A 535540-nucleotide genomic window follows, 5' to 3' on the forward strand; every position below is an offset into this window, starting at 1 on the left:
ATTAGGCTCTATTACTTGCCTAGATCATATTGTTTTCCTTATCTTTTCCTCTGTATGAGGAATAATTTACGTTTTAAATGTGAAGTTAGGTTAATTTTCTCTAACTCATAATCTACTAGAATTAAGAATGTAGATTTAGTTGCATCAGTAGTTTCTGACAGCCATGTCTAATAATCACCGCACAGCGTTGTCATGACAACGGGACAACGAAGAGCCACAAGATGGCGGTGGTTTTCGTGATTAGGTCTCAGACCGATTTAGTGCTATTTAACGAGTACAGGCACATCTACGATTATGCCTGCATGATCAACGGATAGATTATCAGGAATTTAGTATTGAACAGCCCGTTACGATGCTAATGGCAAGATAGCAATGTGTCATACGCTCCGCGGTTGGCAAAACACAGTGGCAGAACACAATTGTACACGACCACGGCGTGTTGTCATGGCAACTCTATAATAAAAGAGTTCCAAAATGGCGCCGGCAGCACTGTTACCTCAAGCTCAGCCGACACGTGTCATTCTTTTCCAATACGGTAAGCGATTAACAGTATATCCACGTAGCTTAGATACATATATCTTAGTTTAGGGGACAGCAACTATTTCTAAGTTAATTATCAACATATTATGGATGGTTGTGTATAACACTGTTAGCATAGACAATGAGAATTTTACAATACGTAAACATTCTGTCTTGAATGATGCTGGTTACCAGGGAGGTAACGTAATTAGATACTAATCAGTCAAATGGAATGGATAGTCAGTGAAGGCAAACAATTATGGAATGGCAGTGATTAGCCCATAATCAAACCAATTGCTAATTCATTGCTTCTAGGAACAAATTATGGGATCAATCCCACTTATAAGAAACTATTGATTGAATGGGCGAAAAAGCCATAAAATTACATTGGGTAAGCTACCCAGTCCATACACAGGACCGAACGGCATATTTCTCATACATTACATATTATTGGCTGGAATAACTTAAAGCACTAAATTACTTTTTTTCTCTTGTTTCTCCCCTCTTAATTTCTGACTTTTACAAAAGCAAAACTATTTTTCAAGGAACCTGGGATTGGTAACCCTAGGTCTCCTGGGGGCAACCAGACGTGGTCTCCCTCTCACTGTGCTGAGAGAGGCATCAGCTTCACCTCACTGATGATCCCCAACAAGGGTGAAACACGTGTATGGGGTTGCTGGTGGTACTCTCGTTCAGGTTGGAATTGCCATTGCATTTCGGTGCTGGACTGCCCCTGGGCAGGACAAAGACTGATATGCAAATGGATATTTCCCATCTGTGAAAGGCACAGTGAGTAAAAGCAGTGGCTGCGAACTCTCAAGTGGTTAATAACCACTGAACAGGTTATCAAGTCTGTTCTTTCGAGAGAGGGGCGCCCGCTACCTTTGCAAAACTATTTTTCAAGGAACCTGGGATTGGTAACCCTAGGTCTCCTGGCGGCAACCAGACGTGGTCTCCCTCTCACTGTGCTTAGAGAGGCATCAGCTTCACCTCACTGATGATCCCCAACAAGGGTGAAACACGTGTATGGGGTTGCTGGTGGTACTCTCGTTCAGGTTGGAATTGCCATTGCATTTCGGTGCTGGACTGCCCCTGGGCAGGACAAAGACTGATATGCAAATGGATATTTCCCATCTGTGAAAGGCACAGTGAGTAAAAGCAGTGGCTGCGAACTCTCAAGTGGTTAATAACCACTGAACAGGTTATCAAGTCTGTTCTTTTGAGAGAGGGGCGCCCGCTACCTTTGCAAAACTATTTTTCAAGGAACCTGGGATTGGTAACCCTAGGTCTCCTGGGGGCAACCAGATGTGGTCTCCCTCTCACTGTGCTTAGAGAGGCATCAGCTTCACCTCACTGATGATCCCCAACAAGGGCGAAACACGTGTATGGGGTTGCTGGTCGTACTCTCGTTCAGGTTGGAATTGCCATTGCATTTCGGTGCTGGACTGCCCCTGGGCAGGACAAAGACTGATATGCAAATGGATATTTACCATCTGTGAAAGGCACAGTGAGTAAAAGCAGTGGCTGCGAACTCTCAAGTGGTTAATAACTACTGAACAGGTTATCAAGTCTGTTCTTTCGAGAGAGGGGCGCCCGCTACCTTTGCAAAAATAATATTATAACATGCAGGAGTGGCGAGTGTGGCTGTATGAGTGGCCGAATCATTAAGCCACTAGTCAATCTAGGCTAAAACATCCAAATTAGTTAGATTGATAACATCTGCTCATTCTACTGCATTTTGTACCAATGGTCAAGTATTTAATAGTTAAACTTTCAAATTGGAATTATTCCTATTTATAGAAAAATTGCCAAAAAATGATCAAAACCGTCCTTTGTTTGAGTGCTTGACAGCAGATCTGTCACCATATCAGGCTGATGTAAAGATAACTCAACATCATCACGGGAGTATCATCGACAGTACCGTCGGAGAGACAAGGAGGTGTACTGCTAAAAGGGCACACTTAAGAGGAACTCATGGGAACACTTTCAAGCTAAACGGTAGTCACCAACTCAGAGAAAAGCCAAATGACATTGGCATCATCATTAGTAAAGGCGAGGTCAGTAGACAAAATGTTTTTTTAAAGAAAATACAGAACACAAAGAAGGAAACATAGTTCCTATCACTATCGCATTAACCATGTCATTAACTGGAGCCATGGAAGATACAGGAATGACAGGTGAAGAAATACAAGAGGGAGTGCCCCTATCAGACGCAATATTCGTAATCAGTGGGTTATTAAAGGCACTAACAGGGCATAAAACCTAGCAAATGCTTGTAGAGTTAAAGTGCAACTGTCCAAATCCACATTATCTGACTTTTTAGAGGTTACTACATTGCTGCCAAAGTTCATATTAAGATATTATGCAAGTATGGAATCTGCTCGAGTCCTGACTCTGTCCGAGCAAGCGAAGGACAGAACCAAATCGCTAGGCATATTAACAAACAATAATAACAGGCTAGAAGTGAAATAAGCCTGGGCACGTAATGAGGTGCCTAACAGGGTGGAAAAATATACCCAAAGCAAATGAACAGATACTAAGAATCAGGAACAATTTATTACCTGATAGTCTGCAGAGTAAGGATGAGAGGTCCCAACCACATCCAGACACAAACCATCACTAACCAGCTGCCTTTCATGGGAGGTGTAGTTCAAGACAATCAGCAATGGAAGCTCAACAGTGGCAGCTACGTGTGTGCCAGTTAGGCAAAATACTAATTGTAACAGTCTAATAGCTTGAGACTGGTAAGCAAACTAGGAACAATGAAAACAGGTCTGTGCATTAAAAGGATTGAAAGAAATTCTGTCCTCACAAGTGTCAGAGGCATGTAAGTGTGACACGGTATATAGCAGTACTAACCAGCTGCCTTACAAATGCCCACTACAGGGCAGTCTAACAACAACCTGGTTTGGCGCTTTTGGCAATGTCTCCACCCAAGGCCTTGTTCACAAAAATATGCCTGTCACAACTATTGTACTTATCTATTGTTGAGAACACAAACCGTTTTCTACATTTCACTCAAGGCTCCTGAGAACAGCTAGATGCTGCAACAATGACTAATTTGTAGTAAGGGGCCCTTATGCTAATGGAAATCTGTGACAATATTTTATGATGCCCTTCATTCCACAATGTACTCCATAGCCAGGTGTTCTCTAGTATATAGCAAAAGTGAATCCAATTCAAAAATTGCCTGAAATACTGTGACAAAAGACAGAAACACTGACACAAAAAATTACCACATTTTTATGATGATAGAATATCCTCAGCTTGTATTTCCCTCCACTTTAGGACATTGCACCTACATTCCAAATGTCCCCCTTCAGTTAATTTATTAACTACCTTCCTTGCTTCTTTCAGCTTGTCAAAATCAGTCTGTGGTACCCAAACCATAATGATATTACTCAGGTTGCCTGCTGGCTCTACAAATTACTCTGGCCTCACCTGTTTTAAGTGTAAGTGACATCATAGTTATTCCCTTGGCCCTCGCCTGATTGCAGCAACCCATAACCAGCAGGCAGTTTCAAAGAACAATAAGCAACAGAACGAGGACAGGAATCAGCACTTTGCATATATTACCCATCCACGAAGGTACCCATGAAAACTTTAGACAGTTATCAGTCTTGTTCTGTGGCCCCCGTTCCTTCTCCATTACAGTGTGCAAAGTGTGTAGTGAGTGAATTACTTGGGTTAAGGAGCCATTATCTGCATCATTAGAAGGTATGTAAGTGCAACAGGAACTACCTTTCTTTGCACAGATGCCACCCTGCATGGTGGTGAGTCACTCCAATACATACCTGTTTTGTAGGGTGGTCAATCTGATGGCTCTCATTTTTTCTCTCACACCGTTTATCCTGTGCTCTGTTTCATTTGGAAGTTGAAGTAGATACCACCAGGTTATTTTGAGCCGTTTTGCATTTGCGTCTGCCTGAACACTGGGAGTGAGAAGAGAGTGAAATAATGTTTGAGCTTTACTAAACAGGCTGACTGCTATTCCTGAGAAGTTTAGGCTGTCACTGGAGTCCTGGTAGGATCAGTTACTGCGTCAATAATGTTGCAAGCCTGAAGAATGCCGGTCCCACTGATGCATGCAGTGCACTGATTTGGATGTGGGCTGCTTGTTTATTTGTAGTGAGATTGATGTCTGGGACAATGAACATGCAACTCTGCAGGTTTGCAAAGGAACATAAACCTTTCCAGAGTGGTGGCAATTGGGTATATACCAGACTACCACACATCCAATATGCTTCCATGAGGGATGCTGTTCCTCCCACAAATGTCTGGTAGATGGATGATAATGTTACACTGTGTGTTAGTCCCCACATGCTTGCTGCTGTTGCCTCTAAAACACAAGGGGAATAGTGTGAGTTTAAGTACATTCATAGGCTTCTCATGCTGGTCAATCCATGTCCATTCCTTAACAAATTTCTCCCAAACAGGAAAACAAGTATCATTGATTTGTGACACTCCTCTCTTTGCTAATGTATACATCCCTCCTGCTTTGCACCCCAATAGCCCGTTGACCCACTTGTCGCTAAAAAAATCAGCATCTTCTATCTGCAGTTGTGGTCTTGTTTTGCACTGAAGCTGTTCCTGTCCTACTTTATCAGGACACCCGATAAGGGGTGGTACCATAAAGATACCTGCACCTTTCCCCATGCCCAATATATGAGTCTTCAAAACCTCCATGTCTGCCATCTTCTTTATCTTTATTTAGTTATCTGTGTATGCTGTGGTGTCAGATTCTACCCAATGTGCATGGACCCTATGTCCCTGAATCAACCCTCGCACTCTACATAAAGCAAGGTGCACTAAACATTGAACTACTTCTTGATGCAATTCCTATGGTATAAACATTCTAGGTGTGCCTGTTGCATTAGAGATTAAAGAACACACATTGCAAGGATTGCTCGACATCACTCTTCCCACTACGTTCATGTGGTTCTAACACATGTTGGCACTGCCTAAATAAACTCCTGGGTTTAAAACATCCCCCTAATTCTGGTCACCGGAAGAATTATATTCACGGCATGAATGTGATATTGGTGACGTTATTGGACCCACCTCAAGAAAACAAATATATAAATTCAACCATAAGGAAAGATAGAGAGAAGAAAAGAAAATGACACAAGGTGTAATCTTTTTAACATTGTCCATTGGTCTTCATGGCTGTAAAAAAAGTTAGTGTTTGTCTGCCCAAAGGAGCGCATTGAGTTCAGAGAAGTTAAAGAGATATCAATGTCACACACCTTTATCGCCCCCATTATTCTCCTCATGATGTGGGAGAGGGGTGTTGGATCTGTTGTCCTTCCGGGTGTCTGTTATTTGGATCCGCATCTTCTGGCTGGCAACCATGGCCGTTGGGGGTGTTGGAGGTGTGGTGTAGATGTTGTATTGATCCTTCAAATCTTGGTTGATTCTACTTTCGTACGAAGTTGTGGATGAATTTTCTACAACTGGTGGAACTAGATCTCTTTAATGGGGCCTGGTCTGATGGGAGATAAATCTGACAGATTTTGTGAGTGGAGTATGCAGCCTTAAGCCTGTTACTATTTTGTGAGTAGTAATATGATGATCTGATCCTGGCTAATCGCAAAGAGCAAACATTGCTACTGGCAGACAATGAAGCCAGATGTTTTCAATGCGTTACAAATCTTAGCACGACATTGTTTCAATAAGCCATTTAGACACTCCACAATCCAAAACTCAAGTTGTCTTGTGGGAGGTAGACTGAGCACAATATGTGCTTTATGCCCAATAAGAGGACATTTATTTGAAGAGCTTGTTAGAGAAGTGTGCCCCATTGTCAGATCTGAGGACATCACATATTTTCTGCATTGGGGAAAAACTTCATGTACTAGAAATGTTGCTGCCAATTTGGCATCAGGGTGGACACAGGCACCAGCTTCAAGCCAACGAGTGAATGGGCATACCGCAATAATTAGATAATGGAAGTTACTACACCTGTTAACCATGTCCACGTAGTCAATGTGAAGGTGTCAGAAAAGCCCTGCAGGGCGGGTTAATGTTGCTTTAAGCGTTCTAAGGTTATTACCTGAAGTATACATCTTGCATGTGGTGCAATTAGACAGGAAATTATCAAGATGTTCTTGAAGGATGGGAATGAACCATTCTTCCTGTAAATCAGCTCCAATGTACTGCTCGGCTACATTAGTAGAGGGCAACACGTTCATGGGGCATTACTGCTTTCCCTGAAATATTCTGCCTCCAAATTAGATTCTTGGAATAAGGACTACCACCCTTTGGTTCATAATTCCTTCTCTTGTGGGGAAGCCTGTGTCTGCAATTCAATAATCTGTCGGTGGGCTTGCATTGAAAGGAGTCGTTAGTTCTACCTGCTGTAATATTGACTCAAGGAACACTGTAAGATTTGGATTTTCCAGATATGCTGCTTCTTTTGCTGCTAAATCTGCTGCATTGTTACCATAAGCAATTGAGTCTATATCCTTGGTGTAAGCTGCATACCTTACTTTGCTACAGGGTGTGCCGTGTGATTTTGTGAATCCTTGCCTCCACCATCTGAAGGGACCCGAATGTACTGTCAATGTGAAGTAAGCTGAATCTGCGTAAATGGTAGTGAAACACCTTTTGATATTTCCAATGCAGTTATTAATGCTATGCTATGATCTCAGTCGTTCGAGCTGAGTAGTGTGAGGGGAGTCATACCTTAGATATTACTTCATATTTGCAATGAATGATATGATGTGATAGGTTATTTATAACACGCTTAATACCCAGAGGTTTCTAAGTGCCGACCTGGGGATCGAAATTTTGATGCTCTGTCTTGCCCTGCTTCCAATGTGAGCATGTTGCCTCTGAGCCATCCTGCCGAGAATGTTGCTGGATTGACTGTGTGATATTTACTATGTGAAGGGAAGGGTTGTACACATGACCTTGTATCCTGATGCTCTTTGTGTTGTGAGAGTATATTTGGATTTCTCTAGCATGGCAAAACGTGCATGTTCCACATATAATGTTACAGGGCATCCCGTTGTAATTGCAGATGATTTTTGTGTTGCGAAAGCATGGAAAATGTCTCTGCATTACTAGGTCTAAAATACCACTGTAATAAGCAAACGGTGTGTATCCCACTGATGTCTGCCCAGTGAGGACAGCCTCATTACTTGACCATTAGAATTTTAGAACAGCAAGAATTATTTATGGTAGTCAGGCGTTGTTAAAACTGGTGCATTACTGATTGCTTTGTCGAGTTCTTGGGAATGATATAGTAATTTCATCTGTCCAGATAATGGACCACTTAACTTTCTGTGCTTGGTTTATCTCCTGCAGTAGAGTTTTGGTGTAGATGTAGAAATTGAATATCCAGGATTGACAATAGTTACAAAATCACAGGAATTGCTGCATCTGCTTCATCGTGGTTGGCTACAGGGTGTGGTGTACTGCTGCTGCTCTTTCTGATGTTACTCTACTCTCTGCTAATGATATTATCTGCCCTAGGTATACAACTTCTTGCTGGCAGTATTGCAATTTCTCTTTGTCGACCTTGTATCCCTTCTCTGCCCATTAAGTGAGAAGTGAAAGCAAGTCATTTCTACACAGCTCTTCTGTTCTGCTCTACTGTCATTTATACACTGCTCTTCTGTTCTGCTCTTCTGTTCTGCTTCACACTGGTTGGTTGTCTACATACTGAATAACTGTGCTATGCACTGATGGTTTCATATGTCCTTTTGCAGTACCCTATTGAAAATGTTTGAGGACCATGCAATTCCCCTTACTGTAAAACAAGTGTCTTGAAACCTCTGCAGGAGAATCCTGTGAGATCGTGGGAGTCAGGGTGCAGCAGGATGGAGAAGAATGCGTTTTTATGGTCTTTTACTGTGAAATGGGTCGATGTGACAGAAATATTGCAAAGGATGGTGGCAGCATTGGGGACCACTGCAAACTCTGCTCTACAATATTACTCAACAGGCATAGGTCCTGAACCATCCTTGAAAACCCTTTTGCTTGTTTCACTAGGAACAAAGCCGTGTTGCATGGGGACACTGATGGCACAATTACACCCTCGTGCCATAACACTATATGGTGGCGTAGATCCCTTTGTCTGATTCTTTGGTCATTGGGTACTGCCGGACCCAAGGCAATGGTGCCTCTGGTTTCAGTTTGATGTGATCTGCCCCTATGCCTTTTAAGAGACCTATGTTGTGAGGGATACTGGTCCATAGCTCTCTGGGCACCGTCTCTAAATCTTCCCTGAGGTGTGGTGGCAGTGTCTTAGCAAGGTCATGGTATGGGGTACTCTCTGTTCAATAATTATCTGACAGAGTATACAGATTTGAATCACCATTTCTATGGGGTTGTCAGTGTCTTCGAACGATTGCTCGTCAGACACCTCTAGCAATTGCTGTGCTGGGTCAATACATAAGACTGTAGGCCATTCAATGTCACTCTTGTCTGTACCAGAAAGTATTACTGTGTCTGCTTTGGTGATCACAGCTTCTAAATATAATGTGGTAATGGTCCCTGGTGCTATCTCCAGGGGGACGAAGGGTCTGAATAGAAATTCCGCTGGTAAGCATAGTGTTTTGTTCGCAACCCCAGATACCCAACCTAACAGATCTGTTACCCCATAAAACAACAAATCTGGGTGGAGGACACTGTGGCCATAAAGTGCTTGTATTTCCACAGTAGCTCTAGCATGCTATATGCCTGCAGTGGAAAACACAATGGGCCTGATTCACAGAAGCATTTTATAATGGCACAATCCCATAGGAAAATGCTCTGTGAATCAAGTCCTATGCCTTCCTCAATTAATGAAATGGTCATTTTCAACTTGCTCATGATGTCCCTGCCCAGGAGGTTAACTGGGGTATCTCGTGAATACAAAAAAGGTGCTGACAATTCTTGGGTGCCTATGGTAATGAGTAAATCTTCAGTGAAAGGAGCCAATAAAACAGCACCAGAGAATCCCTACATGTTCATTATTTCATCGGACAAAGGAAACTTCCCCTCCTTAATGCAAGAATTGGTGGCACCTGTGTAGACCATAAAAGAAAACGAGCATCATTACGGGTTTGGAGGTAGCCATGCTGTCATTACCGGCATGTCTACCTCCAACCTTGTATCCGGGTCCCGAAAAAAGGGAATTACCGGGCCATTCTGACTTTTGCGGGCCCGGTAATTACCATATTTGGGACCCGGACCCGGTACGTCCCCATTCCCATTTGAACCCCATAGGGCTCAATGGGAATGGGGAGGATGCTAACAACAGACCTGTTAATGATGGGTCCTTTGTTAGCATCCTGGTCTGCTTGTGGGTGCCGTATGCACTTCTGGCCAGGCCAGACTTGCCTACCGCCACCCGTGAGCAAACTCGTAATGTGGCGGCACAGTATGGACAGTGCCAGTACCTTACCGGTATCTTACCGGTATCTTACCGGTACCTTACTGGTACCTTACCGGCACCATTCATAACGCGGCAGGCAGGGTCGTAATGAGGCCCAATGTCTGGTCTCCTATCTTTACTCCCACTTTGGGTTCCTCTTCTGGGTCAGAAGTTTCTGATAGAACTGAGCACTTCAGATCCCTTTGTGGGCTGGCCTGGTGTGGGTAAACATGTGTGCTTAGCAGTGGGAAAGTATTGCCCCCATCAACTTGCCCCTGTGCAATGAATTACCATACCCTATGTTTATTATGTATGTGCTTCCGAAAGCGATTTGGTGCCGGGTATTGATTTATGTATTGCATTTGCAAAGCGCCCAAGCCCTAGGGCATCGTGGCACTCCCGACACTGGTTACACTGAATTGAATACAAAATAGGCAGACTAGTAGTTTTTTTAGGCAGTGAACCACGTTTTTTAGTGCCTTAGGGAAAGGTCCATAAGAGGGCTCCACTTGTAGGTCCGGCAGCAAGGAATTCCAGTGTTGAGCTGCGATTGAGGTCAAGCTGGAGCCTGCTCCTCTTGTCCTTTTTGTCTTTGGAGTTTTTAGGCGGTTTGCATAGATTGTCCCTAATGGTCTGGTGTAGGTAGATTTTTCAATCTTCTGGCACAGGCATTGTGGGTGATGTCAAGAGTTTTGAAAATGATTCTTTCCCTAATAGGTAGCCAATGGCCTTTTTTTCTGGTTTCTGATATATGGTCTCTTTTGGAGATATTCAAGGCTGCTCTGAGCACGTTGTTTTGGATGACCTAGAGTTTGTTCACATTGTGTTGAGAGGTTCCAGTGAGCATGACATGCAGTAGTCGAGTCTTGCTCCGATGATCGCTCTTGCAATAGTTAGGCAGCTGTCTGTGGAGAGGAAATATCTGGCAGATTTGCTATGTTTTGTTGTTTATGCGGGTGAGGAAGAAATAGCACTCACAAGCTTGGTGAAGGAGAGAGTAGAGTCCAAGTGAACTCCAAGTGTTTTCACTGAAGAGGATATTGGTATCCGTATGCCATTAATGAGTAAGGAGGTGAAATCCTCTCTGAGATTCTACTGTATGGTAGGGGTGCCCATCAGCAGAATCTGTTTTCTCATCATTCAGACATATGTGGTTGTTTGCCATTCATGTTTGGATTATAGAATAGATTTTGATGATGCTCAGGGAGTCAGTGGGGTAAGATCCGAATAGAGGGAGGAGGATTTGGGTTTCATCAGCATAGTTGGTATAGGAGACACCCGGGGAGTCGAGGAGGTTGAAGAGGGGCTTGGTGAAGATATTGTATAAAGAGAGGAAGACACAGGACCCTTGTGGGATCCCGCAGGGTAACGGGATAGGGAGGGCACTGTCTGTGTCTGGTAAGGCTCTCATGGTTCTGTTGGTGAGCAAGAAGTTGACATATAAGGTGCCTTACGTGGGAAAGTTAGCTGAAGTAGTAAGATGATGGCAGAGGGTAAAATGATCTACCAGACAAAAGGCAGCTGATAGATCAAGAAAGAGGGTGATAGCTGGTTTGCCTTCATCTTTGAAGGAGTCCAGCTGCATTTTTAAATCTAGGAGGGCCGTTTCTGTTCCATGTCCTCGGCAGGAACCTGATTGGCCAGTTCCTAGTATGGGGTGTGTTTTAAGGTAGGCCTGAATTTGTAGGTATCCTGCCCTGTCTAAGATCCTTAGGAGAAACAGTACTGTGGTGATTGGATGATAGTTGCTCGGGGAGAGAGGGTAAAGGGAGGGTTTTGTAAGCAACAAGAGTACCCAAGCTTCTCTTAGGCTTTTGGGGACTTGGCTGGAGGCAAATGATGCATTGATGAAACTGGTTAGGAAGGGGACTAATGTATCTTTGCAGTCATTGATGACCATCGCTGGGCATATATCTCCTTTGGCCCACATGGGTTTCAGGGATCTGAGAATCTTTGCTGTTTCCTCCTCTGTCACTTTTCTGAAATTGAAGGCAGGAGTGGTTGGAAGGGGCTTTAGCGGGGTATGCTGGTGGTTGGGGGTGGTACCTGCTTGTTTCATGGCAATTGTGAGTTGGGGGGATGTTATTTTGTTGCACATGGCATCCTGGATACTGCTACACCAAATATGATCCTTGATGAAGGTGTTGGGCAGGGCAGAAGGGGCCTCCAATTCTTTAAGTATTTAAACTAGTTTGAAATACATTAGGTATCCATAGGTTGAAAGCTGAGGCTTTAGACACCATTGTGGCATACTTGTGTTAATTGGCTAAGCTAGTAAAGCTAGTAAAGGTAGCTTTAGTGGAATTGGAGGGGTTCTTCTTCCAGGCACCTTCCGCTGATCTTTTTCTAGAGCGTAGGGTGGCAAGGTCTGATGAGAAGTATGAGGTGATGTGGCTTGATGGTTTTGCTTTTCTCGGGAGGAGGGGGCCACTATGTTAACTGAACTCCTGAGGGTATTGGTGTAAAGGTTTGCCAGGAATTCTGGGTCTGGTGAGTCTGTGCGGGTTATTCAGGAGGGTTGAGTAGAGGTGTGATGGAGTCTTTGGTGATGTTTGTGGAGCCGCGTGCTAGAACAGGTGGTAAACTCTTAGTATTGGGTGAGGAGTGTTTTGGTACTGGGAGGGAGAAGCATATGGCATGATGGTCTGACCATGGGTAAGGGGCGTTGGACGTGATGGAGATTTGGGTTTGATATTCAGTCCAGGTATCTCCCTCTGTTGTGAGTGTGATCACAGACTCAGTGAGAGAAGCCTAGATCAGAGAGATCTTTTAGAAATGTGGCGGCGGTTGCGTCAAGCTGGTAAAGGCAGCATAGATTAAGGTCTCCTAGTATAATGATTCTAGTTTTAGGTTTTAGGTTGGCTCCTATTGAGTGTAAGAGTTCTTCAAAGGGTAAAGAGGGGCCAGGAGGTCTGTAATTGATGTGTAAGGAGATGGCATCTGACGGGGCTAGAAAGAGTTTGAGTGAGAGTAGTTCAAAGTTGGATACTTTAGGGGATCGTGTGATTTGAAATTGGAGTGAGTCTCTGTGAATGAGGGCAACACCTCCGCACCTAGAGTCAGTTCTGTCGTGCCTTAGTATGGTGAAGCCTTCTGGGAGAGCCAGTGAAAGTGCTGGGCCTGCAGCCAGATGGAGCCAGGTTTCTGACATGGCTAGGAAGTCAAGGTTCTGGGATGTGATGAAGTCATTGATGTCCAGTGCATGAGCTGGGAGCGATCTGGCATTGATTAGAGGGGCATGGAGTAAGTTTGGGTGGGCCTTTGTGCAGGTGCTTGACTTTTGTGATGGATGGGAGATTTGTTAGGGCTACTAGATCTTGTTCTGAGGTTTGAGTTCCTGGTCAGGATGGTGGCTGGAAGGTCTGGTTGGAGGCAACAGAGGTTCTGATGCGTAAGTAGGAATTCCTGAATGCACTGCTGCATGGTACGCTACGGCTGCCTCTGTGTTTTGCGAGTCACAGGCGTGATGGATGAGGGAATCTGGACTGGCGTATGTGTAGGTAGATGTGGAAGGGAGGGTAATGGCAGGTAGTGTTTGAGCGGGGTTGAGTAGTGTCTTAGGCTGAGTTGCTGGGATGCTATGATCCCGGCTGTGAGTTATGTCAGGGTCTACGTACCTGGTGGTGCAGGGTGAGTGGCTCTTGTGTGTCGTGCACGGTGAGACCAAAGGAGTATAATGGAGGTTGCTGCTTGTGTTGCTGGTGTTCCTGTTCAGCAACCTAGGTGATATATGTATTGGGACAGTGAGCAGGCATTTGGTAGGGCTGTCCATGGGAGTAAGGGGGGCTGGCATTGCTACTCAGCAGCTGACTACTGATATTGCTATTGGGGTTGCTACTTGTGGGTGTAGAGTGAGCTTTGTCTGCCTGGGCATAGTGGCTAGGTGGGGTTTGGGTGGGAGAGGAGGGGTTTGCGCAAGGAGGGTGGGAAGAGAAGGTAAGACAGGGGCTGGGCATGGTACAGGCAAGTGTAGCAGGCAATATAGCCTCATGAGACCATTGTGCAGCTTTACATAGGCACATTAGTAAAGAGGTGTACAGAGGGCTTACCTTCAGTGCTGTGAGTGTTTTAGTCATCTGCCAGGATCGGTAGTGGCTTTGGTTCATGTGTCGAGCAGGAGAGATCTGCAGATAGGGATGATGGCCTTACTTCACAGCCTTTGTTCACGGCCGGCTCTGCCTTCCGGTTTCATAGTGCGGGATGCCTATCAGGCATGTCGGGCCAATCGGTTAGCTCTTAAAGACACAGTGTAGCTGTATTGTTGGTAGTGGCTACTGGGGCAGCCATCTTTGCAGGGTTTCTGCTGCCTGCATGGTGTGGGGTGCTCGCATGCTCCTGCATGCCTGGGCGTCCTGATGTGTGCCCCAAAGTGGATCTCTGAAGCAGCGCAGCTGCAGACAGGGACAAAGGCCTTACTTCGCGCCTTTTGTTCAGGGCTGGCTCTATTGGTTTGGCTACTGCTTGGTGGGTCTTAGGGCATGTGGAGTAACAGGGGGCAAAATCTGGGAGTGTGGGTGGTAAGTGAGCCAGTACACTAGGATGTTAGGGTTGTATAGCATGGGTGGCCTATTTCTGAATTCTCTCGTGCAGCATGTCCTGTCTTCCCACAACACCAACACTGCCTCCAAACCTAGGTCTCCCTTTCACCATCTGCCCCCTCTACCTCTTTGATTGCTCCCCGTCCTCTCTGAAAACCTCCCATCTCCCCTCTCTATCCATCCCTGAAGGGAGCTCTGTCCATGCTGCCCTTCTGAGGTGTTAGTAATTACTGTTCCTTCCATGCTGAATTTAGATAGCTTTTCCTGTATTAGTTTTACTCCTGCATTCTGTGTTTGTTCTATCCTCTCCTTCTGCCTTACTCTACAATAGTGTGGTATGTGTGCCTGTATTTTGGGCCATGTCTTTGCTTCAATGCCAACCACCTTATCAAATCGGCCTGCTCTGCCTGCACTTCTGCAGAAAGAACCTTGAGCAACATGTGATAAAAGACAGTTACATTCTTGTTTCATGTATCTCCAGTCTCTAACCGCCACATCTCCTGTATCTGTTGAATGTACTGTGCAGGGTCCTTATCTGCCTTCATTGTGCGGGCCATGGTAGAGTTTATGTCAGGTGTGTCTGGGTATCTATTCCTCAAAGCTTTCCATATGTGTGCTCTACAGTTATAAACGGGCACAACTTCACGTTTAATACTACTCAATTTTACCTCTTTACAATCCACCTTCCTCCATATCTCGTTTGCCTGTATCCGTAACAGGGCGGCGAAAAAGCTTTTCATGTCCCCTACAGTTAATGTGATCCCTGCTGTCTGTTTTTTGAGAACATAAATCCACTTGCCTGTTCACACTCTCAGGGAGGGCAAGGTGTGCTTTAAGTTTTCCCAAGCATGTGAGGCCAGGGCACATAGCTATATATTTTTATTTTTTTATTTTTTATTATAGCATTTAATTTTCAATAGAAACTTTTTGCCATTACATAGGCTTGTGAATCAACAATTGACAGAATATGCAAGTACGAAAGAAGAGTCATCCAATTAATATAAGAGAAAAAATGAATGATCCAGTAAGAGAAAACAATGACAAGCTACAAGACGCGTTAGAAGAATACAAAGAAGTAGTAGAAAAGAAAAAGAATGATAAAGAAGAATGCCATAGATTTGTTAAATATCCAAACAATTTTAGGTTCTCTTTTTTTTTCTTCAAGTTTGGCAATGATCATTGATACTAGCTCTAACAGAGCGAATGTCAGAGATAGCCCAGTCCCTTGCAGCGAGAATAACCAAATGTCTTTCTTGGTTAAGGTTTGATTGTCCGCAAAGAACCTGCGTAAAAGATTGCGTTGAATATGGTCCACACAATGGCAGTTCATAATGAGGTGGCGGAGTGATTCCATTTTGTGACCACAAAGCCTATATGTGCAATCTCTTGTGTCTTTGGGTTTTCTTACTTCAAGGATCTCCTTAGTCAGTAAAATGTTGAGTCATAGTTTTAAGAATTGATGGCGCAAAGCTGCAGAGGGACACTTTCTCAGATATATAGGAATCGTTCCTAGTTTGCTTCATGCTACACAGTACTTTCCATAGAGTTTGGACGACAGTCCAAGCTCCAGCGTCTCTATCCAGTCATACTCATACAGTCGCTTTTTGACATAATCTGGATTTTCAATGAGTGATTCCTCGCTTGATTCTAATAGACCCACACATTTATTGCCTCATTCCACAAGTAGTTGCTCTCTGTCCATCTTGAGCGCCTACCCAAGTAACATAAAGCCACTATCAAGCGGCAGCAATAGGCATTTCTGATAGAAGGATGTTTTCCAGCTCACAAAGGTGATTAAAGAAGTAAGGCCTAGTTCTTTCCGTATCACTGCTATCAGAATGCAATTTGGAAGCCCAAGTACAGATCTCCAAAAAGACCCTCTAGTGTTTGCCACAGCTTCCAAGTCAGCTAGAATGCACATTTAGCCCCGTCGGTCAAAATGGGGACGACCTTCAAGCAGTAAAAGGTAATTACAGGGGTCAGTGAAAACTTACAATATTTGGTTTTGATCAGTCTTGCCTGGGCAGACAGCATCTTTACTTTGCATCTTAAACTTGCTTCTCTGGGTGCGTTGATGTTGTTCACATTAATAGAGATTCCCAAGTAGGTCATTTCAGTTGTTACTTGAATTTTATCACCATTTATATATCAACTATTGAGTTTAGAGGTCTTACGCTTTAGATTCCCAAAAACCAGCACCGCTGTTTAGATGCATTCACAGAAAGGTCATTAGATTATAGGAAGCAAGCCAAAGCATTCAATTGTCGCTGAAGTCTGATTGGAGTTTCGTCGAGGAGGATGTCGTCATCGGCATACAACAATCTGTTGAGCGGGGTTCCAGAGATGGATGGTGTGAAGCACCTAATAATAATAATAATAATTATTATTGTTATTATTACCTAATGTCCTGTAATGCATTGCCCATGTCAGAAAAGTACAATTTAAATATGGCTGGCGCTACGCAGCATTCTTGCTTAAGGACAACCTAGCTGGTGCTAGGTGACATCCTTGCTTGAGGCCCACTCCTGTTTTTATGGGGCTTGTCAAGTCCCCCCTTTGATTCAGCTTTATTTGAATACTAGTATCGGAGTGTAGTGCTTCAATTGCCTCACACAAATCGGCAGGGCATCCCCAGTCTTTAAATATAAGCTAGAGCTTCTGTCTGTTGACTGAGTCTGGGATAGATCTACTGAGGCCAGGTATACATTTTTGCTGTTATTTTTTGCTGTTCTTAATTTCAGATAATTAATTAAGAATAAATTCAAGGATGTTCCGATACCTTTTTCAAAGCCCGCTTGCCAGCGTTCTCAGTATTTAGATTCCTGGCTCCAGTCATTAAGATAGTTCAAAATTAGAGCTGCAAAGAGTTTGCCAACAACATCTAGAAGGGTCATAGGTCTATAGTTTGTTGGAACAGACGTATCACCCTTCTTAAAGATGGAGACAATGATGGATGTTGTCCATGTGACCGGAATTTTACGTCTTAATTTCACCAATAAGAACAATTGATATTAAAATGTTGCCCATTCCTCCAGGTTCTTTTGAAGTGTCAGGTTCGTTAGGCCATCAGGGCCTGCTGCTCTTGAATTGCTGGAAGTTTTAATTAGTGCCAGTATGTCCTCCCTCTCGTTCTAGGTCGTCCATCCTCCCTTTATCCCTTAGGTCTCTTGATAATTTAATCACGTTGTTGTGGGACAGCCTCAGTCTGTTTCTTCCAGGATGCAGTTCTAGGGTATCTGATTCCATGACAAGGTCTTTCTTCACACCCAGTGCGAGACATAATTTCAGTATATTGTGATCACTCTGTGTGCTATCAATAACGGCCATGTCCACTATACTAGTGTGGAGGTTGTCAGATGCAAAGAAGTAATCCAGTATGTGGGATTCTTTCCCTCTCTTCCATGTTGGTTTTGGCGGTATGTTCCCTGCCATGGCTCCATTTAATAGTGAGATGTTCCTTAATTTAAGTTCTTTCCTGAATGACAGTCATCATATTTCTGGTTCTTGCAAATTGCTAGTTGGGCGATCTATAAGTGTCTTAGAGTTGTTAAAGCAATGAATGTTTAGATTGCCACACAATATGATATTCAACCTATGATAGGCGATCATAGCAGTCTCCACCTCTTCCAGTAGTTGTTGAGTGAAGCTCTTTGATGCTGGGTCCTTGATGTTCCAATATAGATTACACAGTAGGATCTTCCTTTCAGCATCACCCTTACAGTTCTGGTATTCTAGCAAGAGAACTTAAATTAGGGGTGATATATTCTTTTTCCATACAACGTTAAGCCCACAGCTCTCTTTGACTACAGTCGGTAAACCTGCCATTGGTCTACCTTTCATCCCTTAGTTGCTGGATTGAGGATGAAGACACATCTCTCAAGGGTGGGCTGTAAAAGCAGCCACATTTCCTAGAGACAGACAACATCCAATTCATCAAAACGGATGCTCCCTTCGACCAATAAATGTAAATGTTTAAAGCCCCTCGTGTTCCAGCATCCTATAAGAACACAGGGTATAATGATCGTAGTTCTCAAACTTTGGCATTATAATTTCTGTGCAAGATTGTGGGCCAGCCAATCCCAATTGTCCCCCGCCTTATGGGCCTGTGAACCCATGATGGTGCAGGGTATGTTCTTAGATAGATTTGAATTGTTTACCATTATTCTAAAGCTATTTGGGTTTTCAGGCATCCATTCATCCTTTCTACTATCATTCACTCCCTGGGACCATATATCATCAATTTTAACCCTTGTACATTCTGGGTAGGGGGGGTGATTTGGCACCTGTCATATGCTTATTGCTGTTGTTTTTGTGAGTCTTGACTGGCATGCAAGCATATGAATTGAACTCTTCGCTGCTTCCCAAGCTAGGAATGGTAACTGCTTTTAATGAGAACCCCATTGTTTTCAAATGTGTTGTTTCTTGTAGTAGTTATTGTTTAATTTCCATTGAAGCAAGGTGTAATACCACCATATCTTCCCTCTGTTTGTCCGGGAAGTCTACCACAAGCAGATCCCTAAAATTAATTCCAGCTAGTGGACCAATACTATGAAAAAGCCTGAGAATATTGGCCCTGTTAAGAATAAGGTTATCTTGAATATGTAAGATTCTCCTTAATTCCATATAAATAGATTTTTTTTTCTTCTCATTCAAGAGTTTCTTCAAGTGATATGGCCTGTCTAATTTAGAGGCCGCAGAATTGTGATATTTCTTGGACCAGTTTGCTGGTTACTTATGGCCCTGCTTTTCTCTTCAAGTGTCATAAAACATCTCCCAGCACTTGCTGGGGGGTCTTCTCGAAGAGGTCTGCCCTTATTAACTCTGGATACTCCCCTCGTTTTAAATTGAGGGTTTGCAATCCTAGGTGGAGTCAAGTCCTGTTGTTCTTCAGAGTCTGACGAACTCGAGGTTTCACCATCAATGCCTGCAAAATGGATGGCCTCAAGTAGAATACTTGGAGAGGAATCCCTGATGTCGTTGGTTTTCAGTGCAGTTAGACGGTCTTCCAAGGAAGATTTGAACTCTAGGACTTTGTCCCAGTCGGCAGAGTAGATCAAAAGATTTATTAAATCCTCTAAATCACTAGTGGATTCTGATGATCGTAAGGTATTTTTACGCCTTATTTTGTTGGTTACATCTGGGTTTTTCTTGACATTATGTAGGTCCTCTTCGGATTCCACACTTATATAGGAGTCTTCAACGGGCTTTACTGGCAACCGAGTTATCTGTTCCTTATCTTGGTTGTTAACCAGCTGGTGGGCCGGTTCCCTAAAGTTCTTGATTGTTGTGGGTTGCCTTAGTTTTTGTTTGTTGCCCAGGTTTTGTGGCAAAGTTCACTTGTTTCACTTGCTTGTTGGAGCTGGGAAGTTTATGCCCAGAACGGGCCTCTTCAGTAGCACCATTCTCCATATTAAAGCCATTTACAACAATGTCATACATTTTTGAGGATGTAACAGTCGGTTTCCTAGGTCCTCCAATGTTTAAGGTGGGCACAAATTTGTTAGTTGAGATACCCAGCACATCAGACTCAAATAGTTTCCTCAGCTCACTCCCTTCTGACTCCCAGAAAAAATGTGCTTTGAAGTGCCGGGAATCTGATTGTCTTCAACCTCAATACAGTTCCACACCCCTGGTCGGGGCATTGTTGCCTTTGGGGGAACTCTGTTACATACAACACTTTTTGATTTTAGAATTTCTCTTATTCCTTTAAGGGAAGATGTGTCCATGTCATCCATGTCTTCCACTATTATGGTGGAGTTCACCGTCGGGTCACTTGAGGCACTAATGAGCCCCAAACTGATTGCATTCAATCTAGTAGTTGCGCTTTCGTCACATGGATCTGTGCTAAAAATTGGACAATGTTGACTATTGTTAGACATAGATAGTCTTCCTTTTTCTTTGTCTATTATTAATGGGTCCAAAGTGGACTTCAGGAACTTGGTAATATGTTCTTCCTGTTTGTCCTTGTTGACCTTGAGTGCTGAAATAAATCCCTCAATGAAAATAATTTTGGAATCAAGGTAGATTGATCTTTTAATTGATCTGCAATGCTCTCACAGAACTTCATAAATGGAGTCATAGTAACAGAGAATGATGCAATCATGTTGGCGTTTAATAGCGAGCCCGAAGAAGATTTTTCCTCTACCTGAGCCGCTACCATGTCCAACAATAAGTCTTCATCAGATAGTGCCACATGATTACTCAGTTTGACATCCTCCTGTGTGCACAATCTGCGACATTTCCGGGGGCAGTTTGCGTGAGCCGCCCATGCTGTTTGGGATGCTATAGATCGTACCTGAACACTTACAGGAATACAATTAATTATGTCTCTAGGCCGATTTCCTTATGCCTCACAATCGACCTCTCCGTTCTCCACTGGCTGAATAAGGCCTTTGTCCATTGGATCACTCTACTTTTTTGTGAAAGTCAATAGGCAGTTCTTTTGCTCCCAAGTTTTGCAGGGCTGGGTTTCCTGAAATGTTTTTGATGTCATTTTGCACAACATGTTGGAGGATTGTTGTTTGTCTTGACCGACCAGAACTCGCCGCATGCAAGAAATGCTGAGGTGAAGAACTCTCTGCGATCTTTCCCTGTTGGTGCGGCATGCCCCCATTTGTTAGAGAGCTTTGGCCAGGGAAAGTGAATTGCATGGTCGTTGGGGGACAGGCGGATGTGCCACTATAGATGTGGCATGGCTTCCAATATGGGAACTAAACCTCAGACCTCTAGGTTTCCATGAAAAGCGGCTTTAAGCCGTGTTGTTTGAGGTTTTAGGAGCCGTAAAGATAGAGGTCCCAGAAACTCTGGTTTGAGAAGCCAATGGCAGATTTTTATTTTCTTCCAGTAGTATGGAAGCAGAAGTTCCAGAACTTAAGTAGAGATTACTTGTGTTTCTTGCATTATTTACACTCTGAGATTCTTTGGGACTAGCTGACATTTCCTGTGCCTCTGATGTAGATGCTGCGATCTCGGAGTCTAGATGTAGATCTGAATGTTAGTCAATCTCTGATGAATTTGGGGTGCTTATGGCTGCAAGATACTAACTGCAGTCATTATCCTTATTGTTTTCCAAAACATTTAGGGCAGATGTGGTTTTCTGTCCTATTTCGACCTGCACAACAATCAGAAAGTTGGTAGTCTCCTCCAACGTCAGGTTGTTCAAATCACCATCCCTAGGACTTCTGTTTCGAGTTGGAGAGGCCATTGTTGTAGTGCTTACGTTTAAGTACCCCAAGGAGATAAACACAGTCCGCATGAGGGTACGTGATACTTTGCAAAATGACTGCCCGTATTATCAGCTCCGTTCTCTATCAAGGTTATGCTGTGCCTTTCCTGCTAAATGAGTAGACGAGTTAAGTATAATTATACTTATAACTATACTTATACTCTACTAAAGCAATCGAAGTGCCGATCAAAGGGCATAGCCCCTCAGTCTCTGCCTTTGTTTTTGCAGTACTATTAACCCCTTCAGTGCCAAGGATGAGCTATCTCGTCCTTGGAATTACTTCTGCAGTGCCAAGGACGAGATAGCTCGTCCTTTTTGGCACTTCATTTTGAGCGATCCCTGTAAAACAGGGATCGCTCAAAACTGTAATCCAACCTCCTGGCTATGTGAGGGGGAGGTCCCCCCTCACTACCAGGGGGATGGATTACCTTCAATTACCTTCAGGGCGCTCGATCCGCGGGCAGAAATGCCCACTAGACACCAGAGATGTCTTTGAATGTGAGGGGGAGGTGGGAGCTGCTTACAGTAAGCGGCCCTCTCTCCCCTACCCCCCAATGCATGGGGGCACATATCTGATAAACCCTGGGGGCAGATGGCTGATCATCTGCCCCCAGGGAAGGGGGCAAAATAAGAACAATATTTTAAAAAAACTGGGATTGGGGGTGGGGGGATTTATTTTGCCCCCCATGAAAGGGTGGTGGCCCGCCCCCTCCCACACCAAGTGGAAAGGGGGAGCCACCCCTTGTAGCCCTCCCTGGGGGCAGATTTATGCCCCCAGGCAGGAGTACATGAGGTGGCTCCCCATCCAATTGGGAGGTGGGGGGCCACCAGGAATAAGTGTGCAGGCCCCCAAAGGATGTGGCCTGCAGGTTAGGGCCCCCTGGGGCAGATGGCTCATCATTTGCCCCCAGGGAAGGGGGCAAAATGAGAACAAAAAACAACAAAAGAGAATTTTGGGTGGGAGAGGGGGGGCACTAGCCACCAGGGATTTATTTCACAGAAAAGTGGGGTGGTCCTCTCCCCCTCACCCCAAGGGGAAATTGGGGCACCCCTTGTAGCCTTCCCTGGGGGCAGATATCTGCTCCTAGGAAGGGGCATCTGAACCCAGGGAGGGCTGAATGAGATGCCCCGCCCTGCATTTGGTGTGGGAGGGAGAGGGTCACCTCCCATTACATTAAAAAATGACCTGGCGGTTTAGGGTGCCCCTCAGCCTGCCCTAAACTGTAGTGTACCATTTTCCATTTTTTCTTTGTTTATGAAACTTGCCTTGGTGCAGAGGGGCACACTGGTGTGCCAATCCGTTACGCTCACCTGGCTCCCACAGAGGCGTCGATCTGAACTGGACGGCTGCGGTCTCCACCAAAGTGACGTGTAGGGGCGAGATGATGGACTGGACTGGCCCACCTAGCTTCGTTTGTTTGGCCCGTAGGAATATCCTTCTGCAAATGGAGAAAGGGAATCAACCACCTGTGGAGTCGAGTGTAAATTCCCCCCACCCCTGCAGTTCTCCCCACAGATCACCTTTGATGTCCCCTCCTATAGTCTCACCTGATGGTTTGAAAAGATGAGCTCTCCATCCTGCATTGAGTGCAGGGGCGCGTTGATAACCAGTTGCTTCACTGGCTCGAAGGAATCAGTGAGTTCCAGAACAATAATGACTCCGAAAAATATGTAGTTCGTAAGAGTTTACATGTCTGACTTTCACTCTTGTCCGATTCCTTGCAGTTTGCAGCTTGACCCCAGCGAAGAGTTCCTCGTGGTAGCTGACGAAGTTCAGGTAAGGATTTGGCTTATCCTACACAGTTCAATAAAATAAGGCCAGAATGTAAGCTGCCTGTTCCCTTATTCAGGTGTGGCGAGAAAATATGAAGTTCGAGGGATTATGCCTCCGGCGGTAAAATTAGGTAAGTCTATTGCGGTGAGAAGAGTTCCCGTTGTCTCACCTTGTCGTCCTTTTGTTCCCCTTAGAGGCCGGGGTGCGGCGAGGATGCAATGGAGACTGCGCCGACCCGTGAAGAGGAATTGTACCCCTGGCGGTAATCAGGTAGTCTATGGGGGTAGTTACTATTGCCTCCGTTTATTTCCTTTGCTCACCTTTGCTGTTCTTGTGTTCCCCTTAGGTGCCAGAATGCAGCGGAACGTGCAGATGAATGCGGTGGATCGTGAGGATGCTGCGAGGGCTGGTGAGTTCAGCGCGGCGCTGCAAGCAGGCGAAGCGGCGCGCGTAAATGCTTCTTTCTTCCAGTTCGAAGGTACGGTGGATCCGGAATCCAGTTAAGGATAGAAGGCTTGCTCTTGTTCTAACCGTTCTCCTTCTGTTCCTGCCTTTTTCTAGGAGCTGCAGACTCGAGGCGGGCGTGGCAGAATACTGGATGCAGGCTTGCAGACACGGTGAGTGTTACGCTGCTGGATGCAGAATAACGCGAAGAGTGTGCTGCTCTTCGGGAGTGGTTTAAATATCCTCCAAAGTAGTCCTGAGTATTCCCGGCCCCACCCAAGTAAAAAAAAAGTCCCTAGGTAAAATAGTCCCTTCCAAGCCTCATTTGGCTTGGAGCTCTGCAGCATGGTCTGCACCAGGTAAGCTTGCAGCATGGTCTGCATTAGGTAAGTTTACTCTATGAGCCTGGCGCCATAGGCACCAGGATTGACTCTCCATATGAGCCTGGCGCCATAGGCACCAGGACCGCACCCAAACAGCCCCTTACAGGGGGATTTTGGGCTTGCTCAAAACAAATTGATGCCTGCTTCCGGGGTTGCTGGACCTGTCTGGTTCCCCGGGGGTAGGCATCATGACACAATCTGGCCCCAGGGTGCCCAAACCATACTGCCCCACCCACTGGGGGGCCTGTCCCACACATTTTTGGTGGGCCCCCCACCCCAAATGGAGGGGGGTGTACCTCACGCAGCCGTTTGTAGGAGGCCCAGGGAGGCCTGCATGAGTTGCCCCCGCCACCATTGTGGTACAGACCCCCCAGTGGGTGGGGCAGTAAGGGGCACAGAGGTCTGACTTGCGCAAAGCGGCCCAGAATTTATTACCCAGAACCCCAGACAAAGTGAACATTGTGTTTTTTCCCCACCAAATATCACACTTTGTCTGGGATTGTGACTAATAAAAACTGGGGCAATTTGCGCAAGGCAGACCTCTATGGATTCCCACGGGTGTCCTCCTTTGGGAAATGCAAGGGGTTCCCTTTTTTCGTTGCTGGATTCGACACCCTAGGCTCAAATCTGTAGGTTGCCCACATGAACAAAATGTGCTGTGCCGAAAGGTTTGGGGTTACCAGTGGTTTACCCTTTTCCTTTTGTGCCCCCGGTAGGTGCACCCACACATGTGAGGTACCGTTTTCATCGAGACACGTGTGGGGACGCGGGAAGGTAGACCATGTGTTGTTGGCGGTGTGTTTCGGTGGGTGGCCAGAGCGAAATGTCTGAGAATTGTCTTCATTTCCAGACAGTTTCAGAGACAATTCCCTGTGTCCACTCACAGAAAAACATCACCAACAACAGATGTCATACCTTGAGTTGTTGACGGTGTGTTTCGGTGGGTGAGGTGAGTGAAATGTGCGGAAAATATGTTTTTTTTTCGCCACATTTCGGACTTTGCTGGGGTTTCTGGGTAATAAATTCTGCCCAGATTTGCGCAAGTCAGACCTCTGCGGATTGCCACGGGTGTCCTCTTTTTGGAAATGCATGGGGTTTCCTGTTTTCCTTGGTGGCTTGGATACCCTATGGTGTGTCCGTCTGGAAATTTGTGAAATTCAGGTGTTGGAACAAACTTGTGGGTAGGGGTCTTTTAGGCTTTACCTCTTGGCGCCCAGGTAGGTGCACCCACATATGTGAGGTACCGTTTTCATCAGGATACCTGTAGGAACGTGGGACAGTAGGCCATGTGTTGTTGGTGGTGTGTTTCGGTGGGTGAGCCGAGTGAAATATGCGGAAAATGCATTTTTTTGCCACATTTTGGACTTTGCCGGGGTTTCTGGGTAATAAATACTGGGCCAATTTGCACAAGCCATACCTCTAGGGATTCCCACGGGTGTCCTCTTTTCAGAAATGCATAGGGTTCCCTGTTTTCCTTGGTGGCTTGGACACCCTAGGCCCATATCTGTATGGTGTGCCCATCTGGAAAAAGTGCGAAATTCAGCTGTCAGAACAGACTTGGTGGAAAGGGTATTTTATGCTTTCCCCTTGGCGCCCAGGTAGGTGCACCCACACATGTGAGGTACTGTTTTCATTGGGACATCTGTGGGAACGCTGGACGGTAGGCCATGTGTTGTTGGCGGTGTGTTTCGGTGGGTGACCCGAGTGAAATGTGCGGAAAATGCGTTTTTTTTGCCACATTTCATACTTTGCTGGGGGTTTCTGGGTAATAAATTCTGGGCCTATTTGCGCAAGTAAGAACTCTGCGGATTCCCATGGGTGCCCTTTCTTCAGAAATGCATGGGGTTCCCTGTTTTCCTTGGTGGCTTGGACACCCTAGGCCCATATCTGCATGGTGTGCCCATCTGGAAAAAGTGTGAAAATCAGCTGTCAGAACAGACTTGGGGTTGGTGCCCAGGTAGGTTCACCCACACATGTGAGGTACTGTTTTCATCGGGACACCTGTGTGAATGCGGGAAGGTAGGCCATGTGTTGTTGGCGGTGTGTTTCGGTGGGTGGCCAGAGCGAAATGTCTGAGAATTGTCTTCATTTCTAGACAGTTTCAGAGACAATTCCCTGTGTCCACTCACAGAAAAAAACATCAACAACAACAGATGTCATACCTTGAGTTGTTGACGGTGTGTTTCGGTGGGTGAGGTGAGTGAAATGTGCGGAAAATATGTTTTTTTTTGCCACATTTCGGACTTTGCTGGGGTTTCTGGGTAATAAATTCTGCCCAGATTTGCGCAAGTCAGACCTCTGCGGATTGCGACGGGTGTCCTCTTTTTGGAAATGCATGGGGTTTCCTGTTTTCCTTGGTGGCTTGGATACCCTATGGTGTGTCCGTCTGGAGATTTGTGAAATTCAGCTGTTGGAACAAACTTGTGGGTAGGGGTCTTTTAGGCTTTACCTCTTGGCGCCCAGGTAGGTGCACCCACATATGTGAGGTACCGTTTTCATCAGGATACCTGTAGGAACGTGGGACATGTGTTGTTGGTGGTGTGTTTCGGTGGGTGAGCCGAGTGAAATATGCGGAAAATGCATTTTTTTGCCACATTTTGGACTTTGCCGGGGTTTCTGGGTAATAAATACTGGGCCAATTTGCACAAGCCATACCTCTAGGAATTCCCACGGGTGTCCTCTTTTCAGAAATGCATAGGGTTCCCTGTTTTCCTTGGTGGCTTGGACACCCTAGGCCCATATCTGTATGGTGTGCCCATCTGGAAAAAGTGCGAAATTCAGCTGTCAGAACAGACTTGGTGGAAAGGGTATTTTATGCTTTCCCCTTGGCGCCCAGGTAGGTGCACCCACACATGTGAGGTACCGTTTTCATTGGGACATCTGTGGGAACGCTGGACGGTAGGCCATGTGTTGTTGGCGGTGTGTTTCGGTGGGTGAGCTGAGTGAAATGTGCGGAAAATGCGTTTTTTTTGCCACATTTCAGACTTTGCTGGGGGTTTCTGGGTAATAAATTCTGGGCCTATTTGCGCAAGTAAGACCTCTGCGGATTCCCACGGGTGTCCTCTTTTCAGAAATGCATGGGGTTCCCTGTTTTCCTTGGTGGCTTGGACACCCTAGGCCCATATCTGCATGGTGTGCCCATCTGGAAAAAGTGTGAAAATCAGCTGTCAGAACAGACTTGGGGTTACGTGTGTTTTAGGCTTTCCCCTTGGTGCCCAGGTAGGTTCACCCACACATGTGAGGTACTGTTTTCATCGGGACACCTGTGTGAATGCGGGAAGGTAGGCCATGTGTTGTTGGCGGTGTGTTTCGGTGAGTGAGTCGAGTGAAATGTGCAGAAAATTGTTTTTTTTCCACATTTCAGACTTTGCCAGGGTTTATTGGTAATACATTCTGGGCCGATTTGCGTAAGTTAGACCTCTGCGGATTCCCACGGGTGTTCTCTTTTCGGAAATGCATGGGGTTGACTGTTTTCCTTGGTGGCTTGGACACCCAAGCCCATATTTATATGGTGTGCAGGTCTGGAAAAAGTGTGAAATTCAGCTGTCAGAACAGACATGGGGTTACCTGTGATTTAGGCTTTCCCCTTGGTGCCCAGGTAGGTGTACCCACACATGTGAAGTACCATTTTCATCTGGACACCTGTGGGAACGTGGGACGGTAGGCCAAGTGTTGTTGGCGGTGTATTTCAGTGGGTGAGCCGAGTGAAATGTGCGGAAAATTGTTTTTTTTGCCACATTTTGGACTTTGCCAGGGTTTCTGGGTAAGAAATTCTGGGCCGATTTGCTCAAGTTAGACCTCTGTGGATTCCCACGGGTGTCCTCTTTTCGGAAATGCATGGGGTTCCCTGTTATCCTTGGTGGCTTGGACACCCTAGGCCCATATCTGTATGCTGTGCTTGTCTGGAAAAAATGTGAAATTCAGCTGTCAGAACAGACTTGGGGTTACCAGTGTTTTAGGCTTTATTTATTTATCTATTTATTTATATTGCATTGCGCCGGTAGCTCTCGAGCTTCGGGGCGCAGAGACAAGAACAAAAAGACAAAAAGTAAAACAATAAAACACGTAACACGAGACATTAGGGCTGCATAAGTAGGTGGGCAGGTTGTAGTATATGTATTACTTGAAGATGTGGGTTTTGAGTTGTTTGCGAAAGCGTTGGTAATTGGCTTCCATATTTAACTGGCCAGGGAGGTTGTTCCAAAGGCCTGCTGCCGTTATAGGGAAGGGGTTACCTGCCCCATTTTTAAGTCTGAAGGGAGCTACCACTATCAGACCTTGTTCGGCTGATCTTAGCTCTCTCATAGGTTTGTATGGAATGATTTTAGTTTTCAGGTATGCAGGAGGTTTGCCAAAAATACATCTATGCGTGAGCGTGAGGGATTTAAATTGGACTCTCTCTTCAATTTTTAGCCAGTGAAGTTCCTTCCTGGCTTCGCTGATGTGCTGATTCCTGGTTTTTTGCTTAATGATTCTCACTGAATTGTTTTGCAGAACTTGGTAGCTGTGGTAGCAGTTTTTATTAGCTCCTAGAATTAGGGCATTGCCATAGTCCAGGCGAGATAAGATGGTAGCTCTTGCGAACGCGGCGCTATTTTCCTCAAATAAGTAGGGTTTTATGGCTTTTAGTAGGCGCAGGTGGTATGAGCACGTTTTTCTAACGTAAAAGGTTTGGGCATCTGATCCCAGGGATGCTTCTAGCATCATCCCCAAGGTTTTAACCTTGTTTAGGACCTTAATTTGGGTGTTTTTGATGGTGAAGGTGTTGTATGCAGGATGGAGCTTAGATCTGACAAGATTGGAGCCAAAGACCATAAGCTCTGTTTTGTTGCCGTTTAGGCACATCCAATTTTGGTCCATCCATTGCTCTACCGCGTTGTAAACTAGGCTTAGCTTTTTGTTGTCCTTTTGATGGTCTCCACTTAGTTCAATTACCAGCTGAGTGTCGTCAGCGTAATTGGTAAAGAACGTGTTGATGTTGTCGAGGACTATGCATAGAAACCTAAGGTAGAGGTTAAACAGGAGTGGGGACATGCTGGCACCTTGTGGGACTCCACAGGTGATTTATTTTTCTATTGAGAATAGATTCCCCCAATGAACTCTAGATGTTCTGTTTTTATAGGAAAGACATGATCCAGTTTATTGCTTCATCTGAGCGGTTTGCTGTTTTTTTTTAGCGCTGTCTTGAGTAGGTTGTGAACTAATAGGTCGAAAGCAGCGCTCGGGTCCAAGAGAACGAGCAAGGCAGTTTTCCCCTGATCAATGATGTTGAGCATCTTGGTCTGTAGATCCAGCATAGCTGTTTCTGTGCTATGTGCTGGTCGGAAGCCAGACTGTTGGTGGTGGAGGAGGTCTGAGCTTTCTACGTGTTCTTGGAGCTGTGTGGTGGCAATCTTGTCCATTATTGTAAGTATAAAGTTGCAATTGGTTATGGGCCTTAGGTTGTTTGGGTCCCTTTGGTCTAGATTTAGTTTTTTAACAAGGGGGGTGACTGTTACCCTTTTTATACTTTTAGGCACAATTTGATCGCGGAAAGATGAGTTTATCACTTTGGTTAAGGCTGGTGCAAAGATGTCAGGGTGCTCTAAGTTGATGCTGGCCGGGAGTATGTTTTCGGCGCAAGTGGTGTGTTTCATGGACGCCAGGGCTTTTATCATGTCGTTGGCAGTAATGGACTTGAACCTAAATTGGGTCGTCTGGTGAGTAAGTTCCTCTGGTAAGTCTTCAGTGGGTGACTTGGTAGCCGCTTGGGATTTGGCTATAATATTCCTGGCCTTATCAATTTTGTTAAAAAATGGTATCTGAGTTGCGTCACATTCTTCTTGGGTGGGCGAGAATGTGGGGGTGATGCCTTTTGGTTTATCAATAGATTTCAATATATTGAAGAGTTTGCTGGTGGAGTTGGCTGCCACTGAGATCTGTTTGTCATAGTAGTTCTTTTTTGCCTCAATTATCATTTCTTTATAGGTTTTCTCACTGATTTTCCAAAGTGTTTTCTTGTCCAATGTGGGTTCTTTTTTCCACTCATTTTTCCTTTTTCCTTTGAGTTTTTTCTGTCTGAGTAGTTCCTGTGTGAATCACTCATGATTTTTGTCCTTGGGCCTAGAGGTTTTGGTTAGGAAGGAGCTTTTAGGTGCTTTCCCCTTGGTGCCCAGTTAGGTGCACCCACACATGTGAAGTACTGTTTTCATCGGGACACCTGTTGGAACGTGGGACGGTAGGCCATGTGTTGTTGGCAGCGTGTTTCGGTGGGTGAGCCGAGTCAAATGTGCGGAAAATGAATTATTTTTGCTACATTTCGAAATTTGCTAGGGTTTCTGGGTAATACATTCTGGGCCGATTTGCACAAGTCAGACCTCTGCGGATTCCCACGGGTGTCCTCGTTTCGTAAATGCATGGGGTTCCCTGTTTTCCTTGGTGGCTTAGACACCCTAGGCCCATATCTGTATGGTGTGCCCGTATGGAAAAAGTGTGAAATTCAGCTGTCAGAACAGACTTGGGGTTACCTGTGTTTCAGGCTTTCCCCTTGGTGCCCAGGTAGGTACACCCACACATGTGAGGTACCGTTTTCATCGGGACACCTATGGGAACGAGGGACGGTAGGCCATGTGTTGTTGGCGACGTGTTTCGTGGGTGAGCCGAGTGAAATGTGTGGAAAATGCATTTATTTTGCCACATTTCGGAGTTTGCTTGGGTTTCTGGGTAATAAATTCTGGGACGATTTGCGCAAGTCAGACCTCTGCGGATTTTCACCAACGTCCTCTTTTCAGAAATGCATTGGGATCCCTGTTTTCCTTGGTGGCTTGGACACCCTAGGCCCATATCTGTATGGTGTGCCCATCTGGAAAAAGTGCGAAATTCAGCTGTCAGAACAGACTTGGTGGTAAGGGTACTTTAGGCTTTCCCCTTGGTGCCCAGGTAGGTTCACCCACACATGTGAGGTACTGTTTTCATCGCGACATTTGTGTGAATGCGGGACGGTAGGCCATGTGTTGTTGGCGGTGTGTTTCGGTGGGTGAGTCGAGTGAAATGTGCAGATTTCTTTTTTTTTTTCCACATTTCAGACTTTGCCAGGGTTTATTGGTAATACATTCTGGGCCGATTTGCGTAAGTTAGACCTCTGCGGATTCCCACGGGTGTTCTCTTTTCGGAAATGCATGGGGTTGACTGTTTTCCTTGGTGGCTTGGACACCCAAGCCCCTATTTATATGGTGTGCCTGTCTGGAAAAAGTGTGAAATTCAGCTGTCAGAACAGACATGGGGTTACCTGTTATTTGGGCTTTCTGCTTGGTGCCCAGGTAGGTGTACCCACACATGTGAAGTACCATTTTCATCGGGACACCTATGGGAACGAGGGACGGTAGGCCATGTGTTGTTGGCAACGTGTTTCGTGGGTGAGCCGAGTGAAATGTGTGGAAAATGCATTTATTTTGCCACATTTCGGAGTTTGCTTGGGTTTCTGGGTAATACATTCTGGGACGATTTGCGCAAGTCAGACCTCTGCGGATTTTCACCAATGTCCTCTTTTCGGAAATGCATTGGGCTCCCTGTTTTCCTTGGTGGCTTGGACACCCTAGGCCCATATCTGTATGGTGTGCCCATCTGGAAAAAGTGCGAAATTCAGCTGTCAGAACAGACTTGGTGGTAAGGGTATTTTATGCTTTCCCCTTGGCGCCCAGGTAGGTGCACCCACACATGTGAGGTACCGTTTTCATTGGGACACCTGTGGGAACGCTGGACGGTAGGCCATGTGTTGTTGGCGGCGTGTTTCGGTGGGTGAGCCGAGTGAAATGTGCGGAAAATGCGTTTCTTTTGCCACATTTCAGACTTTGCCGGGGGTTTCTGGGTAATAAATTCTGGGCCTATTTGCGCAAGTAAGACCTCTGTGGATTCCCACGGGTGTCCTCTTTTCGGAAATGCATAGGGTTCCCTGTTTTCCTTGGTGGCTTGGACACCCTAGGCCCATATCTGTATGGTGTGCCCATCTGGAAAAAGTGCGAAATTCAGCTGTCAGAACAGACTTGGTGGAAAGGGTATTTTATGCTTTCCCCTTGGCGCCCAGGTGGGTGCACCCACACATGTGAGGTACCATTTTCATTGGGACATCTGTGGGATCGCTGGACGGTAGGCCATGTGTTGTTGGCGGCGTGTTTCGGTGGGTGAGCCGAGTGAAATGTTCGGAAAATGTGTTTTTTTTGCCACATTTCAGACTTTGCTGGGGTTTTCTGGGTAATACATTCTGGGCCTATTTGCGCAAGTAAGACCTCTGCGGATTCCCACGGGTGTCCTCTTTTCAGAAATGCATAGGGTTCCCTGTTTTCCTTGGTGGCTTGGACACCCTAGGCCCTTATCTGCATGGTGTGCCTGCCTGGAAAAAGTGTGAAATTCAGCTGTCAGAACAGACTTGTGGTTACCTGTGTTTAGGCTTTCCCTTTTGGCGCCCAGGTAGGTGCACCCACACATGTGAGGTACTGTTTTCATCGGGACACCAGTGGGAATGCGGGACAGTAGGCCATGTGTTGTTGGCGGCGTGTTCCAGTGGGTGAGCCGAGTGAAATGTGCATTTATTTTGTCACATTTTATACTTTCCCTGGGTTTCTCGGTAATAAATTCTGGGCCGATTAGCGCAAGTCAGACCTCTGCGGATTCCCATGGGTGCCCTCTATTCGGAAATGCATGGGGTTCCCTGTTTTTCTTGGTGGCTTGGATACCCTAGGCCCATATCTGTATGGTGTGCCTGTCTGGAAAAAGTGTAAAATTCAGCTGTCAGAATAGACTTGGGGTTACCTGTGTTTCAGCCTTCCCCCTTGGTGCCCAGGTAGGTGCACCCACACATATGGGGTACCGTTTTCATCGGGACAGCTATGGGAACGCGGGACGGAAGGCCATGTGTTGTTGGTGATGTGTTTCGGTGGGTGAGCCGAGTGAAATGTGTGGAAAATGGTTTTTTTTTGCCACACTTCGGAGTTTGCCAGGGTTTCTGGGTAATACATTCTGGGCCGATTTGCGCAAGTCAGACCTCTGCGGATTTCCACCAATGTCCTCTTTTCAGAAATGCATGGGGTTCCCTGTTTTCCTTGGTGGCTTGGAAACCCTAGGTCCATATCTGTATGGTGTGCCCGTCTGGAAAAAGTGTGAAATTCAGCTGTCAGAACAGACTTGGGGTTACGTGTGTTTTAGGCTTTCCCCTTGGTGCCCAGGTAGGTGCACCCACACATGTGAGGTACCGTTTTCATCGGGACACCTATGGGAAAGAGGGACGGTAGGCCATGTGTTGTTGGCAGCGTGTTTCGGTGGGTGAGCCGAGTGAAATGTGCGGAAAATGAATTATTTTTGCTACATTTCGAAATTTGCCAGGGTTTCTGGGTAATACATTCTGGGCCGATTTGCACAAGTCAGACCTCTGCGGATTCCCACGGGTGTCCTCGTTTCGTAAATGCATGGGGTTCCCTGTTTTCCTTGGTGGCTTAGACACCCTAGGCCCATATCTGTATGGTGTGCCCGTATGGAAAAAGTGTGAAATTCAGCTGTCAGAACAGACTTGGGGTTACCTGTGTTTCAGGCTTTCCCCTTGGTGCCCAGGTAGGTGCACCCACACATGTGAGGTAGCGTTTTCATCGGGACACCTATGGGAACGAGGGACGGTAGGCCATGTGTTGTTGGCGACGTGTTTCGTGGGTGAGCCGAGTGAAATGTGTGGAAAATGCATTTATTTTGCCACATTTCGGAGTTTGCTTGGGTTTCTGGGTAATAAATTCTGGGACGATTTGCGCAAGTCAGACCTCTGCGGATTTTCCCCAATGTCCTCTTTTCAGAAATGCATTGGGCTCCCTGTATTCCTTGGTGGCTTGGACACCCTAGGCCCATATCTGTATGGTGTGCCCATCTGGAAAAATTGCGAAATTCAGCTGTCAAAACAGACTTGGTGGTAATGGTACTTTAGGCTTTCCCCTTGGTGCCCAGGTAGGTTCACCCACACATGTGAGGTACTGTTTTCATCGGGACACCTGTGTGAATGCGGGACGGTAGGCCATGTGTTGTTGGCGGTGTGTTTCGGTGGGTGAGTCGAGTGAAATGTGCGGATTTTTTTTTTTTTCCACATTTCAGACTTTGCCAGGGTTTATTGGTAATACATTCTGGGCCGATTTGCGTAAGTTAGACCTCTGCGGATTCCCACGGGTGTTCTCTTTTCGGAAATGCATGGGGTTGACTGTTTTCCTTGGTGGTTTGGACACCCAAGCCCATATTTATATGGTGTGCCTGTCTGGAAAAAGTGTGAAATTCAGCTGTCAGAACAGACATGGGGTTACCTGTGATTTATGCTTTCCCCTTGGCGCCCAGGTAGGTGCACCCACACATGTGAGGTACCGTTTTCATTGGGTCACCTGTGGGAACGCTGGACGGTAGGTCATGTGTTGTTGGCGGCGTGTTTCGGTGGGTGAGCCGAGTGAAATGTGTGGAAAATGCATTTTTTTTGCCACATTTCAGACTTTGCTGGGGGTTTCTGGGTAATAAATTCTGGGCCTTCTTGCGCAAGTAAGACCTCTGCGGATTCCCACGGGTGTCCTCTTTTCGGAAATGCATAGGGTTCCCTGTTTTCCTTGGTGGCTTGAAAACCCTAGGCCCATATCTATATGGTGTGCCCATCTGGAAAAAGTGCGAAATTCAGCTGTCAGAACAGACTTGGTGGAAAGGGTATTTTATGCTTTCCCCTTGGCGCCCAGGTAGGTGCACCCACACATGTGAGGTACCATTTTCATTGGGACATCTGTGGGAACGCTGGACGGTAGGCCATGTGTTGTTGGCGGCGTGTTTTGGTGGGTGAGCCGAGTGAAATGTTCGGAAAATGCGTTTTTTTTGCCACATTTCAGACTTTGCCGGGGGTTTCTGGGTAATAAATTCTGGGCCTATTTGCGCAAGTAAGACCTCTGCGGATTCCCACGGGTGTCCTCTTTTCGGAAATGCATAGGGTTCCCTGTTTTCCTTGGTGGCTTGGACACCCTAGGCCCATATCTGCATGGTGTGCCTGCCTGGAAAAAGTGTGAAATTCAGCTGTCAGAACAGACTTGTGGTTACCTGTGTTTAGGCTTTCCCTTTTGGCGCCCAGGTAGGTGCACCCACACATGTGAGGTACAGTTTTCATCGTGACACTAGTGGGAATGCGGGACAGTAGGCCATGTGTTGTTGGCGGCGTGTTTCAGTGGGTGAGCCGAGTGAAATGTGCATTTATTTTGTCACATTTTATACTTTCCCTGGGTTTCTCGGTAATAAATTCTGGGCCGATTAGCGCAAGTCAGACCTCTGCGGATTCCCATGGGTGCCCTCTATTCGGAAATGCATGGGGTTCCCTGTTTTTCTTGGTGGCTTGGATACCCTAGGCCCATATCTGTATGGTGTGCCTGTCTGGAAAAAGTGTAAAATTCAGCTGTCAGAACAGACTTGGGGTTACCTGTGTTTCAGCCTTCCCCCTTGGTGCCCAGGTAGGTGCACCCACACATATGGGGTACCGTTTTCATCGGGACAGCTATGGGAACGCGGGACGGAAGGCCATGTGTTGTTGGTGATGTGTTTCGGTGGGTGTGCCGAGTGAAATGTGTGGAAAATGGGGTTTTTTTGCCACACTTCGGAGTTTGCCAGGGCTTCTGGGTAATACATTCTGGGCCGATTTGCGCAAGTCAGACCTCTGCGGATTTCCACCAATGTCCTCTTTTCAGAAATGCATGGGGTTCCCTGTTTTCCTTGGTGGCTTGGAAACCCTAGGTCCATATCTGTATGGTGTGCCCGTCTGGAAAAAGTGTGAAATTCAGCTATCAGAACAGACTTAGGGGTAGGGGTCTTTTAGGCTTTCCCCTTGGCGCCCAGTTAGGTGCACCCATACATGTGAGGTACCGTCTTCATTGGGACACCTGTGGAAACCCGGGACGGTAGGCCATGTGTTGTTGGCGGCGTGTTTCGGTGGGTGAGCCGAGTGAAATGTGCAGAAAATGTGTTTTTTTGCCACATTTCAGATTTGCCAGGGTTTGTGGGTAATAAATTATGGGCCGATTTGCGCAAGTAAGACCTCTGTGGATTGCCATAGGTTTCCTATTTTCGGAAATGCATGGGGTTCCCTGTTTTCCCTGGTGGCTTGGACACCCTAGGCCCAAATCTGTAGGGTGTGCGCATGAGCAGAATTCCTGAAATGATGCTGTGCCGAAAGACTTGGGGTTACCTGTATTTTAGGTTTTCCCCTTGGCGCCCAGGTAGGTGCACCCACACATGTGAGGTACTGTTTTCATCGGGACACATGTGGGAACATGGGAAGGTATGACATTTGTTTTGTTTGTGTGGTTTTCATAACGTTTTGACCCATTTGCTGGTTCCCTTTGTCACACAACCCTTTCATTTCCCAAATGTGCCCTACATTTAGTCGCTGCTTTACGCACCATACACTTCTGTAACCTGCACAAATCACCTACCCTTGAAAAGGTCTGCCTGTGCTCTTTCAAAAAATGTATGCTTGCCATTCCTCACCACATTGATTTTCCTGATTTTCACATGCTAAGTACCTCTGTTCAGGCCATAAGCATCCTGTGTACCATGGCTCAGTGTTTGGCTTGTGGTACTGTTTGTTTTGTGAAACACTGCAAAAAATGTGTGCTTTCCTAACTGCAAGAGTCAGGGGAAAGTAGTGGAGCATTGCTTTTCTCACAATTCATAGAAGCCATTGCCGTACCAAGCCAACCATGTCCACCACATACCTTTTTTCAGTCATTTTCCCGCTGTTTCCCCAATCTATGGCATTTTCCCCTACCTAGTTGTTGCCGATCTTTGCAAATCAACCCTTCCTAAACTTTTCAGAAATGTATGCCTTTCTGTCCTCCAATTCGGCTTTCCGACCCTTTTCTTCCATTCCGTCCATGCATGTCCAATTGGCAAAAATGGCCAAAATCGCCTACCTCTCACAAAATGGTTGATAACCACATCAAAATAATTTCTTTTCATTTCCACTCAACCTGTCCTTGAAAGCCTGGAAACTGGGGAATTCAGCACAGCAAACCATTTGTTCTTAGCTCTTACAAGGAAAAAACCACAGGCTTCTTTGTACATCATTTTATTTGCATTTTTTGAAAAAACACATTTTCACACTTTTTGGTTATTTTCTCTCACCCCCCTACAGCAACCTAGAATTCCTGGGAGGCGTTACGACTGCCTACATGTTGGAAAAAAAGGGACCAAATTTCGCTGAGATATCTCATGTAACAAAAAAGTTAGAAGGCATTGAATGGCCACATACCGAAATCACCAAAAAAGGCCTTGGCACTGGGGGAAATACCCATGGCACTTAAAGGGTTAATGAGAAAATAAGGAGAAGGACAGCAATAGTATGCCGTTCCCAGCGAGCGTTACCAACATAAACTTGTGAAGTCATTAGAATATATAAGGAACAGATATAATATAGAAAGAATCACCCCCAATGCTCAAACACAAGCTCAGCCCACTTCGGGCTACGATGGTACAATGGGTGTTTTTTAATTCTTTACAGAGTGCCATCAAGGAGTAACCAACAGATCAGGGTATACCCCCAACACTCTCCAGACAGACTCCGAACAGTTTGCGGATCAGACAACCTCCTCTTTTTTTTCCTTCTCTCCCCTGCACAACACAGCACAGCACAGCGCTTACCTTAGTGCAATTATAGTACGAGGAGTGTCAAGGAATATGGAGGGAAGCACAGTGCTTTATACAGTGGTTACATGGTGCTTACAAACCAAAGCCTCGGGGCCCACACTCTCACCGGCTCCAGTGCAGCACAGGTCAACTCTAGGTCTAGATCAGGTCAGGCTCCGAGCTCTGACCTCTGAGTCTTGTTAATTGTCACAAAAACACCCTAGGTAGGCAGGTAGGTGGAGAGAAAGCAGGAGAAAGCAGGACCAACTCCACCGACAGCTCAGAGAAAAAAAACATTAGAGGAAAGAATCTCGTAATGTGAAAAACATGTCAAACTGCACTGCCAAATACGAAAGAAAGAGGAACAGACAGCCACTTCCGAGGCCAGGGCACATAATAGGCTCTCCATTGTCCCTTCTGTAGCAATGGGAACTGTGTTCCCTGTTTTGTTTGTGGGAGGCTTGCTTCTTACCCTTAACTAGGGCAGTCCGCCCAAGCTGTGGCCTAAGCCGGCAGCCCCATGGTGTTATTTCCTCCTGATTGTCTGTTTCCCACTCATCGTCATCGTCCTCTGCTTCCTCTTCAGTGTATACATAGTCATAATCTACACTGTTGCAGTTCTCGTTCCTATCTTGTGGGCCTTTTGGACCTTCCCCTGAATTGGGTATTCCTCACTTGTCTGTACCCTAAGATCTTTGACAGATTTACTGTCAACCTTGAAGAGAATCTGTCCCACCCTCCATCCGTATATGCCTATCACTGCGCACTGGCCCTCCCCTTGTCTCTGCGCCGCTTTAGCTAGCTTCTCCTCCAACTTCATCAATGCTGCCTCTAATTTTCTGTGTGCCTTATTTTCTATTTCCATAATTATTGAGTCTCTGGTGGCTTCCCCTAATTCCCCTGATGCTACCCTTTTGTCCTCAGTTGGACAAAACTGGGCGTTGGTGTACCGTGCAGCAGACTGCAAAGGAAAGGACCCATAAGGGGTCGGGGTGGTGGCCTGTATACGTGCTTGTATTGGCTCCCTCTGTACTGTCATCACGGGCGTTCTCTTCCTCCTTAAGCATCTTCCATAATTCTAGTATACTGTGCCTATTTTTCAACTTTTCCCCCTTATAAATTGACAGCAAATGCGTTTACATATGTTACAATACATGTTCATCATGCGTACCCTCCTCGGGTCAATGTTTAAAAAAAATTCCCACAGTTCCCTGAACCCACTCTTAATGGTACTTCAGCATTTTCTCTTTATATTGCAGAAGATTTTTACACATGTGCTCCAATGGAGTACCCATAACTACACGAGATTCCAACCTCACTCAAACAACAAAGGTAAACCTCCACAGAGCTCGGACCTGCAGCAGCTTATTTCAAAAACTTGCAATACCCCAAAAAACCAATTACTCACTCAAATATAAAAACACCTGACCTTAAAACACTGTTGCTAACACACATAACCAAACCTCCCTCCCCACAGACATCTTTATAAACACATTATGCTAGGAATTCATAAAAATCAACCTGACTATATACACGCCGGATGCTGATACATGAAAAAAAGAACACATACATACATACTGATGTAGATCCTTCCTCTGCCTCCTTGTCTTGAGCCGAGCGAACTCAACCCTCTTCAAAGTCTCCTTCTAGAGCAGAGGATATCCTGTCTTTTCCTCATAGGACAATCACTTTGTATACAGCGCTGTCTTTCCCCATTTAAGAGAGCTTCCCCACGTTCATTTTTCACTTTTAGTACTCTCTACAATGTCATCTTTTCCCAGAGAGGGGGAGCTTCACCTTCATGCACCTCAAACCCCCATGCACAATGTTGTCTTTCCTCATGTTTGAGGAGCTTTCTCTTCTACCTCAATAACAATTTACAAGCAATAACAAAACATATCAATAACACTGTTTTTCATGCAGAAAGTGTACTCGCGTTCTATGTGTCCTCTGAGTTAGCCAAGGCCTTGTTCCCCACAAACTGCCTTCACAGCCCAGCCCGGCAGCCCCCACTACAGGTATCAGACAGTAATTTAGGGATAACATGGTCTCTGCTCACCAGTTTATCTGCACATAACTGCTCTCAGGAGGCAGGGCTCCACGACCCAGGTTGCGCAGCCAAGGGACTTTCAGGGTCTTTGGGAGGCACTGGAGATCACATGGGGGTCACCAGAAATGTACACTAGGCCCAAAAACCAACCAGAAAAATCTATCCAATCAAGCAATAATGGAGTGCACGATTTGCAAGTTGTAATAAGTGCAAATTACGGCTGGAAGGACCAATCAGCTCCTTAGAACTGAAAACTGAAAAAACTCTTGACCCGTCTACATTAAGTTATTGTATTTAAAGACAAAAAAACAGCATTTTAATACATTACAAGTATTGGATACATGTTGATCCCATGTCCAGATTGTCTTGCACCTATATAAAAGCCTAAACACAACCTACACTACAAGCTCTATTGGTGAGTATATCACCCATGACCATCCTTAGTACAGCCCATTACAAATGAACTAATTGTGCAGTCAGCAGAAAATACTCCATCCTGATTGGCTGAAGTTATACATGTAATATTAACTAAAATGGCGTTTTGAAACATGCTGCTATTCTAGGCACGCATTCTTCTGGCTATCTCTTGGGAACAAGGTGGCTCCACAAAAAAAACATAACTGAGGCCTCACTCTGAAAACTCATTTCTCACATGTATTCATCTACCAGGCTATTCTATTGCCAACCCAGTTGTCCCAACACCTCCTATGGGGCAGTATAACTACCATCTGGCTTGGTGCGTTTTGCAATGTCTCCACCCAAGGCCTTGTCCATAGCAAAAATATGTCTGTCACAACTATTGTACTTATCTATCGTTGAGGGCACAAACCATTATTCTACATTTCACTCAAGGCTTCTAAGAACAGCTAGACCCTGCAACAATAACTAATATGTGTACTGCACTTCACCCTTCCTCCAAGTTTCTAGGCAAACTCAACGCTTACTGGGAGAAGCAGAAACACAGTTTAATTGAATGAATGGACAGAAGCTCAGATCTGCGGCCTAGTTCAAAATGGCAAGATTCTGGCTAATGTGGTAAGGTGCCCTTGTGCTAATGGAAAACAGTGAAAATTTCTTTTGATGCCCATAATTCCACCACGTAATCTGCAGCCCAGTGTTCACTAGTATATGGCAAAACTGAATCCAATTAAAAAATGGCCTGAAATGCTGTGACAAAAGACAGAAACACTGAAAAAAACAGTTTATGGGCTGACTGAGTTAGGCAGGGGCATAGGCTGATAAGCTGCATGAGGGGGGGCTTGGGCCCAGGCTGATGGGCTGCCTGAGGGGGGCTGCGGCATAGGCTGATGAGAGGTCTGAGGGGTTGTGAAAGTACCTTTTAAAGTTATTATTTACACTGGAATTCGAGAATACTTTTGGAACTAGATAGAAATATTACTAATTTTGTTGGAAATCTAGATAAGATTATGAAAAAATTGAAAACATATGATTGGTGTCAGGAGCTGCAAAGATTATAAATTGAAACCAGAATGTGCTCAATTTTGTAGAACTCTCTATCAAATACCAAAGTATTTGACTGATTAGCACAGCAAGCACTACTAGTATTTTCATGAGCGTTCAACTTAGTTTATTAGGCATATTCGAGAGATGGAGGCCTATACATGGACTGGAGAATAATGATAGAACATGTAGAGTGTGTACAAATTCTGAAGAGTGTGAAGCCTTTGAACATCTAATTCTGCATTGTGAGACCACACAATCATATAGAAGAATGTGGGAGAACCAATTGTGTAACTGTGTTGTTTTATGTGATAAGATATATATTTTTTTAATTGTGAAAGTCTCACATTGTCGGGTTGTTGGACTAGGCTTGGGAGAATACCACTATTTCATCAGAAACAACCAGATAGCATAAGACTTTCCCAAAGAGCTTGCTTGGGAATCTTTGAAAGAAACGTAACAATAAAATTTAGGCAGAATGGTACCAGGAATCAGGGAGAGCCAGTCATCAACAGTCAGCCCAACACATCTCATCCCTGACGTTACTGAGAGTGATGGCTGAGATAGTGCTCCCTATGGACATGAGATGGTGGATACCCTGCATTGTGGGCTCTGCTGAGGCCCCCGCTATGCCAGTGACTTTCAGACGCATAGCATCACAGTGTTTCCCATTGGGACAAGGCAGATAGAATGCCTGCATGCCACCAGGATCCCAGAACTATGACCAGACACCAAAGTATATGCTAAGGGTGTTAGTTAAACCAATATTCATAGACAACTCACTAAATGAAGTGTTGGGATGTAGAGCCAAGTGTCAGTGTTTAAGATATGTCAGTGCCCAGTGGGTTTCTAAATCAAGTGTCCAAAAAGAAAAGAGGTTCACCCCTCTTGACTTAATTTGGTTAATTGTTAAATTGCTCTGTTGGCAAGTTCAACAAATGCAAATGTCAGGAGCTTTCAGCAAATCAAAGTTACAACTTCTTCCAATGTGTCAAGTGCAAATAAAAAAAGATTGTCCACAATTTCTTGCCAGATCTCCATTAAAAGAAAGTTTTGTTATGTTATCCAAAATGTATTCTGCGCCCATCACCACTGTAGTGGTCTTATGACACCTAACCAATGTTAGTGTATTGTGACCCCTCAAGGGTATTGCCAGACTGGAGCCTGTGGATATGAAAGAGTAAGGTTAGGGAAGGAGTTGATTGGAACACGGTAAAGTAGTGGGTGATAGGGAAGAGGTAGTGGACAATACAAAGCAGATGTGAAGGAAAAATAGAAAAAGGAGGGGGTGGGAAATGATTGTGATATTAGGGATGCATGCATCATAACTGAAGCTAGTTATCAGTATTCATGATTGAAGGAGTCAAAGGACTCAGTTTACAGCAGAGATTCACTGTGAAGGAAGAATATATACCAGTCAAAGCATGGTACTGGATGATGTTGGTGATTGGTGGCGTGATGGATTTGAGAGGCCCTAGTAGTGAAAGTCCAGAAAATATAAACAAAACCTTTCCTCATGGAGGATATCTTTCTCCATCTAGGGGTCAGGGTGATAAACAATATTTTGATCTATGAACTCCTCTTTGGGAAGAGGGCTTCCCAGGACTGTAGACCCACAGATGTTGAGTTGCAAGTTGTATTTGATGTCCTCTGGACCATGGCAGCCTAGATCTTTTCCTCAGTGTTCTCTGCTGACAGTGACCTGAACATCTTGCTACAATGGGCACAAGGTTGGTGCTTGTGGGATGTGCTAGTGTAGTCAGTTGACAAAGGTTGGTCCTACTCTTACTCACCAACTTCTCCAAATAATGGTCTCTCCTGAGCCGTCTCTGTCCCAATTAATCGTACTCTATCCTTCTTGCTCCCCCAGCTTAAAAGCAACATCACAAACCTCTTCCAGCTTGTAAATATTGCCCTCAACCAAAGTGGTCTTCTGGAACCTCCCTATCCTCTCAGCTTAATTGAGTGTCTCCAGAGATGATCTGGCTCTGCTTCCGTCTATAGTGTCTCAGTCTCTTCCTCTCCCTCCTGATTGAACCCCTTTTCCTCATCCTGCCAACAATGTTCTCTGCTTTGATGACTTTTCTTCTTCTCAAAACAGTTATCCCACAATTCCATGTCTTCTGCTCTTTCTCTGATCGTCTGCGTCTACTTTATGCTTCAGAGGACAACTCTCTCCTCCGAACACCTCTTCCCATTTCTAGAACGTGACTTTAAATATCTTCTTCCACCTGTAGCTATTTCGCGGTACCCAGACAATCCTGTACTCCTGTTTCAACAATTGAGGACCTCAATACTGCTCTGTGCAGCAACTCCTTTCCTCCTCCATTCACACATGACCTCACACTGAGTTTATACAAATATCTCTCTCTTCACTCACTATCTTCTCCTTTCTATTCCATGCTTCCCTTCAATTGCCACATACCAGCAACTCCTCCATTCCAGTATGTGCTGGTTGACTCTACAGACTCAGGGTCTCCAGGGCAGGGGTCTTACAGGGCCTTCTGCTCTCTTTTTGCCAGTACTCCCAAGGCTTGAAATTGGCTGACTGGACTCTTTGCCTTTCATAGTATGCTCTCTCCTCCCCTTTGGTTGTGCTTAGAGAGATTGTTTGCAATTGCATTGTGTGGTCCAGGCTGTTCTCTGGCCGGGCCTTCTACTCAAGGTCAAGTGGGCTGAAGGTGGGTTGGCCTGAAGTTTTAGCAAAGCGAGCTGGCATTTGTATACAACTATTCTGGCCCTGTGTGTGTCTTCACTCTTATACAGCTGAACCTTTTTCAGCATGTGCTGTGCTTTTAACTCGCATGCATGTGTTTTGAAATTTTAGAACATGCCTGGTAAGAAAAGGAACGTCTTTGTGTTCTGTATTTTGTCAGTGACTCAGGTAAATAGTAAGTTTGTATTCCTTGCTATTCTGATCTGAATGAAAAAACATTGTTTGCCTTTCTAACCCTCTGTGTATTTGATGAGTGCGCTATGGGAGTCCTGCAGTCTATATTTCCCAAACCCTGTGGTTCAAATGATTTATTCGAAAGCTGGGCAAAAGGAAATAAAGTATCCTCATATTTACAGGGGTCTGGAAAAATATTATAAGTTCAGTCCCTTACTGTGAAAGAGTTTGTTTTCTCTGTTGAATGTTTGCATCTGGCTGCAAGGGGCTTTAAGCAACTCCCGTCAAAATACAGGCTCTCTGGTCCTGGTTTTCTCTGGCCCTGTGGGTGCCATGGCCACCAGATCTGTTCATGGGGGTCCTAGAAACTTGTCTGTGACTGTCCTTTGCACAGATGCATTGGCCTTGGTCACACCATACATGATGTGTATGCTGTTGGACAATTCTTTTTATGTACACTCTTTCTTCTCTGGCACAGCATTTCTTACCTAGCACTTTTTGCTGTTACAAAATCTTATTCATCAGCGTTTCATACTGCATAATTATTTTAACTGTCACAGGGCTAAATTAAGCTTAATTAGTACCCGGCGAGGGCGCAATCAGAATGAAAGAGCCATTCTGATTGGCCCTCGCCGAGTCAATACCAGGCCGGGAATCCCTCAGTCGGGATTCCACAGCCTTTGTCCCCGGCGGGGGCGTGGCAGCCCATCAGCCAATGAGGAGGCTCGAAGTGGGGCCATCCCCGCTCTGGGCCTCCCCGCAGCTGAGAGGCTGCCATCGCCCCCGCCGGGGACTCGTGTAAGTCTTTTTAAAACATTTTTTATTCCCTTCCCTCCCTCCTACCTGCCCCCCCAACTTACCTTCTTGTTCCTGTGTCCCCGGCGGGGACCAGGGAAGCCCCCAGCCGTGTGGAGGCTCGCAGCGGGGCCATCCCTACTCTGCGCCTCCATACGGCTGGGGGCTTCCCTCGTCCCCCGCCGGGGATGCAGGTACTTTTTTTTTTCCCTCTTCCCCCATCCCACTCCCGCCCTCCCAACCCCACTTACCTTATTTTTGATCCTTTTTCGGGAGCGGGCGCGCTGGGAACGCTTGTGTTCCCAGCGCGTCCGCTCCCGATGGCCGCCATGGAAAGGGAAAATGGACTCTGTTTTCCCTTTCCATGGTGGCCATTTTCTTGGTCTTTTCTTTTTTTTTTTCTTTCTGTCCCGAAACGAATGCGGGCCGGGTACTAATAGCAATATGACCCTCGCGGTGGGGGAATTCCGACTGAGGTTATGCCCCGGGGCCTATACCTGAGTCTGTAATGCCCCCGCCGCCAGGGTCATATTGCTTAATTATAATTCTGCATTAATTGAATGTTCATTTTTGGAAATATTTCTACTTTAAAAAAAAGCTCAGTCACATTGTTTTAGCAACACAATGCTTCTGATAAGCACTATTTCAGCTATATAGCATTTCAGCTAAGTGTTATTTCTCCTGTGGTACAGTTTTTCATGTATGCACTATTTCTGCTTTGGCACAATATTGGGCCTCATTCGGAGTTTGGCGGAGTTGCAAAAAAGCGGTGGTAACGGAATTACCACCACATTTACCACTCTGCCAAATCCCGAGTTTGGCCTTGAATTGGGCGATTTACCTGCTGGAGATTAATCCTCCACCTTACATACAAAATATTGACATAATCGTTGGAATTACAGTCTGCGGAATTACCCCAGGTGGTAATACCACTGAATTTCCCTTGGAAGACTACAAACACCATTAAAATTGAGACTTTCACCGCCTACCACCACTGGAAATCCCACAGTAAATGTGTGGGACCCAGTGGCAGTAACAGTAATTCCACTTGGCAGTAGTTTGGATAAATTATCACCAAAGTACCGCCAAACTCGTAATGAGGGTTTCTTATAACATCTGTTTAAAGGGGAAGTTCTCTCAGAAATGGTATTGGCACAACGTAGCAGCCATGTATTTTTAAGCATATATCGATGTATGGCACATAAAACAAAAACCAGTGGATTTGACCGTAGTTTTTCGCACATCTACAGATGCAATACGCACGACTCGGGAGCCCCTATCTTGTCCTATTGTTATCCGTTTATCAATTGAAATAACTTAATGTGCCCCCACGGCACTAATTCATAAAATCCACCCATCACACTGACATAGACATGTCAAAACAATATGCTCCACCTTCTCATGACATTGGTGCACAGCGTAGCCAAACATACTTTGTCATCACCAACATCATCACGTTACCAAAAGCAAATCACGGAACATCAAAACACACACCGAGATTCATATTTCATTTTATTTAAAGTAAACAACAACGTACACTTTTAAGAAAATACTATTAGTCTTCAATGATCAAAATCATTTAATTTATGAGTGCCAAATTAAAATATTACATGAAATACTAAGAATAATAAACACAAAATTAGAATCCCACTATTCACAACAATGCATAGTTTGGATGTTTACTCCAAATGTGAGATTCCATCTAACATTTTCCATTGCCTTCCACGACATTCAAAATCCCATCTTCTACACATCCAATGTACTTTTCTTGGTCCTTTCATTTTCAATAGAAAAAATTGCGTTCATTTATTTGCACATTAAATATTCCATTCTGCTCCCGATGACAAACAATACCATCCATAAGGGGTCAAACGACAAATGCAGGCATATTGCTTCGTACCACTGGCACCAAAAATGAGTAGAATTTAGCCTGACAATTGTCCCAGAATATTGTTATATTCGGGCCATTACTGCTATTTATCGCCTAGTTCTGATTAAAAAATCCATCTACAGGAAAGATGTATCCATGGCACACGCACTTCGGTAAGACCTAGCTATAAAGGAAACAATATATATCAGTACACCAACTAAGTAATATGGTAAAAAATATATATTTAATTATATTTTACATTTTCTTTTTCATTGACTCAAGTCCTAAGTACAATGTCTATGGAACATCAGTAATCATCAAGCATACAATTTGAAATTCTCAGGTCTCATTTAACTTACATTATTAGTAGAGTTTCCATTCTTGCAATAAATCGTCAAATTAATGTGCCCCTAAAAAGCTGTTATGAATAGAAACTGAGCTTGAAGAGGTTTGAGTTAATTCTGTTATATTTGTAATAATAATTGTTCTTTTATAACAGGCTTAATACCAGGACCAGTTTCTAAGTGCGAGCCTGGTATTTGAACCTGTGTTGCTAACATTGCCATTGAGCTATCCTCCCCGCCTAGTTAATCTTATCATTTTTGGGTAGTCACTCACCAGATGGTGTCCTTCAAAAAAATTGTTGCCAGTATTTCATGGAAAAATAACAGAGACACTGTGTTGATGAGTGTTCACGTTTACCAAACAAGGTTTCCAATGGAAATATTAAGTTTCAGTTTCTATCGCAAACTGTTCCATCAAAATAAAGTAATCTGCCCATTACCAACTCTCCTTTTATCTTAAAAATTATGGATATAGTAGCATACGAACAACTGCCAGCATTTATTAAGGAACATCCTACCCTGAATAATGGACAATCAGGCTTCCGGCCGGGTTACAGCACGGATTCCGCCCTTTTGGGATTAAAATCAAATATGATGACAAAAATTAATGAAGGATCCACAATGCTACTGATGTCTTTGGACCTCTCAGCGGCATTCGATTTGGTGGATCAACAACTCCTCTTGGAAACGTTGAAGGACAGAGTCAACTTCAGTGCGAATGCCAGAAATTGGATGCAGTCTTTCTTAGGCTCAAGAAAAATCGGAAATGCAGCAAACAAGCGCAGGTGGACCCAATACCAATGAACTATGGAATCCCATAAGGGGCCGCACTGTCACTGATTCTATACAACTTATTTACGGTCCTTTTTGTTGATGGCTGAGAAAAAAAGAATATATGTTTCTTGAACTACGCTGATGATTCACAGTGTCTTATCACCTTGTCAGGGATCTAAGAACAGGATGTTAAGACGGTAGCGGAAACATATGATCTTATTTGTAACTGGATGGATGCAAATGGAATGGCCCTGAATCCTGGGGAAACCGAGTTGATGCTGATTGGTTCTAAACCAAGACTTAGCAAAATGACATCAGACTACCTAACCTTTTCTTTTCGCTAACCACGAGATCCAAGTCAAGGAAAAAATTCAAAATTCTCAGGTTGACATTCGATCAATCATTGAATATGTTAGCGCATGTTAATAACCCGGTGTCCTCATCCACGTATTACATTCGACTTCTAGCACATATAAAACATGTCTTATCACAAGCTGAATGTGAAACCATTCCTAGAGCCATTGTATCTTCAAAATTTGACTACTGTGGCTCTCTTTTGATTGGTATAAATAAAGATGAATTGAAAAAAAACTTCAAGTAGTTCAAAATAGTGCTATAAGAGCCTTCATGGGCCTACGGAAATATGCCCACGTTTTGGATGTAAGAAGGAAGCTACATTGGTTACCAATTGAAGAAAGGGTGAAATTTAGACTTCTCACCATCACGTTTAAGGCCTTATCTGGTGATGCACCACCTTACATTTCCAACAGATAAAAATCAAGCAGGCAACACACTAATTTAGCTGAAATGGAGATCGGAACCTTAGGGTACCAAAAACCTCCCTAGAATTATCAAGAAAGGGCGTCTTCTGGTCAAGTGCTCCCATTACATGGAACGCCCTACCACCATTTATAAGAAACTGATAAACAGGTATCTCACCCTGCTTTCTTAAATCAGCCCATGTTAATGATCTTTGCCCGTATGCCCCCGGGCCAATTTGGCTGTGCATTATAAATAATAATAATAATAATAATAATAATACTAACAACAATTTGTAAAATTTTAGCAATACCGACAACCAGGGGAAAGGTGTGTTCATGTATTTATGTACTTGCATCCTCTTAATGTATACAACCATATTCTTACACATGGTAAAAATCAATTTGGTTATTAAAACAAGGTACACACAGATATTGATTTTTGTCTTTATGCTCTGTCTGTTCGGTGTTCCCATGACAGATATAGATGGTTGAGTTAAATAAATGATTTGTAAGATGGATAGATACATTTTAAGAAGAATGTATACAGATATATTGATGAAGGCATATATAAGTATGCATACATGTAGACAAAGAAATGCACATGTACAGAGATTGATCAACATGTAGACACAGCTACGTTTCAAGCTATATTTAAACACATTGATGGATATGAACAATTAACACGGTAATTCATAGAATTTCGCACAAAAGTGGCACACGAGGCTGGCGCACAGTGTGCGCGTGCGAATGTCGGCACCAGCTGCGAGCGCTAAAATCGATTTCCGCGCACAGAGTATTCATGCCGTGATGCAGAGTGGCGCAGTGACCCTGCAGCAGCGCCAGTTATGCCCCCAAGGACACTCTCGCGCAAGGAAAAGCCATCAAAATCCCAAATCCAGCGCAAAGGGCTGCGCTAGCCCTGGACCAGTTTACAGGGCTGCCAAACAGCAAAGCCAAGCGGGGAACGTGTATTACTGGGGTTTGCGTGAAGTTTCACACACGAAAGGGCCTGTGCGAGTGGGGTACGTGTATAACTGGGGTTCGCGTTAAGTTTCACACGCGATTGGAGCAGGGTACGTGTATTACGGGGTTCACGGGAAGTTTCACACGCGAAAGGACCTTTGCGAGTGGGGTACGTGTATGACTGGGGTTCGCAAGAAGTTTCACACGCGATTTCAGCAGGGTACGTGTATTATGGGGGTTCGCGGGAAGTCTCACACGCGATTGGATCCGGGTACGTGTATTTCGGGGGTGCGCGAGAAGTCTCACATGTGAAAGGGCCTGTGTGAGTGGGGTACATGTATAACTGGGGTTCGCGGGAAGTTTCACACGCGATTTCAGCAGGGTACGTGTATTACGGGGGTTCGCGGGAAGTCTCACACGCGATTGGATACGGGTACGTGTATTTCGGGGGTGCGTGGGACGTTTCACACGTGAAAGGGCCTGTGCGAGTGGGGTATGTGTATTCCTGGGGTTCGCGTGAAGTTTTACACGCGAAAGGGCAATGCCCGTGCGCGATACGTCACAGACGCGCTTATGCGCTAAGAGCCTTTGGTCCAATGAAATCACGTACGTGTGCTGACCCGCTTACGCACTAAGGGCCTTTCCTCAAATTACACGCTGACGTGCACATTTTTCACGTGCCAAATCACTCCGTATCAAGCTGGCCACACATACACACACGGAAGACCACGCTCCTGCCCTGAATGCCATTTTCCTGCCCCCCAGATCCCCAAGCACGCTCCCATCTGCCATCTGCTGCTGCCTGACTGTCTGCTGCCCACGTGCCCTGCTATTTGTTGCCTGCACATCAGCCATCTGCAGGGGTCCAGTTGCTGTGCCCACCCCTGCTGGAACAGAAGACTCCCGACTGGGATACCATCGCTCCACAGCCCAGCCCCAGGACCCAGTTGCCCACCCACTCCTGCCTCTGGGGTTGCATGTCGGGCACATCTCCATCTGGCACCACTGGCAACCCCCAGCCAGAGAGGCAGAGGGCCACCAGCTTCACTGCCACTGAAGTTGGTGTCCTGGTGGAGCATGTCCTGGGGCTTATGATGCCCTCTTCGGAACATCATGCGCCAACAAGGAAGGACGGGAGAGGATCTGGGACGACGTAGTGGTTGCCATCAATGCGGAGGGGGTGGCAACCCATGACATCAAGCACGTCAAGAAGCGCTGGGAGGACTTCAGGTCCAGGACCCTCCACAAGGCCCGGCGCCTCACGGAGGGGGGCCGGGCACGCATGAGTAACATCCAGATGAGGGTCCTGGAATGCGTAGGCCCAGCGCTCCAGGCCCAGATCCTTCGGAGGCAGTCCCGTCTGGAGTTGAGCGGTAAGTGGCCAAGCATTGCTTTGTGAGACAGGGCATGTTGCAGTGTGCTGGTAGTCTGATGCTTGCCTGTATGTGTGAAATAGGCCATGTATAGATGTGTGTGTGCAGGGACATCATGGTCATGCATGTGAGACCAGTTATGTGTGAACCACATGGTTGGTACATGTGTTTTAATGCAACATGGGGAGCTCTATGCGGAATGCACACATGAAAACATGGCTGTCTCTGTTCCTGGGCATGAAGGGGAGCCGAGGAATGGGTGCTGATGTCATGTACATGTTTGGTGCACATGGGTGTGTGTGTGCCTGAGAAGTGTGTGTGCGACTTTGAAATGCCATGGATGCATGTGACTTTGAAGGCAACACCTTGGTTTACAGGGGCCCTTCTACATGGATGTTGATGTTGATTGCAGGCGCCAGGACTGTTTCTGCATGTATGTTGTGTGCATTCACCCATGTGTTGTGGAATGACAGGATGGAAGTGGCATTTGACAGTGCCACTCATGTGTTATTGCTTCCTGTCTAGGGTATTTTGTACTGTACCCTGATGCTTGTGTTCTATGTCTCCCTCTACGCAGCATCAAGTGAAGACGAGGGCGGAGACGGCGCTCTGGAGCCAAGTGGCGGGGATGCCGCCACTGGGCGGCGACGCAAGGCCCAACCACCCTCCCAGGAATTACCATCATCCGGGAATGAGGGGGCTGGTGCTGCGTCTGCCACAACGGCTGTGGCAGAAGGGCCGGGTGAGCCCCACAGGGGCTTCCAATGGCGGAAGACGGTGTGGAGACATCCAGGTTGGTGGTCTCCACAGAGGAGGAGGAGCCCGCTACTGAGCCGCACATGGGTCCTGGTGGGGGTAGTACCACTGGTGCAAGTGGTGCAGTCCAGGGCCAGGGTCAGGAGACAGCACAGGTCACCGCGGAGGGGCCTGTGCATGTTGCTGTCCCTGACCCTGTGACTGCACCACCATGCACCAGCAGGGAGGCCCCGTCCCAGGCCCGTCCGCAGGTAGGGGAGAGTGCCATGTCATCTGCCTCTGAACTACCTGTGGATGAGGGGTCCCACGAACGTATGGGCTCCGTCCTGGTTGGTGGGTTCCTACATGTGTCGCGCACTCTGGCGGACCTCTCCTCCTCTGTGGAGACTATGCGCCAGTCGTTCTCCACACCGTCTTCTGGCCCAGATTCCACCAGGGCCCCCTGTGGACCTGGCCCGACCAACACATCCAGCTTGGTGGAGCTCACATCCCTGCCACAGTCAGGAGTCGGCGGCCCAGCAGTGGTGGACACCACAACGTGCGAGCGGGGTACGTGTATTCCTGGGGTTGGCGGGAAGTCTCACACGCGATTACAGCAGGGTACGTGTATTACGGGATTCGCAGGAAGTTTCACACGCGAAAGGGCCCTGTGCGAGCGGAGTACGTGTATTCCTGGGGTTTGCGGGAAGTCTCAGATGCGATTTCAGCAGGGTAGGTGTATTTCGGGGGTGCAGGGGAGTCCTACATGTGAATTGGCAGTGTGGGTCCTCCCAGGTGTTCCCTCTACACCCTCCACGGCCCCTGCAGGCAGCCCACACCTAGGAGGACTACCCTGCACCCCTGGTCATGTACCGCAGGCAGCCCATCCACCATGGGCATGCCCCCTAGCCAAGCCACATTGCACTACTGATCACCAACGCATGACCCCCTACACCCCCACCCCCCAGCAGTACAGGGCACCTGCCAGCAGGCCCCCACTCATGTCCCCTTGCACCCCCACCCCCCAGCAGTGCAGGGCACCTGCCAGCAGGCCCCCACTCATGTCCCACTCATGTCCCCCTGCACCCACACCCCCCAGCAGTGCAGGGCACCTGCCAGCAGGCCCCCACTCATGTCCCACTCATGTCCCCCTGCACCCCCACCCCCCAGCAGTGAAATGCTGATCTCATGACACAAACCAAAAGTCAACTATGTACATCAACACATGTCCGTCACCCACATAAACTGGTTGGCAGTGCTTGTGTAAACCCACATTTTCACATGCATCAACCCAATGAGCGAATCTAACACATGGAAATAAAAAATTAAAATGTATTATGTACATGAAATCAAAAATGAAATGAAAGCATACCAAAATATGAAACATGAAATGAAAAGCATGTGAAAAAGATGATTAAATGAAAATGATAACCAATCCAAAAAAATGTAAAAGAAAAACAGTCCAAAGTCACCCTCCAACAACGCAAATCCAAAGGAAATGTAAAAAAAAAATCTCCATTGCTTCATGTTCATAATAAAAAAAAAAAGAGAAATCAATCCATAGTCCAACTATTTACAATCCATTGTCCGGAAAAAATAAATCCATTGCTCCATGTCCATAATGCAAAAAAAACAAAAATGAATACATGATGAAACTATATACAATCCATTGTCCAAGGATGTAAAGGGTCCATGATCCCAACCAAACAAATGAAACCTACCATCCTAACTACCTAAAAATATAACTATATACAAATTTGGGTGGCATTGTCCATTGACCACAAATAAAAGGAAAACTAAAAGGAAACCTAACTCTAAAAACTATTTACAAGGGCAGCGGGCTAGTCCGACTGCTCACTTTTGGATGTCCCGGGCCTGGGCATCATCAAACTCCTGCTCGATGTCCTGGAGGCGGTCCTCTTCCATGGCCCCGAGGGTTCGCAGCGACGATGACATCTGGACCTCCAGGCACCTGCGAATTGCCTCGAGGCACTCGGCCCGCCTCAGAGCCCTATGCATGGAGTTCTCCGCCCTGACCATCGTGAGCCGTGCCTCTTCTGCCCACTGCTGCCCCGCATCTATAGCATGGCCTAACCGCTGCCACATGGAAGACAGTTCCAGTCCTGGGTCCTCCTGCCCTCTGGCCAATGCCTGCCCCTCCGATGTTGAAGCCCCGAGCCATCATGGTTCCCACCTTGTTGCTGCTGCTGCTGTGCCTCTGTCTGTGCCCTGGCTCTTGCTGCCTGCACATCCTCCTCCGGCTGGGGTGCAGTTGTTGATGTGGCCACCCCTGCTGGACGTCCGACTCCTGACTGTGGCAGGGATGTGTCCTCCACCAGCATGGCCGCAGGGTCAGAGGCAGCTCCACAGGGTACCCAGGTGATACATGGGTGGGAAGATGGCATGGAGGACGACTGGCGCATAGGGGGTTCAGGTGAGGAGGGGGTCGGAACAAGGTCCAGCAAACGGAGGAATCCGGCCCTGGTGAGCTGTCCCAGTAGGTCTACGCAGTCAACGAGGCATTCAAGATGTTGTGCAGTGTCCTCACGAAAACACTGCAGGTCACCTCGCATGCCCCGTTGACGCAACGCCATCCCACTTAGGACAGGCTCAACCCGGTCCCGGATAGCCACGTCCGCAGGGAGAGGAAGGCCAGTTGTTGTAAGCAGATCCCCTCCCTGAAAACGGGTCTGGACGTAGGCATCCCTGCTGGTGCGGGATGATGCAGTCACAGGATCGGGACAGGATTACACCCCGACAAGATGACAACCTGGGAGGGGAGCCGGACCTGGTGTCTCCGCCTGGCGGGATGATCCCTGCCGCTGTGCTCCACAGCACCCTCTCTAAACTCTTCTTCAGTTGACGCTGCAGACAGTAAGAGATAAAACACAGGCATCAGGGCACTGTACAATGGACTGATACACACATGACAGTTGCACACGAGTGGCATTGTTTAACTACAGACACGGCATCACACTCCATGACACACGTCATTTTAACTCACACACATGAACATTTCAACAGCAACATTGCACCAGGCAGCACCATCCATACACATACAACAGCATGAACAGCCAAAGGTGAGCCTGACATCACATGAAACACAAGGAGTGCACTAGACATGCACACACGCCACCACACTTACATGCATGTCTACATCTCCTCCAACTGTTGCAGTGATGAGATCGCCATACATGTCACATCTGCCATTCATCCTCATACATAACAGTGTCAAGAGCATCCATGTTGCATCACAGTTGCACGCTTGTCAGATACACATACATGCACATGTACACAGTGCAGATACATGCATTATGAACCACCATCCATGCCACAACCATGCCAATGTACATACACAGAAATTCAAACATGTGTGCTCCCACACCTGCATTTGCCCAGCATGCTTACCAACATATACACCATCAATGTGTCTCACAACTGAGAGGACTCACATGTGGCAGCCTCACACCCATGTTCATACACATCCCTACATGGCCCTACATAAAAACATGTGCAACCTGCACACTACTGGCACACCACGGCACGCACAACGTACTATCAACATGCATGCACACTTACCGCTCAACTCCAGATGGGTCTGCCTCTCAAGGATCTGGACGTAGAGCGCTGGGCATATGCATTCCAGGACCCTCAATTGATGGTTCGACAGCTGGCCCCGGCACCCCTTGGCATCCGCTGCCTTAGCGAGGCGCCGGGCCTTGTTGAGGGTCCTGGACCTGAAGTCCTCCCAGCGCTTCTTGACATGATGTAAGTCGCGGACTGCCACCCCCTCCGCGTTGATGGCAGTCACAATGTCCATCCAGATCCTGGTCCGTCCTTCATTGTCGGCGCGCGAACTTCCAAAGATGGCATCATAAAGCCCCAGGACTTGCTCCACCAGGACACCAACTTCGGTGGCAGTGAAGCTGGTGGCCCTCTGCCTCTCTGGCTGGGGGTTGCCAGTGCTGCCAGATGGTGTTGTGCCGGACATGGCAACCCCAGAGGCAGGAGTGGGTGGGCAACTGGGTCCTGGGGCTGGGGTGTGGAGCGATGGAATCCCAGTCGGGAGTCTTCGGTTCCAGCAGGGGTGGTCACAGCAACTACACCCCTGGCTGACGTGCAGGCAGCAAATGGCAGGGCAAGAGGGCAGCAGGCAGTCAGCCAGCAGCAGATGGCAGGTGGGAGCATGCTCGGGGCTCTGGGGGGCAGTAATTCAGCCTTCTGGGCAGGAGCGTGGTCTTCTGTGTGTTTTCGCGTGGCCAGCTTGATACGGAGTGATTTGGCACGTGAAAAAATTGCACGTCATCGTGTAATTCGAGGAAAGGGCATTAGCGCGTAAGTGAGTCAGCACACGCACACAATTCCATTGGACCAAAGGCCCTTAGCGCGTAAGCGCGTAAGTTACATTACGCACGCGGGCGTTTCCCTCATAGCACGTGATGACAGAGCACACGTGGAAAAACTGCACGTCCGAGTGTCATCGCGTGTAATTGGAGGAAAGCGCCTGTGTACAGCGTATCTGACGTGTACGTGTGGGCCGGTTTAAAAGCTACGTGTAGGACGCCATTTCCTTGTACGTGCTTTTCGTGGAGAGCGAGTGGGTGAAATCTGTACTTCTTGTCGGTTCACACACGATTACTTCACAGCGTTTCTAGTTCGTACTCCCTGTTACCTCTGACAGCTCTTTTCTGAATTTTTGTTGGGCCTGTTTCCTCAAACAGAGTTCACTTCTCCTTTTGTCCTGTCTCCTCAGACAGCGTACAATTCTTCTTGTGTCAGGGGTGTTGCTAACGCGCACACGTGCATATTTTTCACGTTCTTTTTCCAGGCAGATGGTGAGTTCTGCACGTACTTAGCAACTGTGCTTCCCCGTGTGTCGCGTTTCCCTTCAGAGGTCATTATAGGCTGTGTGTATTACGCGTACGCTTATTTTTGTGTTTCTGGGTGCCACAGCGTAGTGCGGGTTCATTTTTTCATGCACGTGGTCTACGAGGGGTTGCGTGCATGTTAATTTTTGATTTTGGGCTGCCTGTGCTTTGCGTGACCCGTCATCTTCCCCCAGGGGTCACACACAGCCTTGTTAGAGCACTACGGTACGAATTCCATCTGGTATCCTACCCCTTTGACCCCCGATTGCCCAGGACAATAGTTTACTGCAACTCCCATTCACACAACAACATCAGTGCCATGGTTGGGAGGCGACCAAGCGGTAAGGGAGGTAAAGGTGGCCGACCCTCAAAAGGTGGGCGTGGTGGACGCGGTAGGGAACGTTGCCGGGATTTGCAGGGTGCCCCTATAACCCCATATGTGGAGGAACAATCAGGGACACCCATACCCCCCCATGGTTGAGGGAAACGTGGCTGACACCATCCAAGCTCAGCCCCTGTTGGACCAGCTCATTGTGGCACCTGACCTGGCACAGGATGACTCCCTGGCTGACTTCCAGGTCAGCAAGTCTAGGCCACGTGTGGCAGTGCAAGTGGTTGTCACCAAGCCATGTGGATCTGGGGCAGCTATGTCATCTGCTGCCCCAAGTAGGCAGGGTGGGGAGGCTGCAGGGGCAGCTGCAGATCCATCCACCCCAGCTCTGACTCTCCCAGCCAGGACAGTGTCAGTCCCGGTCCATCAAACTGATGTTCCCCCTGCCAACATTACCCTGCAACCAATGCCTGCATCAAGACCTATGGTCATTGTGCATTCTCAACCTCCTACTACCCAGTCCATCGGTGATTCTGCCCCTACTGACCAGAGCGGCGTAAGCCACTCTGGCTCTGCTCCACCTTTAAAGAAGAGGAAGAAGGGTGCTCTGGCACGACAGGCTGAGACCCCAGACACGGCTACACACTCCGGTACCTCAAGGAAGCCTTGCTTTAATGATCCGGAACTTGATGCACTTGTGGCCTATGTGTCGGCACATAGCCACGAAATGGTGGTGACTGCAGGGTGCAAGACCACACCTGGTTAACGTAAGGCATACTGGCAGACCATCGCCGAACGCATAAGTGCCCTTGGATTTGTGAGGCGCACAGCTGATGATTGCTACAAGCGGTGGGATGACCTGAAACGCAGAGCAAAGAACAAGCTGGCCTCAAATCATGCCGCTACTCTGGTGACTGGCGGTGGGTCTCCACAAGAGGACAACAAACTCACTGAACATGAGTCTGTTGCTGGGGCCTTCGTCACAGAGGAACAGATCCAAGGTATGGGAGGACTACCTGATTATGATGCCTTGTCCGGTGAGTGCCCATTCATGTGTGTGTAATGCATGTGTATGTTGTTTGGGTGACGGGTTCTGATTGAGTGCCAGTTGAAGGTGTGTGTGCCTGAGTGGTATGGGTCACCCATGTGCTTCATCCAAAACATTCAGCGGCCTTGAATTTGGGTGTGACAGTATCCCTTCTGCAAACAGTAGTAATTTTGCGCAACATTACGGCAGTTGCCCTTGAAGTGGCATCTTGCAACAAAATTGTTTGTATTTTTCAGTGTTCGTTCAGGCTGATTGTTTCAATTCTCCCACTTTTGCTACGCATTCCTCAGCCCTATTGTCACATTTGTGACATGCTTCTATCATTGATGAACCCCACATTGGCCCACATGTGTTACCTTGTTAGGTGAATGATTTGACCATTCAGCCTGATTGAGTATTGGCCTGATCACAGACATTTTTGGGGCCTGTTTGAATGTGGAACATGATAGTTGTTTCCTGTCATGTTGAAGTGCACAACCATTGATGTGTACATCGGCCTGCAATCACTGTATTTTTGTACACTGGATATGTTGCAGTGTCTGGCACATGCCTATTTTGTCACACTATGTAGCATTTTTCATCTGATCATGTCCATCTCACATGGATGGCTGACAGTATTCATTCACTGACATATGGATGTACTTGTGGAATGTACCATGGCTATGGTACATCTGTGTGATGGCATGTGTCATGTATGTGTATTGGACATGCCACTCACAGGCCAATGTGTGATGGCAACGCTACCCAGCATGCAGCAAATGTGTTTCTCTTCCATCTTGGTGTCATCAGTGTCTGCCTTTTGCCTCCCCTTCCAACTCAGTGACAGTGCATGCATGGGAGGGTTATAGTCATGTGGGACATTTGTAAATCATGTACTGGTTCTGTAGCTTGTCAGGCCTATTTGTGTGCTATGGTGCTAATGCCTGTTTCCATTTTTTGTCTTTCATGTTTTTGCACGGGATGACGCACTTGATGCTGTTGAGGTTGAGGAGATGGTGCAGACCCAGGAGGAATCTCAGGCACGACCGGGCACCAGTGGGGGACGTGGTGTGGTGGTGGGTGAGAACCCAATCTTGCTGCAGACCATTCTGTCGAGGGGTGCCTCTGGGTGCACCTCCCCAGACCTCTATTCAGGTGCTGATTCGGATGATGAGACCTATGTGCCGTCGCAGGTAAGTGTTTCTGGCAGGGATTCTGTTCTGTCCAACCCACCTGCACCAGGGGTAGAACCCTCTATCGGGATGTCAGTGTTGGTAAGTCCGCCTTTGGCGGTTACGGGTGCAGGGTCACACTCCACAACATCTGATCCTGGTACTGGGCCAGCAGATCAGAGGGGGAATGCAGTCCTGCAGCCTCAGGCAGTGCCGGCACAGCAAGGCGCAGATCGCCTTGCCCCAAACAGGTCTGGTGCCCGCCGACACGGTGGCCGTACACCACCAGGCAATGCCGCATGGGAACAATCCATGTACGGTATGGCAACCCAACAGGCAGCATCAGTTGAGATGATGGCTCAAGCAATGGAGAGGGTGGCCACTTCCATTGTCCCCCCTGAAAGGCAGATGGAGCAACTACAGCAGGCAACAGACTCCATTTGCCAATCACACAGGGAGGACATGTTGGCGTTCAACAGGGACAGACGGGCAGCACTGGAGACTCTACGCCAATCAATATCAATAGAGTCCCAGGGCCACAGGGAAGCCCTGAGGGTAGAACTCCATCACCTCAGGGAGACTCTTGTTGCCCTTGAGGCTTCCACTAACTTGAGGGTAGAACAGCAGCTGGAGCGGCTCACATGTTTGCTCTCAGCTGAGATGCAGGCAACTCGGGAGGAGATCCGGGCATCACATCAGGTGCTGCATGGGGATCTCTGCACTATAATCCTCCAGAACAAGACCTTCCACACCTGCATGCTTGCTGCCATGGAGGATCATACCAGGGCTTTGCATGGGCTGCCTCCAATAGCGCCACCACCTCCTGTGGCAGCAGCAGAGGGTGATGAGAGCGACAGCAGCAGCTCTCCCACATTGGCATAGCCGTGCAGGCCATGAGCCCATGGAGGTGTTTTTTTTTCCCAACATCCACACAGGTGGCTGTTGGTGCGCACCCTGTCCTTGGACCTCCTGGGTGCCCCCCCCCCCCCTGGCCCCCACATGGCCATTTTTGATATTTTTTTTTTTTACATTGTGTTGCCTTGTGTGGCTCCCGTGGGCATCCACTGTATTCCGGCTGGGCACATGCAGGCTTGTCCTGAGTTTTGGCTTAGATGCTTGGGTTCGTGAGACACACACCCCTCCTGCTTCCCGTTTCCATGGGCTTGCAAAGGGTGTGCCCAAGTGACAGTGACTTACCCTGTGACGTAGGACTCCCATGAGCTGTGTGGGCAGTCTGTAGTCAATACTGTGTATACATTCCTAGTGGATATTTTTGTTGTATTGTACACTGCATGGTGTATTGCTATGTGCTTGTGCATCCATGTCTTTCTCCTAATTTGCAGGTTAATTCCTCATGTCTCCACAAGGCCGTCTACTTTGGAGATGGAGTTCATGTTGTAAGCAGTGCACTTACACATTTGCGTGGCAGCAGCACTGTACAGTTGGAAGTGGCCGATGTGCTGGCATAATCAGGTGGTAAGACTACCACTACTTTAACTTAGTACTGTCATGTTTATGCTATGTTTGAGGTTGTGTAGCTGCATTGTATTGTTGGTAAGTATTTGGTCATGTGTGTTGTTAGTTCTACATTACTGGGAGCATATTGTGTGTGGGCAGTTTCCATTACGGACACTGTACTTTGACACCTGTGTCATGTTTTGGGGATTGCTTTGTTTGCTCTCACATAGCATGACATGCCATGGTGTGTTGGGTGGCGGTGCTGGGGAGGGGTTGGGTGACATGGCATTGTTGTCATGTTGTATTTTGCAAGGGGGTAATGATTTTAGCAGCATAGAAGTGTGTCTTTTGATGACACAGCATTGGTGGTGTTTGTGTAGGTAGGGGTGCACACAATGTAACACTTCCAGGTGACCAATCTCAGGCTGGTATGGTTGTGACAGTTGACTGTCCCTTATGTCATCATCATTGATTGTCAGATGGTATGTGCCAGGGCTGTGTGCACTCCACAGGGGTGTGATTTTAGGTGAAGTAATTAGCCACCAGCTGCGTACGGGCTCCCTCACCCCGTGCCCTTTCCCCTCCCATGCACAGCAGCCGTGCTTGTGGTTGGGGATGTGGGGGCACCACCATGTCCACGGGCAGGCCCGGCGTGTTGCAACGTTGTGCAGGACACATGCTGCCACTATGATCCTGCACACTACTGGGGGGAGCGTATAACAGCTGCCCGCCAGAACGGTCAAGGGAGCGAAAGCGTGACTTGAGCACTCCGAATGTGCGGTCCACTATGCCCCGGGTTGCAATGTGGGCTGTGTTGTATCTTACCTCGGGTGGCGTGGTGGGGTTCCAAATTGGCGTCATCATGTGGATGCTCAGAGGGTAGGCACTGTCCCTTGGGGAGGTGGTGATGGGTATCATTAGTGGGGTTGTGACATTGCTCAGTATCTGACATGCATGCATGTGCTGTGGCATTTATACTGACCGAGCAGCCATGTATCGCCATGCCGACCAGCTTCTAGGTCCCGGTTTAGGGTTGACATTCTGTAAATAAAACTGTCGTGGGTGGACCCTGGATAGTTGGCATATACTGAGGTGATGATTCCCTTGGCATCACATACTACCTGGACGTTGATGGAATGCCAGTGCTTGCGGTTTCTATAGATGTGCTCAGATGCCCTGGGAGGACTTAGAGCCACATGGGTACAGGCATTGGCACCTAGCACTTTGGGGAAGTGTGCCACCCTGTAAAAATCCTGGACGACAGCCTGCCTTTCTGCAGGTGTTCTGGGCAGGTATATGTGGCTGCGGACTGATGGACGTGCAGTCATGATGGCCAAGACCTGGTGTAGGCAGCGTGACTGCGTGGCCTGTGACACCACCACACTATAGCAGTTGTCCGCTGAAAGGGTCCAGTGGCCAAGAAGTGCAGTACATTGAGGACCTTATGCAGGGGGCTGAGTGCTTGGGAGCACAGGGTGGGTGATGTGAGGTCATCCTCCCACTCACTCACCAGGTCGAGTATTATGTGAGGTGGAAACCTGTACCTCACATACACCTGGTCATCAGGTATCCCAAAAAGGCTGGTTCTGGGTGTAAAAATTGTGGGCCTGACTATCCTCCTCCTCCTTCTGCGGTATCCCATGACCACTGCTGCTAGGAACGGTATATTCATCCTGGTGTCTGTGCTTGTTTGTTGTTTGTTCTACTTTTATGCTGCGCGGGTCCACGTACACCTGCTTTCTGCTGGCGTTCGTGTTTCCTGATTAGCGTGTCTTTTTTGGCGCGAGCATTAGCTCCGTTCGATTCCATGAATACGTGTTTTGAACGTGCGTGTGGGCGTTCCATGCACTTGCCTCCTGTACTTCCCCCGTGACGGCCCCATTTTCACAAGTTGTTCCCCATTCCGCGTGTCACGCCCCCTGTTCCTCCTACTTTTGTTGTGTGCGCCACGCTATGTGCGATTTTGCTGTGCGCGTAGCGCATGCTGTTTGGAGACGTGTGCGCCACGCAGAATTTTGGTGCACATCCTGGGATTTACACGCGCATGGACTTCCATGAATCGCTGTGTGCGGATTTCACTGCGATTTTCGCACTGGCACTGCGAATCGCACGCTTTCGCACGGTTGCGCTGAAAGTTTCAGCGCACATTAATTCCATGAATCGGCCTGTAAATATACAGAATAGGATATATTCCTGGGATTCTTTTGCAACATATAGGTAGACAAAGAAACATGCATAGATGAGACAGTAGAGATTATATATATATATGTATATATATATATGTACAGATAGGCAAGCAAACATTGGTCTACATGGACAGACATATCGGTGTGAAAACAAGGTATGGCAAAATTGATTTTGATAAAGTGGTGGTTCGATATATAGACAGACAGATCAGAATCAACAATACATTTATACAATTTTTTGTAAGAGATGTATGTTATTATTCATTTTGAAATGGTTACTCTAGAGAATACTCTTCTTTAGACAGACTATTTACAATCCCTTTTTCAAGGACATCCCATGTTGACCAATTCCAATGAGGCACAGAAGTGGATCTATCAATCTTCTCACTCCCTGTCCTTTCTGCAAGATAAATACTAATCTAGTCCTGTGTTACTGTATTCAGTCTAGTTGTGACTGAGCTTATAGTTGTACAATTTGTATTTTTCTGTTTCTGATCAATATCCATCTTTAAGACTTATTAAGTATACACAAATGTACAAATATTAGAAATTATTTTATATATATATATATGTATATATATATATTGTTTTAAAAATATTGATTCCTTATGTTTATCTATTCCAAAATATGTCATAATTAAAAGATTATCTTCAAATAACTTGTATATACCCATTACTTGATAACACTTAGGGGGTCATTACAAGGTTGCCGGTTCAGTAATGAAGTGCCAGTAAAAATGTATACCAGTACTTTTAATGGACTGGCAAACTACAACTTCACCAGTAGGGGTGACATATTTACCCCTACCAGCAAACAAATGCTGTATTACTGCTACAGTAATACCAATGCAAGTAATACAGGCAAAATCCACCCATAGGGTCCTACGGGACTCCATACAATGGGGATCTACCTCTGGCACCTGACATCTTAACATGCCGGTATTACCCGATGTCAGGCACCAGAAACAGTATTACCATTTGCTGGTGTCCTGGCGGTAGTACCACCAGTATACTGCCAAACTTGCAATGACCCCCTTAGTTGTCAAATTTGTCACTTGTTTGAATATCTGAATAAAAATGTTAAAGTGCTCATCATCTATGTTCCTTTTCATTGTTTTATCAATTACAAATGATACATTATGCATTTTTCCTAAGAGAAATGAAACATGTATATGTACATTTGAAAACACAATTATATTTCTTGAACATTTAGAATGAACATTGCAGACATAGAAATGTGAAAATTACATGTATTGATAGAATATTTATTAATAGTATCTATTTTTCTTTTTTAAACTGACCAATTTAGATTAAAAAGATTGTTATTGTATCCATTACACCAATGCAAACATACTCCGAAGAAATATATATTTTTTAAACATATTGTAATACTTTTATATTCAATTAGTAACTTTTATATTACTCAATTAGCAAATACAGAATAAATAATTTGAAATGTTTTTAGTCCTATTGTTTACAACAGTACACTTCATTTAAATGTTGATGTCAACTTTTCAACAAGTAAAATTTTTGGAGGACGAACCACTTGGGCAATGTTCTGTGGCTTAGACTGGCCCGTGGACAGAAATTCAGGTGCCAGTCCATGCGTTTGAATAGCCATGACAGTTATGGTGAGATCTTTCACAAAGTCAAATTCCATTTGATGTAATTTGGACTTTTCAATCCATTGTTTTAATATTTTGGTAAAAGCCATGATGTAACGGAGCATACCGAAGGTTCCTGTGGTTTTGGCTTGTTCCCTTCCATTGTTCTCATTGTGTGTTAGTACAGCCTTGTTCTGGCCTCGATACCATCTATGCTGAAACGCAACCTTTTAGGTCTGGGTTTTTGGCACATGCTATTAAACCTCCAAATCACCAGTGTGGCAAAATTTCACCAGGCCCTTCAAATCTCTGGTAAATGTTTTGTCACACACAATCTTTACACCCCTCCTCACTTTACAAGTGAGGAGGGGATCCTTGGACTAACCACTTTGTCTTATTTTCGTGGTCCACACTGAAAGGTCCATGTACACACTCATGAACATGCTCGTTCTCCTCCCATGAGTGATGTTTGAACAATGATGGATAATTGAACACCACTTTTTCAAAGATGGTTGCTAATTGACTACAACCATTTTAAAATTTCTTCAAAACCCTTCTTTTTACCAGCATCTGATATTTTTGGGGATATTGATTTTGCTACGTGCCATACATCAAATTGATGTTTTATGTTCCTTAAGTGATCTCCCATGGCCTTTGCTATTGTGACGTGCCGGTTAGTAGCTATTAATTTTATTTTTAATCCCCTTGATTGCAGCAGTTAAATTGATCTGATGAAACCATATTTCTCTATGGCAGCATAAGAGGTACATTTAGAGACTTGCACCGCAACAGAACTCACCATTTTTTGTGTGTCCATGCCCTGGAACGAAAACCCAGAACTGTCACACTGTATATGGCCAGAAAGCCTGATCCTGGTTCCCAAGAGAGCATTATCTATGGATATCTGTTCAAGATTCCATGACTGACTAATAGCGGAGAACAAGACATTTCTCTGATAATTATAGTGATTGGTTTCCACCAGAAATGAGGTTCAACCAACAAATATGCAGAAAATGGAAATCTTACTGAACATTGATCCACTGAACAAGAAAGCTAATGAACAAAGTCCATTTCCTTTCTGCACTTTTACAAGTATGGGTTGTGCCGACCATGAAAAAGTGTTATGTTAGTGGACACAGCTTCCCCTGATCTTCAGGTTAGTTCCTGTGACGTGTCGAGTAAACTTCACCAATGGCTCACCACAAATCCCCCCATGAATCATAGGGTCGTATTTAATGTTGTGTTTTAATCTGCAGCAGGCAGATGTCTAAAACAACATATTTAGGATCACATTTGAGCCAATCGTCCTGTAGTTCAGTTGTTTGAAATTCGATGACAGTGGATAATTTCTCCACACTTGGAATACTGACGTCAGAGACAAGAAGATATTCCTCTGTCAATTGTGAGGATTCTTCAACAAATTTATTGGTAAAAAAACACATTATTTCTTCCACAGCTTTAAATTGTTTTGAAGGTGTGAATTGTGTCATCGGATCTACACACAATGTGTAAACATCTCCTGTATTCCCTGTCAATTCTTGTGGATTTTGTGTGTAGTAGCAATGGTCCATGGTTACTTTTCATGGTTTGCTGTTTATTTTCAGCTCAAATTCAGGCCATTTCCATCACAACTCTAAACCCTGGTATGATTATGCTCTGCTTGAAACATTACTTGCTCCCAATTATCATTGGTTTGGCCAACAACATCATTTGTTTGCGGTTTTGTCTGAGACTTCCTCTTTCTCTTCCTAGTCATCTAATACACCATAAAAATGCATTGTTTCTTTCACACTTAGTGGCCATATCAATGGCAATATTAAAATGTATTATCAATGTAAACATCTAAAAGTAAAATCCTTTGCATCATTTAAAAAGAAAGGATGTTATTTACCTAGGTGTTCCTGCTGTGCTTTTATATAGTCAATCTTAAATCAACCATTCCTACACACAACTTAAAAGAGCATTTACAAGTGTATCTATGATGACTATCACTGTTGTTTGTATACCTTTGATAATTGTGACTCTCCCATCTCTACTGCTTATGCTGTTGACACCCAGAGCATAACCAAATCATTAAAAAAAAACAGTACTAGGTCTAAAATGAAATGTTAATTTGGAAGTCAACAAAGATCTCATCACTATAAGTAAACCTGTCTGCTGAGTTAATTTTAATACATAGTATACTGTTTTTTTAACATGTCAATTATTTTACATTCTAACTTTCATACATTTTTAAATGTATTCTTTTATGTACCACATTTGAAAATATCTAAATTACAGATTAAATTACATATAAATGTACCTGTTGGACTTCACTCATGTCACTAGTAATTGGCATTAGAGTAATCGCTTTACTGTCAGCATGAGAAAATTAAATTGATTGATTAATTCTCATTAAAAAATTGATGTATTATAAGTATTACTTTGAAAAATGTAACATTAGATGTCAATCAACATGGTATATATTAAGTACAGAGAAAGGTCTGGGAGCCCCTCTATCGAAAATGAACACGGCCAAATAACCTGTTCTATGGGAAGTGCCCAATCAGGAGGGTCTACAACCACATTTTAGCTCACTGTATCTTTCACAGAGGAGAAATAACCATTTGCGTATCAGTCTTTGTCCCACCCACAAGGGCAGTCCAGCAGTGAAATGATAGGCAATTCTCCTTTAAACAAGAGTCTGAACAGCAACCCCAGACACGTATTTTGCCTAGTCGGGCCTCATCAGTGAGGTGAATCTGTGCCTCTCAAAGCACTGTTCGCAAGGGTTCCAAGTCTGGATAACCTGGGTAAATTAGGGTAAAACCCAAAGGTCCTAAAATTGCACCGAAAGGTCTGGGAGCCCCTCCATTGAGAACAAACACAGCCAAATAACCTGTTCTACGGGAAGGGGCCCACTCAGAAGGGTCTAAAACCACATTTTAGCTCACTGTACTTTTCACAGACGAGAAATATAAAGAATGTTGATATTTAAACAATGTATGTCATTCTTCCACTATCATAGTTTTTTTCGATGGATTAATATCCATGTTGCACATCGGAATTTGAAGAGAAAAAAGTGTTTTCATATTTGACATTTTGAGTAATACTACACACCAAACAATTATATCATACAATACAGAAACAACTGTCCTACCTCATCCACAGGATGACCGGTTGCCATAGAAGAAGAGCATGTTGCTGAACTACTTGCATCATCCTAGTATTTACATTTTTAACTGTACAATGAAATGAGTGTAGGGTAGGTTTATTTACATTAATAAATCAATACCGGGATATCAGGCGGCACCGACAGAAACAGTGTTTCAGTCCGGCGGCAACCTGGCGGTAGGACCGGCGGGTTACAGCCGGACTTATAATGAGGCCCATTTTATTAATAGCAAAGTAGAAGTGTTTTTAAATGTATTTTAAACATATATACTATATTTTCATAAAAACATATAGTTAAAAAATGAAACTTTAAAGTGAAGAGAGAATCTCATCAACATGACTGATTGCCATACTTGCATCATCCTAGTATATACATTTTCAATTGTACAATGAAATGAGTGTATAAAAAGTGTATTTATATTAATAAATCAATAATGAATACAAATATTGAGAAATACTCATACATTGTTCTGTACAGCACTAATGAATTGTATTGATAGCAAAGAAGAAATGTATCCTAAGCATGTATAATATATTTGCATAAAAACAGATAGTTACAAAAATGAAATTTTTAAAGTGAAGGGAGAATATTTCTCATACTTTTCAATGTTGAAGATGGTTCCTTTATTCAATTGATGAATTCAAAACATTTCATTAAGAAAAAGATTGATTATTAATAAAGAATATACAATACAACCAAATGTCATTCAGTTAATGTGGATGGCAATGGTCCTCACTGTTTGAATATTGGAGGTGTATGCCATTTCTTCAGAGGTAAATCTGTCCTTCCATAAGAGTTTATTAATCTTACAAATGTGTATACAAATACATTTTGGTATAGTCCTAATGCATTGTTTTAACCATATTTACATGGCTGTGAACATTTTCTGCATTTAAAACATTTTTTTTAAATAATGGAGTATGAGTGAACTAGAAACTCATGTGGAAATAGAAAGAACATGTTCAGATTTACATGACAATATAGACTTCACGTTACTCCAGTTGAACAAATACATCTGTTCTTGAAATTGTGTAATATTAATCATTATGCAATTATAATTATATATATATATATATATATATATATATATATATATATATATATTATTTTAAATTTGGCAACATAGCTGTTCAATAATCACCCGAACTTTGTGCTGAAATACAGTTGGAACTGCATTGTGAAGTAATTTGCGGAGGAGTCTTGGTCGACGTTTTTGGTTATACTTTGATGGATCGAACATATCTTCACCAAAGTGCATGCAGCAGAAGCAGAATCTATTGCCCCTCACATCCTCCGCAAACATCCTTAGCTCTGCTTTCAATCTCTGATACTGGAAATCCACAGATTTTCAACCATTGTCTTATCAATAAAAGATTATTTGGGAAAATATGCATAATTGTTCCTGGAGTTTTCACCTAGCTATTATTTGGGTAACCCAAAAAGCTACAAAGATGTATTATTTTTAGAGCAGACGTTACATTTTTGATCAATTACAAAATAAAAAAAGCTATTTCCAAACATAGTGATTTGCAGTTTGTTAAATGGACTATAACATGCAATGACTAAACAGAAGAACAATTAGTTAATTTCATTCTATGGTGTTTCATTGATATAAACATATTAGTGGTACATTTAACATAATTGATGAAACAGACAGATAAGTAAGAGGGTATAGAAAACATTACATTTTATATACATAAGTACTGTTTTATATTTTTTTGCTTCCAGACCAAAAAATAGTTCAATTGTTTCATAATGGTGGTCATTGAGATAATTGAGCATTAAAAAGATATTTAAATGTATAAAAAAGATTGATTCAAATATCAAGTCCAACACACATCGCCAGTACTTACCAACAGGTATATCTTGCGTAAATTGAAGAATTGGATGAACATATTCTGCAAGTCGGATAACAAGTTGTGCGTTGATGCAGAGAGGTTTTCTTGCAAAGTTACAAGGTATTAATAGACACATGCAAAAGTGGGTTTGTAAGTTAATTTATTTTGCTTTCATGGGACTGCCCCTATATTTTATTTGCTCTTCTTCTTTTTTTAAGGTCATGATGTAAATTCTTTACATTCGATAACCTCAAATATCAAAACAGAATGTGTCAAATGCAATCAAACTATTGCTAGCAACTGCTGTCATGTGATTACTCCCTTTGATAAGGTTGTCGCAGTTGCAAGATGAATAGAGTATTAACTCCCAAGTTCTTGTCAATAGTCACATACTTGTCTCGATTAATACAGTGTCTTCAAAGGGGACAAAGGGGACTAAGGAGACACTTTGTCTGCAGTGGCCCTGGAGACAGTGGGCAACATGCAAAAGTTTCCTTTGTGCTGTAGATGGTAAACAGAACTTTGGGTCTTCCCTTCGGCCCAACCCCTTTTAGAGCACACAGTGACGGGTGCCAAATGACATTGTCACAGGAAAGAGGGTGGATGTGGACAAGGCCAATGCAAAAGTCCAGAACATAGTCAAAGGAGAACACAGAGATATGTAGATTGCAGCAAGGGTGTCTTCAAAGGACACTATGGAGACACTGTGTATGCAGTGGTCATGTGGACAATGGTCCCTAGAGGCAAGACTTTGGAGACTCGTCCATGGTATTCGACACATTGTTCATTCCCATCCGCCCAGCAACCTTGACAGCGCACAGACATAGGTGACAAATGCCAATGATAATTGAAGGTTGAGGGATTTGGGTGAGGCGATGGCAAAAGGGACGGAACATAGTCAAAGGACAACACAGGGATATGTTGTTTGCAAATACAGGGTCTTTTAACGGAACTATGGAGACTGTGTCTGAAGTGGCCATGTGGAAAATGGGCCACATGCGAAAATTCGTTTTTGTGCTTTACTATAACTGTAAATGTATTGAAAACCGTAGTGCTAGAATTTAAAAAGTGACATTTTCTTAAATTAAAACAATCATTTTGTCTTCAACATGTTTAATAAATCTTGGAATACATTTTTTTGTAAACGTGGCATGGGTGACAAGATGCATGCTTTTCTTAAGAGCTTGAAACATTGAAAAGTTAATAGTAATAGAAAAATGAAATTCAAACACATTATAAGCACATATTATTTATTTATTTTAAAATGTGTTTTTAGCTCCTTAAGTGCCAAGTACGAGGTATCTTGTCCATTTTTGCACTTTGTTTTGTGCAGTCCCTGCAATGGGGCTAAGATCCCCAAGTGCAGCGGCTGTCCTTGGGATCCCTGGCAGGGTACCCGTCCTTCCCCAGAGGGGAAAAGCTGTAACGCAACCCCGCCAGAGCTCCAGGGCTGTAGGGGGTCATATCCCTGGCCTTGGGTGGTTGAATCCCAGTGTGGGTTGAACGTCCCCAAGCCCAGCTGTGGATCCAGGGAGGCCTGGGACATTCCCCATCCTTTCCCAGAGGGGCAATCCACGGAGGTTTAACTTGCGAAAAATCGTCCCAGAATGTATTACCCACAATCCCTGGCAAAGTCTGATTTTTTGGAATTTTGTCGGGGATTGTGGGTAATACATTCTGGGCCTCTTTGTGCAAGTCGGACCTTTGTGGATTCCCACGGGTGTCCTCATTTTGGAAATGCATGGGGTTCTCTGTTTTCCTTGGTGGCTTCCACAACCTAGGTCCAAATCTGAAGGTTGTCCGCATGAGCAAAATTCCTTCAAATTTGCTGTGCTGAAAGACTTGGGGTTACCCGTATTTTAGCCTTTTCCATTTGCGCCCAGGTAGGTGCACCCACACATGTGAGGTACTGTTTTTCTTGGGACACCTGTGTGAACGCGGGAAGGTAGGCCATGTGTTGTTGGTGACGTGTTTCGGTGGGTAAGCAGAGTGCAATATGCAGAAATTGTGTTTTTTCGCCACATTTCGGACTTTACCGGGGGTTGTGGGTAATAATTTCTGGGACGATTGGCCAAAGTTAGACCTCTGTGGATTCTCACGGGTGTCCTATTTTCAGAAATACATGGGGTTCCCTGTTTTCCTTGGTGACTTCCACACCGTAGGCCCCCAAAAACTGTATGTTGTCTGCTTGAGCAAATCTGCTGTGCCAAATATTTTATTTATTTGTAAAGCGCATTTATTTGGTGTTACCCGTGTTTTAGCCTTCTCATTTTGCGGCCAGGTAGGTGCACCCACACATGTGATGTACCGTTTTCGTGGGGACACCTTGGGAACGCAGGAAGGTAGGCCATGTGTTCTTGGTGGTGTTTTTCGGTGGGTGAGCAGAGTGAAATGTGGGAAAATTGTGTTTTTTTGCCAAATTTCAAACTTTGCCAGGGGTTGTAGGTAATACATTCTAGGCTGATTGGAGCAAGTCAGACCTCTGTGGATTCCCATGGGTATCCTATTTTTGGAAATGCCTGGGGCTCCCTATTTTCCTTGGTGGCTTTCACACCATAGGCCCAGATCTGTAGGTTGTACGCATTAGCTAAATTCTTGAAAATCTGCTCTGCCGAAAGGCTTCTGGTTACCCATGTTTTTGTCTTTTCCCTTTGCGCCCAGGTAGGTGCACCCACACATGTGCAGTACCATTTTTGTTGGGACACCTGTGGGAACATGGGAAGATAGGCCATGTTGTGTTGGTGGCGTGTTTTGGTGGGTGAGCAGAGTGCAATTGGCGTAAATTGAGTTGTTTTTGACACATTTCGGACTTTGCTGGGGGATCTGGGTAATACATTCTGGGGCGATTTGCGCAAGTCAGACCTCTGAAGATTCCCAGAGGTGTCCTCTTTTCAGAAGTAATCCCACGATTGGAGGCAGAGTTTAACAGCATGTCATGTCACCATTTTGCAGAGTTACTAAAATACTACGGAAGAGTACCATATCCATAGAGAAATTGATGGGCTTTGTAGAGATAACTCTCTACTTCCACACGTTCCACTCAACCGAACCAGCAGCATTAGAAGAATTCCTTCAAAACCTGAAAGACAGGTAAACAAATAAGAACTCTATCAAATTGCGTATAGGTTTTAATCGGAAAACGTAATGCTTGAAACACCAAAGGTTTTAAATGAAATCTCAAAATTAGAGTAATACAATTCAATAGTTATGTTATTTGCATTGCTATGCCTTTAGGTTTAAAAATATAAGTTTGAAAATGTGGATTTTATTGGAGCATTTCATTATGTTATTAGCACCTTCGGCAGGTGCACCCACCAATCAGGTTGATCAAAACCCCGACTGAATCTAACGATCCAAGCTCGGGTTCTGAGCTACCTGAGCAGTCAGCCATCTTCCCTCTTCCTCCCCACTCTCCCCACAATCTTCATGTCCCGCCCCTCCCCCTTACTACTCTGTACCGGGGCATGGTATTGCAGTGCCGCGGCCAGCACCGGACTCCACCAAGGCCACCATAGAAATGGAAGAGGGGCTCCACATCAGACCCTGACTTCCAGTTACTTGGTAGCTGTGTTGGATGAGGATCGATGCATCACTGCGACCCCATGATTCCTATAAATCTATTTCTATTGGTACCCTGAGCTATAAGCCTCTGTTCTGGCGGCATCGCCAGGTGGTAACTTCACCGGGGCCTGGCGTTAACTTGGAGCCCAGGCCATTACCACACAGTGAACCCCCCAGAAGGGGGTCTTATTGCTATATTATTTATTTAATATGCTTTTCCTTATGCTGTCCTACAGATATCCACTTCCGTACATATATCTGTCCTCTCATGCAGGTTCCTCAGTGTGTAGTCATTTATATTTAACAATGTAAAGGGGGTGTTGTCCCACTTTTTGCTTGAGGACCGTATCTCCTCCTTTTCCCAAAACTGCCTCCTCCTTGCCTTTTTGAAATGATTTTTTTCTTTTGATGTTAGAATTAGTTGGCGCCTCTTCGTTTTACACAGCAACCACATTAACTCTCCCCTCCTGATTAACATTGACTGATAAATAATTCTTTTGAACTGTGGCCTCACTTTTCGGCTTCAGACCTTTGTGTTTTTAACATTTAATCAAACTATAAACTTTTTTTTTAAATGTAATATCAGATACCATACAGCCAAACAACAATCATTCTTAAGGCATCCACATTGTAGTGTCCTTTTTTAGGATACCCTTCTTTATTGAAGCACTTGCTTATATTCTCATTTTAGCTTTTAGTGACCTTTTTCCTTGGCGGAGTGGCTTTATTATATCTCCATGTGAAGGTTGCACTATATCCTTTTGTCACTTTTTTTTTTTTTAAACAATCTCTTTATTTGCATTTAATGATTAGGTACATACATCGTGCAGTCAAATTATTTTGTTCATGTTGTAATTCTTACTTTGCGGCAGAGGGGGCGCTAGAAGGCGTTAGCATCTCTGATTAATTAGCAACCCCCACTTCCGCCCCTTCTCTGGCATTCCATCTGTGCCCAAAACACTTGTAACAGTAACATTCCCCAAAACAATCCCCTCCCCCCCCCAACCTATGAGCTGCTCCCAACTGGTTCCACTTGTCCAGCACTCCTAAAATTGTGCCGCATGCTTTGAGTCTAGGCCTTTTGTCTCTTGACATGTTTAAAACCATGTGTTAGGGTACATGGTGTATCGCAGATCTGTTTTAGAGGGCCCATGATCAGCCCCCCTAAGTATATTTGTCTATCAGTTCACTGAATATTCGTACTCTTGATGCTCTTAAAGGGTTCTGTGGCTGTTTTGTCATATTTTTAACTCAATATTCCACCGGTTCTCTTACTTGATTGTGTTATATTCTTCTCCTTTTAAGCAAGTCATTATAGGTGGGGATTTGTGCTTACAGAGGAATTCTCATTTTGGCTGCAGTCTCACCGCATGGGTGCAAATATATGTTTTCATCTGCTTCGCAATTAAATGTCACCCCTCGTTTTATAGATGAGGCCCAGCATTTTGCATGCAAGCATAAGCTGAAACACTATGTTCCCCACCCCACACCTCTCTCCATCGTCTTGGGCATATATGACTCTTCTCCCATGTAAAATGTGTGACGTCCCCTGCCTGACTCTGGATACTAGCCGGGCTGAGACTCAGGGGGCCAAGTACTGCCTCAAGCCAATGGATGTTGGTTAAAGGACAGTATGGGGAGAATTAGCTAGTATTGCTCCCTAGTATCTGACACAGGATAGCAGAGAATCACAACGTGTCACTAGTGGCATGGTAATAGGAATGCCACTGTCAAGGGGGAGAGAGGTAAATGTCACTTTCAACCTTGGGTTGGCAGCCGAACAGAGCAGTGTCAGACCTAGGACTTCCACAGAGCTAGTTGGGTGAGTTGAGGGCGGACCTTGGAGGAGACTTTTGGAGTATGTGGAAAGAGTGAAGGTAAGGTGATGCGACTGAAGGGCTGGTACACGTGTGGCTGTTTGAATGTGAGTGAGAGAATGATTGAAGATAATTTTGGAGCCAGAGAAGGAGGGGGAAGAAAGAAAGAGAGAAAGAAAGAAAGAAAGAGAAAGAAAGAAAGAAGGAAAGAAAGAAAGAAAGAGCTAATTTAGTGTAGGGAAGAGTGGGATCATGAGTGAAGCCAATAAGGGCAGAAGGGAGCTAGAGAGTGAGAATAGGAAGAAGCTGAAGAGTAGAGACAAGAAGATCACATGTGGAGAGAGAGAAAGAGAGAGAGAGAGGTGGCAGGTGCGAGTGAAGAAGCTGAGCAAGCGGGGGGCAGGTGATGAACTCTTTTATCACCTGTGCTGGACTTGTATTTAGTCTAATGATGTTGTCGTTACTCGTAAGTGGGGGATTATCAATAGGAAACAAAGAATGAGTATAGAACTACCCCTCCCTGTTGTGTCCAGACCTTGTGTCACCTCGAACACAAGTGTGGATGTGGAATAAGTGCTGCACTGAGTCGCACATATTTATTATGTTAAAAAGTATTCAAATTTATTTTACAACATTCCATAATAAATGGTCAGCACAATTCATGACAATGGACAACAATGTAACATGCATATCACATTTAACATAACATTTTGTTCATAGGGTACACTGTTCCTAATTGTTTAAAGTGCATACATGCACTGTGGGGTTAGTAAATGAGTGTGCTTTTAATGCAAATGACGCGTTCTTAAAAAATCACATATAGGATGTACCTAAAGTGGTTATACCAGCATACTGTCATGAAACAAGACCACTATATCGTCAAGTACTAGACTAACTACTGACCTGGAGCACCGTCACTGAAGAGTTCTTCCAATAACTGTAACCTTCTGTTGAGTAAATGCTACAATCAGAGGGATCAAGTAATGGGAAGATAGGACCGACCTGCGACACACCGGCTGTAAGGCAAGAACAATGCGTTAGTGCTCACAAACAAGTAACTAGACTTTAAACGAAACTTCTAGAACCAGACCCACCTCAACGAGATGATAGCAGAGGTGAAAAAAATGGGTAATGAGAGGCAGCTGGCAGCGGTCCTAGAATACCCCAGACGATATCTAATGGAAAAGGAAACCCACTTTAACTAAGATGAGATGTAAAGTTTGACAATTGTACAGGGTAAGTATCAAGAAATCAGGTCTTAACGGGGTATGATTCAATGGATAGTCTTGAATTCAGCCAGGTCCAACAATGCAGGAAATCAATCCACAAGGTACCACCTGTCCCGATGGCATGAGGACACCTAAAAGTCAGCAAGTCAGGAAGCGTCTCAAGTCCAAGTGCTGCAAACACTAGAGTTCACAATCCAAAGGGAAATGCAGATGGAATCCCATGACGTCCTAAATGACAAAATGTCCTTGCAAATGGAACAGGTGTGTAGAGCAGAACGGAGGAAACAGTCCAGGTGACAAATCGGTGTAGGTAACAGATAGGCAAGAACAATGACTAGACGTAAGGCAAGGATAACTTGAGTGGTCCGAGATCAGCAACCTGCGTGCAAAAATGTACTCAAAACGTTAGGCAAATGCAATCCGCGTGAAGAAGCAGAGTCATCATGAACAGGCAAGTAGCAGTACCAAAGGAGTAGAGAAACCAGAGTCCATGTAACGAAAGCCGGGTCAGGGACCTAGGAACAAGAAACAGACAAGCAACACAATAATCCAAAAGGCGCTGATCAGAAGCATTGCAGTGTTTCTCAAGGCAGACTTTATTTTTTGAATGACACGCGTTAGAGCGACAGGAAACCATGTGACTCATTGACGTGCGCGTCATACGCCTCTGGTTGCGAACAGAGAATGGCTTTGCTCGTCGCCATGGTAACCACCATCAGTGAAAGAACGGGGCGAACGTTCTGGGCTTTGAATGCACAGTAAAATGGTTACATGGTGTCTATCTACATGACATTTGGACACCCCACCCCTTTACCTGGATTTCAGCGGTTTCGCACATGATATGGCTGCCTGGAATTGGCGAAACATCAATGTGGTCATAGAAGGACCAGACAAGGCTAATTTTAAGTGTCTCGATGCTAGGAACAAAACTCTCTGAAAGACATATTTCAAGCCCTTAGGAACTTCTGTTTCTAAGATAGTTGCCCTGCAAAGCACCACACCGCGCCAAGGTGAGGCAACAATTGGGGAGAATGCACTGAAGGTCCCAGTGTGCTGCAGCACACCTACTCTCGTCTCCTCTCCATGTCTGCTCTGGAATACACGCCAGCCAACACGCTCCCATTCTCAGTGCAATTTGCTGCAGAGTGCAAAGCACATCAAGCGATAAGCGACTCAGAGCAGCGACCTACAGGATCATTAATTTTCAACAATTGATGAGTGTCATCATGTCTGTCTACAGTACCAGTACGGGTTATGAGTAGTGTTTGCTAGTCATTCATAAAAGCGATGTCACGTATATATACACCCAAGACATAAAATAACATGCATTATAAAACCATTAAAATGTCAACTTGACAGGTACGTTGATAAACATAATTGGACTTTAATTGACAAGTTTTGGGTGACAGAGTTCTGTCTCACTCCAAGAGTGAAATTATATACTTCCCGTTAAACACAAGGTAGCACAATATGGTACTACATTAATCACGTATAAAATCATCAAGTGCTAGATCGTACATCTTACATAAACAGATTAGGATAAAGGCGCAATCAATCCAAACAAAAAAAGTTTATATCGATCATAAAAAGAGAAACCCATTAGACTTTCTTTTCAATCATGAAATAGTCACATTAACTAGTTATCCCACTCCAAATAAAATAAAAAAAATAAAAAAATAAAAAAAAACATGGGTGTGCAATAGCCTCCAATGACACCTAGTAAATTACGGGTTAGGACAACAATAAACGTTTTCTGACAGTTATGATAAAAGGGACGAACTCACTGATGGTGTGTCTACCCAAAGCCGGTATACTAGTGCCGGACGGCATTGCGTGAAAATCATTTCCCTCAGTATTGGCTTCAGCGTCCCTGCTCTGATATCTTTGTAAGCAGGCCATAAAAATACAAAATGCATTAGATCCCCTGCCAGTGCACAGCAAAGTAAGATTGTGTCTTCTGGTTCCTTGGAAAAGTTCGCCATGACCGCTCTTAGAAGGCAGTTAAATCTTGCCCTTGTAATGGCATTTTTTTCATGACCGTGATTGGACCACAGAAAGTAATTTTGCATAAGGCCAGTAGATAAAACTACATGTTTGCAATTAGAGATATATGTGCTACCAGCAGTCTGCTCCATTGTGTGAAACGTTGGGTTCCAGGATGGGGGTGGGAGGAGCTGCAAAATTAGTTCCTGCATTATTTTTTTCTAGCTGGGATTTTACATTCTGGAGCCATGCTATTCCATTTGCACTACGTTGGTAATTAAAGCCTTTGTAATACTCTGCTTAAGTCCTCCCTTGATGCCTACCACACTCTGAGCCAGTGTTGAGTGGGCAGTAGCTTCACCGAATTTTCGATGAAGTTTAATCCCTGTTCCAAGTGAACACAATAGTTAGATGCAGAGCATGGCAAACCTAGGAGTTTTTGGTGTAGCAATTTGCATCCAAAACTCCAACAAGGTGGCCCCATACATGGCCATAGCACTGGCCTTGCAGTTGTACACATTCAGGATTATTTGTAAAGGCTGAGATCTAATCATGTTTTGATAATTGTTTCAATCCTTGCAGGTGATATTGGACCATAGCATGTTTCCCCTCATGCATACTGGTATCCTCGGACCCTATAGAGCGAGATGCAGAGTTGAAGACCATGTTGCATGTACTGATGGGCACAATAACTGTGATGGATCCAAAACTAGACACACTATCGGTCACATTTGGGGCCAGTTAGCATACACATTTACAAATCCACAGCAGAGTTGCAGAAGTAGAACAGAGTACTGGTTTGGCAAACATTGAAAAATGCTATTGCCGTTGTTCAGTCCTGAAATAAAGACTTGCAGTTACAGCCTAACATAAACAATATTCTCATTCAGGGGTTTGTAAAGACAGCTGTGAGAGGTCCAATGGAGATGTTTATGGAGAAAATCTTCCCTGACATCCTTGGAAAGCCGGTATTATTTCTGCCCTTACTGATTGAGATGGGGCACCAGTTTTTGGGACCAAGAGGCCGATCATTGCCAGAATATTTAATTACAGTGGCTGTGATCCTATACTTAGATGGCTATGGATGTTGGGGAAATACTGTTAAAAATACAATGATTCATATATACCTAGACTTCAGCACAGCAGCACATGCAACTAGGAAAACCTTTATAGAGATTAAAAGTCCAATGCGAAATTAAGGAACTCAACATTGGATGTTATTTCCATCCAAATAATAAATTGTGTACCAGGTGAAAGCGCATATCTTTCCCTTGCTGCATGATTGCACATCAGTTTTTGGAAAGGTGGATCCATGCACATAAATCTCGGGCTGGAATGACATTAGGTCATCGGCCGCCAGACTCGTAAAATGTTACCAGCATCTGATTTCCCAGTGTCAAGTGTTAGGAAGAATTATATGCAGTACCCTTTGGGAACACCACACACAATTAGGATTACAAGTGACAGTACAAATTGACCTTTGGTACAAGCCTGTACTACACAGTAATGTGGTAGCGATGGCTGAGCAGCCAGACTTATCTCAAGAGTAAAGTGAACAGTATCAATAGTTACACAAATGACATCAATTACTATGATTCAAACAAACACTGATTCAAGGTTTTTGAGTAAAAGAATATACATTTATATACACATCAGTTATTAATCATTTCACTGTTATCAAGCAGCTGAAAGATCACAATCTTACTGCACCACATCACACCCAATAGATTCTGGACAAGTTAGGCTGAAAATGAAGTGTGAGCAAAATGGCACTCCAATAATTTAAAAGGGAGGGAAAGACAAAGTTAGGCAGAAATTGAGCAGCACCGACAAGTAAGTAAGCAGGGCAATCTAGAAAAAGGAACTACAGTGAGGAAATCAAATTTGAGGGGGCTGGCCCAAAGTCAATGGACCAAAGTCTTTGCAGAGGATCACACATTTCAGGGTAGTGCGCGGTTAAGTGTTTGCCAAGAGTTCAGAACAAAGTTGGTCAGACGAAAAGTTACTTTAAAGAATAAAGAAGCACACGGATTGGCAAAATATTTCACACACTTTCACCGCGGCTGGATGAAACGAACAACCGTGTTAGCACAGTACCTTCAGAGCAGCAGAATGCTGTAGTTGCGGCAGACGTTCCTAACAGGTCCTGCAGGCTCACCGTTCCTGAAACGATTGTCGGACTGACAAGAAGGAGGAAACCGGAGGGTCCTGCACTGCCTAGGAAAGAAACCAGCAGCAGAGCAAAGCGATGAATAAAAGGTGCGCTCCTTAAAACCCAAGCACGGTCCAAGCCTCCTGGCTATGCACTGTAGCTGTGCACAGCAAAATCGGAGGGAGGCCTGGCTTGCTGTTTGGCGAACCGGTTGTTCCCACCAGCTCAAGTGGAGAAGATTCCTTGCAGATCTTCCCTGTCATCAAAGTTTGGAGATTCGGACCCGCAGCAGGGCTTCACCGGGAGGTTCAGTCGTGTTATGAGTCGTCTTCTGTCAGCTTCTCTTCGGTTCTCTCGATAAGTGGCAACTCTGCCTTCTCAGTCCCAGAGACCTGCGTTTTATGCAGTTTTCCCCCATTCACACAGCCTGGCTGTCAATCACACAGCAGGGTGGCTGTCCCGCCAGGACAGTCACCACAGGCAATCATATCACATCCTGTCTCCCTCAGATATTCAGGCGCCTAAGGAGGGCTTCTGTGTAGAAGCCCGCCAAAGGACGGCGAACCAAGGAATCAAAACTGGTTTGGCGTGCAGAGAAAAACACAAGCACAACTTTTACAAAAAGAAATGGTGAATAAACCCAGCCGGAACCTTATAAAAGTAAATATGGTCCAGCGGGTTTAAGTTCGAGGCTACTAAGATAGCCTAAAACAATACCAGGATTATTTAAGATAACCGTGGTAGGAAAAATAGAGTGGTTACCACTGCCACCAGCCAAATCTTAATGAAAAGGGAACAAATCGATGTTCCATGAGAAACAGACAAAAAGGGATACCTATTAACCCTTTCCAGAACTCTATGTAAGATAGTTTGTACTAGTTCTATGAGTAAAAAAAGACTAATAAAATCAATGACAACTTTACATGTTCTGGGAGACAGTAGTCATTCCCAGAAAATGGAGTCGGAGTTGGGAAGACTGAAAAAGACAACCCTGTGTCACTGCACTGAAGGTGCTGTGTGACACACAGTAAAAAGATGATGCCTATAGAGAAGGGGAAGCTCCACAGTCTATGAACACTAACATGTAAAACACACACAACAAAACACATGTAAGAGTGGGAAAAAAGGCTCACACTCTTACTAGGTAAAAAGATAAATCCAAGAAATCCAGCAAAGCTGCTGAGGGACTCAGTAGGTAAGGGAAATTCGCCATTTTGGAGAATTCCCCCTAAAACCAAGTACTTGCTTTCAATCACATCGGTACTCAAAACAAATTCCCTCACAGGTTTGAGAGTCTGTCTGCCGTGCCCAGTGTCCCCATTTCTAGGCTGACTCACCGGTTGTTGCCCTGAAGTTAGCAGAAGGCATGAGACTTCCTCTCTTCTGTGCTATGGCTTGTGCCCGTTAAAATGGAAGACCTGATGGGCTACCCCAGGGGTACCCATGACAACCAGATAGTTGAGTTTGCCCATCTTGGAGATTATTCTGAGGGGTCTAGTCCACCTGTCTGCCAAAGCTCAAGGCTTGGTGTGCCCAATAACAAGGTTCTACTGGTGCCCAGTCCACCTGTGAGGCTTGAAGGTCATGCCAGTACTTGTTCAGTTCTTGGGTAGCCTTGACATGTTCTAATGCCTGGCCCATCATATGTGCCATCCTCCTTCTGAGGCCTAACACATTGCCCTCCACTTGCTTGGCAGGACATGCAGGGGTGGCTTTCAAGCCTTCTCTAACTAAGGCAATGGGACCCCTCATTGGATGTCACAAGAAGAACTAAACAACCTCCTATGGTACCACTCTATAGGCAAACAGAAGGCCTGGTAATAGATGGGCCATATTTCCTTCCCAGAGGCTCTTCCAAAGCACTAACAATGTATGCCTTTGAGAATTTTGTTAAATCTCTCAATCAGACAATTGGTCTGGGGGTGGTAGGATGTAGAGAACTAGCAAGTTACACCATACTCCTTTAACATTGCTTGCATGAAACTAGACATGGAGTTGCATCCCCTGTCAGAGACTTCCTCTTTAGGGAAATCCAGTCTGGTAAAATTTCCCAGGAGAGCCCTGGCAACCAACTTGGCAGTTTTTGTCTGAAGTGAATAGCCTCAGGGAACCTGGTGGGTGGATCAGCAACTACCAGGATTAAACTCTGTCCACCTGATGTAGGAGAGTCTAAGGGACCATCAACAATGATGCCTACCCTCTCACAGGGTGTGACAACCACTGGCAAAGGCTGCAGTGGGGCAATGACACTGCCCTCCAATCCTGTAGACAACAGACAAGTGGGGCAAGTGCTACAATGGGCTTCCACTTCTACTCCCATCCTCAGTAGAAGTGGCTTTAGAGCCTATGCTTGGTATTCTTAGTGGCAACATTACCGGCCAGGGGCACCTCATGGCCAAATGCAAAAAGAAGGGTCTGTGAACCTGGGGAACAACCAACTTTTTAATTGTGCCAGGTACTGGCTCGGTGGGTATAAAATGAAGGAGCTTAACATCCCAATAAATCTTTAAAGCCCTCAGCACTTCACCTTGTGCCTGGGCCTGTCTTTTCATACCCCCATGAGAGTGGCACTCTCTTTGACCCTTAGAAAGATTCCTGCTAGAGGGTCTCCCTTCAGCTTGCAGGCATTGAAGGTTAGAGTGATCCTCTGGGTTGAATACCTCTACCTGAGGAGGGTCCTTGGGCTCTTTCCCTTCAGGAGTTGAGTCTAGGGTTAACACTGGGTTCAGTCCCTCAGGAGCTTGGTCCACAGTGGGCACTGCTGAAGCAGCCAGTAGATAAGAGGCCCCTTTGACAGAGGTGTCCTTCTTGTTCCTGCTTCTTGCCTTGGATCTCACTGACTATCAGTAAGACCCTGTTTGGCCTGAAGCAGCCAGGGGTGGCCCATCAGAAAACAACCCCAACTCTGCTAGGGCATTTACCAAAAGCATCTGGGCAGGCACATTGGGCCTCATTATGACCCTGCCCATCTGGAAATAAAGTGCTGATATTCCCATATACCGCCACTTTTCCGGACTGTCAAAGTACACATTTTCTGGTGGGGGTTAACTGGTTTACCTTCAGTCAAGAGCTGAGGGCAAATCAGCCCCCACTGGCAAAGAAATTATGGTATTACTGGCACTGGAAATAGCAGTGACGGTAATACCTGCAATCCCCATATTGGAGTCCTGTGGAATTACCATAATTATCGTCGGGATACCAGCAAACCTTTAATGACCTCCATTGTCTTGTACAATTACAGGTAGTTTGGCTGTCTTGTCATCAATCTGGATGGTGACTAATGGTAGAGGGGGACGTTTGGCAGGCTGACCAGCTAACCTGGTGGTTCCTAGAAGAGCACCTACATAGTCCTCTGCCCTGAGCAGGATCCTGTCCACCACTGTCATGCTAGACACAGTGTCTCTTAACTAGCTGACGGCTGGCCATTAATGAAGACATTTCTCAAAAATCTCTAGATATTCAGTGGGATAGTATTCAGTAGTTCTGAGTACGGAGTACTGATCCCTGGTCCCAAGGGAAACTAAGGAAATCTCTGCAGCAACACCAAATGTGATTCCTGGGGACCGGGGGAGGACAGTGGCCTCCACCTCAGGCATAGGGTAAGGATAGGTCCGGCTGACAGCCTTGACTCCAAGTGCCTTACCCTTAGAACTGGAGTCACCCTTCCTGAGATCCTTGGCCCCACATCTCCAACAAGTGGCAGGTGTGTGAGGAACTGAATTAGAATCACTGGGAGTTTGCTTTGCAGCAGGGGGACTACTAACAGTACTCCCACCCCCACTAGACTTATCCCCACTACATTTGTGGAATTTAGGAGAGGGACATTTTGGTATTTTTGACTGTGGATGCTTTTTGGGCTCCTCAGGTTTCTGAGCGATCCCTTTTCTTTGTCCTTTCCACTGGGATCCTTTGGGGACTCCCAATGGGAAACCCACTTGTTAGCCAGCCTTGTCCACTTAAACAGATCTAAAATGTTCTGGTCAGCAATGTACTGACACAGGTCTAGTTAACAAGCTTCAGAAAAATGCAAAAAAATTCAGAGGTAAGATAACTCAACAAAGGACCTCATATATATCAATCAACATCATATGGGGATGCCTCACCAAGTCAACCCAGACACATTCTCTCTGCTCTTATGTTCCCTGAACCTCTTAAGGTACTGGGTTGGTGTCTTACCAAAGCAACTGTCACACACTGATATTCGCCTCTTTCTTCCACACTCAGCTTCAGAATACAGTCATAACCAGTCTGAGGTACTCTACTTAATAAACACTCAGCCCAATCCTTATGGTCAGCATCATGGATATCACAAACCATCTAAAATGCCTCTATACATTGGAGAAAATCAGAACTCTCCACAATCCTTCTTAAACTTGGTAGCAGAAGACCTGACACTATCAACTGGTCTAGCTGAAGTATCCATCTTAGCTATCTCCAGTTGCAGTCTGTGATGTTCTGTGTCTCTGTCTTTGAGCACTACTTCCTGTGCCAATTCCTCCTTTTCCGACTCAGCTTCTGTTTCCAACTTGTTGTAATGAAAGGCTAACTTTTCTCTTAATAGATCCAATTTTACAAGTTCAAGCTTCAGGGCATCCCCCTGAAGAGCAATGCTGGGTTTGGGAATAGAAGTGGCAGGAGAGGTGGCCATCCCAGCAGTAGAATCTGTAATAACCCTGGGGCAAAGTCCCCATAAGAATCTTCTCCCACTTCATCAAGAGTATTACAATCAGTCTGGTAATCCACACAGGCAGCTATAAGCTGTGCCTTAGACTTACCCTCAAAGCCCAATTATCTCTTTTCAGAAGTACTCTGTAGAGCGTCTACACTCATTCTACAGCAAAACAAAAGAGGTTATAGATGGAAGGTTTAGAATTAATCTTAACCCCTGGCATTGCTCTGGACAACCATCCAGACCATCGCTCTTTGCCTGCTATGCCATTACAAAAGGGGAACGGCCATATGCAAATCAGGCTTGGTCCCAATTATAGGCACTTGAAGAAGGAAGTAGTGGTTTATTCCTAGAATAGGTCTGAATCTCAGGAATCTTTTTAAAGGGATATTCCAGCAAAAAATGTTATTTAAAAAATAGATAGGCAACATAAAAAAAAAATACTAGCACTTTTTTTTTTAAACTTCCTATGTAAAATTTTGAGCTATTCAAGCTCAAAATTCGCAAAAGCAAGCACATGGGCGCATCCATTTTGTGAAATGGATACCCGCCTGTGCTGGCTTTTGCTTTTGCGGCACTAATGAAGGAAAAGCCAGCCAGCTGTAGTAAACAAAAGCTACCGCTGGGTGGCTTTTCCTTTATTGGTGCTGTACGCGGAGGACGGGGACCGGAGACCAGAGCAGGAAAGCTGAAGCTGAATCTCGGTAAGTGCTATTTATTGTTTTTTAAAAATAAGCACTAGCTGTGTTTTTTTTTCAAAGTTTTCCGGGCTGGAGTAGCCCGGAAAACTTAGAAATAAAACCGCAGCTTTAAAAACGTTGTATTTATGTTTGCGGTCGCTTTTGAAGCGACCGCAAACATAAATACAACGTTGTGTTTGAAAACGCTGCGGTTGTTCTTTCCAAGTTTCTCAGGCTCCTCCGGCTCGGAGGAGCCTGAGAAACTCAGAAAGAAAAACCGCAGCGTTTTCAAACACAACCGTGTTGTGTTTCTGCCTGCTGTGGCTATCACTTTGGGTCTCCGGTGAGCACCGGAGACCCAAAGTGAAAGCCAAGGCAGGCAGAAACACAACGAGGTTGTGTTTACATGCCGCAGTGTTTCTGCCTACAGCTGATTTCCCATTTGGGGCTCTCGGGCTCCCCAAGGGGGGCCCCGAGAGCCCCAAATGGGAAAGCAGATTTAGGCAGAAACACAACCGCGTTGTTTCTGCCTGCCTTGGCTTTCACTTTGGGTCTCCGGTGCTCCCCTGGGGGGAGCGGGTAAACCCGCCGCCACCGTTGTTTCCATGCCGGGCGATCACAACTCCTGCAGGCGGGAGGTGATGTTCCTGCCAGGTTTGACCTGGCGGGTTTAACACCACCCGCCTGCAGGCGGACGAGGAAACACCAGCAGCATTACGAGATGCTGCCGGTGTTTCCATGATCCCCATTCCCATTGAGCCCAATAGCACTCAATGGGAATGGTAATATGAGTCCGGCAGTAACCAGGCGGTTTTACCACTGCGGTTGCCGCCGGAATCGTAAGTTGCAGTAATCAATCTGACTAAGGACTAAGGTTGCAATCACCGGAGCACGAAGATGATAACGGATATACTGCAATACCTTTCTAAGAATCTTCAGCTGAAAATGACCCGCCTGACAAACTGAGCGGATCTTTGAAGACATAGAGAGAGAGGCAGATAATCTAACACCAAGATTCTTTACAACAGGCACAGCCACAGGAAAAGTGCCAAAGGAAGAGTACCAAAAAGATGAAGTCCAAAGACAAGTGACAGAAGCAGAGCCAACGACCAAGTCCTCAGACTTACCCCCATTCCATTTAAGCTAATTGTTGCTCATCCAGCCCCCAACTGCCTGCAGGCACTCTCTCAGCTGAGTGGCATTGCAGGATGGAGAAGGTCCAGCCAAACTAAAGTCTGAGTATCGTCAGCGTAAGAGTATCATCTGAAGCCATGGGAGCGGAAAAGAGCAACAAGACGTTGGATGTAAATTTTGAACAGGGTAGGTGAAAAAGCAGAGCACCGAGGAACCCCACACAGCAAATCAGAAACAGCAAAGAGAAAAGGCTGCAGAGATAGCGACTCCAAATGATCAGAAAGAAATTAATGAAACCATGAAAGAACAGGACCAGCAATCCCAGCAGCAGAGGCGCTTGATCAGGATGGAGTGGTCAACAGCATCAAATGCAGCAGAAAGATCCAGTAGGATCAGTGCCGCCACTCCACCCTTATCCAAAATCAGCATTAGATCATCCAGCACATAGACCAGAACCCTTTTGGTACCTCGACCAGGTCTTAACCCTGACTAAAAGGCATCAAACAGAGAAGTATCTTCAAAAAACCGTCGAAGCAGGGAAGCAACCAGGGACTCCAGCAGCTTCATAAAAAAAGGAAGAAGTGATATTGGTTGAAAGTTAGCAGCAACCAGAGGATCAAAATTTCCTGAGCTCATGTTCACGGCCTAGGCCTGAGGTGCTGTCTGCCGCACCACGTTTAAGCTGTAGGCTACAATATGGCTGCTAATTTCTAAGATGGCTGCTATTCCTGCATGCATGATATGCCGACAAAATGTGCCAGTAAGGGCAATCCCTCCCCCCCCTGGTCTCTTACATTACTGATAATGGCCTCTTCCTTATTCTAAAGCACTTAGGAGTATGGGAAGAATATGTCCTCTTCCCAGCAGTTCTCTGGTTATCACATACTTCTTACAAAGGCATAAATATGTGAAGAATCACTATGTAGGCGTGTTTGCCTCTTAAAAATACCACAGAGGCACGTAGGAACTACACCAAAAGCGCTTGTCATTAACACTGATCCTCATATAAATCCCTGTGACTACAGGATAGGAATTATTCAGGATGGCACCACTTCTAAAATATAAATTGACAAACTCTAGTATATAACACATGACAAGGCCCACAGTCACTGGAGGCAGCCAGTGGAATATATATTACCTTCTTTCTTCACTATGCCTGCCAGTGGGTTCCAATGGGAAGTATCCCAAACATATATACACATGCTTTATTCTACACTTACTTCATGGTAAAGAAGTCATCAGGAGATGATCATGAAGAGCAAGACCCAACAAGCAACAGTGCATATATGTGATGTGGCAATCCTGTACTGCCTTACAAAAAACATGAATAAATAAAATGCACATTTTTTAAGGTTTGGGCTTTGTACCTAAAATATGTGTCTTGGCAATATCTTTTTTGTATCCGCTTATGCCATGTGTAATTTGTAGTAGTGTTTGATTGTTACATGGTGTTGGAAGGGCTCCGCGTATTTTCTTGGTTCCAAACAGGTTGCATGTATTTTTTTTTCTTCATTTTTTATTTTATAAGATCGTTGGTTTAAAATATTCAGTCTATAACACCCACACATTTGGCATATATTTTACAAAGTAGCTTTACAAATTCAGTCTGTTTTATTCCTTTGCTTGTAATAGCCACAAGGTGGCACTGTTGGTCAACCTAAAAATGTATTTTACAATGCAGCTTTAAAAAACTCAAGGTAGTTTTCTTAAATTGCTTGCAATAGCCACAAGGTGGCCCTGTGAGACAACCATAAAATACTTTACAAATTAGCTTTACTAATTCTAAGTCCGTTTTATTCCATTGTGTAACCAAGCTAATCCAATCATCCCGATGCTGCTGATGGATGGTGGAATATTTGGCTTGCTGGTTTTGAGCAAGCAACGTTCAAATACATATGTTTTTCCTTCCTGTGAATAGGGCAGGGCAAAATTGTGAAATTCTGTCCTGCCAACAGCATAAGCAATCTGTTTTGCCACCCCTGCATAGCAAAAAGAGCAGAGAAAGTTTCATCTGATGTCTCATGACCTGAAACGAGCCATGCAAAGTTTCTCGTGCTGCTGCACAAACCTAGCATGAATTGAAAAGAGCAGCACAAGGTTTCCAGTGCCCCTGTGCGGACCTATAACAAATTAAACAAAAAAGCTGTTCATGCTTTCTCATGTCGCCGAGTGAAACTAACACGGTTTGAAAATACGGTGTAATGTTTCTCATGCCGCTGCACGAACCTAGCACGCCTGTGAACCTGCGATGAATCGAACTAAAAAACTGCACAAAGTTTCTCGTGCCATTGCACAAAACTAACAAAGATCATGGAAAAGCACATGAAGTTCCTTGTACTGCTGCACAAACCTAGCACAAATAGAAAAGAGTGGCATGAAGTTTATAATGCTGCTTTGTGAACCTATCATGAAACAAACAAAAAAAGCTGCCCTTAGTTTCTTCTGCTGCTGCGCAAACCTAGCACAGTTCAAAAATACTGGGCGAAGCTTCTCGTTCCGCTGTGTGAAGCTACCACGAATCAAACGAAAAAGCTGTGTGAAATTTCTGCAGCTGCATTGCGAAACTACCATGGGTCATGGAAAAGCAGACAAAGTTTATCGTGCCACTGCATGAAACTACCACTGATCGAAAAAAAAAGACCCACCCGAAGATACTTGTGTGCTGCTCGAAGCTAGTACGGATCGAAAAAAAAGCTGCTAAAAGTTTCTCGTGGCACGAACATAGTACGGATCAGAAAAAAAGACCAGGGAGAAGTTTGTCATAGCACAACACCAAACTAACATGGGAACAAAATTCCATGCACTGTGTGAAACCACAAAAAACAGGATAAATGTCAGTGGTGGCGGGAAAGTAATGCTGATTTCTCAGATCAGGAGGAGGTGGAATCCAGTGCGGATTCCACACTATTCAGTTTGCGGGCAAAGATTTTGCTCACCCCCTACTTGTGTGTTCATGGGTGTCGGACACTGTTCTGAACTAACCTCTGTTTATCAAGCTTATTCAATAAGAGGGACGCTGAGGATGGCTGTGGCTCCTCTAATAAGGAACAGTGTATTGTCATGATTGGTTGGCCTCCATTTTGTGCCATTGCAGAAGTGTCTAAGAAGACAATCCAGTAAAGTTAGTTCTTTGTACTAGAAATCCATGTCAACAATCCTGCAACATGAATCCAATGCAGTGTCCTAATGAGGTGCGTTTCATCAATACCTTGTAGTCCTAACATTTCTAGTTAAGTTTTCTTTTTTTATGCAGGACCAAAAAGCATTGCAGTTGGCTTTCTTTACGATATCCTCTCTCCTTTTCGTTCTTCTCTCTTGCCTAAATCCCTCTTTCCTCACCAATACAATACCCATTATCATATCCTGCTCTATCTTTTTGCCTCAATCTCTGTTCTTGCCTCATTCATCACTAACACCACCACCAATGTATTCTCCCTACTTGTCTCGCCTGCTGTCCTAATTCCCTCACTCTTTCCTCACCAATACCATACCCTTTGTCCTCTCCTTATTATGTTCTCTCCTCCATCTCTAGTCTTCTCTCTTTCCTCAATAACATGTGACACTGTCAACTCCTCCCTCCTTCTTCCCTAACCTTCCTCACACTTTCATCACTAGAACCACACACTTTCTCCCTCTCTCTCTCTCTTCTCTCCTTATCTTAATGTGTTGTATGGTTCACTCTTCTGATATATGTATTTTCTATATTATATAGATGTCATAAACTCTTACATCAACCATGAATAATAACAACCCCGAGGCACCCACATTCTGTAAGTTTATGTAAATTCTGTGATTTATCAAAAAATCAAAAAGTGTTACATCAATTTAGATTACTATTTAAGGTGAGGTATCTTTTTTCCTGCTGCACTGCATGACATGTTATTGTTGGAGCGGATTCTACTGGGGGCAGTCCATAAATACAAAAAAAGATAAGTGGTGCCATCCTCAAAAACTCCTATCCAGTAATCACCGAAAATTGTATGAGGATCAGTGTTGATGACATGCACTTTGGGTGTAGGTCCTATATGCCTATGTGGTATTTTGTAAGAGGAAAAATCACCTACTATATGATTTCTGACATTTCTGTCATTTTGTAAGAAGTGTGTTATTTTCAGCCTGTCCATCATGTAAGGGAGGCATGGTATCACAAGTATGACACTAACGCAAAAGGTACAATTTATAAAACCTTTATTGAAGTTTTCAATGGGGTTGGAGAAACTCCTATTTTGTGCTATAGCTAGGACGGGAGTAGCGTCAACCATCAAATAATAAATACATCATTTCTAGTTGAGTCCATCAAATCAAAATGGCGTGTACTAACAAAACCTAATGCCTGCCCTATTAGTGGCACAAAAAGTGTGTAAAGGAGAATATGTATGCAAAGAAAAGTCAGTGTTTAAATATAAAGAGTAAAGGTGTCTGAGTCAGCTCTCCTCCCCATGTTAGAGAGCACACATTAAAGTGATCCCCGTAGGCAGGATGACTCACACTGGCTCTGTTTCATAACACGTAGGCAGATCTAGGCACACCTGGCCTTCCATGTTAAAGACTCTCTCTCCAGTTTTTAAAACACAGTTCAACAAAAAGTTCACGCCAGTCCCCCATTGTCGGGCTCAAACCTCTCACAGCAAAAGTTCACGTTGGTCCCCCTCTGCCGGGTTCAGACCACTCAAAGCATAACATTTGCAGGGGTTCCCTTCCCCAATCTTTACTCACATCCTTTAGGGGTTCCCTTCACCTAGTTTATCACAATTCTGGTCTCCCTCAGCCGGTCTTGGACCTTTCCCTTGATGTCGAAGACTTTCGAATGTGCGTGACTTTTTACTATAGACCTCTGCTTGTCCACTTTGACTTCCATTTTAAATCACACTCTTGCCTTCTTTGCCCCAGTGTCTCTTGGTTTGGGTAGTTTGATGTCATAAGCACCGAAGTTCAACCTTCACCTTTTACTCTCCCCTTCCCTCAGGCTTAATTTTGATCACTTTGCTTTTACAGTTCATTCACTTTATCGCTAAAAGCATTTCACCTTTCACTGAGACCTTCGAGTGGGCTTCTCCCTTTCGCCATACCACTCTGTTACTCAGTATCACTGGTTTCACAGCTATCAGTACTTCAAAGTTCATTCACAGGTCTGCCTTTCTTCGCATCTGACCCAACATGCATGCAGTCTTCAATTTGTATGATATATTGTTGCCACTTCAATCTTTCCTTAACACACACCAATCTTTCATGTCGCTTGCCAACTCACCAGCTGTGTGCGTGTCTTTCTTGTCTTTGCAGTTTTTCATGAATCATCTCTGCCGTTCACCCGGGTTGGTCGTTGGTGTCCTTCTTGTTTGGCATTTGGCATTTGGCCTTTGGCCTTTTCCAGGTATCTTGTGCGGCCTGTCGGTGGTGACAACCTTCTGCAGGGAACTCCTGGGGTTCTCTACCCTTTGTTCTTGTCCCTCGGTCCGTTGCTCTGCTCCAGTAGGTCCACCTTTGCACCGGAAGTTCGGCTCAAGCTCATGTTCGACCTTGCTCAGAGTGTGTCTCTTTGTTCCACCTCTTATAACCTCTTATAACCGTGTGAGGAGAGCTAATTGGTATCAGATGTATGCACTTAAAGTCAAGTGCCTGACTTTGTCTGATCCGATTAGTGGGACATGTCTGATGCAATCAATAAGGGCTAGCCTTTTTTACTATCAGTCACCCTCTCTTGGCCCAGTGTTTGTGTAGGAAGGGAGGGAGGAGTTGGGAGGGGGGAGTTGGGACAAATGAGAATCCTATGAAATAGGATGGGTCATGGGTACGCGAAAGGGGGGAATACTGTGTCTCACCATCAGTTGCCTCACCGCCACTGCCCAAAGACCCCTCACCCAGGGGCCCACACTCATCCACCTCCAGGGTCTGGATCCAAAGGTGATGGCCATGCCCTGGCTACCTGAGAGAGATATCCCCGGGGACTGGTAGGTGAGACACACTTTGGTTTCTCACATTCCTCTTACATTTAACCAAACAGCACCTGATGTTCATGATTTACTTCAATAATGTTAGAATCCACAAAATATATCACCGTGATAGTATTGGAAGGTAAGGGTTGCTGAAAATGGACGTGTATCCATACAAGACCATTGTTGACCAAGTAATATTGATCTCTGCATGCTATTTCAGGAATTAAAACTATGGCAAAATGGTTTTTCCATTTAGAAATTATTCATGATTGACAGCTATACAGTCGTCTTTGAGATTCTTTCCAGTCAAAATCACTAAATTCATATACTCCATTACACTGTTGTGGTTTCAAAATTGTGTATCTATGCTTTCCCAGGTATTATTGTTCCAACATGATATAAGGCCATGCATAATACATTTATGTGCTTGAAGATAAAAGGATTAGCGTGTAGGACCATGAGAAAGCCACATCGTCCATGATCCTGTTACCCCTAGTAAACGTCCCATAAACAGGTTATAAATGCTGTTCACATGGCTACCTCCTGGAATGTTGAACGGTCACTTAATCAACAGGGTATTGTACACTGGCAATTTATAAGGCTTCTGAGTGTGCCAAATGAACACTGGGTAAAATTTGTAAGCACTTCATAAACAGACTCACTGATACAATTTTTTGTTTATAGGCCTCGATGTCTCTGTTCATCAAGCAAACAATATTTCCATTGTGAGTTTCAGTTTGTTGTCCAATCGGTTAAAAAGACAGAGCTGTGTGTGCGGCCTACGACTTTTGCTCACTTACACAGCCTTGTAATAAAACCTAAGTTCTCTCCATCTGAAGCAGTAGATTCTTGGAATATGTGTATATATTTGTAGAATATATTCTTGAGCAACCTTCCAAAGTGTTTGAGGCTTGAGAGATGAGGCCACTAGCCAATAATTCCAATAGTGGTGGTAAAAATCCAGAGGATCTCATAGGGAGATACACCACTCATGAGGATAGGGACTGCCGACCAAGGATAGACATCCCTAAACCTTGCCCCAAGATGCTGCATCCTTGTTGACTCCTTCCCTTTCACAATTAGAAACTAATAATTTGTGTTATTGTGAGGTTTGCACTTTCTTTAAAAATACTGAGGTGAACCAAGGAAACATCCACACTACTAGTGAAATTAATAATCTAACAACTGGGACAAGATGGCCACTGAAAGACACAAAGATCACCTCAAAGACCTTAACAGTGAACGTTGATGCTGTGCTGAGATAGTGCCAGTCATACAAAGTAAACATTAAAGAAGGACTGAAAGAAGGAGGAAGCAGGAAGAGCTGAATGTCTAAATCAGAGGACACTGAAAGACGTTGCAAGACTCGAAGTGCGACCGGAGATGTAAGGACATTGTTGGTGTTGTGATCTCTATGAGATGCACCGTCGGGTTAATTAATGATGAAGAGACTGCTGCACAAGCTCTGCTGAGCCACACTGAGGAGGAAAAATCTGTAAAGGCGCCTGCAGAGGACGCATATGGCTGGAACCTCGAGGTACGACCCTCGGAAGAACCAGTAAAACTGCAACCAGTGAATAGAGATAACGGGAGCTGTTCAAGAGCCGATTGGGTTCTGGGGTTGTTGAAGAAAATCAAGATTCAAGTACTCCTCAGGAATGATCTCCCTTGTTACAGTAATGATACCCAGAGAACCAAGAATCAAGTATTCCTCAGGGGTGATCTCCCTCAACTGAGTAGTAATACCCAGATAACTAAGAGTCAAGTATTCTTCTGGAGTGATCTCCCTCTTCACAGTAGTGATCCCCAAAGAGCCAAGAGTCAAATAGTCCTCTGGAGTGATCTCCCTTGTCACAATATTGATATCCAAGATACCAAGACTCAAGAGGTATATGGGAGTGTTCTCTTATCACAATAATTATACACAGGTATCCAAGAATGAAGATTTCATTGAGAATGGTTTTCCTCGCGGCAGTATGAACTTACAAAACCATAAGCTAGAAAAGCGCCTCAGGAGTGAGCTCCCTCATCACAGTGGGAGCTTTAAAACGTATAAGGAATACCAGAAGATAAATAACTGTCTGAAAGTGACATTGTGAGCAAAGTATTGAACACAAAGAGGAGAGTGGATAAAGTCTTGACAACATTGTTTGAAAGTCAGTGGGAAGAACTAAAGAGACTTTTCAAAACTTGTGACTAGAACCATCAAGTATTAGTTTGTGGATATTTTTCAAGCAGGCAAGGAGAAGGGACTAATTCTCCTGGTTTCTGTATATGAACTTTACAAAGGGCTTTTTGTTTACTTGCTTAGTGGAAGGGATATAGTAGTTTGTTTGGACATAGGACAGTATATCAGTTTCTTTTGAATATCATCCTGACAAGTATCCGAGTTCTATTAGGTTGAGGTAGGGAAATCCACCTCTAGAGGTAGGGAGAGATAGGTGTTCTTACTTTTGATAAAAGTGTTTATCCAAAGATGATATAAACTTGTCAGCCTCCATAGTCCATCACCCCACATGCCTCAGTACTGTTGTTGTTTGGACTACTTATGTGTTATCATATATCCAAACTGGAGATTGTAGCCTGCCCTCAGCCCATGTTTCTACAAAGGGCAAAGGAGGTGCACCTGTCGGGTTGTGCCTGCTCCACCTTTATGATTGTGATTACTGCTGGTTTAGTAGTAGTGTAGGCATGAATAGAAGTTTCACCTAATACCTATCCCTGCACTCCTGAATAGCAACAGTGATTTCCTCACAGGACATTAGAGGTAAAAGGAGTGCTGCTTAAAGCCAATGCTTAAGGCAAAAGAGATACTAACTGCAGCACATGCAGTATTATATTTGCTTCAGGGAGAACAAATCAGTGTTGACTGTGCAGTCTCACATTGACATTGCCAGCTGTCACAAAGTGAACATGGATCCAGGACAGGCCTAATTAACAAGGGGGGGTCCTGGGAGTCCCTCTGTCAGACATTAGCCCCGGTTACGAGAGACTCAACGAGAGTCTTTAGCTCACTATCTTTCACAGAGAAGAAATATCCCAAACATATCAGTCTTTGTCCTGCCCTGAGGCAGTCCAGCCAGAAAATGTTGGCAATTCTCATCTGAACAAGAGTACCAACAGCAACCCCAGACATGTGTTTTGGTCTGGTTGGACCGTGCCTCTCTTAGAATAGTGAGCAAGGGGTCCACGTCTGGATTCCCCATGTAAGTTAGGGTGAGACAAAAAATTACTTAAATATGCAAATTAACAAGAGGGGGATCCTAGCAGTCCCTCTGCCAGACATTAGTCCTGGTTATGAGAGACTTACCCAGAGTCTTTAGATCACTATCTTTCACAGAGAAGAAGTATCCCAAACATATCAGTCTTTGTCCTGCCCTGGGGTAGTCCAGCACTGAAATGCTAGGCAATTCTCCTCTGAACAAGTGTACCAACAGCAACCCCAGACACGTGTTTCGGTCTTGTTGGACCTCATCAGTAGGGTGGAGCTGTGCTTCTCTAAGAATGGGAAACATTTTTTTCTGGCGCCCACAAGTGGTCAATTACTGGACACGGCAAAACTGGTTGGACCTCATCAGTAGGGTGGAGCTGTGCCTCTCTAAGAATAGTGAGCAAGGGGTCCATGTCTGGATTCCCCTTTTACTTAAATATGCAAAATAACAAGGGGGGGTCCTGGGAGTCCCTCTGCCAGACATTAGTCCTAAGTTACTAAGTTACTGGGGGAATCCAGACATGGATCCCTTGCTCACTATTCTTAGAGAGGCACAGCTCCACCCTACTGATGAGGTCCAACCAGTTTTGCCGTGTCCAGTAATTGACCACTTGTGGGCGCCAGAAAAAAATGTTTCCCATTCCCATTTGAGCCCCATCAGGCTCAATGGGAATGGGGAGGTCAGATGCACCGGCACCATTCAGAATGGTGCCATTACATCCGACATGATCTGCTCGAGGGTGCTGATACACCCGCCAGGTCAGACAACTCGTAGTTTACCGGACCGGCAACCTTAGAATGAGAGCCATTGACTCACACCAGTCCTCACACCAATCTTCACACCAGTCCTCTCTGCGTGGGGCATGAGGCGAGGTGGGGGGGGGGCTGTCAGCAAAAAGTGTTGCACGTGGGATAACAAACATTTATGATGCAGGAGGAATTTAATAAAAGGAGGGGTGGGGTTTGAGGTATGAGTCTGGGACTGGAGGGCTGTTAGGCAGAATTGCATGCAGTACCCACTGGGAACACCACACACAATTAGGACTACAGGTGAAGCAAAAACCAACCTTTGGTATAAGTCTGTACCACATACTTTTGATAACAAACTGAGCAGCCAGGCTTATCTCAAGAGAGAATGTGAACAGTAAAGGAAGTTACACAGAAGTATCACAATCATGATTGTTCAAGTAGACACACTCAAGGTTTCTTGGTAAAAAATACTTAAACATTTATTTACACAATAATTAAGAAAACATTCACTAGTAGAAATCAACTCAATATTAAAAACACCAATATACTACAGTACAAAACTCTTAGTTGTAGGGACAGTTTCAGCTCCCCTGAAAAAGGGCCAAATGGCACTTCAGTACTTTAAAATAGCAATAAAAAGGCAGAGGTTTGTACAATGGATTCGAAAACACTTTTGTTAGATAATGCAAAGGTTCAAGTACCAGGAGGGTCAGTTAAATTCAATAGGCTAGGCCAAAGTCAATAGTCTAGTGTTCTTGGATAGGACTGCACAGTTCTGGTACAGATGAAGAAGTCCTTGTAGACAAAAACAAATGATATGTTGGGTCACAAGCTGATTAGGCCTGCAAGTTGGGAGTGGAGGATCTCTCAACCGGATGGCACAGTACCTTAAAGTGAAGCAAAAAGATGTAGCTGAATACATTGGTTCCTGGCAGTTCCTGCAGATATCGCTGTTCCTGAGCCTCAGTGATGGGGACAAGAGGGAGGACGTCGGAGGACTCCTGCACTGCGCTGGATCATCGTTGGAGCAAACAAAATGGAGTCACTTTGGTTCAGTAGCCGTTGCATCAAGACACAAACTGGTTTCCCTCTCCCTGGCTAAAACTTAACCAGCATTGAGAATGGTATCCAGGTGTCTTGTGAGCGTATTGGTCCCACCAACTCAAAGGAAGAAGTCGTCCTTGAAGGAGCTTCTCTGTCGAATGGAGATCTGGTGATTCAGAGGTGCATTAGGGCTTCACCGTGCAAACCAACTGTCCAGCGGTTGCAGCAGTCGTCCTCTTCCAGCTTGTCTTCGGTTCTTTCGTTCCATTGGTCAACTCTACCTTCCAGTCCTGGAGACTCACTTTTAAAACAGTTTTCTCCCATTCATTCCAGCCTAGCTGCCACTCACCCAGCAGGGTGGCTGTCCTTGCCGTACAGTCAGCCAGCCAAGCCAGCCAATCACGTGAAACTGCATTTGGGTCTCCTAGGAGACCAAGTACAGGGAGTTTCGGGCACCTCCCTCACTTCCTGCCCACCCCAGACACTCAGACGCCATGGGTGGACTTTAGTCCTGAAGCCCGCCAAAGGCTCACCAACAAAGGGACCAAAGCTGGTTTGGCATGCAGAGTTAAACACCAGAAGGACCTTTCCGCAAAGAAATGGTGAAAAATGATGACCACAGTCTGTTTTTTCAGAGGTGTCTTGGGCGCCATATTGAAAAACATGGCAGCCCCGATTTTTAGCTACCGGTGTTCGCGGTCAGGAAAACTCATGGTAGTTTGTTATAACACCACTGCCACCAGCTCTTTCAATAGAAAAAGGTAGATTTTGACAGCTACAAGCGTGTTTAGACATAGGGGATACTAAGTAACCCCTCCAGTACTCTATAAGAAGATAGTGTGTGCTGGGTCTATGAATTTAAAACGTCTAGTAAAGTCAATTTAACTTTACATTCTCTGGGAAACAGTAGTTCATCCCAGAGAAGGTATTTGAACCATGGAAAGTCCAAAAGACAACCCTGTGCTACTGCACTAAAGGTGCTGTGTGACACAACAATAAAAAGATCATGCCTATGGAGTTATCTAAAACTCCATATTCAAAGAACACAAGAGTAAAACACATATCAAAATAAATGAGAGAGTGGGAAAAAAGGCTCACTCTCTCCAGGGAAATAAAAAGGCCACAGAATCCAGCAAAGTGTCTGGGAGTCTCTATGGTGAAGGGAATAAGCACATGTCTGATAATTCTCCCTAACAAGGGCTGAGGCTAGGTCAAAATATGGCAAGTCAATACTGCAGTATGGCAGTATGGTCACTGTTAGGAAAGATTTCATAATTGTATGTAATTTTCCCTCCATGTGGCAAACCCCAAACTTTTTGCTGCTTTTTTACACCCTGATCTAGACTTTGCCAGAGAAGCGCAGCCTTCTGCCGCACTCCTCTGGGCTTTCGCTCAATTCTTATGGGGAAAATGACATGCCCTTAAAACAGTCAGTACTGGGAGACTTCGTTTCCCTTAGTCCTTTCCTCATGTTGCAGGCTTTTGTGCAACATGAAACAAGAGTGCACTGTAACTTACTTTACCGCGCTCTTGGGTCTCTGGTCATTCCAAAGGCCCTAGAAACTCTCGCTGGACTCATTATGAACTGTGCAAGTGTGCCACGGACAGGACTGGTGGCAGCTATTGTTTCTCTTGTGTTTTGAACCCATTTTCGCCATGTTAACTGCGCTTACCACGTTTGGCACAAATAAGTGGCCTGGCTCCAAAATGGCCATGCCACAAGGTTCTTTGTCCTGTCTTTTGGCCATCTTGCCCATTCACCTTCCCCAGGTCGAGCCGACCCAGGTTAGTCCTTATTTGCTCATGCACTTTCCCGCGAAACCCAACGCTTTTGCGGGCTTCTGCATGCCTTGTGTGTACCTCCAGGATGTGGGCTGGGATGTCTGCTCCCAATACACATCCTGGCTGCCAGAGAGTCTGGAGTGTCCTGAATGCCTGGGACCACCGTGGTCTGTGATAGGTCCACATATGGTGTGAGTGTTTGTGAGCAGATCTCCCATTGGGTCCTCTCCGTTTTGGCATGAAGGGAACTTTGGATAAGAGGAGGCTGAAAACACCACTACCATGTCGATCTCCTGAGTTCACACCGAGCAAGTGATAAGGAGCCAAGTATCCTGCACCAAGAAGCTGAGTCGAGGAACTGCTGGTGACCCGCTGAAGGTTTGGCACCCTGAACTGCTGTCGTTGTGCGAGACCCCTCTGCATCTGATCGTCCTAGAAGGTCTGCGAAGCCGCTTCGACCCATTGGGATCAACTATTCCCGGCACCTTCATCAAACCCTGCAAGTAAGCCTCTTCGGAAGTTTCCCTGGGCCAACCAGTGGGCTGACCAGCTTACGCAGGACGCTTTGCTCTGTCACTGCTGCCGTTTCGGGAAAGCCCTCGAAACTTGGCCTACTGCTTGGTCTGCGTCCACGGCACCCTCACACCGAATTTCATACACTTGGCATTCCCAGGTCTGAAGTGAGACGAGTGCGCCCGGACCAGAGTAAATGCGGTTGCCGTGTTGCCCTGCTGCGGTAACAACCTGTGCACGTCCACTGCATTTCAGACACCCTCGACCCTGCATCCTGCTCACAGAATCTACACAGTGTCGAGACGTCCTGATAATCGCAGCCGAACCTGCCAACAACGTGAACTGAACTGGAGAAGTCTGGGTCTGCCTGCGTCTGGGACCGGTGAGTAGTCCATACCCCAACCGGTGGCCCCTCGCGCAGGAGCCCGTTTCTTTTCTACCGCTGTTGCGAAATAGCGGCTCTATCCCGCACTCTCACCCTGCCTCTGCCCACAAGTGGAGGACTTGCTTGAGTAGTGGGGACTTGTTCTGCATAGCTTCATTCACCTTTCTGAACTGCCTGAGACCCTTGAAGAGACCCTACTTTATCCATTGGCACCAGCGCCTGCAGGAACTTTTGAGCATAAGGCTCCTTTCTTCATAGGGCTTGGACTTCCTCCTAGTTAGGTGTATTTCTGATGTCGAACTGGGTCTAATGATTACTTGCACTGCCTGTTTTCCTCCCCATCTAGGTGGTCTACATATTACTTGCTCATAACTCCTTAGACCCCTCGGTCTTGTATATATATTGTATTGATTGTGATGTGTTGGTTTACTTTAGTATTATTGTGATTCTTTGCTATGGTCGATGTTACAAAGTCCTTGTAATAAATGTGTCCATATTTTTAATATAACACCTTTTTGGAGTAATTTGTAAGTGTCCTTGCTTTGGGCCTCATCACAAGTCTGGCGGTAACCCTTAAATGCGGTGGTAGCGCTATTACCGCCGCATTTAAGGGTCCGCCAGATCATGGCTTTGGCGGATTTCCCCCCAGCTCTGAGCTGGGGGAAATCCGCAGAAAATTCATGCTATTACCGCCGGCAGGAAATCCGCCAGCGGTAAGAGCGTGAAAATTCCCCATTGAGCCCAATGGGGAATGGGGCATTCCTGAATGGGCTCAGTGGGGAATGGGGAATTCCATTACCGCCAAACCCATGATCCAGCGCTAATAGCGCCGGGGGGTTTGGCGGTAGGGCTAATACCACTGGCGGTAATACCACCAGCGTTACCGCCCAGCTCGTAATGAGGCCCTTTGTGTGCTCATTGAGGTCTTATTACCATCGCATTTAAGGGTCCGCCAGATCATGGCCTTGGTGGATTTCCCCCCAGCTTTGAGCTGCGGGGAAAATCTGGGGCAAAATGCCAATTTTCGGCGCTATTACCAGGATTCCCCGCCAGCGGTAATAGCGCAAATTTTCCCCATTGGGCCCAATGGGGAATGAGGAATTCCCAAATGGGCCCAATGGGGAATGGGCAATAACCCTTCCGCCAAACCCGTGATCCGGCACTAATAGCGCCGGGGGGTTTGGCGGTGGGGCTATTAGCACCGGCGCTAATAGCGCCAGCGTTACTGCCCAACTTGTGATGAGGCCCTTAGTCTTGACCGCCGCCATTGCTACCCTGATTGGTCTGGCTTGTCCAGAGGTTACCCTGTTCCAAGAAACTAGGCTGGCCTTCTGAACCTCTGCCCCTCCTGGTCCGAGTTCAGAAATCCATTTTTAACAAATTGGTGTACAGTGGTGCGATAGGACTGAAGGTATCCAGTGTTGCATACGAGCGAAGGCATTTCAAGTTATTCCTACCAGGACACATAGTGAATTGTCATAGTAGAACTTTTTAAAGGCCATAGTCCTATCTAACAGTTTGGAAACAAGTACCTTGTTAACTTTAAATGCTTCTAAATCCGAAACATTGAAAAAGATGTGTGAGGAGAGAGGTGTCTCCTCTCAAGGCACCAAAATGGAAATGATCCAAAGAATCATGGCGTGGCAAGAAGCTCAGCTTAGCGCTATAGCTTGAGAGGACAGTGCAGAAGGAGTTGGGCTGCTCTCACTGGTGGAACTGACAGTTCTGCCGCTGCACTGGTCCACCACGACCATGAGGACAGGGAGGATGAACTGTCCAATGTTTCCTCTGCCAGTGCTGATGGGGAGGCCATACTTGAATTCAAGAAGCAAGAACTGCTGTTTAGGAAGAAGGAGCTTAAGTTCAATATGGCCAAACTAAAAATCGAACAGGAAGAAAAACAAAAAGACAGGGATAACCATTTGGAACTGTCCAAGCTTCAAGTTACCAATAGATCCAAGGGTCCTGGACATGGGTCTAGGGCCTCCTCTCATCCAAGGTTTCCTAAATATCTGTACAGTGTGTATGAGGAAAAGAATGACATTATGGACTGGCTGAATAAATTTGAGTATGCATGTGAAGTTCAACAAGTTGACAATGCTGATAAAATTGCCTGGTTACTTATCAGACTGCCCCATTTTGGCTGGAGTGCCATTATGGAAATGTCGAAAGCTGAGAGAGCAGATTTCGCAATGTTGAAGCAGACTCTCGTTTTAAAGTTTGGAAAGACTCCTGCCCAATACTTAAAAAAGATTCAGAGAGTATAAGAAAAAAGAAGGTGGTACTTGGGTATCTTATGTAACTGAATCCTTAAAATACTTGACTGGCTAGGTCGAAGGTTATAAGGTTTCTACATTTGAAGGTATGATAAGTCTTGTCATGCTGGAACATATTTTTGCATCTTCTTCCCTTGAGCTTAAGCAGCATTTGGCAGATTCAGAGGAGATAGATCCTTAAAAGCTTGCTATTGCAGCAGATTTATGGGTGTCACATCGAGTGTTCCATAAGGACAAGACTCCTCCTGGTAAGCAGGAGGAAGGGAAAAAGTCCAAAGATAAGGAGGGCGGGGAAACTGATAAATCTTCTTCCAAAAAGGGCCACAAAAAGAAAAATAAGGGTAAGACTCAAGAGAACTCACAGGGTAGTGGAGGTCAGCCTCCGAAACCGAACTCTGGTTATAATAAGCCTCCCTATGTAAACAGACCCAATGGATCTTGTTTTGCTTGTGGAGCAACTGACCACGTGAAGGGGGACCCCAGATGTAAGGTCAAAACCTTGGGGGTCCACTCTGCTAATCTTCCTCGTAGAAGGAGAAGGCCAGAAGAGATTACCAGAGCATCCTTCTCCTCAGACTCCTTCCTCAGTGGGATAGAAGCTGAGGTAGTTTTAGTTTCCCTGGGTTCCTGGGGCCCAAAGTCACAGAGGCTTATGCTAGGATTCCAGATAACTCCAAGCACTACTTTAAAGACAGTGTGCTGATCAATGGAGTAGATACTCCAGCTCTTAGCGATAGTGGGTGCAGTCGAACTGTAGTGGATTCTACCTTGGTAGACCCAGAGGAAGTTGCCAGAGCTACTCTGATGCCCACTAAGTTGGCTGACGGCCCACCTCTTATGTTCCCAGTAATACCTGTAAATCTTACTATCAATGGTACAGCAGTCAGATTCCAGTGAGCATTCAGATGAGTGTTCCAGGAAAGGTCTTGTTGGGCAATGATCTCAGAGCTTTAGGGCTTGTGGTAGATACTGCTGACAGACCCTGCACAAGGTCTCAAACGAGGGCAGCACTGGCCAAGACCAATGCTCTGCCCCAGCCAAAGGGGAAACCCAAGGCTAAAGTAGTCAAGAAACCAAGAAGAGGGAAAGAGAATATTCCCCCTAACTCACCTACCACTGCGGTGGAGGTAGTTGGTCAATCACCCGGACCTGATGAGGAGTTGGTGATGCCTGAAGTATTTGAGCCCAATGACCATACTGAACTAAACAATTTGTTAGTAGAAGGTGGTCCTGACAGGGAAGAATTCAGTAAAGGCCAACATGAGTGCCCATCTCTGGATGGCCTAAGGAGACAAGCCTGCTCCCAGCTTGAGGGTGAACCTCCTGGGAAGCATTGGATTTATTGGGAAGGTGGACTCCTGTATAGTGAGCCCACAGAGTCTACAGAAGGAGACCCTAGGAGGTTGTTTTTTCCCATTGCTGTAAAACCCTTCCTCCTGCAGCTGGCACATGAAGTGCCCTTGCTGGTCACCTTGGTATTAAGAGGACCAAGCAAAGGTTATCCATGCACTTCTACTGGCCCAAGATGGGGGTGCAAGTAGAAAGTCACTGCAGGAGTTGTGCCTCCTGCCAGTTATCTGGTAAGAGTGGTTCAACAATCCAGGCTCCATTGGTACCACTCCCAGTTGTGGGAGTACCATTTGAGAGGGTAGGGATCGACATAGTTGGTCCCCTTGACCCCCAAACATCCGCAGGCAATAGGTTTATCCTGGTAATGGTCGACCATGCCACCAGATATCCTGAGGCTATCCCATTGAAAACTGTGACTGCCAAGTCAGTCGCAAAAGCTTTACTCGGCATCTTTACTAGGGTTGGCTTCCCTAAAGAAGTTGTGTCTGACAGAGGCACCAACTTTATGTCGAAGTATATGCAGACTATGTGGAAGGAATGTGGGGTCACCTACACGTTTTCTTCTGCATACCACCCCCAGTCCAATGGTCTGGTGGAACGGTTTAACAGGACCTTAAAAAGTATGATTGGGGCCCTGGAAGATCCTCACAGAAGAGAATTGGATATTCTTTTACCATGCTTACTGTTTGCCTACAGAGAGGTATCACAAGAGGGTATTGGCTTCAGCCCCTTCGAACTTCTGTTTGGTCACCCTGTGCGGGCACCCTTAGCCATCGTCAAGGAGGGATGGGAGATGCCCACTCCCCCTATTACTACCAACATAGTAGACTATGTGTTAGGCCTCAGAAAAAGGATGGTGCTCCTGATGGGTCTGGCTAGTGATAAGTTGAAAGCAGTACAAGCCCTTGTGAAACATTGGTATGACTAGAAAGCTTCCCTCATCAACTTCACACCTGGTCAGCAAGTCCTGATCACAAATCCCATAAGGCCTAGAGCTTTACAGGATAAATGGTCAGGCCCCTACACAGTGGTGGAGCCCCTGGGTGAGGACAACTATTTAGTGGACCTTTGAAGGCCTGGACAGGCTCCAAAAGTGTTTGACGTAAATAGGCTGAGGGCTTTCATCCCAAGAGTTGAAATAGCAGCACTGCTATTGGCTTCAGATGTTGAGGAAGAGGAGTCTGAACCTCTCCCTGACCAGTTTCAAAGCAGTCCTGCAGATAGCTCCTTTGAGGGTGTCCGAGTGTCCCATCACCTGATTTCTGATCAGCAGGCTGAGGTGAAGAGTTTGCTTAGGCAGTTTCCCCCCCCCTGTTTTCATAGTCTCCTGGTTTGACACCTTGGTGCAAACATAACATAGACACAGGAGACAGTGTACCTACCAAAGGTAGGGGATACGGGATGTCAGACAAAGTACGGTCTTACATTAAGATGGAGATCAACCAAATGTTAGATCTTGGGGTGATTGAACCCTCTAGTAGTCCGTGGCCCAGCCCTGTGGTTTTGGTTCCAAAAGCAGGTACTTCTGAATTGAGGTTCAGCATGGATTACAGGGCTCTGAATGCTGTCACCAAGACAGATGCACACTCCTTGCCTCAAACAGATGAGCTGGTGGATACCTTGGTTGCCTCCAAGTACCTCAGCACGTTTGACCTCACTGCAGGCTATTGGCAAATGGCCCTCGCAGAACATGCCAAGGAGAAGACAGCGTTCTCAACTCCAGAAGGTCTTTACCAGTTCAGGGTAATGCCTTTTGGGTTGAAGAATGCACCTGCCATTTTCCAGAGGCTGCAGAATCATGCGTTGAATGGGTTGGATGAATTCTGTCTTGCATATCTGGACGATATAGCAGTTTTCAGTGCCACCTGGGAAGACCATGTGAAACACCTTGGGATTGTGTTACAGGCTCTTCAGAAAGCCACTTGACCATAAAGGCCATTAAATGCCAGATTGGACAAGGCTCAGTGGTTTACCTTGGACATGAAGTAGGTGGAGGGAGGATACAGCCTCTACCGAGTAAAGTACAAGCAGTACAAGACTGGCCTACCCCCACTACACAGACCCAAGTGAGAGCCTTCTTAGGACTCCCGGGATATTTCTGAAATTTCATGGAAGACTATGGCACCATAGCTGCCCCAGTGACTGCTCTCACCACTCCGAAGAAACCCAAGAAGGTGACTTGGACTGAAGAGTGTCAGAAGGCCTTCAATGGCTTAAAAGAGTCCTTGTGCAAGGCCCCTGTCCTCAGGGCCCCTGATTACCAAAGACCTTTTATTGTGCAGACAGATGCCTCTGACACTGGGATAGGAGCTGTACTATCACAAGTAGATGAGAAGGGTAAGGAAAACCCTATTGGCTTCATTAGTCGCCAGCTGAAGGACAGAGAGCTTAGATGGTCCACAGTAGAGAAATAATGTTTCTCTGTTGTGTGTGCCCTACGGAAGCTGAGGCCCTACCTCTATGGGACCCACTTCACTGTGCAAACTGACCATAAGCCCTTAAAGTGGCTAATGAACATGAAGGGAGATAATCCAAAGTTGCTTAGGTGGTCCATAAGTCGACAAGGCTTTGACTTCACTATTGAGCATAGGCAAGGTGTCCAACATAGCAATGCTGATGGGTTGTCCAGAATGTTTAACAGACCTGAACAAGAAACTCATCCAGGGGTGGATTAGTTCCCCCTGTCCTTAGTCTGGGAGGGGTGAGTGTTAGGAAAGATTTCATAATTGTATGTAATTTTTTTTTTTTTTTTTAATTTTTATACGGTTTATAATAAACCTTTAAAAACAGACAAGGAAGATATAACCCATCAGACAAACACAAGCGAGTTACAAAGCTTCACATTCGATCGATCCCAACTTCATACGTCAAATGCGACCACAGGGACATAAACTTGGAGCAGTGATTAGACACGAGGCACGCTCGTAGTTTCCAAGTTGTATGTTCCCTCATCCTCCAGCTGTTCAAGTCGTGATGCCATAGCTTCCAAGAAAAAAGTTAACGCTAAAATTAGTCTTTGATCGGTTGCATCAAACATTAGTTGCCACCAGTCTTTTACACGATAGGTCGCTCTTTCCAACGCGATGCTTCCAAATTGTCGAGTTCTATCCTCAGTGAGACCCACGCAAAATAGAACAAGATGTTTTAAAGTTTCTTTGGTTTCATTACACAATCGACAAAGATCAGAATGCAACTCATTTTTTGCCCAACAGTTAATTCTTTCGCGAGTTTTGAAAATATTGAAACGAAACATCATATAAAGTCTTCTTTTCCTTTCATCAGGAAATTGTTTCCAAGGAATGTGTAACTCGTTTAACGCTCGTTTTTCACCAGGAGCATCTTGCATAAGTTTATAGGTGCGTCTAAGATCACAGGTCTCACACCAATCGCGTCTCCAGAGTTTGTTTTTGACGTGATCAGGATTAATATGAAGTGTGTCGAGGTCTGTGTCTAGTTCTGTGAGCACGTTTTTACATCGTTGCACCCATAAATACAGTACAGAGTTTTTATTGGTTTCTCCTGGATTTGCAAGAATTTTAAACTGCAAGGTAAGATCTTTAAGAGACATTTTTCGAAACAAGGTCAATGAGTTCCAAATCACTCTTGCATTAATAGATGTTAGACTCAGCTCATATCGTATACATGCAGAGGGAGTGCTTCTAGGTAAACCAAGGACTTTAGTCCAAAAGATGTTTTCGATCGAGTTCCACAAGTCGCTTGAGCAGCCAAAAGCACATTCTGCCCCATAGATTAAAGCTGGGGTAGCTTTTTGTTTGAAAAAGGATATAACTGGAAGCATGGAATACCGGCCATATTTCTTATGTAACACCATAGCTTGTGTAGCCAGTTGCCGGCACTTCAGTTTTGTTTGTTCCACCCATGGAGCATCGTTCAAGCTGGAACTAATCCTCATGCCTAGGTATTTGGTATCGGTAATAGAATGAAGTTGTATTTTTCCTATATGCCATTTAAAGGTGCTTTTTTGACCACGTAGATCTCTTAATACAAGGATTTCCGATTTTGCAGCATTTATGCATAATTCATTTTTTTCAACGTAACGTACCAATGCTGTTAATTTCCGTTGTAGACCAATTGGAGTTAGGTCTAACAAAATTAAGTCATCTGCATAAAGTAGATGACTCACGTGTGATCCGTTGACTTTTGGTGAAAATGATCCCTCTCCGTTAATTGTTTGGTCAATGTCATGAAGAAAGAAGTTGAAAATAATGGCGGCAAGAGGACATCCTTGTTTTACACCTCGAAAAGTCAGAATTGGTGTTGACAAGTTCCCTTGGCGATCAAGTCGTATTCTGACATTTGTCTCAGTGTGCAGGTCTTTTACTGCAGCAAGAAGGCTTGGAGGACACATAGTTTTTTCAAGTTTTGCCCAAAGTATATCCCTGTTTATACTGTCGAAGGCTTGGGATAGGTCAATTACTGCCAAGTTAATCTTGGTCCCAGTTCTTATTGCGTCCATTTTCAGGGTATTAACTATAAATAGATTCAGGCTGCATCCAACTCCTTTCACAAAGCCACTTTGTCTTTGATCAACAAAATGGTTTTGCTGGGACCATTTTAGAAATTTATTTTTTAACATGGTAGCGTAAACCTTGCTTAAAACGTCAAGAAGCGCAATTGGGCGATAGTGTGCCGGGTTTAGTCTGTCACCTTTTTTAAACACAGGAACAATTATAGCACTCTTCCAAGATGTTGGTGTCTCACATCTTGACACAATTTTCTTGAATAAGGTATTACAAAAGTTCGGCCAAATTTGTGGGTTTTCTTTCAAGGTAAAGTTGGTAAAACCATCAGGCCCAGGGGCACGTGAGGTACTTAAGTTGTTAATTGTTTCTAAAATGTCATCTTCTTGAAACTCCAGATCCCAGTGCTCCATTTTTGCCAGTCCAGATTCTATAGTAGAGCCTTTTTTCCCATACAAGTTTTTATAGTAGGTTATCCAGACGCTCTCACTAACCATGTTAGTCTGTACAGCACTCTGAGAGCCAGAAAGATTATTTATTAAACTCCAAAAGTCGCGTGTATTACTACTTCCAAGTTTTGATAACATAAGTTCAGCGTCAGATTGCAGCATGATTTTTTTGTGTTGTTTTATCCAGTTTTTATAAGCTTGTTTTATGTTTTTGATCTTATTAACAGTTTCATTTGAAGACATTCCACTACACGTGCGTATGTCGCTTCTCATTTTACGCTTGCGTTTGGAGATTTCTAAGTCAAAAACGTGCAAGTTCTTAAAGCATCTGTTTTTCAATCCATGTTTTTTTTCCTTATATGTTTCCAATAAATCGGAGTATTCAATTTTATCTTTGTTTTCTTGATATGCATGGGTTATGCTCCGAGCCTCTTTTTCCGAAAGGCGTAACCGAACTCTATTTGATTCCAGTGTTAAATCAAAAGACCATTTATCGGAAAGGTTCTGTGATGAAACCGCAATCGTAATCGTCACAAGGTTATGATCACTTTCCTTCATTTGCATAACCTGTAATTCCAAGACCTTAATATGCACGCTCTCAGATACAAAAAAATAATCCAAAATGGATTCTTGTGCATCCCTCATCCACGTGACTTTTGGTGGTATATCCCCGTAGGTATGACCATTCAGCATGTGCATGTTTCTGTTTTCCATTTCTCCTAACCATAGTTGGGCCACCTTTTCGAAGACAAAAGTTTTAGATTTTTTTGATGGCACTGGTAAGCAATTTATGTTTAGGTCGCCACACAGCACTATGTTTGCTGCCCCATCTACCTCATAAATATTATCAATAATATTTGTTATTTGGTCAGTGAAAATTGCGGCAGGAGAAACTTTATGTTGCCAATAAAGATTAAGGATATACAGGAAGTTCTTATTCTGTTTTCCAGATTTTCCACACTGAAGCACAGTTGTCTGAATATAGGGAGTGTGATTACAAGTTTCGAATATTCTGTAGCCCGAACTTTTTCGAACCAAAGTCATTAATCCTACAGTTGGTCTGCCAAGTTTTTTCTTAGTTGCAGGATTAAAAGCAATCTCAAAACCTTCTATTACCGGACATGTAGTTAGCCAGGTTTCCTGGGCACACATAATATCAATATTTTCTAACCAAATGGATTTTTGCAAGTGCACATGGCCACGAGTAATCCAACTGGCTATCTTAGTTATAGGTTTTTTGTCGGTTTGGCATTAGCTTTGTTGTTGAGAATTTTGAGAATTTATTGCTTTAGCAAGCCAGCTCCAGTCTTTAGAGGAATCAATTGCTCGGGCATTTTTTGGTTCAGTTACAACAGCCGATGATGGGCTTAAGTTTTGTGCGATGGTAATTTTGATTTGTTCAGTTGGAAGCTTCGGGGTTTTATCTATTTTTGAGCCACTAACCTCAAACAACTTTTTGTCTTGACTAGATTCAATTTCCTCAATGTAAACCGATTTAATTACGGCTTGAGTGTTATTGGGAGCATATCTTGCGTGTTCGGTCATTAACCGTTTACGTGGTTCTTTATAATTCTCATCTTCTTCTTTATTCTGTTGAATTTCATTGATATCGAAGCCCATAGAAATCAACACCGAAGCAGCTTCCAATAAGGTGTTGCAGATGATTCGTGAATCAATGTATAGCCGCACAATATCATTCCGCTTCTCATTGAAAAAGTCTACCACTTTTATGTCATTAGTCTCAATCATGCGTAGTGAAGGGACATAATGGAGGAGACGCAAGACGTTTCTACGATTAAGCACAAGGTCGTCATCATTCTCCTCGATTCGTTCGAGAACCAAACAATATTTTGAGTGTGATTTTTCCTTTACAAGTCTATGATTATGTTTGGAAACAAGACTCCCTAGAGATTTTTCTACAGTGGGAGTATGTTCTCGAATTACACAATCCTTGATTTCTATTTGCTCATTTGCTGTTTTAGCAGAGCTAATAACAGACCAGTTTGTCTCTTGATCTGGAGTCTTTTTTGAGCTTTTTCGCGCTTCGGTAAGCTTGTTCCTTCTTTGGCATAAAGTCATGAAGGGCGAAGTTGAAAGAGCTGGTCGTGAATTTGCAGGTGGTTTCTCTGGTGATATTATAGTACAAACCCTTGTATTTTTTTCACAACCAAACGGCATACATGCCGAAGCAGGTGCTTTGGGTCCACGCGAGGTTGGTGCAATCAATTCATCCACTGTCGCATCTAGATCTTCGTTTGTAACTTCAGTTGCTGCTTCCTCATTGTGTGTTGATAAGTCAAGCAAATTGACAGAAATATTAGCAGCCGTCGACCTAGTACTTCCCTCTATCGGCATTCTCTGCACAATGGGTATTGGTGATTTTTTTGCATCGGTCGCTTGTTGATCAGTAATGATGTCCACTGATAATTGCTCTTTAGGCAATGGGACATTCTGTTCAGCTACAGTTCCAGCTTGCACATTCATATAGACAGCTTTAATATTCCGCAGGAATTTTCTTGAGTTATTTGTCATATTTGTAGCTTTGATTCGTATATTTTTTGATTTCTTTACTTGTTTTGATTTTAAGCCCCTTTGAAGGGTGTTCTGATGTGTGGAACGGTTGAAGATGGGAAAGTCGACAGGGTTTATAACAACAGGGCTATCATTATCCTTGTGAGTTAAGCCATCAGTATTATTTGAGCAGGCTGGAAGTTGCGGATCGGTATTGGCTAAGTTGATCGCAGAGAGGGAGCTTACAACAGCCTCAGAAAAATTCCTTAGGACCTTTCCGCTCAAAGGCTGCAAGAGACTTTCTTTCTCAGGATTGAGAACTTCCTTTAGTTGCATCTGAGTTAGGGTTGCCATTGACTCAGATTCCAAACTTTCTGGAGTACTGTGAGTCAGACTCTTACTCGAGTCGTTGGTTAGTATTTGCTTTGTGTTGATATTACTTGTTCCACGAGAGTCAGTAGCCTCAACATCACTAGTACAAATCACGCTTTTACTCAATTCATTAGATAATGTTTGCGTTGGTTCTATCATTACGTGATCCGAGGCTTTATTAGCGTCAACTTCGATAGTGATATTTTTATTGGTTTTCTCTTCGATAATTTGATGCTGCGTCACTGAATCGGTAGAAGAGTGGCGTATGTTAGAATTTTGAGGTTTTAGAAGGCCGAGCGCCTGTTTTGCTACTTCTACCAGTAATTTTTTGTCCTCTCTGTTGTTTTCTTTTTGCTCAGTTAGGACCATTAATGAGTGATCAATTTTATTATTAGAGTCATAAATCACTTGTTTAAAGAGATTGTTGTCATTTTCAATATTCACCATCTTTGAGTTCAAGAGAGCAGCTAAAGTACTCAAATCGTTCATACTGTCTTTCAAATGCTCATACATTTTGAGAAAAGGACCAATCGTCATAGACATGGTAGAGGTCAATGTAGGTTGTATATCTTGGAGCAGTTTTTTAACAATCGTTTCCGTTAAGGCAGCCGAAGGCGGTCTTTGAATATGAATATTTTTCTGAGATCGCCTTATTTTAGGAAAATCCCTTTCAATGATTGAAGAATCAGTTGAGGAAGCATCTGATGAGGAGTCACTACATTGCGACATTTGCGTCTTTGTGAATGGAATGTGAGTACTCTCCTGGGTTTTCTCAGCAGTTTGTTTGTACGCAGAGATCTGTACAGATCGTTTTTTTGGAGCACTTTGCTGCGAACAGATGGGACCCGATGAGTCGCTATCTACAAGACGACATCGCTTTGTTTTTGGATTCAGACTAGTTGTAGAAGCTATTTTGCTGTTAATGTCATTTGGCTTCTCCAGATTGATAAACGAATCTGATTCTTGAGTTTTTTTATCCATTCTGGATTGATTTAGTTTTGTGAGGTCTTTTAATAGTTTATTCACCACATCCAATGAATTTCTCCTAGAAGAGATAACTTCACACGCATTTGCATTTGAAGTCTTATATGTCTCATAAATCAGATGTTCAGAATGTATTATTTCAGAAGTCACTAGAGCATTTTTTTGTTGTTGGAGTGGGAGCATATTTTGATCTGACGCCTGATTAATAGACTTTTTCGATGCTTCAAATACATCATCACAACTTGTACTTCTTTCTCTACAATCATTGCGTACCACGGGCTCATTTGTGGATTGTGTATTTACAAATAAGGCTAGATCAGACATGGAAAAATCACCCACTGCACATACTCCAAGGGAGCAAGCAGTTTTTAGAGCCAACTCGTTGGATTGTACTATATTCGAGGTGTTATCAACATTCGAGACAATCGGCAGCAAAGTATTTGTGGTTGTAGAAAAGTCAAACGGGTGTCTCATGTTGTCGTTCTCCTGAGACACAGGGGTTCTGCAATGAGATGGGGTTTCTGACACTGAAAAAAAAAGTGAATTTGTCGTAACCGGCAGAATTGTATCCAGCGAAAACTTATTTACGATCCGCCAAGCAAGCACCCTTAACATTGGAACCTCGTAACGTGGTGCACCACCAAGGGACCCACCATTAACTATGGCGAGTTGAAGAGAACTCGAGCGGTTATCCAAGTTCATGCCGCCAGTACAAGTCAGACTTCGGCTAACAGACCCAAGCCCTCCACGTTCCTCAGGGCAGGGCACCAAGCATGAAGCTGACAGCATAGACGGGTGGGTCAAGGATGAGCCCTGACCCCCTAAGTTTTTACATGCCGTTTGATTATTCAAGGGTGAAACATTTGGCCGGGAAATGATGGGATCTTTCATGAAAATGCCAGAGGAATCAGTTTGTAAAGTATCAACGTCACTATCCTCTCGGACCACACGAGAAACACTTACTTGGGAGGATTGCAGATCTGCAGATTCTTCTCTCCCAACCCCGGCACAGGCGACCGGCAGAATAGCGGGTCCAATGAAAACAGCAGATCCCTGTCGGCATTGTGGTCGAGGTCGTGCAGACGGTTGTTTTAAACGTCTTGTCTTCGAACGCGTGATAGACTGTAGTGTAGAACTTACGCAGTCATCTTTCTCCATAACTCCTAAAGACTCCTAAGACTCTAAGACTCAGCTGACTCCGCGCTCGCTCCGCGAGAGTCAGCAGTCTTTGAAGGATTTGCAAAGTTTCCTAAGCACCGCCTCCAGGCAGCACAAACTAGTGTAGAGAGCGAGAGCAGCCTCCAGGCAGCACAGACGAGCGTAGAAAGCAGGAGCAGCCTCCAGGCAGCAAACAGGATCCGTCAAGCAGAGCTCGATGCAGACTCTTGCAGACTCTAAGACTCAGCTGACTCCGCCGTAATTTTCCCTCCAGGTGGCAACCCTCAAACTTGTTGCTGCTGTTTTACACCTTGATCTAGACTTTGCCAGAGAAGCGCAGCCTTCCGCCGCACTCCTCTGGGCTTTCGCTCAATTCTTATGGAGAAACTGACATGCCCTTAAGACAGTCACTACTGGGAGACTTTGTTTCCCTTAGTCCTTTCCTCATGTTGCTTGGCATTGCCAGGTCTGAAGTGAGACGAGTGTGCCCGGACCAGAGTAAACGCGGTTGCTGTGTTGCCCTGCTGTGCTAACAACCTGTGCACGTCTGCTGCATTTGGGACACCCTCGACCCTGCATCCTGCTACACAGAATCTACACGGTGTTGAGACGTCCTGATCATCGCAGCTGAACCTGCCAGCAACATGAACTGAACTGGAGAAGTCTGGGTCTGCCTGCGTCGGGGACCTGTGAGTAGTCCATACCTCAACTGGTGGCCTCTCGTGCAGGAGCCTGTTTCGTTTCGACCGCTGTTGGAAATAGCGACTCTATCCCGCACTATCACCCTGCCTCTGCCAAAAAGTGGAGGCCTTGCTTGAGTAGTGGGGACTTGTTCTGCATCACTTCATTCACCTTCCTGTACTACCTGAGACCCTTGAAGAGACCCTACTTTATCCATTGGCACCAGCGCGTGCAGGTACTTTTGAGCATAAGGCTCCTCTCTTCATAGGGCTCGAACTTCCTCCTAGTTAGGTGTATTTCTTATGTCAAACTGGGTCTAATGATTACTTGCACTGTCTGTTTTCCTCCCCATCTAGGTGGTCTACATATTACGTGCTCATAACTCCTTAGACCCCTCGGTCTTGTATATATATTGTATTGATTGTGATGTGTTGGTTTACTTTAGTAGTATTGTGATTCTTTGCTATGGTTAATGTTACAAAGGCCTTGTAATAAATGTGCAAATTAACAAGGGGGGTCCTGGGAGTCCCTCTGCCAGACATTAGTCCTGGTTATGAGGGACTTGCCCAGAGTCTTTAACTCACTATCTTTCACAGAGAAGAAATATCCCAAACATATCAGTCTTTGTCCTGCCCTGGGGCAGTCCCGCACCGAAATGCTAGGCAATTCTCCTCTGAACAAGAGTACCAACAGGAACCCCAGACACGTGTTTCGGTCTGGTTAGACCTCATCAGTAGGGTGGATCTGTGCCTCTCTAAGAATAGTGAGCAAGGGGTCCACGTCTGGATTCCCCTAGTAACTTAGGGTGAGACCCAAAGTTACTTAAATATGCAGATTAACAAGGGGGAGGAGAACTGCCTAGACTCCCAGGACCCCCCTTGTCAATTTGCATATTTAAAATGAAAGGAGCCAAAATATTACATCTGAGACTGCTGGAAAATTATTGGAAAATGCAGAAAAAGTGGCAACAAGTGCTTTTCCAATATTTGATCCTAATGCAAGCAAGAAGTCAGAAGTAGCAAAAACAATACACAAAAGAAAGGTCAAAAAAGTACATGTAAAACAAAAAATGCGATCAGTAAAGAAAAGAAGAAGATAGGCGGGTCAAGGAGTTTCTTGCGAAATGTAAAAGACACAGCAGAAAATGAGCCGCACAATACCATACCATGTAGCAAACTAGTAGAGAACCACTCCCAGTTGACCTTAGAAAAGAACCAAACGGTCTCTGTATCTTCAGAAGACGACAGTTCGCAGGATGGAAGTATACAAGAAGTCCTAGATTGCTCTGTTTACGACGACGGAAATGGACAAACAAATGAAATACAGGAAAGAGTAATAATGGATTTTAATATATATGAAGCCGAAGAAGTATGCATTGATCCTAGGGTGGTGAATGAAGAAGATTTTTTAACCCTAAGTGAAAAATTAAAAAAATGCACAGCAAAATACTCCGAATCAAAAGAAATGAATGAATGCTCTTCACAAAAAAAAGTACAATTTTTCAACCTGAACAATGTACAACAGAACGAAACAAGAAAGGAGAATTGGCCTTTGAGCGCCAAACAAGGAAACTCTAGAACTACCGGCACAAAGCATAAATGGATGAAGCAAAAACCTAAACCACCGAAAAATACGGTTGTAACACTCGAAAAAATAGCAAGAAATTCGGATGGTCTGATACTAAATAGATCAGCAGTAATGAAACTTCTACAATACATTCCACAACTGAAAACAATAAAATCAGAAGAAATACTGACAGTAAGCTTCCCTGAAGAAGCGCGTGTCGACCTGGTAGAAATTGCGACAAACTCAGTGATACTTGCCTCCATTATGCTAGAGGCACATGAGAACTTTAGAGCACTGGGCTTTAAAATCTCAGAACCAGTAGATTACCAAAACATTAATGACAAACCAGGAACAGGCGAAAAAAGCAAAACTGTGCTTTTCGAGAGAAAATTCTCCGAAGACGAAGAAACACATCACATTAAATCGAAAATTGAAAATAGAAAGTCAAATCAGAGAGAGAACTACCAGTATATTCAGTGTGAATCAGGTGAAAGTAAAAACACAACAGAATTAACCACAGAACCACTAAACAGAATACCAAAGGGAAATGGAAATGAGGAACAAATCCAAAGGCACGAAAAAGAGCATTTAGATAAAATAAAAATAACCGTAAGAAGAACCCAAAAAATGGGTGAATCAACGAACCCCCAACAAATAACAAAAGAGGACCCGAAATTTTGGAATTGGCTAGCTGGCTCTCTTGCTACTAAACCAAAATTGTAGCCATCCAAAAAAGTCTACACTGACCGATGGAAAATAGGAAGCTGGAACACCAGAGGTCACCGCCACCTCTTTAATGATTTCAATCCATCCTTAAACGAGCTAGATATAATATGTATACAAGAATCTTGGCTAAAAATTGCCCCATTTAAGGAAGGATTCATTGTGCTATGTAACCCCGCCAAAGGAAGTGCGTTTGGAAGACCATCTGCAGGTCTTTTAACATGAATTAAAAACGGGTCAGGAATAAAAGTAATCGAATCTACTAATATTAACCCGTATATACAGGCAACAGTTATAAACTTCAAGCTGGAAGCTCCAAAAGTCAAGCAAATAATGTTAATATTGAATGTCTACTGGAATCACCTAAACATCGAAAGTGAATGCTTCATAGATCAAATAACGGAATGTTTAGACGAAAAAATAGAAGCATACAAAGAACTAAATATCATCATCTGCGGTGACCTCAACGCAGATTGCTTAGAAGAAAATAAAGTGACTCAAAGTGACACAATCCAAAAAAATGACTAAAAATGCAAACGTGGCAAAGTATGGAATGAAGAAATGGATGCAAGGAGATTGCATAGACTAAATGGGAACTCGAATGGAGATATACCGCCAGCAAAGACCTGGTCAAATGGCATTGTAAGTAACACACTAGATTATATGTTTGTGTGTGAACGATTACTAGCGAAAATTCAAAGTTTCAGGATAACACCTTCAAACTACAGCGATCATGAACCAATTATCGCTGAATTTCTACACTGGGAAACCCGAATAAAGCAAATATGGGACATAAAAATAGAGCTAGAACATGGCCTAAATCACTTAAGGCTGAAAAAAAGTGACTTTGACACTGTATTAGAAAATCTAGAAAAGTGGCAATCTAAAGAAAAAATGTCTGTAGAATATGATACATCGCTACAGATATTTAGACAATGCTCTGGAAAATACACAAAATCAAGAACTAAAAAATTACATGTATATGATCCAGTAGTAGCGATAGAAAAGAGACTACTAAGAAAAGATCTATGTGCACTAAAAAATGGAAAGAACAAAGGCACGAAAGAAATGTTGCAAAAAAGAAAACAAAAATACAAAAACTGGCAGAAAGCCCATAAATCACAATTGCTACAACAAGATGCCGAAGTCATGCAGAAAGCAATATCTAATGCAAATAGCAGGACATTATGGGACCTACTAAATGATAAACAATCATTAGCGGCGCTCACGAATCCAATATCAGAAAACGTATGGACCGAGCATTTCACAAAATTGTTTAATGAGCCAGAAACACCGGACATGGGAAATAATGCTAAAGAAGAAACACCATGTCCCTGGGAAATCCATTTCGATAAGGAAGACCCTAATCTCGAGAGCAAGCTCTTCAAGAGCACCAGGGCCTGATGGTTTATCGAATGCAGTGTTAAAAGAAGACCCAGAAAAATGGGCAACTTTCTGCGAAAGACTCTTTAAGAGGATTGTGAAACAGGGCCAAATACCAAAATCATGAAAGTCGGCCATTATCGTCCCAATCTTCAAAAAAGGCAATAGGATGGACCCGAAAAATGATCGGCCAATTGCCCTATTAGAATGTGTTGGGAAAATCTTTGCCACCCTCTTGTTAAAACAATTGAAAACGTGGATCAAGGATTCAAATATATATGACAAAAGACAATCAGGTTTTGTCGAAAACGTGGGATGTAACTTAAATCTCCTTATTCTAGGACTGATGAAAAGAAGAGCCTATACAAATAAACAAAAACTGTATATAGCCAGCATTGATTTACGGCAAGCATTTGACAGCGTGAAAAGAAGCCGCCTTTGAGAAAAACTGGCCTCTAAAGGCTGCTCTACAGATCTCTTGAAAGCCATCAAAGAACTGTATGCTAAAACCTCAATGAGAGTTAAATTAGATCAAGGCGGTAACCTATCCAAGGAGATAAAAACAACAAAAGGCCTTAAACAAGGATGCCCGTTAGCAGCTACTTTGTTCTGCTTTTACATCGAAGACTTACAACACTGCTTTGGAAATAGCAGGCTTTTTCCACCGAAATTAAACTGCAGACCGGTCAACCATCTGCTCTATGCAGACGACCTGATAATTTTAGATCACACACAAAATGGTCTGCAAAGGGCTTTAAATCAGGTTGAAAAATATATAGAAAACAATGACCCAGAAATAAATGCAGATAAAACCGAAATATTAATATTCGGTGATAAAAGATGGAAAAAGACTAAAAATGAAGAATGGAAAGTTAACGAAACCTGGATAAAACCATGTGACGAAATGAGATATCTGGGATTACCAGTAAGTGGAATAAAAAATGAAGAGCCCTGGAAAAGGATGTTAAAGGTAAAAACAAAACAGCTAACAGCCCAAGCTATCATTATCAATAAAAGATATGGTAAATTTTCCCTTCGACCAGTGATAACATTTTACAGACTCAAAGTAATTCCGATGTTGATATACGGAGCAGAAACCTGTATGAATATACCAGGGAAGTTTTGGACCACGCTAGAAGGTTTGTTCTGGAAAAAAATCTTACCGATACCAAAAGCAACTCCAATGACGGTAATTAGACACGAACTGGGCTTAACATCGTTATATATACACATCCGCTATAATAAACTAATGTTGTATAGAAAGACAATGAATAATCTAATGCCGCCCCAATTTGAATTATTTGAGAAATTCAACAACTACGAAGAAAAAGTGGTAGAAGATTGGAAACGAGAAAACGAACAAACTCTGACAGAATTTGCCCTCAAATCCCAAACATTAGTAGAAAATCCAACAGCTATAAAAAGAGCACTTTGGGCTGAGGACTGGTCGAAAACCGAAATGGAAAGAGCTTGGTCAAAAACCCACACACTCCTGAAATCCAATTGTGGGGTAATGACTATCATACCAGACTATCTGAGAAAGTTTCCGAACCCCAAACAAAGAGATCTGTTATTACGCTTCAGGTTAAATACTTTGCAAAACAAAACAACAAAGGCAAGATATACTAAAGAAAAAATATGCACAAAGTGCAGATTGTGCAACAGAAGTGAAGAATCATTATACCACTTAGTGTTATTTTGCACAGAACTGAGAGACCTGCGAAATTTGTACTTAACTAGTAATATCACTGACTTATGTGGCCTAGATGCAGAGAAATGGTGGATCAAAATTTATGCCTGCCAATCTCCAAAAATAAATTTCGCAACTGTCAAATTTCTAGAAAACACCCTAAAAAGGCTAGACCATATTGATGAAGGAAATCCTTTAGCCATTCAGTTCACATCATAAATTGTGAACTGAATGGCTAAAAGGACACACCGTGCAGTGTTGTTGTATATATTTTATTGAACATTTTATTGTGAATTAATAATTCAATTTTTTATCTTTATGATTTTTTGAGAGACAAAACTTATTTTAAGTAACCGACTTGAAAGTGAACGGCTTCTTAGATTTAGTTTAGCCTATCCTGGATTTTCTAGTTTTTGTAAGTTGATTATGGCCTTATATGTGCTTGATGTTGACTTGTTGTGACAGATCTCTTTGTAAAATGAAATGTTTTACTGATTGTGAAAGGTTTGTAATAAACCAAATACACTTAATAAAAAAAAAAAAAAAATATTTAAGTAACTTTGGGTGTCACCCTAAGTTACTAGGGGAATCCAGACATGGACCCCTTGCTCACTTTTCTTAGAGAGGCACAGCTCCTCCCTACTGATGAGGTCCAACCAGGCTGAAACACGTGTCTGGGGATGCTGTTGGTACTCTTGTTCAGAGGAGAATTGCCTAGCATTTCGGTGCTGGACTGCCCCAGGGCAGGACAAAGACTGATATGTTTGGGATATTTCTTCTCTGTGAAAGATAGTGAGCTAAAGACTCTGGGTAAGTCTCTCGTAACCAGGACTAATGTCTGGCAGAGAGACTCCCAGGACCCCCATTATCAACTTGTAATAAATGTGTCTATATTTTTAATATAACACCTGTAATTTCCAAGTGTCCTTGCTTTGTGTGCTCATTGAGGTCTTTCAGTCACCCTCAACCCTCTTGAGACTTAGTCTTGACCACCACTATCTCTACCCTGATTGGTCTGGCTTGTCCAGAGGTTACCCTGTTCCAAGAAACTAGGCTGGCCTTCTGAACCTCTGCCCCTCCAGGTCCGAGTTCAGAAATCCATCTTAACAGTCACACTAGCTTTTTTCGCCAGCTTTTTCACCAAGTCTCCCAGACACAACACAGGCAAAACACACACGCCTGGCAAGGACCTCTAATAGGCCTGACAAAGTTTTCTCCACTGTGAGACAGCGCCAAGCAGGGTGCGGCATGCACCTTCTGCATGACACTGGCTGTGGGGGTTAGGGGTAGGTGTGTGGACATCTTGCCTGCACTGAGGTTTATGGACCCTGTATAGTAACCACCCCCCTTACTGCCTTACTGCTTTGGCTCCAGCGCCAGTACTCGTAATAATGGTGCCCCCTCCCCCCGGTAAGGAGACACTGAGACACAGACACACAGAGACATGAAGGCTTGTCGTCTGCTTTGGTTCTCGGGACTCGCAGGGCTCGCTGGAGGAAAGCACCCTACATCGTGCGTGGAGCATTGTCAAACCATCACTGCCCCTCGAATGTAGCCTCTTGTGACAACACAGCTGGAACATTCTCGATCATGCAATAACTGGCCCTCACACTAAACAACAAACAAATAAAAGAAAATATATGGAAATATAATATAATAAACAATATTAACAAAAGTCTGAATTACTGGGCAGGGTCCCTTCACCAGGATTCAAAATCAACTCAAAATTGTTCAGCAAAAGAAAAGAAAGCTTTTGAACCAGCTCTTGGCATTTCAAAGACCAATGAAAAAAGTTGCTTAAACAAAGTCCCACTGGTAACAATTCTCTCTTCCAGGATGAGAGATCTGCTTTCAACTACCAGAAAAGAAATAGCACCAATGGTAATCCTGTTCAAGATAATGGGCCTCATTCCGAGATTGGAGGTAGTCATGGTGCTATTTGCGCCATGACTGCCTCCAATGACGGTACCGGCACCAGTCTCATTCACTGGGGACTTACCGGTGTAGTCCGACCTTTGTGGGACCGGTAGGTCCCCATTGAAAAAACCATTCCCCATTCCCATGTGAAGTCCTATAGGGCTCAATGGGAATGGGGAAGTAGCTAATAACGGTACCGCAATTTGCCGTTATTAGCTCTGAAGTCCCTTAGCGGGTCCATTATGCCTGGTAAAACCAGACGTTAAAGGAGGGACCCGGTATCCCTTACGCCCTACTCGTAATGAGGCCCAATGTGCCTCTTTTTCCAGACAATTTACCACAGTTCAAATAAAAGAGGTAATATTCCATCTGTCAACAACAGAGAGCTTGTAATCAACAGTTAGGACTTTGTTAGTTACAGTCTTTAAATGTATGTTGTTATATTTGTCAGAATAATTTCATAGTGTTGCTGTTTGCACCTCAACAACCACACTTCTAGTATTGTTACTTTGCAAAAAGTCAGCTTTTGTTGCACAATACCTTTAGTTGGTTCAGATCACTGCAAGATTACATTAGCTGATAACTTAATACACCACCACAGTTTCAGTAATACTACCATAGCTCAGTACTTCTAACAGTTAGGCAGGCTTCAACAACATACACTTCAACCTCATAAGGTATGCAAGACACTCTCCTTTGAATGACTTTCTTAAAAATGGACAGTCTCTTTGCCTCTCTTGTCTGTATTACACAATAACAACTTGGTTCTGCCCTTAAGACTCACTTCTCTCTGACTTTCACATTCTTTGGCATTACAGGTTATGTCAACTTCATGATATTCATTACAAGCAGTTAATCCACCTTCCCCAGCTATATGCACACCTTTCTGACAGTTATCAATCCAAGTAATTACCCAATACCCTTGGTGACACTCTCTCAGCTTAAGGTAATACTTGCACTCTTGTATCTTGGACAACTTGACAGTGCAGTTGGATGGCTCTTTAACACTTAGAAAGGTTGGCTTCACTATAAGGAGGGGTTGCCATTTGGCTTGGGTAATGCCTGTTCTTCTCTTCAACAGGTTATAATCTTTACTTCATAGAAATGAAAGGTATATCAGTCATACATACTGTGTAAGATTCAGTCTTTCAGTTGAAAACACAATTAGGCACAAGCAACCTCTCTTTAAAGGTTAAAAGAAGAATAGAGAATTGTATTTCCAAGTAAAGTCAAAGGATAAAGTTCTGACCTCCTTTGGGAATCCCAATTAGGCACACATAACCTCTTTTTGATGTAGTTTTCACACTTTATACATTGTAACTCGTACATTGTCACGGTTAGGTATTCGGAAATGGTTTGAACAGAGCTCCCTTTCCTTAATCAGGGACATGCAACCTCTCCGTTAGACATCAACAGTCTTTAAAGAAAATAACAATGGACTTCAGTAACTTTAGCTTCTCACACGAGCAATATGTCTTTCACAGTACACGTGAGTGCTACATTTGCATTGTCAACAGGACTTTGGATGCAACAAGCAACATTTATTTGCATAAAGCAATATGCAAGTCAGAAAGTAGCTCGTTATTGGCTTCTTAGACACTTGCTTTGAGGGTTGCATTGCGTTCCCAACTTCCACTACAAGTTCTACTGCTTCTGGCTCGCTGGCTACCCACACCCTTCTCCTTGATGGGTGTCTCCAGTCCACACACACTTGTGAGTTTCTTCTGCTCCCGAGACCCTTGGCTTGCCTCTTGCTTCTTGCCTTAGTCTCCTGCATGCCCACAGCTCAGCAATCACGGCAATCAGGCTCACATGGGAAGAACTGTTTCTCCTGCACGTCTTCCGCTGAGCAGCCTCTGCACCGCAGACTTTGGGGGAACAGGATTCTCTCAGAACTTGCAGTTGAAATCTGCTGTTTCCATGTTCAGGTTCGCCTCTTGTTCTCCCACTTCTTTGTGGTTTGCCAGCCTTGTGCTTTCTTTCTGCCTCTACTACTTGCCCTCCAGCTTTCGTTCCACTCCTGCTCCTTTCCGGTACCTGAGGGGGCCTTTTATACCTCCCCGCGTCCAATAGCTGTGGGCTGTTAATGGCAATTGCCTGACTGCTAGAATGACTGTTAAGTCTTAATTGCTTGACTACAATATCTACATGCATCTTCAGCCCTCATCCTCGCCTCAGTACCTCTGGGATTCTGGGACTTGTAGTCCCCTTCAGTAAGATAAGTTCTTTTAACATTGGGGTTCTTTTAAGGGTAGATTTAATTTCCCTGAACTTATTAAGAGAAGGACTGTTAGAAGTAACTGTTATAGAGGAAGGTAATTTATTAAAGACAACATTTCCATATTCCTTCACACTGTACCCTTGGGAGTAAGAAGGGTGTTTGATTTGGGATACTCAAAAAGATCTTTCCTTTGGTGAGGCATGTTCAATTTTTACAAGACTTGTGTCCACATTTCTAGTTTTAATATGAAAGTCAGGAAAATTACAATGGCAATAATTCATTACCTATATAGGTACATTGGGAAGAGTCTTCCTGTCAGGAAAAATACTGTGCCTTATCCCACGGAATCTCCTCATCACCCTGGGCCTTGTCTACTCCAAGTTGCTCCTCCTTTAGTACACCACCCCCAGGGTTGAGCTCAGGAAACTTCTGCCTTCCCCTGGCCACCTGGGAGGATACTATAGGCTGGGTTTCAGTGAGGGATCCGTAGGATTCTTCTCATGGGTCTGTTCATCAGTATGCATGTCCATTGGAATCTGTCCTTGGTCAGTTGAAAAAGCCATGTTTTGAGAGATTTGTGAAATCAGAGAATTGTGGAGGCATTCTGAGCAGACACTGGGATCGAGTTCCAGAGGGTAGGTGGATGACAAGTGAAGGATTGTTTGGGCATCCTCCCTTTACGGACAAGTTGTGATTCAAGCTGGTTGGTCGATTTGCTGCGCAAGGAATGTGTGCTACCAGATATGTGGAGCTTAGCCACCAGCTATGCTAATGCGCTAAGTCTTGCAGTTAAAGTTTACTGTATTATGTTAAAAAGAGCTAGGGCAACATTTCGGAAAACATCTAAAAAGATCCTTACACACACTAATGGCTTTAAAACACGTACTATGCATCACCCCGTCTTCTCACTGCAAACCAATGGTAGTCACAAATTGGATGAAGACAAGAGCGACAGTCCCGTCTTTTTAGAGTGTCAACTGTTACCAGTGCATTAACAAGACCTACAGAGCCTTGCAAAACTTCGAAGAATTCTGATTTGTTAATTTGAACTGAATAAATCATTTATCAATGGTATACCTGCGAATAACACAATTATTCATGGACTCTTTAACAGACTACTACTGGAAATTGGTCCTAATGATTTTGTACAGTTATGTTTGAGTGGAGGTAATCATAACAACACTCTTTTAAAAAAATTACTTTCTAGGACACTTTTAAATGGAAATAGCTTTGTAAACAATGTAAGCTAGAGAATGTCTAAGACTCACAGTACTGATTGTGAGAGTTTGAAGAGTGCTATTTACAGACATCTAAGTACTTTAATCTTTAGTAAAATCGTTTGTGAAAAAAACAGACATTTATGTTCAATTGACACTGAGTCATGGCTAGTTTATGTTCGACCGTTAGTTGAGCTGGCCTTTTGGAACCCCCAGTACCGATAGATGCCATTTTACTGATAATTGCTGGAGCTGCCCAAAGAAATCTACATATTGGTAATGGTCTTTCACAGACATGGAGGCATTTCAATCACATTTTGATGCCACTATAAAGGTGTTGTATTTTGTATGCCAGAACCGTGCATGTGCTCCATCATGGCAAACATTTGTATTTATTTGCGTTATTTTATTTTTTAAAGGTCGTACCTAGCTCGAAAGCAGTGGAGAGCTGTACAGAGTGTGGGTAGTCAGCGTTTGAGCAGGCATCTTTTAACCGTAATGCACAGGGGCATTCTTTCCAACTGTAATTAGTTGTATTGGTTCAAGTATATCCCCTCCTTCGCCTGTGGCGCATGATAGTCCTGTAGAATCCCCTCCAACAATGATATTTCATGCAGTGCTGCCGGAAAATAAAAGACGACTCACCTTAAATACTAATCTAAATTGATGTGTCCCTTTTTGATTTTTGGTCGAATCACAGGGTTTACATGAACTTACAGAATGTGGGTACTTCAGGGTTGTAGTTTTTCATGGTTTTTGTAAGAGCCTGGGACATCTGTGTAATATAGAAAATAGATATATCAGAAGAGTGAACCATATAAGGCTTTAAGCATTTGTGGAAGAGCTAAATGCATGGAGAACAACAGAGGGATAAGAGGGAGAAAGGGACGGGCGAATGCAGCGACGGAGAGAAGAGAGAGATAAGGAGAAAGGGGGTGGTTCTAGTGATGAGGAAGGTTGAAGAAGAAGGAGGGAATAGTAGACAACGTACACGTCTTAGTGGGGAAAGAGAGAGAGAAGAGTGGAGATGGAGGAGATAAGAGATAAGGAGAGGAGAACTCATTCGGTATTGGCGAGGAAAGCGTGAGGAGATTAGAGTAAATTAGATTAGAGTAGATAGAGAGAAGAGTGGTGGTGGTGTTAGTGAGGAATGAGGCTAGGAAAATGGGTATTGTATTGGCAAGGAAAGAAGGATTTAAGCAAGAGAGAAGAACGAAAAGGAGAGAGGATATCTTAAAGAAAGCAAACTGCAATGCTTTAAACAAATGATTAAATTAAGAAGGACAACACGTTCTGAGCAAGGAGGGTCACCATATAAACAAAAAAAGTTATTCATTGTTGTAGGAATGTTCACATGTATTTCTAGTGTCAGAGAACTAACCCTCCATTGGATGGTCTTCAGATACACTTCTGAAAAGGGCACAAATGGAGGCTCAAGCAATTATGACAATACACTGTTACTTATTAAAATAGCCACAGCCATCCTCGTTGTCTGTCTTATTGAATAAGCTTGATAAACAGAGGTTAGGTCAGATCAGTGTCCAAGACGCATGAGCTCACAAGTAAGGAGTGAAATGTTAGTGCACAAAGCAAATAGTGTGTAATCTGCACTGTATTCCACCTGATCCACGAAATCAGCATATCTTTTCTGCTGCCACTGCATTTTTGCCTGGTTTCGTGGGGTGGTGTTTCATTCACATGTTAGATTCTGGTCGCGCAATAAGAAACTCCTCACTGGTCTATTTTTCCGTTCCATGCTAGGTTCATGAGACAAGAAACTACGTGCATTTTTTTTTTATAGCTGTACTAGTTCCTTACAGGGGGGTCTTTTTTGATCTGTGGTAGTTTTGTTTAGTGGCATCAGAAACGTTGCATGCTTTTCCACAATCCGTGGTAGTTTAGTGCAGTTGCATGAGACAATGTACACAGCATTTTTGTTTGATTAATGGTAGCTTCACACAGCGGCACAAGAAACTTTGGCCCTGATTCATGCAAGTGTTTTATAATGGCGCAATCCCTTAGGAAAACGTTCCAAGAATCAGGCCCTTTGTCTGGTATTTTGAAACTGTCCTAAGTTTGCACAGTGGCACTTGAAACTTTGCATATTTTTGTAACCATGCTTCTTTACCGCAGTGGCACAAGACATTAGGAGTATTTTATTTCATTGATTTGTGATAGGTTTTCACAGTAGCATGAGAATCTTTGTGCCACTCTTTGTTTTGCACTTAGTTCACACAGCAGAATGAGGAAACTTTGTGCAGTTTTTGTGTTCTATTCATAGTAGGCTCACAAAGCGGCATGAGAAATGTGCATGTTTTTTTAAACTGTACTAGGTTTGCTGTTAGGCAGAATCATTTGCAGTACCCTTTACGAACACCACACACGATTAAGACTACAAGTGTAAGCACAATTTCACCTTTGGTACAAGCCTGTACTACACAGTAAAGTGTTAGCGATGGCTGAGCAGCCAGACTTATCTCAAGAGTAAAGTGAGCAGTACCAGAAGTTACACAAAGGACAGTAATTAATATGGTTCAAACAAACACTGATTTAAGGTTTCTGAGTAAAAGAATATACATTTATTTACACCATCAGTTAAAAAACAGTTCACTATATAAAGCAGCAGGAAATCACAGTCTTAATACACTACAACAACACCCAATCAATTCTGGACAAGTTAAGCTCAAAATGAAGTGTGAGCAAAATGTCACTCCAGTAATTTAAAAGGGGAGGAAAGACAAGGCTAAAAATCAACAACACCAACAAGTGATAGGCAGGGCAATCTAGAAAAGGCTTACTACAACTAGAATTCAAGTCAATAGGCCTGGGCCAATGTTAATGGTTCAGAGTCTTTGCAGAGGATCACACAGTTCAAAGTAGTTTGCGGTTAAGTCTTTGCCAAGAGTTCAAAACGAAGTTGGTCAGAGGAAAAGTTATTCAAAAGAGTAGAGAAGGACAGACCTTCAGAGAGGCGAAAGATTTCAATCACTTTCACTGCGGTCGGACGGAACGAACAACCGGATTTGAACAGTACCTTAATTGAAGAAGAATGCTGTAGCCGAGGAAGTGGTTCCTGGCAGATCCTGCAGGCTCACGGTTTCTGAAGATACTGTTGTGGTGACAAGAAGGAGGAAGACTGGAGGGTCCTGCACTGTCCAGGGAAGGAGCCAGCAGTAACGCAAAGCAACAAATAAAAGGTGTGCTCTTTAAAACCCAAACAGTTTCCGTTCCTCCTGACAATCCTGTTCACTGCAGCGATGCACAGCAATTTCGACCAGGAGAGGGAGGCCTGCGTTTGATGTTTGGCAAGCTGGTTGGTCCCACCAAGCTCAAGGGAAGAAGATTCCTTGCAGATCTTCTCTGTCGTTGGAGTTTTGGGAGATTCAGACCTGCAGCAGGGCTTCACCGGGATGTCCAGTAGTTGCAGCAGTCGTCTTCCTTCAGCTCCTTGTTGGGTCTCTCATTCCAGTGGCGACTCTACATGTTCTGGGAGACAGTAGTCAGTCCCAGACAAAAGAGTTTAAAGTGGGAAGTCTAAAAAGACAACCCTGTGTCACTGCACTAAAGGTGCTGTGTGACACACAGTAAAAAGATGATGCCTATGGAGTAGGTGAGACTCCACAGTCCATGAGCAAAAAGAATGTACAACCCACAGCAAAATCACATGTGAGAGTGAGAAAAAAGGTTCACACTCTTACCAGGTGAAAAAATAAATCCGACAAATCCAGCAAAGCTGCTGAGGGACTCAATAGGTAAGGGAAATTAGCCATTCTGGAGCCTTCTCCCTAACACTCCCCCCCGCCAGACTAAGGGGCAGGAGGATTTAATCCACTCCTAGATGAATCTCTTCATTCTAGTCGGTTAAAAACATCCTAGAGAGACCATCAATTTTGGTGGTGAAATCCTGACCTGTGCTCAATGGTAAAATCAAACCCTTGCAGGCAGAGTGACGATCATAGTAGTTTTGGGTGTTCCCCTTTCATTTGAATTAACCATCTCAAGGGTTGGTGTTTTGTCTGAATCACAAAAGTAGATCCATACAAGTATGGTCTTAACCTATTCAGAGACCTCACAATAGCAAAGCATTCATGCTCAATGGTTGCCCACCTTCTTTCTGGTTTCTTCCACTTCCTGCAGATGAAACAAATGGGGTGTACCCTACCTTTCTCATCCAGTTGACTAAGGACTGCACCTATACCTGTATTGGAGGCATCTGTCTGGACAATGAAGGGCTGGTGATAATCAGGAGCTCTTGGGACTGGAGCTTGACAAAGGGCTTTCTTCAGGTTTTCAAATGCTTGAGTGCACTCCTCATTCCATCTGACCTTCCTAGGGAATTTTGGAGAGGAGACTACATTCAAGGGAGAAGTTATGGTCCCATAGTTCTCTATGAAATTCCTGTAGTACCCAGTGAGACCTAGGAAGGCTCTAACCTGGGTTTGAGTAGTAGGGTGGCCCGGTTTTGTACAGCTTGTACTTTGTGAAGCAATGGCCTTATTGCACCTCTTCCTACCTCATGACCAAGGTAGACCACTTTGCTCTGACCAATTTGATGTTTACCTGCCTTTATGGTCAGATGGGCCTGCTCAAGAGCCTGCAATACATATACTAAGTGATCAATATGTTCTGTCCAAGTAGGGCTTAACATTGCAATGTCATCCAAGTATGCCATGCAGAAGTCCTCCATCCCTTTCAGTACTTGATTGACCATCCTTTGGAATGTAGCAGGTGCATTTTTTAGTCCAAAAGGCATATCCTTAAACTGGTAGAGGCCTGCTGGGGTTGAAAATGCAGTTTTCTCCTTGGCATGGTCTGTCAGGGCTATTTGCCAATAGCCTGACGTCAGGTCAAATGGACTGAGGTACTTGGCTGCACTAACGTTATCCACCAGTTCATCTGTCCTCGGTAAAGGATGGGCATCAGTCTTTGTGACTGCATTTAGAGCTCTATAGTCCACACCGAATCTCAACTCCTTGGATCTTGTCTTTGGTACTAGAACAACTGGACTAGAGCATGGACTTGTAGATGGCTCTATAACCCCGAGATCAGGCATCTTGTTGACTTCCTCCTTTATATGAGTTCTTACATGATCTGACATCCTGTAACCTCTACTTTTAACAGATAAGCAGTCACCAGTTAGAATTTCATGCTGGCCCCAAGGGGTGAAGCCTGGGGATGGTAAAAACAAGGACGCAAACTGATTTAACAGAAGCTTGCACTCCTCTTGTTCAGATGTCAGATTAGAAGAGAGATTAACTCCTTCTATTGTCTCGTCTAAATTTTGGCCTCTGAGTAGGTCAGGTAGAGGTTCACTCTCCTCCTCCTCTTGAGCTGAAGCTAGAAGCAAAGCTCCCACTGCTGGTCTCGAGACGTATGCCTTCAAACGGCTGCTGTGAAAGACTCTGGGAGCCTCCTTAGGTCTGCATAAGTCCACCAGATAGTTCACCGCTACAAGTGTTCCCACAACCTGAAGGGTCCTATCCATTTGTCCTGCAAGGCCCTCTGATGTGTTGTCACCATAGCTAGCACAAGCTGGGCTTGAGTGAACACAACCATGTTGGCCTTCTGGTCATGCCAATGTTTGACCAGAGCCTGACCTGCTTTCAAGTTATCACTAGCTTCTGCCATAATGTGTGACATTCTCCTCTGGAGACCTATCACATAGTCAGTCACTCTGACTGGCTTGGGGGAAGGAGCACTCTCCAACCCCTCCTTAATCAGGGCCAAGAAACCTCTGAATGGATGGCCATAAAGAAGTTCAAAGGGATTGTATCCAACCCCCTCCTGAGGGACTTCTCTATAAGCAAAGAGAAGGCATGGCAGTAGAAGGTCCCACTTTCTTTGAAGCGGTTCTTCTAAAGCACCTATCATGCTCTTAGTAGTACGATTAAACCTCTCTACCAGTTCATTTGTTTGTGGATGGTAGGCTGTAGAGAACTTGTAAGTGACACCACAGTTTTTCCACGTGGCTTGCACGTAGTGGGACATAAAATTGGATCCCCTGTCGGATATCACTTCCTTAGGAAACCCTACTCTGGTAATAATACCAAGTAGAGCCTTAGCCACAGCCTGAGCTATAAAAGTTCTCATAGGTATCGCCTCAGGATATCTAGTAGCATGGTCTACTACAACCAGGATAAACCTGTTTCCTGAAGATGTGGGAGAGTCAAGGGGACCAACAATGTTGATGCCTACCCTCTCAAAAAGAACTCCCACCACTGGGAGAAGCACCAATGGTGCCACATTCTTGGCTTCACTCTTGGCAGAAGTTTGGCAAGTGTGACAGATCCTACAGAATTTGCCAACTTCTGCACCCATCTTAAGCCAGTAGAAGTATAAAAAGAGCCTTTCCTTGGTCTTTTTGAAACTCAAGTGACCAGCCAAAGGTTCTCATGGGCCAACTGTAGGAACTGGAGTCTGTTTTCTAGGGGCACTACAAGATGTTTGTGGTCCCCAGGGATAGACTCAGTCGGTTCACTGTAGAAGAGGCCATCTTCACAGTGTAACCTGTACTTCCCAGGCTCTTAACCATTGAGCTGAGAAGCTGCCTGTAGGTGAAGACCTTCAAGAGTAGGACACTCTCTTTGTCCTCTGCTGAAGTCTGCCCTGTTGGGTCGACCATCTGCCAGTAATATCTGCAGCTCAGGATGATCAACAGGATCCAGGTCTCCAATTAGAGGAAGGTCTTCTTCCAGATCTGACTCTTCAGAACCTGGATCAACCACACGGGGTTGCACCTCACACTAAGCCTCAGCTGGTGGAGGAGTCACCAGTGTGACTTTGGACAATCTTGAGGATGTCCTTGTTGGTAGCACAGGGGTGATATCTGCTTTCTTCTGTGAGGTCTTAGGTTTTCCTTTTGTCTCTTTCTTTTTCAAAACAGCAGTTAGTAAATCCTGTGGACTGGGGGTGATAGTTTCATCTATCAATTCCCCTGGAGAGCCTCTCAATGTCCTCTCCCTTGCAGGCCTAGTGAGCTCCTGTCTCCTTTTACTGGAAGGCATAGGGGTACTAGACACAACTCCAAGCATGAGTTTTCAGGTCATTACCCAACAGGACTCTCACAGGCACTTCACTCTGCACACTAACAGGTAGCTTAACAGTCATGTCATTGCACTGGAGGAGAGCTGGTAACTGGGGAAGCATTTCCACAGGGCCTCCAGCTAACTTGGTTAGGTGTTTGGGTGCCTTAGGAACATCCTCTACCTTGAAAAATGATTCATCAACCACAGTTATGCTGGCAGGGGTTTCCTGTCCATTCACAAGAACACTATCTTTATAATACTCTTTAGTATTATCCGGGATGGAAATATAGACATCTAAATTCTGTTGTTCCCATAAACCCAGGGACACTAAAAAAACACTAGCTGACACTATCATGACTTCATCAGCTAGTAAGTGAAAGTTTCAAGTTGCCATAGGTACTTCTTCTTCTGGGGAGAAGGCTAAGGATGCAGTGTGGACCCCTGAAAGTTTACCCTTGCATCTGGGATCCCCTTTAACATGGTCAGTTGACCCACACACATAACATTTCCCAAATGTTTTGATGAATGGTGGCTTGTTTTGACCTCCTTCTTGTTTGGGTCCAGAAGGTACTCTAACCTGATTCGGTTTCCCTGGTGGCTTATCCTTGTTATATTTGGGGCCCTCTTTTGGTTTGGAGGTATTATAATTTTCCTTGTTATCTTTCTTTGGTTGCTTTCCCTCATCCTTCTTCTGAGTTGCCCCATAATCCTTGTGAGTAGCACTGTTGGCAACCCACAAGTCAGCAGTCCTAGCTAACTTCTTTGGATCTATCTCCTTAGAATCAGCCAAGTACTGTCTGAGCTCAGGAGAGCAGGCACTATTGACTCCAACATAACAAGATTTCACATACCTTCATAAGTGTTAACTCTTTAACGCTTAACCCAACCATCTGTTTTCAAACATTCACATACCCAGGTAGCCCAAGGGGTACCATCATGCTTTTTGAGGGTCCTAAACCTTTTAAGGTACTGAGAAGGGGTATTCCCAAATATAGCAATTAAAGCTAGCTTCATACACTCATAATCCATCCTATCAACCTCCCCCAACTCCATCAAAACATCAGATGCAACAGTGGGTAGCCTAGAGAAGAGCCAACAAAGCAACTGATTCCCTGTAATGTATTGAATCCCAGGGTTATATTCAAACAGTGCCAACCAATCCAAAATATCAAGCTTAGCCTCATACATACCAACAATTTCTTTAAGTATACAGGGTCTATTAGGACTGGAAGACCTAGAAGACTCTGGGAGAGAAGCATTCTCAATAGACAACTTTTTCATTTCTAGTGCATGGTTCATCTCTATTTCTCTGAGCTTCAGATCTTGATGCTTTTGTTCAGTTTGAGCATTAATACATTTGAATTCCAATTCAAGCCTCATCTTTTCTAGAGCAATGCATTCAGGAGTGAGTGAGGGACTTGAAGGGTCCCAGTGGACAAAGGTTGAGGTTGTTGAACAAGTAGGGGAGCAATAAGGCCTCATTGTGAGACTCATCTGCCTCATCTAACTTATCCATAATATTTGACACATTATTATCCTCATCATTTTCCACATTTGCTGGAGGGTTAGGTATTTCAGACCCAGTCCCCTGACTTGGTTCTCAAACAACTTTTCAATTAATTCTGACTTTTTGTCTTTAACAGAGAGATTCTTATCTCTACACCGTTTTTTCAAAAGAACAGCTCTGTAAGTAAGGAGGGTCTCCTGACTGTAGCTTTCCATACCAGACATAATTAAAATTGCTTCTTAGTGATGTTTAGCCTTGTGGTTAGTTGAGCCAAGGTAATGGCAGCACTCTAAGTGTAAACACTATACTTGATCCTTATCGCTGTACACCAATGTTAGGCAGAATTGAATGCAGTACCCTTTGGGAACACCACACACAATTAAGACTACAAGTGTAAGGACAATTTCACCTTTGGTACAAGCCTGTACTACACAGTAAAGTGGTAGCGATGGCTGTGCAGCCAGACTTATCTCAAGAGTAAAGTGAGCAGTACCATAAGTGACACAAAGGACAGTAATTACTATGGTTCAAACAAACATTGATTCAAGGTTTCTGGGTAAAAGAATACACATTTATTTACACCATCAGTTATAAAACAGTTCACTATATAAAGCATCAGAAAATCACAGTCTTAATACACTGCAACAACACCCAATCAATTCTGGACAAGTTAAGCTCAAAATGAAGTGTGAGCAGAATGTCACTCCAGTAATTTAAACGGGGAGGGAAGGCATGGTTATTCAAAATCAACATCAACAAGTGATAGGCAGGGCAATTTAGAAAAGGCTTACCACAACTTGGATTCAAGTCAATAGGCCTGGGCCAATGTTAATGGTTCAGAGTCTGTGTAGAGGATCACACAATTCAAAGTAGTTCACCGTTAAGTCTTTTCCAAGAGTTCAATACGAAGTTGGTCGGGGGAATAGTTATTCAAAAGAGTAGAGAAGGACAAGCCTTCAGAGGGTGAAAGATTTCAAACACTTTCACCGCGGTCAGACTGAACGAACAACCGGATTTGAACAGTACCTTAATTGAAGAAGAATGCTGTAGCTGAGGCGTTGGTTCCTGGCAGTTCCTGCAGGCTCACGGTTCCTGAAGTGACTGTCATGGTGACAAGAAGGAGGAAGACTGGAGTGTCTTGCACTGCCCAGGGAAGAAGCCAGCAGCAGAGCAAAGCACAAATAAAAGGTGCGCTCCTTAAAACCCAAACAGGTTCCGTTCCTCCTGGCTATCCAGTTCACTGCAGCAATGAACAGCCAATTCGACCAGGAGAGGGTGGCTGGCGTTTGGCAAGCTGGTTGGTCCCACCAAGCTCAAAGGAAGATTTCTTGCAGATCTTCTCTGTCGTCTGTGTTTCGGGCGATTCAGACCTGCAGCAGGGCTTCACCGGAATGTCCAGTATTTGCAGTTTTCGTCTTCCTTCAGCTCCTTATTGGTTCTCTCGTTCAGTGGTGACTACATGTTCTGGGCGATAGTATAGTCAGTCCAAGACAATGGAGTTTAAAATGGGAAGTCTAAAAAGACAACCCTGTGTCATTGCACTAAAGGTGCTGTGTGGCACACAGTAAAATGATGATGGCTATGGAGTAGGTGAGACTCCACAGTCCATGAGCAAAAAGAATGCACGACACAAAGCAAAAACACCTGTAAGAGTGGGGAAAAATGGCTCACACTCTTACCAGGTGAAAAAATAAATCCTAGAAATCCAGCAAAGCTGCTGAGGGACTCAATAGGTAAGGGAAATTAGCCATTCTGGAGAATTCCTCCTAACACTTACACTGCGGCACGAGAAACGGAATGTTTTTTTCAAACTGTGCTAGTTTCATGCATTGGCACAAGATCGTTCACACAGCTTTTTTGTTCAATACGTGGTAAGTTCACACAGTGGCAACAGAAACTTTGTGCTGCTATTTTCGATTTGTGCTAGGTTTGCTCAGTGGCACAAGAAACCTTGCACGGCTCATTTCAGGTCACAAGACATCACAAGAAACTTTGCTCTGCTCTTTTTGATATGCAGGGGTGGGGAAACAGAGGTTTTCAGCAAAAGAGATTGAAATCTTTTCAGAGTTTGCTTCTACAGCTGGTAGAACAGAATTTCACAATTTCGCCCAGCCCTACTGACAATGAGGGAAAAACATGTAATTTGAATGTAGCTTGCTCAAAACCAACAAGCCAAATGTGCCTCCTTCCACCGACAGTATCGGGATGATTGGATTAGCTTGGTTACACAAGCCTTGTTAGGCAACAAACAGGATACAGCCCCCCTCATTCCTTGTCTTAATGAATAAACGTGCTACACAGATGTTAGGTCATAGCAGTGTTCAAAACTCATTATATAACCAGAAAGACAAAAGATTTTAACATGTTTAGGATGTCGTACAGTGCCTCCTTGTGGCTATTGCAAGCAATGGAATAAAACAGATAAAGTTAGCGGCACCTTTTCAAGACCAGCTTACTCTGAGTCTGTCGTTAGGGGCTGTGAACTACCGGCAGCCCAACCTGCCGATAGTTTATGCCCGCACTGGCAGATAATTCACTGAAGCACCATTCAACAGTGCCGGTGCTTCACTGTTCCCATTCCTATCGAGTCCTATCCACGGGAACGGGAACTTACTGATCCACCGCCGACCATAATATCCCAGTGTTACTGGGATATCAGGTGGCTAAAACGGTAAGCCGAGGTTGCTGGTCGGCCGCCGGCTATTACCAGCGGCCTACCGACAACCGAATAATTAGGGCCTTAGAATGATTACAGCTACTTTGTTAAACATTTTAGGTTGTCTCACAGTGCCACCGTAAACAATGAAATAAAACAGACTTAGAATTAGTAAAGCTAAGTCGTAAAGCATTTTCGGTTGTCTCACAGTGCCACCTTGTGGCTATAGCAAGCAGAGGGGTAAAGCAGACTGAATTTGTAAAGCTACTTTGGAAAATGTATTCCAAATGTGTGTATGTATTATACATTGAATATTTTAAACCAACAAATCTTATAAAATGGAACAATTTAAAAAATACATGTAACCTGTTTGTAAACAAGAAAATAAGCATTAGCGGGGAGCCCTTCCAACACCATTGTATAACAATAACACCCTACTGCAAACTACAAATGGCATAAGCGGATACAAAAAAGAAATATCCAAGAAACATATTTTAGGTACAAAGCTCAGACCTTAAAAATTTGCATTTTATACATTTAAGGCAGTACAGTACAGATTGCCACACCTCATATATGCCCTGTTGATTTTTGGACCTTGTTCTTTCAGATCATAATTTGATGACACCTTCAGCATGAAGTAAGTGTACCGTAAAGCACGTGTATATCTGTTTGGGATACTTTCCATTGGGATCCACTGGCAGGCATAGTGAAGAAAGAAGATGAAGTGCATTCCAGTGTCTGTTGGACTTCTCATGTGAAATATAGAGTTTTTCCATTCTTTTTAGAAATACTTGAACAGTGTCTGTTTAGTATTCAGGGGGAACGCCATAATTTACACAAAAAAGACAAGTGGTGGCATCCTGAAAAACTCCTAACAAGTATTCATCGGGATTTGTATGAGGATCAATGTTGATGACATGTGCTTTAGGTGTGGGTACTAGGTGGTATTTTGTGAGAGGCAAAAACACCTACAAAGTGGTTTTTCACATATTTGTCATTTTGTAAGAGGTGTCTTATTTTCAGCCTGTCCATCCTCTTACATATAATCAAACAGCAGCTCATAGTCATGATTTACTTCAATGATATTAGGATGAACAGAATATACCACCATTGTAGTAGCGGCAGGTAAGGGTTGCTGAAAACTGATCCGTATCCATACAAGACTGTTGCTGACCAAGGAATATTGATCTCTGCATTGCATATCAGGAATAAAAGCTCTGTCAAGAGGGTGTATCCAATTGGACATTATTTGTCATCCACATCTTTCTGGTCGTCTTTCAAATCTTTTCCAGTTAACACCACAAATTCATATAGTCCATTACGCTGTTGTGGTTTCAAAATTAGGCATCAATCATCGTTGTTTCATTGTTCCAACACAATAGAAGGTTGTGCATAATACATTCATGTGCTTAAAGTTAAAAGGATTTGTGGTGTAGGACCGTGAGAAAGCCACATTGTCCACGATCCTATTACCACTAGTTTTGGTAACTGGTCCACGAACAGGTTATCCTGGCTTTTGAAGTGACTACCTCTTGGAATGTTGATAAACTTAAGAGTCACTTTATTAACAGGTATTTGATGCTGTCCATTTTTTAAGGCTTCTGAGTGTACCAAATGTCCACTGGACAAAATGTGTAAGCACTTGATAAACCGACTTCCTGATACAATTTTTAGTTTATAGGCCTCTGCCTCTCTGTTCATCAAGCAAAAAGTATTGGCATTGTGAGTTACAATCTGAGGCCCAATCCGTTAATTAAAAGTTTCTCCTGAAAAAGCAGATCTGTATGTACTCGGGCTATCAAATAAAACCTATGACTTTTTGCAGCTTATGCAGCCCTTCTAATAAAAGCTAAGTTCTCTCCATGCGAACCAGTAGACTGTTGAAATGTGGTTGTATCCTTGCAGAAAACACATGCTGTATGCTGAGTACTTAAGGCATCATTGCTGTGGTCTAGTAGCAGTTTGATATAGGCCCTGCAAGCGTAACAATTTCTTGATTGGGATATCAAGTAATCTCCAAGTCCCATCCACTTTACTAAATAGGCTAGCGAAGGCTTAACATACCGGTGCCACCCCAGCATCAGCTGTGATTTTTGGCGAGCTGTTGTTTGACTCCAAATACACACGGATCCATCTATAAAGCACTCCAAAGTGCCACTGTCCATGAGGGGTGCTAGCAGTGAGATTTCTAAAAGTTAGCAGTTTCTTACAGTGGTTTGGGTGGGAGGTATTTGCGCAATATCAAGTTCCAACTTGTTTCATTCTGCAGTCGTACAGCGTACAAAAGCCATGGTTTAAGAACATATTCTTTAGCAACCTCATTGATGTTTGAAGAATCTTTGTGAATGGGGTGGCACACACGGACTACTCTAGATCCCTGCAGAGCAACCTGCTGCGGTGATGTCTGTTGCTGCTGTGTCCTATTATTTTTATGGAAAGGGGCCCACAGGCTATCAGTGGTCAAATGCTCATGCCAGGGTTTTGATTATACTTAAGATCTATTGCCCATGTTTCTTTGTCAATATGTGGCATCCAACACTGTCATCTACGGGCCTAGGCGCATGTGAGTGCTATTCCTGATCTGTTGCTTGGCTTGGGAGTTCTCAATCTCATACCTTGATGTACAAGTGCCCCAACAAGGGCTTTCTCCAATAGGACGAGGGTGGGTGAAGATCTTATCTGAGGAGGTAGGGATTAAGCCAGCATTTAGGATAGAATGTGCAGAGAAGTACACCTCCTCTGCTGAGGTGCCTTGACTTCGACCTGGATAATCTCTTTCGGGGGTGCATCGCAGAGCTGTGGGTCTTTAGCAATCATACATATGCCCCACTTCAATAAAGGCTGATCCTGCTTTACTCTGGATCTCACTTGAGCAGGGGTCTCTAACCTCTTCATCCACAGAGGCTTTAGAGTACAGCTTCCACCTCGCCACTGGCTACACGGTCTAGTGCAGATGGGTGTTGCAGATGAAAACATCTGGAAAGGCAAAGGTTGCAGACTCATCACTCGAACACAGCGATACACGTGGACCCGCACGGCCATCACTCTGGTCCTGGTCTGGTGGGGGACATTAAAAGAACACCACAGTCAGAAATATAAAGGACATTCATCTATTTTCCGTGTTTCGATCTCACTGGGCTTCTTCAGGAATGTGCATGCAACATTCATGTGCATTTACCTTGCTACAGCAGAGATACAATGCATGTCTGGTGATCCTCCTCTCATTATCCAGGCAAACACTTGTGCCCCTCGACACAGTGCTGGGCCCAATGCATATCTGTTTCAGCCAGGTCAATTGGTGCCAATTAGCAATAGATTGTTTAATCAACAACAACTTTACAAGGATGTCTGATAATGTAACACTCACCTGATTCCCGCAGAGGCGCCGGTCTTGACTGGGTGAATGCCGTATCTTCAAAGGTGATGTGTAACACACGGTTGGCTCTTTGGGCTGGACCTCTGTGCACTGTATGTCTGACTCGAAGAGTAAGATGTCTGCAGATAGAAAATATGGGATTCATGAACTGGGGTTATTGGGTGCCTCTCTCCTCTTCCCTATCTCTTCTCCTGTAGAACCCCAAAGGTTAACACCCTCACCTTAGGTAAGTGAACGCCGAGCTCTCCATCTGCCTCGGGGCAGGGTGCCGTAACCAGTTTCTTCACTGGATAAGGGTGCAGGCCTCTTGACCTCAGAGGACTGCTGTCCATCGTTAACTGCACGAACGGTAAGTTCTGGGCACTTCAAATGTCTTAAAAGTCTTTTGTAATGATATCTCTTGTTTTGCAGGGTTCCGGCGATGGCGGATGGCGGGCTGATGAGAGTTGAGGATCGAACCCGCGTGTGGAATAGAAGCGCCTGGAAGCACGTAAGTAAGTGCTTGTAGCCTGCTTCACGATGCGCACTAACTGTCCCTTTTATCTTGCAGGTACAAGTTCGGAGCTTTAGAGAAGCTGAAGGGTGCTGGAATACCCACTGGATTCGGCGTGGGAAGGAGTAATGGCACGTGAGTAATAAAGTTGCTCAATGTCTTTAAACGCACCTTCTTTTGTCTTTCAGATGCGGGATGCAGCACCGAAGGCCTCCGGAGCGTGCGAAGAGCTGGTAAGCTTTTGTCTTTCAGATGCCGGAATGCAGCGCGAGGCGTTGGTGACAGCCGATGGACCAGGTAAGAGAGGCGCTGCCACTGAAGACCGTAGTGCTAACCTGTTCTTTCTTTGTCTTTACAGGTGCTGCTGAAGACTGGATTCCAGGATGGTAAGCCTTTGTTCCCTTAGGCCCAAGATCAGAAGCAGAAGACACGATGAGCATTCTGCTGCAGAGAATGCAGAATAACGCAAAGCAAGATTCATCCATCGGGTGTGGTTTTAATAGCCTCCTGTAGTGCTTAGGTGTCTCCTTCCACAGCCACGCCTAAGAAAAGAGTTCCTGCTTTCCAGAAGAGTTCCAGTGTTCTGAACCTAGGGAGTGGCTCCTGCCCCACCCAACAGGAAAAGTAGTCCCAAACAGAAGAGGATCAGGGGTTCAACTGGCAGGTAAGTAAGCAGCATGGTCTGCTGCAGGTAAGTCCACCCAAGCATTATGAGCCCGGCGCTTCCAGCGCTGGGACTGGGCATCTTTATGAGCCTGGTGCCACTGGCGCCAGGACATGGTCCAAAAGGTCCCAATTTGGACTGGCTGGCACTCGGAACCGGGGTTATGGGTCTGCTTCCAAGGGAGTCGGGCAAGTCCTGATCTTTTGGAAGCAGAGATCATGACAGCACCCCCCTCAAGGCCCCTCCCAAACCGGGCTTCTCCGGGGGTTTGGGCTTGGTAGGAAATGTTCGATGAAATCGTTTGATTAGACGAGGCGCGTGGACATATTCTGCAGGTTCCCAGGATCTTTCTTGGGGACCGTAGCCTTTCCAGTCAATCAGGTAAAATAGTTTAGATTTGGAGATCTTGGAATCCAGGATGCTTTTGACTTCAAACTCGAGTTCTCCATCAACTAGAATAGGTTTTGGAGATGTAGTTAGTCGGGTTTGAGGTTGCACGGGTTTTAATAGAGAGACGTGGAAGACCGGATGTATCTTCATGTGAGGGGGCAAGTCCAACTTGACCGCTACTGGATTTACTATGGTAGTGATGGAATAGGGACCAAGGTATCTTGGGTTGAATGTGCGTGGTCCTTTTAGAGGTAGATATTTGGTGGATAACCAGACTTGATCTCCTACTTGATATTGGGGGGCTTCCTTCCGATGTTGGTCTGCTCCTTTCTTGTATTGTTCTTTAGCCCTTTGAAGGTGAGAAACGGCTTCCTTAAAGGCTTAGGTGATTGTAGAATGCAGGTGGTCTACTGCTGGTGTTCCAAGATCTTGGAGTGGATCCAACTCCGAGGTTCGAGGGTGACTACCGTATGAAAGAAAAAACGGGGTCTTCCCAGTTCCCGAGTGGACAGTTATTGTAGGCATATTCGGCTATCCAAAGGATATCTTTCCAAGTTTTTTCAGTTTGTTGTAGCATGCAGCGCAAATACTGTTCCAGAGTTTGATTGGTCCTCTCGGTTTGTCTGTCAGTTTGAGGGTGGTGGCTGGTCGAAAGTCTCACATCAATTTGAGCCGACCGACAGCAACTTCGCCAAAAATGAGAAATAAATTGACTACCTCGATCCGAAATTAGAACTGAAGGAAAACCGTGCAGTCGGACGATGTTTTCGAGAAATTTTCGGGCCAGAGTTGCTGCTGTTGGTAAGCCTTTGAGTGGAATGAAATGCGCCATCTTGGAGAATAGGTCCACGATTACTAGGATCGTATTGTATCCGGAGCATGGAGGTAGATCGGTGATGAAGTCCATAGAAAGCGTATGCCAAGGGCGAGGCGGGATGTCAATAGGGCGTAAGAGGCCGGCTGGTTTTTCCTTTTGACTCTTGTTTTGGGCGCATACTCCACAGGACATTATAAAGTCTCTGATATCTTTTTTCCAAGACGGCCACCAGAAGTAGCGCTTGATCTTTTCCGAGGTCTTGGTCATACCGGGATGTCCTTCCTTTAAAGAATCGTGATAACAAGAGATTACCTTTTTCTGTAAATCTGTGCTGGGCAGGTATAACCGTTCTTGGAAATATAATAGGTTGTCCTTCACCGTAAAGTCCTTTCCCTGCAGATGCCAATTCTGTATGTCTTATCCTTAACTTCCTCTATGGATTGTGTGGCGATTACACCTAGAATTCTTTGTTCGGGAATGATAGGTACAGGTTTAGGATTGATCAAATGTCTTCCACTCCCATCCGAGAAAGGGCATCAGCTTTACCGTTTTTTGTACCAGGTCGATAGGTAATTATGAAGTCAAACTCGGCAAAGAATAGTGCCCAACGGAGTTGCCTAGAGGATTGAGCTTTTGCGGTTTTCAAATATTGCAGGTTCCGGTGATTTGTAATCACAGTAACGGTGTGTCGGGCCCCCAGAAGATAATGCCGCCAAGCCTTAAAGGCGGACTTGATAGCTAGAAGTTCCTTATCAGTAATAGTGTAATTGATTTCAGGAGGCGAGAATTTGCGGGACCAAAATGCCACGGGATGCAACTGATTGGTTACTGGGTCCTTTTGTGATAGAACTGCCCCCATGGCAAGGCTCGAAGCATCAGTTTCAAAGATGTAGGGGAGTTCTGGGCGTGGATGTTTTAAGATCGGTGCAGAGATAAATCTAGTCTTCAAATTCTGAAAAGCTTGTTCCGCCTCGGTAGACCATTCAAAACGTTTGTTTTTCTTTAACAAGGCGGTGATGGGCTGGACTATTCGAGAGAATTCGGGGATAAACCTGCGGTAAAAGTTAGCAAAGCTTAACATGCTTTGAACACCTTTTACGGAGGATGGCGATGGCCATTTGAGAATTGCATCGACCTTCTTTGAATCCACACGCACTCCGCTAGGTGATAATATGAATCCCAAGAATTCAACTTCAGTCACGTTGAAAACACATTTTTCCAATTTAGCGAAAAGTTTGTGTTGACGCAATCTCTCGAGGACCATTTTCACGTGTTTCCGATGTTCAGTTTCCGATGAAGAATAAACGAGGATGTCGTCAATGTAAACAACAACACACACATCTATGAGCTCTCTGAGGACATCGTTCATAAAATATTGAAAGGCGGCCGGGGCATTGCAAAGTCCAAAGGGCATGACCTGATATTCAAATAGCCCATACTTGGTGCGGAAGGCCGTCTTCCATTCATCGCCCTCTTTTACTCGTACCAAGTGGTAGGCTCCTCTAAGATCCAGCTTTGTATATATGCATGCTTTTCTGACTTGGTCCAGGAGTTCAGGGATCAAAGGTAACGGATATCTATTCTTAACGGTGATCTGGTTCAGGGCGCGATAATCTATACAAGTTCTAAGGTCCCCTTCTTTTTTTGTAACGAAGAACAAAGCTGAGGAAGCAGGGGACTTGGAAGGACGAATAAACCCATTCGCTAGGTATTGATCCAGGTATTGTCGGAGGTGAAGATTCTCAGGCTCGGTGAGGGCATAAATTCTACTACAAGGAGGAGTAGATCCAGGTATCAGGTCTATCTGGCAGTCATAAGACCTATGAGGAGGTAGAGAGTTAGCCTGATCCTTCCGGAAAACATCTTGGAATTCTAGGTATTCAGGAGGTAACTGAGGAGCCTCCGAGGAAATTGCTGCCAGTGCAACACCAGGTCGAGGGTGACAAGTAGAGACACATTCTGGAAACTGAACAGTTCTTGCTCGCCAATCGATCTGAGGATTGTGCTTCTCTAACCAAGGAATTCCTAGAATAATCTGGAACTGGGGGGCCTTGATCACATCGAACACGATCTTCTCATGGTGTCCATCTTGACTTACTAGCGTCACTTCTTGGGTGGTATGCGTTACTGGTCCGGAGGCTATCTCCGTACCATCCACCGTAGTAATGACGTCCTTTACAGCCTTTGGACAAAGAGTCAGATTCATCCTCAAAACCATTTCATGATCCACATAATTGCCGATGGCACCGCTGTCGACGTAAGCTTCAATCGCATGTAATCGATCCGGATGTTCAGGGCTAATGAGGACCATAGGTATCTCGAAATGCGAGGTCACAAAACTGGTTTTAACGCTCGGCAAGAGGACCTCTATTCTTGTTGGGCGAGGTCGTTTCCCTGCTCAGAGTTTGTGACCCTGGTAACTGCAGCTCCTACTGCCTTCTTGGCTGGTTTCACCGGACAGTCTCGAAGAAAGTGCCCCGAGTTTCCGCAATAGAGGCATAATTGCAGCTGTTTTCTCCTTTCCCGCTCCTTTTGTGTTAGTGGTCCTTTCAGGCCCCCTATTTGCATGGGTTCCCCGGAGTCTACTCCTTTGGTAGGAGTTGGTGGTTTGGAAAATACTCGAGCATCAAACTTGGAACAATCGGCCTTCCTGTTCTGCAGTCTGTGGTCAATTTGAACGAATAAGTCAATATAGTCCGAACAGTCTTGCGGGGGATTCACTACTTGGGCTAACACATCTTTGAGCTCTCCACGTAGACCTCTATAAAACAGCGTAATCCTTTTGTCCTCAGGCCATCGAGTTTCCACTATCAGTCTGTTGAAAGACGCAATATAAGCCAAAAGGTCTTGATTACCCTGTCGCAATGAAAGGAGCTCATTGTCCAAGGCCTGCCCCTGTGAATGTCTTGCAAACAGTTTTTCCATACTGAGCTGAAAAGCTTGAAAATCATGGAGAACCGGATCATCTTGATTAACTAGAGGGATCGACCAGTCTGCCGCATTGCCACTAAGGTACGAAAGCACGAAAGCTACCTTAGCTTGATCAGTTGGAAAGGCTGCTGGCCGGCATAAGAAGTGCAACCGGCACTGATTAATAAATACTGCAAACCTCTTTGGGTCACCAGAAAATCGTTCGGGCGGAGCCAGAGGTACATTCCCAGGTAGGTTGATCTGCACTGGGTTCGTAGAGGATGTTGAAGGAAGATTTGCCCCTGATGCGGGTAACAGAGTTTGTCCGGCTTGTGACTGTAGCAATTGTCTAGCGAGATCGTCTGTTCGCTCCTTGGAAATAATCAGTTCCCTTCTTAGAGCATTCGTTTCCTGACGGGCTGCATGCACTTCTGCTCTTAGTTCCCCAAGTAACTGGGCTAGCTGGTCGGTATCCGAGGTTTCCATAGCGCCTGGGTGGGAGTTTTGCGATAGGCTTTGCGTTCTGTAACGCTCACCTGATTCTCGCAGAGGCGCCGGTCTTGACTGGGTGAATGCCGTATCTTCAAAGGTGATGTGTAACACACGGTTGGCTCTTTGGGCTGGACCTCTGTGCACTGTATGTCTGACTCGAAGAGTAAGATGTCTGCAGATAGAAAATATGGGATTAATGAACTGGGGTTATTGGGTGCCTCTCTCCTCTTCCCTTTCTCTTCTCCTGTAGAACCCCAAAGGTTAACACCCTCACCTTAGGTAAGTGAACGCCGAGCTCTCCACCTGCCTCGGGGCAGGGTGCCGTAAACAGTTTCTTCACTGGATAAGGGTGCAGGCCTCTTGACCTCAGAGGACTACTGTCCGTCGTTAACTGCACGAACGGTAAGTTCTGGGCACTTCAAATGTCTTAAAAGTCTTTTGTAATGATATCTCTTGTTTTGCAGGGTTTCTGCGATGGCGGATGAGAGTTGAGGATCGAACCCGCGTGTGGAATAGAAGCGCCTGGAAGCACGTAAGTAAGTGCTTGTAGCCTGCTTCACGATGCGCACTAACTGTCCCTTTTATCTTGCAGGTACAAGTTCGGAGCTTTAGAGAAGCTGAAGGGTGCTGGAATACCCACTGGATTCGGCGTGGGAAGGAGTAATGGCGCGTGAGTAATAAAGTTGCCCAATGTCTTTAAACGCACCTTCTTTTGTCTTTCAGATGCGGGATGCAGCGCCGAAGGCCTCCGGAGCGTGCGAAGAGCTGGTAAGCTTTTGTCTTTCAGATGCCGGAATGCAGTGCGAAGACCTCCGGAGCATGCGAAGAGTAGGTAAGCCTTTGTCTTTCAGATGCCGGAATGCAGCGCGAGGCGTTGGTGACAGTCGATGGACCAGGTAAGAGAGGCGCTGCCACTGAAGACCGTAGTGCTAACCTGTTCTTTCTTTGTCTTTACAGGTGCTGCTGAAGACTGGATTCCAGGATGGTAAGCCTTTGTTCCCTTAGGCCCAGGATCAGAAGCAGAAGACACGATGAGCGTTCTGCTGCAGAGAATGCAGAATAACGCAAAGCAAGATTCATCCATCGGGTGTGGTTTAAATAGCCTCCTGTAGTGCTTAGGTGTCTCCTTCCACAGCCACGCCTAAGTAAAGAGTTCCTGCTTTCCAGAAGAGTTCCAGTGTTCTGAACCTAGGGAGTGCCTCCTGCCCCACCCAACAGGAAAAGTAGTCCCAAACAGAAGAGGATCAGGGGTTCAACTGGCAGGTAAGTAAGCAGCATGGTCTGCTGCAGGTAAGTCCACCCAAGCATTATGAGCCCGGCGCTTCCAGCGCTGGGACTGGGCATCTTTATGAGCCTGGTGCCACTGGCGCCAGGACAGGGTCCAAAAGGTCCCAATTGGGACTGGCTGGCACTCAGAACCGGGGTTATGGGTCTGCTTCCAAGGGAGTCGGGCAAGTCCTGATCTTTTGGAAGCAGAGATCATGACAGATAAGCAGCCATTACTGGCTGCTCTTGATTTCTGGGACTGCCCATTATTAGGGTAGTTGTGGCCCGGGGGTCACCTTACCAGCAGGATATTTACAGTTCTGGGACATCTGCCACATCCAAGCCTTCTGCCTCCTCGTGCGTATGCAAAACGAGTTTGGCGTGATCGGGCATTCGTACAATGAAGCTTGATTTTAATTGTGATCTGTTTGTTTGACTGAATCCATGGCAATTCCATAGATCTCAGTTCCATCCCTAGAGTGCTGCAGCTGAAAAAGTATAATGTAGACTTGCCTGGATGCTGCGGGTGCCGCTAAATTACTCATTTTATCATTTAATGTATTAATCGTTGCTGGCGATTATTCATTGTTATTGCACAAGTTATGTATATGTTTAATCTCACTTGTCAAACGAAACTCCAGTTCATGGTCTCTGATTGTACCCATTATGTAAACTGTAGAGACCTAAATGAAATAAAACACACTATTCAATCGATCCAGCATCCAACACATTTTAACTCTTTGCAAGTCTTCCTCCTCAGCTTGTGTTCAATACTCTGTTGCATTATTTTCTTTTGGCGGAGGGGGTGTCCACCCACCAATCCATGAGGAATAGTGGGTTGACACCCAATCTTTTTGGGACAAGCAATGCTCAGGCCATGAAAGCCTTTTGACCTGGGAAGTGGTAACATTGTTACGTGAATTGAGCCTGCTGAAGTGAGATGCCAAATTGAAGGATTTTGTACTCTGAACTGCTTTTCTTTTTGTTAATTTTCTTCTATTTTCTTTTCTTCTTTTCTCTTGTTTTATACAGTGACGATATATGTGAATTAATACGTACTGCTATTTTAATTTTGTGAAAGGTTGAGTTCTTTGACTAAAACACACTAAATAAATTTAAAAAAGCAAAGTCCCAAGGTGTCTCCTGTCCCCCCCAGATTGTTTGGGTCTCCTACACCCCTGCCTTAACACATTTGTCATTTTAAGAAGGAGGGCAAGGTTAGGTTTTCTTAATATAGGCCTTTTTATTTTGACAAGACTGACATTGACTAGTTTATTTGTTTAAAGGTCGAGACTACTCCCATACCAACCCAACCAAAATACTAAATAAAGGTTTTTGAAACTTGTATCCACTGTGTCGGTGTCTACTGCGCGATACCATGCCTTCCTTACAAAACCCATAAAAATTGGGATTTAGTAGCTAAATGCTCAACAGGACACATATCAAATTCTAGATGCAATGTGGCTTTCGGACACGACGCATTATGTATTTTAAGAATTCTTTTTCTGCTACTCCTAAGGTTGCCAATTTTGCAGAACCCCAGATCTTAGTACCATACACTGCTACACTGCTGTGGCTATGGCCTTAGTCCTGTATACTTCCTAAACAGGAGTCAGAGCACCCTGCCCGTGAATTGAGTGGAATCTCCCAATTCCCCCACTAAATGTAGTCGGGGCCATGGTGGCTTTATAAACTTGATCACGCCATGTGCCGTTTTCAGCAAAACACATGACCAGATAGTGATAGGTAGTGACCTTCTCCAGCACAACCTCTTCTATTTCTGTACACATCTTTGCATGTCTAGCTGTTTTTTCTCTAAAAACAAGAGTTTTTGTCTTGCTTTTATTGATTTCCAAACCAAGATTGTCACAATTCCTTGTGAATGCCAACGCAGTGTGCCTTATATCCATTGGCGAGGTTGACAGCAACACTGTCGTCTGCAAAGAATAGAGCTGGAAATCGGAGGTTACCATTCCTAGGAGGGTCCATACCGCTGCCCACCAATACCTCAATTAGACTATTCATGCAAATGCAAAAGAGGAGAGGGGCCAGCATGCAGCCCTGCCTATCCCCATGCTGGAATTCAAACTTTTGAGTATTTTCTCTGCTCAACACCCATCTAACAGAAGCATGATTGTTAGAGTACACAGACTGAATAATTGACAATACGACTGAAGGGGTGTTATAAACTATCAAAGCCTGCCATAATTTGATGCATGGAACACAGTCAAATTCTGTTTTCAGATAAAGCAAAAACTGCATACAATTTGCAGTGATTTAGGCTAGTATATTTTTTGACGAGTAGGTTGAGTCTCATGCATTGGTCAACAGTGCCGACCCCCTTTTGAAAACCTGCCTGAAGTGGATTAATAACTCCAGGTGAATCTGCCCACTCTTCGAGGTGTCCAGAATAGTTTTGGCATGTGCTTTACCTTTCTCCATATAGCAGGGAATTGGGTTGGTAGTTCCCCTGTAGATCTTTACAACCCTTCTTCAAAATAGGGACAGTGACAGCCTCTCGCCAGGTATTAGGAGCAAAAGCTGACACAGTTGCCGCATTAAAAGCTCTTGTAAGCACTGGCCCCCAGATTTCTGGTTCATTTTTTAAAAAGGTCTATGGGTATACAATCAAGGCCAGGCTCTTTTCCTCCCCCCAAGGCTGCAATAGCCTTGACCACCTCCACCATGCACACGAAAAATAAAACACAGAAGCATACATAGACTGGTCCCTTTCCTGTACACCCACATTTTTTAACTCACTTGGGGCCTGCAGGGCTTTATACAAGTTAGAAAAAATTCCCCAACAAACATCCAGAGCAATGCTAGAGTGCTGGACATGAAGCTCATCAGGGGACATACTCACAACCAACCTCCAAAAAGCACATGTATCATTTGCCTTGCCCTCCCCTAGCAAGGCTTCCCATCTTTCCTGGTGAAATGATTTTTTTTTTTTTTTTATGTAACCATAGATTTATATTTTTCTCTTGGGACTCTTAAATTGACTACATCAACAAATGGTCTCTCTTTCAGGCACTCCAGAATATCCTTCTTGCAGGAATGAAGCTCCACGTCATATCACCCCTCAGTTGACTGAGCAGATTTCTTAATCCTGGCACCTGGTTTGGTAAACGCAGAGTGAAGAGCTGCAACCAGTTTGACATAATGGCACAATACGTCCTCCGTTCCCAGCTGTGATGTGATAAACAATACTTGAGTATATGTCTGGTAGCCACTACTTGCTCATCACCTCTGCCCACTTGACCACCCTTCTAATTAAAGTTGATTTAGAATCTATAGCAACCGTGGCGTGTTTACTAAGTACCGATGAAATATAGCACTTGATAGGTCTATGATCACTCTCATTTCACTCAAGAACCTAAAATGACTATATTGAGGATCGAGATGTCATCTCAAATTCCTGCTTGTAGTTTTAATCATAATCAGTATCAGTACCTTATAAACTGTGTTCAGCGTCATAACCAATCTACCAGTTCTAGGATGTAACGTGCTTTTCTAATAATTCTGGGCATGCAGGAGTCCTTGACACATTCACGAGCATCGTGTTGCTGAACCTGGTAACGATGACCGTAGCAATTGTTGTAATAATCATTTTTAAAACACTCTTTTGCCACTGCAGCCGTTACCCTGGAACAGTCTCTTCCTCCAAAAATCAGATTATTTTCACACCAATTTTAACAGATCCTCCCCACATGGACAATCCTTTCACACACTGCCCTCTTTGTACAGAGGCTTGTTCTCTATGTTTTCAGCAACACAGACATAATAGACTGACATCAATTGGTGGTGAAACAGCTGGTGCTGTTTGTGTAGCTTTTTCAATATTTTGCTAAAGAAAAAGAAATGCTACTAACCTTATAATTGAAAAGGAGACACAAGTAAACATATGCATTCATGGGTTATTCCATACTTACATCTCCAGTGACATCATAACCTTAGTGGTCCACTGTTTCCCCACCTGTGTGGCCACCATCAAAGGGTTGTGCAAAGATATGTTTATCACTCCTCCATATCCTCATAGATGTCATTATTATTCCCATAAACTTTCACATCATCCATGAGCAAAGGCTTGGGGGCTCTCCTGAGAGACCTCTGCCTCTGCTTTACAGGTAGTCGCCTCTGTTTCCTCATTTCACATATATTGGTCCCAATAGCAAATTTCGAAGGCACTAGGTTGAATCAACGGACAATATTGTTTAATATGTTTACCATACTGTTGCTAGCATTATAATCCTAATCTACACAACTCAAGCTACAGGCTACACATTTAAAATTTCTTTAATCTCAGTAAAATTTGCTTCTGCAACATCTTGATTTGTTTCCAAGACATATGCTTGTGTTAAATCTATACTGTACAAAGATACTTTATATACATTATGCCCAAGCATGTCCAAGCTGCTGATTGGTCCATTTGGCTAATCCTGCCCCTCTGCTCAATTATCAGAGTCAAAATATTTGCCAGGATGTGTCTCCCAGCATGGCTGCTGATTGGCTGGATGGTGCATACCTTTGAGATGCCCACAGCAGCATGCGGAGTAGGAGGGGGCGTGACCTTGATATCAGGGGTTGGCATGACCTTGAAAACTGGGGTGTGGCATGACCTTGATCACATCCTTCCAAATAAATATTCCTTGAAGAATAGGCAGGGCTAATGGCGTAGGACAGACCAAAATGGGGCATGGCCACCTGTCACATTATGCAAGCCATGCCCCTTTTTATGTCTGTTGGAAGTTTTCACTCGATGCCAATCATATGCCGGCAGCAGTTTTCTGTATGCAACTTGCAGTTCACAAGTTGATATCATTTTAATGTAGGCAAATTAATAAAGAAAGTCTGATACAGAGGTGTATGAGTCATTCATGTCAAGCTTTCAATACTGGAAGGTAGCTCAGTACGTCAATATTGCTTTTGTATGGATCTGCGTATACAACCCACAGGTCAGGTTCTTATTCCAGCATAATAGCACATTGAGAGCCATTTCTGCAGAAACCTGTGTGTAACATGCAAGTCACAGATTGGAAGATGACAAAGTGAATCAGCTTGTCATCCTTTTGCAATTTATAAATAAAAGAGTAACATGAACGCATATTTTTAATCAGCAAGACACAATTCAATGTCCTGGTCCATGTAATGTCATTGTAGTTGTACTTATATTAGACTTTTTCAATTACGAAATTGCACCCATGAAGCGGGCAGTGTATAATTCATTTGCAACTGTATGGTAAGAGTTTGGATGGGTACAAGTTGGTGAGAGTATGGAAAGAACATTCAAATGTAGCAATTTGCTCCTTGGTGTGAAGTACAGAGTTCCAATCGGGACACAAATCAGAGATGAGGATTTCTGGAAACAGGGAGCGGGCCAAAAGAGGTGGTTGCCAAAGCAGGTGCCTGAGTGTGACTGACCTATTCCATTTCCTTCATACCATGCTGCCCTTGAGGTGGTTCTTTTCTGGCAGGTGCCATTCGCAAATGTGACAAGAGGTAGTAGGGTGTAGGGATGACTAAAGGGGAAAGGGGCACACAACTTTCTTTGCAAGAAAGGCAAGGGGCACCAATTTGCGTTGTTTTTTGGCGCATGCCAGGTTCTTGAGAATTGCATTCAGCCGCCAACTTGTCGATAGTAAAATGTCTTTTCCAAATCGTCACAATGATTTAGAAGAGTCATGTCTTCTCCTGCAGGAAACATGTGATAAGAATGCCTTTAAGGATATTTATATTGCCACTAGGTGACGCATCAGGGTGTAATGATAACTTGTGAATAAGGTAAGTTGAAATACTGCTCACTGGAGATATAAACTAGTTCATTTTGTTTAGTTCTCTTCACACGCCGGCAACCGGCGTGTCCATTAATACAGCAGTGGAGCTGTGGGTCCACGCATGATTCTCCGTCTATCCCCAGCTTCATTTTGCCTGTGGGCCATGCCCATGCTTCTCCCCACTGTGTTGTGAATGGAAGGCCATCATGACGTTTCCCGAAGCGTGGGTCCGACGCAACATTACATCCCCAATTGTCATTACCGACGTTCATACTGATGAAACCGTTCAGGTAAACATTTCATTCTTCTGGATCTGTTCAAACCTGGTAGAGTGTAGGTTTCTCTCTTATCCTTCTCTCTATCTTCTCTTGATCCTTCTTCAAGGTTATGCTCAGCATCCCTCCTCTTCAGTCAGTGAGCTGTATTGTGAGCTGTATTGTTCTGCTACTTCAGACAGAGAGTTCCTATTTTCAGGTTTGACTCCTTCGCTTCTTTTATGTATTGTTAACCTGGCCTTGTTCCACTTTTTGCCAGCCTTCAATCATTATAGCATCACCATGCACACCAGTGAAGTTACTGGTCTACTGTATTTTGAAGAAGTGTTCTTGTCTTTCTGGGGTATCCATATCTTTACTATGTCTCCTTTGTAGATTTCTCTAGATGTTTCTGTACTTTGTCTAGTGAAGGGTTCAATTTGGGGTTGTTGATTATTCATCACTTTGTCAAGAATTTCTGACATGCTTATGGTTTGGTTGTTGTTCCTGGGATGTGCCCAAGCAGGATTCCATTTCGTGATTGCTTCTCATCCTCTCATTAATAGGGAAAGGGTTACCTGTAAGGGTGTAGTAGGAGGAGATCGACTGACACACAGGTGGCACGTTTGGGGCTATAGGCATTTATTTGTAAAGAATAATCTCACTCTCCATTTCGATGCACAGGGTTTCCGTTCCTCAAACTAAATAATAAAATGGGGCTGTCTGGATGTCATGTCAAAAATAACACCACCGTCCTGTGTCAAAACCTACTCTAACCCTTGCACAACAAAACAAAGTCGTAATCCAATAGAACGTTGCTTTACCAGGAGAATGACTCCCTTCCTGGTATACTTGGCTTGGCAGATGTCAATGATCTCTTGCTATAAACAAGAGTCAGGGGGAATGCCTCCCTTCCCCTGACAGTTGTATCTTGATCCACCTTGTCAACCAGGAGAATGACTCCCTTGTCCTGATATTTGTGAGTCCTCTGACAGTCTCTTTGTTTTTGATCCAGGGGGAATGACTCCCCTTCTGTGGTATCTTATCCTCAGAATGCTAATGGTCCAATTCCCAACAAAGTTACTTATTAAGATCTGCCACTCTGCAGGTTCTGGAAAACTCCAGTTTCTCCTTTCCGTGTTTTCTGCTCTGCCACTGAGTTTTGTATGTTCTCCTTCCAACTCTATTTCTCAGTGGTCAGGATTCCTGACCTTTCTCTCTTGATCAGTGATCTTCTCTGATGTACTGTGATAAGGAAGATCCCTTCTGGTACTTTCTTTCTCTTGATAGGGGTCCCAGACCCTCCTATGAACGTTGTTATGTATTGCCTCCCACTGTATTGAGGAGAATCCTCTTTTAGAGTCTGTTTGTTATTCACTGGGTTACAAACCCTAATCGTGTACTGAGTGGTTTCTTTCTCCTCACTGAGACAAGGAAGATGTCCTTGGCATACTTCTTGACTCTTTTTATTGTTGTGAGGGTCCAGATCCAGTGCTGTCAAGGGCGGTGCAGGTACCAGTTGCACAAGTAACATGGTGACGTAAAAGCGTTGTGGTGGTTGATGTCAGAAGTGGTGATGCCACTGTGCACAGTGCAGGCAGTACATATATAGTTTGTTAAGAAACAGGAGCTGGCATAGTGCAGAAAGGCACACACAGAAATGGAAAGGAGTGTGTGTAAATTGTTCAGTGATGGGATAGATGGCACAGTGTATGCATAGGTGTGGGGGGTGTAGTGTCTTTCAGAGTATCGTTCAGATTTTCGTATAAGTTCATGAAAGGCGCTAAAGCAATTGTTAAGGTTTACATCAAGGCTAATAGGTCTGTTTTTTGTTTCTTGATTTCAACATTATGTTCTTTGTGAGTTTCATCAAGCTCGCACATACTTCTCAAAGAATCATTGTGGTTTGCCGTTTGTTTTTGTTCATGTAGTGAAAGTCTTGGTGATTGACCTGATTCACAGATAAGCCGTTTTCTTGCTATGCTCTGTGATCTTGTGGAGAAGTCATTCTTCAAAGAATTTGTTGTTGAATCTTGTGAGTTTGTTGAGTATTTATTAGGTGTTGGATGAGATTGAGTATCTTTGTTAGATGTTGATAGAAGCTGTTGTACCACTTTGTCATCTGTTCTGTTTGATACTGAGATGATGATATCCTTTGTGGGCGTGATGTGATTTCTGTGTTCCTTTTCCAGAGCTTCCATCACTTGATTGACTCGCTTTTTTGTTTGCCGTTCTAAGATTCCTTATCTCTCGGTGAAGGTTAGAGTTTGTGTGACGTAGGGCAGTCTGCGATGGAAGAAATCCTGTGCGTTCACCAACTTCAGAAATGTTTGGCTCTGGCAACGTTTTGAGCAATGGAACAGAAATTTTGACTGACAACTTGGTGGGTTGTAGCATTTGGTTGTTGGTTCCCTGAATGTTCGAATTAGAGTTTTCCAGATTTTCTAATAATTTGGCATTGGATGGGTCAGCCCGAACCACCGGAGGATTGATATGCGGTTCTTTGAATGGGTTATGAGTAGTGGGAATCCCCGGACCACGGCCTCGAAGGTGGACTTTTTTGTATATTCTTGTTTGTTGTTCTCATGTTTTGTGTGATTGGAGACCTTTATTTGGTGTAAAACCTGCAAGGTGTTTCACTGGGCGCATAGAAGTGTCTTGTGTGTTGGGTCCTGGGAGTTGCACTGTACCGAACCATAGTTGTTTATTTGACAGATCACTTATGGTTGTCGCCGTGTTAGTGGTTACCCGGTTCTTAGACGTGCTGTGAGCAAGTTCATCAAATGACTTTGGTTCTTATAGCTTGTGAACAGGAATTCTTACATTATGAATCATGGCCTCTATTCTGTGTTCTTGAATGCATCCTGCGCTTGAGATTGAGGCTGACGTTATTGTTTTGGAAGTGTTATTTGGGACTTCTGTTGCTAGTAAAGTAATTATAGAACAACTGTTGGCCTTACTGAATCAGAACAATGTCCAATTGGAGCGAGAGTGGTTGCTGGAGTTAAGTACAGAAAGTTTGCGTCGCAAGGTAAAGCTGTGTGAGTAATGCTGTTTAATAGATCACCTGTTGGAGCGGGAGCTCTTTGAAATGTGCCGTCTAACAGTTCTAACGGTAAAAGGGACTCATCCTCAACAGGAGCAGGGGCAAGTGAGTGTCGTGGCGATGGAGAGGATGTCAGCGCAATGTTCAAAACTGTAGATTTATGCACACGCTTACACGAATTGTGATGAGCGGGAGAGGTGTCCTCTGTATTCTCAACACAGGGCGTTGTTGACATAGATGCGTCAGAGGGAAGTTGATTGATGGTGTCATCGCTTCTCCTGCTTTTCGCACTTCACAGAGTTCGTCCTTCGTCCATACGTCTGCCGTACGCTGGACACCAGACACTCTACACACTCTGCTACGCTATGCTTAATTCCCAGGTTTTGAGAGCTGGCGTTAGCAGGAGGCGGGGTCTGGGTGCGGCAATGGAACTGGAGACAGACTTGCTGTAGACTGCGGAAATCAGTGGCACAATGTTTGAAGGAAGAAAGACTGGATACACTGAGTCAGCCTCTATAATGTTCAAGGCTCTAAAAAGTATGCAAGAACGAAAACCTGCGCAGTAGAATGCCGTCAAGACACCAGAAACTCTCACACACAATATGTTATGCCACGTGGAAAAGCACGATAAAATAAAAAAAAAACAAGCATTGCAATGGCAATTGTTTTGGCTTTACTGTTATTTGCATAATGCATGTATGGGCAACAGGGTGCAAAATGTTAAAGGAGGATATGATAAGGGGTGACAGTGTGCAATATAATGAGATGGGGGAATAGAGCAATGGAGGAAGCCATTGATAATCGAAATGGCAATTCAGTCCTTTTCCAACGGACCACTTGAGTAGTACCCAACAGTGAGATTTTTTGGCAGAATATGTTGCAAATTGTGCTTGTAAAAGGAAACTCAAGCTTAAAAGCAGAGGGGAGAGTTTTCCCAGGAGGGATTGAGGAACATAATGACACTATGTTCAACAAAGGGAAAGAGAGGTAATGAGATAGGTGAGAATAGGAGAGAGAAGAAAAGAAAAGAAAACTTCCCACCAAATCCTGAGAATGTTATGTTGCCTTCAGTGAAAAGTTTGGAGAAGCTCATTAGGATGAGCTGGTTTGAAGCTTAGTTATACACCTGTCCTCATTAAGGCAGTCACCCAGTGTCTTGCAGTCAGTTTCAATGCTGATTGTGAGACTTTTCAAAAAAGACCTCAATATTTTTCACATAAAATTGTGCTTTTCCTCCATCAACCACCCATCTTTTTAAACCCTTGTCACAGCATGAAAATCAATACTTTGAGAACATTTGACATTACGGTGTGTTGCCAACAAGATAGCAAAGCAAGCTCTGACGGCTAGTTATCTTGGTGGCGCCCAGTGCATGTCTAACAACAATAGCCTGGTTATGCAGCCTGTGGTCAGACCTTTCATTCCAATGCTATTTAGAGACCTGCAATGAGCCTTAGCTTAATCAATTAAAGGCGTAGATTGATGCGACATATGTGTCTTCACGAGATCACGCCTTTCTGTGCTCGGGCAGTAAGACTGCAAGTAGAAATCTGCCCCTCAACCCCTACTTTTCAAATTGCAACCTTATCAGGGAACACCATTTCGTGGACTCCTGGAGAATTAGGCAGGTAGAAGACAGCAGAAGTTGCTTTACCAAAGTATCAGGCGTTCTTTAAAAAAAAAAACAAATGAGTGAGAGTCGGCATGTGTTTCAAACCCCCAATGGAAGTTGCTGCAGGAATTTCAGACTTATCGGCATTCCTCGACCTTGAAGGAACACAGCAGTGGCTAAACCCCAAGCAAAAAACATGCCTCGAATGAAGGCAAGATTACCAATTTACCCATCAACATCACGTGGAATTTAAAGAGGCCCAGGGCACCATTTGCACTGCACCAAAGAGTCAAGGTGATACACACTGGGTCTTATGTGAAAGTGGAGTGATGTGTAGACAGACATTCACTAATCCATCATTTAAACTGAGTAGTTTATGCATACACCCATTTAAAAAAAAATGCAATAAGCATTTCATTTTGAAATGCATAGCTATATAATGTTAAATATCCTGGAAAATGTGCTGTGAGGAAAAAGAGAAAACAGATCCTCGGATATAGCGTGCTTATTGACCACACTGGCAACTCTAACAACATGATGAGAAATCGGGAGCCCAGGTGTCAAAGACTGCACACATTCTACTGCAGATCAAAAAGGGAGAAGCTGCACACACGCAGCCAGAGGAAGCCTCGGAAGAGACTGCCCAGTAGCCAATGAGAACAGATAGAGAGCAAGATCATGGGGATGGGGGCAGGAGCTGGAAGTCGATGCACAGGGAGGCAACAAGATCAGTAGTGAGGCTGGACAAGGAGGACGACACTGGACAGTGACATAAGCGTGAGTAGCGACTAAGGGCGCCAGGGAGAACAAGAAAACTATCCGGGAGCCAACGGGAACAGAGAATGAGACTGCACAGAAGCCGGAGAGCTCGGAGGGAGATGTCTCCCTGAGCTACAAATCAATGCACATTGCTGTTTGGCAGGGAGCCCCCGTGCTCACGATTTCCGAGCTCTAGGGGAGTGAAGTGAAACTTATCAACGCAGCATTCCATGCCCCTCCTGCTCTCACGGCCACCTCTGAGCTTGGAAAGCGCTGGGGAGATGCATTCACGAATTCGTGTCTTCTGGACACTTTTACTGCTAAATCATTCACTCTATGGGCAGCTTTATAATGTAACAATACTCTCACCAAAGTTTTGATTTGAAAAGAGATCAGTCAACGCTGGTCCCTGCCATACTTGAAACATAGACCACAGGAGTTCCACTGAAAACAAAGATTGATGCATCATTGATATTAAAATATAATGGGCTTCTACTTAAGTTCAGTAATTATGCTCCTACTTCGGAGCGCGCACAGCTCCCCAGCAACAGAAGCAGGCCGGCAGACGTGAGCGAGAGGGTCAAGGCCCCAATGGTGCTCTGGGCATTTCATCACCAAGCATCAGCACGTTGCCATGCCAATGCCATAGACTGCCCCCAAACTCCCCTTCTCCATTATTGGTTATCTTTTCATTTACAGTAGCAATGTATCCGGCAATATGTGTGGCCTACGCCACAAAGCGCCAACACCAATGAATGAATGTGATAAAGGCAGCTCAGAGAATCTACACCAAGCTGATCTTGGTACGATTGGCACTAAATCTTATGAAATACTGGTGGTAGCTCAGTCAAAGGTCATGGAATCAACAAATGTTAAAATTTTAGTTGGCAGTGAGAAGAGGAAGATGGTGTGTCCTCTATAACGAAAAAAGGTGGACAGTCTAAAATTAAGTAAGGGGGTAAACCGAGTATCAGAGATTGATGTCCCCAAAAGAAGTTTTGCCACAGCCTGCGATATTGAGAGCAATAATAAAAAACTGCTTCGCACAAAGAGGTCGAGAAGAAGAGCAAAGAGAGTGTCAAATAAAAATGGCAATGTAATTAATTGGCTAACTATCCCCAAGCAGGTGAAGAACAATTCTGCTCAGCATCAAGAAGAAACTGAAGATCATTCACAAAGTGTTATTACTGATGATTCTGATACATCATTGGAAGCTAGCTGCCAAACGCCCTCCTCTATTGTGGATCAGAAGTCAGTGGCAAGCATCGTCAACATCGGCAATGCTACAACAAAACGGATGATTGAAGCTAGGAATACCAATAATAGTATTGCTTGACGACTTAAGTCGTTGGTTGAATTGGAAGTAGAACCATCACAGCGGGTGATTGCTCTGCCTGCAACAGTGTTTACTATAGCTAGTCTCTTTGAAGGGGCTGAATAACCTACAAAGAGAGGTCAACTGCTTAACATTTTTAGGAATCTCCCTACCTTGAGGTTAGTCAAAACAGGGATTTTGAATATGTGGAGCAATTAGAGCTCAGTTCGGATTTTGTGACAAGCATGCATTGCTATTCATCTGAAGTGGTTAGTCTGATGAGGGCTAATCCAGAATTTTTCCTGAATTGGGTTATGATCTGGATTGCTCGGTTGACAACAAACCAAGCGCAAGAGTACAAATATCGGAATAAAGGGGGTTGAAGTGGGGGCGCCTAATTGTATGAATGTTGGGGCACAGACACCAAGGGTCACAACTGCTGCAGCAGACTGTGATCCAGTGGTAAGATCGCACTGGGAATGGCTATGCTCGTTTCTGCCCCCTATTACTATTACATCCTGATTTAGGCTTGTGATAAATCCTGGAATACCAGGGGACATGCCCACTTATTTAGTTAAGGTGTCTCTTATTAAATTCCTTTCTTTAGTGCTTCAGGAGCCTTGGCTGCTTGGAGGTGCATTGCTTGATGGGTACTCGGCACACTCGCAGCATGCTAGTAAGGGTGTAAAAGGTCACCCATTTGGCGGATTCTCTATATTAGCATCTAATAGCTTGAAATCCAGAGAGATTCCTTTACATGGTGATAGCATAAATGGGTTAGCTGTCGAAGTGCAAAGTATAACCTAATGTAAGCTTTTAGTAGTGAATATCTATGACCCTCCATTAGGAAATGCTACATTGGCGATCCAACATACCGTATATAAATTGCTGGGTGCCCAGTCTAAATCTAACCAGGATTTTAATAATGTCATTTGTGGGGACTTCAATGGGGGTCTAATTTTTAAAACTAAGTCCAATGCTCCAACAAATGCTGCTGGTTTTGCTCGTAGATGGGCCAATAAGAAAGCAAGCCTCTACTTCATTTTTTTTCAAAGATCTTGAACTTATCATGCTAGATGGAATTGTGAAGGGGGACTTTACTCCTGACCCCTTGTCGCACAGTGGGACTAGATCCTCCACTTTAGATAACATCTATGTCAGTGAGAGAGTCTTTCAATATGTAATGTCTTTTGTGAATTTATAGTGATCAAGCGATATTTACTCTGCATTGTAGGCTCCCTGCATTAAACGGTCCATGACAATGTTGGAGTAGTGAAAGTAAACACTAGATGGAATAGACTTGGCTGGACTGACAAGAACTTAGAAAAAATAAAAAAGTGTATGGATAATATGTAAGAAGGGTATCTCCATATTGTTAGTGTTAATGATTCGGTTATATCGTTAACTTCTTGCACTTACACATTTCTTCCAATGGGTAGTTGCCAGTTCTTTAAAGTAGTGAAAAATCCTCAGATAATTTATGATAAGACAATAGGGGCTAAAAAATGCAAGATGCAACAGGAGCTATGCCATACTATGGTATCTGACTTTCTTCCCTTGCTTGGCACCCCATCCGTCCCCCCACACTCTCTCCTCTTTCACTCCCATTGTGCCAGATGAGATCTCTAGAGTCGTCTGCTCTCTGAAAGTCTCATCTCAACAGCTGCTCCCCTGCTCCTCCAGGACCATCAAGGACAACATTTCTTCTCTCGCTCCAGCCTAGGCTGACCTCTGCAACCACTCATTTGCTACTGGCTCCTTCCCTCAATCCCTTAAACACTCTCTTGTGCACCCTCTCCTAAAAAAATCATCTGCTGACCCTCCTTGCACGGCTAACTATTGCCTTATCTCCATCACCCCTTTCTTGGGCAAACTAATGGGGAAACTGGTCACCCCCCAACTGACCCTCCACACAGAAATGGCCTTCAGCCGCCACGATCACCAGTCCGGTTCTCCTGAATACCCATGCAGACCTACTTTTGTGCCTGGATTCCAACTCCCCATCCGTTCTGATCATCCTCGATCTCTCATCTGCCTTTGACAGTGAACCACCTCATTCTCATAAACTGTCTCCATGGCATCACAGACAGGGCACTCGCATTTCTTAACTCCTTCCTTTCAAACAGACCATCCCAAGTGCAAATGGGCTCTTTTCTCTCCTCCACCACACCTTCTACCAGTGGAGTCCTCCAGGGCTCCATTCTATTGCCATGGCTCTTAAACATAGATCTGGCACCTCTGGCCTAGATGATCTACACTTTCTCACCTCATTTCCAGTGTTATGTAGATGACACACAGCTTTCCTTCAAGCTACCATCCTCTACCTCTTCCGCCTCCTGCTCCCTAAAACCTGACTGCCTTACTGTTATTCAGGTCTGGTGATCTGCAAATGATCTTGGTCTAAATACCAGTAAGTACATGATCTTACTCATTGGGATACCTGCTCCATGTTTCCCCCCTCTTTCTGGCCTGACTCCTTGGGTCCCATCCCTCACCCACCTGTGAGGAAAAATAACCTTGGGATCATCTTTTAATCTTCTCTCTCTTTCTCTCCACACATCACTGACCTGCCCAAGAAGTCCAACCTTCAGCTCCACCTTCTCTGGGGCATTCTACCTTTCTTTACCTTCCCCAAGAAGCTCAATGTCTCCAGATCCTTGGTTCTCTCTAGACTTGACAACTCCAACAGCCTCTTCCTCAATCTGCCTCTTTCCTCCATTCGCTACCTCCAACTAATCCAGAATAGGGCTGTGTTAAGACGGATTTTTGAACTCTGTCCTGGTGGCGCAGAAGTTCAGAAGGCCAACCTAATTACTTGGAACAGGGTAACCTCTGGACAAGCCAGACCAATCAAGGTAGCGATCGCGGCGGTCAAGACTAGGTCTCAAGAGGGGTGAGGGTGACTGAAAGCCCGCAGTGAGCACACAAAGCAAGAGCGCTGACAAACTACTCCAAACAGTTGTTATATCAAAAATAGATACACATTTATTTTAAGGCCTTTAAAACAATGACCGTAGCGAGAAAATCACAATATCACAATATTAAACCAACACATACCATATCAACACCATATATATACAAATACACAGTCGCAAGCGTTTAAAGCACGAAATATGTAGTCCACCTGAAAGGAAAGGAAAACAGGCAGTGCGATAACGCTTTAGACTCAGTTCGCCTTCAGAGGCACCTAACTAGATGGAAGTCCGAGCCCTGCGAAGAGTGGAGCCTTGTGCTCAAAGTACCTGCCACGCCGGTGCCAACGGGCAAAAGGGGAAGCTCTTCAGAGGAAGTCAGGCAGTTCGGGTTAGTGCACAGCAGAAGGAGAACAGGTTTCCGCAACTCAAGCGCAGCCTCCACAGCGGGCAGAAGCAGAGCGCGAGTACGGCCAAAAGGGTGCTGTTTTTACACAGCAGGGAAAAGCAATGGGATACTGCAGGAGGGCGACCAGATCCTAGCTAAACTACTCACCGGTCCCCGAAGCAAGCAGACCCAGGCTCCTCCACGATAGTTTCAGCAGCTGGCAGGTTCAGAAGAGCAGGGAACGCTTTGTAGTCGTGTAGAGCAAAAAGACGTCCCAATCGACGAAACCGGCACAGTTTTGTTGCCGCACAGGACAACGGAGCGGCCGTGTGTATTCGAGCCAAATGAACACTCCTCCCTTCAGACCTGGGGACGCCAAGCGTACGAAGCGTGGGAGAGTGACCAGGACTCGCAATACAACACAACCTGGCGGCGGTTGCAGAGCCAAACTCCTTTGTAAGCTGGTCAGTCAACTGGATGGCCCAGAGACGCTTCCGAAGGCTTACTTGGCAGGAGATGGTTGAAGATGCCGGGAATAGCTGTTCCTGCTATTCCAAAGGTCGAAGCACCAGTACAGGCCTTCTGGTTCGATCAAAGGAGGACAGGGGCTCTCCGGACGACAGCAGTGCAAAGGAGGATTCCTTCAGCGGGTCACCAGCGATTCCTTGGTCCAGCCTCTTGGTTGCAGGATACTTGGCTCCTGTATTCCTTCGTTCGTGAGAACTCAGGAGATCGACATGGTAGTGGTGTTTCCAGCCCCCTCTTATCCACGGTTCCCTTCGCGCCAAAACGGAGGGGAGCCAATGGGAGATCCGCTCATCAAAACACATACCATACGTGGACCAATCACGGACCACGGTGGTCCCAGGCATTCACACCACCCTAGACTCTCTGGCACCCAGGATGTGTATTGGGACCAGACATCCCAGCCCACACCCTGGAGGCACACAAACGACATGTAGAAGCCCGCGAAAACAACCACGTTTCGCGGGAAAGTACATGCCCAAATAAGGAAGGCCCCGGGTCGCCGGACCTGGGGGAGGTGAAGGGAGCAAGACGGACAGTGGACAGGACAAAGGAGCCTCGCGGCCTGGCCATTTTGGGAGCCAGGCCACCATTTTGGGTTCAGTGCAAAAACGTGCTCAGAACGCCAAAAGGAGCTCAAAATAAACAAAACGATCGCTGCCACCATTCCAGTCCCTGAATGACTTGCACCGATCAAATACCATCCTAAAAGAGTATCTAGGGCCTGTAGAAGGCTAGAGACCCAAGAGAGCTGTAACTTAGCTTACAGTGCCCTCTTGTGTCGTGTTGCACTAAAGCTGCGACACGATAAAAGAAACTACGGGAAACCACGTTCCCCGGTACTGACTGTCTTAAGGGCATGTCAGTTTCCCCGTAAGAAAGGAGCGAAAGCCCAGAGAAGTGCGGCAGAAGGCTGTACTTCTCTGGCAAAGTCAAGAACAAGGTTAAAAACAATAGCAAAAAGTTTAGGGGTTGCCACATGGAAGGAAAATTCCCTACAATAACGAAATCTTTCCTAACACTCGCCCCTCCCAGACTATGGACAGGGGGAACTAATCCTCCGCTGGATGAGTCTCTTGTTCAGGTCGGTTAAACATTCTGGACAACCCATCAGCATTGCTATGTTGGACACCTGGCCTATGCTCAATAGTGAAGTCGAAGCCTTGAAGACTTATGGACCACCTAAGCAACTTTGGATTCTCCCCCTTCATGTTCATTAGCCACTTTAACGGCTTATGGTCAGTCTGCACAGTGAAGTGGGTCCCATAGAGGTAGGGCCTCAGCTTCCTTAGGGCCCACACAACAGAGAAACATTCTTTCTCTACCGTGGACCACCTGAGCTCTCTGTCCTTAAGCTGGCGACTAATAAAACCGATAGAGTGTTCCTTACCCTTCTCATCTACTTGTGATAGTACAGCTCCTATCCCAGTGTCAGAGGCATCCGTCTGCACGATAAAAGGTCTTTGATAATCAGGGGCCCTAAGCACAGGGGCCTGGCACAAGGAGTCTTTTAAGCCATTGAAGGCCTTCTCACACTCGTCAGTCCAAGTTACCTTCTTGGGTTTCTTCGGAGTTGTGAGGGCAGTCAGAGGAGCAGCTATGGTGCCATAGTCTGCCACAAAAGTGCGGTAAAACCCCGTGAGTCCTAAGAAGGCTCTCACTTGGGTTTGCGTAGTGGGGGTAGGCCAGTCTTGTACTGCTTGTACCTGACTGAGTAGAGGCTGTCTCCTCCCTCCACCTACTTCATGTCCAAGGTAAACCACTGAGCCTTGTCATTTTGGTGAGGTGCCACTCGGACACCCTCAAAAGAGCTATCTGAAGGACTGCTTGGGAACAGGTCGGGGAGAGGTTCAGACTCCTCTCCCGCAACGTCTGAAGCCAATAGCAGTGCTGCGATTTCGCCGCTTGGGACGAAAGCCTTCAGCCTATTCACGTGAAACACTTGTGGAGCCTGTCCAGGCCTTCCAAGGTCCACTGAATAGTTAACCTCACCCAGGGGCTCCACCACTGGGCAAGGACCTGACCATTTATCCTGTAAAGCTCGAGGCCTTATGAGATTCATGATCAGGACTTGCTGACCAAGTGTAAAGTTGATGAGGGAAGATTTCTGGTCGTACCAATGTTTCACCAGCGCTTGCCCTGCCTTCAATTTATCACTAGCCAAGCCCACCAGAAGTACCATCCGTTTTCTGAGCCCTAGCACATAATCAACTACATTGGTAGTAACAGGGGGAGTGGGCATCTCCCATCCCTCTTTGACGATGGCTAAGGGTCCCCGTACGGGATGACCGAACAGAAGTTCGAAGGGGCTGAAGCCAACACCCTCCTGTGGTACCTCTCGGTAGGCAAACAGTAAGCATGAATCAAGAAGATCCCATTTTCTTCTCTGAGGCTCCTCCAGAGCCCCAATCACGCTCTTTAACGTCCTGTTGAAACGCCCCCCCAGACCGTTGGTCTGGGGGTGGTATGCAGAAGAGAACCCGTAGGTGACCCCACATTCTTTCCACATAGCCTGCCTATACTTCGACATAAAGTTGCTGCCATGATCCGACACAACTTCTTTAGGGAAGCCAACCCTAGTAAACATGCCGAGTAAAGCTTCTGCAACTGGCTTGGCAGTTACAGTTGTAAATGGGACGGCCTCAGGATACCTGGTTGCATGGTCGACCAGCACCAGGATAAACCTATTGCCTGAGGATGTTTGCGGGTCAAGGGGACCAACCATGTCGATCCCTACCCTTTCAAATGGTACCCCCACAACTGGGAGCGGTACCAACAGAGCTTGGATTGTCGCGCCAACCTTACCAGACAACTGGCAGGAGGCACAACTCCTGCAGTGACTTTCTACTTGCACCCCCATCTTGGGCCAGTAGAAGTGCATGGATAACCTTTGCTTGGTCTTCCTCATACCGAGGTGACCAGCAAGGGGAACTTCATGCGCCAACTGCAGGAGGAAGGGCCTAACAGCAAGGGGAACCACCAACCTCCTATGGTCTCCTTCTGTAGACTCTGTGGGCTCACTATACAGGAGTCCACCTTCCTGGTAAATCCTATGCATCCCAGGAGGTTCACCCTCAAGCTGGGAGCAGGCCTGTCTCCTTAGGCCTTCCAGAGATGGGCACTCACGTTGGCCTTTACTGAATTCGTCCCTATCAGGACCTCCTTCAACTAACAAGTCTTTTAGTTCAGGATGATCGTTGGGGTCGAATACTTCAGGCATCGCCACCTCCTCGTCAGGCTCGGGCGATTGACCAACTTCCTCCACCGCAGTGGTAGGCGAGCTCGGGGGAATATTCTCTTTCCCCCGTCTTGACTTGTAGACTCCTTTCGCCTTGGGTTGCCCCTTCGGCTGGGGCGGCGTATTGGACTTGGCCAATGCTGCCCGTGCTTGAGACCGTGTGTAGGGTCGTTCGGCAGTGTCTCCTACGAGCCCTAAAGCTCTGAGATCATTACCTAATAAGACCTTTCCCGGGACGTTTCTCTGAATGCTCACTGGAATCCTGACAGCTGTACCATTTAAAGTTAGATTAACAGGGATCACGGGAAACATACGGAGGGGGCCGTCAGCCAACTTAGTGGGCATCAGAGTAGCTCTGGCAACTTCCTCTGAGTCTACCAAGGTAGAATCCACTACAGTTCGACTGCACCCACTATCCCTAAGAGCTGGAGTATCCACTCCATTGATCAGCACACTGTCTTTAAAGTAGTGCTTGGTATTATCCGGAATCCTAGCATACGCCTCTGCGACTTTAGGCTCCCAGGAACCCAGGGACACTAAAACTACCTCGGCCTCTATTCCGCTGGGAAATGAGTCCGAGGAGAAGGATGCTCCTGTAATCTCTTCTTCCTCGTAGGAGGAGAAGGCCAGATTAGCGGAGTGGACCCCCAAAGGTCTAACCTTACAACGGGGATCCCCCTTCACATGGTCAGTTGCTCCACAAGAAAAACAAGCCCCAGTGGGTCTGTTTACGTAGGGAGGCTTATTGTAACCAGAGTTCTGTTTCGGAGGCGCACCTCCACTACCCTGTGAGTTCTCTTGTGTCTTACCCTTGTTTTTCTTTTTGTGGCCCTTTTGGGAAGAAGATTTAGCAGATTCCCCACCCTCCATATCTTTGGAATTTTTCCCCTCCTCCTGCTTACCAGGATGAGTTTTGTCCTTATGGGACACTCGATGTGACACCCATAAGTCTGCTGCAATGGCCAGCTTCTTAGGATCTATCTCCTTCGAATCGGCCAAATGCTGCTTAAGCTCCGGGGAAGAAGAAGCAAAAATGTGTTCCAGCATGACAAGATTCATCATGCCGTCGAAGGTAGAAACCTTATAGCCTTCGACCCAGCCAGTTAAGTTTTTCAAAGATTCAGTGACATAAGATACCCAAGTACCACCTTCCTTTTTCTTATACTCTCAAACGCTTTAAATATTGGGCCGGAGTCTTCCCAAACTTTAAAATGAGAGTTTGCTTTAACATTGCGAAATCAGCCCGCTCAGCCTTCGACATTTCCATAATGGCACTACAGCCAGAATGGGGCAGTCTACTGAGCAACCACGCAATCTTATCAGCATTGTCAACTTCCTGGACCTCGCATGCATACTCAAACGCATTCAGCCAGTCCATAATGTCATTCCTCTCTTCATACACACTGAGCAGATCTTTTGGAAACCGTGGATGAGAGGAGGCCCCAGACCCATGTCCAGGACCCTTGGATCCATTTGCAACCTGAAGCTTGGCCAGTTCCAACTGGTGATCCCTGTCTTTTTGTTTTTCTGCCTGTTCGATTTTTAGTTTGGCTATGCTGAATTCAAGCTCCTGCTGCCTAAACCGCAGCTCTTGCTTCTTGAATTCAAGCATAGCCTCCCCATCAGCACTGGCAGAGGAAACATTAGACAGCTCGTCCTCCCTGTCCTCGTGGTCGCGGTGGAACAGTGCGGCGGCAGAACCGTCGGTTCTACCAGTGAGAGCAGCCCCACCACCTTCCGCACTGTCCTCAGAAGTAATAGCGTCAAGCTGCGCTTCTTGCCACGCCACGATTCTTTGGATCATTTCCAATTTAGTGCCTTGAGAGGAAACACCTCTCTCCGCACACATCTTTTTCAGCGTTTCTGATTTGGAAGCATTTAAAGTTAACAACGTACTTGTTTCCATACTGTTTGATAGGACTATGGCCTTTTTAAAGTTATACTATAACAATTCACTACGTGTACTGTTTGGAATAACCTGAAATGCCTTAGTTCGAGCGCAACACTGGATACCTTCAGTCGTATCCCACCGCTGTACACCAATTTGTTAAGACGGATTTTTGAACTCTGTCCTGGTGGCGCAGAAGTTCAGAAGGCCAACCTAATTACTTGGAACAGGGTAACCTCTGGACAAGCCAGACCAATCAAGGTAGCGATCGCGGCGGTCAAGACTAGGTCTCAAGAGGGGTGAGGGTGACTGAAAGCCCGCAGTGAGCACACAAAGCAAGAGCGCTGACAAACTACTCCAAACAGTTGTTATATCAAAAATAGATACACATTTATTTTAAGGCCTTTAAAACAATGACCGTAGCGTGAAAATCACAATATCACAATATTAAACCAACACATACCATATCAACACCATATATATACAAATACACAGTCGCAAGCGTTTAAAGCACAAAATATGTAGTCCACCTGAAAGGAAAGGAAAACAGGCAGTGCGATAACGCTTTAGACTCAGTTCGCCTTCAGAGGCACCTAACTAGATGGAAGTCCGAGCCCTGCGAAGAGTGGAGCCTTGTGCTCAAAGTACCTGCCACGCCGGTGCCAACGGGCAAAAGGGGAAGCTCTTCAGAGGAAGTCAGGCAGTTCGGGTTAGTGCACAGCAGAAGGAGAACAGGTTTCCGCAACTCAAGCGCAGCCTCCACAGCGGGCAGAAGCAGAGCGCGAGTACGGCCAAAAGGGTGCTGTTTTTACACAGCAGGGAAAAGCAATGGGATACTGCAGGAGGGCGACCAGATCCTAGCTAAACTACTCACCGGTCCCCGAAGCAAGCAGACCCAGGCTCCTCCACGATAGTTTCAGCAGCTGGCAGGTTCAGAAGAGCAGGGAACGCTTTGTAGTCGTGTAGAGCAAAAAGAAGTCCCAATCGACGAAACCGGCACAGTTTTGTTGCCGCACAGGACAACGGAGCGGCCGTGTGTATTCGAGCCAAATGAACACTCCTCCCTTCAGACCTGGGGACGCCAAGCGTACGAAGCGTGGGAGAGTGACCAGGACTCGCAATACAACACAACCTGGCGGCGGTTGCAGAGCCAAACTCCTTTGTAAGCTGGTCAGTCAACTGGATGGCCCAGAGACGCTTCCGAAGGCTTACTTGGCAGGAGATGGTTGAAGATGCCGGGAATAGCTGTTCCTGCTATTCCAAAGGTCGAAGCACCAGTACAGGCCTTCTGGTTCGATCAAAGGAGGACAGGGGCTCTCCGGACGACAGCAGTGCAAAGGAGGATTCCTTCAGCGGGTCACCAGCGATTCCTCGGTCCAGCCTCTTGGTTGCAGGATACTTGGCTCCTGTATTCCTTCGTTCGTGAGAACTCAGGAGATCGACATGGTAGTGGTGTTTCCAGCCCCCTCTTATCCACGGTTCCCTTCGCGCCAAAACGGAGGGGAGCCAATGGGAGATCCGCTCATCAAAACACATACCATACGTGGACCAATCACGGACCACGGTGGTCCCAGGCATTCACACCACCCTAGACTCTCTGGCACCCAGGATGTGTATTGGGACCAGACATCCCAGCCCACACCCTGGAGGCACACAAACGACATGTAGAAGCCCTCGAAAGCAACCACGTTTCGCGGGAAAGTACATGCCCAAATAAGGAAAGCCCCGGGTCGCCGGACCTGGGGAGGTGAAGGGAGCAAGACGGACAGTGGACAGGACAAAGGAGCCTCGCGGCCTGGCCATTTTGGGAGCCAGGCCACCATTTTGGGTTCAGTGCAAAAACGTGCTCAGAACGCCAAAAGGAGCTCAAAATAAACAAAACGATCGCTGCCACCATTCCAGTCCCTGAATGACTTGCACCGATCAAATACCATCCTAAAAGAGTATCTAGGGCCTGTAGAAGGCTAGAGACCCAAGAGAGCTGTAACTTAGCTTACAGTGCCCTCTTGTGTCGTGTTGCACTAAAGCTGCGACACGATAAAAGAAACTACGGGAAACCACGTTCCCCGGTACTGACTGTCTTAAGGGCATGTCAGTTTCCCCGTAAGAAAGGAGCGAAAGCCCAGAGAAGTGCGGCAGAAGGCTGTACTTCTCTGGCAAAGTCAAGAACAAGGTTAAAAACAATAGCAAAAAGTTTAGGGGTTGCCACATGGAAGGAAAATTCCCTACAATAACAAAATCTTTCCTAACAGGCTGCAAGACGTATCCTTGGCCTCAAGCCCAGGGACCACATATCTCCTCCCCTAAAATCTCTCAACTGTCTCCCGGTGAGCACAAGGATCGAATTCAAGACCCTTTGCATTACCCACAAGGCCGTCTGGGCCCTGGGATCACTGTACATCCAGCTTTTCCTCCCTAAATACCTCCCATCCAGATCATCGGTCCTCTGGTTCCAACTCTCTGCGCGGCAAATGCTTCTCCAAGCAGAGAGTGGGAGGTAGATCCCTAGCCTTCATCTGGCTCCGCCCTTTGGAATTACCTTTGTTCCTTCCGTCGAATTGAGCTGGACCGTCTAAAATTCCAGAAGCATCTCAAGACTTTCATTTTTTCCTCTTCCTTCCCTTTCCCCATCCCGTGCTAACTCCCCCTCTGCCGCGACTACTGGGGACTGGTCCCTTTAGAGTCATGTAGTGGCCAGACCAACCCGCACCAGTCCCTGAATCCTTTTTTTCTAACACTTGCCCTCGGGTTCCCTTTCCTGGACAAACCCAAGCTGTTCCTCCCTTCCCACAGTACTCATCCTCCCTTTTCCCCTGGCACTTAGCACTTCCGGGACTAGCCCAACCTGGTTCCCCCTTCCCACATCAATCCTTCTCCTGCTACTTGCCTTCAGGGCACCCCACTCCTGTTATGACCTCACCCCTTCACTTACCAAACTTCTCAAGCACTTGCACAGTAGGATTGTCAAAAGGCCAATATAACAGTTTCTGGTTATTGTTCTTACATGCTCATGATTCCTTTGTCGCTCCCCTCCCCCCTTCCTTGTCTTGTGGCACCTGGAAACACTTTTGTATAGGCGCCATACACATGTCCAATACATAAATAAATATACTGTTATTGAAAAGCTATTATGTAAAAGAAAAACAGGCAATAGCTATACGAATTTGGTAAAAAGATGTAAAGCATCATCTCAAAATGCGGTATCGCAACCTATGGTAAAAGTCCTGATGTCCGGAGATAGTGGGATGATATTTTGACAGCTCTATTTAGGAAAATTATAGCTAGTGGGGAAGCACGTGATTTGTGGAGAATGTCCCGTCTAATTTCTGTTTTTAAAAAAGGACCGCAAGACAACCCTGCAAATTATCGACTTCTAGCCCTCACTGACGTAGCCAGTAAAATCTTTTCTTCTTTAGTATTGAAGGAAATAAATAGCTGGGTTGTAAATAATGCAGTTATAAGTTGTCTTCAGACTGTCTTTAGAAAGGGGCTATCTACTAAAAATGAATATCTTCATTGTTAACACCTTGCTAGAGCAAGCCAAAGTGAAAAACGCGTTGTCATTTTTTATCATGTTTTATCATGTTTATAGAGTTTTCGTCTGCTTTTGACGCTGTACACAGACCTAAGCTTTGGGCCAAGTTAGAAAGAAGAATGTCTGTTAACTATTGTATGATGACAATAGGACTTGGGTAAATTAGAACAATTTTGGGGAACTATTGGAACAAATTCCCATTAGGCAGGGTGGGGTCAGACAAGGTAGTGTTCTGGCCCCCCTCTTATTTAATCTGTTTGCCTGTGATTTTGGTAGGGCATTGGAACAAACTAAGAATGCCTTTCCCAAGCTGGGTGTTAACAAAAGTGGATGGCTTGGATATGTGGATGACTTTATTGTTTTAGATAACACCTATCTAGGAATAAGCCACAGTGCCCAAGCCACCATTGAATAAGCTGAACATAACAGCCTGACAGTAAATATGAAGAAAACCCAATTTATGGCCGTGGGAAGGAAATGCGCCGGGCGCGACCATATTTACAATGGCTTGGGTACGGTTGAGAGAGTGCCTAATTATAGATATCTTGGCTACGAAATGGAAGCGGATGGTAGTGCAGAGATTCTTTGGAGGCATAAACTACCAAAAGCCGTTTCCACTATGACAGCTATAATGCAGTTTTCAAAGAGAATGGCAGGTTACAACCTTATTGGAGAACTAAATCATTACAAACTGAAACTGGCTGCTGCATGTATATATACTCTTGAAACATCACATGGTGATCTCTCTGGCTGGGTGGACAGTGTTGAGGGTATAATATGGAGGAAGGTTCTTGGTCTTTCAAATTCTACACCAGTTGCTGCTATATGCCTTGAACTAGTTATGATATCATTGTCAACTATTATACAAATCAATCGTGGATATTGTACATTAAAATACTGTGCGCATTGGAGGCCACTTTGTTGGGCATTGTGAAGACTGCTCTTGGTAATCATACACGTGCTGTATTACAAGATTTTAAAAAGAAAAACGAGAACTTCTTCACTACAATAGTATGGAAACCCAAGTGTTTGGCGAAGGTGTGTTGCTGAAAATGTTGAAGTCTAGTGCTGAGAAATGGGATTGGGCAATTAGCCACGATAAAGTTGCAACCATGAAATTGCTTTCTACCTTTGCAAAAATGTATTTAACCTTTAAAAAACTTAGTTGTGGCTCCTTCACATGTTCTCAAAGACTCTTTATGCTGCCTAGATATAATAGACTTGAGGTACTTGATGTCACAGGAGCATGGTTTGGTTTACCTAAGGAGAATCGTCTGTGTAGGCTCTGTCTTAATAGACAAAAAATGTAATCCATTAGACATGTAAGACCCAAAATTATAAACCTATGAATACAAAATAAGATCACCAAAGACACAGAGATAAATAAACTAAACACAGTGTATTATGCATGGCAGGGGAAGTGAGCATGGGAGCGTTCAAGCTAAGTCAGCTTCTCACTAACAAGCCAAGCCTCCTTTCTACTGAAAAGACATGCACTCTTTATACATAGTGGCAGTGACGTACATTACACGCATAGAAGCATTTCAGAGTAACATCATGTTGTTGCTGATGTACACATTTCGTTATAGCATGTGCTGTGCTGGGAAAGCAAGACATATTGTATGAGCATTTTGTCTTTGGTACAAGACATTCCAATTCTGAATGTTCCATCTTCCAAACAAAAACATTCGTAATCATGCTCTAGCTATTGCTTTTTCTGAGCTGAGAATAGCTGACAGTCTGCCATTAGAGTCTGCCAAAAGACACTCTCTTACAATAACATCTCTACACAGTTCAGCTGTGTTATAGCCTTTCAAAATTGAGAAAATTGAAATCTGAATCCTCATTGGTATTTGTGTCAAGATATTCCACACAGAGTAACCATATTAAAACAACAATTAAGAAACATTGGCAAGTGTTGACATGTGATCCTAAGATTGAACACCTGTTCAAAGACATACCGACCTTTGCATATCAACGCAGCAGAAACTTTAGAGATTGCCTTGTTCAGACACGACCGCCTGACAGAAGAGTGGACACCAAACGTAATGGAACATTTCCTAGCATACAGAAAGGTCACACTCTTAATCATCCCCACATGGCCGAGAAGATAACACTCAGATATTTTGTGATGTGTGATACTTCTAACATAATATATGGAATTAAGTGTCCATGTGGATTATACTATGTAAGCTAATCAAGAAGAAAAGCCAAACTTCGCTGGAATGAGCACCGGTCGTGCATACGTAATCATAACACAAACTCTGCAGTAGCAAGACATTGGGAGAACAAGAGACACAAAATAATTTGGCACAAATCTGATTCTTTATACTGGAAGTGGTTCACAAGAATGAGCCCCATGAAAATCTCCAGAAACGTATGGACAGAAGGGAATGCTTTTGGATTGAACGTTTGGGAACGCTTGCACATAAGGGACTGAACAAGGACATTATTTGGACATGTTATCTGTAAAGTTTACTGTACATCTCCTTTTTGATTATCGTATATCTCACACATGAACAGCTATATGTTACAGTTTTAATATAGTTTTTGTTTTAGTGGTTGGAAAACATACTCATTTTGATGAATCAGCAGCATTGATCACTAGTGCATACCAAGACGTGCCAAGGGTCAGTAAGTTTCGGGTCTGTGACTATCCACAGCACAGTATTTTTTGCATCCCATTTTAACCACTTTCCTTTCCTTTGGGATGACCTTTTTATCTAATTTTTTATCTCACCATTTCTTTTTAAGTCCCTAAGGCTTTCAGAGCATATTTTTGTATTCTGCAGTCACTTTGCATCTACAGCATTTCCACTACTTAAGTAGTAATATCATACATTGCTTCATAAATGTGTAATCTCAAACTGTCAACATACGGCTTGGATTTCAACCATGCAATATGTATGAGTACTTTGTGATTAATTACCAATACCTATGGTATCGCCAGCCCCACAAGGCATTAACTGAACTTGTAGCTTCATACAGAAACTATACTTGTAGCCGCGTACAAACACTACACATTGCATCAAATAATTTGTTTGATATGGTTACTGTATTGAACAGACATACCATTCACACATCTTGGATGATCCTTCCATCCCGTTCCCCTGTTTCCATGGGGATACAGGACACGAGGCACCGGCACACAGGCTCAGCCGATGCTCCGTGTTACCTCGCGGGATCACCATATCGACAATACAACAAATGGCACAACATGGCCGCGTCCATAGCCGCGGCTTGCAGCATTCTCAGATGAACGCGGCCTGTGTTCGGGTTAGTGTTTCCAACTGTGCAATTTGATTAATATACTTCATAGAATTATAGGCACTAGTTGACAGTTACAACAATTGTATATCTCTATATTATTTGTTACAGCCCCAATCGCATACAGAAGCAGGAATCAACTTAGAACATAAGGTAACACAGCGATTCACTCAAGCGAACGCCGCCTCATAACTACATGTGTTTTTGTACACATTTAGCTCTATACACATATTTATTACTATTTGTTTCTTTCTTACTTTTTTGACCTGCCATCGCTACGCCTGGAGAACAGAGTTATGAGACTTTGAGTTAAAAGGTACCCTATGCTTATATGAACATATGTTTTACACAACCAGGCTTTTAAGGATCTTTACTCTTATAATGATGGCATATGTGTGTTTATTTTCATCCCTTTCGAATTCTGTTGAATGTCTCCGCATACACGCCCATGGTATGTATTGGTAATGCATGTTTTAGATTTGATTTATGGCATATTTTTGATTTGTTTCGTGACATATACTGGTTTACTCTTGCTTCTTATTGAATGTGTACGTAGTTTAGGCCCTGAAGAAGGAGTGTATCTCCGAAATGCATAGGCACACAATGTTGACTACGCTTAGTCTCAGGAAATGCTTCCTGTCATAATGTGATAACTTTACTTTTGTGAAACAATATGCCATTTATTGAAGAAGACTTTTTTTGTTTGAATCAATCAAAGGAATGTGAATTCAACTCTATGAAATGAACAAATAATTAAGTGGAACTGAATTTTAAGAGTATTTGGGAAATTACAAATCTCATACTGAGGACCCGTGAGAGCACCAGACTTAGCTGGGTAGTGTTATCCAGCTTCTTATTGGAGGTTTGCAGTTTGTTTTGGGTCAGGTGTCAGAGGACCATTACACAGCCTGATTGCTCCACCAAAGTAACAACAAAAGTAATGTATAAAACGTTGAGTTTTAATTGAGGTAGTGCCCACCTTTTCCCGTCTATAGCATTTCCCATTGGCACATGAACACATTTAGCCCTTAGAAACTAGAATTTTTGCTATACAAAAAAACAAGTACAATAAATTCTGCATGGCTCTCAGCAAATCGTGATCCATGATAAATCAGAACAAACTATACTGCTAAAAAGAGTTTACATTAATGAATGAATGGATTAGCTTCTGCTAACCAAAAAAATGCAGATTCACAAACGCTCCTTTTAGCATGAGCTAATACATTCTAGTACAGTAATGCTGGGAAGTAGTGTAGAGGAGATAGTACATTGACACCAGGCAAGTTGCATGACGGGGAGGTCAACAAAAACAGGGATAAAAAAAGCAGGAACTGTAGCTAGACACTCATGTAGTAACGTATACATGGGAATAGTGATATTGGGACAGTAAAAAGATGGAAAAGATCATAGAGAAACTCTGCTAGTTGTGCCGTGGTGAGCGAAGGTAAACCTTTGGCAATATACCATGATGGCTAGTAAGCGTGCCAGATCTCTGGAACATGTACATAGCATGGAAATTAAAACAGGGAAGCATTGTATACAGAGGCAGCATCCTAGGATGATGCTAGCAAGCACTGCAAGGGTGACAGAAATGCTGGTGCTGTCATTCTATTTACCTGAAAACACTGCTCTAAAGGATGTGAAGCAAGCTGTGGACAAAAGCAGTACATAAATATATATATCAACCTGGTGCTCAAGATGAAGCGGATCAAGCGTGTGTGTGTGTGTGTGTAATTGAAAAGAAAGCACAGCACACATAGCATGGCAGGTGGGATGGACAGGGGCAACAGTTTTCTGAGATGAGATGCATTCTCTAGTACCCAAATGACAGTTATTATTATCATTACCAGTTATTATTAGACCAAATATTACATATTTTTTCTTCCTGACTATGGCCTCGTGGACCTGATTATTTCTGTGGCAAAAGTGTCCATATCCTCACTTCTGTGAAACCCAAAAATGGGCATAATTTATCAGTGTCCATTGAGAATCCTCACTGATATATGCTCTTGAAGTTCACCTGACCACATGTCCTTCCTTAATTCAACTCTTCAGTTCCTGCCCCCTCTACCTACGGGTGTCTTTGGGTGGGTATGGAGGGAACACATGTTGGTTTCTTGTGGGTACTGCACAAATTGCTGCAACACTTTCCTACCTCAAAAGGTTTTCCGTATCTTTTCTTGGTACAGATTATATCGTGTCACCCTAGCACACAGTGATCGTTGTACAATTCAGGTATATTCAGATCTCAACTGACCCTACGTTTGCTCAAAACCAGGGTCGGTATATTTTTTCTTTCACTGAAAATCACACCTCCTTTACCCAGTTGGTCATAGGGCAGAGGCAAAGGTACTTATTTCAGATGTGCACCATCTATCCAATGTCTTTTCTTTTTGCCGTCCATGCAAACAGCTTGTATAATGTACGTATGTTCCTTGAGCAGGAATCATGGTCAATTTGATGGTAACGCCAGAGACAATTGGAAATTGTGACACAACTATGTTGTCAATTGCTTTTTAAATTAATTGCAAAATGGTAGGGCAAAATGTTGTCACCCTTTTTATTGAATGATAAATTGGTGCTGTTACAAGTACTCCCTGACATTTCTTTAATTACACCTTTCCTCACCAGATCAGAAGGCAATGATAAATACTGTGAGGAAACATTTTTCTGCTGGTACATTTTTAAGTATACACCATCAGTGCTGCAATGAATCATTGTATACAATGTTTTCAACATTTTTAATCCCAACAGGTTCTCTCCACAATTGGATGTTAGCAAGAAGTGACATTTATCTGTAAAAGGGCCAACAGTAATGGGTACTGGCTGAGACACCAGGCATATTACTGGTGTTCCTGCAAAACCTACAGAAATGTTCTGTTGCCCAGACAGGGGACTATCTGGAATCAATGGAGCATTTTTGTGACCCGGTATCTATCAAAAATGGGTGTGTCCTTTGTAACTGCTGTTCTTGGGCAAACCCTTTCTTCTTATTCTTTTGAACGGACTGCTGTACTGACTGGAGGACCACATCCCAATTGTCCAACATACTCCTCAATATTCCCAGTATTGCTCTCAGTTCACTGAGTTGTTGGATCATTATTATTTCATTTTCTAACGCTGTGGGTTGTTTCTTATCATGAAATAATTCAGCACAGCAAGTGTGAATTTTCCTAACATCAGGCATCTTTAAAAAAATAAAAATCTAGCCTGGAAAAATATATGCATGTATTTTTTCAAACAAACAAACAACTTGGAGCAAGCTCACCTAATATCATACACAGACAACACTATCTCCCATCAAACGACAACTCGACTTCCGTGCTTGCTGATCTTCAAAAGATGCAAAACAGCATCACAGCTGCAACGGTCCAATACCCTCACCAGAGATGTTTGCTTGGCCAACACGTGGATCAGGAATAGCAACTGCAAGGAACTTCGTTGTACTTGGCAAGGATCCCTGGTACTCTGGTCCAAACGGCATCCTCAATCATCCTTGGAAGGGTCCCTGTTCGGGTGCCAATTTTAAGACCAAAAATTATAAACGTATGAATACAAAATGAGACCACCACAGACACGGAGATAGATAAAGAAAACAGTTTATTATGCATGGCAGGGGAAGTGAGCTTGGGAGCGTTTGAGCTAAGCCAACTGAGTCAGCTGCTCATTAACAAGCCAAGCCCCCTTTCTACTGAAAATACATCCACTCTTTATACATAGTGAAGTAACGTACATTACATGTGTAGAAGCATTTCAGAGAAACATCATGCTTTTGCTTACGTACATATTTCGTTATAGCATGTACTGTGCTGGGAAAATAAATCACATGTATATTCTGAGAAAGCAAGACATATTGTGCGAGCATTTTGTCTTTAGTACAAGGCATTCCAATTCTGAATGTTCCATCTCCCAAACAAAAACATTTGCAGTCCTGCTATCTCTATTGCTCCGCAGCCAAGTCTGTTTTCTGTGTTGAGAATAGCCGACAGTCTGCCAACAGAGTCTGCCTAAAGACACTGGGCCTCATTACGAGTCCGGTGATAACTGCCAGAAATTCCGGCAGGTTACCGCCAGACTCGTATTACCATTCTGCCTCCGTGATTCCCGGAATCACCGGGGCATTACAACCCCACTGACCCGGTAATTCCAAAGGAGGAATTCTGTTCATGTCCATTCCCATGGAGTCCCATAGGACAGACCTGGCGGGAGTGACACCTCCCGCCTGCATGACTCTTAATCAGCCGGTCCGGAAAGAAGGGTGGTGGCGGATTTACCCCCACCATTCTTTCCGGGCTGGCAGGGTCATACTGAGGCCCATTCTCTTACAATAACATCTCTACACTGTTCAGCTGTGTTATAGCATTTCGCATTGGCACATGAACACATTTAGTGCTTAGAAACTAGAATTTGTGCTATACAAAATAACAAGTACAATACATTATATCTTTCTGCCTGGCTCTCAGCATATTGTGATCCATTATAGCTCAAAACAAACCATACTGCTGAACAGAGTTTACATTAATGAATGAATGGATTATCTTATGCTAACCCAAAAAAATGCAGATTCACAAACGTCTTGCACTGCTATGTATCAGACTGTGCAATACTACAGCCAGCATATAGACCAGCTAAAAGAAATAAGAAGTGAATTATTTTGGCTAAAATGCATGTCATGCTGTAGCCATGGTTTGTTGATAGATATTGTTCAAGTCTGGAAAGCTTTAGCGGCAAAATTGTTCTGAATAAATGGTGATGGATAACATTTTACTTAGTTGTTGGTTTATGAAGTAAAGATTGACATATTTCAATGTAGATGGGTCTTAATTGTTGTATTATCTTGAATTATAGATTGTTATACAAATAATGAAATGTTTTTTATATTTGTATATTTTATCTATGTAATCTGTTGATAAATGTCTTGTGTATGTTTTGTGTAAACATTTATTAAATTATGTACACAATAAAAAAATCGAAATTGCTCTAAAAAGTGTGAAATGTGCCTATTTTTGTATTGGTCCTATATGAAAAAAATCATTGTGAGTTGACGATCGATGATGATAGTAGGGTGTGTTTATCTACCCATTTGCATTGTGTTTATATTTTGAGCAAGAGTGGTTCACAATTTGATAAACTGAAATTGACTTTAATTTCCTTCAAACTGAATATAAGAAATGGTATGTCACTGTACATAGTTAGTGCCGGTGCCCAGGGCATAGCCAGAGGTGCAAACAGTGCAAAGCAAAAGAGGAATGGGCACATATATGATCTGTATTTAGAAATGCCATGTCTATTACCAAAGGATATAGCGGATGAAATATCATTTTCATTCCCTGTCATAATGAAATCTTCATTAAATACAAAATTAAGTGTTGCCATGCAAAGATTAATGGCAGAACAGTAAATTAGTGAACAAATGAATGTATTACATAATCATAAGGTTTTTGGATTGACAGGCACAGGTGTGTGCGGGAACTAGGAACAATTGTGGCCTCATACCTTTTACTGTCAAATCAATACAATATTCTCATATCACCCTCTGTATGCCCAGTTAGATTACTCTTCACAGCTGACACAGAATCTGTACTAACCTAGAGACATTCCGGACAGCACCTTGACTGTACCTCTCTATTCTTTCAGGATGCTGAAAATCATGGATACGTCTTCTGTTGACACAGAGTTGGAGATCAGTAACCATTACTGCTGTGTGTTGGCCTGCAAGTCACCCAAATAAATGGACGGATTGTGCAAGCACACTTTGAGGGATCCCTATTGATTGTATGTGTATGCCCTGTTAATAATCAAAAGCTGCACTGTAAATTGAAAGTATGTTGTCTTTTCACATCTTCTACGGAATTACGTTTCTGTCTTTTTTCACTCAAATTGCGTGGTGTTACAATCTCCCACTGTCATGCGTGTTTTCTGCTTCTTTTCTTCCACATATCCCCAGGTACATATGCATGAGTGGGCTGATTGTGGGGGTGGGGTGGGGTGGGTGAGAGAGAGAGAGAGAGAGAGAGAGAGAGAGAGAGAGAGAGAGAGAGAGAGAGAGAGAGAGAGAGAGAGAGAGAGAGAGAGAGAGAGAGAGAGAGAGAGAGAGAGAGAGAGAGAGAGAGAGAGAGAGAGAGAGAGAGAGAGAGAGAGAGAGAGAGAGAGAGAGAGAGAGAGAGAGAGAGAGAGAGAGAGAGAGAGAGAGAGAGAGAGAGAGAGAGAGAGAGAGAGAGAGAGAGAGAGAGAGAGAGAGAGATCACATATCATCACATCATCACCACTTTGAAAAGTATGGTGAGATTTGGTCGAGGGGGGTACCGAACATTTTATTCCCATAGATTGAATGGAGAAAATATTTTGCTCACGTCTACAGCCCAATCCGCTGGACAGATTTTCACCAAATTTGTGGCAGGAGCAGCGGCTTGGTCTCAAAAGTGTGCTTTTATAAATTTGGTGAAAATCTGTCCAGTAGTCTTTTTTAAATAACCAAAAAGTGGATCTAAAAAAATAGTGATGTCTATGTCTACTCCGCGGACATACTTCCCTGTTCGCCAGTGATCGAAGTGAGCGGGAGCGGATGGGAGCGGTGCTCCTCTACTTTTTTTTTTTTCTTCATTACCATTCCTATACTTTTATTTTAAAAAGAAACCGCTCCGGAGCGTTCCTTTTTAAAGTAAAAGTATAGGAACGGTGGCAGCACTGCACTGTCTGATGCAGGCTGCAAACAGTAGGCTGATGGCAGAGCCTTGGCCCACGCCTGCGCATTGAGATGCAGTGCCTTTCATTTCTGCACGTGCCCCTCACTATGCGCAGGCGTGGGCCAGTGACCAGCAGCCTCTGTCGGAGATGGACTTCGCCAGGCAGCAGGCCTAGAATTTCATTACCTCCTGCAGACTGCGCTGCCAGGTAGGTAAAGGGGGGGGCAGATGGAGGCGAGTGTATAGTGGGTCGGGAGAGAGGGACGGTTGGTTCTGTGCCAACCGCCCCTCTCTCCGACCTGAGCATATTTTATTTCGGTGTGGGCGGGAGGTCACAGCAGGGCCAGGCCAGGTGCTGGGTCGGGAGATAAGGACGGTTCAGTGCTGTCCCTCTCTCCCGACCCGAGCATATTACTGCATGCACTGCACTGCAGTGCAGTGCATGTGCATGGTGCGGGCGGGTCGCGGGAGGTCGGGGGCCAGCTAGACAGATGACTAGTGGGTCGGGACTCGGAGGGACGGTTCAGTGCCGTCCCTCTCTTCCGACCTGAGCATTTTTTATTTTGTTTTGGTGCAGCCCGCACCAAAACAAAAAAAAAAATGCTCAGGTCGGGAGAGAGGGACGGCACTGAACCGTCTCTCCCGACCCACTAGTCATCTGCCTGGCTGGCCCCCGACCTCCCGCCCGCACCATGCACATGCACTGCAGTCAGGGGTCAAGTCCTAAAAATATAAGTGGGGGGACTCATCAAGAAACGCAATGGGATGTGACGTTGCCAGAAATGAGCATATCAAGGTGAAATATGCACATTTCATTAAACTGCCTTTGCATAACCACCACCCAAATTGCACAAGACAAATGGCATTTGCCCTTCATAAAATCAACACCCACACAAAACCAAGAGAGGATATTTTCTTCGAATAGTGTTTTTAAAAACATTAAAAGGTGTGCATGTTTTAAACTCCGAGAACCAAAACAAATGTTTTCCCTGAAAATTGCAGTACCGAAAATGGGCATTTTCACCTTTAGTTGTTTGTTATTTTTCATCAGGTTATATAGTGCAGTGGGCAAGTGTCAGGCCTGCAAACCTGACGACTGTGGCTCGATCCGTGAGGTTGGCTTTAATTCATAAACTAAAAGAGCACATTCAATGTTTCTCATTTTAACTGGGGGGACTGAGTCCACCCACTGAAAAAAGTGGGTGGACTCCGTCCCCTCGCGTGTACCCTCGACTTGAGCCCTGACTGCACTGCACTACTGCAGTGCAGTGCAGTATAATATGTGGAAATCAAGGCAAACTCACTTCTGATCTTGGTTGTGTAAGTTCAAAATTGTTAGATGATGTCATTTGTGGCGAGGGGCACCAAATGTTGTGTAGTCAAAAGGTAACAAATGCCCTGATAACTAACACTTCCTTGAATTACGAGGTCAGTTGTTTCTGTGGGGTCTACTGGCCTTGCACCTTCCGTTATTTATGAGAGATCCAGCAATAGTAATTGCATAACTGAGGTGATCACAGTGTATCCACCATGTAAGTTGGAAGGGAATAGCCTAAGCGCTATATCCCAAGTACATAGGACTATTATAAATAGTCAGTGTGCAAACTTAAAATTAGATCTTCCCATATGTGAGTTGGAGGACGACGGAGTACAGTTTCCTGGGCAGAACATGTCCCAATCCTTTTGTGAGTCCTCCACTCCTCTAGTTGATATAAAAAAAGTCCCCATTAGCAGTGGATGTGATGTTCCCACAAGGGTCAATGAACGCTCCTAGCGTTCTCAGTGGCTTGAAAGATGGGTTTATTTCTGGTGGTCTGTCATGGGGTGCAGGCATGCACAATTCTGCACCTAATGCGCTTCCACTGTCAAAGGCTTTGCCTGACCCGAGTATATGTAAGAATGAAAGTATTGGCGATAGCACTATGACATCTAGTATGATGTTGAATGCCTTTGAGAACCTGCTGACAGATCTCTTGGCAAAATGTGCACGGTTAGAATAAAAAATTGATATACAGGCACTGCTAATACACAAAAGTATGAACATTGGGCGGAAAGTAGGATGTGAACGCAGCACCAGCACATCTGGATTGAAAATGGTACACCATAAAGAAAATGCTGAGACCAAAAAAAACCGAACAAATGCCGCACCTTGTAAGCCTAAATCTAATTATGCGTTCATGTAGAGTAATCTAATTAAACTGAGGAAAAATAAAAAAGGTAAGGCTAATTTGATATGATAGGTTATTTATAACGCGCTTAATACCCAGAGGTTTCTAAGCGCGAACCCGGGGATCAAACCTGTGGTGCTCCATGACGTATTGCTTCCACGGCGAGCACGTTGCCCCTGAGACTATCCTCCCGAGACAGAGAAGTCTAAAGAATGCCACTGGAGAACCGCTCATTGGTTCCCCGTTAGATGAATCTGTGTTAGAACAGGGCCAGGCCAAGTGCTGGGTCGGGAGAGAAGGACGGTTCAATGCTGTCCCTCTCTCCCGTCCCGAGCATATTGTACTGCACTGCACTGCAGTAGTGCAGTGCATGTGCATGGTGTGGGCGGGAGGTCGGGGGCCAGCCAGGCCAGATGACTAGTGGGTCGGGAGAGAGGGACGGTTCAGTGCCGTCCCTCTCTCCTGACCATATTGAAAGGTATAGCAGGAGGGAATGTGGCAGGGTCAGATGGTTGGTGGGCAGGAGAGGGGTGTTGTGCACTGGGATGGAGGCCACTGGGATATTGAAAGGTGTACCAGGAGGGAATGTGGCTGGGTCAGATGGTTGGTGGGCAGGAGAGGGGTGTTGCTCAGAGGGATTTGGGTTCACAGGGATGGAGGCCACTGGGATATTGAAAGGTGTACCAGGAGGGAATGTGGCTGGGTCAGATGGTTGTAACCATATTCTGGAAACCTTGTTTTTGTGGTTGGTTCGGATTGTCTCATTGGGAAGGATTAGTTCATGTGCTTAAGAGGTTACAGTATATTGGGCCCTAACTGGTGTGTGGGCATGAGTTTAAGTGTGGAGTGTGGTGTGCTTGCCTTGGTGTGAGGCTGTCTCTCCTTAGTGTAGGTATAGTCTGCGAGTGGGTAGCTTGCATGGGGTCTCTTTGTCCTCCCCTAGTAGTTTCAATCATGAACTTCCACTTTCGCATGACCTCATTCGACCTTTGCAATTAGAGTCTTAGCTCTCATCGACACACATGGGGCACACATTCATGCATTGCGAGCTCGGCGGTAACTGAAAATAAAGGTGGTGCGGCGGGCACCTTCATCTGATTTTTAAGTACACCTGATTATGAGGAAAAACGCATGCATGTACATGATAGTATCACCTACAGACACAGGATGATGGTGAGTTTACTACCACTGGTAATATCTCTATTCCCCTTAATGTCCTTTAGGAGTACGGAATGGAGAATAACGGTAATCTCATAATAAAACAGAGGCACCACTGTTACCACAGGTGGTAATGGTATTTCAGCTTTGTGGTATTAGCACCACCAATGTGACCACCAAACTCATAATGATCCCTAGAGTGTCCTGTAGCATTAATTTCTCTTTCACTTATTGTAATTGAATGGTGTTATTCCCGCCAATAACGTGTCATGCGAGTATAGGTGTGACCTCCAACACAATCAAGGCATGGATAGGACCAACGTCACCAGAAGATACAGCGCCTCTGTCCTGGTTCCGCCCACCCTGTGCTGTGAAGCGCTACAGCAGATGCCTTCCCAATAAACCTCGGTGCCCACGGACTGCCCTTTAGGAATCCCTAGACGCGATCACATTCAGCGCAAACTGTCTCACAGTTAGAAACACAGCTGTTAATGAAGTTTCACTTCCGCTCTAGCTGTCGGTGCCGCACTAATGAAGCTCACAAGAGCATGGTCACCTGAGCATTTTTTATTTGGTTTTGGTGCGGGCGTGAGGTCACACAGGGCCAGGTGCTGGGTCGCGAGAGAAGGACGGTTCAGTGTTGTCCCTCTCTCCCGACCCAAGCATATTGTACTGCACTGCATTGCACTGCAGTAGTATGAGTTCAGAGGATAGCGCCCAGAAGCTGCGTGTTTCCACTTCTGCAGGAGTGAGACACTTTTTGGGCCAATATGGGCCAATTTTATGAGTTACTTAACTATGCGGATAGTAGTTTTGACCAGTGTTGCTGAATAAATATTCATTAAAATGCACAATTTTTGTCCCGTTTTATAAAAATACCTCCCCCTTGGGTAAACAGTGTCAAAAGAATGAATTGCCATTTGCAACTTTGGGCCACTTTTTCATTAGTGCCCAAGACAATTTTATGGTCCAGTCCGACCGTGGGGGAAAATGAATACAATTTGAGAGTGGAAGGGTAAGGCTGGAGACCACAAAAACCCAGAGCATTCGCAGACTGAGGGCATCCATTGCTTTTCTTACCTATGCGAGCACAGCCAGGCGCCTAGAAGCTATCCAGGAACCATGGCATTATAAAAATGCTTCAAAAATAGAACACACAGGCGAATAATTAAACTGCATTGCACTGGGTAACACAAGCAAACCCGCACTACCTTTTTTACAATATAATGGGAAATGCAGTACAGCTCTAAGTAAATGTTTATTAAACATGTTCAAAGTCCTCTGTAAATGGAAAGTGATTCTTACCTTAATCCGGTCCCATGCAGGTGGTAGAATGAGAATTAATTTTAGGGGGGGGGTTGCTGAGATAGTTCGCTCGTGTTGCCCCCGAGGACACTGATCCAAGGCCCCCCAAGTCAGAGCACCAACGCAGTTTCCTGGGATGTTCAGTCTCATCCTGGCAGGGTGCCGGCAGGAGGTCAGGGGCCAGCCAGGCCACCCATAATGTCTAATAGTTTGATGCTAAAAACTAAAGTTTGCTTTGATGTCCTTAGTTGAATATTCTTAAAACCATACATAACAACACGTCACGCTGGAGGTTTGTGACGAATCTCCAAACCTAAGTGAGTTCATGACACAACTTATTTTATTGTGAGTGTGTCTTAAATCGCTGAAAATAAAGTGGGTAAATAGATATTTTGCCTCTTGCATCTTATTATTTTCCATTTAGGATGTGGAAAATAAAAGGTACACTGATATTATTTTGGCCCAACATGCTGCTATACGAATGCACATGTTGTCATGATGCTTTACTATGCAATTTGTGTATTTTGCAAGTAAACTCTATAGGACATTATTATAATAGGTCTTGATTGAGACCCAAAACTTAAATATTTGTTCCGATTAAAACATGGAAGAAGATGGCTGTGCCCAAATTGCACAGTGGGTTAAAATCCCTGTTCACTGTTTAGCTTAAGTGTGTGATCCTGAGCATATAATGTAATCTCACCCTGGCTTCAACTGCAAAAATGTGAGTGTGTATAAGTGATTACATTTAAAACCTTAGAATAGGGCTTGATTTGACAGGTAGACATAGTCTCAACAGCGAATCAGCACACCAGAGATTCTAGTATAGCGCACTAACTGTGGTTGAACCAACATTACATTTTCTCCTCTGTTGCTCCCAGCCACTGAAGTTGCTTGGTTCGTCCAGAGTACTGCCCCACACTATATGTCCTGCTATGCTATGATATTGAGTCTTTCATTGCACACCACCATCTGACATTCTCACACTTTCTAGGATCTTCAGGATCTGCAAGAAGTGGGTGTTTTCAGACATAAAGGAGAGAGCTAACTGTTTGTTACATTGAAGCTGCACTAGAATAGTCTCATTACTGGTAATGAAGTTAGATGCCCCTACACAAGTAATTTAGCGCCTCTTCCAATATTTGAAGGGTTCGCCCCGCCCTATAATTTTAGACTAGGTGCACCCCTATAGCATTCTCAGACAACCTGTTCTAAAAGGACAGCAGCCTGCAAAACGAAGTACTTGCCTAAATAATGAAAGAACACATAATTGAAAATGGATGCATGTTGTGATGTGCTGATGTGAGTCTGATCAACGTGCATGCGGAATACACTGCATGGTCCCCATTGCGGCAGGGCAGCCCATTACGTAAGAGATACCCCCAACTGGAAGCTATTGGGCACCCTCATTTATCTCAAACTTCTTGTTACTTTATTGGGGACATGCACAGTTGAAAGTAATTTACGTGTAAAATGTAGATATGGGATTTCAGCTGATGCTTATTTCATTTATTTATTAGTTTTTTTTTTGTAACACACTACATGCTTTGCATTGCTCCAGAGTGGATTGCCGGGAGAAGGGAGAGTTTCTGGGGTTGACTCTTTGGGAGAGAATGTAATGGATGGGGGAAGCAAGCAATCTTAATAAATAGGTCAAAGGAGGGTTATGTGGCTACTGCAAAGAATGTTATGGAATCAAAGGATAGCCTCCCAATAGGACCAGCACAGACTTTTATCCTTCTAAAGTTAACACAAATGAATACTATTGAATGCAGTAATATTAATGTCATCCATTACTACAGGATCTGGAAACATCCTAGGTTTGAACAGAATACAAAAGCAGTATTCTTTTTGTTACCTAAAACGTATTTATTTTCAAGTTGATGAGCTTTGGAAGCAGTGATGTGTGGGTATTTCATCAGCTTCCTACCCAACCCCACAAAAGCAGAAAAACAAAGTTCGATGTAGGGAAATATTTCTGGAAGCACAGTGGAGTTCCTAAATAAAATGCATTGAGCTGTGACAGGGACAGTGTCAGGGCATTTCAAACTTTTCATGTCAAGTGGGCCCCTCCAGCAACAGTCCCAGTGTTGCCAGTCATCAGTTTTGTAACACTGCAATATATACATTTCTCTATTTTCATTCTGGGGCTTGAAATGTGTACTTTGCAGTGCTCGCTGTGTTTTTTCTTCCCACTGGATATACAGAAGTGTTATTATATAGATACATTTGGAAAATGGTGTGCTGTATATGTGCAATTGAGGTGGTAAGTGATTTTTTTATGGCTGGCTAGTAGTTTGGAACTTGAAATATTCACCCCTGTATCCCATACCCCACCTAGCTCTTAACACATTTTTAAGCAAGGGATGTTCATGATAAGACCAGCAAATGATAAAGAGTATCTGTGTAAAGTAATGTCTAGGAAATGGTCTGAGTACCAAGCACATGAGGAATACCATACATGGGATCCCACTCGTGTGTGCATGCTCCTCGTAGTGCCCTGGTTTCTTAAATACTCGACTTCCTAGCCTCTTAGAATGAGTATGCCCTTATCAGTATTCCACATCCTTCAACCTCAAGCTTCACTCTTTCCTGGACGCATCCTTCTCTTAGTAGACTACCTGATTCAAGCTTTGCAAACATTCTCTAACATGTGAATGCCTGTTCTTCATTCCCTAGGGATTCATCTGTCCACAAGAGAACAACCAGGTGACTGAAATCCTGCCCAGCCAACCCAGAGGCATTTAGGAAGTGTTGTTTCCAGACTGCTCAAGGTAAGAGAACATGGTTGTATATCTTCCATATGTTATTAGTGATAAAGCACTTGAAGGAAGACACCATTCAGTCTGTTTACATAGCTACTAGTCCGTCCCACGTGGCTCCTGAATGTGTAGAAAGCAGCTGCAGATTATCCATGGTGTAGCTGTTGTGGTGGTGTATCCACTTGCCTCTCAGATCATGTGTACCCCTTAACCTGCCATGATTTTGTGGGTTGTGGCCTGTGGGCTGAGATTCTACACTCCATTTTTTCCAAAAGAGAACACATATGGCCACTTAATGAGGCAAAATTTGACACAGAGCTACAGAAAGGCAGGACTTTTTCATTAGCAGGGCCATAGATGGCTGCAGCCATCCCCAATCTTAGCCAGAGTCTTTGAAGTCTCCCACTCTTGTAACCAGTCTACTCAAATCACTGCTAAGGTAAAGAGAGAAATAAATCTGGGGAATCAGATTTAAGCATAAATCTCTTTGCCATGCAAATTGGTCTGCATTTCTCACCCTTACCAAAGAATAGGGTTTTCAATATCTAAATCTGATATATATCCCCATGAGGTAGGGCTATCTCTTTCCTGAATAGTTCGACTCAGACCTATATTGTACAGGTGTATCCGAGGTAGGGGAAACCCCTAACACAAGCATAAAGTGGATTGATTAAAGAGACAATAAAAACATTGTGAAATGCAACTTCAATCTCTATCCTGCCATGCAAGATTAATGCATTGCACACAACTGAATGATTCATTTATCGGAAAAACACATTGATGTAATAGGCCACAAAACATGGAGACACTGTTCGCAATGGGCGAGTGAATATTCACTCTGGGCGAGTAAGAAAGACTGTTTGAATTTAGAGAATTGGCTTTAATTAATAATAGCAAGTGACGTGTATGTCTAGCTACTAGCTTATAACGAGCATTTATAAAAGTATCTTTCTTTACAAAACTATTTACATAGGATGCTAAAGTGGCTAAAGAAGAAAAATGCTCCAGCTACATCTATGGAAACAGCTCAAAAGAGCTCAGATGTCAGAGTAGAAGACCCAGCAGTGGCAGAAAATCTAGGCGGGGAAAGCAACTTTAGTCCAGTGCCTGCAAGTAGAACAGATGAAATGCTTAAGGTACCTGAGAAAAAAAGAAAAGTACCCCCTGAAGAGGTTATGCCAGTGATGATAGAAGCTTCCGATGAGAAAGACAGTGTAATGGACCTGGTCCTTGGTGAAGAGGAAAATGTGAGGGAGGAGGAGGAAAGAAGTGAGCATCCTGATTGCTGGTCATGGGAACAGTATGAAAATAAATGCAAAGAATACCCTTGGCTTACTTCTTCCAAAGGGAAGCTTGGATGTAAAATCTGTAGGGAAGTTAAAAATCTTGGAACAGAAACAAGTCAAGGTGTGCATTTCTCTCTGGAATGGGTGAATTCTTCAGTCAGCTCGTATGGTCCCACTAAAGAAAAACAACACAGCGCCCTGCGTAAAAAAATGTATCTCCATAAGAGCAGCGCTTGCCATTTGAAAGCAGTGGCCATTTTAGATGTAAGGACTTGTGAATCCATTACTCAGTTAAATTCCAGAATGCAAGTTAAATTATATGAAGACACATGCCGTGTATTTAGAAGTGCCTACAAAATAGGTAAACATGAACGTCCTTTTACTGATCTACCATTGGATGTAGATGTTCAAAGAATGAATGGTGTTGATTTGGGAAGAGTGTTGCATTCTGACCACAGCTGTGCTGACATTATTGAGCACATAGCAACCACGATGAGGGCAAAACTGGTTCACCATATCTTGCAAAATGAATCAAAAATATCTGTATTAATAGACGAATCCACCACCTTCAGTAAACTAACAACTTTAATTATTTGTATACGAGCATGCATTGAGAAGGAGGATCCACCTTTGACCTTTTTCTTGGACCTTGTTGAACTGCCTGGTACTTCAGCAGAAATAATTTTTGATAAGTTATTGGCATGCTTGCAGAGTTATGGCCTTACAGATGACTATCTAAGAATGCATTTGATTCAGCTAGTGACTGATGGGGCTTCTAACATGATAGGAAGGAAGTCTGGTGTAGGAACACTACTTAAGATTAAGTATCCACAGTTGACTATTTGGCACTGTGCTAACCACAAATTAGAGCTTGCGGTTGGCGATGTTTCAAAAGAAGTCACAGGGATTAATCAACTTAAGATTTTTTTTGACAAGCTGTATGCAACTTACCATGCCTCCCCAAAAAATCAGCGCGAGCTAGGGGAATGTGCAGCACAGGTAGAAGTGAGGCTTCTCAAAATAGGAAAGATTTTAGATATACGTTGGGTGGCCTCCAGCGAAAGGTCAGTAAAGGCTGTGTGGAATAATTATAAAGCTCTAAATAAGCATTTTGGTGAATCTTCTTGTGACACAGCGAGGAGTGAAATTGAGCGTAACAAATACTGTGGCTTAAACAGAATGTTAACATCTACAGTATTTGTGGAGAACCTGGGGATAATGTTCGATGCCCTGACAGAACTGGGTGACTTATCCAGACAACTGCAGCGTCGTGACATGACATTATATGAGGCAGACAGAATAATCCAAACGCATATTTATGTCTTTGAATCAATGGCATTGTCACCTGGGCCTTATGCTACAGCTACAGCTACTGCTGTCGAACAAATGAAATTTAATGGGATACAACTGCAGCACAGTAACACCAAAGGTTGTATTAGCATATCAAGAGCTCAGTTCTTTAGGAGTTTGACAAATAATATTTGCCAAAGAATGACAACAGCAACAGCATCAAATCTTTCAAAGAATACCTCCAACAGAGAGGGAGAAATTGAGTACAAACAGCTGATAGATGCAATGAAGCTTCTGAATCCACATTATTGGCCCGTTCCTGTGGATATTCAGTATGGTGATGCTGACTTGCAGGCATTTTGTGATAAGTTACATGTTTTTGATGCCCGACAGTACATAAACGCTTTCAGGGATTACAAACAAAATAAAGATTGCATGATACCTATACAGTTGAAACCTTTAGCAAGAATTGTGGAAACATTTTCCACATCCACTGCTGATTGTGAGCGTGGCTTTAGCGTGATGAATGATGTGCTTACCCCATTGCGCAATAGGATGTCAGTTACTAGATTGTCCTCTGTAATGTTCTTAAAAATTGTTGGGCCTCCTGTGACAGAGTTTATCCCACACTGCTACGTAAGGAAATGGTTGCAAAAAGGCAGGAGAAGCGCTGATGCCACAAACTGTATGGCTCGCAGACAAGTTGTTAATGAATCAGCTTATAAGCAAATCTGGAACGTTCTGGCCAGTGAATAATTTTTACTTTCTGAGCACAAGTTCCCTTTGCAACAAAACAATTCTGAATAAAGGTCCCTTAGCATCAGCGTACATGGAATACAACACAATATCATTGCACTCTGTACCAATGTTTAAATACATATTTAAATGTAAATTACAATATTTATTTTGATAGTTTTTCTGTATATATTTATGTCAGTACTACTGCCTATAAGCTTAATTAACAGCTGCCTCTGCTTGAAGTGTAAAATAAAATGTAATTCAACTATTAAGTTAGCATGTTGTTGAATGAGCCAAGTTCATATGTATTGTTCAGCTGCTACAGCTTTAGGTTGACAAGGCAGTACTCGCCTGTAATACTCTGAGCAGCACCAATCAATGAAGCCGAACCTACATGCTTTTTCTAGAGCCAGCCGTGCAGTTCTTATCATCCAAAATCAAGCCCTAAATGGATTTATAGTACAATCTTTTCCTTTTCTTTGAATGGATACCTATGCATCCCTGATAGTAGTTCTAGCTAAGTGAAATATTGCCAGAAAGATAGATCTGAATGATTTAGCCATGCCCCCAACAAGCCTCCTGCACAAAAACAGGAGCAGACCATCTGAAAAGGGAGTTAGGGTGTGAACCTGCCAGATGCCACACATTATAGGCAATCCACCAAAATGTAATGAGGAAGACTGGTTTCCCTTTAATCTGCAGTGCCCCAGCACGCATGCCCAATAAGCAAAGCAAGGCCAGGGTATTTTGATTCCCCAGTCTTGTATGGCCCATTCGGGATGCAGGCTGGCAACCTGCAGGTTCAAATATGCTGTGAGGGTGCTCCTGCGCCTCACAGCGCATTTCAGTCTATGTGGCTATGAGATGTAGGTACTGTGATTCTATCACATATGTCAGGACCCAGGAAGCTCACCCTGCTTTCTGGTTCCTATATGTGGAATCCTGGAGCCGGAGGCCTGGATTGAAGAGCTTCGTTGAGTTCGGATCTGCAGGAAAACAAGTAATGGGTAAAAAAAGCATTTGTGTATTCATCTGTGGTTGTCAGATGTGAGTGCATGTCTTTTGGCAAGAGGTGTCTGTATTAGTGGGTATATAAGAGTACAGTTTGACTGGTGGGTATAGGTGCGCATGTGAATACAAATGTAGTGTGAATATTCTGTGCGTGTGTGAATGATTGAGAGAACCTGTATGGGTGCATGCCTGCTGGTGTGAATGTGGATGAATATGTGTTTGCATAGAAGGTTGGGGCTTAAGGGAGTGTTGGTGCACTGAAATGTTTTATCAGGTGGCATAGCGGGGAAAGCAAATAAAATGAACATTCTTACATTGCAGTAGCATTTATGCATCAAATTAAAACATTATTTCTTATTATAAATTGCATTTTATACTGGGGTTAAGCGCAAAGCCAATATAAGTGTTCTTACGTGGCCAACCTGGAAAGGTTTTCTTACTATGGCATGGCATTTTGATCTGTGTTGAGAGGTCAAAGCCATCATGAAGTGTATCCATAATATGGGTGGTGTGGGGATTTTTAATTTGTTCTTCCAGCACGGACATGTTTTATTACTGTGGCATGCCATCTTAAACTGACGTTAAGGGCAAAGCCAACATGATGAGTGTTTTCTATGTAGCCTCGCCAGCCAACACGGTGCAGCCAGTCAGGACCTGTTTCAATTGCCAGTATGGACATGTTTCACTATAGTATCTTTACTGTTAATATGGTCAAAGCAAACACTAGTACATTCTTATGTGTAAATACTAGCATATATTGGTTTAACCTTCATGGACATGTATGGGTGCAGTCAGCATTAAATTACTTTTTTTACAATGGCAGAAAATTACATTGTAGTGGGAAAAGGCATCATGAAAATGTGTTCGGAAATGCTCCTGGGCACTGTTGGTGAATCTGCATCAAATTGATTTTTCACGACTTACCCTAGAAATCTGTTTGTAAACTTTCTATTTTTTTACCCAATTTTCTCTGAAAATGTGCTGCAAAAAAAGCACTGTTTAACCCATTATTTAAAAATAATTCTCATGGGCAAAACCCTCGGAACCCTTCTCATTTATTTAAGGCTCACTTGCTACGCTTGGTTGCTACCACGTATTTATGGTAAATTTTTATTTCCAGTCCCGCCCATTTATAAAATCCACCAGCCGTCGCTGGAAACAACACCAATTTTTCTACAAAATCCATAGCTCCACTACTATTTTTCTTCCACTTCGACCACTGCTGTTCGCTCTGCGGACAGGACACCGATTGGATAATCGGATTGCGTCATGTCTGCAAACACGCAACATGCTCACTGATTGGTTGGGGTGAAGCGTGAGGTGCATCACATTGTTTCGGTGCGCCCGCCATATTGGATCCGCCGACAACGCGGCGTCAAAGTAAGTATAAATCGAATTGTGGGGAGTGTGTTGTTGTATAGGAGTGCTTGGAGAGGTTGGGGGAGTGAGAGATGGGTGAAATGATGTGTTTGTTTAGGTGGGAGAAGGCCGTTGTCCGCGAACATACTAAACACTGGGCGCACTACTGGCTATTTTACTTTACTATAATGTTGGTTTTGGGTTGTTAGTAGAGCATTGGGTGAAGAGGGTATGTATTGAAGAGTTTGTGCATTGGTTGTAATTATTCTTTTAGAATGTTAATTGAAGTGGATAGGTTTTGAGGTGGATGTGTTATGTTTTTGGGTTGTGTTCATTCGGTAGGTGTTTGTTTCTATGGGTTTATTATGCTGCGGTGGTTGTGGCCAGGGCCTAGAGTCTTGGGTGCATGGCTGACGTGTACTTATGCCTTCGCCATGCACCCAAGACTCTAGGCCCTGGCCACCACCACCACAGTATAATACACCAATGTTGCCAAACATTTTGACTGTGGTATGTGGGTTGCTTAGGGGATATGTTTTCAAAAATATGAGTACTGATTGACAGTAGTATAATCGTGTTTATAGTGTAATGAGATGATGTGTGTTAGTTTGTTTGTTAGATTGCGTTCAGAATGTTGGTATTGAAGACTGTAGGCATTTTGGGTTGCAATATTTATTGGTGATGTGATCCATTGCATGGTTGTGTTATGTTGCAGTGTTTGAGAGTCCAATCATTATATACTTACTGTTTCCTTTGTTGAGACTGTATGTAGTCTCCACAAAGGAAACAGTCAAGTGAAACAGCAAGTAAAGCGCTCGCTTTGACATCTGTGCAGAGTCTGCTAACCAGGTTTGAATCCCGGCAGAGCTAAACTGAGCCTTTCATCCTTCCGAGGTCGATAAATGAGCACCACACACCGTGGGTAATAATAAGCAGCGCTCAGATACCTGAGGGTTCGTAACGCTATGTAAGTGCCAAATTATTATTAGAGTTTTGGCCAGGCCATGCAGTCAAGATTGTAGTGTTTGGCAACAAACACTGCAGCATAAAATACCCAGGGAAGCAAACATTTTGGGTTGTGGTCTATGGTCAGGTCTTTGCTTGAATGGGTGTGTTATGCTGTGGTGTTGGTGAGTCCAATCATTATGTACATACTGTTCTGTAGTTGTATGCAGTCTTTTCATGACATGGGTAATTGGAGCAGACATTCTTTTTCAATCTCTGTGATAAAAGAAAAGATCACATGTTAATGTGGGTAGTTTATAATGAGTTATTGCATTGTATAGTAGACATTTCTGTATTTTGTTGACCCTCACAGTTAGTACTTTAGAAGTACTACAGTTCAAACCATTATACTGTGCAATTTGCTCAGTACCTGTGTTTGTTTATTAAATCATGGGTCAGTGGGAAAAAATCCATGCTGGATTAAAAAAAAAACGTTCTACATTGTACAATATATTTCTTTCATTGATTTCAGTTGGAGGAATTGAATAGGTGTATGGTTTTTGATTTGGAAGTGGTGGTAGTATTGTTGCAATTGGATAGCAGTTAGTGTATTCTATTTGTTTATTTCTTTTTCCATTTTAGTGGTATTCATCTGTCTGTTGGCTTGTTGCAGATTTTTGGGGCAGTTAGATACGTATGGCGTATTCTAACTGTTCACAGTTCTGAAGTTGAAGTTTTGTTTATGTTCACACACAGATTAGTTATTACATTTTGATTTTAAGAATACTAAGTAAGCGTTTACAAGATTTGATGGTAATATCTGTTTTAGAGTAATGGTAGTATCATTACATTCGAACCATCCACAATTCTTTTTTACATATGCAGTATAGTGACCTGCATTGGTTGTGGCTCCTGTGTGGCAGATTATACCTATTGTTGTGAAGGTTTTCTTACCAAGTGATACTTGACCATATGCGATTTCAGTCAGCTTGCAGTTGTTTTTGTTACCTTCTGCATTGTAACGTAAAAGCATTACTGTTACGGATTTACTATGTGTCTGTATTTGTAAGGTGGAGCGGTTATCTGAATTGCAGGTAATACATAATCTGCTATGGTTTGCATTTTGTACAAGTTTCTGAAATTGAATGAATTCACAGTTAGGTATGGAAACATATATGACACATTTATTAGGAACTTCTTCTTGTGCTACATGGCTGAAAAGAGTGCATGTATGTTTCCACATGTATAAAATCTGGAAGATTTCATTTATAGGTATGGTTTTGTTTACTAATACTTGTAGTAAGTACATTAAAAATTCCTGTGGATTGTATTGTGTGTTTATAGTGAATGTGACCATTCCAGCACAGTAGTCCAATTCCTGCTTTATTCCAGAAATACTGTTTTATAAGTGTTGTCAGGATTGTTCGTTGCATTTCTGTGAAGGGCTAACATTTGCCAACACAATTGGTCTGTCCTGTGTAAGTAAATATTGTCAATAATTGGTGGCAATTGGAATAGAATATTGATTGCTACATTTCTATAGCAATTTACACCAGTTGTATTTGAAAATTTGAATGGACCTGTCAGTTCTTTGTCCAAGACAATAGTTTGGAGTGTGCATTGTTTCAATGAAGAGGTAGTTGAGTTATTTTGAGTAGTAGATTCTTCTTTGGTTGGGTCCTTGATGAAGTATTAGCTTCTTTTACTTTCTTTGGAGGAATTGCTGTGAGATCCTGCAAAGTTTGAATCTGAAGTAGCTTTCTTTTACAAAGTTTTGCTTTTTGCGAAACAGGATAGGTTTTTAGATGGGGTGTAGAGTGAACACAGTCTATTGTATTCTAGAATGCAAGGAATATCAGCATTTACTTTACTTGCATCAAAGTTGATTAGAAATAGTCTGTGAAGTGTACGTAAGTGTGATAGTGCTACATAGCTCATGCCTTCTTTAAAGACTGTGCTACCAATATCTATCAATGCTTTATCTAGGGTATGACCTTGTGATTTGTGAATGGTGATTGTGTATGCTAGAGTTAGAGAAAATTGTTCTCTGCGTACATACATGTCTTTGAAAAGAAGGAAGCAGGCTGTTGGGCATCCTATCCTTTTAACTTCGGATAGTTTGTCAAAGAGAATATTGACAAACTGAATGTTGTGTCACATGGATATGTTTGAAAGCCAACAACTGTACCAAGTGCTCCATTAACTAGTCCTTGTCCACTTCAAGGTTACATGTAAGCATCACTCTACAGTTTAAAGATAATTTTTATATTTTCTCCAAACCAGCTGTTTTAGAGTTTTCCAAGGTATTTAGCCTTGTTTTGGCTTGTTGACATATGGATAGTGTCATACCATGTATGTCCAGTTTGTTTGTGGAGCAAATTTGAATTATTGGTGGCATTTCATTTTTTAACAGCTTGCAAGAGTTGGCATCAAGGACATACGGTTTACACTTTTGTGTGATAATTGTTCCATGACATAAGTAGCACATGAGTTATGGCCGTAGAGTGCATGGATGTGCCTGGTTTTTAATATAGATTGTGCTTCTTGAGATAGTACACCAACTCTAATACTTTTGAAAAATGTTGCCGTATGTGAGGTCTGTAGACTGACGCATGTTTTCAGTTAATTCTCTGTATTGGAAATGTTGCCAAAGGTTGACATTTCTTATGCTGCCTAGAGTTTTATGGCATAGTTTGTGCCATAAGGTTTTAAAAATAGGTTAACCTTTAACTGGTGTTAATTGAAGAAGATCCCCGAAAACTATAATGTGTTTTCCTCCAAAAGGTTCTTCATAGTCTGTTTTCAGTACCTCTTGTAATCTGAGGTGAATGAGGGTAACATTAGATTGGAAACCATGCTTACCTGATCTATTAGCAGCATTTTCATTTGTTTGAAAACTCTGCGTAGTTCCATTGCAGCTTCTGGAGAAAGTTGGTAATAGTCTAATTTGTTTTGGTGTTCTACTGGAAGGAGTAGTAATTGGTGTAAAGTGACACCACCTATATTCTAGGCAGCTAAACCTGTGGGGGCAGTTACAACAGCTGACATTTTGTTGTTTGTCAATTGTTGGAAGAACTTGCTGAAGATTTTGATTAAGAACGTTTTGCCTGAACCAGCTTGATCACACCCATATAGCAGTATAGGTTTGTAGTTTTGGCAGGTACAATTTTTACTTTCACGTTGCACACCATGTTCAATTTCTTTTGTTACTTCTTGGAAAATGCTACGCTGCTCATTGTTTAATTGGGATTTTAGTACAGCAAAGTCTTCTGTAGATTGCTCATACTGACAAATGGTGTTTTCTACTTCTGTCATGGCTAATTCTGCCTCATTTGCTATTAGTGACTATGCTAGTGGTTCTTGGCTTTCTGTTACAGAAAGTTGACTACTGTCAGGAGTGTCCACATCTAGTTGGGCCTGGAGTTCTTCTTCGTGTTGGTGTTCATTATGCAACATTGTTTTGTATTGTGTAAAATGTATGTTTGTTATAGAGCTTTCATTTGCTTTGAAAGCCTTGTCATAGGTATCTAGTAAATATTCTTCTTTTCTCCATGGTTTAAAAAATTATAGCAGGGACATCTAATACAGTTTTTATGTTAAGGAGTTTTTAATGACACATTGATATGATTAATGAAGCTTTGTTTGGTAGGTTTCACTAAGCTGCCTTCACAATTTTCAACTCTGTATCTAACTTTCTTTTCATCTGGTTTAATATTATTTTTGTATGTGAAGTTTTGGGCTATGTGGTATAGACACATGTTTTCCAAAGTGGTACTCCTGTTTGGGTAGTATGTGTCCGGTAAATTGTTTTTCAACATTTCCTGGCTGTTGGGATCATTTTTTGCTATTGTTTCTATGTCTTCGTATGATTTCAGAACTCTTTTTCTACATTTAGCAGGACCAAGACTTAGCTATACTATATTTTCAGATTTTCCACACAAGGCATTACCGGTTAAACGGTCTGCAGCTTCATAGCAGCCACATTCTCTATGGGAGAGCAATTTGATGCCGAAGCTGTACAATTTCTGTGATAGTGTTTTGTCAGATAATATGTCATCCCAGAGGTCTTGGGGATCTGTTTTTTCTGCTTTGGATAAGTAGGCTATGCCATATCGTGCAACTGCATTGAAATTGTCTGCATGAAGGTCACTATGTGTTGTTTGTGAAGGGATTTCACAAGCGACACATTTTTGGATGAACTGCAAAAGAGTGGCATCACTGTCCTGACCAAATTTAGGAGCATCTTTAAACCACAAAAGCATGTGGATGTGTGGTGCTCCTCTAGCTTGGTATTATTTTCTCCAAAAGAAGTGTTGCACTTCTCAGAGGGGACGAACAGTTTTATTACAAATGAAGTGTAGCATAGCAATGAAGCAATGATGGAAATATCTTGATACATGTACAGGTTCTAGAGAGCAGAGTTCTACTTTTTTACATTTTAATATCTATATTTGTTTTGTTTTTGTTTGCTATGCATAGGAGATCATACATCCTCCCATGCATATTCTGCAAAACTTAATGTCACAAACCAAGTGGGTGGGCCAAGGTTTCTTATCATACAGCGTACATCTCCATGACATCGGAACCAATATTCTTTTGTACCACGCATGTTTGCTAAAAGATGTGTAATGCTTGACTGTAAAACCTCATCTTTTTCTTGCACTTTTTGTAGTAATTGCATAGCTGATGTATTTTGAAAATGGGTACCTGATTTTCAATGAGTGTGCAACTCCATAGCATAGAGTTGCTAGTACACTTTCAAAGAGAAGGTGGAATATGTATTCCATGTTTTGTCTGAATCTAGGGTCTTCAGAATACATTTGTAAAGAGCAGTATTCTGATGCTTTTATTTGTGTGGGTCTTTCATCGTACCTTCCTCCTTTTCCAGTAGGAAAGGCAAGTGCTTCTATACTTTTTTCCCATATGTTGATTGGAGATCCTTTGGCTTGTCGCATTTTGTACGTTTCAAGTGCATCATCTATGGTGTCTTTAGAGTGCAATGGGTGAATTGTATAATGGTCTAATATTATTGGATTCTGTAGCAGGATCTAGAAGTTGAAATTGACCAGTTTCTGATGAGTCTTCCATTTTTTCAGTTGTTTCCCTAAGGTTTTCTTCAATATTTAAGTCCACGAGTTGTTGACAATTTATTTTGTCTTTTGTAGGTAAGCCATTTACTGAGATAATTAACGATTGATCTATTGGACGTTGCACTCCCAGAGTGTGTACATTTTCTTTGAGATCTAATGGCAAATAAACTACTTTGCCACACATGTCTTTCACTAATTCAGAGGGAGGTAGTTTTGCTGTTTTTGGTTGAAGGTGTTTTATTGCTTGAAATGGGTTCACTGTTTTAATTATGTTGCTCTTATATAAGTTAAGTTGTTGCAGGGGTTTTGGTAGTGGGAATAATTCCAGGTTATTCGTGATAGCATGTGAAGGTGTTTGGTTGTTGTCAAGTTTTGCAGTGCAGTAACTGCAAAGTATTAAGGGGTCAGTAATTTCGTATTCGTTTTCTGCGATAAGATAGAGAGCTAATTGGAACCACTTGGAATCTGCATTGCCTTCTATTTTGTACGTTATGTCTACTGTTTTTGTGTTATTTTTATAAAAAAAAAAGTCCTGCAGCATCACACACACACATGGTTTGGTACTTCAGCAGATATACATTTAAAGATTAGTATTTCTTTTTAGTATGTGTGTAATAGAAGGTTGCCATCTGTAAACTTGTTGCTAGTCTGTTGTAAAGCTATTGCATTTTGTAAGTGGCTTTCACTTTCAAGATATTTTCTCTGAATATGCTCTATTTCTTAGAGTAGTTCTTTGACTGTACCATGTACAAGATTGTTATTTAAATTGGCTAGTGCTAAAGCAGCAGGTTAAACATATTTCTTATAGTTGAATGAGTGTTGATATCTGTTTGATCTGGTAGAAGCTGCTTTTGCAAATTGGTCCAGAAATGCAGGCTAATGAATGTCCTTGTAGTACTGTGAATTTGCGCACTGGACAGGAGTCCATAGGGCCGATTCATGGAACAAATGTGCGCCGGAATTTGTGGCGCAAGCTGGCGCAAGCGTGAAAAAGCAAGCGCACGCGTGCGATTCATGGATGGCCCGACGCGTGTTTTCCCTTCGATGTGCGCCAAATCCGCGGGTGGTGCACACGGGCGCACAGGACACTGCAACATCCTGAACGATGTGTGCAACACGCACAGCGAAAGCGTACAACGTTAGCGCACACACCAAAAAGGGGACGGAACACAGGGTGGAACACGCGGCATGGGGAACAACGAATGAAAAAAAGGGCGTAACTGGGGAAGTACTGCTGGGAAGTACACGAAATGCCCACACGCACGCGAACTACATGTTTTCATGGAATCGAATAGGGGAAACCCATGCGCGCCAAAAGACACACACAGGCCTAAACACGTCCGCCACACGAAGGCAGGCAGAAGCGTCCCCGCGCAGTAAAATGCGTGCAAACAATAAACATATACATAAAGCTACGCTGAATGTCCCATTTCTCGCAACATTGATCATGGGACACCGCAGGAGGAGGCGAATAGCCAGGCCTGCATTATTTTGCCCAGGACCAGCCTTTTTGGGATGCCTGATGACCAGGTCTATGGCAGGTATAGGTCTCCACCTCATATCATCCTATACCAGGTTCAGGAGTCGGAGGATGACCTCACATCACCCACCTTGTGCTCCCAAGCACTGAGCCCCTTTGAAAGGGTGCTCAATGTACTGCATATCTTGGCCACTGGGTCATTTCAGCGGACCACTGCCATAGTGGGGGGTCCCATAGCCCATGCAGTCACGCTGCCTACACCAGGTGTTGGCAATCATGACTGCGCGACCCTCAGTCCGCAGGCACATATACATGCCCAGAACACCCTCAGAAAGGCAGGCCATGGTCCAGGACTTTTACAGGGTGGCACACTTCCCCAAAGTGCCTGGTGCCCTAGATTGCACCCATGTGGCCCTACGTCCAGCTAGGGCCATGGAGAATATCCACCACAACTGCAAGCACTGGCATACCATCAACGTGCAGGTAGTATGCAATGCACAGGGGATCATCACCTCTGTCAATGCTAAATATCCTAGATCCACCCATGACAGTTTCATATACAGAATTTCTGCCCTGAGCCGGGAACTGGAAGCTGGGAAGCATGGCGACACATGGATCATTGGTGAGTACAAATGCCTGTGCACATGCATGCATGTCACACACAGACAAATACACAAACCAAACTAATGACAACCATTATCACCTCCCCAGGGGACAGTGCCTACCCCCTGAACACCCACATGATGACGCCAATACGGAACCGACCAACCAACCCCAGGTAAGATACAACGCAGCCCATATTGCAACCTGGCCATGGTGGAGCGCACATTTGGAGTGCTCAAGTCACACTTCTGCTCCCTTGACCGCTCTGGCGGGCAGCTACTCTATGCACCCCCAGTAGTGTGCATGATCATTGTGGCAGCATGTGTCCTGTACAATGTTGGAACACGGCGGGGCGTACCGGTGGACATGGTGGTGCCCCCACATCCCCAACCACACGCTCAGGCGCTGCCCATGGGAGGGGAAAGGGCATGTGGAGGCTGCCCAACTGAGGGGCCCCTCACCTTTTGTGGCCTCCCAACCATGGCACAGATGTACTAGTACCAATGGGAGGTGCACACAAAAATTGTCCTGGGCAACTTGGGTGAGGGGGGCAAGGTACGTGAAGCAAACAGCACCCCTTTGCTCCTGCAAGGCTGCCTGTAGACCTTTAGGAAAAATGATGGGTCACGCAACGCTCAGGCATCCCAAAAAAGCAAGAAAAAGAGATATGTGACCCCTGTAGCCCACATGCGTGTAAAAAAACACACACAGTACGCTGTGGCAGCCAGGAACACAAATAATGTGTACGTGATCAACACGCAGGCTAGCATGCCCAAAAAAAAGGGGAACGCGACAAATAGGGACACCCGCATTGGGAAAAATAGTGTGTGCGACCCACCGTCTGCCTTGCGTGTAGAACAAGAACGCGTAGACAACACCCACACCAAAAGAAGAAGTACGAAGTGTAGCCGATGTGAAGTAATCGCATGTGAACCCCAACGTCTAGAAAACATGCAGCGCTCTCCACGAAAAGCACATACAGGGCGAGGGAAACATCCACGTGCACGTTACGTCACCTACGTGCTTATGCGCTAAGGGCCTTTCCTTGGAATTCACTCAACATGCTGTTTTTCATGTGCCAAATCACTCTGTATCAAGATGGCCACGCGACAACAAATGGAAGACCACGCTCTGGCCCCGAAAGGCCGAATTACTGCCCCCAGAGACCTTGCAGCCTCCGACGAGCCATCTGCTGCTGCCTGCCTGCCTGCCTGCTGCCACCGTGCACTGCCAGGTGTCCAGTTGCTGTGACCACCCCTGCTGGAACAGAAGACTCCCGACTGGTGTTCCATCACTCCACAGCCCAGCCCCAGGACCCAGTTGCCCACCCACACCTGCCTCGGGGGTTGCCATATCTGACGCAACACCATCCGGCACCAGCGGCAACCCCCCAGCAGAGAGGCAGAGGGCTACCAGCTTCAGTGAAAAGGTGGAACAAGTTCTGGGGCATTATGATGCCCTCTTCACACGATTGTGCGCCAACAAGGAAGGACGGAAGATGATATGGAAGGACATAGTGGGTGCCATCAACGCGGAGGGGATGGCACCCCGCGACATCAATCACGTCCAGAAGCGCTGGGAGGACTGCAAGTCCAGGACCCTCAAGAAGGCCCGGCACCTCTTGGACGTAGCGGATGCAGTGGGGCGCTGGGTCCAGCTTACCACCCAGCAGATGAGGGTCCTGGAGCGCATTCGCCCAGTGCTTCATCACCAGATCCTCAGGATGCAGGCCCATCTGGAATCGAGCAGTAAGTGCCCATGCATTCACGTTTAAAACAATGCATGTTGCAGTGTGGTGGTAGTTAGGTACTTGGCTGCATGTGTGACATGGGTCATGTATGGATGTGTGTGTGTGCAGGGACATGATGGTGGTGCATGCGAGTCCAGTAAGGCGTGACCCACATGGATTGTGTATGCGTTACAATGCCTCATGCAGAGCAGCATGCAGAATGCACACATGTATGCATGCCTGTGTCTGTACTTGGACATGTTTGGGGTGTGAGGGATGTGACATGTTTGGGGTGTGAGGGATGTGTGCTGCTGTCATGGACATGCATGGTGTACATGTCCGTGTGTCTGAGTAGTGTGCATGCCATGGATGCATGACACATGTCTGTGATGATGTGTTGATTCACTGATGGAGCCTAGTCATCCTTGTATCCACTGTGTCTGGGGGTATACGGGGCCAGATGCATGACCCTCCGGTGATGTTTGTGCATGTGATCAGCATGTCCCATGATGCATGTGAGTTTCAGCCCATCATGGGATGTTTCTACGGTGCCTTGGACAAAGATGTAAGTGTGTTTCCTGCACTGGCCCATGTGTTGTGGAGGGACTTGATGGAAGTGACGTTTGACAGTGCCACTCATGTGCTATTGCTTTCTGTCTAGGGGACTATTATACAGTACCCTGATGCTTGGGTTCAATATCTCCCTTTACACAGCGGCTAGTGAAGAAGAGGGCGGAAACGGCCCTGTGGAGGAAAGCAGCAGGGATGGCTCCACTGGCCGGAGACGCAAGGCCCTGTCACCCTCCCTGGAAATTCCATCATCCAGGAGTGAGGGGGATGGTGCCGCCTCCACCACAATGGCTGCAGCGAAAGGGGCAGGTGATCCCCCACAGGGGCTTGCGATGGCGGAAGACAGTGAGGAGCCATCCAGGTTGGTGGTGTGTGCGTAGGAGGAGGAGGCCACTACAGAGCCGCACATGGGGCCTGGTGGGGGTGGTACCACTAGTGCAAGTGGTGCAGTCCAGGGGCAGGGGCAGGAGGCAGCACAGGTCGCCGCGGAGGGGCCTGTGCATGTCACTGTCCCTGACACTGTAACTGCATCACCATGCACCAGCAGGGAAGCCCCATCCCAGGCCCATCCGCAGGTAGGGGGGGATGTCCACGTCATCTGGCACTCCTCTACCTGCGGACGTGGGGACCCATAACACGATTTGGTCCATCCTGATTGGTGTTGTGTTGCGCACACGTGACATTCGTGATGACGTGCATGCTTCCTGGCAGGACCACGCACGTCATCACGAAGAGCTGTGTGCCAACGTGGCCCATTTGGGAGTGACCATGGTCTGGGGTTTTCTCCATGTGTCAGCCAGTCTTGCGGCCCTCTCCTCCTCTGTGCACACTATACGCCAGTCGTTCCCTGTGCAGTATTCTGGCCCAGATTCCACCAGGGCCACCTGTGAACCAGCCCCAACCAACGCAGCCAGCCTTGTGTAGATTCCATCTCTGCCACAGTCGGGAGTCAGAGGTCCAGCAGGGGTGGCCACCCCACCAACTGGACCCCAGCAGATGGAGGATGTACCGGCATCATCGGGTAGGGCATGTAAACGACGGCACCGGGGGATTCTATCAGTCCAGAGGCAGTCATGGTGACAGAGGCAATTGCATCGGAGGCAGCAGCAGGCTCAGCGTGGGAGGCATCATTGCTCGGGGCCATCAACGCCCTGGGGGCAGGCATCGGCCGAGGGGCAGGAGGACCTCGGACTGGAAGTGTCTTCCATGTGGCAGTGGTTGGGCCGTCAAATAGTTGTGGAGAGGCGGCGGGAGGAGAGGGCATGGCTCAGGATGGTCAGGGTGGAGAACTCCATGCACCGGGCTTTGAGGCGGGCGGAGGGCCTCGAGGAAACTCGCAGGGAGTTGAGGGATTCCATGGATGCATCCCTGCAAGACCTTGAGGCCAGGGAACAGGCCCGCCTCCGGAACATCGACGTGGAGTTTGATGATGCCCTGGTCCGGAAAATCACTAAATGAGCCGTGGGACTGGCCCGCCACCTTTGTAAATAGTTATGTACGGTTAGGTTTCCTTTCTATTTTTTGTTCCTTTGGGATGCATGGACTATGCCCCACCTTTTTGTAAATAGTTATTTATTGGGTAGGTTTTTTGTTTCCTTTGGATTGTTGGTCTCATGGACCCTTGATTTTTTAATTGTATATAGTTATGGACCTGATTTTATTGTATTTTTTTACCATGGAGGAATGGTTTTCTTTCTTCTTTTTTTTTTGGGATTTTGGAGCCATTTTACTTTGGATTTTATTGATTTCAGCATTCATTTTTTTAAAATGTATTTTGGACATCCAGACTTTTATTTATTATTTATTTTCTTGTGTGATTTCGTTTCATTCATTCAGTTTTGTATAGAATACATTTTTATTTTTAAATTCATTTGTGTGGTCTTCTCTCATTGGTTTTGTGCATGTCACAATGTGGGTTTTCTCAGTCGTGTCGCCATTGTGTGGGTCTGACGGACATGTATTCATGGGCATACTGGTTACTTGGGAGCTATTATGACATGGGGATTTGATTGTGGAGTGGACAGAATGCTTGGTTGGGTGTTTGGACTGGGGTGGCGTGGGGTGGGATTTGGGTGGCCATAAGGGCCATGGGTTTCGATTGTGATGACGTGATGGGTGGGGGACATGAGTCAGGGCCTTCTGGCAGGTTGCCGTCACTGGGGGTGGGGGACATGATTCAGGGCCTGCTGGCAGGTTGCCGTCACTGCGGGTGGAGTGGGGGACATGAGTCAGGACCTGCTGGCAGGTTGCCATCACTGGGGGTGGGGGACGTGAGACGGGGCCTGTTGGCAGGTTGCCATCACTGGGGGTGGGGTGGGGGACATGAGTTGAGGCCTGCTGGCAGGTTGCTGTCATTGGGGTGGGATGGAGCTACATTTGACAGGGCTCCCAAGTGCATGGTGCCATTTGGGCTTCCTGCGGCTCATGGTCTGGGGTCCTGGGCTGCCTGCTGGGCATACCCAGGGGTGAAGGGCTGTCTGCGGGGCATGGTCAGGGTGGATGGGCTGCTTGCAGGGCATGCCCAGGGGTGAAGGACTGCCTTTGGGACATGGTCAGGGTGGATGGGCTGCCTGCGGGGCATGACCAGGGGTGAAGGGCTGCCTTCGGGGCATGGTCAGCCTGTGGGGCATGCCCAGGGTGGATGGGCTGCTTGCGTGTATAATGGGGTGAGCGTGGAGTTTTAAACACGATTTTGCTGGTGCGAGTGGGGAACACGTATTCTGGGGTGCGCATGGAGTTTTACATGTGATTTCGCTGGCGCGGATAGGGATACGTGTATTCCGGGGGTGCACGTGGAGTTTTCTATACATTTCGCTGGCACGAGCGGGGTACGCATATTCCGTGGGGTGCGCAGGGAGTTTTCTATCCATTTTCATGGTTGGCGGGCTGTATGCTGGTCCACTGGCCTTTGCGCCATGTACTGGATTAGTGCAATGTTTTTGGCACAGGGGGCGGGCTTGGGGGCATAACTGGCGATGCTGCAGGGTGGCTGTGCCACCCTGCGCCACGGCTGATTATGGATGTTAATATCCATGAATACGCTGTGCGTGAAAATGGGTTTTGGCGCAAACGGCTGGTGCAGACTAGCGCACGCTGCCTCTGTGCACCAGCCGCGTGCACCACTTGTGTGCTAAATTCTATGAATTACCCCCCATATTTTGTAGAAGTTTAATTTTGAATTTGTCTTTGCCTTTCATATATTGATTGAGGAACTGGCATAAAGATTTGAAAGATATTTTGGCTATGTTACACATTGATGTGCATGGCCATTTTTAGACTGGACGTATTGGTTCAGTGGTATGGCAGTGTTTCTTGTTCCATAATAGTATTATTACGTTTTTTGTACCCTCGTCCACTGCTATGTATGGCAATTGGGTTTATTTTCTTTTGTTTGTATGCTTCTTCATTGAAATATGGTTCTGTGCATGTGGTGTGACTCCATTCACCTCCACAGATATTTGTGAAGCTATTTTGGTTGATTATCTGTTTATTGAAAAGTCTTTTTCATAGTTTAGTACTTAGTTTTGTTAGTGGTTTCATTCTTTTTAAAACTAAATTAAATGATTTCCTTTTGAGAACGATTGCACTGTCTATGAGAGCTTCTAGGATTAATTTTCTACGGTAGGTTTTAAGGGTTGTGCGTGATTTCTCTCCTGTTTTTATAAGGTTCTGAAGGACTCTGTGGCAGAAATCTTTTTGTAAAAACACATTTTGGTATGCTTACTTGAGGCTACATCAATATTTATAGGTGTAGTGTTAGCACTAGTGATAGCTGCAGTCTTGTTAATCACTTTCTGTTTCGTTTTACATTTTGAAAGAGGAGGCAAAGTTTCTGTACTGGAAGCTGGTTTTGTTTCGCTCAGTGACTGTATTCGCTGTTTTGTTTGAACTTTTTGTACAAATTCTGCTAGAGGTGGATGCTTGTGTTTGAGACTTTTATTTTGATTTTGTCTACTTCTGCATTGCTTTCTATGGAGTTGCTTTTTGGTAGGCATTCTTTCGGGTCTGTTGGAGAAAAAAAGAAAGTGTGTGTTGGGATTTTGTGCAATGTATGTGTGCTTTGTGCACAAGTGTCTGAGTATGATGGTAAGGATGTATGTTGAGGTGTGTGATTGTGGAATGGGCTGCTACTTCAGGTTGGGAAGGCTGTTCTCATATTTGTGTGTTACTATACTGGTGTTCAGATGACAATACAAAGTATGTAGCTACTGAGGAGCAAGTAATACTGAATCTAATGCTGCAGGGTTAATACAATTGTTTGTTCTACAATGCTATAATTCTACAGTGTTTGAGTAACAGTTAGAACATTATGGCAGTATTGCACTTACTTTTTTGGATGGAAAGAGTAGGTTTCTTATGAGTTCTGGTTTATACTTCAGACACTGCTGCTTTTCAGGAGAGTGGTCTTCACTGCAATTGTGAAAGAAAGAAGTTAGTAAATATGTGTGTTAATAGCACTGTTGTTAATGTAGAAATGAATGTCTTTGTTTTTGCAGTAGTATTGCTTTCTGATAACTGTGCATATCATGTAGATACACTTTCCTTTACCTATGTGCATTCTGTATATTTTACTTAGAATCTGTTAGTTGAACGTGCTTTAGAAATGATCACAATAGTAAGCACACAGAGCACACTTGACTTTTTAAGGCGGTATTATTGGATGTTAGGAGATAGAAGAAATAACCATATGTTTTTCTTGCTATTTATACAGAGTAAACGGCAGGAACTGTGGGGAAAAGCATGTAATGTATGCATTTTTGAAGGTGTGGGAGAAGGATTTGATGGGTTCAGCAGCTTATTACTCTCCAGGATAGTAGTGTGGGAGAAGGTTCAAATAAGAAAACCTGGAGAAGTGGCAAACGGACACAGCAAGTTTTCCAGACTGCAGGTGATTAGCAAACTATTGGGTGATCCTGTGGTGCTTGGAAATGGGAGAGTCTGAAATAAAGTAAGGGTTGCAATGAAGGGTCTGGTACTTGCATTGTAGACTGAAGGGAAGGGGTGAGATGTTGTATGTCTTGGTTTACTATACTGTTTGTATATAGTTGTACATGATGTGATAGACATGACTTACCTGTGTATAGTTGAATGCTGTTGTAAATTCTAGAATGGAATCGGCAACCAGCTTGAATGAGAGGGCTGTCTAGATTGGAAGAACAGTTGTAGAGGCAGTGGTGCTGTTTCAACTGGAAGCCTTTCAAATAATATTGGCTATCTGTGTGCAAGAATAAAGATGCATGTACTCATCTTGGCTGTGTGTCGCTTTATAACACATTACAAAGCCTTCTGCCACAATTATACTGTTATTTCGTCCATCTTTTAACATGAAACACTTTGTTAGACAGCTGTGTGTGTTGTGCCTGATTACTGTTATAATAATTTCTAAAGGAAGTTCAAATGATAGATTGTATGTTAAATATGCAGAATGTATAGAAGGGAAATTGTGTCTACATCCTATGTACTATAATGGATTAAATGCTATTATGGTTGAAATACAATACGGACAGCGTCCTCAGGACACCACCATTTTGTTTATTTGCGAACATTTCAGGACACTGCGAGTGTTCTTAGAACAGTTTCAATTTGCTTGCAAAGTTTGCTTGCAAACAAAACAGACACAAATTGAGTCCTCAGAACACCCCCATTCAGTTTATTTAGAACATTTCAGAACACCCGTGATGTCCGCAGACAAATCGAACACAAAAAGAACATCTAACACATAAAAAACACAACTTTCATCCTATCTCATACACTCCCACCCTCCCCAAACACTCCTACACACCAACACACTCTACTAAATACAAATTTTGAACAAAGTTTCACTGCGCTGTCTGCGGACTACCGCGAATCCTCGATGGCGGGCGCTACCGAAAATCTGACGCGCTTCACGCTCCACGCCGTCCAATCAGCGAACACGTTGCATGTCCGCGAACATCACGCAAGCCGATTGGCCAATCAGGACACTGTCCGCGGAGCGAACAGGGAAGTCTGTCCGCGGACCGAACACAGATAACACTAATTTTTTTTACCTACTTTTTGGTCATTTAAAAAAAAACTACTGGACGGATTTTCACCAAATTTGCAAAAGCATGCTTTCGGGACCAAGCCGCTGCTCCTGGTCCAAATTTGATGAAAATCCGTCCAGCGGTTTGGGCTGTAGACGCGAGCAAAAATGTTTTCCCATTCAGTCTATGGGAAAAAAAAAGTTTTGGGACCCCCCCTATAACTTTGCCCCCCCTGGACGAATCCTCACCAAACTTTGCAAATAAATTCAGAGTGTCACAAATACTTTTTTTGCAAAGTCTGGTGAGGATCCGTCCAGGGAGAGCGAAGTCATAAGCCGCCCAAAAAGTGTTCTTCCTATGGAAACAGCAACTTAACCATAACTACATGGCCACTACCCTGGCCATGTAATATATATATATATTCACTGTAAAAACGTTGTTCAAAGGATGTTAAGTTTACAGGTAAAACCGAAAAACCTCAGACATTCGCGATATCTGGGCCACTTGTTTTTGTTCACTGACATATCTAGGCCAGGTGGTTCTGTTCAGTGATAGTCAGAATATTACAATTCAAAAGGTGCTATATATCTAGACAACCTTGTCATATTTTCTTAAAGTACTTTCCCTAGGGTTTTGTCTCCGCTCATGGTGCACATACATGGGGCAATAAGCAGGCCTCAAAAACACAATTCATTTGTATACACGAAGATAAACTTTAATGTTATTAACATTTTCTGATTATGATTATGCTGTTTCCTTCTTCCTTACTTTAGTTTTCCTGTATGTGCCTCTGATTTGTATGCATGGTGGGTCTTCATATGTATTGTTTGTACTAACAAACGTGTGTAGTAGGTCTTGAATTGTTAACTAGTTATTACATGTTTAACATTACTCAAAACTCTGATATGGTACTTTCATTATGTACTATCCAAAATTACAAGATTATAAATGTTGTACTTCTATGGTGCATGCTGCAGCCATTGCCTATGTTTATGTATGATTATGTTCCTATATTAACAACAACACTCCAATAAAATGTTGTTTAGATGAGTACATTCTTTAACAGATTAAGTAGTTCATGATAGGTCCCCCGATCACCCCTGAAATCTTTTTACCAGCATTATAAACACAACCACTTGGAGGGACTTTTCATAAAAATGAATTTCAAATATGATGTCATCAGTGAAGTTCATAGGTTTTTCTTAGTGCAAAGACAATGAAGACGACCAAGTACATGAGGTAGAGGAAGTCCCTACCTCCAGCAACCAGAGAAAATCATGGGTGTGGCAGTTCTTTACCACTGTTGGGAATGCATCAAAGGCTAAAACTACCAAAGTGAAATGCACTGAGTGCAGTCGCAGGCTACCTGGACAGTACTCCTACGGGACCACCTCTATGCACCGCCACACCAAATTCAACCACTGCAATGCTCTCAGAAATGTTGTTCCTTTCTTAGCAAGTAGTAGGCTGTCTTCCTCCACCTCATCTTCCTCATCTAATACTGTAACCACACCGCCTACTTCTGTGGGACACAAAATCCCAGCAGCTACCTTGCAAGCAATAAAAGAGACTGTTGATCCATATCTTTCGAAGACAACATTCCTCTGTATACACTGTAAAACACCACTCTGCAGGGGGAAGCAATTTGAAAGTGCTTTGGAATCTGTAATCAAGGAGCATGAGAAACACTGCCCCTACCAAAGAAGTAACACATACGCAACATCTTCCCCTGTCCACCTGCCCTTCCATACTAGTGCTTGGTGCCTCTTCCCTCATTAATCTCGCAACCGTACTATCTAACCTCTCCTGCTACAAAAAAAAGAAAAGACATCAAACAACAACAAATGGAAGTTTCCTTTTGGAACCACCTTTCACAGTTAAAAAATAGAACTAAGAAAAAAATCTCATAGACGCCATCTATAGACTCAATAAGATTTTCCAACATTTCCAATAGCATTTTGAGTTAAGCATGTTAGGGAGAATTCTTCAGAATGGCTAATTTCCCTAACCTAGTGAGTCCCTCAGCAGCTTTGCTGGATTTCTGGGATTTATTTTTTTCACTGAGTAAGACTGTGAGCCTTCTTTCCCACTCTTACATGTGTTTTGCTGTGTGTGTTTAACATTTTCTTGTGTTCATAGACTGTGGAGCCTCACCTACTCCATAGGAATCATCTTTTTACTGTGTGTTACACAGCACCTTCAGTGCAGTAACACAGGGTTGTCTTTTTCAGACTTCCCAACTCTGACTCCATTTTCTGGGACTGACTACTGTCTCCCAGAACATGTAAAGTTGCCATTGACTTTCTTAGTCTTTTTAAACTCACAGACCCAGTACAAATTATCTTACAAAGAGTTCTGGAAAGGGTTAATATTCATCCCTGTTTGTCTGTTTCTCATGGAACATTGTTTTGTTCCCTTTTCATTAAGATTTGGCTGGCGGCAGCGGTAACTACTCTATTTTTCCTACTGCGGTTATTTTAAATAGCCTTGATCTTGTTTTAGGCTATCTTGGTAGCCTCAAACTTAAACCTGCGGGACCATGTATGTTTTTATACAGTTGCTGCTGGCTTTATTCACCATTTCTTTTTGAAAAGTCTTTCTCCTGTTTTACTCTGCGTGCCAAACCATGTTTGGTTCCTTTGTTTGCCATCCTTTCGCGGGCTTCTGCACAGAAGCCATCCTTTGGCGCCTGAATGTGGGGGACAGGATGTGAGGGAGGGGTTTAGGACTCCTTGCACAGGGTCTCCTTGGAGACCCATGTCTCACTCTGATATGATTGGCTGTGGTGATTGTCCCGGCGGGACAGCCACCCTGCTGTGTGATTGACAGCTAGGCTGTGTGAATGGGGGAAAACTACATAAAAAGCAAGTCTCTGTGACTGAGAAGGCAGAGTCACCACTGGATCGAGAGTACCGAAGAGAAGCTGCCAGAAAAGGACCTCTACCACGACTGAACCTCCCGGTGAAGCCCTGTTGCGGGTCCGAATCATCAAACTTCGACGACAAGGAAGATATGCAAGGAATCTTCTCACCTTGAGCTGATGGGAACAACCAGTTTACCAAACTGCAAGCCAGGCCTCCCTCCTCTGGTCGAACTTGCTATACAGAGCTACAGTGAACCGGATAGCCAGGAGGAATAGACCCTGCTTGGGTTTTAAGGAGTGCACCTTTTATTTGTCGCTTTCCTCCGCTACTGGTTTCTTCCCTGCAGTGCAGGACCCTCCAGTTTTCCTCCTTCTTGTCAGTGTTAGGCAGAATCCAGTGCAGTTCCTTTAGGGAGCCCTACACCAGATTAGGACTACAGGTGAGAGCAATAAATCCCCTTTGGTATCAGTCTGTACCACAAAGATTTAGTTGATAGCTGTGGCTGAGCAGTCAGACTTATCTCAAGGGGGAGATGAGCAGTATTCAGGGTTTACACAATAGGTCTTCTGTACCATGGCACAAGGAAACACTGACCAAAGCTTGGTATTAAAAAAAGTAGTTATATATTTATTTTATACACTTCTAAGAAAACACATATATCACAGTCATCAAGCAAGTTAAATTAAGTCAAAGGAAAAAAATACACACTCCAAGTTAAATTGTAGACCAAGTGAACCAGAGTGAAAATTGAGCAAAACGGCACAGTGACAACTTCACAAGGGATTTTCTAACAATTCCTCACAAGGGAGGGAAAGCACACGTTATAAAGAAATAGCTTCTCCTACTCCCTAGCAACACTTCCCATTAGTTTGTGAACCAGTTCAGCAAGACAGTGCATCAGTATAGGCAATACTTAAAATGAAAACTGAGCAAAATGGCATTTCACAATGGTTAAGAATGGGAAGGAAAGGGTAGTTGAAAGAAATAGGTGCACCACACAGTTCTCAGTGAGAACCAATCTAAAGGAAGCAGATCTAACAAATGTGACCAGAGTCAGTAGGCCTGTGCCAGAGTCAGTGGTACAGGGCAAGGGCCCAGGAGCAAAATGTTCTTGTAGCTGCAGTCAAGTCTTTGGTTAACGAATTTGAAAAGGTGGTTGCAGAAGTTGAAACGACAATGGGCCTCATTACACAGTAGGCAGTAAGGGTTTACCGGTACCGGTATTTTACCGGTACCGGTAAATCCTTACTGCCTTACTACGAGGTCCCTTTGTGGGTTGGGAAATTTAACACCTGCTTTTTGCAGGCGTTAAAAACCAACCCGCAAAGGGACCCAAGGAGCTAATTACGGTACCGCAATTTGCGGTGCCATAATTAGCACATTCCCATTATGCCCTATGGGGCAAAAATGGGAATGGGGAAGGGCAATGGTGGAAGGGGGAATTACCGCCCCGCCAACCTTGGAATGGGGCGGTAATTCCCCTTTCCACCAAGGCGATGCCAGTATTTTACCAGCATGAACCATGGCGCTAATAGCTCATAGCACCATGGTTCTCCGCCTACCGTGTAATGAGGCCCAATGTTAAGAGAGAGGGGCGCCCAACCCAACAGGTAGGTAGAGGATTTAAAGCACCTTTAGCACTACCACGAAGAAAGGGTGGCCTGGCGGAACAATGTACCTTAATATGAAGAAGTGGCTCCTGCAGTGGCGGTTGTTTCTGGTAGTTCCTGCAGTTCGGTGATCCAGCAGAGGAAGAGAGGCTCTCGTCGTGGAGGAAGGTTCGAGTTACTGCACTACCCAGGGATGAAACCAGCCGCGGTGCTGACTGACAAATAAAGGATACGATCCTTTAAATCGTGTCCTGGGTGGACTGGTGCCTGGCTATCTGGCCTCCAAGTACAGGGTATGGGAGATTCGACCACGGCAGGTTCAGGAAGGCGACTGGCAAACTGGTTGGCCCCACCAGCTCAAGGGAAGAAGGCTCTTGCAGGTGAAAATCCTCTCTTGTCGTGTGGAGAAAAGTGGTGAGACGCTGCAGCATTTTCTGACAGCCTCTAACATACCGCTGGTGTATTTTAATATTAACTTTACTCCCGTAGGTTTTATTTGCCAGAACTTTAATATAACTTCTTTCTCGTGTCTTTCTCTAAACTCCTAACCAGATTGGGGATCCTTTGTTCATACGTTTGGCGGGCTTCAGCCGAGAAGCCCTTCTTTCGGCGCCACTGAGTCTGGGGTGGGTCCATTGTGTGGGATGGGGAGTAGGACCTCTGGACAGGGTTGCCACTTTATAATTACAGAAATACTGCCTAATTGCCAGTATTTCTGTAATTATAAAGTGACAGTGTGCATTGCTGTGCAAATAAGATGTCTCGATAACTCATCACACTAACTATCTACCACCTCTTGTGTATAAAAGTGGCTGGTATGTGTGATGGTTGGTGTATAGAGCCTCGATAGAGCCCAAGTGGGCTTTCGATCAACCTTACGCCATACTAACCTTACTATACATATCCTGTATTTCTATATTAATGAAGTGACTATGTGCTTTGCCGTGCAAATAAGCAAACCTGGCTCAATGCCTATCATCTCAATGGCTGTATACAACGGCAGGTGTAAAGCCTAGAAGTCCAAATGTGCTATCAACCAAACTTCCACCTCCTAATCCTTTTACAATTAAGTGACTATTTGCTTGAGGTGCTAAAATCTACCTCATGTAGTTACTTTGCCACATCATTCTAGATCACAAATTGCCATATTAACAAAGTGCCCAATACTCAGTCTCAAAAACGAGAAAGCATCAAGCAAAATACATATGCACGTATTATTCCTGTGCATCCGCGTATTCCTCTAGTGAGGATATTTTTAAGCACTATCATTTCTACATAGCTGGTACCAATAGCAACATATCTCAGACCTTCAGTATGTCAACTTATATCTTAGTACGTATCTCGACAGTCAATTTGTATATATGCAAAGCCCACATATTGATCATTCACAGATGTAACCTTGCACTTCTACCTTATTGTGATTTCTTCACATAACATTATTCGCAGGTGTCGCCACTTATACCTTAACACAATCATCTTTCATCTCACCTCTGGGTGATTATATTACATTTCACATTAATCACATTGAAGGTATAACACCAATTTTCAGTCTTCCATTAAATGGATTGCTAGTTCCTCACCAGAGTTATGTCCTTTAGGTTTTTGGTATTGAAGGTGATAATGAGAATGGACTCAAGTTTTCTCAATTTGCGCTCTCTATTCCCACTTCTTTTATGTATGGGAACATGCGCTAATGAAAATAATTTAATCACATTGAAAACACTTGCATGCTTTTCCGATAAATGTACAGCTAAAGGGTCAATGCTCTGTAATGTTGCAAAATTCTTAATTTCAATTGACAAATAGTAGAGTCTATATACATCAAATTACATGGACAAACAATTGCGTACAACACACATTTGGTAAGACAATTCATTCTATGTTTGATCTTCCAAATTTTCTCAGAGTTATACCCATATTTGAATGTATCTCTCTTTTCTGCATACTTACACATTTTGCAATTGTTGGATTTACCAAAGCCTTTCGTTTGGTTTCTGTTGTGTAACCAATTCTCTGTCATACCCTTTAAATCTATCATACTGGGTGCTATAAGGTCTTTCAATGACTTTGCTTTGGTAATTGGATGTTAGCAAGAAGTGGCATTTATCTATAAAGGGGCCAACAGTAATGGGTCCTGGCTGAGGCACCGGGCATATTACTGGTGTACCTGCAAAACCTACAGAAATGTTCTGTTGCCCTGACAGGGGACTATCTGGAACCAATCAGTGATCAATGGAGCTTTTATTGTGACCCAGTATCTATAAAAAAATGGGTGTGCCCTTTGTAACTGCTGTTCTTGGGCAAAACCTAACTTCTTATTCTTTTGAACTGACTGGTGTACTGACTGGGGACCACATCCCAATTATCCAACATACTCCTCAATCTCCCCAGTATTGCTCTCACTTCACTGAGATATCGGTTCATTATTATTTCATTTTCTAACCCTGTGGGTTTTTTCTTATCATAAAAAAATTCAGCACAACACGTGTGAATTTTCCTAACATCAGGCATTTTAAAAATAAAAAAAATTATCCTGGCAAAATATATGCATATATTTTTTCAAACAAACAATTGGAGCACGCTTACCTGATATCATAGACAGACAACACTATCTCCCATCAAACGTAAACTCGATTTCCATGCTTGGTGATCTTCAAAAGATGCAAAACAGCATCATGGCTGCAACGGTTCAAAGCCCTCACCAGAAATGACCGATTGGCCGACATGTGGATCAGGAAAAGCAACTGCAAGGAACTTCGTTATACTTGGCAAGGATCCCTGGTACTCTGGTCCAAAGGGCATAGTCAATCATCCTTGGAAGTGTCCCTGTTTGGGCGCCATTTGTAAGACCAAAAATTATAAACCTATGAATACGAAATAAGATCACCAGAGACACAGAGATAGATAAACAAAACACAGCTTATTATGCATGGCAGACAAAGTGAGCGTGGGAGAGTCTGAGCTAAGCCAGCTAAGTCAGCTGCTCACTAAAAAGCCAAGCTCCCTTTCTACTGAAAAGACATCCACTCTTTATACATAGTGGAAGTAACGTACATTACATGTGTAGAAGCATTTCAGAGAAACATCATGCTTTTGCTTAAATACATATTTCTTTATAGCATGTAATGTGGTGGGAAAATAAATCACATGTATATTCTGAGAAAGCAAGACATATTGTGCGAGCATTTTGTCTTTGGTACAAGGCATTGCAATTCTGAATGTTCCATCTCCCAAACGAAAACATTTGCAATCCTGCTATCTCCATTGCTCCGCAGCCAATGCTGTTTTCTGATCTGAGAAAAGCTGACAGTCTGGCAACAGAGTCTGCCAAAAAATGCTTTCTTACAATAACATCTCTACTCTGTTCAACTGTGTTATAGCATTTCACAATGGCACATGTACACATTTAGTGCTTAGAAAATAGAATTTGCGCTACACAAAATAACAAGTACAATACATTATATCTTTCTTTATGGCTCTCAGCATATCTTGATCCATGATAGCTCAGAACAAACTAGCTTACATTAATAAATGAATGGATTAGCTTATGCTAAGCCAAAAAAAATGCAAATTCACTAACGTCTTGCACTGCTATGTATCAGACTGTCAATACTACCGCCAGCATATAGACCAGCTATTCAAGTCTGGAAAGCTGTAGCACAATTGGTCTTAATAGATGCTGCCGGATGACATTTTACCTAGTTGTTGGTTTTATGTAATAAGGATTGAAATATTTCAATGTAGATGGGTCTTAATTGTTGTATCATCTTGAATTATAGATTGTGATATAAATAATGAGATGTATTTTATATTTGTATATTTTATGTATGTGATCTGTTGATAAATGTCTTGTGTATGTTTTGTGTAAATATTTATTGAATTATATACACAATAGAAACATCTTAATTGCTCTAAAAAGGGTGAAATATGCCTATTTTTTGATTGGTCCTATATGACAAAATCATTGTGATTTGACGATCGATGATGATCAGTGATGTCATGAATGAGATTTGTAATGGCATCTTTGATGTCATGGGTGTTAGTCCTTGCAGTGCACACTGGTGGCTCGAGGTATGGTTGCTTAGCTTACCATAACTGTCGAATTTTGGGGGTTTTCCGGTTTTACCTGTAAGCATAACGTCCCTTTAAAAAGGTTTTTCCATTGAATTTTATAGGTTTTTACTAGTGCAACTTAACCATAACGTCCCAATAACAATGTTAAGAATGTTTTTTTGTCAGTGAATTTCTTTGTTTTTTAGCAGGATACCCTAAGTGTGTAAAAAGAACTGTGCAACAAGGTGCAACTGCTGGCACCATGTTAATGCGGACAGCAGTCATGGATTATACGTCTCTTTGAAGAGATTGTGTGGCATCCAACCGGCTTAGTAAGGCAGGTGCTCTCTTACATAGTGTTACCAATCACCAAACACAAATAACATAGTAGATTTGCAAATTGTGCACTTATGAAGCAAACAGTAAAAAAAGGCTTAGGGAGTACACCATAATGGAATGCATCAACAACAGAAGGGACCTCTGCCTTCACCAATCTTATCACACTGCTACTTTAAAGGGGAAGAAAGAACGAACTGCCAGAGTAACTACTGGAAAATGCAAAGACCAAGTACAATGTAGTAAGGACCCTAAACTTTGTAAAATAATTGCACTGGTGCTGCAGTATGCAACAGTACAGAAGAATAACTTGTCTGGGTGTAATGCAGCAATGGCAACCACCTTATAGTGGCAGGAAGAACATTTCCTTCATGACGCAAGTACTTTCTATATTAACCCCATTGGTACGCACAGTGCTGTGAACCGTAAAAAATGTAATCTATATTGCTGCATGTACATCAAACACATTTTCATTTTGGTAAGACAACATATTGGAAAGGAAAGCAAGGCAGCACAAGCAGCAACCCTTGCTCAACAGCATACAGGCATAGGAAAGGAATGAAACTCTGTGCAGAGGGAAATGGACAGCATGGAAGGCAAAGTGGAGAAATTGGTGAACAATTGTGCCGTTTTAAAGGTTGCGTACAAGGATATCATTTGGACAAAATAACACAACACTGGCACACCTGCATGTCTACTCCTTCCCCATGTCGGAGCCCCCCATTCCCTCAAAACCCGTTTCATGGAAGACTTTACGGTAATACATCAATCTCTTTCTCCCCTCACAACCAAATTGTGCTAATCCACATTTACCCACAATACATACTTCTGCTACCCCTTCCTTTCCAAATGGGGTGTATCCATGAGTATAAGGAAACAATAATAATGAGAATGTTGCTGACTGTTTGAGTGGCAATTTTTTTTGTACCTGAAATGGGGTTCTGACACAGCAGCACGCAGTCCTCGTTGCAATGACCGCAAGTAAGAAAAAGGTAGGTGTCCTACATGCACAGCACTGTCCCGCCTATCCGCAATGACAATGGAGGTATCCGTACGCCACCAGCATGCTCCGCACATCTGCATGTTGTCCAACACAAATCAATGCGTGTACTCCCAGACGTTTATGCGTAGTGCAAGTACACGCATGTGTGTCTGTTCCTCTGTGTCCTACGGACTCGCCTCTGTGCAGCATATGCAAAGGAACATTCATTAGTTTGGGGCATCCACTCACGTCATACAGGTAGCTATCCAGATAAACATCCCACCTGCTGTACTTTATAAATACCCTGTGTCTCCCTAAATTGTTGGTGCATGTGTCGCGTAGTTTTAGTCAGTAGAGAAAAGGCAACAGTGTGCATAGGACACCCATGCATGTGCGCACAACGTATTTCACACAAAACGCATGCAGCGGACAGCCATCCCAAAGGAGAACAGTGGCAATGTCATCATGCAACCGCACCCACTCTGGGCGTGAGCCCTTATTTCGGGGAGACGAGCCAGATCCTCGAACAGCGGGAAATTGCAGGGTTGATCAAACTAAGGAGTGTTTTTTGGAAAGTACACACTTACAGACACACCCCAATGTGCCGTTGCACATGTATGTATGGTTTGGAACAATGTAGGCCTGCTTTCCAGGTGAAGGTTGTCCACAACGACCCTACAAAAGGGCACACACCAGAGGTACTGAGCAATCGGTTTGCAGCTTTGCTGAACAAAGAGCAGCCCACATAGGATTGCCCTGTAAGCAATGCTGCACCAAATCTGATATACTACAGTGCGTCTGCAACTAATAGCGACCGTGTTAGTCGGGCTGAGTACGTACAGTAATGGACAAAATTATGAACAGACCTTGCTGTACTACACGCAACTGAAGCTGCGATATTCCCCATTGTCCCAATCGCATGGGTAGCCAGCAGCAAAGGGGAGTAAGCGCACATACGTTTCCCCAAGTACAGCGCGGGCCATGTCCGATGGAGCAAAACATTCCTTCTTCCCTTTCCAGTTTCTTCTTTGCAGCATGCCTTCATTGCGTACTGTTAAAATGTTCCATTCGCTTCCACCAATGATATTGAAGAGCTCTCCATGTAACAGTATCAGTTCTGTACAACACTCCTCTGCACACACTCCGCCCAGAAACATTATTGTGCAATCCCTGTGGCTCCACAGTCCCATTTCCATCTCCGACATCCTGAAAATCCCCAGATGTGGCTTTCGTGCTGCGTGCAAGCGTGGGGGCGCAACGTGCAAGCAGGGTAGGGGAAGTTTGTTACAAGTGGCAGCTCTTAAAAAACATTTTTTGGTATTTTTTTATAGGCATTGGGCCTCATTACAAATTTGGCGGTAGCCTCGCCAAAAAACCGGCAGGCTGCTGCCAAACTTGCAATATTTTCTGGCTCCTGCAAATGGGCAACTACCAGGGCATTCCGGCCCTCATGCACCACAATCCAAAATATTTACTTCCAAAGGTATCTTATAACTCAGTCCTATTAGAAACTCTATAATCTTAATGCATAGCCTAGGCAAAACTTCACATACAAACTCTCCAAATGAAACAGTACACAAACTTTTGGCTTGTGGATATTTGATGGGTGTTTGATTCTATGGGTGTGTTATACTGCGGTGGTTGTGGCCAGGGCCTAAAGTCTAGGCCCTGGCCACAATCACCACAGCATAACACACCTATGCTACCAAACATTTTGACTGTGGTATGTGTGCTACTTATAGGGGATATTAATTGCAATCAATCCTCTCGTACCAACCCAAAACCAACATCATAGTAAAGTAAAATTGCAAGTATGCATTTATTATGTCCGCGGACAGCCGTGATGGCCGCAGACATGGTGAACACATCAGGGGCACCTGCCACCTAAACAAACACAGTTTGCCGGCACGCTGTCGGCAGATCCAAGATGGTGGGCGCATCGAAACAATGTGACGCACCTAATGCATATATATATATATATATATATATATATATATATATATATATATATATATATATATATATATATATATATTCAGTTAAAAAACTTTGTTAAAGGGACGTTATGGTTCAAAGTAAAACCGAAAACCCCCTGAAATTCGCTAATTATGGTAAGCTAAGGAACCATAACTCGCGCCACCACCGTGCATTGCTAAGACTAACACCCAGGACATCAAAGATGGCATCACAAATGTCACGACAAATAGGCCCTGGGCGATCTTCCCACAAAACAGTGACGATGATACAGCTGTTGACGACAACGTGCACCTGCCTATTAAAAAACCCATCAGTAGGCATCTGGAATCGATGGCAATCGCCGTAAGGCAGCATGTAGCTATTTGGAAAACATAACAGAAAATTGTATCAATACCGTACCTTTATTACAATATATGTATACTTTTCTTAATTCGGCATAGAGTTTAAACTAATGATTAGCACACACATCAAACAATCTCAAAAAAGACAAAAAGAACCTAGAAACTGATACACAATTCCATATGGTCATACATGACATTTTAAAGAAATATTAGCATTGAACCTGGGTGAATCTAGTTATAGGCGACATACACCTACATTTTGCACTCCCCATAATCACATAAAAAAGACAACCACACAGAAAAATAGTACTTGAGTTACATTGCCAAAATTAATCTTCAGATAATAATAGGTTAAAGCTTGTTCCGGTATACAGTCGTCAAAAACAAACTTACATAATATTCACTGTCTCCATTCTCTTCCCGTAATTCAGTGCGAAATGCTCAATCCGCTCGCATCAAAGAATCTTCATAAATTGAATTTACATGTTCCGTACACAATTTTGGAATGTATAACCTTATCAAATGTTCATTATTACAAACCTCCTCTCACTGACTCTTTACGGAAAAATCCCTTTCTCTCAAGGTCAAAAAACTATTGACCCTTCTACTTTCAGTCCCATGCGTGGGCTGCCTTAGCTTGCAACCAAGAAATCAAAACTAGTGACCTTCACTCAGAAACTAAATATATTCTTACTTTGCAACAACACGGCTCAACGCACCCATGAGAACTTGTATTGTCATACACGTGCACAGCCGCTGTTTCCATCAAACACTGCATGTGGCTGCCTCAGATGCCAAACTCTAGGGGGCACCAATCTGACTCCAATATTATTTTAAATACATTGTAACACAGACACATTACTCCTTCGCTGGTACTTCACGCACAATATATTGAGGAATACCTCCAAATAAGGTGGCCAACTTTGTCACATCCCTTTGGGGGACAAAAGGTGTTGATGAAGTCACGGCGTCATTCACCTGGCACAATCAATCCATTGCACCCGAAGCTACTGACATGACTGCCCTGCAAGCCTGTCACGTCAGTAGCTGCGGTTGCAATCAAATGCAATAGGACTCTTATTTACAGATTAGCTGCCACTTGCCAGCCACTGTTATTCCCATTCGCGGTAAATGTATGTATATGACCCCCTGCCCGCTCGGCCCCAACCCCCAGCATAACTAATTGTGACTCCTGACACAGGTTGGGACAACCCGCGTCCTTCAGAGCCACTCCGCAAACTGCGGGACAAGGGCGCCAATTGCGAGACAATCCTGCAAATTACGGGACAGTTGCCCACCCTACCTCCAAATATACCGTATGACTTTTGTGACAAAAAAACACCACTTTTTTGCTTTTTGCTGCCATATCCCCAACCCTCACCTCCCCAGATATATTTGATAACTTTAACAAGTGCAATGTTGTGTTTTTTAATATGTTTTACCGCTATGTCCGCGGTCACCAAACACGGATCCAAGATGGCGGGTGCATCGGAACAATCTGACGCACTTCACGCTCTTCACCATCCAATCAGCGAACGCGTGATATGTCCACAGACATGACGCAAGCCGATTAGCCAATCAGTGTCCTGCCTGCGGAGCAAACAGGGAAGTGTGTCCGCGGAGTGGACATAGATATCACTCATTTCTAAAGACCTACTTTTTGATCGTTTTAAAAAAAAACTACTGGATGGATTTTCACCAAATTTATAAAAGCACGCCTTCGTGACCAAGCCACTGCTCCTGCCGCAAATCTGGTGAAAATCCGTCCAGCGTTTTGGGCTGTAGGCGTGCGCAAAGATTTTTCCCCATTCAGTCTATGGGAACAAAATTAATTTTGGAACCCCCTCTTTAATTCCCCCCCTGGACCAAACCTCACCAAACTCAGAGTGGGCCATATACTTTTTTTGCAAAGTTTGGTGAGGATTTGTCCAGGAGGAGCGAAGTTATAAGCCACCCAAAAAAGTTCTCTTCATATGGGAATAGCACCTTAACCATACCTACACAGCCACTACTGTAGCTGTGTAATTCAGTGAACAAAACTTTGTTAAAGGGACATTATGGTTAGGTTGCGCTATTAAAACCCTATGAAATTCTGTGAAAAAAACATTGTTAAAGGGACGTTATGGTTCCAAGTAAAACCGGAACACCCCAGAAATTCACCAGTTATGGTAAGGTAAGCAACCATAACTCATGCCACCACCGTGCACTGCTAAGACTAACACCCAGGACATCAAAGATGACATCACAAATGTAATTGATGACATCACTGATGACATCACATGTGCATTTAGCTTTCATGCACAGCTTCCACCAAGGCATAAATTAGTTTTCTAAAATTGATTAACGGAGTTTGCTAATCAAACCTCCTTCCTTCTTCGGTACGAAGAATATGGGAGAGGCTGCCGGTGACTTTGACGGGCGGATAAACCCATTAGCCAGGTATTCATCCAGATAGGACTTCAAGTGGAGATTTTCGGTTTCCGTAAGTGCATAAATTCGACCACAAGGAACCTGTGCGCCAGGTTTCAGGTCGATCTGACAGTCATAGGGCCTATGTGGCGGTAATGTGTTCGCCTGTTCCTTCTGAAAAACTTCTTGATAATCCTGATAATATTCTTCTGGTAAGGTGTCCACTGGTTCTGCGATCCCCAATGCTATTCCTTGAACAGATTCCAGGTTTGACTGTGGTATAGATTTTGGGTAGCAAGCATGGGCGCATTCATCAGAAAAGGTCAGTTTCTTTGCACGTCAGTCTATGTGGGGATTGTGAGTTAGTAATCATGGCATCCCTAAGATCAACCAGAACTGAGTAGCTTTGATGAGGTCAAATGTGATTTCTTCTTGATGTCCATTCTGACACAGAAAGGTTAATTCTGTTGTGCATTGGGTTACTGGTCCCGAAGCAATTTCTGTACCGTCAACAGTAGTTACCTTTTCAGTTGTTGGCTTTGTGCATAAGGGAAGTCCCATTTCTGTTGCCAGATCTCGATTTATGTAATTACCAACTGCTCTGCTGTCTATATATGCATCTATGCCATGCGTCCGTGACGTTCGTTGGTGATTGATCAAGGTTAATCGCAGGGCGAAATGTGAGGTCTGTGACTCATCCTTCTCGCTCATCAAGTGGACCTCTACGCTTGCCAGGCCTGGTAGTTTTCCGATTCCTTTCCATCTTCTTTCTCTGTAGCACCTACCACCTTCCTTGGAGGTTTCACTGGGCATTCTTTGAGGTAGTGACCCAATTTACCGTAGTATAGGCATATCTGTAGCTGTCTCCTCTTGTCTCTTTCACCCTTGGTTAAAGGGGGTTGTACTCCTCCGATCTGGATTGGTTCTGTGGTATATTCTGATGGACGTTGAACATTATCTTTTAAACGTACGTACATGGCACGATTTTCGAGTCTACTTCGGTCTGTTCTTCGATCCTGTAATCTGTGGTCCAACTGATCTACCAGGTTGATAAACCCTGCACAGTCTTTAGGTGGCTCTACCACTTGAGAAATGACATCCTTCAGGTCTCCTTGTAGGCCCCGATGAAACAAGGTGGTTCTTTTATTTTCTGGCCGCCCCGCTTCTACAACCAGTCTATTAAAGGTGGCAATATAAGTCAGCAAATCTTGATTCCCTTGGCAGAGGGACAGGAGTTCGTTATCAAGAGCTTGTCCATGCAAGTGTTGAGCGGTCTGCTGCACTTCCACTCAAATATGATAACAAGAAGGCCACCCTCGCCTGGTCGTTTGGGAAAGCCCCAGGCCTACAAAGAAAATGGAGGCGGCACTGGTTCATGAATGTTGCGTACCTTCTGGGGTCTCCATTAAACCATTATGGTGGTGCCAGGGGTACTGCTCCCGGAAACGTTATCTGTACTGGATTGACTGATGATGGTGTAGCAACGGCTGGGGCGAATCCAGGCAATGGCGCCTGCCCCGCCTGTGTTTGTAGTAGCTGTTTGCTTAGTTCATCAATACGGTCTTTTGTGACTATTAACTATCGTCTTAAGGCATTGGTTTCCTGCCAGGCTGCGTGTACCTCGGCACGTAATTGTCCCACAAGCTGGGCTAACTGATCAGTTTCAGATGTCTCCATGACGCCCAGGGGGATAAGGTTTAGAGGCTTCATGTTCTGTTAAGCTCACCTGATATCCCCAGGGTCGTCTGGAAGGCTCTGAGATCTGGAACCCTGGATGTGTTAGTTGCAAAGTGCTGGATAATCAATCTGCAATTACAGAAGGGAGGATTTGTGATAACTGTCTCTAATGGGTGAATCTCCCACCTCCCTCTGACCGATTCCCTTCCCACTGGGTTCTTTTCTCACCTGAGTTATTTGTAGGGTGAGCTATCCGTCCTGCGTTTCTTGTGCAGGGGCGCTTGACGTTTGTTGGCGAGCTGGCCAAGTTGCTTCACTGGTGCAGTATGCCTTCCTTGGGCCCAGGCCTGCTGTGACCCCCAAATCTGCTGGTAGGCAGGTAGGTTTGTTAATTGTAAGACTTTGTTCTGTTTATGGTGGGAATTTGTTAATGTCTTTAACCTCTTCTTTTCAGGTGCGAAGGTCTTGATGCTAGTGTGCCGGATGGAGAGGCACTTTTTCCAGGTAAGAGAAAGCGCGAAGTGCAGCACCTTTATTGTCTTTTAAAGCTAACCTGTGTTTTCTTCTTCTCCTCCTCACAGGCCACTGTGGTGCTGCGAGTGGATGAGAGCGCGATGAAAAACAGGCCCCGGAATCCGTTAAGGTGAGTACAGCACTGTGTGGTTGTTTAATATTGAAAGCGAACTTGAATATGTCTCTTTTCCTTTGCAGATGTTGCTGTGGTGATCCGGATGGAAGCGTGGCGTAGCGCGATGGAATTCAGATAAGACTGATGGAATTTGATGTTTTGGAAGCGTGCCTTCTAATATTGTTTTTCCCTTTCTTCTTATTGCAGGTCGCAATGTTCGAACAGCAGCTGTGGTAGCGGTTCGCCAGAAGTCCTTAAGCTAGTACTCACAGGTGAGTGATGTTTCGTCTTCTCTCGGTTTCCACAGATTGCAGCCCAGTTGAGATGCTGACAGCTGGATGGTGTTATCTCAGGTAAGACAGAGTAATCTTGTTCTTGTTCTTGCAGGATTACAGGAAGTTGCTGAAGACCATGAGCTGGACATGGTGAGCGTCATGCTGCGGGTTGCAGAATAACATGTAGCGTGTTCTGCAGTCAGGGTGTGGTTTATATAGCCCAGGTGAAGTAGTATCAGGGAAAGTAGTTTCAGGCCTGCCACACCCAAAACACTAGACCGCATGTTCGATTTAAAGGCCCATGTACATAAATGGGACCTAGTTTGAACAGCCCTTCCTTCCTACATATGAGCCTGGTTCCAAAGGCGCCAGGACTGGCTCCAGGAGCCCTTTTGCAGTGGTTTTAAGGCCCTCAGGGTTCTGGTGGGAGCCTGCATGTGGCACAACTTGTGCCCCCACACAGTGGTCATGACAAAATATGAGTATGTGCAGGGAAAGTAAAGTAAGCAAAAACCAGCACTATTACCAGATAGTGTTCATAACCTCACTAATTAACTTCATGCATGGAAATGATTGCTGTGTTTCATGCTTCGTTCTTCTCCTTTGTATATATATCATATGATGTGCCTGCAACCTAAGGAAAGCAGTGTAACAAGATATGAGAAAGGTAAGATCCACAAACATAGTTCCTTTTGCATGTTTAGTTGCTGGTTGTTAGTGAAGAAAATCGCCTGCCCTACATATGTCAGTGCACACAAAAAGAGGAAACCAGAACTGTGATGTCATCAGTGATGTCATCTATGACATTTGTGATGTCATCTTTGATGTCCTGGGTGTTAGTCTTAGCAATGCACAGTGGTGGCCAGAGTTATGGTTGCTTAGCTTACCATATCTGGCGAATTTCTGGGATTTTCCAGTTTTACTTGGAACCATAACGTCCCTTTAACAAAGTTTTTTTCACTGAATTTCAGAGGTTTTTAGTAGCGCAACTTAACCATAACGTCCCTTTAACAAAGAATTTTTCACTTATTTTATATATTTATAAACTGTATGTATTAGGTAAAGTAAAAATAATATATATATTTCTTTCTACACAGAAACGTCTACTACTTTAGAATGGCTGGAAGAAAATGTTCCTCGTGATGAAATAACTGAAAACATTGATACTAACTTTGCATCAGGCATGCAGGCGGCTGCCTGATGCGCCAGCCTCCAGGGGGCGCCACCACCAGCAAGTGTGACTGGGAGTGTGAACGAGGTGCAAAAGAAATGCTTTTAATCCTGCAAGTTAATTTTGACATTTCAAAAATACGTGGCCTGATGCAAAGACCGGCATTGCCCACACACACACACACACACACACACACACACACACACACACACACACACACACACACACACACACACACACACACTCTCATACAAACGTGCGCTTGACGCACTTCAAAACTCTGGCGCCTATGCTGAACTTTCAGACACCAAGGGACGCCTGTGGCACAGGTGTTAAACGCTGTGGGGAGACTCGGGATGTAGCACCAGACCACACATGTGTCTGGGGAGCAGGACTGGGTCCCTGTCAAGTTGAACCTGTCTAGTCACTCATCTCGTAACACTTAACTTAGATCTCTGTGCATTCTAGAATATGTACTATCATGCATGTATAACCGGAATTGAAAACCCTAAGAACCTCAATTTAAACTGATAAGAAAATAACCATTTCCTGAACGTCTCCCTACTGTGGCCACCATAAGTTGTTCTCAGAAATAAGGGACAGTCTTCTTAAAAATTTAGGGCGCACACATGCTTAAGTTTACCTAAAAACCCACATGTGATACCACCTCTGTTACAGGAGCATTTAAAAGCACAGTACTGGGCATAGCAGAGTGTGAAGAGCAGTCCAAAACCTGCCGGGAGCATGAGTTTTTGATGAACACTTGCATAGCTGTCAAGTGCTCCCATATTATACCCGATAACACAAGCCTGTTCTTGCTTTTTACTTTGCATGCTGGAATTTGTAGGCCCATACATAGCACGGGAAACATGAAAGTACAAATCCAATCAATGCAATGAGAAAAGCCAGCAATGGCGCTTAGTGGCTCGCATGGCAGCTATGCACTTGGACATCAAGTAGTGGCAAGGAGTTTGGAAATGCAAGCAAGGCTCAAAAGTGCACTGACTGGACAGCAGGATGGGAAGATGCCCATTAAATGTAGCGTGAAGCATATTGGACTGAAACCAATGTTTGGCAGACTAGTTACTGTTACAGTGATTGAAAGCATGTGTGTATTTATAGATTAAAACAACTTCCTTTATAGCACAGAAATCCTCCTTCGTTGTGTTTAAAATGCCACCATAGTCAGTTGCATACAACCTCTTAGCAGAAGTCTACTAAGTAGGCTCACAGTGTGCACCCCCTCAACCGACAACTCGGTGGCATTCCTTTTGTAAATACACATTGTAAGACCGGCCCTCCTAACAGAAGACTCCACACTTCTCTGTATAAACAAATTATTAACCATTACTTTCTGTACTTTTCCCCAAAACATTTTTTAAACACACCATAAAGACATTCAAAATAATACAGAAAAAGACCTTAGAAAATCAGGTATAGCGAATGCAGCAAAAATGGATCTATTAAAATAATAGTGCACTCAGAAATATTATTTTCCCAAGTGTTCGGGCATGTACTTCTAAGCATATATTGATCGATCGTACAAACATTTCCTATGCACCTTACCATACTTTTACTCTTTATTACACAAGCAAAATCAAGCAGCAGAGCGTGGCCATCTTGTTATAATCGTATCTGTTCCTGCATCGGCCAAGGTGGGCTGCCCTGGCGGCACTAATGCATATGCCCCACCCCTGAGTGTAACATCACCAAACCTAGTGATATGCTCCACCTATCTCCAGAACATTACTATACAACGTAGTAAAACGTACTCAATCATCACCTACATGATAACGTTACTTGACTCAGAACCCGGAATATCAATACACATCATCTCACAATACAGTGCATCACAATTTTGAATATGAAACCATACTTTTAAAGGAAATACCAAATTGTACAATTTGTACTTTTATTTCACAATAAATGCTCCGAGAACATCCGGAGACTTACATATGCAGGCAAATATGTAATTTTTTCCTTCGTTCACGATCCACAAATGTTTATCGTGAGTCACGCAATATTCCTGTGAAGACTTTGGCACAAACTTCCGCTAAGCCACCACAAAAGATATTAAATTGCTCCTATTGCTGGTATGGCGTACGGGCATATGGGTCTGTGTCGATCATCCCAAAACAGTGTCACTGGAATCCAACCACTGACGTATATCTGTAGGTGACGGTTAATAAAACCGTCATTTGGTATCTGGAATCCATGACAATTGCAGAAAGTCAAGATGTAACTATTTTAAAAAAAGATAACAGACATGTGTCTCAGTAACCAATCGCATTACAGTTTATCGTTATAACCATCAATTTGGGCCATCTGTTACAACTATTAATAAACACAGATGTCAAACAAGGATAACTCAAACAAAAGAACGTGCAAATTACTATTCAGTTTGCTGTACACGTTACTGCTATGCTGAGCTCGAAATGAGATCTAACGCTGACACTGCAATCAGACAGCTAAATAAAACCAAAAAGAACAACACAGAATTTTAATTAAATATTAGCGTTCAATTACACCTTTGTGAACCTGGGGGAACCCACAATTGCACTACACCGATTTCGATGCTACACTGCCCATATCCCCACCAAAAAAAAAATCTACACACACAAGTTCTAATTGAGACTCATTGAAATATACCACACACAACACACAATACAATTTAGCCCACCAATATCGTCACCGAATCATAATTTACTAGTTCGTGTACAAAATCGTCAAAGTAAAACTTGCATGATATTTAGCGAGCGTTTCCATTGTATCGGCGTAAAAGAAGCACTCCGTCCACTTCAACACCTTTTCACAAAATGAAATTGCATGTTCCTTTATCCAATTTTTGAATGGTGAACATTATCATATCTGAAAGTCTTACATCCCTCCCTTCATGCACTCCGTTCGCAATCCTCCCTTTGTTTCAAGGTCAAAAATAAATGGAACCCTATACTGTGCACCATCTGTGGGTGTGCTCAGCTAGGAAACAAAAATTCAACGGCACTGACCTTCATGCAGAATGGGAGCAGATATCGCTTCACATGGCGAACACATCAGTGGCACCTGCCACCTAAACAAATACAGTATTTGACCCATCTCTTACTCCCCAACCCTCCCCAAGCACTTCTGCACACCAACACGCTCCACAAAATTTCATTTTGCCTCTGTTCGCCGCCACGCTGTAAGTACACCTTCCACAAAAACAGCAAAATTACCTCCCTCTAAATTAGTGAAAGCCATTTGTGGCAAAGTAGTTTGTTTACAATTAGATCTCAAAGAAAATGTACACAATCATACACCACAATCCAAAATACAATCGTAACTGCATAGCCTAGCCAAAACTTCACAAACAAACTCTACAAATGAAACAGTACACAAACTTTTGCTTTCTGGATATTTGATGTTTGTTTGATTCGATGGGTCTGTTATGCTGCAGTGGTTGTGTTCAGGCCGTAGAGTCTTGGGTGCATGGCCTGCAAGGTTATTTTCCTATGGGATTAGCAATTTAACCATAACTACACTGCCGTGGCTGTGTAATGCCACAAAGACTTTCACTCATAGCGGTGCTGCAGCCTGTTCCAGCGGGTGCTCATGTCCTGGTTAAGGGGAAAAAAAAGTTATCATATTCCAATATTGCTTTGCTGTTGGTGTATGCCTAAAGTGTCTGACAAACACTGCTAGCTCAGCCCAAAATTAAACAAGCACTCAATCCCATAGTTTTAGTGCTAAAACATAACCTTTATTGTTGATGAAATTACATCGAGTATTTCTACTTTATCACGGGATACTCATTCTCCAGTCCATTCTCCAGTCATGTGACTCTTTCTGAAAACACCATTAAATGCAGCTAAACCAGGGAAGCCATCTTTACCCTAGTGTGTCCATGCCTTCTATCACAATTAAAACAATTGTTTACATATTATTGATCCCATTTTACAGGGTAATTCATAGATTTCAGCGCAGAGGCAGTGCACGCGAGCAGCACAGAGAGGCAGCGTGCGCAAGTGTGTGCCAGCGTGTGCGCTAAACAGCGTTCTGGCGCACCGTGTATTCATGGAATATCAAAGCCATTTTTAGGGCTGGCGCAGAGAACATCCCGCAGCGCCAGTTACGCCCCCAAGAACGCGCCTTTCGCAAGGATGAGGCATTGAAATCCCTAATGCAGTGCAAAGGGCCGCGCTAACCGTGCACCAGTTCACAGGGCCGGTACAGTGTATTTGGAGGGTGCGCGGGAAGTTTCACACGCGATAGGCCTTGACCGAGCGGGGTACGTGTATTCTGAGGGGTGCGCGGGTAGTGATACATGCGGTATGCCTTGGCCGAGCGGGGTACGTGTATTCTGAGGGGTGCACGGGAAGTAATATACGTGATAGGTCTTGGCTGAGCGGGTACGTGTATCTTGGGGGTGCACGGGAAGTTATATACGCGATAGGCCTTGGCCAAGTGGGGTACATGTAATCTGAAGGCTGCACAGGAAGTTATACACGCGATAGGGCTTGGGTGAGCGGGGTACGTGTATTCTGCGGGGTGCGTGGGAAGTCATACACCCGATAGGCCTTGGTCGAGCGGGATACGTGTATTCTGAGGGGTGAGCGGGAAGTTATACATGCGATAGGCCTTGGCCGAGCGGGGTACGTGTATCTTGGGGGTGCATGGGAAGTTATACACTCAATATGCCTTGGCTGAGTGGGGTATATGTATTCTGAGGACTGCGTGGGAAGTTAAATACGTGATAGGGCTTGGGAGAGTGGGGTACGTGTATTCTGAGGGCTGCGCGGGAAGTTATACACGCGATAGGGCTTCTGCGAGCAGGGTACGTGTATACTGAGGAGTGCGCAGGGAGTATCACATGCGATAGGGCTTGGGCGAGTGGGGTACGTGTATTCTGAGGGGTGCGCGGGGAGTTTCACACGCGATTACGCTGGGTGAGCTGGGTACGTGTATTCCTGGGGTGCACCAATGCGAAATGGCAGTATGTGTCCTCCCAGGTGTGCACTCTCCCCCCTCCCCAGGCCCTGCAGGCAGCCCACAACACAGCAGACTACCCTGCACCCCTGGCCATGCTCCCCAGCCAGCACACATATCACCATGCACAAGTGAGCACCCACACATGTCCCCCTGCACCCCGACCCACCCAGCAGTGAAGGGCACCTGCCAGCAGGCCCTGACTCATGTCCCCCTGCACCCAGACCCACCCAGCAGTGACAGACACCTGCCAGTAGGCCCCGACTCATGTCCCCAGCAGTGACAGGCACCTACCAGCAGGCCCGACTCATGTCCCCCTGCACCCCTGCCTACCCAGCAGTGACAGGCAACTGCCAGCAGGCCCCGACCCATGTCCCCCTGCACCCCCACCCACCCAGCAGTGACAGGCACCTGCCAGCAGGCCCCGACTCATGCCTCCCTAACACGTCATCATGATCCCGATCGTGGTCCTTATGGCCACCCAAAGCCCTCTGCATGCCACCCCTGTCCAAAGAGCCAACCAAGTATTCCATCCACCCCACATTGAAATGCCCATTACATGACACAACCCAAATGGCAAGTATGTACATCAACACATGTCCGTCACACACACAATGGGTCGCAGTGAATGTGAAAACCCACATTGTGACATGCATGAAACCAATGAGAGAATACCACAAATTGAAGTACGAAACAAAAATGTATTGAACACAAAACGAAGGGAATTAAATGAAAACACACAATAATGGAAATAAGAAATAAAATGTAGCATGTCCCAAAATGAATAAAATATATGAAATCAGAATCCAAATAAATCCAAATGAAGATGACGTTCAACAAAGCAAATCCAAAGGGAAAGAAATAAGTAAAATCCATTGCTCCATGGTCAAATAAAAAAAGTAATTATGAAAAATCCACTGTTTAACTATACAAATAACAAATCCAGGGTCCATGAGCTCAACTATTGAAATGAAACCTACAAAAAAGACTACCTAATAAAGAATTATCTACAAAAAGGTGGGGCATAGTCCAAACGCCCCAAATGAAAGAAAAACATAAATGAAACCTAACACTAACTAACTATATACAATGGCGGCGGGCAAGTCCTACGGCTCACTTGTCGATTTCCTGGCCCAGGGCATCATCGAACTCCTGTTCTATGTCCTGGAGGCGGGCCTGTTCCATGGCCCAGAGGTTTCGTAGGGATAAAGTCATGTCCACCTCCAACTCCCTGCGAATTGCCTCGAGGCACTCGGCCCGCCTAAGTGCCCTGTGCATGGAGTTCTCCGCCCTGACCGTAGTGAGCCGTGCCTCTTCTGCCCGCCGCTGCTCCTCATCTATGTACTGGCCCAACCACTGCCACACGGAAGACACTCCCAATCCAGGGTCCTCCTGCCGATGCCTGCTCCTCTGATGTTGATGGCCCCGAGCCATCAACGCTCCCACCTTGAGCCTGCTGCTGCTGTGCCTGTGCCCTGGCTCTTGATGCCTGCACGTCCTCCTCCTGCTGGGGTGCATTTGTTGGTGTGGCCACCCCTGCTGGACCTCTGACTCCCGACTGTGGCAGGGATATGTCCTCCACCAGCCTGACCACTGGGTCAGAGGCAGCTCCACAGGGTACCCAGGTGATACATGGGCCGGAAGATGGCACAGAGGACGACTGGCACATAGGGGTTCAGGCTGAGGAGGGGGTCGGAAGAAGGTCCAGCAGACGGAGGAATCCAGCACTGGCGACCCGTCCCAGTAGGTGGATGCGGTCAACGAGGCATCCAAGATGACGTGCAGTGTCTTCACGAAAACACTGCAGGCCATCTCGCATGCCCCGGCCAGGACAGGCTCAACACGCGCCCGGATTGCCACATCCGCAGGGAGAGGAAGGCCAGTTGTTGTGCACTCATCCCCTCCCTGAGAACGGGTCTGGACATAGGCATCCCAGCTGGTGTGGGATGATGCAGTCACAGGATCGGGGACAGGATTACACACAGGCACCTCCGCGGCGGCCTGTGCTGCTTCCTGTCCCTGCCCCTGGACTGCAGCATTAGCACCAGTGGAATCCCCCCTCCAGACCTCGTGTCTGTCCCTTTCACGGCCTCCTCCTCAACCAAACCCCCTACCAACCTGGATGACTCCGTGCCATCTTCCTCAATCGGACCCTGTGGGGTCTCAGCTGCCCCTTCTGCTGCCGAGGAGTCCACCTCCAACCTCTGCCTCTTGGACCTACCCTCGGCAGCTGCGGCCATGGACGCGGCACCAGACTCCTCACTCCCCGACGAAATGACAACCTGAGAGGGGAACCGGCCTTGTGTCTTCGGCTGGCGATGGGATCCTTGCCGCTTTGCTTCACAGCACTGTCTCTGCCCTCTTCATCAGTTGATGCTGCAGACAGGGAGAGATACAACACAGGCATCAGGGCACTGTACAATGGTCTGATAAACACATGACAGTTGTACATGAGTAGCAGTGTCAAACCTCAGACATGGCATCACACTCCCCAACACACATGTCATTTCAACTCACACACATGAGCAAATCAACAGGAATGTGGCACCAGGCAGCACCATCCATAAACAGACAACAGCATGAGCAGCCAAAGGTGAGCCACACGTCACATGCAACACGGGGACTGCAGAACACATGCACACACGCCACCAGACATACATGCATCTGTGTATCTCCACCACCTATCGCAGTGATAACATCGCCATCCATGTCACATCTGGCAATCAGCCTCCTACATGTCAGTGTCACATGCATCCATGGTGTATCACAGTTGCACACATACACAATACACACACATGCACATGTACATAGTGCAGATACATGCAGGTGGAACCACCATCCATGTGTGACACCACAACTATGCCACTGTACATACATAGAAATGTACAAATGTGTGCACCCACACCTGCATTTGGGCAGCATGCTTACCAACATATACACCATCAATGTGTCTCACAAATGAGAGGACTCACATGCGGCAGGCTCATTTCCCTGTACATACACATGCATATCATGGTCCTACACAGACATATGTACAACCTGCACACTCCTGCCCCACCTCAATATGCACAGCGTCCAATCAATATGCATGTACACTTACCACTCGACTCCAGACGGGTCTGCCTCTCAAGGACCTGAAGGTGGAGTGCTGGGCATATACGTTCCAGGACCCTCATCTGGTTGTTGGTTAGGCGGACCCGCCACCCCTTGGCATCTGCTGCCTTCAAGAGGCACCGGGCCTTGCTATGGGTCCTGGACCTGAAGTCCTCCCAGCACTTCCGGACATGTTGAATGTCGCGGACTGCCAACCCCTCCATGTTCATGGCAGTCACGATGTCCATCCAGATCCTCTTCTGTCCTTCATTGTCGGCGCGCAAACCTCCAAAGAGGACATCATACTGCCCCAGGACTTGCTCCACCAGGATACCAACTTCACTGGCACTGAAGCTGGTAGACCTATGCCTCTCTGGCTGGGGGTTGCCAGATGGTGTTGTGTCTGACATGGCAACCCCAGAGGTAGGTGTGGGTGGGCAACTGGGTCCTGGGGCTGGGCTGTGGAGCGATGGTTTACCAGTCGGTAGTCTTCTATTCCAGCAGGGTTGGTCACAGCAACTGCACCCCTGCAGATGGCTGACGTGCAGGCACCAAACAGCAGGGCACGTGGGCAGCAGGCAGGCAGCAGCAGATGACAGGAGGGAGCGTGCTCGGGGCTCGGGGGGGCAGGAAAATGGCCTTCTGGGCAGGAGTGTGGTCTTCCGTGTGTTGTTGCGTGGCCAGCTTGATACGGAGTGATTTGGCACGTGAAAAAACTGCACGTCTGCGTGTAATTCAAGGAAAGGCCTTTAGCACGTAAGCGCGTCTGTGACGTGACGCGCAAGGGCGTTTCCCTCAACACGGGTGCATGTTGATTGTACACGTGCAAAAACTGCACGTCCAGGTGTCACTGCGTGCAATTGGATTTGATGTTGCATGTGTGGGCTGGGTTAAAAGGTACACGTAGGATGCCATTTTCTTGTATGTGCTTTTGTGGAGAGCAAGCGGGTGATTCTTGTACTTATTGTCGGTTCACACGCGATTACTTCACAACGGTTCCAGTTCGTACTCCCTGTATGCTCAGACAGCGTTCAATTCTTCTTTTGGCGGATGTGTTGCCAACGCCCACACGCGCGTCTTTTTCACGTTATTTTTCCTGGCAGACGTTGAGTCGCACACGTTTTTTTCAACTGTGTTTGCCCCCGTGTCTCGCATACCCATTCAGAGGTCATTTTAGATAGTTGTGTGTGTAAAAAAATAATTTAGATAGCAGACAGGTTTGGAAGTGACAGTTGATTATAGCAGATGGGAAAAATAATAGTAAGTTCATTTTATAGGTTATACAGGTTAAGTGGCAGTTACTCTGTTCATATGCATTTATAAGAGTTGTACATGTACTTTGCAACAAAAAAAAATATGCATACCTGTAGTTTGTATTCATGCATGTGGATATGCATGCAGCTGGAAGTAGAAATCTTGGAGACTTGTACAGTAGTTTCTGTAGTAGGTGATTTCCAATGATACGAGACTTGTACTCAGAATGATCAAAAGTACATTTGAAGTGCTGAACTCTGATGATGGAGTTAGATGTAGAGGTCTTGGATGTGATTGGTGGATGGTTGTGTGACTGTTTAGCTGTATCCAATGAGGGAATGGCACAGAGAGTGAAGTGGAAAGGGTAGAAGGGCTGTCTAAGAGTTATACGCTCCATGGGCACCGCGGCTGTCCGCGGACAGGGCGTGCCACATCCAGGGTTTTCCAGCATATCCAGCATTGAACAGGGACTGTAGGGATTAGCCAATCAAGTATTGAAGTTGTGAATTTGTGTTGAAAGAGGATGTTTGTAGTGAAGATGGCAGAGGTGGAGAAAGTCAGGGTGTTGATGGTTGGAGATATGTTTGTGCATGGTTTAGAGCAGTATGCTCAATGCAGACATGTGGCAAACAATTTTGACGTTGAAGGTGTGGAGGTGGCGTGGAGCACTGTGCCTGATTACAATGTACATAGAATTGTACAAGTTTGTGAAGATATGGCAGGATAAACAGTCCCCATGTGGTTGTTTTGCACTGTGGTGCTTTGCATTTGGGCTATGTCAGTGCCCCTACTTTGTTGGCAGATTTGGAACACTTGGTTCAAGCAGTAATGGACATCCTTCCAAATGTCAAAGTTATTTTTTCTGGTTTAGTACCTAGGGCAATATGGGACAATAGTTCTGTTTTTTGTCCTAAGCAAAAAATTGCTAGGTGTGCAATCAACCGAGGCATGTGTGCTCTCATGCTTAGAGCTGATACGTTCTACTGTAATAATGAGAATATTCATTCCAGTATGATGTTTATTTTAAAGAAGATGGCGTTTCTTTATCTTTGATGGGAAAGCCATGCTGTTTTTGAATGTAAGGGTTGCTTTGGAAAAGGTTATGTATAGATTTTAGGAGTAAAGTAAGAAGAAAAAAGAAAAAAAAATACAAAATAACAGGTGTCTGTAAAGCATCTGCAACAAAACTCAACAAAAAACTGCTCTTTTCAGAACCAACCTCAAAGGGGAAATGGGGCACACTATTTAAACTAAATTTAAATTTAAATTTAAATTTAAATTTACCACGCTCAGATTTTCGATATGTCCGCGGACATGGCGTTAGTCCGCGGACACTGCATATTACATACAGGGATTTTGGGGTGGAGATGCATGGAATTGAGAATGAGTAGAGCAAGGGATTGGTCAATAAAGTTTACTGGGTGTGTTGTGTACGGTGAGAGTTTGTCAGAAAGTCTTTTTCCTGAGAGAAGAATAGATAGCTATGGCTGAATGTTTTAGAAAACAGATTATTTGGATTTTGGCAGACTCATGGACACATTGGTTGGAGGTGCATGCAGAACGCTGTGGAGTAGCTGCAGATCTTGGATTCCCTCATGTCGGAGTGCACTGGCATGGAGTGTGTGGAATGAAGTGGCTGGACTTGGTACCTCTCTGTGCTACTTTGGAGACACAGCATCATCCAGACATACTTATAATTCATTGTGGAGGGAACGGTTTAGGACATGTGTCTGGAATTTCTTTGCAATTTGCAATGAAAGAAGGACTTGGGAAGGTCATGGACATGTTTACAAATTCCCAAGTATTTTTGTTTTCAAACACAAAAAAACACCACCAAAAGGCTCTTTTCAAAACCACCACTTCCTCCCATACAAAAGTGGAATGGTTGTGATAGGGCATCACTCCCAAAAATAAATGTCTGCGTCCGCGGACTCCTAAAAAATGCACTATTTATTTGTCACTTCTATTTTTAAACTGTGAAAAGCAGCTCTGAAAAGAGCCTTTTTTTGGGGGAGGTTTGGTTTTATATTTTTTTTGGTTTTTTAAACGCGACACACAAGGAAAAGAGGGGAAAGGAGGGTAAGGAAGGAACACCAACCACAGGGATAAGAAAGGGCAGGTGGAGAGAGGTGGAGAGAGGAAGATGTAGGGTGGTAGCAGGTTGGTAGCAGACCTTTTCGTGCTCCTTGACCGCAGTCTCAAAAGCACCCCGAAGATTCTCCCCCTGCAGAGTACTGCATCGCAGTACATACACAATATTGTGACCCTTGAAAGGTAAGGTTCACCAGCAATATGAATGGCCTGTGAGGCAGCTGGAGGGATGTGCTGTCCCACAGGAGTGTCTCTTGTGGTGACAGGAGCAGAAACGGAGGATTTTTTAGAGGAACTCAACCTACTACGTTTATCACAAAGTACAACCTTGCGAATAGCCCCACGGTGGAACGACCTTAGGTTTCTCTTCATTGATGTCGTACCAAAGCTGTACGAACCAGGCCTCCCACGACTCAGCACCATTTTGCACTGGTTCCAGGTGACCTTATTCTCACACGCTTTTGGCACTCCATCAATGGTGGTAAACAACCGCCACACCCAAGACTCACGGCAAGTGCTGGTAGTAGGGACTTCCACTACCTCATCCTCTTCATCCTCCTCATCTGTCTCATCTACATCCTCACTCCTGTTCCCCTCTTCAGGCCCTTGGGGATGTGGTGGTGGTGGAGGGGGTGGGGGTGCTGATGCCGATGCTGAAGGAATTTGAGATGCCATCAGGAATCAGGAAGAAAAGCAGCAAAAGCAGGAAAAACAGGTCAATATGTTAGGTTACTTTGCAGTGCTGGAACGACAGTGCTCTGTCAGATAGCCAGAAGCACAATGAGGATCAGCTCTGGGATGTGGCCTTTTATAGGGGGTGCTGGAGTGTGCTTCGGGAACAGCCGCACTGTCCGAGGACACTTTGAACACCCAAACGAGCCTCAAAAAGTTTCAAAAAGTATGTAGATCAACAGGGACATTGTCTGGGACATGTGCAATGGTTAACTGTAAAATACTTTGAATTGTCCAGAAAAGTACTTTTAAAATGTTTGGGGACCCGTACAGTGTCCGCAAATCAGGACAGACACTCAGGGTGGGTGCGGTCAGATGATGACGTCGCGAACACGTTCGTGAATGGAACAGGTGTCCGCAGGACACCAAATGCGCAAGAACAGTCATGCTCATGCACGCGGCTGTTTTACGGACAGTGTTCATGTACTCAAGCTAATTAAAAGTGCGACACACGTGAGATGGACAGTTACGGACAGACACAATGTTCGTAGGACCTATGGGTGTGGTGCGCATGTGCGTAAATGTTCTACGGACAGTACGGACAGGTATAATGTCCTTAGAACACCTCCATTTTGGTTAATTGCGGACGTTCCAGACACCGAGTGTGTTCTAAGAACAGTTTCATCATGTTTGCAGACTGTATGGACAGGTATTGTGTTCTTAGGACACCTCCATTTTGGTTATTTGCAGACATTCCAGACACCAAGTGTGTTCTAAGAACAGTTCCATTTTGCTTGCGTACAGTAAAAACAGCGTACAGCTGACACAAAAAACATCATTAGGCCACAAACCGTTGGCCTATTACAGCAGAACTTTAGATGCAGTGATGCAAGGTCACTTCGCGTGCGAACAGGCCCTCGCAGCTCCGGCCTTCGCCATTGAAAAGAGGGCCACAATTGTGGTGGGATGTTCAGTAACGTTATATGCAGAGCATTCATTATTTGCAATTCTTGAGTGGTCAAAATCAACATTAACAACACAGAGAGCAACTGCATATGAGATAATAATTTCATGCCCCAATGTGCATGTGGTCAGGTGTAAAACAGTAAACCCAGCAACATTCATTACAGAACCATGTACAATGGAGGACGTGCAGGAACATGACTGTACAACTTATGAGGAGGAGGGTGACGATATTCCCAAAGCAAATGAAAACACCCTGAAGGAAGGAGAAGTATATTTCATAGATGGGTCAGCATCAATAAACCCAGAAACAGGGGAGAAGCTTGTAGGGATGGCAGTAGTACGTATGGAGGAAGATAGCTATGAAACAATTGTCCAAAAGTGCCTCCCGTCCCATTACTCCGACAAGCGGCTGAACTAACTGCATTGATTGAGGCATTAAGCACAGCCAAAGGATGTACAGTGACTATATATTCAGACTCCGCATATGCAGCTACCTCAGTCCATTCAGGGCTATCCCGCTGGCGTAAAAGGGGGTTCAGGAGAGCAAATGGCTCCCCAGTACAGCACGCCACATTATTGAATGAATTGATAGATGCATTAGCTGAGCCATTGGTAGTGGCAGTGGTGAAATGCCAAGCCCATACCAACAACACAGATGCGATCTCATTGGGAAATGCGGCAGCCGACACAGCAGCGAAGGAAGCTTCATATTTCAATACACCACCAGTAACAGAGTGCATTGTAAAAGCAGCCACTACAGAGCCACTAGAAGAAGCTTATAGTAACACACCCATAGCACAGCTAATAGAGCTACAGAGGAGAGCACCACCGGAGGAGAAAGAGTTGTGGAGCAAACGGGGGTGCAAACAGTCAGCTACAGACCTCATTTGGAGACAGGAGACAACGGGAAAGGTAGTGATGCCGGTAGAATTACTAGAAGTAGCATTCCAACAGCTGCACTTCACAGCCCATGTAGAGAAACAACACATCACCGCAGACATCCAGGAACATTTGTTTGTCCCCAACCTACAAGAACATTTGTCAAAATTTGTCATAGAGTGTACAACATGTCAAACATACAATTCTGGGATGACATTGAGGACATTGCGAGGCACTCTGACACGAACAACAGGGCCTTTCAGAGAACTACATATAGATTACGGCGACATGGGAGAGAGATGTAACGGAGCAAGATATCTAATTGTGGTGGTATGTCCCTTTTCAATGTGGGTGGAGGCGGGTCCATGTCCCCACCCAGACGCGAAGAGTGCGGTGAAATTTCTAGTACGAGAAGTGTTTTCCTGATGGGGAATATGTGATGTGATACGGTCAGACAACGGCACACACTTTGTGAATGACCTCTTCAAGGAAGTAACTTCACTCTTGGGGGTAAAACACAAACTGTGTTCAATTTATCATCCGATGGCCAATGGGGTGGTAGAAAAGATCAACAGCCTGCTCAAGAGCAAATTATTGAAGTTGTGTAATACACTAAGAAAAACTGGGTATATTGTCTGCCCCTAGCACTGTTCCAACTCAGAACGCAGCCATGCAAGGACCACCATCTGAGCCCCCATGAAATTGTGACTGGGAGGCGAATACACACACCACTCTCCCCGATTAGGAGAGCATCAGACGCACACAGGGCTGCCACAATGCTGGGGGAAGAATTTAAGGAATACTTAACCCAGCTAACGCGTGCAGTACGCAGCATAGTGCGACAAATGGCACCACCTTTCACTGAGAATGTGGCAACTGACACTACCACACTGGCTGCAGACAGCCCAAGTGGGCTGCTGATGCCAGGAGCACAGGTGTAGGTAAGAAGCTTCGTGAAGAGATGGCATTTAAGCTTGTAGGGATGGCAGTAGTACGTATGGAGGAAGATAGCTATGAAACAATTGTCCAAAAGTGCCTCCCGTCCCATTACTCCGACAAGCGGCTGAACTAACTGCATTGATTGAGGCATTAAGCACAGCCAAAGGATGTACAGTGACTATATATTCAGACTCCGCATATGCAGCTACCTCAGTCCATTCAGGGCTATCCCGCTGGCGTAAAAGGGGGTTCAGGAGAGCAAATGGCTCCCCAGTACAGCACGCCACATTATTGAATGAATTGATAGATGCATTAGCTGAGCCATTGGTAGTGGCAGTGGTGAAATGCCAAGCCCATACCAACAACACAGATGCGATCTCATTGGGAAATGCGGCAGCCGACACAGCAGCGAAGGAAGCTTCATATTTCAATACACCACCAGTAACAGAGTGCATTGTAAAAGCAGCCACTACAGAGCCACTAGAAGAAGCTTATAGTAACACACCCATAGCACAGCTAATAGAGCTACAGAGGAGAGCACCACCGGAGGAGAAAGAGTTGTGGAGCAAACGGGGGTGCAAACAGTCAGCTACAGACCTCATTTGGAGACAGGAGACAACGGGAAAGGTAGTGATGCCGGTAGAATTACTAGAAGTAGCATTCCAACAGCTGCACTTCACAGCCCATGTAGAGAAACAACACATCACCGCAGACATCCAGGAACATTTGTTTGTCCCCAACCTACAAGAACATTTGTCAAAATTTGTCATAGAGTGTACAACATGTCAAACATACAATTCTGGGATGACATTGAGGACATTGCGAGGCACTCTGACACGAACAACAGGGCCTTTCAGAGAACTACATATAGATTACGGCGACATGGGAGAGAGATGTAACAGAGCAAGATATCTAATTGTGGTGGTATGTCCCTTTTCAATGTGGGTGGAGGCGGGTCCATGTCCCCACCCAGACGCGAAGAGTGCGGTGAAATTTCTAGTACGAGAAGTGTTTTCCTGATGGGGAATATGTGATGTGATACGGTCAGACAACGGCACACACTTTGTGAATGACCTCTTCAAGGAAGTAACTTCACTCTTGGGGGTAAAACACAAACTGTGTTCAATTTATCATCCGATGGCCAATGGGGTGGTAGAAAAGATCAACAGCCTGCTCAAGAGCAAATTATTGAAGTTGTGTAATACACTAAGAAAAACTGGGTATATTGTCTGCCCCTAGCACTGTTCCAACTCAGAACGCAGCCATGCAAGGACCACCATCTGAGCCCCCATGAAATTGTGACTGGGAGGCGAATACACACACCACTCTCCCCGATTAGGAGAGCATCAGACGCACACAGGGCTGCCACAATGCTGGGGGAAGAATTTAAGGAATACTTAACCCAGCTAACGCGTGCAGTACGCAGCATAGCGCGACAAATGGCACCACCTTTCACTGAGAATGTGGCAACTGACACTACCACACTGGCTGCAGACAGCCCAAGTGGGCTGCTGATGCCAGGAGCACAGGTGTAGGTAAGAAGCTTCGTGAAGAGATGGCATTTACCTCGGTTTCATGGCCCCTACAAGGTCATATATAGTACACCCACGGCAGTTAAGGTTAAGGGACTGAAATATTGGGTGCACCTCTCAGATGTGAGGAGGGCACACGATAGTACACTCCCTCAGATCGAACAGGAATGTGCAAGTGGTACCACAAATGAAGACAAAGGAAAATGGGCAGAAAGGCCAAATAATCCCAGCGATTGCGTCGTAGTTATGAGGCAGTTGTGTGGTTGCGGTCAATTGTTAATGTATAGTATATGTATTCACCAATACTGACTTTGCTCAATCAGTATACCTATAGAAAAGGTATATTGATGATGTTATTATGATTTGGACAGGTACCGAGGACCATTTATCTCAATTTGTTAATTTTCTCAATGCCAATAGTTGGGGTCTCCAATTGACATACCAGCACAGCGCATGTACTATTGATTTTCTTGACCTCAACATCTCTGTATCTAAAGATGGGTTTCAGACTAGAACATTTCGGAAACCAACATCTGTTAATGCTGTTTTACATTCTTCAAGCTCTCATCAAAACTCAGTGATCAACAATATTCGGAAAGGGGCGTATATTCGAGCTAAGAGAAACTGTTCTAGGATGTTGATTTTGAGGAGGAAAAAGATTTCATACATGGTCAATTTAAAACACAGGGATACAAGTCCCAGATACTCACTCAAGCAGAACGTGTAGTGTCGAGTATGGAGAGAGCTGACTTGCTAACACCTAAAAAAATCCAATTAGGTTCAAGAGCGCTCTCATAAAATTAGACTTATCACACATTATAACAGTGACAGCAACAGCGTGTATGCGATACTTAAATGCCACTGGCATTTACTTCAATTACATCAGGACTTGGCTAAATAACTTGAACCTAATCCTTATGTGCATGCATAATTGGGAGACTGAGACTGTTGACTTTGGCTTAACTGGCAAACATGTAATTAATGTATTTATTAATTGCAATTCGAAATGTGTAGTTTATTGTATCATCTGCATTTGTGGCCGAATGTATATTGGCAGTACAATTAGGCCACTCAAGATTCGCATCCGTGAGCATTTCTCTACTTTGTCAAAACAAGATTCTAAATATCCGTTGGCCAATCATTGGCAGACCTGTCATCAAATGGATAATGCTAAGGATATTAGGTTTACAGGACTACATTCAAGAGAGGGGGCAATAGAGAACTCAAGCTTAGACAACTTGAAGCACGCCTCATCTGTAAACATAGAATGGTTACTAGAGGTCTTAATTCAGACCATGAGCTTCATGTGTTTTTGTGACAGACTTTGTCTCACACAGATGATGCTGCCTCGCTTTCTTTTGTCTTTGTTTTTCAATTATCCTTTGCCTGCGGTAATAATCACAGCATGTTATTGGTTTTAATATTAACATGATTCATAAACATGCTCCTTGTGTAATGTCTATCTCAGGAGTGTTAAAATGGATAGGTGACACATGTATGGTTTGCTTAATAATGTATTGCCAGTGACAAGACAGAATGGCTGTTGCTTGCTTTGCTGTACACGAAGGTTTTTAATCTAACTTTAGAATGTATTACTTACAAGTGAGTGGCTGGGCACTCGTGGAGAGTTCTGTGCAAACAACTATGGTCGGGTATGACAATGCGAATTTTAAGGTATTGATTATAATTATACTGTTAATCAGTGCAGCGGCTCCACATGTCCGCTGGTTGGCACCGCTTCTTTTTACGGGTTGCTAATTTTCATGCCTTACACCATATTTTTCTGGCAGCCTTTTACATTAGGCTTTACGTTATTTTATTTTATTTCTTCGTTTTAAAAACTAGGTTCTATTAATTAAGTCCATGTTCCCAATAGGATCGGGTGCAATATGACGGCACTGCGACCCTCCTAAAATGGCGGCCTACCTGGTTCGCCGGATGCGTTGTAGCTTCTCTCTACAGTTGGAAGTTATAGAGCCCTGGAGACGCGGCAGCGCGCTCTCCCTTGGACTCATTTCTTAGCCGACCGGCAGGTAAGCAGGACGTGTGAACTTGCACACGGTCCCTGTTTTAACTTATTTGTTTTAATTGGCAAATATCAAATTTTTGGAGCTAATTAGGCATTCGCCAATTTTCTCATTTTGTTTCCACATTGACGTACGTTGGATTTACGGAATACCTAATTGTGCCTTGTTGATGGCCTGGTGACATCTATGGTGTCACACTATGCTGGCATTTTGGAATCGCTGCACATCGTAGAGTTAATTATAATCACAATTAAAAGTTAATTCAGGTAAACTCCTCATGTTTTATAATTCACAGCACATGTCTCCGGGTGGTGGAGAGGACGGTATTTTAGTGTGTATATATCATTTCTTTTCTAGTTACGGTTTTTGATTCCAGTTTGTGATTCACACAACTTGTTTAATTGGTATGTGATACTTTTTGATTGCAGTAGCGCTACTTACCACCTCGCGCTGGTTTAACCTTGTTTCTTTATTAATACTTATCCCTTCTTTTTAACAATTAGTGGTTCTAATGGGACAAGAATACGTGGTAAATATGATTTTTTCTGGCACATGCTTTAGTAATAATGATTTATGGTTTTTTCACAGTCCTATTCCACGACTGCATACCTACCAATCTGGCTGACTGCAGATTTTGTTCTATTTCTCTCCTTTTCTTTGTTTTGGACTACTCTGATGCCATCCATGATTGGGTAATATGAATATTGCGTACTGCTTTTCTTGTGATTGTTACATGAATACTTTTTGTCAAATGCATATCTATTTTCATAAAAAAACTGTTTCATGAATATTGATATTTGATTATTGATAATTGTGTACTGGCTGTTGATACACTATGCTGACAACCTGTTGTATTCTGAATGTTTTTGCAAATTATCATTTACAATTTTATGTAATGGCTGATTTTATGAACTTTAACAGCCTCAGAGGAAGAGCTATGCTCGAAACGCGTGTTAGGCTGTTCATGGCATAAATTAAACAACTGTACACCTCTACCTTGTGGCAGAAATCTTTTGTGTGTGGCGCAGTTTGATTGTTGTAATTGTTCCAATGTACCACAAATGAGGTTGAGAAACAATGACAATGTGATTTGATGTAAGAAAGAAAAAAAAAACTGCAAGGGAAAAAGTAATGATGCGCCCTCTGTTTGCCATGCCCTATGCCCGTATCCTCCTCCCTTCCATTCTCGTTTCATCATTGTATCTCTCTCTCACCCTCTCTCTCTCTCTCCGGCCACACAATGCCTAAAACAGTGGACATGATTGAAACAAATGTATAAAACAAGCAATAGTAAACGAAAGTAATGAGTAAACATGAAATGTAAATATATATATATATATATATATATATATATATATTCAGTAAAAAAACTTTGTTAACGGGACGTTATGGTTAAGTTGCGCTACTAAAAACCTATGAAATTCAGTGAAAAAACTTTGTTAAAGGGACGTTATGGTTCAAAGTAAAACCGAAAAACCCCTGAAATTCGGCAGTTATGGTAAGATAAGCAACCATAACTCGTGCCACCGTGCACTGCTAACACTAACACCCAGGACATCAAAGATGACCTCACAAATGTCATTGATGACATCACTGATGACATCACATGTCTGGCTCTCCCTTTTTTCCCTTTACTGACATATCTAGGCCACATAGTTTTCTTTCTTCAGTAACAGTCAGGAAGTAAACATTGAAAAGGTACTATATTTGTAGACCTAGGGTCAAGTCACATCATATGAAACATATACATAATATACATAGCGGAAGACACAGGCTTGAAAGAGAGCAATCCTTTCTGTGCATGAAGATAATCATTAGGGTTATCAGCACTTTCTCATAGTTTTATTTTTATTACTCTACCTTCCCTGTATATGCTCATATGTGTATACATTGTACTCACTCTCCTTTCCTTTGGGTGCAGTCACATCATGTGATACACATACATATGGTAAGTAGCAGCTTTGAAACAGAGCAATAGTTTATCTGCATAAAGACAATCAGTTAGGTTATGAACTCTTGCTGCTACTACTTCTGCTTTTTTGTTTACTTCACTGTCCCTGTATATACTCATATTTGTATGTGTTGTTGTATCTTTGTGTTTTGTCTGTAATAATTATGTATTAAGTGGGTTTTATTATGTACTTATTACATGTTTCACAGTACGCAAAACTCTAATAATAAAGCAGTTATCATTTCACTATTCAACATGGCAAGATTATGAATAGGGCGCCTTCATCATGTATGCTGCACACACTGCCTATGTTTCTGCATGAGTAGCTTAGTATAGTGGATAGAACTTCATAATAGAATGCTATTTATATCAATGCATTGCTTAATGCACTAATTAGCTCATGATATTTATCCCAATGATCCCGGGCAGTTTTTGGTCAGCATTATAAGAATCCCTTGTACAGAGTTTTCATGAAAAGTAAATGCATATGTGATGTCATCAGTGATGTCATCAATGACATTTGTGATGTCATCTCTGATGTCCTGGGTGTTAGTGTTAGCAGTGCACGGTGGCGCGAGTTATGGTTGCTTATCTTACCATAACTGCCGAATTTCAGGGGTTTTTCAGTTTTACTTTGAAACATAACATCCCTTTTTTTTTTCACTGAATTTCATAGGTTTTTAGTAGCGCAACTTAACTATAACGTCCCGTTAACAAACTTTTTTTACTGAATTTCATAGGTTTTTAGTAGCGAAACTTAACCATAACGTCCCTTTAACAAAGTTTTTTTACTGAATTTCATAGGATTTTAGTAGCACAACTTAACCATAATATCCCTGACTTTAAATACATGTAACATAGAACATTCTGAACCCCTAGCTAGTGATTTCGATGTAGGCGGACTACCGCCATGTCCGCGGACATATCGAAAATCTGAGCGTGGTGAATGTAAATTTAAATAGTGTGCCCCATTTCCCCTTTGAGGTTGGCTCTGAAAAGAGCTGTTTTTTTTGTTTTTTTGCAGATGCTTTACAGACACCTGTTATTTTGTATTTGTTTTTCTTACTTTACTCCTAAAATCTTCACATAACCTTCTCCAAAGTAACCCTTACATTCCAAAACAGCATGGCATTTCACATAAAAGATAAGGAAATGCCATCTTCTTTAAAATAAACAGCATTACTGGAATCAATATTCTCAGTATTACAGAAGAACATACCAGCTCTAAGCATGAAGGTACACATGCCTCGGTTGATTACACACCTAGCATTGTTTTGCTGAGGACAAAAAACTGAACTATTGTCCCATATTGCCCTACTTAGTAATCCAGAAAAAATTACTTTGCCATTTGGAAGGATGTTCATTACTGCTTGAACCAAGTGTTCCAAATCTGCCAACAAAGTAGGGGCACTGATATAGCCCAAATGGAAAGCACCATAGTGCACAACTACCACATGGGGACTGTTCATCCTGCCCATATCTTCTGTCATGATGCCTACCCCCGGAGCACCAGGCCAGGCCCAGCACCCCCGGGAGCAGGCATCATGCCCCCGGGTAAAAGCCCAGCGGCCCCTTATAGGGGCTCTTTGGACTCTGTCCTGGCGCCTTTGGCGCCAGGCTCATGTTGGACATCAGTCCTGGCGCCATAGGCCCAGGCTCATAAAAGAAAGCGTTTGGTGCACTTACCTGATGCAGACCATGCTGCATACTCACCTGATGCAGACCATGCTGCATGAAGACCCAAGCCAAATGGGGCTTAGGAGAGACTATTTTTCTGAAGGGACTATTTTGTTACTTGGGTGGGGCTGTGGAAGAATACTTACTTGGGACTTCTTCCAAGGCTATTTAAGCCACGCCCGGACAGCCACACGTGCTTCGCGTTGTTCTGCATCCCAGCAGCTGAACGCTCACCGTGTCTGCTCCTGCACCTGCACTCCAGCCACGCCCGCCTCGAACCTGGAACACCTGTAAGGAAAGAAGAGAAGAAAAAGGTGAAAACCAAGAACTTATTCAAACTTCTTACCTGCATCCGGAATCTTCACGCCAGCATTCTTGAAGAGAGACTTCCATTTAAAAGCATTGCGTTGCTCGCTGCAGTGCCGCGCTTCACTCACCTGTCCTCGAGACATCTCCCGGCTCCATCGTGGCTGTCAGCACCGGTCGCCACATCTCTGCACCTAGGGGAGAGAAGAAGAGACAAAAGGTGAGCAAAGGGAACACAGGAGGAAAGCCGAATTTTCAGCCATAATACTTACCGGCTTTTCGTGGTGAACCATTCCACATTTCGGGTCGGCGCCGCTTCTTTGGCAGGTACCGCACCCCGGCCCCTATGGGGAAAGGACAAAAGACATTACTGGGGAATTATAAAGACATTTAGAGGGGTCGCCCTCATCACTAACTCACCTGATTTTACCGTCGGCAATTTAACCCCTCAACGCATCGCCTTCGTTCTGCATCTGAAATAAAGCACAGATCACAGGTTAGGAAGACAACATTAAAAGAGGCTCACACTTGAACTTTTCAATCTTCATACTTACGGCGTATCGCTCCGAAAAGTCAAGTGGATTTTGCCAGCGCCATTCTGAAAACCAGTGAAGTAACTGGACGAACGCGCGCCCCTGCACCAGAAGCAGGATGGAGAGTTCATCCTTCCAAACCATAAGGTGAGCTTAAACCGGGGGTTTTGGAGGAAGTCAGAGAAGAACGAAGAGGGGAAAAGGGGAAGCAAGCACACTATTCTGCAGACAGTTAATTCCCCTTTCTCATCTGCAGAATGATATTCCTACGGGCCAGACAAGCAAGATTAGGGGGTCCTGTTCAATCGGTGGTCCGAGTTCTGCGCTTCACGCTTGAAGAGGCCACAGCAACCCAGACTAGACCAGCACCTCTGTGGGAGCCAGGTGAGCGTTACAGAACACGAAGCCTTCCTACAAATTCCCACCCAGGCGCTATGGAAACTTCTGAGACTGACCAGTTGGCCCATCTACTGGGGGAATTACGGGCCGAAGAACACACTGCTCGTCAAGAGACTAATGCTCTCAGGAGGGAAGTGATTGTAACAAAGGAAAGAGCTGATGAACTGGCTTGACAGCTTTTGCAAGGTCAAGCTGGACAAACTCCTTTACCCGGTTCCGGGGGGAACCCCGCTCCTGTGCTTTCCAGTAACCCGGTGCAGATTAATCTACCTGGAAACATGCCGCTGGCCCCACCCGAATGCTTTGCTGGGGACCCCAAACGATTCGCCGTATTCATGAATCAGTGTCGTTTGCATTTCCTATGCAGACCTGGGGCCTTCCCTAATGACCAGACCAAGGTAGCCTTTGTATTGTCCTATCTCAGCGGCAGCGCTGCCTATTGGTCAGTTCCACTGGTAACTCAAGATGACCCGATTCTTCGTGATTTTCAAGGATTTCAAGCAAGCATGGAAAGGTTATTTGCTCGTCACTCCCAGGGGCAGGCTCTGGATGACGAACTTCTATCTCTGCGACAGGGCAATCAAGACCTCCTATCCTACATTGCAACCTTTAATAGACTAATTGTGGAAACTGGGTGGCCAGAGGATAAAAGAATCACGTTATTTTATCGAGGTCTACGCGGAGAACTTAAAGATGTCCTGGCCCAAGTTGTAAATCCGCCCCAAGAATGTTCAGAATATATAGACTTAGTGGTCCAATTGGATCACAGACTGCAAAACAGAAAAGCAGATCGGTCCAAGGTTGAGACCCGGGTGTTGGTCAAGACCCACGCTAACCTCAGGGGGCTGAAGCCTCTGAGCCAATGCAAATCGGAGGGGTTAAAGGACCTCTAACTCAAAAGGAACGTGAAAGAAGACAGCAGATGCACTTATGTCTTTATTGTGGGTCCTCTGGACACTTTCTACGAGATTGCCCGGCAAAGCCGCCCAAGAAGGTGGTAGGAGCCGCTGATAAAATCCATGAAAACTCTGTATCGGGAAACGACCACGCCCGACAAGCGTAGGGGTCCGCTTGCCGAGCTTGAAAACGAACTCTCAGACCTTGCATTTCATTGTGCCAATGGTCCTCATAGATCCGGAACAGCCTAAGCGGTTGCATGCAATAAAGGCATACATCGATAGTGGGGCTATAGGAAACTATGTGGATAGTGAATTGGTCTCCAGGATTAACCTCCCTCTGTGTCCTAAAACCAGCAAAGATGTCATCACCACAGTTGATGGAACCGAAATTGCCTCTGGACCGGTAACACATTCCACAGCTGAGGTGACACTTGTAGGTCCGGACAGCCATCGGGAGGCAGTTGTGTTTGATGTAATCAAGGCTCCACAGTTTCAGGTTATTCTCGGAATCCCTTGGTTAGAGACACATAATCCTCGAATTGATTGGCGAGCGAAGAGAATAACCTTCCCGGAGTGTGCACAAACCTGCTACCCAGAAAATCTGAAGATCAGTCTAGCATCAGTAACCCCAGTCTCCATGCAACTACCTCCGGAATACCAAGACGTTCAGGACGTCTTCCAAAAGGAACAGGCCAACACGTTACCTCCTCACAGATCGTACGATTGCCAAATCGATCTGGTGCCCGGTGAACAACCCCCTTGTACCAGGATTTATGCCCTTACTGAACCGGAGAATCTGCATTTGAGACAATATTTAGATCAATACCTAGCCAATGGTTTCATTCGCCTGTCAAAGTCTCCGGCATCCTCAGCTTTGTTCTTCGTGCCAAAAAAAGAAGGCGACCTTAGAACTTGTATCGATTACCGCGCATTGAACCAGATAACTGTTAAAAATCGTTACCCTCTGCCTTTGATCCCTGAACTCATTGACCAGGTGAAGGACGCTTGCGTATACACCAAGTTATATCTCCGGGGGGCTTATCATCTGGTACGAGTAAAAGAAGGCGACGAATGGAAAACGGCCTTCCGTATAAAATATGGACTATTCGAATACCAGGTGATGCCTTTCGGGTTGTGCAACGCGCCTGCTGCCTTCCAATTCTTCATGAACGATGTCCTTCGGGAACTCATCGCTGTCTGTGTTGTCGTGTATATCGATGACATTCTGGTGTATTCCTCTTCAGAATCAGATCACAGAAAACATGTCAGGGCCGTACTAGAGAAATTGCGCCAGCACAAAGTGTTAGCAAAGATGGAAAAATGCGTTTTCCATACCACCGAGGTTGAGTTTCTTGGATTCATCCTGACACCTAAAGGGGTCCGAATGGACTCACGGAAAGTGGATGCCATCCTCAAATGGCCATCAGCTAGTTCGGTGAAAGGTGTTCAAAGCATGCTTGGTTTTGCCAATTTTTATCGCAGGTTTATCCCGGAATTTTCACGGGTGGTGCAATCCATCACTGCACTCTTGCGGAAAAATAAACGTTTTGAATGGACCGAGGAGGCTGAACAGGCCTTTCAGGAATTGAAAGCTAAATTTACGTCTGCACCTATTCTGAAACACCCGCTTCCCGATCTCCCATATATAGTCGAAACCGACGCATCCAGCTTAGCCATGGGAGCTGTCCTGTCTTAGAGAGACCCCGAAACCAACCAACTGCACCCCGTAGCATTTTGGTCCAGAAAGTTCTCGCCGCCGGAGATAAATTATGCAATCACCGATAAGGAATTATTAGCCATTAAGTCCGCCTTTAAGGCTTGGCGGCATTATCTTCTTGGCGCCAGGCATACCATCACCGTGATCACTGATCACCGAAATTTACAATATTTAAAAACTGCCAAGGCTCAGTCTTCCCGACAGCTCCGATGGGCTTTGTTCTTTGCTGAGTTCGATTTTGTAATCACTTACCGTCCCGGCTGTAAGAATGGCAAAGCGGATGCGCTATCTCGAATTGGAATGGGAGAAATGGACACAAACTCAGACCCCGTGCCGATAATTCCCGAACAAAGAATTAAGGGGATAACCACTTTACAAACCCTTGAAGACATTCAAGCACGGGTAAAACAATTCCTGGACTCTTCAGCCTTGCAGGATTGGATCAAAAGGGGGTCTTACTTTTCAGTCAACAATGGCTTACCTTACTTCCAAGGACGCTTATTTTTGCCAGAAAAGGAATTTCAAGAACTGTTTATTTCCCGTCATCATGATACTCTGATGGAAGGACATCCTGGCATTGCCAAAACAGAGGAAAAAATTAAACGACAATTCTGGTGGCCTTCCTGGCGAAAGGATATTAAATCTTTTGTGATGTCCTGTGGAGTTTGCGCCCAAAACAAAGGTCAAAAAACAAGACCCCCCGGTCTTCTTCAACCCTTAGACATTCCACCAGCACCTTGGCAAACCTTGTCACTAGATTTTATCATGGACCTGCCCTCTTGTTATGGATACAATACTATTCTGGTTGTGGTGGATTTATTTTCCAAGATGGCCCATTTTATTCCGTTGAAAGGATTACCTTCAGCTTTTGTTCTTGCCAAGGAATTCCTCGAAAATATCATCCGTTTGCATGGATTCCCGTCCATACTAGTCTCCGATCGGGGAAGCCAGTTTATTTCTCATTTTTGGAAAAAGTGTTGTCAACTGGCACAAATCGACGTAAGACTCTCAACCAGCCACCACCCACAGACCGATGGTCAGACGGAGAGAACGAACCAGACCCTTGAACAATATCTACGATGTATGTTGCACCAATCGGAGGGTAATTGGAAGGATATTTTATGGGTGGCTGAATATGCATACAATAACTCGATACACTCTGGAACTGGTCAAAGCCCCTTTTATACCCTATATGGACATCACCCTCGTACTTCAGACTTGGACTCACCTTTGAGCCTTGAAATGCCCGCAGTGGACGATTTGCATTCTACGATTACTCAAGCCTTCAAGGATGCAGCTGCACACTTACAACATGCGAAAGGGAAATACAAAAAGAATGCAGATCTGCATCGAAGAGAGGCGCCTCCATACCAAATAAGGGATCAAGTATGGCTGGCTACCAAACACTTATCGCTCAAGGGACCTCAGACTTTTAATCCAAGGTATTTAAGCCCTTACTCGATCAAAGCTATAATTAACCCAGTGGCAGTCAAGCTAGATCTACCAGCTAACATGCGGATTCACCCCGTTTTTCATGTGTCACTTTTGAAACCAGTGCAACCAGGAACCAGATTAATAAAGCCACCAGAACCAATCCAGATAGATGGGGAGCCCGAATTTGAGGTGAAGAACATTTTGGATTCTAAGATCTCAAAATCAAAACTTTTCTATCTAATTGATTGGAAAGGGTACGGGCCTCAGGAAAGGTCTTGGGAACCCAGCGACCAAGTACATGCACCTCGGCTAGTTAAAAGGTTCCTTCGGAATTTCCCAAACAAACCGAAACCTCCAGAGGGAACGACATTGGGAGGGGCCTTGGGGGGGAGTGCTGTCATGATGCCTACCCCCGGAGCACCAGGCCAGGCCCAGCACCCCCGGGAGCAGGCATCATGCCCCCGGGTAAAAGCCCAGCGGCCCCTTATAGGGGCTCTTTGGACTCTGTCCTGGCGCCTTTGGCGCCAGGCTCATGTTGGACATCAGTCCTGGCGCCATAGGTGCCAGGCTCATAAAGGAAAGTGTTTGGTGCACTTACCTGATGCAGACCATGCTGCATACTCGCCTGATGCAGACCATGCTGCATGAAGACCCAAGCCAAATGGGGCTTAGGAGAGACTATTTTTCTGAAGGGACTATTTTGTTACTTGGGTGGGGCTTTGGAAGAATACTTACCTGGGACTTCTTCCAAGGCTATTTAAGCCACGCCCGGACAGCCACACGTGCTTCGCATTGTTCTGCATCCCAGCAGCTGAACGCTCACCGTGTCTGCTCCTGCACCTGGACTCCAGCCACGCCCGCCTCGAACCTGGAAAACCTGTAAGGAAAGAAGAGAAGAAAAAGGTGAAAACCAAGAACTTATTCAAACTTCTTACCTGCATCCGGAATCTTCACGCCAGCATTCTTGAAGAGAGACTTCCATTTAAAAGCATTGCGTTGCTCGCTGCAGCGCCGCGCTTCACTCACCTGTCCTCGAGACATCTCCCGGCTCCATCGCGGCTGTCAGCACCAGTCGCCACATCTCTGCACCTAGCGGAGAGAAGAAGAGACAAAAGGTGAGCAGAGGGAACACAGGAGGAAAGCCGAATTTTCAGCCATAATACTTACCGGCTTTTCGTGGTGAACCATTCCACATTTCGGGTCGGCGCCGCTTCTTTGGCAGGTACCGCACCCCGGCCCCTATGGGGAAAGGACAAAAGACATTACTGGGGAATTTTAAAGACATTTAGAGGGGTCGCCCTCATCACTAACTCACCTGATTTTACCGTCGGCAATTTAACCCCTCAATGCATCGCCTTCGTTCTGCACCTGAAATAAAGGACAGATCACAGGTTAGGAAGACAACATTAAAAGAGGCTCACACTTGAACTTTTCAATCTTCATACTTACGGCGTATCGCTCCGAAAAGTCAAGTGGATTTTGCCAGCGCCATTCTGAAAACCAGTGAAGTAACTGGACGAACGCGCGCCCCTGCACCAGAAGCAGGATGGAGAGTTCATCCTTCCAAACCATAAGGTGAGCCTAAACCGGGGGTTTTGGAGGAAGTCAGAGAAGAACGAAGGGGGGAAAAGGGGAGGCAAGCACACTATTCTGCAGACAGTTAATTCCCCTTTCTCATCTGCAGAAGGATATTCCTACGTGCCAGACAAGCAAGATTTGGGGGTCCTGTTCAATCGGTGGTCCGAGTTCTGCGCTTCACGCTTGAAGAGGCCACAGCAACCCAGACTAGACCAGCGCCTCCGTGGGAGCCAGGTGAGCGTTACATCTTCACAAACTTGTACAATTCTATGTACATTGCAATCAGGCACAGTGCTCCACACCACCTCCACTCCTTTAACATCAAAATTCTTTGCAACATGCCTGCATTGAGCATACTGTTGTAAACCATGCACAAACATATCTCCAAACACCAACACCCTGACTTTCTCCACTTCTGCCATCTTCACTACACACAGTCTCTTTCAACACAAATCTACAACCTCAACATCTGATTGGCTGATCCCTACAGTCTTCTTTCCATGCTGGATTTGCTTGAAAACCCCGGATGTAGCACGCCCTGCCACGGACAGCTGCGGTGTCTGCGGACCGCGTAACTCTTGGACAGCACTTCTACCATTTCCAATTCACTCTCTGTGCCATTCCCTCATTGCATACAGCTAAGCAGTCACACAATACAGAGAACGTCCTCAGAACACCCCCATTTTGTTTATTTTCGAACATTTCAGGACACCGCAAGTGTTCTTATAACACATGCAACTTGCCAGCGAACAATATGTGCAACGTCCTCAGAACACCCCCATTTTCTTTATGTACGAACATTTCAGGACACCACAAGTGTTCTTCTGGCTCACTCTTTTTTTCTTTTGCTAACATATCTAGGCCACATGGTTTTCTTCAGTAACAGACAGAAACTAAAAATTGTATTTTATTTTTAGACGTATCCTACAAGTAGGTTCTTATAGTAATTCCCTTAGAGTCCAGGCACATAATATGAAACATATACATGGGGGAAGACACAAGCTTTAAAGACAGCATTATTTTCATGCAAATAAATGATGATTTCTCTGTTTCAAAGCTGCTATTTACCCTATGTATATGTATATTGGTATGTGTTCTTGTCTCTTTGTGTTTTCTCTATAGTAATGCAATTATGTAATACATGGCTTTTATTAGCTACTTATTACATATTTCACAGTACACAAAAATCTACTAAGAAAACAATTATCATTTCATTATTCAACATATTAACATTACGAACATTATACCTTCATCTTGTACGCTGCACACAATGCTATGTTTCTGCATTAGTAGCTTAGTATACTAGATAGAACCCCATAATAGAATGCTATTTATATCAATGCATCGTTCAAAGCACTAATTAGCGTATGATATTTATTGCAATGATCCTTGACACTTTTTTCGCAACATTATAATAAGAATCCCTTGTACACATATTTCATGGAAAGTACATACACATGTGATGTCATCAGTGATGTCATCAATGACATTTGTGATGTCATCTTTGATGTTGTGGGTGTTAGTCTTAGCAGTGCACGGTGGTGGCGCGAGTTATGGTTGCTTAGCTTACCATAACTGGCGAATTTCAGGGGTTTTTCGGTTTTACTTGGAACCATGACGTCCCGTTAACAAAGTTTGTTTATTAGCACGCAAACAATATATAAAGATAGAGTGTAAAAAGCAATTTCTCAGAGATGGCTGTACACAGAATGTTGCAAACCAAGAATTTATGGTCATTTCCAGTGAAGGTCAGCTGCTTCCATTTTTTGCTCGCATGCCAGAGAGGCCCATGACTCGCACTATAAGGTTCTATTGTTTTTTGACCTTGACGACAGGGATCGTGCTAAAAGACTTCTTTTGAAGGTGTGTTGCAAAAACGTAAGACACGATAAGGATGAAATTTCTGAAACAAAACCACTTTTATATATTATATCACTATGAGAAAGATTGTTGGCACAGACTGAGTCGTATTTTGGGACTGCACTACGCTTAGACAATGGAAAATGCCAATATAATGTAAGTAACCCTTTAGATTATTTTACACCGGAATATAATAACAATAGCGTGGTGTTAAAGCCTGGTTAAGTTCTACTTGTTCATTCAATGTGGCATAGTGTTTTCTACCGCGCACTATCACCGCCGAATTGCTCCCCTGTCGCCTAGAGGGCTCTGAAAAAGGCAGAGGACAGAGGGTGGGTTAATGGGAATAAGTTAACATACTCCGTTGCACTATCCTCGCTAGAAAATAGTTTCACACCCTAATAAATAAAATGAATATTTTTAATGAAGATCGGCTGATGAGACTAATTTATGTTTTTTAAAACCGGTACGTCCTTCCGTATTGTCAATGCCACGATTTTCAGACCCTAGCCGATGGTTTCTTTAACTGCCAGGTGCAGCTCCATGTAAGCAATTTCATGACCCTCACCATTTTATGGGACAATCGCCAAGGACCAATATGCCCTTAAGCAATACTAGCGGCTAGAAGCAACATACCAACCATTATGGTGGTCTAATGCCTTGTTGTTGGAGCAGCCTTCCGATTATCAGTGCGACCATTTGCTTCTTTTATCATAAACCAACAGCCTGTGTACCGCAAAGGAACAGCGCATGGCTAAAGATGAACTTTTGCTGATCGACAGCAAAGACAAATGCAAATCGCTGAATATTCTCTAAACATTTGATGTGAAATAAATGTACTTTACCAAATGTACAATCTTGCTGTTTACTTTTAAACCACAGTTTCATATTCCGAATTGTGGCGCGCTGTGTTGTGAGAAGATGTGTGTTGTTTTCCGGGTTCTGTGTAAAGTAGCGTAGGACCGGAGACAACTGAGCGCGTTTGGCTACGCACCCTGTAACATTACGGAGAGAGGCGGGGAATATGAATGCTTTGATAAAGTCAGGTTTAGGGGTGGGGCATATGATTTAGCGTCGCAAAAGCAGGTCAGCCAGGTCGATGGCGCAAGTGATAGGATTATCACATAATGTCGGCGCACAGCAGCCTGATTTATCGTTTCTTTAGTGGACAAAAAGTCGGGTAAGGCCCATAGGAAATTGTACTATCAGCGGACATAAGGAGGGTTCTTAGAACACTTTCAACCTGACAATGAACAATATGAACAGCGTTCTCAGAACACCCCCATTTTGTTTAATTGCAAACATTTCGGGACACCGCAAATGTTCTTAGAACACATTCAACTTGCCAGAGTACAATACGGACAGGGTCCTCAGGACACCCCCATTTTGTTTATGTACAAACATTTAAGGATACCACGAGTGTTCTTAGCTCAATTTTAGCTTGCTTGCAAACAAAATGGACACATACAGAACACCCCACCATTTAGTTTATTTACAAAATTTCAGAACAGCCGTGATGTCCGCAGACAAATCGAACACAACAGAAGTGTCTAGCACATAAAAAAACAGAACATTGAACCTATCTCATACTCCCCCACCCACCCCAAACACTCTTACACACCAACACACTCCACTAAATACAAATTTTAATCCAAGTTTCACTGCGCTGTCCGCGGTCGACGGCCAATGCAAGATGGCGGGCGCCACAGAAAATCTGACGCGCTCCACGCCCCATGCCGTCCAATCAGCGAACATGTTGCATGTCCGCGAACATCACGCAAGCCGCTCGGCCAATCGGGGCACTGTCCACGGAGCAAACCGGGAAGTCCGTCCGCGGAGCGAACAGAGATATCACTAATTTTTTTGCCTTATGTTTTGGTCATTTTAAAAAAAACCACTGGACGGATTTACACCAAATTTGCAAAAGCATGATTTCGGGACCAAGCCCCCTGCTCCTGCCCCAAATTGGGTTAAATCCGTCCAGCGTTTGGGCTGTAGGTGTGCGCAAAGTTTTTTCCCATTATGTCTATGGGAAAAAACACAAGTTTTGGGACCCCCCCTATAACTTTGCCCCACCTGGACCAAACCTCTCCAAACTAGGCAAAAATTTAGAGTGGGCCATATACTTTTTTTGCAAAGATTGGTGAGGATTCGTCCAGAGGGAGCGAAGTTATAAGCTGCCCAAAAAATGCTCTTCCTATGGAAACACCAACTTAACCATAACTACATGGACGCTACCGCGTCCATGTAATATATATGTACATATTCTGGTGACTTAACAAATTTGTATCGCCAAATGGTCCACCGAAGTGCAATTACTGAGAATGAATTAATGTTAGATAGTGATAGGGACGCCATTAGGGCTAAACTGTTTAGCAATGTTGAATGCGTTTTGAAATGTGCTGCTTTGAGTGATGTTGTTATTAATGACCTGGTACTACACTCTCTTATCTCTGGTTAATGACATGCACAAAGGGGGGAGCGGGACTAATATGATACGCAAAGGATCTAACCTAATATGCACTAGAGTAAAGACAATGTGGGTTGAAACATATAACATTGGCACTAACGGTAGAAATGTAACGCAACGTTCAGAATACTCAGCTGTTGGTCCAACAATTGTCTCCTTGTCACATCCTGGCATAAATATGAGTAATGATTATTAATCGAATGAATATGATGGCGACTATTATTGGCCGACCATCCTAGCCAACGCCTGTATGCATGCACAGATAGCCATAGAACCTACCTCATATTATACTGCTACTAATGAGTATACACATGCCATATTCAACAGCAATGACACTGCCTGGGCTGGAATGTTCCCAATACATTACCAAAAAGTGAGAAGCCACAAGGAGGGAGGGAGAAGGAAAAGATAAAGGGGGCCGGGAGGGAAAAGATACAACATTTATCATGACCTTGTGTTAGATGAAATAGAAGACCCACGCCACCCGGATCAATCTAACAAATGGTACTCGGACATGAGTGCTACGCCAAAGCAAGCAACAAATGAAAGCTGCTATGTCTGTTCACACATCCCTCATGCATCAGGGACACCCAAAATGTTGGTACCCCAGGAAGTGCCCTTGTCGGAGGCTCAATGTTTGATTCACTTAGTTCTGTGCAGGATAAAAAGCACCTTCCAGGCACACACCGTCAGCCTAGATAGACTGGAGAGTGAGAGAACATGCGCGAGTCGGCGTCAAGGAGTAATATGCCTCAGAGAGCCATTTCTTGTCATAAAAGGGACGAGATATGCAGAGAACAAATGGCACGATGAAAATATTGAATGCAAAGCAGAAGCATTCCGGGGGCTAGCTGAGGACGCGTTCCAATGGATAAAAGGAGTGTGCACCCCCATCTGGTCACAACACGTCACTAAGCTAACATGGATTACAGCACTGGAAAAGCCTATAAAAACACAAAAAGAAGTACTGCACGAACTATGCTTCCGTGGGGAAGGAAAAGTGAACATGGGGGAAGCAAGGAGATGCAACAAGACAATAATAATACCTGACATGAAGAAAAGCACTGCAGCCCTCATGGACATGTACTGGGTTTGTGGCAAACAAGCCTACCTGCATCTACCTGCATCCTGGAAAGGTACTTGCGCCCTAGCCACCCTCCATACAGCCCTGATGGCTGATGGTAATACCAGAGAGTCATATCCAAGGAGCAGCAGAAGAATCGGCTGGCAAATCAGCAGCAGGAGAATCAGCTGGCAAATCGGCAGCAGGGCAATCGGCTGAGCCATCGACAGCGCCCCAACAAGTAAAAACAGAACCTCCAGTTTATGAACTGTTGTCAGAACACGAGTTGAAAACAAAGTTATCACGAAGCAAATGATCATCAAACTATATTTCGCCTGAATCGTCAAAACTCCTTGCTGAGATCCCACAAAAATACAAGCTGTTCTCATCTGTGGAGACATTTTTCGCATCGCTCCTAGCACCAGGGCTCCAAGCACGAGCAAATGCAAAATGTTTACAAATAGTGCGCTGGGAGCTCATCCAACTGGCCAACGACACTGAAGAAGGATTCAATGTTATAACAATAGAGCTCTGCGCCTTGCGCCTCAATGCAAAACAGATATGTTCTAGATCTCCTCACGACGATGGACGGTGGTGTTTGCCAAAAAATAGGAGGGGCCTGTTGCACATTCGTGCCATCTAAAGATGCAGATAACGGGACACTGTCCCACGTGATAACAGCCATTCACAACCTAGGAGAAAGGATGAGGACAGAGGGCGGAGCAGAAGAGAGTACATGGCTTGACAACTTGTTCAGCTGGATATCATCATGGGTAAAAGTGATGATGAAAATACTTGTCCCCATCATCGTCTTTGTGTTACTATTCTTCTGCACGTGCCAGCTGGGACTCCGTGTTGTGCAAAAAGCATGCCTACCTCAACTATGATGATGGTAGCAATGGGCCGACCGACAATGGTAGCAACTATGATAGATGCACAAATACAAACAGCGGAACATAACCCTCCAAAGTACAGGATGACTGCCATCTACACGCAATATGGGGACAGGGTCGATAATTTATACCACACCACAATCAAGGAACCAACAGATTTGCAATGGCATAATGAGGTATGGGTAGACTTGGACGGGGACGGTGGGATATACTTAACATGCACTCCAGATGAATACGCAACAAGAGAGAATAGTTTGAGAAGTGTATGCAGAGCATGGATGCCAATAAAGGGTACCCCAGCCTGGGAAGGAGCAGTTGCTGAAGCTGAGTACTACTGAAGGGAGAATGAAAAGAATAAAGTATCATAATTTGTTACTTTAGATGTAACGAAAGGGGGGAATGTGTGGGAGCGATGGCCCCTCGCATCCTTTACTTCTCAGTACAAAACTCAGACCAATTGCCTCCAGTAGTGGGTTCGCCCCTTGGCCTTATGCGATGTTAACCCTGGTTGACTTTCGCATAGATGGGACCACTGAGCAGGATACGGGGCATCCATTTTTGTACCCCCTTTCGTCTTCATCTTGGTGACTAGGCCTCACTTCGATAGTACAAAAACGCTTCTCCTCCCTTACCCGCAGCAGCCAGGCATACAGGGCCCCCACCCTTGTTCTCTCTCTGACTGGAAAACTCTGCGGTTCCATTCTCATGCTGAAGCCGGAGGTGCTTGCAACACATAATTAATGTAACACATCACTCTTCCTCTGAGATCACTGTCCTGCATGTGAACCAGCATGAGCCAAGCACATAGCTCGTCCATCTCCACAAACGTGTCCTTGCCCCTGCACACCCGCCAGTGGAAACGTACTGCCATTATGACCCTGTGTCCCTGCAAGATATTCCTTTCATGTGCCAGATCACTGACCACACCATGATGCCCACCCAGCAGATCCCCAACTAACATTAGACCCCTGCTGCAGTGTATCATTGCCTACCACTAACAAATGCCATATACCAGAGATTCTTATGAATGCAGACCTCAACTTCAACCAGTGTATTATAGTGGTCAAGACCCTTAACCTAAGACCTGTATAATCCAATGTTATTGATAGTATAGATGTATGTGTGACTTTTATAGAGACATGATAAACATTGAACAATTGTTATTTAGTGCATGCATTTTTGAGAATATATTATGTTAGCTTAGATAGTGACCACCCTGCTTCACAACGATCTGACCTTCACCCACTCGGAGCACAGATGACTGACGTCAATCCTCCGGCCAACCAAGCAACCAACCCAGAGGAAGAGATGCCACCATCGTGTGAACTGACCAATCCGGGACCAACGTAGTATTCTATGTTAGTTGCATCATTTACCCTGTAATGTAATGATAACTTGTGTTAGAGCACTCTCAGAGATCTTTTGAATGCCATCCATTAGATAAACCTTGCCGTGAACTCTCGCAGCCTGCTCTCTTTGCCTCATTCCCCGTCCGGGGTGTGTCTGTTTTATTCTTTTGCACATGTTTTTACTGAATATATATATATATATCACTATACAGAAGTGAGAATGGCTTGAGGTACAGCATGCTGTCGGAGAAGTTTGGACGCTGCCGGTGGTTGGCTGGAGGGAAGCGTGGTGTGCGTCAACATTTTTTGGGAAAGACGCCATGGTGTATCAGAGGACAGTGCAGTGGTGGAAGGGTCTGGAATATGTACCATATGGAATATGTTGGTGGGAATAAGGGAGGGAACGGATGGGGAGTGAGAAGTTGTTCATGTGACATATGTAGGTGAGTACTTTGTGATTGGAGGCAGCTGTCACAATGGCCCCATAGCTTCTGCCGCAAGCTGTTTGGGGCAACCTCTTTTCGTGGTGAGTGCTGGCAAGTCAATTGCAGGAGGGCACTGAATTGCACATGAGATAGGTTGGGTGGGAGTGCAGGTGGCTGTGTGCTGCAGATGGAATGCTGTAGTTGGGCACATGGTGGTGTGCATGGGTGAATGAAGGTGCAGTGGGTCTGTGGTAGGAAAAGGATATTGGGTGCATGGCCGAAGGCCGTAGGCCATAGAGTGAAGGGCATACACCAAAGAGTGTAGGGCTGCAACATACCCACCGCTGTAACACATGTTTGACGCTGCATTTGGGTGGTGCTTGCATAGTGTGATCTGTGCAGATTGATTGCAGTAGGGCCAGTTCTGCAAACAGAATGTGGGTAGGTTGCCAGTGGCACCATACTTTGTGAATGAAAGTGGGTGTGCCCATAGTATGTGATTGAAAGTACACAGGGAGGCAGGAGAGAGTGTTTTGTTTGTACATTATGGTAACTGTTGCAATGTGTTGCTGCATAGCTTCATGGCAGTGCACTGTGGTTGGAGATGCTGCAGTGAAAAGTCATGCAGTGTGGGCACTGGGTGCAGTGTTTGCATACTGTCAGTATGGTAAAGATTATGGTTGAAGGGCATTTTATATGTGCATGGATAGTGGGCTGTGTGCACAATGCTTGCAGTATGGGCAATGTTGTAAACATTTTGTGGTTAATTTGGCAGTGACACAATACTTTGGGTGTGGAAGTGGGTAAGACAATAGTATGTGAATGAAAGCGTGTAGGGGTGCCAGAGACAGTGTAATATGTATACATTATGTAATTGGTGCATGTAACGCTGTGCATGTCCATTGCAGTGTGGAGGTTGTTTAGGAGTGCTGGTGCCAGTGGTGCATATGTGTATATTGGTAGTTGGTGACATGCTGACATGCATTGTTGTATTATGGTGCGGGAAATGTGTGGAAGTAGCATACCCACTGGAACAATGCAGTTTTGACAGTGCATGAGGCACAGGGTGGTGATCTTTGGCTATGTGCTACAGCACCACAAGTGAGTTGCAAAGCGTGTATTGTGCATTCCATGGTCGTGGTGATAGTTGCAAAATGGTACAATATTTAGTGTGCTGCAGGAGATGGTGCAGCGAGAAGTTGTGTAGTGTGGCCACAGGGTGCCGTGTGTACGTAAAGTGAGTATGGAAGTGGGTATGGTTGCAGTGCAGCTTATATGTTGTTGGTTACTCTGCTGTGTGCAGATTTATTGAAGTAGGCCCAATGTTGTGAAGCTGTTGTGCGTAGGTTGCCAGTGACACAATACTTTGTGAGCATCAATGTGTAGGGGTGGTGCAGGCTGTGGTATGTTTATGGATTCTGCTAAGTGAGGCACATTTTTGTGAATGGATGTTTTATGGGATGGGGAAGTTGGGTAGAAGTGCTGCTACATGTGTTACATTTGTACATAATGCTAGGTGCCCACATGATTGCTTGATTGGATGTATAGTGTTGTGGTGGGTGTGGAAAGGGCTGCAATGGTGTGTGCCTGGCTAAAGGTGTACTGGGTGCATCTTAGGATCTTTGTTGATGCTACAATAGTGCATTATTTAGCAGAAGTTTCTGGTGGAGGGACTTTGCAATCAAACAGAACGTGTACTGAGAGTGTTTAACGGTGAATATGGAGTGGTGTACAGAAATGACAGTGTGCAATACAGAGGTTTTGTATGTGATTGGTGCATGCATGTTCGAAAATTTGACAGCACCAAGTGGGGTAGTGCTGCAAAATGTGACCGTGCAATGGGAAGAAGTATTGTGTGAGCTGTCCTCGGCCATGGCCCTCATTGTGGCACGTGCACATCCTGCCATTATGAGCAGCTGGAAAGGCAAATGGAATTGTGGGAAATAGGCCAATAGGAGTTTAGGGCGTGGTTGACAGGAAGAGGCGGTACCATTTTGTCCCAATACTGTGTCATGAGCGTGGTGAAGATGGAGAGACGCACAGTGCTTATCGTCGGGGATACCTTTGTGTGCCATCTGCACAGGTGTTGTGTGCAAAGAGGCGTTGCTGGTAATTTCGGGTTGGAAGGAGTGGACATTTTCTGGGCCTGTCAGGGTGACTGCAGTTTCGGCGGGATGGTTTGCCTGTGCAGATATGTGGCATCCGTCACGAGCGTTGACTTTGTCATGCTGCACTATGGAAGTCTACATTTGGGTTACATATCATGTGGACGATTAATCCATCACCTGAAGAGGTTGCTGACTGCAGTGATACATATTTTTCCTACTGCCAAGGTCCTTTTCTCAAGCATAACGCCAAGAGGAGTATGGGTCCGTGACAGTGTAATTTGACCCCAGCCAGAGGTCGGAAAGTGTGCTATAAACAGAATTATTCATGTGTTTATGCAGACTGCTAGCATGTTCTCCACCAACTATGAGTCATGAGGTCACAAAATATGCAGTGGTTCCTTATAAATGGCATTTATTTGAGCGCCATTGGCAATGCTGTTTTCTTTTACACTGTGCAAGAAGCATTGACCAGAATGTGGTAAAAATGTGAGGAGCGGCAAACAGAAACGCGTATAAAGAGAGAATTCAAAAAAACGTGCTCGCATGCACGTCAACATTTTTTTTTACTTTTTACCAAGTGTGATATTGTTTACCCCCCACCACTCACTATCACAAAAAGGTAGTGGATTACGCAGCATTTTCAGGATTACACGTGCCACATCCTGGGTGGCTAGGAGGATGTGTGCGGATGGAGAAATTGTGCATACTTTCATTGAACTTTGCAGTGGACATGCTTTGGAATGGTATGGCATTTGTACAGTAAATGTGTAGTGGCACATTTCAAGTGTTGTACTGGAGTGACAGTGTTGGATGATGGTGGCTTCAATGCGATTGGTGGATGCTTGTGCACCTATTTGCGTGCAACCCAATGAAGTAGAGCTGCAGAGAAGATAGTGCAAAGGGAAGAACGACTGCTCCAGCTTTACAGGGGTGCGGCCCTCGCACTACTTTGGGAAGTACACATGCCAAAATCTGCCCTTTACACCACTTTTCCCATTTGCCACGGCAGTGTGGGGATTGGCCAATCAGGTACTGTGGGTGTGGTTAACCGGAAGGGGAGGTGAAACTGTTGTACATTGTACACCTCCATATTGTGGGTGGATGACATGGCAAAACACATTGTGTTGACTGTAGGTGATTCCTTTGTCATAGATCTGCACAACTATGCCCTGCAAAGACACTTTGACTGCAATTTTGGTTTGGAAGGAGTGAACGCATTGTGGAACGCTGTGCATGAGTGCAATTTCGGTGATATACATGCACTTTGCAAAGACCTCACCAGTTTTCCAGAAGTAGATGTTATCGTCATCCATTACAGCGGCATGCATATGGGTTACCTGGCTTGCTTGAATTTGTTACATAGACTGAGGAGATTGCTGGATCTCGTGTGGATGGTTTTCCCCACCGCCAAGGTGCTTTCCTCATCCATAATACCACAAAGAGTATGGCCCCCTGCTCATGGATGTTGTTCCGAGCCAGATGCAGGAAGGTGTCTCATCAACAGAAGCATGTCTACTTTTTTGTCCGCTCGTAGTATAGTCTTCTTCAGCAATGACCTCATTATTTGTGGAAATGCAGAGTTTTTCCAAGAAAATTGCATTTTGTTGTCACTCATTGGCGATCAGTTCTGTTTGCTCGTCTACAGGATGTGGTGAAGAGTTTACTGTACTAATGTGAGAACAAGAAAACACAAAAGCTAATAAAAACTGAAAAAGTGTTTCTGTAGAAGCATCTAAACAAAAAAAAACAAGAGGCTATTTTAAGAGTCGCCCCTTACCACAAAGTCCCCCTACCCTGGTTGCAAGTTATTCCCCCACACCTGCATGCAGCACAAAAGCCACATCCAGGGATTTGGTGTGTGGTGGCCACGAAAATGGAACTGTGGGGATTGTCCAATCAGATGCTTAGGGTGTGCGGCAATAGGAAGAAAGACTCCTGCTTCACTTGGGCCCGGCCCTCGATGTACTTGGGGACCCGCACATGCCACATTCAGCGCTTCTCACCATGCTGGCCTATGGAAATGGGACTGTAGCAATTGTCCTAGCAGGTGATGCTCAGTGTGCGTCACAGGAAAGCGTGCCAATAGGAAGAAGGACTCCTCCTGCTTTACTGGGGCGTGGCCCTGGCAGTCATTGGGGAAAGGCATGTGGCACATTTTGCACTTCTTACCATGATGGCCAATGGGAATGGGACTAATCAGGTGCTCTGTGTGTCTGTCACAGGAATGGGTGGTATTCACTTTTTCAATTACTTTGTGTACTGCGGCTGGCAAACATGGCAAGATGCACAGTTTTCATCGTGGGTGATGGCTTTGTGGAAGATCTGTGCATGTATGCTCTCCAAGAAGACTTGTATGGCCATTTCGGTTTGGAGGGAGTGGACGTTTTGTGGTGTCCAATCGTGCTGTTTCAGCAGACTGCTTGCAGAATGTCGACGCGTGGCCTCTTCGGCAACTGTACATTTTGTGATTGTGCACTTTGGAACCTACTTTTTGGGTTACATGCCTTGTTCCTGTGTGATTAGTCAACTGAAGATTATGAAGAAAGCAGTGCAGTGCATTTTTCCTACTGCCAAGGTGCTTTCCTCATATATACCCCCGAGAATGGTGTGGAAGTATTCCAATGATTAATGTTGTCATCCAGAGATCGGAAGGGGTCTCATCAACAGAAGCATGTGTGACTTCTTGAGTGCTGCTGGGATGTTCTCCTGTGAGAATGAGAACATTGGTTTGCAGTACATACACCTTTTCAAGGCATGTCTTTGTCGCACAGTGGCAATGCAACGTTTCACAATCTAAAAACTGCACTGAAGACCCTATTGTAAGAATGTGAGGTGATGTTGAAAACACACATTTATGTATGAAAATCGCAAAAAAAGTGTTTGTTGGGAAAATCCCCACAAAGGCTCTTTTAAGAGCCACCACAATTAAGGACGTTTGCTCCTCTGGTTGAAAGTTATTCCCCCACTTTTAGGTAGGGAAACTCCCCTAGTCTAGGGACAGAGAGGCATTTTCCCAAACTCTTTAAATTCAATAAAAGTCTTTGACAGAATCAATGAACCCCTTGTGTCTGATTTGTATTCCTGACTCCTCACTGCAGTTAGTTGGGGTCATGCAATGTAGCACAACAGTGATCAAGAGACTAGCCATAAAACAAGGAGCTTGTATGACGCTGTTTAACCAAAGTGTTTGATCCTTGGCAAATAATGTAATCTCACTATGCATTGCCTAAAAACATTGTGAGATCTCAAAGACTGCCATCTTTTATTCATAATAATACCACTGTCAAAACTGGTCAAAATCAGTATGTGATTGATGAACGTCTTTGAGCTATGGTTGCATTAGGGAGATTTTCAAGGTAAACCTCTCAAACATGGGCATATGTGGTGCTTGCAGCCGGTCATGAGTGATATTACACTTTTTATGCATGCAATGAAACAATAAAAGAATGTGTGTGTGTTTACACTGGAAAAACAAGTATCTGGGATTTTTTGAAGAGAGCACACGGGAAAACACTGATAAACACAGTTTCCGACATTTTTGTAAAACAATGGAAAAACATCCCTAGAATTAAAAAACAAAGCACTAAAAAGAAAGCCCTAATTATAATTATACCCGCAGCTATGTCAAAAGTAATTTTTAAAAAGCGTTTAGTAATTTTAACAGATATAGTGAGGTCGGGGGGAATAATTCACTGGCCATGGCCAGTGACACGTGATGTTTTAAAGTAAAGACAGGGCACGAACAAGTGGGTGTGATATACAGTGGGCCAGGCTGAAAGCAGTCAGCTGCAAGTGGTTTAAAATATGCATTGGGCACGGCCGGAGGCCATGACCAGTGGGCTGCAGACAGTGGGCCCAGCTGAAGGACATGGTCAGTGGGTTGTGGCCGCTGACGATGACCAAAGGCCATGATGACTAGTGGCCCGTTTGTATATTAAAATATATAGTGGGCACGGCCAAAAGTTGTGCTGACTGGTCCTGGCCAAAGGCCCTGGCCAATAGCTTGTGTTCATAAAAATATTTTAAAATGGCCTGCAAGTGTTTTAAAAATATAGAGTGGGCACAGCCAAATGCTTGTGGCCACTGGCCATTGCCAGTGCCCTGTGTTAATAAAAATCATTAAAACAAATATGCAGCGGGTACAGGGGCTTCTTTGTGTTTTAAAATATACAGTGTCCACGGCCAAAGGCTGTGGCCACTGCCCATTGCAAAAGGCCTTGGCTAGTGGCTACTTAATTAATTAAAATATGCACTGGCCATAGCCAAATGTCACGGCCCATGGTGTGGACAAAAAAGAACAGTATAACAAAATCATTGGTATAACAATACCCTTGAAATTCAGTGAAAAAACATTAGTTGCAGGGACGTTAAGGGCAAAACTTGATGCAACAAAACCCAATTAATTATAGCCACCTTAACTTTGTGCCCCCTTTAAGCAGCCAACTACCACAATATCTTAGATGCTATCCCCAATGGCATCACTAATGAAATCACTGGTCACATCACTAATTAAATGATTGATGACATCACTGACCAAATTTGCAATATGATGCTCAAACATTTTCCCCATACCCTTGGATGTATCCTGGGGTATACCCACAAATAGCCAACATCTTAAAGCAAACTGTGTTTGTTTGTTTGTTTATTCATTTGTTATGCGCACCAGACTCGTAAGTAAAAGGGCGCAGCAGTATGGAAATGCAAAGCTTACAAGGTTGCGAAGTATGCACAGGATGCAGTATTTACATGCTTACAGGATATACACAATGTACAAAGTAGGAGCAAAGACTAAAAATGGCCTATGTAATTACAGAAATAAACAAAACAATGTACAAAAATATATATTACATGAGTGATACCCTTCGTATATCACTTAGGCTCCAAGATATACTAGATTGCTCATGGTCTTCAAATGTTACCACAGTAATGCAATATTAATGCAGGGTGAGAGTGTCATAGAAACACAGTGTTGTGGGGGAATGGGAGAGGACAGTGGAGGTGAGGAGTCCATCAGGGGAGTGGGGTGAGCTGCCACAGGCGAGGGGGGCACTTTGCGAGGGCCTGGGTAAGCAAAAAAGCATTTTTCCAGACAACTGTGGGTATTTGTAGTCCATACTACAAATACCCTTTGTTATCTGTACTTAGCTATACCCTCAGTTATTGAAACAAGTTATACACAAAAATATAAATTTTAGCAGATTCAGTGATGTTGGCCATGGCCAATGACATGGTATTGTTTTAAAGTAAACAGTGGGCACAAATGAGTGGGCATGATATACAGTGGGCAGGACTGAAGGGCGTGTCCACTGGACTAGTCGAAGGCCATGCACAGTGGGCTAAAAGTGATTTAAAATATACAGCGGGCACAGCCGAATTCCATGGCCAGTGGTGTGGAAAAAAAGAATAGTATATCAAAATCCTTGGCATGGAAAAAACTGTGGTATAACAAAAGCCTTGAAATTCAGGGAAAACCGTTACATTTCTGGGATTTTAGGATGAGAAATACATTGTAAAAAAAAACCTTGGAAATTCGGGGAAAGAACTTTAGTTGCAGGGATATTAAGGTGAAAATATAAAGCAACAAAACTCCTGAAATTCAATTAAAGCCACCATAACTCTGCGCCTCCTGTTGTGCACCCAATGACCATAATGATGATATCCCAGATGACATCACTGTGGGCATCACTGTTGACATCACTAATTACATCTTTTGTGGCATCACTGATGGCATCACTGGTTACATTACAACACTAACCACCCCTGGCCAGTGGCTGCAGCCTTTGGCTAGGCCCACTGTATATTTCATCATATTAAGGGGCCACAAGGCATGGCCTTAAACCATGGCATCTGGCCATGGACTTCGGCCATGCCTACTGTATATTTTAACACATTAAGGGGCCACTAGACATGGCCTTCAGCCATGTCCACTGTATATTTTAAAACATTAACAGGCCACTGGCCATAAAGTTCGCCCATGGCCAGTGGCCATGGCCTTCAATCGTGCCCAACTATATATATTTCACAATACTAACCGGACACTAGCCATGGACTTCAGATGAAAATAGAAGTGAGAAGGAAGAATGAATTTAGCATTCAGAAACAAAAAGCATTAAGAGACACTGTGAATTGCTCTAAGGCCAGAAATGCACCAAGTTCACTAAAGTCAAGTTACCATCTGATTTAACAACTTCCCTATGTTGGTAAAGTAATGGAGGCTGTGGTATCCTCACAATTCCACCCTTTTGTTGAAGAAGCAGAATGGCCCAATGATATGTAGAATGGTTTCTGCCTAAGCTATATCACAGAAACATTGTTGCTAGCTGCGCTAGATGGTCTAAAATGTTGGGAGTACCTGGAGGGATGAGTGTGCTTATCCGATTAGACCTATCTGCAGCTTTTGCTAAGGTCGACCATGACATTCTTTTTGAACCGTATCTCTGAGCTCGGACTACAGGCTTGGTAATGGATAATCTTGTCTGAGTAACTGAAAATAAAGAGTGTTTCTTCCATCCTTTTCACTTTCCCCTGCTGTAAAATATCTGTGGGGTCCCTCAGGGCTCATCTGTCTTTAGCCCACTGCTGATTAATCAAATATTGACAGAATTAGTGTAACACCTTAACATGATCTGTTATATGTACACTGATGATACCTAGTTCATATTGCATTTGGGTAACACCAATGATAAGTCAGTCGATCAGTTTAAGTGCTACATAGAACAAGTGAATGTCTAGATGACTACTGACTAGTTCCAATTCTCTTTCTCCTGGAGCAAGAACACCTCTCAACTCACTCCTCTAACTGTTGGTGTTCCACAAATCTCTGTGTTGGGTTTGCTCTTCTTAACCCTCTGTACCTCGGCTCTTGCGGTACTAATCTCCTCCTTTGGGTTCTTGTACCAACTCTTTGCAGACGGCACCCACATCTTATTCTCTTTTCCTGAACCCTCCTCTGATCTCTTTATCAAAATTTCCAACTGCCTCGCCCATTGAATATTGAATGGTTTTGCACTGTTTGATGTTTAACTCTACCAAAACAGAGGTGCTCTTCTCCCCTTCCAAAAGCTCTCTCTCATCTCTTCCTCTGCCTATCCAGTTCGCACTTAACGCTCTCCCCTAATCTTCTTCAGCTAGAAACCTCTGTGTCATCTATGCCCCTTCTCATGCCTTCGCTACTTTCATCTCCAAAACTTGAATAGCAGCTTGTGTCAACCTCCAAAATATTAGGAAAATCAGGCACATCCTTCCAACACAGACAACCATCTCTTAATCATTCTTCCCTTCTCTAAACTGGACTACTGCACCAGCATCCTCTTTGGTCTCCCCAACTATGCTTTCTGTGCTCTCGACAAAATCTTTAACTTCGCTATCAGATAAATTTTGCTACCAAGACTCTCTTTGACCTGCCTCACTTTGCACCAAATTCGTCGAACCATCAGGCTGGAAGCTGCCAATCCAAAGCATGGCCAGATTTAAATGTCTTCACCTGGTTCACATGTGGTAAGGCACCACTGTATCTATCCTCCTCTATCAAACACTACCATATTGGCTCCTCGTCCTCCCTGTGCTTCCTCCTGCTTCTTATCTTTCTCTCTTCTTTCTCCACTAGCATGGATTTCTCTTCCCCTGGACATCCGGGAAACAGTCCACACAGATGTGTTCAAAACCAAACTAAAAGCGTACCTTCTCACCTCCAAGTTACCCTCTTCACGTACCTGCTGCCTGCTAGTTAATGTTTTTTCCTCACCTCTAACCTTCCTCTGTTCCTTACTTCCTCTGTCTCCACTCTAGCACATACTGAGCACAGCTGGCTGTTCCGGCCTACATGCACTTAAAAATGTCCAATGTCTCTTGTCCTTAATCTTTGTATGTCCACTTAGGCATTGCCCCCAGTGACTGTTCCATTTACTCTCCTCCACAACCTGGTCAGAATGTCCCTCAAACTTACCTCATTGAAAGAAGCTCACTGCTTCCCATCAAATCTGATTTCTTATCTATTGTTATTTCTTTTGTAATAAAAACAGAATTGTTCCTCCTGTATATAAATGAATAAAATAAAGCTCCCAGAGGCCAAAAAGGTGATGTGGAGGCACAAGGATTCACTTCCCTCTTCTTGGATAGGGCACAAGTTTGGGGTGCAGCAGTTCCAACTGCCATTTATGGAATCTGGCATTGCTGTGCGTATTGTGCATATTGGAATCTCCCTTTCTGTGCTAACGGAACCTGATTATCTGACCTTACTGTGGTCTCTAGCCATACTTCACTTACTTTGATAAATTACTATATTGGCATCTGGGCCTTACTGTGCTAACTGCACAATGGACTCTTGCATTACTTTATTAAAAGAGTATAATGAAATCTGATGTTGCTCTGCAAAGTGTTTTTATGAAATCTAGCTTTGCAGTGCTTGTGATACTGCAATCACACCTTAGTGTGTTGACTGGGCCTATGAACTGTGACCTTACTGTACTAACTGGTCATAATTAAGAACGTGGTCATGCTGTGCTAATGGTGTCTAAGGCATCTGTCCTTGTTATGCTTACCTGGCATGATCATATCTAGTCTTACTTTGCGAATTGAGTGTCTCCATCGGGCTGTACACTTCTGGATGAACATACTAGAATCTGGCCTTACTTTCATAACTGGACAAACTGGAATGTGGCATTATTGTGCTAACCAGGCCTGTGGACTATATCTTACTTTTGTAACTGTGCATAATGGAATTTAACTTCACTGTGCTAACTGGGTATATTGGGATCTGGACTTAAGCAGTGCTGTGCTTCTTAGGTATAATGGAATCTGGCTTTGATGTGTTAGGGAGGGTAATGGCCCAAAATGTCGCCCTCAGAATTCTGACTCCCGAAATTCAGACTTATTTTTTTGGACCCCCCTTACACTACATAAAGATGTGGGGGGGTATGGGATATAATAGTAGTATGGAGAGCTGTGGGGGGTCTCCCCTGCACATATATGTGGTGTAAAGGGGTTTTTAAAAAAAAGAGGAACAAAAAGTTAGCATTTTCTGCCATCAGAATTTTGGGGGTCGTAGAGATCACTTAGATCCGTTGAGGAGTATGCAGATATGGGTGCTTACAACAGCTTTGGACAGTGCATCCAGCATCATAAACATGCACAAAAATACAAGCTGAAAAAGTCTGTAAAAGTCTTAATAAACAGCATGGAAGCCAGCAGCTGCACACACGCATCCAAAAGGAGACTCCCTTATGTAGGCCCAACACAGCATAAGTAGCCATGCCTTATTCAACCATAGCATATGCACACTATAGCCAAACACAACCCTGTACCATAATGAACACAGCTGAATTTAACATTAATTAGGGAACTATACCACATATTATTAACAATAACCATGAATGAGAGTAGCCCTTTACACTAATCTGAGCACTCACTACATGTAGTCCTGGAAATCCAATTAGCCACCCCACAAGGATAAAATCCCTAACCCATACAGCAGAAACTATCAACCAAACCTTTGGTAGGAAGCTTACACACATCTCAACTGTAACTTTCCAGAGCACACAGTAAAATGCCGGGCAGTGATTGGCTGAGATCATGGAGGCGAAGCAGCTCCCAGGCTTGTGATGCGGTAGTGAGGTCATAAAAAGAGCAATAAAGAGATAGCAGAGCCCAGTGCTAAAAGGACAGAATTGCGCGGGGAGGGTAAAGTGAATATGTTCCCTATGTGCCACCCTGTATCAATTTTAGGTGTGTGAATTATTATTGTATCCTTGCTGCAGTCGCCCAACTAGGACTTGTACTCATTTTTCGTCAGTCAGAGGGTAAAAACTTTTTTGTGAAAGAAGTTAGGATGTCTATGTGAACACAGTTTTGGAGTTTTATTTTGGGTTCCAATCAGAACGATAAGTGATGTGAGTCATTCACCTTTGGCTAAAGGAACAGACCACTGCATACTGATCAGTGCGAATATATTGGTCTAGTTGAGTTCCCAGTCAAGCCTTTGAAGCACATATGACAAATTGCGTTCCTGAACAGTATGTCAAAATGTCATACAATGAAGGTCATAAGTCTGTAGGAACAGAGCAATAACTGGTGGAAGATGTGTCTGCTAAGACAGAGTGAATAAGGCACAACATTGTCGTCTGCAGGATAAAGTGCACCATTAAAGCTGCATATGTTAAGGCAGAAAAAAGTCAGGCAGAATGCCATTGCATATGAAGTAGGATTTCCCAGAAGCCCACACATAACCCTCACCACATGTACATAATAGCAATAAAGACACCTTTATAAATCACCAATCTTAGAGCTACACACACATATAAGCATGTAAATACACACACATATTGTCATTTTAAGGAAATGAAGTTCGCAAGCAGCTAAGTCTCAGCATGAAAGGTCAAAGACAGGATAGGTGAAATCATGAGAAACAGAAGCCAGGCCAGCAATGTTTCCAACGACAAGTTGCAAAGTGTACCAGGGATAAATGGTTCACAATGATGAGAGCAATAAGATGGAGCCAAACTGCTCAGATCAATGGGAAAGGATGTCAGGCTACGATCTCAATGCCCACTTTCTTACCTTACATAGAGATTGGTTGAAAAGTATGTACACATTCACCCCATTCTTTTTGTGAAGCAACCAATTGCATGCTGTGTTTAGCTGATACATGTCTAACAAGAGAGCCATCCAATTAGAAAGCATGCAAATGGAGATGAGCTCAATGTTAATGAGTTAACCTTTTTAGTCACATGATTAGATTAAACCAATAGAGTTGGGAAATGTATGGAAATGTGTATAGTGTAAATGATGCAGGTGGATCAGAAGCCTGAGAAATGCAAGTGATTTGTAACATTTGTTGTCTTTTCCTTTCTGCAATACACTATAAAACTGGTCATTTTTCGGAATACGTTTCAGCGGGGGTCATTACGAGGTTGGAGGTAGCCATAGTGCTATTAGCGCCATGGCTGCCTCCAAAGTCGTGTCCGGGTCCCCTGAATGGAGACTTACCGGGTCATTCCAACCTTGAGTAAGTCCTGATTCAAAATGCCCATCCCCATTCCCATTCGAGCCCCCATAGGGCTCAATGGGAATGGGGGAGGGAGCTAATAACAGGCCTGTTAATAACGGGCCCGTTATTAGCTCCCTGGTCCCGTAGCAGCTCCCGCTAAGGACAGCTGGTTTTACTAGCCGGCCTTAGGGGACCCGTTAAGGGATCTCGTAATGCAGAGGTAAGGGGTTAATGGCACCGGCACCATTACCGGTTACCGGTGCCGTTAACCCCTTACCGCCAGCCTCGTAATGCGGCCCAATGTCTTTTTAGATATTTCCCTGACTAGACAGTTATAATAAATTCTTGCTCTTCTCATATCTTGTGCATTCATTTTGTGTCTGTTTGGATTGATTTGTTGATACTTGGATTGGGACTTACCCAACAGATGTGCTAAATTGACAATATGAATCTGGAACAGCAAGAACAACCATCAGGTTCAACTAACATGTACACTGGAAAAAAAACAACAGATTTTATTTCGACAAAGGTCTCAAAGAAGCAGAATTCAGAGAAGCCAGAAAAGCACCAGTAAAACAAGGTGTCTTAGCTTTTTCTTTCATGGGCATAATTGCCCACATCCTGATGGTAATTTGTCAAAATGTGTAATTTATTATTTAAACATACCCATTCAATTAACCCATTTATTTAAACCAGCACAAGTTATTATCAGGATGATCTGGAATGATGGGCATTTACAGGTTGTGTGTAGCATACCAGTATTGCCTTATGATCAAGGGAGGTTGCGGTCTGTGTCATGTAGTCATACTACGATATTGCAATTGAACCACTGCAACACACCATCTCCTGCCATCGACCACCCCCTTTGGGTGAGCATGCTGCATTATATAGCACTGTGGTTGCGCACAATACCATTGATAAGTGTCTACTAGGAATGCACTGCAACAGGCATGAATAAATTGACATGGTTGGATGTACCATTTGAAACATCCATCAAATGTATCACATAGACTGCACAGGAAATACTTACAGTCTGCTCTATATTTGCCACATATGTGTCTAGAGAGTATATGGAAATTGGATTGCATGCTTGACCATGGCGATTGAAAAGTAGTCTCTAACAAGATAGGGAGACCGATTTCATGAAAATATGTTTCTGTCACTTGTCAGATTTGTTGGGAACAGGGTTTAATGCAGTGCATTTATTGATATATTATAGGCTTTATGTGGAAGTGGCAAAGAGTCTACCGGTTTTTCACAATGCACTACCTAAGAGTGAATTGCTTATTCTTGTTGTGCTAGAAGTATCTTAATTTAATAGTGTGTCAGTGATGTATAAAAATGTGGGTGTCTTGATACAAAAGTTAATCTCTGGCTATTAGGCAGAGATGAGATGTTTTCTCGGGGTGGACACTGATGGTACAGCCTGGTACAAGATATGTCAACACATCTGGTATGTCCCTACGATCCATGAGCATAGACTCATTGAATTTAAATGATAATGATGCACATATTTACATACAATATCACCCAACCGAAATTGGTTCTCATTTATCGACCTCGGAAGGATGAAAGGCCGAGTTCGCCTTGCCAAGATTCGATCCTGCGACCTGCAGATCACGCTGAGGTCGCAGCAGCGAGCGCTCAACCCGCTGCGCTATCTTACCGGCTCAATACATTACATAACATACTAAATATTACAATATCAATCAGAAAATGTAAAAGATTGATCGAAGGAGTTGTCTGAGATGTAGGAGGGATGACAACAACTTTGTCCACCTGGTGTGTTTATTTTATATGGTCCAGAGTTTCAAGGATGACACTGCAGAATAATTTCCAAAATCATTCAAGCAGATGTGCACCTGAACCCTTTGGTCAGTTTTCAGGACTGGGTGCCCCTTCCAAAAAGTCTATATGAAAGTTCTCGGACACTGTTCTCTTTTTGGCCAAGAAGTACATTTATCGTTGGTATCCTGTACTTTCTTCCATCTGTAACGGCCACGTATGTGAACCAAGACACCTCTCATATAACATTTGAGAGTTTCCCATATGGTGGACTTAATCATACCCTCAGTATGATTTTGTTCAATGAATTTCTCAATGTTCATAATGATCTCTCCCAAAGATGCATCGCTTTGAAGTATAGACGTATTTATCCACCAGAGAAATAACTTGGCAAGCTTATGGTTTAGGGTCACATATGTAGAGAGGGGTGCATGGTCAGTAATGGCAATTGTCCCTATATCTGTGTTATAGCAGTTGGGTGTCACACGACTCAATGTCGGGAAAAGGTCAATTTATGAATAAACATTATGGCAAGCAGAGTGAAAGCTATAGTCTCTTCCTCCCAGGTGTTCCACTCTCCAATATCTAATAGGTTTAGATCCTTAATCATACCATTCAGAGCGTGTCCACTCCTCGTAATCTTCTTGGTCGTAATCATATTCAAGGAATATAGCATAGGATCCATGACTTCATTAAAATTACCTCCAATTATAACAGATTGGGCTGCACAGGTCTGAATGTGTTCTGGCAGTTCATTAAAGAAGCATGAGTCGTCAGAATTTGGCACAGTAGTATCTATCTTTAAATGCTTGGCCTAGAGGAAGGATATTTTCAGACACTTTGAGCGCTTGGGTGATTCTGTTTAACCATGAGTATTTTACAACGCATAGTGCAATGTGCCTGCCTGAGTTATTTGATTAGGTCATCTGTGCTGGTATTTTCACCATGTGTATTTAATGCTAAGATGGCAGGATTCTACCATTAAACATTTTTTTCAATGTTTGCGTGATATAGTTTTTGATAAATGAAATGACCAACATTACAAATGGAAGGTACGTGTTGTTAAGGAAGATGCACAATATTCAGTTGTGTGTTCCCGCTGTAATTTACATCACCTTATCTGTAACAGAGAGGTACACAGTATCGAATCTTTAAAAAATTACAATAAAAACAATTGAAAAAAGAAGCACATTCACTTGTGTTGGATGTAGTCTAATCTGTCATTTTACTTTATTGGTGCAATGATAACTGAGGCTCCTAACAGTTCCAGACTCAGGGACTACTGGTCCTTCTTTACCCATTATCTCAAGAATCTAAACACCACTGATGAATTTTGAATATGTATTTGCTACTGATTTTACGTTTGCACATTGCATATTTGTCATGCTATATTTGCTGGTTGCTTCCTTAGTTCTTTACTTTCTTTGTTTGGATTCCTCCTCTGAATCAATGTATGTATTATGCATCAGAGTACACTCTTTATAATATGCCTACGATCAACCAGGAGTGTGGTTCAAGCCCAACATGCTTGCTTTCAGAACTGGACAACGCCATGCACCTGTAGCCTAATTCCATATCCAGTTAGATGTGCTCATTCCTTAACCCCCTCTGTTAGGACAGATTTACATTAGGTGCCATTTTCTGTCCATTTGTGGACCCCCCAAACCTTTCACTTTTGTTTGTCTTCCATAACCTGACTTTTTCCAGTGGGCCCAGCCTTTAGCTGCACTCCTCTGGGCTTTTGTTCATTTGTTATGGCGAAACTGACATGTCCTTCAGGCTGTCAGTATTGGGAAACTATGGTTCATTTAGTCTTCGACTATGTTGCCATTTCTTGGTCACATATTATCTATGTGCCAAGTACCTTACAGTACTGCACATAGGTGTCCTTTTGTTTTATGGCTGTAGCAGCCCTCTAAGGATTTTTTGGTGTTTGTACAAGTGTGCCTAGGATGAACTGGTGGCAGCAGTATATTATTAAAGTATTTTTACTTCATTTTTAGGGACCATACTGTGTTTACAGCGTTTGGCTCAAGACTGTGGCCAGTGCCAAAAATGTCAGTGCTACGTAGTCTTCTTTTCTGTCCTTTGGCCATGCTGTCCCTTTGCCTTCCCCCAGGTCAAGAGACCAAATATTACTTATTTGGGCATGCAGCCTCCCCCGAAAACCACATCTTTTGTGGGCTCCTGCATGTTACGTGTTCTAGTTCACAGGAAAAGGGTTGGGACTGTCTGTTCCCAATGCACACTACTAGAGATGAATAACTGGAACCACTATGGGCCGCGATTGGCCCATGTCTGGCGTGCATGCAAGAGAGCAGATCTTCCATTGGCTATCTGTGATTTGAGCGCAAAATGAATCTTGGATAAAAGAAGGGGCTCTGCGTCCATTCCAGGTCAATCTACTGTGGTTCACACCAAACCTCATATGGAGTCAAGTATCCTTAACAATAACGTACATGCAGAGTTATGAACTGTCAAAGGGAAATGATGTTTCCCTTTGACAGTTCAAGAAACCAGCACAGAGCGCTCTCTCAGCTGCTTGTGGCAGCTGAGGCAGTTTTAAGTGTTTTTTACTGGGCTGGCTTGGTGGCAGCTCATTCAAAAGGAGTGTGCCAATGCCCCATCGCCCATTATGAATGGTCCACCCCTGCCAGCACCAAAGGCAAACACACTTGGGCATCCCCCTCACGAACTCAAAATGTTCCTCTCCTATGTCAGCAGAGCCCATTAAAAAAACTGCACCCAACCCCAAGTTAACAGCAAGGCTCGCATATACAAAAACCTCATATCTTTCTAAAGCCCCACTTCAAAGATAAACTTGAAATACAGAGACAAAAGGGAAGACAGCTAGTCTCAGAAAATTGAAATTTGCCAGGCTTAAAATCCTTTAAATGCAAAGAAAGCAAACCAGAGAGAAAGAGAGAGAAATGAGAGTAGCCCCCAGCCATTGTAAAGCCGCCCTTCTGATTCCTGAACAACAAAGCCTTAAACCCAATCAGATCGCTGCAGAGAACATGCTGGCCCCTTCAGACAATGAAGGACTAGGCACAGGGCCCAGGCAGCATAAAGGAAGCGCTGTTTCCTCAACCTGGTGGAAGGGGAGCAGATGTGGGTTGGAGATCTGTGAGACCAAAATCAATTGAAAGAGCTAAAAAAACTTCGAGGGGCATGGGCACAGAGTGCCTGAGAAGCCATGGCACTATGCCAGCTATATGGTGGCAACAGGAGCCTCTCCCTTGCAGTGCGAGAAAACTGAGTCCAGGGAAAAACAGACCCTAGGAGGAGCTATAACCGTCCCACTTTTGTGTATTCAGTTCCTGTTCTCCATGGCATTGCACCACCACACACCTCATCCTCTGCATTTTCTCTTTGCTTTCCATAACAAACAGATCCTCCTCAAAGCAGCATGTGTTCAGATATTTGGCAACCTTAAGGTTTAGCCTTGTTGACCATCATGTGACTCTCATCCTTCATTAGTGGCACTCACTAAGCAAGGCTTTGGGGATGCCTAATGCTCTGCATTGCCGAACCCCTCCGAGCATGAATTCTTAAGCAATAGATGGCTAAATTAGTGAATTAAGTGTGTTTGTTGGTATATACACAACATGTCTGTGGTAAGTGGGAATAATATATCCTGACCCTTTTGTGATTACCTGGCATAATGGAATATGGCAACCCTATGCTAATGCAGTACTGTTCAATCTAGCCACACTATGCCTACTGGTGTGAACAGGTGGCACTAGTTGGCAACTTGTGTGATTCATTAATTGGACATGTGTTGCCAATACGCCATCTATAATTATTGGAATTGTAGAGATTTGCTGGAGTAGGCAGCAAAGTGGAACTGGTAGCAGTCACTGCACCCTGCTGGTCCAGGGGTTTCATTTGCATAGCATATGACAATCTAATAATGACTGGCTAGAAGGTCTGCAAATGGTGTTCTGTTTTATTCAGCGTGCCATGTGACAGTCAAGAAGGTAATATTTAATGCCATTTTGAGTTTAATGGTGATGTTTTAAACGTGACTGCAGCGTATCCTACATGAAAGCAAGTAAGCAGTTATGGAGAAATGTAAGGACTGCGAAGTTTGTAAGATATTCATGTCAGTGGCCACGATGTAAATACACAAATTATACGCGTTTTGCTTTATAAGACACGTAAACATATGTTCTGTTCTAATATACATATAGATCCCTAATCACTGTATGCATTTTAATGCATTTTGTCTTTAATTTGTGGTGTTGGCTAGGAAAGAATTAAGGACCCGAACTGCAACATAATTTACATTATTTTTTTGATTATATCACAAACGTATATGGAGAGCAGTGGCTTGGAATGTTATACAGTAGCGCAATACTGCTGATTCAGGGAGGGAGGGATTTTTAATTCTCCATTAGGTATTGCAGAAACATCAATTTCTTTAGTGTTTTGAGAAACTGGAGTATGGTGGGCTCATTTCGAGCCTCTGACGCAATTAAGGTCCAGGTGTTTGGGGCAAGGCATGGCTGAAAGACTGCTTGTGAGTTTTCTCTTTGCAGGTTAGCTTAGACTCCAACCTTTTGACAGTTTAGCTACGTGAGGGGCGAGAGCCTCAAGAGGCGTGGAGTTTGGCAGCCAAGTATGTCGGTGTTATGACAGGTTAATACATGAGCAAAATATCACAATGGCAGAGGCGCTGCTGAAAGAGCAAGTGGAACATCGTCCCACACTGCTGTTTTCTCTCTTGAGGAGCCACCCTGTTTTCCCAGTGTGCCAAAGACTGGGGATACATGCAATATGCCCCTAGTAATCAGGGTCTAACTGGGCCATAAAATTGTCTCATGCAACAATTAAAATGTGGCCCACTGTTGCAAATGGCAATTCATTCCTATTGTGACACTGTTTGAATAGTAAACATCAGGGAGATTTTAAAGAATTTTTATTCAGCAGCACTGGTCAAAACTACTAGCTGCATGGTCAAGTAACTTATCAAACTGGCCCATATTGGCCAATAAGTGGCCCACTTTGACCCAAAAAAACTGGCCCACACCAGCATTTCGCGTTTTTGGTTCAGCCGTGGTCCTACTGCCCTGTAGGCCAGTCTGAGCCTGCTAGCAATCAACTTCTGCAACCTGATCAGCGTCACTTGGTGCAATGCTAGAGTTTAAATCGTGAGAATGAGAATCCTGTAGCAGAGATCAATGGCTCTGCAATATTTCAGACTCTTTTTCTGTGACATGATTCATTTGCCCTGTGTTGCTGTTTTCTATTTGGCCATAGGTGGTGCATGAGATTTTGCAGCTCTTAGGTACCTGAGGGTTATATGGGCTATAGAAAATAAATAAGCTACAAACAAATTCAAAGAACATTAGATGAATTGATTGGCAAATAAGACTTCAGCGGTGACAACATGAAATATGTATCTGTTCTGACCTCATTGTAAACCTCTGATAGTTGTTTGGAGCATTCTTTATATTGAAGATCTGCATGTAGACATATACTGGACAAAGCCAGGCATCCTTTCGGTTTCAGGACACGATCCACTTCCCTTAGGAACTCTTCTATGTTGAATCAGTGGGCAGCAGTGGAAGCAGTGATCAGGTCCATAGAACCGTATTCCACTGGGAGCTGCTCTGCTGATGCAATGCTATAAACAGATAAAGAGGAGACAAGGATTACATGTAGGACAAGGACCTGGACTCACTTTTCAGGGACCAACATATGTGATAACCAGCTCTTATTATATTTCTACAGCTGCTGGTTTAAATGTGCCTTTAGTTCTTTGGCTACTAAGTGATGGTCACTGTGCACTAAAGAGGGAAGGGCATATAACAGCGCGTTCCTGAAATAACAATTACATAGGAATGCTAGACATATATGGCAACATCCTGCTAGCTTAAAAACGAAAAGACATTAGTACATATAACATTCTGGTAGACCAAAAAGCCTGTTCTTGATATGTTTTTGGTGTTACTTTGGCTATTAAAATTGATGATGAATGGTGGTTAGAACTGTGTGAGAGGGTCTATAATACTGAGCCAGATGCCTGTCCATTCAAGTAAAAGCATCTGCTGCTGGTTGCCATTTTGAGGTTGTCTATAGATAGCTGTAGCCCTCTGCCAGGCCTCTTGCTAATACATGTTAAGAGTGCCCTGCAGTCAAGAATATGTCCTGTAATGCAGAACAAACTCATAATGTTGAAGGTTCTGCTATACTGGTGGCTAAATTGTTCAAATGAATAAAACTGGCTAAGGCAATAGTAATGCTGTGTTTAAGAACGACTTGTGTTTCCATGCTGCTTGGTATGGTTGTTTACACTGTTTTCAGCATTGCTTTTTTGTTTTATATTATTGCTGTTAATAGTGCTGCATCGAGCACTGGTGGCTTTGTTATTAGACCTCGCCTTTTATGTGCCTATGACTGATACTTTTAGGTTTGTGAAAGAGGATAACGATGGGGTTCCTGAGCCATGCCAACCAGCTGCTCTGTGATGCATAGAGTGCCTTTCATTAGACCTGTGCCCCCTAACTGTATAAGTATATTCACGAGTGACATCTTGGAATGATAGGACACACCTAACAATATTATTGTAACGTGTGTGTCAGAACGTTGATACTGTTTCTATTTGTGTGTCAAACTGTCAGATGCCAGAAGTAATAATACATTATAGTCAATTAATCACTGCATTCCATTATAGGGAAACACTATCAATGTATGTTTTAACTATTAACTGTGCCATGTAATGTAACAATACATTATAGTAAATTACTTTTTACATTATATTATAGGAGAATCGTTTCACTCTTCGTGGTAGTGTTAGGGAGATTTATCGTTTTTATGCTTCATCCTAGTGAGACCCCCAGCACTTTTTGATGGACTTCTGGACCTTTTTCTGAAATCCTGCATGAGTGGAACCTTTTCCCACTCATTCATTCTTATGGGCTCTGTCTTTTGGGGCTCCATTCTTTGTATTCTACCTGTCCTATAACTCTTAAAGGCATCTGTATTTTATTATTGCAGAACACAGCTCCTTATGGGCAGCGTTGCCAGCGATCCTTAGGGTCCTCTTTTGAGATTCTTTTCTGTATACTAGACTAAGTACAGAGCTTAAGCATACTTAGCATCTCTCCCAAAACGTTATAGTCTGCGAGATTGGCACACACCCCCTTATGTATAGTGGTAAAGGGATACCCATTATCCCCCTTCTCTCTACGTATGTGAATTTTTAGTCACATAGTCAAACTCCTAGTTATGGCTGGTGGCAGAGTATGTGTCCTATCTTCTATTGTGTGATTTTTCTACTGCAGGCTATGACCACAGCCTCGGTAGTGCACAATAGGGGCACCTAAGTGCTAATTTGGGGCCTTCCTTCTTCTTTTGCCATTGCATGGTTGTTCTTTGACACCCATTATTCTACCCTCTCGGAGGGGGAAGCCTTTGTGTGTGTTTTGTCTTTGGCCAGAACCCTTGAGTGTCCCCACCTAGGCTCCAGATTGTCTGGGCAGGCAGTTAGTGGGGGAGGATTTTTATATCCCCCTGTCCTTTGCCACGGTGCCTGAATGGGACCAGCTCCCACTGGGGGTCTGGTGTCCTGATTGGACAGCCAAAAGCCCATTTGTGTAAAATGCTGAAGAAGATTTCAGATGGGTGAGTGCTGAATCTGGATAAAAGGTGAGGCTCCTGGAGTGAAAAGCAAGTTGACCACTGGAAGCTGAAGTAACTGAAGAAGAACATGACCAGAGACGCCTGCAGACCCTTTGCAACACCTTGAAGTGACCACTGCTGTCCTGACCCCGTTTTCTATCTGACAGAAGAACTCCTAAGAGGATGACTCCTTCCCTTTGACTGGTGGGAATGACCAGTCCCAAGACAAACTTTGATTTGAGCCATGACGCAAGGTCCTGTGAGTTTTCAGATCTGTGTAATCACATTACAGGGAGACATGCTGCCCATTTCGAGTGCCTTATCTTGAAAAGGCCAAATTCACCAAAGTCTTTGCTGAGCCCTCAAGGACACTCCAGAGATACAATCTTACTCATTCAGTCCCCCTCAGCAGAGTGTGGGACAGCAGGAACCAAAGGGAGATTGACCAGGCAAAAGGTTTCCTTTCTTGGTACTGCAGAAAAGGCACCAAAATCTCAGAGTGACCAAAGAAGTTGATGAAAGCTATGCCAGATGTCCTTCCTTCTGAGACGTCCCGTCCATTGTCCTCCCTTTCATCATCAGACCAAGGAAACCAGAGGTCTGCTCCAGCGCTGCCACATAAAGGAGAATCCAGCCACACTTTTCTTATAACCTAAGGTACTGTGAGGAAAAAGGTATTGCTTACCTTGTTCCAGAAAGTCGCTCCAGAGCATTAGAGTGCACACGGAGGTGTCCAGGGCAACCCTCTCTTACCTCCGACTCAAGTCGCTGCTTCTGTCCCTATATCGATTCTTTGACCTCTGCTACTTTTCAAGACTTTAAGCCTCTCCGAACCACCTTTTAGCTAGGGTTGCATTTTGGACTTTAAGCGACTTGCTTTGCAGGGAAACTGCCTCTAGAACCCGAAGCTCTGGTAGGATAACACAAACCAACTGTTTTCTGTTTCAAAAATCACTATGTTGTATGTGCATGCTGACTAAATGCAATTACCGTATTACTTTGTGGGGTGTGTTATTACTGATAGTACAGTAGAACTGTCAAACTCCTGTAACAATTGTGCCTATTCAGCATCTACCAACTAAGAAGTGGCCTTTTGAAAGTATTGTAAAGTATACCTATGTGTGCTGGTTTATTGTGATAAGTTTTCAACAGTGACTCTTGTGTAAATATAATACATCTATTTTAATATACATTCATGTGTAAGTGTTTCTTTGATGTGCATTACAAACTAGGTTCAATTTACTTACCTACAGCTCACATCTTCCTCTTAAGCTAAGCCTGACTGCTCTGCCACTCTACCAAGGTCTCTGAGTAGTACAGACGGATATTAAGAGTTGGGGATCTACAAGCCAGTGAGATAGCTTACTAAAGTCTTACCTCCAAGGAAACCTACACTAACACGTGCTTATTCAGATGCCCCTTTTCTTCCTTAACACAAATAAGGGGGCATTACCGGACATTTAAAAGCACATCCCAAATTCACAAATAGGATGTGGTTTTAAATGCCTTGAAACTGGGTTCTTTCCCCTGCACCTTTTGAAACGGGCACAGGGTATGGTGCAAATCATGGCAGGGTCATTTCTGACCCTGTCATGATTTTTCTTTGAAGTGACAGGCACCTGAACAGCCTGTCTCATGGGAAATACACTCCGAGCAACAACAACATGGATGCTGGGAGCCTGTTATATATGTATGCATGGGTGCTGGACAGCGCATCTTTGCACTACAGTCTAGTCCCTCCTGAAATGCTCAGATTACCTTTGTGAATAGAGTGACATGAGCATTTCTCAAAGCAACGCTAATTAAACAAGCACATTCCCTGCGCTCCTTTCATTTGTGTTGCTTTTCAAGAATCTGGCTCCATATGAGCAAACAGAAATTAATATTGATGCTGTAGTTATGTAGCAACATAACACAATGGTAACACAGTATACGCTACTGATAAAGACAGCGTGCAGTGTAAGGCAATTTTAATTTGTAAACCTGCCTAAAACATGTGCAATGATTTGCAGCAATAGTTTGGATTATACAGGTAAGAGGGCCCAATATACAGTAGGACAGTAATCCATCACAATTAAGCAACAGGAGTTGTGAACAGTGGTGAGCTGGAGAGTCATCCGTCAGTGGTATTAGTGGTACTTATGCTTCATGAAGAAGATGCTCCTTGAAGAGGAGGATCTTGAGCTAAGCTCTGAATTGCTTGGCGGTCTCAGACTAATGTTGATGGGAATGAGGTTCCACAGCCTGAGTGCACAGATCAAAAATGCCTGTTTCCTGTTTTATTTTCATTTTTTCAGTTCAAATCTGAACAGGTTCTGGTTTTTATTGTGGAGTATTGGCCACCAGTGTTCTTGACCTTGGTGGCTAGACAGAAGGGAACATTGAACATGAGGGCTTTTTAAATGATGCAGCTGGTCTTAATGGCAATGTGTACTTGTTAGGAAAGATTTTCTTTTTTCAATTTGCCCGTCATGGTTTTCTATGGAACCCCATTTTTTTGCTTTGTTTCTGATGCTTACCTGACTTTTTGAAGGGAAGTAAAGCCATCAGCCTTTTGCGCATTTGCTATTGGGAAACGCACTAGTCTTTCAAACTGTCAGTACTGAGAAACTGTTTTTCTTTTGAATACTTCTATTTTTTAATTTCACACAGCACCTTACAGTGCAGTGCAGTGGGGATACTTTGGTATCCCCCTAACCTTTCACATTTGGGATTTCATATCACTTTTTTATGTGTCTAAAGACAAACTGGTGGCAGCAGTTACATTTTTAGAGTTGTTTTCTTTATTTTTCTTGTGCACTATCATGTGTACTGAAACACTTGTGTACCAGAAACACTTGTGTATGAGCGCGATAGAAATAAAATATAATATCAATATCAATATAGCAACTGAACATGGCTAATGCCTAAAATGGCAGTGCCACAAGCTGTTCTCTTGTTCTTTGACCATATTGTAGTTTGGCCATCTTCCTGCAGTCTCAGGTCAGGAAGTCCTATTTATAGGGGCATGCACCTGTCCGGGAAAGCTGCTTCTTTCATGGGCTAGTGACCCTTTGTGTGTGTGTGCGACAGGAAGTGGGGACTATCTAGTCCAAGGCCACATCCTTGGTGCCAGAAAGTCTGTTGCTGGGAAGGATGTGAAACCAGTAATTTTCCCTGATTGGACAACTAATGGTGGCTTGAATGGTACAGTGTAGATCCTTTCCATTGGTGAGCTTGGACTTGCTTCCAGCTCCAAATCTGTATAAGAGGAGGGCACCTGCGGCCATTCTTCAGATTTACGTTGGAGCCAAGAATCCTTCCTAGAAGAGCAGTCCATTGACGGGCCGAGGACGACTCCTGCAGTGGACTAGAATTCCCTCCAGTGAAGCCCTGCTCATCTGCTGATCTCCGAAGACCCTTGTTGGTGCTTTGACCCTTAGTCTAGTGGGACCAACTAGTCTTGATGCCTTCTCCAATTGCATGCTTCAAAAGCCTATGGAAGTGTGGTCACCTGCAACCTGTGATTGTTGCTGGAATTTGCCTTCCTCCATCCTTCCGAACAGGTGTGCACCTCGTAATTCTGCATTTCTTCATTAACTGTGCTTGCATTCTGCAGTTGCACCCGACCAGAAGAAGCACTCAAACCTGCACCCCTGGCTGCCTCTCACCCGAACAAAGGAGAGAAGACCATGCTCCCAGTAACTCTATTGTGACCCTGGGGGAAATCGGAGTCAATGGGGTAAATTAGCATAGCTGTGTATGTCCCTGCCCGTCCTCCATAGGATAACAGATTTTTTCTCTTCTCCACACACATTCACATGTTGCTTTCCCCACTCTCGACCCTGCCCTCTTTTCTTTTCAATTTGTAACTCTGACCTTTGATTGATGTTCTCCAGAAAGTGGGTGTAATGTTTTTTTTAACTGCGCTGACGATACCCACATCTTTGTAAATCCCAACTAGAATGATGACGCCCTATCAGATAAAATTAAGAACTGCCTGCTGACAGCGACGGTCTGGATGGATAAAAACTTTCTAAAACTCAATCCAGAACAAACAGAAATTCCAGTTATAAACAAAAATACCAATACTAGGGCCTCTACCTATAGGCATGATTATTTTGGCTACCACCCACTCCCAAGTCCTGATCTTAAGAACCTGCAATTATTCTGGATAATAAACTTACATTGAATGCACATATATCAGCGGTAACAGGATCATGATACTGCACTCTGTGGAGAATAAGGAAATGCCTTCCTTATTTGTCTTCCCCGCACCATATTCTGTTAATTAATTCTCTGGCTATTTCCCATCCTGATGTTAGCACTACTAGTTACCTAGGTCCAACAGATTATATAACTTCCATATTGCAAATAGTTCAGGACGCTGTTGAAAGATTTTGAGTAAACTATAAGAAATTCTACTAACACATAATTCCAGTAGGTGTGTTCCCTTCACTGGTTACCTGTGAAGAGTCACATTGCTTTAAAAAGCTTGTGTATCATTTTTAAGAGTCTTAGACATCCCCTGGTGAGCCATTTGTACTTGAAAATATATATATGTATACATATATATATATATATATATATATATATATATATATATTCAGTGAAAAAACTTTGTTAAAGGGACGTTATGGTTCCAAGTAAAACCGAAAAACCCTTGAAATTTGCCAGTTATGGTAAGCTAAGAAGCCATAACTCACGCCACCACCGTGCACTGCTAAGACTAACACCCAGGACATCAAAGGTGACATCACAAATGTCATTGATGACATCACTGATGATATCCCATGTCTGGCTCCCCCTTTTTTCCTTTACTGACATATCTAGGCCACATGGTTTTCTTCAGTAACAGTCAGGAATTAAAAGTGGAAAAGGTAGTATATTTGTAGACTTATCCTTCAAGTATGTTCTTACAATAATTCCCTTAGGGTCCAGTCATATCATATGAAACATATACATAGGGGAAGACACAAGCTTGAAAGACAGCAATCCTTTCTGTGCATTAAAATAATCAGTAGAGTTGTCAGCACTTTCTGATAGTTCTTTTGTAGATAGTTCTTTTGTATTATTGAGCAGTTTTTTTAAATACAATGTAGATGTCCGCGGACAGCGCGGGTGTTCTGAAATGTTCGTAAATAAACGAAAATGGAGGCGTCCTGAAGAACACTATATCTGTCCGTATTGTTAGCTAGAAAGTTGAAACTGTTCTAAGAACCCAATTGGTGTCCTGAAATGTTCGTAATTAAACAAAAATGGAGGTGTCCTAATAAAGAACACTATACCTGTCCGTACTGTTCGCTAGAAAGTTGAAACTGTTCAAAGAACACAAGCGGTGTCCTGAAATGTTCGTAATTAAACGAAAATGGAGGTGTCCTAAAGAACACTATACCTGTCCATTATGTTCGCTAGCAAGTTAAATGTTCTAAGAACACAATTGATGTCCTGAAAAGTTCGTAATCAAACGAAAATGGAAGTGTCCTAAAGAACACTATATCGGTCTGTAGTGTTTGCTAGCAACCTTAAACTGTTCTAGAACATACGCAATGTCCAGAAATGTTCGTTTGATGTGTGACGCACTTTTAATTAATTCAGGACCCGAACACTGTCCGTAGAACATCAACGCGCATGAGCAAACCAATATCCATGCATTTGGTGTCCTGCGGACAGGAGCTTCCTTCATGGACCTGTTCGCGAAGGGATCATGTGACCGCGCCCATGCTGATCGTGTGTTCTGAATGCGGACACTGTTCGTGTCCCCGAACAATTTAAAAGTACATTTTCGAGTAATCCACAATATTTTTCCATAAAAACTCATCAAGTCCCACATAGTAATCCTGAGTTTCTACATATCTTTTGAAAATTTTTGAACCCTTTTTTGTGTTTGATCTGTACGCGGACAGCGCATGTCCGTGAACCTCGTACAAGCCCACCTATAAAAGACCACCCCCTAGAGCTTATTCTCATTGTGTTTCTGGCTATTCTTCAGAGCACAGCTATTTCTCAGTGCGCAAATACACAGGACTACAAGGACATTCATTGGCCTGCATTACAGGACCTACTTGTAAAACCACCTTCCATGATATCAAAAGAATATCAACACATCATTCAACTATAAGAAATCTAGTCTATAAACTGTACTATGCTAAAAGTCCTGCTTTAGCACTAGCAAATTTAAATAACATTCTTCTACATGGTACAGCAAAAGACCTACTTCAAGAAATTGACCATATCCAGAAAAAATATTTTGGAAGTGAAAGGCATTTACAGAATGAAATAGCTTTAAACCAAGTTAGCAACAATTCTACACATGGCAACCTTTTGCTAAACACACACAAAAAAGAAATACTAACATTTAAAAGTACATCAGCTGAAGTACCAAACCATGTATGTGTATGTTGCCGTAGAACTTTTTATAAACGTAACACGAACACTGTAGACCTATCATATAAAATAGAAGACAATGAATATTCTAAATGGTTTGAATGAGCTCTTTACAGTGTAGCAGAAAACAAATACGAAATAAGTGACCCCTTAATACTTTGCAGTTACTACACTACAAAACATGACAACAACCAAACTCCTTCACATGCTATCACAAATAATTTGGAATTATACCCACTACCAAAACCCCTACAACAACTTAATTTATATGAAAGCATCATAATTCAAACAGTACACCCATTTCAAGCAATAATACGCCTTCAACCAAAAACAGTAAAATTACCTCCCTCTGTATTGGTAAAAGGCATTTGTGGAAAAGTAGTTTATTTGCCATTAGATATAAAAGAAAATGTGCATACGCTAGGAGTGCAACGTCCAATGCAGCAATCTTTAATTATCTTAGTAAATGGAGTACTTACAAAAGACAAAAAAATATGGCAACAGCTGGTAGATTTACATAACGTTAGACAAACCTCACAATATCTTAAAGAGAATAATGAATATTACAAAGAAATTAATTTTGAAGAAAACTTGAAAGATACAACTGAAATAATTCAAGAAACACAAGAAGATGTTCAATTTGAGTTACTAGATCCTGCTACAATATCAAATACTTTAGACCATTATACAATTCATCCTTTGCATTCTAATGACACCATAGAAAATGCACTGGAAACATACCAAATGCGTCAAACAAAAGGATCACCAATCAGCACATGGGAAAAAAGTATAGAAGCATGTGCTTTTCCTCTACTCTTTCCTACTGGCAAAGGAGGAAGGTATGATGATAGACCTATTCAAATATCAGCTTCAGAATACCGCTCATTACGGATGTATTCTGAAGATCCCAGATTCAGACAAAATGTGGAATACATATTCCACCTACTCTTTGAAAGTGAACTAGCAACTTTATGTTACGGAGTTGCACACATATTAAAATCAGTATCCCTCTTTCAAAATATGACAGCTACACAATTATTACAAAAAGTGCAACAAAAGGATGAGGTTTTACAATCAAATATTACAAATCTATTAGCAAATATGCATGGTACTAAAGAGTACTGGTTTCGACGTCATGGAGATGTACTTTGTATGATCAGAAACCTTGGCCCACCCACTTGGTTTGTTACATTAAGTTGTGCAGAATATGCATGGAAAGATTTACATGATTTCCTACGCATATCAAATAAAAACAAAACAAACATAGATATACTAACACCATGAGAACTTTGTTCTTTGGATCCTGTTAATGTTTCAAGATATTTTCACCATCGCTTCATTGCTATGCTACATTTTATTTGTAATAAAACTGTTCCTCCCCTTGGAGAAGTGCAAAACTTCTTTTGGAGAAAAGAATACCAAGCCAGAGGAGCACCACATATCCACATGCTTTTATGGATTAAAGATGCTCCTAAATTTGGTCAAGACAGTGATGCCACTGTTTTACAGTTTATTGAAAAATATGTCACTTGTGAAATTCCATCAGAATCCACAAATAGTGATCGTCATGCACAAATTTTACAATTTCAAATACATAAATTTGGCAAATATTGTTGTCGCAAATACAAAAACAAAGGGAAATACTACACCAAATGCCGACTTGGTTTCCCTAGACCAGTTACAAATACAGGTCAAGTGAACAACCCCATGTCCTCAGTTAGACATAGGCCCTCATTACAATTCAGGTGGTGGACCATGGTGCTATTAGCACCATGGTTCATGCCGGATTCCGCCATGGTGGATGGCGGAATTACCGCCCCATTCCAAGGTGAGTGGGGCGGTAATTCCCCATTCACCATTTGCCCGTCCCCATTCCCATTTTTGCCCCTTAGGGCATAATGGGGATGGGGAAGGTGCTAATTACGGCACCGTAAATTACGGTGCCGTAATTAGCACCAAGGTCGCTTAGCGCCTTGGACTTTAACGCCTGCAAAAAGCAGGCGTTAAAGTGTGAATCAGGCATTAAGGGTTAACGGCGCCGACGGTGCGTTAAACCCTTAACGCCTGACTTGTAATGAGGGCCATAGTGTTAAAGGTAAGTCACCTAAAAATATATATTACATAAAAAGAAAAGAAGAAGAAAAATATATCAATGATTATGATGCAATCATTGCCCACTTATGGAATGCAAACATAGATGTGCAGTACATTGCAGACAATTCTACTGCAGTTGCACGATATGTCACAGCATACTTAACCAAAGCAGAAAAGACAGAGCTGCAAGACCTCTGGAATGACCTGTCATCAGATAAAACAGTGTCTCAGAAATTATACAGCATTGGCATAAAAATGCTCTCCCATAGAGAATGTGGATCATATGAAGCAGCTGATTGTTTAACTGGTACTGCATTGTATGGTAAATCTGAAAATATAGTATGGGTAAGTCTTGGTCCAGCTAAATCTAGAAAAAGAGTTCTAAAAACATACGAAGATATAGAAACAATAGCCAAACATGATCCCAACAGCCAAGACATTTTAAAAAATAATTTATTGGACACATACTACCCAAACAGAAGTAATACTTTGGAAACCATGTGTCTATACCACATAGCCCAAAACTACACATAAAAAAATAATATAAAACCTGATGAAAAAAAGGTAAATACAGAGTGACAAACTGTGAAGGCAGCTTAGTTAAACTCACCAAACCAAATTGAATTAATCATATCAAATTGTCATTGAAGACTCCTCAACATAAAGAAATATATTACATGTCAGTGCTACAACTCTTTAAACCATGGAGAAAAGAAGAAGAAATACTAGAAAACTATGACTCATATGAAGATGCTTTCAAAGCAAATGAAAGCACTATAACTGATGTAAAATTTACACAGTACAAAACAATGTTGCACAATGAACAGCAACACGAAGAAGAACTCCAGGCCCAACTAGATAAAGACACTCCTGACAGTAGTCAACCTTCTGTAGCAGGAAGCCAAGAACCACTGGGAGAAGCACTAATAATAAATGAGGCAGAATTATCTGTGATAGAAGTAGAAAACACTATGTGTCAGTATGAAGATAAAGAAGACTTAACTATACTGCAATCAAAACTAAACAACAAACAACGTATCAATGTTCCTGCCATAATTATAAACCTACACTACTGTACATCAGTGGCGAAGCTGGTTCTTGCAAAACATTCCTAATCAAAATCATCAGTAAATTCCTTCAACAATTGACAAACAACAAACTGTCAGCTGTTGTCACTGCCCCCACAGGTTTAGCTGCCTACAACATAGGTGTTGTCACTTTACACCGATTACTACTATTAGCGTTAGAACACCAGAACAAATTTGACTATTACAAACTTTCTGCAGAAGCTGCAATGGAACTACGCAGAGTATTAAAACAAATGAAAATGCTACTACTAGATGAAGTGAGCATGGTCTCCAACCTAATGTTGGCTTTGATTCACCACAGATTACAAGAAGGACTGAAAACAAACTATGAAGAGCTCTTTGCAGGAAAACACATTATTGTTTTCGGAGATCTTCTTCAATTGACACCAGTAAAAGGTGAGCCTATTTTTAAAACATTAGGACACAAACTCTGCCGGAAAACTGTTGGCAGCATTGGAAATGTCAGCCTTTGGCAGCATTTCCAATACAGAGAATTAACAGAAAACATGTGGCAATCTGCAGATCTCACTTATGTCAACATCTTAAAAAGTATCAGAGTTGGTATACTCTCTAAAGAAGCAGAAACAATATTGAAAACTCGGCAAATTAATGCACTTTATGGCGATAATGCATGTGCTACAAATGGCCCACAAAAATGTCAATTGTATGGCCTTAATGCCAACTCAAATTCAATGAAATAAAGTTAAGTAAAGAAATGCAACCAATAATGGAAATTAGCGACACAGGCAAACTAGATGTACATGGTATGAAACTACCTATGTGTGACCAAGCCACAACAAGACTAAATAGTTTAGAAAAATCAATCTCAAACACAGCAGGCTTAGAAAAGATATTAAAATTATCCTTATATTGCAGAGTAATGCTTAAACGTAACCTTGATGTGGACCAAGGACTAGTTAATGGAGCACTGGGTACAGTTGTTGGCTTTCAAACATACCCACGTGACAACAAAATTCAGTTTGTCAATATACTCTTTGACAAACTTTCAGAAGTTAAAAGGATAGGACGCTCAACAGCTCGATTCCTTCTCTTCAAAGACATGTATGTACGCAGAGATCAATTTTCTCTAACTCTTGCATATGCAGTCACGATTCATAAAAAACAAGGGCTTACCCTAGACAAAGCAATGATAGATATTGGTAACACAGTCTTTAAAGAAGGCATGTGCTACCTAGCACTATCACGCTTACGTACACTTGACGGTCTATTTCTAATCAACTTTGATGCAAGTAAAATAAACACTGATATTCCTTGCATTTTAGAATACAATAGACTTCGCTCACTATACACTCCCCATCTAAACACATATTCTGTTCCACAAAAAGAAAAACATTATAAAAGAAAAATAAATCAAACAGAAAAGCAACAGGATGTCACTGCAAAATCCTCCAAAGAGACTAAAAGAAAGTAATACTTCATCAAGTACCACAAGCAAAAAAGAATCAATTGGGGACAGTAAACCATGTACTTCTTCAAAGAAGGAAGACAAACTCCAAAAAAAAGCAGTCAGATACAGAACTACCTAGTCCATTTAAAGTCTCAAATATAGTTGGTGTAAGTTGCTACGCAAATGTAGCAATGAATATTCTATTTCAATTACCACCAATTGTTGAGAACATTTACTTACACAGTACAGACCCATTGTGTTTGCAAATGTTAGTACTTCACAGAAATGCAGCAAACAATCCTGACAACACGTATAGTGTTTATGGAATAAGACAACAATTGAGCTACTGTGCTGGAATGGTGAAATTCACTATAAACTCACAAGAAGATCCACAAGAATTGCAAATGTACTTACTACAAGTACTGGAAAACAAAAACATACCTATAAATGAAATGTTCCAGATTTCATACATGTGGAAACATACATGCACTCTCTGCAACAATGTGACACAAGAAGAAATCTCCAATGAACGCTTTGTATATATATGAATACCTAATTGTGAATCCATTCCATTTCAGCAACTTGTACAAAATGCAAACCATGGTAGATTATGTTCTACCTGCAATTCAGATAATCGCTCCACGTTAGTAATACAAACACATAGTAAATACGTAATACTAATGCTTCTATGTTACAATGCAGATGGTACCAAAAACAACTGCAAGCTGACTGGATTCACACATGGTCAAATATCACTTGGTAAGAAAACCTTCACAACAATAGGTATAATCTACCACGCAGGAGCCACAACCAATTCAGGGCACTACACTGCATATATAAAAAAGAAATGTGGATGGTTTCAATGTAATGATAATACCATTACTCTAAAGCAGAGATTACCAGCAAATCTTACAAACGCTTATTTAATGTTCTTACAACCAAAATTTGATAACTAAACTGTACTTAAACCTCAAGTAAACTTGTAGTAAAAAATATAAACTGTTAGAATATTCCAAAAGCTATCTAACTGCCGAAAGATTCTACACTTAATCACATAAATGAATACCACTAAATTAAAGCAAAAAGTAGACAATTAGAATACGCCAATTGGTATCTAACTGTCCCAAAATTTAACAATATCCAAACAGATAAATCAATACCACTAAAATATATCAAAAAATAGACAGTTAGAATATGCCTACTTTTATCTAACTGCCCCAAAATTTCATAATATCCAAACAAATAAATATGTTACTGCTCCAAAAAAAATGCAACAACCCAATGTATAAAGCATTAGCCAAAAACAACAAATGAACACTGAAAACAAACAAACACATAAACTGTAGCATAACAGAAAAAGGTTTTTTTTTTTAATCCAACATGGATTTTTTTTCTCCCACAGACCCAATGATTTTAGCAACAACACAGAAACTGAGCAAATTGCAGAGTACTCTGGTTTGTAATCTACTAAATATGAGGGTCCAAAAACAAAATGTTGATTATACAATGTAAAAAGTAATTACAAAATACTAATACTAACATGCTATTTTCTTTTATCACAGAAATTAATAAGAAATACATGTACTCCAGTTACTAAACCAAACAGTAAGTATATTATACACTCTATGCCCTGGCCACAACCATCACAGCATATCACACCCATAGTATCTTATAACTTTGTTCCTTATAAATTTGTTTTTGACCCAAAGTTATAAGCAACTATAAATGTGATATGCTGCGGTGGTTGTGGCCAGGGCATAGATTTTTGGGTGCATGGCCAAATGGCCATGCCCTGGCCACAGCCACCGCAGCATATCACACCCATAGAGTAAAACATTTCAACTATGGCCTATGGAAACTTTTAGGGGCCGATTCATGGAACAAACGTGCTCCGAAAATCTACGCGCAAGCAGGCGCAAGCAGGCGCAAGCGGAAAAAAACAGGCGCACGCGTGCGATTCATGGAAGTCTCTGCGCGTGTTCACCGCGGGATGTGCGCCAAACCCGTGCATGGCGCACAAGTCACTGCAACATCGCGAAAGGCGTGCGCGACGCGCACAGTGAAAGCGCACAACCTCAGCGCACACACCAGAAAGTGGGCAGGACATGGGGCGTAACGCGCGGAATGGGGAACAACACGCGAAAATAAGGGCGTAACTGGGGATGTACTGCAGGGAAGCAGACGGAACGCCCACACGCACTCGAACCACACGTATTCATGGAATCGAATAGGGCAAAGCCACGCACAGCCAAAGACACGCACAAGCTGAAACACGGCCGCCACACGAAGGCAGGCGGTAGAGTCCCAGCGCATCAAAAAAGTGGCGTGCGGGAAGTTAAATACGCGATTGAGCGGGGTACGTGGATTTCAGGGGTGCACGAGAAATTCTACACGTGATTGGCCTGGGTACGTGTATTACAGGGGTGCGCGAGAAAATCTACACGCGATTGGCCTGGCTACGTGGATTCCAGGGGTGCGCGAGAAATTCTACACGTGATTGGCCTGGGTACGTGTATTACAGGGGTGCGCGAGAAAATCTACACGCGATTGGCCTGGGTACGTGGATTTCAGGGGTGCGCGAGAAATGCTACACGCGATTGGCCTGGGTACATGTATTACAGGGGTGCGCGAGAAAATCTACACGCGATTGGCCTGGGTACGTGGATTACAGGGGTGCGCGAGAAAATCTACACGCGATTGGCCTGGGTACGTGTATTACAGGGGTGCGCGAGAAATCCTACACGCGATTGGGCCTGTGCGAGTGGGGCAGTGTATTACGTGGGTGTGCGGGAAGTTGAAGAGGTGAATTGCCAGTGTGGGTCCTCCCAGGTCTCCCCTCTACCCCCTCCACGACCTCTGCAGGCAGCCCACACCACAGGGGACTACCCTGCACCCCTGTCATGTCCCGCAGGCAGCCCATCCACCATGGGCATGCCCCCCAGCCAAGCCACATGTCCCCTTGCACCCCCACCCCCCAGCACTGTGGGGCACCTGCCAGCAGGCCCCCAACCATGTCCCACTCATGTCCCCTTGCACCCCCACCCCCCAGCAGGCCCCCACTCATGTCCCCTTGCACCCCCACCGCCCAGCACTGTGGGGCACCTGCCAGCAGGCCCCCAACCATGTCCCACTCATGTCCCCTTGCACCCCCACCCCCCAGCAGGCCCCCACTCATGTCCCCTTGCACCCCCACCCCCCAGCACTGTGGGGCACCTGCCAGCAGGCCCCCAACCATGTCCCACTCATGTCCCCTTGCACCCCCACCCCCCAGCACTGTGGGGCACCTGCCACCAGGCCCCCAACCATGTCCCCTTGCACCCCCACCCCCCAGCAGGCCCCCACTCATGTCCCCCTGCACCCCCACCCCCCAGCACTGTGGGGCACCTGCCAGCAGGCCCCCAACCATGTCCCCTTGCACCCCCACCCCCCAGCAGGCCCCCACTCATGTCCCCCTTGCACCCCCACCCCCCAGCACTGTGGGGCACCTGCCAGCAGGCCCCCAACCATGTCCCACTCATGTCCCCTTGCACCCCCACCCCCCAGCACTGTGGGGCACCTGCCAGCAGGCCCCCAACCATGTCCCCTTGCACCCCCACCCCCAGCAGGCCCCCACTCATGTCCCCCTGCACCCCCACCCCCCAGCACTGTGGGGCACCTGCCAGCAGGCCCCCAACCATGTCCCACTCATGTCCCCTTGCACCCCCACCCCCCAGCACTGTGGGGCACCCCCCAGCAGGCCCCCACTCATGTCCCCCTGCACCACCCCCACCCCCCAGCACTGTGGGGCACCTGCCAGCAGGCCCCCACTCATGTCCCCTTGCACCCCCACCCCCCAGCAGGCCCCCACTCATGTCCCCTTGCACCCCCACCCCCCAGCACTGTGGGGCACCTGCCAGCAGGCCCCCAACCATGTCCCACTCATGTCCCCTTGCACCCCCACCCCCCAGCACTGTGGGGCACCCCCCAGCAGGCCCCCACTCATGTCCCCCTGCACCCCCACCCCCCAGCACTGTGGGGCACCTGCCAGCAGGCCCCCAACCATGTCCCCCTGCCCCCAGGTCCTGACGAAACGCAATCATGGCAGTAATGGGCAGCATACCCAGCACAAACACCCAGGCAAGGATTGCATCCACCCACATAGTAGATGCAATTACATGATACAACCCCAATGGCAAGTATGTAAATGAACACATGTCCCTCACACACACATACACAATGGGTGCAAGTGAATGTCAAAACCCATATCATGACATGCATGAAACCAATGAGAAAATACCACAAATGTAAGTAATAAATATATGTATTAAAGATGAAAATGAAGTAAAGAAATAAAACACACAACAATGGGGATGACAAAACAAATGGTCCATGTCCGAGAACAAATAGAAAAAATCAAAAAACAAAGGAATCCAAAAACTAATGTAGTCCAAAGCAAAATAATGGGGGGAAAAATAAGGAAAAACCATTGACTCATGGTGAACACAAATATAAATCCAACAAATGTTTTCCAAACATCAAACTATGTACAAGAATATCCCAGGGTCCATGAGCCCAACACCATAAATTAAACCTACTACTACTAACTAATAATAAAAATATATACAGAAAAGTGGCCATTGTCCGAGCGGTCCAAAAATAACTTAAAAAATAAAGGAAACCTAACACTAACTAACTAAAGAACTATATACAATGGCAGCGGGCAAGTCCTGCGGCTCACTCTGTGATGTTGCCGGCCAGGGCATCCTCGAACTCCATGTCGATGTCCCGGAGGCGGGACTCTGTCCTGGCCCCGAGGTCTCGCAGGGACAACCCCGTGTCCACCTCAAACTCCCTGCGAGCTTCCTCGAGGCACTCAGCCCGCCTCAACGCCCGACGCATGGAGAACTCCGCCCTGACCATGGTGAGCCGCTCCTCTTCCGCCCGCTGCCGCTCCACACCTATCCGCTGGACCAACTGTTCCCACACGGAAGACACTGCCATCCCAGGGTTCTCCTGCCCTCCGGCCGATGCCTGCCCCTCTGATCTTGATGGCCCCGAGCCATGATGCCTCCCACGTCGAGCCTGCTGCTGCCTCCGACGCCACTGCCTCTGCCAGCACGACGGCATCCAGGCTGATGGAATCCACCGATGCCATCGTGCACGTGCCCTGCCAGATGATGCCGGCACATCCTCCATCTGCAGGGGGACAGTTGCTGGTGTGTCCACCCCTGCTGGACCTTCGACTCCCGACTGTGGCAGGGATGGGGTCCTCACCGAGCTGGCTGCGTTGGTCGGGGCAGGTCCACAGGGGGCCCTGGTGGCATCTGGGCCGGAAGACGGCATGGAGCACGACTGGCGCATAGCCTCCACAGAGGAGGAGAGGGTCGCCAGAAGGCCACACACATGTAGGAAACCCCCGACCATGGCGGCTCCCAAATGGTTCACGTACGCACGGTGCTCTTCGTGATGATGTGCATGCTCCTCCCGGGAAGCATGCACCTCATCACGAATGCCAGCCGTGCGCAACGCGACACCAATCAGGACCCTCTCCACACGGCCAGGGGTCCCCTCGTCCGCAGGTAGAGGAGTGTCAGATGACATGGACATCTCCCCTACCTGCGGACGGGCCTGGGATGGGGCATCCCTGCTGGTGCATGGTGGTGCAGTCACAGTGTCAGGGACAGTGACATGCACAGGCACCTCCACGACGACATGTGCTGCCTCCTGCCCCTGGCCCTGGACTGCACCACTTGCACCAGCGGGGATGCCCCCACCAGGCCCCATGTGTGGCTCAGTAGCGGCCTCCTCCCCCTCTGTGGAAACCACCAACCTGGATGTCTCCACGCCGTCTTCCGCCGGTGCAAGCCCCTGTGGGGGCTCACCCACCCCTTCCGCTGCAGCCGTGGTGGCATCCCCGCCGCTCTGCTCCACAGCGCCTTCTCCGCCCTCTTCTTCACTTGCCACTGTGTAGAGGGAGACATAGAACACAAGCATCAGGGTACTGTACAATGGTCCCCTAGACAGGAAGCAACAGCAGATGAGTGGCACTGTCATACATCACTTCCATCATGTCCCGCCACAACACATGGGTCAGTGCAGGCAAAACACATACAGTAACAGGCATGGCGCATGCCATGGACATTGGCATACATGACCAAGGGACTCATGATTCATACAATGTTGGTTTTAAACTCACATGCATCATGGGTCTTGCCATCACATGCACACACCTCACCGTAGTTCCATCCATCTGGCCTCGTACACCACAGACGCAGTGGATACAAGGATGACTAGGCTGCATCAGTGAATCTGAACATTGTCACAGATATGTGTCATGCATCCATGGCAGTTACAAGTCACAGACACGCAGTTCAGACACACACACATGGGCACCATACGTGTACATGGGACCAGCACCCATCCCTCACCCCCACCCATGTCCAGGAACAGAGACTGCCATGCTTCCATGTGTCCATTCCGCACAGAGCCCCCCATGTTGCAATAGAACACATGCACCAACCATGTGGTTCACACATCACTGTACTCACATGCCTGATCATGATGTCCCTGCACACACACATACGTACATGGCCTATGTCACACATACAGGCAGGTATCAGACAACCAGCACACTGCAACATGCCCTGTCTCACACAGTAATGCTTGGCCACTTACCGGCCAACTCCAGATGGGTCTGCCACCGAAGGATCTGGGCGTGGAGCGCTGGGTCTACGCGTTCCAGGACCCTCATCTGGATGTCACTCAGGCGTGCCCGGCCCCCCTCCGCGAGGCGCCGGGCCTTATTGAGGGTCCTGGACCTCAAGTCCTCCCAGCGCTTCTTGATGTGCTTGATGTCGCGGGTTGCCACCCCCTCCGCGTTGATGGCAACCACTACATCGTCCCAGATCCTCTCCCGTCCTTCGTTGTTGGCGCGTGGTCTTCCGAAGAGGGCATCATAATGCCCCAGGACATGCTCCACCAGGACACCAACTTCCTTCTCACTGAAGCTGGTGGCCCTCTGCCTCTCTGGCTGGGGGTCGCCACTGGTCTCAGATGGTGCTTGCCCCGACATGGCGACCCCCGAGGCAGGCGTGGGTGGGCAACTGGGTCCTGGGGCTGGGCTGTGGAGCGATGGTATCCCAGTCGGGAGTCTACTGTTCCAGCAGGGGTCGACACAGCAACTGGACCCCTGCAGATGGCTGATGTGCAGGCACCAAATGGCAGGGCACGGTGGCAGCAGGCAGGCAGGCAGGCAGCAGCAGATGGCACGTGGGAGGCTGCTCGGGGCACTGGGGGGCAGTGATTCGGCCTTCTGGGCAGGAGCGTGGACTTCCGTGTGTATTGGCGTGGCCAGCTTGATACGGAGTGATTTGGCACGTGAAAAATCTGCACGTCAGCGTGTAATTCGAGGAAAGGCCCGTAGCGCGTAAGCGCGTCTGCACGCATACGCATTTTCATTGGACCAAAGGCCCTCAGCGCGTGAGCGCGTCTGTGACGTGTCGTGCGAGGGTGCATCCCTCATTGCACGTGATGACAGAACACACGTGGATTTCAATCAATCGCGTGTGAAAGTTCACGCCACCCCGGAACACACGTACCCAGGCTAATCGCGTGTGGAACTACCCGCACACCCGGAAAAACACGTACCCAGGCTAATCGCGTGTGGAAAACTGCATGTCCGCGTGTAATGCGCGTAATCGCGCGTGAAAAACTGCACGTCCGCGTGTAATGCGCGTAATCGCGCATGAAAAACTGCACGTCCGCATGTGACGTGACGCGCGCGTGCGTTTCCCTCAGCACGGGTTAAAGGTGAGCGGGCCCAGCAGTTCGCTGTACGTGCCTTCCGTGGAGACCGACGTGCGTTGCTGCTTCCAGTTGTTTCGCGCGCCATCTACTTCACAGCTCTCAAGGACGTATCTCTTCTTTTGGCGGGGGTATTGGCTACGCATGTTTTTCTGCATCGCGCTAGTCAGACGGTGAGTCACAAACGCTCCTTTTCCCACTGCGGGTGCCCCTGTGTATTGCACCCATTTTCGATCTCATCGTAGCCTGCGTGTCCCACGCGTACGCGTTATTCGTGTTACTGGGTGCCACCGCGTACTGCGGGAGGTCAAATCCACGCACGTAGGCTGCAGGGTTGCGTGCACGGTTTTACTGCAGTTTTGGGGTGCCTGAGCGTTGCGTGACCCGTCACCACATCACCGGGGTCACATACAGCCTTGCAGGTGCAGGGGGGCTGTTAACATCTTGCTTCCCACCCCCTTCACCCCAATTGCCCAGGACAATTGTGGTGTACACCTCCCATTGGCACCACTCCATCTGTGCCAGCACTATTACATCTGTGCCATGGTTGGGAGGCCACCAAAGGTGAGGGGCGCCTCAGCTGGGCGTACTCCTCGTGGCGGGTGTGGTCGGGGACGTGGCCGTGGTGATCAGGGAGTAGGGGGACTCCAGGGTGTCCAGGGCAGCCACAGAGGGGGAAGAGGCAGGGGTGCGCCACTTGAGCACAATGTTGTGCCATGTGTCGGTGCAGCCATGCCACCACCCCCTGTGGTTCCGGGGGATGCAGCTCCTGCATCTGGCACTGGCACCCGTATGACCCAGCAGTCCGTTCCATCGACTGCCACGGGCCCAAGGTTAGTGGTAGCTGCAGGTGCAGCTGTGGACACCGCCACCCAGGCTCAGGGTCTGCCAGCGCAGGCTGCGTTGGCACTTGAAGAGCCCTTGGTAGATCTCCAACAGGCCAGGGGGGAAACCATAGGGGCACGCCGGGCTGCTCAGACCAAGACACGTGTCCCTGGGGCAGTCATGTCATCTGCTGCCCCGAACAGCCGGGTGTTGGCAAGTGCAGGGGCAGATGCACCCAACAGCACCCCGGTTGTGAGTCTGCCAACCAGGACCGTTGCGGTCAATGACCCTGCCACAGCTGATGTTGCTGCGCAGGGTCCATTAGTGGGCACCCAGCTGCCACTGACACAAGTCAGGCCTTTGGTCATCCCTCCACCTGCCACTCCCTCGGCTCAATCCACCGAACCCACTGGCCATACTGGTCAGGGCGGCATTAGCCAGCCAGGGTCTGCGCCACAGTCCAAGAGGAGGAAGGTTGCACCTGCAGCACAGGCTGGGACCCCACACACAGCCACGACCTCCTGCACGTCGAGGAAGAAGCCTTTCTGTAAGCAGGAACTGGACTTCCTCGTGGACTACGTGCGGGGACACAGCCGTGACATGCTAGTGGGTGCCAATAGTCAGACTACGGCTGCCCAACGTGACACCCACTGGAAGCATGTTGCGGAACATGTCAGTTCATTCGGCGCAGGAGTGCAAAAAGCGCCGGAATGACATTAAGCGCAGCACTAAGGCTAAGCGTGCCTCAAATTACAACTTGACTCTGGTGACTGGCGGTGGGCCTGCACCAGAGGAGGAAGAACTCACTCCGCATGAGGCTCTCGTTGCGGAGTTCATACCACCAGAATTGGTCGAAGGTGTGGGAGAGATGCTGGACTTTGATGCCCAGTCCAGTGAGTGTTGAAGCGTAGTTGTTGAGGACGTGTGTGTTTCACTTGTGGGATGTGTTGTGCATGATTGCTGCTACATGTGACGTGTACATGGTTCTGATGTGTAAGTAATGCAATGCTACCGTCATGCATGTCTCCTCTGCCTGCATGCGGGACTCCATGTGGGCATGCTCCCTTGCCCCTCCTCCGCCACTCTGCACCCCAGTTCCACCTTTGCACTGGTCTGCTACATTCTTGCCAATGTGTAGTTTCTTGTTCATGTGTCCTGTGTAGATGCTAACTTCCAGCTTAGAAACTGCCAGACATATGCCGTGTGGTACAGCCTTAGTACTCGATGCAGGGTATCCCACTTGTACTGTGCATGGGTCAGATGTCCCGCAGGGACATGAGTGCCCATTCATGCTCCATGTGCATTGCACGCATGCCCCTATGTGTCCTTGACTGGATGATCACTGTAATATGAGTCCTTGGTTACATACATTGCCTGCCATATTATCGGCCTCCCCATGTCAACTGTGGCTCAGTCCTGCGTTGCACACATGTTTAGGCAATGACAATCTGTGTGGCTCACAGGCCTCAGCCTGTTCAATGGCCAATGACTCTGTCCAACTCTTGTCGTGTCTTCTTCACACGTGGCTGGCCTCCGGATCTTCCATCATGTGTCCTGCCCACTGTCCCAGCATCATTAGCAGTGTTGTAATTTGATTCACATTAAGCTGTTGATGCCAGTCAACAGTGCTTGTCAATACACAGGTGTATGGGCAGCCTTTTCATACCATGCTAGGCATCCCTGCTTTGGTACTGGGGTGGAGGGGTGCTTGGCTGCTAGACATGGTACACATTGAATACACAATGCACGTGATGTCTGAATTTGACATTGCACTGCCTTCACATTTCCTGGCACACACCATGGAGTGCTTGTACATGTAGGTAGTGATTGGCGTACACATTTTCAGCACTGCATAGACCCACTTCCATGCAAACTGCCACCTTTCAACACGTCTGATCACAGTGGCTATTCTAAGTAGACCCAGCATGCATGCCAGGTCATATGTTGTGTGTCACATGTCTGCCGGATGCCTTTGCTGTCGGTGTGTGTGTGTGTTGTGTGCTTCTGACATGTGTAGTGACCTTTTCCTCTCTATTTTTCAGGTGATGACGCAATGGATGCAGAGGATGGTGTTGTCACGCCAGACACAGGGTTGGTAAAACCACATCAGCCCGGCACTAGTGGGGGTCGTGGGGTGGTAGGCCACAAAACCCCCCAAGTGCTGCAGTCCATCCTGTCTCTGGCTGCCTATGAGTCCAGCCTTGATGACGACTCTGACGTCCATGTTGAGTTGGATGACCATCAAGTCCATGTGTCAGGGGTGAGTGATTCTGATGTGGACACTCCTCTGTCTGCGACACCTGCACTGAGGGATCAGACAGTCTTGGTTCCTCCGCCCGTGGTGGATCGGGACGCAGGGTCACCCTCCACACCAGTCACTGATGTGCCTGGGACATCACGTCGACGGGGGCATGTAGTCGTGCAGCCGCAGGCGGTGCCAACACAGCGAGGACCTCCGGTCCTTGGGTCCCGCAGGGGTCAAGCCCGGCAACGCGGTCGCCACGCGCAACCGCTGTATACTGAGTGGGAGCAAGACATGACTGCCAATTCCGAACGGCAGGGGGCAGCAATGGGAAACATCGCTGACAGCATGGAGCGTGTGGCCCGATCTGTGCTCCCCCCTGCTAGGCAGGTGCTTCTCCAGCAGCAGGCGGCACGGTCCACGGCCCGCTCGCTCAGGCTGGGCATGGCGGCCTCAGACAGGGCACACCAGGCTGAAATGTCGTCTCTGCGTCAAGCAATTGCTGCTCACGCAGAGGCGCACATGGATGCCCTGAGGGAGGAGTATGCCTCCCTCAGATCCACTCTGGGTGTCCTTATGATGTCCCAGAGGCAGCAGGCAGAGGAGAGGTTTGCACAGCTTGAGCGCACCATCTCGGCTGAGCTACAGGCTTGCCGGGAGGTGCAGCGGTTGTCCAGCCAGGCCTTGCAGGAGGAACTCCGTGTTACACGTGCTACCTTGCAAGAGGAAGCACGTGTATCACGTGAGGTTCTGCATTCAGACCTATGTAACATCGCCACACAGAACTAGGCTCACCTGTCCGGCAGACTTGCTGCCGACGAGGGGCAAGCTGCGGCTAGGCGTGGCCAGGCTACTGTGCCACGTCCTCCTTTCCAGGATGAGCCAGACTCGGACGACCATCTATCTCCCACATAGGTCGTGCTGTGCAGGCGTTGAGCCCATGGAGGTATTTTTTTTTGGCTCAGCATCATCGCATGTGGATGTTGAGCAGCACCCTGTACCTCCCCCCTCCTGGGTGCCTCCCCTCCCCCCCGGGTCGTATGTGGCCATTTTTGATTTTTCTTTTAGTTTAGTTAGTTAAGTTTCTGTTTGATAGTTAGTTTAAATAGGTAATGTAGGTTTTCCATAGTTAGTGTAATTAGTTAATAGTTGAGTTAGTTTAAAATTTGTAGTCTATTGTGCTTTCATGTGACAGTGCGGTGCCTTGTGGTTTTTGAAGGCATCCACTGTCTGTTCCAGCTGGGCCCTTCATGGTTGTCTTGTGTATGTGTTTGCTGCTTGGGTTCCTTGACTCACATATGCCACTCCTGCCTCCCTTATCCATGGGCTCGCAAGGATGGTTCGGTGTTACAGATTTTTACACAAGGGCTTTGGACTGTCATATCTGTGGCATGTCTGGTGCTTTGTGACTTGTGTTGACACCCCTAGTGGGGATGATTTAGGTGTAATTGTCCACTGTTCAGCTTTAGCTAGATGGGGTGTGTCATGATTAATGTGGACATTGATTGCTATGCATTGTGTATTATGTCTCATATCTTTCCTGTACACGTGCCTGTTGCAATTCATGCTGTAGATAGTGTTCCACACTTTGGAAGTCAAAGACGGACTGATGGTGTGATTTGTGATGGACTCTCTGACATGGTCAAGTAATGAGATGCCTGATGAGACACACACAGATCACTTTGATGCATTAATCATTTGTTTCATGCACTTTCTGCAGGGGGATGAGGCACCAGAGCACCTTTGCCAGCAGACATGGCCCATTGGACGACGGAATTCCTGACCCGTTTGTTGGTGCCCACATGCACATGTGTGCACGAGCAGAGCCACAGTGATTGCAGACCCACATCCTAGAACTGCTGACATGTTCCAAGGAACTCCAGGCAAGGTGAGCATCACAGGGGGGCCACGACACAGCAAAGCTTGCACCAGGCGAGTTGCACATGCAGGCTTAGTCACAGCACTGAGGGTGAGCTTAGATGAATATTGGTGTTGAAGCACACAATGCAGCTCAGATGTGTTTGTGGACTGATGGCTGTTGATAGTAGGGTTGTCTGGGACACATGCAGGGGCAGTGGCACATACCCTGCGGTACACCAAGGTTCATTGAGGAACTTGTATCAACCATGTAGCCTTCCGAGACATGGAAAGGGGCAGCTCACAGGGACATACAGCAAGGGACATACTTGGGTGCAGTGCATGTCTATTCCACGTACTTCATGATAAATGCACTGCCAACTTTGTTTTGGTCATGGTGGTACGCAACTTGCTCTGTAGTCATGGCTTGCCATATGGGTCTGTCTGCTTACCCAGGGAACATTGCATGTTGTGTGAATTGTGACACATTTTTGTGTTCCATTTGTCACGCACCCACCAGTGCCTGACTTACTGCATTGACTGTGTATGACCTGTCACAGGGGTGATGTTATATATGGGTACGAAGCATCGAGCACGGATTGTCTGTTTGTAGAGTAGTTTGTTGCTATGGGGCATGTTTTGTGTTGTGTTTTCGTGTAATTGGCACATACAGGTTGTTGACTGTGTCTCTCTTTGCAGCATTGCAGTGCTCCTGTAACCGGCCCTGAGAGTGCGCAGGCAGGAGGCCAGCACTCAAAACCAGAGCTAAGTGTCTTGTTGTTTTCCTTACAAACTGCCCTGCATAGGCTTGCTGGGGAGTGTACTGATGCACGGATGTATGTGTGGTCCTATTTGGTATGTTTTTTTCACTAATCACCCGTGATCCTATGCAATTATGAAACCTGTACCCTCTACCCGGTGTTCCTGCTTCCCGTGCCTATCCAAGCAACGTTCCCTGACCCTCTTTCCCCACTGGGGTTGCGGATGCCTGTGTAAGCCCCGAACTTGCAGGCGCCAAAACCCTAGAGGGGGTGGTTGGTTCGTACCACTCCTGAGCCTGGACTACAGAAGGCCATGACAATGATGTCCAAGTTTGTTAGGATTGTGTATGTGTTCATGCAGGTTGTACATTTTCGTGCATTCCCTAGTTTCATGTGTCATTCCTCCTCCCCTCAACTGCCACTCATTCCAGTCATCCAGTGTGTCTACACCTGTCCCGACTGCATATCCCTGAACCTCATTCCCCACCATGATCTCAGGGGCCTGTGTGAGTTTGACCTTGCAGGCACCCGGGACATGGTGTGGGTGGTTGTTTCATGAGACTCCCGCGCCTGGACAGGGGACCTGTGACAGTACACATCCATTCATGGTGCATCATCCTATGTCATGTACCACACATGTCTCACATCCTGTCGTGACATTGTTCTGCTGTGCTACCTTGGTTGTTGCATCATTGTGGTAGCACTTGGCGTTTGTGAGGTACTGCTACGTCAAGTCATCTACTGGAGGGTGTTTGGGTTCGTTTTCATGCCTTGGATTTTGTGATTTTGGAAATGAGTGTGGATTCTGAGGGTTCAGGCATCTTTTTACACACAAGGTGGGAGATGGACACGAAGGGTAAAGGTGATCCTGTGGCCAGGTGGAAATGAGGGTTGGAGGCTCCATGACCCAGGTGCAGTTGTTCAGCGGGTCATGGTTATTTGCGCTGGAGGGGGGGTTGTTGTTGATAGTTGCATTGCCCTGCAGTGTGATGGGAACTCTGACATTGTAATGTTGTTGTCCTATGTACATGTTGTGTTCTGCTGATCAATGCCTGTTCATGTGTTGTGTTTTCCTTTCAGGTGCGAGGGGATAGTTGTGGTTTGACATGCTGGGGTGTACACATGGTGGATGTTCACATGTGATGTGTAGGGAACACTGATGGTCACTTGAGTGCACATGCATATGTGGAGTGCATGTCCCTGCAGAACCACACACTTGTACTCGGATGCACTCCATGTACTCCCACCCTTGCATATCCACGTGTACACTGTTTGCCTTCTGGTGCCCACTGTGTCCCGGCAGCACATGTTCTGTGACCGATTATGGTTCCAGTACATGCCAAATTTGATGTTTGATGTAGTCTGTCACTTAGATGTGATGCTCAGGGTGTGCATCACACGCAATGGTTGTTCACTGTGCTGTGCGCTGAGCAGTGTGATGCAGGAGTGGGACACTGCACACATGAGCTGCAGAGTTGATTTTGCAATGCATAATGTGCATATAGACAGGCATTCATTGTGATGTTACGTCTACGACTGTTGCAATGCATTTGGAAACGACTTATTTTGGGTGGGACATTTTGTTGGTCTGTCATTTCATCTGATTCCGGGTCAGGCATCATTGTCCGATGCCACTGTACATTTAGGACATGGCAATGTGTACCTTATTGTTACTGCGTCAGTGTATGGGTATTGCTTGCCATGTCATGTTGATGTTTGGGAGGGTTTGAGTGACATGACAGTGATGGCCATGGCCTGTTTTGCAGGTGTGTGTGATGCACACCTTGCATGTCCAGGTCATCCGCTTCTCAGAGCAACTAGCTGGGGGTAGGTTTCTCTCCGCAGCAGGGCCCTCCCCCTGGAACAGACTTCCTGCCTGACTTGAACTTGAGGGGAACCATCTCCAGTTCTGGAAGCACCTCAAGACCTTCCTCTTTGCTTCTGCTTACTCTCTGCCTCTCCCTTGCAGAATTCTTCACTGGAACTGCACAGGAGCTACCACTGGGACACTCTCACCAACCTCGGTCCCTGGCCCAGCCACTGTCCACTTGCACTGCCACCCTGGCAACCCCTGCACTGCAGTACTGTCTCTCTATCCCTACAGCCCTCCCTTCCCAGCACTTGTCTGCACTTATCTTTGCAGTTGCCACCAGGCGACCTATGTATTATTCTTTTGGCCTACTTCCCCTGTACTGGACTCCCCCCCCACCCTTCCCCTTGCACTTTTCCCTTCCCCCTACCCCTGCACTTGCACAATCTCAATGACACCTGGCCTAGTAGTACCGTTCTCTGTGTTCCTTTGTTCCCCACCCCTGCCTCATTGCGCCTTGGAATACTTGTGTATGGCCCATGTCATGTCACATGTCATATGTGTGCATTTTGGTTGCACAGGATAGCTTGTGTTTAAGTAGCTAGGGATGCAGACGATGTGGCACTTCCATGGCAACTATCTCAGGGTGGTAGGGTTGTGACAGTTGACTGTCACTTTGTCATCATCGATTGTCACCTGGTATGTGCCAGGCCTGTGTGCACTCCGCAGGGGTGGGAGTTTAGGTGAAAAATGTGGCCACAAGCTGGGTCCGGGCTTCCTCGCCACGTGCCCTGTCCCCTCCCATGGGCAGCGCCTGTGCCTGTGGTTGGGGATGTGGGGGCACCACCATGTCCACCGGGACGCCCTGCCGTGTTGCAACATTGTGCAGGACACATGCTGCCACAATGATCCTGCACACTACTGGTGGTGCATAGAGTAGTTGCCCACCAGAGCGGTCAAGGGAGCGGAAACGTGACTTGAGCACTCCGAATGTGCGCTCCACTATGCCCCTGGTTGCAATATGGGCGGCGTTGTATCTTACCTGGGGTGGTGTGGTGGGGTTCCGGATTGGCGTCATCATGTGGTTGCTCAGAGGGTAGGCACTGTCCCCTGGGGAGGTGATAATAATTGAGATTATTAGGGTTGGGATATTTGTCTGTGTGTGACTTGCATGCATGTGCAAGGGCATTTGTACTGACCTAGGAGCCATGTGTCGCCATGCTGCCCAGCTTCCAGGGCCCGGCTCAGGGCGGACATTCTGTATATGAAACTGTCATGGGTGGAGCCAGGGTAGTTTGCATAGACAGAGGTGATGATTCCCTTTGCATCGCATACCACCTGTACATTGATGGAATGCCAGTGCTTGCGGTTTCGGTAGATGTGCTCAGTGGCCCTAGGTGGACGTAGGGCCACATGGGTGCAATCTATGGCACCGAGCACTTTGGGGAAGTGTGCCACCCTGAAAAAATCCAGGACAACGGCCTGCCTTTCTGCGGGTGTTCTGGGCATGTATATGTGCCTGCGGACTGAGGGGCGCGCTGTCATGATTGCCAGTACCTGGAGTAGGCAGCGTGACTGCGTGGCCTGTGAGACCCCCCCCACTATGGCAGTGGTCCGCTGAAACGACCCAGTGGCCAAAAAATGCAAGACATTGAGCAGCTGCTCCAAGGGGCTCAATGCTTGGGAGCAAAGGGTGGGGGATGTGAGGTCATCTTCCCACTCCCTGACCAGGTCTAGGATGATATGGGGTGGAAACCTATACCTGCCGTAGACCTGGTCGTCAGGCATCCCAAAAAGGCTTGTCCGTGGTGCAAAAATGCGTGTCCTGGCTATTCTCCTCCTCCTGCGGTGTCCCACAATCAGTGCAGCAACAAATGGGGCATTCATCGTCGCTGTATATACGCGTTTGTTGTTTGCGCGCACTTTTATGCTGTGCGCGGGCGTGGGACGCCTCCGTGTGGGCGGACTCGTTGGTTTCCCGTATTCGGGTGTCATCGCGTGTGATCGGAGGGGAGCGAGCGTACACGCGATTGGCCTGGGTACGTGTGTTTCGGGGTGTGCGGGTAGTTCCACACGCCATTGGCCTGGGTACGTGTGTTTCGGGGTGCGCGGGTAGTTCCACACGCCATTGGCCTGGGTACGTGACGCCATTGGCCTGGGTACGTGTGTTCCGGGGTGCCGTGAACTTTCACACGCGATTGGTTGAAATCCACGTGTGTTCTGTCATCACGTGCAATGAGGGATACTCCCTCGCACGTCACGTCACAGACGCGCTCACGCGCTGAGGGCCTTTGGTCCAATGAAAATGCGTATGCGTGCAGACGCGCTTACGCGCTAAGGGCCTTTCCTCGAATTACACGCTGACGTGCAGAATTTTCACGTGCCAAATCACTCCGTATCAAGCTGGCCACGCGTAAGCACACGGAAGACCACGCTCCTGCCCAGAAGGCCGAACTACTGCCCCCCAGAGCCCCGAGCACGCTCCCACCTGCCATCTGCTGCTGCCTGACTGCCTGCTGCCCACGTGCCCTGCCATTTGCTGCCTGCACATCAGCCAGGGGTGCTGTTGGTGTGACCACCCCTGCTGGAACCAAAGACTCCCGACTGGGATTCCATCGCTCCACAGCCCAGCCCCAGGACCCAGTTGCCCACCCACTCCTGCCTCTGGGGTTGTCATGACGGGGCAAACTCCATCTGTGACCACTGACAACCCCCGGCCAGAGAGGCAGAGGGGCACCAGCTTCAGTGCCACCGAAGTTGGTGTCCTGGTGGAGCAAGTCCTGGGGCAGTATGATGCCCTCTTTGGAAGTTCCCGCGCCGACAAGGAAGGACGGACTCGGATCTGGACTGACATCGTGACTGCCATCAACGCGGAGGGGGTGGCAGTCCGCGACTTCCAACATGTCAAGAAGCGCTGGGAGGACTTCAGGTCCAGGACCCTGAACAAGGCCCGGCGCCTCTTGAAGGCAGCGGATGCCAAGGGGCGCCGGGGCCACTTGTCGGAGGAACAGATGAGGGTCCTGGAACACATATCCCCAGCGCTCCACGTCCAGGTCCTTGAGAGGCAGACCCGTCTGGAGTCGAGCGGTGAGTGTACATGCATCCTGATTGTGAGCAGTGCGTGTGGTGATTGTTCAGTAGTGTGCAGGTTGCACATCTGTTTGTATGGGGTCGAGTATGGGTGCGGGTGTACAGGTCCGTGGGGCTGACACATGCGAGGGCTGTAATGTGTGAGACATGGATGGTGCCTGTGTGTGTGGGCTTGCATGCCAAATGCAGTTGTGTGGGCACACAAGTTTGTATGAATGTGTATGTGAGTAGACATGTCCGTGATGTCACGCATGTATGTTGTTTTCAGCTGCATGTATCAGCGCTGTGTACATGGGCATGTGTGTGTATTTGACAAGGGTGCAACAGTGATGCAACATGGATGCATGTGACAGCGGTATGTGGAAGCCTGATGGGCAGATGTGACATGGATGCCCGTCTGAACACTGCGACACTTGCCAGAGGTGTACACATGCATGCAAGTGTGGTGGTGTGTGTACATGTGTGGTGCACTTCCTGTGTTGCATGTGATGTCTGGCTCACCTTTGGCTGCTCATGCTGTTGTATGTGTATGGATGGTGTTGGCAGTTGCGATATGGCTGTGGTATGGCTCGTGTGTGCGAGTTGTAATGACATGTGTGTTGGGGATCGTGATGACATGTCTGAGGTTTGCCAATGCCACTCATGTACAACTGTCATGTGTGTATGTGTCCATTGTACATTGCCCTGATGCGTGTGTTTTGTTTCTCCCTGTCTGCAGCGTCAACTGATGAAGAGGGCGGAGAAGGTGCTGTGGAGCACAGCAGTGGGGATCCCACCGCCAGCCGGAGACGCAAGGCCCGGCTCCCCTCCCATGTTGTCATCTCGTCGGGGAGTGAGGAGTCCGGTGCCGCGTCCCAGGCCGCAGCTGCCGGGGGGAGGTCCAAGAGGCGGAGGTTGCAGTTGGACTCCTCGGCAGCAGAAGGGGCAGCTGGGACCCCACAGGGCCCAACGGGGGAAGATGGCACAGAGTCATCCAGGTTGGTGGGGGGTTTGGTGGAGGAGGAGGCCGTGCAAGCACCAGAGACGGGGTCTGGGGGTGGGGATCCCACTGGTGCTAGTGGTGCAGTGCAGGACCAGGGACAGGAGGCAGCACAGGCCGCCGCGGAGGTGCCTGTGTGCAATCCTGTCCCTGATCCTGTCCCTGCATCATCTTGCACCAGCAGGGATGCCTATGTCCAGACCAGTTTTCAGGCAGGGGATGAGCTGACGTCAACTGGCCTTCCTCTGCCTGCGGACGTGGCTATCCAGGCCCGGGTTGAGCCTGTCCTGGCTGGTGTGGCGTTGCGTCAACGGGCCATGCGAGGTGACCTGCAGTCTTTTCATGAAGAGACTGCACGTCATCTCGAATGGCTCGTTGACCACGTCAGCCTGCTGGGACAGGTCACCCAGGCCGGATTCCTCCGTCTGATGGGGCTTGCCACGACCCCCTCCTCAGCTGGACCCCCTACGCGCCAGTCGTCCTCTGTGCCATCTTCCCACCCATCAGTCACCTGGGTGCCCTGTGGAGCTGCCTCTGACGGTGCGGCCAGGCTGGTGGAGGAGGCATCCCTGCCACAGTCGGGAGTTGGACGTCCAGCAGGGGTGGCCACGTCAACGACTGCACCCCAGCCGGCGGAGGATGTGCAGGCAGCAGGAGGCAGTGCAGGGGCAGAGGCACAGCAGCAGCAGCACCATGGTGGGAGCCATGAAGGCTCGGGGCCTTCGACATCGGAGGGGCAGGCATCGGCCGGAGGGCAGGAGGACCCAGGACAAAAAGTGTCTTCCGTGTGGCAGCGGTTGGGCCACGCCATAGATGCGGAGCGGCAGCGGGCGGAAGAGGCACGGCTCTCAATGGTCAGGGCGGAGAACTCCATGCAGAGGGCCCTGAGGCGGGCCGAGTGCCTCGAGGCAATCCGCAGGGGTTTGGAGGTGGACACGTCGACGGCCCTGCGGACCCTCGGGGCCATGGAGGAGGACCGCCTCCGGGACATTGAGGAGGAGTTTGATGATGCCCTGGCCCGGCACATCCAGAAGTGAGCCGTGGAACTAGCCCGCTGCCCTTGTACATAGTTATGTAGGTAGTGTTAGGTTTCATTTTTGTTTTTGTTTCATTTGGACCTTTTGGACATTGGCCACATTTTTGTATATATTTTTTTTATTAGTTAGTGTAGTTAGATAGGTTTCCTTTATTTTGTTGGGATAATGGACCCTGGCTTCTTGCATTGTACATAGCTGTAGTCTTGTACATACTTTCTTTTTTAACATTCTCCATGGATCAATGGCTTTTATTTTTATTTCCCATTGGATTTTGTTTTGTGGACATTGACTTTGTACAACATTACTTTGGATTTCAATATTTTTATTTTTTTTATTTTGAACGGACATGCTTCTTTTCATTTTTTTACATTCACATTTCTGTTTCTTCATTTTTGATACTATTCATGTTTCCTTTAATACATTATTTTTTTGTTGAACTTCAATGTGTGGTATCTCATTGTTTTCATGCATTTCATGTTCTGTGTTTTGAGATTCACTGACACCCATTGGGTATATGTGAGGGACATGTGTTTGTTTCGGAACTTGCAATTGGTGTTCTGTGATGTAATTGCAAATTATGAGTGGGTGGATGCAATACTCGGGTGGGTGTTTTGCATTTGGGGGCTGACCATAGAGACCAGGGTTCTGGATTGTGATGACATGTTGGGTGGGGAACATGAGTTGGACATGGGTGGGGGCCTGGTGGAGGCTGCCCCTGCACTGCTGGGGGTGGGGGTGGTGGGAGACATGGGTGGGGGCCTGGTGGAGGCTGCCCCTGGTGACTGGAGGGGTGGGGGTGGTGGGAGACATGGTTGGGGGCCTGCTGGGGGGTGGGGGTGCAAGGGGACATGGTTGGGGGCCTGCTGGCAGGTGCCCCACAGTGCTAGGGGGTGGGGGTGCAGGGGGACATGAGTGGGGGCCTGCTGGGGGTGGGGGTGCAAGGGGACATGGTTGGGGGCCTGCTGGCAGGTGCCCCACAGTGCTGGGGGGTGGGGGTGCAAGGGGACATGAGTGGGACATGGTTGGGGGCCTGCTGGCAGGTGCCCCACAGTGCTGGGGGGTGGGGGTGCAAGGGGACATGAGTGGGACATGGTTGGGGGCCTGCTGGCAGGTGCCTCACAGTGCTGGGGGGTGGGGTTGCAAGGGGGACATGAGTGGGGGCCTGGTGGAGGCTGCCCCTGGTGACTGGAGGGGTGGGGGTGGTGGGAGACATGGGTGGGGGCCTGGTGGAGGCTGCCCCTGGTGACTGGGTGGTGGGGGTGGTGGGAGACATGGGTGGGGGCCTGGTGGAGGCTGCCCCTGGTGACTGGAGGGGTGGGGGTGGTGGGAGACATGGGTGGGGGCCTGGTGGAGGCTGCCCCTGGTGACTGGAGGGGTGGGGGTGGTGGGAGACATGGGTGGGGGCCTGGTGGAGGCTGCCCCTGGTGACTGGAGGGGTGGGGGTGGTGGGAGACATGGGTGGGGGCCTGGTGGAGGCTGCCCCTGGTGACTGGAGGGGTGGGGGTGGTGTTAGACATGGGTGGGGGCCTTGTGGAGGCTGCCCCTGGTGACTGGGTGGTGGGGGTGGTGGGAGACATGGGTGGGGGCCTTGTGGAGGCTGCCCCTGGTGACTGGAGGGGTGGGGGTGGTGGGAGACATGGGTGGGGGCCTGGTGGAGGCTGCCCCTGGTGACTGGAGGGGTGGGGGTGGTGGGAGACTTGGTTGGGGGCCTGCTGGGGGGTGGGGGTGCAAGGGGACATGGTTGGGGGCCTGCTGGCAGGTGCCCCACAGTGCTGGGGGTGGAGGTGGTGGGAGACATGGGTGGGGGCCTGGTGGAGGCTGCCCCTGCACTGCTGGGGGGTGGGGGTGCTGGGAGACATGGGTTGGACATGGGTGGGGGCCTGGTGGAGGCTGCCCCTGCACTGCTGGGGGGTGGGGGTGGTGGGAGACATGGGTGGGGGCCTTGTGGAGGCTGCCCCTGGTGACTGGGGGTGGTGGGAGACATGGGTGGGGGCCTGGTGGAGGCTGCCCCTGGGGGGTGGGGGTGGTGGGAGACATGGGTGGGGGCCTGGTGGAGGCTGCCCCTGCACTGCTGGGGGTGGGGGTGCTGGGAGACATGGGTTGGACATGGGTGGGAGCCTGCTGGCAGGTGCCCCACAGTGCTGGGGAGTGGGGGTGGTGGGAGACATGGGTGGGGGCCTGGTGGAGGCTGCCCCTGCACTGCTGGGGGGTGGGGGTGCAGGGGGACATGAGTGGGGGCCTGCTGGGGGGTGGGGGTGCAAGGGGACATGTGGCTTGGCTGGGGGGCATGCCCATGGTGGATGGGCTGCCTGCGGGACATGACCAGGGGTGCAGGGTAGTCCCCTGTGGTGTGGGCTGCCTGCAGAGGTCGTGGAGGGGGTAGAGGGGAGACCTGGGAGGACCCACACTGGCAATTCACCTCTTCAACTTCCCGCACACCTACGTAATACACTGCCCCACTCGCACAGGCCCAATCGCGTGTAGGATTTCTCGCGCACCCCTGAAATCCACGTACACAGCCCAATCGCGTGTAGAATTTCTCGCGCACCCCTGAAATCCACGTACCCAGCCCAATCGCGTGTAGATTTTCTCGCGCACCCCTGAAATCCACGTACCCAGGCCAATCGCGTGTAGAATTTCTCGCGCACCCCTGAAATCCACGTACCCAGCCCAATCGCGTGTAGAATTTCTCGCGCACCCCTGAAATCCACGTACCCAGGCCAATCGCGTGTAGAATTTCTCGCGCACCTCTGAAATCCACGTACCCAGCCCAATCGCGTGTAGATTTTCTCGCGCACCCCTGTAATACACGTACCCAGGCTAATCGTGTGTAGAATTTCTCGCGCACCCCTGAAATCCACGTACCCAGGCCAATCGCATGTAGATTTTCTCGCGCACCCCTGTAATACACGTACCCAGGCCTATCGCGTGTGGGGACACCCGCACACCCCTGAAATACACGCTCCCCGCTCTGCGTTTGCTGCTGCCCTTTGCGCTGGATTGGGGATTTTGATGGCTTTTCCCTGCGCAAGGGGCGTTCTTGGGGGCGTAACTGACGCTGCTGCAGGGTCGCTGCGCCACTCTGCGCCACGGCTGGTTGTGGATGTTGGAATCCATGAATACGCTGTGCGCCTGAATGTGTTTCGGCGCACGCGGCTGGCGCAGACTACCGCACGCGCACACTGTGCGCCAGCCGCGTGCGCCACTTGTGCGCCGAATTCTATGAATTGGCCCCTATATGTCCGCGGACATTACCAGGGTTCTTAGAACACTTTCAATTTGCCATCGAGCAATATGGACAACGTCTTCAGAACACCCCTACGAACATTTCAGGACAACGCGAAAGTTCTTAGAACACTTTCAACTTGCCATCGAACAATATGGACAGTGTCTTCAGGACACCCCCTATGAACATTTCAGGACACCGCGAGAGTTCTTAGAACACTTTCAACTCGACAACGAACAATACGGACAGCGTCCTCAGAACACCCCCATTTTGTTTATTTGCAAACATTTCAGGACACCCCGAGTGTTCTTAGAACACTTTCAACTTGCCATCGAACAATATGGACAGCGTCTTCAGGGCACCCCCTGCGAACATTTCAGGACACCACGAGAGTTCTTAGAACACTTACAACTCGACAACGAAAAATACCGACAGAGTCCTCAGGACACCCCCTACGAACATTTCAGGACAACACGTGTGTTCTTAGAACACACCCCCATTTTGTTTATTTGCGAACATTTCAGGACACCGAGACAGTTCTTAGAACACTTTCAACTTGCCATCGAACAATATGGACAGCGTCTTCAGGACAACCCCTACGAACATTTCAGGACAACGCGTGAGTTCTTAATACACAGCCCCATTTTGTTTATATACGGACATTTCAGGACACTGAGACAGTTCTTAGAACACTTTCAACTTGCCATCGAACAATACAGATAGCGTCCTCAGGACACCCCCTACGAACATTTCAGGACACTGCAAGAGTTCTTAGAACACTTCAGGACAACGCGTATGTTCTTAGAACACACCCCCATTTTGTTTATGTGCGAACATTTCAGGACAACGCGAGAGTCCTTAGAACACTATCAACTTGACAACGAACAATACGGACAGCGTCCTCAGAACACCCCTATTTTGTTTAGTTGCAAATATTTCAGGACACCCCGAGTGTTCTTAGAACACTTTCAACTTGCCATCGAACAATACGGACATCGTTTTTAGGACACCCCCTACGAACATTTCAGGCAACGCAAGAGTTCTTAGAACACTTTCAACTTGACAACGAACAATACGGACAGCATCATCAGAACACCCCCATTTTGTTTATTTGCGAACATTTCAGGACAACGCGAGTGTTCTTAGAACACATTCAACTTGCCACAGAACAATACGGACAGCGTCCCCAGAACACCCCCATTTTGTTTATTTGCAAACATTTCAGGACACCGCAAGTGTTCTTAGAACAGTTTCAGCTTGCTTGCGAACAAAACGGACACATATTGAGTCCTCAGAGCACCCCCCATTCAGTTTATTTAGAACATTTCAGAACACCCGTAATGTTCGCAGACAAATCGAACACAAAAAGAATGTCTACCACATAAAAAAGCACAACATTTAACCTATCTCATACCCTTCCATCCTCCCCAAACACTTCTACACACCAACACACACTCCTAAATACACATTTTGAACAAACTTTCACCGCGCTGTCCGCGGACATCCGCGAATCCAAGATGGCGGGCGCTACCGAAAATCTGACGCGCTTCATGCTTAACACCGTACAATCAGCGAACACGTCGCAGACAACACGCAAGCCGATTGGCCAATCAGGACACTGTCCACGGAGCGAACAGGGAAGTGTGTCCGCGGACCTAACACAGATATCACTAATTTTTTTTTATCTACTTTTTGGTCATTTTAAAAAAAAACTGGACGGATTTTTACCAAATATGCAAAAGCATGCTTTCGGGACCAAGCCGCTGCTCCTGGTCCAAATTTGGTGAAAATCCATCCAGCGGTTTGGGCTGTAGGCGCGAGCAAATTTTTTTTCCCACTCAGTATATATATAGGAAGAAAAAAAAAATTTGGGACCCCCCTGGAAGTATCCTCACCAAACTTTGCATAACAATTCAGAGTGGCCCATATACTTTTTTTGCAAAGTTTGATGAGGATTCGTCCAGGAGGAGTGAAGTTATAAACCGCCCAAAAAGTGCTCTTCCTATGGAAACAGCAACTTAACCATAACTACATGGCCACTACTGTGGCTATATATATATATATATATATATATATATATATCCAGTAAAAAACCTTCGTTAAAGGGATGTTATGGTTAAGTTGCGCTACTAAAAACCTATGAAATTCAGTAAAAAAAAGTTGTTAAAAGGATGTTATGGTTACAAGTAAAACCGAAAAACCCCTGAAATTCGCCAGTTATGGTAAGCTAAGCAACCATTATTTGCGCCACCACCATGCACTGCTAAGACTAACACCCAGGACATCAAAGATGACATCACAAATGTCATTGATGACATCACTGAACCATAACTTCCCTTTACAATGTTTTTTTACTGAATTTCATAGGTTTTTAGTAGCGCAACTTAACCATAACATCCCTTTAACAAAGTTTTTTTTACTGAATTTAATATGTTTTTAGTAGCGCAAATTAACCATAACATTTCTTTAACAAAGTTTTTTTACTGAATATCCATTTTCATAGTGTACATTTCATATATGTGTACTAGGGTTCCTTTATTTTATATACAATTAACTAAGAATATACCGAACACCCCGCTACGCAAGTTGAAAAAACAGCACATTTACACATTATATATATTAATAAATAAGCAGTGGAAGCTACATATTTAATACATCAACCAGCCATTGAAATACGATATGTAATAAAATGGATTATACCATGACAAAAAAAGGTATGCCTCCAACGTAATTACCTCACAGAAACTGTGCAGCCAGGAGCGCCATTAGACGCACCCAGCACAACTAACTATATATTTATTTTTAACAGACCAGATTAAAAAAGAAGAAAGTCCACCAAAGGACGCAGAGCAAGACATCCCGAAACGAATAGAACACAAAATAGACATACCAAATGAGAATTTTTACAGTTTAAGGCAATTGGTGGAAGAATATGTGAAAGGAAAAATAAGATATCACTGCCCCACCTGTATCTGTCCCCCTTCTCCATTTCCTAGTGAACCATCCCCAAACTCTCAAGAACAAGATAAACGTTATGACGAAACATCCATCCCTTCCTCCCCTCACAACCAGCCCATGTTAAACCCTAATTCCCCTATATTTGTTTCAGTATCTGCTTCCCCAGTATTTCTCTTGATTGATATATGTTTGTGTGTTGGATTTTTTTTATGTTAGTTGTAGTGGAATTATTTGGTTACATTTTTTTTTTTAAAGAGCTAAAATGTCAGCAGACAGCGTGCCTGTTCGGGCTGGCCATAATCAATATAGTATGGATGTTCTAAGGGCAAGACACCTACCGGTACCATTCGCAACCAACATGGAACTAATCTTAGACTGCACCGTCTGTAAATGAACAAAATGGGGCCATCCTAAAGACATTATACTTCTCTGTACTGGTCATATCCAAGGTAAAACATGTTCTTAGAACACACCAGGTATCTGGGATGTCTGTAAATGAACAAAATGGGAGTGTCCTAAGGACACTATACCTGTCCGTACCGTCCGCAGCCAAGAAGGAACTGTCCGTAGAACAGGCGCGGTGGCCGGCATGTACGTAGTCAAACAAAATGGAGGTGTCCTAAGGACACTGTAGCTGTCCGTACAGTCAGCAGAACATGTACGCACATGCGCACAAAACCCATAAGTACTGCGAACATCGTGCCTGTCCGTAACTGCCTGTCTCACTTGTGTCGCACTTTTAATTAGTTTCAGGACACGAACACTGTCCGTAGAACAACCGCACGCATACGCACATCCGATACGCTGCATTTGGTGTCCAGCGAGCACCCATTTCGTACGCGGATGAGTTCACGACGTCATCATGTGACCGCACCCACACTGAGCGTGTGGCCTAATTTGCGCAGTTTGTGTGCTTCTGCAATATTTCAAAAGAAATTATACAGACATGGAAAATTATTTTATAGTATAAAATCACCATTTCACATGTCCCATACAATGGCCCTACCTTTCAAAGTATTGTATAGAATTTTTGCAACGCTTTTGAGTGATCGATATGGTCACGAGGCGCTCCCCGCCACCACTATAAAAGGCCACACCCCCGACCTCATCTTCATTGTACTTCTGTCTATAGAAGATTGAGTTGTGCTGCCTTTACTGCTGTAGCGAAGATTAGCCGACCAATCCTAATGGCATCCATGGCTGCTTTGCTTCATTAGCCTCAGCACCTCCCCCAAACCCTCCACCGCCACCACCTCCCCAAGGGCTCTGCAATTATGAACGTTGCTCCAGTAACGTGATGGCGTATGCTACAGCTTAACTGCTAACCTAGCTTCAGCTGGCATTGAAGAATTCTAGGGATACTTTCCAAGGATTTTCGTTTGGTCATACTGTGCCTGTTTCCATTTGACTGATACAACTATTGATGCGCATGCCGAGTTTTGGCCAACGGCAGAGTGCCAGGACAAGAGTGGTTTATGGCAGGTTTACAACACCCCAGCACCATCAATCATTGAGGACTTCTGTCACCCTGATGAATTTCCAAATAATTTATATAACTGTGAATATGGAAAGAAACATGTCGGTTATCTAAGTGGTCCACTCTTGGTGTGGCCCAAATTGTCAAATAATATGACTCTTGAACGTTTCTAATTCCAGGACATTCCCTCTAGTAATTCAGTGCTTGCCACTGACTGGAATTTGAATATGGTGTTACAATATCTTGTGCAATTAGTCCTTTTGTGTTAATGTATTTTTTGGTGTGTTTCACCATTGTATTTGAGGTATGAATTTTAGATGTGTAAGAGTTTTAGTACAAATGAAATGATTGGTGAATTGTATCGGTCTGGTTGTGTTGTACATTGTTCCGAGCGATTCTCTGGACATCCATGAATTAATTTCTTTGATGGATCACATTTTATTACTTCAATGTTACATGAAACATTAGGAGTTTTTACAAATCTTATGAGATACTTTATTCAATAAAAGAAAATGTTGTATTAAATTTAGGATGTGAATTGAATTTTTTTCGTCTCCTATTTTGTGATGTGGTCTGTACTGATTCATTTGTATTCTTGACCACCTGTGCTATTTATGGTCTAGTCTTGCCTGTTCACCTAAACAAGTTCCTATACCTCGGTCTCCTAGTTGCTTTATATATATAATTGTTTCTCCCAAGCACGACTGTGCGTATTTTTCCGCTTGGAGTCCCTCATTAGTTTGTTGGCACTTTTAATTAGTTTCAGGACACGAACACTGTCCGTAGAACAACCGCACGCATACGAACATCCGATACACTGCATTTGGTGTCCAGCGAGCACCCATTTCGTACGCGGATGAGTTCACGATGTCATCATGTGACCGCACCCACACTGAGCGTGTGGCCTAATTTGCGTAGTTTGTGTGCTTCTGCAATATTACAAAAGAATTTATACAGACATGGAAAATTATTGTATAGTATAAAATCACTATTTCACATGTCCCATACAATGGCCCTACCTTTCAAAGTATTGTATAGAATTTTTGCAACGCTTTTGAGTGATTGATATGGTCACGAGGCGCACCCCGCCACCCCGATAAACGGCCACACCCCCGACCTCATCTTCACTGTACTTCTGTCTATAGAAGATTGAGTTGTGCTGCCTTTACTGCTGTAGCGAAGATTAGCCGACCAATCCTAATGGCATCCATGGCTGCTTTGCTTCATTAGCCTCAGCACCTCCCCCAAACCCTCCACCACCACCACCTCCCCAAGGGCCTGCAGAAGGAAATACGTGTGAGCATGTAGAGAGCGAGGAAGAAGAGGAAGAAGAGAGTGAGGTGGAGGAACTCCGCACTACAAACACTCGCCGGGAGTCATGGGTTTGGCGGTTCTTTACCATTTGTGGGAACGTACCAAAAGCACATGCGAACCAGGTCAGGTGTAACCAGTGCAAGTTGGTGCTGAGTTCCAGGAGACCTGGTGCGTACAGCTTTGGTACGACAACCATGAAGTGACAGCTAACCTCGTTCCACAGTGCCGTCATTCGCAAGGTGGTACCATGTGAAGAACGTAGTAGGTTGAGTTCATCCACAGCTTCCTCTGTGTCCGATCCTCTCACCACAAGAGACACTCCTGTGGGAGAGCGCATCCCTCCAGCTGCCTCACAGCTGTCTCACAGGCCATTTGCGATGCTGTTGACCATTGCATTGCGAGGGTCACAATATTGTGTATATATTACGATGCAGTACTCTGCAGGGGGGAGAGTCTTCGAAGTGCTTTTGAGACTATGGTCACAGAGCACCAGAAGAACTGCTCCCTTCCTAAGTAAAGCCCACCCTACATCTTTCTCTCTCTCCACCTGTCCTTTCTTATCCATGTGGTTGGTGTCCCTTCCTTACCCTCCTTTACCCTCCTCTCCTAGTGTGTCGTGTGTAATAAAAAATAGAAAACAACAAAAATTACAAAAAAGGGTCTTTTCAGAGCCGCCTTTCTCAGTTTAACAATAGAACTATCAAGTGACTGGTGTAGGCCCCCGCTCATTGTTCAAAAAGTCCGCGGACAGTCATAGGATGCACAAAAATGGAGGGTGCAAGCGAAGCAAAAGCGATGCACTTTTCGCTCGGAGTAAGTGGTGGCTCTGAAAAGAGCCTTTTGGTGGTGTTTTTTTGTGTTTCAAAAACTGTGCATTCCAAAAAACAGATTGCAAAATAGGTGAGATGGACTCCATCTCTGCAAAAAATAAAAGTGCTGCAAAACGAAATGTTTGCATTGTGGAATGAGGACATGCCAACATCTCTTAGAAAGGCACAAACAGCCTTATTGACATTGTGCCTCGCCTTCTCCATTTGTGGACCAAATGCAGAGGAACGCAGCCACATTTGTCTTTGTGCAATACAGGAAAAAAGTGCTTGCCAATTTGGAAACATGTCCATGACCTTCGCAAGTCCTTCCTTCATTGCAAATTGCAAAGAAATTCCAGAGACATGCCCTGAACTATTTCCTCCACAATGAATGATAATTATATCGGGAGGACACTCTGTCTGTAAAGTAGCACAGAGAGGTACCAAGTCCAGCCACTTCATTCCACGCACTGCATGCCAGTGCAGTTCCACATGAGGAAATCCAAAATCAGCAGATATATCGCAACTTTCTGCATGCACCTTCAACCAATGTATCCATTAGTCTCCCAAAATCCAGATAATCTGTTTTCGAGACACAGAGCCATAGCTGTCTGTTCTCCTGTCAGGAAAAATACATTCTCGCTAAATCTCTCTATTCAGAACACACCCACTGAACTTTCCTGACCAATCCCTAGCTACGCTCATTCTCCTTTGCATGCGTCTCCACCCCAGAATCCCCGTTGGTAATATGCGCTGCCTGCAGACTACCGCCATGTCCGCGGATATGTAGAGGATCTGAGCATGACGACTGTACATTTAAATAGTATTCCCCTTGTCCCCTTTAAGTTGGCTCTGAAAAGGGACTTTTTTTGTTTTTTTTGCAGATGCCTAACAGACACCTGTTATTTTGTATTTTTTTGTATTTTTTTCTTCTTAGTTTACTCCTGCAATCATCACAGAACCTTCTCCAAAGCAAGCCTTACATTCCAAAAGAACATGGCATTTCCCAAAAAAGACAAAGCAACACCATCTGCTTCAAAATAAAGGCCATTACTTGAAACAATGTTCTCGTGGCTGCAGAAAAACATACCAGTGCTTAACATGAAAGCTTGCATGCCTCGATTAATGATACACCTCCCAATACTTTGATCAGGACACAAAATAGAACTGTTGTCCCTTTTTGCTCTAGGGAGTAAGCCAGAGAAAATGACTTTTGCAGTTGGAAAGCTATTAATAACTGCTTGCACCAACTGTTCCAAATCTTTCAACAAAGTAGGTGAACTCACGTAGCCCAAATGGCAAGCACTGTAGTGCAAAACTACACATGGGGACTGGGCATCCTACCCATATCTCTGCAAACTTGCAGAATTGCTGCAGCATTGCAATTAGTCGCAGCACTCCACATCACCTCCACTCCTCTGACATCAAAATTGTGTACCACATGCCTACTTTTGCAATAGTGCTGTAAACCATGGACAAAAATATCTCCGAGCACCAACACCCTCACTGTCTCCACCCCTGCCATCTTCACTATACGCACCGTCTTTTGACACAAATGAAAAATGTGAACATCGGATTGGCTGCTCCCTACAGTCCCTTTTCCATGCTAGATTTGCTGTAAAACCCTATATGTGCCACACCCTACCCGCAGACAAGTGCGGTCTATGTGCGGCACATAGCTCTTAGCCAGTCCTTCTACCCTTTCCACATCACTCACAAATCCATTCCCTTATTGGACACAGCTAAGGAGTCACACAACCATCCACCAATAACATTCATGATCACTACAGCTAACTCCGTCATCCGTCATCAGAGTTCCGCACTTCAAATGTACTGTTGATCACTCTGAATAGAAGTCTCATAACATTGCAAATCACCTACTTCAAACATTACTGTGCAAGTGTCACAGATTTCTACTTACAGCTCCATGCACACGCACATGCATGAGTATAAAGTACAGGTATGCATACTTTATTCAGAAAACATGTGCAACCCTTATGATTTTGTTTAAACAAATTAATACCACTAAATCTGCACGCCAATACATACCAATGCTCCCCCTTTAACTGCAAGACTTCCCATTTCTCATTGAAAAACCGCACTACTTCTTACTGTCTCCCGCATAACCTATACATATGTAACAACCCTCCTGATTTAGGCGCGAAACTCGATGTTCCATTACAAAATGTCACAATTTTTTACTGTCTACCGCCTAAATGAATGCTACTTCCAATGCGATTGTTTGAGAAAAATAAACGCTCCCGATTGCTGTGGTGACATCTCCCTCTGACGTTCTCTCGATTTTTCGTATTCGTACTTATAATATGAAAGTAGTCAAATGTTTCCCATTTACTATAGAGACCTATCACTTACAAACATCTCTGCTATGGACAACACACCTTAAATAAAATAAGTGATTTTCATGAACTGAAAATTTTACTCATTTGCGAAGCACATTCAACTAACATACTGCAAATAACATATAAAGGCTGCACATAGTGAAATGAAATACACACATTCACAATACTCCTAAGAAAGATGCAAAATGAATGTGTACGTTAACATCACTGCTTCAAACACACAAAGTTACTAACTTCTTCCTTTAAGATTGCAGTGAAGACTACTCTCCTGAAAAACAACAACATCTACAGTGCAAACAACATATCCCAAGAAACCTGGTCATTCCACAAAAAAAAGTAAGTGCAGTAATACCTTTATATTCTTACTATTCATCAAAAAGACTGTAGTAGTTATTTATGTAATTTGCGCACCAAAAAAAACATTGACTTGTGAACCATTCTACCCACAAATCGCCATTTATTAAACAAAGAATAACAGGCAGAATGGCACACAAATCCCTGTGTTTTTTTAACTCAAATAACATACAGAAACCTTAGAATATTAGTACTACAAAACTAATAGCTCTTCTAATTTTATACCATTATGTTTACTATTAATGCTTCTCCTCACCGCAAGCTCACTTTCTACTCTCATCTGAACCACAGTTTAGTAACAAACAAATAGAAAAATAATCTCCCCAACTAATTGTAAATGGCCAATGCACATTCACACACCACCACAAACAGCTTCCCCATCAAACTCATGCACGCATGCACACAACACACATGCATTGTATAACACACCAAACCATACCTTCTTTTTTTTGCAACAGACCCCAAATAATGCCTACCAAAAAGCAAGTTTGTAGAAAGGAAAACAGAAATAGTGCAAATGAAAATAAAAGTGTCCAAAGTAAGCATCCATCTCTAGCAGAGTTTGTAGACAACGTTGGAACAGAACAGCTAATACAGTCATTTACCGAAACAAAGGAAGCTTCAACTACCAAAACTTTGGCTCCTCTATCAAAATGTGGCACGAAACAGAAAACGCTTTGCAAAAAATTGGCTACCAGTACTGATAACAATGCTCCTATCATTCCTGATATAGTAACTCGAACCCATAGCAAAACAAGAATTTTAGCAAAGATGTTTCACCACAGAGTCCTTCAGAATCTAATGAGAAAAGGAGCGAAATCCTCCTCAACCCTTAAAGCCTACCGTAGAAAATTAATCCTAAAGCTCTCAAAGAGAGTGCAATCCTTCTCAAAAGGAAGTTATTTATCTTAGTGTTAAATAGAATGAAACCACTAACAAAACTAAGTACTAAACTACAAAAGAAACTTCTCAATAAACGGAATGTCAATAAAAACAACTTCTTAAATGTTTGTGGAGGTGAATGGAGTCACACAACAACCACAGAACCATATTGTAATGAAGAAGAATACACACAGAATCAAACAAACACAATTGCCATCCACAGCAGTGTATCCCCTGGAAACTCAGAATTACCTCTCCATTCAACTGAACCAGACTGTCCAGTATAGAAATGGGCGTGCACATCAATGTGTAACATTACTAACAAATCTTTCAAATCTTTACGTCAGTTCCTCAATCAGTATGTGAAAGGTAAAGACAAAATCAAAATGAAAGTTCTGCGAAATATGGATATCTGTCCAGTGCGCAAATACACAAGACTACAAGGACATTCATTAGCCTGAATTTCAGGACCTATTTGCAAAACCGCCTTCCATGATATTAAAAGAATATCAATACATCATTCAAGTGTAAGAAATCTAGTGTATAAACTATACTATGCTAAAACTCCAGCTGTAGAATTTGCCAATTTAAATAACACTCTTCTACATGGTACACCCAAATGCCTACAAGAAGAAATCAACCGTATCCAGAGAAAATATTTTGGAAGTGAAAACCACTAACAAAAAGCAATATTTTTAGAACAGTCTACCAACAATTCTGCACATAGCCACCTTCTATTGCACACATACAAAAAAGAAATACTAAAATGTAAAAGAACATCGGCTGAAGTACCAAACCATGTGTGTATGTTGTCGCCGAACGTTTTACAAAAGGAACACAAAATCTATAGACGTAACATACAAAATAGAAGACAATGAAGATTCCAAATGGTTTGCATTAGCTCTCTACCTTTTAGCAGAAAACAAATACCAAATAAGTGAACCACTAATATGTTGCAGTTACTGCACTACAAAACTCCTTCTCATGCTATCACAAATAATTTGAAATTATTTCCACTACCAAATCCCCTGCAACAACTCAATTTGTGTGAGAGCATCATAATTGAAACAGTTCACCCATTTCAAGCCATAATACGCCTTCAACCAAAAACAGCAAAATGACCTCCCTCTGAATTGGTGAAAGGCATTTGTGGCAAACTATTTTATTTGCCATTAGATCTGACAGAAAATGTGCACATTCTAGGGGTGCAATGTCTAATAGAGCATTGTTTAATTGTCTTAGTAAATGGTGTACCAACAAAAGACAAAAAAAATTGGCAGCAACTGGTAGACTTACATAAAGTTAGACAAGCCTTGCAATGTTTGAAAGACAATAACGAATACTACAAAGAAATAAATATTGAAGAAAGCTTACGGGAAACAACTGAAATAATTGAAGAGACATCAGAAACTGGTCAATTTGAACTTCTGGATCCTGCTACAGTTTCCACTCTTTTGACCATTACACAATTCATCCATTGCACTCTAATGAGAGCATAGATGATGCACTAGAAACCTACCAAATGCGACAAACCAAAGGGTCACCAATGAGCATATGGGAAAAAAGTATAGAAGCACGTGCTTTTCCACTGCTATTTCCTACTGGCAAAGGATGAAGATACGATGATAGACCCACTCAGATTAGGGCATCAGAATACCGCTCATTACGAATGTATTCTGAAGATCCCAGATTTAGACAAAATGTGGAATACATATTCCACCTACTCTTTGAAAGTGAACTAGCAACCCTATGTTACGGAGTTGCACATATATTGAAGTCTGGAACCCACTTTCAAAATATGTCAGCTATGTAAATAATACAAAAAGTGCAAGAAAAAGATGAGGTTTTTACAATCAAGTTTAACAAATCTGTTTGCAAACATGCGTGGCACAAAAGAATACTGGTTCCGACGGCACGGAGATGTACGATATATGATCAGAAAACCTGGACCACCCACTTAGTTTGTTACATTAAGTTGTGCAGATTATGCATGGGAAGATTTCCATGAGGTCCTACGCATATCAAACAACAACAAAACCAACATAGATATACTAACACCTGGAGAACTTTGCTCTCTAGATCCTGTTAATGTGTCAAAATATTTCCATCATCGTTTCATTGCTATGCTACACTTCAATTGTAATTAAACTGTTCCTCCCCTCGGAGAAGTCCAACACTTCTTTTGGAAAAAAGAATACCAAGCCAGAGGAGCACCACATATTCACATGTTTTTATGGATCAAAGGTGCACCTAAATTTGGTCAGGACAGTGATGCCACTGTTTTGCAGTTCATTCAAAAGTATGTCACTTGTGAAATCCCTTCACAAACAACACATAGTGACCTTCATGGACAGATTTTACAATTTCAAAGACACAAATGTGGCAAATATTGTCGTCGCAAATACAAAAGCAAACCGAAATACTACACCAAATGCCTCTTTGGTTTCCCTAGACCAGTTACAGAAACAGGTGAAGTGAACAACTTCGTGTCTTTAGTTCGACATAGTGTTAAAGGTAAATCACCTAAGAACATGTATAACATAAAAAGAACAGAAGAATCAAAATATATCAATGATTACAATGCAATAATTGCCCTCTTATGGAATGCAAACATAGATGTGCAGTACAATGCAGACAATTCCACTGCAGTTGCACGATTTGTTACAGCCTACTTAACCAAAGCAGAAAAAACAGAGCTTCAAGGCCTCTGGAATTACCTATCATCAGACAAAACACTATCTCAGAAATTGTACAGCCTAGGCATAAAAATGCTCTCTCATAGAGAATGTGGCGCCTATGATGTGGCAGATCGTTTAACCGGTACTGCTTTGTATGGAAAATCAGAAAACATAGTATGGCTAAGTCTTGGTCCTGCTAAATCTAGAAAAAGAGTTCTGAAATCATATGAGGACATAGAAACAATTTCCACAAATGATACAAAAAAGGTAGCAGGCACCCCTCTCTGGAAAGAACAAGGCATGATAACCTGTTCAGTGGTTATTAACCACATTGAGAGTTTGCAGCCATTGCAAATGATCCCAACAGCCAAGACATTTTAAAATTTACTGGACACATACTATCCGAACAGTAGTACCACTTTGGAAACCATGTGTCTATACCATATAGCTCAAAACTTTGCATACAGTGAAACTTACCAAACAAAGCTTAATTAATCATGTCAAATTGTCATTAAAAACTCCTCAACAAAAATAACTATATTACATGTGACTGCTACAACTTTTTAAACCATGGAGAAAAGAGGAAGAGATACTAGATAACTATGATTGCTATGAAGATGCTTTCAAAGCAAATGAAAGCACTATCACCGATGTGAACTTTACGCAGTACAAAACAATGTTGCACAATGAACAGCAACACGAAGAAGAACTTCAGGCCCAACTAGATAAGAACACTTCTGACAGTAGTCAACCTTTTGTAACAGGAAGTCAAGAACCACTAGGACATCCACTAACAGCAAATGAAGCAGACTTAGCTATGACAGAAGTGGAAAACACCATGTGACAGCATAAAGAGGCCACAGAAGACTTAACTGTACTACAAGCAAAACTTAACAAAGATCAACACACCATTTTTGAACAAGTAACAAAAGAAATTGTACATGGTGTAAAACATGAAAATAAAGAATGTACCTGCCAAAATTACAAACCTATACTACTGTGTGTCAGTGGTGAAGCTGGGTCAGGAAAAACATTCTTAATCAAAATCATCAGCAAGTTCCTTCAACAATTGACAAACAACAAACTGTAACTGCCCCAACAGGTTTAGCTGCCTACAACATAGGCAGTGTCACTTTACACCAACTACTACTCCTTCCAGTAGAACACCAAAACAAATTAGACTATTACAAACTTTCTGCAGAAGCTGCAATGGAACTACGCAGAGTATTAAACACATGAAAATGCTACTAATAGATGAAGTGAGCATGGTCTCCAACCTAATGTTGGCTTTGATTCACCTCAGATTGCAAGAAGTACTTAAAACAAACTACGAAGAACTCTTTACAGGGAAACAAATTATTGTTTTCGGAAATCTTCTACAATTGACACCAGTGAAAGGTGAACTTATTTTGAAAACCTTAGGAGACAAACTATGCCATAAAACTGTTGGCAGCACAGGAAATGTGAACCTTTGGCAACATTTCCAATATACAGAATTAACACAAAACATGCGTCAATCTGCAGATCTCACTTACGCCAACATTTTTAAAAGTATTAGAGTTGGTGTACTATCTCAAGAAGCACAAGCAATATTGAAAAACTGACACATTCATGCACTTTATGGCGATAATGCATGTGCTACTGATGTTATGGAACAATTAGCACAGAAAAATGCCAATTGTATGGTCTTAATGCCAACTCTTGCAAGCTGTTTCAAATTCAGTGAAACAATGTTAAAAAAAGAAATGCAACCAATAATGGAAATTTGCTCCACAGACAAACTAGACGTACATGGTATGACACTACCCATGTTTGAGCAAGCCACAACAAGACTAAATACCTTAGAAAATTCAATCTCCAACACAGCTGGGTTGGAAAAAATATTACAATTATCCTTAAATTGTAGAGTAATGCTTACACGTAACCTTGACGTGGAGCAAGGGCTAGTAAATGGGGCACTGGGTACAGTTGTTGGCTTTCAAACATACCCACGTGACAACAAAATTCAGTTTGTCAATATTTGCTTTGACAAACTTTCAGAAGTGAAAAGGATGGGGCGGTCAACTGCTCGATTCCTTCTCTTCAAAGACATGTATGTACGTAGAGAGCAATTTTCTCTAACTCTTGCATATGCAGTCACTATTCATAAATCTCAAGGTCTTATGCTAGACAAAGCATTGATAGATATAGGAAGCACAGTCTTTAAAGAAGGCATGAGCTACGTAGCACTATCACGCTTACGTACACTTGACGGTCTATTTCTAATCAACTTTGATACAAGTAAACTAAACGCTGATATTCCTTGCATTTTAGAATACAATAGACTGTGTTCACTGTACATCCCCCATCTGAAATCATATCCTGTTCCAGAAAAAGCAAAATGTGGTAAGAGGAAACTAATTCAAACAGAAATGCAACAGAATCTCACAGGAAATCCTTCAAACAAAACAAAAGAAAGTAAAACGTCATCAATTACCACAGGCAAAGAAGAACCTATTATGGAAAGTAAATTAGGTACTTCTTCAAAAAAGGAACAGAAACTCAGAACAAATCACTCAGACAGAACTACCTGGTCCATTCAAATTTCCAAATGAAAGTTTAAGTTGCTATGCAAATGTAGCAAAGAATATTCTATTTCAATTGCCACCAATTTTTAACAATATTTGCTTAGACAGTACAGACCAATTGTGTTTGCAAATGTTAGTCCTTCATAGAAGCACAACACACAATCCTGACAACACGTATAATGTTCATGGAATAAGACAAGAATTGGACTACTGTGCTGGAATGGTCAAATTCATTATAAACTCGCAATAAGATCTACACAAATGTCTAATGTACTTACTACAAGTACTGCAAAAAAACATATCTATAAATGAAATCTTTCACATTTCATACATTTGGAAACATACATGCACTTTCTGTAACAATGTAACACAGGAACAAATCCCAAATGAGCGATTTGTGTATGTATCGATACCTCATTGTGAATCCATTCCATTTCAGAAACTTGTACAAAATGCAAACCATGGCAGATTATGTACTATGTGCAATTCAGATAATTGCTCCACCTTACTTATACAAACACATAATAATTACATAATAGTTATGCTTCTGTAAGAAAACCTTTATAACAGCAGGTATAATCTACCACGCAGGAGCCACAACCAATGCAGGTCACTACACTGCCTATATTAAAAAGAAATGTGGATGGGTCGAATGTAATGATAGTACCATTACTCTAAAGCAGAGATTGCCAGCTAATCTTACAAATGCATATTTAATCTTCTTAAAGCCAAAATGTAATAACTAATGTGTACTTCAACATTAACAAAAAGATCAAGTCAAAGACTATAAACAGTTAGGGCCTCATTACGAGTTATGCCGGTAAGGGAAAAATTATGCCGGTATGTAAATACCGGCATCATTTAACGTTCCGTAGCATTCTGACCCGCAAACCCGGTATGAACTGCACCGTTATTTACGGTGCCGCTAATAGCGGCATAGGCGCGTACACGCGCCTCTTCAGGTAGTAAATACCGGCATGCCGGTAATAGGAGGCAATCACAATCCATGCAAACATGCAAATACCGGCATCACGAACACGGTAACAACGGGCTGCATGATGCCGGAAAAACAGGCATCCCGGACCACCCGCAAACAGCAACCAAGATACAAGGCAGCTGCCACAGGTGCACACAACCCCCACAGGTGGAGTCAAAGGAGGCTGCGCCAGTATGAACTGAGCACACCCACACACCACAACCCCCCCACAGGTGTAGGCAATGCAGAGTGGGCCAGTATAAATGGAGCACACCTACACACCACACCCCTTCCTACACCAAAATGCTACCACTAGCATTTGCAATCATGGCGCAGGAGGACATGCCTATACTGCTACAACTACAGCAACAACAGCAACAACAACAACAGCAGCAAGAACAGGCAGCACAGAGGAGACACAGGAGGAGAAGGAGGGTGAGACAGGCCCAGCAATTACCACCAGTGGAGCCACCAGCACCTCGTAGGCAGCCACCAATCCCTCGCACCAGATCCAGCCCATTCAACCTAACCCCTGAGCAGATCCACACCCTGTACCGGTTGGACCGTGACACCACACCACCATAGTGGACATGATACAGAACGACATTGCCAGCCACATACAAATACGCACTGCCATCCCCCCACTACTGAAGGTGGTGTCTGTGCTACACTTCCTGGCCACAGGCACCTACCAACACACAGTGGGACAGCTGCATGGCATTTCACAACCGCTATTCTCACGCATGCTGAACCAAGTGCTGGATGCCCTCCTGAAGCACGCAAGCACCCACATATCCCACCCACGGACTGGCCAGGAGAAAGCGAAACCAAATTAGGCTTCCATGCACTGGCAGGCATGCCCAATTGTGTCGGTGCCATTGACTGCACCCATGTGGAATTGGTAGTCCCCCATGCCATAGAGGAGGTGTACCGCAATCGCAAGCAATACCACTCCATCAATGTGCAAATGGTATGTGACTCCAGCAAGATCATCACCCATTGCTGCGCCCGATTTCCTGGATCCACACATGATGCCATGGTACTGCGCAACTCCACGCTACCCCGTCACATGGAGCGACATGCTGGACCACGTGCCTGGCTCCTCGGTGAGTTGCACAACAGGACTATGGCCATGCTGTGGGTTGCTCATGTGTGCGGATGCAGAAGGGGGGGATAGTACACCTGGGTGGGAAAGGGGGGAATAGTTTACCAGGGTGGGAAAGGGGGGGGATAGTTTACCTGGGTGGGAAATGGGGGGGATAGTTTACTAGGGTGGGAAAGGGGGGGTAGTTTACTAGGATGGGAAAGGGGGGGATAGTTTACCAGGGTGGGAAATGGGGGGGTAGTTTACCAGGGTGGGAAAGGGGGGGATAGTTTACCAGGGTGGGAAAGGGGGGGTATAGTTTACCTGGGTGGGAAATGGGGGGGGGGTAGTTTACCAGGGTGGGAAAGGGGGGGTTAAAAGTACACCTGGGTGGCAATAGCCAGTGAGTGGAGAATGAATGCAGAGCTAAACACTCCTCACCTGACACAGCCAAACTGAAAATGACACATCACCGGGCTACATATCACAAATAATGCAAATGGATGACAACAAGTAAGAGGCACAACCAGGGCACCATGGTGATGGCAAGCAATGCATGACTGAATAGGATGGCAACTGTGCCAATGCAGCCAGTGTGACCATGCATAGCAAAGAGTATACAGCATGAATTGGAGGCTAAACATTGTCGCACTGCCACAGCACATCTGCCTCAGCATGCATGCTTACACCCTGCATCATCTATTCAATCCCATCCAGTGTTCCACACATCTTTACAGTATACATTCCATATAGGTGACTATTTGGTACACGTACAGGGACATGTGCATGCTCACACCTAATAGCTGCTGCCATGACCGTGCTCCCTGAAGGTGTCAGTTCAGAGTGACACACACCTATTTGTATCTGCTTGCAGGTGATGGAGGATATCCCTTGAGGCCGTGGCTACCTACCCCTGTGCGGAACCCGCAGAACAGCCATGAAGAGGAGTACAATCGTGTGCACACTCGTACCCGTGTTGTGATTGAGCAGACCTTTGGCCTGTTGAAGGCGCGGTTCCGCTGCCTAAGCAGGTCTGGTGGGGCACTCCTATATAGGCCTGAGAAGGTGGCAAAGATCACCATGGCCTGTGTCATGCTGCACAACATGTGCGTCCGAAGGAATGTACCACTGCCACCTGACATTGACATGCATGGCCCGGGTGAGGATGAAGGGGATGGAGACGGAGGCGAAGGAGCCCCCCTGCCAGTACGTGATGCACGGGACGGTCATGCTGTATGCCAAGCACTAATTGACAAATACTTTTAAGACACAGGGACCATGAATGACTTTTGTCAGTCAGACACTGGGCCAATGTGAACATGCACAAAGGGAATGTTGTAATTTGGACACTGAACACCGTAACACATTAAATGGATGCACACCAAAAATAACAATGTCCAACCAGGGATTGTTCTCCAGAAAACTTGTGTATTATATGAAAGTGAAAAACTGTGCCCACTCCCCCCTCCCACAATCCCCCAACAAACTCCCTCACCCACCCCACAGATCCCAAACGTCCCCATGTGCGCAACAAACAATGTTGCCTTCACCAATGTTACTCCTCACATTTTTTCCATTTTTCAGAAAGTCACTTTTTGGCAACTTTTGGGTCTGGGGGTCCCATGGCCATGCGCCGTGTGCTCCTGCGCGTTAAGCGCACAGGGCTTGATTGAACAGAGGTGGAAGGTGTTGACGTGGTGGATGTGTCAATTGTCAATCCCCTTGCAGACCCATGGTGTGGCTGCTGCACTTGCCTGATGTTGGCTAGTAGGGCCTCGGTCAGTGACCCCATGCACTGCCTGAATGCAGACGTGGACGCCTCCACGGCAGCTATATTTGCAGCAATGGCCGTGGCTATGGCCTTCATGGCCTCATTACCGGCAACAACCTGTTGCCGCATAATCTGCAGCATCTCGTCTTGGCGGGCCTCCACCCTTGACAGACGGACCTCAAAGGGGGTTTCTGTTGCAGGTGTACCGGTGGCTGGTAGGGTGGTGGAAGGCAGGGTGGTGGAAGGCAGGGTGGTGGAAGGCTGGGTGGTGGCAGGCACCTGCGTGGGGCCCTCGTCCTGGGCACTGTCGTCCACGAAAATGCTGATATCTGAATCTCCTAGGTCGGAGTCATGGAGACATGGGTCATCCAGGCTCTCTGTCTCCGCAGGGGGGAAGGGGGTGCCAATGGGTGTTGGGCTGGGCGATCCCAAAGATTCTTCAGCCTCTTCGACCACCTCTGTGGACACGACGTCCGTGGTGGCCGGTGGTACAGCTGGCACTGTCGCAGCAGGTGCACCCTGCAGAGATGATGCCTTGTGTGGCACACTGGGAGTGATCACAGGCAATTTTTTGGAGGAGAGGGTTGCGGTGGCCCTGGTCCCCTTGCGTGCACTGGATGTGCTTGCCCCCCTGTCCTGGGTTCCACCTTGCTCATCGGTACCTGGGGGATAGAAGAGATGCAGGTCATCAGTGAGATTGCCAAATGGCAGCTGTGATTTGTTGCAGTGTAATATCTTAATACATTCAGGCATGATTTCATTTCTGTTGTGTGGCATTTGGTGTACTGAGGGGACATGTTGGCAATGATTGCATGGCTGGTGGCAATGGATTGTCTAGGTGTGGAGGGGGACATGGGCATGGATGGGTCATGTTGCACCTCTGCCTCTGTTGGGTTTACATATTTCACGCAGCATGCGTGTGGTGCAGGGGGTGGCAATTAGTATTCTGTTGGTGAGTTGATGTTGCCTTGGGTAAAGGAATTGCCTTGCCTAATCGGACTCCCACCTCACTTGTGTCACATCATGTTTTGTTATTGGTGGATGTGATGGTTCACTCACCTTCCTCTGTTGTAGTAGCTGCCCCGAACTCCTGCTCTCCAATCCCCTCTATGGATTCTGGGTCGATGAATCCACTTGCAATCTCCTCCCATGTGGTGAGCTTAACAGGGGAGTGTGTGCCACCGCCTGTCGCCATTGCGGCCCTCCGGTTCTCCACAAGGATCTTCCGGACATGGAGGCGGAGGTCGTCCCAGCGCTTTCTGCAATCCCGGACACTCTTTGGGGTGCTCCCCACTGCTGTGACCCTCTGCGCAACCTCCTGCCACACCTGTTTTTTACGCGTTTGGGCCGCATGCTTCAGGTCCGTGCTTCGGATTCTGTCAGCATGCTGTTTTAGGGTGTCCACTAGCATTGTCAATTCAGCATCTGAAAAGCGCTGCTTCCTCTTCCTTTGTGAGCTTTTTCCGGTGGCCTTTGACATCCTGGTTGTGTTTTGGCTCTCAGGGTGTAGTGGTAGTAATGGAGGATGGCAATGGATTGTGTTTTTAAATATGGGCGCAGGCCCAATTCCCGTTCCTACGCAATGACGTAATTTCCGGTCCGTTTTTTGCAAACACGGTAATAACATGCTGGTATTACCGTGCCGGTATTTACGGGTTAGTGTTTGGCGGTAGCACAATGGGCGGGCCCGCGATGCCGGTATAGGGGGCTTGGAGGCTCTTTACCGGCATGGCGGTATTGCCACTACCGGCATGGGGGAACGCGCGTGCTCGCGCACTCGTAATGGCCCGCTATTAGCGTGTTCATACGTGCACGGACCCGCTCATTCCGGCATGCCGGTAATGAACCCGGTTTTACCGGGCAACTCGTAATGAGGCCCTTAGAATATGCCAACAGGTATCCAACTGCACAAGAGTGTATAACAACCACACAGACAAATGAATACCACAAATCCGTAAAAAAAAATACACAGTTAGTATACGCCAACAGGTATCTAACTGTTTGAAAAATCTTCAACAAGCCAACATACATAACATTAATCAAAAACAACAAGTAAACACTCAAAGGAAACAAAGAAATAGTTTGTAGCATAGCAAATAAAGATTTTTTTTTTTATTCGGCAAGGATCTTTTTCCCCCAGGCCCAAGGATTTGAAAAACAAACACAGAAACTGAGCAAAATGCACAGTACACTGGTTTGTAAACTAAATATGAGGGTAAAAAAAAGCTAAAATGTCTATTGTACAATGTAATAAGTCTTTCTATAATACAAACACTAACATGCTCTTTTCTTTTATCATAGAAATTAAAAAAGGATATTTCCTCCAAGTACTAAAGTCATGTAAGAAATATATGGAATCTCAACAAAGTACACAGTAAGTATAATTTCACACATGTCACACATATTCCAATCTATACGTCTGATCTATGGCAGTAATATGGTGCAATGGCTGTGGGCACGGCCTAGAGACTTCGATGTGTAACCTACCACCTACATCCTGCAGCCATTCACCCAAGACTCTAGATCCTGGCCACAACCACTGCAGCATATCACACCCATTGTGGCTTTAAGCTTCACTACCTATAAATTTGGTGTTGGGTGCATGGCCTTCGGCCAAGCACCCAACACTGTACACCCTCCCCACAACCATGTGATCGATAAGCGATACTACGTATGTATCCATTGCTGTAATATGCTGCGGTGGTTGTGGCCAGGGCCTAGAGTCTTGGAAGTAGACTCTAGGCCCTGGCCACAACCACCGCAGCATAATACACCCATGTTGGCTTATAAATCATTAGCACACCCGTAGAATCAAACATTTTAACTGTAGCATGTCCTCAATTTGCACCCAGAACTCTAGCCCCTACCCACACCTATCACATACATAATCGATTGTATGGGTGTGATATATGAATGTGATATGCTGCAGTGGGTAAGGGCAGGGTCTACACTCTTGGGTGTATGGCCTATGGCCTGCAGCCATGCACCCAAAACTCTATGTCCTGCCCACAACCACCGTACGATATAAAACCCATGGTGCCTTATAACTGCAGGGCTTACAACATTGGTCTTGGGTGCATGGCCATAGGCCATGCACCCAAGACTGTACGTATTGGCCACAACTACCACAGCATATCGCACCCTTAGTGGCTTATAATTTCTCTACATTTAAATTTGATCTTGGATGCATGGCCTTTGGCCATTTAACCAAGACTCTAGGCCCTCCCCACAACCACCTGATCAATATGCAATACTACTGGTGTACCTATAGCTTTCATATGCTGCGGTGGTTGTGGCCAGGGCCTAGCGTCTTGGGGGTATGGCCTACAGGCTACGGCCTACGTCCATGCACCCAATACTCTAGGCCTCGGCCACAACCACCGCAGCATATCACATCCATGGCGCCATATAAATCAAAAGCACGCCCATAGAAACAAAAAACGTCACTAAGTCATGTACTCAATTTTAATATTCGCTACCACCACGAGTGTCCTTAGAATAGTTTCAAGTTGCCTGCGCACACCACGCACTGAAGTACTATCCTTATGATACCCCTAATTTCCAGTACTTACAAACATCCCGCACAAGGCAGGCATATGGAATACATCATTAACACCTGCCGCCTAAACAAATACATAGTGGTTTATAATTTCTATACATGTAAATTTAATCTTGGGTGCATGGCCTTTGGCCATTCAACCAAGACTCTAGGCCCTCCCCACAACCACCTGATCAATATGCGATACTACTGGTGTACCTATAGCTTTGATATGCTGCGGAGGTTGTGGCCAGGGCCTAGCGTCTTGGGAGTATGGCCTACGGCCTATGGCCATGCACCAAAGACTCTAGGCCCTGGCCACAACCACAGCAGCATATCACATCCAAGGCGCTATATAAATGAATGGCACGCCCATAGAAACAAAAAATTTAACTACGGCATGTACTCAATTTCAATATTCGCTACCACCACGAGTGTCCTTAAACCAGTTTCAAGTTGCCGGCGTACACCACACACTAAAGTACTATCCTTATGATACCCCTCATTTTCAGAACTTACAAACATCCCGGACAAGGAGGGCATATGGAATACATCATTTACTCCTGCCGCCTAAACAAATACAGTATTTCACCCATCTTTACCAGATACATAATCAATTGTATGGGTGTGATATATAAATGTGATATCCTGCATTGGTTGCCTGCAGCCATGCACCCAAAACTCTACGTCCTGCCCACAACCACCACACTATATAAAAACCATGGTACCTTATAACTGCAGTGACTGCAACTTTGGTCTTGGGTGCCTGGCCTTCTGCCAATCACCCAAAACTTTACGTACTGGCCACAACTACCACACCATATCGCACCCATAGTGGCTTATAATTTCTCTACGTATAAATTTGATCTTGGGTGCATGGCCTTTGGCGGTAGTGGCTGTGTAGTTACGGTTAAGTTGCTAATCCCATAGGAAGAGCACTTTTTGGGTGGCTTATAACTTTATAACTTTGCTTTCCCAGGACGAATCCTCACCAAACTTTGTAAAAAAAGTATATGGCCCACTCTGAATGCAAAATTTGGTGTGGTCCGGTCCAGGGGGGGCAAAGTTATAGGGGGGTCCCAAAATGTCTTTTTTCCCATAGACTGAATGGGGAAGAAACTTAGCGCATGCCTAAAGCCCAAACCTACTAGACCTACTTTTTCATCGTTTTTAAAAAAAACTACTGGACGGATTTTCACCAAATGTGCGGCAGGAGCCGCGGCTTGGTCCCGAAAGCGTGCATTTGTAAATTTGGTGAAAATCCGTCCAGTAGTTTTTTTTTTAAACAATGAAAAAGTGGGACTCAAAAAATTAGTGATTTCTATGTCCGCTGACACATTTCCCTGTTCGCTCCGCGGACAGGAAATCAATTGGTTAATCGGCTTGCGTCATGTCCGCGGACATGTGACTTGTCCACTGATTGGATGGTGAAGAGCGTGAAGTGCGTCAGATTTTTGGAAACGCCCGCCATCTTGGATCCGTGTTTGGTGTCCGCGGACATCGCGGTACAAACATATTAAAAAACATAACAGTGCACTTGTCAAACTTATCAAATAATCTCTGGGGAGGTGAGGGGTGATGAGAATGGGATGGGATATGGCTGCAAAAAGCAAAAAACAGGTGTTTTTTGTCACAAAAGTCCGACCAGTTAGGATGTTCGTGAACAGTCCTGTGCAGGAACGGAAGAAATGGTTGATTCCATCTTCGCCTCCACATAAAGCACTTGAGAAGATTGTGTTTGATAAATCTCTCAAGAGATCTGACGGGACTCAAAGCATTTTGTTACACGGTAGATTTGGAGGTGTTCCACAATATGTGCCTAAAGTACAGGCCAAAGAGATTGCATTTCGACATTCAAGGGATGGAGATGTGTAATCATGGAATTGCGTGCGATTTTGTTCCGAGTGCACGTACATTGTTAGAAAACATTGCCAGCGTGACCTGTCCACCTAAAACAGAGCTTGTGGAACCGTTCAAATCCAGGTACAAATGATTACCATCTGTTTTTTTAATCAACTATGTTTTTAAGAAGTGTCCAAATAAAGCATCCAATTTATCTGTTAAAATGTATCCTCTTTGTTATTTTTTTTTTTCAACAATTCCACTTTTTACAAGTAACTTACATTCCCACAAAAGGGATGAGACCAAGGCTACATAAGTGAAGGAGTCAGTGACCTAAGCATAGATGGGGCTATTGCTAGAAACACTTTGACTTTTTGTGTGACCTCTACTTCAATGTTGGAATAGGGCGCATTCTGTCATTGCAAAGTTTTCCTACCCCTTAGCAGTGCCACGATCATCGAGCAAGGGCAGCCCCCAAATTTTTTCTACTGTGCACATGCAAAGGGCCGGTCTTAGACCAGATTGTACCCCAGGCAGGAAGCATCATTGGCACCCTCCCAAAATGTTGGCAGAGGTGCTAATTTCAGAGACGATGTGGAGGGACAAACTTACTTGTGCGGGGCCATCTAAGTTTTTTACACGTTCTAATGAGAATATTGTAGTTCAGCTTCAATGTTACAATCAGTTATATCTCTCTTTCAGTTATAAAACCACTCCAAAACCAAACACTTAAGCTCTGCTGTGAAAATGAACGGCCTCCTGCCCCTACACTTACAATCACTCCCGTGACATGCAAGAATGAACACCCATCTGATATCAATTACCTAAAAATGCATGCTTACGATTGCAGGTGCTAACAATGAAATGTTTTACATTGCCAATTGCAGGTCATTTGTTAAATGTGTTGCTGCCACCACAATTTATTTTCTGTGCCTTGTCCTTCTACGGCTCTGTTCGTCTTGACAAGCATGATGAACGGAAGAGGTGTGATCGCTGGAGTCTCAAATGTCTTGCTAAGATAAGGGGAAGGGGTCATGGGGTTTGATGTGTTTTGCTTAAGATTCCAGCTCTCAAATCTGTATCCCTGAAGGTGATAATGGGTATTTGCCTGGGCTCTGCTTGATTCTCTCACGGTAAGGGGTTGGGTGCACATGAGTGGGTGGGTGGTCATTCTAAGCGGTGGCTGTGCCCACCATTTTTCCACACTCTCTCATTTGTGTCTGATGTGGTGCTTTTTCATTGCCTGTGTGTGGCTCGGCATGTGACTGGGTGCAGCACAATGATGGGTGCAGCTTTGTGTGTGTGTGTGTCCTGTGCAGTTTCTTGGCAAAGCCAAGCAGCATGGGGAAGTCTGGCTTGGGGCACATTTATGACAGATTGCAGAGAGCTAGGGAAGCAAGGATGACCCACAAAATAAAAATATATAACCGCATGTGGGTGCTTTATCACTTCTCTGCATAGTGCTTTTAGCCTGCAACCTTCACTAATTTTCAAGTTGATTGCATTATTTCAGTGACAACACAGATGGTGAGGCAGAAATGTAAATGGTGGACTTGTAAACATAGATTGTTGGTTCTGCATTCTGCAACCCCAACCTTACCTCTGGTATTACAGAGTAATACTACATTCCGAATGCCCGTTCATCTATATTGTTTATATTGGTTGCCCAATATTTATTAATATTAAATAGAAGCAATTTTAGGTTATTTTACACTCTTAATTAAAATGCTTGATGTTTATAAATTGATGTGCTTGTTTTACACCCACAGCGCAGCAAAGAAAGGGCTATTCATGTTTGTGTTAAAATGTAATTCAAATAATAATGGAGTCAGACTGGCGCCCCCTAGAACCTGGCACCTCAGGCAGCCAACTGCACTGCCTGATGCAAAGACCGGCCCTGCACGTGGATCAGAAGTACAGTTCTCATGGATGCGGTGAGGCAAGTTGTTGCAAACTAAGAATGTGTGTTGATTCTGAGTGAAGGTCACCAGCTTTGAATTTTTGCTTGCGAGCTAATGAAGCCCACGCATCGGACACAAAGTACAAGGTTCAATTGTTTTTTGACCTTGACAGAAAGGGACCATTCCGAAAGCAATTGAATGAAAGGAGGGTTGTAGTAATGTAAGATATTACAAGGTTATGCATTCCAAAACTGGACTAAGGAACATGTAATTTCAGTTTATGAAAAATCGTTGGTGGGAACGGAGTCAGCATTACCAAGAGAATGGAAATGGTGAATGTAATTTAAGTTTGATTTTGGATGATTTTATACCCGAACGAGCATCAACTTATCATTATTTGACGATTATTTCTGGGTCACATTCTTCTTGTTTGTTCTGTGTGGCATATTACAAAGAAACGCAAGTATAACCTTTGTGTGTAATGTTCTTTCTACCGCCCAGATGGGCAGGCCAGCATTGAGATGCATGTAGACCACTACTCAGTTCTCGCAGGTTAAACGCTAATATGTCTTTAAAATGCCGTGTATGAGCACCTAGAATTGTAGCGTCAGCTTCCGTATCCCGTTTAGAGTTCATCATACTACATTGCAATGTTCTCAGAAGCAAATTGTAATAAAGATTGGCTACTAAGACACATTTCTATTATGTTTTCGAAACAGGTACATCCTGCCATTCTGCGATTGTCATAGATTCCAGATGCCAACTGACAGACTCGATGGGAATGGGGATTAACACCATTCCGCCTCCGTGATTCCCGGAAAACCGGGGTTGTAATGCCCCGGTAATTCCAGGAATCACGGAGGCAGAATGGTAATACGAGTCCGGCGGTAACCAGGCGGTTTTACCGCTGCGGTTACCGCCGGACTCGTAATGAGGCCATGGGACTCGATGGGAATGGGAATCATGGAAACACCGGCAGCATCTCGTAATGCTGCCGGTGTTTCCTCGGCCCCCTGGAGGCGGGCGGTGTTAAACCCACCAGGTCAAACCTGGCAGGAACATCACCTCCCGCCTGCAGGAGTCGGGATCAGGCAGTCCGGAAACAACGGTGGCGGCGGGTTTACCGCCACCGTTATTTCTGGTCCGCCTGAGTTATAATGAGGCCTTATGTCTTTTGTTGTTTTTGGATGTATTTTTTTTGGCAAGAGATCTGAGAACGAAAGGTGGGGAAGGAAATGAGGGAAGAGGAACCAAACACTAATATGGAGGGGTAGGTGGACAAGGGAAAATGTTGCGTGTGTTTTATTTCTAAGGTAGGGTGCAGTGTTTCTCATGCTCCTTGATTCCAGCAGTGGTGGTGTCTCTTGGGGAGGAGGGATGACATTAGCTGATGCCATTTTAAGATACATAGCAGTTTTGCTAAAAGTATGTGCTGTGTACTAGATTTTTTATGGATAATGAGTAGGAATAGGTGTTGGAGCTGTGCAAGGGAAATTTCGAAGTTGAAAGTTACTAGGTCAGTAGAAAATGCAGTTCTGAACTGTCCACGAATCGGAGTTCTTATCGTGAAGTGCAGATGAGTTCTCGGACATGTCAACATGCCGCGCACCAGTGTATGGTCATGTGGCACTGTACAGAAGGTCCGCTATGAAGTCAGATGTTCGTAGACGTCTACGGATGCAAAACTAGCTGAAATATTTGCAAAAAGTGTATGGAAGTGTTGAAAATGATTCTAGAAGGTGGGAAATGGCAGAGTTTTAAGGTGACACTTTGTAAATTGGACACAAACATTGCTATATTGGGTAAGTATGATATTAGTAAGTTGTAGGAAAATAGCATGCACTGGTAAAAACCTATGAAATGTACTGTAGTATTATAACCTTCTAATTGGAGCTGCCTGATCTCTATGGGACATGCCTGACTACATTATAGTATGTTGGATCATAACGCTTGGAATCCAGGTGTCGATAGAGTTCTAGAAGAGAGGGCTGCAATCAAACCACAACTGTCCAGCTCCCTTTACAGTTAGCAGCTTCCCTCCTCCTTTCATACATGTAACTTGTTTACGTTAGTAAATGTAGCATTTAATAAATATACTTACGTTACATAAACGTCTCCTACTGTCATATATAATTTCCCGTTCCGGTCTACTTCATTGGCGACGAGGATCGGATTCGTACTTCATCCATGTATACGGAGCTGCTCCGCTCATGCCCGGGTGTAGCAGCGGCTCCGTCTTCCAGATCCTGAAGGTAACGCTCGGCATTTCGCCCCAACGCATCATCCTGGCGCTGCGTCCCAATCGCTTTATTAAGGCATATGAGGAACTTGATTGATGTGCTGGGCTGCGCTGCACATTACCAAGTTGTGCCAGCCTTTCTCTTATGTGAAACTCGATCGATGTGCTGGGCCGCGCTATACGTTACCAAACTGCCTCAGCCTTTCCTTCGGTTTCCTCCGTGGACACTGTTCATCCAAGTTCGCGCATGCGTTGAATGCACCGAAGAAGGAAGGAGTCATTAAAGGGACAGTACGCTGTTTTTTTTGTTCGCTTTCTCCAATGCAAACCTGTGCATTGGAAGCAAATAAAGTACCGATGTCATCATCAGGGGCATATTACTCGCTGGGGCTTAAATTACAAGTTCAAGGAATCGTTGATGTTGAGCACTATACAAGTGAATATTAACCCTGTAAATGGTACTGAGGATCCATTTCTCTACTGACAAGAGGTGGTTGAACACAGTTACTCAATCAAAATAAATACATGCACAATGATAGGTATTATATAGGATGAGCTGAGTACATCACGTTTTCTGGACATTACTGTGCCCCACATACAGTTTTTTTTTTTTGCAGATTGTGAGCTTGCACAAATCCCAACCAAGTTGTCATGGCGTTTAGCAGTGTGCCTCCGCCTGCTTTCTTTATGCCCAGCACTGATGAACCTGCCTTGCCTTGGAAGAGGTGGATAAAATCCTTTGAACATTATGCAGGTGTGATTTGTGGTCCCAATTGTGGCGCAGAAAAGAGGAAATCATTACTCTTGCACTGTTTAGGTCCGGTTGGACAAGAAAAATATGAAACACTTCCAGAATTACCAGAAGAGGAGAGTGTGGACCTAAATGAATACCAGCGAGCTGTAAAAAAAATTGACAAACACTTTGAAAAGAAAGTGAGCATAATTTTAGAACGTTACAAGTTCGGCAAACGCACACAGGAGGAGGGAGAAAGTGTGGAAAAGTTTGTCACTGCTTTGAGGAAATTAGCAAAGTCATGCAATTTCAATGAGCAACTGGATGAGAGACTCAGAGACCAATTTATGTTAGAGTGTCGCAGTAGCAAAGTGAGGGAAAGACTGTGGTTGGAAAGTGATCCTTCTCTTGACATTGTTCTCCGAGTGGCAAAAGAAGTAGAACACACTGAAGAGTGTGTTAAAGAATTAGAAAATAAGATGAAACAAGTAAAGATAGGAAGCACCAATAGTAAAACGCATGATACACTTGATGAGGAGTCAATTTCCATGATCAACAATGATATCATTAAAAGGAGATCTGTCACAAAACAATACAATTTGTCGAAGACGGACAAAGGGTCAAGCAAATATAGTCAAAAAGGGCCATCATACGAGGTTTCTAAAAAAAACATTCCAGAGAATCAATCAAGGAAAGTGGGAAGAAAACGCCAAGGAAGGTGTTATAGATGCGGAAATGTGAATCATTGGGCTGAGGACCCGGACTGTCCAGCACTAAAGATCATTTGTAGCAAGTGCAAAGGGAAGGGTCACTTCTCTAAATGTTGCAGATCACGTGACAATGCCATGAACTGGATAGGAGACAATTCTGATAGTGATCGCAGTGAGAGAGAAATTCAAGAAGATTGTGTATGCACCATAACTGATGATGATGACGATGAAGAAGTGTTGGAAAGTCCCAGGGCCATGGTGTCTATTGACGGAAATGAAGTATGTATGATGGTTGATACTGGTGCAAAATATACGCTTCTGCCAAGACAATTTTGGAACAAAAATAAACATGAGTTTTTACAAGAGACAGATATCAATCCAAGAGCATATGGAGGTGTGAAGATCAATGTCATTGGTTGGCATTGGGGAAAGTTGAAATTTAAGAACAGAGTTGCCAAAGGCAAGATATACATCACTGGTGAAGGGAAAACTGCCCTGCTCAGTTGGACCCACCAGAGTAAATTACGAGTGAAAGTGGATTCCACCAGCTCGGAATCAGTTTTGTCTATAAGTGGTAGCAATTCTGAATCAAGTAATGGTGGCAATGTTATAGGTAAAGCTGGTTTGCTAAAGGTTTTCCGAGATAAAATAGGATGTCTGCAAGGTTATACTCATCAGATATTACTCAAACCAGACAAAAAACCTATAGCTCAAAGATTAAGAAACATTCCGTTAGCTGTACGAGAGGAAGTCAGTAAGGAAATAAGGAAAATGGAAGAAGATGGAATCATAGAAAGTATTGATGCCAGTGAATGGGTTTCACCACTTGTTGTGATACGGAAAAAATCTGGAAAACTTAGAATTTGCGTTGACCTACGTGAGTTAAACAAATGTGTCATACCTGATCGGCATCCGTTACCAAATATACAAGAAATTGTGTCTACCATTGGACCTTCTAAAATATTTTCAACTCTTGACTTATCATCTGCTTACCATCAAATCAAACTTCACACAAGTTCAAGGAAATTGACTGCGTTCATAACTCCTGATGGTTTGTATCAATTTAAAAGAATGCCGTTCGGATTAGTGTCAGCAGCATCAGTGTTCCAGAAGGTGATGCATGGGATGTTCAAAGATACCAAAGGTGTGATTTGTTTTCAAGATGATATATTGATTCATGCTATCACTCAAGAACTACATGACGAGAGACTATTACATGTATGTAAAAAATTATGCGATGCAGGCATGACTTTAAGCAAGGACAAATGCAAGATAAATTGCACAGAAATTGAATATTTGGGACATAAAATTACAGCAGAAGGAATTTTTCCGAAACCACAATTAGTCAACACCATTGTGGAAATGCCGAGCCCGAGTAACAAGGATGAGATTCGTACATTTATTGGTATGGCTGAGTACTATTCTAAATTTGTCAAGGATTTTGCCATCCATACTGTTCCATTACGAGAGGCACTTAAGAAGAAATTGTTTGAATGGAATGAAGAATGTGAAGATGAATTCAATTGTATAAAGAATGCGATAAATTCTGCTCCTGCATTAAAGAATTTTTGTACCAGTGACAAGATTATCATCACTACGGATGCCAGCAACGTAGGCCTAGGGGCTGTGTTGTCCCAAGAGAAGGATGGGCACGAAGCTATAATTGCTTTTGCATCGAGATTACTCAAGGGAGCAGAGATTTCATATGCCACTATAGAGAAGGAAGCTTTAGCCATCAAGTGGGCAGCTGACAAGTTTAGAAGCTTTATATGGGGAAACCAGGTTGAGTTTCGAACTGATCATAAGCCCTTAACTCAAGTATTCATGTCAAAGGGTCTTAATAAAGTTTCCAACAGGATGAGAAGATGGGTCATGATGCTGCAAGAGTTCAAATACACTGTGACATATGTTCCAGGAATAAAGAATGTGTCTGCTGATTGCTCATCTCGCTTAACTAACATTTCTGAGGTGGTCGATGAAGATGAAGACATGGAAGTTGTCTTCTGCGTGGAAACTTCTTCCATATCAAAGGATGATTGGGATCATGCCGAATCAAATGATCATAACATCAAGAAATTGAAAAATTTAATTCAAAGTCATGAGTGTATGAAGAAATCTAAATTTGAAGAAGCCAACTTAAGTGTTTTTTGGCCTGTTGCAGATGAACTTCATGTACACAGGGATTTTATGATGAGAGGAGATAAAGTCATTCCTCCGATGGATCTGCGTTCAAAGATTATAGAACTAGGACATGAGGGTCATCAAGGAGTAATAAAGACCAAACAAAGAATTAGGAATGACTATTGGTGGCCTGGCTGCGATCTGCAGATCGAGCGATATATTAGGGAATGTATCCTTTGTTGTGATGATGAGAAAAAGTGTGTGGGTTCCAGGCAACCAATGGTTATTACCGACATTCCCAATAATGCTTGGAGGGATATAAGTATGGATGTTTTAGGTCCCATATGTTGTAAAGGTGTACAAAAATATTGTTTGGTAGTCATAGACCTCCTCACCAGGTGGGTAGAGATTTTAATTACCTCTAGTGTCACGGGCAAAACTGTGGTTGAATTTTTATCAAATATATGTGAGAGGGAAGGGTATCCAGGAAGTATTCTTTCCGACAACGGTACTCAATTTAAGTCTAAAGAAGTGGCAGACTTCTGTAAAAAATTTGCCATTGAGCATAAGACCAGCTCCATTTACCATCCCCAAACTAATGGATTAGTGGAACGTTTTAATAAAATCTTGAAAGAAACCATCAGGATGGCTTGGGCCAATGGGATGGATTGGGAAGATGCTGTCAGGGAGAAAGTAATTGCACATCGTTTTACACCACATACCAGTACAGGTATTTCTCCCTTTGAGCATAGTAGGGGAAGGAAAGCAAACACCAAATTGGCTCCCATTTGGCTTATCAAAGAGAGTAAGGAAATAGAGAAGGATCAAGTAAATGCAAAGAAAAAAATTAGGGAAATGCAAAAGAGAAACAAGATAAATTATGATAAGAAGGTATGGAACAACAAATATGATATGTCTACCGCTGTTGGTAAGTTGGTCAAGGTGTTACTTCCTCCTGCTCTAAGAAGTGGACCATGCAAATGGTCCAAACCCATTAAGGTAATAGAGGCCTTTCGCCATGCTGTCAGAACAGAGGATAAAAGGATATGGAATGTGGAAAGAATTTGGATGTGTGAAAGTAAGGTTCTTAACGAGAAAGAAAAGAGAAATGTAGGGCAGAAGATGGACAGAAATGTTAGAATTTCTAGAAATGTGAACGGTGGGGTGAAGAGTGATTGTTATAGTACTGTTAAGAAGAAATGTGATGGCAAATCTGAACAACCTCAATTTTCCTTACCAACTACCTCCAGATATGACGGAGGCATGTCCAGATCCGGCAGATCTTATCGTTTGCCGAAAAGGATGGAAGACTATGTGGAATTTACATGAACCAGCTAGAACAATTGTCCGTCAGTCTATGTACATAGTTTGTGAACAATAGAAAGGGAAGGAGATGTGTAGTATTATAACCTTCTAATTGGAGCTGCCTGATCTCTATGGGACATGCCTGACTACATTATAGTATGTAGGATCATAACGCTTGGAATCCAGGTGTCGATAGAGTTCTAGAAGAGAGGGCTGCAATCAAACCACAACTGTCCAGCTCCCTTTACAGTTAGCAGCTTCCCTCCTCCTTTCATACATGTAACTTGTTTACGTTAGTAAATGTAGCATTTAATAAATATACTTACGTTACATAAACGTCTCCTACTGTCATATATAATTTCCCATTCCGGTCTACTTCATGTACCTAAAACACTTTGTTAAAGGGGGGTTATGGTTAAGTTGGACTAATAAAAAACAATGATTTCAATGAAAAAACTTTAAAGGGACTTTATGGTTTAGTTGCACTAATAAAAACCTATGAAATTCAATGAAAAAACATTGTTGAAGGGACATTATGGTTCCAAATAAAATCGAAAAAACCCTGAAATTCGCCAGTTATGGTAAGCTAAGCAACCATAACTCGCGCCACCACCGTGCATTGCTCAAACAAATACCCAGGACATCAAAGATGACATCACAAATGTCATTGATGACCCCACTGATGACATCACATGTCTGACTTGCTCTTTTTTTTCCTTTAGTGATATATCTTGGCCAGTAATATTTAGGAAAAATTCAAAAAGTACTATATTTGTAGCCTTATACTTCAAATATGTTCTTACAATAATTCACTTAGGGTCCACTCACAGCATATAAAACATATACTTAAGGAAAATACACACTTGAAAGACAGAAATGTTTTCTGTGTATGAAGACAATCAGTAAGGTTATCAACACTTTCTTATTGTTCTGCAGTTTTTTTCATTACTGTACTTTCTGTGGATATGCTCATATTGAGTATTTGCATTACTTTATTTAGGGTGCAGTCACATCATGTGATAGTTATACATAGGGAAGTAGTAGGTTTGAATCAGAGCAATCATTTCTGTGCTTAAAGATAATCAGTTAGGTTATGAACACTTTCTGGTTGTACTGCTGATTTTTTGCGAACTTCACTTTCCCTTTTATATACTCATATTTGTATGTGTTGTTCTGTCTTTGTGTTCTGTATGTAATAATGAAAATATGTGGTAAGTGGGTTTTATTAGCTACTTATTACATGTTGCACAATTACGCAAAACTCTAATAAGAAAGCATTTATCATTTCACTATTCAACATGGGAAGATTATGAATATTACACCTCCATCATGTATGCTGCACACAATGCTTATGTTTATACATGAGTAGCTGACTATGCTGTAAAGAACTTCATAATAGAATGCTATTTATATCAATGCTTTGCTTAATGCACTACATAGCTAATGATATTTATTCCAATGATCCTTGACACTTTTTTATCAACATTATAATAATCCCTTGTACAGACTTTTCATGAAAAGTAAATGCACGTGTGATGTCATCCGTGATGTCATAAATGACATTTGTGATGTCATCTTTGATGTCCTGGGTGCTTGTCTTAGCAATGCACAGTGGTGGCGCGAGTTGATGAGGCAGATGAGTCTCAAAATGTAGGCCTCACCGCCCCTCTACCTGCTCTACTACCTCAACATTTGTCCACTGGGACCCATACAGGTCCTACACTCAGTCCTGAATTCATTGCTCTAGAAAAGATGAGGCTTGAATTGGAATTCAAACGTATTAATGCTCAAACTGAACAAAAGCATCAAGAACTCAAGCTCAGAGAAATGGAGTTGAACCACGCATTAGAAATGAAGAAATTGTCTATTGAAAATGCTTCTCTCTTCCAGTCCTAAGAGACCCTGTATGCCTAAGGAAATTATTGGTATGCAAGAGGCTAAGCTTGATATTTTGGATTGGTTGGCACTGTTTGAATATAACCATGGGATTCAAGACAATACAGGGAATAATTTGCTTCTCTAGGTTACCCACTGTTGCATCTGATGTTGTGATGGAGTTGGGGGAGGTGGATGGGATGGATTAGGAGTGTGTGAAGCTAGTTTTAATTGCTAGATTTGGGAAGACCACTTCCCAGTACCTTAAGAGGTTTAGGACCCTTGAAAAGCATGATGGTACCCCTTGGGCTACCTGGGTATGGGAATGTTTGAAAAACTTAGATGGCTGGGTTAAGGGTGACAGAGTAAACACTTATGAAGTTATGAGAAATCTTGTTATGTTGGATCCCATTTATGATGCCTGCTCCCTGAGCTCAGACAACACTTGGCTGATTCTGAGGAAATAAATCCAAATAAGTTGGCTAAGGCTGCTGACTTTTGAGTGGCCAACAGGGCTACTCACAGGGATTCTGGGGCATCTCAGAAGAAGGATGGGGGGAAACAGCCAAAGAAAGATAACAAGGAAAATTCTAATACCTCCAATCCAAAAGAGGGCCACAAACAGCAAAATAAGGGAAAATCACCTGGGAAACTGAATCAGGCTAGTGCACCATCTGGGCCCAAACCAGATGGAGGTCAGAACAAACCCTCATTCAGCAAAACATTTGGGAAATGTTATTTTTGTGGGTCATCTGACCATGTGAAAGGGGATCCCAGATGTAAGGGTAAACCTTCAGGGGTTCACACTGTCTCCTTAGCCTTCTCCCCAGAGGAAGACGTACATATGGCAAGTGGAAATCTTCAACTACTGGCTGATGAACCCATGAGAGCCTCAGCTAGTGTTTCTTTAGTGTCCCTGGGTTTGTGGGAACAACAGCATCTAGATGTCTATAATTCCATCCCAGATAATAGTAAAGAGTATTATAAAGATAGTGTTCTTGTGAATAGCCAGGAGACTCATGCCATCATAGACACTGGAGCCAGCATAACTGTGGTTGATGAATCTTTTTTCAAGGTGGAGGATGTTGCTAAGGCACCCAAACGCCTAACCAATTTAGCTGGAGGCACTGTTGTGGAGGAGGTCGCAAACATAGCCTGCACTCCAGTCGCCCATTTCGAAGTACCAGGAACATTCACACCGAAAAACATGATGTATGATGAGCAGAAAAACCAGCAGAGAGCAGCAGTAGGGCTCTAGCCAGTACCTATTAGAAGAACAATACCTATTGAAGTACCAATAACCAGACAACCATGGGCAGTAGGGTACCCATTGAGGAACCCTACAAGCTATTGAAACAAAATGAAGATTGCTTAAGCACTGTACAGGAAGAAACCAGAAGATCCTTAATGAAAGGTGAAAAGTGACGTCACAAGGGCGCAGAATAACATACAGATAGAAGATATGACGACCCAAGGATGACACAAAGAGATGAAACGCCAGAAACAAAGATATCATGAACCCAAAGGAAGAGAACATTGTTGAAATACAAGAGAGCTCAAGCTGTAAGCATGATGAAGATATTCAACCAGCTAACGCCTGTACATATGCTTGTAACCGCAAGAAGCTTAAGAAAACAGTGCAGCTTGCTATGCTAAGTAGAAGAATAGAGCGGCAAGCACCATTATATGTAATCTACCTCAAAACAAAACACAGAATCATGAGTATGGATCCACTTTGCACAAAAGCAGAACCAACTCAGGTTATTACAGGCCAAACGCAAGAAGCTTCATATTCTAGCGTCTAGAGCAAAAAAGCTGAATCGAAACTCAGCAGAGGCAGCTCGTGCCAGGGAAACCAAGGTTACATCGATAAAAGCTGTCGACAGTAGCTACTTTTAATTGAAGCTAAGAACAGAATATCCTGCCTCTGAAGAATCGAGATAAGAAGGCGAATGCAGGTGGCAGAGTGAAACGAAAATCAAGTGCACAAATTGAGAGGAACAAGGCAGATTCATGGTGTGCTAGCACGTGACCAGTCGAGCGAGAGGAGGCACAGTTTGATACCTACGCTTGGCACTGACCCAGACAGAGATATCAAAACTTTTTCCAGACAGAAGATGCAGTTTTGGGGCCAACAACAGTGAACTAATTGACACATCGCCCATAAAGTGATGATTGATTGAAGGAAGGCAGGGTGAGCTAAGGGACGTCCTGCACCTGGTTGACCATTCTGTGTGCTGCTAGACAAAGTGGAGAGTTATGCATGGGGTTGATGCCAACCAAATCACAGTGGACCAAATAATCTAGGGTCCTATAGTTAATAGAACCAATGAGACGTCATACTGTTGGTGACGTCTACAGTAGTCATCTTTGAAGGAAGGGCTTAGATGCCCACCTGACCGTATTTACCCAATCCCCTCACTCCGTTACCATATAAAGACATAGCACCTATATTAAAGTTACCTTTTTCCAACCAATAGAATTGCATGTTAACCTTTGAGCATTACACGTCAGACTATGATGCGTTTTCAGTATAAAGTTATGTTTTGTATGAAATTCGAGGGAGTTGAAGCGAGACGGGCTGTCGCACTGCTGTCGATTTCCATGTTCCGCCGTTTTTTGTACTTGTCATTGAACGGACTCCCCTTTGCCAAACCATTGAGTGGTCCTATTGATTGGTGTTGGAGTAAGAGAACCTGCACCCCCATCCATCTTGAGGTGCAGCTATCTCGTCTTAAAATACTGCAGAACAAACCCTGACTCTATGGGCCAGCCGGGGGTCTCTCACTACACTGGCAAATGCTTCCCCAGTTACCAGCTCTCATCCAGTGTAATGACATGACTGTCAAAATACCTGTTAGTGTGCAGAGTGAAGTGCCAGGGAGAGTCCTGTTGGGAAATGACTTGCAAATTCTTGGAATTGTGACTAGTACCCCCAGGCATCCCAGTAAATGGAAACAGGAGCTCACTAGCCCTGCAAGGGAGCGGACCTTGAGAGGCTCTCCAGGGGTAGAGATAGAAGAAACTATCACCCCCACCCCACAGGAGTTGCTCACTGCTATTTCGGGAAAGAAAGAGACAAAGGGGAGACCTCCAAGAAGAAAGCAGATGGCAGCCCTATGCTACCAACAAGGACATCCCCAAGAATGTCCAAAGTCACACCTGTGACTCCTCCACATGCTGAGGCTGAGTGTGAGGTACAACCCTGTGTGGTTGATCCAGTCTCTGAAGAGTCAGATCTGGAAGAAGAAATAACTTTGTTTGGAGATCTGGACCCTGTTCACCATCCTGAGCTGCAGTCTTTACTGGCAGAAGGTGGACCCAACAGGGCAGACTTCAGCAGAGGACAAACAGAGTGTCCTACTCTTGAAGGTCTTCGACAACAGGCAGCTTCTCAATTTGTTGGGCAAGACGTTGGGAAGCATAGGTTCAGCTGGAAGATGGCCTCTTCTACAGTGAACCGACTGAGTCTATCCCTGGGGACTGCAAAAGACCTGTAGTGCCCCTAGAAAACAGACTCCAGTTCCTACAGTTGGCCCATGAGATACTTTGGCTGGTCATTTCAGCTTCAAAAAAACCAAGGAAAAGCTCTCCTTATACTTCTAATGGCCTAAGATGGTTTCAGAAGTTGACAAATTCTGTAGGAGCTGTCATACTTGCCAAACCTCTGGCAAGAGTGGAGCCAAGAATGTGGCACCCCTGTTGCCTCTCCCAGTGGTGGGAGCTACTTTTGAGAGGGTGGGCATCAACATTGTTGGTTCCCTTGACCCTCCCATATCTTCAGGAAACAGGTTTATCCTGGTTGTAGTAGACCATGCTACTAGGTATCCTGAAGCAATACCTATGAGAACTGTTACGGCTCAGGCTGAGGCTGAGGCTAAGGCTCTACTTGGTATTTTTAAACAGAGTAGGGTTTCCTAAGGAAATGATATCCGACAGAGGATCCAATTTTATGTCCCACTACATGCAAGCCATGTGGAAAAACTGTGGTGTCACTTACAAGTTCTCTACAACCTACCATCCGCAGATGAAGGGACTGTTAGAGAGGCTTAATCGTACTATGAAGAGCATGATAGGTGCTCTAGAGGAACCCCTTAAAAGAAAGCGGGACCTTCTACTGCCATGCATTATCTTTGCTTATAGGGAAGTCCCTCAGGAGGGAGTTGGATACAGTCCCTTTGAAAGTCTCTATGGACATCCGGTCAGAGGTCATTTGGCCCTGATTAAGGAGGGGTTGGAGAGTGTTCCTCCCCCCAAGCCAGTCAGAGTGACTGACTATGTGATAGGTCTCCGGAGGAGAATGTCACACATAATGGCAGAAGCTAGTGATAACTTAAAAGCAGGTCAGTCTCTGGTCAAACATTGGCATGACCAGAAGACCAATATGGTTGAGTTTTCTCAAGACCAGCTGTTACTAGTTATGGTTCCAACAAGGCAGAGGGCCTTGCAGGACAAATGAATAGGACCCTTCAAGGTTGTGGGCAAACCTGGAGAGGTGAACTATCTGGTGGACTTAGGCAGACCTAAGGAGGCTCCCAAAGTCTTTCACACCAACCGTTTGAAGGCATATGACTTGAGACCAGAAGTGGGAGCTTTGCTTGTAGCTTCAGCTCCAGAGGAGGAGGAGAGTGAACCTCTACCTGACCTACTCAGAGGCCAACCTTTAGATGAGAACATAGAAGGAGTCAATCTCTCTTATCAACTGACATCTGAACAACAGGAGGAGTGCAAGGTTCTGTTAAATCAGCTTGCCTCCCTGTTTTCACTTTCACCAGGCTTGACCCCTTGGGGCCAGCATGATATTCTCAATGGTGACTGATTACCTGTGAAAAGCAGAGGTTACAGAATGTCATAACATGTGAGATCCCACATCAAAGGAGAGGTCAACAAGATGCTTGATCTCGGGGTTATAGAGCCATCTACAAGCCCATGGTCTAGTGCAGTTGTTCTAGTACCAAAGGCAGGATCCAAGAAGTTGAGATGCTGTGTGGAGTATAGCGCTCTAAATGCAGACACCAAGAATGACGCCCATCCTTTACCAAGGACAGATGAACTGGTGGATAAACTTGGTGCAGCCAAGTACCTCAGTACATTTGATCTGACGTCAGGCTATTGGCAAATAGCTCTGACAGACCATGCAATGGAGAAAACTGTATTTTCAACCCCAGCAGGCCCCTACCAGTTTTAGGTTATGCCTTTTGGATTAACAAATGCACCTGCTACATTCCAAAGGATGGTCAATCGAGTTGTGAATGGGATGGAGGACTTCTGCATGGCATACTTGGATGACATTGCAGTGTTCAGCCCCACTTGGAAAGAACATGTTGATCACTTAGAATATGTTTTACAGGCTCTTGAGAAGGCCCATCTGACCATAAAGGCAAGCAAATGTCAAATTGGTCAGAGCAAAGTGGTCTACCTTGGTCATGAGGAAGGAGGAGGTGAAATAAGGCCATTGCCTAGCAAAGTACAAACTGTACAAAACTGGGCCACACCTACTACTCAAATCCAAATGAGAGCCTTCCTAGGTCTCACTGGGTACTACAGGAATTCCGTTGTGATCTATGGGACCATAGCTTCTCCTTTGAATGTAATCTCCTCTCCAAAGTTCCCTAAAACGGTTTGATGGAATGAGGAGTGCACTCAAGCTTTTGAAAACCTGAAGAAAGCCCTTTGTCAAGCTCCAGTCGTAAGAGCTCCTGATTATCACCAACCCTTCATTGTGCAGACAGATGCATCCAATACAGGTATAGGTGCAGTCCTTAGTCAACTGGATGAGAAAGGTAGGGAGCACCTCATTTGCTTTATCAGTAGGAAACTGGAGGAGCCAGAAACAAGGTGGGCAACCATAGAGGGTGAATGTTTTGCCATTGTGTGGTCTCTGAAGAAGTTTAGACCATACTTGTATGGATCTACTTTTGTGATTCAGACAGACCAACAAACCTTGAGATGGTTAATGCAAATGAAAGGGGAGAACCCAAAACTTCTAAGATGGTCAATCTGCCTGCAAGGGTTTGATTTCATCACTGAGCACAGGTCAGGATGTCACCAACCACCAAAATGCTGATGGTCCATCTAGGATGTTTATAACTGACCAGGGTGAAGAGATTCATCCAGGAGTGGATTAAATCCTCCTGTTCCTTAGTCTGAGGAGGGTGATTGTTTGGGAGAATTCTCCTGAATGGCTAATTTCCCTTACCTACTTTGTCCCTCAGCAGTTTTGCAGGATTTCTTGGATATTTTTTTTCACCTGGTAAGAGTGTGAGCCTTTTTTTCCCACTCTTACGTGTGTTTTGCTGTGTGTGTTTTACGTTTTTGTGTTCATAGACTATGGAGCGTCACCTACTCCATAGGAATCATCTTTTTAATGTGTGTTACCCAGCACCTTTAGTGCAGTGACACAGGGTTGTCTTTTTCAGACTTCCCACTTTAGACTCCATATTCTGGGACTGACTACTGTCTCTCAGAACATGTAAATTTTCCATTGACTTTATTAGTCTTTTTAAACTCACAGACCCAGTACAACCTATCTTACATAGAGTACTGGAAAGGGTTAATAGTTATCCCTTTTTGTCTGTCTCTCATGGAACATTTTTTCATTCCCTTTTCATTAAGACTTGGCTGGTGGCAGTGGTATCTACCATATTTTTCCTACCATGGTTTATTTAAATAGCCTTGCTATTGTTTTAAGCTATCTTGGTAGCCTCGAACTTAAACCCGCTGGACCATATTCACATTAATTTGGTTCCAGCTGGGTTTATTCACCATTTCTTTTTGTAAAAGTCTTTCTTGTGTTTTACTCTGCACGCCAAACCAGGTTTGGTTCCTTTGTTCACCATCCTTTGTTCGGCTTCTGCACAGAAGCCCTTCTTCGGCGCCTGAGTGTCTGGGTAGGCAGGATGTGAGGGATGGGTTTTATGCCATGGGTTCCCTTGGAAAAGCCAAGTCGCACTCCTGTTTGATTGGCTAGGTGACTGTCCGGCCAGGACAGCCACCCTGCTGTATGATTGACAGCCAGGGTGTGTGAATGGGGGAAATCTGCATAAAAAGCAGGTCTCTGGGACTGAGAAGGCAGAGTCGCCACTGGATCCAGAGAACCGAAGAGAAGCTAATGAAAGAGGACCACTACCACGACTGAACATCCCGGTGAAGCCCTGTTGCGAGCCGAATCTCCAAACTTCGACAACAGAGAAGAGCTGCAAGGAATCTTCTTCCCCTGAACTGGTGGGACCAACCAGTTCACCCAAACACCAAGTAAGGCCTCCCTATCCTGGTCGAATTTGCTGTGCACAGCTGCGGTGAACCGGATAGCTAGGAGGCTCGGACCCTGTTTGGGTTTTAAGGAACAAACCTTTTATTTGTTGCTGTGCTCTGCTGCTGGTTTCTTCCCTGGGCAGTGCAGGATCCACCAGTCTTCCTCCTTCGTGTAAGTCCGACAGTCGCTACAAGAACCGTGAGCCTGCAGGATCGGCCAGGAACTTCTGCCTCAGCTACAGCCTCCTTCTTCAATTAAGGTACTGCTTAAATCCAGTCGTTCGTTCCGTTCGACCACGCAGAAAGTGTTTGAAATCTTTCTCCAATCTGAGGGCGTGTCCTTCTCTACTCTTTTAATTAACTTTTCTTCTGATGAACTTGTTTCAAACTCTTGGCAAAGACTTAACCATGAACTACTCTGAACTGTGTGATCCTGAGCAAAGAATGTGCCCCATTAACATTGGCCCTGGCCTATTGATTTGAATCCTCATTGTAGAAACCCTTTTCTAGATTGCCTGACTATTTACTTGTTGGTGCCGCCTAATTTTATATAACCTTGTTTTTATCCTCCCTTTTTAATTGCTGGAGTGCCATTTTGCTCACACTTCATTTTTTAGCTTAACTTGTCCAGAATTCATTGGGTGTTGTGTAGTATATTAACAGGCCGATTCATGGAATCAATGTGCACCGAAAAAACAGCGCACGCGTGCGAAAACGTGCGATTTGCAGTGAAATAGAGAAAATTGCAGTGCAAGTGCGATTATCGCACAGAAAACATTGCACATCAATTCATGGAAGTCCGTGCACGCGCAAAATGTGGGATGTGTGCTGAAAAAGTGTGCGGCGCACGCTGGCGCACAGGTCATCGAATGCTGTGCGATAAGGCCACAACAAATTTGCACATAGCGCTGCGCACATAACAAAAGTAGGCGTAACACGGGGCGTCACACGCAGAATGGGGAACAACTCGTGAAAATGTGGGCGTCACGGGGGAAGTACAGGAGGCAAGTGCACAGAACGCCCACACGCTCGCCTGCAACACGTATTCATGGAATCGAATAGGGAAAAACAGCGCACGGCCAAAGACGCGCACAGGCCCATACATGTCCGCCACACGAAAGCAGGCGGTAGCGTCCGTGCGCAGGAAAAAAAAGTGCGCCAGAGAAGGCCCACACGCGATCGGGCCTGGGGGAGCGTGTGCGTGTATCTCAGAGGTGCGCAAGAAGTTTCACACGCGATCGGGCCTGGGGGAGCGTGTGCGTGTATTCCAGAGGTGCGCGAGAGGTTTCTCACACGCGATTGGCCTGGTCGCGTGTATTTCAGAGGTGCGCGAGAAGTTCCACACGTGATTGGCCTGGGGGCGTGTATTTCAGAGGTGCACGAGAAGTTCCACACGCGATTGGCCTGGGTGCGTGTCTTTCAGAGGTGCGTGAGAAGTTCCACACGCGATTGGCCTGGGCGCGTGTCTTTCAGAGGTGCGCGAGAAGTTCCACACGTGATAGGCCAATTGCGTGTATTTCAGGGGTGTGCGAGAAATTCCACACGTGATTGGCCTGGGCGCGTGTATTTCAGAGGTGCGCGAGAAGTTCCACACGCGATTGGCCTGGGCGCGTGTCTTTCAGAGGTGCGCGAGAAGTTTCACACGCGATTGGCCTGGGCTTGTGTATTTCAGAGGTGCGCGAGAAGTTTCACACGCGATTGGCCTGGGCGCGTGTATTTCAGGGGTGCGCGAGAAGTTCCACACGCGATTGGCCTGGGCGTGTGTTTTTCAGAGGTGCGCAAGAAGTTCCACACGAGATTGGCCTGGGCGCGTGTCTTTCAGAGGTGCGCGAGAAGTTTCACACGCGATTGGCCTGGGCGCGTGTATTTCAGGGGTGCGTGAGAAGTTCCACACGCGATTAGCCTGGGCGCGTGTATTTCAGAGGTGCGCGAGAAGTTTCACACGCGATTGGCCTGGGCGCGTGTATTTCAGGGGTGCGCGAGAAGTTCCACACGCGATTGGCCTGGGCGCATGTATTTCAGGGGTGCGCGAGAAGTTCCACACGCGATTGGCCTGGGCGCGTGTATTTCAGAGGTACGCAAGAAGTTTCAAACGCGATTGGCCTGGGCGCGTGTATTTCAGGGGTGCGTGAGAAGTTCCACACGCGATTGGCCTGGGCGCGTGTATTTCAGAGGTGCGCGAGAAGTTTCACACGCGATTGGCCTGGGCACATGTATTTCAGGGGTGCGCGAGAAGTTCCACACGCGATTGGCCTGGGCGCGTGTATTTCAGGGGCTCGCGGGTGTTTTTACACGCGATCGGGCCTGGGGGGAGCGGGGTACGTGTATTTCAGGGGCTCGCGGGTGTTTTTACACGCGATCGGGACTGGGGGCGCGGGGTATGTGTATTTCAGGGGCTCGCGGGTGGTTTTACACGCGATCGGGCCTGGGGGAGCAGGGTACCACTCACTGTCTGCCTTGCGTGTAGAAGAACGCGTAGCCAACACCCACCCGCTGTGAAGTAATAGCATGTGAACCCCAACGCCTGCAAAACACACGCACCGCACCCCACGAAAAGCAACGCCCGTGTGCGATACGTCACAGACACGCATACACGCTAAGGGCCTTTGGTCCAATGGAATTGCGTATGCGTGCTGACGCACTTACGTGCTAAGGGCCTTTCCTCGATTCACACGCTGACGTGCAGAATTTTCACGTGCCAAATCACTCCGTATCAAGCTGGCCACGCGTAAGCACACAGAAGACCACGTTCCTGCCCAAAAGGCCGAATTACTGCCCCCCAGAGCCCCGAGCAGCCTCCCACGAGCCATCTGCTGCTGCCTACCTGCCTGCTGCCACCGTGCCCTGCCATTTGGTGCCTGTACATCAGCCATCTGCAGGGGTCCAGTTGCTGTGTCCACCCCTGCTGGAACAGAACACTCCCGACTGGGATACCATCACTCCACAGCCCAGCCCCAGGACCCAGTTGCCCACCCACGCCTGCCTCGGGGGTCGCCATGTCAGGGCAAACACCATCCGAGACCACTGGCGACCCCCAGCCAGAGGGGCAGAGGGCCACCAGCTTCAGTCAGAAGGAAGTTGGTGTCCTGGTGGAGCTTGTCCTGGGGCATTATGATGCCCTCTTCGGATCACCACGCGCCGACAAGGAAGGACGGGACAGGATCTGGGACGACTTTGTGGTTGCCATCAACGCGGAGGGGGTGGCAACCCGCAACATCAAGCAAGTCAAGAAGCGCTGGGAGGAATTCAGGTCCAGGACCCTCATAAAGGCCCGGTGCCTCGTGAAGGGGGGCCGGGGCAGCATGAGTACCATCCAGCTGAGGGTCCTGGAACGCGTACGCCCAGCGCTCCATGCCCAGATCCTTGAGAGGCAGACCCGTCTGGAGTCGAGCGGTAAGTGGCCAAGCATTGCTGTGTGAGAGAGGGCATGTTGCAGCGTGCTGGTTGTCTGATACTTGCCTGTATGTGTGATATAGGCCATGTACGCGTGTGTGTGTGCAGGGACATCATGGTCATGCATGTGAGACCAGTAATGTGTGAAGCACACGGTTGGTGTATGTGTTTAAATGTAACATGGGGAGCCCTATGCGGAATGGACACATGAGAGCATGCCAGTCTCTGTTCCTGGACATGGGTGTGGGTGAGGGATGGGTGCTGATGCCATGTACATGTATGGTGTCCATGTCTGTGTTTCTGACCTGCGTGTCTGTGACTTGTGGATGCTATGGATGCATGACACATGTCTGTGACAATGTTCAGATTCACTGATGCAGCCTAGTTATCCTTGCATCCACTGTGTCTGGGGTGTACGAGTCCAGATGGATGAAAGTACGTTGAAGTGTGTGCATGTGATAGGCATGACGCATGATGCATGTGAGTCCAAAAACAACATTGTATGCTTCAAGAGTCCCTTGGACATGTTTGCTTATGTCCATAGCATGCGCCATGCCTGTTACTGCATGTGTTTTGCCTGCACTGACCCATGTGTTGTGGAGGGACATGATGGAAGTGATCTTTGACAGTGCCACTCATCTGCTATTGCTTCCTGTCTAGGGGACCATTGTACAGTACCCTGATGCTTGTGTTCTATGTCTCCCTCTACACAGCGCAAAGTGAAGAAGAAGGCGGAGACGGCGCTGTGGAGCTAAGCGGCGGGGATGCCCCCAAGGCTGCAGTGGAAGGCGTGGGTGAGCCCCCACAGTGGCTTGCAACGGCGGAAGACGGTGTGGAGCCATCCAGCTTGGTGGTTTACACAGAGGAGGAGGAGGCCACTACTGAGCCGCACATGGGGCCTGGTGGGGGCATCCCTGCTGGTGCAAGTGGTGCAGTCCAGGGGCAGGAGGCAGCACAGGTTGCCGTGGAGGTGCCTGTGCATGTCACTGTCCCTGACACTGTGACTGCACCACCATGCACCAGCAGGGATGTCCCATCCCAGGCCCGTACGCAGGTAGGGGGGATGTCCATGTCATCTGACTCCCCTCCACCTGCTGACGAGGGGACCCCTGGCCGTATGGAGAAGGTCCTGATTGGTGTTGCGTTGCGCACGGCTGTCATTCGTGATGAGGTGCGTGCTTACCGGGGGGAGCACGCACGTCATCACGAAGAGCACCCTGCCAACGTGGCCCAGTTGGGAGCGGTCATGGTCGGGGTCTCGTACATGTGTCGGGCACTCTGGCGACCCTCTCCTCCTCTGTGGAGGCTATGCGCCAGTCGTACTCCATGCCGTCTTCCGGCCCAGATGCCACCAGGGCCCCCTGTGGACCTGCCCCGACCAATGAAGCCACCTCGGTGGGGATCCCATCCCTGCCACAGTCAGGAGTCGGAGGTCCAGCAGTGGTGGACACACCAGCAACTGGACCCCAGCAGATGGAGGATGTGACGGCATCATCGGGCAGGGCACGTGCACAACGGCGTCGGTGGTTTCCATCAGCCTGGATGCCGTCGTGCTGGCACAGGCAGTTGCGTCGGAGGCAGCAGCAGGCTCGACGTGGGAGGCATCATGGCTCGGGGCCATCAACATCAGGGGTTGCAGGCATCGGCCGGAGGGCAGGAGAACCCTGGAATGGGAGTGGCTTCCGTGTGGGACCGGTTGGGCCAGCAGATAGGTGCAGAGCGGCAGCGGGCAGAGGAGGAACGGCTCACAATGGTCAGGGCGGAGAACTCCATGCTGAGCGTGCTGAGGCGGGCTGAGTGCCTCGAGGGTCTTCGCAGGGAGTTGGAGCTGGACACTGCATTATCCCTGCGGGACCTCGGGGCCAGGGAACATGCCCGCCTCCAAGCCATTGAACAGGAGTTCGATGATGCCCTGGCCCATGACAACAACCAATGAGCCGTCGGACTAGCCCGCTGCCCTTGTAAATAGTTATGTAGTTAGTGTTAGGTTTCCTTTGCTTTTTTATTTATTTTGGACCTTTTGGACAATGGGCCACATTTTTGTATATAGTTTTATTTTATTAGGTAGTATTTTTATGTAGGTTTCATTTCTTCAGTTGGGATCATGGACCCTGGTTTGTTTATCTGTATATAGTTGACTGTTGGATTTTTTTTATTTTTTTGGGGATTTACCCATGGAGCAATTGTTTTCGGTTTTGTTTTTACCTTGGATTTACTTTCTTGAACTGTGACTTTGGACACCTTTCCTTTGGATTATGATTTGTTGTTTTTCATTATTTTACGGACATGCTGCTTTTGGTTTTTGATTCCCATTGTCATTTGTTTATTTTTAATTCCATTTATGCTGCTTTTAATACATTTTTTTCATCAAACTTCAATGTGTAGTATCATCTCATTGGTATCATGCATATCATGATATGGGTTTTGAGATTCACTGACACCCATTGGCTGTATGTGAGGGCCATGTGTTCATTTCCAAACTTGCTATTGGGGTTCTATCATGTCATTGCCATTTCTAAGTGGGTGGATGCAATACTCGAGTGGGTGTTTTGCATTTGGAGGCTGACCATAAGGGCCAGGGATCTAGATTGTGATGACATGTTGGCTGGGGGAAATGTGTGGGGGCCTGCTGGCAGGTGCCCCGCAATGCTGGGGGGTGGGGGTGCAGGGGGACATGAGTGGGACATGAGTGGGGGCCTGCTGGCAGGTGCCCCGCAATGATGGGGGGTGGGGCTGCAGGGGGACATGAGTGGGACATGAGTGGGGACCTGCTGGCAGGTGCCCCGCAATGCTGGGGGGTGGGGGTGCAGGGGGACATGAGTGGGGGCCTGCTGGCAGGTGCCCCGCAATGCTGGGGGGTGGGGGTGCAGGGGGACATGAGTGGGACATGAGTGGGGGCCTGCTGGCAGGTGCCCCGCAATGCTGGGGGTGGGGGTGCAAGGGGACATGAGTTGGTGATCAGTAGTGCAAGGAGACATGTACCTTTGCTGGGGGGCATGCCCATGTTGGGTGGGCTGCCTGCAGGACATGACCAGGGATGCAGGGTAGTCCCCTGTGGTGTGGGCTGCCTGCAGGGGCCGTGGAGGGTGAACAGGGGACACCTGGGAGGACCCACACTGCCAAATCACATGTAGGACTCCCCGGCACCCCTGAAATACACGTACCCTGCTGAAATCACGTGTAAAAATTCTCTCGCACCCCTGAAATACACGTACCCTGCTGAAATTGCGTGTGAAAATTCTCGCGCACCCCTGAAATACACGTACCCTGCTGAATTCGCGTGTGGAACTTCTCGCGCACCACTGAAATACACGTACCCTGCTGAATTTGCGTGTGGAACTTCTCGCGCACCTCTGAAATACACGCGCCCAGGCCAATCGCGTGTGGAACTTCTCGCGCACCTCTGAAATACACGCGCCCAGGCCAATCGCGTGTGGAACTTCTCGCGCACCTCTGAAATACACGCGCCCAGGCCAATCGCGTGTGGAACTTCTTGCGCACCCCTGAAATACACGCACACGCTCCCCCAGGCCCGATCGTGTGTGGAACTTCTCGCGAACCCCTGAAATACACGCGCACAGGCCAATCGTGTGTGAAACTTCTTGCGTACCTCTGGAATACACGCGCCCAGGCCAATTGCGTGTGGAACTTCTCGCGCACCTCTGAAATACACGCGCCCAGGCCAATCGCGTGTGGAACTTCTTGCGCACCTCTGAAATACACGCGCCCAGGCCAATCGCGTGTGGAACTTCTCGCGCACCCCTGAAATACACGCACACGCTCCCCCAGACCTATCGCGTGTGGAACTTCTCGCACACCTCTGAAATACACGCGCCCAGGCCAATCGCGTGTGGAACTTCTCGCGCACCTCTGAAATACACGCGCACAGGCCAATCGCGTGTGAAACTTCTCGCGCACCTCTGGAATACACGTGCACAGGCCAATCGCGTGTGAAACTTCTCGCGCACCTCTGGAATACACGCGCCCAGGCCAATAGCGTGTGGAACTTCTCGCGCACCTCTGAAATACACGCGCCCAGGCCAATCGCGTGTGGAACTTCTTGCGCACCCCTGAAATACACGCACACGCTCCCCCAGGCCCGATCGCGTGTGGAACTTCTCGCACACCTCTGGAATACACGCGCCCAGGCCAATCACGTGTGGAACTTCTCGCGCACCCCTGAAATACACGCACCCAGCAAGTTCGCGTGTGAAACTTCTCGCACACCTCTGAAATACATGCACACGCTCCCCCAGGCCAGATCGCTTGTGAGACTTCTCGCGCACGCGTGTTCCCGAAACCCGTAATACACGTTCTCCGCTTTGCGTTTGCTGTTTGCCGGTCCGGTAAACTGGTACAGGGTTGGCGCAGCCCTTTGCGATGGTTTTGCGATCTTGATGGCTTTTCCTTGCGCGAGGGCGTTCTTGGGGGCGTAACTGGCGCTGCTGCAGGGTCGCTGCGCCACTCTGCGCCACGTCTGCTTTTGGAGCCGAGAATCCATGAATACGCTGTGCACGTAAATTGATTTTATCGCACGCGGCTGGCGCAGACATTCGCACGGGCACGCTGTGCGCCAGCCGCGTGCGACACTTTTGTGAGAAATTCCATGAATCGGCCTGATAGAGTGTGGTTTTTCAGTTGCTTTACTTTATGAATTGTTTTGTAACTGATGTGTAAATAAATGTATATTGTGTGTGGTGTTCCCAAATGGTACTGCATATGATTCTGCCTAACATGTGTCATTCAGGTAGAGGGGGGCTTCATTGTAGATGCAGTGGTGGGCAATGCTTTGATTGGCAACCAGTGCAATTCACAGCATTCTGCAGTGATGGGGTCTGAGCGATGGAGCACCAGAGCTGCTCCTAGGGCTTTTTTATGGAGAAGTTGAATACTGGTGAGATTGGATGCTAAGGTGCGTTAAAGCAGTGCATTTCAGTAATTAAGTTCAGTAATTAAGTTTACTGAGTATTACAGCTTGGAGGAATAGGTTGTTGAGGAGGCAAGGACATTGATTTGCTTTGTCATGGTGAGCTCAGCTTCGAGGTAAACCCCAACGATTTTTACTTGCTTAAGGACCGGGATGGTAACGCCGTCAGTGTGAAAAAAGGAGTAGGAGATACACAGGGAATTAGGGTGCTTGGACAAAGGGACAATGAGCAACTCTGTTCTCTCATCATTGAGACAGAAGTTATGTGGAGGTTTTTCTTGTATGACTGGGTTGCATTTTTTATCTGAGGAGGGAAGGAGGACAAATATTTGTTGGGTGACTGCAGGAAAAGAGATTGGCAGAGGAGAGAGGGAGTCTTTTAGTAATCCACACTAATCCCAAACTCGTCATGCATTCAAGGTTTAGTGTTCCATGCCCATCATGAAGCTGTCATGCAATTAACTTGGAGTAATCACCATCAATCCTGAAGTTGCCCTGGAGTCATCCTTTACTAATCCACACACATCCTGTTGTTGTCATATAATCGTCATGGATAATTTACAATCCATCCTTTAGTAGTCATAGGGCCACATTACAAGCATGGCGTTCCGGGAACTATGGTACTGGTAAGCATGCCGGTACCATAGTTCCTTGACCGTCATACTACGAGCTGTGCTCGCGGGTGCCTGTCAGCCCACTGGCGGGCAGAGCGGCACCCGCAAGCACAGCACGTCGGATGCACCAGCACCATTCTGAATAGTGCCGGTGCATCCAACGTCCCATTCCCATTCAGCCCTATGGGGCCGAATGGGGCTGTGGAGTCCCTTATTGCCAGCACCCACAAATGGGCAATTACCGGGTCCGCCGAACTTGGCATGACACGGTTCTTGCCCATTCGCGGGTGCCAGTAAAAATGCAACTCCAGCGGCAGCCTGTCTGTTTTGCTGGCACTGCTACCGCCGGAGTTGTAATGAGGCCCATAGTGTCATTTTGGAGTTATCACAATCCATACTAAAGTTGTCATGGATTCATCCTTTGGTAGTTAAAGATCATCACAGTTTCCAGGAAAGCAATCAGAAACTCATTCTAATAGTTAGTATGTTTGCTCTAAATGCTCACCTGGGGAAGGGCGCTAAGTCAATCATGTGGCAGGAACAGCAAACGAGAATACAGTGTACCACCCGCTGTTTCTAGCCACACCAGGCCTTCCCTGGGTGTCACCATTTTTATTTTTATTATGTGGAGCAACAGGGAGACTCTCCCTGTTACTTCCCTTCCTTCTTCCCGGCCCCACAAAACAAAACATACACTTTGCCCACCCCCTTCAATCTTCCCCACTTACTGGCTGGACCGGAGCTTTGTGCTCTGGTTCCGGCACTCCTCCCGCCCGTGGCCACCATACAAATCGGCCATTATTTATATTTCTTGGGAGATTGGTGTCACGCAAAATGCGCCACAAATCTCTGAAAATTAAAAAAAGACATTTGTACCCTGGATAAACCCTGGGGTGTGAATGGCTATCGCCCCCTTGTCAGAGAGCAAACATGTCCGGTAACAGCCCAAAGACCTCGCAGAGGCTTGGGCTGGTGAGCCGTTACCAGCCATATCCGACCCCGACTCAGGGGTTAACGCCATGGTCTCTGATTAAATAATGCACCCTTTGCACATACTTCAATATGGCATTGTATCGTCTCCCAGAACTATCTTGGATTACTCCAAATCTTCCTTTTTGACTTGGACTGCCACTGTGGGGGTGCAAAGTGTCCATAAGGCAAAGTGAGGCTGAAAAAACAAAATAACTGACAAACAAATACATAAATACCTTCACAAATCCTAGAAAATTACATATATTTAAATATATTTTGTGAGGTGTTTTGAGGATGAATTTTCCAGATATTGTTAGCCTTTTTACATAAATAATTGCAGTGGTGACCTTAACATCTCGCGTCATATTTGAATGTACTAAGACCCACTGAAGCAGTAGCGCTTTACAATCAGATACGCTGTATAAGTAGACAAAAGGGGGCCTAAACATTAAGAGGGCTTTACCAATGCACTTCGATTATGTAGCTGCCTACGGGGAAAGGATCCCTTTATTCAGCCTGGACATAAAGTGAAAACGTTTGAATCACTGTTGTCTGGCTTTTATTTTTCAACCAGAAATCGTGTTGCTGGGAAAAAACATAGCCATGCATCATTCGTAGGTAACATTTAAGAAAATAATTGTATCCTGCTAATTTTATTTGAAAATATATGTTAATAGAATGTCAAACTGTAAAAGATTCTTCATGATAAATCCCAAATCTCTTTGCATCAACAGTGCTACTGTGAGACAATCTGAAAATTGCTTCAGCAGGTGCCAACCCTCCAAAGCCAGATATGGCTGCCTAAACGTTACTGTAATGCTGAGGTTCCAGAGGACATACTGTTAGTTTAGATAAAGATGCACATTTAACATAACCTACTACTGAATTTAATAGTTATTCATAACTTACATGTTTACATTTTGCGGGTAACCCACACGCTCGGCTTCCTGTATCTGAGACTTGCTGATATCAATCCCAACCACCATCTGGAAATGAGGTGCCAAGGCACGCATGGTTTGTCCGGTACCACAGCCAACATCCACTGCCAGCTCAAATGGTTTTCCCTTCTGTAGGGAGACAACGGAAGAGGTAAGCAAGGCTCTAGTATTCTATTGAATGGGAACAATAACAAAAATAATAATGAAAAAGCCAGTCAATCCATCCTACCATCCAATCCCCTTGACTCTATTGAGTAACTTCAAGAGACTTTTAATTTTTCCTCTTGATATGAGATGATATGATGTGGCATACACAAGTGTTTCAAGGCGCGATGAGGCAAGGAAGGGGGAACTGAGGGAGGACAGAGACAACGATCTTACTAGGCCAAATGACATTGAGCGAATGTGCAGGGGACGCAGGACGCAGGAGGGGAAAATTTCCAGGTGAAAGGTGTGGCAGCGCTGTACATGGGATCAAGAGAATAACAAGAAGTGCGGCCAGCAGGTGGCAGGTGCAAGGGTATGTACAGACAGCAGGTGTCCAAAGTGCAGGTAGGCGTACTGTAGGGTTTTAGCTACAGACCCAAGTGCAAGGGTTGCCGGGAGGGAGTGCGGGTGTGCAACTGGGCGGGCAAGGACCTGGGCCCGAAATCAGAGGGTAGCCAGGTGACCAGTGCAGTATCAGACAGGAAATCAGCAAGGGAGAGGAAGAGAGAAGGCAGAAGCAAAGAGGAAGGTCTTGAGGTGCTTCCAGAACCGGGGATGGTTCTCCTCAAGTTTCAGAGAAGCAGGGAGGCTGTTCCAGAGGGAGGCCCCAGCCGAAGAAAGAGATCTACCAACAACTCGTTGCTTGGAGAAGTGACTGGCCCTGACAGAGTTGGAGGTGGAGGAGCGATGAGCTTGAGTAGGAAGGTATTTGCAAAGAGAGAGTTGGAGGTATTGAGGACCCAAGCCCCAGAAGGCCTTGTGAACAATGCAAAGGGTCTTGAACATAATCCTTGCAGCCACTGGGCTCCAATGCATACCGTTGGTTACCTTTTAGTGCTCACTGAAAAGAGTGATGGTTAGTGCTATAGAGAAATGTCCCATCCTTGGAACAAAGCGCTTTCTCATACTGCCCACATCTCAACAGACCCTGGGAGGCAGGGGATAGAAAGTTCTTCAGAGGGTGTGGCTATAAGAGTTCCTAACTTCTGGGCCAAACGCCTACGTAGGTTACCAGACTGGGAGGTGCCATACTAGAAGAGAAGCACATCACCACTGCTCTCTTCGTCCATGTATCTCTCTGGTGCCACTGGAATAAACTGCAGGCGCTGGATAGGCAGGGCAAGGGACCAGTAATAGCAGCATGTGTGTCTTCCACTGTCTCCGTGATGTTCCTGCCTCACCCACCACCATAGTGCTGCAGTATATGACTGCCTGGTATGTAAGGGGGTAGGACACAGGGAGTGCAGGGTATTTGTTTTCCAATATAACAGCACACTAGCTGTCCCGTAAGCTTCAAACTCACTGTCAAAGAGATGAAGGCCGGGGAAGGGCATGGCTGGTGAAGCTTTTTGATTCTTAAATCCTCTATTCTAGTCAGTTGTGCACCTTCCTAAAGTATGCTTTTGGAGATACTCAAGGAGCACTGGAAGGCTATATAGAAGTGTCCCACTGAGGGTCTAAGCGAGCACTAATAAATCAATAGCAGCTGTTTGCTACTGACATGTGTACTCTTACAGGCATCCCTGGAGCAGAGTGCACCAACTGTAGGATGGTGTACAGGATTGTATGGTCTTGCTGTTCAATGTATACATAATGGAATATTTGTATTTATATTTATGAGAATGGTGAATGTCAAATTCGATCAGAAAAGACTTACGGTGGCAGATGTCAGAGGCATTCCAAAATAAGGATGCCTGTGCACCAGCACAGAGATGAGGAACTTGGTTAATCCATGTATGAGGGTATGTAAAAAGAATGTGATATAGACCAGGGACAAAAAAAAGAAAACATAAAAAATCAAGTACAGAGGATACATCAATCTAGGTGAGTGAGGGGGAAGTGCTTCAAACTAAAGAGGAGTATTGTATAAATAAACACAATTATGTGATTAGGCATCAGTGGAGGAGTGCTGGGGTCAGCTAGGAAGATGGAGGAGAAGGTTGGGGGACCACACTCGTTAGCAAGTAAGTGAAGTTCAAGCCATTTAAGCCAAGCTTTGAATAATTCCACAGTTCAGCTGGCTTTGATTGTGATAGGCAGCAGGTTCTAGGGAAGCGGAGCGAACAGGGAGAAAGAGCAAAGGTGGGAGGAGTGGAGGGAATGTTGAAAAGACAGAAATACAATCAGACAAGTGTAGGGGCAGGATCCTAATCACCTCAACCTAAAGTGGGCCCAACACCTGAGGAACGAGTGCACATTTTGTACATAAAGCAAGTTTACTGTACAATCATCCAGGAAACAGCTAGATTACTCTATTAAGCCAAACTATAATCCAAGTCTCATCCAACCACATACGTTGATGCATTATATACAATGTATTTTGCAACAGTTAAAGCACTCCCATATATTTTATTACAATCCACCCCCGCACATGATTGCACAACATGTGTATAAAGAAATCCCATGTTTCTCCAATTCTTCTATTCTCATTGGCCATTAACTACACCTTTGGATTGTATTCATAGCACACCTTGGAATTCATCTGTGGTAGGTTGTGACATCATGACATAATAAAACATTTGCATTCCAACATAATTCATTATGAGTAACAACTGGCCTGAGCCCTCTAACCTCAGATATAATTGCACATGGTTTGCATAGATGCTTCGAGAAACATGACGAAAAGATAGTGAAAAGCAATTGGGAGAAACTGTCACTTGATCCTAAATTAGTAAGCCTCTTTCCGACACCTCCACTTTTTGCTTACAATAAGAGCAAGTCAATCCGAGATTGTCTAATTAAATCAGACTTCTCTGCTAAGAAAGTACGAATGAGCAAGTTTAAGGGAACCCTCCCATGTAACAATTGTAACTGCTGTCACAATGTCCTACAAGGTAATTACATTCACCACCCTCATAAAGGCAATAAGATTGCACTAAATCACACTTCCACATGTGACACTATGAGTGTTATTTATGGCATTAAGTGTCCCTGTGGGTTCTACTATGTGGGTCTTACAGGCAGGGAAGCCAAACAACGATGGTGTGAACATAAATCTAATGTGCGATTAAAACTCATGAAATCCCATGTAGCACAACATTTCAATGAACGCAATCACACAATTGCACAAATGCAGTTTGTAATTTTGGAACATGTTAAATTACCCAGACGAGGAGGCAACCTACAAAAATTACTTCAACAAAGGGAAACATTCTGGATAGACAAATTGGACTCAATGGCTCCCCGGGGAATGAACTTAGAATGGGATTTGTATTGTTTTTTGTGATGGTCTGTCTGCTACAGAGTTTTGTGATTGAAGGCTCATTACTGTGTTTCGAGATCTAATTGGGTATATGTCCTCGATGGACTATTTGTTGCAATATTTTGTGATTTAATGTTCATCACTGCTTTCGAAGATCAAAAAAAAAAATTCTCATATGTTTAAAAACAATATTGTTGTTCTAACTGTTATATACAAACTGTTGAGACATGCATCTGATATTTGAGTTAGGTGGCTATAGAGGAAATTTGTTTTGTAACTCTATAACTTGTTGGCAACAATGACCGTAAGCCTGCAATATACTGATAAACCTGTGAGCGAATGAAATTCCAGTAGAGAGTAGGCAAAACGGACAGTTATTTTCTCTTGTCCCGTCGATTAACCATTAATTTATAATATCAATTGGGTTAGTTCTCATTCATACAACCACATGGATAGGCGTTATTTACTTCTTCTTCCAACATGGCCGCCGCTTAGAACCGCCCTTACATCCTAGTCTATTTCTCCATACACGTTGCCACTAGTTACGCTGAAACCGAAGGAGAAACAGGAAGTTCGCTGTACTCCCGTTAGGCAAATGCGGTGTGAGGCTCGTACTCATTGAAGCAGGTAACTTTTTCGCTCCTACGATTAACACAAACCCGCGAGATAAGTTGTGATTTTAGTTTATGTAGACTAACACGGGGGTGCGATTGTATTCCCCTTTTCTAACAGAGTTCTACAGCGACGGCACTGCCGCGTTGCAAATGACAACAGTTACCGAGGCGTAGCACTACGAATGTACATTTCAAAGGTGGTTTAGTGACCTTATCTGTCTTATCCTTTATGGGAAGTGGAAATTAACAACGTGGAACGGTAACACTTCTACCAAAGAAGTCAGACCACACACGGCTCCAGGTAACGCCTTATAGCATAAGTTAAAGAGTTTATCTAGATCTTGTACTTTCAGCACAGATTTTAAACAACAATACCTTTGTTTATTTATTACAGCCGCTTGCACGTTTTCCCAAGCTGCGGCCTTGGAACAGTTGAAGTACCCTACGATCTCCATACGTAATATCGACTACCCCGATAGGTGAGCTAATAAAAATCTCTTTTCAGCCCAGCGATCTGAGAGTGGGACCCAGCACCTCGTTGCGGCCCTGGTCCCACTCCAGATCGCCACTATACTCACTATTAACATCCACCTTTAGCTTGACAGTAAGTTGTAATTTTCTATCATCTTTAGGTTCAGGAAATCTACAGAGTGAACCTTTTGCGAATATTGACCCAGATTTTTGACCTTAAGTACAGGTTAGTTAAGTGATTGGTTATCACAGCCCCTAGTCTTGTTTCTTTTTCTTTTCCTTTTCTTGTTTTTCTGAGAATCGAAGTAATTTGTTATTATATTAATTACCTCCTATTAATTTTACAGAAAGAATTATCTGATATCATTACCTGAAGAAGGGTTAATGTAAACCCGAAACGCGTAGTATAGGACAGAAGACACAACAACAACAGCATTTCTCTGTCTAGATATCAGTGTATATCAATTGAATGAAATAGCTTGTCAACAATTGAATGTATAACCCAGATATGTTTTTGACAAATGCAATGAACAATCACTTATGTGGAGATTCTTTTATATGAAATTTGTGTTTTGAGATTGTCGAAATATTACTGACAAGAGTTCATTGTCGATCATTTGTCTTGATTAATACTTATTTTGAAACCTAATATGAAAAAGCTTTTTTTGAATTGTCTTATTTGAAATTATTAAGAGCTTGAACGAAAGTGTTTTAGCAGCTATTTGGTTGCTATGGTCTGTGCCCCTGTTTGTATCGCGAGTTGCTCTTTGCGATACCTCCCCCTTTTCCACTCCAACATTCTCCCCTTTAGTTAATACTTTAACTAGCACATCATCTTCTTTGGGAATAACCCTACAATCATCGTTCGTACCGTTCAAATATGGGCAGTCTCCTCCGCTCAACAAACCCAACTCACCTCCCAACACTTCTTACTGCTCCACCCCGTCATCCCAACCTGGTGGAGGACACAACACAGTTTCAGCCTGGGTACCTGTGTGAGATTAAATGGTAGAGATTCTAGCTTTGGACAGTGGCACAGTCACCATCGCAGCTGTGTTCGGTACCTGGGCAGAACAACATCATGAGAGCATTTAACCAGAGCCTAACACAATAAGTAAAAAAGACAGAAATAGGTAGCAGGATCTTCACCGCGAGGCACATCCAAGATGCCACACAACAGAAAAGCATTTCCACCCATGAATCCTTTGTAATTCCTGCCTCATTTTCAATGATCACTCTGAGTTTATGCAGCAATAGTTTGTGATAAAGCCTATTCTCTGAGTCATTGGGAGGCACAAACTTGCAACAAGTACACCCCCCACCATTGCTGTCAGGAGGTCGAGGATGTAAAGGTTTTGCAAAATGATGAGCCTCAGGGTCTTTCACATTTACATTTGTTGCCATCTTCGAACACAATGACAAGAGAAGCACAAGAAACAAACACTGAATCTAACATACATCCTGAAATTCAAATATTCTCTTTTCTTAAACAAAAAAATTTAAATCCCAAATTTTCGTTTGCGCCCCTCTCTTCTACTGGAATTAACGGTGGACCCCGAGTGCATTCTTTACTTTGAGCCTGGTCCTGCTCCTGTGCTGGTGGAGTGGTGCTGGTATCTCTTCAGGTATCACTGATGTAGACCCAACTCTTGTTGCCCTCCACCTTCTCAGCAGTCAGAGTCATGTAAATGTAATACAGCCATCAGTGCAGCATATGGGAAGGCTAGTCTTTCCAGTGGTGCATAAAGGTCTGGACGAATATCCAGTCTCCCGGGAGTAACTGTTGTTTGCGCTGATCATCGGTTTCCTTGCCGCTTTCTCCTGTAGTCTGTTGGTGAAAAGGCACAACTTGTGAAGATATCATTTTAACACTTTTGCTTAAAGCCCTAAGGTACACCCTAAACACAACTCCTCCTGCCTCTGCGGTCTTCTGTGTGTCTGGTGCAGTGCATGCAGATGAGAGAGTTGGATGTATCCTACGCCTGTCATGATCTTGTGAGGGGCCCAAATTGTGTGATTTCCCTGGTCAATTTCTAAAATAAAGGAGTGCTAAGGGTAGTAAATAGTACCACAACTTTCCCAACTCATGGCATATCTTTGCCAACAAGGCCTGAAGGACCCTGTTTAGTCTTTCAACAGTTCCGTTGACCTGTGGGTGGTACACCGAGCACAACCTGTGCTTGATTCCCAAGAACTAAATCATTTCTGCGAACAAGGCATTAATAAAGGGGGTTCCATTGTCAGATTTTAAGACCTTCCTCACCAGAAATCTTGCTGCAGACTTAGCATTAGGATGTATGCAGGGACCAATCACAAGCCACGGGGCGAACCGACAAGCAATTATGATGGAGACCGATAGTTTTTGCACCTCATGATCATATCCACAAATTCTATATAGAGCTCCCTGAATGACACAGAATGCCTGGGTAAGACTCCCCTTACTGACCTCATGGTGGTTCCGGGATTGAATACTTTTCAAACTACACAGTTTCCTTTGAATCTACTTACGTCTTCCTGAAAATTCAGTATGAACCATTCCTCCTGGTGCTCTTCTGGAATTTGTCACCGAGAAGTGTGCAACGTGTAATGTAGTTGCTCTAGGGCAAAAAGAAGTAGCTGTGTGGGTATTGCTACTTTCCCTGTCAACTTCTGTCTCCACAGGAAATCCATGGGAGAGAGAACAGATTCAGAGCTCCTGGTCTTCTCAAGGGGCATTTCCTTGCACTTCTATCAATTGAAGCCCCAGGACTGCAGTTTTTGTGGCTGGCAAATTTACCTGCTGGGACATGGTTTACATTTTCTGGGAATCTGTAAATGGTAAGTACGCTGCTTCCTTTATCGCCTTGTCTGCTTCATCATTTCTGTGGGCTATTGGTTTAGTACAGTTATTATACACAGCACAATTAACTAAACCTATCTCTGTGGACACAGTTAACACTTTAATTATTCGGGATAGCAGCACAGCATGCTGGACAGGGGTCCCGTCAGATCTCCTAAACCCTCTTCTCTACCACATTGATAATCCTGATTGCACAGTGGAGGTGACATGCACAGAGTCAGAATAAATAGTGACTGCTTTCCCCTTACTCATTTCTAGTGGCTCTATAAGTGCCACTAGTTCCGCCACTTGCATGAAGTAATGTGAAGGCAACATCCTCTTCAGTCTGACCTGGGATTTTCCATCCACAAAGCCTACAATGGATTCACCTGTATGCCTCTCACCAGTGTCCTGAGTAATTATTGAGGACCCATCAACAAAAGGTCCCTCACCTCCCTCCAAGGCATCCTCCTTAACATTCATTCTATCTCCCTCTTCTCCCTTATAAGTTGCGAAATCTCAAAATCTTTGGGTTGTCAAAGTTGACTTAGATTTTTTAAGATCGCGAAGACTGCATGCTCTGTGTACAGTGTCAGCAGGCAACCCATGGTAATGCTTGAAGACTTTTGAATTTCAAAATCTGCTGCTGCTAAAGCTTGCTCACAAGGGAACTGCCTGCATCACTGGGTCTAGGAGTCCACTATAGTACCCTAAAGGGTTGCGGCTTGATAATGTTTGCTGGGTCAGGACCGCTGTCATCACCTGCCCATTACAATCAGAAAACAAATGAAATTATTTCTTGTAATTCATGGGCACCAAGACCAGAGCATTGCTGATCACAGCTTTCAGTTCCCAAAAGCAAGTCACCACTCTATCGGACCTTTCACCTTAGGCCCCTTCAGTAAGAATCTTATGTAACTAGAGTAGTCAAAGATCCACGATCTACAATAGTTACAGAGCCCCAAAACCTGCTGCATTTGTTTCACCGTGACTGGATGAGGTATAAACTGAACTGCGGTTGCTCTCTCTGGTATTATCTCCCTCTCTGCGGGCAAAGTGGGTCAATCCAGTATGGATGTTTCAGAGAATGGTGGCAGGATTCGATACAACTGGAAGATCTGCCTCAATTATATTATTGAGGGGGCGCAAATCCTGGACCATCCTCCAACTGGTCACCTTCGCTTCATTCAAAGTGTAGATGGCCGAGTTACATGGGGACATAGAAGGTTTTATTATGCCATGCTTCAAAAATGCCTTAATGGTCTCATAAATCCCTTAATCAGCCTCTCTTGACATAGGGTATTGCTTAACCCATGGATATATTGCACCAGGTTTCAATTTTATCCACACCATTCCAACACTCTTTAGCAGCCCGACATCATGAGGATTGCTGGTCCATAAATGGTCTGGCACCTTTTCCAAATCCTCCTTCCAATGTGGTGATGTACTTCTAATGATGAGCATGGTCTGTGGTACTTCCCTTTGCTCTATCGCTATCTGGCAAGGCACCCCAATCTCAAAGACCATCTCTCTTGTGTCTTCAAACAATTGCTCATCGGACACATCACTAAGAGATCAGGTCAGATGGATGCACAGACCTGTGCGCCACTCTCAGCCTTCCTCATCTGTGCCTGAGTGAACCATCCTGTTCTTCATGATCACTACTGACTCTAAGAGAATTGGAACAATGGCGCCTGGTGTTAGTTTTTGAGGCACAGCAGGCCAAAAGAAAAACTCATTACCCGCCATGTCTGATTTCTAAACCCTGTGACCCAACTCTACAAAAACATTACCCCATAAAGAAAGATAGTTGAATGTACAGGTACCTTCCTAATCGCACTGTCAATACAATATGCATGCAAAAATGATGCTTCTCTCATTGGATACAAACCTACAGTTGAGCATACTATACTTCTTCCATAAAAGCAATCAACTTCTGCAACTTGCACAAGAGCTCTCTACCCCGAAGTTTTGCTGGGGTGTCTGCACAATATAACAAAGGGGAAGATACATTTTGAGTGCCTACCTTAATACGTAGATCTTCTGTATAAGGAACTGACAGGATATCCCCAGAGAATCCCTGTGTGTCTGTTGTTTTGCCTGGCAAGGCAAATTCACCCTCCTTAATACAAGATTGTGTAACACTTGTGTTGACCATAAATGAGAACTTTCTGTCACCTACCTGCACACCGATCCAGGGTTCCTCTTCTGGATCGGCAGTAACAGTCAGCACTGGACACATCAGAGACTCATGTGGGCTGTCCAACTTCTGGTACATATTGGCACTGGGCAGAGAAAAAGGACTCCCTCCAAAAACACTTGCTCCAGTATAGTGAGTAACCGTTCCTTGGGGTAAATGATTTTTCTCCAATGTCTGTACCAATGCTTTTGCTGGCATGGTTGGTGGGATCCTGTAGGTCTGTGCAGCCCCAGTTGCTGGGCTCTATTCAACCTGTGCCTGCTGTGATTGCACAGAGCCAGGGGCATATGGCAGGGTGGGGGATTGCATTTGCTGATATCCCATGTTAAAATACTATGACCTGTCTCAACAATCTCGTGACACATGTCCCAACTATCCACACAACCAACAATGAATCCCATAGAACCCGTCATATTTATTTTCCATCGGCATATTAAACCAGGGACCCATTCCTCAGAACTCATCAAATGACCCACCCCCATTCCTCAGAACATGCCAAATGACCCACTTCGCTGTGGAAATCCTCACCACGCCATCTCATTTACCTTGGAGTAGGAGCATAGCCCTCCACCCACGCCTGTATCATACCCGATTCACCATGTCCCTGTTGTCCCAATTGCCTCCGCTGTCCCTCCATAGAGATAGCAATTACAACTCTTGGCCTCCATTCCTACCACCGTATATAAATTGTGCTGTACTTCCTTGAGGAGTCCCTTCATTAGCATGCAGTAAAGAATTCAGTCTGTCAGTCAAACAAACTTTTATTCGGTGTAAGAAAACCTTCTTATAGTACAATGATAAAAAACAGCACAAAGCATTTTTCATCATACAATTGAAAAAATAGCCAAAAGCTGAAATAAAATGAATTAGAACATTGTCGTAAAGTGGAAAAATTATGGCATGAAAATAAAAACCAAACCACAATACAGAATCTAAAAACAATTACCAGAATACTAACAGAGAGAATTAACTCACAGCCCCTACAGTTTTTAGAGCAATTAATAAAACAAACAGCCACATTCATCCCAAGCATAGTTTAATATTGTGCATTGTACACACAAGCTCTGATAAGCTCAGCCAATTGCAGCCGCTGTCAGTTTTCAAATAATTCCAGGATCTTCCTCTAATGTTCAAGTTGTCTGACAATAATCTAATAAAAACAAATCAATATCAGCACACAGAGATAAAGATATTGTGGGGCTCAGTAAATTAGGTTCCCTCAGAAATATTCTTTAAAATCTTAGATCTGTATAGCCACACTCTGTGTGCGTACCTAGCAGTTGCAAAAATAACATGATGTTGTGAGGATTGTCTTAAAAACTTTGTGGCATCGCCTAGGTGACGGATGCCCATTTTCTTTAATACAGGTTTCAGGTAGCGATGTCTCAAATCAAGTGTACAGGGGCATATCAATACATAATGAGTTAAAGTTTCAGTAGCTAATCTACACATGGGGCACAATCCCGAGTTGTTTTCATATGATGTCCTGGTAAAAAAGGCTGCCAGCAGGATCCTCAGTCTCACACAAACATATAGTGAACGTTCAAAGGGGGAAAGATGGAATCAAGATGAATATAATCATCATACAGTGACTGCAAATATAAGTAGTCCGGACCCAAATTGAGCAATGCAGAGTTACCTTCTAACCTCTCCCTTAATTTAGTTTGTATCGCCTCATTCACATTTGAGGCCCTAGAACCAGTTCAAACTCTTGGATATTGTCTTGGGTCACAAACTCCTGGAGCACAAAGAGTGTATTTCAGGTGTATGATCCATTTGACACTAAAAGCCCCATTCAATGATAACAAATGTTTTGCAGCTTTGCGATCGATAACTAAATCCATAAGCAGTCCCAGTATAAGGCAGCTTTAAACTAAATCTGGTTGCCTATCGGGACAATTTTAAATTCAAGTTGTACCAATGAAGAGGGTGCACTGCTTGGAAGGAGAGCACATTTTTTCAAGAATGTATGTTCTGTGACTGCTAGTTTGCCACTATTGGCGTATAGCCAGAGTTTGGAACTGTAGGTGGCTGCAGGTAAAGCCTGCTTCTTATAAAGTTCCCACTTATTGCACCCCTGCGATGTCTAACAAAAAATTAAATGAATTGCCCAACTATATTTTTCCAGATTGGTCCCTGCTTTAAGAACTTGTTGGGACCATGCTCTAGAAACTTGAAATCTAATGCCCAGATAATCAAAATGTTTATCCTGCTCTAATCTGACATCATTTACTTTTATCAGCAGAGGGCATTGTTTGGCAGACTGTGACGGTAACACCATAACATTTAATTTATCTGCAGTTAATTCAAGGTGCATATCCTTACACTTTGACAAAAAGATGTTAAGTGAGTTGTTCAAGCCCATTGGGGTAGTAGCCAAAATGACTGTGTCATCCACATAAAAGAGAGCAGGGATATTCAAGGACGCCATCTTCGGGTAGTCAACAAAAGCCTTGGCAAGGTTGTCTATTGCTTCCTGTGTGTAAACACAAAAAAGAAGCGGAGTCAATACACATCCATGTCTTACACCTTTGTTTATGATATGATAAGTTATTTATAATGCGCTTAACACCCAGAGGTTTCTAAGCTCAGACCTGGGGATCGAACCCGTGTTGCTCTGTCTCGTCTTCCTTCCAAGGTGAGCACTTTGCTGCTGAGCTATCCTCCCGACACAAATACTATGAATGGATGAGTCTGCTCACCACCTAGACTGTAACGTACAGTAGCTTGATTCTTAGCATAGACCAACATTATGGAGGTCAGCAATTGTGGTGGGATTTTACGGTCCTGTAACATTTGTCACAATTAATGACCTGAGGCTGTATCAAATGCTATTTTCATGTCAAGAAATATAGCATATAACTTAATTTTGCAGATTACTATATTTCGGAATAACTATAAACAGGAAAAAGAAATGGTCTATTGTGCCCCTGTTTGCATGAAAGCCTGCGTGTAAAACATTTAACACATTATTATTATCAACCTATTCCTACAAGTGGTTGAGGATAACATTCCTAAAGGTCTTTCCTGCACAACGTAGACGGGAAATTGCCCGATAATTTCCCAGAGACTCCCTAACCACCTTTTAATAGGCTGGTACAATTACTGCACTCAGCCAAGAGTTGAAGACAGCATTGAAAATTTAATTAAGGCTGGAGCCCAGATTGACACCTCATCCGTATAGAGATTCAGCAGGATCAAATCTGGCCCAACAGCTTGTCCACTTTTCTGTTCATTCAGTGCCCTTTCTACATCTTTAATTAATATTGAGAATCCAAAGGATTCCATGTTCATTTAGAGCTTACTGCGCTGAAGCATCTATTCTTCCCCATTATTGAATAAAACATTAAAGTGGGAGTACCAAAGGTCAGCTGATATCGCACAGTGTTGTGATTGATCCCCATTCAATTCTTTTGCAGGGACCAATTTCCAAAATTTGGTGTTATCTCTGTCATGTAATGCTTCTGTGAGGGTACTCCAATGATTATCCACAAAAACTATCTTCTTCAGACTAATTACATTTTTCTATTCCTGAAGTAAAGATTGTAGTTCAATTTTGTCCACCCCAAATCCAATCTCGCACATCTTGCAAGTCTCTTTTTAGCTTGAGCACAGTAATTATCATACCAGCCAATTGTTATCAGAACTATCTTTTTTACAGCCGCTCTAGGCAAAGAAACATAGAGCGTCAAGTTTTCACCCAACAACTCAAACTCCTCCACTATCTCAAGGTCTGTGGCCTTGCTGTTACACATAATCTCTAGATTTTCCATAATTGCACTATATAACTTAGGTTTGACTTCATGCAAAATTATTCTTTCCCATTTTATTGATTTATGTGCGCATGGCACTATAGAAGGATAGGTTGTTGTCCCCTCAGGGTACAAACTACCTCTTTGGCCCCACCTGGTGACAAGATGGTAATAATCAGTGGATGGTGGTCACTTTCATGTCTGGCTTGGACCATAAAATCATGAAACGTTTTCCCATCTTAATCAATTAACGATGACCCACATCCACCTTTAACCGTTAATTTGGCCAGTGATCCTTAGTGAAGCAGATGTTACATGCCCTCAGATTAAGAGACTGGAAAATACAAAGTGATTACCCTGCAAGTGGGTGAATTCTCTTGGGAGGATTAGCAATAAGGTCAGGCATATCCATTGCCTGATTTTGTTGGTCCCAAAGACCCATCGACTGTTTTAAAGGTTTGATTTGCAGGTCAAGTCATCTGCCACCAATGAATAATTGCTTATCAATGTAGGGGGATTGTTTGATTTTTATCAAACATTGGAGATTATGTAATGTTGTCATTCCATGACAGCCCTGTTGCCTACTGCACAGATTACAGAGCAATCTTTTTTCTGCAACATTAGTTTTAATAAAGGAGAATTTGTACACAGGTCGGTTATTTTCCAAAGCAGTTTAATGTCCAACCATACCTGTAGACCAACCCCTGGCTTCCCTTTGTTAGCCTTGACAGCTGAAAAGTAAATGTGTTAAACCCTTGAAACATAATTGATTCAGCTGACCAAGTTTCTTGAAAGAGAATCACCTGGTGGTCTTGAATAAATTAACACCAATTTCGATCCACTGTGCGGCAAGAGAGGCCTGCAACATTCCAAGATACAATGTTGTAAGTGTGAGAATTATCTGCACTTGGACTGTCACATTCCAGTCAATCAACAGCTTCCAACCGAGTATATTCCCTAAAGGCTTGAGAATACTGAGTAGACGGTACATGCATATTGTTACTTTGCCTAGTGCTTTCATGATGCATAATGCTTCCCCACCCACCCTGGCATGATTCGCTGTACCCCCTGCTATTAACAAAAGATTCATAAGATTTCAGGACCATATTGACATTTTTAGGTGGGTAAGTCTGGAGATCAATTCCCAGGACTCCTTCCACCAGAGACCACGAGTTCAGAAACATCTGGATGTGGTCAAACACGGAGTTGTGAGTTGGCTCCCAATGACGACACATAATGTCTTCTCTTATTATAGATAAACAGCCCTTAGTGTGTTGAAACCAATGATTACATTTATTGATAACGGTGTCTTGATTTTTATAATAACCAGGGCACAAGTGCTTGAACTTAGTCATAAACACAGATGGGGATCCTCACCCACCTCCCATATCTGACCCCCTCCTGTTTCTCAAATTCAAAACAAGTCTTCCTGAAGGTGTAAGGGTTGAGTCTGTGAGAGCAGGCCTGGTTGCAATGAAGGTGACTCTATTTAATCGGGAATATGTAATGCCAGTATATTTATTAAGTGGGCCATGTTCGCACTGTTGAATGAAATCTTGCCGTAAAGAGTTTTGCTCTACTCCCCATCTAGGCCTATTGTGATTCCCGCACACATTTTCAGCAGGAGAGTGAAAAGCGGAGGCTTCCGTATCTACAGGTGGGTGAATCATTTGTTTGTTTGCTTTGGATTTGATATGATTATCTACTGTCTGGGTTGTGACCCGTGGGTCTTTATTGCTCATGGAAACCATAGGGTCAGTATTTGGTGATAATGTAGCACGTTTGCTCAACAAAACCACCCTCTCTTTGATTTCCTTAACCATGTCCACTATTTCATTCAGCTTACTGACAATTATATTGTTTATTAGATCTTTGATCTTGTTAAATGTGGGATTGCTTTCTAAACTTGGTAGCGATACTTTTGGTAGCTGGTAAACTACTGAATTCAAGGGGTCTGGTTGGGCTTGAGGATTGTGCAGGTCTTTGAGTTCATTCTTACTACTGATGTGTGTTGTTTCAAGTTTGCTTTTCATGCCTTTCCTAACCATAGCCCATTTCCTAGAAGGCCTCTTCCAAACTATTCTCTTTATACCACTATCAGTGGCCTCATTTAGCTCAGTTAAAAGTTCACATCTGTTAGTCGTCGGAGTTTGAGGCGCATCTTGATTTCCGTGACCTGCTCTGTTGCTTTCATTCAGGTCGTCCGAGAGACTAGAGGCAATCAACTCTGATAGGAATACATTCGAGGTTCCTTGATAGTTTCCCAAATCCCTCTAAGGGGAAGCTCCCTTCACTGGATAAAGCTCTACAATATTGGCTGTTAGTGACCCTTGACCACAATCAGTGTCCTTAACTGAGAATATGTATATTTTTCCCCCTTCTTGTCCCAAATGATGATTAATCTCAAAGGCCACTAGGGGATTCTCTTTGGGCCCTCTCTGTCTCATACTTGTCTTGGTGGGGACTACTGCGGCCTGTAGTTCATTTGGTGCAGTTGTGATGCCATCACTGTTTAAAACTGCATAAATAGAGTGCCTTGTCTTATGCATTAACAGTCGCTACTCTTTAGTCAGACTATTGGCCCCACTAATGATTTCATTGCCTCTAGAATTATCGACATTCGGATCGCCAAGGCCATCTATGTCCAATAGCAAATCCTGTATTTCAGTTACTAAGGTATTTACATCATAAATAGGCCTCAACATCCTGGAAACGTTGCTATTTCCGAGTCCTGGGGAAACAGACAGTGCAGCTTTCCTTTTGATCATGATTATGATCTGATAAAATCAAAACAAATCTTATAACAACAAAACTGCAGCAATAACAATACAAAGTCGAACAAATAGGTTGACAATACGAAGCAGGGAATGCCTGACTAGCTAAAGGGGCTGCCAAAGTCCGACCCCCCCCGCGCCGTAGTCCTAAGAGAAGAAAAACACAGTCCACTTTACTGTCACAGGTTCACAAATAGTCTACCATTAATACAGATCTATACAAATGTTGAAATAGGTTTGTCGCCCATAAGTTAACATCTGATGTTGGTTCTGGGAAGTTCGAGTCATGCAGGAAACTCCTTTCTGAAATAGATTTTGACACTAGAAACACTAAAATTGGCAGCTCCTTCTACCACAGAGCTGAGTTGTCGCCTGGGAGACAATTCTATGTCAAGACATGGAGGCTCGGATTATGCTTGACTATCATATTTACTTCTCAAGTAGCATCATTAACAATAACGGTAAACATCACAAATGCGAAAAAACTCCAATCGCTATATGTTTTGAGTCTTTGTATTCCTTAATGTTATTGGTCCTTCCAAACATGTGATCAATTATAAACCAATAGACTCTGTCCATTCCTATAAATCGTGTCCACCATCTTAACAACCGGGCAGCCAGTTAAGTGATTTACTGTTTTTATCATACTGTCAGAGTTTAAATGTGTTTATTTTTATGTGTGTTGACCATTTGAGAAACCCCCAGTGAGTGAGAAATTTGACGAGCATATCAAAGCGAATTGATTAGTAAAATGTGGAAGGCATTTGTTTCAGGATCTACAAATGATGAACAAATCGCACTCAACAGAGTGATTTTTAGTGCCACCTGGTGGCAGAAAAGATTGTATTTTGATCTCACGAAAGTGAGACAGTCACACAAGTTTAGAAGTGCTCAGTACCTGACAAAAGTGTACGTGGCACAGGCTAACCCCATAAACATTGAATCACTGCATAAGCTACTCTGCCCTAGTAGATATGTAATTGGACAGGTGCAGGCCAAAGAGACCCTGTTTTGTGAATAATAGTGGCATACCTCCCAGTCACTGATACTAAGATGTCCAGCGAAGAGGGAAGAGCTCAGAGTCAAAAAAGAATCCAGCCCAGTATGGGGCAGATGTTACATCAGGCTCCGGGAGCCAGTCTGAGACATGGATCCCACCAGTTGTCCATCATGAGGACTGGTTGAATTTTTCCAGAGGTATGGAGGAACACAGAGGACTGATTGGACAGGGGAGAGAGAAAGGGGGAAGAAAGAAATCCCACCTGCAGGCATGCCATGAAAAGGTAAGGGAAAGAGGAAAGCAGTGAGCTCCAAAACAAAAGAGCTCAGATGGCAAGATGAAACCTCTGAAAGTGCAGAGGAGTACAAAGAGGATGATTGGGAGACCCAATCATAAGATGAGGAAGTAGAGATAATATCTTCCAATGAAGAGGAACAGAAAGGAGCTTCCAAGAAAAAGAAGGTAGAGGAAAAGGAGGAGGAAACCAGGGATGATTTCAACATGGATGCTTTGATTCACCCACGTTCCTCAGAATGGGAAACGCCTGCAAGAATAGCAGCGAACATAAAGAAATGACTCCGGAAACCCTTGGCAAAAGAAGCTAGGAATAAGTTAAGGGCAGAATGTCCAAGACCACATCTGCCCGAGGGGATAGCGGAAACCCCGGTAATCGATGACCGCATGGTCACATTCATGGGAAAATATGTGAAAGACATTAAGAAAAGTTCAGACAGGTCCTGGCATTCATGCCAGGACAGGATGCTGGACATGATTGGTCCTCTAACTAAAAATATTGAAATACAGAGGAGGCAAAAGAAAAGAAAGAAGCCATTGACCCAACAATTGTGTATGGTGGGCCCAGAGAGTGACATGTTTACTGGGCAACGCTAATAGTGCGATTATAGTGGAGGGGAGGCGGTCAATTCTAGTAAAGATTGACAGGAAACTCAGCAAGCTGGCCACATCGGAAGCGGCTGCTTCAGCCAAAGGGAAACGTTTTGGCGACGCTTTCATGAAGGGGTTGACTAAATTCACTAATTCCTGTGCAGCAATAGATAATGCTCAGGCATCCTTGGAGAGTGTGTTCGGCAAACAGGTTTTTGTCTGGGCTGTAAGCGGCAGGGGCTGCTCTGCCAGCTGCTACACAATCAATAGTTCCTATAATGACAGATATCAATGAAAACAAGATGAGAGAAAGCCCAACCCATTTTTCCCTTCGAGAGGAAGAGGAAGAGGAAGAGGGAGCGGTTGGGGACATGCAGAGAGTGAACACCAAACAAACACAGGTGAGAGCAAAGATTCAGGAGCAAGCATTGAACACACAGACTCCACAGTAGGTGGGAAAGTGGCACAATATGTAGAAAAATGGTGGCTCATTTCAGCAGATGATTGGAGTATAGACACAGTCTGAGGGTTCTATTTAGACTGGCACACCACACCAATACAAGAGAGGTGGCCAAAGCTCTAGTACAGAGCGCAGCAGATGAAGAGAAATAGAGGGTAAGCTCTGAAGGCAGCCAGAGTCCTAGCACCAAACACAACAGGGAGCTTCATAAGCAACATGTTTTTGGTAAAAGGTTGCCACAAGCTAAGTCTGATTATAAATTTCAAGGAATAAACAGTTTTGTGGTTTACCTGAACTTACCTGATGCAGACCATGCTGCAAGTCCCAAGCCTTCTTGAGACCTTGAAGGGACTATTTTACCTTGGAACTATTTTGCCACTCGGGTGTGGCGGTGGAAGAATACTTACCTGGAACTACTTTGGGGAGGCTATTTAAGCCACGCCCGGAAAGCAGCACACGCTTTGCGTTGTTCTGCATCTCGCAGCTGAACGCTCACCGTGTCTGTTCCAGCATCCTGACTCCAGCCACGCCCACCTCGAACCCGGAGCACCTGGAAAGAAGAGCAGAGAAGGAGAAAGGTTAAACAAGAACGTTATCAGCTTCTTACCTGAGTCCGGAGCCTTCACTTCGTCGAACCTAGGAAAGACTTTAATTTTTAAAATGCGTCGCGTTGCCCGCTGCAGCGCCGCGCTCCACTCACCTGTCCTCGTGGCATCTTCTCCCTCCACCGCAACCTCTGGCATGTTCCACCGCATTCTGCACCTAAGGGGGAAGAGAAAGACAATAAGGTGAGCCAAGTGAACTTATAGGGGAAATTCTGGTTACCGCCCTAAGACTTACCTGATTATCGTTGGGGGAACCATTCCTCTTCTCGGGTCGGCGCAGCTCCATCTGCATTTGCCGTACCCCAGCCCCTAAGGGGAAAAGACAAAAGCACAACAGGGTGAATGTTAAGGACAATCTCGAGGAGTTACCCCACCACAGACTCACCTGGTTTTACCGCCGGAGATACAGCTCCTCGACTCTTGACTTCGCTCAGCACCTGAAATAAAGGAAAGATTCCAGAATACGGAATCGGATAGGAGTGAAGGCCAGGCATTTGAACTTTTATGGACCGCATACTTACGGCGTCTTGCCGGGAGAGTCAAGAAGGCCCTGGAACTCTCCCATTCCGTGGGCCAGTGAAGCAACTGGTCCCACACGCGCCCCTGCACCAGAAGCAGGATGGAGAGCTCATCCTTTCAAACCATCAGGTGAGACTTTACGGGGAATATCAGAGGTGGTCAGTAGAGAGAGAAACGGGAGGTGGGGAGTTAACGCAATACTCCACGGGTGGTTAATTCCCTTTCTCCATTCGAAGAAGGATACTCCTACGGGTCAAACAAGCGAGGTTTGGGGGTCCTGTCCAGTCAGTCTTCACAGTCCTGCGCATCACCCTGGAGGAGGCCGCAGCAATCCCGACCAGACCAGCGCTTCCGTGGGAATCAGGTGAGCGTTACAAGGACCCCTTAGGGGGAGGCCACCCAATGGTGAAGACAGTCAACCTCAGTTACCTTGCATGGGCTATTTCAGGGGATCCAGGTCTAGGCCAGGACTATCAGACGTGGCTGAACATATCGTCAAGTAATCCTGGGCACCAGAGACCAGGAAATCATTTAGGGCTGTTTGGTCAACCTGGCATAATTGGTGCATGGATAGGAACGTGCATCCCTCTGAAACAGATGTGGTACACGTAGCCAACTTCCTGGCACAATAATCAGCTCAGCACAAAGAATATAGGATTATTAACACAGCTTGTTCAGCAATTTCAGCGGGTCACCCCAAGATAGAAGGGCTGTCAGCGGGAGAACAGCCATTAATATGCAGACTACAGAAAGGTGGTAGATTAATTAGACCTCCACGGGAGAAATATGACCAGGTGTGGGACGTAGATAAGGTCCTAAGAATGTTCACATCATGGCCAGATAACAATGATTTAATTACAAAAAACGTTATCTGCCAAGGTGGCTTTGCTTTTTATGTTTATTGTCATGTAAGAGAGTATCGGATGTGAGAGCGCTAGAGGTTAATAGGAAAGTTTTCTTCCCACGGGAGTAACATTTCATATCACAAGAAAAACTAAAAGGTTTTTAAGGTCAGTTTCATACGAGGCATTTCCAGACGATCCAAATTATGTCTAGTGAGATGCATTTCGGCATGCAAGACCATGACAAGAGATCTGCGACCCATAAGAGTAACGCAATTACTCATTGCCTTAAGGAAACCTTTTGGGGCTCTGGCTGCCGCTACACAATCAAGTTGGATCATATGGGTTAGGTCCCAAGCAGGCGCAGATACAGATAGTTACGGGGCCCACTCTGTGAGAAGCGCAATGACCTCAAAGGCTTTTCATGCGGGAGCCAGACTAGAGGACATTATAGTGGCAGCAGACTGGTCGAATGAATCGACCTTCAAAACCTTTTATTTCAAGCCAGTAGAAAAAGTGGCAAGGTTTCTGGTAAAACAGCTTTGAACAAGCATAATCCGAGCCTCCAGGTCTTGACATATAATTCAGATTTTCCATGCATAAGTTACAGAAAGTCATAATTAGGTTAAAGACACAGAGGAAACTCAGTTACACCTGCTTGCTGGGGCTTCCCCCATCTCACCCCTGCTTGTTGCTACGGCCATGCAAGTACCCTAGCATGTCCTAGACCTCCATAGTGAACTCGCTGTTGCTGCTCCTGGAGCGGGAAGTAGGTGACTACACCCTGCTCTCCCTGCTCGATATCTGATTCCCATTCATCCTCATCTCCTGTTCCCATTACCACATCCCCTGACACTTCTACAGGCACATAAGCATACTCAGCACTACTGCAGGGTGCAGGTTCCCAGCCGTCCTGCGCAAACCCTGTACTTGTAGCAGTATCCCTGTTCTTCAGGTCCAAAATTAACCGCTTTGATAACCGATTTATCTAACTTGACAAGAGCCTGCCCAGCACCTCCTCTTCCTCCGCTAGCCTCAGAGCTTCTTTCATGTTTTCCCACTCTTGTGTCTCTTTCACTCTTTGCAACTTATCCTCTATCCCATCAGGAAACAGTCTAATCTACTCCTTCTCCCTCATTCTTAATCCTTCATCCGCTCTTCTGACTGACAATCTCACTCTCTCTCATTCTTCCACCTTTAAACTATCTGCTACCCTAGTGGTTGGGAGAGTTATTCCTTTACCGCTCTCCATTCCCAATCTTTCTGCAACCCTAACCATTGAAGGAGTTACCCTTCCGCTTTCCTCGATAACCCTATTTCTAGAAATCGTAACTGAAGGAGGCATCACTTGTGTCAGTCTCGCAACCACTGGAGTGCCCTCTGGGGAAAATGGAGGTTCAAACTTAGGGTAAGTATACCCCTCTGTGGGCGATAAGTGATAGTACCCTTATGGGGGCGGTGCAGAAGGAATTCCTGCACCATCCTTTTTTTGCCCTTCCTCTGCGATTTTAACACTATTGGCCTTGCAGCTTTTTTCATACATCTTCCATAGCTCTAGGATATTTAACGGCTTCTCCAGTTTTGAGCCCTTGTGCCTTGTAATCAGGAAAGTATGCAAGTTCACCAATAGCCCGGTATTGTAGGTTCCCTCGATAGGCCAAGAATTGAGCATTTTACCCTTAGCTCCTGTCAGCCATTCCCTATGGTACTTTAGAATCTTCACCTTATAGACAGGAAGTACCAGCCACAAATGATTTAATGGATTCTCCATACTCTAACACAATTTTACCCAAACTGATTTCATACAAATAAATAGCACCAAAGCCGAACATGCAGCACAAAAAATATTCTCACCCAAGGAACCACCCTTTTTACCCCTTCCCAGTTTCATAGTCATTACCGGCAATGACTCACCATACTCGCTTACACCACAATCACCTCACTCAGCTCCTTGCTTTAAATCTACTTCTCACTCTTACACGAAAGACAGCATCTTATCAAAAAACACTAGCTGGCCAATATCTCTGACATATCTCCTTCACTTGAGCATAGAAGCAGTGCAAAGCTTTTTACTGGAGGACCGCTGTTCTCACTCTCTTCATCACTAGTACGGCCTTCTTTACAACAAAACTGTCTTTTCCTGCCTACAGGAAGTTTCCCATTCACTACTTTGACTAACCAAGAAAATTGAGGCAAGAGCTCCGCCTGCCCAGTCAATACAGAATGGAGAATGCCAAGGATATATTTCTGGTAGGTATCTACAGTTCGACTTACCATAAAATGCCATGCCACCTCTAGGTGAGGGCTCCGCCAACCAGACAAGCAAACAGAAGGGTATCAAGAGAAACCTCACAATAGAGGTGCTAGGTAGAATACCACCTCACACCTATAAAATAACAAACTAGGTACAAAATATTTACAAGGGACTTACAACGTAAGACAGTTCACTCACTCCTTCAAAGCATTCATACTAACAATCCCTGCAACTTAGACTAATTCCACACATGCACTCCAATTCTACACTTAAAAAAACCCGTAAATGAAAGAAACAACCATCTTTTACCCCTATTTCCCCTCTTAGTTTACCCTCCAAAAGTGCACTCACATGAACCTAAAGCGCTCCAATGTGGTGCTCTGTCAAGTCGTCCTGCACAGCTAGTGCACAGTACCATGTCTCTGGGGAATAGACAGATGGGCCTTTAACCAATATGGCGCCAGCAAACCTCTCTTTCTCAACATGTATGGAAGACTGGTCCCTGCAGAGAGGTGCAGCTGCTGAGTTGTGCGGACAGGAGACCGCCAACATCTTGGAAAGGCTGTTGTCCCTTGTAGGGGGGGATCAACCCAAAGCGGGCCCACCACCTGAGGAACGAATGCAAGGTTTATACGTAAAGCAAGTTTATTGTACAATTGTCTGGGGAGCAGCTAGATGACTCTACTAAGCCAAACTAACTCAAGTCTCACTGAACCACATAAGTTGATACATTATATACAATCCACTCCCCACACATCATTGGACAACACGTGTGCAAAGAAATCACATCTTTTTCCAATTCTTCAATTTTTATTGGCCATCGACTATCTTAACTACCATCTTCAGATTGTATTCATAGATCTTCTTGGGATTCGTCATTGGTAGGTCGTGACATCATGGCAAAATAAAACATTCACATACAAACATAATTATTTACTAGTAACAACTGGCTTGAGCCCTTTAACCTGAGATATAATTATACATGGTTCACATGGATGCTACGAGCAACATGAGGAAATGCTGAGTAAACATGTTCTCTTTGAACTGATGATAACTATTTCATCTGCTGAGTTTAATGGCTCACTTGAAACAGTCTAATCTAATTGACTACCATTTGAACATGCAGAGCCTCAAGTTTCACCCTGAGAAAACAATTGAGTATTAGACACGTGGTCTTGGGTGCCACTTCACCTTGTATTTATTACTGGCCTAAGCAAATGGCCAGATCCCTCAGCAATACTTCAATGTAGTCATAAACATTGTGTCCCGCTCCAAGCTAACCCCAGCTCTAAATCATGTAGAACTAGACTTTCCCATCTACTTGAAAGTCACAGCAAAAACTGCTGGGGGCAAAGTCTAAATAAATGTATAAAAGCCCACCACATGTAGATTTATAAATTACCTTTGTATGTTCATTAGTGCGCATGCAGGTCTCTTGTTTACAGTGGGTTCTTCAGGACAGGCTCCTTCTACGCATGCGCATTAAAAGATTTCCCGTCTCTCAGTATATAAGCACTTCGTAGCACACTATGTGTGAATCGTGAATCGTGTTCATATTTCATGTAGCGTTTTATCTTTCTATGTGTGTGTAAATCTAATATGTATCAACTTTAAATTTAACTAACTCTAAAGTAACATATCACACTCACAATTGACTACACTGGATATCCCATCCACAAATGACTACACTGGATACGTATAAATTTGTAAAATCACACCCAGTTTGCTGCACCCCCAGTCACTAATATGGTGCGTGCTACATGAACCCCTCTTCATTGTGGGGACCCTTCCTGATCACCCCAGCACAGGTACTGAAGAATTAGACCATTGAAAGGTTTTTAGACAAAGAGAAGAGAAGGTAGCTGAAAAAAGAATCAATTCCTTATGAAGACACCAGATCTATGATGTTTCACTGCAGGCTGTTTTCACTGAAGCCCAGGTCCGCAAGCCAGGTTTTGGTCCTGCAGGGAAACATCATTTCCTTTGAGATCCCCCCTACCTGACCTCTTGCAATGTGGAGGATACCCCTTGTCCTCTGCTCCCTCCCCAACCCTTCTCCCCCCAGAGCCTGTCACAGGTACAACGGGGGACACCCCTGCCAACCTCGGGCCCCTGACCCGCCCGCTAGTTCCCAAATCCAAAAGCATTCTTACACACACAAGCACTCGCACCCCACACACATACATACGCACACAAACACATATTTCACCCTCTCAAATCCCCATCTTTACCTCTCTGGCTGCTGCTTCCTCATCCATCAGCACATGCACAGTACCTGCACATGAGGTATTCCCTGACAGGCCACCGTTCAGTGAAGGCGACCTGTGGGGGAAATGGATGAGATGAAAGTGGGCAGTGCCAGAGAGCCAACCAGCATGTTGTTGATAGGAAGCATTGCAAGGGATCTGGGTAGGTTCTAGAGAGCGAAGATAAGGAAGCAGAAGAGAGGAAGGTCAACGAGTAGGTTCAAGAATAAGTCAAGTTTGCTGAGTACGTGGGTGGAGATTAGAGTCCAGGAGAAAGCCGATTTGTGAAACACAAGGTCCTGGAGAGTGAGGATAGAGGAGATTTTGACAGTGGGCCTCATTACGACCCAGGCGGTAAGTCACCGCCTGGGCCGTGACTTTACCACAATGGCGTAAACTATGTTTACGCCATGGTGGTTGGCGGATTTACCACCCCATTCCAACCTTGGCGGGGCGGTAAATCCCCATTTTCCCATTTTCCCTTCCCCATTCCCATTTTGCCCCATAGGGCATAATGGGAGTGGGGAAGGCGTTAATTACGCCACCGTAAATTACGGTGGCGTAATTAACATCAAGGTCCCTTAGCGCCATGGATTTTAACACCTGCTAAAAGCAGGTGTTAAAACCCCTATGGCGCTAAGGGACCTCGGAATCAGGCGGTAAGGGTCGGCGCTGTTTACGCCGCCGTAAAACCCTTACCGCCTGAGTCGTAATGAGGCCCAGTGTCTAAAGAGAGATCAAAATGATGAGTAGAAAAAAGAGAGTTTGGAGGGGTGAGCCTCAGAGATAAAGTTGGAGACCTAAATGAGTACAGTCTCAGTGGAGTGTTTACTATGAAAGACAAATTGCAGTGGATTTATAATTGAGATTTTTCTAATAAATCATGATTGAAACTGTAATGTAATGTTATATTACAAATGTGATATTGATTTTATTTTTGTATTCAGTGAAAAAAACGTTGTTAAAGGGACGTTATGGTTAAGTTGTGCTACTAAACACCTATGAAAATCAGTAAAAAAAACTTAAAGGGACATTATTGTTCGATGTAAAACTGAAAAACCCCTGAAATTCGCAAGTAATGGAAAGCTAAGCAACCATACATTTGCGCCACCACCGTGCACTGCTAAGACTAACACCCAGGACATCAAAGATGACATCAAATAGGTTTTTAGTAGCACAACTTAACCATAATGTCCCTTTAACAAAGTTTTTTTCACTGAATTTCATAGGTTTTAGTGGCACAACTTAACCACAACGTCCCTTTAACAACGTTTTTTGCACTGAATATAAATATAGATATGACTCCCTTACCTTACATTTATATAACATAGAAAATACTAAACCCCCTACCCCGCTATTGATTTTGATGTCCGCAGACCGTGCGCATTGTATCATACAATAAAAACACACAAACATATTCAAAAAGCACCACATAAATACATTACATTTAATAATAAATAAAAAGTGGAAACTGTGTATGTAAGATACCAACCATCCACTGAAGTCGCAGTTCCAATATAATGGAATATACCAAAACAAAATAAATATGCCTCCAAATGAATTACCTCACAAACACTGCAAAGCAAGAAGCAACAGCATACTTACACACAAGTAACAGCAAAAGTTTGTAAAAAAGTACTAAGTACACTACATTTATTTCATATAGTTATACATTTTCTGTATTATGTACACTAAAACTAATATATATATATTTTTTTAACACAGAAATGTCCAGTACTTTGGAATGGCTGGAAGAGAATTTCCCACAAGATGAAATGAGTGAAGAGATTGATAATAATGTTAGACACAATATTTCTCTACATATGCCAATTAATAACCATTACTTTATATGTACATAACACATTTTTTCTAATAGACTAGACAACCAATAAAACTAATATACCAAAAGAGATAATAGAAGATCCTCTCAAACAAATGGAACTGAAAATGTGTTTATTACTACAACACTTCAATCAGCTAAAAGAGTGTATTGTGGACCACATTAAAGAAAACATTAAATACCAATGTCCCACATGTACATGTTCCCTCTCGCCATGTCCCAGCCAACTATCCCCAAACCCTCCCACCAAGAAAAACGGTACTATGAAACTTCCATCCCTTCCATACATCATGCAAAACCCCTAACTCCCCTGTATTTGTTTCAGTTTCTGCTTCCCCCTCTCTTTCCAAATTTTTCTACTGTTAAAAAATAATAACATTTTAAATGCGTTCTTATTATATGCCTGTGTCTTATTGTTTTTTTTAAAAGGCAGTCAGGGTGTCCGCAGACAGCACGGGTGTCCGGGGTCTTCTCAATTAACCAACATGACGGTGTGCTAAGGACATAGTACCTGTTCGTACTGTCCGTAATTAAAATGGAGGTGTCCATAGAACACACAAGATGTCAGCCTGTCCGTAATTAACCAAAATGGGGGTGTCCTAAGGACAATATACCTGTTCGTACTGTTCGCAACTGAAATGCCGAAGTACTCAGAACACACAAGATGTCCGCAATTAACCCAAATGAGGGTGTCCTAAGGACAACATACCTGTTCGTAATTTTCTTAATTAAAATGGAGGTGCTCTTAGAACACACAAGATGTCTGCCTGTCCGCAATCACCCAAAACAAGGGTGTCCTAATAACACCCCCGCTGTTCGTAATGCCTGCAACCAGAATTAATATATCAGTAGAACACATATTCCTTCTGCCTGTCCGCAAAGTTTTGATGCACATTTATTTTATTAGGGGAGTTCAACAGTGTTCGTAGAACACCCGCGCACATGCACATCACACAGTTGGGTCCTACGAACATCACGCCTCTCTGCAACTGTCCGCCGCATGTGTGTCGCACTTTGATTAGTTCGGGGACCCGAACACTGTCCGTAGAACACCCGCGCTCATGCGCACAACTGGTATTGCGCAGTTGGTGTCCTGCGGACAGCTGTCCCATTTGAGAATTTGTCCGAGACGTCATCATGTGACCGCACCCACGATGAGCATCTATCCTTAATTCCGGACACTGTCCGGGTCCCCGGACATTTAAAAAAGTGCTTTTACAATAAAAGTTCACTATTGCACATGTCCCAGACAATGTCCCAACCGATCTACATATATTTTGGAACTTTTTGAGCATAGTGTTCGAAGTGTGCGGGGACGGTGCGGGTGTCCATGAAGGACGCCCCAGCACCCCTATAAAAGGCCACACCCCAGAGCTGATCCTCATTCTGCTTTTGGATTTCCAAGATTTACAACAGGACAATTGTGCAAGTTGCTGTTCTTGGTTCCTAGTTCCTATTTATTAACCTTCCAGGTGGCATCCCAAATTGCTTCTGCTGCTACTGACTCAGCATCAGCACCCCCAGCCCCTCCACCACCACCACATCCCCAAGGGCCTGCAGAGGGGAACAGGCGTGAGGATGCAGAGGAGACGGATGGAGAGGATGAGGTAGTGGAAGTCCCTACTACTAGCACTTATCGTGAGTCTTGGGTTTGGCGGTTATTTACCACAGTTGATGGAAAGTCAAAAGCTGAAGCGAACAAGGTGATCTGCACTCAGTGCCGCATGGTGCTGAGTCATGGCAAGCCTGGTTTGTATAGCTTTGGTACTACATCAATGAAGCGACACCTAAAGTCATTCCACGGTGGGGCTATTCGTAAGGGTTGTACCTTGCGATAAACGTAGTAGGTTGAGTTCCTCTGCAGCATCCTCCGTTTCCACTCCTGTCACCACAAAAGACACTCCTGTGGGACAGTGCATCCCTCCAGCTGCCTCACAGGCCATTCATGATGCCGTTGACCCTTACCTTTCGAGGGTCACAAAATTGTGCATGTACTGCAACGCAGTACTCTGCAGAGCGGAGAACCTTCGGACTGCTTTCGAGACTGCGGTCAAGGAACATGAGAAGGTCTGCGACCTACCTGAGTAAGGCCTACCCTACATCTTCCTCTCTCCACCTGCCCTTTCTTATCCCCGTGGTTGGTGTCCCTTCCTTACCCTTGTTTCCCTTCCTTTCCTTGTGTGTCGTGTTTAAAAAAAAAAACTATAAAAAAACAACAAAAAAACAAAGGCTCTTTTCAGAGCCGCCTTTCACAGTTTAAAAACAGAAGTGACAAATAAATAGTGCAGGGCCCTGTGCATTTTTTAGAAGTCCGCAGACATCTGAAATCTGTGCAGTGCTGCCCTGTCACTTTTCTCTGGGAGGAAGTGGTGGCTCTGTAAAGAGGTTTTTGTGGGTTTTTTTGTGTTTCGAAAACTTCAAATGGTCAACGCCTACTGCAAAATGGATTGCTCTAATTCCAAAAAATGCCACAATGCATTTTGTACATTTTGCCGAAAAATCTGACTGCCGGCATAAGTAAGATGTACCCCATCTCTGCGAAAAATGTGTGTGCTACAAAACATCATGTTTTCATTCTGAAAAGAGGACATACCAACATCTCTCAAAAAGGCACAAACAGCCTTGCTAACATTGCATCTTGCTTTCTCCATTTGTGGACCAAATGAAAAAGAACGCAGCCACATTTGTCTCTGCGCAATAAAGGAAAGAATAACTCTGGAGTTTGGATACATGTCCATGACTTTCCCTAGTCCTTCTTTCATTGCAAATAGCAAAGAGATTCCAGACACATGTCCTAAACTGTTCCCTCCACAATGAATAATAATAATGTCTGGATGATGCTGTGTCACCAAAGAAGCAGAGAGAGGTACCAAATCCACCCACTTCATTTCACGCACTCCATGTCAGTGAACTTCCATATGAGAGAATCCAAGATGTGCAGCCACTCCACAGCGATCCGCATGCACCTCCAACAAATCTATCCACGAATCTCCTAAAATCCAAACAATCTGCTTTCTGAAACACACAGCCATAGCTATCTGCTCTTCTATCAGGAAAAAAACCTAATGGCAAACTCTCTCCTTACACAACACACCCAGTAAACCTTATTGACCAATCCCTTGCTCTGCTTATTTTCATTTGCATGCCACTCAACCCCAAAATCCCTGTATGAAATACGTGCTGTCTGCGGGCAAATCGAAAAATCTGAGCCTGGGGGATGAAAAATTAAATAGTGTGCCTCATTACCCCTTTGAGGTTGGCTCTGAAAAGAGCCTTCTTTTAGTTTTTTTTGCAGATGCTTCATAAACACCTTTTATTTTCTATTTTTTTCTTTTTTTTCTTATTTTCCTCCAAAAATCTTTATAATAGCTTCTCCAAAGCAACCCTTACGTTCCAAAACAGCATGGCATTTCCCATAAAAGATAAAGAAATGCCATCTTCCTTAAAGTAATCAACGTTACCAGAGTCAATGTTGTCATTGTTGCAAAACAACATGCCCGATCTAGTCATAAAACCAAACATGCCTCGGTTGACCAAGCACCTCCCAACATTTTGCTGAGGACAAAAAACAGAACTATTGTCCCATATTGCCCTGGGTGTCAACCCAGAAAAAATAACCTTGGCATTTGGAAGGACTTTCATGATTGCCTGAATGAAATTTTGCAGATCTTGCAACAAAGTAGGGCCACTAACATAGCCCAATTGCACAGCACCACAGTTTAGAACAACTACATGTGGACTAGGAAAACCTAGCCACAGCCTGACAAACTACTAGAATTGCCTGCAAATTCAAATCAGGCACAGTGCTCCACACCACATCCACTCACTCCTTTTGTGTCAAAATGGTTAGCCACATTCCTAGATTTTCCATACTGCTCCAAACGATTCACAAACATATCTCCAACCACCAACACCCTGACTTTCTGCACCTCTGCCATCTTCACTACACACAGCCTCTCTCAATACGAAGCAGAACCTCAACACCTGATTGGCTAATCCTCAAAATACACTCCCACTTCATGCTCGGAAACCCCTGATGTGGAATGTCCTGTCTGTGAACAACTGCGTTCTCCGCGGAGTGCGTAAGTAACACTGGGGCAGCCCTTCTACCCTTCCACTGCACTCCCGCACTACTTCCTTATTGGCTACTGTTAAGCAGTCACACAACCATCCACCAATCACATCCAAGAACTCTACATCTAACTCTGTCATCACAGATCAGCACTTTAGATGTACTATTGATCACTCTCAGTACAATTCGGCTGTCACTGCAAAGGACCTACAGCAACAACTACAATAAAACTTCCCAAGATTTCCACTTGCAGATTCAAGCACATCCACATGCATGAACACAGACTACAGGTATGAATATTTTCTACACAGTACATGTACACCTCTTCTAGAAATACAATACATCCTGGGAGCATAACTCAGTGGCAACGTGCGAGCCTTGAAAGGAAGACGACACGAAGCAACACAGATTCGATCCCCGGGTCCACGCTTAGAAACCTCTCTGTGTTTAAGCATGTTATAAATACGCAACTAAGACAAAAAAATTACGCAACTAAAAAACAAACAATTCCTGTATCAGCGCCTCGATGCCCACAGGCTGTGTAAGCGCTTTAAAAATGTAAAACAAAATAAATAAAAATATGAACAGAGTAAATGCAACTGACCCTGTATAAACTGTAAAATGAACTTACTGTCATTTCTCCCTTCTGCTATGATGAAGTGTCACCTGCAAAGCTTTCAGCTCTCCAAATGTTTGTTTACACACACACCTATCTAAGAAAATATTGTTTGATATTATAAGATGTGAAAAATAACAGTATAATTATGAAAGACTGTCCAGTGTGTTATAAAATTACACGCAGCCAGCATGAGTACATATATCTTCATTCAAGCACACACACAGACAACATCATTAGAAAGACTCCCAGATCAAACAACACCACTGCCTCTATATCAAATCCTTCTGATTTATTACCCACACCTTCACAAAGGCATACATTGAATGCTTTTATGTACAACCTCTGCCATTTACCCTGTAAAAATAGCACAAAATGCATATGATTATTTCTTCTTTCTCTTAACATCCATTTACATAACATTAAAAAAACAAAGTGTGCTCTATACGTTTACTATTATACTCATTCGAAAAACATATTCAACTAACAGATTCTAAATAAAATATACAGGATGCACATAGGCAAAGAAAAGTGCAAAACAAGGTCTACATTAACAAAAGTGCTATAAAAAAAAACATATGCACTAACTTCTTTCCTTTACACTTTCAGTGAACACCATTCTCCTGAAAAACAGCAGCGTCTGAAGTACGAACAAGGACTTAGAAGAAACCTACTCTTTCCATACAAAAAAGTAAGTACAAAACTAACATAATGTTCTAACTGTTACTCAAACACACTAGAATGTTAGTGTTTCAGAAGAAACAAATATATTAACCCTTTACCATTAGATGTAGTATTAGTGCTTACCCTTGCCAGTTGCATACTTTATATTTTCAACTGAAGCCCAGTATAGTAACACACAAATACAAGAATAGCATTCCCAACTTTATGTAGCTGCTCATTGCACAATCACACACCTCAACAATCATACTTACAATCATACTCAGACACTCATGCACAAAGCACGCATACACTGCACAACAGCCCAACCCACACTTTATGTTTTTTTCTCCAACAGACCCCAAAGAATGCCTACCAAAAAGCAACTCCGTAGAAAGCAACGCAGAAGTAGATCAAATCAAAATAAAAGTGACCAAAATAAGCATTCATCTCTAGCATTTTGTACAGAAAGTTCAAACAAAACAGCTAATACAGTCATTAAGGGAAACAAAACAAGCTTCCAGTACAGAAACGTTCCCTCCTATCAAAATGTAAAACCAAACAGAAACGATTAACAAGACTTCAGCTACCACTACTGCTAACGCTGGACCTATATATCTTGATGTAGTGGCAAGTAAGCCAATTCTCAAAAGGAAGATATTTATTTTAGTTTTCAACAGGATGAACCCACTAACAAAACTAACTACTAAACTACAAAAAAGACTTCTCAATAAATGGAAAATCAACAAAAATAGTTTCTAAAACATCTGTGGAGGTGAACGGAGTCACACCATGACCACATAACCATATTTTAATGAAGAAGCATACAAACAAAAGCAAACAAACCCAATTGCCATACATAGCAGTGGACGATGGTATGAAAAACCTAATAACACCATTATGGAACAAGAAACTCTGCTAACAAAAATATCCCCAGAAAACGCAAAATCACCTGCCCATTCTACTCAACCAAAATGTCCAGTCTGCAAATGGCCATGGGCATCAATGTGTAACATTGTCAAAAAATCTTTCAAATCTTCACGGCAGTTCCTCAATCAGTATGTAAAAAGCAAAGACAAAATAAAAATGTAACTACTACAAAATATGGATGCCTTTCCATTGTGCAAATACACAGGACTACAAGGACATTCATTAGCCTGGATTTCAGGACCTATTTGCAAAAGCACCTTCCATCATATCAAAAGTATATCAACACATCATTCAACTATGATAAATCTAGTCCAAAAACGCTACTATGCTAAAAGTTCTGCTTCAGCACTAGCCAATTTAAATAACAATCTTCTACATGGTACAGCCAAACAACTACTCGAAGAAATAGAGCATATCCAGAGAAAATATTTTGGAATTGAAAGCCACTTACAAAAAAGTACCTCCGCTGAAGTACCAAACCATGTGTGTATGTGTTGCTGCAGGACTTCTTATAAAAGTGCCACAAAAACTATAGACATAGCGTACAAAATAGAAGACAATGAAGATTCGAAATGGTTCCAATTAGCTCTCTACCTTATAGCAGAAAAGAAATACGACATTACTGTCCCCTTAATACTTTGCAATTACTGCACTGCAAAATTTCACAACAACCAAATGCCTTCAAGTGCTATCAAAAATAACTTGGAATTATTCCCACTACCAAAACCCCTGCAACAACTAAATGTATGTGAGAGCATCATAATTCAACAGTGCACCCATTTCAAGCAATAAAACGCCACCAACCAAAAACAGCAAAATTACTTCCCTCTTAATTAGTCAAAGGCATTTGTGGCAAAGTAGTTTATTTACCATTAGATCTCACAGAAAATGGACACACTCTAGGAGTGCAACAGCAAATAGATCAATCTTTAATTGTCTTAGTGAATGGTGTACCTACAAAAGACAAAGAAAATTGGCAACAGCTTGTGGACTTACATAAAGTTAGAAAAGCCCTGCGATATCTAAATAACAACAATGAATACTAGAAAGAAGTTAATATTGAAGAAAACCTGAGAGAAACCATTGAAATAATTCAAGAGTCACCAGAAACTGGTCAATTTGAACTTCTAAATCCTGACACAAAATCCAATATTTTAGACCATTATACAATTCATCCTTTACACTCTAAAGACGCTATATATGATGCACTGGAAACGTACCAAATGAGACAATCGAATGGATCTCCAATCAGCATATGGGGAAAAAGTATAGAAGCACGGGCCTTTCCGCTACTCTTTCCTACTGGAAAAGGAGGAATGTACGATGATAGACACACAAAGATAACAGTATCCAAATATCGCTCTTTACGAATGTATTCTGACGACCCCAGATTCAGACAAAACATGGAATACATATTCCACCTTCTCTCGGAAAGTGAACTCGCAACTCTATGCTACTGAGTTGCACACACATTAAAATCAGGTACCAATTTTCAATATATGTCAGCTACACAATTATTACAAAAAGTGCAAGAAAAATTTGAGGTTTTACAGTCAAGTATTACAAATCTTTTAGCAAACAGGCGTGGTACAAAAGAATCTGGTTCCGCCGTCACTGATATGTATGCTGTATGATAAGAAACCTTGGCCCATCCACTTGGCTTGTAACATTAAGTTGTGCAGAATATGCATGGGAAGATTTACATGATTTCCTACAAATAGCAAACAAAAATAAAACAAACATAGATATAAAAACACTGGGAGAACTCTGTTCTGTAGATCCTGCAAATGTATCAAGATATTTCCATCATCACTTCATTGCTATGCTACACTTTATTTGTAATAAGACTGTTCCTCCCCTCTGAGAAGTTCAACGCTTCTTTTGGAGAAAAGAATACCAAGCCAGAGGAGCACCACACTTCCACATGCTATTATGGATTAAAGATGCTCCTAAATTTGGTCAGGACAGTGATGCCACTGTTTTGCAGTTCATCCAAAAATATGTCACTTGTGAAATCCCTTCACAAACAACACATAGTGACCTTCATGCACAAATTTTACAATTTCAAAGACACAAATGTGGGAAATATTGTCGTCGTAAATATTTTTTTAAAAAAAGGGAAATACTACACCAAATGCCGCTTTGGTTTCCCTAGACCAGCTTCAACAACAGGGCAAGTAAACAACTTCATGTCTTCAATCAGACATAGTGTCAAAGGTAAATCACCTAAGAACACATATTACATAAAAAGAACAGAAGAATCAAAATACATCAATGATTACAATGCAATCATTGCCCACGTATGGAATGCAAACATAGATGTGCAGTGCATTGCAGACAATTCCACTGCAGTTGCACAATATGTCACCGCCTACTTAACCAAAGCAGAGAAAACAGAGCTTCAGGACCTCTGGGATGACATATCATCTGACAAAACACTATCACAGAAATTGTACAGTTTAGGAATAAACATGCTCTCTCATAGAGAATGTGGCTGCTATGAAGCTGCAGACCATTTAACCGCTGCTTACTGCTTTGTATGGAAAATCTGAGAATATAGTATGGCTTAGTCTTGGTTCTGCTAAATCTAGAAAAAGAGTTCTCAAATCATATGAGGACATAGAAACAATAGCCAAAAATTATCCCAACAGCCAAGACATTTTGAAAAGCAATTTACTAGACGCATACTACACAAACAGGAGTACCACTTTGGAAACCATGTGTCTCTACCACGTAGCCCAAAACTTCACATACAAAAATAATATAAAACCTGATGAAAAAAAGGTAGATACAGAGTGACAAAGTGTGAAGGCAGCATAGTGAAACTCACCAAACCAAGCTTAATTAATCATATCAAATTGTCATTAAAACCTCCTCCACATAAAGAACTGTATTACATGTCCCTGCTACAACTTTTTAAACCATGGAGAAAAGACGAAGCGTTACTGATACATATGACTCCTATGAAGACTCTTTCAAAGCAAATGAAAGCACTATAACAGATGTAAACTTTACACAGTACCAAACAATGTTGAACAATGAGCAGCAACACGAAGAAGAACTCCAGGCCCAACTATAAGTGGACACGCCAGACAGCAGTCAACCTTCTGTAACAGGAAGCAAAGAAAACACCATGTGCCACTATGAAGAAGCTACAGAAGACTTTGCTGTACTGAAATCACAACTGAACAATGAGCAGCATAGCATTTTCCAAGAAATAACAAAATAAATTGAACATGGTGTGGAACATGAAAATAAAAACTGTACCTGCCAAGACTACAAACCTTTCTGCTATACGTGAGTGGTGAAGCTGGTTCAGGCAAAACATTCTTAATCAATATCATTAGCAAGTTCCTTCAACAATTGACAAACAACAATCTGTCAGCTGTTGTAACTGCCCCCACAGGTTTAGCTGCATACAACATAGGCAGTGTCACTTTACACCGATTGCTACTCCTTCCAGTAGAACACCAAAACAAATTAGACTATTACAAACTTTCCACAGAAGCTGCAATGGAACTACGCAGAGTTTTGAAATAAATGAAAATGCTGCTAATAGATGAGATGAGTATGGTCTCCAACCTAATGTTGGCTTTGATTTACCTCAGATTACAAGAGGCCCTCAAAACAGACTACGACCAGCTCTTTGGAGGAAAACACATTATTGTTTTCGGAGATCTTCTTCAATTGACACCAGTGAAAGCTGAACCTCTTTTTAAAACCTTAGGGCACAAACTGTGCCGTAAAACTCTTGGCAGCATAGGAAATGTCAACCTTTGGCAACATTTCCAATACAGAGAATTAACTGAAAACATGTGCCAGTCTGCAGACCTCACATACGCCAACATTTTAAAAAGTATTCGATTTGGTGTACTATCTCAAGAAGCACTGTTAGGCAGAATTATATGCAGTACCCTTTGGGAACCCCAGACACAATTAAGACTACAAGTGACAGTACAAATTCACCTTTGGTACAGACCGTACTACGCAGTAAAGTGGTAGCAATGGCTGAGGAGGCAGACTTATCTCAAGAACAAGTGAGCAGTATCAATAGTTACACAAAGGACAGCAATTGCTATGATTCAAACACACACGGACTCAAGGTTTCTGAGTAAAAGAATATACATGTATTTACACATCAGTAGTATAACATCTCACTAAAGTAAAGCAGTTTAAAAAATCACACTCTTAATAAACCACACCACTTCCAACAGATTCTTGACAAGTTAAGCTCAAAAATGAAGTGTGAGCAAAATGGCACTCCAGCAATTTAAAAGGGAGGGAAAGACAAAGTTAGGCAGAAATTGAGCAGCACCAACAGATAAGTAAGCAAGGCAATCTAGAAAGAGGAACTACAGAGATAGAATCAAAAAAGGCTTAAGGCCAAAGTCAATAGGACAAAAGTCTTTTGCTCAAGATCACACAGTTCAGGGTAGTCCCCAGTTAAGTCTTTGCCAAGAGTTCTGGACAAAGTTGGTCAGCAGAAAAGTTACTTTAAAGAGTAGAAAAGGAGAAGCCCTCAGATTGGAGAAAGATTTCACACACTTTCACCGCGGCTGGATGAAATGAACAACCGGATTTGCACAGTACCTTTAAATGGAGAAGAAGCTGTAGCTGAGGCGAATGTTCCTGGCACTTCCTGCAGGCTCTCGGTTCCTGAAGCGACTGTCGGACTGACATGAAGTAGGAATATTGGAGGGTCCTGCACTACCCAGGGAAGAAACCAGCAGCAGAGCAAAGCAACGAATAAAAGTTGTGCTCCATAAAACCCAAGCAGGGTCCGACCTTCCTGGCTATCCAGCCCACTGCAGCTGTGTACGGCAAATTTGACCAGAGGAGGGAGTCCTGGCTTGCAGTTTGGATGAACTGGTTTGTCCCACCAGCTCAAGGGAAAAAGATTCCTGGTAGATCTTCTCTATCGTTGGAGCTTGAAGATTCGGACCTGCAGCAAGATTTCACCGGGCGGTTCAGTCATTGTAGGGGTCCTCTTCCATCAGCTCTTCATAAGTTCTTTTGTTCCAGTGGCGACTCTGCCTTTCCAGTCCCAGAGACCTGCTTTTTATGCAGTTTTCCCCCTTTCACACAGCCTGGCTGTCAATCACACAGCAAGGTGGCTTTCCCGCCGGACAGTCACCGCAGCTAATCTTTTCAGAGTGTGACATGGGTCTGCAAGGAGACCCTGTGCAGGGAGCCTAAACCCCTCCCTCACATCCTGTCCCCCCAGACATACAGGCGCCTAAGGAGGGCTTCTCTGTAGCAGCCTGTGAAAGATGGTGAACAAAGGAATCAAACCTGGTTTGGCGCGCAGAGTAAGACACGAGAAAGACTTTTACAACAAGAAATGGCAAATAAACCCAGCCAGAACCAACATAAAACATATGTGGTCTAGCAGGTTTAGGATTGAGGCTACCAAGATAGCCTAATACAATTCCAAGGTTATTTAAGATAGCCGCGGTAGGAAAAATAGGGTACTTACCACTGCTACCAGCCAAGATGAAAAGGGAGCAAAATAATGCTCCAAGAGAAATAGTCAAAAAGGGATAAGTATTATCCCTTTCCAGTACTCTATGAAATATAGTCTGTACTGGGTCTGTGGTTTTACAGAGGCTAATAAAGTTAATGGCAACTTTATATGTTCTGGGAGACAGTAGTCAGTCCCAGAAAATGGAGTCTGAGTTGGGAAGTCTAAAAGACAACCCTGTGTCACTGCACTGAGTGTGCTGCGTAACACACAGTAAAAGGATGATGCTTATGGAGTAGGTGAGGCTCCACAGTCTACGAATACAAGAAAATGTTAAACACACACAGCAAAACACATGTAAGAGTGGGAAAAAAGGCTCACATTCTTACCAGGTTATCCTAGAAATCCAGCAAAGCTGATGAGGGACTCAGTAGGTAAGAGAAATTAGCCATTCTGGAGAATTCTCCCTAACACTTGCACCCCGCAGACTAAGAGACAGGAGGATTTAATCCACACCTCGATAAATCTCTACCTCTAGTCGGTTAAAAACATCCTAGAGAGACCATCAGCATTTTGGTGGTGACATCCTGCTCTGTGCTCAATGGTGAAATCAAACCCTTTATGCAGATTGACCATCTCAGAGGTTTTGGGTTATCCCTTTTCATTTGCATTAACCATCTCAAGGGTTGGTGGTCAGTTTGAATCACAAACATAGATCCATACAAGTATGGTCTAAACTTCTTCAAAGACCACACAGTGGCAAAACATTCACGCTTTATGGTTGCCAACCTTGTTTCTCGTTCCTTCAGTTTCCTACTAATGAAGCAAATGGGGTGCTCCCTACCTTTCTCATCCAGCTGACTAAGGAGTGCACCTATACCTGTATTGGATGCATCTGTCTACACAACGAAGGATTGGTGATATTCAGGAGCTCTTAGGACTGGAGCTTGACAAAAGGCTTTCTTCAGGTTTTCAAAGGCTTGAGTGTACTCCTCATTCCATCTAAACTTTTTAGGGAATTTTGGAGAGGAGACTACATTCAAAGGAGAAGTGATGGTCCCATAGTTCTCTATGACATTCCTGTAGTACCCAGTGAGACCTAGGAAAGCTCTCACTTGGGTTTGAGTAGTAGGGGTGTCCCAGTTTTGTACAGCTTGTACTTTGCTAGGCAATGGCCTTATTTCACCTCCTCCTACCTCATGAACAAGGTAGACCACTTTGCTCTGACCAGTTTGACATTTGATTGCCTTTATGGTCAGATGGGCCTGCTCAAGAGCCTGCAAAACATTTCCTAAGTGATAAATATGTTCTTTTCATGTAGGGCTAAACACTGCAATGTCATCCAAGTATGCCATGCAGAAGTCCTCCATCCCATTCAGAACTTGATTGACCATCCTGTGGAATGTAGCAGGTGCATTCTTTAGTCCAAAAGGCATAACCTTAAACTGGTAGAGGCCTGCTGGGGTTGAGAACGCAGTTTTCTCCTTGGCATGGTCTGTCAGGGCTATTTGCCAATAGCCTGACGTTAGATCAAATGTACTAAGGTACTTGGCTCAACCAAGTCTATCCACCAGTTCATCTGTCTTTGGCAAAGGATGGGCATCCGTCTTTGTGACTGCATCTAGAGCTCTATAGTGCACACAGAATCTCAACTCTTTGGATCCTGCCTTTGGTACTAGAAAAACTGGACTAGACCATGGACTTGTAGAGGGCTCTATAACCCCGAGATCAAGCATCTTGTTGATCTCTCCTTTGATGTGGGATCTCACATGTTCTGACATTCTGTAACCTCTGCTTTTCGCAGGTAAACAGTCACCAGTGAGAATATCATGCTGGCCCCAAGGGGTCAGGCCTGGTGAAAGTGAAAACAGGGAGCAAACTAATTTAACAGAACTTTGCACTCCTCCTGTTGTTCAGGTGTCAGTTGAGAAAAGAGATTGACTCCTTTTATTTTCTCAACCAAAGGTTGGCTATTGAGGAGGTCAGGTAGAGGTTCACTCTCCTCCTCCTTTTGAGCTCAAGCTAGAAGCAAACCTCCCACTTCTGGTCTAGAGCCATATGCCTTCAAACGGTTGGTGTGAAAGACTCTGGGAGCCTCCTTAGGTCTGCATAAGTCCACCAAATAGTTCACTTCTGCAAGTTTGCCCACAACCTTGAAGGGTCCTATACATTTGTCCTGCAAGGCCCTCTGCCTTGTTGGCACCATAACTAATACAAGCTGGTCTTGAGTAAACTGAACCATGCTGGCCTTCTGGTCATGCCAATGTTTGACCAGAGCCTGACCTGCATTTAAGTTATCACTAGCTTCTGCCATCATGTGTGACATTCTCCTCCGGAGATCTATCACCTAGTCAGTCACTCTGACTGGTTTGGTGGAAGGAGCACTCTCCAAACCCTCCTTAATCAGGGCTAATGGACCTCTGACTGGATGGCCATAAAGAATTTCATAGGGACTGTATCCAACTCCCTCCTGAGGGAATTCTCTATAAGCAAAGAGAGGGCGTGGCAGTAGGAGGTCCCACTTTCTTTTAAGGTGTTCCTCTAAAGCACCTATCATGCTCTTCATAGTACGAATAAACCTCTCTACCAGTCTGTGGATGGTAGGCTGTAGAGAACTTGTAAGTGAACCCACAGTTTTTCCACATGGCTTGCATATAGAGGGACATACAATTGGATCCTGTGTCGGATATCACTTCCTTAGGAAACCCTACTCTGGTAAAAATACCAAGTAGAGCCTTAGCCACAGCCTGAGCCATAAGTGTTCTCATAGGTATTGCCTCAGGATACTGTAAGACTATTTTATTTAGCATTTTTATGCTGCACCACTGCATGGGTTTAATGCATTGCTATAATGTGGTACAGCAAGGCATGTGTTGCCAGTGTGACATGGATATGTATATGAAGACAGGCTATTCAGTCAAAAACGATTTCTACATCTAAAATGCAAACACGTTTTTTTACATGTAAAATGCACATTTTTGCTTTTCTCATCTGAAATGCCTCTGTTGCAGGAGACACATTTGAGGATTAATGAACTAACCTTATTAACAATACTAATGATTCTAACTCATTAATAATATAATGTGTTCTCCAGTGCAAAATGACACGGAAAATGACAGGCTCTGAAAGTTATTTTAAATGCGCATCCAGATTTTTTTTTCTTTGCTTCTTTCTGCGCTCTGTCCACAGTATTTGCAGGAAGCAAAGACTCGAATAAGCAGGAAATCAGTTTGGTTACAGTTGCAACTGTATAAGCCAAGCCATTGTTAAAGAAAAGGAGGGTAGGACATGATAGAATTTCATTGGTTGAACTCGTTTGGCCGGCTGTAACAGAGCTTTGCTAATGAATCTCGGGGAAACAGAGTAAGAGAAGACTTTTTACACAGCTGGGAGAAAGACCTGGCTGGTGGCTGGGTATTTTCCTGATTGAAAAAGCAGATCCCAGTGCACTGCTCCAGAGACTGGGAATTCCAGTCAATAAGCCCCGGTTTGAGTGACGGCAGATGCTCGTCTTTGCTGGGGTGATTTAAGAAGAATTCATTGAACCACTTCTAGAAGGCGACCAGCCGACGAACTTCACATGCTGGACAGGCCTGGTAATTATATTACAGAGTGTGGGGGCAGTGTGTATGTGTGCGAAACTATTCAGTCAGCGTGGAAGAGGGAACTCCAGTGTTTTATCAACAGGTTTAATGTTGCGAATTGAAAATGTTCTTGCCGCTCTCTTTTCATTTTGTTACAGATAAGGTTGTTACTGTGCAATTTCCATTTATTTCTGTAAAAAGAGTAAGATCGTGTTGAAATGCAATTTTCTATAATACACAAAAAATATCTGAAAGCAGACGGATAGTGTGTTTTATTTTTCTCTTTTATTTGTGCATCTACCATTACAGTACTGATAATATGGGCAGAGGTTTAGACAGTGCAATTGTCATTTTTAAGCTAGCTAAAAATAAGACTTAGCGGTAGCTGTGTGCATGATTCCATTCAGTATATAAGTGTATGTTTTCTGAACGGAACATAATAATAATAATATAATGAAATAGACTACTGCTGGAGGTACATGAGTCAGCAGAAAGAGAGGCCCTGGACATAGTTCACCGATGTAGATAAGTTGGTGATAAATACTGCATGTTAGTTCACTGCCGTAGATAAGACAGCGAGGACAGCCCATGGTGGCACTGCAATTGAAAATGTGGTGTTCCTGAAATGTAAGCCTGAGGCCTCTCTAGTGATCACACGAACAAACTAAGAAAAAATAAGGGGTTCTGGATATTGGGGCCACATATAAAACAAAGGAATTATGCTCACCAGAAATACCAGCAATAACACATACCAACATAATGTATACCACTAAATGTATCAGTGTGCTGAAATAATGTATGTATACTGTAATACTATATACCAAATCTAATCTGAATGCAAAGAGTGATTATTACTGAATTATTTTCGTTTTGGCGGTAAGAAAATACCGCTAGGCCCCAAATCTATACAAAATACCCTACATATTTATGGTGCGTTGCAGGCCGGGAAAGTGATCATAGAGCACCTACTGGGCATGGCAAGTGTGTCTCACACTGCCATCTGTACATTAAAGGGAACCCATTTCATAATAACAGTGTGTCACCAAAAACGAATTTCAGAATGTCACAAAGGGAAGCCACATATTTAGAGGCAAAGTTGTTTGCACATGGGACGTGGTCATCGAGCAGTACCTCAGAAAGGCATGACCGCATTCAGGGTGAGGTGCAGAAAGAAAAAAAAATATTTTTGCAGAAGGCAGCATAATTCAGGTCTGCCTTACAAGGTTATTGAATGCAGCCGATAAAAGTGCAGAGAAAGACTGTTTAATATGGCTATGCGCCAAAATATGGTTTATTTTGACTAGGTCCCTGCGAATTCAAGAAAATGATACCCAGCTAATTAACAGGTTAAAGACTGACTTAGATGGGGCAAGTAAAAAAGAGGAGATGTTAAGAACAGAATTAGAAGGATGTCAGAAAGACATGCAATTAAAATGCAGAGATTGTGATATTCAGTTGTCCAAAAGCAAGAAACAGTTTGAAGACAGTGAGCAAGAATTGGTACACTTAAAAGCCTTAGTGGATCACATTAGACAGGATAAAGATGAGATTGTTTCAGAAATGCAGATTTTACAAAAACAAAATTTTGAAAAAGAAAGTGATCTCCAAGGTGCAGAGCAAGAAATGGTTAAAATGATTCAGGAAAGAGACAAGAGAAACAAAGAATTCAATGAATGCCACATGCAAATGGTCGACATGCAGGAGGTAATAAATAAAATGAGTGATGAAAACAACTATCTGCAAAATGAAGCATGCAGGCTCCTTAAAAAGTGCAAAGACTTAGAACAACAAATGTGCATTCCCAGGTCCCAAGAGAGGCGGCAGGGTACTACATTCAATGGATAGGGAGGATTCTAGAGAGATGGAAAGGTTCCAGTGCCTTGAGGCCCAAGTGAAAATAAATGTTAGCTGAACAAATAGGGAAGCTTTGTACAGCACAAAAACAGTCATCAAAGGAGGGGGCTGATGGCCATAGCAATGACCGGGGGGCTTCTTCTGAAAAGTGACTAAGTACTCATGATACCTACAGCGCCGAAAAGACATATTGCTCTGATGTAATTTCGCATAATGACTCTGAGATGTCTAATGATTTAAAACTGAAAATGCCAGTAAATGAACATGTAACAGAAAGTGCAAATACTTCTAAAAGAGAGGTACGGTTTGACCTAGAGCTAAATCAAACATTGGAGATTTGTACAAATGAAATAAGAAAACCTGAGACTCCAAGAGAACAAAGAGACAGATTTAAGAAAAATGACTCATGCATGGGGAATACCAGTAAACAAGGAGTAAGTGGGGATGCTATGATTTCTTCCCTGGGCAGTCAAAACAATGACCAAACACAGGCAGGAAAAGGAAATACTCCAAAGGAGGGTACATGCCAATCACCTGAAGAATTATTTGAGCCACATATTTTTGAAGAGGCTGAAAGGGCTGGTACCACACTAAATGATCACAAATGCACAGAATTAAACAATGCCAGATTGATGAATGATGTTGTTACACATGTTCAGTTGGAGGGTTGTAATGTGGCCTCTGATGATACCTGGATGGATAGGCGAACAGTGGCCACACTCCAAAAAACCTCTGAACATGGAGAAATGAATAAAGTCTCTCGCGCAGAAATGGGTAAAAAGGAGGGAAAAATGTATTTCCATTTACCAATGTGCTTAGCCAAAAGTGAAAAAGGCCTGAGAAAGGTGAGTCCTGAAATCAGTAAGAATTCACACTTCTTATGTGTATTAGAGGAAGTTGAGGACAGGTATTATGCTCCCATCACTGTAGAAGAAAAATGCCAAACATTTGCAATGATTGACACTGGCGCACAGGCCACAATTATGTCCAAGGAGCTGGTAAAGGGTATCAATGAAGGGGGATCCCCACAGAATCAGATCACAGTGAAGGAAAATCAAGGTCTAGTGCATAACTTTAATGGGGAGGAGGTGCCCATCATAGGTGTAACTGAGGTTGACATACAAATAGGAAAGCACAGAATGAAACAAGAGGTATTGATCACATCTATTTGTGAAATTCCATTTCTGATGGGGATAGATTGCCAGAAAAGATTGTCTCCTCTCATAGATGGGATGGATGGAGTGCTGTGGTCCTTAACCAAAAAACCATTGAGACCTAAGAAACTAAAATCACAAAACAGCAACATAAATGAATGTCACACCGTTGCCAAAACAAATGATGCTGTGGAGGTATATCTCCAGAATAGTTGCATACCTAGTGTCACTGTTATATTAATGTGTCAAGACAAAATGCAGAGCGACAATGAAAAACTACCTGTACAAATATACTTGGACCCAAGGAAAAATTGGCAGACCGCCATAGATGAGCACACATTACGTTTTTATGTAAAAGAAAAGATATGCTAACAAAATATTACTCCTAAAGCAGATTCAGAAAAACACATTACCACTCTTGCTGAAATACACATGGAAGATGAGCAACCATGGGTTCATGTTGGTATAAATGACTGTTTTAAAACAATAAAAGCCACTATAGCGCTTGAACAGGAGAGGAGCTTCATTAATGAGAAATTGTTGCAAAAAATAATGGAGAGGGAGGAAATCCCGAAATTTAGGATTAAAAACCAATATGTTTCTGGGTTGGACATTCCAGACTTTAAAAACCGAATTGCAGGCAGATGCATGCTTAAAATTAGCATTGGGCAGAAAACAATTTACCATAATGTATGGATAGTGAGTGGAGCACAAAATGATTTTTACATGGGCAATGACATCATGCACAGAATGTGTATGGTGTTAGATTTCCTTAATCAAAAAATATGGTCACGCCTAGGTGGGCCGGCACCTGAATTTGAAGACAAAAGAAGGGCTTATCATTGTGCATAACTCGTTCCGTATGCAATCAAACTACAAATGAGGAAAGATACTATTATTCCTGCATTTTCAAAACAGTTTGCAATAACACTGAAATGCAAAAATGGACAGCAGATGAAAGACTCTGATGCATTTGTGTGCCTGAATGAATCCATAAAACAGCAAGGCCTGGATTATGAATACATTGCATTGGTAGATATTGGTGAAGGGCCTGTAAGAATTATGGTAAATAATAAGGGTTGTCAAGATATTCACTTAGAGGAAAACTCCCCATTAGGAATGGCCATACAAAAATCACATTATACTGCAGATCTAAATAACGTGGTGATTGGAAATATCCCTGAAAAGTATGTAGATGCCAAGGGTGAGTTACCAGAATACCTGGATTCTCAGCCCAAAGGAATATTCAGAATTCATTCTGTGTACCCTTATGATTCAAGTGAGACAGTGTGCTGTTATCAAGAGATTTGATTTAAGTGAAAATGAAATGTAAAATCAGCCCATTGAAATGGAAGCTGACATGACAAAACATTTAAAAGTGGCAGCTTTACAAAGAAACACAGCCACACAGCTAGAGGAAAGCGCCGAGATTCCACTACCAGAACATTTTCCGGAATTTTCCAAAATGGTAGAAGAGCAGATCTCCTTAGCGGATGTATGTGACAACGATGAGGATAGAAACGAATTGAGGAAGATATTTATGGAATTTAAAGATGTATTTGCAAAAGATGCCTATGATTGCGGGTTAACTAAGTTACATGTGGCCACACTTCCGGAAAGGGTGTAGCAGGAGTCCAGTATTGTTGTACGCCCGTATAGACTACTACTGGCATGTTTAGAATCATTGGCAGAGATTATTAAAAATTTAGAATCGCGAGGAATCATCAGACCTATCCATAGCACATCCAACACGCCCATTTTAGGTGTGTTAAAGCCAAATGGTCAATGGCGGCTTTGTGCAGATTTGAGGGTGTTAAATAAAAGAGTACCAGTGTCCAGATGCCATTGCCATTCATTGATCAGGGCCTAGCTCAGATACATGGTTCAAAAGTGTTTACCACATTAGATCTCACCTCTGGATATTGGTGCGTGCCATTGGCAGAGGAGATACAGAATTTATTTTCCTTTACATTTGACAGGACTCAATACGCATGGGTTAGAACTCCGTTCGGGTACGTTAATAGTGGGAGTGAATTTGGAATATTTTTGAGGAAGGCCATGCCTGATGCAGCGGAAAGAGGAACCATAGTTTATGTGGATGATGTCCTGATAATAAATGAAAGCTTAAAAAACCATTTTGATGAAATAAGGCATGTGCTTGGCCAATTGCAGAAAGCAGGTGCCAAAGTGTCTTTACAAAAAGCACAATGGTGCAAGAAAAAAGTGAATTTTCTAGGCCATGAAGCAACTGAACATGGACTAAATCCACAAAAAAAGAAAATAGAGGCCATACAAAAACTAAAAGACCCTAAAAATGTGAAAGGGGTGAAAAGTTTATTAGGAATGACAGGCTATAACAGAAAGTTAATTGAAAATTATGCTGAGATCACTCAACCATTGACTAAACTGCTAAAACTAAATACACCCTGGAATTGGGAGAAAGAGCAGTCTGAGGCAGTAGGCAAATTGAAGGAATGTCTTGTAAAGGCACCATGTTTAGCATACCCCATAAAGGATAGGGATTTATTTATAGAAATAGGTTTCTCTGAAAGGGGCCTATTCATGGAACAAACGTGCGCCGAAAATCTACGCGCAAGCAGGCAAAAGCAGGCGCAAGCGGAAAAAAACAGGCGCACGCGTGCGATTCATGGAAGTCCCTGCACGTGTCTTCCCCGGGATGTGCGCCAAACCCGTGCATGGCGCACACGTAACAGCAACATCCCGAAAGACGTGCGCGACGCGCACAGTGAAAGCGCACAACCTCTGCGCATACACTGGAAGGTGGGCGGAACACGGGGCGTAACGCGCGGAATGGGGAACAACTCGCGAACACAAGGGCGTAACTGGGGATGTACTGCAGGGAAGCAGACGGAACGCCCACACGCACCCGAACCACACGTATTCATGGAATCGAATAGGGCAAAGCCACGCACAGCGAAAGACACGCACAAGCCCAAACACGTCTGCCACACGAAGGCAGGCGGTAGCGTCCGTGCGCATTACAAAAGTGGCAACATACAGCAATAGTGCCTGTGCGAGCAGGGTACGCGTATCTCAGGGGTGCGCGTGAAGTTCCACACATGATATCAGCAGGGTACGTGTATTTCAGGGTGCAGGGGAAGTCACACACGCGATTCCAGCAGGGTACGTGTATTTCGCGGTGTGCGTGAAGTTCCACACGCGATTCCATCAGGGTACGTGTATTTCGGGGTGCGCGTGAAGTTCCACACGCGATATCAGCAGGGTACGTGTATTTCAGGGTGCAGGGGAAGTCACACACGCGATTTCTGCAGGGTACGTGTATTTCAGGGGTGCACGTGAAGTTCCACACGCAATATCAGCAGGGTACGTGTATTTCGGGGTGCGGGGGAAGTTACACACGCGAAATCAGCAGGGTACGTGTATTCCAGGGGTGCGCGGGAAGTTCCACACGCGATTCCATCAGGGTACGTGTATTTCGGGGTGCGGGGGAAGTTCGACACGTGATTCCATCAGGGTACGTGTATTACAGGGGTGCGCGGGGAGCACCACATGTGAATTGCACGTGTGGGCCCTCCCAGGTGTTCCCTCTACACCCTCCACGGCGCCTGCAGGTGGCTCACACCACAGGGGCCTACCCTGCACATGTCCTGCAGGCACCGCATCCACCATGGCCATGCCCCCCAGCCAACCCACATGTCAACTTGCACTACTGCCCACCAAGGCATGTTCCCCTGCACCCCCAGCCACCAGGGGCACCAACCACCTGGCCCCCACCCATGTCTCCCACCACCCCCACCCCCCAGCCACCAGGGGCACCAACCACCAGGCCCCCACCCATGTCTCCCACCACCCCCACCCCCCAGCCACCAGGGGCACCAACCACCAGGCCCCCACCCATGTCTCCCACCACCCCCACCCCCCCAGTCACCAGGGGCAGCCTCCACCAGGCCCCCACCCATGTCTCCCACCACCCCCACCCCCCAGCAGTGCAGGGGCACCCACCACCAGGCCCCCACCCATGTCTCCCACCACCCCCAGCCACCAGGGGCAACAACCACCAGGCCCCCACCCATGTCTCCCAGCACCCCCACCCCCCAGCACTGTGGGGCACCTGCCAGCAGGCCCCCACCCATGTGCAACTCATGTACCCATGCACCCCCATCACTGTGGGGCACCTGCCAGGAGGCCCCCACCCATGTCCAACTCATGTTCCCCACCCCCCTCACCCCCCAGCACTGTGGGGCACCTGCCAGCAGGCCCCCACCCATGTGCAACTCATGTACCCCTGCACACCCACCCCCCAGCACTGTGGGGCACCTGCCAGCAGGCCCCCACCCATGTGCAACTCATGTTCCCCACCACCCCCACCCCCCAGCACTGGGGGGCACCTGCCGGCAGGCCCCCACCCATGTCCAACTCATGTTCCCCACCACCCCCACCCCCCAGCACTGTGGGGCACCTGCCGGCAGGCCCCCACCCATGTGTAACTCATGTACCCCTGCACCCCCACCCCCACCCCCCAGCACTGTGGGGCAGCTGCCGGCAGGCCCCCACCCATGTCCAACTCATGTTCCCCACCACCCCCACCCCCCAGCACTGGGGGGCACCTGCCAGCAGGCCCCCACCCATGTCCAACTCATGTTCCCCACCACCCCCACCCCCCAGCACTGTGGGGCACCTGCCAGCAGGCCCCCACCCATGTCCATCTCATGTTCCCCACCACCCCCACCCCCCAGCACTGTGGGGCACCTGCCAGCAGGCCCCCGCCCATGTCCAACTCATGTTCCCCACCACCCCCACCCCCCAGCACTGGGGGGCACCTGCCAGCAGGCCCCCGCCCATGTCCAACTCATGTTCCCCACCACCCCCACCCCCCAGCACTGGGGGGCACCTGCCAGCAGGCCCCCGCCCATGTCCAACTCATGTTCCCCACCACCCCCACCCCCCAGCACTGGGGGGCACCTGCCAGCAGGCCCCCGCCCATGTCCAACTCATGTTCCCCACCACCCCCACCCCCCAGCACTGGGGGGCACCTGCCAGCAGGCCCCCACCCATGTCCAACTCATGTTCCCCACCACCCCCACCCCCCAGCACTGGGGGGCACCTGCCAGCAGGCCCCCACCCATGTCCAACTCATGTTCCCCACCACCCCCACCCCCCAGCACTGGGGGGCACCTGCCAGCAGGCCCCACCCATGTCTCCCACCACCCCCACCCCCCAGCCACCAGGGGCACCAACCACCAGGCCCCCACCCATGTCTCCCACCACCCCCACCCCCCCAGTCACCAGGGGCAGCCTCCACCAGGCCCCCACCCATGTCTCCCACCACCCCCACCCCCCAGGAGTGCAGGGGCACCCACCACCAGGCCCCCACCCATGTCTCCCACCACCCCCACCCCCCAGCCACCAGGGGCACCAACCACCAGGCCCCCACCCATGTCTCCCACCACCCCCACCCCCCCAGTCACCAGGGGCAGCCTCCACCAGGCCCCCACCCATGTCTCCCACCACCACCACCCCCCAGCACTGTGGGGCACCTGCCAGCAGGCCCCCACCCATGTCCAACTCATGTTCCCCACCACCCCCACCCCCCAGCACGGTGGGGCACCTGCCAGCAGGCCCCCACCCATGTCCAACTCATGTTCCCCACCACCCCCACCCCCCAGCACTGTGGGGCACCTGCCAGCAGGCCCCACCCATGTCTCCCACCACCCCCACCCCCCAGCAGTGCAGGGGCAGCCTCCACCAGGCCTCCACCCATGTCTCCCACCCCCACACCCCCCAGTCACCAGGGGCAGCCTCCACCAGGCCCCCACCCATGTCTCCCACCACCCGCACCCCCCAGCAGTGCAGGGGCACCCACCACCAGGCCCCCACTCATGTCTCCCACCACCCCCACCCCCCAGCCACCAGGGGCACCAACCACCAGGCCCCCACCCATGTCTCCCACCACCCCCACCCCCCCAGTCACCAGGGGCAGCCTCCACCAGGCCCCCACCCATGTCTCCCACCACCCCCACCCCCCAGCACTGTTGGGCACCTGCCAGCAGGCCCCCACCCATGTCCAACTCATGTTCCCCACCACCCCCACCCCCCAGCACTGTGGGGCACCTGCCAGCAGGCCCCCACCCATGTCCAACTCATGTTCCCCACCACCCCCACCCCCCAGCACTGTGGGGCACCTGCCAGCAGGCCCCCACCCATGTGCAACTCATGTACCCCTGCACCCCCACCCCCCAGCACTGTGGGGCACCTGCCAGCAGGCCCCCACCCATGTCCAACTCATGTTCCCCACCACCCCCACCCCCCAGCACTGGGGGGCACCTGCCAGCAGGCCCCCGCCCATGTCCAACTCATGTTCCCCACCACCCCCACCCCCCAGCACTGTGGGGCACCTGCCAGCAGGCCCCCACCCATGTGCAACTCATGTACCCATGCATCCCCATCACTGTGGGGCACCTGCCAGCAGGCCCCCACCCATGTCCAACTCATGTTCCCCACCACCCCCACCCCCCAGCACTGGGGGGCACCTGCCAGCAGGCCCCCACCCATGTCCAACTCATGTTCCCCACCACCCCCACCCCCAGCACTGTGGGGCACCTGCCAGCAGGCCCCCGCCCATGTCCAACTCATGTTCCCCACCACCCCCACCCCCCAGCACTGGGGGGCACCTGCCAGCAGGCCCCCACCCATGTCCAACTCATGTTCCCCCCCACCCCCAGCACTGTGGGGCACCTGCCAGCAGGCCCCTGCCCATGTCCAACTCATGTTCCCCACCACCCCCAGCACTGTGGGGCACCTGCCAGCAGGCCCCACCCATGTCTCCCACCACCCCCACCCCCCCCAGTCACCAGGGGCAGCCTCCACCAGGCCCCCACCCATGTCTCCCACCACCCCCACCCCCCAGCAGTGCAGGGGCACCCACCACCAGGCCCCCACCCATGTCTCCCACCACCCCCCAGCCACCATGGGCAGCCTCCACCAGGTCCTCACAATCCCCAATCATGTGCGTTATGGTCAGCCTCCACAGCCAAAAAGCCCTACCAAGTAACCCATTCACCCACATGGAAATGGAAATTACATGTTACACCCCCAATGTTCATAAAGCAAATGAACCCATGTCCGTCACACACAATGGTTGCAATTGAATGGGAAAACACCCAACATGACATGCATGAAACCAATGAGATGATACCACACAGTGAAGTATGAAAACCAAATTGTATTAAAAAAAATAGAATGCAAAAGAAATTAAACAAACTACAATGGCAATTAAAAAAAGATAAGCTGCATGTCCGTTTAAAAAAATAAAAACACCAAATCCTAATCCAAAAAAATGTTGTCCAAAGTCAAATGAAAAATAAAATCAATCCAATGAAGAACTATGTACAAAACCTCCAAGGGTCCATGAGCCCAACTGAACAAAGGAAACCTACAAAAAACCCTAACTAAAATGCAACTATATACAAAAAGTGGAGCAGTGTCCGTCGACTCCAAATCATAAGAACAAACAAAGGAAACCTAAAACTAAATAACTATATACAAAGGCGGCGGGCAAGTCCAGCGGCTCACTCCGTGGTGTTGCGGGCCAGGGCATCATCGAACTCCTGTTCGATGTCCCGGAGGCGGTCCTGTTCCATGGCCCTGAGGGTCCGCAGGGACGACGCTGTGTCCTCCTCCAACCCCCTGCGGATTGCCTCGAGGCACTCGGCCCGCCTCAGGGCCCTCCGCATGGAGTTCTCTGCCCTGACCATTGTGAGCCGCGCCTCTTCCGCCCGCCGCCGCTCCGCATCTATGGCGTGGCCCAACCGCTGCCACACGGAAGACACTCTCTGTCCTGGGTCCTCCTGCCCTCCGGCCGATGCCTGCCCCTCCGATGTCGAAGGCCCCGAGCCTTCATGGCTCCCACCATGTTGCTGCTGCTGCTCTGCCTCTGCCCGTGCACTGCCTCCTGCTGCCTGCACAACCTCCACCGGCTGGGTGCAGTCGTAGATGTGGCCACCCCTGCTGGACGTCCGACTCCCGACTGTGGCAGGGATGCATCCTCCACCAGCCTGGCCGCACCGTCAGAGGCAGCTCCACAGGGCACCCAGGTGACTGATGGGTGGGAAGATGGCACAGAGGACGACTGGCGCATAGGGGGTCCAGTTGAGGAGGGGGTCGGAGCAAGCCCCATCAGACGGAGGAATCCGGCCTGGGTGACCTGACCCAGCAGGCTGACGTGGTCAACGAGCCATTCGAGATGACGTGCAGTCTCTCCATGAAAAGACTGCAGGTCACCTCGCATGGCCCGTTGACGCAACGCCACACCAGCCAGGACAGGCTCAACCCGGACCTGGATAGCCACGTCCGCAGGCAGAGGAAGGCCAGTTGACGTCAGCTCATCCCCTGCCTGATAACGGGTCTGGACGTAGGCATCCCTGCTGGTGCAAGATGATGCAGGGACAGGATCGGGGACAGGATTGCACACAGGCACCTCCGCGGCAGCCTGTGCTGCCTCCTGTCCCTGGTCCTGCACTGCACCACTAGCACCAGTGGGATCCCCACCTCCAGACCCCGTCTCTGGTGCTTGCACGGCCTCCTCCTCCACCAAACCCCCCACCAACCTGGATGACTCCGTGCCATCTTCCCCTGTTGGGCCCTGTGGGGTCCCAGCTGCCCCTTCTGCACCCGAGGAGTCCAACTCCAACCTTTGCCTCTTGGACCTCCCCCTGGCAGCTGCGGCCTGGGAGCGGCACCGGACTCCTCACTCCCCGACGAGATGACAACACGGGAGGGGAACCGGGCCTTGCGTCTCCGGCTGGCGGTGGGATCCCCGCCGCTGTGCTCCACAGCACCTTCTCTGCCCTCTTCATCAGTTGACGCTGCAGACAGGGAGAAACAAAACACAGGCATCAGGGCACTGTACAATGGACACATACATACATGACAGTTGCACATGAGTGGCATTGGCAAACCTCAGACATGGCATCACAATCCCCAACACACATGTCATTACAACTCGCACACATGAGCCATACCACAGCCATATCGCAACTGCCACCACCATCCATACACATACAACAGCATGAGCAGCCAAAGGTGAGCCAGACATCACATGCAACACAGGAAGTGCACCACACATGTACACACACAACCACACTTGCATGCATGTGTACACCTCTGCCAAGTGTCGCACTGTTCAGACGGGCATCCATGTCACATCTGCCAATCAGGCTTCCACATACCGCTGTCACATGCATCCATGTTGCATCACTGTTGCACCCTTGTCAAATACACACACATGCACATGTACACAGTGCTGATACATGCAGCCGAAAACAACATACATGCGTGACATCATGGACATGTCTACTTACATACACATTCATCCAAACATGTGTGCCCACACAACTGCATTTGGCATGCAAGCCTACACACACAAGCACCATCCATGTCTCACACATTACAGCCCTCGCATGTGTCAGCCCCACGGCCCTGTATACCCCCACCCATACTCGACCCCATACAAACAGATGTGCAACCTGCACACTACCGAACGATCACCACACGCACTGCTCACAATCAGGATGCATGTACACTCACCGCTCGACTCCAGACGGGTCTGCTTCTCTAGGACCTGGACGTGGAGCGCTGGGGATATGCGTTCCAGGACCCTCATCTGTTCTTCCGACAAGTGGCCCCGGCGCCCCTTGGCATCCGCTGCCTTGAAGAGGCGCCGGGCCTTGTTCAGGGTCCTGGACCTGAAGTCCTCCCAGCGCTTCCTGACATGTTGTAAGTCGCGGACTGCCACCCCCTCCGCGTTGATGGCAGTCACGATGTCAGTTCAGATCCGAGTCCGTCCTTCCTTGTCGGCGCGGGAACTTCCAAAGAGGGCATCATACTGCCCCAGGACTTGCTCCACCAGGACACCAACTTCGGTGGCACTGAAGCTGGTGCCCCTCTGCCTCTCTGGCCGGGGGTTGTCAGTGGTCACAGATGGTGTTTGCCCCGACATGACAACCCCAGAGGCAGGAGTGGGTGGGCAACTGGGTCCTGGGGCTGGGCTGTGGAGCGATGGAATCCCAGTCGGGAGTCTTCGGTTCCAGCAGGGGTGGTCACATCAACAGCACCCCTGGCTGATGTGCAGGCAGCAAATGGCAGTGCACGTGGGCAGCAGGCAGTCAGGCAGCAGCAGATGGCAGGTGGGAGCGTGCTCGGGGCTCTGGGGGGCAGTAGTTCGTCCTTCTGGGCAGGAGCGTGGTCTTCCGTGTGCATACGCGTGGCCAGCTTGATACGGAGTGATTTGGCACATGAAAAATCTGCACGTCAGCGTGTAATTCGAGGAAAGGCCCTTAGCGCGTAAGCGCGTCAGCACGCATACGCATTTTCATTGGACAGAAGGCCCCTCAAGCGCAAGCGCCCCTGTGACGTGGCGCGTACAGACGTGCATGCGCATTTCAGCGCGTGTGAAAAACTGCACGTCCGCGTGTAATACGAGGAAAGGGCCCGTGCGCGTAAGCACGTGTGGAAACTGCATGTCCGCGTATAATACGTGGAAAGGGCCCATGCGCGTAAGCGCATGTGGAAACTGCACGTCCGCGTGTAATACGAGGAAAGGGCCATGCGCGTATGCACGGCAGCACGCATATACGATTTCATTGGACCAAAGGCCCTTAGCGCGTGAGCGCGTCTGTGACGTGACGCGCGCAGGTGTTACCCTCATTGCACGTGATGACAGAACACACGTGGATTTCCACCAATCGCGTGTGAAAGTTCCCGGCACCCCGGAACACACGTACCCAGGCTAATCGCGTGTGGAACTTCCCGCGCACCCCGAAACACACGTACCCAGGCCAGTTGCGTGTACGCACACTCCCCTCCGGTCACACGCGATGACACTCGGACCGTATCCGAATACGGGAAACACACGCACGGCAAAAGACGTGCACAGGCGTCAACGCGTCTGCCACACGAAGGCAGGCGAAGCGTCCACGCGCACAGCATAAAAGTGCGCGCAAACAACAAACGCGTATATACAGCTACGATGAATGCCCCATTTGTCGCTGCACTGATCGTGGGACACCGCAGGAGGAGGAGAATAGCCAGGGCACGCATTTTCGCACCACGGACAAACCTTTTTGGGATGCCTGACGACCAGGTCTATGGCAGGTATAGGTTTCCACCCCATATCATCCTAGACCTGGTCAGGGAGTGGGAAGATGACCTCACATCCCCCACCCTTTGCTCCCAAGCATTGAGCCCCTTGGAGAAGCTGCTCAATGTCCTGCATTTTTTGTCCACTGGGTCATTTCAGCGGACCACTGCCATAGTGGGGGGGTCTCACAGGCCACGCAGTCACGCTGCCTACACCAGGTACTGGCAATCATGACAGCGCGCCCCTCAGTCCGCAGGCACATATACATGCCCAGAACACCCGCAGAAAGGCAGGCCGTTGTGCTGGATTTTTTCAGGGTGGCACACTTCCCCAAAGTGCTCGGTGCCATAGATTGCACCTATGTGGCCCTACGTCCACCTAGGGCCATTGAGCACATCTACCGAAACCGCAAGCACTGGCATTCCATCAATGTACAGGTGGTATGTGATGCAAAGGGAATCATCACCTCTGTCTATGCAAACTACCCTGGCTCCACCCATGACAGTTTCATATACAGAATGTCCGCCCTGAGCCGGGCCCTGGAAGCTGGGCAGCATGGCGACACATGGCTCCTAGGTCAGTACAAATGCCCTTGCACATGCATGCAAGTCACACACAGACAAATATCCAAACCCTAATAATCTCAACTATTATCATCTCCCCAGGGGACAGTGCCTACCATCTGAGCAACCACATGATGACGCCAATCCGGAACCCCACCACACCACCCCAGGTAAGATACAACGCCGCCCATATTGCAACCAGGGGCATAGTGGAGCGCACATTTGGAGTGCTCAAGTCACGTTTCCGCTCCCTTGACCGCTCTGGTGGGCAACTACTCTATGCACCACCAGTAGTGTGCAGGATCATTGTGGCAGCATGTGTCCTGCACAATGTTGCAACACGGCAGGGCGTCCCGGTGGACATGGTGGTGCCCCCACATCCCCAACCACAGGCGCTGCCCATGGGAGGGGACAGGGCACGTGGCGAGGAAGCCCGGACCCAGCTTGTGGCCACATTTTTCACCTAAACTCCCACCCCTGCGGAGGTCACACAGGCCTGGCACATACCAGGTGACAATCGATGATGACAAAGAGACAGTCAACTGTCACAACCTTACCACCCTGAGATAGTTGCCATGGAAGTGCCACATTGTCTGCATCCCTAGCTACTTAAACACAAGCTAACCTGTGTGACCAAAAGGCACACATATGACATATGACATGATATGGGCCATACACAAGTATTCCAAGGCGCAATGAGGCAGGGAGGGGGGAACAAGGGAACACAGAGAACGGTACTACTAGGCCAGGTGTCATTGGGATCGTGCAAGTGCAGGGGTAGGGGGAATGGGAAAAGTGCAAGGGGAAGGGTGGGGGGGAGTCCAGTACAGGGGAAGTAGTCCAAAAAAATAATACATAGGTCGCCTGGTGGTAACTACAAAGGTAAGTGCAGACAAGTGCTGGGAAGGGAGGGCTGTAGGGATAGAGAGACAGTACTGCAGTGCAGGGGTTGCCAGGGAGGCAGTGCAAGTGGAGAGTGGCTGGGCCAGGGACCGAGGTCGGTGAGAGTGGCCCAGTTGCAGCTCCTGTGCAGTTCCAGTGGAGAATTCTGCAAGGGAGAGGCAGACAGTAAGCAGAAGCAAAGAGGAAGGTCTTGAGGTGCTTCCAGAACTAGAGATGATTCCCCTCAAGTTCAAGTCAGGCCGGAAGTCTGTTCCAGGGGGAGGGCCCTGCTACGGAGAGAAATCCACCCCCAGCTAGTTGCTCTGAGAAGCGGATGACACGGACATGCAAGGTGTGCATCACACACACCTGCAAACCAGGCCATGGCCATCACTGTCATGTCACTCAAACCCTTCCAAACATCAACATGACATAGCACGCAATACCCATACACCAATGCAGTAACGATAAGGTACACATTGCCATGTCCTAAATGTACAGTGGCATCGGACACTGCTGCCTGATCCGGAATCAGGTGAAATGACAGACCAACAACCTCCCACCCAAAATAAGTCCTTTCCAAATGCATCACAACAGTCGTAGACGTAATATCACAATGAATGCCTGTCTACATGCACATTATGCATTGCAAAATCAACACTGCAGCTCATGTGTGCAGTGTCCTACTCCTGCATCACACTGCTCAGCGCACAGCACAGTGAACAGCCATTGAGTGTGATGCCCACCCTGAGCATCACATCTAAGTGACAGACCACGTCAAACATCAAATTAGGCATGTACTGGATCCATGATCGGTCACAGAACATGTGCTGCCGGGACACATTGGGCACCAGAAGGCAAACAGTGTACACGTGTATATGCAAGGGTGGGAGTACATGTAGTGCATCAGAGTGCAAGTGTGTGGTTCTGCAAGGACATGCACTCCACATATGCATGTGTACTCAAGTGACCATCAGTGTTCCCTACACATCGCATGTGAACATCCACCATGTGTACACCCCAGCATGTCAAACCACAACTATCCCCTTGCACCTGAAAGGAAAACACAACACATGAACAGACATTGATCAGCAGAACACAACATGTACATGGGATACCACCATTACTATGTCAGAGTTCCCATCACACTGCAGGGCAAGGCAACTATCAACAACAACCCCCCCTCCCTCACAAATGACCATGATCCACTGAACAACTGCACCTGGGTCATGGAGCCTCCAAACATCAATTCCACCTGGCCACAGGATCACCTTTACCCTTCGTCACCATCTCCCACCTTGTGTGTAAAAAGATGCCTGAACCCTCAGAATCCATACTCATTTCCGAAATCACAAAATCCAAGGCATAAAAACTAACCCAAACACCCTCCAGTAGATGACTTGACGTAGCAGTACCTCACAAAGGCCAAGTACTACCACAATGATGCAACAACCAAGGTAGCACAGCAAAACAATGTCACGACAGGATGTGAGACATGTGTGGTACATGACATAGGGTGATGCACCATGAATGGATGTGTACTGTCAGAGGTCCCCTGTACAGGTGCAGGAGTGTCAAGAAACAAACACCCCCACCATGTCCCGGGTGCCTGCAAGGTCAAACTTACACAGGCCCCTGAGACCCTGGTGGGGAAGGAGGTTCAGTGATATGCAGTCAGGACAGGTGTTGACACACTGGATGACTGGAATGAGCGGCAGGAGAGGGGAGGAGGAATGACACATGAAACTAGGGAATGCACGAAAATGTACAACCAGCATGAACACATACACAATCCGAACAGACTTGGACATCAATGTCATGGCCTTCTGTAGTCCAGGCTCAGGAGTGGTACGAACCAACCACCCCCTCTAGGGTTTTGGCACCTGCAAGTTCGGGGCTTACACAGGCATCCGCAACCCCAGTGGGGAAAGAGGGTCAGGGAACATTGCTTGGATAGGCACGGGAAGCAGGAACACCGGGTAGAGGGTACAGGTTTCAAAATTGCATAGGATCACGGGTGATTAGGGAGAAAAAAACATACCAAATTGAACCACACATACATCCATGCATCAGTACACTCCCCAGCAAGCCTATGCAGAGCAGTTTGTAAGAAAAACAACAAGACACTTAGCTCTGGTTTTGAGTGCTGGCCTCCTGCCTGCGCACTCTCACGTCCGGTTACAGGAGCACTGCAATGCTGCAAAGAGAGACACAGTCAACAACCTGTACGTGCCAATTGCACAAAAACAGAACACCAAACATGCCCCATAGCAACAGACTACTCTACAAACAGACAATCTGTGGTTGATGCTTCGTACCCATATATAACATCACCCCTGTGATGGGTCATACACAGTCAATGCAGTAAGGCAGCCGCTGCTGGGTGCGTGGCAAATGGAACACCAATGTGTCACAATTCACACAACATGCAATGTTCCCTGGGTAAGCAGACAGACCCATATAGCAAGCCATGACTACAGAGCAAGTTGCGTACCACCATGACCGAAACAAAGTTGGCAGTGCATTTATCATAAAGTACGTGGAAAAGACATGCACTGCACCCGAGTATGTCCCTTGCTGCATGTCCCTGTGAGCTGCCCCTTTCCATGTCTCGGAAGGCTACATGGTTGATACAAGTGCCTCAATGGACCTTGGTGTACCGGAGGGTATGTGCCACTGCCCCTGCATGTGTCCCAGACAACCCTACTATCAGCAGCCATCAGTCCACAAACACATCTGAGCTGCATTGTGTGCTTCAACACCAATATTCGTCTAAGCTCACCATCAGTGCTGTGACTAAGCCTGCATGTGCAACTCGCCTGGTGCAAGCTTTGCTGTGTCGTGGCCCCCCTGTGATGCTCACCTTGCCTGGAGTTCCTTGGAACATGTCAGCAGTTCTAGGATGTGGGTCTGCAATCACTGTGCCTCTGCTTCTGCACACATGTGCATGTGGGCACCAACAAACGGGTCCAGAATTCCGTCGTCCAATGGGACATGTCTGCTGGCAAAGGTGCTCTGGAGGCTCATCCCCCTGCAGAAAGGGCATGAAACACATGATTAATGCTTCAAAGTCATCTGTGTGTGTCTCATCAGGCATCTCATTACTTGACCATGTCAGAGAGTCACATCACAAATCACACCATCAGCCCGTCTTTCACCTACAAAGTGTGGAACACTATCTACAGCATGAATTGCAACAAGCACATGTACAGGAAAGACATGAAACTTACTACACAATGCATAGCAATCAATGTCCACATTAATCATGACAAACCCCATCTAGCAAAAGCTGAACAGTGGACAATGACACCTAAATCATCCCCACTAGGGGTGTCAACACAAGTCACACAGCACCAGACATGCCACAGATATGACAGTCCAATGCCCTTGTGTAAAATGCTGTAACACCGAACCATCCTTGCAAGCCCATGGATAAGGGAGGCAGGAGTGGCATATGTGAGTCAAGGAACCCAAGCAGCAAACACATACACAAGACAACCATGAAGGGCCCAGCTGGAACAGACAGTGGATGCCTTCAAAAGCCACAAAGCACCGCACCGTCACATGAAAGCACAATAGACTAGCAATTTTAAACTAAATCAACTATTAACTAATTACACTAACTATGGAAAACCTACATTACCTATTTAAATTAACTATCAAACTGAAACTTAACTAACTAAACTAAAAGAAAAATCAAAAATGGCCACATACGACCCGGGGGGAGGGGAGGCACCCAGGAGGAGGGAGGTAGAGGGTGCTGCTCAACATCCACATGCGATGATGCTGAGCCAAAAAAAAATCCTCCATGGGCTCAACGCCTGCACAGCACGACCTATGTGGGAGATAGATGGTCGTCCGAGTCTGGCTCATCCTGGAAAGGAGGACGTGGCACAGTAGCCTGGCCACGCCTAGTCGCAGCTTGCCCCTCATCGGCAGCAAGTCTGTCGGACGGGTGAGCCTGGTTCTGTGTGGCGATGTGACGTAGGTCTGCATGCAGAACCTCCCGTGATACACGTGCTTCCTCTTGCAAGGTAGCACGTGTAACACGGAGTTCCTCCTGCAAGGCCTGGCTGGACAACCGCTGCACCTCCCGGCAAGCCTGTAGCTCAGCTGAGATGGTACACTCAAGCTGTGCAAACCTCTCCTCTGCCCGCTGCCTCTGGGACATCATAAGGACACCCAGAGTGGATCTGAGGGAAGCATACTCCTCCCTCAAGGCATTCATGTGCGCCTCTGCATGAGCAGCAATTGCTTGACGCAGAGACGACATTTCAGCCTGGCGTGCCCTGTCTGAGGCCGCCATGCCCAGCCTGAGCGAGCGGGCCGTGGACCGTGCCGCCTGCTGCTGGAGAAGCACCTGCCTAGCAGTGGGGAGCACAGATCGGGCCACACGCTCCATGCTCTCAGCGATGTTCTCCATTGCTGCCCCCTGCCGTTCGGAATTGGCAGTCATGTCTTGCTCCCACTCAGTATACAGCGGTTGCGCGCGGCGACCGCGTTGCCGGGCTTGACCCCTGCGGGACCCAAGGACCAGGGGTCCTCGCTGTGCTGGCACCGCCTGTGGCTGCACGACTACATGCCCCCGTCGATGTGATGTCCCAGGCACATCAGTGACTGGTGTGGAGGGTGACCCTGCGTCCCGATCCACCACGGGCGGAGGAACCAAGACTGTCTGATCCCTCAGTGCAGGGGTCGCAGACAGAGGAGTGTCCACATCAGAATCACTCACCCCTGACACATGGACTTGATGGTCATCCAACTCAACATGGACGTCAGAGTCGTCATCAAGGCTGGACTCATAGGCAGCCAGAGACGAGATGGACTGCAGCACTTGGGGGTTTTCGTGGCCTACCACCCCACGACCCCCACTAGTGCCGGGTTGATGTGGCGTTACCAACCCTGTGTCTGGCATGACAACACCATCCTCTGCCTCCATTGCGTCATCACCTGAAAAATAGAGAGGAAAAGGTCAATACACATGTCAGAAGCACACGACACACACACACACCGACAGCAAAGGCATCAGGCAGACATGTGACACACAACATATGACCTGGCATGCATGCTGGGTCTACTTTGAATAGCTTCTGTGATCAGACCTGTTGAAAGGTGGCAGTTTCCATGGAAGTGGGTCTATGCAGTGAAGAAAATGTGTACGCCACTCACTACCTACATGTACAAGCACTACATGGTGTGTGCCAGGAAATGTGAAGGCAGTGCAACGTCAAAATCAGACATCACGTGCATTGTGCATTCAATCTGTACCATGTCTAGAAGCCAAGCACCCCTCCACCCCAGTACCAAAGCAGGGATGCCTAGCATGGTATCAAAAGGCTGACCATACACCTGTGTATTGACAGGCAGTGTTGACTGGCATCAACAGCTTCATGTGATTCAAATTACAACACTGCAAATGATGTTGGGACAGTGGGCAGGACACATGATGGAAACTCCGGAGGCCGCCCACGTGTGAAGAAGACACAACAAGAGTTGGACAGAGTCATTGGCCATTGAACAGGCTGAGGCCTGTGAGCCACACAGATTGTCAGAGCCTAAACATGTGTGCAACGCAGGACTGAGGCACAGTTGACATGGGAAGGCTGATGAGATGGCAGGCAATGTATGTAACCAAGGACTTATATTACAGTGATCATCCAGTCAAGGACACATAGGGGCATGCGTGCAATGCACATGGAGCTTGAATGGGCACTCATGTCCCTGCGGGACATCTGACCCATGCACAGTACAAGTGAGATACCCTCCATCGAGTACTAAGGCTGTACCACAAGGCATATGTCTGGCAGATTCTACGCTGGAAGTTAGCATCTACACAGGACACATGAACAAGAAACTACACATTGGCAAGATTGGAGCTGACCAGTGCAAAGGTGGAACTGGGGTGCAGAGTGGCGGAGGAGGGGCAAGGGAGCATGCCTACATGGAGTCCCGCATGCAGGCAGAGGAGACATGCATGATGGTAGCATTGTATTACTTACACATCAGAACCATGTACACGTCACATGTAGCAGCAATCATGCACAACACATCCCACAAGTGAAACACACACATCCTCAACAAACACGCATCAACACTCACTGGACTGGGCATCAAAGTCCAGCTTCTCTCCCACTCCTTCGACCAATTCAGGTGGTATGAACTCCGCAACGAGAGCCTCATGCAGAGTAAGTTCTTCCTCCTCTGGTGCAGGACCACCGCCAGTCACCAGAGTCAAGTTGTAATTTGAGGCACGCTTGGCCTTAGTGCTGCGCTTGATGTCATTCCAACGCTTTTTGCACTCCTGCGCCGTGCGCACCTCATGGCCGAATTAACTGACATGTTCCGCAACATGCTTCCAGTGGGTGTCACGTTGGGCAGCCGTGGTCTGACTATTGGCACCCACTAGCATGTCACGGCTGTGGCCCCGCACGTAGTCCACGAGGAAGTCCAGTTCCTGCTTACAGAAAGGCTTCTTCCTCGACGTGCAGGAGGACGTGGCTGTGTGTGGGGTCCCAGCCTGTGCTGCAGGTGCAACCTTCCTCCTCTTGGACTGTGGCGCAGACCCTGGCTGGCTAATGCCGCCCTGACCAGCATGGCCAGTGGGTTTGGTGGATTGAGCCAAGGGAGTGGCAGGTGGAGGGATGACCAGAGGCCTGACTTGTGTCAGTGGCAGCTGGGTGCCCACTAATGGACCCTGGCCGCAACGGTCCTGGTTGGCAGACTCACAACCGCGGTGCTGTTGGGTGCATCTGCCCCTGCACTTGCCAACACCCGGCTGTTCGGGGCAGCAGATGACATGACTGCCCCAGGGACAAGTGTCTTGGTCTGAGCAGCCCGGCCTGCCCCTATGGTTTCCCCCCCTGGCCTGTTGGAGATCTACCAAGGGCTCTTCAAGTGCCAACGCAGCCTGCACTGGCAGACCCTGAGCCTGGGTGGCGGTGTCCACAGCTGCACCTGCAGCTACCACCACCCTTGGGCTCGTGGCAGTCGATGGAACGGACTGCCGGGTCATATGGGTGCCAGTGCCAGATGCAGGAGCTGCATCCCCCGGAACCACAGGGGGTGGTGGCATGGCTGCACCGACACATGGCACAACATTGTGCTCAAGTGGCGCACCCCTACCTCTTCCCCCTCTGTGGCTGCCCTGGACACCCTGGAGTCCCCCTACTCCCTGGTCACCACGGCCATGTCCCCGACCACGCCCGCCACAAGGAGTACGCCCAGCTGAGGCGCCCCTCACCTTTGGTGGCCTCCCAACCATGGCACAGATGTAGTAGTGCTGGCACTGATGGAGTGGTGCCAATGGGAGGTGTACACCACAATTGACCTGGGCAATTGGGGTGAAGGGGGTGGGAAGCAAGATGTTAACAGCCCCCCTGCACCTGCAAGGCTGTATGTGACCCCGGTGATGTGGTGACAGGTCACGCAACGCTCAGGCACCCCAAAACTGCAGTAAAACCGTGCACGCAACCCTGCAGCCTACGTGCGTGGATTCAACCTTCCGCAGTACGCGGTGGCACCCAGTAACACGAATAACGCGTACGCGTGGGACACGCAGGCTACTATGACATCGAAAATGGGTGCGATACACAGGGGCACCCGCAGTGGGAAAAAGAGCGTGTGTGACTCAGCATCTGACTAGCGCGATGCAGAAAAACACGCGTAGCCAATACCCCCGCCAAAAGAAGAGATACGTCCTTGATAGCTGTGAAGTTGTGATGGCGCACGAAACAACAGGAAGCAGCAACACACGTCGGTCTCCACGAAAGACACGTACAGCAAACTGCTGGGCCCGCTCACCTTTAACCCGTGCTGAGGGAAATGCACGCACGCATCACGTCACTTACGCGCATAGGCCCTTTCCTGTATCACACGCGGACGTGCAGTTTCCACGCGCGCTTACGCGCATGGCCCTTTCCACGTATTACACGCGGACGTGCAGTTTCGACACGCGCTTACGCGCATGGGCCCTTTCCACGTATTATACGCGGATGTGCAGTTTACAGACGCGCTTACGCGCATGGGCCCTTTCCTCGTATTACACGCGGACGTGCAGTTTTTCACGTGCGCTGAAATGCGCATGCACGTCTGTACGCGTCACGTCACAGGGGCGCTTGCGCTTGAGGGGCCTTCTGTCCAATGAAAATGCGTATGCGTGCTGACGCGCTTACGCGCTAAGGGCCTTTCCTCGAATTACACGCTGATGTGCAGATTTTTCACGTGCTGGCCACGCGTATGCACACGGAAGAACACGCTCCTGCCCAGAAGGCCGAACGACTGCCCCCCAGAGCCCCGAGCACGCTCCCACCTGCCATCTGCTGCTGCCTGACTGCCTGCTGCCCACGTGCACTGCCATTTGCTGCCTGCACATCAGCCAGGGGTGCTGTTGCTGTGACCACCCCTGCTGGAACCGAAGACTCCCGACTGGGATTCCATCGCTCCACAGCCCAGCCCCAGGACCCAGTTGCCCACCCACTCCTGCCTCTGGGGTTGTCATGTCGGGGCAAACACCATCTGTGACCACTGGCAACCCCCGGCCAGAGAGGCAGAGAGGCACCAGCTTCAGTGCCACCGAAGTTGGTGTCCTGGTGGAGCAAGTCCTGGGGCAGTATGATGCCCTCTTTGGAAGTTCCCGCGCCGACAAGGAAGGACGGACTCGGATCTGGACTGACATCGTGACTGCCATCAACGCGGAGGGGGTGGCAGTCCGCGACTTACAACATGTCAGGAAGCGCTGGGAGGACTTCAGGTCCAGGACCCTGAACAAGGCCCGGCGCCTCTTCAAGGCAGCGGATGCCAAGGGGCGCCGGGGCCACTTGTCGGAAGAACAGATGAGGGTCCTGGAACGCATATCCCCAGCGCTCCACGTCCAGGTCCTAGAGAAGCAGACCCGTCTGGAGTCGAGCGGTGAGTGTACATGCATCCTGATTGTGAGCAGTGCGTGTGGTGATTGTTCGGTAGTGTGCAGGTTGCACATCTGTTTGTATGGGGTCGAGTATGGGTGGGGGTGTACAGGGCCGTGGGGCTGACACATGCGAGGGCTGTAATGTGTGAGACATGGATGGTGCTTGTGTGTGTAGGCTTGCAGGCCAAATGCAGTTGTGTGGGCACACATGTTTGGATGAATGTGTATGTAAGTGGACATGTCCATGATGTCACGCATGTATGTTGTTTTCGGCTGCATGTATCAGCACTGTGTACATGTGCATGTGTGTGTATTTGACAAGGGTGCAACAGTGATGCAACATGGATGCATGTGACAGCGGTATGTGGAAGCCTGATTGGCAGATGTGACATGGATGCCCGTCTGAACAGTGCGACACTTGGCAGAGGTGTACACATGCATGCAAGTGTGGTGGTGTGTGTACATGTGTGGTGCACTTCCTGTGTTGCATGTGATGTCTGGCTCACCTTTGGCTGCTCATTCTGTTGTATGTGTATGGATGGTGGTGGCAGTTGCGATATGGCTGTGGTATGGCTCATGTGTGCGAGTTGTAATGACATGTGTGTTGGGGATTGTGATGCCATGTCTGAGGTTTGCCAATGCCACTCATGTGCAACTGTCATGTGTGTATGTGTCCATTGTACAGTGCCCTGATGTCTGTGTTTTGTTTCTCCCTGTCTGCAGCGTCAACTGATGAAGAGGGCGGAGAAGGTGCTGTGGAGCACAGCGGCGGGGATCCCACCGCCAGCCGGAGACGCAAAGCCCGGCTCCCCTCCCGTGTTATCATCTCGTCGGGGAGTGAGGAGTCCGGTGCCGCGCCCCAGGCCGCAGCTGCCGGGGGGAGGTCCAAGAGGCGGAGGTTTGAGTTGGACTCCTCGGCATCAGAAGGGGCAGCTGGGACCCCACAGGGCCCAACAGGGGAAGATGGCACGGAGTCATCCAGGTTGGTGGGGGGTTTGGTGGAGGAGGAGGCCGTGCAAGCACCAGAGACGGGGTCTGGAGGTGGGGATCCCACTGGTGCTAGTGGTGCAGTGCAGGACCAGGGACAGGAGGCAGCACAGGCCGCCGCGGAGGTGCCTGTGTGCAATCCTGTCCCCGATCCTGTCCCTGCATCATCTTGCACCAGCAGGGATGCCTACGTCCAGACCCGTTTTCAGACAGGGGATGAGCTGACGTCAACTGGCCTTCCTCTGCCTGCGGACGTGGCTATCCAGGTCCGGGTTGAGCTTGTCCTGGCTGGTGTGGCGTTGCGTCAACAGGCCATGCGAGGTGACCTGCAGTCTTTTCATGGAGAGACTGCACGTCATCTCGAATGGCTCGTTGACCACGTCAGCCTGCTGGGTCAGGTCACCCAGGCCGGATTCCTCCGTCTGATGGGGCTTGCTCCGACCCCCTCCTCAACTGGACCCCCTACGCGCCAGTCGTCCTCTGTGCCATCTTCCCACCCATCAGTCACCTGGGTGCCCTGTGGAGCTGCCTCTGACGGTGCGGCCAGGCTGGTGGAGGAGGCATCCCTGCCACAGTCGGGAGTCGGACGACCAGCAGGGGTGGCCACATCTACGATTGCACCCCAGCCGGCGGAGGATGTGCAGGCAGCAGGAGGCAGTGCACGGGCAGAGGCAGAGCAGCAGCAGCAACATGGTGGGAGCCATGAAGGCTCGGGGCCTTTGACATCGGAGGGGCAGGCATCGGCCGGAGGGCAGGAGGACCCAGGACAGAGAGTGTCTTCCGTGTGGCAGCGGTTGGGCCACGCCATAGATGCGGAGCGGCGGCGGGCGGAAGAGGCGCGGCTCGCAATGGTCAGGGCGGAGAACTCCATGCAGAGGGCCTTGAGGCGGGCCGAGTGCCTCGAGGCAATCCGCAGGGGGTTGGAGGAGGACACAGCGTCGTCCCTGCGGACCCTCGGGGCCATGGAACAGGACCGCCTCCGGGACATCGAACAGGAGTTCGATGATGCCCTGGCCCGGAACACCACGGAGTGAGCCGCTGGACTTGCCCGTCGCCTTTGTATATAGTTATTTAGTTTTAGGTTTCCTTTGTTTGTTCTTATGATTTGGAGTCGACGGACACTGCTCCACTTTTTGTATATAGTTGCATTTTAGTTAGGGTTTTTTGTAGGTTTCCTTTGTTCAGTTGGGCTCATGGACCCTTGGAAGTTTTGTACATAGTTCTTCATTGGATTGATTTTATTTTTCATTTGACTTTGGACAAAATTTTTTTGGATTAGGATTTGGTGTTTTTATTTTTTTAAACGGACATGCAGCTTATCTTTTTTTAATTGCCATTGTAGTTTGTTTCATTTCTTTTGCATTCTATTTTTTTTTAATACAATTTTTTACACTGTGTGGTATCATCTCATTGGTTTCATGCATGTCATGTTGGGTGTTTTCCCATTCAATTGCAACCATTGTGTGTGACGGACATGGGTTCATTTGCTTTATGAACATTGGGGGTGTAACATGTAATTTCCATTTCCATGTGGGTGAATGGGTTACTTGGTAGGGCTTTTTGGCTGTGGAGGCTGACCATAACGCACATGATTGGGGATTGTGAGGACCTGGTGGAGGCTGCCCATGGTGGCTGGGGGGTGGGGGTGATAGGGGACTTGAGTGGGGGCCTGGTGGTTGGTGCCCCTGGTGGCTGGGGGTGGGGGTGGTGGGAGACATGGGTGGGGGCCTGGTGGTGGTGCCCCTGCACTGCTGGGGGGTGGGGGTGGTGGGAGACATGGGTGGGGGCCTGGTGGAGGCTGCCCCTGGTGACTGGGGGGGTGGGGGTGGTGGGAGACATGGGTGGGGGCCTGGTGGAGGCTGCCCCTGCACTGCTGGGGGGTGGGGGTGGTGGGAGACATGGGTGGGGCCTGCTGGCAGGTGCCCCACAGTGCTGGTGGGTGGGGGTGGTGGGGGACATGGGTGGGGGCCTGGTGGTGGGTGCCCCTGCACTGCTGGGGGGTGGGGGTGGTGGGAGACATGGGTGGGGGCCTGATGGAGGCTGCCCCTGGTGACTGGGGGGGTGGGGGTGGTGGGAGACATGGGTGGGGGCCTGGTGGAGGCTGCCCCTGCACTGCTGGGGGGTGGGGGTGGTGGGAGACATGGGTGGGGCCTGCTGGCAGGTGCCCCACAGTGCTGGGGGGTGGGGGTGGTGGGGAACATGAGTTGGACATGGGTGGGGGCCTGCTGGCAGGTGCCCCACAGTGCTGGGGGGTGGGGGGTGGGGAACATGAGTTGGACATGGGTGGGGGCCTGCTGGCAGGTGCCCCACAGGGCTGGGGGGTGGGGGTGGTGGGGAACATGAGTTGGACATGGGTGGGGGCCTGCTGGCAGGTGCCCCCCAGTGCTGGGGGGTGGGGGTGGTGGGGAACATGAGTTGGACATGGGCGGGGGCCTGCTGGCAGGTGCCCCACAGTGCTGGGGGGTGGGAGGGGGTGGGGAACATGAGTTGGACATGGGTGGGGGCATGCTGGCAGGTGCCCCCCAGTGCTGGGGGGTGGGGGTGGTGGGGAACATGAGTTGGACATGGGCGGGGGCCTGCTGGCAGGTGCCCCACAGTGCTGGGGGGTGGGGGTGGTGGGAAACATGAGTTGGACATGGGTGGGGGCCTGCTGGCAGGTGCCCCCCAGTGCTGGGGGTGGTGGGGAACATTAGTTGGACATGGGCGGGGGCCTGCTTGCAGGTGCCCCACAGTGCTGGGGGGTGGGGGTGGTGGGAGACACGGGTGGGGGCCTGGTGGAGGCTGCCCCTGGTGACTGGGGGGTGGGGGTGGTGGGAGACATGGGTGGGGGCCTGGTGGTTGGTGCCCCTGGTGGCTGGGGGGTGGGGGTGGTGGGAGACATGGGTGGGGGCCTGGTGGAGGCTGCTCCTGGTGACTGGGGGGTGGGGGTGGTGGGAGACATGGGTGGGGGCCTGGTGGTTGGTGCCCCTGGTGGCTGGGGGGTGGGGTGGTGGGAGACATGGGTGGGGGCCTGGTGGTTGGTGCCACTGGTGGCTGGGGGGTGGGGGTGGTGGAAGACATGGGTGGGGACTGGTGGTTGGTGCCCCTGGTGGCTGGGGGGTGGGGGTGGTGGGAGACATGGGTGGGGGCCTGGTGGTGGGTGCCCCTGCACTGCTGGGGTGTGGGGGTGGTGGGAGACATGGGTGGGGGCCTGGTGGAGGCTGCCCCTGGTGACTGGGGGGGTGGGGGTGGTGGGAGACATGGGTGGGGGCCTGGTGGTTGGTGCCCCTGGTGGCTGGGGGGTGGGGGTGGTGGGAGACATGGGTGGGGCCTGCTGGCAGGTGCCCCCCAGTGCTGGGGGTGGGGGTGGTGGGGAACATGAGTTGGACATGGGTGGGGGCCTGCTGGCAGGTGCCCCCCAGTGCTGGGGGGTGGAGGTGGTGGGGAACATGAGTTGGACATGGGCGGGGGCATGCTGGCAGGTGCCCCACAGTGCTGGGGGGTGGGGTTGGTGGGGAACATGAGTTGGACATAGGCGGGGGCCTGCTGGCAGGTGCCCCACAGTGCTGGGGGGTGGGGGTGGTGGGGAACATGAGTTGGACTTGGGTGGGGGCCTGCTGGCAGGTGCCCCCCAGTGCTGGGGGGTGGAGGTGGTGGGGAACATGAGTTGGACATGGGCGGGGGCATGCTGGCAGGTGCCCCACAGTGCTGGGGGGTGGGGGTGGTGGGAGACATGGGTGGGGGCCTGGTGGTGGCTGCCCCTGGTGAGGGGGGGGTGGGGGTGGTGGGAGACATGGGTGGGGGCCTTGTGGTTGGTGCCCCTGGTGGCTGGGGGGTGGGGGTGGTGGGAGACATGGGTGGGGGCCTGGTGGAGGCTGCCCCTGGTGACTGGGGGGTGGGGGTGGTGGGAGACATGGGTGGGGGCCTGGTGGTTGGTGCCCCTGGTGGCTGGGGGGTGGGTGTGGTGGGAGACATGGGTGGGGGCCTGGTGGTTGGTGCCCCTGGTGGCTGGGGGGGTGGGGGTGGTGGGAGACAAAGGGTGGGGGCCTGGTGTTTGGTGCCCCTGGTGGCTGGGGGGTGGGGGTGGTGGGAGACATGGATGGGGGCCTGGTGGTGGGTGCACCTGCACTGCTGGGGGGTGGGGGTGGTGGGAGACATGGGTGGGGGCCTGGTGGAGGCTGCCCATGGTGGCTGGGGGGTGGGGGTGATAGGGGACTTGAGTGGGGGCCTGGTGGTTGGTGCATCTGGTGGCTGGGGGGTGGGGGTGGTGAGAGACATGGGTGGGGGCCTGGTGGTGGGTGCCCCTGCACTGCTGGGGGGTGGGGGTGGTGGGAGACATGGGTGGGGGCCTGGTGGTGGGTGCCCCTGCACTGCTGGGGGGTGGGGGTGGTGGGGAACATGAGTTGGACATGGGTGGGGGCCTGCTGGCAGGTGCCCCACAGTGCTGGGGGGTGGGGGTGGTGGGGAACATGAGTTGGACATGGGTGGGGGCCTGCTGGCAGGTGCCCCACAGTGCTGGGGGTGGGGGTGCAGGGGTACATGAGTTGCACATGGGTGGGGGCCTGCTGGCAGGTGCCCCACAGTGCTGGGGGGTGGGGGTGGTGGGGAACATGAGTTGGACATGGGTGGGGGCCTGCTGGCAGGTGCCCCACAGTGCTGGGGGGTGGGGGTGGTGTGGAACATGAGTTGGACATGGGTGGGGGCCTGCTGGCAGGTGCCCCACAGTGCTGGGGGGTGGGGGTGCTGGGAGACATGGGTGGGGGCCTGGTGGAGGCTGCCCCTGGTGGCTGGGGGGTGGGGGTGGTGGGAGACATAGGTGGGGGCCTGGTGGAGGCTGCCCCTGGTGACTGGGGGGCGGGGGTGCTGGGAGACATGGGTGGGGGCCTGGTGGAGGCTGGTCCTGGGGAGTGGGGGGTGGGGGTGGTGGGAGACATGGGTGGGGGCCTGGTGGAGGCTGCCCCTGCACTGCTGGGGGGTGGGGTGGTGGGAGACATGGGTGGGGCCTGCTGGCGGGTGCCCCACAGTGCTGGGGAGTGGGGGTGCAGGGGTACATGAGTTGCACATGGGTGGGGGCCTGGTGGAGGCTGCCCCTGGTGACTGGGGGGGTGGGGGTGGTGGGAGACATGGGTGGGGGCCTGGTGGTTGGTGCCCCTGGTGGCTGGGGGGTGGTGTGGTGGGACACATGGGTGGGGGCCTGGTGGTTGGTGCCCCTGGTGGCTGGGGGGTGGGGGTGGTGGGAGACATGGTGGGGGCCTGGTGTTTGGTGCCCCTGGTGGCTGGGGGGTGGGGGTGGTGGGAGACATGGATGGGGGCCTGGTGGTGGGTGCACCTGCACTGCTGGGGGTGGGGGTGGTGGGAGACATGGGTGGGGGCCTGGTGGAGGCTGCCCATGGTGGCTGGGGGTGGGGGTGATAGGGGACTTGAGTGGGGGCCTGGTGGTTGGTGCATCTGGTGGCTGGGGGGTGGGGGTGGTGAGAGACATGGGTGGGGGCCTGGTGGTGGGTGCCCCTGCACTGCTGGGGTGTGGGGGTGGTGGGAGACATGGGTGGGGGCCTGGTGGTGGGTGCCCCTGCACTGCTGGGGGGTGGGGGTGGTGGGGAACATGAGTTGGACATGGGTGGGGGCCTGCTGGCAGGTGCCCCACAGTGCTGGGGGGTGGGGGTGGTGGGGAACATGAGTTGGACATGGGTGGGGGCCTGCTGGCAGGTGCCCCACAGTGCTGAGGGGTGGGGGTGCAGGGGTACATGAGTTGCACATGGGTGGGGGCCTGCTGGCAGGTGCCCCACAGTGCTGGGGGGTGGGGGTGGTGGGGAACATGAGTTGGACATGGGTGGGGGCCTGCTGGCAGGTGCCCCACAGTGCTGGGGGGTGGGGGTGGTGTGGAACATGAGTTGGACATGGGTGGGGGCCTGCTGGCAGGTGCCCCACAGTGCTGGGGGGTGGGGGTGCTGGGAGACATGGGTGGGGGCCTGGTGGAGGCTGCCCCTGGTGGCTGGGGGTGGTGGGAGACATGGGTGGGGGCCTGGTGGAGGCTGCCCCTGGTGACTGGGGGGGTGGGGGTGGTGGGAGACATGGGTGGGGGCCTGGTGGAGGCTGGTCCTGGGGAGTGGGGGGTGGGGGTGGTGGGAGACATGGGTGGGGCCTGCTGGCGGGTGCCCCACAGTGCTGGGGGGTGGGGGTGCAGGGGTACATGAGTTGCACATGGGTGGGGGCCTGCTGGCAGGTGCCCCACAGTGCTGGGGGGTGGGGGTGCTGATAGACATGGGTGGGGGCCTGGTGGAGGCTGCCCCTGGTAGGCTGGGGGTGGGGGTGGTGGGAGACATGGGTGGGGGCCTGGTGGAGGCTGCCCCTGGTGACTGGGGGGGTGGGGGTGGTGGGAGACATGGGTGGGGGCCTGGTGGTTGGTGCCCCTGTTGGCAGGGGGTGCAGGGGGACATGCATTGGTGGGCAGTAGTGCAAGTTGACATGTGGGTTGGCTGGGGGGCATGGCCATGGTGGATGGGGTGCCTGCAGGACATGTGCAGGGTAGGCCCCTGTGGTGTGAGCCACCTGCAGGTGCCGTGGAGGGTGTAGAGGGAACACCTGGGAGGGCCCACACGTGCAATTCACGTGTGGTGCTCCCCGCGCACCCCTGTAATACACGTACCCTGATGGAATCACGTGTCGAACTTTCCCCGCACCCCGAAATACACGTACCCTGATGGAATCGCGTGTGGAACTTCCCGCGCACCCCTGGAATACACGTACCCTGCTGATTTTGCGTGTGTAACTTCCCCTGCACCCTGAAATACACGTACCCTGCTGATATCGCGTGTGGAACTTCACGCGCACCCCTGGAATACACGTACCCTGCTGATATTGCGTGTGGAACTTCCCCTGCACCCTGAAATACACGTACCCTGCTGATATCGCGTGTGTAACTTCACGCGCACCCCTGAAATACACGTACCCTGCTGAAATCGCGTGTGGAACTTCCCCTGCACCCTGAAATACACGTACCCTGCTGATATCGCGTTTGTAACTTCACGCGCACCCCTGAAATACACGTACCCTGCTGAAATCGCGTGTGGAACTTCCCCTGCACCCTGAAATACACGTACCCTGATGGAATCGCGTGTGAAACTTCCCGCGCACCCCTGGAATACACGTACCCTGCTGAAATTGCGTGTGGAACTCCACCTGCACCCTGAAATACACGTACCCTGATGGAATCGCATGTGGTACTTCCCGCGCACCCCTGGAATACACGTACCCTGCTGATATCGCGTGTGGAACTTCACGCGCACCCCGAAATACACATACCCTGATGGAATCGCGTGTGGAACTTCACGCACACCCCGAAATACACGTACCATGATGAAATTGCGTGTGTAACTCCACCTGCACCATGAAATACACGTACCCTGATGGAATCGCGTGTGGTACTTCCCGCGCACCCCTGGAATACACGTACCCTGCTGATATCGCGTGTGGAACTTCACGCGCACCCTGAAATACACGTACCCTGAAGGAATCGCGTGTGGAACTTCCCGCGCACCCCTGAGATACGTGTACCCTGCTTGCACGGGCCCAATCGCATGTGGAAATTCCCACGCACCCCTGAAATACACGTACCCTGCTGGAATCGGGTGTGTAACTTTCCCTGCACCCTGTAATACATGTACCCTGCTGATAACGCGTGTGGAACTTCACGCACACCCCGAAATACACGTACCCTGATGGAATCGCGTGTGGAACTTCACGTGCACCCCGAAATACACGTACCCTGATGGAATCGCGTTTGGAACTTCCCGCGCACCCCTGAGATACGCGTACCCTGCTCGCACGGGCCCAATCGCGTGTGGAAATTCCCGCGCACCCCTGAAATACACGTACCATGATGGAATCGCGTGTGGAACTTCCCGCGCACCCCTGAAATACGCGTACCCTGCTCGCACGGGGCCAATCGCGTGAGGTACTTCCTGCGCACCCCAGTGATACACGTAGCCCGCTTGCTGTGCTGGTACAGGGTTAGCACAGCCCTTTGCGCTGGATTGGGTATATTGATGGCTTTTCCCTGCGCGAGAGGCGTTCTTGGGGGCGTAACTGGCGCTGCTGCAGGGTCGCTGCGCCACTGTGCGCCACGGCTGGTTTTGGTGGCTGGAATCCATGAATACGCTGTGCGCGGAAATGGATTCTTGCGCACGCGGCTGGCGCAGGGATTCGCACGCGCACACTGTGCTCCAGCCGCGTTCGCCACTTGTGCGCTGAATTCTATGAATTACCCCCATAATGCTGTGCTAAAATCAAGAGCGTGACACCCAAGTCGCTGCTGGGAAGGTCAGCAGTACATTTTTCTCACAGCAAAGGAAAAGCCCTGATCCTTCCCTTCACTGTCAAGTTGTTGCCTCGGGATTTGGAAATGTACCACCATTTCCAAACGGGAAAGAGGCATAACGAGAATCTCCTCTTTCATGGAGCTCACACCTACAAAAAGAAGAGAACAAGTAAAAAGCTCACTCTCAGAGGACAACTTTAGATGCAAGAGGTGGGAAACTAAGCATATAATGGTGAATCATCGTTAATGCCGGTAAGATAGCTCAGCGAGGTAGAAGCTTGCTGTGGAGACCTTTGCATTATTGAGGAAATATTATATTCAACTCACGGTAAGTCCTCATCATTCAGAAAATGTGCCAAATAGTACCAATTTCAAATTCACAATAAGAATATAAAAAGTGCTTTGACTAAACAAGTTGCAGAAATAGTTCTTTTGGATGAGGCTTGCCTAGGACGGTTTCATTGCAAACAAGCAGCATCCATAGATGTACCATCAGCCAACATGACTATTTCATAAATGCCCACAGGACAAACATAATTAATAATAACTTGTTATTAACATTTTCAAAGTGGCTAATGGCCAACACTCAACTGGAATCGCATTACAGACGATCTGCAGCAGTTCAAGTTGATTTTTTGCACTGTATTTAGCACAACGCCAAAAATTGCCCTACTACAAAAAACAAATTTGTTTAAAACTTGCATTGTTGAACTTGGGTACGGTTTGCCCTTGCGCCAGTTGCTGTAGTAGATGTGCAGCAGTCCCTGGTGTACGGAAAATGTATTTATAAAGTGTGCATTCAGCCACTGATTATAAGAGATATGTTTGTCCTCATATCTATTATTTGTGCTGAACTCCTTTTAAAAACAAGTATTAGCAAATGCAACCGTTTTGAGTCTTGTATTGGTATCAGGTGAGGATTTTCCAGGCATTGACATAATGTGCCCAGGTACTAACACCATTTGTCACCTTTTGACATCTTACGGATCAGGTTGTTCCATTTTGGAAGAGCCTGAAAAATGTCTATCCCAAGCCTACACAACAGCCAAAACCTTTGGCCTTTTCTCATTGGTTTTTGTCGGTTATTGTAAGCAACCCCACATTTTCTATCTTTTCCCACTCAGATATGATATGATATGATAGTTTATTTATATAGCTCCTATAAACAATGTGTTTCAAAGCACTTCAAGGCAAGGGAGGGAACAAGGGAAAATACAATGACATTCTTACAGGCCATGGAATGAACATAAATCCAATGTCAGAACAAACAACCTTCATTCACCCATAGCAAGGCACTTGCAAGAGTATCAACATCAGTTATCTCAAATGAGGTTTCAAACCTTAGAAGTAATCAGAACAAAACAATTACTCATGAACATAACAAAAAAACTGGAACAAAGAGAAGCATATTGGATTGATCGGCTAGGAACGGTTGCTCCCACAGGTTTGAATGAAGAATTAGACTTATTTTGCTTCTTATGAATTTTAGATGATGGGAAAATGTTACCCACATAGGTGATTACCAACAACGAGGGGTCAAGAGCACGATAACATTGGACACAGAGCCGAGACTGTTGATAAGCAGCTAAGTATAAATCAAGAAAAGTATCTCTTATGATGCTCAGGAACATATAAGAGTCATGACGTGATTCAGGAAGAGCAATTGTCAATGAATAACCATGCCATGCATTTAAACTGTATGTATTACATGTATAAACGTATTCACATCTAGCAGTGATTTAGGGAAGCTATATTAATACATTTAATGTATTAAATTGCCAGTTGTCAATGAATACCACACCATGTCATATAAACTGTATGTATAATAGGTACTGAGTCACTCACAATCAACACCAAATAAGGCACATTACACAAATATGTTCTTTCTGAGGACTCTAATAGGAGAGACCAACCAGATAAAGATTAAAATCAGGATGGGAAACATTTATAGCATCTCACCACAAAGTGAAGTACACAATAGTGTTTTTTGTACATAACGGAGCTTGCACGTACCTCCAAGAGTGAAGTACACTGTACATCTATCATATGCCACATTATTTGTTATCAGAAAGACTTCACCAAGTTTAATTCGATTTAGAAAGTAAGACACCGTTTTTAAGTACCTAATGACTCTTGGGAGCCCGATCTCTAGTACGGCTTCATTCTCCCCACAACTAGACAATGCCCATAGGGAACTACAACTCCCTAATACTCATGGACGATCATTTTGCGTCATCACGCGAACTGACGTGATGACGTGGTATATTTAACTATTACGAGCAGCTCGCAGCGTTCTGTTGCCAGGGGGTACCTCTGTTGCCCTGGACACCACAACGCTGAGGATCCTCGAGACGTTGCTGGAAGAAAGCACGAGTAGGTAAGAGTGAGAACAATGCTTATACTGGCTTAGATAACTAGAATTAATACGCGTTAGGTTTGTGACTGATCTCCGTGTCCTTCTCTTGAAAGGACCGGTGATGTGCATCACGCTACTCGGAGAAACTTTAATGGAATGAGAGTATAAGCGTCCCTCATCGGAGACAGATGATGTAAGCCAACTTAAGGGTTGGTTTATGTGTTTCTGATTCTTTTTCACCAAACATTAACTGGCTCGTTGGCAAACACTCTAGTTAGGGCATACACATGATAATGGATACTAAGCAGTACACTGTTGATTTCTTTTCAGAGTGACATTACATGCACGGATAACCATGAGTATCATACTAAGCAGCTCCCAAGCTATATAAACTCTGGTTTACTCTCATGAGAAGTGGCACAGAAGTTTAAAACAAAATTGGTTTGCAGTTTAACAGTGTGTTAATTCAATGAATTGAACAAAAAGAAAGCACACACAAAACACGGCAGGTATGTGTCATTTTGATGGCATACACAAGAAAGATGATAAATGTTGACTAATGCTGATTATATTGATTATTTTAAGTTGGTTGTATCTGGGGTGATGTTAAACCCAAGCTGTTAATGTTTTTTAGAAACCCGCCCTGAGGAAGTATATAGTCCGAAATTCATCGGCAAGGGTTTCTGCCATGATGATTACAATAAAGACAAACTTGAATACAAGGGTGTAAAAGTGATTGAAATGCAAGTAAACAACAGCAGTCGATCCATCGATGACTGACTACTAACAAAGTATTATAAAAAAAATTGAATTTAGAATTGTAATACACTTGAAGTAGTATTCACTACAAAAATAGGTGTCTCCAAAGCTCAGTGGATGTGCCACTGAGCTGTTCTCTCCTGATTCTTACAGGCCATGACCAGTAAGGATGTGAAATTAACTATCATACTCGGCCTGATGACATTTCAGATAGTGCAAGAGCTATGACATAGATACGGAAAGGAGGGGGAGTGTGGGAAGGAAATGGAAACAAACAGTCGACTACCGTACTAGGCCTGATGACAGTTGTGGTAGAGCCGGAGAAAAACAAAAGGTGAGGGAGAGGGGTGCAGAAAGCGAGGGGAGGAACAAAACAAGCGACTATCATCCTAGGCCTGATGACATTTCAGATAGTGCTGGAGGGGCGGGGGAAACAAGTAAGGGGAGGAGGGAGGAGACAGACGAGGTAGCTATTATACTAGGTCCAGGGACAAGTCTGATAAAGTGCATAGAAGAAGAGGAGGGGAGGAGATAGGAAAAGGGGGAAAGGGAGAGGAGGAGAGAACTTAGAGTAAGCAGTCAAAAAGAGTGGAGAAGCAAGAGGGGAGAGTGAATATAATTGCAGAAGTCAAGTCAGTAGTAACACATAATGTTGCAAGCCTGGATACAAGATGAAGATGGGAACAGCATGATTCGGGGCCACCATGAGTACAAGATGCAAAGGCAGTCCAGCATGAGAGTTGAGAAAGGGTGAATCAATGAAGTCCATAAATGTCAAATCCAGCATTGGCCACAAGACAGTGATGGTGAAAACAGAATGTATCAGGACAGACTCCTGCAAAAGACCTCTGATTAAACTATGTTTGTTTGTCTGTGTTATGTGTACGTTTATTATATGTACATTGGATGTGGTTTTGTTCTTTGTCACCAAAATATTGTGGTTCCCAAAATGAGTAATAAAAACGTGTAATAAAAACGTAAATTCAAGCTCCTTAAGTGATGATTAACACTTCCTGTGGTTAGAAGTCCGAAAAGATAGCTCTTTGAGTTGATCACTCGCCAGTCGCGTGACGGCCATTGCGTGGGCAATAGTTAGAGGTACCATGTATTGCTGAGATGGGAGTGCGAGGAATGTTTTAGCATGAAACATTCTATAACGTGTATGTGTGTATTTAATAGCATTCTGGTCCCACGATCCCTAGGGGCCTATATTGAGCATGTGTCTGGGTGCATGCTTTTGGAACCTGTTAAATGATGGTGCATGCGTGCCAACAATTGTGCAGGAAATTATAAGGAAAGGCAAGGTTTTAGAAAGTAATTACATTTGACCCTTCAAAGAGCCTGTGAGTTGAGAGCTATGCATTACGTTTGAAAGCTGGACAGTACAGCATTAAAATAACAGTGTGACCTTGTGCAGCGTTGGTCTCCTCCTTAGACTGCCTCTAGTAACGCAACCAACGCTCCAGCCTTGGCTTCTCTCAAGTCAAAGCATTAACGTGGCTACTACTAGAGGCTGGCTGGCTGCTGTGTGCTGTCAGCGTCTGTCACCTGATCTCAAGACGCCAGGTCCAGGACACTCATAGGATTCCGAGTCAGTCATCCGTCCTCTGCGCTGACGGTGGCGCCCACTGCTCTATCTATTTAATTGATTGCAGCTGACAGTTGCAACTTAATGATCGTGCCTTGAGTCGGCTGTCGCAGCTCCTGCTGCCCCTTGCCTCAGTCTCTCTTCAGATTGCAGCAGAGACTGGTTGTCAAGGTAGATCCGGATCCTGCTGGGCCCTGACTCCTGGTTGCCAAGCCCTGGCACCCAGCAGCCCATGCAGCAGAAATGTTGCTTGCCTCAGCTCCCTTTGTTTGGATTATGAAATTCAAGGAGACAAAACTGAATGTGCAACCGGCACTGCACTGCGACGTGCCAAATGGCTGACGTCTGCCTGCCTAGGTGTCGTGATGACCTGTTGGCACTAGGGTGGGGGCCGGAGGGCAAGGCAAAGGAAAGAGGCGCAGAACACAGGAGGAGCGGGGTGGGTATCAGCCTCAGCCTTGTTATTATGTTACTAGAAGACAGCAGCGAGTAACCCAGGCTGGCACAGGCCCATAACATGAAAAATATGAATAAAAAGTTAACATCACAGCAAGACTCACTCAAGATAAACACACACTGCACACAGAGGCAGCAGCTCAGTCAGGCAGCTGAGCCTTCAGAAAAACGTTTTTGTGCATGAACAGCGATGAAATGGTGTAAATTTATTCAGCCCACGGTGCTCTTTTTAAAAAACGGCCACATGTGTGTCATCTCAATCGGCCAATTCAATACATCAATGATCAAGAAACATCAGAATCACACTGAATTATTTTAAGTCATAATCCTATCACATGCTCTGTTCTGTGTCTGGGTCATGCAGAAAATTCCGGTAACTTGGTGTTGCATGGCAGTGTTCTTACTGCATGCTTGTAAAATCTCTGGCTGGAGTTCTAAACTGGAAGCACTGAATCCTTTGCCAGAGCGATGACTCCTGACAAAAATACAGGACAGGAGCTTTGAGTGTCAGAGCGGCGCAATATGCCGTGCTTTCCCCCTGTACCTATATCATTGCATCAATGCTGCCTCCTTTCATTATCAGTGACTATTCATATGCCCCAGACAGAGACATTTATTTACCATGTCTGACCCCACCAACTGTCAGTAAGCGAAAAGTCACAAGCCCTCATTCATGGAATGGGGTGCAGAAATGACGCGTCTGTGCACCGAGATGGACCCTGTGCGAGCCGTGGTGCAGAAAAAATTCTGCATGCCATGCATATTTTTGGAAAGAAACTCGCATTACTAGCCATCGCACAAGTAAAAACAAGCTCTGCAAGGAACCCACAACACACCCCAAGCACACTGAAAAGTTAGCAAAGGGAGAAACATGGTACAAGCATCCGCGCCACCCCTGGCCCACCATCCAGTACCCCTGTGAGAAAGCGTGCCTCACCTCACAAGCCCTGACTGCACCCCAGCGAAAATGGGGGTCTTCCCTCGCAAAGCCAGACTGCAACCCAGCGAAATTGCACGCCCAGGCTGCACACCAGCGAAAACAAAAGTCCTCCTTCACAAGCAAAAAAAAACGGTTTTCCCTCGCAGAGCCAGATTGCACCCCAACAAAATCTCGTGCATCACCTCGCACGCCCAGTCTGCACTCCTGCGAAAACACAGATCCTCGCTCGCAATATACTGCACCCCAGCGAAATCGCACACCTCACCTTGCAAGACCAGGTTGCACCCCAGTGAAAACATGGGTCCTCCCTTCAGAGTGAACACCACTCCCCAACCCTCTTCACCTGTGACACCCCACCAGACATCCCACTCCAGACTGGACACCACCCACAGGCAGCCCACTCTAGACTGGGCAACATCCACAGGAAGCCCCCTCCAGACTGGACGCCCCCCACAGGCAGCCCATTCCAGACTAGGAACCCACCACAGGCAGCCCACACCAGACTAGGAACCCCCCACAGGCAACCCACTCCAGACTAGGAACCCCCGACAGGCAGCCCACACCAGACTAGGAACCCCCCACAGGCAGCCCATTACAGACTGGACACCCCCCCAGGAACCCCCCATCTAGACTGCACACCCCTCAACCATCCTCTGACAGTCTCCCACAATACCAGTGCAATGCACGTCTGCAGCTCATCTGAACTTACGTGTTCTGACAGCACCATGTTGGGCATCACCAACATGTACACTGCAAATACGACCAAATGGAAGCACCAGAAGTCCATCTATGAGTCGAGCATCTGCTCACACACACTTCCATGCCTTCATCAGCCACCCCAACACACATGTGACAAGTGAATGCAAATCCATGTGCATATTGTCCATGGCACATAGCCAAGGCATCAAAGCACAGAAACCAAATGTTTGCCCACAATAGAAGCAAACCTACCGAAAGATGTGGCGACATATACAAACAATGGCCAGGCGTGTCACACCCTGAGCATCAGTGACCTGGGCAGTATGGGGGGCAAAATACCTGTCAGGGAACTATCACATGACAGGGCCGTGCATGGGTGAATGTAGGGCAGTCAGCGAGACAATGACTCACAGAGATAGGAGAATTGTGTAGCCACTCGGGAAGTGCAAACATGGCACACTACTGCATTCCAGTGGTAGAGGTTAAGCGACACATGAGAGAAGGCAGTGTGTGGGTCACATGGGTTTTACACAACAATGCCAAAGAAACATGCTAATAACGTGACCATGGAACTCCTCCACAGTGAGCACACCTCCCTCCACCCCAACCACACTGATGCCAAACACACAGTGATGCTGCACAGGTACATTCTAATGAAAACATACAGTGCAGACCCAGTCGTCTGATGGACCCACCCCCACATGTCAGGCACATGTGCATCCTACCATCCGCAACCATCCCAGCAACAACAACGCACAAGCAAGTATGCCACAAGACACACAACTTGTAATGGAGAGATGCACTGGCTGAAAATAGAAGTATCAACGAGGCAGACACACAAACTGCATGAGGCTTGGGATGTAACAAACAGAACGATATATTGGACATAAATATGTACAAAAATAAACGGGGAATCAAGCTCAAAACAGTCTAGGGGAAATAGGAAAAAGGATCCTACACCTAAATAGCTATGTACAAAGGCAGCGGCTAGTCCTCCTCCTCGCCAATCTCACTGCGCCTTTCCACCAGGGCGCCACATCCTCATCCCGTTGCTGCCTGTAGGGCTTGCAGAGTCTCCAGGATTTGTGTCTCAATCACTCAGGAGTCCCTGCAAGTGGCCTCCAGGATGACAGCCCGCCTCCTTACCCGACGCAGTGCAATTTCAGCCCTGACCATGGCCATCACAACAATTGCTTCCCAAGCCCGCTGCCTTTCTGCTCCGATCTGCACTTCACATCCACGGAACACAGAAGACGTGCTGTCCCTCAGATCCACGCGTGCCTCCTGCCTCACATTTAGCACATGCCTCCTTGCGGTGGTCTGTCCTCAAACTAATAGCCTCCTCCCCATTGCCACCTGCTGCCACAGTGCCCGGTGCATGCTACGTGGATATGCCCTCTGAGCAGATGACGATAACCGGGGGCATATGGCACCTGCACTGCTCATGGGTACCTGCTGTCCCTCCATTGCTGGTGCCCCTGTCAGTGCCTGGGTAGGCATAGTGACCACCTCAGCTGAGATGCCTTGGACTCCAACTTGGGCAGGGATGTGGTCTCCATCAGATGGGGCATTGTGGTTGGGACTGGTGTACAGGGGTCCCAGGTGGTATCTGGGCCAGAAGGCACCCCGCAGGACGACTGGCGCACAGAGGAGGAAGATGAGTAGGTGAATGCAGCAATGAGCATCCCATGGAGGACACCACGGAACAGGCATGAGGCAGGATAGCTCACTGTGATGATGTGCAAGTAGACTATACAACATCATGAATGACAGCTGTCCGGCCAGCACGGGTAGCACATAATACCGGATAGCAACACCAGATGGTAAGGAGGTGTCAGTCTGGGTGGGCACATCAGCCAATACCGGCATCCCAGCAGGCGCATACTGCTGCATTCAATGGCCCAGAGACTAGATTTTGCACAGGCACCTCCACAGTGGCCTGCACAGCCTCATGTGCCTGGGACTGCAGTAGGCACACCCACCTCAACACCTGACCCCATGGGCTGGGCTGCAATGGCCACCTCCTCCCCCCATCAACCTGGATGACTCTGGGGTGTATTCTGCCATGGATGGCACCTGTATGGCATCACCTGTCCCCACCGCTGCTGAGGAGTGCATTCCTACCTTCACCTTTTTGGACTTACAACCAGCAGCCATACCCGATGTCACTGGTGCTGCAACAGTCACATCGCTCCCCAAAGATGAGCTGTCACAGGGGCGTGGCTGGGCCCTGCACCTCTGCCTGGTGGAGGCATCCCTGCTGCCATGCTCTCCAGCACTGGTTCACCCCTCTTCATCAGATGCAACTGTGGAAAAGGAGACATAGAACAGAAACATCAGTGTACTGCACCAAATTGTGCTTGGCAACACCAACATTCACATGAACATGGCTAGTCAAGGAAACAACCATCAACTTTCACACCCACACACATGGGCATGGAATCCACATCCATGCAGACACCTGCATGGCCATCACTCCACACATTTACATCAAGCTACTTGCCACTGCCACAACCAGTCAATTGTGCATGCTATACATGCATGTATCATTTGCACATGCACATGTGAGCATGGCACATAAACAAGCACATATGCATGTCATGCACACACATCAACTGAGAGGCCCCAAGCAGTATGATGACCAATCACATCAGAGTCCTGTGAACTGCAATGCCTCTACATGACTAAGCCAGACATCCAAAATGCACATGTTGCATCCAGGCGTGAGTGATGCCGAGTCACACATTCCTATCTTTAGCACATACACATGAATATCATGCATGCACATAATGCGGGCAACACTACCTCAACTGTCACACTTGTCACCCGGGCACGTCTCAGACACAAGTAACATTGCATGTACATGGTCTGAAAGGCAGCACTACAACACACAATGTAAGTGATAGCACATTCAAAATACATATCGGTCTGAATGCACACATGGAGATCAATGTCTGGGGTATGGATGCAGACATCCGTTGCAGCAAGCCTAAGGTGGTCACTGGCAACATGCTGCTACATGCAGAGAGCACATGTACCGTAGACCATTGCACCACATGGCTACTCACCAGTCGACTCCAGACATTTACGTAACTCGCAGACCTGGGTGTGCAGTGCAGACTAGAACTTCTCCAGGAGCTGCATGTTGTTAGCCGACATCTGGCACCTGCGTACATGGTGCACCTCCGTGATGGCACCGGCCTGGACGTAGTGCTGGGCCTTGCGGTGGGTCCTGAATTTCAGGTCCTCCCAGCGCTTGGGCATGGTCTGGAAGGTGCGAGGGCTAGCGTCTCTGTGTTGATGGCATCCATTAGCCTATCCCAGATCTGGTGACATCCTTCCTTGCCACATTGTATCACAGCGTTGAAGAGGGCATCATAATGCTCCAGGACCTTCTCCACCAGGATGTCAACTTCCCTGGCGATGACATTGACAACACTCTGCCTCATTGCTGTGCGCTAGCCGCTCTGGTCTGATGATGATGGTTCAGACATGGCTACCCCTGAAGCAGATGTGGGTGGGCAAGGTGGTCCTGGAGCTGGGCTGTGGAGCGGTGGTGGTGGTATAGCACAGTGGGAGTCTAATGAAGCAGTTTAGCTGGTTACAAGGCCAAGGACAGGAGCACAGGCAATGTCTGGACGTCAGGCACTCCAAACGCAGTGCAGGTGGGCAGCAGGTACACACACTGGACAGGCAGCAGCATATGGCTTAGTAGGAGGCAGCAGAGGGCAGTATGAAGCAGGTAAAAAGGCAAGGGGGCAGGAGCATGGGTCTTCCATGTAAATCTATGATGGCACCTGGAAACAGAGTGACAGGACTTTGCGCATAAAAAATGAGTGTGGACACATGAAATGCGAGGAAATGCCCTCAGCGCGTAACTTACTTGACACGTGCTGCGTGTAGGCATTGAGCATGCCATATTCGGGGATGCATTAGTAAGTGTAGAAGCAACTCCAAACATGTGTGCAAAGGGGAGGAGATGGATGAGTGGAGTTCTGTGTATTTTTGGGTGCCACGCAATCCATTCACATGGGACCGCACAAACTTCTTATTTTGGTGGGGGATTTACCTTTTGCATAACAGCATCTACTTTGGATTTTTGCCAAGCTAACAGTGAGTTGTGTACAACTTTTTCCAACTCTGGGTGACCCTGTTTATCACGTACCTCTAGTCTTACCTTTCGGGTAGCCTTCCTGGGTTTGCATACAAATTATTTGTGTTGCTGGGTGCCACTGCGTATCGCATACTGCTTTTTTCTTTTTCGTGAAACTATCCTGGTCTCGCATACGCATCTATTTCTTTTTTTTGGGGTGCCTGCGCGTTACGCATACTGTATTTTTCACACCTGTGGTACTTTTGAGCCTTGCTGGACTACATATTACATCACGTAGACTGCCCCCTCACTCTAATTGCCCAGAACAATGACTTGGTGTGCCTTCCATTTTTCACTTACACCTGGAACATCAGTGGAAAGAACCCAAGAGGGAAAGGGGGCAGACGTGGCCGGGTTACGGATGTCCTGTTAAAGCAGCTGTTCCAGCCCCAAGGGTCCAGGACATCTTGCAGAAGCAGCTGTCCCAGCCCCAATGGTCCAAGTATTCCCTGCTGAAGCAGCTGGCCCAGACCCAGGGGTTCTGGGACCTGCTGCAGAAGCAGCCACCTAGACCTAAAGGGTAAGGGATGTGCAGCAGAAGCAGCCACCCCAGCCCGAAAGGGTAAGGGATGTGCAGCGGTAGCAGCTGCACCAGCCCTAGGGGGTAATGCCATGCTCCAGACCACTAGTGGTCTGGAATCTGGACCCCAGAGTGGTCCCAGCCACACAGGGGCAACACCACCACCTTGTGACAAGAAGGCAAAGCCTGCACAGAAGGAACAGGCTCAACCCCATGGCCCGGCACAGGACACTGGCACGTTGAGGAAGAGGAACTTCCATGATGAACTCTAGATCCTCACGGAATATGTGACCATGCACCACTGTGACATGTGCCAGCAACTGGGGAGCGCACATACACCTGATCATCGTATGGTGCATTAGCAGCACGTCATGGATGAGATCAATGCCTCAGGGTTTGAGAAGCGCACTGCTGTACAAGTAGTGAAGTGCTAGAATGACCTCACCCGTCACACCAAGTCGAAGCTGGGTCCAACCTAGCCTCTCCTCTGGCAACTGGAGGGGAGGTCACCAGAGGAGGAGGAGCTGATCGAGCATGGAGAGGCTATGAGCCAATTAATTTTACTGGTGCCAGTGCAAGATGTGGGGGGCCTGGAAAATTAGGAGGACATGTCCGGTGAGTGACCAAGATTGTGCATCCTAAGTATGTGTAGTGAAACATCACCAAGATGTGTGTAATTGTGGTGCACATCTGGCTGAATTTGAATGACTACCCCGGCTGAACCATGTTGTGGTGTACTGACTCCTGCCTAGTGTACATAAGATTAGATACAATCCATGTGTTGTGCATCAGTTGAACATGGCCGTGTGACAGTACTTATCCACCAATAGCATACCATCCAACATCTGAAAATGATACCACAACGTGCACTCTTGTTAGCTGCATCCTTGATGTTAGTGACTCTGCTCTGCTAGACATGTGCTTGTGTCCAAAATGAGTTACACTTCATGCCTGATTATCTTTTCACACATGTACATAGGTGCATCCATGCTACATAGAATATCAAAGATGACAACCAATGCGCCTTATGGCATGCCCTGAGTGAGTTTGCATATGTCTAGACTATGCACATCCCTGCTGCCCCAATGACTTCTGATGCAAATCATTGTGAGGCCTGATCCCTGTTACCCTCCCACACTCAGCGCACACTCCATGGGTCCATGACCCTCTCCCTCTTGTGGGTCACTGCACATTGTACCTATCTACAACTCCATTGACTTACTCTCTCCACTTCACAGACCTTGGATATGTGGTACTCTTACAGCCATACATCAACTGGGATTGTTTCCTTTTTCACAGACTTACGGCATGCTCCCATTGTGTACAGTCCCTGCACCAGGTCAACACTGGTGTGGCTTGTGATGGATACAGACTGGTATGTGGATATGTGTGTCTGCCTGCTGCCATGTGATGGAATAGCATGTCGCACAGCCGCATGGCCATGCCCATTTCACTTGTTAGCTGTGCCATGGTCCATAATGTGCTTGTTATCGACCCTGTGTGTTGGCAATGTGTCCACTGGCAGCATGGCCCTGAGCAGGGAATGTTGGTGCCAGTCTGCATATGCCATGGTTAGATAGCTTGTTGTACAAAGTGTGTGGATGCTGTATTTCTTATGGTGAAATGCCCTGCATTTTGCTGCATGTCAGCAATGTGCTACACATGTTTACTGTAGACATGTTGCACATTACACCACATGTCTTTTTAAGTCCATGTGCAAGTGAGGAAGCACCAGATGCAGAAGAGGAGGAAGAAGAGTCTGTGGCGCTTCAGACCACCAGTGCAGGATGTGACGTGGCAGGCCATGAGAATCCACTGATGCTACAGACCATCCTGAGCTGTGCTGCAGACAATTCTGACTCTTTGGACTCCAATAGCTCTGATGCTGAACTGGATGTGCAGTCCTCAATGCTGGCAGAGGTGAGTGCACCAATGGATGGAGCTGTTCTGGCCCTTGGGTCTGCAAGGCCAGTCAGTGGTGTCATACCCATCTGTGGTGGTTACGGCTGCAAGGCCACATTCCTATGTATTGGTTTCTGGTCCTGGGGCAGATGTCCAAGGAAGGCTTGCAGTCCTGCAGCCAGAGACAGTGGCATCACAGCAAGGGCCATGCTCCCTTGGATCAGGCAGGTGTGGGCCCTGCACACATGGGTGACATGTGCAGGCTGGGCACACAGTGTGAGATCAGCAGATTTTGCATTCCGCACACGGACAGGGTGCTTCCTATAAGAGTTTGGCTGAGGGCATTGATAGGGTGTTCCAGGATCCCTCCAGAAACACAGGTGGAGCAACAGATGCAGGTCATGCGGTCGACATGCCTGTCCCACAGGCTGCACATTGAAGCCAACATCAGGGGCCGACGGGCAGATCTGCAGTGTCTAGAGGCATCCCTGCTTTCAGAGGTTCAGGCACACAGGGAAGTCCTGAGGTGTGAGTTGTTGGCTCACAGAGCTGCAATCTGTGAGGAAAAGGCAGCCAGCAGAAGACTGTTCTGCTAGGAGATGTTATTGAGGCAGAAAATCATGGAGGACCTACGTGCAACCCACAAGATTGTGCATAGTGACCTCCAAGTCCTCAGTCTGCTGGTGCATTCATCAGTGTCACACAAGGCTCCTGCCACAGAGGACCAGCACCACTTCTACCTTTGTATTAAGCATAGGATGGTGGTGCGAGCAGAGACATGTATCCCGGCCCACCTTATCTGTGCGGTCCGTGAGCACATGGAGGGGATTTTTTTTAAAATGTCCTCCCATGTGGAAGTTGACATGCACCCTGCCCCTCCCCCCTCCTGAGTCAACACCCCCCACCGGTCCATGATGGTCATTTTTGATGTTTTTGTTAATCTTCTGATATTTTAGTTGACCCCAGGGTATTTTATTTTTGTGTTGCCCTTTCCAGGTTTTATTTGTATTATTTTACTTATAGTTTCCTTGAGTTGTGCTGTTAACCTCTCAAGGCAATGACGTTTGCAGTGGTGGACATGCAGGCATGCATAGTGAGGTCAACTTGCATGTTTGCATTGCGGTGCACAGGACGGCATGTGCAGGTAACTATGAGTTCAGTGTTTCTTCACTCATGTTGTGAAAACATAAAAATTGATATGAGGCTGGGAAGCCCAAAGGAAACACACCAACACAGGTTACAAAGGACATACAAGTGCTTTATTTAAAAGCTACAACAGTTACCAAAATTCAATTGAGAAACAGATAGCTATTCGGCTCTCAGAGTAACATAACAAACTTCAACGAGGGTTCGATGCATTAGTAGAGAGACCGTACATTGGAATACTTGGGCTTTTATATCCTTTATCCAGCCCTTGGCCAACCCCCTCGCGGGATAACCATTCTTGGAACCAGGCCTAGGGTTCCTTGCCAGGTCAATCCTATAATGTATGTATTTTGATCAGTTCCGCTGATACAGTTGTTCATTTACACATAGGTCAGGGATAGGACAAGGTCTTAGTTCGCGACCCCGACAAGTGGCCTGCAGGCATATTAATTATTCGTGTGTGCGGAGGTCACAACGGCCAGAATCTCACTCAGAATGTCATTCGGCCTCCATTTTGATGTTCAGGGTGACTTCCACTTTACAAGAGAACCTAAAATGGCGGCTAAATCCAAGATGGCGACTTACATAACTTTTTGTTAAGTTCAAGACCTTGCCGCAGAGTCTATTTACATGATATTTTAGACAACTTGGCGTAGGCCAATACACATTCAAATACTGCAATAGGAGGCATAATATCATTTCGATTCCAACAGACCCTCCTTTTGGCCTATGCCAAGTGCTAATATCATTTCTAATACTTTTGCAAATAACTCCATGTGTTGTCATCCATACATCCCGAATCATTGTCTGTAATATCTATAGCCATTAGGTCGTTCATCAGAACCTCTTGTAACACAAACTCTTTGGATGCTGTATTTGGGGCATGTATTCTGTGCCCTATTGTGCTCACGGCTTGGGCACAACATCCCCCTAGCATTCCACATATACTCAGAAGACTTTGAAAACAGCAACAAAGGAATAGCAGGATCCCCAAAGTAACCAGAATAACAGAAAGCACCTTCCAACCCCAAGATCGTAAAGAATCCCAGAACCAGGTGCTAAGATTCCAATCTCCTACAGGGATATGAACTTCAGAACTAAGAATATGCAATTTCTGTATTGCTTTAAAAATTGTCGGCGAGGAATCTGGTACGAAAACACAGCAAGCGGACCCCACCAATTTGCATACTCCACCTCGTTCTGCCAAAATGACATCTAATGCCATCCGATTTTGGAGTGCTACCAATCTTATTGCTTTTTGTTCTAGTGTCATATTGTAGAGTATGTCCGTGGTCCGGTTGATCGTTCTCTCCAGTACCCTTGTTGATCCCCTAGGGTTCTCAGAGTTTGTTATTTGTCCCCAAAAGGGCACAACTGATTTTGCTATATCTCCCAATACTTACCCAGGGGTATCTCCGTTCTTGTCCCGCCGTGGGCAAGCCTTAGAAACCTCCAATGTACTAGCTACAAATACCCTGGGTAACAGGATTCCTAAATAACAGGTTCCCTGCCAATCCTTAGGCAACCAGGGAAATGCTAAACTACCACAAGCAAAATAAACAGGCCCCCCTACATACAGAGGCCTGTTTTCTCCAGTCAAATTTACAATGTTCATACAACCTTCAAATGGCCGAGTGCCATTTCTTTGTACACAAAAGGGGACCGAGTCAGGGCTATGATTTATAGAGTAAGACGGAGGCACGGCGTCCTTATTGCCTTTCGGAGCCATTTTAAAGGAAATTAAAGTTTGAAAAGGAAGAGACAGTTTATCAGACGGCCTAATAGAAACGACATTAGGTTTACTTCTATTTGCAAAAAGCAAGCATCCCAGGGGAGTTAATTCACGTTTCTCGAAATCATTCAAATTAGTTCCATCAAAGTTCTCTGAGATGCTATCATTCCAACGGCCGAATAATAGTGCTCTAAGAGAGGCATAGCAAGCAGTCGTTAAAGGTAAAGGGTGAATATACCATCCTAGTCCCTTGTTCCCATGTTGCGGTAAATGAGTGCAAATCCAACAATTACTCTTATTAAAAATGGCATGCGTTGCATTCATTACTATCATTAGAGTGTTATTATGATACTTTTGTCTATGTTGGGAGTCTCTAGGGGACAGAGTGTGAAGGTGTACAGAGGGAGTCAAAGCAGTCGGTACAATCTCGGTCAGTAGTAAAGGTTTTAGAGGATAGATTTCATCAAAGTACCAAAGTCCTACAGCAGTAATCGCAAAAATAACAATTATCATTATCAAAACACAGCATTACGTTTTCGGGGCCCAGGCACATTGTTCATTGTCCAAGTTGGTCACCCCCTTATTTACAAGTCCAGTACGGGGAGCAGCAGTGGAGGTGGCAGGCATTGTAGTTCCTCAATCGACGACCCCAATGTTCGTTGCTGGCGATGCTATGGTCGCGCGATTTCTTAGTCCTTCCCAACCCTAGCCAGCAGAATCCCTTTTTGTTCAACAGAAACTTTCTTATACAAAAGAAAACTTCCAATCACTTCCCTTTCCCAAATGCACGGAAAACCCGTGCTGTAGTTCTATTTTCTTCGTTGAAGGTTGTACCTGGTGGTACCCAAGATTGCTTGATCCGAAAATAAGGTGTTGTCACTTCCTGAGGGAAGCAACGTGTTGGAGGCGACGGAAGTCGCAGAGCTTGAAACAGTATTTTCCAGAAGTGATTTTTCAAAAGAGTGCGGAGACGAAATGGACTGTTCCCCAAGCTCCACGGGCTCAGAGAAATTCTCTGACGCACTCACAGCGCTGTTTGCTACTCCAAGATCAGAGACTGTAGCATCAGCGAGGGGTTCTGCTTCTTCTGTAACTTGTGGCGTCGGGTGAGGAAGTTTCTTGACATGCGTCGCGTGGATCCAGTGTTTCTTTCCAGCCACCCGCACTGCTGTCCGAGTGACCAACAGCACCTGGTAGGGTCCCTTCCAACGAGGAGCGAGACAGGAAGACCTTTCGTAGGCCTTCACTAGGACCCAACTTCCAGGCTGTATATCGTGTCCTGGGCTCGTGAACCGTACAGGTAAAGCTGAATGCACCTGGTGATAAATGAAATACAGGTTTTTAGTTAACTGGTTACAATAGTCTACAAGCAATACATTTTCCACCTCTCTCAGGGCTTTAGGTTTTGGAAGACCCCAAATGTCAGCAGGTCTCCCATCACCACCTCAAATGGAGAAAGCCCAGTCCTAGTTTGAGGTGTGGTACGCATAGCCAATAATACAATAGGTAAGGCATCTGGCCATTTCAGTTTGGTATCGGCACATGTTTTTGCAAGCTTATTCTTTAAGATACCATTGTGTCTTTCCACCAACCCAGCACTCTGAGGATGTCTAGCTGAGTGAAATCGTTTCTCAATATGTAAAGCTGTGCATATCTGCAAAATTACTGCTGCAACAAAATGAGGACCATTGTCCGACCAAATTACCCTTGGGAGCCCAAATCGAGGAAAGAATTCTTTTACCATAATCTTTGCAGTGGTCATGGCGGTAGCATCTTTAACGGGGAAAGCCTCGACCCATTTACTGAAGGCACAAATAATTACAAGAACATATTTCAGATTGTTACACCGTTCCATCTCAATAAAATCAAAGTGAATGACCTCGAAGGGAACAGAAGGGGGCCCAAAGCTTCCCTTTGGAGTTACTGTCCCCTTACCCACATTGTGCTGTAAACAGATCATGCAATTTCGAACATGGTGTTTTGCGGTCTCCGGAATCTTATTATTCACCCAAACTTGTTCTAACATTTTCATGATCTGCTGAGCACACACATGTGTAGGACCGTGTGCCATCCTAACCATTGCCAGTTCATATGAATCAGTGAGCAACCATTTTCCTTCAGATGTATCCACCCAACACCCATCATCATCTAGTTTCCCCATTCCTTCGGCCCACCTTTTAGATTCTTCTACTGTGGCATCAGTTTGAATATCTCGCACAGACCCAATACCTTCATCCATTATATAAGCATCTTTCATTTCCCTCAAAGCATACATGTCCGTGCTAAGGTCTGTGGCCGTTTGCCTGGCTATCAGGTCCGCAAAAGCGTTCCCTTTTCCCACATCATCTATGACCTTACGATGTGCTGCACATTTCATGATCGCTAACTGCCTAGGGAGTGAGAGTGCCGAGAGCAATTGCACTATCAAGGGGCCATGCTGAATCTTGGTCCCATGTGAGGTCAGGAACCCTCTTTCCGACCGGAGCCTCCCAAAGTTGTGAGCCACCTCAAAGGCGTACTGGCTATCAGTATATATATTTACTATACGCCCTTCGGAGAGTTCACAAGCTCGGGTCAATGCTATAATCTCTGCGGCCTGCGCGGAGTTATGCGAAATTCTCTTAGTTTCAACAACTTTACTCAATGTAGTAACTGCGTAAGCAGCTGTAGATGTACCATCTGAGAGTTTGAAGCAGGAGCCATCACAAAACAGCTCCCCTTCTGCATTGTCCAAAGGAGTATCTATAAGATCTATCCTGCCCTTCGTTTCTGGTTCAGTGGTATACAGGCAGTCGTGTAATTCTTCGTCGCCACAAAAAGTGTTTTGCTGGAAAGGTAAGAGTTCAGCCGGATTAAGAACACAACACCTCTTAATTTGAATGTGCGGTGCAAACAGAATTAATTCATACCTTGTTAACCGTGCAGAGGTGAGGTGTTGCGTTTGAGTTTTGTTCAATAGGATATCTACAGAGTGAGGTACCATCAAAATCAAATCATGGCCTAGGACCATTCCCTCACTCTGTTTTACAGACGCGGCAGCAGCACCGACAGCTCGCAAACATCTTGGCAAAGCGCATGCGACAGGATCAAGGGCGGAGGAGTAGTAGCCGCATGGCCTATTCTTCCCTCCGTGTTCCTGTGTTAACACAGCCAAAGCACATCCATCACATTCATGCACAAACAACACAAAGGCCTTGTCATAATTTGGAGTACCCAGAACCGGTGCAGAGCATAACGCGGTTTTGAGAAGCTCAAATGATCGTTGATGTTCCGATTTCCATGGCAGTGGCAGAGAAATGCCCTTCTTCGTCAAAGCCAACATTGGTTTTATCACTAGCGAAAAGTTTGGAATCCACAACCTACAGTAAGAAGCCATACCTATTAAGGCTCTGACTTCCTTCTGTGTATTTGGAACAGACATGCCAGAAATGTGTTTTATTCTTTCAGGTGTCAATCTTCTCCCCTCCTTTGACAGGAGGTAGCCTAAATAGGCGACCTCCTGACAACAATATTGAAATTTTTTTAGCGAAGCTTTATGACCATTTTAGCTAGATGAACAAGCAACAGTACAGTGCCTTCTTTACAAGCACTTTCAGAGTCTGCAGCCAAAAGCAAATCATCGACATATTGAAGCAGTGTACAAGTAGGTGGCAATTCAAGGGTGTCGAGCTGCTCTTTCACAGCTCTACTATAAATGCTTGGACTTTCAGTATACCCTTGAGGTGCCCTAGTAAATGTAAATGAGCGTCCCCACAAGGTGAACGCAAACAAATATCTACTTTCCTTATGTATAGGGATGCTAAAGAAAGTGTTTTTTAAATCCACAACGCTGAAGTGCGTAGCCGTAGCAGGGATCATTGTCAATATCGTTGTCACATCAGGCACGATTGGAAATTGTGGGGCAACAACTCTGTTAATAGCACGAAGATCAATTATGAACCGGTATTGGATTGCATTGTCGCCTTTCTTATATACAGGCAAGATCGGACTGTTACACAAACTACCTGTAATCTCCTCGACCACCCCACGATGTAAAAAATCAGAGACAATGCATTTCAAAGCACGCTCGCCCTCAACTGATATTTTATACTGCGGAATGCGTGGTAGTTTCACTCCATGTTTCAAAACTATTTTAACAGGCTCAATCTGTAGTACCCCGACATCATTGTCGTCAACTGCCCATAAACATTCCGGGACAATGCTAAACTCGGGGGGTAAAGGTCGAATCAGAAACTGAGAATTAGGAAGTTGCTGTGGTGAAACCGTCAGCCATACTCCATCAGAGGAACAATGAATTACTGCATTCAATTTCTTTAACAAATTCAACCCCAGCAAATTCTCTCCACAGTTCGAAGTCAGAAGAAAAGGGCAATGGTCCGTAAAGGGACCCAAAGAAACAGACACCGGTGAAGAAACCGGACAGACAATTGGTATACCAGAAAACCCTACGGAAACATTTGTTTGCCCTGACAGTGGAATGTTTGGAACCCGAGAATGATCAATGGAGCACTTCTGTGCTCCAGTGTCTATCAAAAACTGGTGTTTCCTATTCCCTACTAATAATTCAACGTAGGGGCCTTTCTGATTAACGGGAATAGGTGAAGGTTCCAAACCCTGCTTTGGGCAGTCCTAATGAAATAGAGTATCGTCAGAAGGAAGCTCTTGAGAAAGGTAGGCAGCAGAAGGGTGATCAAATATGTTCCTCGAGTCCACACTCGAGGTCTGATTTTCCCGTGAAAAAGGTTGCTGAGGATCTTGCAAAAACTGACCTCTATCAGGGCCCCCTGCTCCAGGGCAACCCCTAGGTCATCTACTCATACTCCCAAATGCACTGTTTGACCTTTGTCGAAGGACGGGGCACTGTGCACGCCAATGACCTTCCTGGCGGCAATAAGCACATTGATTAATATTCACAGAACCCAAAGGAGCGTTTCCTTTTGGGAGATACTGACCTCTAGTCTGTGTCGTGCCTCCTCTGGGGTTTCTAACAATTTGTTGTAATAATACTTTGGTTTTCAAATCTCCTTTCCTCTTTTCTATTTTGTCCTTCTCATTATTAACACGGTTCTCATAATACTGAGCCATGTGCAAAACCTCAGATTGAGATTTTGCCTGCCAAGCGCTCTCAGAGGACATAATCTGTGACTGGATGTCGGGCAACAATCCACGTACAAATTTGTCCACAAACAACCTTTTCCCAGACTCTGTACCCAAATCCTGCCCACTGAAGTCAGAAAATACCTGCTCGAATCTGTTAAAGAATTCGGTGGCGCCTTCAGTTTTCCCTTGAACACAGGCCGTAAGCTTGTCCCAAATAATTCTTTTCTCTGGAATTATAGTTTTTAATTTTGCGACAATTCTATCAGGAAAAGTAAGTATTACCTGTGGTGGTTTCTCACCTGCTGGTCTTTCCCCATCAATCCTAATCATATTAGCCCACGTATCTCCCAACCCTGGCACATCGTCTATTGTCCGAACCTGCTTCCATACATCTACGGGTAGGAGTACAGGGAATAGCAAGTCAATATCACTTAAAGTGAACACAGACGACTGCAAGACGGACTCTATCTCTTTGTAAAACCCAGTTAGGTTTTTTCTGATATCGGGAACTGATTGTCTAATAGTGTTCACTTCCTGTCGTGAAAACGGGACATGAACGAATTGCGGTACATAATGTGCAGGGATATCCACAGCGGGTGCACCAGTCCCGGCATTGGCGGGAATCTCAACTTTTGGGACAAAGGTCGGAGGAACCTCTCTCATAGGAAACTGAGATATAGGTACCTCCGGCCGCTTTCTAAGCAACAGAGCCAGGTCGAGCGCTAAGGCAGCCAAAGAAGTGTCGGGCGAAAAAGCCCTTCTACAAATCCCCAACAACTCTATGGGGCAACTAACCTTCTTTCTTACACATTCTTCTTGCAGGTACTGTACCATTACCTGAATTACCTTTCTTTGCATTTCTACTGTATACTGACTATACGTGTCATACACTTCATCTGGCGGAATCGATGAATCCGAGATCCATTGAATTGCATCTTTGGTACAAATTCGTACTTCCTCAGGTGCCGATCTACGACACGGAAGGAACCGTTTCTGTACATACATACTATCGTCTTCGTCATCCTCATCTCGTGACTTTTCAAAGTCCTTCCTGTACTCAAACAATTTTTCAACATGACCATATACTTTCTGCTCTGTGTCCCTCGAAAGTGCCAAAGCATTTAGATCTCTCACCCCTTGTGGAAGATCCGAATTTTGTAATCTACCCCACATCACACATAAATGAGTCCCCAAACCTTCGATAAAAACATTTTTCTCAGGAAAACTGTTCAAATTAGATAATGTGGACAAAACATTAACTTGATCACCTTTCTCCATACAGTGCTTAGCCCATGCAAACAATTCCTGTTTCTTATCTGCAGAAACAGTATTACGAGTGACGATCTTTGATCCTGCACCTTGATCAAATTTAGTCAATACGGGACCACTCGGGAGTGGAGGTGCAGGTAAATTTAATAAAGGTGCAACTATCGGCGCAGAAGGAAGGGGCGGTGCGATAGGTGGAGGAACAACAACTAGAGGAATAGGAACAATGGGTTGTACAGGGGGAGCAGGAATAACAGCGGGAACAACAGCAGGAATGGGCAGAGCGCCCAAGAAAGGATCATACGGAGGTGGCGCAGAGGCACCAGGCCTGCGTGCATTTAACAATTTTTCAATAAATTCTTCAGAAACATAAAAATATTTAGAGGGGTAAATTTTCTGGATTCCAAGTGAAAAAGCCCTATCCATATTTTTAACTGATTCCGAATGTTTTTCTTTATCATATAACAACGCTTTTTCGGCATTTGTTTTATGACGGTGTGCATGTTTATCCCTACTTTTAAGCTGCTGTAACGCTTCTTTTTTCCAATTCTGTAAAACATCAAAGGCTGCAGGTCTAGCCTTCTTTTTTAGCAAGACTGATTCTAGGTATTCAATACGGGGGATCTCAAAACTACCATTGATTGGCCACTGAAATTCAGAGGCATGTCTGGTCTGTCTGTGCCAAATCTCATTAAATACTATACTACCAATGCCATACTTACAGTACATAGTACATGCCGGCGACCCCTCCTGTGGTGCCGGGCGGCTAAATTCCAAAGATTGTCGATCGCTGCGGAACAGAGCCCTAAAGCAGCTAGACAATTTCCCAGGCATTTCACAAAAAATTGGTGTTACCTGGTCAATAATTGTGTCTGCAGATACAATACGCCAAATTCAAATTGTCAGGGTTAAATTAAGAGCCGGGTCACGACTGCACCTGACCAAACCTAAGGAGGACCGTACGGTTTATCAAAGAACTTACCTAACGAATTTTACCTTGTGTTTGGTGGTTTCGACAAATCTGCCCGCCTCAAAAATGGACCCTCGTCAAGATGCCGTGTCAGACCACACGACTATCGTCCAAGGATCGGATCGTGCAGCGCTGCTGAGGTATCGCGTCTCGTTCGATCGTGCCCGCAGAATCACACTGTCTGATCCTGGTTCGATAGTCTGCGTCAACCTTCAATGATCCGGCATCAATCTTGAGGGTCCCTGTTCGGGCGCCAACTGTGAAAACATAAAATTGATATGAGGCTGGGAAGCCCAAAGGAAACACACCAACACAGGTTACAAAGGACATACAAGTGCTTTATTTAAAAGCTACAACAGTTACCAAAAGTCAATTGACAAACGGATAGCTATTCGGCTCTAAGAGTAACGTAACAAACTTCAACGAGGGTTCGATGCATTAGTAGAGAGACCGTACATTGGAATACTTGGGCTTTTATATCCTTTATCCAGCCCTTGGCCAACCCCCTCGCGGGTTAACCATTCTTGGAACCAGGCCTAGGGTTCCTTGCCAGGTCAATCCTATAATATATGCATTTTGATCAGTTCCGCTGATACAGTTGTTCATTTACACATAGGTCAGGGATAGGACAAGGTCTTAGTTCGCGACCCCGACAAGTGGCCTGCAGGCATATTAATTATTCGTGTGTGCGGAGGTCAATACGGCCAGAATCTCACTCAGAATGTCATTCGGCCTCCATTTTGATGTTCAGGGTGACTTCCACTTTACAAGAGAACCTAAAATGGCGGCTAAATCCAAGATGGCGACTTACATAACTTTTCTTTAAGGTCAAGACCTTGCCTCGGAGTCTATTTACATATTTTAGACAACTTGGCGTAGGCCAATACACATTCAAATACTGCAATAGGAGGCATAATATCATTTTGATTCCAACAATGTGTGCTCTGTTAATGGTACTTCACTATGCCTGTTGTAATGTCTTCTCCCAAGTTGTTTCAGTAATCTGCGATCTGGCGATGACTGCTGTCCCAGGGGAGACCCCCTGCACCCTTTGACATCCATGCTACCCATGCCCTCCACCAGGCACTGTCCCTCTTGTCCCTAATTTGGAGACACAGTTCCAGTTGAAGGTGATGCAGGATTAACACCATGCCGCTGCAGTCAGCGGGTAAGCATGAGCACTGTCTTGCATGTTGAGCATGCATCATTGGTCACCATGTTTGCTGCATATGTAACGTAACTTATATGTGCTTTGCATGCTATCATGCCGGGATGGTTATTTAAGTGGTACTCATGTCACTGTGTTACCTCCCCCGGTCAATTCCTCTATGGTCGCACCTACTGTGGTGTAGTGCATGTCATTGGCCATCTCCAATTCAGGCAGTGTACTGCTTGATGTGGGTTTTACTTGGCCTTCCCTCTCAGTTTCCCTTTCTCTCCCTCTCTCTGTTGTGGTGTGCCACACTCATGGGCAGATCACAATCTATGACCTGTCACCCTCTTGCACCCTGTGGTGCTTCTGTAGTACGTGCTGTCTGCATATTTTCTGGATCAATTCATGTGTTGTCATGGATGTGCATGTTCTTTCTGTTGTCAGTATGCATGACATTGCATTTAGGGGATGTGTCTCCCATATGCAAGGCAGGTGTGTACCCTCTGCAGGTAAGAGAAGGGCATTTGCAGATGCGTATGTGGTTTTAAGCTGGGAGTCTTGCACTGTGTGTGATCACATGGGATTGACTTGTCTTGTGGGGCTCCAGTAATTCTTCATGGGTGAATGTTTCACAGGGTGTGGTTCTGGTGATAGGACTGGGCATGGTATTGTTTGTATGGATTGCTGGGGCCACTGGTTTCATATTCAACATTGTGGGAGTTCCAACTGTGTGCGCTTTTCTTGGGTGTTTGGGAGGGTGTTGCAGGGCCGGCTGTTTGTGGCCTGTCACAGGTGTTGATGGTTGTGCTGGTGTGTGTCTCATTACACTTTTACCATGCGTACTGAGTGACACTTCACATCCCTTGCAATTTTTGTTGAGTCATGATTCAACAGCACATTTGGCCTCTCTTGTTTAGGGTTCCCCAGTTATGGTGTGCAGCACCGGTTACAAGCCACAACCATGGGAACATTGATGCACATTTTTGGGATGCTATATTGTGTACCACACATTACATTTAGCCGTGTTGGTGGTTCACATGCATGCCCCATGCATGCTGCACCATGGTGTTTGCAGCTTCAAGTTGACTGCAGCTGGGTGCATGGTACTTCAGCATTCAATTGAATGCAGTATTTGACCAATTGTATGCTGTCACAATGAAGTCTGCATTGACCATGTACTTTTTGTTTTCATCCTACATTTGGCAAGCATTTATCCTTGATTGCAGTATCACATTGCTTTGTTTTCTCTGCTTATGTCTTCCATGGCAGTTGCCTCAGTGGCCAGCCTTCCAGTTTGATATTGGCCTCTGTGAATTGATGTGTCAAGCATGATCCTGCCTGGGGTACAAGAGGTGAGTATTTGTGTACTTGCATTTTTGTGTTTTACATCATTGCTGAACTCAATAAACTCTGCAGGGAACTTGCCAACCCTTCCACAGTATCTTCTGCCTCTACTCCTTCCCATTCCCTTTGTAATGCACTCGCCTCTCACTTCTTTTAAAAAATCCTGGAAATACTGAACATCGTTGTCACGCACTCTTCCAACACTACTCCCCTACTCTGCCCCCTACCACTCACCCTCCTCCTTCCTGCTTCTCCTCCTTTGTTCATGTCCCCAATGGAGAAGTCACCAGAGTTGTAAACTCCATGAAAATATCTTTCAAACCGGTTGGCCGATGTTCCACCAGAACCATCAAAGGGAAACATCTCCTCTCTCGCCCCTGCTCTTGCTGATCTCTGCAACCACTCATTTGCTACTGGTTCTTTTCCATCCTCCCTCTAGCACTCCCTTGTGTGCCCCATCCTTACAATACCATCTGCAGACCCTTCTTACCCGAGCCAACTACTGCCTCGTTTCCATCACCCTCTTCCTGGGAAAACTGCTCAAGAAGTTGGCTCTCACCCTACTGAATACCCATACCGAACTTGTTGATGGTCTACATGACCACCAGTGTGAATTCCGAGCTTCCTAAGCCACAGACACTGCTCTCCTAAGCACCCGGGAAGAACTGCACATCCCCTGCTGTTCTCATCCTCCTTGATCTCTCTTCTGCATTTGACACAGTGAACCATTCCATCCTCATAACAAGGTTCCATGATACCCTTGGTATCTGGGAGCGGGCACTGGACTGGCTTAGCTCAATCCTAACCGACAATTCCTCCAAAACAATTGTGGGCCCTTTCTCCTCCCCTGCTTCTTCCTCCACCATTGTCATCCCAAAGGGCTCCATTCTTTCATCCTGCCTCTTTAACATATACATTTAGCTGCTGGAACGCATCATTGTCTCCTTCTCCGCCAAATTCCAGTGCTACGCCGACAACACACAACTCTTCTTCAAACTTCCTACTGACGCCCTTGTACCTTCCTTCATCCCTGACTGCCTCTCCACCATCCAGGCCTGGTGCACCACTAATGACCACTGCCTCTGCACCAGCAAAACAGAGAGTCTCCCTATTGGATCCCTGCACCCAACTTCTTCCCTTCACTATGGCCTTCCTCCAGGGGCTCCCCACCTGCCCCCTGCTCTGAAGCCAGGAATCTTGGAGTCATCTTCATCTCATCCCTTTCCTTCACCCCTCATATTCAGGACATTGTCAAGAAGTCCCACTTTCAGCTCTTCCTTCTCAAAGTAACTGTACCCTTCCACACCTTCCCCCAGAGACTCACTGTTACCCATGCTCTGGTTCTCTCCAGGCTAGAGTACTGCAACAGCCACTTCCTTAATCTTCCTTCTTCCACCCTGCGGCCCCTCCAGCTTACCCAAAATAAGGCTGCAAGACTTATCCTTGGCCTCAAGCCCAGGGACCACATCTCCCCTGCCCTACAAAGCCTTCACTGGCTCACGGTTTCAGCACGGATTAAATTCAAATCCCTCTGTATCATCCACAAGGTGATCTGGGGCCAGGGACCCCTCTATCGTCAACGCTTCCTAACCAAATATTCCCCTTCTAGACTCCTGCGTTCCTCTGGCACCGACACCCTGCGAGTGAAGCGGTTTGCTAAACAGAGAGATGGTGGTCGATCAGTTTCCTCAACGGGCTGCCTTCTGTGTAATATCCCCACTCTCCCTCTGCGTCTTGAGCAGGACCTTCTTAAGTTGAAAAACAACCCCAAGACCTTTATCTTCTTCACTTCCTTCTCCTCCTCTCTTCCCTGCTAATCATACAATAGTGTGACTGAGATGCACGGCCCTTATGCATCCTCAGGGCCCTGACCCACCACATCTTTCATCAAAGCCACTGTCTATATACTGCACTTGCTCAGGCTCAGACTCACCATGGGAGGTTGCACTTAAGTTGTTCTTTTATGTTCTTCACATTTCATCCCAATCACCTCTCCATGAGCACCTCAGCACCTTTTTCCTTACCCCCACCCCTCTGCACTTGCACGTTCTGAACACTCGCAGGGCATATTAGGTTTGTCTCCCTCCCAGTTAGTCTCATGATTTGTTTGTATTATTAATTAAATTATTTATCTCTGTAGTAATTCATAGTCTACCGTCCCCTGTTCCCACCCTGTTGCCCTGTGTGCACTTTGAAACAGTTTTGCTAATTGTATAAGCACCTAACAAGGGACCAATAATAAATGAATAAATTAATGTGCTCCCATGACTGTGTTCAGTGCACTGTCCCAATACTATGCAGGTGATGGCATGCCTTGTCATGTCATTGGTAGTTGAAGTAAACTGAGGCACGGTGAGTTACATTCAACTTAATTCTGGACCCAGAGCAGGCAGCCGCAACAAGCCGCATAGAAAGTAAACTAACTGGCCTGTGTGGAATGTTGATCCATGAACAAGGAACAGCTTTCCACACGCGCAAGCCAAGCAAGATACAACATATCTCCTCCCCTTACTCCCCAACACACCATAAGATCAACATATACAGTAAATAAGAAAGGCAAAAATTAGGAATGAAATCACAAATTCACAAAGAAAACAAACTGTAAATGTTGCATTAAAATGATCCTAACAAGGCAATGCAGAAGCAAATTCAATGCACTGAATACAATAAAAACATATAACCTTACAAGTATTGATAATAACCAAAACTGTCATTTATCACCAACCATGACACCAGCTAACGCACATAGTCTCTGAGTTTAATAGCAGGCCCAAAAACTGCTGACCAGACGCCCCACACCACCACCATTCTCTACAGACAGGCCACATCCCTTGCCCACACGCACACCATCCACAATATAATCTCCAGCCATGGCCTCCCCTTCCATAACCTGAGCAGCAGCAACTTCTCTCGATGGCCCACCATTCTCCTCCACAACATGATATTCCTTTCCCCCAGGTGCAAAATCCATGACATCACCATCATCATCACAACCAAACACGGCCCCCTTATCTGCACCAGTTTTACCACCATCCAGAACCACAACACGCTTTTTGCTCCACCTTGAGCCATCCTCCAACTGTACATAGCCATTTCCACATTTCACAACCCTTGTCGAAGGTAAAAATGCACTACCTCCTTTCAGAACAAATCTGGGATTCTTTATACAAATAACATCCCCCACCTTGACCTGCAACTCCCTTCTATCCTTCTCATTGATCCTCACAGCCTCCTGGTATGCCAAATTCTCTGTTGTACACTATTTAGATTCAACTCACATGGTCCACCCACGCCCAATGCCAAAGACCTCAATCTAGTCCCGCCTTCCTACCCATCATCAATTCAAAAGGCATCCTACCCGTACTTACAGGCGGGGTTCTGCAATAAGCCGACAAATATTCAGAAACCACATGCCGCCACTCCAGCCCATTGGCAAGGGCCAGTTGAATGGCACCTTTCATCACCCTATTCACTCATTCCACCAGGCCATTAGCACTGGGATTATAAAGAGCAGTGCGATGGTGCTCTACACCACACTGCCTCAAAAACTCCCTCATAAGTCTAGAGATAAATTGAACACCATTATTGGTTACCAGACTGGCTGGTATTCCTTCCCTATCAAATATTTTCTTTAGGAAAGCTATGACACACTCCGTTGTCACCCTGCCGAACGCTGCCACTTCCACCCATCTGGACGTGTAATCTACTAACACCAACAGAAACCTACACTCCGGCTGTAAACATTCGAATGGACCCATAATGTCCAAAGCCACCTTTGACCACACCTCCCTGGGAATATCCATAACATGGACCATCTGGGGATGAACCACCTTGCTCTTGTCACTCATGGCACACGCATGACAATCCTTCACCACCATCTCAACCTCGCGATTCATAGGCAGCCACCAATACTCTTCACGTAACCTCCTCTTGGTCAAAGACCATCCTAAATGCCTCTCATGGGCTAACGCCAGGAGCCTACCCCTCAAGCAAACAGGTGGAATCAATTTCTCCCCCCTCAAGACACCCCAGGGACCACCGCCAACTCATCCAACACCTGGGAGTAACCTTTACCCTCTGGTCTACCCTTGACAGCCTCCCAACCCTTGCACAAACCTTCTCTAACCCAGCACAGCTCAACATCCCTTTCGCTCTCTGTCGCCCAAACAGACTTATCAATCATGGGAATAACACAGGCAATAACACCCTCTCCCTGAGTATTTACAGGCTCCAACACAGGCAACCGCGACAAACAGTCAGCCACAAAATTTTGTTTACCAGGCACATATTCCGTAGTGAAATTATACTCCTGTAACTCCACAATCCACCTGGCTATTCTTGGAGATACGGTCACCGCACCACGAGTGGCGAACACATGCACCAGAGGTCTATGGTCTGTCCTGACCACATATGGAATGCCCCACAAGAATGTTCTAAAGTGTTTTGACACCCAAGTCACTACCAAAGCTTCACGCTCGATCACAGAATACCTGCTTTCAGCATCTCTCAAAGTTCTGGATGCAAACACCACTGGTCTACACTCACCCTTGATGGCGAGCGTCCCCCAGATAGCACGATCTTCCCCACAATGAGAGACAATAATGGACTCTCCCAAGATGGGAATAAGGCTAAGACAAAGTGCGGGTGAGCTTAAATGGGAGTTTATCAATCAGAATAGGGCATGCAAAGGACCCTGCAAACTCCGAGAGCGCTCTGTCTGACAATAGCAAAGACAGGGGTGTATATTTACAAAAAACGTCATAAGAACCTACATACTATAGGGGGCAAAAGTTTTTGGGGATTGGGTGGCAACGACTAACTATAGGTGCCGCTGTGATGTGGTTTGCCGTGGTTGGTGGACGTCACTGGTTACCCTTGTGGGCCGGGCCGGGCAGGTCAGTTGGGTTCATCTGGACGGTGTTGTTGTGCCAGCCGTGACCAATGTCAGTGATGAACGTCTTTCCTGGCTTTCTGCCCTAAGGCCACGCACACCGCATTCATTCAACATTGCAATATTATCTTCCCCGGTAAATCTTGAAATAGGTTATTCTACAGGTTAATGCAACACAGGAGGAATGCACCTAGAGTGGGGTCTTTTGGTGATACATCAATACATGGTTACCATTGTCCTGTTGACCGGGTATCATAGGTCGCAAGGTTGGGTCTCAGGGCAAGGGACGAGCTGTCCGAGTTATCATGTCCCATCAGAAGTCGTTATGAATGTGTTCCTGTAGTGTTGCTATAATATTGGGTGTCCTAATTTTACAGGGGCCATTAACCTAGGGTGAGCCGGTGGGTCGTGGAGCCTAAGAAAGGGCGCCTTCGGATCTGTGTTTAAGGCCGGGTTTACTGCTGGGTTGTAAATAATTCAGGTGGCAGGCCGCGGCCCTGGGTGCTGCGGGGGAATGTGAATGTTTGAAGCGGCTCCAGCCAAATTGGGGGAGGTGGAGCAGAGCAGCACAGGCCTCTGCTTTTCCGTCTGGCAGGCTTCAATGGGGAGGAAGGGGTAATGGCCTTGGATATGCCCACAAAGGTATTTTCCTCGTGTGCTGCAGATTTAAGTGGAAGAGGCATACACATTCATATAATATACAATGCTCATTGAGTCTTTTCAAAGCTTATGTTTTCAACATTGTTAGTGCCTTTTACATGGCCATTTCAAATGCGTTACCTATATGTTAAGTATTTAACAACCACAACATTTCTATACATTTCTATACATGCACATTAAGCAAGGTAGTAGTAAGGTTGGTGGAGCACGCAGGAACAACCGGCTAATAAGACTGATGGCAGTGACACATGGTGAGCTTGGACATACATACTGTGCATTTTCGTGCACCATTTACATGAGCTCCCAATGTGGTTGCACTTGTCTTCCTTTGCACTCTAGCAGCATTAGTTCAGTTATGGCATGGGACCTTGGGGTGCAGTCTTCTTGGTGAAACATATAACATGAAAACCCCGGGACACTTTTACCATTTGCGCATAGCTACGGGGATGTGGGTGCTTCAACCCGAATGCCATATAAACACACATTCTGCCATCTTCATGGAGGTTACATGTTTTTAGTCAGAAAGGTCATGGAGAGAAGAGTTTCATCACAGGTTGTTTGCTCATTAGTATTTGGGTGCTCTGCTTTTGTCAGGGGACCATTTTACAGTTCTTTTCCACCCCGGCCCTGCTGGCCGGGTCATACTGGGAACCGTGATACACTGCGGAAGGTGAAATGTTACAGTGTTTTCATCTAGCACTAGCTCATGTCCGTCTGTTCATGGGAACGGGCTCTCAGCGGATCTGCCAGGGAGCTGCGGCCGCAGGGACAAGTGAGACTCTCCGGGGGGGGGGGGGCGCGCTGTGGTGCACAGGGCTCAAACCATTTTGATTTTACAAAATGGTTTCCAGGGCCTAGCTAAATACAGCATGTTTGGTCAATGTCTTCAGCCAGTGGTCCACCCGCCACCTGGGCCCTGGTGACAGGGGGAACCCCTGACGAGCCATGGACTTCACAGGGGGGATAGGCTGCAGGGGAGGGGGGTCTCTTGGACCAATCCTCCCATACATTTCCCCCCTTTCGTTACTTAAGTAACGAATACTGTTACTCCCTCAACCTCTTGCGTTCTTCTTCTTCAGCTACAGCCTCATCCCATGCAGGGATACCTTTTATGGGCATCCATGCCCTACACACTCCTCGCAGGCTTTCTCCCCTTCTAGTATACTCGTCTGGGGTGCAGGTCAGATATATACACCCTTCATCCTCGTTCGAATCCACCCACACCTCCTCATACCATTCAAGTATACAGGGCTCTTTAATTGTAGTGTGCCACAGCCTGTCTACTACATCTCAGCTGTGGTACCTAGGCACCATCTGGTATCTTGGTGTGTTTTCTGTTCCTGTTTGTACCTCTACTTCCTGCATATGTTGTACCGTACCGCAAGCGTTGCCCATTGTCACCATCATCATTGCACCATTTGGTACTGCGTTTGCACAACATCGAAGGCCCACCTGGCACATACAAAAGATAAAAAGGAGGAACACTACTGTCGGCATCAAAAATTTAACAGTCATTCCCAGCCATGATGGGACCCAGGAGAAGATGTTGTCGAACCATGTGCTTGCTTCTGCTCCACCTTCCATTTTCATTCTTTCTCCTAGGTTATGTACTGCTTCGATCACATGGGACAAGGAACCATTATCTGCGTCTTCGGAAGGTACGAAAGTGCAGCAGGCACTTCCAATTTTTCGGCAAACACCTCCGTCCATTGCTGTCAACAGGTCCAAGACATACCTATTTGCATGGTCATTAGCCGCAGTGCTCGCAGTTCCACCTTTATTACGTTAAATCCTTCTTCAGTGTCATTCGCCAGCTGGATCAGCTCCCAGCGTGTAATTTGGAGCCATTTTGCATTTGCTCGTGCCTGGATGCTAGGGATGAGTGAGGCAAAGAAAGTTTATGCAGAGCTGAATAATCAATATCTATCCGGGATCTGTGCCAGCAGCTCTGATGATGCTTTTGATATGTAGTTCGATGATCGTTTGTTTCGTGACAGCATCTCCTCCTTGTTACCGGAAGACAGGACATATACTTGTGACTCTGCAGTTGGCTGGGCCTCATTCTGCTGAGGGGTCTCTCGCATTCTCTTGCTCCCATCAATGTGGCTTTCCGGTATCACCATTAGTGCGGAATGTAGGGTAGCCAATGAGCAGCTGCCACTCCAAGATTGTGGGAGGTGCAGGTATGCCTGGTTGCCACATACCCAATAAGTGTCCATGAGGGCCGCTGTCTCCTTTCTCATATCTGGGATGGTGAGGGTCTTGTTGCAATTTTTGTTTACCCCCATGATGACTTTCCCGTCTCCCTTGAAACACAGTTCATAGTTTATTTCTTTCTGTAGCTTGAAGGGCTTTTCAATGGCCATCACCCAAGTCAATTTTGAGATGTGCTCCTTCCATACTGGTGTGCAAGTTTTTTCTATCCATTGCAGTTTCTCTGGTGCCACACCTCGCAGCGCTTCAGCTTTGCACATTATCTCTTCATCTTTCCACTTATTTTCTGAAAATAGTGTCCCTTGTATTATAAAAAATGGTTCTTCCAAACATATCACTCCTACCGCCTTCGGATAACATGTCTTCTCATTCTGCAGCATTTTAAAAATTACCTCATGTGCCTGGAAGGTGTTCTTAATTCTGCACAACGTGAGATGAAGGAGACATTGGGCATCGACAATAGGCAACTCTTTGGGCAGCAATACTTTCGGTGTACCTGAAGCATGGGGAATGAGGGAGCAGACATAACAGCTCTCTTTTGTTGTTTGCTTAGCCGTTGCACTCATGTCCGCATACCATTTATTTGTCTGGTGGGGGTGTCGTGGGTCTTCCATGTTGTCCAGTCCCAACCCGTAATACTTGTCGTATTTTCTCCTTCCCGCCTCCCTTTTCCTCCTGTTATTTCTAAGATATCTCCCAGCTCCAAGGGTGAGGAACAGTGTAGGCCCCCCCCCCTTGTCCCCTTCGCCCCCCTTTTCCCATTCATTGTATAATGCTTCGTATCTCACAGCCATCTTTTCATTCTCTTTCTTTATACTATCTAGCAGTGTGTTTTCTGTTGCGGGAGTGGACACGCTGGTGGGGGTGTTGTATAACCATGATATAACAGAGGGGTTGCGATCATTTAAACTGTGGGCATTGTAATTAGATGCTTTTGGCGGGGAAGTTGTGCTGTTTCACATTTTTTCCTGCAGTCTTTCATTTGGCGAGATAGCAACATTGGGCGGTGTCGTGTAATATCCCCATACAAGTTTAGATCCGTCTCACACCAAAAAATCACCTTCTTTAGTATTTGCAGTTGTTGTTTCATTTGTCTCATTAATCCCGTTGTTCCCTCCCCCCTCGTTCATCTCGATAGAGATGAACGCTATAAACCAATACGTAACCAAGCCAAACAGTATTGTAAAAAATAATGTAATGCATACAGACAATCCACACTCATACGAATATCTACATCTTTCAGTTAAAACTTCTCTATATCTAACAAATCTATCCGTTGCAGGCTGCCCGTTAGTTGCCATGGTAGTTCCTGTTTGAGATATAAAAGTGCATTAAGTGCGTGCATGTAAACATTCCTTTTGGCACTGTTTGTACCAGGAGGTCATGAAAGGGAGATGGGTTGGGTAGGGGAGGGTGGAAGGTGGGAAATGTACAGAGAAGGGAGCAGACAATATACATATTTTTCACATCGTTATTTACACTTGAACGCTTTTGTTTTTTTTATTTTCTTTTTTTATTCATGTATCTCGATCGATAACTTGTAATATAATTTCTTTCGTTAACATTTTTGTCTGTCAGTTACACTCCTCCATTCACTTGTTCATGTTCACTCATCATTTTCATTACTTTTGTTTGCTGTTGTCTGTTCCTCCCCATCCACCTCTTCCTGTACACTATTATATGCCTTTCGCACATCTGTAAAATGTATCCAGTACTTGAGCCCCTTTACTTTTACAGCTGTAGGGGTACAAAATACCACTTTGTACGGCCCATGGAACCTTGGGGCATTCCACCGGCGTACAAAGCTGCGGACATAAATGAACTCTCCTGGCATTAATTGTACATGTACTTCATGTTCTGCAAGGGACACCGTTGTGTTTCCTTCTTCCCTTGTGAATGGTGGTGAGAGCTGCTTTGAGATTTCACGTGCTGCCCTAGTTAGCTTCTTCAGGTATTCTGTGAATTCATCTCCCAATATTGTGGCGCTTCTGTGTGCATCTGAGTGTTGGCGTAGTGGGGAATGTGCAGTGTGCATCCGTCTCAGTGTCACAATGTCATGCGGGGACAGATGGTGGTCCTTGCTCGGCTGTTCCTCAGCTCAAACAGCGCAAGGGGTAAACAGTAGATCCAGTTTTTCTTCAATGAAAAACACAATTTAGACAGTCTCCCTTTTAACAGTCCGTTCATCTTTTCGGCAACGCCATTACTTTGAGGATGATAAATCGAGCACAATGTATGCTTTATTCCCAATAAAATGGTCACTTCTTTGAAGAGCTCGTTCACAAAATGAGTGCCGTTGTCTGAGCAAATTACATCGCAAATTTTCCCCAACGTGGGAACACTTTACTTACTAGGAACTTTGCAGCGCTTTTAGCGTCAGGTCGCGCACATGGGCCTGCTTCCACGAACCTCGAAAATGAACATACAACCACTATCATGTAGCGTGCTCCATTACACCTCTCCCCCATGTCTGCGTAATCAATGTGCAGTTCCCTGAAGGGCCCTATGGGTTTTTGAATTGTCCCCCTGAGTGTTCGTAGCGTCATTCCAGAGTTATATATTTGACACGTTGTGTACTCCATTGTCAATCTAGATATGTGTTCCTGGAGAAATGGCACAAACCAGTCTTCTTATATCTCTGCTGCAATGTGTTGTTTAGTGTTATGCACGGGAAAGTGTAATTGCTGAAATGCTATCTCTAACAGTTTGATGGGCATTACTACTTTTCCTGAGTTATTTTGGCGCCATAGTAAGTCTGTTGCCGATTGGCTGCACCCTCTTTTTTCCCACACCATCTTTTCATCACAACTGGCCCCTTCCTGCAGCTCTAGTATTTGTGATATGGGCATGGCATTGTATCCTTCTGGGAGCTCTTCGTTCATCTTGTGCTGTAATAGGTACTCACCTGCTCCATGTCTTTCAAAATATGAAGCTTCCTTGGCAGCAGCGTCTTCTGCTGCCTTCCCCAAAGATACAACGTCTGTGTTGGACGTATGTGCTTGGCACTTCACTATTGCTACCACTGTTGGATATTTTAGGGCCTCAATCAATTCTTTCAGTAGTTCAGCATGTTGCACCGGGGTCCCATCTGCCCTTCGAAACCCTCTCCGCCCCCACCGGGCTAGACCTCCGTGTACTGTCGTCGTCATGTAGGATGAATCTGTATATATTGTTACTGCACATCCTTTAGCTGCATGTAATGCTTCTATTAGTGCGATAAGTTCCGCTGCTTGGGCTGAGAAATGGGACGGAAGGCGGTACTGTACTAGTACTTCATACTCACCTTCTTCTAGTCTCACTACTGCCAGTCCCACATGTTTCTCTCCTGTGTCCATGTCAATCGACGATGACCCATCCACAAAGTACACCTCTCCCTCGCTCAGGGCATTTTCGCACACCACCGTGCCCTCCCGCGTTTCTCCTGTGTAAATTGCACAGTTGTGTTCTTGCATGTCCTCTAGTGTGCATGGTTCTGTGATGAATGTTGCCGGGTTTACTGTCCTGCACCTTACCACGTGAATATTGGCGCTGGACAATATTATCTCATAGGCAGTTGCTCGCTGTGTGGTCAGTGTACTTTTTGATCTTTCAAGTATTGCAAATAATGAGTGTTCCACAAACAACATGACAGGGCACCCCATTACTATTGTGGCACTTTTCTCAATGGCGAACACGGCGGCGAGAGATTGCTCGCACGCGAAGTGGCCTTGCATCACCGCATCCAATGAGCCACTATAGTAAGCCAATGATTTGTGTCCTAGGGAAGTCTTTTGTGTGAGTACAGCTGTCATGAGAGTTCCCTTACAATGTGAGAACAGGTAAAATTCGCGCTCATAATCAGGATTGGCGAGTACTGGAGCACTCGAAATCAGCTCTTTTAGCGACCCAAACGAGTCACTCATTTCTTCTGACCACTCTATTTTCCTGTTCTCTTGCTGGGCCTCCTTGAGTGCTTGCAGTAATGGCCTGGTGTAGGCTGCATAATCTAATATCCATGCTCTACAATAGTTACACATTCCCAAGAATGTCTGCATCTCCTTCACTGTTGTTGGTTCTCTCACTGACCTTATTGCTTCCACTCTGTCAGGGATTATTCTTTTCCCGTCTTTTGATATCAGCTGTCCCAGGTACAGCACCTCTGACTGACAGTATTGTAGCTTTCCCTTGTCCACCTTGTACCCTTTATTCGCCAGCAGCGTCAATAGTGTTACTGAGTCTTTTCTGCACGTCTCTTCACTCTGTGCGCAGACGAGCAAATCGTCTACGTACTGAATGATCATGCTTTCAACTGATAAATTACCCAGGTCTTCGTGTAGTATGTGGTTGAATATGCTTGGACTTTCACAGTACCCCTGAGGTAACCTGCAATGCTCGTATCTCTTTCCCCCTAATGTGAATGCTGTCAGGTATCTGCTTTCTTCTGCCAAGGGGATGGAGAAGAATGCATTTTTCAAATCAACCACTGTGAAATGTGATGCCGTTTTTGGGATGCTGCATAATATTGAAGCACGGTTCGGGACTAAAGGGAACTCTTTCTGTATGACGTCATTTAGGGGGCGTAAATCCTGGATCATCCTCCAAGCCCCTCCCTTTGCTTTTTTGATCGGGTAGATACAGGTGTTACATGGGGAGTTGGAAGGCACTATTATCCCCTGTGCTAACCATGCATTTATTGTTTCTTTTATCCCTTCCTCAGCTTTGCGGGACAATGGATATTGTTTCACTCGGGGTACAATTGCCCCTGGTTTGAGCTTTATTACCAATGGTGTCACTCCATGCAACAAACCTACATCATGGGGGCCTGTTGTCCACAAATTGTTTGGCACCAGTCGCATGTCATCACCATAAACTGGACGGGAACTTGTCTTGTCTGAATCAAAATGTCATGGGGCATTGCTATTTCCATTATTATCTCGCCATCATTTTCCGCATCAGAAAAGAGATCCTCATCAGATAAGTCCCTTAGGGCAATATTAGCATTGATGCACAGTACAGTGCACCATTCACACCCATCTATGTCCATCCCAATCACTGCAATCCTTTTTGCTGATAACTGTACAGCATGCAAGTCTAAGGATACCACTGACCCTGGTGCTATGTCTGGGCGCACTATTGGGCGGAAGATACATTCTGCAGGTATTTTCCACTCCAACATTTTTAGCTCGGGGACTACTTGGGCCAGTGTTTTTAAGCCTTCGATGAACATTCTTTCGTCCACTGGCATGCCACGTATTTCCGGTGCCGTTGTCCGAGCCTGCACTACCAGCATTACGCGTAATGGGCATATTCCTGGTGTCGAGCACACTATCCCTCTTTCTGTAAATGATATTGTCATGTTAAGCTTGCTAAGAAGGTCCCTTCCGAGCAGGTTTATTGGCGATTGTTCATAATACAGTAAGGGTGTCTTTATCGTTTTACCCCCCACTGTCACATCCAAATCTTCTGTGTAAGGAACTTTAATTACAGCCCCAGAGAACCCCTGCGTCTCTAACTTCCGGTTAGATAACAGAAACCGGTCCTCACGAATACATGATTTCTCCGCTCCCGAATCCACCATGAATACGAACTGCTTGTCTCCTATCTGCGCCCCTATCAATGGTTCCTCCGCTGCATCGTAGGTTGCAGATAGAACAGGACACGCAAGTGTTCTCTGTGGGCTGTCCTATGCTGGTTGTCTCGTTTTCCCCCCTTGGCTGAAGACACTTCCTGAAACTACTGACACACCACTATAGGGGGCTGGTGCTGGTGCTCCATTGGCATTCGTTGCGAAGGGGTTGCCTGGGGTGTAGTGCATAATGTCGTTGTTTTGTGGGTGATTCTGTGTTCTGTAGTGATGCACTGGCCTTTGCTCTGGGTACCCCTGCTCTTGTTCCTTCTGTTGTCGCCCCATTGGAAGACCATATGGGCTTCCCGGGTGAGGGTTGCCGTAGTGTTCTATCTCTGGAAATCCGTTGTTTGTTCTACTCCTGCACTCTCTGGAAAAGTGCCCCCACCTCCCGCAGTTCCAACAGCTTCCCTGCGCACCTCTGGGACCTTGCCATCCATTTCCTCCCATTCCCCCGTACCCTTGTCCACCCCCTCTATGACCCCAGTACCCACCTCGTCCCCCTCGAGGGGCCCACTCTTGCCACTGTGGACCTCCACTCTGCTCCTGCTCATTCCACTGTCGTTGCCCTGCTCCTGCCCAATTCGTTGCCATCCTCCCCTGTATTGCTACCAGCCCCTCCTCCTCCTCTTCTCCCTCCCTGCTGTGTGGGAGCGCGGCTACTGCTGCAGCGACCTTCACCAGCTTTGTCTGTACTAATTTTGCCTCGTCTGCCAATCTTTTCTGCGCTATCTCCTTTTCCCTCCCTTTTATTAGTTTACAGTGGTGAACTATTATGTTCTGTATTTCGGGCCATCCTTTTGCTTCAATACCTGCAATTTTGTCAAGTGCCTTTTGTACCTCTTTAGGGAGACCCCTCTTTATTATAAAGTAGAATAATGATGTTGATTGATACCAGGGCGTGCCCGTTTCTGCTCTTCACATCTCCTGGACCCGAAAAATGTAATCCATAGCATCTTCCCCATCGTTCATTGTACATTGCATGACTGACTGCAAATCTGGGGTTTCTGGGAACGTCTCTCTTAATGCGTCACATACCCTGGCACGTACTGTGTTAAAAGAGGCCCCATCATGGCGATCACAATCTAACGTTACTCCCGGGAAGCCAGCCTTTACCCATACTCTGTCAGCTTGATCCCCGACTGCTGATACTAGCAGACTTTTCACATCACCTATTGCTAGAGGTACCCCGGCTGTGTGTTTCTCAAATGCATATATCCACTTGCTTGCCCCTCCTGATAGCGGTGGTAATAACTTTAACAGATTGGCCTTATCCATCTGAGCCCAGGGTATGTAATTTGGCCTCCCTCCTCCCCTGTGTATTAGTGGGAGTTGTAACCTCCCCTTTGTTGTCTTATCTGCACTCACCTTCATTCCGTTCTTTCCCAGTGGTGCCATTTCCCCAACCTATTCCTTAGTCGTCCTGTCCACTCTTCTTCCATGGTTCTCCCTGAACATGTGCCATCCAATCCCTCACTTTCTCCTCCCATTGCCATGTTTAATCTTTCACTTTCCTCTAAGTCTTCTCCTATATCACACAATAGCTCCTCTCTACCTCCTGTGGTCCTTATCTCATCGTCAGTGCGCTCCTCCCTCTCCTCTAGTTCAATTATTCGGGCCGGTTCTTCTTGTATCCTAAACAATATCTCCCCCTTCTGCCATCCCTCCTCAATGGTTTTATCCTGACTCTGTGCTCTTGATGTGGGCTCTGGCCTACCAGCATTAGTGGCAGTCTGTTCACATATGCTTTTTATCCTCGAGAGCTCGTCTTTTGCTACAGAGAGCCTGGACTCTAGGTCTTCTGTTAGTTTCTCTATGTTCACTATTGGTGTACTTACCTGGTCGCACTCTCTATGACTCTCATACGGTGGGGGTGCTGTTGGCCCTTGAGTCGTAGTGACTGTTGTTGGGGGTACATATGTTGGGTCACTATATCCTTCTGCGGGCACTGGCTTATTTAGTATTGGGTACAACCTAGTTACCTCTACCGGTGGCTCCCCTTCTGGCAACACCTTGTCGTCTTTTGGTATCAGTAATGGATTGTCAGTGGTAGATGGCAGATCAGTACCTAATTCCCTTTTCTTAGGTGGGGGTACCTCTTCAAACAATCTCCATAGGTCTAATATTTCTCTACTATTATGTAGCTGCTTCCCCTTGTATTTCAAATAAATGCATGTAGCTACCATATCTAGGACACTCTTGTCAAACGATCCCCCTTCGGGCCATATTTGGGGTAACCCTTCCCCCTTCAGCTCTGTAATCCATTGATCGTGATATTTCTTAATGCGTTCAGCATACCCAGGTAGATTCTTCCAAATATGGGCTAATGGTGTTTCTGTCCCCATAGTTTGTGGCTGCTCGATACGGATGTATATATATATATATATATATCTCTCTTTATATAGATGTGTCACCAGATATGTCTGAGTATTTGTGTATCACTGCGTGTGGGGACCTGCGTGTGCTTCTGCCACCTGAACAATCTAAGAATTGCTGTGCACAGCCTTTTTTCCGTATGCTTTTAGGGGGCACATACAAGAGCAAAGTACCCTTCGTACCCCGCCAATATCTTCAGCACATTTATCCAAAGAAAAAACAGTCACCTTACTGCATTGCTCTTTTCCTTGCAAAATTTCTTCTGGTCGCACTTACCATGACCACACCATAATTATACACTTATGACCACTCTTATACATTCAACGTGACAAATATGTTCTGGCACATGTGATGCTTACACACTCATAGACAACACTCTATTCACCGCTCAATTTGTAATCCCTTTCCTCCCTTACTAGCTGTCCCTTTCTTTCTTAATCTGATATTAATTTGTCTTGTAGTTTTGATATACACTCGTCTTTCTACTTACATTATTATTATTATTTTTTTTGTACCAACCCTGTTTTTTCCCCGTAAATCCAGAGAGAACAATAGAAAGAATAGCAGTCCCTAATATATTCGCTGTGTCTCCCTTTTACCAGACACCTTTATCTTATTTTCACTTCCTCATATATTCCCAGTACTAGTCAAGATAGCACTATGCGGCGCCGCCTTCTACCCCCTCGCGGAGCTAGGTTCCCGTCTCTTTATCTCTTTTCACCTCTTGATCCTAATGGCCATATGGAAAGAAAAAGTAAAGAAAGTCTAAAGTAGTTCTTAGCAGTCCCAAAGTGTCCCCTTTCAAACAACCTCGTTCCCTGTTCTGTTTTCCCCCCCATACTCCCTTTATGGTCGCTCGCACTTAATACTCACGTGCCCGTCTTGAACCGAGAGTCTCCGAACTGGGTCCGTCCAGGCAGTGTTGCCGTACGCTCACCGGTTAGCCCCGGCTCCGGCGAGCGGTACTCAAAGGGGATTTTTCAACCGGGATCCCATACCCTCTCTCTGTTGAGTGCGCACTTCTGAGCGTACCGGTCGCCGTTGGCGGGCAGCCTTCCAGAGCCGGCGCACCGTGCGTATCCCTTTTCGACCGGAGATTTTCGTGCCAAAGGGGACGGTTGGGATATATATATATGTTAAGAGAAAATAATCATCACGCTGTCGGGGTCACCACTGAAGGCGAGCGTCCCCCAGATAGCACGATCACCCCCACAATGAGAGACAATAATGGACTCTCCCAAGATGGGAATAAGGCTAAGACAAAGTGCGGGTGAGCTTAAATGGGAGTTTATCAATCAGAATAGGGCATGCAAAGGACTCTGCAAACTCCGAGAGCGCTCTGTCTGACAATAGCAAAGACAGGCATATATATTTACAAAAAACGTCATAAGAACCTACATACTATAGTGGGCACAAGTTTGTGGGGATTGGGTGGCGACGACTAACTATAGGTGCCGCTGTGATGTGGTTTGCTGTGGTTGGTGGACGTCACTGGTTACCCTCGTTGGCCGGGCCGGGCAGGTCAGCTGGGTTCATCCGGACGGTGTTGTTGTGCCAGCCGTGACCAATGTCAGTGATGAACGTCTTTCCTGGCTTTCTGCCCTAAGGCCACGCACACCGCATTCATTCAACATTGCAATATTATCTTCCCCGGTAAATCTTCCAATAGGTTATTCTACAGGTTAATGCAACACAGGAGGAATGCACCTAGAGTGGGGTCTTTTGGTGATACATCAATACATGTTTACCATTGTCCTGTTGACTGGGTATCATAGGTCACGAGCTAGGGTCTCAGGGCAAGGGACGAGCTGTCCGAGTTATCATGTCCCGTCAGAAGTCGTTATGAATGTCTTCCTGTAGTGTTGCTATAATATTGGGTGTCCTAATTTTACAGCGGCCATTAACCTAGGGTGAGCCGGTGGGTCGTGGAGTCTAAGAAAGGGCGCCTTCGGATCTGTGTTTAAGGCCGGGTTTACTGCTGGGTTGTAAATAATTCAGGTGGCAGGCCGCGGCCCTGGGTGCTGCGGGGGAATGTGAATGTTTGAAGCGGCTCCAGCCGAATTGGTTGAGGTGGAGCAGAGTAGCACAGGCTTCTGCTTTTCCGTCTGGCAGGCTTCAATTGGGAGGAAGGTGGAATGGCCTTGGATATGCCCACAAAGGTATTTTCCTTGTGTGTTGCAGATTTAAGTGGGAGAGGCATAAACATTCATATAATATACAATGCTCATTGAGTCTTTTCAAAGCTTATGTTTTCAACATTGTTAGTGCCTTTTACATGGCCATTTCGAATGTGTTACCTATATGTTAAGTATTTAACAACCACAACATTTTGTTACATTTCTATACATGCGCAGTAAGCGAGGTAGTAGTAAGGTTGGTGGAGCACGCAGGAACAACCAGCTAATAAGACTGATGGCAGTGACACATCTTGAGCTTGGACATACATACTGTGCATTTTCGTGCACCATTTACATGAGCTCCCAATAGGGTTGTATTTGTCTCTTTTGCACTCTAGCAGCATTAGTTCAGTTATGGCATGGGACCTTGGGGTGCAGTCTTCTCGGCGAAACATATAACATGAAAACCCCGGGACACTTTTACCATTTGCGCATAGCTACAGGGATGTGGGTACTTCAACCCGAATGCCATATAAACACACATTCTGCCATCTTCATGGAGGTTACATGTTTATAGTCAGAAAGGTCATGGAGAGAAGAGTTTCATCACAGGTTGTTTGCTCATTAGTATTTGGGGGCTCTGCTTTTGTCAGGGGACCATTTTACAGTTCTTTTCCACCCCGGCCCTGCTGGCCGGGTCATACTGGGAACCGTGATACACTACGGAAGGTGAAATGTTACAGTGTTTGCATCTAGCACTAGCTCATGTCCGTCTGTTTGTGGGAACGGGCTCTCAGCGGATCTGCCAGGGAGCTGCGGCCTCAGGGACAAGTGAGACTCTCCAGGGGGGGGGGGGGCTCGCTGTGGTGCACAGGGCTCAAACCATTTTGATTTTACAAAATGGTTTCCAGGGCCTAGCTAAATACAGCATGTTTGGTCAATGTCTTCAGCCAGTGGTCCACCCGCCACCTGGGCCCCTGGTAGCAGGGGGAACCCCTGACGGGCCAGGGACTTCACAGAGGGGAGAGGCTGCAGAGGAGGGGGGTCTCTTGGATCAATCCTTTCATACACCCTCAACCCATTGCTCCAATACCGCACCCAGTCCTGCCTCACTGACATCCACCGTAAGAATTGTTTTGCATTTGGGATCAAACGACTTTTAACACAGAGCATTATCCACATCACTCTTCACAGAATTGAACTCCTCTAAACATTTGTCAGATCAGTCAAACTTGACACATTTTTTCAGCAAAGCTCTCATGGAGATTGTTTTCTCAGCATAGTTAGGTATGAATTTCACACTGTGAAGTACCGCTTGGCCGGTCCCTCTGTTCCAGAGACTTTACTCTTTACAAGAGCTGCTCTGACTGTGGACTAACATATTTTTCTTTTTGTGGACTGCATTAACCAGAAGGCTCCTCTGCCTAACCCCAGTGGGCGCGTCTATTTAAACCAGGATCCGCTCACAGCGCGCGCGCGCATCGGAGAAGTACCATGAAGTACTGCTTGGCCGGTCCCTCTGTTCCAGATACTTTACTCTTTGCAAGAGCTGCTCTTACTGTGGACTAACATGTTTTTCTGTTTGTGGACTGCATTAATTCAAATAATTACAACAACAATCACATTATTAGAACAGAATATATTCATCAAGTTTCAATTGTTTTCAGGCTCCTCTGCCTAACCCCAGTGGGCAGGTCTATTTAAACCAAGATCCGTGCGCACCGTGGACGCGCACCAGAGAAGTACCGTGAAGTACCGCTTGGCCCCTTTGCCGCTTTGCCACGCTTGTCGCAGTGTTGCGGTTTCAAGCTGTGCTTCTTGGTACCTGACCTTGCCCCCTGAAGCCCGTCTGTAGTGGGCTCAATTTGAATCAGTAGGACCCGATGAAGCAAACATCACTTCCCTTAAGGCGGGCATGCCGCCGAATGCAGCAATTCAAAAGAATACAATGGCAGGTGTTTCTTTTATTTCTCCTGAGTGCCCGCCCAAGTGAGTACGTATAGCCTCCACTACTGTTCTAACTAAAGCTCAAGCCAAGGCTATCTCGTGGAAAAAAGAAAACAGGAATGAAGACATTCACACTTATTGCCAGGATGTCACCAACCCAGGTGGCTCTGAAATAGATAAAGCATTGCTGCCTCTTCCATCACGACCTGACGATTTACATCCTCCGGTTCTAACCGTTCCATGTATAAAGGATGATGTTATCAACTTACCGGATACTGCAAAACATACTAACCAAATGAGTAAGGAGAACAAGAAAGCAATCACAGATGACTCTGCAATCATTTTTGCAAAAGCAAACGTCTCACTCACTGATAGTGCCTTTCTCTGCAGTGTCCTAACCGGCGCAGAAGCTGGAATTGTCAATATTTCTGACTTGAGCTCCCCAGCTGATCCAGCTATTATTGATCTAAATGTCGATGCCACGACTTTTTCCCCTCATACACTGCCGACAAATTTGTCTAAATCCCCAGACATGTTCTCAAATTCAACTGCATCTAGATCAGTGAACAAACTCTCTTTTGCTGCCTCTACTCCTCGAAAAATGACAGCTCACGAACCAACTCCTAATGAGTTGCGTAGATCCAAATAACAAACTAGTCGAAATAGCACTCACAACAATGAATCTTGCGTTACAATCATTAGCATGTCTCTTTGAGACACTGAATGATAAAATAGTCCTACAAGCTGCACAATTAGTGCAAATTCTGGCTTGGCAACAATCATTTTCATTACCCACTGAATCATCAACAAAAACAGCTACTCCTGATCAAATACCCAACTCAGGAAACATCAATCCAAACATGCAAGGAGATGTAGTTAACAATAATCTGAATCAAATTAAATCAAATAATTGCCCAGTTCCATTTTTTCCAATTCCAATTACTGACTCAAAATGTGAGAATGCTCGTCCTATAATACATGTTCCTGTACTATCTGAAATAGTAGACCAACAACAATTAAAGACGAAAACTAACTATGCCCTATTTGCATCTGCTAGTGTCTCATCTGTAGGAACCAAAAAAACTCAAGGCTGAGCAGAAAAAAACACCCAGAATATTGAAAATGTTAAAGCAAGTTCTTCTTCACAAACAAAGCAATTTATTAAAAGTCTAGCTCAACCTCGGTCTGCTACCACTACAGCTTCTAAAGCGATCACAAAAAAATACACGTTGCAGGCTGCGAAAAAGAGACCTTCTCTCTCAACTAGTCTAAATGGAAAGGCTCAGCCATATGGACCACTGGATGAACTAGTGGCTGTCGTTACAGCTGCCCCAGTTATCAAGGTGGCCCATCATACACAAACTATAACATCAAGCACTGAAGACGGCACATTAGCTACGCGCCGCAGCAAAATAAGACAAGCTGTGGACGCTTACATGGCCACACTTCCCCCTCAAAAATCTCTTTGTTTTTTTCCAAACAACAATGAACTCTTGCAAGTGAAAACAAACCCAATTGACCAAGGGATCCAAAGGGAACCAAACAGTCAAGGGCCAAACATTGCACGACAAAATACTTTATTGACTGGGGAAAAGACCACTCGACTGTTAGAAAACGAAGTATTAGAGCAAAAATCTCAAGCTTCCAGAGCCCAAGCCCTAACGGATCTTGACATCAAACAGTTTATAAAAACAACTATTTGTCAAATCCTGGAAGTTAAGGGCTCCTCGAATGAACAGCTGAAAAAAGTCTCAAGTTCAGTTTTGAAAAATCCTAAACTTACCAACCAAGTGGTCAAAAGACCAGCAATTCATTCTCTTACTATGCTGTGTCGTCCTTCGCCATGTACTCAATACAATCTAAATCACACCTCTGTTTTTATCAATCTTTAGTGAACTATCGGCCCTTGATGATATTAGCACAATTGATATTGAATTAGTAGAATTTACAGATACATCGAAAAGAACATCTGTTACCCTATGGTTGAACTCCAGAGTAGTACTTAATACTATCTGGGCTGTTAGATCCCAACTTTTTGAACTGGGGTTTATAATTTTAGCGAGCCCTGATAATCAAGATACCAGAGTCTCCGCACTACTGCAGCATGTGTCTATTCCTCTCAATCAAATTACGGGTAATCAAGCTCTTACTAATGGTCTCTGCTCTTGTCGCTCATCTGCATCTCAGAATTAGCAAATCTTCGAAGCTTTTGCCTCTCTGTCACTACTTAGTTGGAACTCGAGAGGCTTTAAGCATTTAGTTAATAACACTGAAACCATTTTAGCAGTATACAACATCATTTTTTTACAAGAGACATGGCTCATGTCTCCCCCTTCTTGGAACAACTATGATGTCTATTTGGTTGCAGCTACCAAGAAGAAATATGGTAGACCAAAATCTGGGCTTTTGATTGCCATCAAACAAACTTTACATTTAAAATCTGAAAAGTAGTTCTCACCCAATCCATTTATCCAAATGATTAAACTGCATTTGAATCAAAATGTATATGCATTAATAAATGTATATTGGAACCCAGATGGAATAAGTGACGACAGGTTTTTCGAATCCATGAGTGAAGCCCTGGATTGGTGGCGCAAGAACTGATTCCTTGCTATATAATTATAGCAGGAGATTTTAATTTACATTGTCTTGACCCTAAAAGACCACTAGACCAAATTTGACTGCAAAAATTGAATACACTCACTACATCCAGGAACCTACTCATGCTTAATGGATCCCAGTTGTCAGATATTCCTCCTAAACCCACCTGGCATAGAGGTTCTAGTATTGGCATCATTGACTTTATCTATGTGGACAAAATTATTTTTATACAAATAATTAGTTTTCAAGTAAAATATTCTGGTGTGAGTGATCACAATATGTTAAGCTTCTCTTGGGATGGTATTAATTTGTTCGGAGGACCTACATCGAAATCATGTTATGGAAATTTGAGAGTGAACACCGCACGAAATAGATTAATCTGGTCCGAATCCTCTTTGAATGCCTTCGGCAAACATTATGCCAGAGAAGCTTCTAAAGTCAGAAATAATGACCACAAAACCTGTTTGGTCTATCCTGAATTAATGCAGCCATTTCAGCCTAAATCTGTACAATCTAAGATAAAACAAACTCCCTATTTACATGTCTATAATCATTAAATCAAAAAAATGAAGGCCAAAGTTAGTACGAAAAACGGGAAGCATCAAAACTTCCCACTAACTATAGATTAAAGGCCTTAACACAAATCAAAACAAAATATAGGAATTGGATAAAGGGCATGAAATCAAAGATATTCCAGGAGGATGATTCTAATATGCTGGGGAGATTGGCCAGTAAAAATGGCTCACAAATCTGGAGCATAATAAATCAGACGACAGCGGGAAATCAGGTCACAGTGCAATCAAACTGCGTAAAAGAACAAGATTGGATTGACTACTATCAAAACATATTTAGTTTACCAGAAACTTTGTGACTTCTGAACTAAAAACAGAAAAAATTATCATCACCCTAAATTATGGTTGTGATGACATATTACACTACATACATAAAGCTAGCCAATCCAGAGCGCCGGGTCCGGACAGTCTGTCCAATTTTATAATGAAACAGCATCCAGAAATTTGGGCTTACATCCTTCTGACTATGTTTGATGACATTTTAACTTCTCAACAAATACCAATGTCATGGAAAAGCTTGATTACTATTCCAATATATAAAAAGGGAGATCGAGCTAACCCAGCCAGCTATCATCCAATATCACTATTAGATGCCCCTGGGAAAATCTTTGGCTGCATCATTTTAAGAGATATCAACATCTGGTCTGAGGAAAATCTGAAGCGAGATCCCTTCCAATCAGGGTGTGTCAGCAGCCTAGAAACAGCTCCAAACATCATCACTCTTAATATGCTTCGTTCACAAAGCATCTCTCGTAATCAAAATGTATATCTTGCCTTCATCGATTTTCGAATGGCTTTTGATACAGTGGACAGGAATCTACTATTCACCAAGCTAAAATCGTATGGCTGCCCAACATCATTGCTAGCTCTAATCAAACAACTACACACTGGTACATCCATGCAAGTAATGTTAACCTCTGATGGTCTCCTATCTTCGGCATTTAGCACCCCTAGAGGTCTCAAACAAGGATGCATAACGGCCTCTATCCTATTTAACCTGTTCATCCTAGACATGGGGGCCTCTTTCCTAAACCTTGTCTCAGATGCTCCTAAATTGGGAAACCAGCGCATAGCTTGGATGCTTTACACTGATGACTTAATTCTGATATCACAAACCCCCATAGGTCTCGAAAATCTGCTAAATGCCTTGTCTAAATATGCACAAGCAAATAATCTTACAGTGAATCTAGAAAAGTCACAGGTGTTGATATGTCAAACTCCAAGAATATCTAAATTACGTAATCATGTTTGGACTTTACAAAACATATGCCCTCATTCCGAGTAGGGCGGTAAGTATAGGCGATTACCGCCATGGCGTAAAGAGCATTTCCGTGCTGGCACAAGACCGTAAAAATCAGCCTATTCCGACTCCGCGTGCACCCGCTTTGCACCATGCCGCTAACGCACCTCAGCGCCATGCCGTTAAAGGGCCCCAAAAGCCCTTACCGGCAACAAGCGCACCGTACATAACACTACCGACATAGAGGACTTAGCGGTAACTGTAAATAGCGGTCCCCGCTATTTACGGTCACTGTTAAAAAACGGACCCGGAAAAAACGTCATCGCACAGGAACGGAAGGAGCACGGCGGCCATCTTTAAAATCACAATCCATTGCCAACCTCTCCATACAGAACCCCTAGCCATACAGTGATCAGAGAAATAGGCTTTGGAGACCAGCATCATGCCCAAAGCATTAAAAAAGGGTGCTGCACGCATAAGAAAGGAGCGCTTTACCCAGGATGAGCTCCAGGTACTGGTCGACACTCTGCACGAACATGCAGACACTGTATTCAGCAGTCATATGCGGAGGCCCACCGTCGTCAGGAAGAAAGAGATCTGGGCCTTGGTGGCACAGAGGGTGAGTGCCGTGGGAAACACCCCCCGCACCACCAAGGACTGCAGGAAACGTTGGGATGACCTCCGTCTCAGGGTGCGGGCCATCCTCTCGGCAAACCGGACAGGAGGAGGGCCAGGTTCCCCCATCAAAATGATGCCGTGGGAGGAAACGTGTGCGGCCATGATGGGCACAGAAGCCATAGAAGGTGTTGGAGAAATGGAGTGCGGTGCAGCGTCATCCGCTGATGGAGGTGAGTGTCATGAGTCAAGACAGAAAATGCATTCCTAACGTAAGTCACTGCCAAAGGCTGGGCAAGGTGTCACGTCCCCCCAATGAAATCATGCTGCAACAAGTGGGACCCAGGCTGATGTCAGGTGCAAGGCTGTAACCCATATGGCCCATACCACACAAAGAGGCCGACTCTGTGAGGCACACAGGGCAGTGATTGTAAACATTGTGAATGTGAGTGTTCACAGTACTCCGCCAATATGAGTGCCCCAGACATCTGCATGCATTGACCATCCAAGCCCAGATCACTGTCCCACTCACCACCCAAATGTCAACAAACCGCTGCAATCCCATTGTGATACCATAGGCATGTAGAAATGCTGAGCCCCAAATTATTGCTCATGCCGTCTCTCTCTCTCCCCTCTCCCTCCCGAGCATGACAGCGAGGACCAGGAAAGCACCCGGGCCAGTACCTCCAGGGGCAGAGTCAGGGTCCGCCGCATACCTGCAAGCAGGAAGACAACACAGGCAACACCACCTGCTCCAGCAACCCCCATGGAGGGTGCACAACCCCCACCCGCACCCCTACCCATGCCTGCAGTGCTGCTGGACACATGTCCCACGCTGCACTCTGAGGAGTCCAGTGTGGCTGGTGAGTATGCAGCCATGTGCCTCCTTGATGTGCCAGACAGCCCCCCATCAATATCGGGAGCCAACGTGGAGGACACCATTGACATTGGCCATATCCCTGACACACCATCATACAGCCAGGTGGCACACAGCGACTCCGGGGAGAGTGATACCCCAGGGCTCACAGGGCAAGGAGTACAACCTGCCTGTCCTGTATCCACTTCCCCTGCAGAATCTCTGGGAAGGCCTGCAGGCCCAATACCAAGCCTGCCAAGCACATTGGCCACATCGGCGTTGGATGTAGTGCGCTCCCAGCATCTCACAGGCCTCATTGAGGAGGTCATCAGGGACAATTGCAAATCAAGGGTGGAGTGGCGCAATGACCTTCAGGCGCTGGGCGAGGTGATCACAGCGAACACAAACCGGCTCTGTGACGTCCTTGGCCGGATCGCAGATGCCCTGGAAGCAGCACACCCCACACCACAGCCCCAGCGGGAGGAGCCACCTTCACAAAGCTCCTCCACCCAGACCAGCCCGGTCCGTCGTTCACTGCGTACATTGCGCCACCACGACATGGATCCCCCTGGCTCTGGGAGTGCACATTGACCATCCCGGCACACACACGTGGCCTATGTTGCCCTAATTGAACTATTGTGGGGTTGTTGTGGGGGGAGATGGAGGGGGTGAGGGTGTGTGTGGGAGTTGTGGGAGTTGTGGGGGAGGGGGAGGGGGTGACGGTGTGTGTGGGGGTTGTGGGGAGAGGGAGCAGGTGAGGGTGTGTGTGGGAGTTGTGGGGGAGGGGGTGAGGGTGTGTGTGGGAGTTGGGGGGGAGTAGGAGGGGGAGAGGTTGTGTGTGGGAGTTGGGGGGAGGGGGAGAGGGTGGTGGTGTAGGTTTTGTTGTACACGTTGGAACTTTATCATTCAATACACCGGTTGATCATCCAAAAAAAAGAGAGTGGACATTTATCATTGTGCATGTGTCTTTTAATGTTCCACAGTGCATGGTGTACATGTATCGGCACACCCAGTGCCTGATTTTCTGTCATCCTCACACCCTCAGCTGACTAGTGAGTCAGAAATATTGTCCGATCAATGATTGCCGCACGGCACGTCCCTCCTGTGCATCGGCACCGTGATGCTGTCCTTCCATTCCTTCATCCTCCCCCTCATCATCATCTGGTGGTAGCAGTTCCACGTCAGGGGGCAGTGGCACGTTACGATGGATGCACATGTTGAGCAGCATTACAATTGACATGGTGATCTTGGACACCTTCTCGTGGCTGTAGATGAGTGCCCCACCCGACCGGCTGAGGCAACAAAATCGTGCCATCAACAGGCCGAAGGTCTGCTCTATCACCACCCGTGTACGGATATGGGATCTATTGTAGTCCTCCTCGTGCCTGTTCTGTGGGTTGCGGACCGGGGTCATGAGCCACGGCTTCAAAGGATACCTGCATAAGAGTGGAATGAAGGTGTTTGTAAATTCATGGGGGAGAACTGTACTAGTCTTACATGGCAGCAGGTGATTACTGGCCATACACACATGTCCCAGGATGCATTCACCCCATTACTGGCCCGGCTATGTGTCCTGTGCAATGGAATGATGGAGGGGGTAGCTTCTTCATGATGGGTTATGGTGTGCACTCACGTCTTGTTGCATGTGCATCGTATATGCATGCAGCAGTGTTGGACTGCATTCATTGATGTGTTGTGCGAGTTTTGGTGACGAGGGGGTTTCCTGTAGTTAGTAGCATACTCATCATTCTGCACTGATCTGTGCCATGGTGACTTGCAGCAATCCTATGGGTGTGCAGGACCAGTCACACGCTGTGGGATCCCTGTTAGACTCACTTCTATGCACTCCCAGGGATGACTGTCCTGTGTGGGGAGATGCAGGAGCCTGCGACATGGTGCTATTGCACTGCATGGTGCAGGATGCCCTTACAGCGTGTAAGGGCCGCTGATGAGTGGTGCATGTGTTGTGGTATTTGGGCTGGTTTCTTGTCAGTCATGTTGTGTTAGGTGTCGGCTCTAAATCATCACTGTGTGGTTAGGTAGTCATGTGCCGTGTCACTTGCCTTGGGGCACAGTGTTCTGTGGGGTGCACATCGTGCACTGGCATGAACATTCCCACCCAGGTGAAGCAGGCATCCCCCCCTTTCCCAGCCAGGTGAAGTAGGCATCCCCCCCCCTTTCCCACCCAAGGGAAGTAGGCATCTCCCCCCCCTTTCCCACCCAAGGGAAGTAGGCATCTCCCCCCCCTTTCCCACCCAGGTGAAGTAGGCATCCCCCCCCCCCTTTCCTACCCAGGTCAAGTAGGCATCTCCCCCCCCTTTCCTACCCAGGTGAAGTAGGCATTTCCCCCCCCTTTCCCGCCCAGGTGAAGTAGGCAGCCAACATACTTACAGCCCCAATGCACTGCCATGGCCCATTCAGGTTACTCACCAAGCAGCCAGGCACGTCGTCCGGCATGTTGCTCCATGTAGCGTGGTAGTGTGGAGTTCCGCAGGACCAAGGAGTCATGAGTTGATCCGGGGTATCAGGCATTGCAATGTGTGATGGCTTTACTGGCATTACACACCATCTGGACGTTGATGGAGTGGTATTGCTTGCGGTTGTGATACGGCACCTCCATGGCTTGCTGGACCACCAATTCAACGTGGGTGCAGTCGAGGGCACATATGCAATTTGGCATGCCTGCCAGTTCATGGAAGGCAACTTTTGTATTATATATCTCCTGGGGAGTCCAGGTAGGGATATGTAGTCCCTTGTGTCGTTGAGGAGGGCATCCAGCACTTGGTTGCGTATCCGGGAAAATATGGGCTGTGAAATGCCATGCATGTGTCCGACTGTATGCTGGTAGGTGCCTGTGGCAAGGAAGTGGAGCACAGACACTACCTTCAGTAGAGGGGGGATGGCAGTGCTGATTTCTATGAGGCTCACTATATCGTCATGTATCAGGTCCACTATGGTGGTAATGGTGTCCCAGTCAAGCCGGTACAGGGTGTGGATCTGCTCTGGTGTGAGGTTGAAGGGGGTGGCTCTGATGCGGGGGTTGGGGGCTGGCGGCATGGTAATGGTGGCTGCACCGGTAGGGCATGCTGGGCCTGTCTCACCCTCCTTCTCCTCCTGTATATCCTCTGTGGTGGGGGCTGTGGTTGTTGTTGTTGCTGTTGTTGTAGTTGCTGCCTTGCAAGCAGGGCCTCCAGCTCAAGGAATGCTGCTACAATTGGTATCATCTTGGTGTGGGAGGGGGTGTGGTGTGTGGGTGCGCTCTTTTTGTGCTGTGCCAGACTCCATTGCCTCCACCTGTGCTGATTGAGTGCACCTGTGCCTCTTGGAAACACTGCTCCTGGTTCTTAACACCTTCTCGGCGATGTCGTTATTTACTCCATGCCGGTAGGATACTTTGCGGCCTTGTGGCGGCCATTTTTTGCATGTCTGCATTACTTGGGATCAGCTCCGGTTTACGCCATGCTGCTTATTTCGGCATGGAGTGTAGGGCGCGCGCCACTAGACCGCTATTTACGACCTCGTACTTTACGGCGCCGTAAATAACGGTCTGGTAGGGCAGAATAGTCCATAACGGGAAACGATGACGGTAATCCGATGACCGTCGACCAAAATTGTAACCCATGGGTCCTTACGTGTGGCCCCCTCCACATGGAGTATAACACCCTGCTCTGCTTTAACATGGGCCCCGCAATCCTGGTCCATTCCACAACTATCAGACACCACCACGCCAACCATCCCTCTGGTTTGCCCCTCCCCATTTATCTTGCACATGCATGCATAATGACCTTTACATTCACATCTTCTGCATTCAATGTTAGAAGCCGGACATTCCTTCAAACCAATTTAATGACTAAACCAACCACATTTCCTGCAAGGCTCTTTAGCCCCTGACAACCTTCCTCCCTGGTTGTCACCTTTGTCAAGTCTCTTTTTATTGTCCAAACCTCCTTCTCTATTCTGAGGCAAAAAAGCTTGAATGGCATCCCTAGAACCTTCCTTCTCAGTGACAATTTGCACACTTGCTCTGGATGTCTCAATGGCCCTTGCGATCTCCACAACCTTCTCCAACGGTGGAAAACTTTCAATCCAAAGCCTTTCCCTAATCTTCTGACTGCTGGTATTCATCATGATTTGGTCTCTTATGTATTCATCAAGAATCCCCGAAAACCTACAAGTCGCCATCAATGCTTGCAAGGCTGTCACATATGCATCTATAGATTCACCAGACCCTTGCGCTCTGGAGAAAAACTTGTAGCGCTCCAGGACTACGTTGATTCTCCTACCAAAACTATCCTCCAGCTTTTTCAATGCAGTCTCATATGCGCTCACCACCCTTTCGCCTTCACCACTACCAGGGACTGTCACTTCCTCCCCTGGCAAATGGTGAAAAACTTGGAAGCCCTCAGTGCCAATACAATTCAAAGCGGTGCTTCCTTTTCATCGTCGCTAAATTTCGCATCCCCAGCTGCCCTCAGGTATACCTTGAAAGAGTCAATCCATTGGGCCCATGGGGCTGCCGGTTCACTAGGAGCAGGCAAAAATGCAGGGGGGACAGACATGCTGAAGCAGTTAAAGTGGGCAGAGTACCCTAGTCACACCTGGACTTTGTGAGAGACCAAAACACTCAGCCGGAACCCAAATGGAGTCTCCCCCAGGCCAACACTGAGCGGTGGTATAGCTGCAAGCAGTTGTCACTATACCTTATTGTGGATAATCCAGAAGACCACCATGAAACCGGGGATGAAAACTCCAAAACTGCACCGGGGATGCATGAATGAATACAATCACACTGTATGCTTGATTCCCAAACACAAATGCAGACCATAGATGCCGGTATTGTAATCCCAATGTCCTCTCCAATCTGAACTCAGGCAGTATGACGTGCACGCGGGCAGGGCTAGGAATGCCCTTAATGTGTTCCCCGCCCCCGCAGCTGACATGAGCTAATGAGGCACTGAAGCGCCAGCAGAACGTACACACACCTCAGTCTAAGCCGCTTCAGCCAAGCCTCCAGGACAGATGCACCCAGACCACCGAGGCGAACGTTCCCCGTAACACCACCCGAACTTCCCCAGGCATTAGGTGCTGCCAGACATCGGTCCTTCTTACTGCTGCAGCTGTACAGGAGGGCACCTCCTTCCGCCTCTTCTGTTGCTGAGATAGGCACCACGCCGACAGCCCCTCCTTCGGCCGCCCCCGCCAAGACACAAGCCTCAGCCTCCAAAGCCTGGTGCAGGGCCCCCGCACAACTTCACGATCGGAGGCAGCGCCGCTCGGCCCTGGCCTGCAACGTAGCTCACACCACACTCCTGGGCTCACGTTGCAGGTCGCCACTGGGCCCAGCACCGATGCACCCCGCTGCTCCTGCTCCCGCTGTTTGGGCCAAGTCTGCCTCCCACAGCCGACACGGGCATGACAGGACACGACAGCTGACCCCGCACACGTGGGTTGAAAGGGTCCAGACTTCCTCCATCGCCAGTGAAGTAAACTGAGGCACAGTAAGTGACATTCAACTTTATTCTGGACCCAGAGCAGGCAGCCGCAACAAGCCGCATAGAAAGTAATCTAACTGGCTTGTGTGGAATGTTGATCCATGAACAAGGAACAGCTTTCCACATGCGCCAGCCAAGCAAGATACACAGTAGTCTTCCAGGGGTGTCCCTGCTTTTTTGTGGGCTCATTTATCTGCATATGTGTTGTCTTCTCATTTTGATGCAGCATGTTGACTGATGTGTGTGTTGTGTATGTGCCATTGTCTAGTGAATGGGAATATGTGACATGCACATTTGCTGCATGTCATTGAGGGGGACAGTGAGGGGATGTTGTGTGTGTTTTTTGTGTGTTTGATTTGCATGCCATCTGCAGGTGTTGCTGCATGTGTGCTGGGGCACATGTTGATGGTCGTCTTGTGAGCTGTTTGCACGTGTTTTATGTCACTGAGGGGTGCCCATGGGTCTTTAGTTTTTGGTTACATGTATGTGTTAGCTGCACTCTGATTCAGTTTGTTCAATGTCTGCAGATTCTTCCATCAGGGAATGATGGCTATTTCATGGGATGGAATTTGACTGTCGACTGCATGCCACGGGGGCAGGTAAATTGTGCATTTATCTTGATCGTTATGGAATGGCTACTTTAGTTGCTGCATGTCTGGATGTGTTAATTCTGGTGGGTCTCCCTCATTGTCACAATTGTCTATGACTTCTTGTTAATAGTTGTTTTGAGGATTAGGTTTATTGTGGTCATGTTGTCATGTTGAGTAACATGTGGGTTGATACTGCACTTCTTTTCTACACCCCACAATAGGGACATGTTTGTGTGCATCATGCATATTCTAAGACATGTGTACAACTATATGCCATTGTGCTTGTATTTTGTGTTCATTTAAATTGTTGAGGCCATGTATGGCTTGCGGCTCAGACATGATGTTTCAGGAATTTTCGCTGCTTACATATTTGACAGGTATGTTAGTTAATCATATCCGCCAGAGCGCCAGAGGACCACTACGGTGGGGACAGTGCGCGGGATCAATACCCTTTACATTACATATGGGGTGGCTTTGGTGCCAAAGAGGTGATTTACTTAAATGGTTGGCATGGCGGTAGTGGTGTCCTCCCTCTTCAATGAGTTTCTTTTGCAAAATACAAAATGAAATGTCTTTTAGTTTGAAGGGATGCACACAAATTTGTACTTCCAAGGGCACTTTTTCAGGGTGGTTTTGTGGATACAGTGGATTGGCCCATTGTCATCATTGCATGGCACCTGGGATTTTGCAGGATCGTGTGCACTCCACAGGGGAGGGATTTTAGGTGAAATAAGATTGCACAAGCTGCCTCTCCATGTGCCCTTTGCCTAGCCATACGCAAGCGGTGTGCCTGTGGGTAGATGGGGTGCCACCACCATGGCCACCGGGGCGCCATGCTGTGTTGCAACATTGTGCAGGACACATGCTGTCACAATGATCCTGCAGACTACTGGTGGTGCATATAGCACCACACCAGCAGAGTGGCCAAGGGAACTGAAACTTGACTTGAGCACTCAGAATGTGCACTTCACTATGCCCTGAGTTGCAATATGGGCAGTGTTGTACCTTACCTCAGCAGGTGTGTTGGGGTTGCATATGGGTGTCATCATGTATGTGCTCAGAGTGTAGGCAATGTCTGCTGTAGAGGTGAGAATGATTTTCATTGTCATTTATTGATCTGTGTGCAACATCCATGCATGTGCATGGCCTTTCATACTCACCAATGAGCCATGTGTTGCCATGCTTCCCAGCTTCCAAGGCCCCCTACACCGGGCCATCGTGAAGATGTAACTATCATGTGTGCTGCCAGGCATCAGAAAAAGCCTGAACGTTGATGGAGTGCCTATGTTTCCAGTTGTGGTAAATGTGCTTTGCTGCTCGAGGTGGACATAGAGCAACATGTTTGCAATCAATGGTACGTAGCACTTTTGGGAAGTGTGCCAGCCCATAAAAATCCCGGACCACTGCTTGCATTTCTGCTGGTGTTCTGGGCATATAGAAATGCCGGCGGACAGAAGCACATGCAGTTATGATTGCCAACACCTGGTGTAAGTAGCGTGACTGCATGGCTTGGGAGATGCCACCTACTATGGTGGTGGTACACCAGAATAAGCCAGTGGCCTAAAAATGGAGAACAGTGAGCACCTTTTACAAGGGGCTTAGGTCTTGGAAGCACATGGTGGGTGATGTGAGGTCATCTTCCCACTCCATGACCAGGTTGAGGATGATAATGTGGGGGACCTTTACCTACCATAGACCTGGTCATCAGGTATCCCAAAAAAGGGAGGTGCTTGGGTGGAAGATCCAGGCCCTGGCCAACCTCCTCCTCCTGCGTTGTCCCAGGATGACTGCTGCAACAAATGGTGCATTCATCGTGGATGTATCTTTGCGTTTGTTGAATGTGTGTTCTTTTTATGCATTTGTTAGTGTGTGTGTTGACGTTTACGCTTGCTAATGCGTGGCGTAGGTGTTTATGGATTTAGGTGTGGTTTTTCGGGCACCGGGGTTCCCAATTCAATTCCATGAATATGGTTGTTTTGCGCACGTATGGGCGGTGCACTTGATAGACCGTGGAACGTCCCACATAATGCGCACATTTCCACTTGTTCTTCCTCATTCAACGTGTTCCACCCTCTTTTTAGGTCGCTGCGCAGGCCCAGCCGGCCTTTCTCTTGGACTCTTGCACAAGGCGTTCTTCGGGTCGCAGTGACATGGTGGCCTGGCGTGGATTCCTTGCAAGTCCTGGGTAAGCCCTGCACATTGTGTTCCATGATCGGGGACTTGTGTGTGATTTCACGGGCAAGTCCTGTTTTTTCCATGCATGTTATTCCATGAATCAGGCACATCGTTTTTCGAAGCAGCTCTAAACACACAACTTCTCAACAACAGTAACTCACAGCCAGCATTCCCAAATTCTTCTATTGAACTGATCTCCGGTTACATGTCATTCACTCTGCATTAGGAATGGGGAAGTTCACTCAGCTGCCTTGATACTGCTCTCAGTCTCATTCTTTGAATTCAGGGGAAAACAAATGGGGTAATTGCTGAAGGGTGGGGGGCAAAGTGTTAACATACCCAGCTCTGATAATGATAACCTTGCTTAGCGCAGCATACAACAGCACACTTTTTGTGTGTTTTTGTGGCATTTACAGCGACCCTCCACATTCACTCTAGAGTAGTAGACACAGCGTTTTTCAATGGGAAACTGCCATTGAAAAACGCGTTCCTTGTGTTTTGAGGGATTGTTGTTATTGTCGAAACTGTGACTTGTAATGTCTTCGTCTAAGCAGTTCTGCCTTGTGCATATTTTCTGCCATCTGTTCCAACTCTTTCCATGCTCAGTGAGACACAGGCTGCAGCTCTAGGTTTAAATGCTGCTTTTTTGCCTTTCCTTATTTTTAATCTGCAGTTTACAGCTCTTTCTTAGAGTTTCTTTAAATATGCTTGGATTTCGTTCCCTTTCTTAACTCTGACCTGCGCTGCTGCCGGGAGGCGTTAAATTAGGCAATTAACATAGAAGCACTTGGCGCCTCTTTGATAATTGTTACTCCTTTGCGATTACACTGGGCTAAAAAACAAGGCAATCTTTGATAATCACAAACAAGGGATCCAACCGGATTAATAACACGGGTGCAGAATCTGGCCCCAAATTGTGAAAGTTATCTCGCAAGGCAGTACTGCCAATGTATCAGAGATAAACTGAGACCAAAGTAGTGGTGAGATGTGCTGGTGAGGTGGCTGCAACAACCAATAAAAATTAGCAATATATATGAATGTCGCTCGGGTATGCAGATTATCAAAGTTTTGCACTGGTGCCAAAAAGTGAGCAAGTGAGCCACTGCTTTGATAATGCAAAATGGACAAACCGATTTTGTCACAATCCATATTATCTAAAAAAGTTTGCACGTGGGCACATTTTTATCAGGCTGTCTTTTGCACTATATTTGCTGCGTAGCATACAACAAAAGGCGTCTACTACATTTATTTTCATGTTATGCAGCAAACATAGCAAATAAAACAGCCTGCTCCAATTTCCCCCAGTGAAAACATATTTAGATAATACTGATTGGGGTAAAGCTGTTTGCTCCATTCTCTTTTATCAGAGCAGCAAAATTGCTGCTAAATTCATTTGCTCCACTTTTTATCACCAGTGCAAAGCTTTGATAATCTGGCCCAAGTGCAGTAGATGGTGCCCATGACTCACCACAAAACTCTGCTGCATTTCATGTGATTGGCGGAAGGGCACAATATACTCTTTGAAAGATGTTCAATTTGGGTAAATCCTCCACTTGTAAAACCGGGAATGTACGGTGCAGTGAAAGTGGCAGTAACCTTTTCATTGCACTGCCAAACCCGGCTTCTGTGCATCAGTATCCTCGTGCATTAAGGACAATGTAGAAAATTACATTGGCATTGGGCCTCATTCCGAGATTGGAGGTAGTCATAGTGCTATTAGCGCCATGACTACCTCCAATAACGGTCCCCAGACCGCCCTCGTTCAATGGGGACTTACCGGTCTATCCCGACCTTTGCGGGACCGGTAAATCCTTATTGAATTTTCCATTCCTCATTCCCATTTGAGCCCCCATAGGGCTCAAATGGGAATGGGGAAGGTGCAAATAACGGTACCGCAATTTGCGGTACCGTTATTTGCTCCCTGGACCCTTTGCGACTCAAAACCAGGCAGCCTTAATGGGACCCGCAAAGGGACCTCGGAATAGGGCGCAAAGGGATTACCGGCACCAGTGTCCTTACCGATGGCCGTAATCCCTTTGCGCCAGCCTCGGAATGAGGCCCATTGGTGTTCAAAATGAAAGAGCAACTTGGGACACATGTCACATATTGTGCTGGGGGTGCATGTAGTGGAATAGTTAAAAAATGAAGTAAATCCACCACTTACAAAACTTCATAAGCAATTTGGTAACACTAAAGCTCCTTGCAGACCCTCCTGTGGGACGACCTTGTGCAGTGGACATCACTGACCTACTTTGCACATGAGTGGCCCTTCATTTTCATGTGGATAATACTCATGCAAATTAGTCTATAAGCTTTTCCCCGAAAGAAGGTTTCATTTACAGAATATGGAGAAACATCTCAACGAAATCAAGAGGTCCACATTTTTGTCCCTTCCGTCAGAGCAGAGCTGCATTGGATCTGATGAGATTAGGCAAGGAGGGGATTGGCGTGGCTAACATTCTGAGGTGGGATGCTTACATTAAAGTAATGGCTATACATGGATTGAAATTCACTTCCACAAATACAGTGCTTTAAATTGGAAGTAATTGCTGGTACACCCAAATAGATGAGTGTGACAAATTGACTTCTGCCTTGCAGGAGTACAAGGATGAGCAGAGGCTAAAGTGCCTACAGAGCAGTCACACTTCTACATACCAAGAGCCAACACAATCATAAAGGTATACCCCCTTTGCTTTTTGTGGTAACCTGTGCCGAGGAAAGGCTATACTCTCAAGAGGGGCATGAATGTCAAACAGTAGCAAGCCAAAAAGTTAAGTATAACAGTCCAAAATAATTGGAATGTCCAACCAAGGTGCTATAAAAACATATATAGTTTGATTAAACACACCATGTACAATAATAACTAAATAGAAAACCCTACAAAAACCCTCCCCTGTAGAAATAACACAGAATAAGCAAAGATAGCAAGATGTAGCACTCTGGGTAATGAATCAGGAGTGAAAGGCAACACAAAACCACTATGTTCTTTAAAAGGAGATTCTCTTGTGTGCAAAAGAGATCAAACAAGATCAAAGTGACCAGACCACTCTCTAGGGCCCACAAAATGAACCAAATGGAGCAGTTAGCAGTCAATAATAACACAAGTTGATCGAGCTAAATTCAGGTGCAGCAAGTCATGTTGATCTAAGCCTGTCTGGCCAGGACCCCTGTGTGGAGTAGAAGACCTTTACTCCAAGGAACACTGCTGATGACGTTTTGCACCCGGGATGGTCCTGTGTGCCTCAGACATGCAGGTATGTCCTGATGGCTGTCTAAAACAAATATGGAGTATCCGCCAATACTTGCAGTAAATGCCCTGGCAAGCCTTTCCGTGCCTCTACAAACTACCATGCAAACTTCCATGCATACGCCTCTATTGAATGCTGCTACTGTATCATGCCACTCTGATGTGTCCATTGTACACATTCCTGTGTGCTTTTCACCTTTAAAAATGGCCACCAGCATTTTGATCCCAGCACCATGCAACCTAAGTATGGCCAAATGCCCGCCCTCCCTCACAGCGGATTGGTCTTCTGCTGAATGATCTGTTCCTAACATGTGGATCCGGCAGGTAAAGCTGGTCCCACGCAAAGATCAAACACTAAGGCCTCCTTCCACCCCTGTCTGGCCCAGACCCCCGTGTGGAGCAGAAGAGCTTAGTTCCAAGGAACACCGCCAATTCTGTTCTGCACCCGGGATGGTCCTGTGTGCCTCAGCCATGCAGGTAGGCCCTGATGGGCATCTAGATACAAATATGGAATATACGCCAATAATTGCAGTAAATGCCCTGGCAAGCCTTTCTGTGCCTCTTCAAACTACCATGCATACGCCTCTATTGAATGCTGCTGATGTATCATGCCGCCCTGATGGGCCCATTGTACACACTCTGGTGTGCTTTCCACCTTTAAACATGGCTGCCAGCATTTTGATCCCAGCACCATGCAACCTAAGTATGGCCAAGTGCCCGCCTCCACTCACAGCGGATTGGCCATCTGCTGAATCATGTGTTTCTGACCTGTGAAGCTGGCCCCACACAAAGTCAAACACTCCCACCCCTGTCTGGCCCTGTCTAGCCACTGGAAGCCACCTGCCCTCTGCAACAACACCCCCGTATGTACCATCTATTGGCCAAAAACATACTCGGAGTCTATGCATGACGCTCGCCCTGCCTGATCATACTACTATCCCACCCTCCTACTTCCTGCTGAATGCTGTCCCAGTCATAAAAGCTATGCCTGACAACTCTAGTCAAGGAGCCTCAGCATGCACCATTAAACCCTGGGCTGCCAACCCTTGCAGGCACCACGACAGAAACGTGCAGCTCACTACACGCACCGCCCGCATGACCTGTGCCTTACAAAGCCTTTACTAGTTCACAGGAGGAACGAGCGCCTCTGCTCGCGAGCTGTAACCCACTGTACAGTACAAATTCAACTACGCTCATACAAAACATTGCAAAGTAAATACTCAAGTCCCTGCCTACAAGTTAATCACCCGTCTTGCAACATTACAGCCCAGGTACTGTCTACTACCCACAAGGTTCTCGGCCGATTGGCCAATCCAAATTCACTTGCTGCCGAAGCTTTGAAAAATGTACTTGTCGATGAAAACATTCCCGGCATCCCTGTCATTAAAAATGGCCCTGGGGCGTAGTCAGAAAAGATGCTCCTGAGGCCCTTGCATTTGACGTTAGAGCTGTATACACTGCCACATCAAATGTTTGTGTTGCCCAGGTTAGCAATATTGCGACATATGCAATTATTAAAGATAATGTTTCTGGTTCATCTGCCAGTGAAAATGCACTTTCTGCCACCTACAGTGTCAACAAACCTGCCTCCCTTGCCTCTGAAAATGCCCCTGTTGCATGTGCCTCTAAACTAATATCTGTCAACACCACTGTTGAAATTGTTTCCAGCACCGTTCTTAGCGTTAATGTGCCCGGCAATCCTAATAGTAAACATTTTACTGTTGCCTTTGCAAATGAAAATGGACCTAATGCCACCACCAGTGTCAATTAACTAATTTCCTTTGACATGGTAAATGTCACTTTTGCTTGGGCCACCGAGATGATAACTGTGTACACCATTATTGAAACTGTTTCCAGCACCTTTCATAGCGTTAATGTGCCTGGCCCTCCTGTCAGACAAAATGGTGCCCCTGCTAGAGAAAATAGTGCCCTTGCCAGAGAAAATGGTCCCTCAGCTAGAGAAAATGGACCTGCCTCCCTTTCTACTGGAAATGCTCTCAGTGCTCCTGCCTTGCCAAAGTGAATGCATGTGAGGCCCTGATTACCTGGAAAATCCCCAACCTAGAAGTACTGTCATGATCTCTGCTTCCAAAAGGTCAGGGTTTTCCCAACTCCCTTGGAAGCAGATCCATAACCCAGGTTCCGAGTGCCAACCAGTCCCAATTGGGACCTTTTGGACCCAGTCCTGGCGCCAGTGGCACCAGGCTTATAAATATGCCCAGTCCCAGCGCTGGAAGCGCCAGGCTCATAATGCTTGGGTGGACTTACCTGCAGCAGACCATGCTGCTTACTTGCCTGCCAGTTGAGCCTCTGATCCTCTTCTGTTTGGAACTACTTTTCCTGTTGGGTGGGGCAGGAGCCACTCCCTAGGTTCAGAACACTGGAACTCTTCTGGAAAGCAGGAACTCTTTTCTTACCTAGGCGTGGCTGTGGAAGGAGACACCTAAGCACTACAGGAGGCTATTTAAACCACACCCGATGGATGAATCTTGCTTTGCGTTATTCTGCATCCTCTGCAGCAGAACGCTCATCGTGTCTTCTGCATCTGATCCTGGGCCTAAGGAAAAAGGCTTACCATCCTGAATCCAGTCTTCAGCAACACCTATAAAGACAAGAAAGAACAGCTTAGCATTACGGTCTTCAGTGACAGCGCTTCACTTACCTGGTCCATCGGCTGTCACCAACGCCTCGCGCTGCATTCCGGCATCTGAAAGACAAAGGCTTACCTACTCTTCGTGCGCTCCGGAGGTCTTCGCACTGCATTCCGGCATCTGAAAGACAAAAGCTTACCAACTCTTCGCACGCTCCGGAGGCCTTCGGCGCTGCATCCCGCATCTGAAAGACAAAACAAGGTGCGTTTAAAGACATTGGGGAACTTTAATACTCACGTGCCATTACTCCTTTCCACATCTAACCCAGTGGGTATTCTGGCACCCTGCAGCCGCTCCGAACTTGTACCTGCAAAATAAAAAGACAGAGCACATCGTGAAGCAGGCAACAAGCGCTTACTTACGTGCTTCCAGGCGCTTCTATTCATCACACGGGCTCCATCTTCAACTCACTTCAGCCCGTCATCCGCCATCGCCGGAACCCTGCAAAACAAGAGACATCATTACTAAAGACTTTTAAAGACATTAGAATTACTCGAAACTTACCGTTCGTGCAGTAAACGACGGACAGCAGTCCTCTGAAGTCAAGAGGCCTGCTCCCCTTATCCAGTGAAGAAACTGGTTACAGCACCCTGCCCCGAGGCAGATGGAGAGCACGGCGTTCACTTACCTAAGGTGAGAGCGTTAACCTTTGGGGTTCTACAGGAGAAGAGAAAGGGAAGAAGAGAGAGACATTCAATAACCCAGTTCATTAATCCCATATTTTCTATCTGCAGACATCTTACCCTTCGAGTCAGACATACAGTGCACAGAGGTCCAGCCCAAAGAGCCAGCCGTGTGTTACACATCACCTTTGAAGATACGGTATACGCCCAGTCAAGACCGGCGCCTATACGGGAATCAGGTGAGCGTTACAGAACGCAAAGCCTACCGCAAAACTCCCGTCCAGGCGCTATGGAAACCTCGGATACCGACCAGCTAGCCCAGTTACTTGGGGAACTAAGGGCAGAAGTGCATGCAGCCCGTCAGGAAACGAACGCTCTAAGAAGGGAACTGATTATTTCCAAGGAGCGAACAGATGATCTCGCTAGACAATTGCTACAGTCACAAGCCGGACAGACCCCGTTACCCGCATCTGGGGGAAATCTTCCTTCTACATCCTCTATGAATCCAGTGCAGATCAACCTACCTGGGAATGTACCTCTGGCTCCGCCCGAACGATTTTCTGGTGACCCAAAGAGGTTTGCAGTATTTATCAATCAGTGCCGGTTGCATTTCTTATGCCGGCCAGCAGCCTTTCCAACTGATCAAGCTAAAGTAGCTTTCGTGCTTTCGTACCTTAGTGGCAATGCGGCAGACTGGTCGATCCCTCTAGTAAATCAAGATGATCCGGTCCTCCATGATTTTCAAGCTTTTCAGCTCAGTATGGAAAAACTGTTCGCAAGCCATTCACAGGGGCAGGCCTTGGACAATGAGCTTCTTTCGTTGCGACAAGGTAATCAAGACCTTTTGGCTTATATTGCGTCTTTCAACAGACTGATAGTGGAAACTCAATGGCCTGAGGACAAAAGGATTACGCTGTTTTATAGAGGTCTACGTGGAGAGCTCAAAGATGTGTTAACCCAAGTAGTGAATCCCCCACAAGATTGTTCGGACTATATAGACTTAGTCGTTCAAATAGATCACAGACTGCAGAACAGGAAGGCCGATCGTTCCAAGTTTGATGCTCGAGTATTTTCCAAACCGCCAACTCCTTCCAAAGGAGTAGACTCCGGGGAACCCATGCAAATAGGGGGCCTGAAAGGTCCTCTAACACAAAAGGAGCGGGAAAGGAGAAAACAGTTGCAATTATGCCTCTATTGCGGAAACTCAGGGCACTTTCTTCGAGACTGTCCGGTGAAACCTGCCAAGAAGGCAGTAGGAGCTGCAGTTACCAAAGTTACAAACTCTGAGCAGGGAAACGACCTCGCCCGACAAGAATAGAGGTCCTCTTGCCGAGCGTGAAAACCAGTTCCGTGACCTCGCATTTCGTGATACCTATGGTCCTCATTAGCCCTGATAATCCGGATCGATTACATGCAATTGAAGCTTACGTCGACAGCGGTGCCATTGGCAATTATGTGGATCATGAAATGGTTTTGAGGATGAATCTAACTCTTTGTCCCAAGGCTGTAAAGGACGTCATTACTACGGTGGATGGAACGGAGATAGCCTCCGGACCAGTAACGCATACCACTCAAGAAGTGACGCTAGTAAGTCAAGATGGACACCATGAGAAGATTGTGTTCGATGTGATCAAGGCTCCTCAGTTTCAGATTATTCTAGGAATACCTTGGTTAGAGAAACACAATCCTCTGATCGATTGGCGAGCAAGAACGGTCCAGTTTCCAGAATGTGTCTCTACTTGTCACCCTCCACCTGGTGTTGCACTGGCAGCAATTTCTTCAGAGACTCCCCAGTTACCTCCCGAATACCTAGAATATCAAGATGTTTTCCGGAAGGATCAGGCTAACTCTCTACCTCCTCATAGGTCTTATGACTGCCAGATAGACCTGATACCTGGATCTACTCCTCCTTGTAGTAGAATTTATGCCCTCACCGAGCCTGAGAACCTTCACCTTCGACAATACCTGGATCAATACCTGGCAAATGGGTTTATTCGTCCTTCCAAGTCCCCTGCTTCTTCAGCTTTGTTCTTCGTTCCAAAAAAGGAAGGAGACCTTAGAACTTGTATAGATTATCGCTCCCTGAACCAGATCACCGTCAAGAATAGATATCCGTTACCTTTGATCCCTGAACTCCTGGACCAAGTCAGAAAAGCATGCATATATACAAAGCTGGATCTTAGAGGAGCCTACCACTTGGTACGAGTAAAAGAGGGCGATGAATGGAAGATGGCCTTCCGCACCAAATATGGGCTATTTGAATATCAGGTCATGCCCTTCGGACTTTGCAATGCCCCGGCCGCCTTTCAATATTTTATGAACGATGTCCTCAGAGAGCTCATAGACGTGTGTGTTGTTGTTTACATTGACGACATCCTCGTTTATTCATCGGAATCTGAACATCGGAAACATGTGAAAATGGTCCTCGAAAGATTGCGTCAACACAAACTTTTCGCTAAGTTGGAAAAATGTGTTTTCAACGTGACTGAAGTTGAATTCTTGGGATTCATATTATCACCTAGCGGAGTGAGTATGGATTCAAAGAAGGTCGATGCAGTTCTCAAATGGCCATCACCATCCTCCGTAAAAGGTGTGCAAAGCATGTTAGGCTTCGCTAACTTTTACCGCAGGTTTATCCCCGAATTTTCTCGAATAGTCCAGCCCATCACTGCCTTGTTAAAGAAAAACAAACGTTTTGAATGGTCTACCGAGGCGGAACAAGCTTTCCAGGATTTGAAGACTAAATTTATCTCTGCACCAATCTTAAAACACCCTCGCCCCGAACTCCCCTACATCGTGGAAACTGATGCTTCAAGCCTTGCCATGGGGGCAGTTCTATCACAAAAGGACCCGGTAACCAATCAGTTGCATCCCGTGGCATTTTGGTCCCGCAAATTCTCGCCTCCTGAAATCAATTAAACGATTACTGACAAGGAACTTCTGGCTATCAAGTCTGCCTTTAAGGCTTGGCGGCATTATCTGCTGGGGGCCCGACACACCGTTACTGTGATCACGGATCACCGAAACCTGCAATATTTGAAAACCGCAAAAGCCCAATCCTCTAGACAACTCCGTTGGGCATTATTCTTTGCCGAGTTTGACTTCATAATTACCTATCGACCTGGTACAAAAAACGGTAAAGCTGATGCCCTTTCTCGGATGGGAGTGGAAGAACAGTTGATCAACCCTAAACCTGTACCAATCATTCCCGAACAAAGAATTCTGGGTGTAATCGCCACACAATCCATAGAGGAAGTTAAGGATAAAGCCAGGCAACTTGTAACTCCAGCAGACATACAGAATTGGCATCTGCAGGGAAAGGACTTTGCAGTAAAGGACAACTTATTGTATTTCCAAGAACGATTATACCTGCCCAGCACAGATTTACAGAAAAAAGTAATCTCTTGTTATCACGATTCTTTAATGGAAGGACATCCCGGTATGGCCAAGACCTCAGAAAAGATCAAGCGCTACTTCTGGTGGCCGTCTTGGAAAAAAGATATCAGAGACTTAATAATGTCCTGTGGAGTATGCGCCCAAAACAAGAGTCAAAAGGAAAGACCAGCAGGCCTCTTACGCCCTATTGACATCCCACCTCGCCCTTGGCATACGCTTTCTATAGACTTCATCACCGATCTACCTCCATGCTCCGGATACAATACGATTCTAGTAATCGTGGACTTATTCTCCAAGATGGCGCATTTCATTCCGCTCAAAGGCTTGCCAACAGCAGCAACTCTGGCCCGAGAATTTCTCGAAAACATCGTCCGACTGCACGGTTTTCCTTCGGTTCTAATTTCAGATCGAGGTAGTCAATTTATTTCTCATTTTTGGCGAAGTTGCTGTCGGTCGGCTCAAATTGATGTGAGACTATCGACCAGTCACCACCCTCAGACCGACGGACAAACCGAGAGGACCAATCAAACTCTGGAACAGTATTTACGCTGCATGCTGCAACAAACTGAAAAAACTTGGAAAGACATCCTTTGGATAGCCGAATATGCCTACAATAACTCTGTCCATTCGGGAACTGGGAAAACCCCGTTTTTTCTTTTATACGGCAGTCACCCTCGAACCTCGGAGTTGGATCCCCTCCAAGATCTTGAAACACCAGCAGTAGACTACCTGCATTCTACAATCACCCAAGCCTTTAAGGAAGCTGTTTCTCACCTTCAAAGGGCTAAAGAACAATACAAGAAAGGAGCAGATCAACATCGGAAGGAAGCCCCTCAATATCAAGTAGGGGATCAAGTCTGGTTATCCACCAAATATCTACCTCTAAAAGGGCCACGCACATTCAACCCAAGATACCTTGGTCCCTATTCCATCACTACCATAGTAAACCCAGTAGCGGTCAAGTTGGACTTGCCCCCGCACATGAAGATACATCCGGTCTTCCACGTCTCTCTATTAAAACCAGTGCAACCTCAAACCCGACTAACTAAATCTCCAAAACTCATCCTAGTTGATGGAGAACTCGAGTTTGAAGTCAAAAGCATTCTGGACTCCAAGATCTCCAAATCTAAACTATTTTACCTAATTGACTGGAAAGGCTACGGCCCCCAAGAGAGATCCTGGGAACCTGCTGAATATGTCCACGCTCCTCGCCTAATCAAAAGATTTCACCGAACATTTCCTGACAAGCCAAAACCCCCGGAGAAGCCCGGTTTGGGAGGGGCCTTGAGGGGGGGTACTGTCATGATCTCTGCTTCCAAAAGGTCAGGGTTTTCCAAACTCCCTTGGAAGCAGATCCATAACCCAGGTTCCGAGTGCCAACCAGTCCCAATTGGGACCTTTTGGACCCAGTCCTGGCGCCAGTGGCACCAGGCTTATAAATATGCCCAGTCCCAGCGCTGGAAGCGCCGGGCTCATAATGCTTGGGTGGACTTACCTGCAGCAGACCATGCTGCTTACTTGCCTGCCAGTTGAGCCTCTGATCCTCTTCTGTTTGGAACTACTTTTCCTGTTGGGTGGGGCAGGAGCCACTCCCTAGGTTCAGAACACTGGAACTCTTCTGGAAAGCAGGAACTCTTTTCTTACCTAGGCGTGGCTGTGGAAGGAGACACCTAAGCACTACAGGAGGCTATTTAAACCACACCCGATGGATGAATCTTGCTTTGCGTTATTCTGCATCCTCTGCAGCAGAACGCTCATCGTGTCTTCTGCATCTGATCCTGGGCCTAAGGAAAAAGGCTTACCATCCTGAATCCAGTCTTCAGCAACACCTATAAAGACAAGAAAGAACAGCTTAGCATTACGGTCTTCAGTGACAGCGCTTCACTTACCTGGTCCATCGGCTGTCACCAACGCCTCGCGCTGCATTCCGGCATCTGAAAGACAAAGGCTTACCTACTCTTCGTGCGCTCCGGAGGTCTTCGCACTGCATTCCGGCATCTGAAAGACAAAAGCTTACCAACTCTTCGCACGCTCCGGAGGCCTTCGGCGCTGCATCCCGCATCTGAAAGACAAAACAAGGTGCGTTTAAAGACATTGGGGAACTTTAATACTCACGTGCCATTACTCCTTTCCACATCTAACCCAGTGGGTATTCTGGCACCCTGCAGCCGCTCCGAACTTGTACCTGCAAAATAAAAAGACAGTTAGAGCGCATCGTGAAGCAGGCAACAAGCGCTTACTTACGTGCTTCCAGGCGCTTCTATTCATCACACGGGCTCCATCTCCAACTCACTTCAGCCCGTCATCCGCCATCGCCGGAACCCTGCAAAACAAGAGACATCATTACTAAAGACTTTTAAAGACATTAGAATTACTCGAAACTTACCGTTCGTGCAGTAAACGACGGACAGCAGTCCTCTGAAGTCAAGAGGCCTGCTCCCCTTATCCAGTGAAGAAACTGGTTACAGCACCCTGCCCCGAGGCAGATGGAGAGCACGGCGTTCACTTACCTAAGGTGAGAGCGTTAACCTTTGGGGTTCTACAGGAGAAGAGAAAGGGAAGAAGAGAGAGACATTCAATAACCCAGTTCATTAATCCCATATTTTCTATCTGCAGACATCTTACCCTTCGAGTCAGACATACAGTGCACAGAGGTCCAGCCCAAAGAGCCAGCCGTGTGTTACACATCACCTTTGAAGATACGGTATACGCCCAGTCAAGACCGGCGCCTCTACGGGAATCAGGTGAGCGTTACAAGTACCTCCACCACTCATAGGAGCTTTAATCAACACTAGGTCTTTAAAGGTTCACGCACTTGACATCGCCAATCTCATCACCTCTAACAATCTTGATTTATTAGCCATAAGAGAAACATGGCAGGTCCCTCCCTCTTCCTTGCCATTCCTGACAGTTAGTGTCCTCAGGAAAGACAGATTGGATGTCAAAGGTGGGTGAGGGTTGGAGGGGCATCATCACCAAACATTCTCTTTCCACCAGAGAAATGAATAACTATGTCTTCCAGTTCGGGGATATGATGTCAATCACAGTGACCATCTCCCTCATTTACAGACCACCACGTCCATTAGTAGCATTTGAGGAAGATATTTCACAGCTTCTCTCACTGGAGACCAAGCCCTCATCTAGAATTGTCCTTTTGGGCGATGTAAACCTGGGATTCAGCAACCCTACAGACACTAATGCGCCCACCCTAGCCAACTCTATTGAAGCCTTGGGTTGGCAGACCTCAACTGCAATATCAGTATCATATTCAATGTGCCCTGCCCTTGGTCATACCACAATGTTATATTCTTCACCATTCCTATGAACAACCACTCCCCTGCCACTCCCCAACCGTTACTGGCCACCTTCACAAGAAATGGCTGGAACATTACACCAGCCAGTATGCTCCTGCTGCTGAAGCCTCTGACAGCCTACCAAACCACAATCAACAACCCAACTACAATGGTAGAATTATACAGCCAATCACTTCTAGTTGCTATTGAGAAGGTGGCACCCATGTGCAAATTCAAACACATGCCATCAGCTCATATTGACACATGGTGCACCCTCAACCTCAAATCCCTTTGCTCCACCAAGCGAGCAGCTAACACTACCTGGAAAAAGCATCCATCAGCCTCTAACAAAGAACACTTTGCCTCCTTGCCTTAAACCTACAAACAGCCCATACTCGAAGCCAAAAGTTTGACGTACAATGATCGAATTGAGAAAGTGAACTCAGGCACTCGAGAGCTCTTTGTCATACTGCGGGAACTCGAATCACCAGTTCCCCTCCACCCCCCTCACCCCCCAGACAGCAAGACCTCACCTGGTGCTCCAAGATGCAAAATGCTTTATATGATAAAATCCCACTAATACCAACCAAAAATTATTGTAAAGAAAAATAAACTAATGCCCACTGAGGCACCACCAGACCCCATACTTCAATGCTTCCCCTCAATACCCACCTGTTCGAGTTCACCTCATTCTCTGACTCAGATGTAACTGAAATCATAAAAAGCTTGAAGCCATCCAGATGTCAAGGGGACCTCTGCCCAGCATCAGTTATCAAAGAGTGTGTGACAGAGCTTGCTCCATTCATTTTATCGCTCATTAACACCTCTTTCTCTTACGGTGGCGTGCCAGCAAACCTAAAAGTTGCCTGGGTCCTTCCACTCCTTAAAACGTTTCCCTTAGACCCAAACATCCCCACCACTTACCATCACATCACAACAGTCCCTTTCTTACTTAAAATACTGTACAGAGCAGCATACTTTCAAATCCAAAAGTATCTTGAATCAAATAATCTCCTAGGGCTGCGCCAATCCACAATCCTAGGTCACGGAACCAAACAGAATCAGCACTCCCAGATTTAAACACCAAATGGATGAGTTCAAAGACAATGGAAAACTTGCTGTCCTAGTCTTGCTTGACCACTCAGCTGCCTTTGATTCAGTGGACAACAACATTCTCTGCCAAAACGTCTCCTTGGCAGGTCATTTCCCCCACCAAAGCAAAAACCTGGATCTTGTCCTTTTGATCAAAGAGAACAATGAGTGTCTTCTCTTCTGCAGTCACCTGTGGAGTCTGCCAAGGTGCCTGTGTTTCACCCATGCTATACAATATTTTCACAAATCCTCTCTTCGACCTTCGTGCCTTGAAACACTTGTGTATAGGCATGTTATAAATGACATATCATAACACCTTGGGTATCTCCTATACTAACTATATGGACAATACCCAAATCCTCCTACCCATCGCAGGCACTTACGACACTGACTCCAACTCACTCAGCAAAGTTTATCAAACCATCCAGGCTTGAATGGCATTACTTTCTCTCTGTCTGAACGATGATAAGACAGAGCTGCTCCTGCTTGGATCACAAACACTCTTAAGCAAACTTGACATAATATACAAATCTTTCACCATTGACGGTATTACCATCCCAGTCTCTAAAGAAGTTAAAACACTGGGGGTTTACCTAGACTCATCCCTTTCACTAACCAGACAGGTAAACGCAATGGCTTTGTCTGCGGACTATACGACTAAACCTATCAATGCATGCAGACACTTCCTTACCACTGACAGCTGCAACACAATTGCAAGAGCCCCCATTGTATCCAGATTGGACTATTGTAGTGCTCTTTCACAGGAACTACCACCTGCATCATCGAAACATTACAGATCGTACAAAATAATGCTCTAAGTGCAGTCTTGAATACTCCAAAAAAGACCATATATCACCAGCCAGAATAAATGTTCACTGGTTGATGATTTGTGACACATTAACTCACAAATGCCTCTCAAACACTTCCCCTAGATACATATCAAGAAAATGTATTAAATCTCATTCCAACAGACCCACATGGGCCAGCCACTCGCACCCCCTGACTATCCCCAGATTCAAACTGCAAAGGGCATGGGGTTGCAGCTTCCCAGTAATGGCCGCAAAACACTGGAATTCCCTACCGCTACAACTAAGATGGAATGATCCTTTTGGTGCTTCTGCCTCAAATTGTGGCTTTTTTCACAAGACTTAAAACCCTCCATCAGTCGTCTCAATCACAGTGAGTCATTATGGGCCCTAAAATCTCAGCTACTGCTTATCTCAGGAAATGTATTTCTGTACTCTTTCCATATGTCTCACACAGATGTGCTTACTGTAAACAGTTCCTGATGCCTGTACTATGTGGTAAGCAATGCCGGTAATCCTTTACCAACATTGTTTTTCCCTTAACTCCAACCTCGTAATGATCCCCAATTAATTTTGAATGAATTAATACTTGAAGGGTATTCTACATATTCTGTTCTAGCTACCAGAGGAAATGCTGGTAGACCTGTAGGAGGGCCTGTCATAGCCGTTAATAACAACATGTCATTTGAAGCTGACATTATATGGAACTCTGCTAATATCTTGGTCATTTCTCTTTACATGTAGGAATCGAAATATAAAAATATATTTTTGGTAAATGTATATTAGAATCCTGCAAAACTAACTCTGGATGCAATATTTGATGAAATGGACCAATGTCTCGAGCTCATTTATTCACGTATATCTGACTTCGTGATAATTGGAGGGGCGCTTTTAATTCACCATGTAACATCCGTCTGTAAAACCTTAGCAAATGAACACCACAATCTAATTGTAACGCTATAAAACATGGGAAGCGATGGACTGAATATTTTGATGACTAGGCTATGGTATTTTTGGAATGCAATCTGCAGGGTCAGCAACACTCCTGGAGTCGAGGAGAGCAGAAATCGTTGATCGATTACTTTTTTCTCACAAAGGACCTCACTCAACTGGTTCTAAGTGTTGATTTTTGTGGGAATGATTTGAGTGACCATGCACCCGTGACCTTTAGCATAGATATTGACTGTTGCCATCTTAACAATGTACCGATTCTGAAATTACCTGAAAACCATCGCTCTAAAATTTCACTATGCTGGAACCCTGCATTGTGTAAGGAATTGTCTAATAGAGGATCACTGATACTGAATGCAAAACTCAATACATTGCACATTAATCCCTGATCTATAATTGAGTGGGAAGCCTATACATATCAGCTTGTTATTGATGTTATTGCAGAAATTGGTGTAAAACGTGCAGTACCTATTACAGGCTTTACTCATCCCTTTGATCCCGAATATAAACGCTTGAAACAGGAAAAAAATCGTAACTTAAGGCATCTGAAAAACACGGTTGCGGAGACTGCAACCTATCAGATCCAACGCAAGTTGCTATTGCAAAGGTACAAGAACAGAGTCAAGGTGGCACGGTCATTCAAATTGCACAAATGAAACTGCTCGCTGATAAAATCTATTTGCAGATATGACTCGAGCGATTTCGAAAGTATTAAAACATACAAATCGGCTTTAACATCATTGATAATAAGACATGGATCACATATATATCTGCTAAATATGCACTTCCTGAAGATTTCAAGAACTGCGCATTTCAGTTGCCTCAGTCAAGAACACTGATGGCACTAAAATGGTCTAATGAGGACATTGTTTGGGCAATTATAAAATTAACGTTTTCCCGATCAGCTGGGCCGGATGCAATTCCCCCATGTTTTCTTAAAACAGATCCGTCTTTATGGGCTATCATATTGAAAGCAAAATTCGATCTTATATTGCTGACAAGTAATGTTCCCTGCTCTTGGGCAACCTCTATCATTGTCCCTATTTTTAAAAAGGGGGACACGAAAAATCCAGCTAATTACCAGCCTATATCTTTAATTGACACCGAAGCCAAGGTTTTTGCTACTCTTATTTTGTGTGACTTAGAAAAACATATCACACAACATTCATTGTACTCAAGACTTCAAACTGGTTTCCACAAACAAATGAGTACCTCCTTGAATGCCACAGGGATGTCCCACATGATAGCAGGAACTAAACATAAGGACTCATGTCCTATATGTATGGCGTTTATAGATATTTCGGCCGCTGCTTTTGGCAACGTAATCAGGCATTTGCTTTGGTTCAAATTGCAAGAAATGGGGATTGCCCCTACAGTAATTTACTGGATTATTCTCCTTCATACGAATGCATCCTATAGGATTAGGCTCAATAGTGAAGGCGATGCCACTGATGCTATAAACAACGAAATGGGACTGAAGCAAGGTTGCAACCTTGCAGCCTGTTTATTTAACCTGTACATGAGAGATTTGGATAAATCATGCCACAATAAAACAACTTTTTTCCATCAAATTGGGCCAAATGCGTATTCGATGGTTGGCCTTCGCCGATGACGTGATCTTGTTCGATCCTACGCCGGCCGGGCCTGCAGATCAAGCTCCATCTGTTTGAAGATTTTGCTAGGAACCACAATTTTACTCCAAATGCTACCAAAATCTGCATAATGACATTCACTAGGAAACTGAAATGTAAATATCATATATGGACTATTGTTCGCACTCCCATTCCACTTGTGCAGGAAACCATCTACCTTGGGTATCACATTACTAATAACTCTTCTATCAAAATGTGGTCCGAGAAATGAAACATGAAAGTTAGACCTCTCTTGTCTCAAGCAAAGAGCATTTACGGTAAATACTGCACATTTTCACTAATACCACTTCTTGACTTCTTGAGCCTTAAGGTTGAAAGTGTTCTATTATACACCCTTGATGTATGTCTCCTCAATATGAACAGCATTTTGGACAGAATCCAGGGGTGCTTTTTGAAATCCGCATTACACCTCTCACTGGCAATCCCTACTTGTATCATCCACCATGAGTTCGGTTTGATCTCTCTTTCAAGTAGAAAGAAATGGCGAGATCTTTCAAACTATGCTAAAATGATGGACCCCCCAAGAACTCTTTATACTCTGGGTTCGAAGATATGTTGCTACAAAAATGTCAGCGTACTATGAAAATATTTCAGGAGGACATAGCAAGGACGATGGCAATTTTGGACATAGATGAATCTGATCTATCGATCAGACCAGCATATGTCAAAAAGAAATAGTTTGAGTATGATTGGATGAAGACTATCTCTGAATTAAAAAATTATTCCTCATATACTGAATACGTGAATTACTCTAGAAAGCTCTTCATCCCATGACTTGATTAGAAGATTGTGCACCTGCAAAGGCAACATGCATCAGGACGATAATTGTAAAATGAGCTATTCAAGGTTATGATTTGATATGTTATGATAGTTTATTTATATAACGCCTATACACATGTGTTTCAAAGTGCTTCAAGGCAAGGAAGGGAACAAGGGAAAATACAACGACTTTCTTACAGGCCATGAACAGTAAGGATGTGAAATTAACTATCGTACTCGGCCTGACGACATTTCAGATAGTGCAAGTGCTAAGACATAGATAAGGAAGGGAGGGGGAGAGTGGGAAGGAAATGGAAACAGACAGGCGACTACCTTACTAGGCCTGATGACATTTCTGGTAGAGCCGGAGAAAAACAAAAGGTGAGGGAGAGGGGTGCAGAAAGGGAGGAGAGGAACAAAACAAGTGACTATCGTACTATGCCTGACACTGTTTCAGATAGTGCTGGAGGGAGGGGGAACAGTAAGCGGATAGGGGAGCAACAGACGAGGTTGCTATCATAGTAGGTCCAGGGACAATTCTGATAGAGTAAGTGCATAGAAGAAAGTAAAGGGAGGGGATAGGAAAAGGGAGAAGGGAAATGAGGAGAGAACAGAGAGTAAGCAGTCAAAAAGAGTGGAGAAGCAAGAGAGGAGAGCGAATACAATTGCAGAAGTCCGTAGTAACACATAATGTTGCAAGACAGGATACAAGATGAAGATGGAACAGCATGATTCAGGGCCACCATGAGTACAAGATGTAAAGGAAGTCCAGCATGACAGTTGAGAAAGGGTGATGCACTGTAAATCAATGAAGCCCATAAAAGTAAAATCCAGCATTGGCCACAAGACGGTGATGGTGAAACCAGAATGTATCAGGACAGACTCCTGTGCGCAGGAAGGGGGGGGGGCACAAGGGAACAACACAGGGGGACCAGAGAGGGTGGGAATGGCCTGAGGGGACAGAGGGTGTAAACACATGTTGGTGCATGCTTACCCGCTGTCTTAGCAGGGGGTCGGACCCTGGATCCTATGGGTTCGCACAGGTCCAAACAGCAATAGCCCTTTTCTTTGACTGCCCTTCACTTTGGACGCTCGGGCGAGAGACGCCCTTCATCTAAGAGTTAAGAGCAGGAAGGAAGAGGCAGGGCTAAGAAGGTGGGTGGTGCTTAGGCCAGGTGACCTAGATCCACTTACACCTGCAACCCAGCTGCAAAGGAAAAGAGGCTGGAGGGCTCCTTAAGTAGGGAAAAGAGCGGCAAGCAGGAAGGCACCAGGTGGGCGGGCCTTGCTAAGTGGTGAAAAGGAGCGGCAAGCAGGAAGGCACCAGGTGGGCGGAGCTTGCTAAGTGGTGAAAAGGAGCGGCAACCAGGAAAGCACCAGGTGGGCTGGGCTTAGGCCAGGTGACCTAGATTCACTTACACCTGCACCCCAGCTGCAAAGGGAAAGAGGCTGGAGGGCTCCTTAAGTAGGGAAAAGAGCGGCAAGCAGGAAGGCACCAGGTGGGCGGGGCTTGCTAAGTGGTGAAAAGGAGCGGCAACCAGGAAGGCACAACGTGGGCGGGGCTTGCTAAGTGGTGAAAAGGAGCGGCAAGCAGGAAGGCACCAGGTGTGGCGGGGCTTGCTACGTGGTGAAAAGGAGCGGCAACCAGGAAGGCACCAGGTGGGCTGGGCTTAGGCCAGGTGACCTAGATCAACTTACACCTGCTCCCCAGCTGCAAAGGAAAAGAGGCTGGAGGGCTCCTTAAGTAGGGAAAAGAGCGGCAAGCAGGAAGGCACCAGGTGGGCGGGGCTTGCTAAGTGGTGAAAAGGAGCGGCAAGCAGGAAGGCACCAGGTGGCGGGGCTTGCTAAGTGGTGAAAAGGAGCGGCAACCAGGAAGGCACCAGGTGGGCTGGGCATAGGCCAGGTGACCTAGATCCACTTACACCTGCACCCCAGCTGCAAAGGGAAAGAGGGTGGAGGGCTCCTTAAGTAGGGAAAAGAGCGGCAAACAGGAAGGCACCAGGTAGGCGGGGCTTGCTAAGTGGTGAAAAGGAGCAGCAACCAGGAAGGCACCAGGTGGGCGGGGCATTGCTAAGTGGTGAAAAGGAGCGGCAAGCAGGAAGGCACCAGGTGGGCAGGGCTTGCTAAGTGATGAAAAGGAGCGGCAACCAGGAAGGCACCAGGTGGGCTGTGCTTAGGCCAGGTGACCTAGATCCACTTACACCTGCTCCCCAGCTGCAAAGGAAAAGAGGCTGGAGGGCTCCTTAAGTAGGGAAAAGAGTGGCAAGCAGGAAGGCACCAGGTGGGCGGGCCTTGCTAAGTGGTGAAAAGGAGCAGCAACCAGGAAGGCACCAGGTGGGCGGGGCTTGCTAAGTGGTGAAAAGGAGCGGCAAGCAGGAAGGCACCAGGTGGGCGGGGCTTGCTACGTGGTGAAAAGGAGCGGCAACCAGGAAGGCACCAGGCGGGCTGGGCTTAGGCCAGGTGACCTAGATCCACTTACACCTGCTCCCCAGCTGCAAAGGAAAAGAGGCTGGAGGGCTCCTTAAGTAGGGAAAAGAGCGGCAAGCAGGAAGGCACCAGGTGGGCGGGCCTTGCTAAGTGGTGAAAAGTAGCGGCAACCAGGAAGGCACCAGGTGGGCGGGGCTTGCTAAGTGGTGAAAAGGAGCGGCAAGCAGGAAGGCACCAGGTGGGCGGGGCTTGCTAAGTGGTGAAAAGGAGCAGCAACCAGGAAGGCACCAGGTGGGCTGGGCTTAGGCCAGGTGACCTAGATCCACTTACACCTGCTCCCCAGCTGCAAAGGAAAAGAGGCTGGAGGGCTCCTTAAGTCGGGAAAAGAGCGGCAAGCAGGAAGGCACCAGGTGGGCGGGGCTTGCTAAGTGGAAAAGGAACGGCAAGCAGGAAGGTGCCAGGTGGGCGGGGCTTGCTAAGTGGTGAACAGGAGCGGCAACCAGGAAGGCACAAGGTGAGCTGGGCTTAGGCCAGTGACCTAGATCCACTTACACCTGCTCCCAAGTTGCAAAGGAAAAGGAAAAGGTTAGAGAACGGTCTGGGTTCACTGGTACCCGAGCATGGGAAGTGATATGGGAGTATTTGTTCTTTTTTTAATCAAGATTGATCTCTCTGTTCACATTAATTGCTAATTGGGTTGTCTCGTAGGGATGCAACACCCAAGGCCACCTAAGAAGTGCCAACCACTGGCATAAAGACTTGTATACATTGTCAGCAAGAAACACACCAACCAATGAAACCGGGAGTTAATGATGCTCATGGTCATGACATTATAGTTGATGGATTGGACTTGAGTGGCTCTGGAGATGGTGGATTAGACAATGGTAGATTTCAATGTACAGGGCTCTATAGCCAATGATTACGTTTGAATTTTATGAAATGTTGTTTATTGTAATTATGTAAATACTATGGTTTTTCACCTTATATTCCTTAGCCCGATGTGTGCGGGTTTTGTTGCTTTTGCAAAGTAATCTAATAAAGGATGTTTGTTCCTTGCTCCTGGTACACTCCATTGCTTTCTTTTCTTGGATTGATTCTGGTGGCACTTATGCATTTGGATGCCCCAGCGAGATCTACAGCCTCCTCTAGAGGTTGAAGGCTCTTCGCCACACACTTTGGGCAGTGGCGTCGGCCTGCCAAGACTGCTTCCAGTGCAC

General features: G+C 45.7%; 1 long non-coding RNA gene across 1 annotated transcript; it reads left to right on the forward strand.

Moving 5' to 3' along the window:
• The first annotated feature begins 356 nt into the window (after positions 1–356).
• On the forward strand, positions 357–249251 carry LOC138571760 (uncharacterized). The gene is made up of 5 exons (XR_011303896.1): positions 357–535; positions 72501–72638; positions 181117–181254; positions 189476–189570; positions 248994–249251. It is a non-coding gene; the product is annotated as an uncharacterized lncRNA (long non-coding RNA).
• The last annotated feature ends 286289 nt before the right edge of the window (positions 249252–535540 follow it).

This window comes from Ambystoma mexicanum, chromosome 1p (genome assembly GCF_040938575.1).
Source record: "Ambystoma mexicanum isolate Mex_15411 chromosome 1p, UKY_AmexF1_1, whole genome shotgun sequence".
Classification (NCBI taxonomy): Eukaryota; Metazoa; Chordata; class Amphibia; order Caudata; family Ambystomatidae; genus Ambystoma; species Ambystoma mexicanum.